This window comes from Grampus griseus (genome assembly GCF_964374135.1).
Source record: "Grampus griseus genome assembly, chromosome: 15".
Classification (NCBI taxonomy): Eukaryota; Metazoa; Chordata; class Mammalia; order Artiodactyla; family Delphinidae; genus Grampus; species Grampus griseus.
The window spans coordinates 87,669,906-88,107,530 of NC_139009.1; the positions used below are offsets into that span (position 1 = coordinate 87,669,906).

At 46.7% G+C, this 437,625-nt stretch overlaps 6 protein-coding genes and 1 pseudogene across 14 annotated transcripts; 6 read left to right on the forward strand and 1 right to left on the reverse strand.

Annotated features, from left to right (window-relative positions):
- The first annotated feature begins 85,387 nt into the window (after window positions 1-85,387).
- LOC309833711 (sulfotransferase 1C4-like) lies at window positions 85,388-98,421 on the forward strand (annotated as a pseudogene). Its single transcript, XR_014298543.1, has 5 exons — window positions 85,388-85,481; window positions 88,154-88,279; window positions 90,661-90,786; window positions 92,544-92,641; window positions 98,041-98,421. The product of XR_014298543.1 is annotated as a sulfotransferase 1C4-like (transcript).
- A 7,974-nt stretch (window positions 98,422-106,395) lies between these two features.
- LOC309833610 (sulfotransferase 1C4-like) lies at window positions 106,396-116,193 on the forward strand. The gene is made up of 7 exons (XM_082672034.1): window positions 106,396-106,707; window positions 109,387-109,512; window positions 110,231-110,328; window positions 110,612-110,738; window positions 110,952-111,046; window positions 113,936-114,116; window positions 114,975-116,193. The coding sequence occupies exons 1-7, from the start codon at window positions 106,554-106,556 to the stop codon at window positions 115,088-115,090; spliced, it is 897 nt and encodes a 298-aa protein (XP_082528160.1). The 5' UTR covers window positions 106,396-106,553; the 3' UTR covers window positions 115,091-116,193.
- A 5,683-nt stretch (window positions 116,194-121,876) lies between these two features.
- Window positions 121,877-159,524, forward strand: GCC2 (GRIP and coiled-coil domain containing 2). Its single transcript, XM_082672412.1, has 23 exons — window positions 121,877-121,977; window positions 122,091-122,147; window positions 123,075-123,159; window positions 124,284-124,351; window positions 128,588-128,692; window positions 129,483-131,939; window positions 132,669-132,738; window positions 135,234-135,334; window positions 135,428-135,526; window positions 139,184-139,303; window positions 139,751-139,915; window positions 140,213-140,317; window positions 140,964-141,126; window positions 144,166-144,266; window positions 144,363-144,440; window positions 145,426-145,563; window positions 146,371-146,492; window positions 147,837-148,013; window positions 149,566-149,783; window positions 151,246-151,440; window positions 152,442-152,581; window positions 154,091-154,292; window positions 155,331-159,524. The coding sequence occupies exons 1-23, from the start codon at window positions 121,972-121,974 to the stop codon at window positions 155,399-155,401; spliced, it is 5,043 nt and encodes a 1,680-aa protein (XP_082528538.1). The 5' UTR covers window positions 121,877-121,971; the 3' UTR covers window positions 155,402-159,524.
- An 11,878-nt stretch (window positions 159,525-171,402) lies between these two features.
- Window positions 171,403-266,394, forward strand: LIMS1 (LIM zinc finger domain containing 1; the record flags this gene model as incomplete). 7 transcript variants are annotated; one of them, XM_082672820.1, is made up of 11 exons in its annotated part: window positions 171,403-171,515; window positions 249,217-249,376; window positions 256,078-256,144; window positions 256,779-256,899; window positions 257,252-257,401; window positions 258,654-258,804; window positions 259,318-259,410; window positions 260,181-260,229; window positions 261,283-261,358; window positions 261,539-261,730; window positions 263,717-266,394. In XM_082672820.1, 10 exons carry the CDS (start codon window positions 171,484-171,486, stop codon window positions 261,684-261,686), a joined length of 1,047 nt encoding a protein of 348 aa, XP_082528946.1. In that variant the 3' UTR covers window positions 261,687-261,730; window positions 263,717-266,394. The 7 variants fall into 7 exon arrangements, with proteins under 7 accessions (XP_082528946.1, XP_082528947.1, XP_082528948.1 ...); XM_082672822.1 differs by lacking the exon at window positions 171,403-171,515 and adding an exon at window positions 201,993-202,106; XM_082672819.1 differs by lacking the exon at window positions 171,403-171,515 and adding an exon at window positions 222,560-222,666.
- A 14,230-nt stretch (window positions 266,395-280,624) lies between these two features.
- Window positions 280,625-334,066, forward strand: RGPD4 (RANBP2 like and GRIP domain containing 4). 2 transcript variants are annotated; one of them, XM_082672252.1, is made up of 30 exons: window positions 280,625-280,790; window positions 285,528-285,595; window positions 286,885-286,996; window positions 287,502-287,654; window positions 291,746-291,976; window positions 292,313-292,458; window positions 294,014-294,206; window positions 298,057-298,144; window positions 300,039-300,248; window positions 301,243-301,424; window positions 301,512-301,687; window positions 301,846-301,969; window positions 302,640-302,801; window positions 303,070-303,207; window positions 303,284-303,430; window positions 304,489-304,668; window positions 304,756-304,839; window positions 307,719-307,854; window positions 311,131-311,225; window positions 312,095-316,880; window positions 317,562-317,639; window positions 319,835-320,005; window positions 320,616-320,708; window positions 321,010-321,188; window positions 326,545-326,749; window positions 327,335-327,436; window positions 330,756-330,901; window positions 331,800-332,073; window positions 332,200-332,525; window positions 332,897-334,066. In XM_082672252.1, the coding sequence occupies exons 1-30, from the start codon at window positions 280,719-280,721 to the stop codon at window positions 333,200-333,202; spliced, it is 9,363 nt and encodes a 3,120-aa protein (XP_082528378.1). In that variant the 5' UTR covers window positions 280,625-280,718; the 3' UTR covers window positions 333,203-334,066. The 2 variants fall into 2 exon arrangements, with proteins under 2 accessions (XP_082528378.1, XP_082528379.1); XM_082672253.1 differs by lacking the exon at window positions 317,562-317,639.
- Window positions 334,067-335,028: 962 nt separating this feature from the next.
- On the forward strand, window positions 335,029-383,617 carry CCDC138 (coiled-coil domain containing 138; the record flags this gene model as incomplete). The annotated part of the gene is made up of 15 exons (XM_082672468.1): window positions 335,029-335,121; window positions 335,577-335,634; window positions 336,123-336,248; window positions 338,736-338,858; window positions 340,563-340,750; window positions 342,714-342,872; window positions 345,651-345,770; window positions 348,709-348,786; window positions 348,899-349,006; window positions 351,472-351,636; window positions 356,872-356,988; window positions 366,119-366,311; window positions 373,074-373,250; window positions 381,374-381,512; window positions 383,157-383,617. The coding sequence occupies 15 exons, from the start codon at window positions 335,029-335,031 to the stop codon at window positions 383,320-383,322; spliced, it is 2,010 nt and encodes a 669-aa protein (XP_082528594.1). The 3' UTR covers window positions 383,323-383,617.
- Window positions 383,618-386,556: 2,939 nt separating this feature from the next.
- EDAR (ectodysplasin A receptor) lies at window positions 386,557-402,576 on the reverse strand (the record flags this gene model as incomplete). The annotated part of the gene is made up of 13 exons (XM_082672785.1): window positions 386,557-386,879; window positions 388,510-388,570; window positions 389,362-389,521; window positions 390,152-390,224; window positions 390,342-390,416; window positions 390,499-390,627; window positions 391,896-391,982; window positions 396,836-396,921; window positions 400,647-400,828; window positions 401,184-401,408; window positions 401,527-401,706; window positions 401,802-402,002; window positions 402,547-402,576. 13 exons carry the CDS (start codon window positions 402,574-402,576, stop codon window positions 386,557-386,559), a joined length of 1,812 nt encoding a protein of 603 aa, XP_082528911.1.
- Between the last annotated feature and the right edge of the window lie 35,049 nt (window positions 402,577-437,625).

The following is a 437,625-nucleotide window of genomic DNA, read 5'->3' on the forward strand; positions in this document are numbered from 1 at the left end:
AAATAAGATATAAGGCTGCATCTCTCTGTAGATTACATGTTTGTGTACATAGAAAATCTTCAGAAATCAATAAAACACTTAAAGAAACTAGTAGTAAATTTAGCAGGACACAGAATACAAAGTTAATAAAGAGAAACTAATTATAGCATATTCTATTAGCAGCAAACAATTCTATTTTCAAGTTCCATTGTAATGGTGTCTAGAAAAACAACGAATGAAAGTCTTAAAAACCTCCACTCTGAGAACTACAGACACTGCTGAGAATTCCACTGTTCAGTTAATTAACTCCAGTTCACCACATTTGCTGGACTTATAAATACCTGATAATTCACTATGTCTAATTCAGTACCACTGATGAAATGACTTTTACAGTCTCTCATTACACAGCTCACAAACTGAGAAAAGGCAAATGAAATAAGTTTTAAGTATTTTCTCCATCACTTTGCTCCACTGTTACTTATAGCAGCTTTCTAGAGTAAAATGGTTCAAATTTAGAGAGAGAAAGCAGTCTCGGGAGTATTCAGAGAGCAGTGAGTTTAGTTACAGCCATTTCATCATGGTTAGAAAGACAGCAACAGTGGTACCTTAAAGTTGTCATTACTCATTCTGAAAACAATAATGAATAATAGTGTTTTGGAAAGACTCAAGTCAGAAGCATGAGAGGAAACGGATTTGCTTCCGTATGGAAATGTATATGGATGCAGGGGATGATATTCTCAAACACAGTAACGAAGGTGGAGTCCAGGACACGGCAGCCTTCCAAAAACCAGACGACTATGGCCACTCAGCTCTGCCAGCGTTTCCCTGTGAAGGGCTGAGATGCTTCCAGTCAAGGACACCTTCCTGGATGAGACATGGTGGCTCTGGGTGTGGTCAAGGTGTCCAGAGACAGATCACAGACCATCTGAGTAAAGTGCAGCACTGATATGGAGAATGATCAGATGGGCTGTTCTGATTATAACACCAAGGGAAATCATCACAGATGCACATGATTTTGACAGATGTTTCTGGCACACACTCTATTTTCTTGAGCCCACTCTACATTTAAGATATTGGGCTAGATGCTGGAAAGAACACACATATAATTTTAACACAACTTCCACCTTGAAGTGACTGACAATTCATTAGGGTTAACTGATTTCCTACGAAGATGCCACTGAAATTCGATGAGGAAAGTCTTTCCAGCAAACTCGGGGGGGAGCTACTGGATACCTTTGTGGGTAAAAAATAACATTAACCCTTAACCCAAGGCAAACATGAGAATTTGCTCAACACGGATCATGGGACTAAATGTAAATATTTATAGAAAATAAAAGAAATAAGATTCACACAAAAATAACTACAAATTGGGGCATAAAGGAAAAACTTCACAAAAACAATGCAAGGCATAGTAAACAACTCAAAAGAGAGTGAAATTGCCTCTAGATGAAAAGAAACTATAAGCCTTCATGAGGAGTGACTCTCTTAGGTTGCTCTTATGCTGGTCTTTAAAGCGATGGGAGAATTACCATTTATCTTTGTAAAACATGGGCAAGTACTGGAGAGAATCTGGGCTGGTCACTAAATACCAGGATGGGACAGAGACAGGAGATCTGGCCAGCTGCAGGGTATCTAGGTAAGAGAAGGAGAGCTCCCTCTGAAGGGAACCTGCTGACTTTTGCAACGACTTCAGACAAAGTGAGCGAGCCCTGGACATCCAGGGGAGGGTAGAAGACAACGGCCAGGTGTTTGGGCAGGAGAGACAGGCACAGTCAGGTGGAAGAGCGAGTACCACCCTGAAGACACACTCACAGGTGTCGGAGGAGTGAGTCTACAGTTCATCAGAGAGCGGAAATGGGCATCAGTAGCACAGGGCCTCAGAGCTCCCACGGATGGTGCTTCAGAGAAGGTGTTATGAACTCAATGTCTGTATCCCCCAGAATTCTGATGTTGAAATCTAGTCGCCAGTGGGATGGTGTCTGGAGGTAGAGCCTTCGGGTAAAGTCGTGACAGTGGAGCCCTGGTGAATGGAATTAGTGCCCTTAGAAGAGGCCAGAGATCGGCATCTTTCTACCGCGTGAGGAGACAGCGAGAGGTCAGCAGTCCGTAACTCAGAAGACAGTCCTCACCAGAGCCCAACCACACTGGCACCCTGATCTCAGACTCTCAGCCTCCAGAACTGTGAGAAACAGACTTCTTTTGTCGATAAGCCACTCAGGCTATGTACTTTGTTCCAGCAGCGCAGACAGACAGACAGAAGAACTCCAGTCTCAGAGAAGAGGAGACCACCATCAGGGCAACTGTGGAGCTGGAGGAGGATAGGAAGCAGTTCGAGAGCCTGGGATGAAGCCTGTGAGGTAGGAGGGTATGGAACTTGGGCTGAAGACAGGTGAGCTTGGCAACACAGAAATTCAGAGAATAAGGTGGAATTCGGTGACGTGGCTGGACCGTCACCAGCCCCTATTAACACGTACACTCCTCAGTCAGTGCAGGGAGCACTGTGCCTGACAGTCGAAAGCTGGGCAGGAAGAGGCATAGTGATGGCCTCGGGTTGGGTTCCCTTAGCAACACACGATGAAGCAAAAATCTGAGTGTAAGTCATTGTTTGAAACATGATCCCAAAAAGCACTAACAGGGCAATATGAAAGGAAACGGGGAAAGAAATACAGGAATCATCACTGAGCAGGTTACCGCACCTAGAGGTTAAGTCCCGTGGAAAGCTTCTGGAACACAGCACAGAATACTCCAAGGGATGGCCTTTTGCAAACGGAGACACCCAGAGCGTTCTTACACCTACTCCTTTTTGTCGCTGATGAAAGGATGCATCTGAGACTAGTAACTCCTTTAATTCTGACCTGCCTTGTGTATAGGTCAAATATGTTCCCTTCACCAAGGAATATCTGTCAGGAAATCTGATGTGCTGGCAGGAGGAAAGCTTCCATGGGAATGGACACGCTGAAGGGATTCTGGCGGGCCACCAAACCTATCCACACCGTATACCTCCATACTGCCCAGGTCCACCCATGTTCCACGTTAAGGTCATTTCGTCCTGTCCCTGACTCTTCAATATACTGGGCAGTTACAGTTTCTGATAACAAAGAAAGTTTTGCATGACTTACCACAAAGGGGTAATCGCCCTGAATTCTCGTCCCTGCTACTACAACTGCTCCCTGGACGATAATTTATACCATTTCCCTCTTTCACCATCCATCTTGCCATGGCTTCGTCAGGCGAGGACTGGGGCAAGCGCCCATTCGTGGGCTTTCCCGGGAATGGGAGCGCCAAGAAGTGCTGCACAGACTCACCCGCGTTCCTTCATAGTCCACCCGCACTAGGCAGCAGGAAGCGTACGTGATCACGATTGGAAAGGCTCATTTCCCCTGACAGCACGACTTCTTTCACTGCCTGCTGGTCCACTGGTGTAAGAAGCCCAAAATGATGACCCACAGCTTTGGGTTCAGTGGAAGCCTTACCATAGTCCCTGGTAGAAGCATCCCCACTCAAGCCTGGAACAAGGGCTTCTAAATACCACACAGATTAAAGCAACAGCTACAGGACACATAAACTCCCCACCGTCAATTTCGAGTGACAGGTAAGAGGCATACTTCCATTCCTCTGTTCCTGAATACAGGTTCTCCACCCACCAGGGACACGACGCTGCATAACGGTTACTGGTTCGAAGTGTAGACTATGTCTAAAGGACAGAGCCCAAAGCAAAGTAGCATCATCTCCAAAGTGACACCTCAGCCCTAAGGAGGCGATCCTAACGCTCTATCAGGCCAGCAGCCCCAGGTAATGCAATAAATGGTACAACCTGTACCAGTAAACGGTCCCGTAACCACGCACCTGCGGTTCTGTGGGACCTCATGCTGGTAACTCACAATGCCCACGAACCCTCAAATGGTGTGAGCTGAGGCCCTGTGGGAAAGGAGGCAAACCCAGTCCTGGCATGGACGAACCACCACTTCCTCCAAAACAGAGGTCAACCTGCCACCAAGCAGCTCACTGATTTCCTTCAAGGATGGAGGACGGTACCATCTTGAGGTCTCAGTTTTAATCTCTGCTGACAGCTCATAAATTCAACAGTGGTAACAGCTAGACTGACCTGGGGAAGACGAAGCCCATGCGGCCGCCATGTCTGCCCTGGTGGCAGAGCTGCACACACAGCTCCACTGGGCCAGTAGGGAGGTGTTCAATTCCAGAGGCTGGAGTTCATCCTTTGGACAAAGCATCCATCTCCTCAGTTGCTTAGCGCCCCTCTGAGGTGGATGCTCTCCAGCAGGTGTTGACTGACAGGTGCACACTTTGAACCACTCCCATGGACTCATCCACCTGCCTGTCCCCTGTTTCCCTGGCCTGCACCCCTCCAATACTGTCTCTTCCGGTCCCCAGAGCAACAAGCCACGTCATGAGCTGTACCCGGAAGGCCTTGTTAAGTCCTTACATCAGACGTATCTCTCTCCATGTCAAGTTTCTGACTGGGTTTATCGCTCCGCGTTCTGCTTATTGCGAGGAGGTACCCCATCCATGGTCTCTCAGGGCTGCTCTAGTATGTGGGATGGAATGTACCAACAATGCAGTTTTGCTCGCATCAATTTATCAAACTAATTTATTCATGAACTAAACATGAAATTGTTAATCCTCTATCAGCTGGCCATAGGGAATCTTCCAAGGGACCACAGGTGTGTGCTGATGGAGACACAGGTGGAGCAGAAGCCGTGACCCGGGGTCTGAGCTCCTACTGCATGACCATTCCTGTAATGCACTGGCACCCCTGGACCTGCTTACACGTGATCGATCACATGCCATTTCCAACACGTGATGGATTGCTGCTGTGCTCACCCAACCTTATGACAGGTGAGTAGCATCACCCGGTGACCTTGTCACTTGATGTCCAGTGTCAGGCACTGAGTCTCCACCGAGGTCTAGCTGCGTCCCAGGACTACGTGCCTACAGTGAACTCCGAGTGAACACGAGCAGGGGATTAGAGTCACGTCAGAGAGAGAATCCAAGGACAACACTGAGTACGTCAAACACCTGAACGTCCATCGTTCCGGCTTCTTCGTGGTGACCTTCCCTCGGGGTCCTCATGAGCACAATCCCCTGGGAGCACGCGCAGCCTCAAATGTGCAGTCACACCCCCAGCAAAAACCCCGCAATTGAGGAATGAGAAAAACAGCAGGGAAAAGCCTCCCTCTTAGTCCCCAAGCCCGCCACTGCTGTGCATTTTACCGAATTGAAACAGTAATTAAAATTGTCCAGATGCTGTCGGTCAGGGGAGCACTAAAGCAGAAAACACAAAATTGCTTTAATTGCCTTGAGGTGATTAAATTTGGAAGTAATGGGTTCTCCATCCATCTAGCCTCCTTTTTTAGCAGAGAAAACACTGACCAGGTTGCATGTCAAGAATATCGATCTGTCTGAGCTGTGTGTGTATTTTTAAATAACTGTAGGCAGGTTATAAATCTGCCTTCCGATCCTTAGTGTGCCTCAAACCTTCCTATTCATCCCACAAAGACGCGTCTATTTCCCAGTTCTGCCTCACTAGCTCAGAAACTTCTCAACTGGGTGCACACACCATAGCAAAACTATAAAGGTAAGCTCTCTGGGGTAGAAATTCTTATAGTGTCTCTAACATAAAAATAGACTAGATTGATGAGGTCACTTAAAGTGCTGCCTCTAATGAGTTGAAGACTCCCATCTGTGCCATTTTCTCATGTGGAGGAAGCCAGGGAGAACGAAATCAATGAGATGTGATGACCTCTTCATCAACATTCAAGTAACAGTGGGATACTCGGGGCGGGGGGGGGGGGCTGCAGGCGCTGAGGTTTTAGCCTCTAATAACTGAAGACAAACAAACAGAATTAAAGCCTTAATTCAAATCCTGAGTGACAAATGTAGCTGTAAGAAATGCAGTCCTCTGAATCTACAGACATTAACCAAACAAACAAATACTCCCTCCCCGAAGGAGAGTACAGACCAACTGGCAAGTTCAAGTCTCCTTGGAAAATAAGACACACCATGGACGCTTCCCCGGGTGAGTGTCACAAGCATGCCGCGATCCGTCACTGTTCTCCAGATGCCAGGAGACTTGGCTTCTGAGTCTTCAATTTGCTAATGTGGTGAAAGGCAAGGCTGAGAGAAAGCCAAGCAAACTTGGACTCAAAGTGCAGTGGAAAGTGAAATGTTTGTGTCTTCAGGTAGATCATGTTTATAAAATACACCGGAGTGATATTCATACACCCGTGGAAAGTGACCCGCGGAAGTGCTCAGGAAACTGTCCTGTTGCACTCACCACTGCTTTAATACTCTGAGGCAGATACTCCACTTCGCTGGCTAATAGTCACGACTTAGTTATTCCACTCCAGTTGACGAGACTGAAAGAACAATGCCCAGAGGTGGAAGGAAATGGCTTCCCTGAATTTTCTGCACTTTTCTCCTTCGGACTTTCAACTAGTCTGACTTCACTCTCCGAAATATTCCAGTGGATGTTAGCACCTTCTGCAAACTGGGGTCTTCAAAGTGGAGTGCCCTGCACAACAGTTCATCCAAAGGAAACGCCACTATCAGGGCAGAAACAAAATGTTCCTTTGCGACTCTGCCTCAGGACCTCGCCGCTTCCACAGCAACTGTCCTTGGGATGGAATAAATGCGGAGCGGAGGGAGGAGAACTGTTTAATGAGAATTCCATACTGCTAGGAAGCAGCACGCCTGCAGAGAAGGGCACCCTTCAGCACCCTCTGAGATTAATGATATTTAAATTCAATATTAAGTTTCATGATAAAAATGTTTCTATTCATCACAATTAAACCTGTACAAAAGTGAACTTTTACAACTGAACTACAACACATTAGCGTTTCTTTTAATTAGCAGGAAATCATAAGGTAGGAAACTATTTTGAGGCATCTGTTTTCCCATCATATGACACAGATTTGCACTTTCTTCCCTGAGGCTGTAATCATTAAATGCCTTGTCCCATCCTACTTGATACATGGAAATATTTCCTTCTACTCAAGGTCACAGCAAGACAAAAAAACTGTGGAAGGCAGCGAAGATGAAATTTGCCCAGTGTTAAAAACAGTTTATAGTTTTCTGGTTTGGCTCAATCAAGTAAAGCGTCAGAGAAAAAGAACAGTGAATACCAGTAAACAAAGAGGGCAAAAGACCGAACTCAGTGTCTGTCAAATGACCTACATTCATAAATATTTATTATGCTGTCTCCAAATACAAGGTTTTTAAAAAAGCATCTGTGCTGATGTATTTGGCAAACATCTTCTTGGGGGATTAAATCTAGTGACCTGAGACTAAGAGATAATGATAATTGTTTTAAAGGAAAGAATTCCAAAACCATCCTAGTCTGGTCTTTTGTTTCTTCAACTCCATTGTAACATTTAACTTGTTGAAGGGAAATACTTATGGAATAAATACTGCCCTTCTCCTTATATACCCCATCTGCCCTTCAGAGCAGCAGAATGTATGGTTAGCATGAGTTCACACATAAAGAGTTTCTTTAAATACCTTAAGGTGTTCAGTAGAAATCTGTTATAAGCTATAGGAGGAAATATGGAGTAGTTTTAAAAAACAGGGCTTCCCTGGTGGCGCAGTGGTTGAGAGTCTGCCTGCCGATGCAGGGGACACGGGTTCGTGCCCCGGTCCGGGAGGATCCCACATGCCGCGGAGCGGCTGGGACCGTGAGCCATGGCCGCTGAACCTGCGCGCCCGGAGCCTGTGCTCCGCAACGGGAGAGGCCACAACCGTGAGAGGCCCGCGTACCGCAGAAGAAAAAAAGAAAAAATTTAAGAACTGCCAGGTACTGAACTGAAGTCGGCCACCTGCAGCTTCCATCTTATTGGTTCTAGTTACATACTTCAGAGTCAAATAGGCTCTGTGTCATTTCTTTGTCACAATGCAGGTTCTGTGTTCATTTTTCATTGACCTCCTTTCTAGTATATCATCTACATTCCCCTTAACTATTCCTTACATCACGCTTGTGAGACCGCTTTCCTCTGAGAACAAGAAAGAAAGTAGAAAACCTCCCTGGAAGCCGACAGGAGCTGGGCTGTAGTCGTCCATGATGAACACAAACAATCCAACAATAAACAGACCAGGCCACTGTTACCATGACAAAGAAAGACAAAAACAAGACCTCTCTGTATTCATGTCTGAACATAAAACAAAGACAAGGATGCCCTAGCACCACGAGCAATCAGACACTCCTCTCTCCCTGCTAACCTGAGTGACTACTGCGTCTTTATCAGTGACTACTCTAGCCTCACTTCATTCAACCTGGATCCTAAGTAAAAATTAAGATACCCTGATCTTTACAACAGCAGTATCCGTACAGCCGAGAGGTATAAACCAGCCAAATGTCTATTTAAGGACAAATGGGTAAACAAAACGTGGTTTATCCACACAATGAAATCGTATTCAGCCACAAAAACGAGTGAGGTACTGATACATGCTGCCATGTGGATGAACCTTGAAAACATCATACGTGGAAGAGACCAGACACGAAAGACCACATACTATATGATTCCAATGGTAAGAAAGTCCAGAATTGGGAGACTTGCAGATACAGAGAGTAGATTAGTGGTTGCTGAGGTCCCGGGAAGAGACTGGGGACTGGGGGCGATAGCCAAGGGCACAGGGTTTCTTTTGGGGATAATGGTAACTCTGAAATCGATTGTGGTGACGGATGCTCACATCTGTTGGGGAAGTTAACGAAGACCAACTGAATGAAAACAAAGTCTACTCGTTCAGAGCTTGACGCAGCAAAGGGGGCAGCCACTGTCCCTTCTGTTTGGCAGAGACTCCAAAGTAGTCAAAGGAGTGAGAAAGCTTTCTAACAGAAAACAGAGAAGGGTTTAGCTGTGCCCTGGCTGAAGGCTACTGGAGTGAGGAAGCTGCAGGTAAGGAGGTGGAGGAAAGCGCCCTGTGTGATTGGTCAGGGATGCATTTGGGGCTTTGTCTGCTGGGTCCTAGGTTGGAAGCAAGGACAAAATTCAGGGAAGCTGCCAGTTATTAATCAAGTCCTGGCCATTTGGGGTTGATTTTTTATAGGTTTTATAGGTTTCTGGCCATTGTCTATTTGCTTATTCAGTCTTTCACTGTGAGTATACTAAAATCCATTTAATAGTGTACTTCCCATTGGGTGAATTGTGCGTTATGTGAATTATATCTCAGTCAACTTTTTAAAAAATTCAAGGGAAGGGGGGGAAAGATACCCCAATCCTTCAATTGCATCTGCTTTCCGCATCACCTAATTCAGAATCAACACTTGTTTCTTTAAGCCTTCCCCACAACTCCCCAGCACAAGCCCAGTCCCGGCAGTATACCCATCCTTCCTTCCTCTGGCTGAAATGCCCCTGGTTTGTGTGCTATCTTGCTGTAGCAGTCAGTAACGGAACTTTCTACTACAGGTGTGTTCCCGCAATCTTGGAGACAGAGCAATGAGCTCTGTCCCTCGTCGGGTTACTCTCCTCTGATACATCAAGTCTATCCACACCCTCTTTGCCTCATTTACTAAAGGAATCCTTGTGTGTGGTCAGATCAGCACAGAAACGAATCATGTCGCCCATTCACGTCACTGAGTTTCCATCATAAGAATGCAGTGTGATTATTCTTCTGGCTCAGAAAAGTGCAGAAACATCTCACCTCACATAGAACAAGCATCTCAAGGCAGGGAAAGCCAGACGATTGTTCTCCCATAGTCAGACCCTTCTTTGAGGAGACATTAAAAAAATAAATGTAAATATACCTAACACACATATGTTTTAGCATACATATACATACATATGCACACGCATATACATGCATACACACGTATGTGTGCACCTGTGTGCACGAAAAGCTGTATTTCAGAATTGGCTACGGGCCCATATTAACTCTCCTGAAACAAGCTTTCGTATGGAAATGGTCAAACATAAGGAAATTGAGAATCGATACTGAATAACTTAAGTCAGTGATTAACTTTATTACTTAAGCAGTAACACGTTCATTTCAATTATTGATCTAGCCGACATAATTAGAGGGGGCAAAGCCTTCTGTATTGACAACAACCCAAATGGGAATGAGGAGAGGCAGAGAAAGAGAGATATTCTTCCCATCAACCTGGCCCCTTCAGCTTTCCAACAGGAGAGCTTCATCCCTTGGAACCATCAGGAGATCCACCATGTCTTCTCACTCAAGCTATCAGCAGCGTTTCCCCCACAGAGAAAGTGGTAACCCTTTGTCCCTGTGCTTCCTGTATTTAGAATATTCTTAAGAAGGACGTTATGGTATCCAGGCTATAAATGCTGATACCAACCAATTAAAGGGAATCTTATAGGAAAGAAGCGGTAAGAGACTGAAAGTGTGCAACCTGCTCACATCCTACACAAAGCATTTGAGGGGCCTGCAAACCCCTGTTCCCTCCCCACCCCCAGACCCAGCTGCTGTCCTCACAGGGCACCTTCTACAGAAAAAAACCAACCACATTGCCCCATTCCTGGCCCTGGACTAGAGCAAAGCTGCCGAGGCAAAGGCGGAACTGAGTAGCAAGGAGACAACAGAACACAGTGCATGCACTCACGCACACACATATGCACACATACACACACATGCACCACACTGCACGCACACATGCACACACACACATGCACACACACCGCACATGCACACACATGCACTCACGCACACACATATGCACACACGCACCACACTGCACGCACACATGCACACACACCGCACATGCACACACATGCACTCACGCACACACACATGCACACATGCACCACACTGCAGGCACACATGCACGCACACACATATGCATACATACACATGCACACACACCACACACGCACACACATGCACGCACGCGCACACATATGCATACATACACATGCACACACGCACACCACACTGCACACATACACATGCACACACATGCACCAGACATCCATGCACATATACACATGCACATACACACACATCAAGTGATACCTGACAAATCCTTAGACGTGAATAGCGTTAAGTTATGTTGAATACTTTAATCTCGGGAGAAAAGAAATTCAAAACCAAGCTAAAGAGTTCCATGTGTTACTTGGAGAAGAAAAGCACAAAAACCAATCCTCCAACAAAAATCAGCAATAGACGCTGGGCAGGATACAAAACACAACTACCTGAGAGCTCTGGAGACTGAACAAAAGCACACAAGTTGTGGAAGGGAGTCAAAACTTGGACTAAGTAACCGGCACGGAGGTACCCTGAGGGCAGCCACTGTTGGAGCAGGGTCAGTGTCCAGCAGCTCAAACCCAACAGGAAGTTCACCATTTTTCAGACCAGAAGGGCCAGGGCAGCCAGGTCCACTGAAGAGCAAAAGGAAAACCTCAAAATAGAGGTGAAGGGGAACCCTTAATTCTGTGTGTGAGCTCAGACTGTCTCTAGCTGATCCCTGAGGCACAGATGTGTGTGACAAACTGAAAGTAACTTGCAGCTAAGGCTTAAAGAACTGGTCTAAGAAAGGCAGCTCCCACCTCCTTCCAATCCCTGCATTTTTATAACTTCTCTACGTGAAAAACTAAAGAACATCTCAGAGATGTTGAAGATCTAAACAAGTGGCGTGACAGACCACGTTCACTGGTCAGAATGGAGCGAGCCAGTTATCCCCTCGATGTGGTCCAGCTGTGCTGGTGTAAAGCTGAACCTGTCTGAAAGCTTATCGTGTGGTCTGATGATAAATGCAGGGTAAGTGCTTAGCATCGTACCTGATAGAATGTAGGCACACAGTAGGCACGTAACAAAACTTACCTATTATCATTATTTATTTACAGCTTTCTCCATCTGTTCTTTTTTATCCATCTGTTCCTTCCAGTATTTTCTCTTATCAAGCTGATAGAAACTTCCAGATCGCCACCAGATTAGTTGAGGCTCCTCAAGTCTGAATAGATAGACTCATCTTGCCTTTTCATGTGCCAAGTTGGACACAGAACTTTAGAGCTAGTCATATAAAGCACACTGATTAACTGGCATGGCTAAGTAGAGGCACTGCTCTGACTTTCTTTATAGGTAGAAATGAGTATCAACAAAAATCAACTGCCATCCTCTGTCACATTTCTTGCCTACCATCATCTTCCAAGAAAAACAAAACTGAACTCAAAATGTGGCTCTCATAAACCAGAAGTTCCATATAGTCTTAAGAAACGAAAAAATCTTAAAACCATTTTTGAGCTATGATAGTTCAACCTAAATACACTGTTATATGCACAAGTAAATTTAGACAATGAACAAAATGTATGTAGAAAAATACCTGCAGATATGAATGTAGCCCACTAATCCATCTTTATACACAGCTTTCTCTGAAGAGAGACCCAGGTTAGACAATATATGACCCCCACTTCTTTATGGAGTATATACTTTTGTGGAGTGTGGGCTTACCATAACTAATTTCACTCCCTCGGGACTTTCTACATGTGTGCTGAAGCAGTGTTATAAACCAAAGTTTAATATAGAAAAGTTCTGGGGCTTCCCTCGTTGCGCAGTGGTTGAGAATCTGCCTGCCGATGCAGGGGACACGGGTTCGTGCCCCGGTCCGGGAAGATCCCACATGCCGCGGAGCAACTAGGCCCGTGAGCCATGGCCGCTGAGCCTGCGCGTCTGGAGCCTGTGCTCCGCAACGGGAGAGGCCGCGACAGTGAGAGGCCCACGCACCGCGATGAAGAGTGGCCCCCACTCGCTGCAACTGGAGAAAGCCCTCACACAGGAACAAAGACCCAACACAGCCATAAATAAATAAATAAATAAATAAATAAATTTATATATCAAAAATATATATAGAAAAGTTTTACAAATTGATAGTTTTAATGAAATAAGTTATAACCTGGAAGATGATCAAGAATTCAGTCTTGCTCAGCCATTGTTGGGACCCTCTTTTGACCTTTTGCTCAAGGAAACGAAAAGAACAAGCCATAATGGGTAACTTCTTTTGGAACCAAGGGATGTGGTCATCATGCAATGGAACCAAGGGATGTGGTCCTCATGCAATGATAAATCAAGGGAAGAGTCTTTCCCAGTAATGCGATTAGTCATTCCAGGGCCAGAGGCAGAGTGCCCAGAAGAAAATCTGATGACGTAAGCTTATAACCTTCACAGCCTAACCGTGTCTGCTACTGAAGGAGCTCAAATGGCACCATGTTTTATTATACTAGCAACCAACCAGCTGGGTCAAAAGGAGGGAAAAACAAACACGTTCAGCCTCAAAGCACCTTATTTGGTTTCCTAGCAATCGAATAACAACATCTCTGGTGAGCTGCTAATGAAATTCTCTCCTCTTAACATCTAATCAAAATTCACAGCCAGAAGCAACATAGAGTGAGTAGCCCAGCTAAGACATTAATTATTCTGGTGATAAAACTGCCTCAACAGTGGGCTTCAAGCAGACATATTCTTTGTGACCAGAAATGCTTAAAGCATCTTGTTCACCCTTTGATGTTTGAACATTTCAGATTAGGTAGGAGGGAGGGCACAGAAGCAATCCACTCCCCACGGGTCCGAGTGGGCAACTTGAGAATCAGAGGAGAAAACTTGTCAATTTGTAGCTCTTGTCCTTCAAATCCTGAGAAAAATGATGCTTCGTCTCTGAAAGCCATGAGCATAGGAGCCATGCCAAATTAAAGCCATTGATTGCTTCAGCCCCATTTAGTTAACAATAAGACCATGGTTGTTCTAGCGCTACAGAATTCATCTGACAGGATACCAGTATTTGTTAAAATCAGAACAACCTTGGACCTCCTCATCCATTGTAAAGTTTTCTCTAAATGCAGAAGTGCCGTGGCAAGGCTATGAACATAAAGTATCACAGGCACCATTATCCTCAAGAAGAAAACAGCTCTCTACACTTAGTGCTTGCAGCACTCTGTGCAGGCAGGTGATCTGGAGAGAAATCCAATATAACCTGCCAACCATATGGCCTAATTTCAGCTTCTTTTCTTATGGCAAATACGCATGACCTTCAACTGTCATTCCATAAGCAACCAGATGGTAAAATTTAAGGCTAAAAATCAGTAAGAAGTGATCAAAGGCTGGGTGGGAAATAATTAGTGAGCAATGACTCTCTGACAGTTACTCTGTAAACACTTTACATGGTGCATATCATTTAATTCTCATATTAACTCTGTGATAGAGATAATATTATTACGCTTATTTTGTAGATGAGGAAACTTGATGCTTAAAGAAGCTGGTGAGTTACCCCAGATCACTCAATTAGTAAGCTGAGGAGCAGGGTTACGAGCCCACGGCCGTGCGAGCCCGGACCATTCCACGTCTACCACCTCGGCAAAGAAACGGTGGCACAGACACACCTGACAGGCAGTGACATAAATGACCAGACATTTTTCAGGCCTTGAAGTCACTGAGTCCTCACAACCTTATGAGGTAAGCATTGCTTTTTTTTTTTTCTGCCGTACGCAGGCCTCTCACTGCTGTGGCCTCTCCTGTTGCGGAGCACAGGCTCCGGACGCGCAGGCTCAGCGGCCATGGCTCACGGGCCCAGCCGCTCCGCGGCATGTGGGATCTTCCCGGACCGGGGCACGAACCTGCGTCCCCTGCATCGGCAGGTGGACTCTCAACCACTGCGCCACCAGGGAAGCCCAGCATTGCTTTTATTACTGTTGTCGTTATTATTTTTTCCATTTTACTGAGCAGGAGAAACAGAGATACAGAGAAGCTGCTAGGACACCAAGGTCACATAACTACCTAGTGATGGTTCTGGAATTTGAAAGCTTAATGGCTCTGGAGTCCACACTCAATTACATAAGTGCCCAAGGCCATTATTCTTTAGTTCCTCTGGAAACTCTCCTTGGCTTTCTAGGCAACTGGAAAATCCAACAACCTTTTACTGTGATATGAATTGCACAGTCGTCTACAATTGGATTTTATGAAAAAACAACAACAACTGGAAATCAGAAAATAAAAACCGTGATTCCGATTTAGGTAAAATTAGTTATAATTAGTATATGTGACCTTGAAATAGTCATTTCATACATCTGGGCTTGACTTCCTTGCCGACCATCAGTCTCTGCCATCCTCCTGAGTGTGCGAGCCCTTGACCTGCTCTGGATCTTCTATCACTGTGTCCAAAGCCAAGGCATGGCCTCCCAACTTCTTCTTCAGCTCTTTGTACCCATGCTTGGAGACTAACCTGACGGTGTGCTTCCGAACAGATGAAGCTTTAATGCCTCCAAGGAAAGTCCTAGTAGAAAAAACACAAATCACCTTTCCTGGGGATTGGTTTGAGCATCTTTGTAATAAAAGGGAAATGATCAAACCATTCCCTCCACAAACTGTGGGTGCAACCATTCACATTCACTATCCTTGGGAAAAGGACTTTGCAATATGAATTTTCCAAAAACACCTGAGTCCATAAAATGCAGTTTCTCAAGCATGAGCCCATTGAGTAGACGTCTTTAAATCTTCTAAAAGCCAATTCTTACCAGGAGGCTCAGGAGGTATTTTCCCAGAATGGGTACAAAGAGCCAGACATAATTACCAGGTTTGGGGTGATTATGCAAAAAAATGAATCTCAGAAAAGAAAGAATGGGCATGTGTTAGGGATAATGAGGTTATAAGAAGAGCTGCCTTCGGAGAGGGAGTTTAAGACCCTTTAAGTAAAGTGTCACCATTTTTTGATGAAGAGAGCTACTAAAACCATCCATGGCAACTAATTCTTTAAAAAGCGTGTTTTGATCATAAAATCATTCCTGGGATGAAATAAATGTTTGCATTTTCAAAAGCTGTCCAAGAAAATAACCGAACTATATAAAAATAGGGGATTGGTGGAGTAAATGTTCACATCCATAAAACAGAATGTTGCATAGTCATTAAAAATGATAACCCTGGGAAGACTCAACAGACATAGAGAACAGACTTGCGGTTGCCAAAGGGGGTGGGGTGGGGGAGGGAAGGATTGGGAGTTTGGGATTAGCAGATGCGAACTATTTATACATAGGCTGGATAAACAACAAGGTCCTACTGTAGAGCACAGGGAACTATATTCAATATCCTGGGATAAACCATATTCTTTTCCATTCATAATGGAAAAGAATATAAAAAAGAATGTATATACGTGTATAACTGAGTCACTTTGCTGTACAGCTGAAATTAACACATTGTATATCAATTATGCTTCAATAAAAAATAAATTTAAAAAAAAGATACCCTGGAAACATTTATTGAGTGGAAAGGTGCCAATTATGTATTTTGGATTTAAAAAGAATGTTCCAAAACAACCCAGTTATGGTGCCAATTTGAACTGTCTAAGTGTAAGTGTGTGCATAGCTATGTGTGTACACCAACGTGCTGCTAATTACTTCTGAATGGCAGAGCATCTTATTATCCTATTAGTTTATGTGTATTTTCTTATTTTCCATAGTGAACATGTATTAATTCTATAATGAAATCAAATAGATTTTTAAAGTAACCTAAGCGAGCAGACCCTGTGTGCAATCAACAAGACACGATACATATCAAATGCAGAATTGCTTAAACTGGGGAGTTGTGGGTGTAGATTAGACCTTCCCGGGGAAGCTGTTCTGAGTGCTAAGCTGTCAGTAAATAACCCTGGCTTGGCAGGCTTAGTGTGATCTTCCTGTGGACCTCCGCACACAAGCTGAGAGGGACCAGGTACTCATCTAAGCAGAGGGCCTTACACCAACTCCAGCTGACCCTACGGCAGCTCTGGGAATGAAGAACTGTGAGGCATGAGCTTTTCAAAAAGGTAAAATACAACTTGAACCCACCCATGAAACGTAACCCCATCACCGGCAAGATCAAACTTACAGCTGGGGTCAAAGAGCCTGTTGTTTCTCTCCTAGATTCGCTCTTAAAAAGGAGAAAAGAGCATTAAACAGATCAAGATGAGTAATTCTAGGAAATACAACTACTGAATACTTCACCCTGTTAGTGGCAGAAGTAGTAGAAACCATAAAAGTAAAAGAAGCCGGGCTTCCCTGGCGGCACAGTGGTTAAGAATCCGCCTGCCAATGCAGGGGACACGGGTTTGAGCCCTGGTCCGGGAAGATCTCACATGCCGTGGAGCAACTAAGCCCGTGCGCCACAACTACTGAGCCTGCGCTCCAGAGCCTGCGAGCCACAACTACTGAGCCCGCGTGCCACAACTACTGGGCCCGTGTGCTGCAACTACTGAAGCCCACGCACCTAGAGCCCGTGCTCCACAACAAGAGAAGCTACTGCAATGAGAAGGCTGTGCACCGCAACTACTGAGCCTGCGTGCTGCAACTACTGAAGCCCACGCACTCTAGGGCCTGCATGCTGAAACTACTGAGCCCACATGCTGCAACTATTGAAGCCCGCATGCCTGGAGCCCGTGCTCTGCAACAAAAGAAGCCACCGCAATGAGAAGCCCACGCACTGCAACGAAGAGTAGCCCCTGCTCGCTGCAACTAGAGAAAGCCCGTGTGCAGCAACGAAGATCCAACACAGCCAAAAATAAATAAATTAAATAAATAAAATTTTTTAAATAATTTAAAAAAAAATAGAAGCTGAGGCAGAAGCCACCAAACTATGTCCTAAAACAGCGTTGAATCCTTTAGGATAAGCTCCCAGGATGGAGGGGGGCAGGGAATGTTGGCCTGAAAAACTCTTCACATTTGTCCTTTTAAAAAATTATTTTTCCAAAGTGCCCTCATGTTTTCTAAATGAAAATAGAGTCAATAAGTTTACTGATTACTAAACCTACAGCTGCGCTCAAGTGAAGCGTCGCATACCACCTAACAATGGCCATGCTGGCGGCAGCGCACAAGAGCAGGTGTGCCTTAGCAGTAGCCTCCGCAGACGATAATCCCTGGAACCGAACCACATGGCAGGACTGGCGACACCCTGCGTTCACATCGTACATCCCAGAGCAACTTCCCCCACTACCCATCTCGTTTGACCTTTAAAAATACTCAGGGAAGCATGCAGAGCAGGTATGACTGTTATTATCCCCATTTTGCAGGCAGGGATACTGAAGCTAGTCAATTATTTACAACCAGAAACAGTACTTAGAAATGAGATTTCTGACCCCGAAATGACAATGTTTAGCTCTCAAAAACAGAAATACTAGTTTAGTAAATCATCGCTGTATTTGCCACTCTGTAGGATGAAAAAAATCTTAGGGTTAAAAAAAATTAAGTTCTAGAATATGTCTTCTTTTTCCAAATATCCATCTACCTCCTTCTGGAAGGCAGTTCCTTTATTTTTTAAATTGAGGTGAAATGCACGTAACACAAAACTATACATTTTAACGGGAACAATTCAGTGGCGCTTTCTGCATTTATAGCATTGTGACACCACCACCTCTATATTGTTCCAAATGTTTTCCTCACCCCAAGATAAAGCCCATCCCCTTGGAGCAGTACTCCCCTCCCCTGGCAACCATCCCTCTGTGTTGTCTCTAGCTGACAACTTTGTACATGTCACATAACCGATGCATATACGATGTGACCTTATTGTGGCTGGCTCCTTTCAAATGGCCTAGTGTTTTCGAAGTTCGTCACGTTGCAGTTTCTATCAGTATCTCATTCCTTTTTATGGCTGAATAATATTCAAGATTTTTCTCCTTTGTCTTTAGCCAGGGAGACTCCACCCTACAAGAAAACTAGGTCAAGGGTATCAGAGCCGTAGTATTCTTGGTTTGCCACACCTGAGGAAGGGTGACTGTTCTATAAGCAGGGGCTAGGTGGAAAACAGGTGCCCTGACCTCTGAGAAGCACTTGTCTAGAGTTTAGGCTCTGCAACACACAGCTGGTGGGCAGGGTTCGTGCGATGAGACGTTCAGGTGGCCTTCCCCTCCGAGGGAGATCGCATGGCCTCAGCTGGGAGCTGAGAAGCGAGAAACGCCCCTGTGCTTGGCTGTTCACACCTAGGGTGGAATTCCATCACGTTGAGAGATGAGGACAGAGAGAGGAAGTGGGTCATGGGTCAAATGCCAGATTCTCATGGTTTTTACCAAGTTTTAATCGATTTTCTCAAACAAAAGCTTCTGCATTTGCTGTATGCTCTTGGAACAATTTCCGGAGATTTAGATGATTGTTTTCTTAAACATAATTTTGGCAGTTACGCTTATTTTACTGGGGAGCCAGACCATGAGCTCTTCACGCTGCTGCAGTGGAAGTGGATCTCCACTCTGATATTTTAGTGCTGGAGATAAACCTGGTTCCTAAGCAGACCCGGATGAGAAAAAATACACAAGGTGTTTAAAATTGGTAAGAATCCTGATGGCCAGCTAATACAGTAAGTCAACCCCCTTACTGAGCATTTTACAGACTGTTTTCAAATGGAGACTTAGAAACAGAAGCATCCTGGCCACACAGCTACCCCATGTCAGACAGAGGGGTCAAGAGGGCGTCATATACGGGGATATTTGTAGGTTTCACCTTAGAATAGTGTTAAATTTGTCATGCAATACGTCTGTTTCTTGTCTGCCTGGACTGTCCTAGTCTCAAGCTTCCTAAGTGGCCTTGATTAGCTTCTCTGTGGTACCCTAATGTTTCTCCATTTGTTTTTAGCTGCATTGCGTGAGACAGTGGAAATAAAACTCATCCAACATTTCACAAGAAAATGTGCTGCGATCTTCAGAACTGCGTCTTTCATCAGTACTCACACCAACCATTCATATAACTTGCTTATGCATTTTAAATCAATCACATTATAAGCACAGATAGGTATAGATATGTAAAAATAATAGGGTATTTTTCATTTCTTGTAAGTCCAGAAAAAAAAATAATAACACATTTGAGAAACGCTTAAACTCAATAGAGAAAACTTACCTTAGAAAGCTGTTTTCTTATAGGACAAATTAAGAATTTAATATTAGATGATGAACCCTACCTTAATATTGTAATACTCTTTTTTAGTATAGTCTCTAAAATATTTGTTACACAATATCAAATATTTAGGTCAAAACAGAAGGTATCAGTGTATCAGTCCTTTAAAAAGGAGCGCTCAAGGCCACCATGATGCCTGTGAAATGGGATAGAAAAAAATGAAATTCTGAAAAATATCTATCAAAATGGACTCTGCCTAATAAAATATAAGGGGAAAAAAATCCCAGATCCCACAGATTGACATGCACTTTTGGTAAATGCTTCCGATCAGTGGGCTTTAAAAGTCAAGGGAGATAATCAAAGGATTTGAGGTTTCTCTGCTGGCTACCTATCCAGTGAGCCCTGAGATTCCTCCTCTGCCATCTTTGTAGAACTATGGTACAATTAGGGCTTTTGCACCCTTCAGTTGAAGATTTATGTATTGGGCTTCTGACCGCATCAGACACAATTCAATAAAACCACAACATATTTGCACGGGCTTGCATTCACACTATCAAGCTTTTAAAAATACCTATTGAGATTTCACTTGAAAAGGAAGACATTTCTCAAATGCTAAAGATTCTTGTAACAAAAGAAGCACAACTTCAAATTTTTAGATACAGACTATTTCTCTTCTCTGTAGGCAGAAAAGAGAGAAAGAAAGAAAGGGCCCTGCAGATGAAAAGTTCTACTCACTCATCTGCTAATGTTTTGAGGTTATAAATATTCTTTTATTCCTTAATGTAGAACAAACGTGAACAACCAGCCAGTAACTTGAGAAAGCTATCTGGACTCTTCCTGAGAACTGTCCTTCTCTGTGGTTTAGAGTCTGTGTTTTAGAGAAACATATGTTTTCTTTTTCTTGCCAGGGATTTCTTGTGTCTCAGGAAAGCCACAGAATATAGGGGAGCTTGTGGGCATCTGTATCATTTATCACAGGGAAGCTCTGGATAGAGACACTGTGATGTGTCAGACAGGGCTTGACACACCAGAAGGGAAGAAATAAGTGAAGCTGTTATCAGTGTTTAGTTGGAAAGAATCCAGGAATATCTAAAAGGTAAAGTCTGTACGTCGATTCCAGGTTGTGGAGTCAAATCTTACAACAGTCATCCAGGCAGCCAGATAGCTTGGTCGAGGCCACAGGAAGTCACTGGAGTCCACAGGCAGGCCCAGGTGGTCTAAGACCTCCCTGATACCACATGCGATATTCTGTGTGTTTGTGTACATGTTCATCTTGCATGACTCCTATAATAGGCTACTTGGAGAGCTGCCTTGTTTATTCAATAGGGACTGTGTTATTTCTGTGTAAAAGAAAATTCCCCAAACCTATTAGCTTAAAACAGTAAGAATTAATTTTTGTGCATGAGTTTATGGTCATCTATTGATTTGCACCAGGCTTGGTTGATCAGAGAAGGGCTTGATCGTGCATTTGTGGACAGCTGGTGGGTTGTCTGGGAACTGGCAGGTCTGGGACAGCCTCACTCACAGGTCTGGCCGTTGCCCACCTGGGGCCTTAGTGGTGACAGAGCCGTGGCTCTTTCATTGTGCAGCAGGTTGGTTCAGGACCATGCATACGGCAGTAGCAGGGTTCCAAGAGAGAGGAAAGCACTCAAAGCCCACTGAGGTCTAGGCTTGAAACCGGCACGTCGCATTCTGACACGTTCTTTTTGCCTAGGTTCAAAAACTAGATAAACACACTCCACCTCTGGGTGAGAGAATATTCAAAATCACACTGCAAAGCTATGATACAGAGAGGAGTACAGAATCGAGAGAGTTTATGCAGTCGTCTCCATCCTGTCATCCACACCCTTGCCGTGGCCTCATCGTGGGCACACTGCACTTCCCACTCCTTGACTTTGTATTTGTCCATTAAGGGTGGAGGTCAAACCACCTGTTCTCAACGTAGGTCTTAAGAGGCCTGTGTGTTCTGCTTGCCCTGTCATACCTGCATTGCTCGAAACAAACAAACGAACAAACAAATCCCAGAAGGAGGATGAGAGAAACCTGGAGCGAGACCTGGACATGCAGAATTACAGTGTAGGGAAGATTACCCCTAACACCACAGCCTGAAGACAAGACACCCTACCCGATCCACAGATCTGCGAGAATAAATAGCTGTAGCTTAAGCCATTGAGTCTGGGGATGCTTTGCTACACAGTGTTATAGGCAATAGTGGTAACAGCCAAATGATACTGGAAGGATATTGAAATGCCAAAGATAGACAAGGGCTCTTCCCTCATGGAGCTTAAATTCCACTGGGAAGAGATACACCATGAACAAATAAACAGAATTATGTCAAATATAATTAGTGCTATGAATAAAATAAAGTTAATAAGAGTTTGGTAAGGGGTTTCTTTCCTTAAGGTGACTAAGAACTTATGAGGCAAACTTCTGTTTTCATTTTTCAATACATATGGGAGCAGCAACATAGCCTCAGTCACAGAAGCCTGTGTTATAGAAAATGGTTGTCACTTTACTACCTTTTTTTCCCACATCTTTATTGGAGTACAAATGCTTTACAATGTTGTGTTAGTTTCTGCTGTACAACAAAGTGAATCAGCTGTACGTATACATATATCCCCATATCTCCTCCCTCTTGCGTCTCCCTCCCACCCTCCCTATCCCACCCCTCTAGGTGGTCACAAAGCACCGAGCTGATCTCCCTGTGTTACGCAGCATCTTCCCACTAGCCATCCATTTTTTTTAAGCTTCCCTAATTCCTAAACTTCAGCTATATCTTTGATGATTCTCAATAGAGGAGTTTAATATTAGTGCAGGCATAAAGTGAATAGCGTTTGGCAAGCAATCCAATAAATAAAGCTTTAGATTACATAAATATAATCTGAAGCAGTACAGTAGATTGTAAGGAAACAGTGCTGCTAACTTGACTTTTTATGACGAGCAAGGTAGGATTTATGTATGCTCAGTGTTTTACTTTCTTGGTCTCTGATGTGTAAATTGAATTTTATGCACCACTGTGCCGAGCTCAAACACACCATTAGGTTTTACTGAAACTGAGTAATTACCACTTCTTGGCTAGAGATACAATTCCCAAACAAAGGGAAGACATCTTAGAGCGATGTTAGCTTGGCTTCTAATAATAAGCATCAGAGAAGAGAACAAAGCTTCCTTACCTACAGTGATTCTGTTTCATTCCTTCCCAGATCTGTGCTGGGAACAAGCCAGCACTTGATAAATGCAACCTGGAACTAATAGGATGCGGGACAGACTTGGGCTAAAGCAAGCTGTATAAACATAGTCCTTGACCACCACTGTTATTCTATGCAGAGTGTGGCCAGTTCCACATGCAAATGACCCAAAGACCTGGTCATTTCTACGCCCTGCCTTCTGCCTGGGGCAGGCAGACATTCAGTCCCATCTGTTTCCATCCTTTAGACCTTGAACTATTTCATTAAAACATTCCCATGAAAATAGTTCCCGATTCATCATTTTCATTAGTTTCTTTGCCCGCGGAGACCAACAGCTATCAGAAGTAGTGATATGTTAAAAATTAATTGCTGGGTAAATATTTGGGAAATTACTGTATTTGCAAACAAACCTCTGGTACTACCAACTAGAGTTTCTGTTTCCTAGCTCAAAATCTCCTGGATTAAGGACATCTGCAGGAAAAGAAACCCACACCTTCTCAAGACATCATTCGTTGTGATTGCTATTTCATACCGATCTCGGAGTCACAACCTTTCCTTTGGATATAATCTTACAGCCATTATACATCCCACCGACAATTATTTTCATGGAAGAAAAAGCAGTAACTAGGTTGCTTCAAATCATCCAGAAAAGCATCTGTTACCAGGAGCTGAGGCAGCCACATAATAGTCGCAGAGCCCAGGGGCAACAGGTGAGCAGTCAAATTCTGTTATTCTCCACCAGGTTGAAAATCCTATTTTATTCGAAATCTTTTCTGGGTTTGGACTGTTACGAAGATTCCCAAAAGGAGAATATGCCCCAACCAGACCCAGGCTGAGCTCACGCCTGCAGTCATGTTATCCTTTTCTGGTGACATGGTCCCACCAAGCACACACTGAAGCAGCGTTTGTGTCTGCCATCTGCATCTGTCTGGCTCTGATGTGGGGTAGAGGCCACAAGGGCTTGTGCTGGCCCTGAATGAGGAATACCTGTTATTCTGAAGAAAATTCTAAGCACCAAAGGAAAAAGAGGAGATGACTGGGAAAGCTCTTGAAGTTACGCTCAAGTTGAGAGGCCTGAGGAGGGGTGATGAGCAGGTGGGGGGGGGAGGGGAGGGGAGGAGTGAGCAGGGGCAGAGGCACCCCGCTGTAGGTCTGTCGCTCCAGTTGCAGAGCTGCGAGCCACTCAGGGACGCCACTGCTCCCATCACCCACCCGAGGTTGTTCAAACGCTCAGCAGAGGAGGTCACAGCCCTCGACCACACTGGCTGCTTCTCAGGACGGCGGGACTCCTCTCTCCGGCCCCCAGGGCCTCTCAGGGCCCTTCCTACTGAAAAGGCAGTAAATGCGCCATGGAGACAGACTTACACATCCTACCTTCTTTCCTCTTCTACAGCCAACACTACCAGCCATTCCTGCTGCAAATAAGAAATCAGAAAGTGACCCCCACGGCTTCCTAAGTAGCTCCTGGATACAAATCAAGTACCTGGTGATTTGGGGCCAGGAACTAACGTTATCACCTACCCCGCTTCAGGGCCCGCCCCGCCTACCGCAGGTGTTGCTCGGAAGGGAAAGGGGGTGAAGGGCGCGGGCAGAGAGAAGACAATACGTCAGTGTAGACGTCTGCAGCACCACCACGGACAGTTCTGCCCTGGAACCAGGCTCCCCAGTTCTCACAGTGCACGTGACAAAGACATTTACAAAGACTGCCACCTACCCCTTCCCTTAAAATTCTTCTCAAGTATCATTTAACTCTGTCTACACTCGGGGATTCTTATGACAGTGCCCTGTTCAGGCAGCACAAGAGCAGTGCAGGAACGCTGAGCACCTACGTAACAAATCCCTCTAGCTTGCCTCATCAACACTTGAGTGCAGGGTTCTTTCTTTTCAATATAACTGAATTATCTGTGACCTCATTAGCCGTATCACTTGCTTTAGATAAAGAAATGTGTACACACACCCCGCATACAATGCTTAATTTTCATACTTGCTGCAACCCTAGTAACTCTGCACGCTCTGGCCACAGGTGCCCACTCTTAGCTTCATGTTAACTGTTTAAAAACAGAGGTTACAGGGCTTCCCTGGTGGCGCAGTGGTTGAGAGTCCGCCTGCCGATGCAGGGGACACGGGTTCGTGCCCCGGTCCGGGAAGATGCCACATGCCGTGGAATGGCTGGGCCCGTGAGCCATGGCCGCTGAGCCTGCGCGTCCGGAGCCTGTGCTCTGCAACGGGAGAGGCCACAGCAGTGAGAGGCCCGCGTACCACAAAAAAACAAACGGAGGTTACAGGGAGCCTCCTTGACCAGTTTAGGCCAGAACTTTGAGACTGACTCCTGGGGGCCCTGCATGTTTTTAGAACCACACCTGAAAATCACTCTACCCAGTTACTTGTTAATAGCTTCTAGTTGATTTTAATTCCAAACAGGGCTACTGGTCACATACTGTTATCTCTTACGGTAACAGGAAATGCATGTCAAACAAAGAACCATGGACAGGGAACAGAAGCCTTGGGTCTTAGTCTTGGAACTGGTCCCAAACAGCAATGCGGCCTTGTCAAGTCACTTAATTCCTCGGGTCTCAATCTCTTGAAATAGGGTGTTTTAGATTAAATTTCTGAGTTCCCTTCTCGCTGAAAATTGGTGTTTGTGTGTATATGTCTATTTTATAGTAACCAAATAACTCACCTAAAATTAATCACACTCCAGGTTTAAATGATTCCACCATCAACTGGAGTTCAGCAACGTTTGTCCTGTACCTGGTTTAATGTTCCAATTTTAATGTGAATTTTCATCATGACAATTTTCAATACAGATATTCCTATTTTCTACACTGAAAAGCTAGTCCCATTTAATAACTTCTGTAAACAGAAAGGGAGGAAAGAAAATTTTGTGTTCAACCTAAGGATTAACCTGCAAAAAAAAAAAGGACAGAGCAGACACAGTTAGAAACAGAACTGGCCAAAACAAAACAATCAATCATGTTCTCCGAAAGTGTTCATCCTGCACCTTGATGCTCCACGGTGCTCTCGCCCAGCTTCTGACGTGCCCAGCTTCCCCTCTCCCTCTCACTTCCTCCCCAAATTTCCCTGTTGGCATCAGTTTAGGTCTCTGCCCAAAAGCCAATGAGGAAGAGCCTGTTGGTTTGGCATCCTAACTCTGTTCTTGTTTTCTCAAAAAAAAAAAAATCATATGTAGCAACAGATAAGGCATTTGAGGAGAGATGTTACGGCACCTCTTCCTCATGAATGCCCTAGTAAAAGTTTTGCCGAGCTTTGAGTCACTTTTTAACACAAGCTCCTTCTGTGGTTTCTACTTGCAGGTGACAAGGTGTTCCCAGTGGAGAACAGGGGCAGTCAAAGCTGACTCTATGGAACTCACGGGGAGGAGTCTGCAGGGGGAATGGCTGGGGAACTTGCACATAGTAAATCCTCAATAAATGGCTGGAGAATTACAAACTGAAACCATAATTTGATGTGCAAAGATACTGGTTTACAAGTTCTACTAAGAATCTTGATGAGCATTGAAAAGCACCATTAACGCCAGCTGAGAGCTCTGGAACGGCGTCATCATTTCCTAATGAAACTTGGAAGCTTGATTCATTTGTTCATTGTCATCCCTGCTTGAGAGTTTTATAAACGTACCCCACGTCCTGCCCTACCATAACTAATCATGAGCCATCCTGCTGTCACATGGTATTTCTTCAATTTGGGAATAAGTTAAAAGGGGTAATATGACCCCAAAACGACAGGATAAGGCACCGCACTGGAAACACTTTAAGTATTAAAGTAACACCATATATCTACACCCACTTTCTATTCTGAAAAGCCACCACTTTGATGCGCTTTTACGACCTCTTAGAACACTATGGTGATAGCCGTTTTTATTTTCAATGTTACTAAAATCACCATGAAAATGTCCCTACTTAGATTAATAGACTGAGTCCTGACATCAAGAACACCAAGCAGAACAACAGTACATCTATCCAAAGCCCCCTGCTTTTAGAGGCTCTTTGTGCGGCACATTCAGTCTCATTCTACTTAGGACAGTCATATTTCTTCACTAGCTTGTTTGTCCATAGGTTTCCAAATTAAATGCAATTACTTAAAAGGAATCAATGACACAGCTAGGACAGTTCAGACCATGGTTGGTTCCTAAAATAATTCTCAATCTGTTTTACCAGAATAATGTCTAGTCAACTTTGAAGAATATTTTAAGAGGCCCTAAATCAGATTAAGTGCTGGCTTTCGGATCTTGCTATCTCGGAATGCTGCCAGATGGCAATCTCTGTGATTGAGTCATTCTGCATTAGGGGAGCTTGTTCCGATGATGTCCAAATGACTCATGGCTTCTAATTCTCTTAAAAAGAGCCACGAGACCTGCAATGTTAATTACATTATGGGACAGAGTGGTGCAGTATTTAATAGAGATGGGTCCAAATTATGCATCGCAGGCTCCCGTCTGCAGAGTCATCTGGGGGTGTAGATTTGTCCTCACAACGAAGGCATCTTGCTCTCACGGCACCAGGGTTGTTAGTTTTTCACTTTGCAAATATATTTTTAACAAATGAAATACTAGCTAACATGACCAGAGTAATCAGAAGATGTGCAATTTGTCCTCCTCTGGCCCTGGCGGCAGGAAAAACAACCATGCTGGGCAGTAGCTGCTGGGCGCTTAGATGGAATATGGGGTGTAGATTTCATTCTGAAAGGAGCGTATTATAGGAAACGGTCGTTTCCTCTGAGTGTGATAAATCTAGTGGACAGCCTGCTCCAGACGTTTGTTTGATGGAAGAGTTTGCTATGCCTTACCCAGACACTACCCACATCAATCAGGGACCGCTTGATTTCTGTGTTCTTAAAGGAAGGACACAAAGGAGTTTTGTTTAGCGAAATTTATCAGGGAATACTGAGCTTTAGCCGCAAGAAAATCTTTTCCACTTCTCATTGCACACCCGGCTTCGGTGGACATGTGCCTTTGCTGACACAAAGGAATCAGATTACAGCAATCCGAGACCTATATTCCCCGTTGCTGTGCGAGCTGTACGGACAGTGGACTCTCCTCTCCACTTACCCAGAGCCTGCTGGGTCATGAGTGGTCAAATGTTTTGAGAGGGTCTTGGATTTTTCCAGGCTCATAGAACTCATTTAGTTTAATTCTGTTAAAGAAAAAAGACAACCCCTAGCACCACCTGAGTCCTAGGAGCATCTTAGAGACAGGAGACAATACGAATCAATACCAGCTAATTAATCTGCAGGCTTTTCTAGGTACAAACCTGTGAAACCAGAGCCAGGATGCTGGACTCTGCTGAGTTCGCGATCCCACCACCTCAGACCTTCTGAGTAACAGCAAACAAAGGGAGGGGACCACGGAGAATGGCTTTCCTGAAGCAGGGAGACCACTACCGTGGGAGAGAAAGCCCAGCATCTGAGACAGGGAGAGAAGGGAAGAGCAGCAGGAGAATTCCTGGAGGGATGGAAACAGTGGTCACAGTAAAGACAGAGCCTGGGGATTACAAGCCACTTTTAAGCCTATTCTGCATAGATTCCCGTGGCCCTTGGGAAAATCACAATAGTTTTATTTCACTTTATCTAAACTACAGAAACAGTTCATAGAAATATAGAAGTACTAGAATTAAAGCAAAAGTACTCCTTAACTGACCTCCCTCAAATTCCAGGAACCTCCCCAGGGGTCCCCTTCGTGATCAGGTTAGTACCTCTCCAGGCCTCCTCAGATGCTTGGGGGCTGGGGGGAGCGAAATCAAAAGTCAGCTTGTGCACACGTGCTGAAACGGGTGCCCTAGCGTGAGGCTGCCACTGCCCGGAGGAAGTGACCCCTCTTCCAGTCCATCAAAGACAAGCAGGGGCTCGGGACTCTTCCAGGATCTCTGCTGTGCAGGAACACGCATTTATATGATTCAGATACGTCACGCAGCTTTTTGTTAGGCACGTGGTTTTGTAACCTGCTTTTTAAACTTATTTATTTTTTCTTGCGGTTTTACTGAGACATCATTGGCATACAGCACCGTGTAAGTTTAAGGTGTACGGCATGATGACCTGACTTGCATATATCACGTAATAATGATCACAATAAGTGTAGTGAACATCCATCATCTCATATATTCGATATAAAATTAAAGAAACAGAAAAACATTTTTCCACGCGATGAGAACTCTTAGGGTTTCCTCTCTCAACAACTTTAATGTGTAACACGTATCAATATCAATGAATTCAGTAAAGTTGCAGGATGTGAAATTAGTATACAGAAATCTGTTGAGTTTCTATACGCTAACAACAAACTATCAGAAAGAGAAATTAAGAAAACAATGCCATTTACAATTGCATCCAAAAAAATAAAATAAAATACCTAGGAATGGATCTAACTAATGAGGTAAAAGACCTGTACTCCAAAAACTATAAGACACTGATGAAAGAAATTGAAGATGACACAAACAGATGGAAAGATATACTGCGTTCACAGACTGGAAGAATTAATATTGTTAAAATGTCCACACTACCCAAGGCAATCTTCAGATTCAAAGCGATCCCTATCAAAATACCAATGGCATTTTTTCACAGAACTAGAACACGTAACTTGCGTTTTTAACACAAAAGTATATCTTGGAAGCTTGTCCAGGTCAATAAAATATAGGATGACCTCATCCTTTTACCTGCATTTTTTATATTGACCTATAACCAAGACTCCTCCCTGCCCAAAATCAATTTAGGCTGTTTCCAACATTTTTTTTTTTTTTTTTTTTGCGGTACGCGGGCCTCTCACCGTTTTGGCCTCTCCCGCTGCGGAGCACAGGCTCCGGACGCGCAGGCCCAGCGGCCATGGCTCACAGGCTCAGCCACTCCGCAGTATGTGGGATCTTCCCGGACCGGGGCACAAACCCGTGTCTCTCGCATCGGCAGGCGGACTCTCAACCACTGCACCACCAGGGAAGCCCATATTAAACTGTATTAAAATATAAAAATTGCTAGAAAGTCAGGCTCAAAGAAGAGAAGAATTTGAGGAATTCAATGACTTCTTACTTTCCTGCTGTGCTTCCTGTTAGCCTGAGCCTGAATGGAAGCAGTCAGTTATACGTTTCTCCTTCACAGAAAGTGAGAAACACAGATTTCCCAGGAAAACCAAAATTCTGGAAGAAGTTTCTGGTGTGGAAGTCCACAGCAACATTTTTATAGCAAATGTAATAATGGGTAATATGTATGGCTTTTATTTTTGGTGAAGACTTACAACAAAAGTTGAATCAGTTTAAAATCAAGCTAATGAAAATGATTCTGTTGTCCACTGAGCCACCTTCTGGTGACCCAATGCAAGACAGACCCAATTTTTTTTTTTCAGAGAAAAACAGGAGTGTGCCGTGGCCCACAAATATGACGGCGGCTTTCTAAAGGTCTGGTGAATTGTCCAGGTTCGCATCGTGTAAGCACTGCTTCTGGCTGCCACATGCAGACGAACGAGAAATTGCTGGGTGCGCCGTGACTCCTCCGCACACACCTGTAGAGCTGAGTAAGAGCCGTCCCTCCAGGACGTAAACGGACCCTTGGTGGCGGCTAGGACAGAATGCTCTTTGGTGCATCCCGCCGGAAGCCACGCCCCCTTGCTGGGAAGCTCTCTGTCCCAGCCTGGAATTCGGGGAATGCTGCTGCTGATGGGAGCACGGCGGCGTCTCACGAGTTTTAGCGTTATTTTGCTTTTCTTCTTCAGTGTCCCCAAAGCTCTTGGTCTGGGTCCTGGAGCAGAACACTTTTGTGATAAATTGACCTTAACTGAGCCAGTGTATGGGCTAAGTTAGATTAAAAGAGCCTTTGGCTGCCAACAAATCCATTTAGAGATTTAAAAATATTTACCTCTTGCTAAATATGACAAGCTCCGCACATTTAGTCAGAATGACGAATTTTTCTCAAGGAGCTGCAATCCGCTGGAATAGTTTCCACAGTATGAAATACAACCTAATATTCTAAAAGAAAAACATTGTGAGGCATTTATCATTCCATCCCCTGCCCCCACAAAAAAAAGAAAAACTTTTCCATCTTTGACTCATCACCTACGTCCCAAGCTACTACTTAACGCAAACGTCTTGACAACATACAGCACCCACTCTCAGCGGGTCCTAGCTATGCTGCACACTTCGGAAATTTTGATTGAAGTGCTGCCTTTTTATACATCTCATTTCTCATGGATAACAACTATGAGGATTCATTTTGGGATCAAAACAGAACATTTCGATGCTAGACTCGACACCATCACTGTCTGTAACTGCCAAAACAAAAACTGATGGGACGACAGATCATCTTGTTGAAAGGGCTTCGCTTCAGTGGTCTGGAACCTGCAAGCAATTTAGGCACACTGGCTGCCGGTTGCATCTAGTATCAGGGCATCATTCAAAACGATACAGACACATTAAATACGGCTTTTCTTTATGAAGTAAAGTCCATGAGCTCATTAGCCATGGACAGGCACTGGGTCTCACATAAGTAAGATCACTTTTAGTAGATTGAGGGCAAAACTATCTCATGATTAAAGGATCTTGTACAGGATACATTTGATTTTATTGGGTCGGCCAAAAAGTTCATTCAGGTTTTTCTGTAACATCTCCAACACTATTGGAAATAAATATTTGAAGGAGAAAATGGTACTTTATTATATCATTATTGCCAATTTACAGTCATGTTCATTTTAATTCAGAGTTTTCATCTTATTTACAGCTATTATAATAAAATCAAGCAAAGATTTCACAATAAGACACTATATACGTGGGCCACCTTTTCTTTTTACATACAAGTCAGCCAGGAGCACCGTTTCAAGCCAGACTTCCTGTGATTTAGTGACGGTAGAAGCGGGTATTTGTATTTCCACTAAGCAGATCTGTAAGGATGTTCGTTCATGCATCCCACAAACGCTGACTGAGTGCCACTTTCCTATGGGGACTGTGCACAAAGTTCCATTCGACTGACCAGGGGCAACATCACGCATTAGGGAACAGGGTTTCAGAAGCCCTCACCCTGGTTTTCTACCCCTCTGCCTTCAGGAAGTACTGGAGAGGCCCCAGCACCCAGGTTTCTTCTCTATTCCATTTCCCCATGCCCCAGAGAGAGAATCTGATTACAGAAACTAATTCAAGTTCTACTGTTATGCATATAAACGTGATTTTATATGCAGAGCTCAAGGTCCTAACACTTGATTTTCTCTCCCTGATCAGAAGACAACGACTCAAATAGTAACTAGGAAGGGACACTCCAGAAGCCAGGACCCAGGGTCTCTGCGGACTGGGGACAACCCACTGCCTCATCAAGGATATCCTTTCCCAGGAGAGCTTGGCTTTTGCTACGGGCTGAATTGTCTCCTCAAAATGCACATGTTGAAACCCTAACTCCCAGTATGACTCTTCCTTGGAGACAGGATCTTCAAGAGTTAATTCAGGTTAAATTAGGTCATAAGGGCGAAGCTCTGATCCACTGGCACTGCGGCCCGATAAAAAGAGGAAGAGAGAAATCTCTCTTCACCGTGACAGAACACAGCAACAGCCAGGAAGAGCATCCTTGCCAGAAGACGAGCCCTGTCGGAACCTCCACCCTGGACTTTTCCGCCTCCAGAAGAGTGAGAAGATAAATTGCTGTAGTTTGAGCCATCCAGACTATGGTATTTTGTTATCCAGTCCAAGCCGACTAAGACAGCTTTCATCAGGGGTTTTGTCAGAAGAAAGATAAAAATTTATTGTGAAACTGAAGGAGCCCTGGAGGAAGCTGGAATATTGTACAAAGTGTCCCAACCTGATAAATAATATTAGCTGTTATTTATCGAATAACTAAAGCCAGGCACCGTGCTTTGCGGGCACACGCACGTGCACGCACACGCACACACACACACACGCACACACGATCCACATTAGGTCCTCAAAGTAACCCTATCAGATTGATTGTATCTCCCCCATTATGCTAACTGATGAAATTGAGTCTCAGGAGTGCTGATCCACTTGCCAAAATGTACACAACTAGCGGGTCCAAACCCCCAAGGTCTGCCTTTCCAGCCATTAACTTACAGCGATTCTAGGCAGAGCACCCGTCTTTGGGGTTACTTAAGGATGCCTTTTGTGCTCTATGCCTTCAAACCAATCAGAACCAGCCTGAGCCCAGGTCCCTGTCGAGCCCAGATGTGTCCATTTCAGTCAGTGTTGGGCCCTGGGAGGAGGAAAGCCCCTCAAATCGGGGTACGTAGGAAGCTGCAAACCCGACCTGCATATATTCTGTCTTTTCAATGTTCACCAACAAGATAAACTCCTGAATGGACTGTGGGGAAACCTCTGGGGACCCAGCACAGAAGCATCTGAAAGGAGTCACCAAATCATACCGTTATGGGTTTTGCCTTTTTCCAGCCTCTGTAATCATCACACTTCCATTGCCTGGAGGAAAAGCCCCCGAGCACAGAGTCCAGTGCAGAGAACCAGGGAACTCGCCCACTTAGCATCTCAGGAGCCACCTGCTCGCAGGCTCTGAGTGAGTCAAGCTGTCTTTCCGGGCAACAGCCTTTCTGTCCTGAAGCAACAGTGCATGGCTGGAAACTTAACATCATCCAGTTAATGCAAAGTATTTCCTCTGCCCCTAGCTGAGCCCGCTCTGAATATGTGCCAAAATAGCTATTTGCAGTGATTAAAAGTGAGACGCCCGAGCCGAGATTCCGTCGGGACCAGAGAGAAGCGCCTTTCCACCCTGGGCTCATCAACACTGGCGGAGGCTGGGTAAGGAGCCTGGTCAGGCGTGGAGCAGAGACCCGCAGAGCGGGGGCTCAAGAGCGTTGCTTCTGATTTGCCCACCAGACGCACGGGGTGTGGAGAAGTCAAGCAGAGTAGTTTGTCATCTCGCTCTTTTCGAGGGGGGGCCAGAGACGAAACAAGCAAAATCCTGACTCTGTCTATTGTAAATGGACTTCATCTACTTTGGAAACAAAGCCAGTTCAAACTACTGTCACTGGCGTGTGAGCAAGCCTAGACTCACCTGATTGCGGGCAGCAGCCCATGCTTACAACTACGGAACTCAAGGAAAACTTGTCCCCAAATGGTGCTGCCTCGGCTCTTCCCGGGAGCGTCCTAGACTCTCCACGGCCACAGGACCATAACTAGAAGGCACAGAGGGCAGCGTGCGTCCTGTATTCCAGCCTAACTTTGTCGGGTCCTGACAACCTTAACATTGAAACCTGGGCTAGTCTTCCTGGAATAACCAATCTAATTCCGGGGAAAGGTTAACATCAGGCCAGAGCTGATCTTCTCATGGTAATACTTGAAAATGGAGTTAAGGAAAGTATGGAACGTCGTGTCCGTCTTGTTTGCTGTGTACATTTTGTTTTCTGCAGGGAGGCACCTGAATTTGGGGAGCTGTGAGTTGTCACAGCTCTGTTTTACAACAATGTAAAAACGGTGGGAAACATAAGGTGGCTCCCACACTGTCATCCACGGCTGGTCCCCGTGTCCCACACCAATGAGGGCACGAAAGACCCGGGGTAACACCGTGCCGTGTGAGGCTGGAATGCCATGTGGACTGTGCTGGACCCCTCTCTAAGGCGAAGTGCATGCTGTATGAGATGAATCCCTACTGCTTCTTCTTGAGTTACGTTGCCAGCTAGAGTGAACCCCTACTCACTGCAATGCCGCTGACCAGCTCTCCTTTCATCACGGCAACATCTGGGGGCCACATGAGCCACATTCATTCTATTTTGTGATTTAAGTTAGCCCAGAAATTGACTTAGAAATCCCAGGTAAGCTTGGTGTTCCTATTGACTTTGAACCTGCCTTATTTTCCCAGGAATCAAGGGGAGAGGCAGCCAGAAGGGCTGAGGATTTTCCAAATTTGATCCAATTCTCAGTCAAATGTTCAGAATCGAATGATAACACAGGGACTTCCCCAGTGGTCCAGTGGGTAAGACTGCACTCCCAATGCAGGGGGCCCAGGTTCAATCCCTGGTCAGGAAACTGGATCCCACATGCATGACACAACTAAGAAGTCCACAACCCCGTGTGCCTCAACTAAGACCCGGTGCAGCCTAAATAAATAAATAAATAAATATTTAAAAATAAATAAATAAATGATGACACAGAGAAGACCCACACAGGACCCTCTTTTTATTCATAGCAAGTTATGAATCTGTCCTCTTGGGCATTTTTACACTGTCATCATACACAATAATCCTGGGAGTTACCACACAGTTATCTCTGAAATAAAAACTAGCACAACTGATGTTCACAGAAGCTGTGCACACTAAAGGGACTGAGCTCAAGCTTAGAAGAGCTGGTGGCTTCTCTCAAGAGGGAGCCCAGTCACAGCAAAGATAGTACATTTAATGTTACCCGACATCACCGTACACATTCTCACACCATAGGCTTCGTGAAAGTGGGGAGAAAACTACATGAGTCCTCAAAATGAGGCTGAGCGTATCTGTCAGCGTTCAGTCAGGAACATGGAAACCACTACTTTTGCTACTTGCCATGTCAGGGAAGCTGATTCACAGGAACCCAGTGGAAGGTCACCACAAACCTCATGCCCCAGCCGCCTGTGGGTCCACCTGCAGCCGCCAAAGGGCAGTAATGGTCTCCCTTTCTTTCCCAGCTTCCAAATAGCATTCAGGTGACTCTTACTGGCAAAATGTAGGCCAGAAATGTCAAAGGAACGTGGAAAATATCGTTTTCAGGTTTCTAGCCATTGGGACACAAGTTAGAGTTTAGAAGATTTGAGATGGTTCTAAGTAGCAATGGACAACACCTAGCAAACTCAGAAAGACAAACCCCCCCAGGAGGTATCTGCCTAAACGATATCATTGAAAGGTAGAGGTCTAGAGAGAGCGGCCAATTATAAAATGAACAAGATGATAATACAAAGCCTGGCAAGCAGGTAAACAACTAAAAGAAAGATAACGGAGGAAGGAAGGAAGGGAGAAAAAGAACAAAAGAAAAGTGAGGCGCTAAGAAGAACTCATTCTGGAAGAAAACATTACCCAGGGGAGGGTTATAAAACCTACAAACGCTTTAAGCTATACAAGAACTTAAGAATACAAACTCAATAAAACTTGAAGAATTCCAAATCTAGATGATCAAACAAAAGAATAAGATGAAAAGGAAAACAAAATCTTAGAGTGAAGAAAGAAGCTGAAATTACACGGCCAGCAGAGATTTAACTGTTGTATTAGAAAAAGCAAGTCTATAAATAGACTTGCCACAAACGCAATGAAGCCTAAGATAATCAGGGAAGGTAGAAGAGGCATGGGGAAGCATCGGACGACAGACGTGGGAATTTCAGACCTGGCATTGCAGGATAATGGAAAGCCTTATTTTCATCTCCCTCTCACTTACTTCCCCCAAAACACATGACATCTACAAGGAGGACAAATTCAGCATTTCTACAAAACTGAGAAAATGCAATCATCAAATTACCTGTAATTAGAGAGAAAAAAACAAAGGAAAGGAAACTGGGTGTTCTTACCGTAGCAGTCCTCTAGGTGTGAAGCGTGGAGAAGAGAAGCTTAAAAGACTTCGTATAAAACAGCAGAAGATCACCTTCAGAAGAGAAATTGCAAGAATAAATGCCCAAATAAGGAACCCAGACCAGGACTTCATAGTTTATAGCCTTATATGGAGAAAGGGACCAGAGGGGCAGCTTAGAGGAACTACTGCTTTTAGAAAGAATTAGATGCACACGGAGGGGATACACCTTGGAGAAGACCCAGTGAGAAAGGAGGAAATGAAAGGGAGAAATTGAGAATGTTTCAGAAATGAAAGACATGCCAACTCTTCCCTTCCTTACCCACCACCAACACCTCCATCCACAAAGCAGATGGCACAGAGGGGCACTGTCGGACTAGGAATCCTGTTCATGAAACGAGTAGAATAAAGAACAGCAGATCACCCTGGTGTAAAATGACTGCAATGTCTGGGAAATAAATACATACATACATTTAAAAAAACCTTTTCTGCTGATGAAAAGACTTGACCAAAAAACTCAACACAAGATTGAAGAAAACTGTAGTAAACAACTTCAGACTATATTAAATAGCCTCAGTCAAGAATCTGGGCCTGTGGTAAAATGTCTTCAATCAGAAATACAAAAGCAAAGAACAGAAACATACAGAAAAGCAGGAAGAAATGAAATGGGAGTTGATTAGATTCAGGAAATGAATAAAAGATAAAACAAAAGCATATAAAATTAAGATTAAATTGCAAGGTACCAATAAAGACATACTCAAATAAAAACTTAATAGAGGCATTAAGAAAGTTTTTTAAAAAAGAGAAATATGAGCTAAAAAGGAAATTAAAGTACCAGAAAGAAAGTGGACAGTAATGGAAGACAATGGAACAAGGCTGAATGTATATATAATAGTTGTCCTTGAGGAGAAAAACCAAAACAATTGAACAGAATATTTAAAACTATAAATCAAAAAAATCCCAGAAATAAAAGAGAAGTAACCCAACATATATTCTAGTAAAGGTATTAAACTTTAAAGATAAAGACAAAAACATTTTGTCTCCAGACCAAAAAAAGAAAGAAAGATACAGTAAGAAAGATGGGGAAAGGGAGGGAGGACAGAAGAAAGAGAAAAAAGAAAGAAAGGATTTATAAAGGCAGAGGAATCAGACTGAGATTTCTCAAAATAATATACAAAGAAAGGCAACAGGGGAGTATAATTTTCAAGAAACTTGAGGAATGAAAACCAAGGATATATATGCAGCCAAACTTCCCTGAAGGTAGTAAAGTTATAGAAAAGCAGTTCTGCATCTGCCACAATTCAGGGAATACGTACTTTCAGACAAATCTACCAGAAGATGGCTTTTTATCCAGCCGAAGGATGGCTCCTTGGGACTCTGCAAAAGGACTTATAATGAACATTTCATATTTTTAATTGAAGAGCTAAGAACAATAAAAGGGCAGGGTCATGAATTCAAGTATAACAGGAAATTTTGTTCTAGTGAAGGAGGAAAGTGCAACTGAAAACAAGGCGGGACAGAAGAGAAAAGGGAGAAACTAGGACAAGATCAGTGACTGTGGTCAGTGGGAGTGAGCGGGTACCACTGAGGCTGACAGATGGTGAAGAGTTAAGTTAGAAAGCCGGGTTGCGAGGGCGGCATTAAGGGCGCTCTAAGAAGCACTAATCCAAAGGTAACCACTAAAATAAATATTTATACCTGCTCAAATATCAAAAGAAAAAATTTAAAGCAACCACAACAAATAGAGAAATAGACACAGTAAATATAAAATAATAGGGGAACTTCCCTGGTGATCCAGTGGTTAAGAATCCACCTTCCAATGCAGGGGACACGGGTTCAATCCCTGGTCAGGGAACTAAGATCCCGCATGTCGTGGGGCAACTAAGCCTGCACACCACAACTACTGAGCCCGCACGCTCTAGAGCCCGCCCACCACAGCTAAAGAGAATATAAATGAATAAATAAATAAAGTAGTAAGCAAATTAATTACAGCATAAAATAATAAGACAAAATTGGGACCAGTATAGTAGTCATATCAATAATCGTGACTAGGACTAATGTGCCCATAAAAAGAAAAAGATTTTCAAATTGGCCCATAAAACAAAATACAACTCTCTACTACATACAAAGCACACTTACAATGCAGTGATTCAAGAACGCTAAAAGTAAAGACTTGAATAAAAACATCTTGGGTAAAGAAGCAATAGGAAGCCAGCGGCTGCAATCCTGATACAAAACAAAGTAGAATTCAAGGCAAATGAGTCAAAGAAGGACATTTTGTAGTATTTAAAGGCACCTTCCACATAAAGATCTGGTAGTGATGAATAGGTATGCACTAAATAACACAGCAACCACATGCACAAAACAAAAATTACAGGTGATGCAAAAAGAAACAGAAACACAGTAACAATAGGAGATTTTAACATATCACTCTGAACATGAGACAAAACAAGTAGACAAAAATTAATGTAGGATATAAAAGATTTAAACAATACGATCAATAAGATCGATCTTTTAGATATACAGCAATCACCTTACGCTGGTAAGAAAGCACAATGTTTCTTTTCAAATGCACATCAAACATTCATAAAGACTGGAAATTTACTAGGGCACTAGTAGGAACTTTTAGGAAAGGCTTTCTAATGATGACTAAAATTCCAGATTCCGTAAAGAAAAATTGATAAGTTTTACTACCTAGTGGTGAAAAAACTGCACAGTAAAGCACGTCATAATCAAAAGACATGACAAACTGAGAGAAAATATTAGCAATGTACGTTACAGATAAGAGACTAATTTCCCTAATTTACAGAGAAGTTTTCAAAATTAAGGGGAAAATATTTCTGCTTCCAAGCAAGATGGATGAATTTACATTCCCCTGAAATAACTATTACACGGCAGGAAACATATGTGAGCAAGAAAAAGGTTTTCAAGACACACTCCTCAAGCAGCAAAGGGCAGTGGTTCCTGATATATGAGAAACAAGCAAGGTAGGTTATACTGTCATCCTGGTTCACAGCCCTGAGTGGGTTTCCAGGAGCACCTGGTGGAGCTGGTGATCTCCCAGAGCTGGGCAGGTAGAGCTGAGAACCAGGGGTTAGATAAGGATAGCAATGTAAAATTTACTGAAGTTGATAACTGTACTATTTTTAAATAAGATAATATCCTTTTCTTAGGAAAGATACCCTGAAATATCTAGGGATCAGAGCCATAGTTATGTAAATTATCCTCCAGTGGCTGAGAAATAAACTGATCTGTGTACGTGAGGGGGGGAGGGAGGGTGCACACACGCACAGCAAAAGAAAGTTTTTCAATAATTATTTACATAATGAATAGAGGATTTTCAAAAGGAATAAAAACTGATGTCTTGGACAATAAAAAGAAATCAGAAAAACTGTGGAATTTACATGATGTTAGGGAAAAATCGTATTTTACTCAAAATTAATATGGATTTAAAGTTTTTAGAATTTTTCTAATTAGCACTTGCAAATTCTTTGTGCTATATTTGGCGATTCTTGGATCTTCCAAGAGTAATTACAACTAAAATTCTAGAATCCACTAGTTTTGACAACACGTAAATTAAATTTGTTATAATCCAATTATGGAGCGACAACTCTGGTATTATAAAGCATATCAAATTTTAATTTAAAGATACGCTTATGTATGCATAGATTTGACCAGTTCTTCGTGGGTCAAATCTCTATCAAAGACTTGAATATTCAGAAACCATAATTACCGAAGAATATTGTTTTTTGTTTTTGAGGTATGAATTATTCATTTTATTTCTCTGAGTACTGCAGAATTTATATTGAAAACTTGCACTATAAATTCAATATACAGCATCCAAGTAATTAGCACAATGACAGATTCATGGGCAGAGAAGCAACCTTCCCCTTGTGTGGTGGTTGAGTAATAGTAGTTTCAGAAAGAAATATAAGCAGTTTGAGCTAAAATAACAAAACCTGAAGCAAAACAAAATGCAATACCATTTACCACTAGATTTTTGATTCCCCACTACAGTTTGTTTTATTCGTCATACATCATAACTCAAGCTAGTGCATTGCAACAGTACTGGATGAAGCCACGCTCTCAACCCCAAACTCCCTTTTCCATAGTGATACTGCATACATACATATTCTTGAGGTCCAACTCTTCTCAAATTCTGATTGCCTCTGCCTGTAAAGAATTGGAAAAGACTTCAGACTACCCTTACCCTGGGGGGAGAGGTGATAAGAAAAAATATCTTCATTTATCAGCTGAAAGGGTTCTAAGAAATAGGACAATATTCCTGGCATGCTTTTGAATGACCGTATATGACAGAACTTAATTTTCTTCTCGTGCTTAGATCTGCAGTCCTAAGTTTTTAATAAAAAGTACCGGGGGTGACCTCATCAAGATAGCGATGTAGGTCATTCTCAGCTCTAGCCTCCCTCCCAAGAAGGCCAACTAGAAACTACCCATGGGCACGGCACCATTAGGAACATCCCAGAACCCAAGGGGGAGGCGGAAGCACCCCTGGACAGCAGAGATCCGGAAGGACACTTAGCAGGGGAAGAGGAGCGGCTTCCTTTTGACCTCAGAGCCCATCCCCCAGGCCGGCACAGGGCCACACTGAGAAAGCACATCCCCCCCCCCACACCCAGGACTTCTCCAGTGGAGAAGAGAGAACCCAAGGCGGACATCCCGTTTCCCCACTGTTTCAGGAAGCTTCCCGGGAGGTCCCCTCAGGCCTCACCTTACAGAGCCTGACCACTGGGGGTCAGACAGAGAGAAGGGAGGCAGGGCTTACAGCCACCAGTGCTCAGATCTTAGCGGACCGCGTTCTCGCTTGCAGTAGTGCATGCGAGAGTGGAGATCCCAGCCGGCAGAAGACATAGGGGATAAGCTTCTCGACAGGGACCTTGGCAGTGAAGTTTTGGATACAATATCAGAAGCACAATCAACAAAAGCAGTAATCAACAAGTGAGACCATATCAAACATAAAAGCTTCTGCCCAGGGAAAGAAACAATCCACAAAATGAAAAGACATTCTACAGAATGGGAGACAATATTTGCAATATAACAGATAAGAGAGTAATATCCAAAATATACAAGGAACTCACGGAACTCAACAGCAAATAACAATACTAATAATCTAATTAGAAAACAGGCAAAGGATGTAAGGAGTCATTTTTCAAAACAAAAAATACAAATGGCCACTAGGTACATGAAAACGTGCTCAACATCACTGATCATTAGGAAATGCAAATCAAAACCACAGTGAGATATCACCTCACACTTGTTAGAATGGCTATTATCAAAAAGGCAACAGACACCAAGTGCTGGTGACGGTCTTGTGAAATAGGAATATTTGTTTGGTGTTGGTGGGAATGTAAACTGGTGCAGCTACTACGGAAGAAAGCATGGAGGTTCCTCAAGAAATTAAAAATACAACTACCATATGATCCCAAAATCTCACTTGAGGTATATATCCAAAGGTGAATTATGCTGCAATGAACATGGAGGTGGAGATATCTCTGAGAGTGTGATTTCATTTCCTTTGGCTATATATATTATATATATTTTGGAATATTATTCAGACATTTAAAAAGAAGGAAATCCTTCAATTTTCAGCAAGATAGATGAACCTTGAGGGCATTAGGCTTAGTAAAATAAGTCAGACAAAGAAAGACAAACACTGTACGATCTCATTTATGTACAGAAAAAATTTTTTTAAACTCACAGAAACAGTGAATAGATTGGTGGTTTCCAGGGGCAGTAGGGTGAGGCACTGCGGGAAATGAGTGAAGGTGGTGGTCAAAGGGTACAAATTTCCAGTTATAAGATGAATACGTTTTGGGATTTAATGTATAGCTTGGTGACTACAGTCATCAACATTGGACAATATCACCAATGATACTTGAAAGTTGCTGAGAGAGTATATCTTAAAAGGTCTCACCACACTTATACAGACGGAACCAAGAAGATGGAAGCCACGTGAGGTGGTGGGTGTGTTAACTAATCTTACTGTGGTCATCACTTCACAATATATTTGTATATCGAATCATCACCCTGTATACCATAACCTTAGACGTTTTAAGTCAGTTATATCTCAATAATAGTGGGAAAAAATTAAACCTTCAAAAAATGTTTAATAAAGGCATTTCTTGACCTTAGATAAGAGAGAATCATAGAACAGACCCTAAAACACAACACTAGTCATCAGGGACCCTCACAATACTCATACCATACAGATGGATATCTAGAATGCTCTTGGTAAATAAGAATTTCAGGGCTTCTCTGGTGGCACAGTGGTTAAGAATCTGCCTGTCAGTACAGGGGGCACGGGTTCGAGCCCTGGTCCGGGAAGATTCCACATGCTGCAGAGCAACTAAGCCCGTGAGCCACAACTACTGAGCCCACGTGCCACAGCTACTGAAGCCCACGCGCTCTACGGCCTGTGCTCCGCGACTAAGAGAAGCCACTGCAATGAGAAGCCTGCGCACCGCAACAAAGAGTAGCCCCCGCTCGCCACAACTAGAGAAAGCCTGCGCACAGCAGCAAAGACCCAAGGCAGCCAAAAATAAAAATTAATTAATTAATTTAAAAAAAAGAATTTCAACATCTTTGATTCAGTAAAATTTTAAATTTACATTGGGACTAATGTGTGTTTTTCCTGAGCTCTGAGAGTCAGATTTTCAAATGCAATTAAGGTACTTTGAAGTGTACAGCGTAGCCCTAACTACTGAAGCACAGTTCTTTCTCCTTGATGGCAGCATCTGCTCAGAAACATGGTAAACCATCTTGTACGTAAGACCTGTGACTGGGAGGAGACTGTAATAAACAGACCTCATTGTAAAAGCATATAGTGCATTACCACAGTGTCAAAATGCACGAGACAGTATCGTAAAAACAATCAAAATCTTAAGGAAGATCTTAATGAATAAGACAGACTTAAATACATGCTGGATACCTAGATTAGAAAAAGCAGATATGGAGAACTGAAAAAATGCTTTTGATTAGATGTTTATTTGATTAAAAATATTAGAATAATCTGGGGATATATGTATACGTATAGCTGATTCACTTTGTGATACAGCAGAAACTAACACACCATTATAAAGCAATTCTACTCCAATAAAGATGTTAAAAAAAAATCCTACTAGGGAAGATTCAACTTACCTCTTCCTCACATACAGTGTTTACCACATCATGATCCTGTAAACATTACATACAGCAGAACTATGTAGTGTACTATAGTTTCATTTTCTTTCTTGTGCATTGTTTTCTTAGAGTGAATAAAGCCCTCTGTTGTTTTCAAAGAAAAATATATTAGAATATAAAGTTTGAGGCAGGTTATGTTAAGCAGCAGCATCTTCTGCAGGAGAACTAGGTTCCAAAAGCACTCTTACTTCTAGGCACTTACTTTCCGTTATTTCTTTTTTATCTGTTGATGCCTGGAAAACTCAGAAGCACGTTTACACGACTGTGCAGTGGAAACTCAAATACATAGCTGACTCAAAATGTAAAGAGGAAAAAGCACAGATCTTCTTATCTAGTTTAAAAACCTCTTTCACACATTTCAAAATACTAAATCCCAGCTTAGTGGAAGCCATAACCTCCCTACTAAATGTATTTTTTAAATTAAAAAAAAAGAGGAAAGAAAATATCTGCATTTAGATACAGATCATATGGAATCATGCCCAAGAATTCCTCGGCAGTTCAAGGTCAATAACAATGGAGTCAGAGCCAGGAGCCTGGGGACCATTTCACCACCACGTGCACATCATCGCACCACGCATGACAGAAAACACTAGCAACTTGGATGTGAGAATGTGTGCAGTTGTCCTTTTAGACTTCTTTCTTTTTCTTTTTTTTTTTTTTTTTTGGTAAGAGAAAGCTTACTTAACATGAGATCTACACTCGTAACAGACACTTACATGTACAGTACGTCATTGTCATCTACAGCACAGTGTTCTGTATCAGATCTCTAGAATGTGTTTATCTGGCATAACTAAATTTTACATACAGTGATTAACAACTCCCCATTTCCCCCTTACCCTCGCCCCTGGGAATCATCATTCTATTCTTTGCTTCTATGAGGTTGACTATTTTAGATACTTAAGAAAGTAGAATCAGAAACTGGAATGCTTTTTTACAAGCTTGGTAGGAGTGCAAACTGGTGCAGCTGCTATGGAAAACAGTATGGGTTTCTCAAAAAAAACAAAAAGAGAACTACCATATGACCCAGGAATCCCACGTCTAGGTATTTATACACAATACTTGAAATCAGGATTTCAAAGAGGTACTAGCATTCCCACGTTCACTGTGCGCTGTTCACAACAGGCAAGATGTGGAAACAATGTAAATGTCCATCAACAGATGAATAGATAAGGAAAATGTGATATATTCATAAAATGTAATATTACTCGGCCTTAAAAAAGAAGGAAGCCCTGTTATACGCAGCAACATGGATGAACCCTGAGGACGTTACGCTTCGTGAGATCAGCCTTCCCTCCATTTTCACAGAACCTTCCTGTCTCTTTCTCCCACTCCTCCCACCTCCATGTCTTCCTTTTCTCTTTCTCTTTTCAGCCCGAGTCCTTCCCCCACAGGGCAATTAAGACTGTGCTTGGGATGCAGGTCCAAGAGACAGCCCCAGCGCTACCCCTGCACCCGCCTGACAGATTCTGGTAAGAGCCCCGAGGCCGCGCAGCTGAGTCCTGAGGCCGCGCAGCTGAGCAGAGAGGCACAGGGCCTGGGAGTCACAAGAGCCTTTCGTCCCATCCCTGTTCTTTGCCTCCTGGGTGACTTCAGTCATCTGAACACCAAAGAGATGCAGCAGGAGCATCTCAAAGGCATCTTCCAATTCTAACATCTCAAGGTGCAACGCTTCTGAGACCAAGGTGCAACGCTTCTGAGTCTTTAAACTGCAGAAGCATACAGCTCATGGTGGAGTTCCTAGGGCCAAAGGCTGGGGCTTCATCATTCTAAAAAGGAAGAGAAGAAATGCAGGCAGAGGAGGAGGGGCCCTAAGACACACTCTGCTGTAATCCTTCAGAGGAAAGACGTGTGGTGGGGGTCTGGGGGAGGATGGAGCAAAGGTCACAGACAGAGGCAGGCAGCGAGAGGCAGCTTGGGTTCCCTCCAGCTTCGGGGAGCTCAGGAAGCATGGCTAAGGTTCGGAAAGAGTTTATCAGCAAAATAAGACACGCGGAAGGTGTAAGAGATCGTCTATGTCATGGAAGACTATGAGACCCAGCGTGGAGGAAACGCTTGCAGTGCAATGGGGAGCGAGTGTGAGCTGCTTCCAGCTTCAATCAGACCACGGCACAGAATGCTCAGTGTCGTGGACTTGCTTGTGCATTAAATGCTGTGCTGCATTCAGTGCTCGCTCTGCACCTAGCACTGTACAGCGAATGGTCCAGGAACGCGATGGGAGCAGAGGCACGCGTGCTGCCCCTGGGACGCTCCCTAATGATGCCTCCCCACCCGTGCAAGCACCTCGACAAAATGCTGATGACCCCACGGCACAGGAGGCCTCTACTGGCTGACACATATGCAAACACATGTGCATTATTGCCAACGAGCAGGAGCACTGCGCAGAAGGCGCTTCCCGCCTGCTCTGAGCCTGTGCTTCGCGGCACTTCAGGGGCAGAACAATGAGAACTATTTTTGCCGTGTTCTCAGTCCCAATCGGGCTGAACCGCTCGTGAGTGTGCCCAGCAGGCTTTCCCACAGAAGACAAGCCTCCCCAGCTCTGTAGGCTTAGCTTTCTGGCAATAGAATCTTCCAGTGTCACATCTACACTTAAAATACCATCACAGACACTTGTGGTTCTCATTTTCACAAGTACATAGAGGCCACTTGAGGAAATGCTGAAGAGAAGGAAGGAATTATTAGTGGCTCTTGGGCATCTCTAAATTCAGCATAGGAAATTTTAATAATTTAGGCTCATTACTTGTAGAACCATCAGGCTAAGCTACCTCAAATTTAGAAACTTTAATTCCCTTTCCAAAATAAAAGAAAAAATATTTTTCCTGTAATCTACCACAGCAAAAAAAACCTCCCAATTCCCCACACCCACTATCCATCATCCACTCCAGCCATTGGAAAAGATGCAGATGTTCAACGATTTCTGTCAGCCATACACACCTCGAGATGCTCACGTACATAATTCTCTTAGCCCGATTTCTTTTCGACTGCAGAGGGTGTATTTCTCGGCCCTGCACAATTGTACTGAAATCCCCCCACTCAGCACCCTCACTAATCCCTTTGGCCACCTTTTTTCAAACAAACTTACTAAACCCAATTACAGAGAACAGCCTCCAGTAAACCTGTACCTTAACATATGTGCTCGCTGGGTAACCACATTGATATATGGTCATGCTTATGCTTCAGACAAACAGCGCAGCTGCATCTTCCATAATAAACATCCAGGGATATGGAGAGAATTTCATTTCAACCAGTGTTGCCTTGAAAATCACCAAAGGAGATTGATAACATGTAGCTTTGGACGTTACGTTATTAATAGTCGTCCTGGGTTAAAATAAAACGTGAAATCAGGATCAAAGCCCAGAGTGAAGTTGAGTTTACAGGAAGTATTACAAAATTAAGAAAAAAGAAATACTGCATCAATAATTCAACAACCCGGGAGATTAAATATGCAACCCAACCAGCAAGAAAAATCATACCGGGTTTCTGGCTTTCGGGGGTTTAGGAAAACGACTTTTTTTTTTTATTGGAAAGGGCAGCAGGAATATGTCTCTCTTAATCGCTTTCCTTCTGCTCTGGAATTAAAGAGAATGAGAAGGGAAAGCAGGGAATTTAAGAGACACCAAGAAGGCCATTTTACGTCTCAAGAGGGCACCAGCTTTGTTAAAAGTCAGATAGAAAGAAAAAAATGTATAGAAAATTCTGGCTTTCTACCCCCAAATAGAATCGTCATTTTATTAGAAATAATACAATTATTTTTAGATCTTTAAAGAAGAGCTTCGAAAGGAAAATGTGAGAGGTGGTCAGCAAAGACCCCTTAAGTGTAACACTAAATATAAATACTGAAATATTTTTAAAAATTCCTTCTAGATATCCAAGGCCAATAAATACACGTGCCCCTCTGCCCTCTTTGCTTACAGCGGGCGGGGCCCACGCTGCGCAGCAGCAAAGCCAATGGGACAGCTGTCTCTGCGCGGGTGGTGGGGAGCTTCACGGGGCTCTCCCCCCATTGGACAGTCCCTCTCGGCTTCCTTCCATGGGCGGGGCCTTGGCAGCAAGGGGTTAGGGCCTCAATGAAAGCAGCTTTGCCCTTTTCAACGGTGCAGGCCGTGTGAACGCCTGTGCATCATTTCTGCATCCACGTTCACGTACCTGGGCGCTGGGTCTGAACCAACAGGCCCAGGAACATTCACTCCTCCGCCCGCTCTGTTCATGACGTGCGGCCAACGGCCTCGTGCCCGCCCTAAGCGCCCCCCGCCCCCCGGACTTAGGAATGCTCCATCCCCGCCTTGCTTTGTATTTGCTCACACATGACCTAGACCATCTCAACATCTAAACTCACTAAAGACAGACTTAGAGCCGCTGGGATTACACGCTCACTAAAATAAGTGCTGCACCAATGACTATGTTCATTTCAGCACCCTTAGACCTGTGTCTGGAGTATTTAGCTGCCACTGGAGGGCCCAAGATGAGAGAGGTGATTGGCACCTGCTTACCCTCTAGGCTTCGGTTTCCTCATCCGTAACAAAAGGAGGCTGAGCGAGACACTTCGATGATCTGAGCGTTATTCGTCTCTTGTATCCCCTGCCCTCCACCCCCCCAGCCCAGCAAACCCCCCCACTGTAGCTCTCCCACCAAACCCCCCCCTCTCCGAGGCCTCCGAGCAAACGCTCACGCTGCTCTCTCCTGCCCTCGCTCCACTGGGAGGATGCTGTCTTCCAACTCCTCCTTGCCACTCATCCTGGTATGTCTCAGCTCAGACAGCAAACCCTTCAAGAAACAGCCCACTTCCTCTCCTCTGCACAAGCACCCTCGTCTGGATGTGGGCTCATCTCCTGCACTCTTCTAACTCTAATAACCTCTTCTACACGCTCATGTTTTTAATCATAACATTTATGCCATCCTAGGTCTGCTCCCCCACTGGTCTGTGTGCACCCTCAGCACCTGGCAGACTTCCTGGAGGAGGTGAGGGACTCCGTAAATGTTCTCAGATGAACCAAATGGAAAAGAGCAGATGGAAAAATGTGCAAGTCACACTGTGTTTATACACACATTTCACTAATGCCAGTCTTCTTAGAAATACAGGGAGGACTCATCTGTTAGAACGGTGCCTGGTGCATAGTAGGGATTCAACAGTTATTTGGTTAGGGGATGACAGAGTACTTGCTAGTAGTTATCCTGGATGCTGGCATTGTAGTCTTCCAGGCAGGAAGAAAAGTGCTATCAGTATAGATATACACATATACATATACACTTATATATACATATATCTTTTAGTAAATAAGTTTTATATATATATGTGCGTGTGTGTGTATATATATATTCTTCCCCCGCCACCCCATAGACAAAGACTCTATTTTCGCAAGGACCAAATCCAACACTACAGTTTACACTAATCAAAGTGAAGAAACGTCTATTCAGGCCAGTTGTTCTGGACAATCACCCCTCTCTTGCTGGAAGAAAAGAAGGGAAAAAAACAGCCATTAATTACAAGTTACTGAGGAAGTGAAATACTGCCCATGTGAGTGCAAAACATTTCACTAAATATTTTTATTACATGTTGGAATTTTACTACATTTTTTTTTTTTTTTTTTTTTTTTTGCCGTACGCAGGCCTCTCACTGTTGTGGCCTCTCCCGTTGTGGAGCACAGGCTCCGGATGCGCAGGCTCAGTGGCCATGGCTTACGGGCCCAGCTGCTCCGCAGCACGTGGGATCTTCCCGGACCAGGGCACGAACCCATGTCCCCTGCATCAGCAGGCGGACTCTCAACCACTGCGCCACCAGGGAAGTCCTACATTTTTATATTTATATTGGGTTAAATAAAATATTTTATTAAAATTAATTTCACTTTTCATTTTGCTTTTTCCAATATGGCTTCTAGAAAATTTTAAAGTACATATGTGGCTTGCATTATATTTCTTTTTGTCTCTAATTATTCTTTTATTGAAGCATAGTCAATTTACAATATTATTTTAGTTTCAGGTGTATAACACAGTGATTCAATATTTTTATAGATTATACTCCAGTTAAAGTTGTTACAAAATAATGGCTATATTTCCATGTAATAAAATAATCCTTGTTGGTTATCTATTTTATACACAGTAATTTGCGTCTCTTATCCCCTACCCCGTCTCACCCCTTCCCCCAGCCCTATCTCCACTGGTAGTCACTAGTTTATTCTCCGTATCTAGGAGTCTGTTTCTGTTTTGTTATATACATTCGTTTTATTTTTTAGATTCCACATATAAAGGATAGCATAGAGTATTTGTCTCTCTCTGTCTGACCTACTTCACTGAGTAAGGGGCTCGTCTTCCTTGTGTTGGACCCCACGGCTAGGGGTCCCAATGTGTGGTTCAAACCACGCACTCCTCAGGACAGATCTCCACTGCCCCCCACCCAACCGCATGTCATCTCCCTTTTCCTCTGAGTCCCCTCCCACGGGCACAGGTCCCGACCTGATGGCTTCTCTTCCCTTCCTGTCTGATTCCATGTGTGTCTTTGTTACAGCCATGGTTGCACAGGAGCCTGTCAGTCTCCAGGGCGCATCTCCCGCCCTCCTACTCCCCCTTCTTGACCCAGGTAGGCTCACACTATCTCTCTGTAGGACAGTGTTGTTATAAGACCTAGTTAAAGTTCTTTTGCTACTATACAATTTCTATGTTTGATAACAAAGCTTTGGAATTTATGACAACGAAATCCTCTTTATTCACAGAAAGCTTACTTACTCTATTCCACTTTGTCAAGGTAACTCAACCAAAGCCTACTTATTCAAAACAGTGCCATCTACTGACAGAAAATAATAACAGCTCGGAAGTGACTTCGCTCTTCGGGTCCTGGCACGGGAGTTTCTCTCCTGCTCTTATTTCCAGCTAGGCAGAGCTGTAGTGAGCCCGGAGCAAGGTCACTGTAAGAACTGCTGCGTTTTGACATGTGATGCTGCATGTACACACCTGGCTCCGTCCCCTCTCTCTCTGTAGACAGCAAGGACCACCCAGGAGCACGGCCGGTCCACAGCTCAGCTTCTGGGCAGCCTGAGTGCCCGGCTGAGGGAAGAGGGAGACTGTGCAGCTAGAGCACTTCATGCAGGAGGTGCTGTTTACTGTGGACCGTTCTCAGTCCTCGCAGAGCCTCATTTGGGGTACCGTGGTGCTCAGAGCCTGCCCTTGTGCCTAAAGACATTTTCAATGCTTTCAAGTGACGTCTCCAAGCCGATTTTTTCACTTGAACACGTTTTAAACATCTTCAGCCCCAAACCCAAGTTTCCCAATGGCCTCACTGGAGCCTTACCCATAGCTACCTGCGGCCCCTGCGGCCCAGCAGAGGCAGAGGGGGAGGAAGAGCAGAACGGACGCCAAACCACCCTTTGACAGGGGATTCTGACAACCTACCCACCCACCCCCAGAACAATGCTCAAGATGGAAGTGAGGCTGTGTCGCTCTATGGAAATATACTTTCAGAAAGTGCATCAGCCCCTTTTGTAAATGACATGAGCACTTCCCATGGCTGTATCTTACAAGAGGATTATTAGTTAAGAATAACCTGCTTAACTGTTCTTAAGACACTAAAAGTTAAAGCTTCCCATTTTGATTAATTACATATTGCCTATGTGCGCACGTGCGTGCATGACTGTGCATACACACATTCGCTTATGATCGATTTCACTCCAAACATTAAGCATTCTTTCCATGAAACGGGATTCTAGATGATTTTGATAATTTCTAACTTTATGGTTTTCTATATTTTCCAAATTTTCTATAGGATAAGAAAAAGAAAGGAAGGAATAAAGAGGGAGAGAAGAATGAGAGAGAGGGAGGGGGAGACAGAAAAAAGGAGAAGGAAGAGGAGGGATGAGGGGGAAGAAAGAGACAGACTGTCTCAAAGCGACTCCTTTTAGAGAAGGAAGTCAGTTGTGATAAAAGCCCTCCTCTCAGATGGCTTGGAGGAAGCATCTAAGAAAACTCGATAATGCACTTCCATGGTCAAGCATCCCCTCTCTTACGCCCCTTGGTAAAGAGTTTTCCCCAAGAAGGAATGGGTAGCATTGCATGCAGTAAACGTCGTTTTTCCTTTTCACTCATTCAAGACAATACAGCTAAGATCCAGCTGGAGATTCTTTTTTTTGGCACTGATTTTAATGCTGATTCTCTGGATCAACCTTCAGATGCTCAAAGGTAATAAAAGGAGGATGCCTGTGGTGCTTTAAGACCATTACAGGGGGGCTTCCCTGGTGGCGCAGTGGTTGAGAGTCCGCCTGCCGATGCAGGGGACACGGGTTCGTGCCCCGGTCCAGGAAGATCCCACATGCCGCGGAGCGGCTGGGCCCGTGAGCCATGGCCGCTGAGCCTGCGCGTCCGGAGCCTGTGCTCCGCAACGGGAGAGGCCACGGCAGTGAGAAGCCCGCGTACCGCAAAAAAAAAAAAAAAAAAAAGATAATCAGCAAGGACCTATGTGTACCAAGAAGTTCTATCGCCAACCTGTAAAAACCTGTGTGGGGAAAGATTCCAAAGATGAATAGATGTATGTCCATGTATAACTGAAAACTTCTGGACGCTTACAGCACACGCGACGTTGTATATCACTGTTACTCCAATGAAAAATAAAAATTAATTGAATTTAAAAAAAGATAAGGAGACACAAGCTGTTGGGTGTTGGTCCTGGCACATTCCGCTCTAAGTGACAACCACCAAACAGGACATGCCCTCAGGCTCTGATTGCCTGGGTAACCACTGATGGGCAGGAGGTAATCCTGCCGCCTTGTGGCCATTTCCCGCAATAGCAACCTGAAGACGACTGCTTATGAGCACTTCATATATTCACCAGGACTGCGGGGCTCTCAATGATACCTGCCATCCAAAAATGTCCAGGGTTAAGTAATCGAAAATAATTAAAAACAGGGCAGACTATCCAGAAGACATCGTCAACTAGTAAATACTACTCAGACTGTTTAAAAGAAAAAGAAAGCACATGAAAAGATGCTCAATATTTTGAATTACTAGAGACACGCATATCAAAACTAGAATGAGGTGTCACTTTGCCCCAGTCTGAATGGCCATCATCAAAAGGTCTACAAAATATAAATGGTGGAGAAGGCATGGAAAAAGGGAACCTTCTACAAAATATAAATGGTGGAGAAGGCATGGAAAAAGGGAACCTTCCTATGCTGGTGGGATGGAAATGGTAAAAGCTGGTATAATAGAGCATAGTATGGCGATATTGATATCAAGTGTGTGTTCATGTTGAGTGTTTCCTGATTAATATTCTGTCCGGATGAGCTATACAGTGTTGAAAGTTGGGTATTGATGTTTCTTACCATTATTTAATTTCTGCACATTTTCAGCTTCTATCCTTAGAAAACAAAAACTTATGCTTACCAAAGGGGAAAGATGTGGGAAAGGGATAAATTAGGAGGCTGGGATTAACAAATACAAACTATTACGTATAAATTCGATAATCAGCCGGGACCTAAGTATACCAAGGTAGGTCTGCTCAACACTCTGGAATAACTTACAAGGGAAAGAATACAAAAATGAATAGATATATTTGTACGTATAAATGAAAAAAATCTGTACACCTACGAAACACAGAACATTGCATACTGCTGTTACTCAAAGAAAAAATAAACCTTAAATTAGAAAAAAAAAAAAACAAGAAGTGATGAGATACGAGCTTTTGGGTGTTTGTTCTGGCATATTCCACACTCATGTACAATCCAGGAACCCGACTTCCACAATGGCTCTGGTTGCCTGGATAACCAGAGTTGGTCTTGGAGGAAATGCTGCCGCCTTGTGGCCCTTTCCCGCAACAGCAACTTTAAAACTATTGCTTATGGGGACTTGATATTCACAAGCACTGTTGGGCTATAAAAGATATCAGCCCTCAAAAAATTTCTGGGGATAAGTATCCTTAAAAAAAAAAAATCCTAAAAATCGCAGACTTTCATGAAGACGATATCAACAGGTAAATACTACTCAAAATGTTTTTTTTAAAAAGCGCATGAAATGATGCTCACCATCACGATATATTAGAGACATGTAACTCAAAACTACAACGAGGTATCATCTGCACCAGTCAGAACAAACATCATCAAAAAGTTTACAAACCATAAATGCTGGACAGGGCTTAGAGAAAAGGGAACCCTCCTGTGCTTCTGGTGGGATCTAAGGTGGTAACAGCCTCTATAGAGAACAGTATGGAGGTGACTTGAAAAGATAAAGACACAGCTACTATAGGATATAGCTGTCCCACTCCCGGGCATATATCAAGAGAAAACCAGAACCGGAAAAGCTCCATGCACTAAACATGCACTGCAGCACCACTGACCATAGCCAAGACTGGAAGCAACCAAAATGGCCATTGAGAGATGAATGGATAAAGAAGAAAAGGTACATGTTCACAATGAAGTATTACTCAGAAATGAAAAAGAACTAAAGAATGCCATTTGCAGCAATAGAGATGGACCTAGAGATGATCATACTGAGTGAAGTAAGTCAGAAAGAGAAAGACACATATCATGATACCACTTATAGGTGGAAGTTAAAAACTGACACCAATGAACTAATTTACAAGAAAGAAACAGGAACTTTCCTGGTGGTCCAATGGTTAAGAATCCGAGCTTCCACTACAGGGGGCGCAGCTTTGATCCCTAGTGTTGGGAGAACTAATATCCTGCATGCCGCACAGTGCAGCCAAAAAAAAAAAGAGAGAGAGGGAGAGAGAGAGAGACTCGCAGACTTAGGAAAGAAACTTATGGCTACCCAACGGGAGAGGTCGGGGGAAGGGACAAATTAGGATGTTGGGGAAAACCTATATACACCAATATATATAAAACAGATAATCAATAGAAACTACTGTATAACACAGGGAAGTCTACTCAACACTCTCTAATAACCTATATGGAAAAAGAATCCGAAGGTGAACAGACATATGAATACATATAACTGAACAAGATTCTGTACGCCTACAAGCACAATACTGTAAATCAACTCTAACAAAAAGTAAAAATTAACAAAAAACAAGAAGTAATGAGACACAGGATTTTGGGTGTTTGTTCCGGCACAGTGCACACTAATGTACAACCCAGGAACCCGACTTCCACAATGGCAGTGCTTACCCGGGTAACCAGAGTGGAGCATGAATAAATCCTACCACCTGTGGCCATTTCCACAACAGCAACTTTAAAACATGTGCTTGTGGGCACTTAATATCAGCAAGGACTGCTAGGGTGCAAATGACACCTGCCCTCAAAAAAATGTCCTGTGGTAGGTATTAAAAAAAATTCAAAATGGTAAGACTTTCAAAAAGCCAACTTCAACGGTAACTTTTTCTCACACTTTAAAAAAAAAACATGAAAAGATGCTCAACATCTCAAATTATTTGAGACATGCAAATCAAAACTATGAGGTATCACCTATCTCCAGTCAGAATGGCCATCATCAAAAAGTCTACAAACAATACATACCGGAGGGGGTGTGGAGAAAAGGGAACCCTCCCATGCTGTTGGTGGGATGTAAAATGCTAAGAGCACCACAGAGAACAATACGGAGATGCCTGCAAAAAGCAAAAGCAGAATTCTGCCACTCGCAACAATGTGGATGGGCCTGGAATAGTTATACCTAGTGAAGTAAGTTAGAGAAAGACAAATACTCTATGTTTTCACTTCTATGTGGAATCTAAAAAATGCAGAAATAGACTCACAGAGAACAAATTAGTGGTTACCGGTGGGGCGAGTGAAGGGGGGAGGGAGAGACAGTAGTTTGTTTCTCTTAATCCAGTACCCCTATGTATAAAATAAACAAACAAGGATATATCATACAACACAGGGAAATATAGCCATTATTTTGTAATAACTTTAACTGTGATCTATAAAAATATTAAATCCATATGTTGTTCCCCTGAGACTAATGTAACATTGTAAATCAACTATACTTCAATTTAAATAATCCATAGGGTGTCTGAGTGGATTTTTAAAAGTACAATTATATACTGTGTACAAAATATTTATGTTAACTTTAAATCCATATATAGGATAAAACTGGATGATTGGAAAAAAGATATTCCATGCAAATGATACTTGCCTGACTAGTCTATTATCAGGCAAAAAAGACTTTAGGACAAACCTCTCAAAGAAAAGGTTATCATAAATGATAAAGGGATTAATTCATCAATCAATTATGACAATTATAAATATGTATGTATCCAGCATTGGAGCCTCTAAACATATAAAGAAAATATTAACACATATGAAGCTGAAAATGTGCAGAAATTAAATAATGGTAAGAAACATCAATACCCAACTTTCAACACTGTATAGCTCATCCGGACAGAATATTAATCAGGAAACACTCAACATGAACACACACTTGATATCAAGTGAAACTAACAGACATATAGTACATTCCACTCAACAGCAGCAAATTTCCATTCTTCTTAAGGACACAGAACATTTCCTGCGATAGGTCAAATATTAAGCCGCGAAACTAGTCTTCAAAAATCCAAGAAGACTGAAATCATATCAAGTATCATTTCCAGCCACAATGGTATGAAACTGAAATTCAACATTAAGAAGAATAAATGAACATTTATCAAATAAGTAACACACCAGATTAGCAGAACAAAGGATAAAACATATGATCATATTCATACCTCCAGCAAAAGCATTTGGCAAATTCAACAAAATTCAACATTTGAATTATGATAAAAACTCGTGAGACTTCCCTGGTGGCGCAGTGGCTAAGAATCCATCTGCCAATGCAGGGGACACGGGTTCAATCCCTGGTCTGGGAAGATCCCACATGCCACCGAGCAACTAAGCCCATGCGCCACAACTACTGAGCCTGCGCTCTAGAGCCCACGAGCCGCAACTACTGAGCCTGTGTGCCACAACTACTGAAGCCCAAACTCCCTACAGCCCATGCACCACAACTACTGAGCCCACATGCCCCAACTACTGAAGCCTGCATGCTCTAGGGCCTGCAGGCTGCAATTACTGAGCCCGCATGCTGCAGCTACTGAAGCCCGCACGCCTAGAGTCCATGCTCCACAACGAGAAGCCACCGCAATAAGCCTATGCACCGCAACGAAGAGTAGCCCCCGCTCGCCGCAACTAGAGAAAGCCCAAGCGCAGCAACAAAGACCCAACACAGCCAAAAATAAATTTTAAAAATTAAAAAAAAAACTCTCAACAAAGTGAATATAGAGGCAACATACCTTTTTATAATAAAGGAAAGAGACTTCCCTGGCATCCCAGTGGTTAGAAATTCGCAATTCCACTGCAGAGGGTGCTGGTCCAATCCGTGGTCCAGGAACTAGGATCCCGCATGCTGCGTGGTATGGCCTAAAAAAATAAATAAATAAATAAATACATATATACATACATACATACATAGAATAAAGGGTATAAATGACAAAAGCAGACCTAACATCATACTTAACAGTGAAAAGCTGAAAGCATTTCCTCTAACAGGAACAAGACAAGGATGCCCACTCTCACCACTTTTATTCAACACAGTATTAGTAGTTCTAGCCACAGCAAAAAAAAACAACAATAAAAATACAAAATAGGATCTAATTTGTAAAGGAAGTAAAACTGTCACTGTTTGCAGATGACATGATAATATGTAGAGAAAACCCTAAAGACCTCACCAACAAATTATTAGCATAAATAAACTCAGTAAATTTGAAGTATACATATTTTTTTTTTTTTCATTAATTTTTATTGGAGTATAGCTGCTTTATAACGTTGTGTTAGTTTCTTCTGTACAGCAAAGTGAATCAGCTCTATGTACACATATATCCCCTTTTTTGGATTTCCTTCCCACTTAAGTCACCACAGAGCACCAAATAGAGTTCCCTGTGCTATACAGTAGGTTCTCATTAGTTATGTATTTTATACATAGTATCATTAGTGTATATATGTCAATCCCAATCTCCCAATTCTTTCCACGCCCCCTTCCTCCCTTGGTGTCCACGTTTGTTCTCCACGTCTGTGTCTCTATTTCTGTTTTGCAAATAAGATCAATTATAACATTTTTCTAGATTCCACATATATATGTCAATATACGATATTTGTTTTTTTCTTTCTGACTTAACTTCACTCTGTATGACATTCTCTACGTCCATCCATGTCTCTACAAATGACCCAATTTCATTCCTTTTTATGGCTGACAAATATTCCATTGTATATATGTACCACATCTTCTTTATCCATTCATCCGTCGATGGACACTTAGGTTGGTTCCATGTCCTGGCTATTGTGAATAGTGCTGCAATGAACACTGGGGTGCATGTGTCTTTTTGAATTATGGTTTTCTCTGCGTATATGCCCAGTAGTGGGATTGCTGTGTCATATGGCAGTTCTATTTTTAGTTTTTTAAGGAACATCCATACTGTTCTCCATAGTAACTGTATCAATTTACATTCCCACCAACAATGCAGGAGGATTCCCTTTTCTCCACACCCTCTCCAGCATTTATTGTTTCTAGATTTTTTTATGATGGCCATTCTGATGGGTGAGAGGTGATACCTCATTGTAGTTTTGATTTTGATTTGCATTTTTCTAATAATTAGTGATGTTGAGCATCTTTTCATGTGTTTGTTGGCCATCTGTATGTCTTCTTTGGAGAAATATCTATTTATTGTAGCAATATTATTTTTGGATCTGGACTCTAAGGCAAAAGAAATAAAAGCAAAAATAAACTAATGGGCACTAAATGAACTTAAGAGCTTTTGCACATCAATGAAAACCATCAACAAAATCAAAAGTCAAAGTGCAATCTGCCCATTTTTTTATTGGGTTGTTTTTTTGATATTGAGCTGCATGAGCTGTTTGTATATTTTGGGGATTAATCCTTTGTCAGTTGCTTCATTTGCAAATATTTTCTCCCATTCTGAGGATTATCCTTTCATCTTGTTTATGGTTTCCTCTGCTGTGCAAAAGCTTTTAAGTTTAATGAGGTCCCATTTGTTAATTTTATTTTCATTGAAGTATACAAAATTAATATACAGAAATCTGTTATTTTTCTCTGCACTAATAAACTAACAGAGAAGTTAAGAAAAAAAATTATGATTGTACCAAAAATAATAAAATACCTAGGAATAAATTTAACCACAGAGTTATATCCTGAAAAGTATAAGACACCAATGAAGGAAACTGAAGATGACACAAATAAATGAAAAGATACCCCATGCTCCTGGATCAGAGGGATTAGTCTTTTTAAAATAACCATATTACTCAAAGCAATCTACAGATTTAAAGAAATCCCTATCAAAATACCCATGGTATTGTTCACAAACAGAAGAAATAATCCCAAAATAAACACAGAACCACAAAATACCCACATTGCAAATGCAATCCTGAGAAAAAAGACCAAAGCTTGAGGTAGCATGCTCCCTGACTACAAAGCTACAACAATCACAAAAACAGACACACAGATCAATGGAATAGAAGAGAGACCCCAGAAAAAAACCCACACACTTATGATGAATAAATCTACTACAAAGGAGGCAAGAATATACAATGGAGAAAAGACAGTCTCTTCAATAAGTGGTGCTGGGAATACTGGACAGCTACATGTAAAATAATTAATTTAGAACATTTCCTCACACCAGACAGAAATATAAATTCAAAATATATTAAGGAGGGGCTTCACTGGTGGTGTAGTGGATAAGAATCCACCTGCCAATGCAGGGGACACGGGCTCGATCCCTGCTCCAGGAAAATCCCACATGCCACGGAGCAGCTAAGCCCGTGTGCCACAACTACTGAGCCTGTGCTCTACAGCCCACGAGCCACAACTACTGAAGCCCACATGCCTAGAGCCCATGCCCTGCAACGAGAAGCCACCTCAATGAGAAGCCCACAAACTGCAACGAAGAGTAGCCAGCCCCTGCTCGCCACAACTAGACAAAGCCCACGCACAGCAACGAAGACCCAACGCAGCCAAAAATAAATAAATAAATATTTTTAAAAATGTATTAAGGACCTAAATGTAATACACCAAACCATAAAACTTCTAGGAGAGAACACAGGCAGAACACTCTTTAACATAAATTGTAGCAATATTATTTTTGGATCTGGACTCTAAGGCAAAAGAAATAAAAGCAAAAATAAACTAATGGGCACTAAATGAACTTAAGAGCTTTTGCACATCAATGAAAACCATCAACAAAATCAAAAGTTAAAGTGCAAAATGGAAGAAAATATTTGTAAATGATATGACTGATGAAAGGTTAATATCCAAAATATATAAATGGTTCATACAATTCAATATCACTCACACAAAAAAAGACCACCACAATCAATAACGGTGATAAGACATGAATAGACATCTTTCCAAAGAAGACATACAGATGGCTAAAAGGCAGATGAAAAGATGCTCAACATCACTAATTATTAGAGAAGTTCAATTCAAAACAACCATGAGAGATCAACCTCACACCTGTCAAAGGAGCTCTCATCAAAATGTCTACAAATACCAAATTTGGGGGAGGATATGGAGAAAAGTGAACCCTTCTACACTGTGGGTAGGATTGTAAATTGTTGCAGGCACTATGGAATATAGGATGGAGGTTTCTCAAAAAACTAAAAATACAACTACCATATGATCTGTCAATAACTCTCCTGGGTACCTATCCAGGAAAAAAATGAAAACACTAATTCAAAAAGATACATAAACCCCAATGTTCATAGCAGCACTGCTGACAATGGCCAAGATATGAAAGCAAACGAAATGCCCATGAACAGACAAATGGATAAAGAAGATATGGTACATATGTACAGTGGAATATCACACAGCCATAAAAAGTATGAAATTCTGCCATCTGCAGCAATGTGGATGGACCTCGAGAATATTATGCTTAATGAAGTAAGTCAGAGAAAGACACTGTGTGACATCATTTATATGTGGAATCTAACAATAATACAAATGAATGTACATGCAAAACAGAAACAGACTCACAGATCTATAAACAAACTAGTGGTTACCAGTGGGACAGGTAACGGGGGAGGGGCAAATTAGGGGTATAGGATTAAGAGGTACAAACTACTATGTATAAAATAGATAAGCAACAAAGATATATTGTAGAGGACAGGGAATTATAGCCATTATCCTGTAAAAAATTTTTAATCAAGTGTAAACTGTAAAATATCCTGGATCACTATACTATACACCTGAAGCTGATATATTGTAAATAAACTATAATTTTAATAAATAAATAAAATAAGGGCTTCGCTGGTGGCGCACTGGTTGAGAGTCCGCCTGCCGATGTAGGGGACACGGGTTCATGCCCCGGTCTGGGAAGATCCCACATGCCGCGGAGCAGCTGGGCCTGTGAGCCATGGCCACTGAGCCTGTGCGTCCGGAGCCTGTGCTCCGCAACGGGAGAGGCCACAACAGTGAGATGCCCGCGTACCGCAAAAATAAAATAAAATAAAAGTAAAAACAATTGGGTAGAGGATCTGAATACTCTTTTTGAGGGAAAAAAAAGAAACAGATAAAAGGCACATGGAAACATGCTCAACATCACTAATCATCAGGGAAATGCAAATCAAAACCACAAAATGATATCACCTTACAGTTGTCAGAATGGCCATCCTAAAAATGACAACAATTAAGAGGTGCTGCTGAGGATGTGGAGAAAAGAGCGCTCACCTGCACTGCTGCTAAGGATGTAAATCAGCGCTGCCACTATTGAAAACATTACGGAGGGCTCTGAAAACATAAAAAAATAAAACTACCATACGACTTAGCAATTCCAATTTTGGTTATTTATCCAAAGAAAACAAAACAAAGCAAAAAACTAATTTAAAGAGATATATGCATCCCTATGCTCATTGCAACATAACTTACAATAGCCAATAATATGATAGCAACCTAAATGTTCAATGATAGAAAAATGGATAAAAAAGTGATATTGATATATATACATATGTACACATATATACATATGAATATACACATAACACACATACACAGATATACATACATATACATATAGATACATACACACACATAGACACATAGATACTGATACATACATTCATATACACATAGATACATATATATGTGTAGATATGGGTATACAAACATACATATATAGTTATATATTACTCAGCAATAAAAAGATGAAATCTTTCCATTTGTGACAACATGGATGGACTTAGAGAGTATTATGCTTTGCGAAGTAAGTCACATAGAGAAAGACAAATACCACATGATCTCACTTATACATGTAATCTAAAAACAAAACAAACACAACAAAACCAGGCTTACAGACACAGTGAACAAACTGGTGGCTGCTAAAGGGGAGGTGAGTGGGTCTCGGACAAGACAGGTAAAGGGGTATAAGAAGTACAAAATTCCAGTTATATGATAAAAATTGACAAGAATTTAATATACAGCAAAAAGAATATGGTTCATGATATTGCAGTAACTGTGGATGGGTACAGACTGTTACTAGACTCATAAAGATGATCGTTTTGTAATATACTTAAATGCTGAATCACTATGTTGTACGTCTGAAACTAACATAATAGTGTACCTCAAATATTCTTCAATTAAAAAAAAAAAGAAAGGAAGAAAAAGAGTGCATGCCCTGACAGCACTTCACCTGGGCCATTTCTCGGGAGTGTGCCTGTAATGCACGGCCTTGAGGAATGAGGTAATGTCTCTCCCTCAGACAAACAGGAAGCTTGCTAACCTCTCATTTTAGAAGCAGTGGAGTCCTCAAACTCAGCGCTCCTCAGTGTAACATAACCGAGTACATGCATAGCACCCAACTGGACCCCTCTGTGTCATCGCAGGGGCAACTGGGGTGTGGGGGAGGAGAAGCAACTGGACCCCTCTGTGTCATCGCAGGGGCAACTGGGGTGTGGGGGAGGAGAAGCAACTGGACCCCTCTGTGTCATCGCAGGGGCAACTGGGGTGTGGGGGAGGGGAACCAATACAGTATTACGTTCATGTTTGCTGTGCCATAAGTAATAAAATCTTTTGTCTCTGAAAAAAACTCAATCAAAGAACCTAACTTTACAACTAAAGGAACTAGAAAAAGAACAAACTAAGCCCAATGTTGGCAGAATGAAGTAAATAATAAGGATTAGAGCAGTTATAAAACTAACAGAAGGACCTACTTTATAGCATAGGAAATGACTCAATATTCTGTAGTGATCTATATGGGAAAAGAATCTAAAAAAGAGTGGCTATATGTATAACTGATTCACTTTACACCTGAAACTAACAGAACATTGTAAATCAACTATACTACAATAAAAATAAAGTAATAGAGACTACAAAAATAGTAGAAAAATAAATTATATTGAGTTTTTTTGGAAAAGATAAACAAAACTGACAAACTGTTAGCTAGAACAACTAAGAAAAAGAGAATGAATGAATAATAAATAAAACAAACACATACATATAAAGGCATTACAATGATGCTACAGAAATTCAAAGGACAATCAGAGACTACTATTAACCATCATATGCAAACTTGTTTTACCTAGAAAAAAAATAGAAAAACTCCTAGAAATATACAACCTACCAAGAAACAGAACCCCTGAACAGACCAGTAATGAGTAAAGAGAATGAAACAGTACTGAGAAACCTCTCAATAAATAAAATCCCAGGACCAGATGGTTTTACTGGTGAATTATACCAAATATTTAAAGAAAAATGAAAGCCAAGACTTCTTAAATACTTCCAAAAGTTTAAAGAGGAGGGAACACTTTCAACCCATCTCACGAGGCATTACCCCAGACAAGGGTAATGTCAAAACCAGACAAGGGCATGATGAGAAAAATACAGATCAATATTCCTGAGTGACATAGATGAAATATACTCAAAATACTGGCGAACTAAATTCAACAGCACATTAAAGGGATCATTCACCATGATCAAGTGGGACTTATGCCAGGATGCAACGATGGCTCAATGTATGCAAATCAATAAATGTGATACATTACATTAAGAGAATAAAGGGGAAATATGACCTTATTAATAGATACAGAAAATTATTTGACAAAATCCAACTTCCTTTCATGATAAAGACTGTCAAGAAATTAGATATAGAAGGAATATACTTCAACACATTAAAAGTCATATGACAAGCCTAAAGGTAACAGTATACTGAATTACAAATCCTGAAAGCATTTCTCCTGAGTTTCAGCCAAGACAATGTTACCTGTTCTTGACTCTTCTATTCAACATAGTACTGGAATTCCTAACCAGAGTAAGTAGGCAAGAAATGTAAATAAAATAATTCCAAATCATAAAGGTAAACCTTAATTTTCTGTTTGCAGATGACATGTTTTTATATCTACAAAAACCTAAAAATGCCACTTCCAAAAAACTGTTTAAACTAATGAATAGAGTAAGCTGAAGGACACAAAATCAACATACAAAAATCACTTGTGGTTCTATACACTAACAACAGAAACTATCAGAAAATGTTAAAAAAAAAAAAAGTCCCACTTACAATAGCACCGAAAAGAATAAAATACTTAGGAATAAAGCTAACCAAGAATGTGAAAGAGCCATACACTGCAAACTATAAAATATTGATGAAAGAATTTGAAGGAGACACAAATAAATGGAGTGATAGCCCATGTTAATAGACTGAATAAATTAACATTGTTAAAATGTCCATACTACCCAAAGCAATCTACAGAGTTAATGCAATCCATGTCAAAATTCTGAAGGCATTTTTCCCAGAAAATAGAAAAACAAATCCTAAAATTCACATGGAACTGTAGAAGACCCAAAATATCCAAAGCAATCTTGAGCACAAAGAGCAAAGCTGAAGGAATCACACTTCATAATTTCAAACTATACTACAAAGCACAGTAATCAAAGCAGTATGGTTGTAGTATAAAGACAGACATACAGAACAAAGGAACAAAATACAGAGCTCAGAAATAAATGCACATATTTACAATCAACTGATCTCTGACAAAAGTGCCGGGAATATACAATGATAAAAGGATCCTCTCTTACCTAAATTAGTGGGAAACTGATATTCACAAGCCTGCCAATGCAGGGAACACAGGTTCCAGCCCTGGTCCAGGAAGATCCCACATGCCATGGAGCAACTAAACCCGTACGCCATAACTGCTGTGCCTGTGCTCTAGAGCCTGCGTGCAGCAACTACTGAGCCCACGTGCTGCAACTACTGAAGCCCATGTGCCTAGAGCCGTTGCTCCACAAGAGAAGCCACTGCAATGAGAAGCCCACGCACCGCAACGAAGAGTAGCCCCCACTCACTGCAACTAGAGAAAGCCCACACGCAGCAATGAAGACCCAATGCAGCCATAAATAAATAAATAATTTTTAAAAAGAAATTAGACTTGTATCTCACACTATATATAAAAATTAATTGAAAGTGGTTTAGAGAATTAAATATAAGATCCAAAACTGTAAAATTACTAGAAGAAGATATAGGGGGGAAAAACTTCTTGACAGTGCTATGGGCAATGTATGTTTGGATATGACCCCAAAAGCACAGGCAACAAAATCAAAAAAAAAAAAGAAAAACAGATTGCATTAAACTATAAAGGTTTGAGGAGCAAGGGAAACAATTTACAGAGAGCAGAGTGTACCTACAAAATGGGAAGCAATATTTGAAATACCTATCTAACATATATAATATACTCAAAACAACTGAGTAGAAAAAACACAAAAAATAATCTTCTTTTTCTTTCAGTGACACTTTTCCTTGCTTTAATATATTTTGTCTTTTTCTGCTTTTGAAGTGAGCTCTCAATTACAAAATATCAAACTACAGTCAAAAATGCTAGCCACTGGCACAAGATGGAGAAGCCCACAAGTACGAACAGACAGCAGCAGGTGGCAAGAGGTGGGAAGTGACTGAAGCAGTGGTTACAAATGGTCAAATGCTGGGTAGCCAAAACTATCCAACAGGTTGTGCCCTAACATTAGCACAGGTTAGACCAGTCACTGCCTTGGCGGGTGGCCTCAGCGTACTTGGGTTCAGATTCTACAAGGCAATACAATTCCTTCCAGTTAAGGGTTCTTGCTTACACCTCTTGGCCGGAGGGCCCCGGACCAGTGTATTAGTCTTTCAAAATGCTGTCGTAGTGCTTGCTTTGGGAGCACATATGCTAAAATTGGAATGATAGAGAGAAGATTAGCATGGCCCCTGTGCAAGGACGATACGCAAGTTCATGAAGCGTTCTATACTTTTTTGTGACCACCTAGAGGAGTGGGATAGGGAGGGTGGGAGGGAGACGCAAGAGGGAGGGGATATGGAGATATATGTATACATATAGCTGTTTCACTTTGTTATACAGCAGAAATTAACACACCATTGTAAAGCAATTATACTCCAATAAAGACGTTAAAAAAAAAAAGGAAGTTTGGGGAGAACTCTGGAGAGATCAGGCACAGGATGGAGCACAGCCTGCCACTGAAAATACTGCTGGTTTTATATGCTCCACATTCATAAGCACCTGCTCCGTCTTCCAGGTTCAAACGCTCATGCAGGCCTGCAGCTTGAAAAATTTCTGAGTCCAGAATCCTGCCTCTGGTGAAAACAAAGGTAGTCATAGCACAGAGAGTACGCCACAGTGTCTGGCCACTGTGTCACCCGATCAGGCTATAAGTTCACAATCAGATACTGACGGCAGACCTATGTCCCCTCTGTTAAGGGACCCAATTTGGGCCAGAGTCAGAGGTGTCTGGTGTATGCACTCTTGTATCCACAAGGGTGCACTAGATTGAAGGAATGGGACAAAAAGCATATTTTCTCTGAATTCATGTTGGTTTTTCAAAAGAGTAGAGTTTCATTTTAATTAAGGAGAATACTTTTAAATAGCTTGGACAGCTCAAAACTACTGTTTAGGGAACCAAAAACCAAGTCAGCCATGAACAGCTCTTTTAAAATCCTTGGGAATCAGCATGAGGTGAGGGTTTGGTTTGGCACCGTGTTGAGCACAGGAGTAAAGAAGCAGAGCCACCTCCTCACAAAAGGCACTGACATCGCATGGCGCCGATGGATCAGCTGCAGGGACAGGGCTTTGGGGCGGAGGTTACTTCTCTAATTTCCCCAGGACACTCACCCCTCTCTATGCCACCCCACTACTCCATTCACTTTTCCTTTCTCAATTTCTGAAACCCATGTGGCAGCACTTCTTAACCTGGAGGCCCCAGGGACCACCTATGCAGTCCAGATTTTTCATGGATCTTCACAAGTTCTCCACTGAACGCCCGCATGCAGCAATGAAGACCCAACGCAGCCAAAAATAAATAAGTAAATAAAATTTATTAAAAAACAAAAAAGAATGAGGGCATTCAGCTAAATCCTTTTACACCCACTGCTGACAGAGGGCAGGGGAGTTTGACTCACTAACCTTCTTTCCACGTGCTTCTCCCTAATAAGACAGTCCATTTAGAACTTGTCAGGCTGGGAGAACATCATGTAGCGCACTAATCTCTACTACAGATTCTGAAACAGCAAAAATACAAAGATGAGGAATCCTTCCAAAGGGTTCTGTCTATGTTGTTACAGTGGTTTCCTTCCCACTGTGAACACTTTTCAAACCCTATCACTTGAATATGCTTTTATTTTTTTCAGCACCAAGAATGTTAATCTATTGTAGTTACAGAGAAGGTAAGGAATGAATTCATACAACATTAAAAAAATACAAAGTAACTACAACAACAGCAGTAAAAAAACAGAAAACAATGAAAGGGTAATTTTTAGTCCTTATCAATGATTAAGTTAAACTTTAACGGACTAAATTCTCAAATTAAATAACACAAAATGGTTGAATTAATTTTTATAAAGAACCTACAAATATGCTGTCTACAAGAGGCTCACTTTAATTTTAAGGACATATATAGGTTAAAGTGAGAGGATGTAAAAAGATATTCCATGAAATGGCAGCCGAGAGAGAGTAGGAATAACTATACTTGTATCTGATAATACATATTTTCAATCAAAATCAGGCACAAGAGACAAAGAATGTTAATATACAGTGATAAAGGGGTCAAATTATCAAGAGACAATTTTACGTATAAATATACATGGACCCAATACCAGAGTATGTAAATAATTAAAGCAAATATAAACTGCATGGAGAAAAAGCAATAAAGTAATAGTAAAGCACTTCAATACCCCACTTGTAAACAATGAATAGATCATCCAGACAGTAAATTAATGAGAAAACACTGACCTGAATGACACTTCAGATAAGTAAACATAACACATGTATACAGAACACAGGACTTGTATGACTGGTCAAATAAGTGTTTTACTGTCTCTGTTAATCAGTGAAATTGACCTTCCCGTGAAGAGGCAAGAATAATATGAGAAGACCCAATGGAGCTTTAATTAATTAATTAATCAAAAAAAAAAAGTAAACCACTGAACTCTAAGGGACAATGTAGCTTTCAATGAATTAGCAATTTTGGTTGGGATGACCTTGGAGAATAAAACCACCTCAGTGATTAAATTACACTAGCGATAACAGTGTAATCGTATTCTAGATTACATAACCCAACAATAGGGGTTATGACTTGATGCTAGATCAGGACATTTCAATGGTGTGACTGCTATTAATGGTTTGTTGTTCAACGATTAAAGTCCTACCTGATCTGAGCTCAGACTGGAGTCATCCCAGTTGGTTTCTGTCTATTATATGTAGATTTCTCCCAGTATGAAAGGACAAGAGAAATATGGCTTACTATACAAAATGTCTTCAAACTAAATGATGATATAATCTGCATTCAATTAATTTATACATACCCTACTGTAGAACAGGGTTTGTTAGGGTGGCAGAGCCCAGTAATTATGTAAAACTGAAACCTTTATCTGCACTGGTTCAAGTCCCTTTCCTAAGAATATGTTTATAATCTACATTTTTTCACAAATTACACAATTTTACTCACCATAGCATTCCTCATATTAACTGAATGGAAAATCCTAGGCTATATACAAATCCAGAAAGGGCCAAGCATCATCAGTCCCTGTGGATTAGTACAACCCATTGCTGATGCAGTCAATTATTTATTAAAGAACCACTATGACCATCAACATCATCAATTTATATATTATTGCACCAGTGCTAACCTTAGCCCTGGCTCTCACTACATGAACTCCTCTTCCCATATGTTATCCACTAATTAATATAAATGTAGGCATACTATTTATATCAGCCATATCACACCTAGCCATTTATTCCACCCTCAGATCTGGATGAGCGTCACATTCAAAATACTCATTGGAGATCTACGGGTAGGACCACACACAATCTCATATGAAGTAACATTAGCAGTTATTCTCTTACCAGTCCTGCTGATAATTGGATCATTTACACTTTCAACAGTAACCACTGCACAAGAACACCTATGACTAATTTTCTCCTGACCCCTACCCAAAACTTGATTATCTCTATACTAGCAGAAATCTAACAGAGCCCCATTTGATTTAACAGAAGTAGAACTGTATTTGGCTTCTGTGTAGAAAATGTAGCAGGCTCATTCACCCCGTCCTTCCTAGAGAATATGTCAATATCATTATAATAAACATTTTCACAGCAATCTATTTTTAGGAGCATTTCACAACACCTTCATGCCAGAATTATATACAGCCCATGTCATCATTAAAACACATCTAACAATCTCCTTTCTACGAATTCGAGCATCCTACCCACAATTTTGATATGATCCACTTATACATCTCTTATTAAAAAATTTTTACTACTAACATTAGCCCTATGTATATCGGAGGGCTAATCACATTACCTGTCATCACATCAGGCAACCCACCACAAACTTAAGAAATATGTCTGACAAAAGAGTTACTTTGATAGAGAAAATGACAGAGCTTTAAACGCTTGTATTCCTGGAACTGAACTCACTCCTGAGAATTGTACGTTCTCCATGCAACCACACTACACCACATGCTATAGTAAGGTTCTCTAAGTAAGCTTCAGGCCCATACCCCCAAAATATTGTTGTATATCCTTCCAATGCTAATAAACCCTATTGTTTTTACTATCATTCTACGGACCATTATCTCAGGAAACATACTTTTAGTAACAAGCTCACATTGGTTAATGGTATCCCCATTCGAATAAAAACATGAACGCATAAGCTACAGAAGCATCCAACAAATATTTCTAAAACGATCCACCACATCATACTACTTATAATGGCTATTATCATTAATCTAATATACTCTGGTCAAGGAACACAGTGAATTACAAAAATCTTTAATCCAGCAGCATCCACCCTCATGACAATCGCCCTTGTCACAAAAGTAGGACTTTCCCCATTTCACTTCTGAGTGTCTGAAGTCACACAAGGCATCCCATGAACAGCAGGCCTGATGCTATCAGCCTGACAAAACTGCACTCCTATTAGTTTTATACCACACGTCACCATCCATCAACCTAAATATACTATTAATCATAGTGATATTATAAATCATAACTGGAGGCTGAGGCAGACTTAGCCATACTCACCTGGAAAAAATTACACCCTCCTCATCAATTGCCCATATGGGATGAATGACAGCTATTATAAAGTACATTCCAATTATAACAATCCTAAACATACTAATTTATATCATAACAACACTCTCTTCTTCTTATTTATGCCCAGATCATGTCCTACAAGAGTATCATTATCACACACATGAGATAAAACACCTCCCATCACAATCCTTCTCCTCACCATTATAGTATCATTAGGGCATCGCCCATCACTATCAGGGTTTTTACCCAAACGAATAACTATCCAAGAGATAACAAGAATGACAACATCCTTCTACAACACTAACAGGCATCACAGCAGTCCTCGGCGTATATCTCTACTTGCAGCTAACATACTCCACATCACTATGTTCCCTTCATTAAACAGCACAAAAGTAAAACAACAATTGGAACATACAAAACAACCTTCTAATCATTACTAATCCTGACAGCCACATGCCTACTACCCTTAATACCCATTCTATCAGTGCCAGACTAGGAACTTAGGGTAGCTTAGACCAAGAGCTTTCAAAGCCCTGAGAAGCATAGTTTAATGAATTCACAGAATTAAGGGTTACAAGACTATCCTATATCAACTGAATGCAAATCAAACATTTTAATTAAGGCAAATCCTTACTAGGTTGATGAGCTTCCGCCCCAGGAAATTTTAGTTAACAGGCAAATCCTCTAGTCAACTGGCTTCAATCTACTTCTGCCATCAAGGGAAAAAAAGGCAGGAAAAGCGCCGGCAGAGCTGAAGCTGCTTCTCTGACGTTACAATTCAATTGGTTGATTCACCACAGGGTTTGGCAAAAAGAGGGCTCAATCTCTGCCTTTACATCTACAGTCTAAAGCTAGCTCAGTCCTTTTACCTCTGTTCATAAACGGTGGATTATTTTCAACAAATCACAAACATATCGCGTTGTATATTTACTCTCTGGTGCTTCAGCTGGGGTAGCACAAACCACCTCCAGTCTATTAATCTCGGCTGAGCTCTGCTAACCTGGAGCGCTACTCGGAGATGCCCAAACCTGTAACGAAGTCATACAGTCCCTGCACTGTAATAATTTTCTTTCTTTATTACAAGTGCAAGGACTGTTAAGACTATGTTACAGATTTGGTTGTACCCATTATGATGGCAGGGTTTGAATACGGACTTGTGCCACTAGTAACTGGGGGACCTGATAGAGCATTTCCCTGAATAAATCATATAAACTTCTGACCACTTCCCCCATCATTCTCGCTCCTGCTCGTATCACCAGTAGTAGAAGCCGGTTCTGGTACCAGTGGAACCGTGTATTCAGCTCTAGCCTGCAGTCTGGCCCACGCAGGAGCCTCTGTCGACCTAACCGTTTTCTCCTTACATTTAGCAGGTGTCTCTTCAATTCTTGGTATTATTACTTTTATTAGTATAGTTTTTAATACAAAACCAGCAGTCATATCCCAATACCAAACACCAGTATTTGTTTGATCTGCCCCAACTGTAGCCGTATTACTATAATTATCACTCTCGGTCCAAGCAGCCAGAACTGCCACACTGTTAACACACAGAAATCTCAACACTACTTTCTCCGACCCTCAGGAGGAGACCCAGTCCTATACCAACACCTATCTTGATTCTTCGGTCACCCTCAGGTCTGTATTTGTGGCCTACCAGGGTTTGTTATAACCTCACATATCATTGCACACTATTTAGGACAAAAAGAGCCTTTCGGCTCTATGGGAATAGTATGAGACATGTTCACTGGCTTTTTAGGATTTGTCTTGTGGGCCCATCACACTTTTACTGTAGGGACAGATGTCGACCCATGAACGTACTTTGTATCAGCTACCAGCCCTCCCCCCCAAATCCCACTGGTCTTACAGGCTCCATGTCCACTACCACCAGCTCCATTTTCCAGATTCCAACACTCACAAAGGCATGCAACTTGAGAACTGCAAGACCAAGATTTAAGCTAGGTATTTCTGGGTTCAGAGTCGTGTCTCTGAAAGAACAGGCACTCAGAGCAGAGAGCCTGCCAGCTCCCCACATCACATCTAACACCGGGAGAATTATCACTAATAGAAGTCAGCAGCCCTAATAGAGTCGTATAGAGATAGTCATCAAATATTAGTTTCATCTGAAAATGTTTTATACTCATGAGCTGTTCCTTCTTTAGGTCTAAAGAACAGCTGCTCTGTCAGAACTCCTAGATTAAAGGATCCCAACATCGACAGGACAAAGCCTCCATCGTGGACAATGGTCAGGAGAGGTCGTTTTCCTGCATTCAGAGATAGGACAGAGGGAGATGGCTGAGACGTCCACGGGGGACATGCTCTCCGAGCTCCAGGATAGGAACGGGGCCTCTGGGGTGCCAGGCTGCCCACCACGCCCTCCTGAGTGAGATCTTGGGAACATTCCCTGTCAGTGATGAGGCAGCCAGAGCACTTGTGAGGTCCCAGTGCTGTGTCCTATGTGGGCCCCATGCTCTTGGGACCACACCCCACACTCTGCAGGTCCATGCTGCAGGGTCCTTCCTGCCTCAGGAGCACAGACCACCCAGCAAGCAGTCCCCTCCCCAACCAGCAGGACGAGGGGAGGAGAGCAGGGGCACCAGGGGAATCTCACTCAGACAACAACACCCCAGCGGTGCCCGTGGGGACAGTGGCGATGCAGATGAGCCACAGCCCAAGAGATGGGACCAGAGGGTCCCACAGGCACCTCTCATCTGCACTCTGGACACCCTGTCCCTCATACACCCTCTCCCTAAATGCAGATTCTTCAGATGCAAACAGGCAGAGCTTCAGACCGAAAGTCAACTCTTCCAAAATGATCTTTCAGCAAACACTGCAGGACTCCACTCAAAAGGGGGCCCTGGAGTCCACAACGCATGGACCAAAGTGGACGTCGGTGCCAGGGGCAGTGGGAGGGAACAGGGAGTGAGACTTGCATGGTTGTGGGATTCTGGTTTTGCAAGATGACAAGTTCTAGGGATGGTGGCGACGGCTCCACGAGAAGGTGAGAATATCTGATGCCTCAGAAACGTGCACTTAACATGGTGACGATGGTAAAGGGATGTGACGTGTGTTTTATTTCACTTAAAATAAATTCCTCAAATAATGTCTTATTAATTGAGATTCCATTTTGACTCCCCTTCATCACAAATGTCGGAGGCCCAAGCACAGTCCCCCACCTCGGGCGCCCTCACATGGCAAATGGGGGACCATCCTTAGGGGGGCTGGTCTGTGCTCACCCGACCTCTGTCCAGGGAGACCCAGAGAGTGGTGACCCCCATAGATTAGACATATGATGTGCTATGATATTAATGAGATAGTACCAAGGGTATTCACTCAGCAGAACACATAGCAGCAGCCCACTCAAACATGCCTGACCTCATATGAATGTGACACGATTAAGAGCGGAAAAGGAACCATAGGTTAATCAGGGCAACACCCTCAATGCAGATGTTGGAAACCTCAGAGGGGACAGGACACGCTGCAGGCAGAGCAGATATGGGGTCTCCCCGTACACGTGATCCCAACCCACGCAGGTGGGGTGAGACCCACACAATCGCCAGACCCTGCACCTGGGGTCACACATCCACACTCACCAGGGTGACCCACCTCCCCAGACCCTGCACCTGGGGTCACATGTCCACAGTCCCCGGGTGACCCCACTTCCCCAGACCCTGCACCTGGGGTCGCACATCCACACTCACCACGGTGACCCACCTCCCCAGACCCTGCACCTGGGGTCGCACATCCACACTCACCAGGGTGACCCACCTCCCCAGACCCTGCACCTGGGGTCGCACATCCACACTCACCAGGGTGACTCACCTCCCCAGACCCTGCACCTGGGGTCGCACATCCACACTCACCACGGTGACCCCACCTCCCCAGACCCTGCACCTGGGGTCACACGTCCCCTTGGTCAGGACACCATGGCTCTGCTGGTTGGCCCCCTAATGTGGAAGCGAGCCAGGCTCCTGGGAACTCCTGGCGTGGTAGAAAGAAGTGTACGGCCGGCCTCCTCTCCCCACACTTGTCCCAGAGAAGTCCTCCTCTTTTCACTTTGGTTCTGTGTGATTTTAACTGTTTTTAAAGCTTTCACGCTAGAGGTGAACACACTACTTGGTTCTAGCAGGCTCAGTCCTTTCTTGTCTCACATACTTGTTGAGATAACTCACAGGACAGCAGGGCTGAAAGCCGAGGGGCAGCTCTGGACGCTGCTGAGTAGGGACGGTAGACTGGAAGGAGAGCTCAGCAGCAGCCTCAGCTGTTGCCCATCGGCCTTAAACCCAGATCCGCTGTGCCCTGCAATCAGTTCACCAGGTAAACCTGCCTGCCTACTTGCCATGCATGGACTGGGATAATTGGGATAATATCCAATTGGGATAAATTGGGATAATATCCAGGTAGCCCACCAGAGGAGTCTCCACGAGCCCCAGGGAAGGGGAACCTCGCGGGGTAAAGACTAAGGCCCCGACCATAGCACTGGATGCTGGGAGGGTCAGGTAACCACACTCGGGGCAGAGTGCTGCTACCCAGAGCCCACCTCAGCTCCAGACCCAGACATCTAAGCACTGACCTTCAGATGCAGGCACGGAGTTTTCCAGTACTGAGGCCAGGCCGGGTCTGTACCCAGGTCTCCACGTCCCCCTTGAAGCTCCAGGACTCAGGTCTGGCTGGGTCTCTACCCTGGTCCCCACAGTCCTAGGTACACAGAACACAGGTCTAATTGTTCTCATTATAGACAGCACATGGTCAGCTCTAAACATAATCAGTAGACACGACATGGAAAGGTCTAAATCTACCGTGTAGACAGAACCTGGTCAGGTTTAAACTAGCTTAGGGCTGATCTCCCAGGAGGCACAGGTCACACACATGGGGTCTCTCATCTTTGGACACCCACATCAGGAAACTGAACAAAATCCTTGTCATTAAACATTTCAAAAGGCAAAACAAAAATGTTACCAATTTCTCTGGCCACGTGATGGTCCGGATCCAGGGGTGAGCCCGGAGCTTCTTGTAGTGCAGCCCAGTCTCCTCCAAGGACAGACAGGAAGTGGCCTGATTCCAGCGTCCCAAGCTTCCAGAAAGAGGCGGCCGCACTGGAAGCCCAGGCAGGACAGTCCTGCGTGGTCCGGGCCGGGAGAGCCTGTTTGTCCATTCCGCCGGCCGATCCCGGGCGAGGCGCTCAGGGCCGCTGAGGGCGCGGCACTCGGCCCTGCTTCCCTGCAGCGTGCGTGCGTGCGTGCGTGCGCTGCGTGTGCGTGCGCGTTGCGTTGCGTGCGTTGCGTGTACGTGCGTGCGTTGCGTGTGCGTGCGTTGCGTGTGCGTGTAGAGGGGGCGGTGGCTGACGGCTCCCATGGCTCCCGTCCGGGGCACCGCGCCGTCTTCGAGGGGAGGCATGGGGAGAGGTAGGGGCACAAAAGCCGTTGGAGAGAAGAACCCACCGCGGAACTCCTTGCACGCTGGCTTGCCGCACACTGGCTTGCCCCACCCGGGGACCCACCTGCCCATCGTGGGCCCCATGTCACCCCCCAGCCCCCCACCCCCGAGGGCAGGGCACCTGCTCTTTCAAAAGCACAGGGTCTCACATGAAGGAGACCCGGGGGGGGCTGTCACCCCCCCACACTCCTGATGCTGAGTTTGGGAGAATGAACCCCCTTGACTGGGCGATGGGACCCTGTGAGGAGTGGCGGCCCCAACCAAGTTGGGGCCTGGCTGAGAGATGGGAACACAGGAGCCAAGTGCAGGGCCTGGAGGCCAGGCCAACAGGAGGGACAGCCCCAGGCCCTGGTCGGGCTCTCCCATTGTGACATTGTAGTTTTAGGGGACCTGGGGCAGGTGACTGAATGTAATGGGGGTCTAAAAGGTCTAAGGTCTAAGCCCTGAATGGGGCTTAAAGAAGGTGTGAAGGATGTTACTGAGACAGTGACAGTCATTGGAAGACAGACTCTGTGTCAGGACATCCTGCTCCATCCATTTAAATCCCTGAGATCTGTGACCTTTACGTGGCTACGCAGGATTGTTAGAGCACGTGCGCGTGGACGTATCTGGGGCACAATTCAGCCTGCAGCCAACTTGCAAGTGGTTCCAGCAAACACAGGTGTGCACACAGGCAGGCACAGCACACACACAAACATATGCACGTGCACAGCACAAATATATTCACACACTAGCATATGAACATGCACGCATATGCCCATGCACACACTAACGTGTGCAAACACACACACCTATGCACATACACAGCACATATATATGGTATGCAAGCAGGCATACGCACACGCATAGCACACACACAGGGAATAAAGTGAATACCATAAAGCTTTAATTCCTGAACACACGTGAAGCTCACATGTGTTGTTACCTTTTCTTAGCTTTGATGTTTTTCAAAATAAAAAGTTTAAGAAAAAAGTTACTGGTAAATGACTTTTGATTCATAGGACTTTCTGAAGTTATTCCACAAATATCGTAAGACATGAGAAATGAATGTAAATATTACATGTGTCCATTGACGGATGAATGGAGAAGCAAAACATGGTCCATCCGTACAAGGAAATGTTATTCGGCCTAAACAGAAGGCAGTTCTGACGCAGGCTGCCGCAGGGATGACCCTTGAGGGCATTATGCTCAGTGATGTAAGCCAGACACAAAAAAACAAACAGTGCTTGATCCACTCATACAAGGCCCCCAGAGCAGTCAGAACCATAGAGACAGAAAGTAGGGTGGTGGGTACCAGGGGCTGAGGGAGGGACAATGGGGACTGAGTGTTTAATGGGACTGTTTTCAGTTTTGCAAGATGAAAAAGTTCTGGAGGACGATGGCGGTCAGGTTTGCACAACAGTGCAAATTACTTCTTGACCCTGAAATGTGCACTTAAAAACGGTTAAGATAGTAAATTTTATGTGTATTTGACCACACTTTTTAAAACTTTTTAAAAAACAAGAAATAGTCCATGAATGTGACAAGATGCACAACTTCACTAACAACCGAGGGGTTAAAACCATAAGAAAACTACTGTGCACACACCTACCGGAATGGCAGACATGAAGACACAGTATGAAATATCAGCAGGACGTGGAGCAATGGAAAGCCTGGTGCGCAGCGGGCGGTGCAACCACTTCTGAAACAGTCGGGCCTCGGAGAGCGCACTCCGTGCACACAGACCCACAGTGTTCCTCCCAGCTGAACACAAACCACCCAGCCCTGCACCAGGACACACGGACATGGACTCCGCAGCCACAGGAGCCAAACCTGAAAGCACCTGAAGACCATCACAAGCGGATGCAGAAGTGAGCCATGCACGCTCCTAGGAAGGAATATTCCACAGCAATGGAGTACATTGTGTTTAAAGTTAGTAAAACTATAAAAATTATTTTTTAAACAAACTATATGCACAAGATGAAGGAATCTCATGGACACAGTGCTGAGCCACCAAAAGCAACAAAGCAGCCCGCACGGTCCACCCACGTGCAGAGTCTGGACCTGGGCGAAGCTGGGCTGCGTTATTTAGGGATGCGTGCTTGGGCATAAACTATGAGGACAAGATCACTGTCACAAAATCGGGAGAACAGCTACCTCACGGAGGGGAGGACGCTCTGAGGAGGGAGGGGCACTCCTGGGTGTCCACTCGTCACGTTCTGTTTCCTGATCTTTATGATTCTTTTTTTTTTTTTTTTTTTTTGCGGTACGTGGGCCTCTCACTGTTGCAGCCTCTCCCGTTGCGGAGCACAGGCTCCGGACGCGCAGGCTCAGCGGCCATGGCTCACGGGCCCAGCCGCTCCGCGGCATGTGGGATCCTCCCGGACCGGGGCACGAACCCGTGTCCCCTGCATCAGCAGGCGGACTCTCAACCACTGCGCCACCAGGGAAGCCCCGGGGTTGTCAGTTTTTATAGGAGTGGGAAATTTCATAGGCTTCTAAATGGGAGGAGTATTCCAGCTGTTCTGGGAAAGGGGTGGGGGTTTCCAGGAATTGGGCCACTGCCCACTTTTTGGCCTTTATGGTAGGTCTCAGAACTGTCATGGCACCCGTGGGCTGGTCATTTAGTGTGCTGATGTATTACAATGAGCGTATACTGAGGCTCAAGGTCTAGTGAAGGTCGTCTGCCATCTTGACCTATTTGGTTCTTATCAGTTTATGTCGTGTCCTTCGGCTACGTCATTCTTTTAAAAGCTGTGCCCTGCTCCCTTCCCTCCTGTTTCACTTTCAGTTTTCAATTAATGCTAACAAGTTCATCAAACCACGGAACTGTGTCCACTTTTGCCTTCTTTCTATGCTTTGGAGATTTTTTTAAAAAACAAATAAACATGATTACTGATTTAAAACTTAAGTCTATCGAGTCATTGAGTTTGTACATCACGTGTTCATACATTCAGTGCACATGTGTTGAGGGTCTGGAATGTCCCAGCCACCGTTCCAGTGAAGGGGACCCGGACAACAGGGCCCAGGCCCGCTCAGGAGGGGCTTGTGGCCTTACTGGTGGGGAGAGATGTTCACCAGATTTATTGACAATGTGCTACGTGACATCACAGAGGAAACCAGCAAGGTGTCCTGGGGGCACAGAGGGAGAGGTAGGACCTACACACCAGTTTTCCCGGGAGATAAGCTTACATCCGCTGTGCTGTGGGAATTATTCAAAGCAGCCCCTCTCATTGGACTGGGTGATCAATGACACAGTCACCCAAGGAGGGGGCACAGGGCAGCCTGGGTCAGGGGCCAGGTCACGGAAGGCTTCCAAAGACAGGGACGTTTCAGCTGAGTCTTGATGAACAAACACATCTGTGCTAGGCTGCTCAGACTGCCATACAAAATACGCAGACTGAATGACTTAGACGACAGAAATTTATTTTCTCACAGCCCTAGAGGTTAGAAACCCAAGATCCAGGTGAGGACAGGTTGCTTTCTCCTGAGGCCTCTCTCATTGGCTTGCAGGTAGCCACCTTCTGGCTGTGTCCTCACGTGGTCACCCCTCTGTGTGCGTCTCTGCCCTAATCCCCTCTCCTTACAAGGACACCAGTCAGATGGGATTAGGACCCGTCCTAATGGCTTAATCTGAACTAACCAAAGGCCCCATCTCCAAACACAGTCACATTCTGAGGTGCTGAGGGTTACGACTACAACACACGAATTTGCCAGGACACGATTCAGCCCATTCCAAGGTCTTAGCCAGAAACTAAGTTGGGGGGTGGTGCAGGCAGAGGAAACAGTTTCTGCTAAAGATGACCTTTAACAAATGTGTCTGAGTTTATTTCTGGAGTGTTTGGGGCTGACTCGGTTCCCGCCGAGCCTGCCCAGGGTGGGTGAGAGTGGGGGACCAGTACCCTGAGCACCCAGAAGAGACCCTGTGCTCCTGGTCCTGCCTGAGGGGGAGGGAGCTCAGAGCTGGTCTGGGAGCCCCGACCATAGAGCTCCTGCGTGTCACCATCACAGGTCAACCAGCCAAGGCTGGTCTAGTTCCAGATCAAGAGTCAGGTCCAGGTGCCTTGGCTCACCCCAGGCTCCCTAACTGGTCAGGAACACAAGCCCTTTGTAAAGTCCCAAGGTCGCTTTGTAACCCCTCCAGGACCTGCCCACTGAGCTCTGCTGTCCAAACTAGGACACATAACAGGCACTGGAACACACAGACAGGACGTGGCCCCCATCCCAGGAACCTCAATAAAAATGAAAGAATCTACCAAGGAACTCAACCCTGGGGGAGCAAATTTCTGGGGGCTGGGACTCCATGTCTCAGAAAAGTTTACTTTTCTCCTTAGAAATTTTTGGTTCTGTTTTGTTTGGTTTTCAAATACAGACTTACCTAAAATTATAGTCCTGTCCTTTCTGAGAGGTGAATTTCACTGAACTGCATTTTTCCTCCTCTCTTGGTAAGGAAGGAAGAAGCTGGTGGGTGGTCCGGACAAGCCCACGCCCCTCGGCCGGCACACCTGCTCCTTTTATGGCTGCACACAACTGAGCTTATTTCCACCATGATGAAATCGTGTTAAGTCCCCCGGGGAAACAGAGCCGTGAGTCAGGCCTTGCCTGCAAACACGTCCATTGTGGAAAGAAATGAATGCCCCCTGCAGGTTTCCAAAAGGTAAACCAAGACACCGCAACAGGTGTGCAGGGGGGTAGGCAGCTGGGCACCGGGACTGGTTCTTTCTCTGAGGACAGCACAGGTGTGTAACAGTATCAGCCACAGTGCACACTCCCACAACCATTGCCAAAACCTGCAACCCAGAACGTGTCTGCAAAGCACTCGCCTTTTTAGCGTTACTCCAAGGCTGAATAAATTCCAGTGAGCGATGATTTGGGTGCAGAAGAGTTTCTGTGCCACTCTTGCTGTTGACATCCCTATCCCTGGCGAACCATTTTCCAGCAGCAGCCAGCATGCTCTCTGCCCCCTGACTGTGAACAGGGGATGCAAGCGCCCCAAAGGGGCCGTTTTGATTTAGAACAAAAGCCAAATTCCCCTCCAGGCCCAAAGCGGCGTGACCTGACTCCACCCACCTTTCTGACCTTGCCTCACCGGGAGGCTCGGGCTCCTATTGGTTCCAGGAGCTGGTCCAGCCCTGGGTCTGAGGACCTGTAGCCCTTTCTGCCCGGAATCCCGCTGCCAAGGCTTTAAGCCAGCCTGGCTCCTTCTGGTCCAATCCACTCCCTTGGGGAGCGTGTCCATGACTGTCGGTTCCTCAGCCAGTGTCCCACGGCATCCATCGCTAACTCTCCTTATTCTCATCATAGCACAGCACCTGCTCTAACCTCGTTGGCTATTCTGTTATTATCTGTACTAGATGGGAAGATTCATCCCCCAACACCACCCCTTTGGCAGAGCCTAGCACAGGGCAGGTGCCCAGTAACTCTGTTTTGGACCATGGATGGATGCATGCACGGATGGACTCATGGACGGATAAATAAGGACCATCTATCTACCTACAGAGTTCAGACAAAAATCTCCACAGTGATCTAGTGCTCAACTATCTAAGTGCCTCTACCCTGTATTTCACTCCACTGGACTCACAAACCCACCCACCATTTTCAACTGTGGTCCAGACGTGAATAGCAGTCCAGCCTTCTTCGGTCACTTCCCCCTAGGGAATCCACCATCCTTCCCATTGGCTGGTCCAGTTAGAAATCCTAAGGCATTTGAACATGGGTAGCAGAAGCAATACAACTATTAAAAGTTTTATCTGTGATTCACAATTAAACACACATTCAGAGAACCATGATTTAAGTTCTGGGTGTGCGCCTAAGAGGTGATGAATATTAAATTCCAAAGTGGTTGCCGGGGCCAGGAAATAGGCAGCCATAGGCCGGGTTCCGGGAACCGAAGACCAAGCTCCGGGAAGACGGAGGGGAGGCAACGACCGGGGCTCTCACTGGCCTCTTCCTTCACCTCCTGCTTCCATCTGAGCCCTGAGGTGCAGCCCCATCCAGACCCACCTTAAGCAGGTCCTATTTCAAGGGAACTAAGGGGCAGGACCAGAGCAGGAGCCGCTCCTCCTACGGGTACAGGTCTGGGGCTTCAGGACTCGAGAAGCCCCCCTGGAGGAAGAGCCTGCAGAAGGGTGTTGTCAGGGCCAACACACAGGAGCAGAGGTGAAGGTCGGTGAGCCCCCCCGCTGGGGTCCCGGTGAGTACCGGGTCCTTCCCCTGGAGGAGAACAGAGCCGGAGGCGAGGAGGGGAGAGCGCCTGCCGCTCGCTTCTGCTCATACGGGAAAAACATTTTTCTCCAAGATATGAGGGAGGAAAATTACTTTTCTGCCCCTCATCCCAAACTTTCCTGGAGACACTGTCCCTGGTGCCAGGGTGGCCTTCCAGCACGAAGGGCACCCCCTTCCTGGGGGGTTCACCTGGGGTCCGTCCCTCCCTGCAGGGGGTCCTGGCCAGCCACCTCCACAGAATAAGGCCCTCACAAAGCGTGTCCTCCAGGGAACATGGCGGGGCCTCCACGGCAGGACCCAGACCACCCAGGAAGCCGGACCCAGGCTCTCTGCCCAGGGTGTCACCCCGAAACGGGGTCCCTGCTTTTGCTGGAAGTCGTTTTGGAAAGAGCAGACAGGAAAACTGACGGCAGATCAGGGCCCAGGCGGGCAGCCCGCAGAGCTGGGGCGGCCAAAGGACTTCTCAGCCTTCCTTTTGGCTGCAGGAAAGATTCCTTCCCCTCACTTGTCACCCCAAGACGGGCTCAGGCTGAGCAGCTACAGAAACGGAGGGTCCAGCAGAGCCATTTGTGGGGGGCGGGCAGGACGAAGGGCAGGAGGCGGGTCCCAGGACCCCCGAGCCTCCGCCGGGAGAGAGGGACCTCCCGAGGCCTCAGCAGAGGAAGCTGACGTGGTGGTTTAACACCAGTGGCAGCTAGGCCTCAGCTCCCACCCACCCGTCACTTCCTTGGTGTCTTTGTCAATCATCCCTTTTCTCATTTCTTTAAATTCTTCCCTTAGAAACGAGGGACCCCGCCCAGGTGGAGGACAGTGACTACAGGCGACCACAAGCACGTAGACCCCAGACTGGTTGGAATCAGACGGCTGGTGGTTAAGATTCCCAAAACATCAACCTGTTACCTCACCACCAACCAATCAGAAGAAAGTCCATGAGCTGCAAATGTTGCAGTCCTCACCCCAAATGTTGCCTTTAAAAGCCCTTCCCTGAAAATCATCGGGGAGTTTGGGTCTTTTAAGGATGAGCTGCCGTGTTCTCCTTATTTGGTGCCCTGCAATAAATGCTGTACTTTCCTTCACCACAACCCGGTGTCAGCAGATTGGCTTTGCTGTGCAGCAGGGGTGTGGACCCAAGTTCAGTTCGGTAACATAACCCTTAACTGAAAAGCGTCCCTGTGCTTATCTTCAGGACTGAGTGAAGGGAGGGTGCTGGTGACCCGACGTCCTGGACCAGCTCTGAAGCCACAGCACAGGGTTGAGCCTGGCCCTGCCAGTTACCATATGTGCAGCCTGTGCTAATTTGCCTCACTCTCTGGCCTCAGTCTCCTCATCTGGAAAATGGGGTCAATGATCATACCTATTGTGATGTTGTGATTTATAATAAGGAATATATATACGTATATATACTTGATCTTCATCCTCTTCCTGGCACAGAGCTCCTAAAAACCTCGGAATTTCCTACAGCAAAGGTGCCTTTTGTTATGTTAACGAGGTGACTTTTGGAAAGCCCTAAGTCACCTAAGGGTAATTAGAGGGTTGGAACTTTCAGCCCCACCCCTGACCTCTGGGGAGGGGAAGAGCTGGCTGGAGACTCAGTTCAATCACCAAAGGCCAGTGATTTAATCAATCAACCTGTGTGATGAAGCCTCTGTGAAAGCCCAAAGGGACAGGGTTCGGAGAGCTAACGGGTTGGTGAACACAGGAAGGTTGGGGAGCATGGCACCCGGATCGGGCAGGGGAGCTCCACGCCCCTCACCAGGCCTTGCCCCGTGCCCCTTCTCCGCCTGGCTCTTCCTGAGCTGCATGCTTCTGTAATAAGCTGCTGATTTAGCAGGTCAACTCTCTGTGAGCCCCTCTAGCAGAATAACCCACCCCGAGGCGGGAGCGATGGGAACCTCCAGTGTGTAGCCGCTGGTACAGCAGCACAGGTGACAACCTGGACAGGTGATTAGAGTCTCAGCGGGGGGTGGGGGCAGTCCTGTAGGACTGAGCCCTTAACCCGTGGGGTCTGACGCCATCTCCTGACAGGCAGACGCTGTCAGAACTGAGCTGTATCGCAGAACACCCAGCTGGCGTTGAAGAACTGCTTGGTGGTGGTCGGAAAAAACACACGTGGGAATTGGTGTCAGAACCACACTTCCTCCCCTAAAACTTAGGGAACAAACGAGCTGAAGCATGTATGTCCTGCTACAATAGGATCAGTAGTAAGGGGAGTCGTATTCGCATCACCAACGTGGGGTTAATTTGGGCAAAGTCGGGTTTAAGGAAGAAATGAAGCAGGTCGAGTCGTTGGATCTAATGACAAAGAGAAAAAGGAGGCCTGAGCGGTGGCCCTACAGTCAGACAACTCAGGACCAGCCTGAGGAAACGACATTATTCTATTTACGGAACAAAGAAGAAAAGTCAAGAAGCTTGTGCAAACCGGGAAGAACGTTAAAGGACTTCCTGACCTAGGCGGCTCCTCGGATCTGCTGGAAGCCCTGTGCGCTACAGCTCCCCGGGGGACATGCGCTCATTTGCAGTCTCAATGACAGGAGGATTTTCTCTGCTTCGCCCCCGGTTCAGCCACCCCTGCAGACCACAGCTGTGGCCTAGACAACACGGGTTCCTGCTGTGGCTTCACAGGATGACCACAGCCCTGCTGGCCTGAGATGCGGAGTCGGCCCTTGGAAGCCGCTGTGAACAGCGGGTGGGTGGATCCCAAAGTCTCCTCTTCAGGAGGGGAAGGCGGCCAGGCCGATCCTGCCCTGAAGCCCCAGCCCCACCCAGGGAGCCCTCGCGCACCAGCTCTTAGGCCCACGCTTCCTTTCTTCTTTCAATGTGCATGGGTTCCCCATACGAGCCCGTAAAAGGGTGAGGGAAAGAGAAAGGCAAGCCCGCATCAAATGCTCTATCCCTGCTACGAGGAAGTGGACCCTGCATACACGTCAGCAAAGCGACGGGAACAGGCACAAGCTCTGCCCTGCAGGCAGTGGAAGCTGGACCAGGACTCCTGGACCCTGGGGGCTGGGCGAGCTGACTGAACCACAGTGGCCTGCGGAAATCCAGGAAGAAAACCCTTCCTGTCCGAGAGGTCCTTGCAGGCAAGACCTATGCGACCGGCTCTACAGGCTCTTTGGGTCTCAAATTGCCTTTATTCCCCTTTGTTCTCAGAGATGATCTGCTTCTTGTGTTATGAGACTCATGTAAGGTTCTTACCTCCAAGTAGCCAGCAACCACATAAAACAGTGTTTTCTCCGACTGGTGCTCTACTTGGCTCAAAAACCGCTGGTTATTCCTTCAATTCCCTGAAAAGGTTCTGTCAGTCTGGTGCAGACAAATACTGCCTCTACTTGGATTATAAAACACCTAGCCCTAGATGACGCCGCTGCTTTATTTTCTCCAATTTCAAAAATTCAGAAGCAAAGACCATCTGTGTCTATGGTTTATATTATTCATAGCACTCACCCTTCTCAGAAGTTAAAATAAAGATGCAAGGACATACCCAGAAGGTAAGAGACCATTCCAGGTGGGGTTAGTCAAATATCTTTCTGATGGGGGGGCGTCCAGCACAGAATCGAGGATGAGGAAGAGTCTGTAGGGAAGAGAAAGAGATGGGCACGGGGAAGGTCAGAGCAGGAGGTGGCCAGGGAAGCTGGACAATGGACGATGCCGCCAAGACGAGGTTCACGAGCAGGGAACCCTATCCGAGGGAATGGAAGTCGGAACGGCCTTCGCCCTGGGCCCGGGGTGGTGGTGAGGCCTTGACCCAGACAGAGGGCAGGTGGTGGGAACATTCTGCATCTTGATCTGGGGCCTGTCACAGGGCGTATGCACGAGTGAAAACCCATCAACACGTAAACTGAAGCTCTGCACATTCTACTGTTAATTATGCCTTGATTTTTAAAAGTCTATCTGTTGGGGATACTATAAAACTCTTAGAGGAAAATATAGGCGGAACACTCTGACATAAATCACAGCAAGATCTTTTTCGATCCACTGCCTAGGGTAATGAAAATAAAAACAAAAATAAACAAATGGGACCTACTCAAACTTAAAAGCTTTTGCACAGCAAAGGAAACCATAAACAAAATGAAAAGACAACCCACAGAATGGGAGAAAATATTTGCAAATGAAGCAACTGAGCAGTGATTACTCTCCAAACTATACAAACAGCTCATGCAGCTCAATATCAAAAAAAACCCGAACAACCCAATCAAAAAATGGGCGGAAGACCTAAATAGACGTTTCACCAAGGAAGACATACAGATGGCCAAAAAGCACATGAAAAGATGCTCAACGTCACTAATTATTAGAGAAATACAAATTGAAACTACAATGAGGTGTCACCTTACACTGGTCAGAATGGCCATCATCAAAAAATTTACAAATAATAAATGCTGGAGAGGGCGTGGAGAAAAGGGAACCCTCCTGCACTGTTGGTAGGAATGTAAATTGGTACAGCCACTATGGAGAGCAGCATGGAGGTTCCTTAAAAAACTAAAAACGGCGTTACCTTATGATCCTGCGATCCCACTCCTGGGCATATATCCGGAGAAAACCATAATTTGAAATGATGCATGCACCCTGATGTTCATTGCAGCACTATTTACAATAGCCAGGACATGGAAGCAACCAAAATGTCCATCAACAGAGTAATGAATAAAGAAGATGTGGTACATATATGCCATGGAATATTACTCAGCCATAAAAGAGAACAAAATAATGCCATTTGCAGAGACGTGGATGGACCTAGAGATTGTCATACCGAGTGAAGTAAGTCAGACAGAGAAAGACAAATACCGTAAAATATTGGTTATACGTGGAATCTAGAAAAACGATACAGATGAACTTATTTGCAAAGCAGAAATAGAGTCACAGACGTAGAGAACAAACGTACAGATACCAAGGGGCAAAGGAGGGGAATGGGATGAATTGGGAGATTGGGATTGACACATATACACTCTTGATACTATGTATAAAATAGATAGCTAATGAGAACCTACTGTAGAGCACAAGGAACTCTACTCAATGATCTGTGGTGACCTAAATGGGAAGGAAATCCATAAAAGAGGGGATATATGTATACATAGAGCTCAGTCACTCTACTGCACAGCAGAAACTAACACAACATTGTAAAGCAACTATACTCCAATAAAAATTAATTTTTAAAAAGTCTATCTGGTGATGGTTCTCAGATACGACAGTCTATCCTCACACTCATAGACAAGACCAGAGCCTTGAGAATTCATTCAGCCTCCAAAGCTGGGGTGGAATTCCCATGTCCCAGCTGGTGACATGACACTTGTCTCCTCTCAGCCTGGGAGGGTTTTTCTCCAAATCCCGAGGACACAGGATCGCTGGCTCCGGGTGAGGACAGAGGGGAGGGCAATGCCTGGACACCTGTTCCAGACGTTCCTTCAGCGACATCACCCGACTCCCCACCTTGGAGGGCGTCCGCGGGTCCAGGAAATGACTCCAGGACGGACTCGGGCAGCCCCTCGCCGAGCGGCTCTTCCTCCCTCTGGGCAGCGTCAAGGTGGGGCCCCGCCGGAGCCCCGCCGTAAGGAAGGTCTGATCCGGCACAGGCTTAAGGATTTCGCTCCAGCGTCACTCAGGAGGTACAGAGCCATGCCAATCACCTCTCCTTGTTTGCCTGGACACACAAGCCTGTAGGTGAGCGGAGTCCGTGCCCAAGGCACTGAGGGTAAAATCCCATGTGGATCCTGCCTTCGCTCACTTGTCACTTTGCACTGCTGGTGCCCAAACCAAGACGGAGGAAATGGAGATGGATGTGGTGGGAACGACAGGGGAGTCAGAAGGGCCCCTGCTTCCCCAGGTAGATGGGGTCACTCTACAGAAGGGCACATGCAGGATCTGGGGTAAGATCTGGGCCTCCCAAGCCAGGCCCGATGACCTGGTCATTGCTTCCTACCCCAAAGCAGGTATGTGGTAGACGAGAGAGCAGGAGTCGCCACGTGTCAGCTCTGAGTGGGCAATGCAGAGGCCAGCGGGGGCCCTGTCTGTAAATCAGACAGGCGGGCAAAGGATCTGACACTTGTCTACAAAACTGTAAGGTTTTTTTCAAGAGCTAGGTCGCTGTTTTATTAAAAATATGTAACTATTTAAAGTAGATTTTTCAGGTCAAAAAATTCATGCTAATCATTTTTTTCTCTCATTCAACAAAACTCTATCAGGAGGCTCTAAACCCCAGGGATGAGCCCCGTGCAGAGCAGCAAAGTGCTCCTGGCCTCTGTCCTGCTGGCGCTTAGGGTCTAGGCTGCAGCAGGACGTCAGGCCACTGGACAGATTACAACATGTAATCTGGATTACAACATGTGATTACAACATGTGATTAGGGCCCTGGAGGAAACTCGGGTGGGGGGGGCCGGGGGGTGACGAGAGGCCACCGGTCGGGCCTAATTTAGACGGAGGGAAGGACGTGAAGGATCTCGGAGCCGCTGTGATCATTTCCTTTGCTCCGGCCACCGTAACCAGGCAGCACAACCCAGGGGCGTGGCAGGAGTGTACCCTCAAGGTCTTGGAGGCTGCAGGTGGGAAATCAAGGCTCGTCGGGTCTGGTTTCTCCCGGGGGCTGCGGAAGGCCCCATCCTGGGCTTGAGGACAGACAGCCATCTTCACGTTCACACGCGTCGTTCTCCCTGTGCACCCGTCTGTCTCCAAATTTCCCCTTTTCGTGAGGACCCCGGTCACACTGGATCAGGGTCCACCCTAATGACCTCGTTTGAATGTCATTGCTTCTGTGGCCAAGTAAGGTCACTCAAGGCCCAGGCCCCCACCTGCCGCTGACCTAAGGCAGCCTGTCGTCACCCTAAGTCCTCATCCTCGATCCCAAACCACGTCGCAGGCCGGGTCCCCAGGAGGCAGGCTGAGTTGGGTGTGAGTGCGTGGCCTGTTTAAAGGTCAGTGCTCTGTGGGGAAGCGGAGGGAGGCAGGACGGGGCCTTCCACTCGGTGCTGGCAAGCCCCCCTCCAGCCCGTGGGCTGGGCGCTCCAGAGTTGGGGTGGTCCCTCCAAGCTGACGCCACCCCAGGGTGGGTGAGAGGCCTGGGTGTCAGGTGCAAGCTGCCACAGGAAAGGGGCACGGCCTGGGTCCCAGAGAGGGATGAACGGCTCAGGGCTGTCGGCCAGCAGCGCCCTCAGCAGCTGGGAAAGCAAACTCTTCGGTTTAGAAGGGAGTCGGGGCCACACACCCGCCGCAGACTTACGAACCTCCATGGACGGCTGTGGGGCATCACTCCAGCCACTGACCGTTCACGTCAACACCCATGTCTGGGAAGGTGCCGGCCAGCAGGCAGAGTCCACGGAAGGGCAGAGACCAGATTGCCCTGCAGTTAGGCGGTGCGGTTGACTTTGGAACCTGGGTCGGTGGGAATCGGCCGTCCTGGGCTGGAGGGGAGTTACTGGTGAGTGTGAGTCACGGTGTGAGGCCCCTGGGGTGCAGGGCAAGGCTGGAGGTTGAGGCCAGGGGCTCTGGCAGAAACCCGTGCATGGCCCAGACCGACCACCAAGGGAGGCTGGGTTTCTGGAGTCGCTCACTGCGTCCACGGCAGCAAAGCCAAGTCCGAGGCGGAGTCTGCAGGCAGAGGGCACCCACGAGGTCCTCGAGAGGCCGGCCCCCCTCAGAGTCCAGGAAAGGAAGCAGAGCCGGCCCATAGCGAGAAGGCCTCCCCTGCTGCTCCCGGAGCACCCTGCATCGGGCAGAACCAGACAACACAGACCTGGGACCGTAAACTGACGCATAGGCAATGGAAGGGCCAAGGATGAAGCGAGTTCTGATTCCAGGACAGAAGGAAAAATGGGAACCAATCAGGAGCTCAGCAGGCACAGTGCCAGAGCCCAGGGCCCAGGGAGCGCGGCCCAGGCGCGGGGGAAGGAGCCGGGACCACGGGAAACCAGCTGCGGCAGCTTCCTCCTCATCTTACCTGAGCAAGACGGTCTCACCGGACCGGCCCCTGCCCTGCAGGAACACCGGCACCTACGCAGTTAACAATTATGACCCTCGACATTCATTTAGTGCCCACTGCAGGCTGGCACTTCTGCTCTCAAAACCACACGAGCATAACTCCCGCTCGGTGGGTTTACATAATTTATCCAGAACCGCCCAATTCGTAGGACCCAGAGAGAAGACTGGGGTCCATCGGATTCAATGGCCCCACACACGTGCAAACCAGGCTCCTCCCCGAGAAAAAGACCAGGCCAGCCAAGTGTCCGGAAGCCAAACAGGGAGAGAATTCCTGGGAAGTCAAGGGTGTGCAGGCTGAGAGCGGCCCCAGGGAGAACGGGTATCACCCCCAAATGTAGCAAAGGTTATTTTTCCACTTAAAACCAATTCAACTTCCATGTAGAAGTCACTGTTAACGTCACCCTATCTTTCTTGACCTCTTAAAGAGGAATTCATTCAATGTCGATTTTTTCCTTTTTTTTGTGGATTACCAATTCCAATTCTTACTTTTCCTTCCTTTTCACATCATTGGCATTGGATCAATGTCACGGTTCTAAATAAAAGTAACCAGAGGGGAGAAACAAGATTATTTATAAGCAACCAGAGTGTAATAGTAAAAGTGAGTGTTTGGCAATCGTTGTGATTTTCCTCCAAAGGAAATATTTTTTAAATTAACCCCTTATTGTTACATACACTAATTATTTGTATTATCATTTTCTAGAAATACCAATGCATATTCAAATTCTTAAAAGTACATCATTGGAGTATAAAAATTAATTGCTTCCCTTAATGAAACTTTCTGGTGAGGAAAAGATAATCTTAATAGCTGATTTCAATTCAACGTAGTGAGTAGCATAAGTGAGGTACTGATAGACAAATGAATTCTTTTTCTAGCATAAGATGCTTCTAAATTGTAAGCTGCAGAAAATCAGCAACCTGTTCCTCAGTTCTGCTCTCCACTCTTTCTCAGGAACGACCTGGACGCAGGAGGTTGTAGATCTGATACAGAACGGTGGAGACCTTGAGCAGAGCGGATTGGTCCCCATCCACCTGCGACAGCCTTTCCTGGAATGGATACGGATACCGGACTGCTCTGGTAAGTCTCCAGTTTACAAAATCGTAATCTTCACGTAAAGATGGGCAATTTGGGAGTGGAGAGTCTGAAAGTCTACCACACCCCCCCCAAAAAAACTCCCTTTGGTCCCCAACTCTAAATGCTGGATACAAGTTACCTTTACTTGTGCAAATCTAGGTAGACAGACCCCTTCACTTAAAAACTTATTTAGCTCTAATGCTAAACAATAGAGGGGCACCACCTCGCTATTAAATAAAGTGTCACCGAGTTACAAACACCAGGGAAAGGGATCTCTCCCCAGCCCTCCCCCAGCAGGGGGACTTCATACGCCAATGTCACAGGGGCCTGGCACCAAGGACCCCAGATACAAGGTCAGCATTCCTGAGGCACTTTCCATGGGGAAATAGACAATGCATGGTGGAGTCCTGGCACTCGCCACGGGCCAGGGGTCACTCCAAACACTTTCCTGCATGAGCACTTTTTGTCTTCACAGTACACTGAGGAGCTGCTACTTGACACCCACGTTACACACACAGAAACTCAGGCCCAGGAGGCTATGATCTGCTCGAGGGCCACAGCTGATAGGACTGAGCCAGGATCTGGGCTCGGGAATTCTGTTTATGAAGCCCATGCTCTTAACCACTAACCCGTAGTGTGTGTGTGCACACACGTGTGCGTGTGTGCATGTGTGTGTGGTGTGTGCGTGTGGTGTGTATTGTGTTGTGTGTGCATGTGTTGTGTATTGTGTGTGTGCATGTGTGTGTTGTGCGTGTGATGTGTATTGTGTGTGCATGTGTGTTGTGTGTGCATGTTGTGTGCGTGCGTGTGCATGTGTGTTGTGTGTGGATGTGTGTGTGTTGTGTGTGCGCGTGTGCGCATGTGTGTTATGTGTGCATGCGTTGTGTGTTGGGTGAGTGTGCTGTGTCTGTGTGTCCTGCGGGAACCATCCCAGGCACACGCGTGCACCTGAGGTACAGGGTGGAGTTACACAGACTGAGGGGCCCAGCACCGTCATCTCTAACAACAATGTTCCCACAGGAATCCATTCTAACCCAACGTGAAAACTGCGGACTTGGGAACTCACATTTGGAGAATGAATTAACAAGCTAATTGTCCTGTCTTGTCTTTTTTTTTCTTTCTTTCCTGTTTTTTTTTGACCCAGCCTAACATGTGCCATGTTTTCTAAACTGCTCAGTGTCACCCCAGAGTGCTTGGGGCAAAGTGGCAAAAATGAGCGTTAAAAATAACTGGGGACAGATTTTGAGAGTGTTCAAGGCTACACTACGTAATTCAGGTTTGACCTTAGAGGCCTCCAGTGGACACGTCTGTGGAGTCCTCAGGCCTCTTCAACAATTTCCCTGTCATTTTCTTTGAGCAGTGATTTGAAGACATAACGCAGGTCCGCCCTGGGTCTTCTGAACCTACGGTGTGGTCGAGGTGTCCTCACCCATTTGCATGCGGTGGTTTGGTGCTGGCTGGCTCTGCTGTAGGTACTGAAGGTTGATGGGATGAGAAAAGGAGCGGGCGGGCGGGGGTGGGTCAGTGGTGAGTGAGACCCTGAGGGAAAGTCCTGCCTCAGAGATTCTAATGTGCAGCGAACCACGGGTGCAGAGCGCCAGTGGAGACCAAGGAGGAATGGTTTTCATCATCCAAGGGAGGAAGAAGGGCTGAATGTGACCTAAAACCCAGGAGCCATACGTGAAGAAAACTGACAGAATCAATTCACAAAACATAAAACTTTTTAAAAAATTAACAAATATGCTGGAACAATTTTTCAGGAATCGACCAGGCAAATGCAATGCCTTCCCCAAGGACTCTGAAAAGTCATCTTCCTGCGCAACTGCTGCTGCCATCCTTCTGGGAGAAAACCTGCAAGGTGAGGTGGGAGCAGAAAACACTCAGGGCCGGTTTCCCGTAAGAACGTATCATCCCCACACCTGTCCGCCCAAAGCACCGGGTCAGGTGGATGAGAGCGGGTGGGGTGCACTCCCACACCAGGGGCTTGGGGGCATGGCACGGGGCTCCGTCCTGAGCGCCCCCAGCCCCTCGGCGACGCCACAGGGGGACGTTCAGACATCACTGTAGCTCAGAGACATCACACAGGCTGCCCAATGAGAACCACCTGGCAGGGGGCCGAGATGGGCTGCAAACCCAGGTCTTCCTGACCCAACAGCCCGTGATGGTCCCACCAACCCACACCACCTGCCTCAGGCCTCCTGCACCCGCAGAATTCTCTCTAAGCGTCTACATGGCTGGCCTGCTCGTGGCCATAGGTGGTGAGTATCTGAGGGAGCAGAGGTGGCGCTGAAGGAGGCGTACCTGCTCCCGTCTGTCCCTTGATAATAGACAAATTTTCTGACCCAGAAGTGGCTTTCTACCCTTCAGGCTCAGTGAGTCACTACCTACAGTGTTTTCTGAAGTGAGTTCTTCGCAGCCTTATTCAGGGAGATCCCATGTCTCGTGCTCAGAGAAGGGTGGGAATCCACACTCTGTACCTGCCCTTTTGAAGCACGTGAGCGTAAATAAGTTTCTGAGAAGGAACTTGTTTAATTCTGCTTAACTCAGAGCTTCAAACATGTACTTGACCCAAACTCTTTCTCAAGTGAAGCCTCTAATCTCCAGGAAGCTCACATTCTTCCCAGCACATTCTGGAGGACAGTACGAAGGTCATTGGCCTCGAGGGTTGGAAGGGTGGTCCCTGAGTTAAATCACTTCTCCGAGAATGACCGCGGGGGCACAGTGGGTCTCACAGCCCGGCCAGAGCCAGGACCTTCAGCCACCTGCCCAGAGCCCACCTGATGCTACCATACTGCCAGCCCCTTAAAGGAGACAAACTTCAAGAAGTTGTCATTATTTTAGAGAAATGAAACAAAAAAAAAAATCCTAGTACATTTTGTTTGATAAGATAAGCAAAAACTTAAGCCTCAAAGGAAAAATTTTCTCTCTAATTTGCCCAATAATGAACCTGATTTCTTTTTTTTCTATTGGAAAAAAGGTATTGTCTATTTGTCCAGAGACACATATATTTATAGGCACAGCAGTACTACACATGCTGGAGGGTTTTTTTAGGTTTGGGAATTTTTTTCCCCCAGCTTCATTTAGGGATGATTGACAAGTAAAACGTCAATATAAGGTACACAACGTGATTTTGGGGGGTTTTTTTGGGGGTTTTTTTTGTTTGCTTTTTTCGGTACGTGGGCCTCTCACTGCCGTGGCCTCTCCCGTTGCGGAGCACAGGCTCCGGACGCGCAGGCTCAGCGGCCATGGCTCACGAGCCCAGCCGCTCCGCGGCATGAGGGATCTTCCCGGAACGGGGCACGAACCCGTGTGCCCTGCATCGGCAGGCGGACTCTCAACCACTGCGCCACCAGGGGAGCCCCAACGTGATGTTTTGACTGAGAAATGAGCACCACAATCAAGCTAATAATACAACACATCCATCACATAGTTACTCTTTTTGGTGCAGGAGTGAAAACACAATTGAATTCTACTCTCTTAGCAAATTTCAGGTATCGATATATAATAAATTCTCAGTTATAATCATCATGTTGTACATTAGGTCTCCAGAATTTATTCCTCTCATAAATGAAAGTCTGTACCTTTGATCAGCATCTCCCCTTTCACCCCACCCCCTGGTAACCACCGTTCTACTGTTATTATGAGTTCGATTTTTTTTAGATTCCACATATAAGTGAGATTGTGCAGCATTTGTCTTTCTATATCTGGCTTATTTCCCTGAGCATAATGTCTTCCAGTTTCATCCATGTTGTCACAAACGTCAGGGTTTCCTTCTTTGTTAAGGTTGAATAATATTCCACTGTACAGGCAAATGTGTCTTCGAGATAGTAATTTTGTTTCCTTTGGATATAACCTAGAAGTGAGATTGCTGGATCATGTGGTAGCTCTATTTTTAATTTTTTGAGGACCCTCCATACTGTTCTCCACAGTGGCTGCACCAATTTACTTTCCCACCAACAGCACACAGGGTTCCCTTTTCTTTACATCCTCACGAACAATTCCTCTTTTAACTTTTTGATCATAGCCATCCTAACAGGTGTGAGGTGATAGCTCATCGTGGTTTCGATTTGCGTTTCACTGATGATTAGTGATGTTGAGCATCTTTTCATACACCTGTTGGCCATCTGTCTCCTTAGAAAATGTCTCTTCAGGTCCTTTGCCCATTTTTTAATCTGGTTACTTGTTTTTTGCTATTGAGTCGTATGATTTGTATGAGTTCCTTATAAATATTTGGTTTCAAATATTTTCCCCCATTCTATAGACTTCTCATTTTCTCAATTGTTTCCATTGTTTTGCAGAAGCTTTTTAGTTTGATGTAGCCCTAGTTGTTTTTTTTGACCTTTGTTGTCTGTGTTTTTGGTGTCATATCAAAATAATCGTTGCCAAGACCAATGCCAAGGAGCTTTTCCCCTATGTTTTCTTGTAAGAGTTTTACAGTTTCAAGTCTTATGTTTAAGCATTTCAGGGTTGATTTTTGCGTATGGTATAAGATGATTTTATTCTTTTGCATGTGGATATCCAGTTTTCCTGGCACAATTTATTGAAGAGGCTACCCATTCCCCATTGTGTATTCCTGGCCTCCTTGTCGAAAATTAGTTGATCATATATGTTTGGTTTACTTCTGGGCTCTTTAGTGTATTCCATTGGTCTGTGTGTCTGTTTTTATGCCAGAACCATACTGTTTTGATTACTATAGCTTTGTAACATTTATTCTGTGAAAAATGCCATTGGAATTTTGATAGGGGTTGCACTGAATCTATGGATCGCTTTGGGTAGTATGGACATTTTAGCAATATTCACCCTTCCAATCTGTGAACACAGGATATCTTTCCATTTATTTGTTTCTTCTTCAATTTCTTTAACAATTATCTTATAGTTTTCAGTGTATAGATCTTTTACCTGCTTGGTTAAATTTATTTCTAAGTATTTTATTTTTTTGATGCTATTATAAATAAAATATTTTCTTAGTTTATTTTTCAGATAGTTCATTGTTAGCATATAGAAATGCAACTGATTTTTATATGTTTATTTTGTATCCTGTAACTTTACTGAATTTGTTTAGCAGCTTTTTTATGGAGTCTTTATGAGTTTTTCACATATATGATCATGTCATCTGCAAACAGAGATAATTTTACTTTTTCCTCTTCATTTTAGATGCCTTTTATTTCTTTTCCTTGCCTAACTGCTCTGTCTAGAACTATGTTGAACAGAGGTGGCAAGTGTGAGCAACCCTGTCTTGTTCCTGATCTTAGAGGTTAATTGTTTTCTTGTTCTTTTGTAGTTCCTTTGTGCCTTTCTTCCTCTCTTGCTGTCTTCCTTTATGATTTGGTGGTTTTTTGTAGTGTTATGCTTTGATTCCTTTCTCTTTATCTTTTGTACATAAGGATAGCTTTGCCAAGTAATGTGCTCTTGGTTGACAGTTTCTTTTTTTTTCTTTTAGCACTTTGAATATCTATCTCATCTCACTCTCTCCTGGCCTGTAAGGTTTGTGTGGAGAAATCTATCGATAGCCTTATGAGGGTTCCCTGCTATGTGATAAGCCTCTTTTGTCTCGTTGCTTTCAAATGTCTCTGTCTTTGATTTTTGACAGCATGATTCCAGTGTGTCTCAGTGAGGAACCTCTTTTGGTTGAAACTTCATGTCCTTGGATGCCCATATCTGTCCCCAGATTTGAGAAGTTTTAGCCATTATACCTTTAAATAAGTTTTCTGCCCCTTTCTCTCCTGGTATTTCTAAGATTTGTATATTTGTTCTCTTGAAGGTGTCTCATAAATCCCATAGGCTTTCTTTAGTCTCTAACAGTTAGAGGAACAAAAAGAAAAAGAATGAAAAAGAATAAAGAAAGCCTATGGGAGCAGTTACAGAGTCAGAGATCACAGTGCAGACACATGCCGAGTGGTCATGGGGCCTGGGGGTGGAGAGGGGGCTGGGGACTGGGGTCCAGGGCATGCAAGGGGTGGGGTGAGTGGAGGTCACGGTCCCAGGGCAGCATGACCGCGGCTCCTTCTTGGAGAGGAGAGCACACGGCAGCGTCTTCCTCTCTAGAGGGTCTGTGGTGGCTGTTGGTTACCTCAGTGGGGAAGCTGCTGGGATGCCCTGCGGGGCAGGCCACTGGGGTCCACGCTGACAAATCCTATGAAGGCTGCAGAGCCCACGCAGGGCGACTGAGGTCCTCAGGGACAAAGGCTGCTGGGGTGCCCTGCAGAGCAGGCCCTGGGGGCATGGTGGCTCCGCTGTGTGTCTGACACTGGTAGCCCCCTTCTCTGAGCCCAGCCACCTCCAGACAGCTCTGCTGTGCCAGTCCCCCCAGCAATTCTCTCTGTGTGGTTATCCTCCTGTTTGGGCTCCACTGTGTTGCTTTAGGTCCTTAATTAGACTCTTGAAGCCCTTCCCAGGACTATTTTTGTTCATGGATGGCTGGGATTTTTTTTGGTGGGGGATGAAGGCTCATATCTCCTACTCCACCATTTTACTTATGTCACTTGTCATCTAATTTTCTTGTAAGCTAAGTGATAAACTACATAACCATATAATTTATTACCCCTAGAGAATTAAGCAGATTTACACTTCACACATGAAAATAATACTACACAGAGCTCAAAGAGCCTACGTGAAGCAGAGAGCATGGAGAAATCAGAACAGAAACAGCTCTCTGTGGGGTCTCTGGCCATTTGCAGTTGTTGAAGCTGAAAAAATGTGAATACTCTATTGCATAAGCATAAAATAAAGCTAACGAACCTTACCATTCCTTCATATTCTATTGCTTTAATTCAATTACACATTAACACAATGATAATTCAGGCTGGAAAGGAGGAATCTCAGCCGTGTTCAACTAGGAATGTGGCCTGAACTAGAGATACAGACGGCGGACAGAGGATGCTCTGAGGATGCAGCCCTCCAGAGACCTCTAAGGAGAGGAGGAGAAAACCGGGTCCAGTTACCTTAAGTAGAAAGTGAAATGAACTGAGGGTTCAGGAAGTCCTGGATGATCAGAGGGCTGCAGGGCGTGACACCAAGAATTAGATAAACCACATCTAGATCTCCTCCCACCCAAGTGTCTCAGAAAAAGGCTATTCACAAATGCCTCACCTGTGAAGTGCGGTGATCAGCCCTGTAGCCTCACATCTCACTCAATATCAGGAGGACACCCAGCCAGTGTCTGCATCAGGCATTTAAGTACCGAGGGGAAAGGGATTATCTACACGCGTTAAAGTTTGTGAAAACGTCCCTGACTGTGCTATCCATCACTCTTTCTAGAAGTCACTGGAGAGTGGAGAAATCAGTTCACTGAAGCTCAGACCAAGAAGTTTAATGAAAATTATGAGAAAAACATGGCTGATACTTCTCTGTCCTTCTGCATGGATCTTTAAAGAGCAGCCTCTGTGAAGCAGAAGAGAAACCTGTTTCCAAAAACCATGAATGGCTCGTGTGACGTGATGTCAGGGTTTTTAAACCACGACCTGGACATTTCAGCCTGATCTGCCTTTTGGATGAACCCCGTGTGACTTCAGTTACGCAGCATTAAGGTGCTTCATTTTCCTTCTCTCTCTGCAGAATTTCAGTCTTTAGGTGAATTTCAATATATCAACATGTAATATATAATATCACACACATTTTCATTTCTGTTCCTTCTATATATCCTCTTTCTACCTTCTGTTATAATTTTCTTTGAATTAAAACATTTATTTCAATGATATTCGTCAAAAATTCCCACTCCATTCATTTGATAACAGACTTGTACTGAGTGCCTTATTCATGCTGGGGAATGGAGGGCATCGAAAGATGATAAAAATAGGGTTACTTTCCCCCAAGAAAAGTGCAGCCTGGTAGGGACCACAGCGAGCTGCCCCATCAAGGAAACTGATACACACTGAAATAAGCTGAAAGGTGCATCATGTTGTGGAGCAGAGAAACAAGCATGTGGGAGGAACCCCAGAGACACTGGGGAGAGTGGGTGTCTGGTGACCGCCCGCGTTCTGGCCATGAAGCACTCCCGCCATGGCCAACACAGTCAGCATCCCTGCCTCCCCAGTACCAAAGTCCAAGGCTGTCCTATTCGTACAGGCAGACCTTGTTTCACTGTGCTCCACAGACATTGCAGTTCTTACAAACTGAAGGCTCGTGACAACCCTGGGTCAAGCAAGTCTATCGGCGCCATTTTTACTCACAGCATTTGCTCACTTTGTGTCTCTGTGTCACACTTTGGTAATTCTCGCAATATTTCCAACTTTTCCATTATTATTACATTTTTAGGGTGATTTGTGATCAGTGACCTTTGATGTTACTACCACGACTCACTGAAGGCTCAGATGATGGTTAGCATTTTTTAGCAATAAAGCATTTTTTTTTTTTAAATGTATTTATTTATGGCTGTGTTGGGTCTTCGTTTCTGTGCATGGGCTTTCTCTAGTTGTGGCAAGCGGGGGCCACTCTTCATCACGGTGCGCGGGCCTCTCACTATCGCAGCCTCTGTTGTTGCGGAGCACAGGCTCCAGACGCACAGGCTCAGTAGTTGTGGCTCACGGGCCCAGTTGCTCCGCGGCATGTGGGATCTTCCCAGACCAGGGCTCAAACCCGAGTCCCCTGCATTGGCAGGCAGATTCTCAACCACTGCGCCACCAGGGAAGCCCAATAAAGCATTTTTAATTAAGATGTACATTGCTTTTTAGACATACTGTTATTGCACACTTAATAGACTACAGTATGGTGTAAACATAACTTTTATGTGCACTGGGAAACCAAAACACTCGTGTGACTCACTTTATCACAATATTCACTCTATTATGTGGTCTGGACCCAAACCCACGGTATCTCTGAGGTTTGCCTGTAATTTACTTGTAAAACCTCAGGGACACGTATTTCAGAGGTTTCCTGAGACCGAGAAAGTGGAGACATTCCACTGGGTCTTGAGAGATTTCTGGGTCTCATTCGAAGGTGGACTCTCATATACTGAAGACTAAACGTGAAACGTGAAATTATGAGAATAAAATTCACAAAGACCTCTGAGACCTAAGAGCAAAGGGATTTTTTTTCAACAAAATTTCAAAAGTACGAAACAAAAGGCAAAAATACTTAATGAATTTGAGACATCAAAAATTTTAATTGCTGTTCATCAAAGAGCACCATAAAAAAGGCTAATAAAAAGAAAACTGAATGACGAAAGTTATTTGTGATGTCTAAAACCACAGAAGACCCATATTCAGAATATACAAGAGACTCTCAAATTGGTAAGAAAAAGATAAAACCCAAATAGAAAAATGGGCAAAGGGGACCTTGAGGAAGGCAATTTTCAGAAGAGAAGATACAAAAAATGACCAAATATTTGAAGAGATGCTCAAAATCATTAGTAAATAAGAATAACTGCAAAGGAAAACCATGGGCTGTCATTTCATATCTGTTACAGAAGCAAAGGTTGGAAAGCCAGATAATGTCCTGCTGGTGACGGTGGACAGGAGAGCAACCTAGCAACACGTCAAAATGAGGAAACAAACACTCTTCGACCCAGAAATTCCAGCTGTAGGTACAGAGCCCAAGTAAATGGGTATGCAGCCCCATAAGGGAGCATGTATAGGGGACGCTCACACCCCTGTTCCTCCAGCCGTCCCTGTGCTGAGAGTTGAAGGCTACCTGGGTGCCCACTGCCGGACGGGGAGGGTAAATCGGTATAATGTGGTGGACGCATACATTGCTATCAGAAAGCAATTAACCAGAATCAACAGATTTACACACAGCAGCATGAAGACATCTTTTTTTTTTTTTTTTTTTTTGCGGTACGCGGGCCTTTCACTGCTGTGGCCTCTCCCGTTGCAGAGCACAGGCTCGGGACATGCAGGCTCAGCGGCCATGGCTCACGGGCCCAGCCGCTCCACGGCATGTGGGATCTTCCCGGACCGGGCACGAACCCGCGTCCCCTGCATCGGCAGGCGGACTCCCAACCACTGCGCCACCAGGGAAGCCCCAGGCATTGACTTCTTTAGCTATGAAAGTCCTAGATGGCATCTTCCAATAGGAGGCTGTTTCATCTGCATTGAAAAGCTGTTGTTCAGTGTAGCTTCGTGAATTCTCTTAGCTGGATCTTCTGGATGACTCGCTGCAGCTTCTACACCAGCACTTGCTGCTTCCTCTCGCTCTTTCATGTTACGGAGGCAGCTTCTTTCCTGAAACCTCAAGAACCGACCTCGCCGGCTTCAGACTTTTCTCCTGCAGCTTCCTCACGTCTCTCAGCCTTCAAGAACTGAAGAGTCAGGGCCTTGCTCTGGATTAGACTTTGGCTTAAGGGAACGTTGTGGCTGGTTTCATCTTCTGTCCAGACACCGAGACTCTCTGCAATCAGCAAGAAGGCTATTTTCCATTCTTGTCATTCCTGTGTTTCACTGAAGTAGCACTTTTAATTTCCTTGAAGAACTTTTCCTTTGCAGTCACAACTTGGCTGACTGGTGCAAGAACCCCAGCTTTCAGGCTGTCTCGGCTTTCGACATGCCTTCCTCACTAAGCTTAATTTTTTCTAGCTTTTGATTTAAAGTGAGAGACGTGTGAGTCTTCCTTTCACTTGAACACTTAGAGCCATCGTAGGGTTATTAACTGGCCTAACTTCAATATTGCTGCCTGTCAGGGAACAGGGAAGGGCCTGAGGAGAGAGAGAGAGATGGGGGAACAGCAGTCGGTGGACTTTGAACGCACACAACGTTATTGATTAAGCTCACCGTCTTATATGGGTGCAGTTAATGGCCCCCCAAAACCTTTACAAGAGTAACATCTGTTATGGTGATCTGTGATCATCATAACAAATATAATAATAATGAAAAAGATTGAAATATTGCGAGAATTACCAAAATCTGACGCAGAGAAGTGAGCAAATGCCATTGGGAAAATGGAGCTGATAGACTTGCTCATTGCAGAGCTGCCACAAACCTTCAATCTGTAAAAAATGTAGTCTCGCAAAGTGCAACAAAGCGAAGCACGACAACAGGATGTGTGCCTGTACTTACACGTTCAGCAGTTGGTTAAGCCCGCAGGTGCAGAAGCCCTGGGTACAGAGGGCCGACGGTACTGTGCCATTTTACATAAGGCACCTGAGCTTCCGTGGATTTTGGTATCTGCGGGAGTTCTGGAACCAATCCCCAGGATACTGAGGGATTCTGTTCTTGTAACTAGTGGGAAAACTGAAAATAGAACAAATTTCATTGATTCTGTTGCTTAGTTCTGATAAAAAAATTAAGGAAACAATATTTTTAGCATGAGATTAATATTTTCATTAGCAAGAGTAGTGATATTAGCAACTTATCTTAGCATTCCTTTCCTTGCAAGAGCACAGAAGGCTTTCCTAGGCTGGTCTACAAGTTTAAAGTCTGTCTAGATGTTTTACACTCACATTCAGTATTGTATACTGAATGGTACAGTGATGGTAAGCGGTACCATAGCCACAAAAGAAGCTGACAGATGTCCAGCCCCGAGCAGCAAGCTGCAAGGACGCAAATCACTGGAAAGTGCAGACAGCACACATCTCCCCATGAGCCAGTGGGGAGCCACGAGAGCGTCCAAAGGGCTTTCCGCTTCCCTGTGTTTCTAATCCACTCATTAAGCCTCCGGAGCTTTGCTGCTTTGAAGTTAGACTGAGCTAGCAACCTCCCGCCCGCACAGAGTTTCCAGATAAAATACAGAACAACAGATGATTTTTGTAAGTATAAATATGTCCCCAATATTGCATGGGACAGGCTCATTCTAAAAATTCATTTGTCGTTTACCTGAAATTCAAATATAACTGGATGCTCTGTATTTTGACCAGCTTTTTATTCTTCCAAGAATGTAAAGATTCTTGGGGTTTTGTTTTAAGGGATGATCTGAGATTGAAGGTTTCGTGCATCCTTCCTTCACTTCACTACGAGTTCAGAACCAAACCAATCTCTGCAGTTGATTGAAGCGGCAAGTACTAACTAATACACTTCCTCTGACTTTGGTTTTCTCCCTCCTCAGCTCCTAGAGCCGAGCCCTGCAGCAGTGTGGCCACAAGGCCACCGAATCAGAAGGTGGGATGGGCTGTGCGTGACCCCAGACGAGCCCTGGTCCCACACAGTCTGGATGTCGTTCCGGTCATACTGACCATGGCCCTGTTCCTCCTCTTTCCTCCTGACTTGGTCTCAAGGATTGGATAACAATTGAGGAATTTACAAAAAGCCCAATAAGCGAAAGACTGATTCAAGGAATAAAGACAATTTCAGTTCAATTTTATTCAGTACGAGCTTAGCCCACTTCCCAATAGTTGTCTTTTAAAACAGTCTGCTGAACCAAAATATGTTTTAGACCTGCTCCTTCTGTAAAAACATACAAACAAGAACCTGTTTAAGAAAAATGACCTGCATTCTGACTTTTCCTAAGAAAAGCAGGTTAGAAAGCCCCTTTGTAATTTTTTCAAAGGGATCACATGTGAGGCCTAGACAAGCCCCTGGTTTGCACCTGGGACATCCAGAGAGGGCAGGAGGGGGTCTCCTCCCCACACCTGGAGGAAAACAGTGGGAAAGAGGAACCAGGAAGACTTAGGAGAGAAAGGGCAGTGACTTTACCTCTGGTGCCTACCGTGTGCCAACACCGCAGAATGACTTACATGCCTCAATTCTTACATTAATCCCGTGAGGCTAAAATGGCTCAGAAGGGATTGAGTGACTAGAAAGTCTACACGGGGCAGCTTCAATCCAACCCCAGAGATTTGGAATTCCAAAGCAACGCTTAGCAGATGGAGACTTAGCACCACGTGAATTTTATAATAACTAAGTACAACACTTTATTTAATTTTCCTGAACTTGTGACAAAGTATTGATATTATTGGGGAAAAATGTTAAATGAGAATAGGAACCATCCGTGCAGTCATGAAAATTTTTCAGGTTATTTGAAATCTTCAACTATCCCCAGGTCTATTTCAACCTCAGCCAGTCCTCTTCGGGGACAGGGGGCATTTTCTCCCTGTCTCCCAGCCCTCCATCCCCAGCACACAAGGGACTAAACAAAACTGCCAAGATGTTGCTACGCTCCCCAGCTCTCTACTCTGCTGGCACACAGAGCTATAAAGACCAGAGAAAGAAATTTTTCTGAAAAGCCACAGATAATTTTCCTAAGTCTTTTAAAATGCACGTGAGGGCCAAGAATTCCACCTGGCAGTCTTGGTCCCAGGCATCCATCCATCTCCCGACAGCCGACAGGGAGGCTGAGGGGCAGGGAGAGCCCAGGCATCGCCCTGAGGTCACATGGGAAGAGGGGCCCATAGTCATGGCTCATTATTCACAGATAAGGTTGCTGAGCGGTAAACACACTTTCATTCGCACAACAACTCCATAGGCAGAGGCTGTCATGACCCCCATTTTCAGAGCAAAGTCGGGGTGCAGGGGCACAGAGGGTCAGCACCCTGTCCACAGCCCTCGGCTGCCGGGAGCTGGTGCAGGGGTCAGGGCAGGCGTCCGGTGTCTGCCTTCCGTCTCAGACCCCCAGCCTCAGCCACCAGCTCGCCTAACCCCGGCACGGTGGTGGCTCCCAGACCTCACTCCCTCGGTTCTCCAGTTCGTTTCCCTCTTCCCTTCTGCAGAGGACACAGGCGCCAGCCACAGGGCCGGCTGCGCTGAGGACACGGGCAGAGCCCAGTTTCCGTGCTGCGGCGGACAGGGGAGGACACGGGGCTGAGTGCGGACGGCTGCTCCAAAGGACAGGACAGGGCCACCAGCAATGAAAGGGGAGGCACCCAAGTTCAGGGACAGGCTCTCCAGAGAGGGGCTGTTTAGGGAGGACGTTAAAGAAGATCTGAAGGTTCAGACGCAGGTGAGCCTGAGCCAGAGGGTGAAGCCGGGAAATGAAGGACAGCCACGGCGGCGAGAGCCTGTGCCTGCGGGAGGCACGGGGACACAGGAGGGGGGACACGGGGGGCATCAGGGCTGCAAAGCGGGCAGTGTGCACACCCTGGGCTCCCAGGTACCGCAGGGGTGCCACGCGGAGGCCCTCGTGGGGTGCTGTGAAGGTCTGGGTGGGAAGTGGTTTAAGCAAGAAGGGAGACTCCTGCCGGCAGGAACAGCATCTGGGGCAGCTGGGGGCGGGAGAGGCATCTCAGGGTGGTTCTCTGTCAACTGGCTTCCGTACTGACACTGACCACCAGGGGTTAGCGCAGACCCAGAGGTCAAGGGCAAAGTCTTTCCCAAGACCCACCCCCCCCCAGATGCACCCATGAGTCGTGGGGACCATCTGTGCTTCTGACCAACCAGCTCTAAGTGTGGAGGGTCCCCATGACCCCCATAGCATCCATAATGGTGCTTTCAGGACTCACTGAAAGCGCTACACCTACAGTTACAGTTTCATCATAGAGGATTCAGATCACAACAGCCAAATGGAAGAGGTGCTGGGAGCAAGGTCTGGGACAGAGGGAGCAGAGCTGCCGTGCCCTATCCCCCTGTCCTCGTGGAGCCTGGGCACGGCACCCCCCTGGCCCGGCCCCTCACTGCGCTCACCGGCCGGGAAGCTGCACAGAGCCTCGGGGTCCGGGGTTCGTGGGTTCTCATGTCACTGGCCACACGGCTGACCCCACTCTCCAAGACCCTCTCCTCTCCCTGGAGGGGGGATGGGATGGAAAGGCCCAACCCCGTGATCACACAATTGATCTTCTGCCATGGCGGCCCCTCCCCTGGAACTGTCTATGGGCCCAGCAGGTGTCACCTCGTTGGCACCAACTCAGGTGTGGTCTAAAGGGACTCACGGTGAACAACCAAAGGCTCCAATCACTCAGGGACTTAAAAGGGCTTTTGAAACTCGGCATCGGGAACCGGAGACAAAGACCAGACGTGTTCTCGATTATATCACAAGGAGAAACAGGAGACCTGGGCAGGTCTGGTCTTGTTTTCGAGGTGGTCAGCCGAGAAGGGTTGTGGTGGAAATAGGAGGGAAAAAAACTCCGCTGCAGCCAGGAATGATTCCAAGGAAAGGCACAAGGAGGATAAATAAGCAGCAAGGCTTTTAGGAAAACAAGGGGCTTACAGGGGATGTGGCACGAGGCTGGGAGGTGAACTCCAGGAAGGAGGACGCCAGAGGGTGTGTGTTCTGTAGCTCCCAAGTTTTTGCATCCACTTGGCTTCAAGTAAGACAAACATGTTTTATTAGCTGTGAACAGACACCGACTGATACGGACACTGAACAGCCTACAACAGGAAGGGAACCTTCGCTATTAAGAGCCTCGTTTACTCTTAAAAATAACAATGCTGACCCCTTCAGCCATCTGTGCTGGGAGGTTCAATCTAGGCTGTCATTGTTAGCAGCACAGAAACTTCCCTCCAGCCTTTCGGCGTAGGCATTCTGCGTTGCAACCTGTAATCCCGCGGGCAGATTCCCTGCAACTTCTTAATTAGCTTAAAATTCCCAGAAGAAACAATTAATGGAGATCTGTGAATTATTTTGTGGACACAGAGGAGAACTACAAGTGAGGTGGCACTGACTCTTGCTAACGGTACAGAAGAGCAGGGCTGAATGCGCACAGGACCCTGAACGGCAGCCAGGAGCCGAGGGCTCGGCGGCTACATCAGAGCCCCGCTGGGGCTGTTGAGGACTTTGCGCTGTGTGCAAAGTCCTAAACAAGAGTCCCAGCTCCCTGGATGGGCTCCCCCTCGACTGCCAGCCCAAGGCAGGACCTGAGGTCTGAGCTCTGCCCTGTCTGTACGATGCCAAGAACGCAGCTCTGAGCTGACTGAGAGTAACACTTTCCTGGAGCAGAAATCTGATATCCAACACTCTTGGCCTTGAACAAAATGGAGGATTTAAAATATGACGGCACGGAGCGCCTGGCTGTGGACTATGTGGAGGGGATTCTGCAGCCCACGCCCACCTGTGACACCTGGGATCAGATCTGGAACTTCCAAGCCAGGCCTGATGATCTGCTCATTTCCACCTACCCGAAAGCAGGTAGGCGGGAGGGATGGGGGGGAGACGCAGAGGGGGGTTAGGAAGAGAAGCAGGAAAGATGCATCAATAATGAAATAAAGAGGGCTTCCCTGGTGGCGCAGTGGTTGAGAGTCCGCCTGCTGATGCAGGGGACACGGGTTCGTGCCCCGGTCCGGGAAGATCCCACATGCCGCGGAGCGGCTGGGCCCGTGAGCCATGGCCGCTGAGCCTGCGCGTCCAGAGCCTGTACCCTGCAACGGGAGAGGCCACAACAGTGAGAGGCCCACGTGCCGCAACAAAAAATAATAATAATAATGAAATAAAGAAACCGACCTGGATTTGAGTGGAAAGCTGTTGACTGGGCAGAGTGATACTGCCAAGACAAATCACAGGTAGTAGCTGAAACCACACAAAAAATATTAAAATGACCTACACATCTTAAGAATTTAATTCTTTCTGTGATGTACCTGTTTTTTTACTTCCCTGAAAGAGAGTGAATCAAACAGCCCAAAACAAAGGGGCCAGACTTGCTGCCTTACTTGTTCCCAGCACAGGCCCATATAGCAGAGCCAGACAGGGGACCCCGCCTGATCTAGGGAAGAGGAGGGGCTTGGGCTCTGCAATGCTGAGCTTGTAAGTCTCCCAGCTCAGGGTCCCAGAAATACTCTCTTAATTTCCACCCTCCCTGGTGGTAGGTTGTGAACCTACTTTCTTATTTCAATAGTCAGTTTAACAAAGTCACTGAAGAAACAAGACAAACTTGAGCTCAGCCACTGCATCATAAAAATGCGGGGGTGAGCAGAGAGAAAGAGTTCTCTGCAGTTATTTGTGTATATCTACAGTTAGACCAAAAATACAGTATTCAACTCATACCCCAATTGCACTGACATCTGCTCTCTGCAAAGTCAAGCTCCATGTCAATAACTTCTGCTACATGCTCACACACATGTGCACACACACACACACACACACACACACACACACACACGCTCCACCCCCTTTGCCTTTATCTGTAACAATCTGACAAAAGGCTCTACAGGTAGATGGGGCCTTAGACTCACCCGTCCATCGGTTTCATATCGGCCCTGATTTTCTGATCTTACTCATCATGAGTCTGTTCATAATTAAAATTTTCTAAATGTGAATTTCTGAAAGTACCCACTGGTGGGGATCACATCTCACTGCCTTAATTTCACCCACAACTCTTAATTTATTACCATAATTTCAGTACAATGCTTAATCATTCATCTTTTCTCCACCTGCCATATGTGAGCATTAAGGTTTGGTTCATTTAGGGTTTTCATGGGTTAGGGGCAAGCAGGACCGTACAATGCAAATACCACGCTCAAAAAGCGAAGCACTTGCCCGCTAAGGTAATATTTAGTCAATCACACAAAACCTGTGCACTAATAAAGGCTCTACTGATCAGAGGGAAGAAACAAGCTCAGATCATGGAATGGTTCACACCTAACTTTTTAGCAGAATAATAAGTGCTCTGTGACTGAGGTGAGATAAACACACTGCAGAACCGCTGACTGCTAGGGGACGATCTGACCCTGAACCTCCAGTCGCACTGGAGTCTGCCCCAGCGTTAACCCGTGGCTGTCAATGCAGAATAAACACACAAAGCGAGTACACTTGAACTTCCTTTGAGTCAATAGCTAAAGAAATATTGGTCCTGGATCCTGTAATGAAAGAGTTGGTGTCAGAAAATATTAGAAGCTAACTGGTCGAGGATGTAAACTGCAGCTGCTCTCTTGTTTCCTAAGCTGTGCCCCCTGGCAGACCTAGAAGTGCTGAATTGGGAGCATGAGAAAGGGTCTCGTAACCAGAGTTGACCAGCCCAGACCCAGGACTCAGAGCTCAGTGTCCCAGCCTCCTCCTGCCACGGACTCAGTCAGGTGTCTGGTCAGTAGTCTTCAGCCAAGGCCGAAGGTCAGGTGGCAGCCCCACGCTGGTCAGGATGGGGCGGCCCGCAGGAGCTGACCGGAGCTGGGAGACAGAGGCCCTTCTCGGGGGCAGCGGGGGCAGTGAGGGCGCAGCCTCTGGGTCGAGGTTCCAGGCAGCAAAATGCGGAGTGGCCTCTGCACATCTTCTATCAATCAGACCTCTACCTCCTTCCCTCAAATCCCAGAATGTAAATCAGATCTCAGGACATTTAGAATCTCGGCAGCAAAGGAGCCTAGGGAATGCACTTTTTAGCCTTTCAGGTAAAATAGAGGAAAGTGTGAAAATGGAGACTAAACCCTAATCTTTCATTCATTCGGCCAACACATAACAAGAGCCTCCTCCCGCGTAGCAAGCCCATGCTACACACTTGGGAAACAGAGTCTGAAGACCACACCGTGATTACTCTCCACATCACAGGCTGGCGGACTGTGAGAAGGACTCTCGTTCTGCCTATCTAAGGAACTGTGCAGCTAACTCAATAGCATAACAATCCTAATTAATGGTTGTACAGAATAAAAAAAGAACTATATATTTATGAATCTAATGTCCACTCCAGATTGGAGTCTTTGTATAAAAATCCATATCATACCATATTATGATAACACAAGACATAAACAAAGAAGGATGGTTTCTGAATTCCATTATAAAGCTGGCTTTAAAGTTCACACGGCTGCTCTAACAAGTGTTTGGTCACATTCTAAGAACTGCAGTAGATAAAGCCTGTGCTTCCTCATCTTCCTGGGGAATAAGGAACAACCTGGACGCAGGAGATCGTGGACTTGATACAAAATGAGGGTGATATTGACAGAAGCCAGCGGGCACCTACTCACGAGCGATTCCCCTTCATCGAGTGGAAAATCCCGGGCATGGAATCTGGTGAGTACGGCACAGCTGCACCTGACCCCGGGCCTAGACACCCACCAGGGATTTTTACTATCCAGTAGCCCTCTCAGAATTCTAGGCATTCAAACAACCATCGATGGACTCCGTGACTATCTTTCTCACCATCTGGCCATCGTTCTAACTCCAGACATTTTCTAATCAAGTTACTGTTTATGCAAAAGTAAGTTAAGTTTTGATTCTCCAATTAGAAATTAACTTCACTCCACAAGGATGAGCCTAGGTAAGATAATTGTATAGTGGAAGGGTTTGAATTTTTTAGGTTCTTCTTTATTTGGTTTATTGTTATGGTTAAAAACTGCTCTAGCCAGGCTTCCCTGGTGGCGCAGTGGTTGGGAGTCCGCCTGCCGATGCAGGGGACACGGGTTCGTGCCCCGGTCCGGGAGGAACCAACATGCTGCGGAGCGGCTGGGCCCGTGAGCCATGGCTGCTGGGCCTGCGCGTCCGGAGCCTGTGCTCCGCAATGGGAGAGGCCACAACAGTAAGAGGCCTGAGTACTGCAAAACAAAAACAAAAACAAAAACTACTGCTCTAGCCCAAAAAACCCATTCGTGAGCTACAAGTATTCTCTCAGATGAGATCCACAGAGTTACAGGCGGCCTGGAACTGTTCCTAACGTAGTAATAACAAAGCAGCAAGATTCTGAAGCAAATAGAGAAAAGTAATGGGAAGTCATTGAAAATTAATTTTACAGGCTTGGAACAAGCTAATGCAATGCCCTCACCACGGATCCTAAAGACGCACCTTCCCATCCACTTGCTGCCACCATCCTTCCTGGAGAAAAACTGTAAGGTAAAGAGCCAAAGGAATTCAGAGTTGACCCCTTAGAAGGACCTCAGACTGGTCCCCAATCCATTTCCTCTTAAAACACTTCGCTTGTTAAAAAAAAAAAAAAATGAGTCCACCTTGTCACATCATCAATATGCAAATTGATATGAATGCTTTCCACCTCCCACAAAAGCCAAATCACAGGAATGCAGCATCGGAAAGATTCATCTGTATGGAATATACCCACCCTAACATAACTGTTGGTCTAATCCTGGTTTTGCTTCTTCCCTCCGTCCCTCTACTCCAGATGATCTACGTAGCAAGAAACCCCAAGGACAGCATGGTGTCTTATTACCACTTCCACAGGATGAATAAAGGGCTTCCTGCTCCAGGAACCTGGGAAGAGTACTTTGAGAGTTTTCTGGCCGGGGACGGTGAGAGAACTCAGCTTTGTTCCCGTCCTTTCTCAAAATCCTCAAATACTCTACAGAGAAGCATTTCCTTAGAACAGCAGGGGCTCTGCCTTCTTCACCGTGAGGGAATCACCAGCGTGACCTTCTCCCTCTCTTCAGGATTCTCCTCCCAGGTGGGTGCTTGTCAGCGGGGTTTCCGCGACTCACTGCCCTATTTCTGATCCCGTCCTGCAGTGTGTTGGGGCTCCTGGTACGACCATGTGAAGGGATGGTGGGATGCCAAGGACCAGCACCGCATCCTCTACCTCTTCTACGAGGACATGAAGAGGGTAAGGAGCAGGGCCGCCTCACATGTTCCCCTCTGCCGGAAAATATTTCAGTCATAACGTGCGGACCCCATCAGGGACTCACAGATTGAAACAGGGCACAGAAGACGCTACATTTCACCAGCTGCAGCTGTCCACGCATCAAAGAACACCTGGGACGTCATGAGTTTCTGTATCACACAGTCTCACCTGAGCTTCCTGGAGCTCTGGGCTCTGGGACACCTTTTCCTTATAGGCAGAGGATGGCAAAATGAGGGATGCCTTTTTTTCTCCTTGTATGTAGACTTTTAAATTCCATTTAGAAGGGAAAACAAATCTAGCATATTTTGGGGTTTTTTTATTAGTACTTGAGGAACGTCATAGTTTCAAGAAACAGTTTAAGAAATTATGGCGCGGGCTTCCCTGGTGGCGCAGTGGTTGGGAGTCCGCCTGCCAATGCAGGGGACGCGGGTTCGTGCCCCGGTCCGGGAAGATCTCGCATGCCGCAGAGCGGCTGGGCCCGTGAGCCATGGCCGCTGAGCCTGCGCGTCCGGAGCCTGTGCTCCGCAACAGGAGAGGCCACAACAGTGAGAGGCCCGCGTACCGCAAAAAAAAAAAAGAAAAGAAATTATGGCGCAGTGGGAAACACTAATGGTTTAGAGTCAAAATTCCTGAATCCCAGTTCTGGCTTTACTGCCTACTGGCAATTATTCTTTGTGAAGATGCTGAGCATCTAGGAATTTAGTTTCCTTACATGCAGAAAGGAGATAGTAATATGCACTCCAAGAGCTGTTATAACGACTAAATGAGGTGGTGTCATGAGAGTATATTGTAAATGGTCATCTACCCAGTCCTTTCTGTGACTCCACTGAATACAGGGATCTATACAGAATTATAGTCTCTGTTCTAGAATTTATAACAGAAAGCCTGGTTCTCAAAAGGTACGTCACAGACAGCTGCATGGCCTCTCAGAGCCCATGCCAGGCCTGCTAAGTCAGACGTGCAGTTTTAAAAGATTAATCGGGGATTCCTGTGCACATTAGTTTAGCTGCATTTCTCTTAGGTTCCATCACTACTGGGCTTTATCCAGTTGTGTCTACAAAATATCTGAAGAGTGAAAAACACAGCATCATTTTTCTATGTTTTTTATTGAGATACAACTGACAAGTAACATTATATTCGTTTCAGGTGTACAGGATAATGATTTGATATTTGTGTGTACTGAGAAATTATCTCCATAATCAGTCAACATCTGTCACCACACACAGTGACAAAAATTTTCTTTCTTGTGGTGAGAACTTTTAAGATCTATTCTCGGCACAGTGTTATTATACTGTACGACACAATGTTATTAATTATACAACACAGTGTGATTAGTTATCGTCACCATGATGTACACTACATCCTAGGACTTGTTTATCTTACAACTGGAATTTTGAACATTTTGACCCCCTTCACCCACTTCACCTCCCACCGCTGGCAAACACTGATCTGTTCTGTATGGTTTTTTTAAATAGGTAAGTTTCTAGGATTACATTTCTAGGATTCTCAGAACCATGATTCCAGGGCTAGCAGGACAACCCATACAGGTATCATAAAATTCTCTCCCTTGTGTTTACTTGGTACAAGCACCACAAGAGAGCACCGAAAAACTAAACAACAGGAGGGCATACAAAAGGAGACTCTGGTCACATATGCATATATGCACTGCTGCAGTTCAGAGAGTTGTCTCGTCATAGGATTCCAGATATAGACACTCAAGGAATATTATGACAGGGGTTATAAGGAAGGGTTTGCTCTTTTATGACTGGATGTGACAAACTGGGGCCATGATATCAGATGCTACTAAGCTAAGACCAGGGAAAGTCCATGTAGGTGACGCTTGCCCACATATTGTCATAGCAGTGCCAAAGGAGGATGTGTCCCTGGGAACGGTGTATAGATCCCTGGGGTAGATCCTAATGCATTATGAATGCCAGGAGGAGACTTCACCGAAATAGGCAGTCTAACCTCAGGGTCCCCAGCGCCCTCTTACATGTTTCTGCGATCATGCTCTGGGCTGTCACCTGCCTGTGGTCACTCAGAGCGCACAGTTCTCAGCACTCTTGCTGATTCCTAGTCTGTGTGAGGCCAACTAAATTAAGCACTTTTGACATCCAAGCTTCAAAGCGGGAGCCCATTTTAAAGCAGGAGACACAGTGGCGGGGATAAACGCTCCCACCGGCAACGCACCACTCCTCCCGGACACAGGGGCCTTCCCACACCACAGCGCCCCAGGGCTGCGTCCCTCTGAGGAGGAAACAGTGGCGACAATGGGGCTGAAACCTTCTCAGAGACACCGAAGCACCTGGACCAGCTGGGCACTGCAGCTACTGCCACGGGGCCTCTTGGGTGCAAAGAAGTCCCTCCCACCCTTGTGCCCCCCTCACCGGCACCACTGGGAAAGTCTGGGGCCACTTCTGTCCACATGAGAAGCAGGAGACGGGCCTCTGTGGCCAGGTCCCCAACGCTGCTGCAACACCTGCTCGCAGCATCAGTCCAGTGGCTGTCCCCGTGGGGCATTTAGCTGGACGGGCTAGAGCAGGACATTTGGGCCTAATTCTGGACACATCCCTCTGTGGCATGCGCCCCATGCACTGCATGTCACTGTGTGGTGAGTGTCTCACTGACACGCTCAGTTGACGCTTCCATGTTAGAACAAGAAGAGCGTAATGACTCCAGTTGATACAGTCACCACATCAAAGTGAGTCACATCTGAAAACCTGAGCACTTGTGAGACACGATTTTTTAAAATTTTAATTCATGACATGTTACTGATTACTAGCATTAATTCATTCCAACAGTCTTCTGAAACTATTATTTATTGATATAAATTATCTTATATCAAGTCTTTTCTTTTGACTCTGATCATAGAACCCAAAGCATGAAATTCTGAAGCTGGCAGAATTTATTGGAAAGAGCCTAGATGATAAAGTTCTGGATACAGTTGTCCATTACAGTTCATTTGACGTCATGAAGCAGAACCCGATGGCAAACTACACGTCGGTTCCAGCTCCATTCATGAACCACTCTATTTCTCCATTCATGAGAAAAGGTTTTTATGTTTCCTTTTCACCATAATCTTAAAGGAATTGTCCAATATTTCAGAGTCTTTGGGGAGTTTCTTCTCTATAGATAAGAAAAATAAGATCAATAATAAATGGTTCTGGGAAAAAATAATTTACGAAGCCACAGATGAAATGAAATCAACATTCAGCCACAACTGGAGAGTGAGGTTTGGTGTCTAAGTCCAGCCCTTTATCCTCACCTTCCTTCTGGAGTTCTGGCTGATAAGGTGAAAACATACAGAATTAAGTCAGATGGAGCAAAGAATCCACTTTCCGGAGGGCTCTAAGCTATCAGAGAGGTCCATTCACTCCAACATACTTACTGACTGGAGTGGCTACCATGTGCCAGACACTGTTCTGGGCAATGTCCACAGCAGTGACCAAAACACACGAAAACTCAGGATAATAGTTGCCAGAAAGTACTATGTAGAAAAGGCAGTCTGGGAAAGGTAACAGGGATTGCATGTGGAGAACTGGAGGGGAATCTTCTTTCTCTTCCCTCCTTTCTCAAAACCGCACGTTGAGTCCTTCAAGAAGCAGGCCCTTCTACCTGCAGGACGCCAGCCACAGGCACAAGCACCGAGCGTGCTGCAACGGGCAGGAGGGAAGGACAAGAGAGCTCCTCAGACCTGCTGTTCACGCGGCCATGTCACCTCCCGACCCACAAGCCAGACAGGCGATTCCTCCCCCTTCCAGGAGGAGACACTGCCAGGCCAGCCAGAGAAATGTTTGCCCGGCTCTGTCCCTCCCTGACGGGGAGTAGAAATCCTCACACAGAAACGGGAGAACAGAGAAATCCAAATCCCCCCACGGTACTGACACCCACCACCCCACGTCTGTTTCAGGGGCTGTGGGAGATTGGAAGAATCACTTCACTGTGGCCCAGAACGAGAGATTTGATGAAGATCACAAGAGGAAGATGGCTGACACCACTCTAACTTCCCACATCCGATTCTTGTAAGGAATTAAAAGAACCAGAGTCCATCAGTGTGAAAGCTGATTACCCCAACCACGTGACACTGGATTCAGGCAGTCACACTAGTGCTCCTTGTGTTTGCTTTTGTTCACCCTAAAAAAAGTGACAGGGCTATCAGAGGTCAGGGCAAAGTGGAGGGTGGGCAGGGTGGCAGCGTGAAAACCATGGCGTCATTGCTAATTATCATCACATGTCAATTTTCCACAGATCATGCGCTTGTTAACGTATTAAAAATGCTTCGGTCATCACACAAAAACGCACTAAAATTTACAGATTAAGTTCAAGCCAATTTTTAAATGCAGCACTAAAATGTATAAACAGTTACTTCTAGCAATTTCTTGGTAGCCAAGTAACCATCAGGTGACTCTGTTTCTAAGTCACTCCAGAGCACCCACCCCAGCCTCTCACCGCGGCCTCTACATTTAATGGGGCCCGCGCCCCCAGCCCAGCCGCGCCGCAATCCATCCCGGCCTCCCACCTTAACCTCCCTCCCTCCAGCGCCTCTGCAATCCTGCTCTAATCCATCAGCAACATCCGTTGGTTTTAATTCCAGGAAGTCTCATCTCTACAGCCATCCCCCGGTTCAGAAGCCTCTCCCTCTTGCCTATAAGCTACCTAACTCGTTTCTCTGTTCATCATACATCAGCCAAGCTTGTTTTCCCACAACAAGACTCATTATATTTCTCTTTAGCTCAGAATCCTTCAATGATTCTGAATGTTTGCTGCCTAGAAGATAAATCCCAAGCTTTTCAGCCATCAATTCAAAGGCAGCTACAACCATATGACACAGTTGACTGACCTTCCAAACCACCTTCCAGCTGGATTTCATTCTGCCAGTCACCCTCCTTGCCTCAGCGACGAGTGCCTGCGCTGGGCCTGAGCGCATCTCACAGGTTCCCAGACGATAGTTTCACTTTCACCCCGCCTCCTCCTGACATTTCCTTTCCTTCCTTCCTACCCATCCAAAACATAGACAACAAGTCCAATAACCAGCACAGGTCTCCCATCTTCCTACAGATACTGCAACCTGAAGGGTTGCTGCTCTTCTGCAGTCCTTTACACTTAGCATAATTCTTCTGTGATTAAGATTAAAGTATATCATGCTATCTCTTGGATGTCTACATTGTCTCTTTTGTGCATATTTAAATTTTCATTTGTTTATTTTTTCTCCAAGATAGGGACATTGCTAGATACTTCTTTGCAAACCAAATGGCAAACAATATGCTCAAAAATAAGTAACTGAAATACTATATCAGTTAAGGAAATCTAAAAAGCCAACTTTTTACATTCTAAGTAGTCCCTGGAACAGCTATCATCTATAGCTGTGCTGTGTTAGCTACTAGCTGCATGTAGCTATTTAAATTATTTAAAATTTGGAAAGATCCACACACCCCAATGTTCACAGCAGCACATTTACAATAGCCAAGACATGGAAACAACCTAAATGTCCACTGATAGATGAATGGATAAATGAGAGGTGGTACACATACACAATGGAATATTACTCAGGCATAAAAAATGCAACCTTGTCATTTGTGACAACATGGATGGACCTAGAGGATTTTACGCTAAGTGAAATAATCAAAGACAAATACCATATCCATTATACTTACATGTGGAATCTAAAAAACAAAACAGACAAACAAAACAAAACAGAAACTGACTCACAGGTACAGAATGTAATATACAGCGTAGGGAATATAGTCAATAGCACTGCAATAATTTTATATGGTAACAGATGGTTACCTGACTTATTGTGGTGATCAATCCTTAATGAATATAAATGTGAAATCACTATGTTGAACACTTGAATACTAATATAATATTGTATGTCAACTGCAATTTAAAAAAATAAAAATAGGGCTTCCCTGGTGGCGCAGTGGTTAAGAATCCACCTGCCAATGCAGGTAACACGGGTTCGAGCCCTGGCCCGGGAAGATCCCACATGCCGTGAAGCAACTAAGCCCATGTGCCAGAACTACTGAAGCCCGTGTGCCTAGAGCCCATGCTCCGCAGCGAGAGAAGCCACCGCAATGAGAAGCCCGCGCACGGCAAGGAAGAGTAGCCCCCACTCACCACAACTAAAGAAACCCCGTGGGCTTCCCTGGTGGCACAGTGGTTGAGAGTCCGCCTGCCGATGCAGGGGACACGAGTTCGTGCCCCGGTCCAGGAGGATACCACGTGCCGCGGAGCGGCTAGGCCTGTGAGCCATGGCCGCTGAGCCTGCGCGTCCAGAGCCTGTGCTCCGCAACGGGAGAGGCCACAACGGTGTGTGAGTGTGTGTGTGTAGGGCCAGGGGATTTTGTGGCGATGCGTCTTACATCCAGAGCACCCCGACAGAGATGACGGCTCTCAGCTGGCAGGTTAGAAGCCTCCATTTCAATGGCCCTGAAGGGGACGCACCACACCCTCCTAACAGGCAGCCTCCCCAGTGAAAGTCTGGGGCCTGACAACAAGTAAAGCTCCTGGAACTATGGCTCCAGACTGCTTGCTCTCTGCCCTACCCCCACCATCACCACCATAGAGGCCAAAAGCCTTACTAGGGGTACTGGGGACATTCTTCTTGGTCCTTTACGTTGGCTAGCCCATAAACTGGTCCCATTTGAGTGTCGTGCAGAACGACAGGCTTCACCTGAAGGTGTCCGGCAAGCTGAGGCACGCTAGCTACTCCGGTGGCTCTGCACCCCCAGCAAGAGCTTGAGCCAGAAGTCTCTGTGACTGATGACCGCTGACAGAGCCTCTGGGGAAGGGAGGAGCCCCACCTGCAAGTGACCCTGGGGGTTTGCACTCAGTGCCTTCCGGGACTGTTGCCCGCTGCGTCCCCCCTGAAGAGCAGCCATCAGCTTCTCAGGAGCCCCTGTCAAAACTGGGTGATCGACCCAGGGAGGCCTCGTGAACCTCCAGCCTGATACTCCCATTTTGGGGTGGCTCGACTCACAAAACCTTTCCTGTCAAGTGCAAACGGTGGATTCATGAGCGGCGGCCTGGCCACGCAGGCATCTGGGCCCTACCTGAGAAAGCAGCAGCTATCTCTCCAGGGAAAGCTTTGCCCCCCGCTGAGCCAGGTGAGTCACTGCACGGCTCACTGGAGCCCTCAATTCACAGACGCCCCTAAATGCTGAATGCCTGCTTTGACTAAGCGAAAGCTCACTGATTTCCACTGGACTGCAGTGCCAGCCCTGCAACACCAAAAGCGGACACGGCCCCTCCACCCAGAGGCCAGAATCCAGGCCCCTCTCAGGGCTCTGGCCAATGCCTGCCTTGATGAACCGTGCTCTGTGCTTACTGACTCCTGGGCTTTGCCAGTGGCCTAGCTACCAGGTCTGCCATTATGAAAACTAGAGTAGCGTTAAAGACACCCCCCTGGGGCCGTGAACTGTGGAAACAAATGATGACTGCTGACTGCACTTTCCGGGGTCCTCATGTGGATGCCCACAGAAAGGACCCTTCTCTGATGGGACACGCTAGAACTAAACTGCTAGTTGAGCACGCGCTGCCCTGGCTGCTACCATCCTGCTGCCTGGATCCACCATCACATCAGACGTGACAACGCAGCCACCGTCACAGAAAAGGCACAAAGTGACGGGCTCCGTCTCTGCAGAGGCTGCCACTGGGTTCCGGACTGGTGACTCCTGCCCAGAGCTGCTCTGGTCTCTCCTGACAGACTGACCTCCGACCCCTCCCAGGCGTTTTATTGGTGGAGCCTCATCACCGGTGACACTTTTTCAGGTTTTGGTGCTGCTGTTTCAGTCAAGTCAGCCAACTGCAGTCACACTGCTGCAGCCCCTGAAACTAGAATTTGTCGTGTGTTTGGTTTTGTGGGGCTTGCAACCTGAACACAGCATGCCTTTTACCAAAAAAGCAGCTCGACAATGGCTGACCAGGGGGTATTCAATGGAGCTCCCGTGCTCCCTGCCTTCCGCAGACATTTGATATTGTTAAGCATTGAGATGGCCTCTGGAAAAATCAACTCAAAAAGGGTTTGACTGCTTCCCTCACATCCTGGTCTGCACACCTTACCAAGGCAGGTGGTCACTAAATGTGGCTATCCCCAGAAAGATGCCCTCTGCCACTTGCCGGGTAATGATCAGGATGAACAGTTGGCAGTTCCTTAAAAAGTTAAACATACTTACCACAGAGCCCAGCGATTTCCCCTCCTAGGTCTGTACCCTAGAGAAATAAAAACTTACGTCCACACAAAACTCTGGACGTGAATGTTTATAGTGGCTCTATTCGTAATTACCCCAAAACTCGAAACGAACCCAAATGTCCTGCAGTTGGTGAATGGATAAATAACGGCACATCCGTACAATGAGTATCAGTTAGTGATGAAAGGGAACAAATTATTGACAAATGAGACAACCTGAACGAATCTCAAAGGCATTTTGCTGAGGAAAAGAAACCTGTCGCAAAAGGTTTGTTTCCATTTATATGACATTCATGAATGACAAAGTGATGGTGATGAAGAACAGATGGCGGTTGTCAGAGATTAGGGATGGGAGGCGTGTCAGCCACGATGGGGCAGGGTGAGGGTACTGAAACTATTCTGTGGACTGATTATGCCAGTGATTACAAGAGTCTGTACGTGTATTAAAATTCAAAGAACTGTATGCCAAAAGAAAAGATAATATTACTGTACGTTAATTGGAAAAATAAAAGGTGGGGAGGACTTCAAAAATGCCAAATTTCTTATTCCTTTTTTTTTTTTTTTTTTTTGCGGTACGCAGGCCTCTCACTGTTGTGGCCTCTCCCGTTGCGGAGCACAGGCTCCGGACGCGCAGGCTCAGCGGCCATGGCTCACGGGCCCAGCCGCTCCGCGGCATGTGGGATCTTCCCGGACCGGGGCACAAACCCGCATTCCCTGCATTGACAGGCAGACTCCCAACCACTGCGCCCCCAGGGAAGCCCTCTTATTCCTTTTTCTATTGAGCTATAATTGACATATAACGTTAGTTTCAGGTGTACAATATAATGATTTGATATTTGTATGTATTGCGAAATGATCATCACAATAAGTCTAGTAAATATCCATCATTTTTTTCCTTGTGATGAGAACTTTTAAGATCGACTCTCTCAGCAACTTTCAAGTATACAGTAGAGTCTTATTAACTGTAGTTACCATGCTGCGCACAACATCCCCCAGACTTATTTGCTTCATAAATCAGAGTTTGTACGTTTCCACCCCCTTCACCCATCTTGCCCACTCCCACACCCTGCCTCTGCCACACCAATCTCTTCTCTGTATCTATGAGTTCAGTTGTTTGGGGGTTTTTCTGGTTTTGTTTCATAAAATGTCAAAAATGTCCAAAGTTTGACCAAAATGTCCATTTTATAAAAGACAAAGAAAGACTGTGGAAATGTTCCAGATTAAAGAAACCTGAAGAGATGTGACAATTAAATGCAAAACCTGACTCTAGCCTGGATCTCATACTGGAAGGGAAAATAAAATGCTATAACGTCCTTGATGTTAATAGATACAACAAAAGCCCTGTAGTCTTAGTTCTAAGTTTCCTCAAAACCCAGAAGAAAATGACCAGTGATCTTAGGTTCTGTCCTGCTGATCGGTTTCTGTATCAATTAATTCCTAGATTCAATTAAGTCTGCATGCAGTGCAATGCATGAATATATATACAAGGCAATGGACTAGATGGAGAGGGGGCAACAGAAAGTCCTCTTTTTCTCCAAAAGGTGCTCAAAGTCTCGAGTTTCACCAACACTACCTGCCAACGCATTTAGTCACTCTTCTTAACGGTATTCACTGCCACGTAAACATTGAGAACTTTGGTGGCTTTTAGGAATTACTCGTGATTTTTCTAAAAAGCTGTCTGAGGCTGTTTTTCTAGTCCCGAGGAAAGTCACTCATTTTACAACCCCGCCCAGTGTCCAGATTTACGGGCATTTTCCGAAGCCAGCTCACTGCAGGACGATCCTTTCCCCAAGCTGGCGAAATTCATCCCACGACCTGCGTCAGGGCGTTGCAAGTGACAAGTGACAGCCAGTGCCAGGCTGGTGGCTCACGGAGCGGAGGGGAGGCACCGGCTGCGGCAGCACGTCTTTGCCCCGACCATCCTGGCGCCGCCCGTCCCCACCGTCCCCAGGCCGCCTCCCTCCCCCGGCCAGCGTCCCCACACTCGGGCCTGTTTCCTCAGTCCCGCTCAAAGAAAGAGCTACCGGCCACGAAAGGCAGGTGTGTCAGCACAGGTCCCCAACCCGCCCGTCCACCCGGAGCGGGGCTGGGCGCCGGGACTACTCACCGTCCAGGAGGAGGGCCGGTGTCCAGGCTGCCAGGAGGGACAGCGCTCCTGCTCTGCGGTCACCCATTCGCCTCAGGAACAGCTGCGCCTCGTCCCCTCGGCCACCTGCAGCCGCAGGGCACAGCCACGCGCCCGTTCCGAGGCAAGGGCGTCTGGGGGAACTGAGGGGGGCTGAAGGGACACCTGAGGGCACAGGAGAAGGACAGGAGATAAGACAGGTGAGGGACAGCTGAAGCACAGGTGAGGGACAGGAGAGGGAACAGGACATGGGACAGCTAAGGGGGCTGGTGACGGGACAGGAGACTAGGGCGGCCGCCTGAGCGCGCGCGGCCCGACAGTGCCCGACCCTCCCCGGAGGGGCCGGGGCCCCCACTGCCCCAGTGGCGCGCCGGGCCCCGCCCACGGGTCCGACACGACACGACACGCCCCCTCGCGGGCCGGCCCGGGGGCGAGGCGGAGCGCGCGGGGAGCCACCTCCCGAGGCGGAAGCGGAAGCGCCGCCGGGCCGCGGCCTTGGAGACGCGGGGGCGGGGCCAGCGGAGAAGCGCGACCTCTGACCCGCGGCGGGGCTCCGCAGGAGTCAGCGGGCGGAAGTGCGGGCTGCGGGTGGCCATGGAGGTAACGCGGGGGCCCGGGGGCCGAGGGACCACCGCCCCTCCCCGCCTGCCCTCCCCGCCCGCCGGGGTCCGCACAGCCGCGTGTGACCGGCTGGCTTTCGTTGTGTTTTGCAGGAGCCTGTTCACGACGGGGTGGCCTCGCCGGCCGCTCCTGGGACCGGGAAATCCAAGGTGAAGAGACGCTGGAGCGGCGGGGTCTTGCCGGGAGGGGAGGGGGCTCCCTGGGGGACAACTTTCCTCCGGGCTCTCGGCCTGAGCTGTCACGGTCGCGCGTTTAGTCCCTCCTCTCGGAGCTCCCTGGTGTGACGCCTGAGTTCGTCTCCTTGCCGCCCGGCTCAGCGCTGCTGAGAGATTCCGCAGGTTCCCAGCGTTAGATGAAGCCGTCTGGCTTGTGAGGTCCGAGCTGTGGGCGGGCGTCGCGGTCTCGGCTCTGCCTGCGCCTCCGCTGATGTGAGCACAGGTCGCCGCTGGGGCCCTGAACGGGCGCCCAGGAGATGGGGACTTGCTGCCGAGGTTTATTGTTTCAAGCTGACTTTGAGACACTCGCCCAAACACTCGACTGCATTGAAGCTTCACGGTAACCGTGAGATAAATAATGGGGTTATGCCAGCTTTATGCCTAAGAAAACTGAGCCCGCAGGGGTTAAGGAACTTTCCCTGATTTTTAGGTAAAGCCTAAACGCACCCTGATTCATCTATCGCTGTAATTAGGCTTACGTGTTTTCATGTGGTCAGAGACTCCTTTCAGCCTTGAATAGGACGAAGCAATTTTACAGATCTAAGGAACTTTACGTAGAATTAGTCGCAGTTCCCTAATTTTGCAATTAAATCAAAATCTAGAAAGTGTCTTAACCTGTAACAAGGATATCTGTAACGTAAGAGGATACGTGCGATTTTCTCTACATTTCATAATAGTTGCTGAGCTAATAATTATTGAGTGAAACTTGCATTTGCTAATCTTAAAAAATGTGGTGCTTGGTTGACATAAAGATCTATTCAGTAGGATGTTTTTTATTTTTAGGCAGACTTTATGTTTCTTTTTTGTGGTATAGTGGAAACATGAATTCTCCCTAATTGGTAACATCACTGACTCTTCCAGCTGGAAACATTGCCCAAGGAAGATCTTATCAAGTTTGCCAAGAAGCAGATGATGCTAATACAGAAAGCTAAATCAAGATGTACAGGTATTGGGTTGAAAATATTCGTCTTGACCGCAATCTTGTTTAATCATGGTTACAACTCTTAGTTTTGTAATAGTACATTGGCTTGTTTTGTTTATCAGCGAATCCAATAATATTAGCGTAGTGGAATCTGTTATTACTTAGCATTGTAAACTTTGCTTCTGATATTTCTTATTATCTCATATCCCTAAACTGCAGTTATCTTTGAATTAATAAAGTCAGGGAGGAGGATTTTAAAAAGTTTGTTAAAGTTCAGCACTTTTTTTTTTTCCTCATGTGGATCGTATATTCTTCTGAGTAAAGCATTTTCTCCTAGAGTTGCCAGTTGAAATGTTAGAGACATGAAGTTCTGAGCCCAAGGAAGTAAGAAGAGGCCCCAAGTAAAGTAGTAAAAGATTTCTGTTCCTGGAATTTTGAAATATATTTATTTACTGAAGTTGGTTGATTGCCTATTCAGTTTCTCTTTCTTTATATTCCAAAAAGACAAAGATATTAGTATCCTTTTTTAATATGTGTAGGTGAGCTCTTGAATTTTCAGTAACTTAACTGCCCTGCCTAAAAGCCAAGACTTAATTACTACTAGAAAAGGTCAAACTGTGTTTCCGGAGGTTGGATCAGCTTATGATAAGAGAGTAATTTATTTGGAAAGATGTCCTAGGCTCCAGACCTAGACATGAGTTGATGAAATAGATTAACATGTATGTTTAATATGAGGTTAGTTGTTGCTTTAAGATTATACAGTAAGAAGTTATTTACAGCTGAAATAATGTCTGGGATTTGCTTCAAAAATATCAGGATGCATAAGACAAGAGGGGAAGGAGGAAATGAATACAGGTTGGGATGAAACAAGGTTGGTCATGTAGTAATTATTAAACCAAGATGATGGAGCATAGAGATTAATCGCACTATTCTCTCTGGGTTTTTTTAATTTGTTTGGAGTTTTCCATAATAAAAAGGAAAATAAAAGGTAATGAAGGGTGAACTTAGTGCTTCCTCAACATATCTGCTGCTTCTTAAATGTATTCTAATTTATAGTGATCTTTTTTTAAGAATGTACTTATCACTTGAGCCAGTAATTATTTTCTTCATTTCTGAACTAGTATCTTTTTATTTTTTTAATTGTTTAGAATTGGAGAAAGAAATTGAAGAATTGAGATCGAAAGCTGTTGCTGGAGGAACTGATGATATTATTAAGGTAATGAAACAGTTGTAGTATTGCTTTAATTTTCACTTCTTTGCTTAGAGGAGATGCCTGATGATAAGTCGGATTTCCTTGAGGGCTGTCAGCCTGCTTGAGCACTCTCTGGCTTCCGTGCCTTTTGTTCCACTTCCTCTCTGCCCTTGGTTCCACTCTTCACCTTTCTGGTTGACTGTAAAAAGAGAGGTGAATGACCTCTGCGTCCCTTTCTGTTCTGAAGTGGTATTACTTTCTGTCCTTTCATCCTTTACACACTGTAATTATGGTTATTGCTTCAGTCTCAGGCCTGCTGTTCCCTCTCCCCATCAGAAAACCCAGCCACACTCAGGACCTTGATGATTCTCTCCATTCCCATGGTTCTTTGTTAAACACATCATGTCTTACTTGCTAACCGTACTTACCTTGATAACCCGTAACTGGGCTCTCTTTCTCTCTTACTTCTGCATACTCTTGTCAGATGATAGAATGTTGTTTTTATATTGTTATTCCCTGTTTAAGATCCTGAGTTGCTCATTCTTTCTTATGTGCCCTTAATGTAATTAAATGCTTTTCCTTCCCCCACTTGGCCTACCTTCTTTAAAGTTTCTTTGCTTTTCAAAGCTCTGCAGAAATTTTTTTCCTTGCTTTTGCATGTTTGTAATTTGAGTCATAGTATCTATCTATTCTTTGATTATATGTTATCTTAGTGTCCCAACTTGTGAGCCATGCACAATTGAGGGACTCCCATGAAGCTACTACCAGGAGTCTTTAAATCGCTGTGCGTACCTTGCACTACCATTTTGTTCTTCATTTAGCTAGAACAGTGTATGAATCCTGAATGGTGTGCGCAAATACCATTTGGATTCGTAATGCACCGATTGGTTGAAGCATTACTGAATTAGTAATGGTTTTGTTTATTTGGTCACTATGTATTTCCCTGATTAGTAATAGCAAAAGTACAACTCCATGTAGTTAAAGAGCTCTGACTGTGGAGCCAGACCACCTGATTCACACCTTCAGACCCCTGCTGTGCCACGCACCAGCTATGTGACCACGGCTACGTTTCTTTTTTTTTTTTTTTTTTTTTTTTTTTTACGGCTACGTTTCTTAACTTCCTTCTCTTCCTTCATCTGTAGACTAGGGATAATAATAAGGCCTACTTTCATAGAGTTGTATTATGAGTTAGTACATACAGTACGTAGAGCTGGATCTGTCACATAAGTACTCAATGGTTTTATTATTACCATATATTATTTGGGGTATATTTTCTACACACATGTATACATACATCCATCCATGCACACCCGCACTAAAAAGGAGGTTTTTGTATTTGAAAAGAGCACTGCAGAGATTCTGTTCTAATTTTGCATCAGTTAACTCTTGGCCCTTAAAATACTTTTCATGCTGTTGCATTTCAGAATATTCAAATATCTGTCCCTTATTTCCTCCTTATCAATGTATTCTCCCCTTCTGTCAAAACTACTCCTAAAAATTTAAGGGTAGAAAATTTCTCTCAGTTAGCTAACTTTACCTTTCAGGTTATTAATTTAATATTAAAGCATGTTATCCTGACCACTCAAGTCTCAGAAAGTAAAGGTTGGTGAAATTAAATGAGAATGAAATCTTTGGTTTCCAGTGTTAATGAGAAAATTACATTGGGGAGTGATTGGCGGAGCTGTGCATCAGTTATTCAGTTGCTGTAAGTAAGTTTTCTGTTTTAGGAAAATCATATACTGCAATGTGATATGTCCTCTGCACCTCTGGAAAAGGGAAAAGACTTTCTTGCTATGTTTTGTCTCTTCACTGGGAAAAGTACACTGGAAAAACATGGCTTTGAATACAGAATTTTCTGTCCTTCATAAAAATGTATGGCTTTTTACAAGTTTTAGTTATTAAAATTTCTGATAGTCATCTTCTAGTGCATTGAAATACATCTAAAGTTTTATTGCAAACCTGGCATATTTGACTTTTAAAAAAGAGGAATAAAAACCCATATTTTCCATGTCAAAATTCGAGGTGTATGGTATTACAGTGAACTTATATGCTGCTTCCAAATGCAAGAGGAAGGTAAAAATTGCATGTCAAGATGCGGAATTTCTAGTACGTATCACTTATTGTTTTCTCTTTGCTGGAATCAAATTTGTATTTCCTAGGAAATAACTGTCCATTTGTGCCTCTACTCTTTAAGGATATTTATAGCTGTTTTCAGATAATGTCCTCTGTATATCTCCTAAAATTATTAATGTTTTCAGGCTTCCCCTGATAATTTACCAAACAGGAGTTTACATTGCAATACTATGCAATGTGAAAAAACTAATTTTAAAACTAAAATTGTTTTAACAAAAGTAATATATGCTCATGATTTAGAAATAGTACTAACAACTAAATAACTTATAATTCTAAATAGCTTATGGAAATTATCTCTGTATTTCTGAATAATATGCTTATACTGCTTTTCTTTGATTTATCCCTTGGTGAGACATTTAGCTATTAACTTCCTGTTACAACAGATGAAAATTTAGCTATCTTTCACAATGACTCCTACTTGCCAACTGGTCAAATAGATCAAATAATCGTTTATTTTTTTTCTGGACACCTGCCTCCTAAAGCCTTCTGTCCTGTGCTAATTTGGTCTGGTTGTTCTCCAGGTCTGCTGTGGTTTTCCTGGAGTCGGCCTTTTGCCATGATCCAGTGAATTATACTGCTTTCATATGTTGGCCCCCCCCCCACCCTGTTTGCTGGGTCACAGGTCATTCACTTTCTTGGTTAACCTCATTTTGGTAGAGCATGTCCTTCTCCAGCTTCCTAAGAACAGATGCATAGGAGGAAAATTTTTGTGTCATCTTGTATTTAAAAGTGGCTTTATTCTACTCTCATGTTTGAATAATAGCTATAACTTGGTATAGAACTCTAAATATTTTCTACATCTGCTTTGTTTTTGTATTTTTGAACAAGAGTTTTTCTTTATTATTTCACAAAAGAAGTTCAGAGGCAGTTCTGGAGTGATAGTTGACTAAGGTTTCTTTAGGATTTTATCTTGGTTTTAATGTTTAAGATTAACTTTATCTAAATTCACAGTGAAATGGGTCTGTGATTTTCCTATCTGTAGAGTCCTTGCATAATGTTATCAAGTTATGCCAGTTGTGTAGAATAACTTGAGAATTCTTCTTGCTTTTTGTTTTGTCTGAAAAAATTCATATGTAATTGGGATAATCTGTTCTTTGAAAGCTTGATAGAACTCACCTATAAAACTATCTGTTCCTCCTGTTTTCTTTGGTGGACAATTTTAAACCACTAGTTTTATTTTTAAGTAGTAATAGTATTGATGATGCTTTTTTTTTTTTTTTTGCGGTACGTGGGCCTCTCACTGTTGTGGCCTCTCCTGTTGCGGAGCACAGGCTCCAGACACACAAGCTTAGCGGCCATGGCTCACGGACCCAGCCGCTCCGCAGCATGTGGGATCTTCCCAGACCGGGGCACAAACCTGTGTCCCCTGCATTGGCAGGTGGACTCTCAACCACTGCACCACCAGGGAAGCCTGATGATGCTTTTTAATTTTTTTTCTTGAGTTACATTTTTCTAGGAAGTTTTATCCATACCATTTTACTTTTCAGTATGATTGGCAGATTAATAATTAATCATAATATTCTTCTTAACTGTATAATCTGTAATTTATATATAGATAGGTTCCCCTGTTATTCATAGTATTGTTTGTGACTTCTGTCTTCTCTTGATCAGTCTTACAAGAAGTCTGTTAGCTTTTTTCAAAGAACTGACTCTTGGCTGTTCTATTTTCCACTTCATTAACTTCCTTTCCTGCTTCATTTCTGCAGGAGGTAAACTTCTCTGGGGTAGGGGGGACACTGGTGATTTCTTGCCCATTATTCTAAGCACTCCTGATTGAGATTGTCAGTCAATCCGATTTTTGAACCTGACTCTCCAGTTCCTGAGCATTTAGTTTTCTAATTAGTGTTTGCCAGCTTCTCATGTGTTTCCCTGCACAAGCCCTTAGGTTATAGACTTCTTGTTCTTTCTAACTCACGTCTTCCATGTCCTCCACTTTCAGTTTTCCAAAGTTATATTGAAATTTCTCATACCCTTATGTCTTTTCTCCTTTTTACTTTGCTCTTATGTATATAGCGTTTTAAATATTCTTACTTTAGCATGGTTTGGAAAAGGTGAGGAGGTAATTATGCATGAAGTCAATCCACCATTTTTAACCTCAGGCAAACAAATCATCCTGTTCCAAAACAGGCATTGACCATACGTCTGGATGCTATGCTTTTGGAAAAAGCAGAGACTGAGCAACAGTGTGTTTCTTTGAAGAAGGAAAATATTAAAATGAAGCAGGAGGTTGAGGTAAAGCAACATTTTATTTTTTTTTTGCTTTTTATTAACTTACATAGTATAGTTATGCATTTTAGAGCCAAGACCTTAAAAAGCATCTGATCTGATTTTAACTGTAATAGTTACAGACAAGGAAACAGATTGATATTTAAAAAGAAAAATAACTGAAATCACCCAACTACTTAGAGATAGAGCTAACATTTACTTGTTCCATTGTGTAATCTTCATTTTAGTTGTAATATTCTTTAATAAAAATGGGAAAAAATACCTATTTTATAAAAAAAATTATCTATTTAAATAAGTTGATTGTCACACATACTCTAAATGTTATCTAAAAGAAAGAAAGAGAGAGAGAGAGAAAGAAAAAGAAAAAGAAGGAAGGAAAGAAGGAAGGAAAAGATAAAAGAAAAGAAAAGAAAAAAGAAAGGAAAGAAAGTTGTGTATTCAGTTCTGGGATATTCAACTGTCTTTCGGGTCTGTGCTAATTTTCTCCCAAAAGCTGTATTACTCTATTCAGGAGATATTCATTAAAGCCTATGACTTAATACAACTTACATAATTTATTACCATTTAAAGGAAAATTAAATGCAGAGATTTCCTAGCTTTTAGTTATTTCTTTGAGTAACCTGTTTAGTACTGCTTAAGGTAGTCGGAGCTTCTAAGCAGAATTCTTGGAATCTCAGCATCGTATTTCTTCATGTGCATTTCTGCTCATTTCTTCTTTTATGAGCCTATGTCTAATTTTTCCTGAGGGCAGGGGTTTGTTTTATCTTAAGTAATTTTTGTGTGCTTACTTTTACAGGATTCTGCAACTAAGTTGGAAGATGTGCGCGAGGAGTTTGAACAATCACAAAGAAACTATGTGAAAGAAATGGAAAATTTGAAAAATGAATTAATGGCAGTACATTCCAGATACAGTAACGATAAAGCTGGTTGGCAAAAGGAACTGGAGGAAGCATCAAAAAAACAATTAGAGCTTTCAGAACAAATCAAATTTCAGAGTGATTCTGAAGATAATGTTAAAAAACTACAGGAAGAGATTCAGAAAATTAAGCCGGCCTTTGAGGAGCAGATTTTATGTCTGCAAAAGCAGTTAGAAGTTGCCACAAATGAAAAAGAGCGAGAAATTACTCATCTCCAAGGAGTCATTGAGGCTAATTCTCAGCAGTACCAAAAAGAAATTAATAGTTTGCACGAGGAACTTTTACAGTTGAAATCTACACACCAAGAAGAGGTGAAAGAATTGAAGTGCCAGATTGAAGCATCTGCTAAAGAACACGAAGCAGAAGTAAATCATTTAAACCAGCTAAAGGAGAACTTAGTCAGACAGTGTGAGGCAAGTGAGAAGAACCTTCAGGAGAAATATGAATGTGAATTAGAAAACGCAAACCAGGAAAATCAGATGTGTTCTTCGCTCTTACAGGAAGATACTCTTGTAGAACAAGCAGTAAATGAAAAAGTCAAACACTTAGAAGATACCCTAAAAGAACTGAGGTCTCAACATAGCATCTTAAAAGACGAGTTAACTTACATGAATAATCTTAAATTAAAGCTTGAAATTGACGCCCAGCATACAAAGGATGAGTTTTTTCACGAACGGGAAGATTTAGAGTTTAAAATTAATGAATTATTACTAGCTAAAGAAGAACAGGGGTGTGTAGTTGAAAAATTAAAATCTGAGCTAGAAAATTCAAATAAACAATTTTGCTGTACCGTAGAACAACATAACAAAGAAGTACAGAGTCTTAAGGAACAACATCAAAAAGAAATATCAGAACTAAATGAGGCATTATTGTCAGGTTCAGAAAAAGAAAAATTAACATTGATGTTTGAAATACAGGGTCTTAAGGAACAGTGTGAAAACCTACAACAAGAAAAGCAAGAAGCAATTTTAAATTATGAGAGTTTACGAGAGATTATGGAAATTTTACAAGCAGAGTTGGGGGAATCTGCTGGAAAAATAAGTCAAGAGTTTGAATCAATGAAGCAACAGCAAGCATCTGATGTTAATGAACTTCAGCAGAAGCTCAGAACTGCATTTAATGAAAAAGATGCTCTTCTTGAAACCATGAATAGTCTCCAGAGAGAAAATGAAAAGTTATTAACACAGCAACAAATTGTACCAGAACTTGAAAATACCATAAAGAACCTTCAAGAAAAGAATGAAGTATATTTAGTTAGTCTCAGTCAGAGAGAGACCATGTTACAAGAATTTGAAGCAAAGATAAGTTCTCTTACTGAGGAAAAAGATGATCTCATAAGTAAAATTAAAGGTTCTCATGAAGAGGTGGAGACTGTCTATCACAGTCGTGAAAGGGGAGAAAGGTTTATTGTAGGACCCGGGGAGAAAGTGGAGCAGACTACCCAGTGCAACAGTGAGCTAGAACAAAAGGTAAATGAATTAACAGCACAACTAGAAGAAACCTTAAAAGAAAAGGATCAAAATGACGAAAAACTGGAAAAGCTTATGGCTCAGTTGAAAACTCTCTCTGAAGACCAGGAAGCAGTGTCATCTGAAGTGAAGTCTCTTCATGAGGAAAATAGTAGACTGTGTTCAGAAAAGAACCAGTTGAGAAGGGATTTGGAATCTCTCCTATCTCAAAAAGAAGGAGATTTTATGCTGAAGGAGCAGATTTCTGAATTAGAAAAGAAACTTCAGTTAACAGTTGAAGAAAGAGATAATTTAAATAAACTTTTGGAAAATGAGCAACTTCAGAAGTTATTTGTCAGAGCTCAGTTGTGTGGTTTTCTTGAACAAATGGAGTCAAAAGTTTCAGAAAAAAGTGAAGAACAAGATGTTGTAAGTGTCCTACAAGCTGTAGGTGAATCCTTAGCTAAAATAAATGAAGAAAAACACAACTTGGTCTTCCAGTATGGTAAAAGGGTAGCAGAGTTAGAAAAAGAGATTAAGTTTCTCCAAGAAGAGAATGTGATGCAATGTGAGGAACTTAGGTCTTTACTAAGAGACCATGAGCTAGAGAAACCTCTCTTAAGGAAAGAGTTAGAAGAAACCCTCTTGGAAAAAGAGGCCCTGCAGTCTGATCTTCTAGAAATGAAGAATGCTAATGAACAAACAAGGCTTGAAAATCAGAATCTCCTAATTCAAGTTGAAGAATTATCTCAAAAATTATGTAGTAAAAATGAAAACCATAATGAAAAAGAAAAATATTTTATAAAGGAACTTGAAAACCTAAGGCCATTACTAGAACAAAAAGAATCAGAATTGCAAGATGTGAGAGCAGAGTTGATATCATTAAAGGTACTATTAATTTGCATTTTATTGATTTTAAAATACTTAGTTCTAGTCATAGACTCTAGAAAATATATTACTGCACTTTGAAGTCAGAAGTAAATTTTTAGCACTTAAGATCACATGCATATTTCTGAAAGTACATTAAACATTTTCACATCACACCTTATCACATTGATCACTTTTTGGTTTTAGATCATTTTAGAATTTTGTTTTTATATAAGATTAGATGATTAGGGGGTTAAATGTTAAAATTGTATAATTAGTTACTAGCAAAGCTACAAGTAAACATGGAAAAATTTGAATTTCATCCTGTGTGGTATGCATATTAACTTAAAGAGCGCTGTTGAGCAGAAATGTAGGCTAAAGTGGTATTTAATTTTAGCCAGAAATTTAGGGTTTTTTCCCCAGATCATGACAGGATAAACTACAATCATCGTTTAATCTTTCCTTATTGCATTATGTAGTTGATATCTGTTGGGTGGTTCGTCTTGGCCTTGGATATTGCTGTTTTTTATAGTAAAACACATGACCTATACTATGTTTATAGTAAAAAGCATCATGCTACATGCATGATAAGGTCAGAATTACCTGGTCTATCAAGGGAAGAGAAAGACTGTTCACCAGATTGCTTTTTGTATGAATTCTCTTTGATAATGATTTTTTTCATGCTTAACATGACGGCCAGTACATCATGGGGAATGCAGTGATTGTCTTTGTTTTTCCTATAAAATCTAGGATTCCTTAGAGAAATCACCTTCTGTAGAAAGTGATCAACCTTCAGTAAAAGAGTTTGAAGAAAAAATAGGTAACTATGGTTTTGCATATGTTGTCACAGTTAATTACACAGATTCTTCTTAGTGTTAGAATAGATTGGGAAGTATTGTCACCAATTAATGAGTTGTTAAAAACATGACTAGCTCTCTCTTCCTGATGCCGCCACTCTTGCCCCGCTGCCATCTGCTTGCCTTCCCTTTCAAAACTCTCACTTTCTATTGTTTAATCCAAAGGAGTGATGTGATTCCATTTATAAATGGTTCCATGATTGGTTTTGGATTTTTCATGCATTTAGCAACCTTATTTGAATGCCCAACTACCTAAGCACTGGTAATAGGAAGGGGGTTAAGATACACACCACGCAGACCGTATCTTCAAAGAACTCACTGCAAGAAGGGGCTGTTACTGCAGTACTTCGGGGTGTGGACAAGGTACGCTGGTGACAGTACAGGAAGATATGATTAACTGCTCGTTTTGAGTTAGGAAAAACATCACAGAATAGGCTGTACTTGTGTGTTGGAGAATGAGAAATTTGACACGAGAAGAAAGGTACTGCAGCAGGAGGAAACAGCAGGTGCTTGTACGTTAACATCCATGACGTCCAGGAGCCTCCTAGGAAGTTCTGGAGAGGCAGGAGTCTGAGCATGAAAGGGCTGGTGTGTTGTGCAGAAGAGCTGGGACTTCCCCATACCCGTCTATTCCTCAGAGTAACATTAGGAGGTAGCTCTTTTATTCCCATTTTAAGATGGAGAAACAAAAAAGTGTTGTGTGATGTACCCATAATTCCCCAGTTTAATGCCCAGTGGGATTGGTGGGGAGAGGGGACGGGTGGTTGAAAGAATTTGGAATGACCCACAGTTTTCTGTAATGGATGACTGGGGAAGGTCGGGTTAGGGGAGAGCATGAGTTCAGTTTTAGACAAATGAAACTTAATTACCACCCCAACTGGAGATGTCGAGTAGACTACTAACTGTGCAAATCTGGAGTTATGGGGAGAGGGTTAGACCAGATAAGACTCCATGCTTAACACAGTGGGCATTAAAAGCCATGAGGTTGAGATCCCAAGGAAGTGAGCGTAGGAAAAAAGACGAGGCCCAGAGACAGTTCTCTGTCAAAAGTCAGAGAGAGAGAGAGAACCAAGGAGAATGAGAAGGAGTAGCTGGTGAGGTAGAGCCCAGAGCATAGGATGGCTTTGAAGCTAAGACAGATGAAGTACAGGTGGAAGAAGTGCTTGAGGAGGGAAGAAGGGTCGCACCAGCAGTCAGAGCTAACCCGAGCTAAGCAGCACCCAGCTCATTGGCGACTTGATAACACTTGCCATGATGTACTGAAGCCAGAGCCTGGTTGAAGTAGGTTCAGGGGGAAAATGGGGGAAGAGAAAGGTGAGGAGGGCATGTATAGACCACGCCTAGAAGGAGTTTTGCTAAAAAAGAAAGAAGACATGGGACAGTGTCCAGAGGGGAGGCGTGCTCTTTTGCCTTTCTTTGTGTGATGTTTCACCTGTCCTATCATGACCCTCCCCTGCCCTCTTTAACTGCTTCCACTCTTTGTTCCTGACCTTAATCTCTTTGGTGATATTTTTCTTATTGCATGTTTGTAAACTGTTGGGAAAAAATCTGTTAGGGGGATTTGCTGCACAAGAGAGGGGAGAATTGCTACACTGATGCCTGAGTAGGTGAGACTATGCGGGATGACATGCAGAAGTGGAACACTTGGCCTGTGCAATGGGCACACACAGTGCACCTGTCGCAGCCAGAGGAGGGCAGCATACGTGAACACAGGTGCTGTGAACACTGGATGAAGAAGCAGGGACAGAAATTCAGATCGTAGCTGAAGTTAAGCAGAACCAAGAAGTAAGATCAGGAACACTGGTGTTTAAGTCGGGGAGGTGGCTAGAGAGGATACGGGAGAGACCCAGATTGGACGTGTAAGCAGATCGCAGGTTCAGTTGTAAAAATCAGACCCACCAACCAAGAGGCACGTGCCTATGGATCATAAATGTTTAAGCGCATCTGATATCTCCTCTGCTTGATCCTGATCTGCACATCACCACCTAAAAGCCTAGCATACTTGCGTTGCCAGGAAATCTTCTACTGTTAAAGGGGTCCTGACAGCCTCTCCAGTTTATAGACACTTAGGAAATGGCTAAAAACAGTAGGCTGGGACTTCCCTGGCAGTCCAGTGGTTAAGACTCTGCACTTCCACTGCAGGTGGCACGGGTTCTGTCCCTGGTCAGGGAGCTAGGATCCCATATGCCATGTGGCATGGCCAAAAAAAACAGGCTGTTTTGGAAGATTGAAGAAAATGAAAATTCTTTACATTGTTTGCCTCATTTAGAAAATAAGTAAGCTTTTACTTTAAAAAATAGATATTAATATTTTGCTTTTACTTTATTTTAATCTCAAATTGCAAATTTTGTGTTCCAGATTAAAGATCCATTTCTAGGGCTAAAGTAAGTAAATAATGGGTGTATTTTCGCTCTTTTCCTTTGAGTCTATACATAATTGTTTCATTGTATGTTTTTAGCATATCTGGAAGAAGAATGCAAAGACAAAGAGGAGAAAATAGAGAAGTTAAAACTAGTTGCTTTGAAGGCAAAGAAAGAACTAGGTTCTAGCAGAAAAGAGGTAAGGTGACTTAAAAAGGCAACGTTTAAGGAACTTACATGTCAGAAAATCAAGTTTGTCTCTACATAAAAAACTATTGTATATTTAAAATAGGCCCAGACGCTACGGGAAGAACTTGAATCTGTTCGCTCAGAAAGGGATCAGGTGTCTGCTTCCATGAGAGATCTCATTCAAGGAGCAGAAAGCTATAAGGTAAAAATAGTTATTTTAATAACAAGTTATATTTGTAACTTCTGAGTTAAGGAATGTACTAGAAATGTAAAACTCTTGTCCATAACATAATCACCTTGTATTTTTTAGTAAATCTTTTTTTCTATTTTTTTGTGTAATGTATCATCCTAGTATCAGATTTTAAGTGGCTAAGCTTTAAATATGCCTTTAAGCTATTGTTTTTTAAAACTAAATTTCTGTTTTGGGATTTCCTAATAAAATCAGTAACAAAAAAGATGGCCATTGTTACTGTTATTATTTAATAGTCTTCTGGCCAGGTGAATAAATGTGAATGTTAGACATGTCTAACACGAAAGTGAAAACATTATTTGAAGGCAGTATTGCTTGTCTACCTAAGTAACATGAGAATCTATTATAAAAAAATATAAGAATTAAAAGTAAGAGAGTACCATTATATTTATTTATGCATTCAAATATTTATACAGCCAGGCTAAGTACTGATTACTGGGGAGACGGTGGTCAACCAAGTAGACGGAGTTCCTGTCTGCTTGGGAGTTCCTGTCTGCTTGGGACTTAAATTCCAGTGGCAGACAAAAATCCAAGAAAATACTGTGTGGAAAAGTAAAGGCGGGTAGGGGGAGGAGAGTGGCCAGTAGTCAAGTGGGACTTGATGGAAAGAAGAAAATACCAAAGTAGTCCAAAAAAATGAAATTTCAGGAAGCACTTTAATGAGACTAAGTGAAAAGAGGAAATTGACATCTTGCTCTACCAGACACTAAAATTTATTATAAAACTACATAATATGATACAGTTCTGATGCAAAAATAAGGCAGGTTAATTGAACAGAAGACAGAGACTTCTGGGGACTTCCCTGGCGGTCCAGTGGTTAAGACTTCGCCTTCCAATGCAGGGGGTGTGGGTTCGATCCCTGGTCGGGGAGCTAAGATCCCACATGCTTTGGGGCCAAAAAACCAAAACAGAAGCAATATTGTAACAGATTCAGTAAAGACTTTAAAAATGGTCCACATCAAAAAATCTTTAAAAAAAAAAAAAAAGGAAAAGAGACTTCTTTATAAAAACAAGCACTCACAGGCCCCAGGCACTCTTCTAAGTGCTTTACCTGTCTTGTCACACCTGATATGTGTGTGATAAGTATGTTGTTAACGTTGCTGATTCACCAGTAAGGAATCAGAGGCACGGAGGTCACAGAGCAAGTAACTAGTAGAGCTGGGGTTGGATTCAAGCAGTCTGGTTCCAGATCTGTTCTTTTACCAACTAAACTGTGCAACCCCAGTAAGATTTGAAAACAGAGAAGCCAATGCAGAAGGAATCAGAAAACTACTTCAGGAAAATTTGGTTAGATTTTTACTTCATGCCACACACCAAAATAAATTCTGCAGTTTTGTCAAAAAATGAAAGCAATTTTGTTAAAACCTAGAATAAAATACTTGATCATTCAAGCTCTGGATACAAAATACTTTTCTCAACCTAAAAGCAGTTAAAGAAGTTACAAGGGAAAAGACAAATTGAACTAGATAAAATATAAAATTGACATATGAAAATATGACAAGGGGTTAGTATCCTTAATATATAAAGATATAAGTCCATGTTTTAAAAAACACTTCTTTGAAATTCATATATGAGGTTGTCTTTTATGAGCCATTGGGAGCTTGCTTCTTCACATTTTCAGAACCCATATGATTATTATCTCCTGCAAAGGTAGACCAGGTATACCAATTTATTTGTTTAAAATATGTATTTCAGAGGACTGGGAAAAAAAGAATAGAACATCCAAGAACTGTGGAACAGCTGCACAAAATATAGCATATGCATAATGAATGCCATAGGAGAAGAGAAAGAGCAACAGAAATACTTGACACAATAATGACTGAGAATTTACCCAAACTAAGGTCAGACGCCAAGTTACAGATCCAGTAAGCTGAGAGAACACCACACATGGTACATACCAAAACAGTGACACCAAGGCAAGTCATTTTCACACTACAGAAAATCAAAGATAAAGTCCTGAAAGAAGCCATAGGGGAAAAAATAACCTTATTTATAGAAGAGCAAATATACGAATTACCTCCAGCTTCTCAGAAACCATACAAAAAAGAAGCATGTGGAATGAGTTAAAGTGTTGAGAGAAAAAACCCACCAACCTAGAATTCTGTGCCCTGTAAAATTATCCTTCAAAAGTGAAGAAGCAATAGAGTTTCTCAGATAAAAATTGAGACACTTTGTTGTTAGTAAACATGCCTTTCAAGAAATGTTAGAAGTTCTTCAGAGAGAAGGAAAATGATATAGGTCAGACCCAGAAGAGGCAACACAATGTTTTTTGTTTTTGGCCATGCCTCGCATGTGGCATCTTAGTTCCCCAACCAGGGATCAAACCCAGGCCCCCTGCAGTGGAAACATGGAGTCTTAACCACTGGACCGCTAAGGAAGTCCCCAACACAATATTGAAGAAGAACAGAAGAACAAAGTGGAAGGATTAACCTACCCAACTTCAAGACTTACTGTAAAGCTACAGCAGTCAAGACAGTGTGGGGTGATATTGGTGAAAGAATAAACAGAACAGTGGGACAGAATAAAGCCTAGAAGCAGACCACAGATATAGTCAGCTCTTGACAGTGGAGCAAAGATCACCTTCAACAAATGGTGCTGGAACAGCTGGACATCCACATGCAAAAAAAATGAATCTGTCCACAGGCCTTACACCTTCACAAAAACTAACTCAAAGTGGGTCACAGACATAAGTGTAAAACACAAAACTGTAAAACTCCTAGAAGATAACATAGGAAAAACAGGTCATCTCCACCCTCGATGACCTTGGGGAAGACTCCAAAGGCACAATCCATGAAGGAACCGATAAGCTGTACTTCTTTGAAGGCCACTTTCAAGGAAAACTCACAACCGTTTTGTTAGTTATTTTGTACAGGGATTCATTTTTATGCAGGAGAGCAGTCAGTAGTCCAGGAACAAGGCAAAAACAGGGTTTATAAGAAGCAGGGAGAGGAAACAAACTACAGGCAATCCGGAAACAGTGACTCATATATTTTGGAGGATAACCCCACAGGCTGGTGTATAGCACAAAGGTCAGTCCCAGGATTCTGTCCTTGAGTAGGGGCCAACTAGGAATATCAAAGAAAAAAATTCAGTTGGTTTTAGAGTCTTCAGAAATTGATGAACGTTTTGCATCAAAGGGTGAGACTGTATAAAATGTCTTCTTGTGTTCTTCGATTAGCACCTCTGCCTCACCTCAGGCCAGGCCCGAAACAATTCCCTCAGCAGAATTCTTTAGGTGGAGTTAACAGGACCAGGTTAAACTTTTTCTCCTCCCTTCTTAAATGTTGTATACATTTCAGAAGTTTATTTTTGATGACTAGGATATATAACTGGGAGATGCTATATTGTATACATTTTAAATCCTCTTCCCTTGAATAGATTTCCCCACCCATACTAAAAGTCATCTGGATTATGCTAATTGTATTATATAACATACAATATATTGGGTATAATATATTGGGTATTCTATCAAATGTTGAACCTAGGTAAATATTTCAGGCTTCCGGAATGAACTCATAAATCTTGTATTAAGATGGCTCAGTAACACAGTCTGGCTGATTGAGTGTGTGATAATGCCCTAAAGGTACATCCTTTTGTCTCTTGTTGAAGAATCTTGTATTGGAATATGATAAGCAGTCAGCGCAGTTGGATCTGGAGAAAGAACGGGCTCATAATTTTGAGCACCAAGTAGAAGACCTGACAAGACAATTAAGGAATCTGACTTTTCAGGTAACTTTAAATTGAGCAAATGCATACATGGAAATTGTAATAAGTATATTTCAATTCTAATTTTTTTTGCACAAAAAATTAAATTTAATCCATAGTCAGAAACTTTATTTTCTTTTTCCCACTGTTGGGAGAAGACTATGACAGAAAACTAGCCACCATCCCGTCTTATTGCTGTAATCTCAGTTCTGGGTTTTTTGTTTTCATTTTTTCATTTCCGCCTTTTCCTCTGTTAGTGCTGCTGGTCTCTTGTAATGTTTGCCAAATTAATATCAACAGTGGTAGTGTTTTAAACTTACTCTTGATTTTCCGTTTTCATTCTGTGGAATCGATTTTGAAATCTTCACTTTTTTATGCTATGCCAATATTCTCATTAATGTTGCATTTTATTCTTCCTCTCCTGTGTGTATTTTCTGCATGTTTACAGTAATGAATCATTTGTCATTCTAGTGTGAAAAATTAAACTCAGATAATGAAGACCTCCTGGCCCGTATTGAGACACTGCAGTCTAACACCCGGTTATTAGAAGTGCAGATTTTGGAAGTCCACAAAGCCAAGGCCATGGCAGACAAAGAGTTGGAAGCTGAAAAACTTCAGAAAGAGCAGAAAATAAAGGTAAAAACAGTTCTGTGGGATTAATTCATTTATACAGTGATATTTTTATCAAAGTATTTAAGTGAATGAAAGACTTGCTAATGAGTAGCATTTGTTAATATAGCAAAGTTTATTAAATCCTTAATGTATGCCAGCTATGAATTTGAGAATCCAAGTTATAATTTTTGGGTGTATTCTTTTTTTAAGTATGGAACTTTCTGTACTTTATATGTCAGATTTATTTTATAGCCCCTTACAGATACTTTTTTTTAATGCTGGTTGGCTTAGGGGTGGTGATGTTTTTATTTTTAATTTTAGGAGCATGCCAGTTCTGTAAACGAGCTTGAAGAGCTTCAGCTACAACTGCAAAAGGAAAAGAAACAGCTTCAGAAAACCATGCAAGAATTAGAGCTGGTTAGAAAGGTAAAATGAAACACCAGACTCAAAACCGATACGAATATTCACATTCTTAAACTATTCTGTAAACATAGAAAAGAAATATTTGAAAAACAACGTTAGTTGTGGTGCTGAAATACTGCTTTATAGATTATTTGCCTCCAAGTACTGAAAATTTAATGTAGTTCTCTGAGTGCCTGTCTCTCCAGAAGAATCTAGGCTCACAAATTATTAGACTTCAGTTTGCTATTTTATTTTTCATACCTGATTGTTGTATGACAAATGAAGATTTAATTAATGTCAAAAGCTAAAGTTAGTATTATGCTTAGAACTTTGGCTCATTTTTCTCTACTTTTTCAAAGATGAGGGCAAAAATAAAGGTACTATAAGAGTTGCTTAAATATGAACATTTATAAATAAGAGCCCCACAAGAGCAGATACACCAATTGTAGTTAATGAAAACTATAATGAAATACAATGACACTGAAAAGTCAAATTATTACAAAAATACTTTCTGAAATTACAAACTAGAATGTATCCAACTTGTAGTTTCTGCCTTAATGTATGAACTTTCTCTATAGAGCCAGTGTGTTCCCGTGGCATCCTTTTAGAAATTCTGGAACAAAAGTAACTCATCTGGTGTTATGTGGATCTTTTATTATAACATGTGCAGGATGCCCAACAAACCACATTGATGAACATGGAAATTGCTGATTACGAACGTTTGATGAAAGAATTAAATCAAAAGTTAGCTAATAAGAGCAGCAAGATAGAAGATTTGGAACAAGAAATAAAACTCCAAAAACAGAAGCAAGAAACGCTGCAGGATGAAATGAGTGAGTAAAATAGAGCCCACTTTGGCTCGCGGTCACTGCCCCCAGCAGAGGGCGGGGCCGGTGGGGGGGGGGGGTGCTAGCTGTGGCTTTCACCAGCTCCTGGCGGCCAGATCATCCACACAGCAGGGACCCCGCCCGAGGACCAGAGGGGGGGCTGTGAAACCACTTCCTGTACCCTTGTGTGCAGTCCAGGTGGGTGCTTAATGTGTTCATTCCCGTAAACGGTTCTCAGGTGGTCCTGGGCCACCATTTGCTGATTGTCAGCAGAGTGGGATAATGCAGTAGCGGCGAAATCTTTCTTTTTCAGGTGATTATATTCCATTTTATCTGTTAAATAATTTCTAATGTAAGCATCTAGAGCTCTAAGTATCCCTTTAGGCACTCCTTCAGCTACAGCTAACAAATTGATACGTTGTATTTTTATTTTAATTCAGCTGAAAATACTTTTTAATTTCCTTTGAACCTCTTTTTTGGCCCATGGGTTTTTTGTTTTGTTTTGTTTTGTTTTGTTTCTGGCTACATTGGGTCTTCGTTGCTGCACCTGGGCTTCCTCTAGTTGCGGCGAGCAGGGGCTACTCTTCGTCGTGATGTGTGGGCTTCTCATTACGGTGACTTCTCTTGTGGAGCACGGGCTCTAGGTGCGTGGGCTTCGGTAGTTGTGGTACGTGGGCTCAGTAGTTGTGGCTCGCAGGCTTAGTTGCTCCACAGCATGTGGGATCTTCCCGGACCAGGGCTCGAACCCGTGTCCCCTGCATTGGCAGGCGGATTCTTAACCACTGCGCCACCAGGGAAGTCCTGGCCCATGGGTTTTTTAATTCCTAAGTAATTAAAGGAATTTTCAGATATCTTTCTGTGAATGGTTTCTTTAAATCCTTACTGTGCACATACCACGTCTTGCAGCTGCGTTCTTGTGCAAACTGGGTAGCAGGGCTCCAGGTCACACACGTTGCAAACATTTGGTTTTGCAAGTTAGTCAACTAGCTGAAAAAGAGTCTTGAACCTGGGAAAAACTAAAAAGAGCTGCTTATTCAAGAAACCACCCACTGTCACTGGTGAATAAGTACAGGAATGAGAGGTTCAGGCAGCGGGTGCCAAGAGCTCAGAGGGAGGAGCTTCTGCAGACAAGCGATTGAAAGTTGAGACTTGCGTTGGGTGTGAGATTTGAAGAGAAGAAGCAGGTTGGGAAGGGTGGTCCTTTCTGCAGCATAGTTATGAGCAGAAGGGAAAAGAAATAACATAATTTTGGAAGTCTTAACTAGTTGGAGGAAAAGGCTGCCCTGTTAGGGAGAAGTGAAATGTAATGAGGAAGCTCTTCTTTATCCAGCTCAGAAAGGCCCTGAGTGCCAGAATGTACTTGGGCCCTTTTGAAGGACAGCGGGACAGATCAGTGAGCACAGCGTGGAGTCTTGGAAATGCCCCCAGCCTCGGGCAGCACAGGCCCTGCAAGGCTGAGCTGGGGAGCTGGGGACCCCCGGGGAGGGGGGTGAGGACACATCAGGACAGTGTCCATGCAAAACCCTCAGCCAGCTCACTCTGCCTGGGGCGCGAGGAACACACATCTCCTTAATCCCAGGCCCTCCAGCATCGGGCCCCCGTGTACCTTCTCAGCCTAACCTTCGTTACTCCCTCGGTGCAGAGGCCCTTCCTTCTTCCTGAAGCACGACTCATGTTTTTCCACGACTGTGTCTGCTGCTGTGCCCTCACTCTCCCACTCCTGTGCTCACCTTCTGGAATCCTTACTAATCTTAAATGTTTGCTGTTCCAGGAAGTCTTCCTTGTCCCAAGCAGATATAACCTGGATATAACCTTGAGCCAACGTGGGTCCGCATGGCCTTTTGCATTTCTGTCGTAATAGTTATATTTTGCTTTACGTTATCACACTATCCCAGATGGTATCCTCTCTTTTCATTCTGTGTTCTCGGAGCTCATAATTCCTGGAGCACTTAAAGGCTTTGTATGTAATTTGTGCCTTGTACAGTCTTTTCAGGACTGGGTAAATAGTTGCCAGGAAGTAACTGATGATAACATATCGTAAAGGCAAGTTAAGGTATTTTCTTACAGGACAGCTGCTCTTGTTTACTGAGTGATACCGTCATTGCATGTGGATTTAACTTCATGGAGTTAGTCATTGCTGGTGGGGTCTTCTAGCAGCCGTCACGTGGCCACGTTCGTGGCCTAGACTCAGCATCAGGCACACTTGTTCTCTAAAGGACCAGGTCGTAAATCTTGGGCCCCAGGTCTCTGTCAGATGTTCTTTACTTGCTTCACAATGGCTGTGGCCAGGTTGGCCTGCTGGTGTGGTTGGTACTGTGATCTGGACAGTGAATCCACTTATTCCCATTTGATGCTCTTCTTTACCTCTGTTAGCATAAAAGTTTTTTGTTTTAATCATGTTTCAGTCTGTTCCTTAATGAACTCTTTGTCATTAATGAACAAAACAGTATCACAAACACAGATCAGGTCTGTGCCTCTAAGGCGATTAGAAACACACAACACCTCTTTTGAGGTATTTCTTACAAGTAAAGTCTATGTTTTAGGTACACAGTAAGTATATGCCTTTATTTTAGAGATACGTGCTAAAATACATACAGACAAATGGACTTCAAGTGTGGGGGGCCCAGGGGGCACAGGAGTAAGTGAGAATGTGGGTCTGGGGTTGCAGACGTTTGCTGTAAAGGGCCAGACAACACGCATTTTCAGCTTTGCGGGCCCTGTGGTCTCTTGCTGCGCTAAAGCAGCCGTAAACAGTATGTAAACAAACTGTTCACAGAAACAGGCAGCAACAGTGGCCTGTGGGCCTGACGCCTGATCTGGGTGGAATGAGATTGGCCATGTGTTGGTGATCGTTAAAGGCAGTGATGGGTCCAGTGGGGTTTAGTGTGTTATTGTCACTAGTGTCATATGTGTTTGCAATGGTCCATAATAAAAATCTAAGACAAATTCCTTTCAGAGGTAGACTAATACAAAGAAAAGACTTGTCATTTGTTTACTTAAATTCACTCATAAAACTGTTTCTCCTGAAACGATCTCTCCCACTAGCTTCACTGCAGGCTTCAGTACAACAGTATGAGGAAAAAAACACCAAAATCAAGCAGTTGCTTGTGAAAACCAAAAAAGAACTGGCGGATTCAAAGCGAGCGGTATGCGAATTCCTCAGTGTCGTATTTCAGTCCTTATTCATAGAGGATTTGTGAATAACTGCACTATTTACTTTAACCGAGTTTCTTGTTCTGTAGGAAACTGATCACTTAATACTTCAAGCGTCTTTAAAGGGCGAGCTGGAGGCAAGCCAGCAGCAAGTAGAAGTGTATAAAGTAAGATTCTTTTTAGTCTTTAAGATTTTAAAAATTTGCATGTGGAAGTCAGGTGCCACTTGGGAATTTTCTAAACATATATGTATATATTAAACACACACACACATCTCTCCCCCTAAATGTTCTTCATCAACATTTTGAGGAAGGAGAAGCAGTGAGCCAAGTGGGCTTATAACTGGGTTTACCACTGAGCATAAGCTTGGTTCTTCGCACGTATTGGAAAACCCATAATACATTAAGAATATGGCAGCAGAAAACAAACATGGCCCCAAACCTACATCTGAACTTTCTTTTTTTTAAAAAAAAAATTTATTTATTTATTTTTGCTGTGTTGTGTCTTCGTTTCTGTGCAAGGGCTTTCTCTAGTTGTGGCAAGCGGCGGCCACCCTTCATCACGGTGCGCCGGCCTCTCACTATCGCGGCCTGTCTTGTTGCGGAGCACAGGCTCCAGATGCGCAGGCTCAGTAGCTGTGGCTCACGGGCCTAGTTGCTCCACGGCATGTGGGATCTTCCCAGACCAGGGCTCGAACCCGTGTCCCCTGCATCGGCAGGCGGACTCTCAACCACTGCGCCACCAGGGAAGCCCCTGAACTTTCTAAATGATAGTATAGTCACAGGAATCTGTTTATAAAAAGGTTTTATATATTCATGTTACATTACATCTATTACGTTTATATTTTTTTATATCCATTATGTTTATATATAATATCTTTAGGTATTTAATTAAACGTTGAACTGTAACGTGTTGTCTGGAATTTTTTTCATGATTGATTTTGATTCAAGGAAAACCAAGTTAATTTATTGTGAAAATGTTCTACTCATATTGACTCCAGTCTTTCAATAATCATAAGTTAAATATCCTACTATTTAATTACGTCCCTTAAATATAGTCCTCTCTCAAAACCCAAGTTGGTGTTTAACGAAAGTCGGTTTAACCAATGAAGATCTGATTCACCAGAGCCTGACCAAAAGCCTCTGCCCCCAGATTCAGCTGGCGGAAATGACGTCGGAGAAGCACAAAGCTCACCAGCACCTGAAGGCGTCCGCGGACCAGCAGCAGCGCACGCTGGGCGCCTACCAGCAGAGGGTGGCAGCCCTGCAGGAGGAGTGCCGCGCGGCCAGGGTGCGTCCTCCCCAGGGCGGGCGGCTCCCACCCGGCTTGGCCCCATCCACCCCAACCCCAGCCCAGCCCTGACTCTCACTCGCATAACTTCTTTTTGCTAAAGGGAAAGACATAGATACATACTCTTTCCATTTTAACCTTGTTTTACAGTTTCTGTGTGGAAGAAAGGTATTTTTTTTCTTTTTTTTCTTTTTTTTTTAGTTTTTTCATTAGGAAGGTTACAGTTCTCTCTGAGGGCTAAGTGATTATAAAATCATATTCTGTTAGAACAGCCACTTTCTTTCTTCAACACACAGAACAGACCCCTGCAGTGGTTTTGTTACAGGTGCAGCTCTGTCTAAGCCACCTTGGCAAAGGGGCCTTGGAAGGTCACGGGTCACTTCAAGAAAGTCCAAGACCTAGAATTTAACTTTTCCCACTCTCTTTTGAAAAGTGAAGTTCAAGTAGCTTAATTTCTTTGAATTAATTTTTCTTATATTTATCATAAGTGAAAATTGTTCTAAAGTTCCAAAGGCAAATAGTGCTATTATAAAATTTATGGGCAATAAATTAATTTACATGGGACGAAAACAGGTAGAAATGTACCTCTTGTCAGACAAAATTATGTTGTTCAAAGGCTTTAAAAAAGTGTAAGGCCAACAGAAGTATACTTTTTAGGGAAAGGTAACTGGGGGCTAAAAAGTATCAGCCATTTTGCTTATTTTTAAAGAAAGGTTTTCATCTTAATTCATTAGTCTCTGAGAGAAAATAGGAGGATCACACAACCTAGAAAATGCAGTAAATTTCTCTCTCTCTGAACTGTTACAGGCAGAACAAGCTGCTGTCACCTCTGAATTTGAGAGCTACAAAGTCCGAGTTCACAACGTTCTAAAACAACAGAAAACTAAGTCTGTGTCTCAGACTGAGACCGACGGAGCCAAACAAGAAAGGTAAAGTCTGAGCTACGCGGAACCTCCCACGGGGGTGGGAGATCCTGCTCTGGTTGCTTTTGACCGTGGAGGTTTACATGTAGTCACCAGTGAGGACAGAGCCGGCTTCACCGCACTGTTCACGCGGAGAGACGTGTGCAGGAGCCGTGGAGCCAGGCGGCGTCCGGACACCCGGGCCACACAGTCCAACCCTGTCCGTCGGTTCCGGTCACAGTGTAAGGACAGACGTCACCGTTACGTCAGGACTAGTTTTTCCACTTTTGAAAATACAGTAGGAGAATAAAAATACTTCCTTGATGTACTTATTCACCATTAGTTAGGCTAAGCATAAGTTGATTAAAAACATTTTACTTGTTTCAAAAAGTTTTAAGTTAACTAAATTTTCATCTAGAATTAAATTTTTCTTCTTAAATTTATGACAATCTCAATTACATACTGTTTCAATAGTACATTAATGCTCCTTAAAAACTAGCATACAGATCACTTTTGCGAGTTATTCAAAAATGTACTAGGAATGAAAGACAGGGCATTCTACAGCATGTGTGTTTTGTGTTTGTACGCAGAGACCCGCTGTTCAGAGCAATTTTATATCTGGCTCTTACTGTTCTTAGTAGGACTAAATATCCTGCAGTATTTGTGTGTTTATGCTTGTGTTACTTTTTAAGTATTTAATAAACAAGGGAACTGTAGGCTAAAAAATGATGAGATTTTTTTTTCTTTCAATAGCTCATCTTAAAGCCAAAGTAGAATATTGACACACTTACTATAAAAATATCACCACTTACAAGAGTCGATTTTGATCATGCCAGAATCTTGTGTTAAAATTATTTTAATGTAAATGTTTTAAGTTCCTTCTTCTTTCTTATATATTAAATAGTTTTTTTAAAAAGAAATTAATAGTGTATTATACCACTTGTGACAGAGTTATAGGTTTTAGCTGTTTTTCTCCAAAGACTTTCACTGTAACTTGGTGTAACATGCTGTTCCCAGAATGGTTACCTTAGAACTGCATTTCTTTTTTTTTCAACTAATGACATAGTCCTGTAATATAAAATAGGCCATTTTGATGCCATTTAATGGTCTACTCCATTTGAATGTGAAATTTGTAAATTCAGAGACTTTTGTAAACATGTAGTGTCTGCGATCTGAAGTCTGATTATAGCGTCTTTTATTTCACATTTAATCCTATTCTCTGAATTCTTGTGATTATTATATTTCCTTTAGAATCATCCATAATTGCAGAGTATGACATTGAAAGGTTATATGATTAAAGTAAAATTTATTTGAAATCACAAAATCAGTTTTACATCTTTCAAAAAATTTTTTTAACTGTTTCTATTTCAGAGATCATCTGGAGATGCTGATTGACCAACTAAAGATCAAATTACAAGACACCCAAAATAACTTACAGATCAACGTCTCTGAACTGCAGACCTTGCAGTCTGAACACGACGCCCTACTAGAAAGGCACAACAGGATGCTGCAGGAGACCGTGTCCAAGGAGACCGGGCTCCGAGAGAAGTAAGGCTGGTGGCGCCAGCAGGCCCGTGGGTGCCGGGGGACAGAGCGTGTGTTTGCTGGAGCTCCCGGTGTGGTGCTCCTGGGGCGGATGCAGGCTGATAGCTGGAAATAGGTGTTTCCACAGGCTTGGTGACTTGCTGCTTCTACCTTAGAGCTCCCCCTTTTGATTGCTTCTCTACTTAGCTTTTCTAAGAGTAATTTTATCTGCTCACCCAGTGTTCTGTCTCCCGTGGCCTTCGCGGCCAGATGCTTCTTTCCAGCCAGGTGTCAGAGGACGAGCACTTTTCTTTCTCTCTAGAGGAAAACATTCCGAAAGCTGCTGACTGAGCTCCCTGTGCAGCTGCATCCTTGGCCTGTCACATCGCCACACTCGTGCTAATCAGTGCTCCAGGGAGTCTCTGGGGTGTCGGCAGAATAGACGGATTATTGTGAACAAGAAGCTTTGAGCTCCTGGGATACAGCAGTTGGGTTCACGGAGCATCTTCTGTCCGGGGTGTGGGGATGCTCTGCAGAGCTCAGGTGTGCTCGTCTTACGAGTTGAAAGCACTTGGTTTGCTTGGCTTTAGACCTTTCCACGGTGTGACTTACCTGTGTTAATCATGTAACTCACAGTTCCAGGAAGACCCACCAATCTTCTGACTACCTGGCACCAGGTTTTCCATGAGATTAGCTTACACAGTGATGGTCACTCGCTGTTTACATCAGAAGTTTCCAGCACTTATTCTTTATTCTAGAAGGGTGGTTGCGACTATAGTGCTAACACGACTGAAGTGCAGTTATCTCGTGCTCCACGTGTAGCCCTGTGCTCTGATAAACTATGAAGGAGGCTTCTCATCTGAACACCCAGCGTGCTTCCTCAGCGCAGGCCCCACATCGGAAGTGGGGGATGGCCGGGGTGGTTTTGAGCTCAAGACCAAGGCTGTGATACAGGCACAGAGTCTATTAGAAGCACAGCACGTGTGGGGGGAGCACACGGAGAGGCAGTTTACTTACGACAGAAGCAAAGCAGAGCTACACACCCCAAGAAGCGTGTGGGCGTCCTTGCTGACAAGGAGTGCGCCAAAGGGGCGATTTAAATTGCTCACACAGGGGCCATCTCCCAGGTCTGTCCTGTCCTCTGGCCAAGCATCCTGCTTCATTTCCCACACCTGCTCTGACCCCGGGCCCTGCCCAATATGCGTGTGCATCCTTTAGCCAAGATGGATTTCAGTGGGAGGGTCTCTGGGAGATGGACAGCACGTATTATGGGATAGCACCCCCTCCCTTTTTGACCCTCTCGAGAAATGTTTCTGCACGTGCAGTCGGGGAGGTCTCCTTCACCTCCAGAATGGTAGATGCGGTCGTCGTATCTTTTTACCCCAGCAGCTTAGTTTCTCCCTGCTCTGCCATTAACCTTTTTGTTGAAGTGTCAGGGGGACACAAGCTCCAGTTTGCTCGGACCAGGGGCCCGTCTGTGTCCTGCCTCAGTTCCCCAGGTGCACGTGCAGTCCACGTCTCAGGGCAAGGCGATGTCTGGGGTGGAAGCTCTCACACGGCACGGCCCTCTCCCCAGGCTGTGCGCCGTGCAGTCGGAGAACTCCACGATGAAGTCTGAGCACGCACAGACCGTGAGTCAGCTCTCGGCCCAGCACGAGGCCCTGCGTGGCAACTTCCGAGACCAGGTGCTGCAGCTGCAGGAGGAGCACCGGCGGACAGTGGAGACGCTGCAGCAGCAGCTGAGCAGGCTGCAGGCCCAGCTCTTCCAGCTCCGGAGCGAGCCGTCCACAAGAAGTATGTATGTATGCTCGGGACGCTGCCGTCCCTGTCCCGCCCTGTGTGTCTGCGCTTCCCACCGTCCTGAGGAAGTAGGTGACTTACGGGGTGACCACCAGCGTCAGTGCTGTGGTCAGTGAATATTGGATCCAGTTACTGAGAGGAGACTTGGACATTGAACCCTCCTGTAGTGCTCACAGCAGCCTCTGCACCCCTCAGGATACCGACCTTCACGTAATTGGGTTTTCCTCCGACTCACGGAGGCTCTGTTGGTCTCAAGACCCGTGTCCAAATTCCAGTGTCCACTGCATATGTTTAGTGTTCTTCACTACTAGTCTTCAAATATGTCTGTCCTTTAATCAGAAATTCTAGAAAGAGCTGAACTTGTAGGATCATTTGGCCAAACACAGCTTCTTCCCATTCAGGTTTCTAATTAGTGGAGTTTGAGTTTAACCACACACACGACTTCCGTTCTGCTTCCTGGAAGAGATGGGAACCCGTCAGCCAAGCTGAGGCCACACTTCAGTATTAACTATCAACTTGATACTGATTCCTTGTCACCAGGGCATTGGCAGCTGTGGTCACGCCTCAGGATCGAAACCTATGCCAGGAGTCATCAGAGGAAAGTAACCAGCCAAGGAGACACTGGAATCAGGAATTAGCAGTAGCATAAGCAGTTAGCAAACTTTCAGGAAGGTGCTTCAGCAAAGGCAGCCGAAGGGCTAATGTTTGAAAAGCGGGGCTGGAGAGGGAACGTCATGGAAAGGAGAATAAAGGAAACTTGAAGTGAAAAGATCTGGTCAGAATTCTGGTCCCTAACGCACCTCAGAGATCTTGGACCAAGACATTTAATTTCTCTGACCGTGCGGTTTCTTGGGATTAATAAAGTAACGTGCTCGGAAGTATCTTATAAATCTCCCAGTTCTAGTCAGCGCTGCTTGTCAGCAAGCAGGGGAGCCCGGCCCGGACTCTGTGATGAGTCAGCCTGCCCTGGCTTCGGGGCTCTTCTTTGCTGGACGCCACAGAAGGAGCGGGCAATGGCAGGAGCCAGCAGGGTGGAGTGTGAGGCCAGTGGTCAGCAGGAGCATCCTCGGAGCTGATCTCAACAGCAGTGTGGTGTCCCAGAGTTTGCAGTGCCGTAAACACCCAATCCTCAGAATCTGGTTGAAGGGGTTTTGCCCTCGTTTAGCAGCTGGCCAGGCCTCTGCATTATGTCATCTAATGGTTTATCTTAACTCTGGTAGCAAGTACCACTGTTGCTGGATTGACTTAAGTGGTTAAAAGTTCAATAACTAAATTGTTAGGGCTGTTTCAGAAGTTCTTTCTTTCTACACCATTTGCTTGTCTTCTGGTTTTTCAGATTCCCTACCATATCATTTGTCATCCCTAGAATCATTTTAACTTTACTGTGTATCTCTGTTGATACTGAATCCATAATTTTGGACAAACTCTTACTCTTTAAAAAAAAAACATGTAACAGGCCCAGCTTCTTCCCAGCAACCTTTGAGGAGCCTTCGAGAAAGGAGAAGCGCAGACCTCCCGCTTCTGGATGTGCCGGCCACGACCCGGGAGGAGGGGGAGGGGATGGAGACCACGGACACCGAGTCCGTATCTTCCGCCGGCATCCACGTGCAGTCCTTAGAGCAGCTGCTCCGTTCTCCCGAAGCCAGACTCGGTACGCTTCCTGCTTCATTGTGCCTTTAGTGAATTCTGCTGTCCTATCCAGCTAATATTACTCTGATTTATAAATGTTTTTTTGAGCTACTCTAATAAAAATTTTTTTCAGTATTCCACCCTTTTTCAAATGGAAAACTTTGCTGCAGAATGAAACCAAAAAAAAAAAAAAATTTTTTTTTTAAACAAAATAAAAAGTTCCGCCCAAAGCTTGAGCCAGAAATAGGTGGTTGGAAGTTCTGTAGTGGTGTTAGAAATAGGATAAATTTCTCTCGCCCTTCTAAGAAACTGACAGTTCCCGCTTGTTCCTCTTGATGAAGTGGTCATGCTGAACTTGCCTTATTAATAACTGTAGTAAAGTTTTGGACTATTTTCTTCTTACCTATAATGCACATTAATGTTCCAAGTTCAGATGACTCTGTTCGTCATCTCGGAGTCTCCAGGATCTGGAGTGAGGACCAGTTGTGTCCTCAGTCCTAGACTGTGATTGGTCCTTGTCCCCCAGGAAGAGTTAGTCCTGATACGCTGTGGCCACAGCTCCACAATCGGACTTGGCTTTGCCATTTTTGCCAAAATTAACCTGTTGACTTTGAGCCTCTCCCCTCATGTATTAGATTTGAGTAATAATACCGCTCCTTCCCTGGTAGAAAATCCTTGTGAGAGACCATGATTTAAGTGATCAGTAACTGCTGGTACTTCCTCCTTTATAAGTAAAGTAACACCAGCTCTCGGGACATTAACAGATGAAGGAGGATGAAATCAGTAAGCTGGTGCCTACACGCTGGCCTAACAGCTTCCAGAACGAGCTCGTCGAGCCTGTGTCCAGGCAGGCGGCCCGCTCCACAGCAGAGTCCATTTAACCTGTGTCACATGCAGCCTTTTAACTGGGCCATGGGGGATGGAGAGCAGAGCGAAGTGTCAATACTTGGGTATTTGCTCATTTAGAATCTTGGCCTGTGACCCCTCATTTTGGAAATTAATTGTTGGGGCAATTCCTTGCAGAGCCTCCTTCCTGGCACGCTGAATTCACCAAAGAAGAATTGGTTCAAAAGCTCAGTTCCACCACAAAAAGTGCCGACCACTTAAACGGGCTGCTTCGGGAAACAGAAGCCACCAACGCCATCCTCATGGAGCAGATTAAGGTGAGGGCGGGATGCCACCTCCAGGAAGCCCTCCACACATAGACTCATGCGTCCATCACACCTTGATCCCTTACAATGTTACATTTCTGAAATGGAGAAATATTCTTGGCTTTTATATCTTTTATATAAAGACTATTTTAATTTCTACTTTTTCTAAGAAGCCAGAATAGATTTAGAGATTAGACAGCTGTTCACAAGTCCTTGTTCCACGTTTGCTTGAGTAAAACTTGAAGGGATGTGAGTCCCTAAATTCCAGACATGGACCATAGAGCACTTCCAATTAGTGGCAAAGTGGCATGGGAGGTTTTCCTGTTTAAAGTCGACTCTGTAAGCATGTAGGAACCAGGCAGTTGAGGATTACACAGCTATCTGCACCCGAACTCTCTGTAATACAGCCATGTTGGTTGTTGACCTCTTCTCACAAGCCAGGCACTGCACTTTACGTTATGTTACCGTGTTTAATTCTCATCATCTCTGGGTGAGAACAAGTTGATCAGGGTGGAGAAAGTTCAAACTTGTGTCTGTCTGAAAAGCACCTGCTTCTGCCCTGGACCTGCTTCTCCAAATAGATGGTCCTTCCTCAGTGTAGGCCCAGAGGCTGTCCTTGTCAAATTATGTTTTTAATGCTGAGTTAATTCAGTTATTTGCAGTAAATTGTATATATCATGACATCCCACCTCTAACTATTTTAGTATGCATCTCTATAAAATATATAAAATAATATTTTCCCACATTGTCAAAGCTTTATCACAGCTAAAAAAAATCACTAAGTAGCCCAGAACCTGAGTGACTATTCAGATGTTATGCTTCCATAGACTGACATTGTCCCATGATTTCTTAGACCTTAGTGTCACTTTTTTAAATGACCCTATGTTTGAGGACAGAGTTGGCCAACTTTCATAGACTAACCTGAAATGATAAGTTGTAACCATGTATTTTTATTTGTTTCAACCCAGAAATCTTCCTCAAATATTCACCATCCTGCATCTTTTTCTCATCGTCCTGTGCCCTCTTTTCTGTTAGTTTCTGATTGATATTCATTGTGAATTGTCTCTCTCTCCTGGACTCAACTTTTGTTTGGTCAAGTGCTCTTCGTCTTGTAGCGGCTCTGGCTGTGGACACCCTGCCTGCCTGCTGGGCGGGGGCGGGAGTGGGGATGGCGGTGGGTGTGGCCCACAGTCTGTCATCCCGGAGCCCTGAGCCCTGAGCCCTGGCCCCCTTCTGCCGAGCGCGGAGGGGGCGCCGACCCGCGTTATCCCCCCACCCCAGTCCCCGGTCTCAGCCCCGCTTCCCACCGTGCGCGGTGCTGCCTCTGCGGCCGGGCCCCTGGGCCCCGTCTCCCACGGCGCCTGCTTCCCGATTTCTAGGAGCCTCTTGATGTTTCTCATCTACTCTTTTCTCCCGGCCTGGTCGCTGCTTTGTTGCCATTTTGGGGGCATTTCAGGGAAGAGAAAGAAGACCGCGTTCCTCCAGTCTGCCATGTTAACCCGTCTGCACTCCTTACACCAGCTTCTGAAGAGTGAAATAAGGCGGCTGGAGAGGAACCAGGCGCGAGAGCAGTCGGCCGCCAACCTGGAATACCTGAAGAACGTGCTGCTGCAGTTCATCCTCCTGAAGCCGGGTAGCGAGCGGGCGCGGCTGCTGCCCGTCGTGGACACGATGCTGCAGCTCAGCCCCGAGGAGAAGGCCAGGCTGGCCGCCGCCGCCCAAGGTGCGCGTGCCTGGGACACAGACCAGAGCTTTGAAACTTTGTCCATTGGACGCGCTCTGCCGTGTGTGTCCCCGTGAGTAGGGTTGAAAAGCTGGCTCTAACGTTTTAGGGCAGCTGTGGTGTGTTTGCGTCATTTTCACACAGCAGGCAACGGTGCAGTGTCCAGTTTGATCTTCCAGTTCTTTGAAATTGGATTTGTGATCCTAGCGTTGAATTCTGCCCACGAACACAGTTCCCTTTTGTGTCGTGCTTTTTATCATGTGGTAGACGTCCTCACCCCCCGGGAGTCGTTCGCCACAGGGTCGTGGGAGAGAAGTGTCCCCAGTGGGGCTGCCGAGGCCCAGGACCGTGCGTGGAGCGTACATTCCTACCCGCATCTCAGACCTTCCGCTAGAAAGCTCTCCTTACACACGAAGTGCATTGTGGAGAATTTCCAGCGGGGCGAACTTGTTGCTGAGAAGGCCGTTGTGGGCCTGTTTACTCCTTCGAAGGCAGTGAGGCAACGTGTCTCCTTTCTCTGGTTGCTCTTAAGAGTCTTCTCTCTTCTTCTCTGGGGCAGTTTCACTTTTATGTGAACAGGGGAAAACGTCCAGCCTAGAAAGCGCCACCCTGGCCCCTACACGAGCAGCGTGCAGGGGGCACTGCTGGGCGGGGAAGGCTGGCACTCTGCCAGCCGTGCATGCGTTAACGCGCCTGCTCCCTGCGTGTCAGGTCCCAGCAGGTTCACAGACTGCGTGTGTCTTTCCTACTTGACGTATGACTTGTGATAAGGCAGCTTTGCTCCCCAAGGAGGTGAGTCACACAGCATTTTTCTGTGCAGAATCAGGACCTCAGCCCCCTGCCTGACAAGACTGGGCCTTGCTTCTGTGCATGTGTGCTCCCAGCTGGCCACAGCTCACAGGGCTGTGTGTTGTTGCTTAGTATGCCTTCACGGATTGTCTGAGACAGACAGGAAATGCTACAAGTGTAAGGACAGACAGGTTTGTAGCATGAAAATGCGGTGTGAGAAGATTAACACTTTTGTTTTGCTCCCCACAGGTGAGGAGGAAAATGCTTCCCGTTCCTCCGGCTGGGCGTCCTATCTGCACAGCTGGTCTGGACTTCGATAGACTGATGGGAAAAGCATTATTTATTAACCAAATAGAATCCATTCGGCAAAAAAGTTTCATGTATATGGCTGTCGTTCTTTTGTCCAGAAGCATGTGTACGTAAGTCACATCTCCGTGTGTGTGTCCATACGTGTGTCTGGTGGGTTTAAAAGGCTCGGCCCGCGGTGAACTGCAGCAGGTGGAGTGTGGGAGGGGCCGCGGCCCAGGGACCCTGGCCCTCCCGCTGCCACCAGACCCAGGGGCCACGAGGCCACCCCACTCCCTCCTCCGGACCCTCAGGCCACGTGTGTCGGGGCCGCACTGTGAATTCTGAAGTTAAATTAGATTTCAGTCCTGTACCAGCTGGGATTTAGGCTTTTAAAATAATCTTTGAAGACCATTTATCGCAAGGTCAGACTTGCAGGTAGGTTGTTATTAGTGACAAATCATGAGAGAAAATTTGTGAGTTGGAGTGTGAAGGAAAATGCTTTATCAGTAACGCTGACGTCTTTATGATGGGAACGTAAAGTGAATGTGCTGCCGTTCGTTACGAGACTAAGTTAAAATGTGATTCATTTCGTTATTTCCTTTCAAATGAGCTGTTCTTTTTTCTCTGAAGTGTATTACCTCAAAACCTGTTCTGGGATCGGATCAGAAGCCCTGGTCGCCACGTTCCCGCGGTGGGGAGACGGTGGAGGGGCGGTGCCCAGGGCCCTGCCCAGGCTCCTGCTGTGCATCAGCTGCTTCCGCGCCAGGAGTCTGGCGGACCGGGGCCGCCTCCCCAGGTGACCATTCACCGGGGCGCCGGCTTGCAGCTCCGCCTGCTCCCGGCCCCAGCGGACAGGTTGCTGCGTGCTGCATGGGGCCCTGGGAGATCGCACAGCCCCGAGAGCAGCTCTAGGTGCAGGTCACCTGCCTGGGCGCCTCTGAATATTCCATGGAGCCCATCAAACACGTGTCCTTAGCCCATAAACGTGAGAATGCTAGTTGCAGTATTTCTTTGTGGAAAAATCGCCTCACAGTGTGCTCTGGGAAGCTCTCTCAGCTTCCAGTTCATACTCCGGTGTTCAGTCTCAGCTGGTGAACTGACTTTGTACTTTGGTGACTGGGAACTTTGGTTTCCAATTTAATTTAACTGAAACTTGCTGCTGACATGTTGAGTTTGTTCTTTAAACAAAAATCTCAATGTCTGTCTTTCCTCCTGTTTTAGAAGAACAGACCTACTAGTGAATGTATTAATGAAATGCATCTATTGCAGAGCTGACTTTAAAAGTTTGAGTTTAGTTTTTTCCTTTATGAGCTGTGAATATGAGTATGCCAGCAGTGTGCGCTATAACTGTCACAGTATTTAAATAGATTTCACTGTCTCTGCAAGTCCAGGCCTCTTTGAAGTCTGTAAAAACTTGTTTTGAAATATAGTCTCTACCTATGGACATAATAACAAAATGCCTTTTTGCAAGATAAAAAATGTATTACTTTGATTACAAAAGGGGTATCCTTCCCTAGTTTCAGCTATGAGAGGAAATGTACTGATTATTGTAATATTTCTATTAAACATGTTGCACTGTTAGGCCTGCTCATCTTCTATTAGCCGAGGTCTCCTGGGCATTTTGAGTTGCTTTATGAAATGAATCTTGGGTTCCTTCTCTGCTGTCTTTACCAGTTGGGACCTCGGACCCTGGGTGCTTGGAGGAACGCAGGTCGCCCTTCGGGTCCGTGGTGCCTGCCGCATCTGACACCTACCTTCCAGCTGAAACTCAGGCCACCTTGGCCTTTCCGTGGGCACCTCTCAAGTTCCGGCCTCTGTGGTGTGAGGCTTTCTTGTACAGCGAACTCTGCTTATGCTCCAGTCAGCGTAAGTGGAGAATTACATTCCTTTAGGCAGAAGTGGACTACTCACTAGCAGTGCCGTGTCCTTTACCCATTAGCCAATGATGAATCTAAGAGTTCCCATGAAGATACAACAACGTTGCTGTTTGGTAAGCAGAGCACACAAAGATGCTCACGTGTGGTTAAATAGGAACGTGGTGGTGGCACTCGGTCGGTGCAAGGCTGTTGTGTTTTGATTTGGTGTCTGAAAATCAACTGTGGCTTCGCCATAAGCCAGGGGGACAACCTGTTACAGCTTTGCGGTGTCTTTGGGCTGATTTTCACCCATGAGTGTTAAAAAGCATTTGGTTGTTTATGTATTTGGTTATATAGAGAAGGGAATGTTTTTCACCTGCATTCAAAATGTGATTACATGGGAAAAGAATCAAGTTCTGACATTCAAGTTGTTACCGTTTAAAAAAATAGAAAGGCTCCTGTGAGTCGAACGCTGAATATGGTGAGGAAACGGGATTTCAGGTTCAGGAATGCAGGTGACCACCTGGTTTCCTTGGAGGATGGGCCCACCCCCACCCACCTCTCCAGAGTCTGCCCTCGCCCCTCCTCTCTGAGGACGGTCACCGCCCCTTCCCCACACACCCCATACAGATGCAGGGAGGCCCGGCCTTAGTCACCTGGACCAGGTGCAGGGCCCTACCCGAGCCAGACCACCTAGATTCTCTCAGGGTGAGGACTTGGGACCAAGAGTCAAGTCAGCATGTCTGTGCGCCCGGAATCGGGACGTGTAAACGCAGGGGCTCCGGGTGCCCAGAAGGAGCGGGGAAAGCCCCACGCAAAGAGGCCAGTAAGCTGGCGCGCAGGCATCACAGAGACCCGGGGCAAGGGTTCAGGGCCTTCGATTAACAGCATGGAGTGAGCTCGTGCTGTTAAAGTTCAAACAGAAAAGAAAGTTGAACAGAAAGAAGCAGACACTCTAATCTAGGAAGCTCAGGATTTAATGGTCTCTGGTCTCTGAAAATAAAAGAAATAGAAATTTTCAAAGAAATATTGCAAGAAAGCTTTGCACAACTAAAAGAGAAGTTCACAGTAAAGGGCTGATCAGAGATCCGGTAGAGACCGTCCGGACTTCCGACGGGTCGGCTTCAGAGTTTTTGACTTGTTGATGGTGCGAAGGAATACCTATTCAGTAGAAACCGTACTTGGAATTTTGAATTTGGCTCTTTTCCCCCAGGCTGGCGATACGTGGTCCGGCCCCTGCCGTGCTGCTGGGCAGTGGGGCCGTGGCTCCAAGTCACCCCGCGACCAGAGGGTGAACAGTCGGTACACTGACAACCATTCTGCTTTCACTTTCAGTAGAGAATTCAACAAGTTACGTGAGATAGTAAACACTCTGTTATAAAACAGGCTTCGTGTTAGATGATTTTGCCCAACTTCAGGCTATCGTAAGTGTTCTGAGCACGTTTAAGGCGGGCTGGGCTACAACGCTTGTGGGGTCAGGTGTACTAAACGCATTTTCCACTTTCAGTGGGTTTAGTGGGACATAGCCCCATGGTAAGTGGAGGAAGATCTGTACATGACTGAAACAGGAATATCGATGTAAATTTTTAGGAAAAAAAGAGGCTCCTAAAAGGTTTCCAGAGAGAAAAAAAACAAGTCACATACGCAGGACACAGGAGGGAAAGGGGAGCTGCATCAGACCTCTCGACAGCAGCACTGTACACCTCAAGGCACTGGAGAAATTCCTTCAAAATTCTGAGGAAACATGATTTCCAGCCTGGAATTCTGTAAACACAAGCTCTCAGTTAAATGGAAAGAGAAAGACATTTTCAGATCCTTAGGAACTGAAAAAAAAAAAAAATTACTTCCCATGTCCTTTCTAAGGAACCTTTGAGAGAACCTGCTCCAGAGGGAGAAGAACACGTAAAACCGCAGCCGCCGAGCAGAGACTCGACGCGGGAGAGCACTGAGCCGGGTCCCCGGGGGGTGGCTGGGCAGTGGCCAAGAGGCTGAGGACGGTAAACAAGGCTCCAAACGCGGGTTCTCCTAGGAAAAAAGAAGTGGAACTAATAGATTATTTGATACAGCTAATGTGTAAAATTTTATTGAAAGATGTTGGAACTAATAAGGATCTATCGTATAGCGCAGGGAACTCTTACTCAATACTCTGTAATGGCCTGTATGGGAAAAGAATCTAAAAAAGAGTAGATGTATGTGTATGTATAACTGAGTCACTTTGCTGTACAGCAGAAACTAATGCAACATTGTAAATCATCTATACTCCAATTAAAAAAAAAACACAATTTTACTGAAAAAAAAAGATGTTGGAAATGGAAACGTGAACACTGACAACATATTTGATATTAAGGAAATATTTTTTGCTTTTTTAGTTTTGATAATGTTTATGTTTAAAAAGAATTCTTTTAAAAACATGCTGAAATATTTATTGAAGTCACATTTGATCTAAATTAATATGGGAGGAGGGAAAAGTGGGTGAGAGTGTAAATGAAAGAGGATAACAATAAATTCATGGTTTTCCATGACAAACATGTTCATTTTATGCATTCTTTTCCCACACACCTGAAGCACACAGTTTTCTCTTTTTTACATAATTTGTACGTTGTGTTTTTTAAAAATATTGAGATATAATTTACCCACCATAAAACTCACTGTGTAGAGTGTACAGCTGAATGGCTTCAGTGTAGTCACAGGATTGTGAAACCATCCCCAATTTTCATCATTCCAGAAAGAAACTCCCTACCCGTTGTTAGCCTCTCCCCCACTAACCCATCCCACCCTTGGCAACCACTAATCTGCCTTCTGTCTGTAGATTTGCCTATTTGTATAATTCCTGTTACATTGCAACTAACTCATTCCTAATTTCCCAATAAAAGTAATAACCTCATGAGATTAAATGAAATGATGCAGTCAGAGGCTGACTCAGCACAGTGTCTGGGACATAGGACACATACAATAAATGTTAGATGTTTTTATTTTCCACTTGCAATGTATAATTACAAACTAGTTTCAGCACACTCTTGTCACTGTCATTACCAAGAAGATTAACATTAATGTTATCCAGTGAAACCATTGTTTGTGGCTATAAATCTTTTCTGAGGGATGTACTAAATTCTAAATGCAAAAATTAAATATTTTTAAAATTAATATCAGTGACATTTAGGTCATTTCTGTTACTGCTTTCTTAATTAGCAAAAGCAATTTAAAATGTAGTTTATCCAAGATATTGCGATTTCTGCTAGCTGTGTTTCTTGTATCTTTTTTGGTAACTTAGAAGAAAGCAAGTGTTTGGGTTTTGTTTGGCTTTTGGTCAACTTTAAATGTTATGCTGTTTCTTAACTTGTTGCTGGCTAGATACAGGGTACGCTTTCCTGGGGGGCCCTTGAGGACTGGCCATGCCTTCTCGCTCCTTTTCTTACCCCAGTAGATTACCAGAAGGCCACACTCCCTGGAGAACACTTCTGTTTTAACTTCAGTCTTTACTCTTAGTAACTTCCCCGAGGAAATGGATCTGTGCGTGAAGCCTGGTCTGCCTGGCTTCAGAGTACCTACATTATCCCGTGATGTATTTTCCAGTTGCTTTGTCTGAGCATAGGTATAAATGTGACTCACTGCACAGGGTGGGAGGGGTAGTGGTGCATTAAGTCTAGTGGCGCAAAGATGGAAGAAAACCAAAGACACCACAGACTTTCAGTGAAAGGGATTCTTTTTAAAATTAAGAAAATTTATGAACATGAAAAACAGTCAGTAAACAGACCTTGTGCCCATACTGTACCGGGTTCCAGAAAGAGTCACCCTTTGCTAAGAGCACTGCTTGGTATTCACAACTGATTTCTTTCGATATCTTGTTTGTACACAAAAGCATGATTTTTATTACTTATAACCAAAGTAGAGGCTAGAATTCAGACCTGTTCTGAGCAATGTAACAGATAGTTTATATTATTTATTTTAGCACAGTTTAAGATTATAGGATACAGTTCCCAAAGAGTGAAATACCATTTTTCACAAAGTATGGATCTGTAGTGTCTAGAACAATGTATCAGTATACCTGTTACACTAAGCATAATTAGGAACTCTCTACATTTTATGGTATAGAGTGATCTCATTGTAAGCTGAAAACTCATGTTAACCACCAGACGGTGTGCAATGTCTAATTCTTATGATTCATTCTGAGTTTCTGACTGAGATCACTTTCTCTGGCCTTGTGCGTTTCTCCTGGGACCCATAAAATAGGCAGCTAACTGAATTTCATGACTGCACTGTTTCTGCTTCCTTTCCTGGAAAAGGAGGAATCATTCGGATCAGCTTTCAAACTGCCTTATATATGACGACTTTGAAATACTTCAGAATGAACTCCTTTGTTCTCGAACGTCTGTGTCTAACACAGTAGCCACTGTTCACATGTGGACATTGAAAGACTGAAATGTAGTTATTCCAGACTGAGGTATACTGTAAGTATAAAGTACACAGGAGATTTTTTTTTTTTTTTTTTTTTTTTTTTTTTTTTTGCGGTACGCGGGCCTCTCACTGTCGTGGCCTCTCCCATTGCGGAGCACAGGCTCCGGACGCGCAGGCTCAGCGGCCATGGCTCACGGGCCCAGCCGCTCGGCGGCATGTGGGATCCTCCTGGACCAGGGCACGAACCCGTGTCCCCTGCATCGGCAGGCGGACTCCCAACCACTGCGCCACCAGGGAAGCCCCACATGAGATTTTAAAGGCATACGAAAAATAACTTGTTTCTTTGAGAAAAGTAGTAAAATGGACACAACTCTGGCAGGTTGACCAAGAGAAGCAGAAAATTTAAATTTACTCTGTATTACTGTGTACGATGATTGTGTAGAATTTAAAAGCTTGACTAACCCTGTAACTACAATAGAAATGGAAACGGTGTTTAAAACCTCAAGAAGAAAACACGAAGTCCAAGGGCATTTGCAGTCACGTCCCACCAAATTTTCAAGTAACAACCCAATTTCATACAGATTTATTCAGACAATAAAAAGGAAATATTCTCCAACTTACTCTATAAGGCCAGCATAAACCCTGATACCACAGATAAGATATAATTGGAACATTGCAAGCCATTTCATAGTGAATATAGCTACAAAAATTCTAAGCAAAATTTGATGAACAAATCGAATCCAACTGTGTATAGAAGAAGATCATACCTCATGACTAGGTGGGGTGGATCCTCAGTATGCAAGGGTGTTTTCATATTAGAAAATACATTAATATATCTTACTACATTTACAGACGAAAAGAGAAAAGGCATTTGATCAAATTCGGCACACATTGATATAAATTCTTAGTTAAAAATAGGAAAGAGTATCCATGAAAAATGAAGAGCAAACGTCATCCTAACCGGACACTTAGAATCATTCATTTTAAAATAAGGAAAAATAGGGCTTCCCTGGTGGCGCAGTGGTTGAGGGTCCGCCTTCCGATGCAGGGGACACGGGTTCATGCCCCTGTCCGGGAGGATCCCACATGCGACGGAGCGGCTGCACCCATGAACCATGGTCGCTGAGCCTGCACGTCCGGAACCTGTGCTCCGCAACGGGAGAGGCCACAACAGTGAGAGGCCCGCGTACCGCAAAAAATAAAATAAGGAAAAATAACGTGGCACTCACTAGGATTACCTTTACTTAACGTGGCACTGACATCCCTGGATAGTGAAGTAAAATGAGAAATTCCAGACATACAGTGGAAAAGAAGTAAAACATTATTTTTAGCTGATAAGACTGCTTACATTAAAAACAAAAAAAACCCTGCAGATAAAGTATTAGAAAACTTAGGAGGGTTTGGCAAGTTGGCTGGCTATAAGATTAATATATTTAAAAGGTCAGTTTTGTCTTTATTATGCTATTAGCAAACAACTGAAATACTTAAAGAGAAGACACCATTGTAAATCAGAGAATACCAAATACCTAGGAATAAATACAACAAAAGGTATGGAACACCCCTAGACAGAAAGTCACAAAACTTATTAGAATATATTTTTAAACAGTTAAATAAATGGAGAGATGCATCATATTCATGAGTAGAAAGACTCAAATCATAAAGATGTCAGTTCTTCCCTAATTAATCTATAAATTCAGAGCAATTTCAACCAAAATGTAATAGGATTTTTTTTTTTTTTTTCGGCTGCGTGGCACACAGGATCTTAGTTCCCCAACCAGGGATTGAACCCATGCCCCCTGCAGTGGGAACTCAGAGTCTTAACCAGGAATTAGTTAGACTGGACCGCCAGGGAATTTTCTGCAATAGGATTTTTTATGGGACTTGATAAAATGATTGTAAACTGTATGTATTAAGAGGAACAGGCAACAGCCAGGGCACTTCTGAAAAGCAAAACCAAGGACATGGGACTTGCCCCATCAAATATTGCAATTATACAAAACCACGGTAACTAAGGCAGTACATGGATACAGTGTGGGTACAAGACAGACTGACCAATGGACTAGAATAGTGAGCCAGGCCAGACCCACATGTACGTGCAACTCTGCTATTTCACACAACACATAAAATCAACTCAGAATGTGGTCCATACACACAATAGAATATTATTCAGCCTTAAAAAGGCAGGAAATTCCGGGGACTTCCCTGGTGGTCCAGTGGTTAAGACTCCACGCTTCCAATGCAGGGGGCATGGGTTTGATCCCCAGTCAGGGAGCTAGGATCCTACATCCATGCAGCACAGCCAAAAATTTTTTTTACTTTTAAAAATTAAAAAAAGAAGGAATGCAATTTTGACACAGCCTACAATATGGGTGAACCTTGAGGACCTTGTGGTGAGTGCAATAAGCCAGACACACAAGGACAAATCCTGTATGATCCCACTCATTTGAGCTCCCTAGGGTTGTCAGAGACAGAGAGTGGGGTGGTGGGGGCCAGGGGCGGCAGGACGGGAGTCGTTGTTGGATGGAGACGGAGTTTCCATGGGGGAAGATGAAAAGAGTCAGGAGACGGACGCTGCAGATGCTGTGCAACAGTGAGAATGTACTTGACACGAGTGAACTGTACACTTGAAAATGGCTGAGATGGTAAACCTTCTGTTAAGTGTATTTTATCACAACTAAAATTTAAAAACAACCCTAGATTGATTAAGGATTAAATGTCAACAACAGAACTTTACAACTCTTAGAATATAGAGAGGGATACCTTTTAAAACTTAGGGTGGAGAAGATTTCTTGAAAAAGATGCCTGAGACATTAACTATTAAAGAAAAAACTGATAAATTGGATTGTAGTAAGGTTGGGTTTTTTTGTTTGTTAGAAACACTTTAAAGAAAGTGAAAAGACAATTATAAACTGGGAGAAGATATTCACCATAAACGTAACTGATAAAAGCACAATATCATGAACAAAAAGATCTCTTTCAAATCAATGAGAAAAGCACACACACGCACACACACGCACACGCACACACAACAAAAACTTAGGCAAAAGATGAGCAGAGTCATCATAAGAGATGAGTCCCATACTGCCCACAAGTACATGAGGAAATAGACAATCTCATTATTGACTGGGGAATTTTTTTTATAAAGGATTTTTTTTAAATTTATTTATTTTTGGCTGCGTTGGGTCTTCATTGCTGCGCGGGCTTTCTCTAGTTGCGGCAAGCAGGGGCTACTCTTTGTTGCAGTGTGCAGGCTTCTCACTGCAGTGGCTTCTCTTGTTGCAGAGCGCAGGCTCTAGGTGTGTGGGCTTCGGTAGTTGTGGCATGCAGGCTCAGGAGTTGTGGCATGTGGGCTCAGTAGTTGTAGCTCGCGGGCTCTAGAGCGCAGGCTCAGTAGTTGTGGCACATGGGCTTAGCTGCTCCGCGGCATGTGGGATCTTCCCGGATCAGGGCTCGGACCCTTGTCCCCTGCATTGGCAGGCGGATTCTTAACCACCGCGCCACCAGGGAAGTGCCTGATTGCAGAACTGAAATATCATTTTATCCCCATTTCATTGGCAAAAGGAAAAAGTGACACCAAGTGTCGGGGAGGATGTTTGCCTTCGAGATCTCAGTAGTTTGGAACAAACACTTTAAAAAGTGGCTTGGCCTTATCTTCTACTCACTCCAAGATAAATATTTAAGAGAGATTGCAGCATATATACAACAGTAAACATTCAGAATGTTCATAGGAGAACACTTCACAATCGTAAGCACCTAGAATAACCCCAGAGCCCAGCAACAGTGGAATTAATTAATTGTGATATATTCACACAGTGGTCAAACAAATTAACTACAGCAACATGGAACAATATCAATGAATCTTAGCAACATAATGTTAACTGATAAAAAATAAGTTCTAGGGGCTTCCCTGGTGGCACAGTGGTTGAGAATCTGCCTGCCAATGCAGGGAACACGGGTTCGAGCCCTGGTCTGGGAAGATCCCACATGCCGCGGAGCAACTAGGCCCGTGAGCCCCATCTACTGAGCCTGTGCGTCTGGAGCCTGTGCTCCGCAAGAGAGGCCACGATAGTGAGAGGCCCGCGCACCGCGATGAAGAGTGGCCCGTGCTTGCCGCAACTGGAGAAAGCCCTCGCACAGAAATGAAGACCCAACACAGCCAAAAATAAATAATAATTAAAAATGAATATCTGCTTATTAAAAAATGCAAATTGTTAAATAAAAAGTTCTAATAGATTTTACATAGTGTATTTTCTGTATAAAGTTAAACCAAACTAAAATTTTAGTTGCTTGTTTGCAGATATGTGCGTGTATGTTCAAGAATTCATATAGATTCAATAAAACTATATAAAAAGAAAAGCAAGGAGACGGTAAACAAGAAATTCAGGATGAGAGCTGCCTTGGATGGAGCGAGGGAAGAGGATGGTCCCAGCGGGTAACCATGTATTTATGTAAATTATTATGAAGGACCTAGCCTTTCTTTAAGTGGTGTTTTCGTGGGTTCTTACTACATTATTAAAAATAATCAACTGTGTAACAAAACGATGAACTGAAAGTGAGCCATTAATGGACCAAGGATGAAAGTGTGTCAGGAACTAAGCGTTATGATCAACCAGTTCCATGTCCCTAAAGTTTAAAACTTGAAAAATACAAGCAGTGTAAAGGTAACCCGAGGAAGCCGTTATTAACATTGTGGTTCATTCTTTGCCGTGTTTTCCTCCATGAGTGATCACACACACACACCCCCATCGCCCTCCTGACCAGCCCCTCCCCGGCCGTGACACTGTGGGACGTACGTCACCAGGTGACACACGAAGCCAGACTGGCTTCTGCTGTGACTGCACCGACCTCGTGGTGGCAGATAGCCCCGAGGGGAAGGGGAAGGAGCTGGTCCCTGTGTAGCTCAAAGGAGCAGTTTTAGGAACCTGTATAAAAGCCGAGCCTCCTTCACCTTTCAGCATCCTGTGCAAGGTCCCCTGGCCCCGGGCTCTTTCTTATCCATGTGAAGTGGGGCGTTTTCAGGAGGCCGTAGGCTCGAGCCTGGGAGTCTTCGTCTAAGCGTCCACCCTGGTCGCAGGGAGGGGGGAGGCAAGCTGGTGTCCACCTGTAGGCTGCGTGGAGGTGGGTCTGCAGAGCTACAGTAGTGCCTGAAATAGAGGCTCGTGTGCAGGTGGTGCTTCAGCACAGGGCAGAGCAAGAGACAGGGAGACCTACAGCCAAACACCCCTCACATAATGTAACATGTGGACATTTACAGACCACCATACATATTCTCCAACAACATAAGCAAAGGAAAGGACGTATACCAAAACGTGAGAATGCTTCCTTACAGTTGGGAGCAGTGGGGAGGGAGGGCATGAGTGTGAAGGGGAAAAATATGAGAAAGAAATTATGCAAGAAAATTTAAGTTAAATTGAAAAACAAGGGAATGGAAAGGATGTGAGAAGGGCCTTGCATTAATTACTAACAATAGTGGAATGATTAACAAGTTTTCCCCCTAGGGTTAAAACCAATTAGGACTCTATTTTTTCATGTGCCTGTTCTTGCTTGCAAATCTGATCGTTTCATTCCCTTTACTCGGTGGTTCTCAAGGTGTGCTCCCCAGACGGCAGCCACAGCACCTCCAGGGAGCTGGTTAGAAATGCAAGTCTCAGCCCCACCCAGACGCCCTGCATCAGAACCACAGGCCAGAGGCCCAGCAGGCAGGGTCTAACATGCACGCTGTGTGTTTCTGGTCCGCACTCAAGTTTGGGAACCACCGGTCCCTGGGACTTAGCAACAAGGATCTACTGGAGCCTGCAGAGAGCTGAGGTCAGATTAGAGAAGAAACTGGTGTGAGGACAGTGAGAGGAAACAAGTTTTATATATTTTTTCGATTCTTTTCTATTATAGATTATTACAAGATATTGAATATAGTTCCCTGTGCTATACGGTAAATCCTTGCTGTTTATCTACTTTATATACGGTAGCATGTATCTGTTAGTCCCAGTGGCATTGGCAGTTTTTAAAAACTTCTCAGGTAATTCTAACAGCCAGGGTCGAGATCCATTGATCTATAAATAAATGGAATATACAGTGCAGCTGTTAAAAATAATGAACTAGAGATATCCGTATTGAAGTGGAAGACTGTCCAGGATATATATTTTTAAAATATTAAGATGCAAAATAGTATATATAGTGCCATTTAAGAAAACATACACAGTTGCTAAACGTATAGAAAACATCTGGGAAAACAGACACCAGACTGTTTTCAATTACTATCTCTGCAACATGAGATCACAGGTATTCCAATATGCTGTCTCTTGATAAGTTACATGTTTATGTAATGTTTGAATTCCTGAATAGTAAACAGTATTGACAATTGTTACGCTTCTATGTAACTGGCATTGTCCTCAGTGCTTCTATTGTCTTTTTTTCCCCTACTGATTCCCCAGTGCCTAGAACAGTGCCTGGCACCAATATTTGTTGAAAGGTGAATCTTGTTTAATCCTCTAACAAACTTATGAAGTAGGCCCTGTTATTATTTCCTTTTTGAGGAGGAGTCTGAAGCAGGGAGAAGGTAAACCACTCAGCAGGTGGCTGGGAGGATTTGAACGCGAATGTGCCTGAGGCCACACCCTTCCCTCTCAACCAGGACACATCACGTATGAGCAGAGCTCTTCTGCTATGGAGCCAGAAACGAGATGAGTATATATCACCTGAGGATGCAGGAAAAAGCTGTCTAACTAACCCACCATTTCTGGACAGATAAACGCTGTTTTCCCTGTCCTCCTATTACGTACTTGTCTATTGGAGATCCATGGAGGATGAAAAGAAGAAAAACCACATTAAGTAAGTGTTTATTGTGAATACAACCCCTAAACTATTTCCAATCATATGCCTTTTGTGTGTAAATGTGTGTCCACATACGTATAACACATAAACTTACAAATACCAAATTTCATTTTCAAAAGCCGAGTCATGAGAGGCAAAACAGAAATGAACGAAGCAGTCTTGCAGACATTGTGGTTTCATCCTGAGAGACTCCAGGGAAATATGAACAATAAGAAACACACTTTAACATTTAAGACCAAGAGACAGTATTTTTTTCCGTCTTTGTGACAGACATTGGTCAACCACGGAAGCAGCTCACCCAGATAACCGTCCACAGACAGGATAACTATGATGAAATGCACTACTGCTTTAAAACCACCAATGAGAGACCCAGAGGTAGCCAGTTTCTAGCCAAGTGTCCTGAAGTGACAGCAAGATTAATAGATCACAAACTACAGTATGTTGGAAGCAAGCTACCATGAAAAGAAACCTGCTTTATAAAATATAACCACAACAACAATGAAGCAAAGCAATTGATATGAAATTAATCTCTTACTTTTGGGAACATTTGGAATATATACGCAAAACAACCCCAACTCTTTATTCGAAAAGAAGTGGGAGATGAAATTTGTTGGGAGATGAGATATCAAGACAAGTCTCTAAATATTTTGATTTTTTCTTTAAAAATTAATACGTATTCTTTTCTAGAAAACAAAGAAATATAGGAAAACATCACATAGATTGCTCTCCAAACAAATCAGAACTACTGTTGATATTTAAGCATTTTTAACCAGTTGTAATTCACACACTGTATATAAAATTTTTAACTTATCCCATACAATTAACCACACTGCATATTTTCTCAAATTACTACTGTCTTATAATTTGAATTTTTAATACTCCATTAAGGAAATATATTTTGTGTGCATGTTCTCCCCTCTTTCTAATCCCTAGACCCTCTACAGATCCAACTTCTGTTACTAGTTTCTTGCATATCTTATATTTCCAGATATTTCTTAATATACAAGTGGTGTGTGTGTGTGTGTGTGCGCGCGCACATGTGCCTGTGGGTGGTGTCTCCCTTTTCTCTTCCCTCAAACGGCAGCATACTAAACAAACTTTTCTCCCTTTCATTATTTCCTTACTTGAAATATATTGCAGAGGTCATTCTTTATTACTACAAATCATGTGCCTTATTTTTTTAAACTGTTGTAAAATATACATAACATAAAATTGACCTTAAACGTTTTTAAGTGTGCAGTTCAGTAACGTCAAGTATATGCACACTGTTGTACAACCAACCTCCAGAGCTTTTTCATCTTTTATTTTTTAAATTAATTAATTAATTTGTTTTTGGCTGCGTTGCGTCTTTGTTGCTACGCGCTGGCTTTCTCTAGTTGTGGCGAGCAAGGGCTACTCTTGGTTGCGGTACGCGGGCTTCTCATTGCGGTGGCTTCTCTTCGTTGTGGAGCATGGGCTCTAGGGGCGCAGGCTTCAGTAGTTGCAGCGTGTGGACTCAGTAGTTGTGGCGCACGGGCTTAGTTGCTGCACGGCAGGCGGGATCTTCCAGGACCAGGGCTCTAACCCGTGTCCCCTGCATTGGCAGGTGGATCCTTAACCACTGCGCCACCAGGGAAGTCCCAGAGCTTTTTCATCTTGCAAAACTGAGAGTGTACCTGTTAATCAAAACTCCTTACTTCCACCTCCCCCAGCCTCTGGCCACCACCATCTACTTTCTGTCTCTATGAGTGTGACTCCTCTGGGGACCTCATATAAGTGGAATCAGACAGTATTTGTCCTTTTTTGTCTGACTTATTTCACTCAGCACAATGTCCTCAAGTTTCATCAGTGTTGTAGCATACGTCAGAATTTCCTTCCTTTTTAAGGCTGAATAATATTACATTGTATGGATGGACCACATTTTGTTTATCCATTTCTCCATCCTTTCGCATTTGTGAATAATGCTGGCAATGAACTTGGGTGTACAAATATCTGCTCTAGCCCCTGCTTTCAACTCTTCTGGATGAATACCCAGGAGTGGGATTGCTGGATCATACGGCAACTCTCTTTTTAGTTTTCTGAGGACCCTTCGTACTGTTCTCCACACTGGCTGCACCAGTGTACATTCCCACCCGCAGTGCACCAGGGCCCCAGTTTCTCAACCAACACAACACCCTGCGTCTGAGGTCGGTTCCATTTGCATTTCCCTGATGACTAGTGATGTTGAGCATTTTTTCATGTGCTTATTGGCTATTCTTATTTTTTTTTACATCTGTGTAGTACTATGTGTATAAACCGTGATTTATTTAATTAATGTTCTGGTTAAACAAACCTCCTCAGTTACTCTTAAAAACAAACTGCATTGGCCCTGCCTGTACAAGCGTGTGGCCAGTTGTGTTCCGCTGCCGCACGCCGCCCACCCCCACTGCAGTCCTCCGTAAGGGGCAGCCGCCACCCCTCGGGGCTCACCGGGTTCCCCGGAACGCTCCGCGAGAACTGTCCGTAAACGGGGTCTTCAGCGCTGCTGCAGCTCCAGGAGCGGCCCCACAGCGCGCACCGGGTCAGAGCGGAGCTGACTTCACATCAGCACCTACACCGCCCACCTTCCCCGCCCGCGGGATTCTGGTGCCGGGACAGCGGAGCAGGACGGAGGGCGACGCGGCCCCTCACCCCGACCGCGCCGTGCCCTCACGCCCCGGGACAGAGTCCGCCTCCGCTAGGGGGGGGCCTCGGCGCGCGGGGAGGGGCGGCCTGAAGGCGAGGGCAGAGCCAAGGCGGGGCGGGGCCCACATAGGGGCGGGGCCCACATAGGGGCGGTCCAGGGGGCGAGGCCTAAATGGAGGCGGGGCCGACATCCGGGCGGGCGGTTCCGGGGGTGGGTGGGTGGAGCCTGCTGGGCGGGGCCGAGCCTAGGTGGGCGCGGCCTCCGCCCCCGCCCCGCCCCTTCCTGCCAGTCCGCGCAGCGAGGAGGAGCGGCGGGAGCGGCGGCAGCGGCGGGAGCGGCGCGGGTACGCGGTGCGGGTTCGCGGTGCGGGTTCGCGTGGCCGCCGGAGATGCTGGGCGTGGCGGCAGGAATGACCAACAGGTAAGGCCGCGGCGGCCGTGAACCCGCAGCCGGAGCCGGAGCCACGTCGGCGGCGCTGCCGGCCCCTCCCCGTGCGCTGACGGACGGGCCTGCAGAGCCGGCGGCCCGAGTGGACCGCGTCCCGGCCCGGCGCTCCCCACGCCCGGCGCTCGCAGCCCGGCTCGGGTTGCGAGAGGCGTCCGTGAGGGAGGGGACGTCTCAGGGCTCGAGATTTACCGAATTAGAAACGAAACTGAGACTTTAAAGGACATTGACTCATTCATTAAACGTAAAATAAGTCTGTGATCTCAACATACATAACGCATGCTTTATGAAAATAGCATTTTCCTAAACAAAAATTAGTGTGACGAGAGCCCTGCTCTTACATTTTGCATATCTCCTAAATGTCTGCATTTTCCTGCCTGCTCTGCTTTCAGTCCATTGCGGTCCGTTTTGGTTGAAGTCTGAAGAAAATCTGCTCCTAACCAGACGTGTGGTTGGAAAAGGGAGCAGTAGTACTTTAATAGCTTTTCACGTAGTTGCGGTAGTTTTCGTTATTACTCCAAAACTAGACAAGCTTAATGTTTCTTAAAGATTAGTTTGATGTGGAGTCTGAAGCCTTACAAGGAGGTTTTCACTCTCCATGACATTAAAATTCACCGTCTGCCCTGCAGTTGGAAGGGGCTTGTGCCCGTTGTAACATCACCCTCATTTGGAAAATGTTGATTCACTGAGTTAGGCAGCCCTTCCAAATGTTGACACATCTCTTTATACACCATCACTAAATAACATTTCTTAATATCACGGCTGATCGCCTTAGAAACTCTCTAAGTTTGAGAAGCTGTCAAACTCCAGGTGGTGGATACAAGTTTTCCAATATTTTAATTTTCAGTTGAAAGCTTGATTTTTATTATTGATAGGAAACTCTTGGCAATTGTTTTCTTCAAAGTAACAGACTCACTTTGTTTAGTTTCAAGAAATGTCTGCCAAGTGCAAGTCTAAAAACCATAGTTTGTTATTCTTTCTGGTAAAAATGGTAGACCATGAAAAAAAGCATCTAATTCAGCCGGCACTGGATCACACTCGTGCTTTCCCTGCAGACAATCGTCTTACTGTGGTATGCAGCCCAAGTGCTTTGTTCATCACAAGAAACAGAATACAAGGTCAAAGTTCGAGATTTAATAACAGTAATTTGTATTGCTTCATCAAGGACTTTTTTTTGTTTTTAAAAAAATTTATTGAAAATTCAATCAATACAAAATTTAAAATATATGTAAGATATAAAGAATGAAAATACAGTGTATAAAATATGAATTAAGAGTAGAACCAAAAAAAAAAAAAAAAAAGAGTTTAACCCTTTCCTTTTAAGAGCCTTGATCGTCTCCTGGTCCCATCCCATTCCCATCCTGAATTTTCCCTTCACAATCCCTTGCTTTTTTGTGTGGTATTAAGCACATTCATAATGTTGTGTGGCCATCGCTGGCATCTGTCCATCTCCAGAACTCTTTTTTCTTGCGAAACTGAAACTCTGTCCATTAAACAGCTTCCCATTCCCCTGTCCCTCCAGCCCCTGGTCTCCCCTGTTGTATTTTATGTCTCTGATTTAGACTATTCCAGGTTCCTCATATAAGTAGAATCATCCAGTCTTTGTCTTTTTATGACTGGCTTATTTCACTCAATATAGTGTCCTCAGGGTTCATCCATTTTGTAGCCTGTGTTAGGATTTCCTTTCTTTTTAAGGCTGAATAATATTCCATTGTGTGTTTATACCATTCATTTGTTTATTCGTTCATCCTTCAATGGACATTTGAGTTGTTTCCACCTTTTGGCTATTGTGAATAACGCTGCTATGAACATGGGTGTACGTTTTTTAATAGAAACTTTTATTGAGAGAACTGTAGGTTCACATGCAGTTGTAAGAAATAGTATAGAAAGATCCAGTGTATCCTCTACCCAGTTTCCCCCATTGATAACGTTTTGCAAAGCTGTAGTGCCGTCCCAGCCACAATACTGATGGTCATACAATCCATTCATCTTATTCCGATTTCCCCAGTTTTACCTGTAGTCGTGTGTGTGTTGTGTAATTTTATCACGAGTGTGGGTGTGTGTATCCACCGAGGTCCAGATAGAGGACAGTTAGTGCCCTCACCCCAAGGGTCCCTCCTATTCCATTTTCCTCTGTGTTCTCCTCCGCCTGCTCTTTAAACCACACATCCATTCAGCATCTCTAAAATTTTGTTATTTCAGAAATACTGTATGAGTGGAATCATACCGTCCTTAACCTTTTGGGATTGCGTTTTAAACAAGTCAGCTTAATTCCCTGGAGACTCGTCCAGGCTGTTGTGTGTATTGTAGTTTCTCCTCAGGGTGGTGTATATAGGACGGCTTAACTGTCAAATGAGGAACAAATGAAGGACGTTTGGGCTGTTTCCGGTTTTGGCTATTAATAATAAGGACATATGGACGTTTGTGGACAGGTTTTTGGTGTCACCATAAGCGTCCCTTTCTCTGGAATAATTGTCCAAGAGAGCAGTGGCCGGGTGCATGGTGATTCCATGTTTAGCTTTCTCAGGAGCATAGACTTTCCCAGAGTGGCTGGGGCAACACCGCTTTCATCAGGGACACTGAGAAGGGAAAGGGGTGTTCTTCCCCTGCAGGTGCCTGGGGTGAGGCGCTGGGTCCCATCACCGCTGCCCCTGCCTTGATTGGTGCTAGGGGCTGGCATTGGGCCCACGGCTGCCTTTGCACCATCAGTGAAAATGCCTCCACCGCGCGGAGGGCCCAGCATCTTCCCGGAGCTTCTTAGCATTATTATGAAAACACTTTTCATCCCCCGGCTTCTTGAAAAGGTCTGGGGACCCTCCAGGGTTTCGAGACCACCCTTTGAGAACCACTGTTAACATAACCTGAAATCATGAGGGAAATGCAGATATTTGGAATATTTAAAAAGGGAAATCTACAAAGAGCTTTCTTAGAAATGTGAGGCAAATGCTTGTTGTAGTGAGTGCTTTCTAGTTGGAGGGAGTTTCAGTGGGACTTGAAGAACCACTAGGGGAAAAGCAGCTTTTGCCCTGAAGGGTTTTTCCAGGCACGATGCCAGCGTGTTATGAAGAGGTGGTGTCCTGGCAGCGAGGGTCTTCGTAGGTCTTCAGTGCTCTCTGCCTGTTTGTGCGCTGAGGAAATCGAGCACTTAGTTTAAGGAAACTGATGAAAACTTGGTAGCGGGAAAGGTGCCTCAGTTCTGGTTGCCGTGTGCCCTGCAGGCCTAGGGCTGTCAGGACCGCTGTCTTGACTGTTCATCGCCCCCCTTGCCTTTGGGGTGACCCTGAACCACCCCTGGACGCTCTTTCTCCTGCTGGGTGTGGGTGCAGTGCGTGGCCTTCCCTTTCCTCCCCGAGGGGACCTTCCTGCCCTCCTCAGGGTCCGGGGGCCTGCAGTGGGGAAGGCAGATCCAGGCCGGTGATGGAAGCACAGAGCCTTACCCCAGGAGCCTCTGTTTTCAGTAATCTTGTGTCTGTTCCTCAGAAGATCATGTAAATAAACCTCAGCGTAGGTCACGTTCTCAACTAGGGCTGCCCTTAAATAGAAGGAAAGCATCTCAAACTGCTGGTCGATTTTACATTTCTCGTTAATTGTGCTTTAAGCTGTGGTTTCCTGCCTACAGAAATGTCATCTACGTTACACGCTGGCCCGTGGCCAGGTTGTCTTCCAAAAACTTTAATTTTAAGATACTAGAGAAGCAAGAGCTGGGGTGCCCATTGCCACGTTCCGTGGACCCTCCAGCAGCTGTGGTTTTTACCCCTTGTGCGACGACCACTCATCTCTTGTTTCATCTCATCAGACGTTTGCACGCAGGAGCTCATGGGAGAGGGGGTCACGTTCCTGCATCCTTTTCACGTCGGAGCATACTTTTTGCCTTCATGAGTCCACAGTGACATTCTGTGTGTGGGTTGGAAGGTGCAGACACAGCTGGCCGTGGCCAGTGCATCCCATGGGAGGGGAGGGCGCGGAGGGTGGAGGGTGAGCTTGGGCTGGGACGCGCAGGAGCGACGTAGCTCACCTGAGGTCACGTAGGGCCCCATGCAGCAGTAAGAAAGATCCAGTGTATCCTTCACCCCGCTTCCCCATTGATAACATTTTGCAAAATGGTGGTGCGTGAGCCAAGCCGCAGTATCGACGGTCATGCAGTCCCTCGATCTCACTCGGATTTCCCTGGTTTTACCTGCGGTCCTGACCCTAGGACATCCCCATAGGCTGCAGACGCCCAGGTGAGACCTTGTCTGATGTATCTGAGCCCCATGAACATGGTAATTCTGGAAACGTCTGGATGAAGTATCAGATGTTGCCCCAGAGCTAGTGTATCACAAAGATCCCGGATGTCAACCTCTTTGAAGTGGATTCCTTTTGTGAAGCGCATCCTTGAGGACTTGGGGTTCTGAGGCCCTCGTGCTGGTGACGGTGGTTCTTCGTCCCCGGAGGCCTGGGTCTCCTCTTCACCCTGTGCGCTGTCCCCCAGGGCCAGCCCGAGAGGCCTTCCTGTTGGCGGGCTCCTCTGCTGGTGCATCTGTTAGGGAACAAGTCTGACCATCCACACAGACAGGCCATGAGGTAATTCTCACGGGGAGAGTGGGAGTCCTCGTGTCGTGTGTCTGTTTCGACTCCTGAGGCCGGGCGCATTGCCAGGCAGCACAGGGCCCACCTGGGGGGGCGTGTGGGCACAGCTGGTGGTGGAACTGGGCCGTTGGTGGGTCCTTCTCCTTCTCGACGTGGTGGATGCGGCATGTGGTTCTCAGGTGCCAGGTGGGTGTGGCTGCAGAGATTCCCAGGCGGGTGAGACGTGGTCCCAGCTCATGAGAATCTTTCAGGTTGTTGTCATTCGTGTCGGTTCCAGATTCGCCTAAAGCATCATGTTGGTCATGTCCCCCCCTCTTTTCAGAATGTTGAGAAGACTCCCGATTGCCTGTCAAATAAGGGCCAAACTGCCGCGCCTGGAGTTCAGGCTGTTCGTCACCTTCTGGCCTGTCACAGGCCCCTTGGTTCTGAAAACATCCGGTGCTCTCCCATCACAGGGCCTCTGTCCACGCGGCTCTCTTGGGCTGGAAAACCTTCCTCTCCTGTGTCTTGTCTGCAGTCGGGGCAGGATTGCCTCTGGCCCCTGGATACTGAGTTCCTGCAATGTGGACTGAGGTTGTGCGCTGGGGGCTCAGGGCTCAGAGCTTATGTCTTTCCTCCCAAAGCACTTTGGCTTCTTTTCGGGTAGTTATCAACTTCTGTTTTATGTTACAGTTATTCGTAGAGATATCTAATCTTTTCTGCCAAATTGTAGGCTCTGGAAGTAAAGGAACATCTCCATCATGTTTGTTAGACGTCCAAGAAAAAAACAAATAGGATTTAAATGAGCTTTATTTCTCCTTTTATTCCTCCATTCATTAGTGAATTGAAGAGTCCAGAGCCAGCTCTTCTGAGTGTCTGTGACAGTGCTTGAATAAACTCACAGAACTTGGGGTAAGACGAGATGGCCTTCACATGTGGTTTAACTTAACTCTGCAGGCAGAGACCCAGCACCCACGGACCACTGGGAAGAAGTTCAAATGATGTCATCCCTGTTTAGATTATTTCATTTCATGGCTAGGCTGCTCTTCTGGAAACTTTCTTAGTAATAACCATCTTTTATTAATGGCCTACGATGACACAAGTACTTTAAAGGAGTTAAACATCTGTTTCACAAATCTGACACGGCTGCACTTCGAGGCAGGATTTTTATGCCCATTTTACAGATGAGGAAACAGCACAGGAGGTTGGGAAGTCCCCGCGTCACAGGGACAGGGTGAGATGAGCCGAGGTTGATGCTGAGCTGTGCCCCCCCCCGTGGCCCCTCCCCAGGTCTCTTCCCCGGGGCCCCTCCCGTTCAGGCGAGGCTGTGGCTCCCACTTCTCCTCGCTCTCAAGGCGTCCTCTGTGTGTGGTTAATAGTTGCTCCCCGAGCATGGCAGCCGCGAGGGAGCTACCTCATCTCACTGCCGGACGGTCCTTCTTTCTGAACTTGGAGGGTCCCAATCTCACTCTGGAGGCCCAGCAGAGAATGTATCAGGTGAGATCACGTTCTTCACTTAAATTTGGTGTCTTTGTTTGTGTGTGTGTACATGTGTGTGTGTTTGTTTTCATTTTGAGCTCCTGGCTGTGCCGCGCACGTGGTGGCGACCTTGACAAATCTGGGGACCGATGTTCCAGTTCAGTGCAGGTCTGTCCGGTGCTGTCAGCCGGGGTGTGTGTAGTTACGATGCGGTGTGGAGCTCGTCGTCTGTCTTGTATGGGGGTTATTTGTGTCCAGGTACCAGAGGAGAAGTTAAAAAAGTCTTTGCGAAATTAAAGGAGGAACTGATCATTTGTCACCAGGTATTATAGCTTTGTTGTCATTAATGTAAGAAATGGGCCCCAGGCAGTGTCTCTTGAGCCCCTCAGGAGGTAGGGACATGCCAGCCTTCAACCAGGAGCCCGGTTTACTTGGCACGTCATGGGGGAGAGTCAGGAACCAGGCAGAGCTGCTCCCGAAACGTGGGCTGCAGACCTCCCCGCACGGGGGTCGTGCCAGTGCAGATGGGCCAGCCTCATCCCCTGCTTCTGGGGAAGAATGTCATGAAGTCTGTACTTTTAAACTTGTTTTATTTTTAATTAAAAAAATTTTTTTAATTTTTTGACTGCACTGGGCAGCATGCGGGATCTTAGTTCCCGGACCAGAGATCGAACCAGTGCCCTTTGCAGTGGCAGCGAGGAGTCTTAACCACTGGACCACCAGGGAAGCCCCTAAACTTTTTTTAATGGAGAGTTCAGACATAAACACAAAAAGTAGAATAATGTGTCCCCATGTCCTACCTTAGCTTTAGTCCTCACTGCCTGGCGTGACCTCACCTGTGACCGAGGCCCAGTCCTGTCCCTCTGCTCTGCCCTGTGTCGTATCCTAGAGATTTTATTTATTTTATTTTATTTTTTTGGCCTCGCAGCATGTGGGATCTTAGTTCCCCGACCGGGGATCAAACCCGCACCCCCAGCAGTAGAAGCAAGGATTCTTAACCACTGGACCGCCAGGGAAGTCCCTAGAGATTTTAATAGGTATCCTAAGATGGTAAGGACTCTTCTAGAAAAGATTTTTAAACATAACTACAACATCATTATCCCACCTGAAAAAGATTAGTACTATTTCCTGTATATCATCAACTACCCAGTTAGTGTTCAATTTTTGTTTTATCTCAAACATTCACTTTATAGTTTTTTCTGAATTGGGATCTAAATAAGGTTCATACCTTTTGAGAGCTTGATAAGTCTTTCAGTTTCTTTTAACATATAGGTACCCCTTCCATCTTTTTTTTCCCCCCTTCCTATTCTTGTGATTTTTTTTGTTGAAGAAACGGGTTCCTTGTCTTGAAGAATTTCCTACAGTCTGGATTTGGCAGGTCGCATCCTCTGGGCACAGTTTAACTTCTTTGTTCCCTATAAAGTATATAAATTGATTGTTGGATCTAAAGAAGCAGTTCTCAAACTTCTTGGTCTCAGGACCACTTTCCACTCTTAAAAATTGTTGAGGACCCTGAAGAGCTTCTTGATATTTGCTGTATTTGAAATTTAATCAACCTTTTGTATGTTAACATAAATATTTTGTGATTATTTTCCAAAGAAACAAAATAGTGAAGAGTGGAGTGGCTTTAAAATACTTTAGACGTATAGAGAAGATACTTTAAAAATACTTTTTGGGCAGATCTCGTCAATGTCTTAATGGAAGACAGCTGGCTTTCATTCTTTTGTAATACTTCATGTCACGTAGCTTCTGGAAGACTTCACAGTGACCCGTGAGAGGAGAGTGAGAGAGGCAGTTGCCGTCTTAGTGTTGGTGTGAACGTGGCCTCGACCCGCACGTCTTCTTGGAAGCTGCGGCCCAAAAGCCTGACTGGGCTCCCACACCCGTGACTGCGTGAGGGAGGGCGGTGGGTCCTCCCGTCAGGAGGCGATGATGTTGGCAGCCGTGGATGGTCAGGGCCCTCGAGCAGACCTTTTCTCTAAAGGGCCACGTGGTAGATGCTGTCACCTCGGCTCAGCTGTGCTGTTGTAGCGTGAAAGCCGCTGTAGACGGCATGTAAGTAGATGGGCACAGCTGCTTTCCAGTGACCTTTTAACTACAGACACTGAAAGCTGAATTTCATAGAATTTTCACATGTCGCAAAGTATTAACCTTTAGATTTTTTCCCAGCATTCAAACTGTTAAGAACCTGGGAAATATGGATCAGGTGGACATTTTCCTATTCCTCCCACTAAGCACGATAAACGCTGGACATTATGTATAAAACAAGCGTAAGACTGTGAAGTGTGGGGAATTCCCTGGCAGTGGTTAAGACTCGGTGCTTTCAGTGCCGTGGGCCTGGGTTTGATTCCTGGTCGGGGAACTAAGATCCCACAAGCTGCATGACGCGGCCAAAAAAAAAAGTTCTGAAATGTGGAGAGAAGAAGGCAAGCTGGCAGGGACCATGGGGCCTGATGAACAATGGGGTGATGAGTTGTCTGGGTTTTCTTTTTACACTCATATCCCCATTTTATCCCAGACTCTGGCCGTCTAGAAATGCCAGCAGGTACAGACCAAAAACATGTCACAACGAAGACTGTTCTCTGTGGGACCAGGAAAGACAGTCTAACAAGAAGAAAAATGTTTACACAGTAAATGCTCGACTTCAACCAAACACCCAGAAACAACTGTGGCCTCACCCGCACTCACGGCAGAGAAAATAGACTGGGGAACAGAGCAAAGCCTTGGGGACCTGTGGGACCTTGGAATTCTGAAAGCAGAGGAGGAAGCGCGTGGGGTGGAAAAGGCCCAGAGGAAATAATGGCTAAAGATTTCCCCAAGTTGGCAAGAAATGTAAACCTACAGATTCAAGAGGCTGCACACACCACAAATAGGATAAACCCAAGAAAATTCAGGCCAAGACGTATCATAATTAAGCTCCTAAAAACTAAAGACACTAAAAAAAAAAACAACCTTGAAAGGGACTTCCCTGGTGGTCCAGTGGCTAAGAGTCTGCGCTTCCAGTGCAGGGGACCTGAGTTCAATCCGTGGTCAGGGAACTAGATCCCATATGCCACAACTAAGAGTTCACATGCCACAGCTAAAGATCTCGCGTGCCGCAACTAAGACCCGGTGTAGCCAAATAAATAAAGAGATAAATATTAAAGCAACAACAACAAAAACCAACCTTGAAAGCAGCCAGAGCAAATTGACACCATTCGTTTATGGGAAGAAATTGGAAAGACAATAGGTTTTCATCAAAGACTCTGGAGGTTAGAGGGAAGCGGCACAGTGTTTTTGGTGTTGGACTCTTACATCTCCAGAAGTGGGGGACTGAAAGGTCTTTATAAGGACCCTGCAGATCTCAGCTCCCTCTAAGCTTCTGTTAGAAACACAGGCTGGCTTCTCCAGATGCAGACTGTCTGGCTGAGAACTGCAGTTGTTTGGATTTGAAATTTTGCATGGAAAGGGTGGGAAGGTATGAAGCCCCTCGGTGCCACTGGAGTAGAGCTCAGGGCGGGTCTTGGAGCCTGTGTCTGAGCTTGTCCGGGCTGTGTGCTAGCCTCACGTCACAGGGGAATGTTGACCGTTGGTGATGACTTGGGCCTTAGTAACGATTGTCCTGAACCTCGTCTGTGTGTGCAGCGCTTTGGGGTTTATGAAACCTTTTGCCTCTTCCCCCAGTCCCTACCTTCCCAGCCCCATTTGTGACTCATCTGCCCCTTCCTTCCCCCAGGTCCCTCGGAGAAATGTGTTCTGAGAACTGTTTGAAGTTAGGACACACCTTTTTCTTTTGTGTCTTCAGGTTTTTACATACCCTGTTTCCCAGTGTTTTGTGCCTTGTGAGGTGTTCCGTCCTCTGGGTTCGTTTCTGGAGTCATCTTTTCCATGCTGCCTTGGCAGTCCAGCCCTGTTGTTCCCCCTCCTCCCTCCCCAGCCCCCCTGCCGGCCCCGTGCACCATGACCCCAATGGTATAAAACCTGCCACGTGGCTTGTGAGGGGTGATTCCCCAGAGCTCCACCCTACACCCCACTCCCTTCAGAGGTGGTTTCTCTCCGTTCGACCCGTGTCCCAGGATCTAGCGACAATGCCTGGCGCCCCTTAGATGCTCAGTAAGGAGGTGAATGACCAATAAGATAAATACGAACATCCTTGCTTTCGCATGAAGAATCGGAGATTTGGGAATTTGAAAGATGCGCTCAGGGTAGGAAGCTGACCCAGGAAGGAGCTGGAGCTTGAATTCTGGTGACTTGATTCCAGGGATGTTGGGTTTTCCAGCTGGAGCACTGGCCCATTGGCGCTCCCGTACCCCTGCCAGCTCCATGTTACCGGGATGAAAAGAGCTGTGCGATCAGATGTTGCCACGGGAAGGAGCCTGTGCTCAGACCCCAGCTTCGCGTTTACCCGCCGGGGGTGCCCGGCTTGCCTCTGCCTCGGGTGCGGAGTGAAGGGAATAGTGCTGGTCACGGAGTTAGACCAGTTTCCACGTGTGAGACATCCAGACGAACGGGGCCCCGCACGTCACGCGCACTCCATGCTGGTTGTCCGGAAAGAGGGAGGAGAGGAGGTTTCCTGAGCACAGGTGAACACGTGACAACTCTGAGCTCACAGGCCTGGGGGCCGCGTTTTGCGGACTTCCCACCTAGACGGTTAACTCCTTAGGGTTCGGCTGATGTCGTGATGCTGCAGTTGAAGGCATTTCCTGTCTTAGCTGCCGCACTTCTGAGAAGGGAAGCTTCCTCTTCCTCCGTGACTACTTGGTAACCCGGTGGAACCAGGTGACAGATGATGCGCGCTGTCAGGTGACTCGGTCCAGGTCCCTCTCCGTGTCTGCAGCTGCCCCACACTCACGCCCTGAGCCTCGTGCTGGACGGGAGCCCTGCACGCGGACGAGCACGTGGTTGTGGTGCCCGTGATCGTCGTGCTCCCATTCCACGAGGGCTCGGTTGGGGCCGAGACCCGTGCTCTGAGCCGTGCGCCCTCCCTTGGTGGGGGCGGGGCTCCTCCAGGAGCTCATGAGCCCCCGATCCTGCCCAGGAGGTTGACCCCGGCCAGGTCCCCATCCAGGCGGTGGCCCTGCGGGCGGGGCTTCTGTGGGAATTGCCGGCGTCCTACCGTTTCCACCGGAGGACAGCTGGGGAGGGGCGGGATGTGGTGACGTCAGTCGAGGACGTCTCTCTCGAATCCTTGGAACGTGATGGGGAGATCACCAGCCGCGGCCTCGAGTGCCTGGACGCCCTCAAGGGCAGTCGTGCCGTCATCCTGGGCTCACAGAGGCACATGCAGAAACGTAAAAACGACCCCTGCTAATCAGTAATGAGCACATAATTAAAGAAGGGACCTCTGGCGTCTGGCTTATGCCTTCCTTCCAGCTTGGATTTATTCTTCAGAGGTTTGAATATGGGTTAAGACTGAGCCTGACTCCTCGGGCTTGAGCTGAATGCCTCTTTCTGCTATTCTAATGGGAAATCTTACAACAAAAGAAATATTCGTTCACTACTTTCAAATTTTCTCATTCAGAGAGTGTGTGGTAAAATGGTGTCCAGAACATCAGAGTTTAAGGTCATTGCCCACATTAGAATACCCCAGTTCCCTTGGGTCCTAACGGATGGCTGTCAGAACTGTTCTTTCTGTGGAGCACAGTGTAGATTTTGTCACCGTGAGGCATGTGTCAGGGATGAGAGCGTGGTCTTCATTAGAATCTTGAGGTGGAGTAATTCATCCGCCAAACGAGCAGCCTTTGTCTGTGGAGTGTGGGTAGTGACGTTTTTGTAAAAGCCAGGGATCCTTGGCTTACAGGGAACACGGCTGAGACTAGTTTTCTGTTTTCAAAAATGAGTCTGAGGGACTTCCCTGATGGCGCAGTGGTTAGGAGTCCGCCTGCCAATGCAGGGGACACGGGTTCAAGCCCTGGTCCGGGAAGATCCCACATGTCACAGAGCAACTAAGCCCGTGCACCACAACTACTGAGTCTGCGCTCTAGAGCCTGTGAGCCACAACTACTGACCCCCGTGCCACAACTACTGAAGCCTGCGCGCCTAGAGCCCGTGCTCCACAACAAGAGAAGCCACTGCACTGAAAAGGCCGTGCACCGCAACAAAGAGTAGCTCCCGCTCGCCGCAACTAGAGAAAGCCCGCGTGCAGCAACGAAGACCCAACGCAGCCAAAAATAAATAAATTTTTTAAAAAATGAGTTTAAGATAGTAGGAGCTTCAGCTCCTACTAGAACCTGGAAAGTTCTGTTAGCACTTAGCTGGTTTCGGGTGATTGAGTACATTTACATGATTGAGGATGATGATGAAAAAAATACGTTTAAAAAAATTTTTAAGATATATGTATAGGACACTAGGTTGTCTGTGTTATAAGACAGACCAGAATCACAATGATGTAACTTTGAAGTGGGTGCCAAGCTAATGTCTGAGATAATTTAATGGTGGTTCTGGACTTAATGTCCTTTTTTTTTTTTTTAAATGCTGGCTTACTCGCATCAGGAAGTGAGAGCACTTTTTGTCTCTTGGGCATTTGCCAGATTTGCACAAAGCAGGAGGCATCTGCAGTTGTCTGTTTAAGGCAGTTTCTTCATGCTTTTAACAGAATGTGTTAGCGTGGGTACTTATGCGTATGTAAGCTACGTGATTGTTGCTTCCCTGTGTTAGACCTGGGCTTTCCAGCCTTTGTCAGGTGCTTTCCCCTCTCTAGTGTTACTGGTGATGACAAAGGACATCGGTGAAGTTTAGAAAGTGGTGCTTAATTTTATTATATAGCTGTCTATTGAATTTGACAAAAGACAAAAAAGTCCCAGCGATTCCTCAAAATTTTAGAGGTCTGTTTTTTCCCACAAAGGTCATTTGAGGACCGTGAGACCAGACTTAAGAAGCGTTTTCCCAGCTTGAGCCCTTTTGATTTTTAAAATAAAGAAACACCCACATCGCTTTCTGATAATACGTTTGGTCATTTAGATGCTTTCTATGAAGGAAGTTGTGGTGATAGTTTCTGGAACGTGAAGGCTGCAGCAGACAGATTAAGTGGGTGATGGGGAAGCCAAGGATACAGGGCTTGGGAACTTTTTAGAAATGAAGCTTTGTTTTGCGCAGCCTTGGTTAATCATGCCTCCCAGGAGGAAGCATTGCTAGAGATTAGCTAAACAAATGGGATGAAAGTCAAAATTTGAGGTTGGATTTGTTAGATAAATTTTGATTAAAGGGCTTAAGTTGTAAGAATGCTACATTGTCCCACAAAAAGCTGCTGATGCTTTTTGGGATACCTGTGTATCCCACGCCCAAGTGACAATGCAGAGCACACAGGAGGCACTCAGTAAGTGCTTGTCAAATGAATAAGTAATGGTGTCATATGTTTTATTTGGTGTGTATGGGGTTTGGCTTAGTGAGGTAGAGCTCTTTAAATGTTGCCGTATAATAACACATGAGTAAATGCTAATAAACATGCCCTCAGTCAGCATTAAAATAGATTTGAAGGCTCATTTCAACTCCATGTAATTTCAGTAATTCTGTGCAGTATTTCAGCATTTCTTCTCTCCCTCAGGATTAGTGCAGGAACAGTTCTCGGACATGGGAAGATGCTGTTCTGCACCAGTGAGGCTTCCAGGGGAATGGATGAAATCTTCTGGATCACACATGAACATTTTTTCTTGTGAACTTCTTCAGTTTTCCATATTAATATATAGCTTCAATACCATTAATCAGAATTCCAGGTGGGCGTCTTCTGGTAAAATTGATAGCATTATCCCGACGTTTCTTTCTTTGGAGGAATAAAGGGGCAAGAATAACAGCAGGTTACTGCAGGGAAGAATGTGGTGTGTGGGGGGGACATGAGCCGTGTTGGCTGTTTACACATCATAGTTCATCACACAAGCTCTGTGATAACGAGTTTTTCAGGGGGAAAGAGGCAAATTATTCAATTAGTGTCCCACAAATGGTGAGATCATTTGTTAGCAGTTGGGGGGGGAAACCAGTTTATAGCTTTATAGCCTTATATTACATCAGAAGAAATTCCAGATGGATAATATTTAATAGTTACTTATAAAATTCAGCCAGATAAATGCTAAAATAAAATAGAAATGTTTATTAACTTTTTCAGAATGAGAAATACTTTTTAATTTTTTAAAATTAATTTATTTCTGGCTGCGTTGGGTCTTCGTTGTTGCGCGTGGGCTTTTCTCTAATTGAGGAGAGTGGGGTCTGCTCTTCATTGCGGTGCGCAGGCTTCCCATTGTGGTGGCTTCTCTTGTTGTGGAGCACGGGCTCTAGGTGTGCGGGCTTCAGTAGCTGTGGCACGCGGGCTCTAGAGCGCAGGGTCAGTAGTTGTGGCACACGGGCTTAGTTGCTCCGCGGCATGTGGGATCTTCCCGGACCAGGGCTCGAACCTGTGTCTCCTGCATTGGCAGGCGGACTCTTAACCACTGCTCCACCAGGGAAGCTCCAGCAGGCGGATTCTAACCAGGAAAGTCCTAGAATGAGAAGTACTTTTTAAATTCAGAAGTTTTAGGAACAAATTACAAAAGGAAAGACATTTGAATAAGAATAAATTAAATTTCTGAAAATTAAGAACAAAAAACAGACTGGGAAAAACACTTGCGACAAAAGCAACATAGAAAATATTAGTATTATGCATTGATCAGAATATGAAAACCCTAGTACATGTGTAGGGAAAAGAACGTGAACAGAGATACTATAACAAAATAGAAACAAAAGAGGAAATATAATTAATGTACAAAAGTACAAAAAGTGTTCCAGCGTGATTAGTGATTCATCAAAGAAATAAAATAGACATTATCAGTTGCCTACAATATTAGCAGATCTTATTAAAAACATAATTATCTTGTATCTCTGGCATGAGGGTATATTTGTAAGATTTGTTAGGAAAATAATCTGGCAGTATGTATCAAGTCTGAAATGGTTTATAACTTGTAATCCAGAATACCCACGTCTGTAAATCAAACCCAAGAAAGTAATTGTAAACGTGAAGAGAATTTGATGTGAAATGATTTTGGCGGCGTTATCTATACTACAGTTTGTCCTACATTTTAATTCAGTTCTGACACTATCCGCCTGGAGTGTAAGATTAACCAGTTTTGAGAGCACCATTCGGTGGTATTAAATACATTCATAATGTGCAACCGTCCCCACCATCCGTCTCCAGAACTTTCACCTTGTAAAACTGAACCTCTGTCCCCACTAAACGTCAGCTCCCCGTCCCCTCCCCCAGCCCCTGCCCCACCATCTACTTTCTGTCTCAGTGGATATCACACAGGATTTGTCCCTTTGTGTCTGGCTTATTTCACTCGGCACAGTGTCCTCAAGGTTCATCCATTCTGTAGCCTGTGTCAGCATTTCTTTCCTTTTTACGGCTCAGTAATAATCCATTGTATGTGTAGACCCACAGTACAAGGATGACTGGAAGCGGCTTCCTTGTCTTGTTTCTGATCTTTTGGGGAAAGCGTTCATCTTTTGACCATTAAGTATATCTCTTTTATTCCTAGTTTTCGGAGTGTTTTTTATCATGAAAGGCTGCTGAAATCCTTTTTCTACGCCCGTTGAGAGAATCGGGGATTTTGGTTTTTGTCCTTTAGGCTGTAAATATGGTATATTACATTGATTGATTTTTGGATATTAAACCAAACTTGCATTCCTAGGGTAAATTCCACTTGATCACGGTGTAAAATCCTTTTTAGATGTTTGCAGTGTTTTATTTTTTAGGTTTCCTTAGGTTTTCTTTTTTTTGTTTTGGGGTGGTTTTTTTTTTTTTGAGGATTTTTGAGTCTGAGTTCATAATCGCTGTGTTCTATAGTTTTCTTATTTTGTGTCTGGTTTTGGGTGTCAAGGTAGCACTGGCCTCATGCGGTGAGTTGGGATGTGATCAACACCCGTTATGTCCGCTGACCATGAATTCACAGCTCCTGGTGCATTCTTCTTGTTAATGGTTCTTGGGAACGGTGCGTCTCTGGTCTCGGGGAACCCGGGTATCTTTTTCTGTGGCTTGTTTCTTTCTCTGGTCATTTTCCTTTGCACGTTTGAGGAAGACAGTTCTGTTTCTAGAGTGTGTGAGGTGAGCCCTTGTGGCAGGACTTGTGCCTTGTTTACAGCCGTGTCAGCCGTGCAGTGTGGACCCTTCCAGTTTGGGGCTTTCCTTTGGGAAAGTACCGTTCGTTGATGTCTGAAGTGCCCTCTTTGTTGGCCATAAAACACAGAAGGAATCGCTCCATGTTTGCAAAGGGGCACAGAGTACATGTGCTGATGGACCCCGTCCCCTTGTCAGGTGAAGGGCTCTGGGTCGTCTCTGAAGCTGAGTGACCTGTCCTGCTGTGCAGGGAAGTGCGTGATTCTCCATAGTCATTCTGTCTGTCCACTGGACTCCTTCAGTTACAGGCAACAGAAAGCAGCTCTGGCTAACCTAAGTCAAGAAAGGGGTTATCGGAAAGGCTGTGAAATTGTAGATAAGAGGAAAACTGATTATTCACGTTTCGGAAAGAACCGGGGTATTAGTCACCCTGTCTTCAGATTGCCTTTCTTGGGATGAGTCCTTTCCGGCTTCTTTACCCGCTGTGTCATTGGGCTCAGGATCCCGGTGTCGGGAGCAGCGGGTCGGCCTGGCCTCAGTGGGCGGGTGTCCACCCGGGGGAGCAGGGCTTCCTCACTCCGTCTCACAGAAGGAGAACTGAGGCGTCATTACTAGAAACGGGTGTGGAGCAGGGAAAACAAATGTTTCCTGCCTGGTTGTGGTCCATCCTTTTAAAAACAAAGGTGATTCAGGTGCTGTTAATTTGAGCACCAGGTGCCCGGCGGGGGGTCTGTAGACACAGCTGAGACGTGTTCCTTTTGAAGGATTTTCCTGTATGTTAAAGAGAGAGATCCAGAGAGACAGGAGAGCAAAGTCTGCAGCCTGGGACCGAGCAGAGGTGCAGCAGGATGCCAGAGCAGGTGGGGGGCCCTTCAGCAGCCTGAACCTTGGGAGGGACTAGTCCATACAGTAAACAGTGTTCGAAGGAACAGTTCTCACTAAGAAATGTTTCCAGGCCACAGACTCCAGGGGGTGCTGGGTTGATATGGTGTTGATGTCTTTCGCTCCAGGCGGCCGTGGTATCTGCGTTAGGGCTGGAGTTTATGGTTGGTTTGTCACCATTGAGTGTTTTGTGCAGCTGAGAGAGAGCTGTGTGGTGAGCTTCCAAGCCCCCCCGGCAGCCAGCCTGACAGATACAGGACGAGGCTGTCAGGTGCTGGGGGCGGGGGGGGCAGAAACCTCAGCATCACCTGTGACCTAACCCCACCCTGACCCACTGAATGAGATCCTTGGGGGATTCATGGACCTATAAAGGTTTGCGACACTGCAGAGTGGGCATTGTTGCTTGCCTAGCAGCATCCATTCCCTGTGTTTTTCTTAATAACAAGATGCAGCATTTTTTTTTTTTGCTTTTTCAGTGCCCTTTGTAATAATGGTAGTAATGAATCTTCAGATGATGAAATGGTAGTCCTCGTTCCCCCCTGGCAGCCATCCTGCGACCATGAAGGGATCAGCCTTGAGACAAATCTGGCACGAAGCTGTCAGAACTGAGGATGGAAGGAACCTGGATTTGTGAGCTTCTGATCTGTCCTGGGCCTGGGTCTCTCCCAAGTCCGATCTCCCAATTATGTGTGATAAGTTTCTCACCGTTTACACCAGTTTGACTTTGGGTGTTTTTGTTCCTTGCAGCTGAAAGCATCCTAACGTATCCAGACGTGGAAATGGGTGCTGGACACACAGGGTGTTGTATGTGCCGATCCTCTGTAAAATACCCACTTTTTCAGATGGTCGCAGGTTTTTCTCTTAGTCTTATGAGTAATGCTTTTACCCCCGGGTGGTCATTAAATTGTTCAGTTGAAGGTTGGTGGAGAGAGGGGGAGTAAGAAGAATGAGAAGGCTGTCCTGAGAGGGGGCAAGCACCGGCCTGCAGAGCCCGCTGGCTGGGGAGCTGATCCGTGCTTTGCCCTGACTTGGTGTTTGCACCTCAGTTTTTCATTTGTAAAATGAGAAGAAGAATAATGAAATGGTCGAGGTGAAAACGCTTTGAAAACTGGACTCCTTTTTTCCCCCAGTTTATTTCTCATTTCTAATTGCTTTTGTTTTTTCTTTATGGTGCTAAAACATACATAATGTAAAATTTACCATTTAACCATTTTTAAGTGTACAGTTCAGAACTGTTAAGTTCGTCAGATTTTTTCAGCAGAAACCTTACAGGCCAGAAGGGAGTGGCTTGACGTATTTGAGGTGATGAAAGGAAAGACCTTCCAACCAAGAATTCTTTACTCAGCTCGATTATCATTTGGATTTGTGGGAGAGATAAAGAGTTTTCCAGACGCAAGAGCTGAAGGAGTTCATCAACACTACGCTGACCTTGTAGGAAATGTTAAAGGGACTTCTTTAGGAAGTAGGAAAGAGCTTGTAGGAAATGTTAAAGGGACTTCTTTAAGCTGAGAAGAAAGGGCACCAACAACCTAAGTGTCCATCGACGGATGAATGGATAAAGAAGATGTGGTATGTATGCAGTGGAATATTACTCAGCCATAAAAAAGAATGAAATAATGTCATTTGCAGCAACAGGGATGGATCTGGATGGTGTCATGACCTTGTAGGAAATGTTAAATGGACTTCTTTAGGAAGTAGGAAAGAGCTTGTAGGAAATGTTAAAGGGACTTCTTTAAGCTGAGAAGAAAGGGCACCAACAACCTAAGTGTCCATCGACAGATGAATGGATAAAGAAGTTGTGGTGTGAATGCAGTGGAATATTACTCGGCCATAAAAAAGAATGAAATAATGTCATTTGCAGCAACAAGGATGGATCTGGATGGTGTCATGACCTTGTAGGAAATGTTAAATGGACTTCTTTAGGAAGTAGGAAAGGGCTTGTAGGAAATGTTAAAGGGACTTCTTTAAGCTGAGAAGAAAGGGCACCAACAACCTAAGTGTCCATCGACGGATGAATGGATAAAGAAGATGTGGTATGTATGCAGTGGAATATTACTCAGCCATAAAAAAGAATGAAATAATGTCATTTGCAGCAACAGGGATGGATCTGGATGGTGTCATGACCTTGTAGGAAATGTTAAATGGACTTCTTTAGGAAGTAGGAAAGAGCTTGTAGGAAATGTTAAAGGGACTTCTTTAAGCTGAGAAGAAAGGGCACCAACAACCTAAGTGTCCATCGACAGATGAATGGATAAAGAAGTTGTGGTGTGAATGCAGTGGAATATTACTCGGCCATAAAAAAGAATGAAATAATGTCATTTGCAGCAACAAGGATGGATCTGGATGGTGTCATGACCTTGTAGGAAATGTTAAATGGACTTCTTTAGGAAGTAGGAAAGGGCTTGTAGGAAATGTTAAAGGGACTTCTTTAAGCTGAGAAGAAAGGGCACCAACAACCTAAGTGTCCATCGACGGATGAATGGATAAAGAAGATGTGGTATGTATGCAGTGGAATATTACTCAGCCATAAAAAAGAATGAAATAATGTCATTTGCAGCAACAGGGATGGATCTGGAGGGTGTCATGCTAAGTGAAATAAGTCACACAGAAAGACAAATGATCTCACTTATGTGGAATCCAAAAAAAACAAAAAAAATCATCAAACAAAACAAAACGAAACTCACGGACACAGAGAACAGATTGGTCATTGCCAGAAGTGGGGGGGGTTGGGCAAAATGGGTGAAGGGGGTCAAAAGGTACAGACTTGCACTTAGGAAATACGTAAGTCTGGGGGATGTCATGCACAGCATGGTGACTATAGTTCATAATGGTGTTCTGTGTATTTGAACGCTGCTAAGAGAGTCGATCTTGAAAGTCCTCATCACAAGAAAGAAAATTTTGTAACTTTGTGTGGTGACGGATGGTAACTAGTTTTATTGTGGAGATCAATTCTTAGTGTAGGTGAATGTCAAACCGTTACGTTGTAACCTGAATCGAAAACAATGTTATACGCCAACTATACTACAACTAACAACCCAACGTGTGCAGCCATGACCACTATTTCCAGAACTTTTGTTTTTTTTTTTTTTTGCGGTACGCGGGCCTCTCACTTTGTGGCCTCTCCCATTACAGAGCACAGGCTCCGGACGTGCAGGCTCAGCGGCCATGGCTCATGGGCCCAGCCGCTCCGCGGCATGTGGGATCTTCCCAGACCGGGGCACGAACCCGCGTCCCCTGCATCGGCAGGCGGACTCAACCACTGCACCACCAGGGAAGCCCCCCAGAACTTTTTGTCATCCCAAACAAACCCTGTTCCTGTTAAACGCTAACTCCTGTAGCCCTGCCTCTGGCCGCTGGGAGCTCTGTCCTACTTTCTGTCTGTACGAATCTGATGACTCTGGGGAACTCGTGTAAGTGGAGTCCCACAGGATCTGTCTTTTAGTGTTTGGCTTATGTCACTGAGCACAATGTCCTCCAGGCTCGTCACGTCGTAGCAGGTGTCAGGATTTCCTTCCTTTTGTAGCTGAACTACATTCCATTGTATGTGTGGATCACATTTTGTTTATCCGTTTACCTGTTTTGGACACGTGGGTTGCTTCCACTTTTTGGCTTTAGTGAGTAATGCTGCTGTGAACATGGGTGTGCAAATGTCTGTTTGAGTCCCTGCTTTGAATTCTTTTGACTATATACTTAGGAGTGGAATTGCTGGATTATATGGTTATTCTGTGTTTAACTTTTTGAGGAATAGCCAAAGTGTTAAAAACTTGAGTCTTTTTAAAAATGAGTTGTTGGGACTTCCCTGGTGGCGCAGTGGTTAAGAATCCACCTGTCAATGCAGGGGACAAGGGTTCGAGCCCTGATCCGGGAGCAACTAAGCCCGTGCGCCACAACTACTGAGCCTGTGCTCTAGAGCCCACGAGCCACAACTACTGAGCCCGTGTGCTGCAGCTACTGAAGCCCATGCGCCTAGAGCCTGTGCTCTGCAACAAGTGAAACCACAGCAATGAGAAGCCCATGCACCACAACAAAGACCCAAGGCAGCCAAAAATATAATATAAATAAATAAATAAATTTATTTTAAAAAATGAGTTATTTATATTTAGAAACAGATTACAAGGTGAACCTGTGCCTTTCTTCTTGGGACCATGTTTTTCTCGTTGATTGCAAGGACTTAACAGTTTTAACACGGGACTCATGAACTGACCTTTTTATAACATGTTGGACATAGTGTCAGATTCATATATATTACCCTCTTTAATCAAAATTAGAGAATAGGCAGTTTCTGTAAGTTAAAGTTTCAAAGTTTGAAGTGTAAAATGCTTCACGAGATTTTCGATGTCAAGGTACCCAACTTTGTGTGTGTGTTTGAGAAAGAATTGATTTATTTCTTCCAGCAAACCCAGCATCTTTATGACGCACGAAAAACAAAGGGCTGAATGTCTAATGAAATAAAGACGTAAAATACAAGATCCTACTGCTCTATTAACAGTTTCCAGCAAAGAGAGATGACCTTGGACTGTTAGATAGTAATGCTTTCCAGCAAAGAGAGATGACCTTGGACCATTAGATGTTAACACTTACCAGCAAAGAGAAATGACCTTGGAGTGTTAGACACCTGAGACATTGCAGGTTCAGGAGCGAGAGGAAGGTCATTGTGGGCATTCTTGCTGCAGCGTCCCTGATGTCTACTGGCAGGTAATCACAGATGTACAAGTGTTTACCCTTCCCTCCCTTGGACTGTAGGCTCCGTTCTAACAGCCCAGCAGAGCTTGCTCATGTTTTTATAGTGCTCAATGCCTCTGTTGTTCTGGCATTTCTCTCTTTTTTTTTTTTGTGGTACGCAGGCCTCTCCCACAGTGGCCTCTCCGGAGCACAGGCTCTGGACGCGCAGGCTCAGCGGCCATGGCTCACAGGCCCAGCCGCTCCGCAGCATGTGGGATCTTCCCGGACCAGGGCACGAACCCGTGTCTCCTGCATCGGCAAGTGGACTCTCAACCACTGCGCCACCAGGTAAGCCCAAGGTGGTCTTTTTAGATAGTCTTTGGAGGTTATCTGCAGGAAGAGAGAGGTCTTTTAAGGCTGGGGTGAATTACTATGTAGTTTATGGGTCTAGGTCCTCGACCACATTGCGTCTTGTCCGTGGAAGTAGCAGGACTTCTGTGGGTCCCATGGGGCGGATGGTAACTGAGAAGTGTCTTGAGCCACGTTTCATCCCTGTTCCACTATTCTGGATGTTGTCTTGGAGCTGTTTGCAAACAGTGTGGATACCCCCGAAAATAGACACGGACGGCTGTAGTCGCTCATCCCCACACGACTGACGCCAGGTGGGCAGTGCAGTCCCACGGAGACGCTGTGATACCTTCCTCTGGGGTCGCGTTCAGGAGGGACCGAAGCAGCCTCACGTGACGTTCCGGAAACGCTCCCAGCCGGTGGTAAAAGAGAGTGACCACTGTTTTAGACAGTGAACCTCAAACATTTCATCTGCTCTTTCTTGGAAGGCTCTCGCTCTTTAGCTTTGCACATTTGACACATAATCCTGTATGATGAGAAGGTACACACACAGAGGTGTGGGCTCAAGTCCTCATCTGCGGGAGCTGCTCCGGGGGTGGAGGGGCAGGCAGCCCAGAGACAGTTCTGCAAGTGGCCGACGGGGAAGGTCTCCCTCGGAGTCGTGTGTCCTTCGGGAGCTCGGCCAGATCCGACCAACAGCCTGCCTGTAGGTTAAGGACCCTTAACCTACAGGGTCACCTGTAGGGTCACCACTGACCCTTACCTGTTAGAAAAGGTGGGTAAAGGGTGAAGTTCTCCCGGACAGTGTGAATTTAGTGCAGCGGGTGCAAAACCATGATGAGACACAGACACACGAGCAGCGAGTGCGCTGCAGCTCATGTCTGCGCACTGGCGGTGCTGCACGTGGCCCATCAGAGCTGCTGGGGACGGAGGACTTGAGGAACCGCAGCCTGTTCATCCTGACCTGAGTTCGCATCCATCTTCTGTGCCTTATGTCTCTCCTTCGCCTTCCAGGAATTTCCCTGTACTGGGGTGTAACTGGCGCACGTAAGCTGCGTACTGAGCTTCACACTGTCAGTTTTTCCTCGTGACATCATCTCTGCCAACAGGGTGGTTCCCTGCAGCCCATCAGCCCCAAGGCCCCTCGTGCTCCTTTGTCATCCTCTCCCCCCGGGCCTCTGATTCCTTTGCCACTGCAGTCATAGGAGAATCTGAGAAACATTGTCTTAGGGAATTCTCTTATGTTCTGGAACCCGCCTGGACCCCAGAGGCAGCTCCTGGCCGAGCCTACGTCTCCGCCCGCCCCTCGTCCATCCTCTCTTGGCCTAGAGCCCGGCCCGATCTGCAGTTCCGCACATGCAGTGCGAGCGAGCTTTGCTGGTTCTCTGCGGCTTCCTGGGCCCCGGCAGGTGTGCGTGACCAGTGCTTTCCAGACTGTAGTGAAGGGTGAGGCTTTTCTTTAAAAAAAAAAAAATTCCAGTCCATTGTGGACCGATGCTTCTGTAAAAGACAATAAAAATGGGTTACTAGAAAAATGAAGTGAAAAAAAATCATATGAGTACAAATCTCAATTTTTTTTTTTAGATTCAGAAGATGTGAAATTTCTCTGTCAAATTAGTAACTTTATACCTGTTCTCAACTTCTGCGCTGATCTCACTGTAGGTTGAAAAGAAACTCTCACGGTCGCAGCTACACTGAGTAGTACTGTGATAGGCAACTCTGCTTTTCCTGTTTGTTTCACTGGGTAGAGTGATCTTTTGACCATGCTGTTAGAGTTTCCCACTTGGAGTGTTCAGCAGCTGTTGGCCAATTATCTTGACTTGGGAACTGAAAGGAAACTAACAATAGTTGAGTACTTACTGTGTGCCGGTCAGTGTGCAAAACATTTTTATTTTTATGATGTTAGCTATGGGATTGTCATGTACAGCCTTTATTATGTTGAGGTATGTTCCCTCCGTACCCACTTTGTTGAGAGGTTCTTTTTCATGAATAGATGCTGAATTTTCTCAAAGGCTTTCCCTGCATCTACTGAGATGGTCATATGATATTTATTCTTCATTTTGTTAATGTGCTGTATCACATTGATTGATTTCCTGATATTGAACCATCCTTACATCTCTGGAATAAAATTCTGTTTGATTACACAGTGTATGATTCTCAGCGGAGGGGTGAATTAATTCACTTGAGTTCACATATTCAGTTAAATATGTCTGAAACCTCACCCTGGGCCAGATATGTCCCAGTCTCTGGGGATACAGCAGGAAGTAGAGCAGATGAAACTCCCCATACTCAGGGGGCTTATGTCTTTGTTGTGGGGAGAGATCATAACCAAACAAATGAGACGCATTAGATGGTGATAAGTGATGGGTAGAGACGTAAGTTAGAGGAAGGTCTGGGGTGGGAGGTCGGGGAAGGTTTCACCGCCATGACCTCTGAGCAAAGATACGAAGGGGCAGAGGAGAGACCCCACCACCACCACCATCAAAGCCAGCAGTGATGGTGAGGCTCCCAGAGGTTTTTGAGAAGCTCAGTGAAGTTAAAGACCTTTCTCCCAGGTAGTAGGTGGCTGATCTGGGTTTGAACTCAAATTCGGCTTTTTTTTTTTTTTTATCATGCTTTAAAGTCTTTATTCAGTCTCCATGCTCCTGGTTTAAAAGATGCCTGAATCCAAATACAGTGGAAATCCATTTGGGAGTGCAGTTTACGTGTGTCAGGGAATTAGGCTGAAAGTCCGCTCTCTTTGTGGACTTTGCTTTGGATTAGGTCTGGATATTTTCCAAGGCTTTGAATATCTTTTTCCTAAGGGTAGAGAATACATGAATTTTGTGGTTGAATTTCCATTTTTAAGTGGATGAACTTTCTCTAGGGGCCGTAGAAAGCTAGATAACGTCAAGGAGAGACTTTTCACAGGAGAACAGATGATTGAAGCTCTGGAAACCTTTTGGTGTTGCTCTTGCATGTGCACTTGGCAGTGACGGGCTGTGTAAGGCGCTCCCTGCTCACCACGACCCGTACTTAGCAGACGCCTCGCCTCTGTGTCGACAGGCGCCCTGGCTGGGGGCTCTTTTCCCTCTGGCCCCTCTCCCACCGCCCAGGACCCCCCCTTCCACACAGACCCTGTACCCGTGGTCCAGGCTGCTGAACCCTGGACTCCCCTCTGCCTGTCACTCGGCCCCAGATTGGGTTCGGGGGGGTTGTCACTCATGACTGTCGGGTGTAACTTTCTCACTTGAACTTGAACACCACATGAAATTCCCATGGCGGGTATTCCCATACCTGTGTTACAGACGAGGAGTGTGACATAATTTGTCCGAAGTGATCATCCCTGGATTGCTGCTATGCCGTCTCCCTTTTCAGCTACAGTTTGGACTTGAGCAAGCTTTTGTGGGTTGGTCATGATTTATTAATGAAATTTATGATATGGCTCCTGTGGAAATGGCAAAATTGTAAACAGAATTGGCTTCAAATTTTTGATGCTTGAGTTGGGGACTGCTTGAGTATCATTCAGTTTTTACAGCCTTGCTAATTTTTCTTAAAGACTTTATTTTTTAGTGTAGTTCTGGGTCACAGCAAAGTTGAGGGGCAGGCGCAGAGATTTCCCATACACCCCCTGCCCCCCCGCCCAGACTCCCCCCCGATGGTGCATTTATTATAATTGATGAACCTACCTTGATAGATCATGGTCCCTAGTTTACGTTAGGGTTCACTCTTGGCGTGGTACGTGCTGTGGCTTTTGAGAAATGTGTAATGACGTGCATCCACCGTTATGGCCTCTGCATGCAGAGCGTTTTTATTGCCCCCAGATCCTCTGTGCTTGGCCTCCTCACCCCTCCCCCAACCACACCCATGCCTCCCTTTTTTTTTTATACATTTGCAGACATAGGATAAAAACGGGAACTAACCTTTCTTCAGACAGGGGCAACAGGAGGCAGCAAGCTTGGCCCGACGCCTGTGCGGCCAGGCCTGGCTCCGCACTCACGCGCACCCAGCATGGTTCCCTCTCTGTTCCCGGCCTTGTAGCCATCCCGATGTCCTCAGCTCTCCCCTTCCCTCCGGGGAGTTTGTCGGGGACTTTGTTCCGCCGCGGCCTCATGGTCCTGCCGTCGTGGGGCTGAGGGTCTGGACAGGACGCTGACCTGTGGGCGGGGCAGTGCAGCTGCGCCCTCCTGTGCTCCCTTTTCCTCTTAGGCCCTCTTTCCTCTAAAGAATTGTATGTTTTGATCTGTAATGACTATCGAGAAGTCAGAATCTGAGTCCCCAGGGTTGTTTAGTCTTTCCTGAGAGTCAGGGGGGCTGCTTGGATAATGTGGGATACAACATTCTTGAGTCTGTAGCCAAACCCAGCCCCAAAGAGGTGCCAACAGGACAGGAGAAACTGCAGGGCGACACTAACAGGACACCTGCCTCAGGGGGCAGAGGGACTGGGCGGAGGCCAGTGAGACGTTCCTCTGCACTCGGTGGGGGAGGGGCAGGCAGAGCAGGGGGTTGGGGTGGAGGGGAGGCCTGCAACAGAGGGTCCCTCAGATAGTCAGCGCTTTTGCCGTTAGGTGGCTTGATGGCCTCAAAAATCCTCCAGGTCAGTAGTTCTCAGTGAGGCTAGAGCTGTTCCCTAAGGAGCCACTGGGAACTTGTGGGCATTTTTTGTTACCTTGATGGTTTGGGGCATGTAGATATGGAGTTGGCTAGGGCCAGGGTTGCTGGATGGGATCGGGGTTGCTGGATGGGATGGGGGATGCTGGATGGGATCAGGGATGCTGGATGGGGCCAGGGATGCAGGATAATGTCAGCGATGCTGGATGTCACAAAGTTTGCATCCACAGGACTGTGGTTCAAGTTAAAACAAAAAGGGGAAAAACGTTTTTATAATTCTCTGAGCATAGCACATACTTTTATCTTAGATATGATCACAGAGTACTTTTACACAGTTTTAATTAACACTAAGTTTTCTGGGAATGCCCTGAGATTTGTCAATTGAGTGAAGCAAAGTTTGCTTGGATTTTACTTTAATCTTTACTCTCATAAGTGGTATTAATTTCTTTTTTATCCTATTTAGAAGCTCAAAGCCTTTAAGACATTGATTACAATCTGTTGGAAAGGTTTTTGTTTTGTTTTGTTTTTTTGTTTTTAAATGAGAGATGGCTGGTAAAGCAAACTAATATTTTTTCCAGTGAAATAGAGCAGAGACCTCAGGGAAAGCTTATATAGGGATGAATATGACAGATTTGGGGGGTTATAAATCGGTTTCATAGTCAGGATTAAGAAGAGTATTTAAAGATGGAGAGATTCAGTAGCACTTGATTGAGTAAAACAAGTTGGGTGAAATTACTCCAGAGTTTTTAAAAGGCAGAGAGGGAAAGACATGCAAGGACATGGAACGCGATCCATGTGCACTCAGGGGTACCCCGTGGAAGGCATTTAACCTGACTGCTTTCTGTCTGTGTGAGGCCTGCCAAGGAAAACACAAGCTTGGCCGCGGCCAGACGGAGAAGACGGGTCCCGTTACCAGGCGTCCAGCCTGAGGCAGGGGTGACACGGAGCGGAAGCTCCACCTGGTGGAGGATGCTGGGCCTCGGCTGTGGGCCTCCCTGTTTGCTGTCCGCCTGCGGGTGTACCAGGCACCGCTGTGCGCTGCAGCCCCTGTCCAGCTCCAGGGTGACAGCCCTGTCCCCGCTCTGAGAGGCATCCTGTTCTTGAGAACCAGGCTTTAACGTGGCGGCTGTGCTCTGACCTCCGCGGCTGTCTTCTGACGCTTCTCCCTGGGGGCCGTAAGGAGTCTGGAATTTCCACCTGCACCACCGTCCTCATCCAAGAGGTTCAAACCGCCACCCCTCCTACAGGCTCGGTTTCGTTGAACTTTGCCAAGTGCCCAGTGTGTGCCAGGCATGGGCCCAGGGCCTGGACGGGCGGGAGTCCAGCTCCCCGGAGCGCAGGAAAGGAAGCCGTGCAGCAGAAGCGCGAGGGTCGGGGTCCTGCGAACCCGGTGCCCCCGCCGTGTGCAGGGATGTCGGTGAGGGCACGTGGGGAGGATCTTCCTGGCCGAGAGTCCAGTGTGCGCTGCAGCCCCCCGCACCGCGTGCCTGTGTGTGTCTGTGCGTGTGCGCGTGTGCGTGCGTGCGCGCGCGTGTGTGTGTGTGCGCGCGCGTGTGCAGCTGCCGGGCGGCACTGCCTGAGTGGCGGGAGTGTCCAGAGAAGAGGATGGGGGCGGGGTGGGCCGGGGGCTGCAGGTGAGCTTCCGTGCTGAGCGGAGCCGGTTGGTTAGGGACCCGCTTCCTGGGGAGTCCTTGCTGGCCGGGTCTCTGGGGGTTGATCACAGGTACCGGCCGGGCACGCGATCCGGGCACCCGGGAATCGCAGGCCAGGCGGGCAGCAGGGGTCCAACAACGGTGACGTAGGAGAGAAGAAATGGGAAAACTGCTCAGGAGCCAGACTGAGCAGAAGTTGGGGGGGGGGGGTCTGAGGACAGGAAGGCACGGGTGGCCGGGAGCTCACCGGCTAGTGGCTGGAGCGCATGGCCGGGCCACAGGAGGCTCACCCGGAGGGTGCAGGCGCCGGCGCGGGCAGTTTCATTTAATCCTCCAGGCTTTGAGTTGCTGGTGAGGATGTCGCGTAGAAGTAGCCCGCAGACAGTTTGGTGCCTGACTGTGAAGTTGGGGGGGTCTGGTTGGCGTTGCTGGCGCAGAGGAGGTAGTAGAGCCGTGAGGATGGGGGTCACGGGGAGACAGTGGGGCCAGAAAGGGGGCTTCTCTCTCCTAAAGGCGGGAGTGGAAGGGGTCCTGCAGGAGACAGTGATGGGTGACCCTGATGCGGGCGGGGCCGTCTGGAGGCTGAGGGAATCGAGTTGGGACTTGCTGGGGAGCCTTGTTTATAAAGTCAAACATGAGGGAAGGATTGAGAACGGCCTCCTGGTTTTGTCTTTTAAAAGGTAAGAGGTGTCTCCTGACGGCAGAGAGTTGGAGAACGACTGGGCTGCCCTTAGAGAACCATCTGGAAAGGAGGAGGGGCTCCAGGTGGCCGTCTGGACACCCTGCCCACACACCCTGTGGGTGTCCTTTGCGGTGCCTGTGATCAGTCACGAATGGGGCCAAGATGTGAGCGTTCCCCTCTTGGGTGTTAACTGCAGCGGCGTAAGCTACATTCTTAGGGAGAATTCCACATCCTGGGGCTGCAGCTCCTGAGACTTCCGTTCTGTTCTCCTCCTGAGAGAGATCCTGGCTGCTTCCCAGGGTTTGTGTCTGGGGCAGGAATTGGGGACGAGGGCCTGTTTCTCCCCACAGACTGGCCTGCACTGCCCGCTTCCTGAAAGGGCGTAAAAATCAAGGCCAGAGGAAGATTCTCCCTTTTTTTTTTGTTTAAGGTTTATTTATTTATTTTATATTTTATTTTTGGCTGCGTTGGGTCTTCGTTGCTGCTCATGGGCTTTCTGTAGTTGCGGCAAGCGGGAGCTACTCTTGGTTGCGGTGCATGGGATCTTCCCAGACCAGGGCTTGAAACCGTGTCCCCTGCATTGGCAGGCGGATTCTTAACCACTGCGCCACCAGGGAAGACCCCAGAGGAAGATCCTGGCTGGAAGTTTACTGTGCGTGTATCGTGTGAGAAATCCCCACCAGTCCTGAGGGTCAGGGTGAAGCTCAGGGCTGAGCCCCGAATCTCAGAGCTTTCTCTGCTCTGGCTTGCCTACTAGGCGCCAGACCCCCTGAGGTCAGATGCCCTGCAAGGGGCCTGCCATGCTGGAGGACAAGCAGAGGCCATGGGTTGTTTTCTTGTTTTCAAAGATTAGCCTCAGGGCCTGTAACCCAGGAATCTGCTCTGTAGTAAAGGAGGCGGTTAAGGACCGGCCTTGTGTTCTCGGTGAATCCCGGTGGGGAAGCCGTGTTCTTGCAGAAAGGTTGACCTAGTGGCTCCCGAGTTCTTCCTGCATCTCCAGCAAAGACCCCTTTATTCTTCCGTGGAAACTTGGCACGAGGCGGCCCTGGCTGTGAGTCAGCCAGGACAGAAGGAGCAGTTTCCACCGCTTGGCCTGACAGAGGGCGGCCGCCCGGCTCTGGGTTGGGCCACATCACCAGAAAGATGAATAAAGACCAGCTGCTTGACCTGATGTGCCAGAGAAGGCTTCAGAGATGCTCGGTCAGTTCACATGTGAAGGTGTCGTCAAGACCCACAGGGGTTCAGCTCCTTGCGTGCTGACCAGTTATTATTTATTTTCCTCAATATTTTCCTGCATATTACAAGCGCTTTCAGTAAGTTTGTGGATGAACTTCTTGACTTAGTAAAGTATGTAAAACAAGCCAACAGGATGTGAGTTGTGACATTGGGGGTGTTGTCTTGCTTCAGGGCTGCGGGGTTATCGTGTAACACTGTCACGTGGCTCGACTGCGTGCAGGAAGAACCCTGATGTGGCTTCATCAGCTTAAATATAGTTCGGGGCAACAGACACTGAGTTGAGATGAGGAAGTTCTGTGCAGTGTAGGAAACAGGAGCTTTAAAGATAGCTCGCTGTGATGGGAACCCAGCTTCTGGAGCCCTGATAAATGAAGCGGGTAAGGGCAGACGCACAGAGAGGGGTCCCCCATTCCTGAGTCTGGAGGCAGCAGGTAAGGACCTCTTTGCAGAGGTGTGGCCATGCGTGTGCAGGGGAGAAGATGGGCAGTGGCCTCCAGAGCAGTGGAGGTGACGGCCCAGAGCAGCCAGTCGCAGGCTTCTGCTGTGTTTCTGGGTTTGTTTCCCCCCTGACCTGTCCTTCTCAGTCATTTGAAAGCAAACCTCAAAGACACTGGTCTAAACTTGCAAGTACAGTAGCAGAATGGTCTCCTAGTAGCCTTTGGCCGTGCTAATGTCTGCTTCTTGCTGCAGAGGGCAACGATGTGGTTGTTACTTCCTGTGGGTGTGTATTGTCAAATGTCTGTAAAAGCAACTGTATGTTTTATGGGTTTCACAGCAAGGGTGGGTGAGAAAGGGAGGTTATACTCTATGTTTGCAGAGAAAATATTAACAACCTTGATAATGTTCAGTGCCATAGAGTTTATGGTCCTGCAGAGACTTTTTCTATAAAAGACCTTAGGGATGCTTTTTGGCATTTTATTACACGAATTTTTTTTTTTTTTTTTTTTTTTTTGGCGGTACGCGGGCCTCTCACTGTCGTGGCCTCTCCCGTTGCGGAGCACAGGCTCCCGACGTGCAGGCTCAGTGGCCATGGCTCACGGGCCCAGCCGCTCCGCGGCACGTGGGATCCTCCCAGACCGGGGCACAAACCCGTGTTCGCTGCATCGGCAGGCGGACTCTCAACCACTGCGCCACCAGGGAAGCCCTACTCTGCACCATTTGAGCGTGTCTCAGGGTTGGAAGGAACCGCGTTCTGTTTAGCACCTGAGAATCTCTCCTCTTCAGAGCCTCCGCAGCCCGACCGCTGCTGCACAGACCTTCTCTTTCTTCCTTTGGCCTTTTCCTCCTTCAGTCTTCTCCCCTCTCTTCCCTTCCCCTTCCTGCCTCTGCCCTGCCCCTCCTCCACCTTCTCTAAAGGGGCGTGGTTGGGGGGCAATCCTGCAGTTCCCCCTCCACTCCCCCTGCCCCAACCTGACCTTGCTGTCCTTTTGGGAGGGATCCACGCACAGTGAGCTTCCTTAAGCCAGACCTTCAGAAGGGTTGGCACTCGTAATAAGTGATGGTGAATATTTGGGGAAAGTTGGGTGGAGAATAAGAAAATGGCATCATCGAAAAAAAAAAATAGCAAGGGGCTTCCCTGGTGGCGCAGTGGCTGAGAGTCCGTCTGCCGATGCAGGGGACACGGGTTCGTGCCCCAGTCCGGGAAGATCCCACATGCCGCAGAGCGGCTGCGCCCGTGAGCCATGGCCGCTGAGCCTGTGCATCCGGAGCCTGCGCATCCGGAGCCTGTGCTCCGCAACGGGAGAGGCCACAACAGTGAGAGGCCCGCGAACCGCAAAAAAAAAAAAAAAAAAAAAAAACAGAAAATGGCATCACCGAAGCAGGAAATCCAGTCGGGGCTGCCAGCCCAGCACGTTGCTAGCAACAGCTGCAAGGAAATCATAAAAGCGGCTTTTCCACAAACCAGCCAGAAATAAAGTCCAGACTGCCAAGTCAGGATATCTTAGTCAGGGTGCTTTTCGTTCCTTGTAATCCTGATTGGCCTGGCCAGTAATTGAAAGTCAGTGTTGAGTCTGACTTTACTTATTTCTCAGGCCACTGTAAAGGTCTTCATTTGTGGTGCATCTGATCAGACCCTGTGGTGAATAAAAGACGTATCCATGCGTCTTAGGAGACTGCAGGCGTGGGCAGGAAGTAGCTACAGTTATGGCAGAGCTACACTTAAATGTGGGCGGTAGCAGCCAGTTATTAATAACGGTCCTAAGGAGAACATGAGCCGCCACCAGAAGTTTGGAGTTAATTGTACTGATTTGTGAGTTCATGGACCAGCGCGAGGAGGTGGGAGAAGCTGACGGAGGACCGGAGCCGGCAGTGCAGCTGTGGGAGGGGATGGGTTCGCCCGGGAAGCTTTGCACACGCCCTGCCCTGTGAGGCTGAATTCCATGGATGTGGTTGGAGTGGAGAGGAAGGAAAAAAGAGACTCAGGATCCAGGCTCTCTGACTAACCCCGGGGTGACTGAATCAGCCACTGAGCGTGTCCACAGGATTTCTAAGACCTTAAAGGAAAGGGCAGCACCCTTACTGAGAACGCGCTTCCCCATGCTGACTGTGGAAATGCTTTCCTTTGGTTCTAGTCCTTGGCAACCCCCGAGGGAGCTTCATGTGCACGCGTTACGGCCGGAGTCGAACCTGCCCCAGCTGATGAGGGTAGGGGTCCCAGCCCAGGCTGCCCTCCCAGCCCCACCCCGGGCCGTGCGGTTACAGTGAAAGGAATCAAAGGCTCCTGTTACCCTGAGTTTGGACGGGGTCGCCTGAGTTTTCAGTGCCTTGGCCTCAGGATGATTTCTGGGCCACATTTCTTGATTCCTTAAACGGGGCCTGTGACCTTATCTAGAACGGCCTGTCCAATAACATGTCACGTGAGCCACGGCCACTGTGTAGTTTAAGTTTTCCTAGCAGCCACGTGCAGAAAGGAACAGGTGAAACTAACTTGAATAATATGTTAGGTTTAACTCAAAATGCCAAACTATTATCGTGTCCCAACTATATACATCCTGTGGTCACATTAACAATTACTGAGATGCTTTAGGCTTTGGGGAACTAAATCTTTGGAATCCTGAATGTATTCTACACTTACAGCATGCCTCAGTTTGGACTCGCCTCCCCTGAGTTGCTGTGTGTGGCTGGTAGCTACCAAGCTGCACAGCGTAGACCTAAGGAGAGGTTACTGAGACTCATCTAAACGTAGAGCTCTGTTTGAAGCCCTTGGGAGGGATTCTGGGTGGGCAGGAAGCAGCTTCGCCTGAGATAGAAAGGTCCCATTTACGGATGGCAGAACGTCACCGCACGTGTGAGCACGTTCCTGACTGAGGGGCCGTTCGTGGAGAGCAGTAAAGTCACGCGGCCTCAGTCTCCACTGCCAGCGGTGACCACAGGAAAACTGTGAGACCTTGACTGCCAGGCGCTGAACCACATACTTGGGCGGCATGACTTGTCTTGGCAAATCTACTGGCCATTAAGAATGGAAACCACAGCCTTTAATGTATATATGGACACTGGTGCCAAAGAATCTTTTCCTCCAGATGCCTAATGCCTTACTCAGATGAGCAGCTGTAGCGTCCGCCTGCGGAAACAGCCACAAGCAGGCGTCCTTACATGGGAATTTCCACGGATCTCAGCTCCTCTGCGGGCGAGATCCACCACAGTGCACACGTCTCTTCCAGCAAAGCAGAAAGTATTTTTAAATGTTCTTGGAATTTCCCCTTCCTCCTTTTCTTCCTGTGGTTCTGCCTACTTTGTCCTCTTTGCCCCACTTTACTTCTGTCTTCCAGTCTTTTCCCCTCTATACCCACTTAATCTGGTTGGTTTCTGTTGTTGAGTTGTGTGAGTTTTTTATAGATTCTAGATATGAACTCCTTATCAGATACGTGATTTTCAAATATTTTCTCCCATTCTGTAGGTGGCCTTTTCACTCTGTTGATTGTGTCCTTTGATGCACAGAAGTTTATAATGATGGTGTAGTTCCCATTGTCTGTTTTTACTTTTGTTGCCTGTGCTTGTGGTGTCATAGCCAATAAATCATAACCAAAGCTACTGTCATGAAGTTTTTCTCCTGTATTTTCTTCTAAGAGTTTTATTTGGGCTGTTTGGAGTCCATTTCTGTTTATAGTGTGAGATTAAGAGTCCAACTTCAGTCTTTTGTGTGTGGATATACATTTTCCCCAGCACCATTTGTTGAAAAGACTGCACTTTCCCCATTGAGTGGCCTTGGCACCCTTGTTGAAAATCATTTGACCATATTTGTGAGGGTTTATTCCCAGGCCCTCCGTTCTCTTCCATTGATCTGTGTGTCTGTCCTTATGTCAGCACTGCACTATTTAGATTACTGGAACTTTGTAGTAAGTTTTGAAATCAGGAAGTGTGAGACCTCCAACTTCATCTTTTTCAAAATTGTTTTGGCTTTTTGGGGTTCCTTGAAGTTGCTGTGAATTTTAGGATGGATTTTTCTATTCCTGCAAGAGACATCACTTTGTTAGGATTTAGAGCCTCATTTTTTTCCCATTCATAAATGAGTTGTTGAGGATGCGCTGAGATAAGAAAAAAGGGCAAAAAAATAAGTTATTATTCAATGTTAGTCTTCAATATATACCTCAAATATAGCTTTAAAAGTAATTATTTATTTTGGCAATTCTCTGCAAAGATGAGGATTTTCAATACAACTTACTTTCCCTCTTTTCGTAAAATACTTTTTAACGATGTGCAGCCTTTAAGGGTTAGCAATTGTACATCATTAAGCATCCTCTCTATCCAGGACACCAAAAATAATTTGTTCTAATTAAAGTTAACAGAGCCGAGTGGCCAGAGCAGAGTCCCCTCACTTTAGGTATTTTTGCTTGTTTGGGGGGGGCAGTTAATCTTACTGAACCTCAATTCCGAAGTCCAGAAAATGATCCTTAAACTCAGCCTTTTTAATCCACCCCACAGGGTCATATTCCAGAATGCGGGTTCACAGTTGAAACTTACTGGAGAGGCTGAGGGGCTGTTTGTTGAGGCAGGAGACCTCCCCCTGCCCCCCATCACTCTGGCTTTGTCAGCCCCTTCTCTCAGCCTTGACACGCCACAGCGGTAGGTTGGCCAAACCAGTTGGAAAGACGCACGCAGTTTTCTCAGTCGCACAGGTGAGAAGATGAGAGTTTTATGTTAGATCAGGTGGTCGCGTCAGTGGTAGCATCCCCTGGAGGTGACGGTGTGCCTGATGACAGCACTGTGCAGACGGGGTGGGGGCGTGGCGGACCCTTTAGGAAGCTTAGCTTAGTGTAAAATGATTACATAACATGTGGGTGGGTTCAGTCTCCTGTCCTGTATCCCTGGTAGGGGTGCGCACAACGAGGGCGTGGAGGAAAGAGTCTGGAGGTGCTTGGAGCAGTTGGATGGGTCGTTACCGTCTTAGTTGGACTTACTAGTCCAGAGCACTCTGGGGCGCTGAGGCTTATAGACCTTCACAGAAAAATGCACGGAAGCACGTACACGAAAATTTTCTTATAACGTCAGGTTATTCGTGCTCCCAGCCTCTACCACAACACACGATTGTAATGGCAACTGCATTTCTGAGGTTTTTTTAGAAGCCTTGTATTAAATAGGACAGTTAAAATATTGTGAATTTTGATAACTGAATAAGCTGCAAATTCACTAGCACAGAGCGGTCTGGTACTTTCCGGCAGGTGCCTGTTTATGTGTGTGTTTGCCCGTGTGAGAGACAGGGACACACACAGGCTCTGTCTTTCCACTTCCACAACCAGAAGAATTTCTTTGCGCACGTTTCCTTTTTCTTCATTTTCCATAATGCAAACAGAAATGCTGTTCTTTTAAAGCCTTCTCCTACATGTTCTGCACGTTAAATTCTAAGCTCTTTCTTAGACGTCCTGTTTATGGTGATAACCGCCAGTTACGGGTACCTGCCCCGTGTGAGGCTGTGCACGTCACCTCTGACCCCTGCCTCAGCCCTGCGGGGCACGCATGTTAGAATCAGGACCTGATGCACGTCACCTCCTCTCACCCCTGCCTCAGCCCTGCGGGGCACGCATGTTAGAATCAGGACCTGTTGCACGTCACCTCTGACCCCTGCCTCAGCCCTGCGGGGCACGCATGTTAGAATCAGGACCTGATGCACGTCACCTCTGACCCCTGCCTCAGCCCTGCGGGGCACGCATGTTAGAATCAGGACCTGATGTGTAAGAAGCTGGCTCAAGACCCTCCAACTAGTCATTTTCCAGTATATCAGATTCATAATGAACCAAAATAAATACATACTTTCGCCAAATTTATTACTTTACAAGTGGATTTTTTCACCAGGTGGGTCTTACATGTGATCTGAGGCGCAAAGAAAGCTTTCTGCTAAAAAATACCTCCCATTGTGGGTGGTATTTCCATGTTGTTGGTCAGAATAATGAAGGTAACTGTCCAGTAAAAATGTTCTGGGGAATTATAGTTTCAATCCTTAACGTTTTAGTTTAAAGTAGTTTGCCAGATGTTTTTTTCTTATCACAGCTTTAATAGAATTGAAGGAAACTTATGGCTTCTTATAAGCTGGGAGAAAGGAAAAATTGATTAGTACTATACTTAGAAGGAGAGATTGAAGACGGAGCAGCTGGGCGGTGAGCATCTCGGTGCAGGTCAGTGATGATAAAACACCCAGTTTGGAATTTTGCGTGGGATGGAGTCCTGATTGTTGGACACTAGCGATTTGGGGAGGGGAAGGTGTGTCTGCCCCGAGCACAGCACTCCCTGTTCTTCCCCGACTCCGCAGCTGTCACCTTCCTCTCTGGGCAGGTCGTCCCGTAGGGAGTGAGGCCCCGGCCAGGCGCGTGTGCGCGGGTCAGACCGTGTGTTGACGCTGTCATGTGTGCAGGCGCAGTGGAAGCTGGGAGCCTGTTTTCCGCTTGTAATTCCGCCCTCGTCCTTGTGGAGGCTGTGACTGTGGCTCTTCGGGGCATTCGCTTTGGGGAAGTGGGGTCGGATATTTTGCTTGAGGAGTTAGCATCTTACAAAGAAAAATCTGTTTTCTCGCGGCTGTCCAGTAAATGGTGCTTTGAGTGAGTTTGCCAGATGTGGTTCAGTCTGCAGGGTAATGAATCCGGCCCACAGCCCGTGAGCAAAGAATGGTTTCGATGTTTTTAAATGGTTGAAAAAAATGAAAAGAAGATGTGAAAATTACACGAAACCTAAACATCAGTCTTGGGGCGCAGCGCAGCATTTGTCTGCTGTCGTCCGGGGCCACCTCTGAGCCACAGGATCAGGTGAAAAGTCGTGACAGAGGCCGTGTGGCCCTCGGAGCCTGAAGTAGTCTCGCTCTGACCTTTATAGAAAGGTCTGCTGACCCTGCGGCGGAGGAGGTTAGCAATCGTGAAGACGCTGTTTAACGTTGTCAGGTTTTAGACATCACTGCGTTCAGATCCTCGCAAGTTAAATCCAGTTCTGTGGAAATGACTAGATAGTGACATACTTTAACTACATCGAAACAAGTCTTCTCTTGGTCGCCATCCTCACGAGTGGATTTCTTGTAACCAGCATGAACTAGCTTCCTTCCTTCCTGTCCTGGAAGAAAACTGGAGACTCATCAGAGCCGCCTGCCCACTGCTCCTTGGAGCCAACCAAGGACCAGGGTGCGGGGTGGGGGCGGGGGGGCTGGGGTGTCTGTAGAGCTGCGGGACCGGCCGGAATCTTGTCAGCACGTGGCAGTCAGAGATGTGAACCTCTACCAGGTGAGAGCAGTTCCCCTGGGGGGAGGTTTGTGTTTGTTTTTGTTTGGGAGTGGTGGTTAATTTACATCATTCCTTTTTAATGGAATCCCATTGTTTGTTGATTTCTCCATCTGGTGAGTCTCCGGGGATGCTGAGTCCTGCTCCCACTTGAGGTGCTGAGCCCCCGCCCCGGCCTCGCCAGCCCCAGCCCCGGGTGCAGCTGAGACCCAGGCATGACTGCCGGCTGTCGGGTTCAGAGGTGCAGGCAGGGATGCCTGCCATCATTCCTAGAGGACGTGGCTGCAGCGGGGCCGGGCTGGGGGGCCAGACGCCCCTGCGGTGCTGTCTGCACCTGGGGAAGATCTGTGACTGGCCGGCCGGTGGGCCGGGGGCTCTCTTTGCTGTTACGAGCTCAGTGCCTTGTTGATCCTGGAGATTCTGTGAATAGCCCAACATCCTTTTTTAAGTACCTCTTCTGCTGAAATTAACCTGAGGTGGTTTATATTGCCTGCATCCTAGAAAACCTGTGTGTATTGAGCTGAAAGTGCCCATTCAAAATGTCAAATATTTTGTATTAAAAATTTTTTTTTCTTTTTGAAACTTCTGTTTATTCCTCTTGATATCCTACGTTGTCCGCCTTTTCCTCTTTATCCACAGTTATCTACTGTGTACCTGCCACCTGCCAGGCGTGTTGGTTAAATGTCAGCAGAGGAACGTTTCATGTTGGGCTGTAGTGATGCCTCACTTAGGTTATGTCGTGAAGGATGGTCCCGACGTCGGTCCCCAGGTTCTCTGTGCCCATGTCAACTCGGGGACAGCAGTGAGGAGCCCAAGAGCAGTTTAGGAAGGAAGGAGGTCAGACTTTGAAATCAGTACAGGACAGAGACCTGTAGTCACCTTGAGGGATGGAGTGACTGAATGTAGAAAGAAACAGAAGGAAACAGGTGAGGCCTGAGCACCAGGTTCCCCCGCAGCAAACCTGGTAGCTCGTGTGATGCCCCGGGACGCCCACCAGACAAACCTTCTGACGGTGATCTGACTTCTCACCTGGTCTGCACCCGGGAGGGGACGGGCTGGTCATGCAAGCTGAGTGTGTTCGTTGGCCTGGTGGTTACAGCCTGGATTCCTGGTTTTCACATCCGCTCTACACGTGTTAATCACAACTGCTGAGACGCATCCACTTTGGACAAACTGACAAAACGGGGTTGCCAGCCTTCAGAAACTGAAGGTCAAGCTTTTAAGCTTCTGAAAATTCACCAAGGAGAGCCTCTTTATGGGAAGCTGCTCACCTTCCCAGCACCCAGCCAACTGTCCCCATGAATCACGCACCTCTTTGGGGTAAACTCCAGTTACGGTCGTGTATACGTTAGTAAGAAAAAGGATCACAATTTTGTGAGACACTTTTAAAAAAATCGATCAACATCCTTGTGTTTCTGCGAAGTTTCCAAACGTCAGTCGTTCAGCAGGCTTTTCTGTGGACCCACTGTGTGCTGCCTCCGAGCATCACAGTGTGGCAGGTGCCGTGGGGAGGATTTGTCTGCAGGAGCCCCTCCAGGAGCTCTGCGAGTCCCCACAGAGTGGAACCGTGTGGGGATCCAGATCTGCTACCAGCCCAGTGGGGCAGGGGTGTCTGGCAGCTCATCACGGGAGGGAGACGCAGAGCGTGTGGACTCTGGGAGGGAGAAGTGGCTGAACGTGAGGCCGCAGGTAAGGAGGTGGTGAAGGCTTATGTCTCCTGCGACACCAGGGTCTCTGGACTTCTCCCCCTGGAAAATAGACATCGTCTTCCGAACTGAAACATAATATGCTCAGATTTGCATTTAAAAAAAAAAAATACAGGGCTTCCCTGGTGGCGCAGTGGTTGAGAGTCCGCCTACTGATGCAGGGGACACGAGTTCGTGCCCCGGTCTGGGAAGATCCCACATGCCGCAGAGCGGCTGGGCCCGTGAGCCATGGCCTCTGAGCCTGCGCGTCCGGAGCCTGTGCTCCGCAACGGGAGAGACCACAGCAGTGAGAGGCCCATATTCTGCAAAAAAAATACAGCTTTGACAGCAGTGAGCAAAAGAAGTATCGATGATGATGTGATACTTGTTTTTCATCGAGCACTCCCAATGTGCTTATTACTCCATTAATCCACGTCCTTTTCACAGTAGCTCCGTGGGGCATGGGTATAACCATCCCTTAGGAAGAAAAACTCTCCAGTAAGCCCCTGCCCAGGCTGGGATCTGAGTTCAAGGCTGACCGACCACGCCTGGCCCAGCGCAGAAGGGCGGGCCTAGGGACCGGGGGACAGCGGGGTGTGCGGTGGTGGCGTGGGGGGCCTGGGAGGGCGTGCGTACGAAGGGAGGGGCGACGTGACCTTCCGCACAGTGGCTGGGCTGGTGAGAAGGGGGCTGCTGAGGGCGACTGGGGGTTTGGGGGCAGCGGAGGGCGAGGCGCAGCTTGGTCAGGATGCGGGGTCGGGCGAGCGCCACTGCACGCCCTCCCCCCCAGGGATGAATGGACCGCAGTTAAGCCAGTTGTCTGCTCCCTCCACCAAATAAGTGCACCTGTGCAAATAATCTCACACGAGGACGTGTTCCCACATGTCTAGTTAAGACCACTGTGTATGAGCTTTAGGTTTGCTTCTCTCTAACCTGGGTGTTGGTGCTCATCTCAGGTAAAGTTTGCTATTAAAAGTGCTACGTTCTGCGCGTCAGCGTCCATGCTGTGGACAGGTTTCTTTTTACTGTGTTCTTCCTGCTTCACTTCTGGGTTTGGAGTAGAGGTCTTCATTCACCTACCAGGTAGTTGTGTCTGGAAGCCGGCCCGTCTCACCTGGTTTTGCTGGCCTTATGACTCATTTAACCCTCTTATCTCTGATGTAGCCTACATGCATCCTTTTTTTCCTACAGTTTATGTCCAATAACTTTCCCATTATCTTTGGGCTTCATAGCATAATGTTTCAAAAAACGTTTTCTTTTTCCAGCTTTACTGAGATGTAATTGACGTATAACATTGTGTAATTTTAAGGTGTGTAATGTGATGATTTGAGACGTGTATAGTTTTGCAAGATGCTTACCACAATAAGGTTAATTAACCCACCCATGACCTCACATAGTTACCATTTTGTTGTGCTGGTGAGAACATAAAAACTGTTCTCATGACCTCCAAGTATACAGTATTGTTAATTGTTGTCACCATGCTGGACATCACATCCCCAAAACGTATTCCTCTCGTAACTGGAACTCTGTGCCCTTTGACCAGCATCTCCCCATTTCTGCCCCACCACTCCCCAGCCCCTGGCACCTCCCTTCTACGCTGTTTCTATGGGTTCAATGCTTTTAGATTGCACATGTAAGAGAGATCGTATAGTATTTGTCTCTCTCTGATTTATTGCACTTAGTGTAATGCCCTAAAGACCATCCATGTTGCTGCAAGTGGCAGGATGTCCTTCATTTTTATGGCTAACGTGTGTGTGTGTGTGTGTGGTTTTCTTTATCTGTTCATCCAGCGATGGACACTTGGGTGGTTTCCATGTCTTGGTCATTGTGGATAATGCTGCAGTGAACAAGGGGACACAGATATTTCTTTGAGATCGTGATTACATTTCCTTCAGATATATTGACCCGGAAGTGGAATTGCTGGGTCACATGGCAGTTCTATTTTTAGTTTGTTGAGGACCCTCCATACTCTTTTCCATCATGGCTGCACCAATTGACGTTCCCACCAACAGTGCAGGAGGGTTCCCTTTTTTTCCACATCCTTGCCAACATTTGTTATTTCTTGTCTTTTCTTTTAAATATTTATTTATTTAGTTGCACTAGGTCTTAGTTGCAGCAGGCGGGCTTCTTAGTTGTGGCATGCAAACTCTTAGCTGCGGCATGCATGTGGGATCTAGTTCCCTGACCAGTGATCGAACCCGGGCCCCTGCATTGGGAGTGCGGAGGAGTCTTAACTACTTTGCCACCAGGGAAGTCCCTTCTTGTCTTTTTGATAATAGCATTTCTGATAGGTGTGAGGTGATAGCTCATTGTGATTTGATTTGCATTTCCCTGATGATTAGTGATGTTGAGCATTTTTTGTGTACCTGTTGGTCATCTGTATGTCTTTGGAAAAATGTCTGTTCAAGGACTTCCCTGGCAGTTCAGTGGTTAAGACTCCGTGCTTCCCATGCAGGGGGCCTGGGTTCGATCCCTGGTTGGGGAACTAAGATCCCACATGCTGCACGGCCAAAAAGAAAGAAAGAAAGAAAAATGGCTTGCTCAGGTCTGGTGCCTTTTTTTTTTTTTTTGCTGCGTCCCACGACTTGTGGAATCTTAGTTCCCCGACCAGGGATAAAACCCAGGTCCACGGAAGTGAAAGCACCGAGTCCTAACCACTGGACTGCCAGGGAATTCCCTCATGCCCATTTTCATTTATTTATTTATTTATTCATTCATTCATTCATTCATGGATGGTTGTGTTGGGTCTTCGTTGCTGCGTGCCAGCTTTCTCTAGTTGCGGCGGGGGTATAACAACAATTAACAATACTGTTGACAGACACTGGGGAGGCTGTCAGACCAGGAGGGACGGCAGACCGGGAGCTGGGGACGTGGGCCCCGGTCAGGCTACTCTTCATTGCAGTGCACAGGCTTCTTGTTGCGGTGGCTTCTCTTGTTGCGGAGCACGGGCTCTAGGCGTGCGGGCTTCAGTAGTTGTGGCACACGGGCTCTAGAGCTCAGGTTCAGTAGTTGTGGCGCATGGGCTTAGGGGCTCCACAGCACGTGGGATCTTCCCGGACCAGGGATGGAACCCATGTCCCCTGCACTGGCAGGCGGATTCCTAACCACTGCGCCACCAGGGAAGCCCTCGTGCCCATTTTTAAATCAGATTCTTTTTTTGTTTTTTTGGTGTTGAGCTGTATGCATTCTTTATACATCTTGGATATTAACCCCTTATCTGATATGTGATTTGAAATATCTTCTCCCATTCTGTAGGTTGCCTTTTTATTTTTTTATTGTTTCTTTTGCTGGACAGAAGCTTTTCAGTTTGATGTAGTCCCACCTGTTGAGTTTTGCTTTTGTTGCTTGTGCTTTTGGTGTCATATACAAAAAAATCGTTGCCAAGACAGATGTCAAGTTGCTTTTCCTTTATGTCTCCTTCTAGGAGTTTATAATTTCAGGTCTTACATGTAGTCCTTAATACATTTTGAGTTAATTTTTGTGCATGGTGTAAGATAGGGGTCCAGTTTCATTCTTTTGCACCTAGCGTGATGCTTTCTGTCTTCTGTGTTATTAAGCATCATTCAGAAGTGGTAAGAAAGGCTTTTAGTGTTGGTTACGTATCGAGTGGTGGACACTCAGGCTCTCCCAGTGGGTTACATTCCTGTGACGTTGCACCTGAGGATTAACAATGCCCTTTTTTAGACTTCCATTTCCTGAAAATCATGTGCATGTAATACCCTGAGAAGCCACATGGTGGCAGAAGTGGTGCTTTGAAACTTGGGGGTTTACAAACCTGCTCTAAGAGAACGTCTGCCCTGCATCTTCGTCCTTTTTTTTTTTTTTTAAATGAAGGTGTAGAATTCAATAGAAAGAGCCTCCCAATACCCATCACCACCTTAAATAAAACATTACAAGTACAGTTGAGCCCTTGGTACACTTCCCGTTCCGATGATTTTCCCTCCCGCTTTTCCTCTGCGAGGGAACCACTCTCCTGTTCATCCTTTTATTACACACTGTGTGTTCCTAGCACTCATGGGGTTGTTTATTTTGTTTTAGATTTTAAATAGTGTGTGCTCTTTGTGATACTGTGCAAGCTGTGCTTTTTCACTCTCTCGGTTCTTAGGTAGGTTTATCCGTGTGGATTTGTGCAGCTTTAGTGAATTATTTTTCTTCTGTAGCAGTGTGGTATTCCAGGAAGGGGTCACGACTTGTTACATGCACTTTCCTGTTGACAGACACTGGGAAGGCTGTCAGACCAGGAGGGACGGCAGACCGGGAGCTGGGGACGTGGGCCCCCGTCAGGTCCCCTGTTGCTGTCCAACTACATACTTGGTCTCAAGAACACCCCTTTTCATTAGAATCTTTGCCTCTTTCCCCAAACACTTGGCCTGAGTCATCACACGTATCCTGAAGGGAGACAGCCTCCAAGGAGTCCAGGAATTCAGCGACGTCAAGGCTCAAGTCTGACGCCGTCAACTGGCTTCTGCCCCCGGAGCTATAGGAGGAAGGTCTGTGTCAGTGACCTCGGCCTCCTTCCCAGCCCTCGGCGGCCCGTCCACCGCGTGGACCCAGGTGCAGCTGGACTCCTGCCTCATTTCTGGGAGAAAGTGGGCAGGCGGGAGGACCGTGGTTTGAGTCTGTCTCCAGCCTGTGTTTAGTCTGGGGTTGTCCCCAGGGCCTCTGTGCCCACAGTGGGGAGGGGACACCTCCCCTGCCCCCTGGAGTTCTCGTTGCTGAACTAACTAAACTGGTGCAAGACAGATGAACAGGAGAAGAAGAAACAAGTTTCAATTCCTGTGCACGGAGGTCTCGCAGAAATGGGACCTAAGATGTGGCCAAAGCAGGTGGCTTTTTTAGACAAACAATAAATTTGTGAGGAATTGACAGGACTAAGAAACGTAGGCTGTGGATGCTCAGTTAGTGAAGGATCTGAACGGTTTGGCCCTGGGGTTAGTCACCGAAAGAGGTCGCGGGTTTGTTTGTACGGGCTGCCCTGTCTCTGGCCATTAGGGTGTCCTTCTCCCTCCTTCAACACGGAGACTTATCTCCCGCTTCAGGGAGACAGGAGGGGGTCAGAGTGTCCCTCTTACATCGGCCGTTTCTTAAGCAGCTTTAATTCAGAATAATCCATGTGCTGTTGAGGGACATTTGGGGGCAGCTCACCCTGGAACCCACCGCTGCCCTGCTCCTGTGTGCCCCCGAAACTTCCTGGGCGGGGCTTGTCCGCGTCCAGACCTGGGTGTGGATCCACAGTCTCCCTCGTTGGCTGTTTTGCCCGTCAGGACCTTGAGCTGCTTGGAGACTCTGCTACCTCAAATGCATAGTGGGGACAGTAATGACCCACGACTGGTAGGACGGAGGTGAACGTTGATGAGAGCGTGTTCCTCAGCTGCGAGCGGCGCTTACATCAGCTCCGCGTGCGGCACAGCGTGCGCATCTTTGTGCCCCAGCCCTTTCTTTTGTAAGTACTCTTTGAAAACAGTCTTCTTAGATTCAGTCAATTTAAAATGCTGGCTCTCCGCGGGCAGGACTACGGCAGCACGAGTGCAGCCCGGGCTCCGCATCTGGTCTGCCACCGGTTCCTCTCCCTAAGACCCCCTCCCGCCCACTCCCCACCCTCCCACCCCGACCGCCACCCCCGTCTCCGCCCTGACAGCTCGGTCTCCCCGCTCTGGGAGAGGGGTCTTTGGACTGGAGAGACACCCCTGACTGGCTCTCTCGCCTCACCCCCCCCAGCCCCTCGCCCAGCCTCAGGGCCTTTGCACGAGCTGAGCTGCTCTCTCCCCAAGCCTCCCCTCCCTCCAGCTCTGGGGGATCAGACCCGAGGTTCTGTCTCGGGAGGCGTTCCCTGCGTCCCTGCCATCCTCGCAGCAGCCTTGTCTCCTGTGACTTGACACATTTTCAGCTCCCTATTTATTTGTGGGTTAGATGGCTGGCAAGGTGTCCCCCCAGACAGAAAGCTTCAAGATGAGACTTCACGCAGAACCCAGGGGTGTTTTGATGCCCTGGTGAAATGGTTTGGAAGTGGAAGTTGACAGTAGTAACTGGGGCATTGAAACCAGGCTGGGACTGCGCAGGTGCTGTGGTCATGCTCACGACGCCCTGGAATTCCGGGGAGAAGAGCCATGGCCTCAGGAGCTCAGAGCCGCTGCCGGTAACTCTGCCGTCCAGGGATTCTTGCTCCGGGACCTTCGCCTGTTGGTTTTGTCACAGGAATGTTTAGTGTGGAAATGTGCTCGGCAGGTCCACGCCTGCTGCGGGGTGGACGGGTGGAAACAGTGTGTGGAGCAACTCTGTACAGAGGGTGATACAGCAAAACCCATCTGAAGTCAAATCATGTGAAGATCTGGGTTTTCAGCAAAGCTCTCTTTTGTGAACATACAGCCACTAGAATTCCTTCAGAGAATTAAAAGTTATCCTATTTACAGAAGTTTAGCTTCATGTGCAGTCTTCTGAAACCGTGTTGACGGTGTCACATGGGGTCGCACTTGCCCGTGGATGGAGGCCGGGGCCCCGCTGACTCTGCACTGTCTCTCCCCGTGGGCTCGGCGTCTCCGCGGCTCGTGTATCAGGCGGGTAGTCAGGGTCCCTTCCTGGGGTTTTATGTGCAGCTCGGCTCTTGGCTGTGGAGCAGGTGGCCGGGGAGAGGGCCGAGGCGGGGGTCAGGCCCGAGCGTGTGAAGCCAGCCTCAGGCCCCGTCTGGGTCCGGGGCGGGAGCCTGACCTGCGGGGAGGGGCGAGCGTGCCAGGAGCCTGCCAGCCTCGGGCCCTCCCCTGCCGTGGGCGCTTGCTGAAATTTTAATCGCAGGAAAGACCGTTCAGATCATCGGATTCGACCGCTCTGTTTCCGAAGGGAAAGATTGAGGCATTCGGGAGTGATGTGACTCGTGTGCCTGCCTGCCCGCCGGCCGCAGCCGGGACGCTGCCCACGTGGACCCACCAGCCGGGTGACCTCGGGCTCCCTCTGCACCCTCGCACCAGCTTGTCCCCCCCTCGACCCGGTAGAAAGATTGGTGGCGTGGGAGGGTGACTGACAGTTTTGTTTTAAATCCTGTTGAAGGACACAGGAAAGCTTGCTGTTGCGGTGCGGCTTTGGGAATGTTCTGTGATTGTCTCGCAGAAGACGGTGGGTGACCGGTGTCGATTCTCTGTGTTTCTGGTGGCTGACCTGTCGGGTGTCAGACTTCGGCCGAGGCTCCCCCGCCTGCTCTGCGAGAGGAGGGTCGAGGGGATGTTCAGAGGGGCTCGCAGACGGGCCAGGGACCATGTCTTTGGTGATTTTTTCTGATGCTTCTGGACGGTGGATTCTGCCCTCTCACACTCTGCTCTGGTCGACGTGAACTTGGACCTGCACCCGAGAATCGCCGAGGTCCGAGCCCTCGTGTGACACCCGGGACATGCCTGGGGGCCCGTGTGGAGGGTGTGGGGCTGGAAGTGAGAGTTTTGGAGACGGAGCATGGAAGGAGGGAGGACGGTGCTCTGCTTTATCAGAGAAGCTTTACTTCCCCTGGAGGGGATTATTCATAGGATAAAATTTAAACTAAAAAGGATTCATTTCCATTAAGTTCAGAGTGGTTGCAAAACAAAATTCTTCTCTTACCCGTGTGTACAAGGAAATTAATGGCCTGGAAACTTACAGCTGCTCGACCGTCTGCAGGCCTGAGGCCCCTGGTCTGGAAGGTCTGCTGACGGGGCCAGAAGCCAGCTGGGCCCCGAAGCCAGGGTGCAGCCCTCAGTTCTGCCGGGAAGGAGCCGTCAGCGCAGGAACGCTGGGGACGGGTCTTAGAGGCTTGACGCCTAATTAGGCTTCTTTACCCCCCAGAGGCTGAAGCGGGTACTGGGACCAAGTACACTGAGAACTGGACTGAGTCAGGTAGAGGGTGGCTTCTTAGTTCTTATCCCCAGTGGAAAGTGTTCATGCTGGTGGAAGGTGTTGCTCAGCCACAAATGTGCGGCATCTGAGTTTTTGCAGCCTCACAGGAAAGCACAGTTTTCCTAAACCGTGGAATGGATGTGCCTTTTAAGAGTCTCATTTAGGTAATGTCGAGTGTTAAACGCACAGACGAAACAAAGCACAACCAGTTTCAGAGCTCTGGAGCGTTCATCTGAAACGCAGCATCATCATGAAGTGGCGAGGCTCTCAAAATCAATCGCTCGAACAACTAAACCAGAGAACGTACTGAGCAAACGCACACTCTACCACGTACCTGGCCTTGTAAGACGCAGCGATACAGTAGCTACACGGCTGCCCTGGGGGGCGGGTGTGTGGAGACCCTGGTGAGAGTGAGTGAAGGGTCTCCAAAGCCCTCCTGTGAGAGGGACCCCTGCGCTGAGTCCAGAGGCAGGACTCGGGGCCAGGACACCCCATCTGTCCTGGGACCACACTCAGCACGGGGATCAGCCGTCGGGTCACCCCAGGGTCTTCCAGGACCCGCGAGTGACCGGTTTACATTTGGAAAAAACTCCTGGAAATTTGGAGGGTAGAGTAGAGGCGGGTGAGGCCAGAGGCAGAGAGATGACTGGGAGGTGGAGATAAATGGGCGGGGTGGGTACAACAGGGGCTCTTCTGTACCAGCGTCTGGCCCGCAGTTGAGGTCAGGGTCCCGCCCTGGGGCAGAGGCGTCTGTGCAGGTCGGAAGGTGAGTCCACCTGCCAGTGCCCTGAGATGGGGGCAGTGTTGTGCTCGCATGCATTTCTGAGACTCACTGACCTTTGCTCGCATTCACAGAAGGTCGGTGACCGCCTCCCCGCTACACTTCGAAAGGTAAAGGGCGGGGTCAGAGGTCAGCCTGCAGAGCGAGGCCGGTGTGATGCTCCCTGGGGCTTCCTGCTTAGTCATTTCGACCAAGAGCACAAGCCTACTGCAGAAGGGAGTGCCTGCCGAGCTGACGGCACATTTTGCTGTGAGTCGGAGCTCAGTGGGGGCAGTGGGCAGACAGGTTCGCAGAGCCACCACCCCGCGGTGCCCCCTCGACACGTTCTGTGAACCTTTGTTCATTGACAGCCGCTGGGCTCTAAGGGAGGCAGCACTGCCCTTCGGAGTCCGTTTTTGCCGCGAAATGGACGTCCCTGTATGGACACCCACGTGGGCCCCCCTCAAATGCTAAGACGGTCGTTTGAAATTCAGAGCTCATTTAAAATAGGCCTGATCTACAATCCAGGCTCAACTGATAACTTTCTACTGGAGGGAACTACGGGGATGGGGACATGGGGCCTCTCCCGGCGTCAGGTCGCCTGCCTGCCGCGTCCCAGGGCTGTGCCCTCTGTCCCTCTCTCCCCCCACGCAGATGCACAGAAACCATTGTTTGGGGGTGTCATCCGGCTGCAGCCTGAGCCATTGTGTGGTAGGGAGTTGTTCCCTCCCAGAAATGGGCGCCCCTCCCTGGCTGCGTGTGGCGGGGAGGGAAGGGTACTACTGTCTCCCACTGTTTGTGTTGTCAGTGAAATGGCAGTGGTTAAAGGCCTTTGCCCAAAGCCCCAGGATTTAATTTTATGCAGTTGTGACAAGCATGGATCTACTGAAGTTTGTATGTGTCAGCATAGCCATTTTAAAAGTCTGCAGGCAAGAATTGTTTCAATTTGTTTTACATAACTTTTCTTCCCCCTGTTCACATCCTTTTAACTTTAGACTCATAAAATACAGGATTCGTCCTACACGGTAGTGTTTCCTGTCTTGTCAACTTTACTAGTTTCCAAGCCTTTTCCCTTGTCAGCGGGCTGCATTACTCTATTGCAAGTTCTCTTTAAAAATCAAGCTCTCTTATGTTCATTTTCCTGTGGAAACAAGTCCTTTTCAACGTTGAGGCTTCTGTGTTTGCAGTGGCTACAATTAGTTTGTATTTTATTCCTCAGGCATCTATTCTGTTTTGATGCCTACAGTTAAAAAAAAAAAAAGATTGGTGCTTGTTTCTCTGCGTTTTTCACCTGTCATGACAAAAATGTGAGAATTAGGCGCTTTAAGGAATCCTAATTTTATATGTTTCTATTACTGTAAACTTCAAACTTTTCTGTGTTTTATGTCTCAGTAGGATCCTAGAGCTTTGTTCAAAAGGTATATGTAAACCTTCTAAATTTTTCCTATTTATTTTTGAATGTGCAGGGTATTCCAAGTCCAGCAGGTATAGAGCAGTGGTTACAGAGAAGCTGTCTTCTGCTGCTCTGCCCCACCCCCAGGCACCCAATGTTACCAGTTTTCTGTGTATCCTTCCAGAGGGAGGAAGAGATACATTTGTCCCTCAATTTTTTTGGATAATGTTTTGTCACTAATTACATCAGTGTGGTAACAAAATTACTAATTTTCCCCCTGCATTTTCTTTAAAAACATATGTTACACTTCGATGGTGACTGTAAAAAGTTGTGTTTCCACTGGGGCGGGCGTGGGCAGGTGGGGACCAGGGCTGCAGCCCTAAAGGAGCCGGGGCCGCAGTCCTGAGTGAAGGGGTGAGATGCAGAGCCCCCTTCCTTGGGGTCCTGAATATTTGAATTTATAATATGGATCCTTCTAGAGAGGGGAATTATTAACTCTTTAACTCTTGGTGTGAAAAGAATTTTCAGACCCATTTCTCTGCGCTCTCGTCCTGGAGGGGATTCTGGGAGAAAGATGCTGACACGCAGAGAAACTGCCGGCACCGCAAAGCCAAGCTGTTGGCTGAGAGCAGGCCCGCGCTCGCGCCGGCGGGGACTCGTCCTGAGAGGGGCTGAGTCAGACCCGCCTGCTGCCGCGCGGCCGTCCTGCGGGGTCCGGGGACAAGGACGTGCCCCTATGATCTGTACCCCACGCTGCAGACACCCACCCACACCCCACACCCCACACCCAGGAACCAGACCCTCCCTCCTGAGGCTGTGGCCGCTGGGATCAAACACGCAGGGACAGTAGTAGGCGGACAGTGTGCGCATCTCCCGCGAGGGGACCCGTCTCGGTGGGCGGCTTTGGGTGTAGAGAATCGCGGGACGGGGGATGGCAGAAAAAACCACCTCCCTTTCAGTTATGAATTTTTGAGTAACACTTAATGGGGGAGGAAAAAGACACTTCCTTCCTTTCTGAAGAGGATTTAGAGCACCGTGGAGAGAGCGGAGCCGGCGTGCTGCCCTTCAGAACTGCTTTTCCGTTTGAAGGAAAACGTCCCAACGAGCTCATGATGCCCAGGCACTTCTTGAAACCGACGGCTGCGTGTGAAGTGTTGGTGGATTTCCTGGCCCAGAGAACAGGGCAGGACCCTTCTTGAGTCACGACCTTTCTGGAGCGTTTTAGCCCGGTTTTGATGCAGAACGATGCTGGAACGGCCCACGCAGGAGCCGGTGCGATTGCTCAGGGCAGCCGGACTCTGCTCGGCGGTAGCACGTGAGCACCAGGCCCTCCCAGGTGCCGGCGCGGAGATACGGCCGCCCGCGGGAGGGTGTGTACCCGGCAAGCAGGAAGCGCGGCCGCCGGCGCCCCGGGCCAGGTGTGCGCGAGGCGGTCCCCAGCTCTGGCGGCCGCCCGCCCTCCGGTGCCGGACTCCGAGGGTCGCGGTCCGGGAGCATGACGGCTTTACAGCTCAAAGAGCTCTCGCAGTCGGGGCTCTACCGCCGGAGGAGGGACCGGCCGGACAGCCTGCGGCTCCCGGGGCAGCAGGAGCAGGCGCTCAGGTGAGTGGAGCCCGGCGGGAGGGGGAGGGGCGCCTGGCAGCCTGAGCCCCGGCCCGGCCGGAGGGTGAGCGGCGAGGGGCGACGGGCTGAGCCCCTGGCGTCAGCTTCCCAGCGCTGCAGCCTCGCTACACCCCCAGGGCCGAGGATCGCGGAGGGAGGGTTAGACCTGCCCGCCGCTGTCGGAAGGCACATCGCTTGGGCTTCTTAGGGCGCGTTTCAGAGGGACTTTTCTCTGCGTTTTGACGGTGAGGGTCGCGGGTGGTGTCTTGGGTGGGCGTCAGGGTGTTGTTCTTCGGTGTCGACATGGATTTCACAAAGGAGGGCAGAGCAACTTTTGAACGTAACCTGGGAGGGAGGGAGACCTTTCTAACTGAAAAGGTTAGGGGTTTCTGTTTCCACCGTTAATTGGCCTAAAACAACACGGTGTCAGTTTTGCTTACCGCTACTGAATTATCTTTAGGTTACAGGTTCTGAGCAGCCCCTGCGCGCTAAGCTGTTGCTTAAACTGCTGTGTTTGCCGCGAGGGGTGGGGCTCGGAGCTGACAGCAGGGACCCTTCTCCGCGCACGCGCGCTGGGTGGCACCTCAGTGCCTTTGCGGACACTTGATCCACGCGTTTGAAAGTTCCACTCAGGTGGTGAGAGGAATAGATACGTTTTATATATGTATATAGTATATAATAATTATATTCTCTCTCTATATATATTTCACCTATAAATTCGCTTTTAGAGTTTATTTTAAATTCTTTAAACTTAACAGGAAACAGTTGACAAGGAAGCCCTTTAAACTTGTATTAACCTTGTGTACAGAATTACTGCAGGAGCCGTGCTTTGGGCGGGGTGTGTGTTCATTTGAAATTTTCTGACTCTGGCTGGTACTGATACTCACACTGTTAGAATGTATTCCCTACCACGTCGGGTGTCTCTTCGCTACAATTAGTGTATCAACTCTGAATTGACCGGATTAGACAGAAGTTTAAAGCTTCAGAGTTTGACGTGTAAATTTCAAGTATGAGGGTTAGTGAGAATTCTGAGTGCCCTCCTGCTTGACCAGATGGGCACGGGTGGACGTGAGCCCTGAAACTGCCTCCGATCCGCTCTTGGTCCAAGAGTGGTTTTAATTTCAGATTCGGGGTCCTAAGGAATTTACTTTAAAAGAAATAAGATATGTAAAATGATGTTCAAGACCGCCAACTTTCACTTATTTTCAGACAGTGGCAGGAGTACCCATGAATGAGATTACCTGTTACGTCCGAGGGGCTGGTTATGTAGATAAGTCATAATGGCCTTTGAAACAACTAGGTTGTTTTGTTTTGTCTCGAGTTTAAATTACAGAAGGAAGAATCATTCTTAAGGTGTATTGCTTGTTGCCTTGGGGTGAGGACACATTTTCCCACTTTTTCTGCTGTCCCCTGGTGATTAGAAGGGGCTTAGGCTGCTGCCATGTCTCTGTCCCTGGGTTCAGAGAAGTGACCATTTACTTATTTTAGGACTTCGAGCTCAGCCAGGAAAAGAACCTTCTATCGATTTAGAGAGGCAGGGTTTTCGCCTAGTTTTATAGGAAGCCTGTTGTTAGTATGAAATCGGGTTCCTCAGGTAATAGGAGCTGGAGGGGTGACTTTGAGGTTAGACACGCCCAGTTCAGGCCGCTGGGTCAGGCAGATAACCTTGATGGATTCAGGTGGCTCCTTTAAAAGGAGGATAAAAATCACTGCCGCTATTGAGTGTCATTTATTATCTCATAAAACCCTCGCCACCAGCTTGATGGCAGGCGTTGTCATCCGGTGAAGGGTACTTCATGCATTACTCACTCGGCCACCATTCATCCATCTGCCGTGTGCCACGTCGAGGCTGGGCCGCGTTAAGACTCATGGCCGCCCCAGGGACACCAGCGTCTGGGCCCTGGAGGGTCACCTTCAGGTGTTCCTCCCAGGAGCTGTCGCTGGACTGAGCACCTGTGACATTGGGCACCTCGAAGTAGCACAAACCCGCTCCCACTCTGACCCCTCACTCACACACTGTTTTCTCAGCACGTTTATGGATTCTGGCAGAAAAACCATCAGAGACTAACAGGGCTGTGCTCACTGCCAGAAAACATGTTTAAGTTTAAATTGAAGACTGTGCTCTGAAACAGGACACAAGTGTTTAAAGACCACGTAAGAGTCAGTGAAGGACTTCCCTGGTGGTGAAGTGGTTAAGAATCCACCTGCCAATGCCGGGGACACAGCTTCAAGCCCTGGTCCGGGAAGATCCCACATGCCGCGGCGCAATTAAGCCCGTGCGCCACAGCTACTGAGCCTGCGCTCTAGAGCCCGCGAGCCACAACTACTGAGCCCGCGTGCCACAACTACTGAAGCCTGGGCGCCTAGAGCCCGTGCTCCGCAACAAGAGAAGCCACCGCAATGAGAAGCCCGCGCACCGCAATGAAGAGTAGCCCCCACTCACCGCAATGAGAGAAAGCCCGCACGCAGCAACGAAGACCCAACGCAGCCAAAAAAATTAAAAATTAAAAAAGAGTTGGTGAAACTGCTTCCGGCTTCAAACTCCAAACTGTTTAGAACAGAACGCTGCCGGTATCGATTTTTATTTTGAAGTATCCAGTACAGCCTGAAACGTGCTCTCCTTGCTTTGCACAGCAGACCATCAGCCTCCACGCCTGAGGGCGGAGTCACGGCAAGCGGTTCATCTCGTTTATACTTTGTCACAACAGGACAAGGTTGTGTGATGGGAGCCTCTTAGTTCTAGAACGTGTCCTTCAGTGTGGCTGGAACCTGACGTGCCTGAGAGACCCCTGGACGTCACCTTCCTCCATGGAGGTGGACCTGAGGACTCTGCATGCAGGTAGCGTTGGTGCCACCTCCTCATTCGGGGACAGGACTTCTGACGTCCTGCTCTGCCCGTGGGTTCATTCAGTGAAGCTCTTCTCCCACCCCCTGGGCTCGGAAGCTGTTCCTCGTACCTTCCCGGGCATGAACCCTTCTTCCTGAAGTGCCTGATGCCTGAAAATACCATCCAAGATATACCCTTGTGTGTGTGTGTGTGTGTGTGTGTGTGTGTGTGTGTGTGTGTATTTACTCCTTAGCTATTTGTTCTCCCTCTTAAATTGTGCTGCACCCAAACACAGTTTTTTTTGAGGAAACCTGAATGAAAAACACACCTGTGCGATCCACAACCCCTCCCACCCACCCACCCCCGTTAAAAATTCTCAGAGTCACCTCGTCTCTGCCTCAGACACATGGGGTCTGTAACTAACTGGGGACATCTCAGAATCAAGTCTTTGCCAGCCGGCTCTGAAAGGAAGTTTAAAGAAGGACCAGGGGCTGGCGAATTATGACCCTTACGCCTGATCTTCCTGTTTCTCTGTGGCCCACGAGCTCAGGATGGATTTTATAGTTTTCAAATGGTTGGAAAAAATGAAAAGAATATTTCATGGCATAGGAAAATTACATGGAACTCAGTTTCCACAAATAAAGTTTTATTGACACACAGCAGACGTATTTGTACACGTGGTCTCTGGTGGGTTCTTGCCGTGGTGCCCGACCTGAGCTGTGGCCACAAAGACGGGTCTGGCCTCCGGCTCTTTGCAGTCACCCCTTGGTCTCGAGCTCAGACCAAGGACCCTTAGGTCCTCCCCTCTTGTTCCTTTAGTTTTGCCCCCCTCCTCCCCTCCACCTGCATGAAACAAAGGTGGTTCAGAAGAGGCGGCTGACGTTTGTGCCCCTCTGTGAAGTCCACTGGGAAGGACTCGCTTGTGCTGTGCTTTCCTACGCTTTTCCTGGTGGAGCTGGGTCACCAGGACCACAAAGGGGGTGCAGAGAGAAGTAACCTTTACTTTACGGTGGTTAAGTAAGGCTTTGGACCTCCTGTCCTTCTAGATCTGGGATGGCGTTGTGTTCCAGCCGCAGGATGCCTTTGCTTGGTTAAGAGTAGGAAACACGGATCAGGCCCCCATGCTGACTGAGCCCTTGCTGGGGGCCCGGCGCTGTGGTGAGAACTTCCGTGGTTCTGTTCTTAACTCAGTCCCGAAAGGGGGAGAAGGACCCAGCTCCCCGCCTTGGTTCAGCGTCCTGTCGGGCGGGAACTGGGCCGTCCCAGTGCGTGGGGTGGGCTGGGGGAGCGTTTCCTTCAAACCTGTCTGCTGTTTGCTGATCATCAGGGGGACCCATCTTTTGACTGAAAAACCAGCGTTTGTATTTTAGTTTTAGAAGCGTCATCTATTAGACAGAGGGATAGAACTGCAGCTTGGCCATTTTGTCTGTCCTCATTTAACGGCTCAGCAAGAGCACATTTAATCTTCCCGACAGTGAGCTCAACTGATAACAAGTATTTCTTCTCTTTGGTCCAGGGAGGTGTCAGCTGGCCAGTGTTGGTTTTTGAAAGGTAGTAGTGCCTTCTCGTATGTGTTTAAGGGTGTAATTCACACAAACACACATGCACGTGCGTGCGTGTGCAATGGAGTACTATCCAGCTGTGAAAAAGAAGGAAATCCTGCCGGTCCTGACAGCAAGGATGGGCTCTGACAGGGCCAAGTGAATGAGGCAGACAGGGAAAGACAGACAGCGTGTTCTCTGTCTTAAATTCAGAATCTAAACCCAGAGTGGAATGCGGGTCCAGGGGCAGAGAGTGGAGGCCTGGGGAGGGGCGGTTTAAGGCACAGACTTGCAAGTAGAGGATGAACGAGCTCTGGAGGGAGGCCTGCCACGCGGCACAGTGACGGCAGTCAGCAGGGCTGCGCCACGTGGCGTGACGGAGGTGTCCCTGATGCTCCGGGGTGATTACGCAGCAGCACTAAGCATGTCAAACCAGCAGCCGTGCACCTCAGACTCCCACGTTACGTGTCCGGTGTTATCTCACTTTAATAACTGTGTGACACACAAGTGTTCCTGTTGGAATAGCGGGTTTTGCAGGCACCCGTTCCTCACCCTTCTCACCCCCACCCCTAAACTGGGTCCAAGCCACAGGCCCCACCGTCCACCCCGGGGCCTGGTAGCCATCCCTGCCCAGGGTCTGCTCCTCCCTGAAGGAACGAAAGCACACTGGCTTCGAGGTGCCTCTTGTATTCCTGGTTAAACCCCTTTGACTCTGAGAGAGTAGGTTAAATTGACGTCCATCCCTCTGACGTCCCGCACAGAGGGCTGTATCTCCCAAAGGATGGACCGTGACCTTCCGGTGCTCCTTCTTCAGTGGTTTTGGGAGGCTTATTTTCTGAAGGGAAGTGTTTTCCTCTCGGTCACCTAAAGTATTTCCATATAGTTGAGGGGGTATATGCTGAAAGTAAAAATAGTATTAATGCTTAAAATTAGTGTGTGTTAAAGGGATGGTTGATGGTCCTGTTCTGTGTCTCTGTGCTGCTCGGAGACCCTTGGCAGAGAACCTCGGCCTCAGCAGAGTCAATTTGTAAATTTGCTGTCACTCACATAAAGTTTTCTAAATGATTTAATTTAATGACAATTAAATGCCAAGATTTTAATCATTATAAATTTCTTTTCTGTTGGTTAAAAGGAAAACACAACTTGATGTATCAGTTATAAATCACTTATAAAAACAAAAAAAATTACAATTGGCTAAAATGTTTGCTTTATATTACTTTGGAGAGATGCTATTAAAATGAAACAGTGCTATTTATTTTATATGTATTTACATATCTTGGAAACACAGCCACTTAATTGTGTATATGTGTGACCCAGTGGCCATTCTGTGATTAAAACAGACTTTAGACAAATATTCTCCTACATAAAATCTACTTTTAGAAACAATCATTAAATAAGTTAATTAATATGAATTATGAAATTAATATGGTTGCAGCTTCTTAGAGCTGCTGTAACAAGTACCACACCCTGGGAGGCTTTGGACGGCAGAGATGTCTGGTCTCTCAGTTCTGGACACTCGGGGTCAGAAATCAGCGTGGCAGCTCTCCTCGTGCCTCTGATGTCAGCTGCAGGGCTGTGTGTCCAGCTTGTGGGGCATCACCCCACCCTGGCCTCTCTCATCACGTGGCTCTGTCTCCACATGGCGTCCTCCTCTGTGTGTGTGTCTCCTCTTGTAAGGACACCAGTCACGTGGGAGTTGGGCCCACCTACTCCAGTGTGACCTCAGCTTGTGCCTTAATTACATCTGCAGAGACTCCACTTCCAATAAGGTCATGTTCACAGGTACCAGGGTCAGGACTTCAACACGTCTTTTGCAGTAGGAGCCCTAACAGCGGTGTCTGCATGATACACTGAAGCTTTCTTATTTAAAAAAAAATTTTTTTTTAATTTACTTATTTATTTTATTTTTTGGCTGCATTGGGTCTTGGTTCCTGCGTGTGGGCTTTCTCTAGTTACGGCGAGCGGGGCCTATTCTTCGTTGCGGTGCATGGGCTTCTCATTGCGGTGGCATCTCTTGTTGCGGAGCACGGGCTCTAGGCGTGCGGGCTTCCGTAGTTGCAGCATGCGGGCTCAGTAGTTGTGGCTCGTGGGCTCTAGAGCACAGGCTCAGTAGTTGTGGCGCACAGGCTTAGTTGCTCCACGGCATGTGGGATCTTCCCGGACCAGGGCTTGAACCCGCGTCCCCTACACTGGCAGGCGGATTCTTAACCACTGCGCCACCAGGCAAGTCCCTTAACACGTCTTTTTAGGGGACAGAATCCCACCCACAGCAGTGGTTTTTTTGAAGGATAAAGATCATTCCAGTGTGCAGTTTTTTAGAAACAGCTTTATTGAGGTGAAACGAATGGGCCTCAGTAGATGCACAGTTTAACGTGCAGCTTGGTCAGTGTTGACACGTTCACAAAGTCAAGGTCACGCGCGTCCTCCTCATCCTCAAGTCCCTGCCTGCCTTTGTAGCCCTCCCACGTGCCTAGGCAGCTGGTCGCTCTGGATGCTCTTGCATTTTCTGGAGTGGTGTAGAAATAGAACCGTTCGGTCACATACCCTTTGTTTTCTTTAGGCTCCTTTAACTCAGCATTGTTATTTTAAGACTCGACCGTGGTGCAGGAGTCAGTATCATTCATTTTACTGCTGAGTCACCTTCCGCTTATGGATCTACTGCGTTTGTTGGTTGCCGGTTGAGTGGTACCCAGCCCTTGGCCGTTTCAGATGCAGCTGCGTGAACATTCGCATACAAGTCCTGTGCTTTCATTTCTCTTGGGTGGAATGGTGGGGCTGTTTGGTGGGCACACACTTAATATCTGGAGAAATGGCTAAGCGGTTTCCGAAGAGGCTGTACCATTCTGTGTTCCCACCAGCAGTGTTTGCGGTTCCATTTTATCCACATCCTCAGCCACACTTGGCACGGTGGATGTTTTCCAGTTTTAGCCTTTCGGGGGAGTGTACTGCTATCTACTTGTGGTTTTATTTGCATTTCCCTAATGACTCACGAAGCTGAGTATCATTTCTTGTGCTTATTTGCAATTCCTGTATCTCCTTTGGGAAATTTACCGTTCAGGTCTTTGCCCAACTTTTACTGGGCTATTTCTTACAGTATTTAGTTGAAACGGTGCTTCGTATGTTCTAGATACAAGCCCTTTGTCAGCTACATATTTTGCAAGTGTGTCCTCCCAGTGTGCGGTTTGTCTTCTCATTTTTATAAATGTCTGTTGACAAGAAGCAAAAGTGGTTTTTTTTGACAGTTGATTGATCTTTTTCTTTATATAAAGTTTGTGCTTTTTGTGTCCTATTTAGGAAATCTTTCCCAAACCCACAGTGAATAAGATTATTAATAAATATGTTCCATATAAATGTAAAATCATTAATTATTTCTTTACACCAGCTTGGCCTCTCTTGCCCTTCACTGCTTTTCTGGCTGTGCTGAGTCCTCACAGGGATGCTGTGCAGTTCACAAGAAAGGAAAAGGGCCCTGGAGACCCGTGGTTGGTAATTCAGGAGTTGAGCCGGGGCTGTTCCCCGTATGTCTTATGCTCTTAAGTACACACTTAAGCCCCACTTAAGTTTTAGGGTAAGGTTTCTTACCTGGAAGGTCTGAATACACTTGATCGTATCTTAAAAGTTAAAAATTTACCAAGGGTGACCTCCTATGATGCCCGTTGAAACAAAAATGGAATTTTTCTGCCTCGTAGATAATTCATACATGTTTGCCAGAGAAACTATCTAGGTTAAGAAAGCTAAAACTATTATATTTTTGTGTCATACTGAATATATTACTTAAAATTAAAATTAAGCATTATAAGAATGTCCAGCCTTTTATCTTACCTAAAACATTTGTCCTCCTGCCCCGGCATCAGGATGTGGGGGAGCGGACAGCGTAGGAATTGACCAGGCATCAGGGCACAGAGGATGTTTGCTTATGTCTGAGCATGTCTGCTGCCAACTTTAGTTCTCAGTTCTAACAGACAGACAAAACTGGGACAAAACAGAAATTCTGCAGTGGTTTGGAAATTTTTGTTTCTGTCTTTTTTTGCTGCACCTTGCAGCATGTGGGAGCTTAGTTTAGCTCCCCAACCGAGGATGGAACCCGAGCCCTCGGCAGTGAAAGCGCAGAGTGCTAACCACTGGACCGCCAGGAGTGATTAGGGCTCCGCGCTTTCACTGCCGAGAGCCCGGGTTCCATCCCTGGTCGGGGAACCAAAAAAAAGAAAAGAAAAGAAAAAAAAATAAGCCTTTCTGGAAAATTTCAATAACATTTCCAGGTGCAAGGAAATACGTTCTTTGTTTCATGGTAAAAGCTAATGTCAGTCATCTTGGCAGTATTGGAGATAAACTGACGTTATGGGTATTTTAAACAACGAGGTTTTATAAAAGTATAGCCGATTTAAAAGATCAAAACTTTTCCTGGGTATGGAATCGTTCTTTGTGTGGCAGTCAACAAATGCCTTTAAGAATGGATTCAACCGGAAATATCAGCTGTTCAACACAAATTGCGGTTTTGGCTCTTCTTGATTTAATGTCGTGCTTTATTTAAAGGATATATTGTCAGGTTATGGGTTTTCTGCATTAGGCGTTTGTGTGGTTCAGTCAGCATTTGCTAAGGTCCTGCCACGTGCCAGGGATGTGAGGCTGGTTGAAACATTCATTATCTGCTAACACAGAAGTTCTTGTGTGTGGACAACAGACGACAGAGAGGTACTTAAAGACCTTGCATCGCTGGAGGGAGGCCCATAGCGCTGCAGGAGCAAGTGCGTTAAAATCCTCTATTGTGAGAAACAGATTACCCAGCACTTAGCGGCAGTGGGAGTTGGCAGACTTTCTGTAAAGGGCCAGATAATAAATGTTTCAGGCTTTTGAAGTCCTGTCAGCGTCACAGCTGCTCGGCCTGCGGTTGTAGTGTGAACACGGGCCGTGGAACATGTGGGTGAATGTGTTGCTAAACTTAACAAAAGCAGCCGGGGAGCCAGATCTGGCCTGTGGGCGCGGATTTGCTGACGGCAGGCCTGTAATCACCATCATTGTTTAGCTCCCAGTTGGTGAGGATCAGGAATCGGGTTCAGCTCAGGCCGGCGCCTCTGGCTGAGGGTCTCTGAGTCAGGGCTGCCTCTTCTCGAGGCTGGAATGGGGTGAGTGGCCCCAGAGCGTTTTGTAGCCTAATTCCAGAAATAACTGCCGACCACCTCTACTGAATTGTCTTCATCAGGAGCCCTTCAGCGAGTCCAGCCCACACCGGGGAGGGAGCCGTTGCACACAGGTGCGAATACTGTCAAAGACAAAATACTCATGACACCTGGTAGAGAACAGGAAGGACCATCAGGATGGATGTAGGGACCCCTGCAGTGGGGCAGAGAGATGGGGCTCAACTCCAAATCCACCAAGGAAAACTGGGGATTTACAGCAAAGGAGCAGGCGGGGGTCAGCGGGTGGAAAGTTACTGAGAGGGAACATCCGGGTGGAGGGATTCTGGCTAAACTGACCTCCCAGGATTCCTGCTGAAGACAGGCCAGGGCATCAGACATCGCCTGGGGGTGGGGTGGAGGCCGAGGAACCGGTCAGATACAGGGGGCCATCTGACCTGCAGGGAGGGGATTCTGGCCCAGCTGACAGAGCAGGATTCCTGTGAAACTGGACACTCAGAAGTCAGGGCCCGTCAGGAAGCTCGGCAGGGAGTCTTTGTGGGTGCCTGGAGGTGGCCTCCCCAGGGCTGCCGCAGGGGCTCCCAGAGGAGAGGCAGTGGGTGCGGTGCAGGGAGATGAGACCGCGTGCCCACTGGCTCTGCTGCCAAGTCAGCCTGGGCTCCTGGTCCAGCGTCAGTGCCTGTGTCTCTGTCGTCGTCACGGTGCCTCAGCCTCCCGGGAGCATCATTTCCTTCCATCCAGCTCCTCTCGTCTCCGACTTCTGGTTCCATTTATTACTTTGCAGCCAGGCTTAGGTAAACACTTGCTGAATGAAAGCGAAGGAGATCCAGGAAAGAAGCAGACCTCTGCAGACAGGATGCCACAAAGTCGCGGCCGTCCACCCACATCCATTGTTGACCCCTCCTCTGCCCGGTTGGTACAGGGGCACTGGGGTGGGGACAGCGGGCACTGGGGCTCGCGGCCGCCCCGCCCACATGCCCTCATGCTCCCAGGAGCCCCTGTCACCATCCCCACCAGGTAGGCGGGCGTCCTGGCTCTGCTGAAGTGCGAGAGGTGCGGGGACCAGGTTTTCCATCACGGTGGCTTCTTGCTAATAGACACTCAGCACAGGGTCGCTGAGTTGCAGGAATAAATGAAGGTCCTGGTACCTTGCTGTCGGCTTCGTGGTTCCTCGTGTCCCCGTGACAGCAGCACGGCCCTGCGGGGCCCATCACGTGTCCTGATGCAGAGCCACCCCGTCGAGTAGCTTCCCCGCTGTGACAGCAGCCTCGATCCGCTAGGCCGTCCAGACCTCTGGCCCCAACACCCTCCACTCTGGCCAGTCTGCCAGCCTCCTCGGGCCATTTAATGCCCTACACACCTCATGGCCACCTTCCCGGGCCAGTTATTCCCTGGACCGATTCCCAATTCACGTAACTCCTAGACTCTGATTGCTGGGTGAACAAGTGATATAAGACAGATTTCTGTCCTACAGCCTTACCTTCTTCCTGGTTGCCGCTGGGCAATCTTCTTCTTTTACTGATTTTTCTGTCACCCTCGTTATTATAACTATTTGAAACCTCCCCCGTCATTGGTTTTTTTCACCGCACCTGCTTTCCTGAAACCACTGAAGCTCAATGGTGTAAGATTTCTCTCTCTGTCCCCCTCGTATTTGTGCAGATAAACTTCACGTGGGGACACGTTCAGGTTTGCAGGGATGTTATGCAGCCAGTGCGCGGTTCCTCCCTTGTGGCGGTGTAACTGCTTCCCGTGCCCCCGTGCGTCTTGCCCGGCCCCTCAAGGGCCCTCCTCCCCGAGCCTCTTTGACCTTTCCCCCTGCCCTCGGTGATAGACGGTCCCTCAAACGCTGTGACTTTGGTCTCTTCTCAGCCAAGCCCTCGCAGCCCAGACAGAGTTTGACACCCCCCCCCCCCGTCACTGGCCCACGTCACCTCATCAGTCTTGGTTCTGGTAGGGGGCAGTGACAGCAGCAGGCTCCGGCTGGCTGGGGCAGGAAAGAATTTTATTGGAAAGAGTTCAGATTGCTCACAGAATTGACAGAAATGGGCAGATGGAAGAGCCGGGCTCAGGGGGGGCGGGAGGCTGGGAGACCCCCCAGCAGGCACCCTGGCCGAGGTCCCGGAGCTGGACCGAAGCGTCCCGGCTGGAGCTCGGTGCTGCTGCCTAAGCTGCTTCTGTCCCTAAAGATGCCTTGTTGGCGGTGAGGTGCTGGAGCCAGGGTCTTGGGCCTGCAGGACCAGGAGGGAGCTCCAGGGGCTCAGGGTCCATGGTTCTGGACAGTCTGCTCCTGGATGGGCGGGGCCCGACCTCAGGGCGCAGGATGAGGGGAAGGGTGGTCAGGCTGCAGCAGAGCCTGTGGCCTCTTCCTCAGCTGTGAGGGTGTCAGGGGAACGCGGGTGGTCCAGAGAAACCGAGTCAGGCCGAAGAGGAGCTTCCAGAGCTGTGCATGAGCCCAGGTGCTTGAGCCCAGGTAGGTGCGTGAGCCCGGATGCAGCCTCGGGGCTCAGGACCAGTGCTCAAGCATCCAAGTCCATGGGGAACGTCAGATGGGGGAGGGAAGGTAACCTGGCTCGTGCAGGTCTCCTGAGTAAGCAGTTCACCTGGGCACCATCTACACCTGCACAGCGAGTGTGCAGACTGCCTTCTGGGTGAGGAAACGTGGACGTTGGCCCCTGAGGCTTCACGCTGTTGTCTTCCGGCCTGTGCCCAGGTGGTGACCGCACAGGTGATGCCCCGTCCCCGCCCCACTCCGTGCTGAAGGTCTGACTCAGTGTTTTTACCGCGATGGCAGCATCAGGTGTGGATTTTGTCCTTGTGAGCTGTTCTTGTTTTTCTATCCCTTCACTTTTGCCAGGATCTTACCCTTAGTAATTGCTTTGGTGGGTTTTTAAATTTTATCCTTTGAATACAGAATTCTTTTCTGTATCTGAAAGGAGAAAACTGTTCCTTGAAATAATCCTGGTCCTTTGTCTCCATGGTTTAGAGTATTCTCCTCTGTGGAGAGCTCTTAATAGAACCAAGTCCACGTGCGGTGCAGCCTCGCAGACTCATCACTGGAGGGTTCGCCGCTCTGTTACTCAGTCCACGTGGTTCTATTCGTTTGTGTGCACTATTCTCAGTATTCGTCTCTTGATGGACTTTCTTAGTAGACTGAGCTCTTTGAAAACTCGATTATTTTGTTCTTGCTATTTTCCCGGCTTAGTCGTGTGACCTGGACCAGGCTAGTTCTGATGGCATTTTTGCTCTCCTTTATGCCACGACAGATTGTTCTGGTTTGTGCTTTGCCGTGCTTGGTGTGGACCCGGGACGGGGCAGGTGCACGTGGCCTCCTGCACGGAAACCGCGCCCCCCCGCCCCGCCCCATCAGCTCCATTTATGGGAGAATTGGAGCCCCACAGTCAGGAAGGCTTAAGGTTGCTTTTATATCATTTAAGTACTTAAATGTGAAAGACGCAGCGCAGGCGCTGCCCTGAGCTCCGGAGCTTCCCCTGCACAGACCTTTCCTTCCACACCTTCCTGGGAGGGTTGTGGCTGAGGCGGGAGGGAAGGGGGCAGGACAAACACGGCGCAGGGTGGGAGAGGAGGGCACGGGTGGGAGCTGACCTGGACCCCCAGCGATTTTATCACGTGACCCACCACCCTGCCTGTAGGTGTGGGTGTTTCCAGCTGCTGAGTGAGCCCCGTGCCTGTTACTGGATCCGGGCCCTGGGGTCTGAGCATGGCCTCGTGCGTCGATCTGGGTCCAATCAGGACGAGAAACCCACACAGTGATTAGAAGGAGGAAGGTTCACTGCAACAATGAAGTTCCTAACTCTAACGGGCTTGGGAAGAGGGGCTGCAGGGGGGAGCCCACTGGGCGCGGGGCTGGGGGCCCAGGGCCGGGAAGAAGGGGCAGGATCGGAGCCCGCAGAGGGAGCCGGGAGGCGGCCGGTGGGATGTCCGCCTGGCCTAGCGCCCGGACCGGGTCAGAGCAGAGACCCGAGTGATGCTGCTGAGGGGCCGGCGGGCCTGCCTGAGGTCGGGTCGGGTCGGGCGTGACCACCGCTCCTGCAGATACGCAGACTCCCTGCCCCTGAGAAAAGCCAGGGGACTGGCCGAGAGCTTTCTCCCTCAGCCTGCCGAACGGCGTTCAGAAACCCAGTTCACCCAGTGCGGGGAGGGGTGCCAGGCGGACCAGAAGAGGGGGACACGCGGGACACACATGGGCCCACGGAGAGACGCCAGCCGGTGCCGGGCATCACTGTTCGGCCCCTCACATCCTCCGACGGTCCCGCGGGGGCATCTAAGGCTCGGCAGCTGAAACAGGTCCGGCCTTGCCGTGCACACCTCGTGAAATGTGAAGTGAATGAAAGGAAGGAAAGCTTTTTTTTTTTTTTTGTGGTACGCGGGCCTCCCACTGCTGCGGCCTCTCCCGTTGCGGAGCACAGGCTCCGGACGCGCAGGCTCAGTGGCCATGGCTCACGGGCCCAGCCGCTCCGCGGCATGGGGGATCTTCCCGGACCGGGGCACGAACCGTGTCCCCCGCATCGGCAGGCGGACTCCCAACCACTGCGCCACCAGGGAAGCCCAAGAAAGCTTTTTAAAGTTATCAAAAAAAACCCATTTTTCAGTTCCCGCACTTTATCTTGTCCTATATTTTTCAAATGTTGCTTAATGTGCTAAAACATACATGAAAACATGTTCTTTGTTTAAAAGAAAAGCAGTGAGACGGGAAGATTAAGATTTGAAAGGGTTGTTTTCACTTGAATGAAATGTTTCTTTCTGTCCTTTGTCCTGAAATTCTCACGGTTTTTTTCCTTGAGGAGGGCAGACCTCACAATTAGCTCATGGTCACGAGATAACTGGGCTGGCTTCCTCCCCCCAAGGTCTGCTGAAGGTCAGCTTTCAGGGAGCCGCCCTGGCTGAGGCAGAACTAAAATAAGGACCTAACGGAGAGCCAGAAAGCAAGTGGCGCGGGTGGCCACCATGGGCGCAAAAGGGCTCGTGGACACACTGCAGGGCTTTCCGCGCAAACCGGGCTTTCTCTGGAGTCCGCACTCCTGCTAAAAATGCTGCCCTTTTGTGTTTGAAATACGAGACCCTCTCAAGTTTGTCTCTTTTGGTCAGGACACGATAGATCCCTTAAAAAGGATGTTTCGGGGTGAGACGGTGTGTTTGTGGATCACAGTATGAGTGCCGGGGAGAAGTGACCCGAGAGTGGAGGGCTGCTCCAGGGGCGTTTTCCCACGGAGACGGCTAAACACGCAGAGAAAACGGCCCAGCCTGTAAGAGGAATTCTGAGCATGTTCTTCAAGCTGACCAAACCCTGCTTGTCTGAGTGACCGTGGGGACCCAGTGGGAGGGAACCTGGGAGCCCAGTTCCAGATTCCAGCCGTGATGACAGTTCGGGGCGTGGGGGCAGTTCCTTTACTGAGGGGATGAAACCAGGCTGAGGTGGTGAGTGAGACCCTTAGATGGAGTCATGCAGTCCCGGGGGAGGGCGGCAGTCTGCCCACCTGCTGGCCCATCCCGTCCCCTGTGACTTCACACAGGGCTGGTCCAGCTGTTGGGAGATGGGGGGAGCACGATGGGGCCGGTGGCGGAGTGTGTCCGTGCGGCGCCAGTCCCTCTGCAGGGTGGAGCAGGGTTAGATCTTCCCAAGTCCCACGGCTCCCGGGCCACCGGTCAGCACAGGCGGAATGTCAGAGAAGTTTCACAGGAGGATCTGAGCGCTGGGCGGGCCTCAGAGGGCTGGAAGCTCCGGAAGGCTCGGGAGAAAGGGCCTGGAGTGTCCCTGTCCTCTTGGATGGTGTCCTCAGTGCCGGGAATATTTGATCGTCACCAGTAAAGGCGGTTGTAAACACCCATGTGGCAGCAGCCCTCTCGAGTGTGTGCGGATCTTCACAGGAAAAGGGATCGGGTATCATTAGGCTGTCTGCACACACGGAGGCCTGGGGACGTCCCTCTGCTTATCCACGAGTCAACTCAAGTTTTACGCCTGTTTGTGGCCTATCAGGCATACGCCGTACACCTGCTTTAGTTATTAAAGAGAAGTGCACACTGACCAGAAGTAAAGTCCTTCTTCATATAAAGACATAGAGGCTTCCCCAGACCTCCGTGTGTGGCAGGAACATGGTGAGTCTTCTCTGCCTCTTGTACACTTTCTGTAACAAGCTGCACCGTGTTTGGGCCGACGGGGTCGGGGAGCCCAGCCCACCCCGCAAGCCGTGCAGTCGGGCCCTCCTGTCCCGGTGCCCCATGTGCCTGCACGCGGGGCTGCCCGCCGCACACATCATTCGCCAGTTTTCTGCTATTAAAGATTTTGCCTTTTGCTCCCGTCGATGGAAATAATCAATAAACAATCTAGAATAGGAATAGAAAAGAGTTTGGGGCGTTTTTCTGAGCCAAACTGAGAGGACTCTAGCCCGGAAGACAGCCTCTCAGGTAACTCTAAGGAGCTGCTCTGGAGAAGCAGGGTTTTCAGCACAGTTTTATATTTCATCAGAACAAAGAACATTAAACAAGCCAGGGATGCTTTCCTTCAAGGTTTAAAAACAACAGACCAGCACACACGCAGTGAGTCAGCGTGGCCTTGGCCCCTGGGGAGGGAGGCTTACTGTCCGAGGAGGACCAGCGCTGTCGTCCCAGGAAGGGAGGCGTTTCATCTTTCTATTAACAAGGACGTTCTTCACTTCTGGTCACCGTGCACTTTTCTTTAATAATGAAAGCAGATATACGGCGTACGCTCGATAGGCCACACACGGGCATAAAGTTTGAGTTAACTTGTGTATAAGCCAGAGTGACTTCCCCAGACCTCCGTGTGTGGAGACGCCTTCCACGCTTCCCCGTCCCCCTGCTTCCCCGGCTGGGCCTGCACAGCAGGTGACAGGTGTGCAGCTCCCTCATTTCCACTTGGTTGGAGGAGGCGTGCAGCCGAGTCTCTTCACTCTGGCCTGTCGCGGTGCATGATTTTCTTCTCTGCAGCCAGGATCTGGGAACAGTTTAACGGATGGGGCAGACGTCATGGTAGCAGCAGTGCCCTGTCCCTCCCGTCTGTTGGAGGGAACGGGGCATTTGTGCTGGACAGGGATGTGAGAAGGACCTTTCCAGCACCAGTATCTTTACTGCATGTCACGATTGTTTTGTTTTAATAGGAGAGGAAAATCAGAGTAGGTTTTCCGTTTGAGTGAAATAGAGAAACAGTGAAAATAGCTGGTTTGCCATCCCCACACTCCGAACGCCCCGGGTTCCTGTGGATAGAGGTTGGAGAAGCTCCTGCCAGGCTCTGGGGTCACATCCACAGAGCGACTCTGCCTGTGTGGCGGGGGCAGCATTAACAACACGTTTCCTGTGTCAGGGCCGGCTTTTTACAGGCAGTCGGTCAACATGTTCAGCCACGTAGATGAGGACCTACTGTAGAGCACAGCAAACTCTACTCAGTACTTTGTAATGACCTATATGGGAAAAGAATCTAAAAACCAGTGGATCTATGTATATGTATAACTGATTCACTTTGCTGTACCCCTGAAACTAACACAACGTTGTAAATCAGCGATACTCCAATGAAAATATTTTTAAAAACGTAGCTGAAATATTTGGTAGTGATGCATGTAATTCAGTTGTTGCTGTTTGAGGGAATTTGAATTTAAAAGGTACCAGTTATTAAAAAGTTGCGTTTTTGACTTTGCCAGCCATGCTCGGGCTTACACTCAGTGTCTGAGCTGGTGGAAGTAGCTGCCCTTTCTTGGTCTGCCGCCTCTGAGCAGGTTGTTTGCCTTGGGCAGGGTGTTTCCCCAGGGGCGGAATTTGTTCTGGCTGAAATCATGGCGTTAGCTGGATTGATGGACTTGAAGCCTTCGGTGCAGGACACGGGAGTGGTCAGCTCAACAGCAGATGTGCTGCGTGTGGTTTGGCATCTTACACGCAGTCAGGCACACTCAGCCAGGGTCCCAGATCCTGCCTGCTCTGGTCTGAATGTTTGCGCACCCGCTCAATTCATGTACACAAGTCCTAACCCGCGATGTGGTGTTAAGAGGGGATGAGGGGCTTCCCTGGTGGCGCAGTGGTTGAGAGTCCGCCTGCCGATGCAGGGGACATGGGTTCGTGCCCCGGTCCGGGAAGATCCCACATGCCGCGGAGCGGCTGGGCCCGTGAGCCATGGCCACTGAGCCTGCGCGTCCAGAGCCTGTGCTCCGCAACGGGAGGGGCCACAGCAGTGAGAGGCCCGCGTACCGCAAAAAAAATTAAAAAAAGAGGGGATGAGGTCGGGGGGCGGGGTGAAGGTCTCATGAACGGGACGCACAGGGCCCCTGCCCCTGCGCTGTGTGTGGGCTCAGCGAGGAGGTGCCGGCCAGGACCCAGGGGAACAGGAGAGTCCTCACCCCACACGGCCGCGCTGGTGCCTTGGTCTCGGGCTTCCAGCCACCAGGACCGTGAGACGTGAATTTCTGTTGTGTATAAGCCACCTGGTCGGTGGTGTTTGGTTTCAGTGGCCCTAAAGGACTGAGCCACTGCCCAGCATACAAGAAGTCTCTCCACTCTGGATGGACGTCTGGGGTCCAGGCCTGTCCTGGGGCATCCCCCGGAGATCCAGGTCAGCCTTGGTGAAGAGGAGGCCTGAGCCGCTGTTGGAAACTCTCGGGAAGAAGCTTTGGGAGCCCAGGAGCCAGGAAACCACCTTACAGGCCCACTGTTCAGAAAACAATGGCTTTGGGATATTTTATAAAACAGCTTCCCACCTGCTTCAAGGGCTGTTCTGCTGCGCTGTATGGCCCGTAGTGATTTCAGTCAAGAGAGTTCAGATGAATGTTTTTCTCATGGTTACGATCACAGTCTAAAAGGATTGTTTGCATTTCTAAGGGTGACATTATTAAGTGCCAAAAATGGTTAAAAGTAACAGAGTGCCTGGCTCTGAAAACTGAGCGATGGTGTTCATTTGGCCTCAGATTACCCCTTGCCCTCTTGGAGAAATTACACGCGCCTTTGAGCTCCACTCCTCCGCATGGCTGGATGGGGACGTGAGGGACCAGCCGACTGTCCTGGGCAACCCTTTGGGCGTGTGGTGCCCTGACCGGTGGATGCCACGTAGTCACGGCTCTGCCCTCGGCTCCAGGGCCCGGGGAGAAAGGCGCTCGTCACCTGCGTGAGCAGTGGAGGGAGCACGGGCATCCCCGGGCAGCTCCTGCCACACGTGGACGCGCCTGTGTGCTGAGCGGGCGCCTCTTACGTACCAGTTAGGTCTGCAGAATCGTGAGCACGTAGCAGAAGTTCCGTATGTTCAGATGTGACACGTGTGATGTAGGGAAGTTACTTGAGCAGTTACCTTTTAAGAAGCTGAGACCCCAGCAGGAGGACTGCCGAGGCCGGGCGCCTGCCCCCCACCCCGGGACGCCCTTGGGGCCGAGCGACCGTCCGTCCACCCCTCCCCGTCAGCCGGCGGCGCTGCAGCCTCGCCTCTCGCTCCTGTGTTGTTTGAGCATGAGGGGCGCGTGGACGGCCCAGGGACTCCCCTCTGCCCTGAGAGCTTCTCTGCGAGAACCAGCTCCTGGGACGAGGCCGGTAGGGGCAGATGTGTGATGAAGGGCCCACGGCTCTTCCAGCTCCTCCCTTCAAACCTCAGCCTGCCCCCAACCCAGCTCCCAGTTAGGCCACACCTCGGTGATTAAAAAAATGAAAGGAGGAAAGAATGAGAGGCGGCAGAAGTGTAAGCAGACGGAGTGTCGTCTACCCTACGCGTCGGCCGCGGTGCCCTTGTGCTGATGGGCAGAGGGCACCTGGGGCTTGGACTCCGGTGGCAGGTCGGTCTCTCTGGGGCGACTGCGCGCCCTCGTCGGCACGGTTCCAGCTGGAAGGAGAGGAAACCGGGAAAAAGGAGGGTCTCCTCCTGCTTCACCTTCACACAATGTTCCCGAAACAGCAGAGCTTCAAGAGCAGAGGGACGCTTTACTAAGTTTCCAGCACAGTCTGAGAAGAAGGACCTCGTGGAGGGTGTGGAACAGTTAGTAGCTGGTGGAGAGGAGGGTCGGGACGTGTTTCCTGTCCAGGCACAGCCTCTGGCAGCTCTGTCCGTGGAGAGATTGGCGAGCCTGGCTGCATTCGGGGTGCTGGGGCAACAAAGCACGACACACCAGATTTGCCCTAATCGCGACCTCAACTCTCAGCCTTGGTGATCAAGGATCACGTCATTCTTTAGTGAGCGCTTCAGTTCATCAAAGGCACAGTTGAGATTAGTAGGACAAACACAAAGTAAACAGTAAGACCCCTTACTGTTCATTCTGTACATCTCTGTAGCATTTGAATTTTTTTCCCAAATAACATGTATTTACTCTTTTTCCCTTCTGTCAGTACGATTATGTGGTGGAGTGACATTTCTGACTTCCTTTTTGTACTTATCTGCGTATATGTGAACTTGATACATGTGCATAATAAAATTGGGACTGCACACCTATTAGAACAGCTAAAATGAGTAATGATAACCCCGAATGCTGGCGATGGTGTGGAGGAATTGAACCTCTCACGCTTTGCTGGTGGGCATGTGCAGCGGTGCAACCACTCTAGAATAAACAGCTTGGCAGCTCTCAAAGAACTAAACGCACCCTTCTCACACAACCCAGCAGTCTCGCCCTAGAGCACTTACCCCAGAGAAATTAAACCTTATATTCACCCAGAAACTTACCCACAGCGGGATTCACAACAGCCCCAAACCGGAAGCTGCTGAAGTGTCCTCCAGTGGCTGATGGGTAAACAAGCTGTGGTGTGTGCACACCACACAGTACTTACTACTCAGCAGTGAAAAGAACAGGCAGTCCACATATGTGGCAACTTGGTGGGTTTCACGGGCATTTGCTGAGTGGAAAAGGCCAGTCTCAGTTGGTCACAGGCTGCGTGATTCCCTCGACGCAGCTGTCTCAGTCAGCTCGGGTTGCTGTAACAAAAATGCCATAGCTGCATGGCTTAAGGAAGGGTTTGTTTCTCAAGGTTCCAGGGCCTGGGAAACTCAAGATCAAGGCTCCAGCGGATCCTGTCTGCTGAGGGCCCACGTCCTGGCTGGTGGGCGGCTGTCTCTAGCTGTCTTCTCGCCTGGGTGTCTCTGACCCCATCCTGGGGGATTAACGCCCCTCCCTCATGACCTCATTCGACCCTGCTGACACCCCACAGGGCCATCTCCAGATCCCGTTGCCTTGGGATTAGGCTGTCAGTATGAATTCTGGGGACACAGAGATTCAGTCCACAGCAAAAACATTCTCTAAGTTACAGTTACGTGGATGGAAAACAGACTAGTGTGTTGCTGGAGGGTGGGTGTGACCATCAGAGGGGACGTGAGAGAGGTCTTTGTGGGGATGGAAAAGCCCCAGGTCTGGATGGGGGTGGCGGTTACACGAATCTACAAGGTGTGACGAGGTGACACAGACCTGTACACACATCGCGCTGGCGTCAGAGTCCTGGTTTTGATTGTACGTAAGATGTAGTCACTGGGAAGCTGTGTGAAGGGTACAAAGGTCTTCTCTGTACAATCTTTGTAACTTCCTGTGACTATAATTATGTCAAAATAAAAAGTTTAAAGTGTGATTGCAGGTCCTTCACATTAATTCCTTGCTGGATGAGAGACTTCATTGCGTCGTGTGTTCAGGAACCATCAGCTTCTCCGCAGTCCTGCTTTCCTGTCTAGTAGAGATGGGACTAGTCGTTATGGGGGGAATGAGATAATTGGTTACGTTTTCAGATGTGCCAACAGCAGCTGATTGTCATGGTTTCCCAGAGCAGGTAGATGGGTGATTAGCCCCTTTCCCTCACCAACAAGTATCTGTCACGCATCTTTGTGTCTGTGTGTGTCAGTGTATCTGTGTGTGTCTTGTGTGTCAGTGTGTGTCTGCGTGTCTGTGTGTCAGTGTGTGTCTGTGTGTGTCTGAGTGTGTGTGTGTCTGTGTGTCTCTCCACACCAGCTGTCTCCTTCCCTCTCTATTCCACACGGTCACTGTAAACAAACATTTTTTAACCATGAGGCTGTTTCTTTCCTGTTTAAAGATGGCGAGCCTCTTGCTCCATCCCCTGCAGGCTCTGGGCTGGGACCATTCTGACCTGTACCCTGAGATCCTTAGGGTTCAGAGTGAGGAGAGCATGTCTCATTTTCTGCCTCTAGCCCCATTTTGTATGCACTACCCAGCCTTTCTAGATAACCTGTTTTGCTCCCCAGTAATTACGTGTAACCGTTTTCCCACAGAGAGTTAGCATCTCGTCTGTGGGATCAGACCACCTGGGTTTAAATCTCGACTCCACCACCTACTTACTGGTTATCCAGCCTCTTTGTGCCCCGGTTTCCCCACCTGTACCTCCTGGGTACACGACAGTGAGCACCTAGGAACGCTGTTTACAGTTCTAGCCGTCATGCTGCCGACGTCTCAGACGCATTTTGTCTGTTTGCTGATGATTTCATGGCCCTTCTGTCTCTCGTGTGACCTGCTCTGTCAGTCAGTGTGCCTTTCACCTGCTCCCTAGGTTTTCTTTTTTTCTTTTTGATTGATTAGAGCGCTAAATATTTTTTTTGAAAAAAAAAACCCACTAAATATAATTTCAGCATCTTATATAACCATGTAGGTTTAAATTTTTTTTAATTTTTAAAAAATTATTTTCTTGACGTTTTAAAATTGAAGTTTAGTTGTACAATATTGTTTAAGTTACAGGTGTACAAGATAGTGAGTCGCCATTTTTAAAGGTTATGCTCCATTTATAGTTATTAGAAGATATTGGCTGTATTCCCTGTGCTGTGCGGTATAGCCTTGTAGCTTTTTCATTTTATACGTAGTAGTCTGTGTCTCTTAACCCCCTGCCCCCGCCTCCCCTCCCCCCTTCCCTCTCCCCACTGGAAACCACTAGTCTGTTCTCTGCATCTGTGAGTCTGCTTGCTTTTCGTTGTGTTCACTAGTCTGTCGTATTTGTTAGATTCCCACCTGTTCCCCTTGGTCTGGTGGGAGGCACAAGGGTGCCAGGAGGTCGGTTTGGAGAGATTGGGCCCCTTTCACTGCCCCAGGACACGTGTCCTCATCACTTCACTGCCGACCCTGGTGCACTGGAGCCGACGGTGGTGTGCAAGGAGCACAGCGAGCCTGCAGCGCATCCTTTATCCTTTATCTTCTATCCATGATAAAGACCCAGAAGGACTGGCTGCCTTGGTTACAGGCTCAGCTGGGGCCCAACGGAAGGAGTTGTAACTGGACGCCGGCTCTTCCCCTGCTGAGCCTGGGACTGAGCTGTCACTGCGCCAGAGTCACAGAGCAGGGTTCATGCCTGCACCCCCTGCACAGCTGTTCCCTCCCCCCTGAGGGCGGCCGGGCTGCCACACAGCTGGTCCCGTGTGTGCGGGGAAAGTTCCTGGAGCTTCCAGACGCTCAGCGAATCCACACCGTCTCGGGCACAACTGCCTTGCCCGGAGCTCTTAATGTGAAAGGGCCGGTGCGACCCTGGAGCCGCTGACGTGTGGGAGCGGAGAGGGGAGTGACCGGGACGCCGCCTGGGTGTCCGTGCCTCCGTCCTGACCCGTCCAGTCCCCCGTTCCGCTCCGCGATGGCACTCCCAGGCCCGCGCCCCGCTGCCATCCCGGAGGGCGAGGAGGTATCCCCGGCGGCCTGTAACGGGGAACACCGGGCGCCATGCGGCCAGGATGAGAGGGCCGTGTCCAGGCTGCAGCGCAGGCACAGCGACGTCAGGGTCTACAAGGAGTTTTGTGACTTCTACATCAAATCGTGAGTGCCCCTCCCAGCCCTCTCCTGGGGCTCGGGTTCCCTGCCTTGGGCTTTGACATCACCCCACCTTCAGTGGGGCCTTCCGGGGTGGAGCGGGCGTCCAGGATGAAATGCAGAAACGGAGGAGGAGAGCGCTGCCTTCTCGCTGCCCGTGCAGCGCTGAGGTCTCCCTGTTGGGAGCTGGGGGTGCCTGGGGCCTCCAGGGCCTCATTAGCCAGAAGGAGCATTTAACGGCCTGATTCTCTGTTTCCACCCATCCTTTCCCTGCGCTTTTGCAACAGATGTTGCTTCTCTTTACAACTCCTGAGGAGCTCTGTTTAAGACTAATTGGGCAATTATAATTACACTGTAACCAAAATACTTCATAAACTGTCACGACGCTTTTAGGGTTTACATTTCTGCACTTCAATGCTCGAGGTTTTGCTTTGCACGCTTTGATAAACGAGGCACTTGAACAAGGGAAAGCTCGAGGAAGTCAGGTTTTCTGTGTGCAGCTGATGTGTGGAAGCAGGTCGGCCAAAGCAATTCTGACCAGACAGTTACGAAGGCTTTTCTGTTCCCCAAGGTTTACGTTTCCCGACGTGGAAATCCTTTTTTGAAAAATTAGCCTATTAATTATAACTAACCAAGTGACAGCTCTATCATCCCTGACTTTTAATAAGTAGCTTGTATCATCTGTGTTAACTGTGACAGTCACTGTGGAAAGAATGTGTGTGTCAGTTTTCCATCCATGGGATGTTGGCCATCGGGGACACTGTGCCTGCAGGGTCGGGGGTGTATGGGAACTCTCCGTATCTTCCGCTCAGTTTTGCTGTAAACCTAAAACTGTGCTAAATACACCCATTAAAAAAATACACAGTGCCAGAGGGTCAGAGACAAGAGAGAAAGGGAAATAGTGTGAACAGTTGAGTAGGTGGGTGAGACTATTGGTTGGTTGGTTGTTTTCCTGGAAGTTTCCTCTAATGTTCTGTTTCTTTTCCTGCTTGTTATTAAAATGAGTACTTCTTCAAAAATACATATTACTTTATCTCTAAAACTACTTTATTTTTCCTGTGTGTGGGGAAAGGTTGTTTGTATAATGTGTCTATTTTCTAACTCTTTGAGTATTTGAACTTGAATGTAAATGGTCTATAGTGTAATGAGTATAAATAGGTCATTGATAAACATTTTGATCTTGGGACCCGTTTACATTCTTAAAGCAACATTGAGGTCTCCAAATAGCTTTTGTTTTATCAGCATTTACTGTATTAGAAAATAAAACTGAGAAAAATTTAAGTATTTACTAGTTCATTTAAAATAACAATAAGCTCATCGCACATTAATAATATTAATACATATTAATATTCATTACGTTTTTATGAAAATTGTTTCCAAAATGAGAAAACTTGGGGGGAAGAGTGGCATTGTATTACATTTTTGCAAATCTCATTAATGTCTGTCTTGGTAAAACTGTTTCACCTGCATTCATCCTTCTGCAATATGTTGTTTCACATGAAGTTTATAAAGAAAATGTGGCCTCCCACAGAGATGTGGGAAAAGGGAGGACATTTCCACCCGGCGAGGGTCACTGATCTAGGAAATCATGAGTCAGGATGTTCCAGGATTTCTTCTTTTGTAGGTCTCCTGGGGTTCTACTAAAATCGTTGAGAATTTGGTGACTCTTCTGAGAAAGTTTTAAAGTAACAATAATGCTTCCTATTTGAGTAGCATCTTCTGGTTTCCAAAGTGGTTTTATGTGCTTTTTCTTACTTCGTCCTCAAAATGGTCCTAGGCCCATGGGGGCAGCTGTGGGCTGAGCACACCTCGTCGACGGATGCCTGTGGATGCTGGCCCCCACTTTGGAGAAGGGGGCAACAAGCCTTTCCAGAGCTTTGATAAAACTACCGCTGTTCGTCTGGCTTATGGCAAAGCCAGGTGACGAAGGGAATTGATGGGCTTTTCTCCCTGATCCCAGTAACTCTGCAGTGACAAGTAGAAAAGTTAATTGAGCATGAGACTCAGGTCAGGTTTGCCACAAGCAGTGGGGCTGCCTCCCTTCCTTCCTCTTCTGGTGGCTTTGATTGAGTTTTGCTTGGTGTGGGGTTGTGAACAGGCGCTTCTGGTGGAGTGTGAATACCACAGGGCAGGATACTGCTGGGTGAGAGCTTTGGAGGAAGAGGGCGGGGTTGTCTTCCGCTGGGGTAGAGGGGGGTGAAGCGTGCGCCGCTCCAACCTTGCTAAGGAAGCAGCGAGATGTAGGCTGTGATGGGACGGGGCAGCCCGTCTGCCTGTGGGATGGACCCCCGCCCACCTGCCGCCTGGGGGGCTGGGAAGGTTCGTCGGCGATGACTTCCCCAGGTGGGCTGACAGGGTGTCTGGGTGGACAGAAGCTGCCCCAGGGCCGGCCACAGAGCAGAGCGTGCGCTCTGAGTGGGGTCTGGATATCTGAAAATAAACTTGCAAACCACGAAGCTGGCTGGGCCAGTGCCTGCTCTGCCTGGGGACCTTCCCACCTGGAGGCCGTTCCTTTATGTGAGATTCAGAGTAAGCAGTGGTCTGGTCACGGGCTTGACTGTATACTTTTCCTCCAGGCTGCACAGGGTTGGGTGGGACGTGGGCCTTTACTGGCAGCACCCGCGTGTGCTGGGGTCCAGGGGGACCCCGGCCCGGACTCACCAGCCGGGGTCTCGTAGAGGATCCTCTCACGTCCTCTCGAGCATTTGACCTGATGCCATCATCTGGTTGTGACTCGTGGGCGGGGGACCTGGATTCTGGGCCTGTGTCTCCTGCGAGCTGGACAGCTTTGCAAGGGTTGGGCTCGTTGGTCTCTGGACCTGCACTTCACCATCTGTAAAATGATCTTCAGAGTGGACAATTCTGTGCTTTTAAGATACATTTTGTAATATTAGTGTTCAACGTTTGTCTTCCCAGTTGGATTATAGGGCTAAGGCGTTTGGCGGGTTGTAGAGCCACTGAAGCTGCGTTCGGCAGGCCCTCACGGCGGGTGCGAGGGGGCCTGCGTCTGGCCGGGCCTTCAGCGCGTCCGGACCCGCGTGAGGGGGACTTAATGAGGCCACTGGCCAGGCTGTCGGCTCAGCCCTGAGGCGGCTCTCGGTGCCCCCTGCATCGCTGCCTCCTGGAAGGCGGCGTGGGTGCAGCGTGGGCATTTGGCAGGGGACTCAGGAATGTCGGCGAACCAGAGGGTCTGCACCCCGGACGCTGGGTGGGGTTGAGACCTTGGGTCGCAAGCGGGAAAGTGGGCTTTATGGACAAGATACGATTGTTGTGGCCTCAGACTGAGCTCCCGGGAAGGGCCGCCGTCCGTGACCTATGTCCCTTGTGTGTTGCAGCAACATGGCCAATGCCCTGGCCAACGCCAGCTGTGAGCGCTGCCGGGGAGGCTTCGCGCCCGCCGAGAAGATCGTCAATAGCAACGGCGAACTGTACCACGAGCAGTGCTTCGTGTGCGCCCAGTGCTTCCAGCAGTTCCCCGAGGGCCTCTTCTATGAGGTGGGTACTGGCGGGCGGGCGGCGTGCGCGAGGGCAGGGGTGGCCCTGGGCAGTGACGCTGGCGGGTGTCTGGGGCTCGCCCGCCGGCCCTTCAGGTGCCCCCCGCCCCGCCCCAGCACGGCCCGCTTCCTCTTGCCCCACAACTCCCAGCACCTGTGTCCTAAAGGGGCTCTTGTTTGGGGAGGAAGGGGGCACCCCCTCCGTATCCAGCTCTTCTCTGTGTCTCCTCTTCTTCCCCAACACTTGTTCTCCCTGATTCTGTGGTGTCACCACGTGGCCCGCGCTCACTTGTGTTCATTCTGACCAGTCCTGGAACCCCCTTCTCACGTCTGCTTTGGGGGTGCTGGTCTAGGGATGACCCCGAACTGTGAGCGAGGACGACAGTGTGTGTGTGTGTGTGTGTGTGTGTGTGTGTGTGTGTGTGTGTGTGTGTGCGCGCGCGCGCGCGCACGTGTGTGATCACCTCCTTACGCGTTTGCATGTGTCTCTCTATGTGATGATACGTATACATAGAGTTATGGGATGCCCAGAGATGGCCACTGTTTGATTTCTCCTTCTACCAAGCAGATTTTAAACTTTTTCTGTGTTACAGGCCATTCATGAGGAAGGAACGGTGGTTTTTAAAGGTCATTAGTAAGTCAGTTGTTGGCCAACTCGACAGCATTTTCCCATAGAAACAGTGCCCCTGGGAGGGAAGCTCCCGGCCAGCCTGTGGCGCAGCGTGTCGAGACACAGCTCAGGGAACACCATGTTATTCACTCAGACGCATTTTTCCAGCTCCTGCTGTGTCCCAGAAACCCACGTTCCCTACGACAGAAACCTGTGCAATGGGAACGAGAATCTCTCTTTCCGTGAAGGGCAATGGCTTTCGGGCTGGGAACGGCAGGGGACAGTTTGGGGGGCTGAGCGGAAGAGGGGACCCAGTGACCCACAGCCGGAGGGTGGGGCTGCCCTGGGTGCTGAAGAGGGTGAGGGGAGCAGGGGGAGAGGGGGTGGGGCGGCGGCTGAGGTCTCATGAGGCTCTCTGGCCCCTAAGCCGGAGCAGGGAGGTCAGACCCAGGGCACACTTACGGGGCTCCAGGGAGCCGGCCCCCGAGCAGACATTGGTCTCCACACCCCGGAAAGCCTTTTCTTCCTTGAGGCCCAGAGAGGCTGAAGTGCGCTTGCTGACAGCAGATGAGTGACATAAATGGGATGCGAACCTAGTTTGGTCCCTAATATCCGATACGGTGTTCTTTCCCTGACGTACGCTTTTCCAATCTAAGATCTTTTTATTGAAATGCGTAATTATGACAAAGGCTCAGGAGAGAGATTCCAGGGGAGCAACAGAGAAGAAAGGCAGGCTCTGTTATTTCCATGGTCCGCTGTTCCCTCTCTGTCGCCTTATCTTTCCCATGCTGTGCGTCTGCTGGCCATGTCGTGCGGCAGCACCGGGTGATGAGGTGAAGCAGGCGGCGCGCGCAGTGCCGTCGGTTAGCCGGCCCCGGACTCGCTCCAAGCAGGGTCCCCGTCCCCGCACTGCGGGCCCTCTGTGCTGCATGGCCCGTCGCTGTGGGGCGTCCCGTGTGTCGTAGGGTGTTAGAGACGTCCCTGGCCTCCCCTTACATACGCAGTCGTGACAGCTGGAAGTACCTACACACATTGCCGGCTTTCCCCTGGGGAGCACAGCCACCCTCGGCCGCGACCTGCTGCACTAACACCTCTTCCCGTAGGTAATGAACTTCCCTGTGCTGGCCGCAGGTTGGTTCTAAATGGCTCGTTCCCCAGGCCGTGTACGCAGAGCCCTGCACAGAACAAGACCTCCCTGTGGTCCGTCTCTAAGAATCTGACTGCAGTCAGAGTGAATTCTTGTGCCATAAAATGTGTTTAGAAGGTACTTCTAGAAAGAACTCACTTAAGAAAGACCCTAAAGAAAGCATACACCTTCTTGTGTAAATTGGCCCAGGGAGATAAGTACAGGCAGACCTCAGGTGGTGTGGGTTTGGGTGCAGAGCACCCAACAAAGCGAGTGCGGCAATACGGCGAGCCGCACGGACGTTTTGGTTCCCAGACGCAGGAAAGTTGTAGCCACACTGTGTGTAGTCTGTTAAGTTGCAGCGGCGTAATGGCTGAAAAACAACATACACACCTTAATTTAAACTAATGCTGTCGGAAAAATGGCGCCGGCAGGCTCGCGGGAAGCAGGGTTGCCACAAACCTTCAGTGTGTAGAAAACACTATCTGCGAAGTACGATAAAATGAGATGTGCTTGTGCGCATCCTTGGGCAGCTCATCACTCAGCTGTAATGAAAATACCGTCGTCATTTACCAGAAGCCAAGACATACTTTCTGTGTAGTGACTAGAACCGGCTCCCCAAACTGAAATTCAGTTTTCTCTTTTAAAAGAGTCTACTTCTACATTTTAATTTTAAATAACTTTTAATTACTAATGATCATGAAAGTTATCCACCTTTTTTTAAAATATAAATTTATTTATTTATTTATTTTGGCTGCGTTGGGTCTTTGTTGCTGCACACGGGCTTTCTCTAGTTGCGGCTAGCGGGGGCTACTCTTCGTTGCAGTGCGCGGGCTTCTCATTACAGTGGCTTCTCTTGTTGCGGAGCATGGGCTCTAGGCACGTGGGCTTCAGTACTTGTGGCTCGAGGGCTCTAGAGCGCAGCCTCAGTAGTTGTGGTGCACAGGCTTAGTTGCTCCGCGGCACGTAGGATCTTCCTGGACCAGGGCTTGAACCTGTGTCCCCAGCATTGGCAGGCAGATTCTTAACCACCGCGCCACCAGGGAAGCCCCCAAAAGTTATCCATCTTTTAACTTTATCCATATCGGAAGACAGTGATCAAATAAGAACAAAACACTGCGTGTGATTCGTGATCCTTACTTTGGTGTTGCGGTTAAATCTTGAGAGGGAAGCCTGTCTTCCTGGGCTGTCGGTGTTGCCCATCATTCTCCAATAACGTGGAGAGGTGTTTGTAAAACGGCCAAGTCACAGGTGGTTGATGAAATGCCATTTCCAGGGGGAAACACCCATTTGGCCTCCAGGCCCTGACACTGTGTGTGGCCATGACACCACTTCCTAAATCTCATTTTGTGACATCAGGGATTTCCTCCAAAAGGATTATCTTAATTTTTCCCCAAAGGAAATGGTTTGTGAAATAAAGTGCGTTCCAGAGTGACGTGATTCCAGAAAAGTTACCGACAGGATGGAGCGGGGGAGGCCAGGCAGCCTGCCCAGCTCGGCTCAGGACACCTCACCTTTCTCTCTCCTTAGTGTGAATTCCCCCAATGTGACCCCCGCCCCCCCATCACAAATGCATAACAGGAAAGTCCAATTTGTGGTGAGTGATTTAGTGGGAAGACTTTACAAAGAGGTTACTTCCCTGGTTTCCTCTAATATGGAAGGAATAGTGATTCCTCAGGAAGCTGGACCCTGGGGGCAAGGCTGGTGGGCAGGAAACCTGGGAAGACTTCTCACATCTGCATGTGGCTGGAGGTGAGACCATCAGCACAGTTTCCAATTCTGAGCTTTCTTTAAAGCGGCAGGATTCTTCTTTTCCCCCAAAGAGAATCTTCACGGAACTCCAGACCAAACTTAGAACCATAAAAGCAGGGCTGCTCTTGGCCAGAGTCCCCTCCCCATCCTGGCGGGTCGCGGGCTTCTTTGGCATTTTGTTAAACGCTGCGAATTTGGAGCATTAATTTTTCTTATTCTACAGACTTGTTCTATGATAAACCAGTTCTGGGTTGTACCTAGAAAGACAGTATTCCTGGAAGTTTGATTCTTCCACCTTGACGCGTTCTGACGTTTCTTCTTTTCACACCCTAGAGTTTTACTTTGGATCAGCCTCCGGCCTTTCTCCTGCGCTCAGAAGTCGAGCCAGAGTGTGTCTGATCATTTCTACGTGCTTAGAAAAGAGGCAGCTCGCTCTAGCAAAAGAAGCTCTCCCTTTTCAGAAGTCTTCATTTGGGGGAGCACACCCCGGGCATGCAGGGGGGTTGCCATAGGGATGGCTTCAAGGGCCCATTTCTGGACCCTCAGATTCTGGTCTCAGGGACTGTTCATCCTAAAATCGGTTTGCCTGATGATATTTTTGTATTCCCGATAGCGCTTAGTCCTCGCCCTTGACGAAAGGAAGGGATGTGAAATCCTACTCTGACAAATTGCTCTAGGACCCCAATCAGAAGAGATTTGGGGGGCTCCCTAAACCCACAGGGCTACCCACCTTTCCCGGCCTTATGTGTTCTCTTGCTAAGGATGCAGCCCAGCTGAGGAGCCGTATCGGGTGTTCTGTATGCGGATGTATGGCAGGTCTGGGAATGTGGGGAGTCGTCGTGACAACGGTCTTTTAGGACTTTGCCCTAATCTCGTCCCCTAATTTCAAAAGGACTCATTGTTTTAAGGCAGAGAGAGGCGTGCAGAGAGGCTGCAGAAGGGCGGGCGTGGTGGGAGCCGAGCAGAGCAGGCGTGCCGCTCACCGGGCCGAGCAGGTCGCGGTCCAGCCGGGCTGCGTCTGCGTCCGTCCACGGCAGGGTCCTTAAGCCCCACCGTGTCCTGCCCGCATGAATCACAGCTTTAAAGACTTACTCCAACCACAACCGGCCCTAAGCTTTTCAGTCTTCTACTAACAAATACAGCGTATATGCCAACTGCTGGCCTCCTTTTGCTTTGTTTTTTTAAGCAATATGTGTCTTTCTCTTTTCATTAAATGCAGAGTCATTGCTGATCATTTCTTTTATTTTTCTCCTTACACTTGATTTTAATGGGTCTCAAAAGTCTGTGACAGATCTTTGATCGAGTTATTTCCATCGAAAATACTGATTTTAAAAACTGATCAATTAAAACTGCCACTCGCGCGTGCACACAAGCCACAAAACGCTATCCTTCTGAAGGCTTTACGACGCCTTGTTACCATTACCCAGCCTTTCACTAGTAAACTTAAGTGGCAAATTGAGACAGTTTCAGTCTCCTTCCTCCACTGAGCAAGACGAGGTGGCAGGTAAAAAGTTGATCATTTCTAAGTACAGTTATTTCTGCATTTTTATATTACGTTTCTTTAAAAACTTACTGCTGAAAGCTCGATATCAGATTTCTATGGATGTACACAATATATGCTCAGGAAAGGAACACATCTCACTTATAAATAACTTCTGCTTTGGGCTACAGGTTACAATGCACTGCGACGCAATATTGAGTAATAGTGTATAGAGTTAATACCTTCTGTTTGTAACTTTAAAAAATAGACTCATTGGGCTTCCCTGGTGGCGCAGTGGTTGAGAGTCTGCCTGTGGATGCAGGGGACACGGGTTCGAGCCCTGGTCTGGGAGGATCCCACATGCCGCGGAGCGGCTGGGCCCGTGAACCACGGCTACTGAGCCTGCGCGTCTGGAGCCTGTGCTCCGCAACAAGAGAGGCCGAGACAGTGAGAGGCCCGCGCACCGCGATGAAGAGTGCCCCCCCGCCCCGCCCCGCTCGCTGCAACTAGAGAAAGCCCTCGCACAGAAACGAAGACCCAACACAGCCAAAAATAAATAAATAAATTTATTTTAAAAAAAAATAGACTCATTAAATGTATCAGAGCTCATTCATTTGAGTTTTAAAATGAAGTAAGACTTTTTCTGGCACAAGATAAATCTGCTTTGCCCGGATGCCAGTTAAGCTGTAGGGGATATGGTCAATAAATTGAATGAGCTAAATCTGCAGCTGATTTCCATAATTGAGGAGATTGAGTTGACAACTGGAACATCATTAAGCATGGATTTTGATAATCAAACAATATGTGATTTTGACAAATAACTTGTAAGGAGCTCAGAGGTTCAAAGGAACGCATTATATAATTCCCATGACTTATTTACATGAAAAGGGTACAAGCAACCCCCAAAATAGAAAATGAATCTAGAATTAATGTTGAACCCTGAGTCTTCCAGTGGTCAGTCATCTTCATCCATGGAAGCATGAAGTAATGGTGAGGGTAAAGAGTGGCCCTGCTCATCTCATTAGGGTTTGCTTCTCATGTAAATAATTAAATAGTGAATAAAATGTAACATTCGTAACATACCTATGTTTTCATCATTTGTATACCAATAATCATTGTAATGACAATCCAGAAGAAGAAGAATGTTAACCTTTAGGGCGTTATGGATTTGGAAAGTAAAACAAATTTTAAAGTTTCACAATACATTTTAATTGCAGAGAAATATGGTAGGATGACCAGTTAAAGACCTTGGTGGAAAAAGTATTGTAGCATAAAACTTTTGGGGGGAAATGAAAGGAAAACAATTCAAGGAGAGAAATGAAGGATAAATTTTCCACCTGTAGGAAAAGGATATTTTTTTAAACGGGTTTTGGCCCCATTTAAAAATGTTTATTTTTTTAAAATATGCTAGCATATTTACTGTTCGTAAGTACGTATTTTCAACGTGGGGGGAGGTTTGTACGTCTGTGCACATTTTCCGGGGGGGTGTCTGTGGGAGGAGCTCACCCTTCTCTGGGGGCAGAGGATCAGTTCTGGCCTCAGCGGGTCTTTCCTGTGCCCACACTAGGTGCCAGGAAGGTACCAAAGTGTGTCTGCCTTTACATATCTCAGGAGGATTACAGATTCTGGGCAGAGCTCTAGTCCAGAAACCTCTTTCCTACAGTCTCCGCAGAAAAATTCCATTCATCCCGGGATTGTTTTCTATTTACAAGTCGCTGGTACTTTCTGTTTCAGTTTGAAGGAAGGAAGTACTGTGAACATGACTTTCAGATGCTCTTTGCTCCCTGCTGTCACCAGTGTGGTAAGTTCCACTGCCCAATGCACGGTGAAAAGTAAGTTTCCTTCAGAACGACCTCATAGCACGTGCTCATAGGAAGGAAAGCGTGCAGGTGCGGTGTTTTGTCAGCCCTCTTCCCGTCAGTAATGTTAATGACGCTTCTCAGGGCCTGTAGGGTGAACGTAAGCCCAGGACTCACCGGACTTCTGTTCGATGCCCCGTAGGATTCCTTTCTTCCCTGTCAGTGCAGCCCGGGCGGCCTCAGCGGGGACCTTGAGACGCGCAGGGGTGGCCTGCGTGTCACACAGCAGGAGAGACTGGGGGCACCGAGTAGCATGCTGACAAGGTTGAATGAAGGAAGAAATTAAGTACGTGGTACAAGAAAACGTGCAGTGGATTTCTGTTTTCTGTGTCCATGACCAGAAAAAAACAAAAAGACCTTCGGGAGAGGGAGAGCCCAGTACCTCCTCTGGAAAAGCAGATTCAGAGATGTGATAGACAGCCTGAAAGTGTGGCAGCTACAGAACCCAAAACAAGGACTCAGATGACACGGAAGCACTTTTCTAACGTAGCGCTTTGTGCGGGAGCCGCACACGTGGGGAAAGGGGCGGCTGAGGGCGGGGAGGCTGCGCTGCAGCCCGTGTGCTCCTCTCCGCAGGGGAATTCATCATCGGCCGAGTGATCAAAGCCATGAACAACAGCTGGCACCCCGAGTGCTTCCGCTGTGACCTCTGCCAGGGGGTCCTGGCAGACATCGGGTTTGTCAAGAGCGCCGGGAGGTAGGAGCAGGGCACCCTGTCACCCGTCGGGCACGGGTGGGCAGAGTGACCCTCTGCGCTCGCGCGTGCTCCCTGGGGCCTCGGACACGGAGTCGGGGCATGGGGCCTGGTGTCTGCGGGAGAGGCTACCGCAGGGAGTTTCTCAGCCATCAGTCTGGTCCTCTGGGAGGGATAAATAACTCTCCGTGTGAAAAGTCGGGGCTCGGTTCTGCTCTCTTAAGCCCAGCGGTGATGTTTAAAGAAATGGTTTCTTTAATTTCTTTTCATAGATATGGGAATCTTTTTTTTTAATTATTAGGAAGAACCTTAGATCTTAAATTTAAGCTTCTAAAGCCGTTCTGGCTCTGTTTAGACATCTGTGTCGCCCCTGCCATAACCGAGAGAAGGCCCGAGGCCTCGGGAAGTACATCTGCCAGAAGTGCCACGCCATCATCGACGAGCAGCCTCTGATATTCAAGAACGACCCCTACCATCCAGACCACTTCAACTGTGCCAACTGCGGGTACTGCAGTGTCTTCCTTTTCATTGTACAAACGGAGGGAACCAGGGGTCACGCTGATGTGTAGTCTTTCTGTTACTCTGGCACCCAGATCGGTTTCCTTCAACTTTTAATCTGGAAAACGTTCAAACTGTAGAAGGGTCTGGAGACTAATACCTAGAGAGCCGCCATACCCTTTGTTCAGTTTCACCAGGCAACATGTTGCCACATTTGTGTGTGTGCGTGTACACGTGAACATATACACATACCTTTAAATAGTCAGCTCGTATTAGAATATCCCTAAGGATTCCCACAACTGTTTTTCATAACCACGTTCTTCCAGTCCAGGATCCCCCCACAAACAAAAAACTTAAAAAGGTCTTATCTTGGTACGTGCATAACAGGGTGTGACATTAGAGTGTTATCTTAAATTACATTTGTTACTTTTGCTGTATTTACACCTAAAGGGAATTTTTCTTTTTTCCTCAAAAGCTCACGATAAATTGTTAGGCTGTGAGCTTCGGAATCTGCCTTCTAATATAAGAACTTAGTGGAAAAGACACTTTACTGTAGTCGGCGTGACCATCCGTGCTAAGTTACGGTAGGGCGTGGAGAGCTGGGGTGAAGGCTGACAGACAGCTTCTTTTGGGAGTTCAGTTTCTACCTTATCTCGTTCTCTTGCCTGTCCTCCCTCGGTTCATTGTTCGTGAGCACTTCTAAAGAATCGTTTAAACCCGATGAAATTCATCTTGATTTGGGGCCATCTCTGTTTATTGACTCAGGAGACTGAAAATAGTAGTGAACGTAAGCATTTGGAGGAGGGCCGGTCTGAGCGTTCCGTCTGTGTATTTTCTGTTCACCTAAAACTACTCTTAGCAGCTTGCTAGTGAGCGTCAGTAAGTGGAGCTAGTCTCCAAACTCCTTGGTTATTTTGGGAGGATAACATCGGCGGGTCTGTCCTCACGCCTGGGATACTCCTCCCCAGCGTTTAAGGAAGACGAGGGACTCTGAAGTGACGGCAGACAGGGGACGGTAGCTGTGGCCGGCGCGGTGGTGTGTGGCCGGCTTGTCAGCACCGCACGAGGCGGAGGTTTGGGTACGAATCTGAAGCCTGTTCAAGCGTCTTGATCAGACTACTCTGACCACCTCCGGGGGAGAAAAGCAGCTACAGGGGTCGTTGCGGGTTCTCTTCGGAACCGCGGAGGCACAGGGGCTGCACCGACTGCCTGCCCGCCTCGCCGCGGTGCTGCTCAGCGGGTCCCTTTCTCGTGGGCAGGAAGGAGCTGACCGCCGACGCCCGGGAGCTGAAGGGGGAGCTGTACTGCTTGCCGTGCCACGACAAGATGGGGGTCCCCATCTGTGGCGCCTGCCGCCGGCCCATCGAAGGGCGCGTGGTGAACGCCATGGGCAAGCAGTGGCACGTGGAGGTGAGTTGCCCGCGGAGCGGTGACCGGGGCCCTCGCACGCCCGGCGCTCAGGTGCGCTGGCGAGGCTGGGAGATGCTGAGGGGCACATGTGGACCTCGTGGAAGACTAAGAACATAGATTCTACACGGCTCTGTGACCTCCAAGTGGCGAGGCAAGCAGTGCTCTTGCTTCCTAGATCCTTGAGGCAGGAGGTGTCCTGGTCCAGCCCAGAGACGTGTCCCCACGCTCACCTCTGTCCTCACTCTGTGCTGTCGAGTCTAGGCCTCCGGATGCCTGGACGAAGGCCGGATGCTCTACAGGGTCACCTGTGGCCCAAGTGACATAAGCAGCCCAGGGTCTAGGCCTCCGGATGCCTGGACGAAGGCCGGCTGCTCTACAGGGTCACCTGTGGCCCGAGTGACATAAGCAGCCCAGGCTGTCACGGGTCTCCTCTGAGCTGCTTCAGCTTGGGTTTTGCTTCGCTGTGTAAATAAAACATGGCGATCCAAGTATGACTAACGCAATTTCTTCCAGCATTTTGTTTGTGCCAAGTGTGAGAAACCGTTTCTCGGACATCGCCATTACGAGAGGAAGGGCCTGGCGTACTGTGAAACCCACTACAACCAGGTAGTGACGGGGCTCGTGGAATACTACGCACGCTTGTATGGGCCTGAGCCTCTCAATACTTAAGTACAAGGAGAGCTCTGGGAAAACGTACGTTGGGCTCCAGCGATTGCTTTTTAACGTTTCATTTGGAAAATCATTTCAGGCTCGCAGAAAGGTTGTAAAATAAAAAAATACAAAGAAAATACCTGTTTTACTCAGGTTTACTACCTGCTTCAGCATGTGTGTGTCCTGCCCTCTCTATGAAGACGACACTTACGTGAATGCACGTTTCCTTATATACAAGTTTATGTACACATATAAACACATGCGTATTTTTTCTGAAGCATTTGATGATGAGTTCCCCATGGTCCTTTACTCCTAAATACTCGAGTGTACATTTCCCAAGAATACGGGAATCTCTTATGTGACCATGGTTATCTGTATTGATGACTTCAATCTGTCCGTTTCAGTTCTGTCACCTGACCCAATAAACTCCTTCTGGCCTTTTTTCCACTCCAGTACCAGACCCAGTGTAGGGTTTTCATGCTCCTTTAGCTTCCTGAAATCCAGACCATTTCCAGAGCCTTTGTTTTTGATCATGATGAAGAGTAAATTCTTTTCATTGTAGGAAGTAAAAACTAGTCAGTGAACTTTTGCTGATTCTCTCTCTAGTAATGGCAAATTCTGGGTTTAGGTAGCCAGCTATTTGTTTTTAAGTTGTACAAAGAACTGAAATTATTTATATTAAGTGTTTGGTGTTCTGATACTTAGTTGTAATTTTTCATTTTCAGCTATTTGGTGATGTTTGCTTCCACTGCAACCGTGTTATAGAAGGCGATGGTAAGTACCTGCAGTGGTTTTAACCTGTAGGGCACCGTTTTGACACAAAAACCCTTGGGTCATGTGAAGATTGAAAAGGGTTGTTTGGACTGCGATCGTTACCGGTTACTTTTCCCAAGTGTTCTCCAGCAGGGAGACACTAACTCCTGAGAGGTGGGCTGGCTGCTCCTTTAGGCCAGTGCCAGAGGGTCGTTACCATAGGAGCGGCGACCCCAAGGCCTCTCCTCCTTGCAGTCCCTCCTTCCGGAAGCTGCAGGGCGTGTTTCTTGGGAGCACTTAGGAAGGGCCCCCTGCACCCTGGCAGTTATCTCTAGGTGTTTCCAGGGCCCTCCCCCTTGTCCCTGATTGATGTGGACGGGAAGGAAGCAGCTGTGTTTGCCAACAGGCGCAGCAAGTTCTGCCAGAAGCTTCCTGGCGAAGTTGCAAACGTTCCTGCTGCAGCCTCTGAGCAGAGAGCCTAACTCGGCCAGTGCTCTCTGAAACACTGCCCGCGTGCCCTTCACGAAGGGGTGGGTTCAGGAAAGTGATCTCTAGTGCCTTTGGGAATAAATCTTACCCCCGCCCACGGGAGGCAGCTGCCAGGGGAGGGAAGCTCTTGCCCTAGTGCTGGCTTGGAAGACAGGCTCCTGCAGGCCGGTGAGTCAGTGTCTGGACTTTGTTTTAATTACCTGCTGTGCTAGGAAAGCCGGGCGCGCCGTCACAGCTTGGCAGTTGGGGCAGGGCTGGGGGGCGTTGGCGTGAAGATCTGGTACCTGCCGTTTGGATGCCTCACGGGAGAAGAAAACATTAACCACCAACACGGGTTGAAAAGACAACGGTGATCTTCCCTAAGGGGAAGCCTACAGTCGTGGGAAACAAATGCAGAGCTGGGGTTGTGTGTTCTGACAACGTGACGAGATAAATTAATGAATAACGTCGACTGAAGGTCAGTTAATGGCCCTGAAACTTTAGTGCCGTGTGTGGCTCTTCGGTGAGAAAAGCCCTTGAGGAGGGCAGCCACCCCGGGAGGGGACGGGTGGGTGTGGTGAGTGACGTCCCCCTCCTGTCCCCTAGTGGTCTCCGCCCTCAACAAGGCCTGGTGCGTGCACTGCTTCTCCTGCTCCACCTGCAGCGCCAAGTTAACGCTCAAGTAAGTCTGCCCTCGGCTCCCGCGAGCCCCGCGACGAGCGCTTAGGGGACGCTGTTAACAGAGTTTAAAAAGAATGATCTGATGCCTTATTTCTTCTTTCTGTTCAGGCCTTCTAAGAGCAAAGCTTCTTCCTTTAATTGTTCCCTGTTTTCTCCTGTTCCTTCTCTGTCCTGCGCAAAGGGATAAGTTTGTTGAAATTGATCTAAAACCAGTCTGCAAACACTGTTATGAGAAAATGCCAGAAGAATTTAAGAGGCGACTTGCCAAACGGGAGAGAGAAGCAAAGGATAAAGACAAGCAGAAAAAGAAAAAGCCAGTCTGTTTGTAAACTTTTCTATCCCTCTGTCAGCATTTTCACTGCTTTCTCCTTTGGTTAGTCCTTTAGAATATGTTTTCATTCTGTTTTTGTCTCTTGCGTTTTTCGTTACTTTCGGGCATGTATCTGTAGCCAGGAGAGGTTGAAATAGAAGCATTTGTCCCATGTAGAGCTGGTCCTTCTGCCTAATTATTAAAGTTCCACACCTTGAGAAGGGTTCACACTTAACACTGGCTTGTACTTCACTTTTGTCCCTGAACCTGTAGACTCTCTCAGCTCGTTTTTTTAATCACAATATGGTATAGATTTCTTTTTTCTTTTTCCAGTGGATTCAAAGGGAAGAATTCTAATCTCCTAATAGAGACTGGAAAAGTTTCAAAGTATTCTTGTCCGATAATTGCAGCTTTTAAAATCCTGGTTTTTGGTTTCTTTGCCTAGAATAATATAATTTGATCAATTCCAGTGTTGCATGTTCTAAGTTCTGTATTAAACTGAATCCTCTCAGCATGTTTCCTGTCTAAGCAGAGACCCTCTAAGGTACATAATAAGATACGGCATCTCTGGTGTGTGTATATGTGCTTTCATTCACTGCCCACATGCTGCTGGTTATGAACTCATTTTCTTGATGTTTTCAAACTCAATTGTATTCCTGATTTTTATGGGAAATATTTCAATCTTGGAAATTCTCTTAAATTGCTAGCATGATTGTCCCAGTTCCTTCATAGTACCATTGTGTTATGAGCTCTAAAAGTTTTTTTATTGTTTAAAATTAAAGAGGAATTAAAATTCAGATATAAGATTAAAACAACGTAAGGTTTGTTTAGCATTATCTCTGGGAGCAGGGATAATTTATTTCTTTCATCAAAAACATGGCGGTTTTAATATCTTTTGTTCTAAGAAGACTTTGGGAGAACTTTTAACTCAATGGTACTATTTAAATCAAATTGCTAGTTGAAATGTAACATCATGTGAATAACTGTCAGCATTAGGATCTCTGAAAAACAGTAAAAATAATTCCCATGTGGTGCTTTAAAATAAAAGATTTTTCACTTTAAATGTGTGGTCAGGAATTAACTTTGTCATTAATGTTGTTCTTTAAAATTATATCAGCAGATATAATAATATGTCACAGCTGACAGCATATCACTGGACCTGTCCCAAATTTCACAGAAAATGAGCAAGTTGTAAAATTCTGCATTTGCTCCATTCACAATTAAGGACCCATGATTTCAATGGTGATAAGCGCTCATAACTGTCAGCTGGAGATGTATCACCCATAGCTAGGAGGCCGTCTCAACACCTGTCCACAATTGTTTTACAAGTGAATTGAGAGTGTGTATTGCCCTGGCTTTTTAAAAAGAGTTGAGTTCTCCGTACATATGCCATTCACAGATGTGACCACAGACCACAGGTCACAGATGTGACCACCTGGTCCACTTGTGCCCTTGAAGAGTGATTTAAAGCTTTCTGTCAGACAGCCAACCAAAATAACCTATATATTATGTTAGATTTTTTTCAAGATGCTTGTTAGTGTTGTGGGGATGGGAGGCCAGGAAAGATGAAACCTCACAGCTACATGATATAAAATACTAAGTAAGATGATTTTGCCTTCAGTAAAGAGAGGATCGTTCAAATTACAGAAATACAGTTCTTTGCTTTGAATGACTGTTCTTTAAAGTGCTCTCATGGTACTTTAAAATGTGATTGACTTTAATTATCTGAATTTTATTTACATTATATTCCCTGTATACTTAGCACAGACTAAAATGTATCGATAACATCCATTCTGTATTAGATAGATGTACAAGATCAATTTACAAGGGCAACTTCCTTCAAATGATATTGTGAATATTTTATGTTTACCGTAATGATTAGAATTGAGATTAGAATTATAGTTTTTTGCTAATATGAATATAGATGTAATATGCATAGTGTCTTAATTTACTTCAGTAAAATTACTGCACGTTATTTGTCTGTCTGTATACAAATGTTGACTACATTTCCACTAATTTCTTTTTTTTTATTATTATTGTTATCTTTAGGAATAAGTTTGTGGAGTTTGACATGAAGCCAGTCTGTAAGAAGTGCTATGAGAAATTTCCATTGGAGCTGAAAAAAAGACTTAAGAAGCTAGCTGAGACCTTAGGAAGGAAATAACTTCATCTTATTTTTTCTCTTCTCTGCAAAGATAAGAGATGACAACATTGCTTGACCTAATACACCCTTCCTTAAAGCTGTATTGCAAGAGTTGAGAGTGAAGAAGACCTATTGGATGGTTTTCTTCATCTCCTTTTTCTCATTAAAAAAAGTTTGTGTAATCATATTTGAAACATGGATGAGATCAAAATTTGCCTTTGTTGGTAACCCTTATCAATTTGAAATGGCAACTGTACTTAATAGCAAAAGAAACATGGTTAAGTGTTAAATTTTAATTGAGGTCCAAAAAGTTAAATATAACTTTTAAAAATGAAAGTAAGCAGCCAGCTTTTACGTGACTCGGATAAAAATATAAACGCTATTTTACTTCGTATTCAAAAGCAAATTAATTGCAACTGCAGTTTGGGAGGATATAAGAAAGAAAAACCACCAACCAGGAAAAACAGACCTTATGGAATCTTAGTGCATTTATCAAACTAGTGGCAAATGAACACACACATTACTAAGATAAGAAGCAAGTATATTCAGAACTACGTGATGGGGGGTTTTGTTGTTAGGGTTATAAACGCCTTAATTACTGTGCTTAGTTTTACATTTTGTTCTCCTTGTGAACTTCTTCACACAGTTACTTAACACAGTAGTTATAGCTGATAGTATTCCTTTTTAAATTTTGTGCAAAACAATTTATACTAGGTATCTGAAAATACAGTATACTTTACAATATTGGGGAAATGAAGTATTTTTTAATGTATTACAGCAATTACGCTTCTAAGGTTAAGGTCAAAGATGTAGTCTTAGAATAGGACATGAAATTAAATGTTATGTAGTTTGGAATGTATCACTTTAAAAAAAAGTGAATGTATATGTGTTGCTCTTATTGCCTTTATAACCAGCTAATATCTATGCTTTATACATAAACGAACTTGCCTTGCCTTAGAAAAATACATACATTAATCAGGAATTCTAGCTGTTTAACACCTTACAAACTAAAAACAAGTGCACTGACTGAGATTTGTAAACTCAAATTCATTTACCACAGCCATGATTATATGTTAAACTTTTTTTCACTTTTTGGGGAAACACATTGAAATTAATTTCTGTAATCTTACTAGAAGAGAAGGATGTTGATGTGTGTTTCAAATTTTTCATTACAAATCTCATAATTAGATTTTATTTCCTATAAGTAGGAGGCATAAATGACACTTTTAAATTGCAAGAGGAATGTTTAGGTATCAATTTTAGGTTAAAAGTGGTGAATTACTTTACTTTGTAAAAAGTTTTATCCTGAAGTTTCTGGACCAGTCTTTCCTGATAAACTTGTATGCAAAGCAAATTTTGTGAACATTTTTTAAATGTTGCTGCTGCTATGTTATCATGTAAAAGAAAATTGCCAAGGTGGACTTAGGGGGAAATTATTGGTTTTTCCAAAAATTGCTGAAATACTGTTTTACCATTAAAAAAAAAAATCTCAGGATGCTACCAGTCTGCCATTAAAATATTTGTATGCATGTATTTTTTAAACATTTGTGCATGCACTTTACAGAGTAAACTGTATTTCAGTTAATTTATAACCAATTGCTTTATTTTTTAGTGTTCTTTTAGAGTTCAAAGAATTATCAGTGATTGAAGATAATCAATATATAGTTCAAGACTGTGCTTAGAAGTCTGAAACTGTCTTTGCATTTGACAGCAAGAATCAGAATCCCTTCAGCGTGCCTTTGTCAGCTAATATATGACCAGCAACAAAAATCTTCAAAGTATTTATTAAATACTATACTGTGGATACAGGCAGAATAGTGCAGGGTTTTCAGTCTGGGGGTCTCGATGCCAAATTCCTAAATGCTCTCCCACCAGAAATTCGGAGCAGAAGGCGCCCATTTGCCTGTGTTTCTAATCACTGGGAAGAGGCATGGGCTGAACTGCTGCTCGGTTCACGTCTCTCCTGTAGCAGAGGTCCCACTGCTCACCCCTCTCATAAAATACGAGTTCGTATTTCCTGCAAGTCTGCCTCATTAAGCCTCCAAGGCTGTGGGGTGTTTTATCCAGACACACACCTTCTCCGCTGTAGGGGACACAGAGCCCTCACTCATGGGGGGAGGAAGGGCTGAACAGTTGTCAGTGGACGAGAGGATGGACTTGCTTACTTCACGGTGTTTCGCACGGCTTCCTCTGGCCGGAGAGAAACTCAGGCTAGTGAGCGAATCTTTACTTAAAATCCTACAAGGCCGTTTGAAATAATTCACTGTTTACCGCTTCTATGTGGTCTTTTTCTTATCAAGCCTAAGATAATTGGGAAAACGTTTGGGTACAAGTCAAACGTTCTTTGGATCATGTTCAAAGCCTTATTAACATTGTAACTGATGGTAGATCATTTTGCCTCATTTATTTGCCAAAATAGCAATTTCTAAATTAAGGAAATTTTGAGGTCGGCTTACAGCATTGTTATTGTATTTCATTTTAGATTGTAAGCTCAGTGGCAGGGACACTATGTCAATAATTGTGTTTTTATATAGCAACCAGTGCAGTATACTCTTGGTGCTTAATAAATGTTCATAATTGTTAAAAATAACTGTTGTGTTTTGCTTAACTTGAATGGCTTTGAGACGTGGAACCATGAGAATATAGGACTAGTGCTTAAGAAAGCTGTTTTGGAAACAACCTAAGCGTCCATCGACGGATGAATGAATGAAAAAATGTGGTCTGTATAACAGTGGAATATTATTCAGCCGGAAATAAGACGGGAGTCTTGCCATTTAGGACGACGTGGATAGGACAACTATGCTGAGTGAAATAAGTCAGAGAAGACAAATACTGGATGATCTCACTTATATGTGGAATCATTTTTTAAAAACCCCAATAATCATAAAGCAAGAATCATAAAAAAAACAAGAACAGATAGGTGGTTGTCAGAGGTGGGGTGGGAGGGTGGAGGTGGGCAAAATGGGTGAAGAGGGTCAAGAGATACAAACTTCCAGTTATAAACAATTCATAGGGGCATCATACAGCATGGTGACTACAGTTATTAATACTGAGTTGCACGTTTGAAAGTTGCTAAAAGAATAGATCTTAAAAGTTCTCATCATAAGAAAAAAATGTTAAAACTGCATGGTGGGGACTTCCCTGGTGGCGCAGTGGTTAAGAATCCGCCTGCCAATGCAGGGGACACGGGTTCGAGCTCTGGTCCGGGATGATCCCACATGCCGCGGAGCAACTAAGCCCGTGCGCCACAGCTACTGAGCCTGCACTCTGGAGCCTGTGAGCCACAACAACTGAGCCCGCATGCTGCAACTACGGAAACCCGCGCACCTAGAGTCCATGCTCTGCAATGAGAAGCCACCACAATGAGAGGCCCGCTCACCGCAACTAGAGAAAACCTGTGCACAGCAACGAAGACCCAATGCAGCCAAAAATAAATAAATTAATTTTTTAAAAATTCCGGGAAAAGAAAACTGCATGGTGACAGATGTTAACTAGACATTGTGATCATTTTGCAATGTGTACAAATATGGAATCATTATGTTGTACCCCTGAAACTAACTTGATGTTATAGGTCGGTTACACTTCAATTTTAAAAAGAGTTCCACGTTTTTTTCTTTTAAAGCCATTTTAAACTTTTACTTGTATGTAGTTTTTTCTGGAAAACAGTTTAAGTGGTACGATATCCAAACCATGTAAAAATGTCAGTCAGACTCTGCATTCACACGGCAGCCACCTTGTAGGTAACACGGTGTTATTTAATCCTGACAACCCCCAGGGCTGTGAAGTCAAGGAGGCCCTTTGAGCTTGCACGGCAAGACGTGGCGTGTCCAGAACCTGAACCCAGGTGGTTCCTGTGCTTCCGAGCTCGTGCACATTTCTACCCTGTTCCTTGGTGGATGTCTGTGTGTGTGAAAAATTCAAGTCGTCTTGAGTATATCACAGAAACATTCATGTATACGAATAAAAGCAAATGGGCTGATTGCTGTACATAAGGCAAATCTGAGAACCATGTAGGCTGCTGGTGGAGTCTTCCCACCGTTCACCCTGAATTCTGAGCTGCTTCAGTTCTTTATCTTCACACCCTTCAGCTGCCCAGTGCTCTTGGGGCTCTATCGTTCCCTCCTCCCCTCCTCAAATGTCTGACCTGAGTCCTGCACGCCGTGTCCTCCCCTGGGCAGGTGCAGGCCTTGGCTTCCTCCTGCCCAAGAAAGAGAGACGGGCGATTACAGCACAGCATGGGGGGAAGCATAAGGTTCTGCAAGGTCACACGGGCAGCAACCCGCAGGTGGCGGGGGAGGGTCTCCTGGAGCTGGATCTTGAAAGGAGAATAAATACCCACTAGCCCGGCCTGGGGGCAGGGGCCCTGGCCCTCTTCCAGTTCCCATTTCCTCCATTTTCCCACTGCCCTTAGTGGCATCACCATCTCTCCAGGCTCCCAGGCTAAGGTCGAGTTGCCCTCTGTTCTCCCCTCCCATCCCCACAGCTAAGGACCCCAAAGTCCAGCCGTTCAGCTGCAGAAGGTCCCAGAGCCCTTCTTCCTCCCAGCTGGCGCCCTGGCTGGCTCCACGCTTTCCTCACTCTGCTCTGACCTCCAAGCAGCCATCGCTCGACTCCCCTTGTTTACCAGCCTCATTAGGCTCACCGAACAAGCAGGTCCCAGCCTATTGCTGAGTCTGTTTTCTCCCAATGGCCATGCCCATCACGCAGGACTATCTTTCCCAGACCTTCACCTGCCCTCCTGAGATCCATATACCCTCCTCACTTTTGAGACTCACATCAAATTCACCCCATTTTTTAAACCTTTCCTGACTTCCTCAAGCAAAACTAGTCACTGTCCTTTGCTCCCCAAATCCTCTGCTCACACCTCTGATTCAGTAGCTGTTTTGAGCACTTGTATGTACTGGTTTGTGTTCCTGCCAGAAGGATGGCTCCCAACGGCAGGACTCGTTTTGTCCTTGTACCCTTGCCACTCACAGGAGGAGCTCGGCGATTGCTGGGTACTTGGCAAAGCACATTCCACCCTGAGCAGCTTCCAGCATTCCACAAAGCTATCAGAACTTCTAGAGCTCAGAAGCAGCAGCGCCCACGGCCCCCAACTGGCCCTGGGACACATACGTGCTACGACAGACCATGTTGCCTCTTCATTTTCATTCATCTCAAGGTATTTGCTAATTTCCCTTGTGATGTCTTGACTCATTGGTTATTTAGAAGTATGCTGTTAATTTGCACATATCTGTAAATTTCTCCAGTTCCGCTCTGTAGTTGATTTCTAATTTCATTCCATTGTTGTGGGAAAACATACTTCGTATGTATCATTTCAGTTTTTTTGCACTTAGTGAGGTTTATCTTATGCCTTAGCATATGGTCTATGCTGGAGAATGTTCCATGTGCACTTGAGAGGCACGTGTATTCTGCTGTTGTTGGGTGGAGTTGTCAATAGATGTCGTTTAGGTCTAGTTTGTTTAGGGTATTATTAAAGTCTTCTCTTTCCTTGGTGATCTCTGTCTAGTGAATCTGTCCTCTATTTTTAAAATATATTTGATGACAAAGGAAAAATTATAACACTGTTCAGTGGCATTTACAGTTCATGTACATGTAATATAAGACATCTACAACATAAAGGGGGGAAGGTAAAGCTATCTATATGGCCATAAAGTTTCTACATTCTACTTGAAATGGTGAAGTATTCGTTCTGAGTACTCTGTGAATAATTATCTATATTGGAAGCCCTAGAGCCACCATTTAAAAAACAACTATACAAAGAGATATTCAAAAACAATAGATAAATCAAAACGGAATGAGAATATTATTATACAAAATACTCAAATAACCAAAAAGAAGGCAGAAAAGAGTAAACAGAGGAATTAAAAATGGAATAAACAGAATCCAAATAATAAAATAGGAGACATAGATCTAAACATCAATAATTACGTTAAATATAAATGGACTAAACGTAACAATTAAAAGACATTGTCAGAGTGGATAAACAATACCTAACTATATGTTGAACAAGAAACTAGCTTTAGCTTTTCTTGTCATTTTATAATGACATACATACATCAAAAGTAAAGGGATGAAAAAGAAATATAGAAACTTTAACCAAAAGAGCTAGAGTGGCCATATTAGTATCAGACAAAGTAGATTTCAGAGCAAAGAAGATCATCGGGGATAAAGAAGGACATCACACAATAATAAAGGGTCAATTCACCAAGAAGACACAACTATCCTAAATGTGTTTGCATCTAACACCAGAGCTTCAAAATTCATGAAGCAAAAACTGACAGAACTAAAGGGAGGGATAGACAAATCCAAAATTATAGCTGAAGACTTCAATACTCCTCCCTCAGTAACTGACATAATTAGGAGACAGAAAATCAATAGTGACACAGACCGAACAGGACCATCAACCCAGTGGATCTAATAGACATTTGTGGAACACTCCACCCATCAACAGCAGAATACACATCCTTTTAAAGTGCACATGGTAGATTCACCAAGGTAGACTATATCTTGGGTCATAAAACAAACCTTATCCATTTAAAAATAGTAACTAAAATCATGTAAAGTTAGTCCTCTGATCTTAGTGCAAGTAGACCAGGAGTCGATAAGACCAACATAACAAGAGAATCTCTAAACACTTGGAGGTTAAACACCAGACTTCTAAATAATCGATGGATCAAAGAGAGAAAGTCAAGGGAAATTAGAAAATGTCCATATCCCTCGTGAACTTAAATGCAAAATCCTCAAGAAAAATTAGCAAATTGAATTGAGTAGTATATAAAAGGTTAATACAAACTCATCCATGAAAAGTCATGAAATTCTGAAAAATGCTGTACCATAGATGAAACTTGAAAACATAAGGCTAAGTCAAATAAGCCAGGCACAAAAGGACAAATAATGTATGATTCCCATTCTATGGGGTTCCTAGAATAGGCAAATTCATTAGAGACATAGAGTAGAGGGTTCCAGGGGATGGGGACGGGGGGATGGGGAGTTACTGTTTAATGGGTACAGCGTTTCTGTTTGGAATGATTAAAAAACTTTAGGAGATGGATAGTGGTGATGGCTGTACAACACTGTGAATGTATTTAATGCCATTGAATTATACACTAAAAAAATCGTTAAAATGGTAAATTTGGTGTTCTGTGTATTTTACCACGATAAAGAAACAAGCCACGGAGCAACTAAGCCCGTGCGCCACAACTACTGAGCCTGTGCTCTAGAGCCCGCAAGCCACAACTACTGAGCCCGTGCGCCACAACTACTGAAGTCCGCACGCCTAGAGCCCGTGCTCCGCAACAAGAGAAGCCACCGCAATGAGAAGACCACGCACCGCAACGAAAAGTAGCCCCCACTCACCGCAACTAGAGAAAGACCACACTCAGCAACAAAGACCCAATGCAGCTAAAATATAAAATAAATAACTTTAAAAAAGCAATATCAAAAAATAAAAAATTATAAAATAGATAACCAACAAGGACCGACTGTATAGCACAGGAAATACTGCTCAATATTCTGTAATAACCTAAATGGGAAGAGAATTTGAAAAAGAATAGATACATGTATATGTATAATTGAATCACTTAGCTGTACACCGGAAGCTGGCTCAACATTGTTCATCAACTACACTCCAAAATAAAATAAAATATTTTAAAAAACCCAAAAACATACAATCTAACTTATGGACTGTGTTGATAGCTAACTTTTATTTAAGAAAGGTTTCCTACTTTACCAAATGAAATGCCAAAAGAAATTTTATAGGCTGTTGGCTATGCTGTATTTTTAAATAATTATACTGTTTCAAAATATGGTATACCAATTGTCAAAACAAATTTTGCATTTTCTATATTTTACTTCTCTCTCAAAATACACCTGTGCTTCCTTTTTATTTATTTTTTTTTTTTACGGTACGCGGGCCTCTCGCTGTTGGTTGCGTCCTCTCCCGTTGCGGAGCACAGCCTCCGGACGCGCAGGCTCAGCGGCCATGGCTCACGGGGCCCAGCCGCTCCGCGGTATGTGGGATCTTCCCGGACCGGGGCACGAACCCGTGTCCCCTGCCTCAGCAGGCGGACTCTCAACCACTGCGCCACCAGAGAAGCCCCTGTGCTTCCTTTTTTAAAAATAAAATACATTATGAAAAACAAATCATACTTAAAAGTCCGACCCAGAATGTGAAGCTTAATTGACTGCTGCTGCTCATTATGGAAAGAATAAAATGTTCTCTCTCTCTCTACCTTTTTTTTTTTAATTAATTAATTTACTTTTGGCTGCGTTGGGTCTTCGTTGCTGCACGCGGGCTTTCTCTAGTTGCAGCGAGCTGGGGCTACTCTTCGTTGCAGTGCGCGGGCTTCTCACTGCAGTGGCTTCTCTTGTTGTGGAGCACGGGCTCTAGGCGCACAGGCTTCAGTAGTTGTGGCATGCGGGCTCAGTAGTTGGGGCACACAGGCTCTAGAACGCAGGCTCAGTAGTTGTGGCGCATGGGCTTAGTTGCTCCGCGGCATGTGGAATTCTCCCAGACCAGGGACCAAACCTGCATCCCCTGCATTGGCAGGCAGATTCTTAACCACTGCGCCACCAGGGAAGTCCCTCTCTATCTTTAAAAAAAAAAGAAACAAGCAAAACACGACACCACCGTGTGGGGTATATCCTGGGAATTCAAGGCAGGCCTAACATTCTAAAATCCAATGTAATCATATTAACAACTTAAAACATTACATGATCGTATCAACTAATACAGACAAAGCATTCGACATATTTCAATGTCCATTCATGATAAAGACTGTCAGCAAACCAGGAATAAAAGGAAATCTCCTTAACTTGATAAAGGCGTCTACAAAAAACCTATAGCTAACATTGTACTTATTGGTGAAAGTCTTTCTCCTTAAGACTGGAAACAAGGAAAAATGTCCTCGCTCACCTGTCTCATTCAAACTTCTACTAAAATTCCTAGACCATGCTGTAAGGCGAGAGAAAGAAATAAAAGGCATACAGATTGGATAACATGATTGTCTATGTGTAAAATCCCAAGTAACCTACAAAAAAAATGTTTAAAAACTCCTTGAATTAATAGGTGAGTTTTAACAATGTCACAGGATACAAGGTCAACAGACAAAAATCAGTTGTATTTCTCTATATGAGCAATGTACAATTGTAAGCTGATATCTAAAAAATAACATTTACATCAGCTCTATGAAAAATGAAATAGCTATAACCTAACAAAACATGTCAGGATGTGTATACTTAAAACCACAAAACACTGATGAAACTGAAGACCTTGAATAACTGGTCCATGCAGTGGACTGGAAGACATGGTAGAGATGGTGATGCTCTCTGCCCTAATCTACAGATTGAACACGTCTACAATCAAGTTCCTGCAGAATATTTTATAGATACAGAAAATGTGATTGTAGAATGGATGTGGAAAGGCAAAGGAACTAGAACATAACAATTCTGACAAAGAAGTGTCAAGTTGGAAGAATCACACTACTTGATTTTAAGGCATATATAAAGCTGCAGCAATCGAGACAGTGAGGTATCTGTAAAAAGTTCGATGCATAAATCAGTGAAACAAAAGGGAGAGTCCAGACACAGATGCTAACATGGTCATTTGATTTCTATAGAGGGGCCATAGCAATTTAATGGAAAAGGATACTGCTATAGCAATTAGACATCCATAGGCAAAAAGGCTCTGGACAAAAACCTTCCACTTAGTGAAAAAATTAACTCAAAGTGGGTCCTACATCTAAATATAAAGCGTAAGACAGAAGAAAACCTTCATGACCAGGGGTCCTAAGTCCTTAGATGTGACAGCAAAAGCATGATTCAGAAAACAAAAGAATTGATAAGCTGCACTTTATCAAAAAATGTCTGCCTTGTGGAAGACACGGTTGAGAGAATGAAATAAACTATAGACTAGGAGAAAATGTTTCCCAGTTACATGTCTGACAGAGGACTTGCAGTCAGAATACCTCAAGTCCACTCAAAACTCAACAGTGAGACAACTGTTGATGAAAATTCAATTAACAATCAAGGTAAGAAGGAAAAAAAAGAAATTTTACTCGAGCCAAACTGAGGATTATAACCTGGGAAGCCGACTCTCGGAAGATCTGAGAACTGTTCTACCTGTTAGATGTCGAAGGCACAGTCCTAAACAGTTTTCAAGACAAAGGATCGTAAATCAAAATGACTTACTTATTTTGCATAAAGTTCACGAGGATACAAAGCCCAGGTGCAAGTCACCATGACCCCCTGCAGAGCTGGGAAAGAGCACGGTTCTTTCAAGAAGTCAGATTGCTAGCTCAGAAGAAAGGAGAAAGGAAAGCTCTTTACCTTCGAGCAGGCACTCCCATCTTTGAGGAGGTCTGGTTAATGTGTAATGCAGATGCACACTGCTCATTAGGGAGGGAGGGGGAAAGCCCAGGGGACACAGACAGAGAACTTGATGTTTAAATTTTCTTGTTCTGCCTTAAAATGTAGATTTTATCTCATCACAACAAACAACCGGATTAAAATATGGGCAACAAGTAAAACACAGAGTTTACCAAACAAGATATATGGCTGGCAAATATGCCTATGAAAAAATGTCCAGCAATGTTACCTGTGAGGGGCTAGAACAGAACCATGACAAATTCTGCTACACGCTTTTTAGAATGGCTTAAATTTAAAAATGCTGGCAGTACCAAGTGCTGACAAGGGCGCCGTACCTCTGGTGGGAACGCAGCACTGAGGCGGCCACTCTGTCAGCTCGGCAGCCTCTCGTAAAGCTGTACAGAACACCCACTAGAGGACCTAACAGTCCCACTCCTCAGTCTTTTTTTTCTTTAATCCATTGGAAGTTTTATTTCTTTAGGATTTTATCCCAACCAGTCGTTTAAAAACCAAGTAACAGCCCTGCGGGGTAGGAACTGGGGACTGCACCTCCCTCCTCACCATGGACAGCAGTGGGAAAGAGGGAAGGGACGGGGCAGGTGACTACAGCAAGACAGCAGCAGCAGTAACGGGGGCAGCTACCCACCCCCCCGCCCCGAGCCAGCGCCCTCCTCTCCTAGGCCCTGGCTAGAGCCCCTATGGCTTGGGGTGGGCGGTGGGCAGAACCCACCCCAGGCCCTCCCCCATCCCTCCTCAGCCTCCTTGGGGCTCAACCCATTTCTTCCGGCAGGAGACTGAGGCACACAGAGAAGAGGGCGTGGGAGAGGTGGATGCCGGAAAGGCAAGGAGGTGGGACGAAGGAGGTGAGAGGCTTGGGCGAGACTCTGGCTTGGAGGCCTGAGTCTTTCTTTAGAGGACTTATAAGCAAAGTTTTCCTTAAAGGGCCAGAGAGTAAATATTTTAGGCTTGTAGGACATAGGTCTCAGTCACAACTAACTACTCAACTCTCACAGCACAAAACAGCCATAAGACACCACATAAACGAATGGGCATGGTCGTGTTGCAGAAAAATTTTATTTGCAAAAACAGGCAGCCAGGGACTTCCCTGGTGGCGCAGTGGTTAAGAATCCGCCTGCCAATGCAGAGGACACGGGCTCAAGCCCTGGTCCGGGAAGATCCCACATGCCGCGGAGCAACTAAGCCCGTGCACCACAACTACTGAGCCTGTGCTCTAGAGCCCACGAGCCACAACTACTGAGCCTGCGTGCCACAACCACTGAAGCCTGCGCGCCTAGAGCCCGTGCTCCACAACAAGAGGAGCCACCACAATGAGAAGCCCGCGCACCGCAACGAAGAGTAGCCCCCGCTCACCGCAATGAGAGAAAGCCAGCACGCAGCAACGAAGACCCAACGCAGCCAAAAACAACTAAATTAATTTATTAAAAAAAAACAAACAGGCAGCCAGTCCACACAACGGCCATAGTTTGCAAACCCTTGCCCTAGAGAAATGAAAACTTGTGTTCATTGAAGAAAAAACTGATAAAAAAATGTTTACAGCAGCTCTCTTCACGACCACCAGAAACTGGCAACAACCCACATGCCCTACAACTGGTCAATGGATAACCCTGTGGTCCGCTCACCTGTGGAATGTTACTCAGCAATGAAAAAGAATGAACTATTGAGGATGCAAAAACTTGGATGAATTTCAAAGGCATTATGCTGAGTGAACAAAGCCAGTATGAAAACACACAGTATGATTCCATCCATAAGACATTCTTGAGAAGACAAAACTATAGTGTGGGGAGTGATCAGTGCTGGGAGGGTGTGATTCTAAAGCAGTCGTGTGAGTCAGTTTGGGGAATGATGGAGTTGTTCTGTATCCCGACTGTGGTAGTCATTACATGAATCCATGCATGCCTTAAAATTCATGAAACTATACACCCCACAATGGGCAATTTTTCTATGTGATTATCTACCAAAGAGTACCAACGTCAGTTTTCCCTAATAAAAAGACAGTAATCATCACTTAGGTGCGTTCATTTCTTCACCACCTAATCCCTCAACCGTTTGCAGGCTGCTTTTTGCCTGCACCATTTCTTTCAAAAATCAACTTATAGGAAACAAGTCTAAAGAGTTTTCCTCGGTCATCATTCCTGATCTTTTTGCAGCATTTTACACTGTTGATTATTCTCTCCTTAAAGCTCTGTGTTTTACCTTCTGGGACGCTGTAGTTTTTTTTTCTGTAGTTTTCTGTCAGCCACACTGACTGCTACAAGTAGTATCTATTTTCCAACACAACTCTTTCCTTTCTAAGTTCGACGTCAATAGAACTATGAGAGCTTTGCCATCCAACACACCAGACACACATGGCAATTGAAATGTAGCTGGTCCTCCTGAGGAACTGGATTTTTAATTAATTTTAATTAATTTAAAATTTAAAACTTGCTATTCAGTTCAATTATTGATAACTTCTAAGTATGTTCGGGACAACTTGGGTATATGAATCTATTTTTTCAACCCTAAATTTTATGAAATCTAAACGCAGATTCAATTTCCACAGATCAGATTTTGAACGCTTGGTACAAAGAAAAGAATGTAAGATAGTTTATTAACAATTAGCTCATATTAATTGCATGCTGAAATTATGTTTTAAATATACTGGGTTGAATAAAAGGCTATTCAAATGAATTTCTCCTGTTCCTTCTTATTTTTTAAAGTGTGGCTTCTAGAAAATTTTAAAATCCATGTTGGGTCACATTATATTAGACAGCACTGATTTAGGGACTTCAATTTCCAGAGACACATACATACAAACACACATGTGCGTGCATATACATACACCTATATGTATACACATATAGATGTACACATACAAATGCATATACATACGTGTGTATACACATTTCTTAATTTATGATTTGTGCAAGCTCTGCCTGCGTGATCCCAGGCAGGGTCGTGCTATCATGTGATAGCTCTAAATCCTTCCTCAGCTCATGGATGAAGGATCCATTTCTGCACCGTAAGGCAGTTTAGGCTGTACAGACATTGAGAGTAGCATGTACAAAAGCCTCTATTTTTACAGATGTGATGAAAGCAAAAGTTTTTAAATGAAAACTTAATTATGTCCAAGAACAAAAGATAGCATCGGTGGCAACGTGCAGTCCTGTTGGTTCCTCCTGTTTCTGAGGTTCTCTATGAACATTTTAACCTTGTCGTGTCTACTAAGTTCAAAAGTCATGAGAAAAAAATAAAGAGAAAAAAGAAGAGAAAAACAAAAAAAAATGTCATGAGAATATTCCCAGTGCTACCTACGAGTAGTTTAGGATTACTGTGGAATCGTACAAAATAAGAGTGCTGAGAAAATGATGGGGTGAACTGACGGCATGCGTGATTCTGAAGAAAGAGTCATGTGATTACATGAAAGACAAGGTGTCTGCCAGGGATGGTAAGCAGCCGCAGAGGACAGGTGGACTTGAGGAGATGAAAAAGCTCCTGATTTGATCAGCATCAATGCTGGATGCCTGTCAGTTCAATTAATTCAGAAGTTGAGGACTCAGATTAATCAGGTAAAACTGTGGCTGATGAAAGACGTCATAAGTGATATTTCTATGGATTCAACTCTCATTTGAATTAAATTGTAATGCATCAACATGAGTGATGCAGCCATTAGAGTGGAATCCATCCCACTGGTAAGGTGGTCCTCGGAGAGAACATTACAGTTAGCTGTGTGATTTGGGGGAAGGATAATTACTTGTGAGAACAAGTTGAGATGGATCTGGTCCATGCTGGGAAAAGATGTGGGCTAGGATGGACATCTTCCTGGAGAAGAATGTCTATTTTTAAAGCCCAGCAGGACAGACTCATCCTCCCATTTGGTGAAAACTGAAGTTTCAAAGCTTAATAAATGTATTTAAGAAACGCCTCTTGAGTGCCTCAAGGTTTTTTCTTTGGCTTACTCCTTTTCAATATATTCTAGTAAAACAGATTAAAGGTAGTAATTTTACCAGGTGTGCTTGGCAAAGTTGCTTTCCTGTCCACTCCTTTGGTTTCCTTATCTGTCGACTTGAGCATAATAACAAACAACATTACCTTCACGAAGTTGTTGGAAGCATCAAACGAGTCAATATATGTGAAGCTGCTGGGCTGCACCCCGCAGGCCTACAAGCCCTGTGCTTGCCCAGCTTCAAGACAGAAGAGCCCGGAGTCAGCAACAGAGACATCGATAGTTTAATGGATGGAGGAGCTTACACGTCTGAAGCAAGATCCTGGAGCAACACCCCACTGTGTGCAGTGGACCGAGGGCAGGACAGGGTGGCGTCTCCACTTCCTCGGGGAAAGAGGGATTACCAGTTATAGGGGAATTGACTTCAGGTGGGCTCATTAGTTACCAGGGAAACCAGTAGAGGGGCAGGCCCCTCACCACTCCCTTGATAAGCTATCATTAGCTGGGACCTGGGGCAAGTACTGGGTGGGCCAAAGGTTCTTTTGGTTTTTTCCATAAGGTGCCTCTAGCAGCACTTAGTGGTCTTTAACTTCATTCGAAACAATTTTGTTAGACTGTATGTGACAGCTGTCATATCAGCGTGCATTTAAAAAAAGACATCAAAATTGGTGAATTTTTGTGTAGCCAGTTTAATATTGAAGATGGAAGGAAAAAAGCATTTTCGGCATATTATGCTCTATTATTTCAAGAAAGGTAAAAACACAACCAGAAAACACACACACACACACACACAACCGAATTGCAAAAAAGGATTTGTGCAGTGTATGGACAAGGTGCTGTGACTGATCAAACGTGTCAAAAGTGGTTTGTGAAGTTTCGTGCTGGAGATCTCTCGCTGGACGATGCTCCACGGTCAGGTAGACCAGTTGAAGTTGATGGCGATCAAATCGAAACAATAATTAAGAACAATCAATGTTATACCACGCGGGAGATAGCCGACATACTCAAAATATCCAAATCAAGCGTTGAAAATCGTTTGCACCAGCTTGGTTATGTGAATCGCTTTGATGTGTGGGTTCAACATAAGTTAAGCGCAAAAAACCTTGACCATATTTTCACACGTGATTCTCTACTGAAACATAAATAAAAAGGTTCCATTTTTAAAACCAATTGCGATGGGCGATGAAAAGTGGATATGTACAACAATGTGGAACGGAAAAGGTTGTGGGGCAAGCAAAATGAACCATGACCAACCACACCAAAGGCCAGTTTTCATTCAAAGAAGGTGGTGGTGTGTCTATAGTGGGATTGGAAGGGAGTCCTCTATTATGAGCTTCTTCCGGAAAACCAAACAATTAATTCCAACAAGTACTGCTCCCAAGTAGACCAACTGAAAACAGCACTCGACGAAAAGCGTCCGGATTAGTCAACAGAAAACACATAATCTTCCATCAGGATAACGCAAGACTGCGTGTTTCTCTGATGACCAGGCAAAATAAAAAAAAACTGTTATTTACAGCTTGGCTGGGAAGTTCTGATTCATCTACCAGATTCACCAGACATTGCGCCTAGGGATTTCCATTGATTTCGGTCTTTAGAAAATTCTCTTAATGGAAAAAAATTCAGTTCCCTGAAAGACTGTAAAAGGCACCTGGAACAGTTCTTTGCTCAAAAAGATAAAGAGTTTTGGTAAGATGGGATTACGAAGTTGCCTGAAAAATGGCAGAAGGTAGTGGAACAAAAGGGTGAATACGTTGTTCAATGTAGTTCTTGGCGAAAACGAAAAATGTGTCTTTTATTTTTACTTAAAAAACGGAAGGCACTTTTGGCCCACCCAATACTAGGAAGATCAACTACCCAAGGTAGGCTCTTCCAAACCAGCCACCCTTATTCACATCCAATATGATTGAAATAAAACAGAACCAGAATGTTCTGTTTTATTTTCCCTCTTTATAAATGCAATAATTGCTCATTGTGGAAAATTGGGAAAAATTGAAAAATCAAAAAGGATAGGCTGTAAGAGGCCAGGTTAGTTCCATGTGTTGGATAAAACTGTTTTAAGTCTATAAAAAAAGGATCAAAATTATCCATAACCATAAATTCTAAACTCCCTGTATACACGGATGTGATCTTTTTAATCCTAAAACCTACTGAAAACATTTTATGAAACTTGTTTTAAGCTAAGACCTAAAAATTCAAATTCCAAAAACGAGCGCTTTGACGCACACGACTGGCGCCGAAGAGTGACGTCAGCACCGGGTACACCCCGTCCGCCTCCAGCGCCTGTGGGGCGGGCTATTCACGGACGTTGCTTCTCGCGGCCCACGTAGTCGCTATGCACTTTCTGCCGCGTCACACAGCCCGCGAGCTTCTTATTTCCGCGCCGCGCAAGCGCAGTCACCTCCGCGCGCCGGCGCCCACGGGCCTGCGCGGCGCACAGGGCTGACGCGACACGCACGCACGCACACTCGCAGGCGCGTCGGGCTCTCGCCGGCGACGGCGCTGCGTCACGGATCTTTGGGCGCCGCGCTCCCGAGACCGCAGCCGCTGCGGCCTAGGCGCTGGCGTCCGGCGCGCGAACCCTGGTCGGCGGCGCTATGAGGCGCAACAAGGCCGACGTGGAGCGGTATATCGCCTCGGTGCAGGGCTCCGCCCCGTCTCTCCGGGAGGTGAGCGGGCCGGGGCGCGCGGCCTCCAGGCGGGCCCGTGGGCGGCGGCGCCATGGTTCGCGCTGAGGCGCGGCCGGCGGCCGGGGGGCGGGGAGGCGGCGGGGCGGGCGGCGGCGTTGGCGCTTTCTCTTCCTTCTCCTTCTTTTTTTTCTCCTCCACTTCCTCTCCTCTTCGTCCCCGGCGCCCGGGCGGCCAGGGAGGCGGCCCCGCTGCGCCCACGGCCCGGGCTCCGCGCCGAGGCCCGGCCGCCTTGCCGCCCCTCACACCCCGCCGCTCCTCACAGCTGCTTTTACCGGCATTTTGTTTTTCAGCGGAGCCCTGGTGGGGTCTGCATTTCCTCCCGGGCCTTGTGTCCGGGGCAGATTTTGTGGCCTTCCGGCGACGCCTCTCGGGGTACTTTTCCTCCTTGGAGGCAGATAGCGAGCTGGGTGCACCGTGGATCCGCCAGTCGCTGGTCGGATCCCTGGTCGCTGTCCGGGGTCGAATGCAGCTCTGCCCCGCACACGCTGTGGGGTTTGAGGTCAGTGTAGCTTACTTCAGCAGTAGGGCGGCGTTAGGGTACCGACAGGAGCTTTAGGAGGGTCTTCGTTAAACATTGAGGGCAGTGCTCGGCGCGTTTGGTGAGCCCTCGGATGTGGCTGTTAGAGGGACGGTCGTTCAAGGTGTTCTGGGCAGGGGCCTAAGCGAATAAAGATGCATGAGGAAGTTAAAAGCGGAAAACCGAGCGACAGTCAGGAATATAATGGCACCGTAATTGTGTCTTTAGCCACGTGCTAGGTGTGTGTGGTGTTACTGCCGACGACCCTGTGGATGTTGAGACCTGGAGAGATGAAAGCTACTTGTCCTGGGGACACAGGTGGCTCGGCGGGATTGGCAGTGGGTGTGGCTTAGTTTCTCTTAGGACCAGTGGAGTGGCGGACAGCCCATCCCTCCGGAGGAGGGGACCAGGTGCTTACATGCAGACTGTAATTCCCAACTGCTGGGGTACTCATGAATGCAAATGTACCAGAGCCTGAGCCGGAACCTCACTGAACGTTTCTGTACCCCTGAAAACGGTGTACCTTTTTTTTCTAAAGCAAGTTGAGAGCTTTTATGAAATTCTAAGTGGGGACCCTGGGTCTCAAAAGAGTAAGAACCACTGTCTAGACAGGAGTTAGAATGTTCTCTGAACTAAGGAACTTTTCTGTCAAATGAATAAGGGTGGGGACAAAACTTTACGGGTTGGTTATTACTCTCACCTCTTTTACATTTATAAAGAGTGTTTCGAGCAGATGTTTTTCTTCAGACAAGGAGAAATCATTGATTTTAGAACCTGGGGCCTTCAGTGGAATATTGACTAGCAAGTGCGTAACTTTGGAACATGTGACAGTAATTCTGTAAACTTGGGTCTCAGGGAAATGACAAAACAGGGTGCTGTGGACAGGTTGGGAGGGAGATGGTGGAGTGAGCAGAGACAGCAGCTGTGAAGAGTAGGAAGAGATTGGTATCTACTTGGTACCCAGTTTGGCAGAGACTGGCCATGTGTGAACAGACCAGCCTTTCTAGGATGTCCAAGTTCTAGGTGCTGTGATGGGTCCATAGTCTCCCATCTTCCCAGGCTTCCAGTGTGCTTTCGTTTGTTCACCTCATCTTTTGTTCTGCCATTTTCTACTCCTTTACATCTGTTTTTGTTCTTGTTGAAAATGTCACTTAACGTTTCTTCAATTTTTTTTCCAGATGGCTTCTATTTAGTTTTCCTAGTTTTCTGTCTAGTTGGCTTTTTATTCCACACCCCTGATTTCCTGCTCCTTAGAGGCAACTTGACAGCTCTTAGGTGTTTGTTCTACCCTTAACATCTGTATTTCATACTTCTGAATAACATACATATGTACAGTTGACCCTTGAACAACACGGGTTTGAACAGCACAGGTCCACTTAAATGTGGGTTTATTTTCAATAAATATGTGCTAGAGTACTGTGCGATCCACGGTTGGTTGAATCTTAGGATGTGGAAACTTGGGTATGGAGGAACCGAGTGTGTATACAGAGGGCCGACTGTATGTGTATGTGGATCTTGAACTGGGTAGAGGGTCAGTGCCCCTAACCCTTGCTTTGTTCAAGGGTCGACTGTACTTTTATTTCTTTATCTCCTTTTCCTCATTTTAGACACTTTCTGCTGACTTTCACCTCTCCTCCAGACCGGTCCACAGATGTATTTACTTTTCCCCTCCTTTTTTCAGTTCTGTTCTTGTAAATTTTAGTTAAGTGAATATCTAGTGTTTATATAATTACGGTAAGGTAAATATTTTTGCATTCAAGTCACCTTTATTGTGTAGTTTTATTTTTCCTAGAGTAAATAATAATTGCTCTATTTCTTTGGTTGGTTTAATTTCCTACGATGTATTCCTTTTTTTAAAAAAAAATAATTTATTTATTTTTGGCTGCATTGGGTCTTCGTTGTTGCGTGCGGGCTTTCTGTAGTTGCAGCGAGCGGGGGCTACTCTTTGTTGCGGTATGTGGGCTTCTCATTGTGGTGGCTTCTCTTGTTGCGGAGCGCGGGCTCTAGGCACGCGGGCTCAGTAGTTGTGGCTCGCGGGCTCTAGAGCGCAGGCTCAGCAGTTGTGGCGCACGGGCCTATTTGCTCTGCGGCATGTGGGATCTTCCCGGACCAGGGCTCAAACCTGTGTCCCCTGCATTGGCAGGTGGATTCTTATCCACTGTGCCACCAGGGAAGCCCGGGTGTTGGATATTGTCACATGCTTTTTTCTTCTGGTGGCATTTGAGATGATCTTGTGGTTTATTTCTTTTGCACTTTTAATGTGATGGATATACTTGTGTTATGCTTTTGGCAGGTGTACTGGACCCAGCTCTGCCTCCCCAAGGTGTAGAGGGGAGGGAGGTGAGTGGCACTGAGGGCTTTCCACTCACTCTACTTTTCATATCTGTTTATGTGCCAGACGTGAGTCGTGCTTAACATGGTCCTCCTTGTCAGTCGATCCTTTCAAGTCATTGCCCCTTAGCTGTTGTTTGACTAGGTTAGTGAGAATCTTGGTCGTTAATTCGTAAATCTCTAATTAGATGATAAGGCATCTGACTACCTTAAGAGACTCATAGTTACTCTGCCGTTTATTTACTACCTTCATTGAATTTCTTTACCCTGACATTGAATGTACTGGGCAGAAATCACATCACATCAATACCTACAGTTGCCTTTGTTTAAATTAAGCAGTGAGACTCCCCACGGCTGCCCCAGTTGGAGAGATGCATTCTGGTTTTAGTCACAGGCTAGACCATAGTATGCAAGGGGCAGATGAAGTAAAGTTGTAGGGCTGGGCAGGTGCCACGTCATGCTAGTCTTTGGTGAGAAATATGGGTATCTTCAAAATGTAATGAAAGCCGTAAAAGGATTTTAAATTTTAAAGAAAGGCACAGTGTGGTTTGTCTTATGTTTTGGCGAATTAATTTTGGGAGGGAAACAGGAAGGAATTAGTCGTTTTGATAGTCCCAGAGAGAGATCATAGCAGGCTTGTACTTCGGTAGTAGCAGTAGAGATGCAGAAAAATGGATGGATTGAGGTAACACAGAAGGTAGAACTGACAGGTCTTGATATTTTACACATAAGTGTAGAGCTCAGGAGAGCTGAGAGCCAGAGATACACATTTGAGAGTCAGCGTAGTCATGGGTGAGATGGATTATGTATCCCAGATGAGATGCTCTGAGAGGGAAGAGGACTTAGGACCGACTCCTGGGGCTTTGCCAGTTGGACAGGCACAGCGTTAGGGTGCCTGTGCTTCACGGGCTGAATCTGATTGTAGCCTTGTGAAGATGCAGGGCACTGTACATAATTGGTGAAATACTGTAAAATAGCGCTCTCTCCTGCCTCTGTGCTTGTCACCCTTCCTGAACTGCAGCCTTTGTGCATGAAGACAGAGACTTAATTTCCTGCCCATTCCCCAGTGCCCAGAATGGTGCCTGGTGAATAGCAGGCACAGCAAACAAATCTAACACCTGTATATTTAGGAATAAAATCAATAAAAGAAAACATTGCTTTGTAGGCTGCTTTTTCACTTAGTATATGTTGATTTTTGTTTTTGTGTCCTTATGTAGCTTTCAAAAATAAGATGCTTGATGGCTGTGTACTTCTGTCACATGTGTGTAACATCATCTGGTGTGTCTCAGCAGGCTGGACTTTGGAGCTTATAGAAATAAAAGAGCCAGGGTGTGGACTTGGATTATTACCAGAAGAGTTCAATTTTTATTTCTGCCTCTTTAGCTCCTTGAGTGTAGAATAATGATCTGTGGAGCGGTCAGTAACTGGACCAGGGAATCCCCAGTGCCTTAATGGGTCTAAAGTACTTTGGTACTCTCCCCATAAAGGCTTACACACGGCAGGAGAAGTGAAGTCTGTCGTATACCTCTCCTCCCCTAGAAAAGTGGGCTTCTGTCTGTTTACTTATCTGTAAAGTGAGAGGGGCACCACACGGTTTCTAAGGTTTCTTGCTGATATAAATTCTTAATTTCTGATGTCGTCTTGTCTTGATGTTCTTAAATTAATTTTTTTGTTTCATGAAAATTAGAAAACATGGACTCAGGACTTTTAGAACATGTGCATTTCTACAGGCAGTTTTTTTTTTAATCTTTTAAGTGAACAAAAATCAAATATATTAATATTAACCTTGCTAGGACAGATTTTAGCTCTTGTGAAAAATATGCAGAATTCAAAATATGATAAATAAAAGAGTTCTCAATTTTTTTTAGAAGTCAATGAAAGGATTCTATTTTGCAAAGCTGTATTACGAAGCTAAAGAATATGATCTTGCTAAAAAGTAAGTACCAAACTGTAAACATGCCTTAATTTTCTAAAACCGGTGCTTTAACTTCATGTTCTTCTTTGACATGGATAAATACACGTTTTTTTAGCAGTTCTTCCTAAGTATGTCCTGGAAATAAGGGATTCATCACTCAGATTGGTGATAAGAACTAGTCTGGATTCCATCTGCAGGTTGAGTCTAGAATGATACTTTCTGCATGTCTGCTGCTTATTTACACCCAGGGCAAGAAATCGTTTGGCATTAAATTTTCGCTAAAGATTGTTCTGGGTTAGAATAAAAGAGAACCATGCCTATATCTTAATTTCTTCCTGGTTAGATATCTGCTACTTTTATCAGCTGGAAAAAAATGGCAATGAATACAAAATTAAACTAATTCCTGGGCAGGAGAATAGCTTGTGTAAAAGATCTTTAGTTGACTGGATAGGTGATCCTGGGAGGCTTTGTCTCACCATAGAGCCAAGAAGCTTGGTGGTCTGATTTCCTGATTTATAGTGACTTAAAGCTGGAAATTCTGAGGGAGGCAGGCTATTAAAGGCATTGACGGGAAGATGAAAATTCTGATAAGGAAAGTGTTAGCGCCTTTATTTAACTGGCAGCATTGGGCCTGTTCACCCTGTTCCTTATTAATATGACACTTTTTCCTCCAGTGTTGATCTTTGGTCTAATATCTCCTGTGATAACATTCACTGGACCTAGAATATGCTTATTTTTAGTTGTCACTTGAGTTAGAGAATGGAAGTCACCGGCATTTGGTGGTGTAGTGAGTGATTTTTCTTCTGTGCTGTTTTAGCTGGGTACAGTCCCGTTAGATGTTATTTTCTTGTTTAAAAGGTGAATACGTTCTCTTAGTTGTTATTTGGAAATTGTTGCTCTTTAGTGTTTTGCATTATGATAGTTTAAAGATTTATTGTAATCACTTTCTAATGTCTGTGCAAAACTTAGTGCTATTCCCAAAGTGTAATAATAGAAAAAAGGTAATTTATATGTTCATTTCTTAAGAATGGGTAACACTAGAAAAAAAAATTTGGTAAATGTACCATTTAATGGTAAAATGAGTATGTTGTCAACTTTGTACATGTGTTTGTGTTTAAGTATTATTTCTATCTGTGGATGCTTTTCAGTTATCTGCATATTCTACTTTAAATAATGGTAGTCAAGAATTAGAATAACAATATAAATTAGTTTAGTGGTTGCTGGGCTTAAGATATTCTCTCAGCAGTTAAATGCAGTTCTAAATGTGATAATTTAAAGATTGTTTTTATATTATTGTTATTTTTAAACAGATATATATCTACATACATTAACGTACAAGAAAGGGATCCCAAAGCTCACAGATTTCTCGGCCTTCTTTACGAAGTGGAGGAAAACATAGAGAAAGCAGTTGAATGTTACAAGGTAAACTATATAAGATTAAAGCATAGCCTTCGCATAGCCAAACACACATAATGCCCAGGTTAATTTATGTAATAAATAATTCACATATATTTTATGGATGTCTTGAAAACAAGCACTGGTATCATCGTACTATTAAGTGAAACAGCTTGAAACAGATTTTGAAGTTCTTAGCCCAAAGAATGCTGTATTTTATCATTAAGAGATTAGCGATTGTAAAAGAAGATTAACACCTATAAATTTCAAGTTTACCATGATCAGAAATGCTGTTCTTATGTGTGTGGTTCCCTCCCTCTCTTCCTTTTCTTTTTTGCGTTTACCAAATAAAAAGATAATTTTTTTTAATTCATCTTCAGAAAACTTGCAGACACTTTAATAGCCTTGAAATAACATGCTGTCATTTAGAAATAGAGTTTTAATAGAGTCACTTGATAAATTTTTAATTCTTGTGTATGAGTGTATGGACTTTAGGAATCCTACTAATTTCTTAATTCTTTTTTGATATCAGCGTTCAGTGGAATTAAACCCAACACAAAAAGATCTTGTGTTGAAGATTGCAGAATTGCTCTGTAAAAATGATGTTAGTGATGGAAGAGCTAAATACTGGGTTGAAAGAGCAGCTAAACTTTTTCCAGGAAGTCCTGCAATTTATAAACTAAAGGTAAAAAATTAAGCAAAAGAAAGCATATAATAAAAGCAGTTGGGGAAAACTTAAGACACAGCTATTTCTAATATTTGGAGTTTAAATGATTTCAGTAGTAACCTTTAAACCGGTGTGTGTGGGGATGGGGAGTGTGGGAAATGGGTGAAGGGGGTCACAGGGGTACAAACCTTCAGTTATAAGATAAATAAGTTCTGGGGATGTGAAGTACAGCTTGTGACTATAGGGAACAGTACTGCACTGTGCATTTGAAAGTTGCTGAGAGGGGGTCTTAAAAGTTTTCATCGCAAGAGAAAGTAATTTGTAGCTGGGTGAGGTGATGGACGTTAACTTATTGTGGAAGCCATTTCACAGTACATACATTATCACAATATGCTTTTTCATTAGGTACGAGTTTGCTTCACACATGGCATCTCATTTACCCTTTGGAATGATTAATGTTTTAGGGATTTTACGGTTTGTTAGCTAGATGGTGGAGCTAAAATTAAACTGACTTCTATCTGATATGAAATTTTTGCTTCATTGGGTGAAAATTACCCATAGGGTGGCAGTTCAGAGTTATAAGGTTTTTAAAGAACTGTTATCTAAATTTGGAAAGGACTGTGTTATGGGATAGTGAGGTTTTCAAGCAAAAGTTAAAAGACAGTTTCTCTAGCATATTATAGGTAATTTCTAAAAATGATAGAAACTTGTTGCTAATATATTAACTCATTCTGCTTGCTTTTCTTTACTGAGTAAAATATAGTTTACTGAGTGACTCTTCTGGAGAAAGTCTTTCCAAATATACTAGGCAAACAGAATTTTAAGTGTATGTTGGGTTGTAACCAATATATTGGGTGGCTTGTAGGATCTTAGTTCCCCGACCAGGGATCGAACCCTGGGCCCTGGCAGTGAGAGTGCTGAGTCCTAACCACTGGACCGCCAGGGAAGTCCCAGTGTACATTGTTTTTAACAGGACCCCCTCCATCCCGACTTATACATGTTTCCGATAGAATTTTTTTAACTTTTTTATTTTGAAATAATTATAGATTTTTCTCAGGGAGTTGTAAAGATTGCGCAGAGAGGTCCTGAGTTTACTTCATCCAGCTCTCCCCAGTGGTTACCTCTTAATGTAACTATAATACAATATCACACCAGGATTTTGGCGTTGGTGCAGTGTGTGTTCAGTTCTTGTTCATCTCATCATGTGTGTAAATTTGCTTAACCAGCACTGCAGTCAAGAGACAGAACTGCCCCATCACTACAGGGCGTCTTTCATGCTTGCCCTTCTGTGGTCACATCCACCTCTCCTTCCCATCGTCCTTAACTTCTGCCAACTGTGAATTTGTTCTCTGTCTTTATAATTTTGTAATTTAAAAATGTTGTATAAATAGAATCAGGCATCGGGTGACCTTTTGAGGTTGGCTTTTTTCATTCTGTACAGTGCCCTTGAGACCCATTCAGGTTGTGTGTATCAGTCAGTAGTTGGTTCCTTCCTTTTATTGCTGAGTAGTATTTTGTCATATGGGTGTGTTCCACAGTTTAACCATTTACTTTTGAGGGAAATTTCGGTTGTTTCCAATGTTTAGCGATTACAAACCTGGTATGAGCAATTGTGCACAGATTTTTAAATCAAAAGTGTTTTAAAAACCCCTAGAGATAAATACTAGTAACATTAAGTTTTTCTCCCTGTGATAAGCACCTGGATTTTAAATATTAATCTAGGGGCTTCCCTGGTGGCGCAGTGGTTGAGAGTCCGTCTGCCGATGCAGGGGACACGGGTTCGTGCCCCAGTCCAGGAAGATCCCACATGCCGCGGAGTGACTAGGCCTGTGAGCCATGGCCGCTGAGCCTGTGCTCCGCAACAGCAGAGGCCCCAACAGTGAGAGGCCCGCATGCTGCAAAAACAAACAAACAAAATTAATCTAAAATGTTAGGTTTCAGTGTGTAGATTTCTTTACCTTATTATCTTTGTTTTATGCCTCAAACATAATTTCCTTATTGGCCATGACAATCCATTCCATTGTGACATTATGGACCATGTATAAATGGGAGGGGATTATTTTTCTTGCAGTATAACCAAAGTTAAATGTTTCTAAAGCATCCTGATTCCCTTTAATGACTCTTTAAAGACAGTGTTGTCTAAAACTAAATCTTATGTCAGATTCCCCCCCCCCATCTTTTGGATAGAAATCCATGAGATTTGTAGCTATCTAGCAAAGTAATTCTATTTCTCCTAAAATTTAAGGCTGACTTACAGTAAATAGCTTTTTGACATTTCTTTAATGAACAAAACTACTCAATATTATTAATGAGAGGGCATTTTCTCTTGGGTATGGGAGCAGAATTTTTGTTTTTTAATACTTATTTATTTGCTTATTTGGTTGCACCGGGTCTTAGTTGCGGCTTATGGGCTCCTTAGTTGTGGCTGGCAGGCTCCTTTAGTTGCAGCTCGCCGGCTCCTTAGTTGTGGCATGCGAACTCTTAGTTGCAGCATGCATGTGGGATCTAGTTCCCTGAACAGGGATCAAACCTGGGCCCCCTGCATTGGGAGCGTGGAGTCCTAACTACTGTGCCACCAGGGAAGTCCCGAGAGTAGAATTTTTGAAAAGCATCCATAATGGTGTTGATTTTTTACTTATTTATTTTTAAACATATAATTGAAGTCTAGGGCTTTTTTGCAGTTATAGACACACCAAGTGTAAGTTACGGAACTGATCCAGGAGGAGAGAGCTTGGTGAGGGAGAAAGGGCACTAATGGCGAGCATGGTCTGCGAGGTGGCGGGGTGGGGAGGTGAGTGCAGGAAGGTCGAGTGGAGCTTAGGGGTGATGGCTTCCATTTTCTCTGCGGGGGATGAGGTGTGATCATAAGTTGAAAGTGAGAGTTGGAGGAAAGAGGAATATGAAGTGAACTCTTCAGGGAATGGAGAAAGTGAGTTTATTAGAAGTAAAATAGGGCTTTATTTTTTCTAGGCATTACCAGTTTGGCAGTTTGAGATTATGAAAGTAAATCAGTTAGCTTGCTTCCCAAATTCCCGAATGCCCTACACTCACTTGTTCATCTGTTCATGTATGGGCGCAGAGGAAGCAGGTGGCGGGGTCTCCAGGAAAGGTGGAGAGAGTTAATTGAAGGCATCTATAAGTAAGGAGTAATTGTGGATGTTGGGACTGTGGCATTTCAGCTTGACATGGAAGGAAAGTGTATGTGTGTATTTCATGGAAAATTAAAACTTAGTGATGTCAGTGTACTGAAAGCTTTTCAGGTGGTAGAGGCAAAGAGATGTGGCAGTGAGGGTATGTGAGCCCCTGTGAGGTGGGAAAATGAGAGGGTGTGGTGGTCTGAGCGCTTTGATCAAAATACAGATTTGGCCAAATGGATGGCTGAGGCTGGAGTGTGGAGCACTGGAGATGAGGTCATTAAAGAGCAGAATGCCCAGGCTATTGTGTGTCTTTTGCACTTCTCAGTTGGCACTGACAGTGGCAGTTGTTAGGGATAAAGGAAGACGGTTCTATTCCAGTTGCTAATGAGGGGGGACTGGCAGGAGTAGCCGGATAGCAAGTCCTTTAGAAAACAGAGTTAGGAGCAGGGATGTGGTGGTGACGCTGGGAGACCCCCACCTCCTCTACTTGTGCGTAGGCTAGCAGAGAAGTGATGGCAGCTGTCTTGGAATGGGACTCCATTCAGAAAGGCCAGAAGGTGAAGACTTTGAGAAGATAGCAGAGCAGTAGGAGCTCCACAGTGGGAGCAGAGTGGGCAGAGATGAGTCAGCCTTAGGGAGATGCAGAGCACATTGAGGGTGAGGACCCTGGTGCAAGGGTTCCTGGGAGGCTAGGCATCTGGTAGTGACCGGAGTGTGCAGGGACGCAGGCCGGTCGTCCTGGCACACTCTGAGGTGAGCATGGGCAGCCACTGCTGCTGTGTCATCCCAGGTGTTTCTCCCCACGTACATTTCTTGAGGTTTAGCTTCTGGGCTGGAAGTGACTGAGGGGCTAATGAGGTAGGTAGAGTGGGAATTTACTAAAGCCAGACACAGTGGGATGATGCTCATAGGAGCCATGATGTGTTTAAAGTTGCACAGATGTTTCTCTAATTAACGGTTCTTTAAAAATAGGAACAGCTTTTAGATTGTAAAGGTGAAGATGGATGGAATAAACTTTTCGACTTGATTCAGTCAGAACTTTATGCAAGACCTGATGATGTGCACATGAACATCCGACTAGTAGAGCTGTATCGCTCAAACAATAGACTGAAGGATGCTGTGGCCCACTGCCACCAGGCAGAGAGAAACATAGTCTTGCGTTCAAGTTTAGAGTGGAATTCCTGTGTTGTACAGACCCTTAAGGTAGGTAAAAACTGTTGGGTCTCACACTTCTTGATGGACAGTTACCATATATCCCTTTGTATTTAAGCGCTGCCTTCCAAGACCTAAATTTCTTTCATTTATGTATAGCAGCTGTGAAATGAGATTTTTGCTACCATGATTTCAATTTATAATGGGTGGATTGGAGAAATAAATATGAGAAATATGTTTATATATTTTTTGGTGTTTTTATAGGCTGATTTAAAATCGACATGGTTTTACAGCATAGGAATGGGCAAAGGAATTTGTAGGCATAAAGCACTCAGTTTTGTAACACATGATAAAGTTTTGTAACTTGGAGTTCTTTTTGCAAAATAGGAATATCTGGAATCTTCACAGTGTTTGGAGTCTGATAAAAGTAACTGGCGAGCAACCAATCAGGACTTACTTCTAGCCTATGCTAACCTTATGCTTCTCACGCTGTCCACGAGAGATGTGCACGAGAGCAGGGAATTGTTGGAGAGGTATGTTGACCTACGGAGAGAGTACTTCGGTGTCAGCTACAGATTTTCTGTTTGTGGTAATTCTGTTCATTGGTCTAAACATCTTAATAGCATTATTTTTTCTGTAATATATCCAGAGGTAATAGTTAACATAATGAACTACTTAGAAGGAATCTTCTTTTGTGGGGATATTGTAATTGGTTTTGTGTGACTTTGATTTCTAGAGAACTGTATTACTGCTTAGGCTTTATTAAATTATATTTAAATATTTAGTTTTGGCATACTTAGTAAAGAGTTGAGCCTGAAAATGAATGTTCTAACTGCTGTTCCATATTTTGTTTCAAAAAAAATGATACAATCTTGATTGAAAATCAGAGAATAAACTTCTTGTCAGATATTCTAGTATAAGCTGTTAACGTGACTGATATTTCAGAAAGCAATGTTTTAGCTTAGCAACAAGATAACTAAAATATAATACATGGTTTTTCTGTTTTCCACGTTTTAATTTTGAGGACCAGTATCTCCACTTGATTAAAATAAATTCCGCTGAACAGAAACATCACTTGGATTTGTGTGTTAGTTTAGAGCAGGGGTTGACTAGAGCTTGTGGGCCAAACAAGGCTTACAGCCTGATTGTATGAATAAAGTTTTCCTGGCCACAGCCATGCTCGTTGTTATGTGTTATCTATGGCTGCTTACACACTGCAGTGGTAGAGCTGAGCACTTGTGACAGAGGTGGTGTGCCTGCAAAGCCACATTAGTATGTGGCCCTTTATAGGAAAAGTTTGACATTCCCTGGTTTATTACACTCTCCATTTGTCTGAAAAGTAATTCTTTTCACTGAAGTGTAGAGTTAGTTTTCTTGAGGAAGTACGTAGTGTCTTAACATGGGTAGGGTAAGGGAGTATCCAAAAAAAACTAAATTGAACTTTTAGGTCATTTTAGAAAATATTTAGGTTTTTATGTTTTTTTGATTTTGGTGTGGTTATATACTTAAAAACTTGGTTACATGAGGAAATAAAGGAGAAAGAGACAATTTTTTAGTAGTACTAAAAAATAATTTTAACTTCATGGATCCCTAGGAGGGGTGTTAAGACCCTCTAGGGCAGTGGTCCCCAACCCTTTTGGCACCAGGGACTGGGGGTGGGGCGGGGGGATTCAAAAGCATTAATACATAGATTACAAATAATAGTGAGAAATATAATTTATTTATCTCTAGTTATGTGTATAGTAAAAAGAGCAGTTATGGTATTGATAATGCACATATTTTAGTTATTATAATTTGAAAATGGCATGTTTAATTTGAGAAATTTCAACTTTGAATTAAATAACAAAACCATATGATGGAGAAGATGTTTTGGAATAAGACATTCTAGAGGTTAAGCTTGAAGTATAGGAAGTGTGTGGAATAACAATAAGCGCTAGATGATTTATAATTCATAAAACTATGGATTATTAAGAGTTAGAATGTGGAAGATGAAGCTTGAAATAGTTTTATTTTATTTTGAATTAAATAATGAAACTGATTGTTTACAATGCAGTAGTTTAATGTGTGTTTAATACTTTAACATTACAGTTTTGATAGTGCTCTTCAGTCTGTGAAATCTTGTGTGGGTGGAAATGATGAACTCTCAGCTACTTTCTTCGAAGTGAGAGGACATTTCTACATGCATGCTGGTTCTCTGCTTTTGAAGATGGGTCAGCATAGTGACGTGCAGTGGCGAGCGCTCTCTGAGCTGGCTGCGTTGTGCTATCTCATAGCCTTTCAGGTAATCCACTCCCAGTTTTGCCTGCAGTTGACATTTCAGTGAGACTTTGTTGTATTTCACATGGAGGTGTGTCCTGGTCCGTAATGAAACTATGGGTAAATATGTAAAATTAAAATGAAAGAGTTACTTTGATGGGTGAAGAGTAACAAGATTTATGCAGTACTGGTGAGGCTGGTGGAACAGGTACATTGATGCATTGCTGGTGGCAGTTGGCGTTGCTATGGCTTTTTGGGAGATCAATTTGAAGAGTTCGATCTTTTTACTTTGCCATTTCTGGGAACCTGTAGTGTGGAAATAGTCTCAAGTATGGATAAAACTTGATTCAAAAAGATAGGCACAGCTTGGGCGAGAGGCGAAGCAAGTGAATTCTGGGGTATGGTTGCGCAAGCTATGATCGAAGAGTGTGTTTACCGCCCGCATTTCAACATGTTCATTGAAAACATGCGTATGTGGCATGTATACAACGTTAATAGTATATTTAATGTATAGCAGTATACTTACTTACCTTTGGAAACATGAAACTTCTTTATACATAGAACATGACATGAAGAAAATACGCCAAAATATTAACCATTATTTTTAGATGATGAGATGCTGGCTCTTTTCCCTTCCCTGATTCATTTTTGCAGTTTTAATGTTTTCTTTAGTGAGCTTCTAGTAATTCTGAAGTGAAAAGAAATGAGCAGTCTTCCAAAAAATGAATTAAGCCCAGCTTGTAAAAATTATTGTTAGCTTTGGAAAATAATCTTTTGCCTGAGAGAAAGAAAAAGGGGTTCACTATAGAATTACTTTTAGAGAATGTTCCTCCTTCTAGTTCATATTACCTAGATCTTTTAAAAACCTGTTGATATGTGGTCCACAGTGCTATGGTGTGCTCAGTGGAAGCATTTTGGTTCATAAGGAATATATTTTAGTGAAAATTAGTGAAGTTAATGAAGTTTGCTAATTTATATAAGCACTAAAAGGTACTTATGATTCATATTTTTATAGAATCCTCAAGTAGCTGACAGTTCTCTTATTTTTAATGGAAACTAAAATGTATTAAATTTTTAAAAAATGTGTATTTTTAAGTTAACACACAGTCAACCATCCTAAACATTGGCCTTTTTAAAATTGAAGCATAGTTGATGTACAGTATTGAGTAAGTTACAGGTATATAATATAGTGAGTCACCATTTTTAAAGATTATACTCCATTTATAGTTATTGTAAAATATTGGCTGTATTCCCTGTGTTGTACAGTATATCCTTGTAGCTTATTTTATACATAATAGTTTGCACCTCTTAACTCCCCACCAATACCTTGCCCCTCCCTCCTTCCCTCTCCCCACTGGTAACCACTAGTTTGTTTTATATATCTGTGAGTCTGTTTCTTTTTTATTGTATTCATTAGTTTATTGTATTAAACTTTGACCTTTTTAAATAGTAAAAACTAAATCTCCCTCTTAATTGATTGCGTGAGGCTAACTTTTTTAATGGTAGGGTTTTCAGACCCTTGCTTAGGGGACTGCTGTAGTTCTAGTGAGTCCAGGTAGTCCCCCACTTACGATTGTCCGACTTATAGATTTTCAACTTTACAACGGTGTGAAAGTGCTGCACATTCAGTAGAAACTGTACTTTGAATGTTGATCTTTTCCTGGGCTGGCGATACGTGGTACATACTCTCCTGTGACGCTGGGCAGTGGCAGCAGGCTGCACCCCCCATCTGTCACACAACCATGAAGACTTACAGCCATCTGTACCCAGACAGGAACAGTCCTGCTTTTCATTTTTAGTACAGTATTCAATCACATGAGATATTGAGCACTTTACAATAAATGGGCTTTTTGCGTTAGATGAGTTTGCCCGACTGTAGGCTGATGTAAGTGCTCTGAGCACGTTGAAGGTAGGTCAGGTGTATTAAATACATTTCAACTTAGGATATTTTCAACTTACGGGTTTATTGGGGCATAACCCCATCCTAAGTTGAAGATCTGCGTGTCTGTGTTTCAGCTAGTTAAGCAAATTCTCTCTTGAAACCTTTTTTTTGGCCGCACTGTGCAGCTTGCGGGATCTTGGTTCCCTGTCCAGGGATTGAACTGGGGTCCTCGGCAGTGAAAGCGCCGAGTCCTAACCACTGGACTGCCAGGGAATTCCGTCTTTTGAAACCTTTTAATTAAGATGAGGAAATGTTGATTTGAGATGATGTGACTGAGTACATTCATAACTAATTTACTAGTCCCAAATGATAGTGGTTGAGTAGTTCTGGAAAAGGTGCCAGTGTTATGAATTGAGGTCAGTTTGAAAGCAAAAAGAATTATGTCACATTTTGTTTCTTATTTTCTGTGGTCTTCAACATCTATCTATAGATGACTAAGTTTGGCTTCATGCTTAAAAAACTTCTGGGTAAAAGCATAGGTCAAACTAATGTTTCTAAAATTCAAAATCAGAAGTTTTTAGGTTCATAAGTAATATATTTATTTTGAAAAATTATCTTTGGAAAGGTGGTTATATTCACATGGTTTCATATTGTAGTGGCATGTAAGAATATACAGTGAAAACTCCTTCCTGTGTCTGTTCCTTAGTCATTTACTTCTCTTCCCTGGAGGAACTAATGTCGTTTCTTATGACTTCTTCAAGAAATGTTTTATGCACACACACTCTTAGAAAATACAGAAAGAAGAAATTCTGTACATTCTATTTATTTTGCTTTATTTCCATGAAATATATCTTGGTGATATTTCCATATCAGCCCAGAAAACATAGCATGAGTACAGCACCCTCATTTGTTCTGACGTTTGCATGTTATTTCATTCTATGGATGTACCATAGATTGGGTTTCTTTAAACCAGTGCCCTAAAACCAAGATACCAGGTTTTACTTTTTTGTTACGCTTCTTCAAAATAATTCTGCAACGAGTAATTTATGCCATTTCACATGTGAAAATTTGCGGGTGGAATAAATTCTTGAGAGAAGAATGGCAGGATCAAAGTGTATCTATGCATTTATAAGTTTTAGAGCTATTGCCAAATTTCTAGCCTCACAGAGGTTGTATCAAATACTCCCACTACCAATTTAAGAAAGTCATTAGAGGTTTAACAGCAGTTAGACACCCACCATCCATATAGTTAAGTTTTAGGATATCTCCAGTAAGTGTTCGTTTTCTGGAAGTGAACATTTTCAGTGATGGACATTTGCTGCTTTTCAAGATAGCCTGTTGCGTTTTTGGATAATTTGGTTCTTGGTGCTTCCTTATATGGAGTAAAAATATTTCTCAAGCTGCTACCCATTGGTGGTGGTTTTTCCTTTTAGTGCTATTAAAAAGTCTAGCCCTTCTTTTACAAGATACTTTTCCTAATATCTGAACGCAGCTGTCGTCTTTTCACCATTCTGTTTATTCATAATTGTTCCAGCTCTTCTTCATAGGATATGGCTTGGAGCCCTTTTACTCTCTTGGTTGTCCCAGTTATCCCAGTGGTATCTCAGATTATTCTCTGGAAATGTGCTGTCCACAGTGTGGCATTTCCAAGTATGGGCCCCCCAGCGCCAGATCATGGAGAGCTGTCATCTCTTCCACTGCTCTCATTCTGTTTATGCAGGGTAGAAAAGGTCTCTAACCAAGTACTCCCCAGCTGTAACTTGAATGTGCTTTTAGTAGAAAGTAATTTCTCAGAAGTGCTCTTCGTAGGCATCTTTTATAGATTATCTAAATTTCTTGGTTCCGAGTGTTTTGCAGTTAGATTTCCAACTCTGTTTAACATTGGCTAACTGCTCATTCTTTATCGAAAAAGTACAGTGTAATAGAAAGGAACATCTTACTATTAAAAATGTGAGTATCACTAAATTAAGATTTTTGATTCTAAAATGATCAGGTTCCAAGACCAAAGATTAAATTTATAAAAGGAGAAGCTGGACAAAATCTACTGGAAATGATGGCCTGTGATCGTCTGAGCCAATCAGGTAATAGTAATGTTTAACTGATTTTATTTTAAAAAGAAAAGAAAATTTCTGTTTGGGCACATCTTATGATAGTATCTTCTCTCTGTCCAGGAGATAATTTGTCATAATCATTTGTTTCTCTTCGCCATATTGGATTAGGGAGCGAGATACAGAAAGAATGATAAGAAATTGTATATTCTTCAAAAGGAACAAATACTGTTTGCTCCCGGGTAGAGAAACTGCTTACCCCCCTCCCCCCCCCTTAATCTAGCTGTTAGAGCCTCCATCCAGAATATTTTTTTAAAATTTATTTATTTATTTTTTTGCGGTACACGGGCCTCTCACTGTTGTGGCCTCTCCTGTTGCGGAGCACAGGCTCCGGAAGCGCAGGCTCAGTGGCCATGGCTCACAGGCCTAGCCGCTCTGCAGCATGTAGGATCTTCCTAGACCGGGGCACAAACCCACGTCCCCTGCATCGGCAGGCGGACTCTCAACCACTGCGCCACCAGGGAAGCCCTTTTTTTCCTTTTTTAAAAAAAAAAATTTTTTATGTTTATTTTATTTTTTGCTTTCTCTAGTTGTGGCAGGCGGGGGCTACTCTTCGTCGTGGTGCATGGGCTTCTCATTGCGGTGGCTTCTCTTGTTGCGGAGCATGGGCTCTAGGCGCATGGGCTTCAGGAGTTGCAGCGCACCGTCTCAGTAGTTGTGGCATGCGGGCCCTAGAGCGCGTGGGCTTCAGTAGTTGTGGCACACAGGCTTAGTTGCTCCGCGGCATGTGGGATCTTCCCAGACCTGGGATCGAACCCTTGTCCCCTGCGTTGGCAGGCGGATTCTCAGCCACTGCGCCACCAGGGAAGTCCCTCCATCCAGAATATTTTAAAGCACTTCCTAAACTAAGAATAAGTTACTCATCAGTTGCTTAAGACATTACTATGGGGGATATAAAGATGAAAAAGTTCTGGATCTCTCTCTTAAGGAACTGACATCATAGTAACAGAGATAGAAGGTATATATTCACATTCTGTTAGGCTCTTGGAATTTTTAGATTTATTCCCAGTTTTGACTATTTGGGATGGATCCTAAAGGTCTGTTACAGACTATCTGGCTTTGTTAAGGCAGAAACTTGCAGGTGTTCACGCAGGCAGTGAATCAAGCAGTGAACTGAAGACTCCATGGGGAAATGTTTCTGTAAGAAGCAGTTTTCATTTTAGGATATTTTCATCACCTCATAAAGAAACCTCGTACCCGTTAGCAGTCACTCCTCATTCCTCCAGACCCCCTCGTCCTAGGCAACCACTAATTTTCTGCCTCTTTATATCTCTCTGTTCTGGACAGTTCATATAAATTGAATCATACAAAATGTGGTCTTTGGGTAACTGTCTTCTTTCACTTAGCATAGTGTTTTCAAGGTGCATCCATGTTGTAATGTGACCTAGAACTTCATCCAAGGAGCGTTTTTTAAAATAGGTTCTTCACCCCAAATCTGTGGAATCAGAATCTCTGGGAGTGGGGCCTGGAAATAAAAAAAGAAAATTTTTAAGCTTTTTAAAGGATGATTCTGACCAGCCAGGTTTAGAAGTTAGGTTTATCAGGTCAGAAAATTTGAGCTTGGTCCTGTTCTCCTGTGGCCACTTGAATCCCACACTTTTCCATCTAAAATGGAAATCCTTTTGGTATTTTTCGCACACATTTTTTTCTTTCCTTTTATTCTAGTACGTAGATACAGATACTGTTACACTGTAGTCTATTCATTTTTCACATCAGCACCCTTTTGGGTCCAGCTGTGGTTGTTGGGCTGGAGGGCTGGGTCTGAGATAGTCATGTTATTTCCCCTTAGGGTATGTGAATGAAACTATTGAGAGAGATGAATAAAAACAATCTATTTTTTAAATGATGGAAATAATTTGTTTTTCAGGGCATATGCTGCTAAACTTAAGTCGTGACAAGCAAGACTTTTTAAAAGAGGTTGTAGAATCCTTTGCCAATGAAAGTGGGCAGTCTGCTGTATATGATGCTCTGTTTTCTAGTCAGTCACCTAAGGATAGATCTTTCCTTGGTAGCGATGATATTGGAAACCTTGATGTACGAGCACCAGATCCTGAGGATTTGGCTCGATATGATGTTGGTAAGTTGTATCTTTCTAAGGAAACATTTTGCATTTTAATCCTTTTATACTAGGAGACAAATAATAGCAACAAGGGGAATAAATTGCCCATAATCTCATTACCCAGAAATAATGACTTAATATTTTCCTATATTCCTTGCAAGTTTTTTGAAGGGTTGGGGTAGTATGAGGGGTTGGGGTAGCTGTAGTGGTGGCATATGTTTTTCTTGTAAATAGTTGTTTATACAGTACACATGATTAGTCTCATGAATTCTTTCTCATCCTGTCTCTCTAACTATCACTTTTAGTGGCAATATGATCTTTTTAGTGAAGTAGCCATAATTTGTTTGCCACTTTTTATTGTTGGGTATTGAAGATGTTTCCAGTTTTTTCACTTATATTAAAATGCTGATGAAAACTTTACTATAAAGTGCCTCCATTTCAGTTATCCCGTAGAGATTCCTAAAAACAGAATTACTGGGATAAAGTGGATGAGCGTGTTTAAGTCTCTTGCAAATTGCCATATTACAAGAAAACTTGTGCCTATTTATGCTTTCCGAAGCCCATAACTTTTTTAGTATTGAATTTCTTGCAGAGGAAAAGATCTATTTATTATCCTAATGGACTAATGTAGTGGTATCCCATTGTTTTAATATTTCTTCACTGAAAGGAAAATCTGTTGTTTCAAGATTTCTTACTGGTGGCTATTCTTTATTTTACCTCTGTCAGTAGATTTTGTTCTATTGAGTTCTAGTGAGGCTCTTTTTTCTTCTTAGATGGACTTCAAAAGAACGTTTTCCATTATAACTGTCTTTATTAAAGTTCCTAGATGGAGTTTGAATACTTCTAATAAGAACATAAGACTTTGCTTATCATAGATTTCCCCTGTGCTCTGATATAGAAAAGCAGTTATAAAATTAAGGTACATTTATTATGAGTCAGTTGTTTATGTTGGCAAAACTGATGGGACGCAAAGATTTCCAAAACCTCAAGCCAATTTTTTTTTGTATTTCAGGTGCCATTCGAGCACATAATGGTAGTCTTCAGCACCTCACCTGGCTTGGCTTACAGTGGAGTTCATTGCCTGCCTTACCTGCGATTCGAAAATGGCTAAAACAGCTTTTTCATCATTTGCCCCAGGAAACCTCAAGACTTGAAACAAATGCACCTGAATCAATATGTATTTTAGATCTTGAAGTAAGCAGAGATTTTAACAACTTAAACATTATGAGTATTGTTTGATTTTTTTTCTACTTAAATTGATTTTTCTTTAAATAAAAACAGGTATTTCTACTTGGAGTAATATATACCAGCCACTTACAATTAAAGGAGAAGTGTAATTCTCACTACAGCTTCTATCAGCCTCTGTGCTTGCCACTTCCTGTGTGTAAACAGCTTTGCACAGAAAGACAGAAATCTTGGTGGGATGCAGTTTGTAATCTAATCCACAGAAAAGCAATGTAAGTAGTCAAATAAGAATACTCCTTTGACTTATTGCCTAGGGACTTTAATTCTCATGTGAAGTTTTAATTTTTAATTATCATGTGATGATTTACATACGTGTAAGTGTTGAACTGCATGTTTATAAATCAATTTTATTAAATACAACTTTTTTTAGACCTGGAACCTCAGCAAAATTGCGACTTCTAGTTCAGCATGACATAAACACTCTAAGGGGCCAGGAAAAACATGGCCTTCAGCCTGCTCTACTTGTGCACTGGGCAAAGTGCCTTCAGAAAACGGTGAGTTCACTGAAGTGGAAGCAGTTTTTAAGAACATTACTGTCATTTTTTAAAATCACAGATTTTACATTGAAAGCCTTTCAGTTTTAAAAACAGCTTATTCATATTATGTCAGGTGAAACGTATTTTCTTAATCTTGCCACAGAGTGGTTAGTCTAGTTAATACATAAGTGCTTAGAACAGTGCCTGGCACAGTAAATGTTCCATAAGTATTAGTCATTGTTATTATTACTTATTTACCTTACGATAAATATTGTCCAGCCTGAAGATTCTTTTACGTGTTTGGTGGCACAAGACTCTGTAGGTAAGGGCATTATCTCTTGCTAAGTAGTTGAGGTCTGTTCTGTGGCAAGATTAGATTAGTTTAGCCCTTTGACCAAACTGTGGCACCTATAAGAGTGGCAGATTTCGGCTGTCTAAAAATAGCAACTTTAAAAAAATAAAGTGGGCTGCCTGATTAGTTAGTGTCATTGAAAGTGTGTAAAAGTTGGTTCTAGAATGATCACTGGTATTAAAGTGGTTAGTTATTCCAGTATTTGGAAAGGTGAGCATATGGCTTTTGAGATTCTATTTTGCCTTGATTTGAAATTTTAACCAGTTGTTCAGACCATCTATAAATGAATTTTTGGATCTGATCGTTTGTGTCTCTTCTAACTTTGTATTTTTTTAGGGCAGTGGTCTTAATTCTTTTTACGATCAACGAGAATACATAGGCAGAAGTGTTCATTACTGGAAGAAGGTTTTGCCATTGTTGAAGATACTTAAAAAGAAGAGCAGTATCCCTGAACCTATTGACCCTCTGTTTAAACATTTTCATAGTGCAGACATTCAGGTAATGGAGGATCCCTTTGTGAACTAACTGGAAATGTGGATTTCCAATTTATAAACAAAGAAGTGGGAGTATAAACTGCTTAAATTTGTTGCTTGGCTATCTCATGGAAGTCTTGTTTTCTGAGTCCACTAGCTGTCACAAATACAGTATGGCAGAAGAGAGTACTGCGATGCTAATCTCATTAGATCGTGTAAAATCTTTGGGAAATCATTTGGGTTTGATATTCTGGGTAGAGGCAATTTGACTAAAAGTTATCTAATATGTTTAGGCATCTGAAATGGGTGAATATGAAGAGGAAGCACACATAACATGTGCTATATTGGATGCAGTTAATGGAAATATAGACGATGCTGTGGCTGCTTTTGAATCTATTAATAATGTCGTTTCTTATTGGAATCTTGCACTGGTAAGTTGTGTGGTACTTGAATTAAAAGGTTTTTGTTTTAAAACATAATTGTTTCATAAAAGCACTCTGTGTATAGATTTTTCACAGAAAAGCAGAAGACATTGAAAATGATGCACTTTCTTCTGAAGAACAAGAAGAATGCAAAAATTACCTGAGAAAGACCAGAGACTACCTGATAAAGATTTTAGATGACAGTGATTCAGATCTCTCAGTGGTTAAGAAAGTAAGTTGCAGGTTGTTTGTACTTTCTTATTATTTTGATAAGTACTTTTGCCTTGGTTTTATATTTTGGTAATTTCAAAAATGTTTAGTGGTGCCTTATTAATGCGGAAAATGGAGGGTGTTTAAATATTTAATTAGCATTATTTTGCCTTAGGTTTGGGGGGGTGGGGTGTGTGTGTTTTTTTTAAACTTGGGCACTTAAGTTTATACTCTTACAAAAAATGCTTGTTAGGGAATTAGAAAAGGTTTCCAAGGTATGCATTTATTTTTGTTATCTTGGCAATGAAATCAACAAATATTGCCACCTAAGGACTGTTTCTGCACGGACTTCACAGTTAAACATGTCACCGACTACTTGAGAGCGTTTCTCTCATCATGACCATCTGATGTAACTACCTTTTCCCAGCTGTCAGCGGTTTGAGGCTGTTGTGATGGTATTAACCTTAACTACATTCAACCTTCCACCTGTTTTGTTGATTAGTTTGTGTTGCTGCTCTTGGGTTAGGATTTATGTTTGGTGCATTCCAACATCTGTGTTTCTCCTCATGTTCAAAATCAGTTAGGGTTTCCCTGGTGGCGCAGTGGTTGAGAGTCCGCCTACCAATGCAGGGGACACGGGTTCGTGCCCCGGTCCGGGAAGATCCCACATGCCGCAGAGCAGCTGGGCCCTTGAGCCATGGCTGCTGAGCCTGCGCGTCCGGAGCCTGTGCTCCACAATGGGAGAGGCCACAACAGTGAGAGGCCCGCGTACCGAAAAAAAAAAAAAAATCAGTAAACGTCAGTAACTTAATTTTGTTCACGTGGAAAAGCTTCCCCAGTTAACATTGCTCTGCCATTACTGTGGCTAACGAGGGATAGAAACAGCATGGACTTGAGGGTTGGAAGCCTTTGATTACACAGCAGTTTCATGTTTGTTGTTACATAAAGTATAATGTGCTTGTTACATAAAAGTGAAAAACGTAAATTAGTAAGAAAAAAAAATCTGTGTTTATTTTAGAGAGAGTTCTACTTCGGTAATTTTGCAGGCTAAAGCCATTGATTCATGCCTTTTGTTTTTAGTTGCCCGTGCCCCTGGAATCTGTAAAGGAGATGCTTAATTTAGTCATGCAGGAGCTCGATGACTTCAGTGAAGGAGGGCCTCTTTATAGAAATGGTTCTTTGCGAAATGCAGATTCAGAAATAAAACATTCTACACCGTCTCCCACCAAATACTCTCTATCACCAAATAAAAGTTACAAGGTAAGTGGGGAAGAAATGAGTCACTCTACTGTGGAATACATTTCTGTTCTAAATGTTTTAAGTACTTTTTTGTTGTTATTTTTTCAGTATTCTCCCAAAACACCACCTCCATGGGCAGAAGATCAAAATTCTTTATTGAAAATGATCTGCCAACAAGTAGAGGCCATTAAGGTAAATCACTTGATTTCTCTAAACTGTGCCTCTCTTATTCCTAGATGCCTTCCTTGTCCACTTTCTCACTTATTTCTAAAACTGTTCAAAATGTTCCTTTGCCATGTGACTGTAGAATCATACTGTGTTTTACGTGCTTTCATCTTGACGCTTAGCATATTTTTTTTTTTTTTTTTTTTTTTGCGGTACACGGGCCTCTCACTGTTGTGGCCTCTCCCATTGCGGAGCACAGGCTCCGGAAACGCAGGCTCAGCGGCCATGGCTCACGGGCCCAGCCGCTCCGCGGCATGTGGGATCTTCCCGGACCGGGGCACGAACCCGCGTCCCCTGCATCAGCAGGCAGACTCTCAACCACTGCGCCACCAGGGAAGCGCTACACTTAGCATATTTTTGAAACTACTTAAGTGTCTGCGTCCTCCACTAGATACGAATCTTTCAAAGGTAGAGACTCCTCTATCCAAAACATAGCCTTGTTTCTGGCATAGAGGAGGTTCCCAGGTGATTGAATTGAACTAGTGAAATATACTCTTCATACCTTGGTGTGTGAGTTTGTCTCAGACTGACTGTGGTTGTGTATGTTAAGTTTATATCTAGGACTTCACAAGTGGTCTAAACTTCAAAAGGCCTCTTTATCTTTTTAATATTTCATATGAATTTGACTTAATTATGTAAAGAAATAGTTATGTGAACATGATTTTATTTTAACTTTATGGAAATGACCTTAACCATAACACTCAAAGGAGCTTTACTTCTCTGAAGTTGGAAGTACAGGTAAGTTGTTTCACGCTCATTGACAAGAACTAAGTCATTCATATTTCTAAAGTTACAGCAAGGAAGTATTGGTATGTGTGTGACTATTGCAGTGCCGTCAGCAATTTGTGAGACTTAATACTATTTGTATTTTTTGCACTTGTGAATTTGCACAGTTTTTTTGTCTTAATTTTTAAACTTATTTTTGGCTGTGTTGGGTCTTCGTTTCTGCCTGCGGGCTTTCTCTAGTTGTGGCGAGCAGGGGCTACTCTTCGTTGCGGTGCACGGGCTTCTCATCGCAGTGGCTTCTTTTGTTGCGGAGCACGGGCTCTAGGTGTGTCGGCTTCAGTAGTGGCAGCACTCGGTCTCAGTAGTCGCAGCACACAGGCCCCGGAGTGCACAGGCTTCAGTAGTTGCAGCACATGGGCTCAGTAGTTGCAGTGCGTGAGCTCTAGGGCGCATGGGCTTCAATAATTGTGGCTCAAGGGCTCTAGAGCACAGGCTCAGTAGTTGTGGCACACGGGCCTAGCTGCTCCACGGCATGTGGCATCTCCCTGGACCAGGGATCGAACCCATGTCTCCCGCATCGGCAGGCGGATTCTTAACCACTGTGCCACTAGGGAAGTCCCTGCACAGAGATTTTGTATGTTAATTTTTTATGATCGTGGCTTGTTATGATATTACGTACTTACCATGTAGGTTTCTGGTACCCAACATTGTATTCTTGGAAGCACTAGTAGTGGAGGACTAGTCCGTGTGCCTAGAAAGCTGAGTTCTAGTACTAACTGCCATTGATGAATGATCTCGGGTCAGGGAGTTCCTTGTCTTTCTGTCTGTTTGGCTTCTCATCTGTAAAGTTGAGTGAGAATTGTTGAAACCGGTTTTCATCATATGTTCTAGTTGTTTGAATTTTTAAAATTATTTTTATAGCTTTAATTGCATATTTAAATCTATGGTCCAGATACCAGTAGTGACCAGTAAAACTTTCCAGTTGATTCCATCAGTTTCTTATTTTTGGATGTGTAGCATCTGGACTAGACACAGTAGATAGACGAACGGGGAAAATTTTAGTTTGAAAATTCAAGATATTTTTCACCTCAAGAGTTACAGTTTTCAGAAAATTTCTTTTCCTAAAACACTTGTTTTTTTGGCCGCACTGTGCGGCTTGTGGGATCTTGGTTTTCCGACCAGGGATTGAACCCCGGGGCCACGGCAGTGAAAGCTCTGAGTCTTAACCACTGGACTGCTAGGGAATTCCCTCTAAAATACTTCTAGGAGAAGAGAGCAGACATTCTGGATTTGTCTCTGACCGCATTTGTTAATTTTACTATTCCTGAAAAGTGTCTGCTTTGTAGGTTCTGGGGTTGGGGAGGGCGTTGTCATTTGGTTGTCTACAAAGTGATGGATCTGATTGCTGACCACTAGCTGTCATTGGAAGGCATTATGTCTGCCGGTTTGGAACTTTGTAAGAATTAAGAGCTAAAAGCGTAAGTAAATTGTCTGGAATGTGTCATTGTATACACATAATATATACAGTACACTATAGGTAATATATTCCGAGCAAGTGTTAGCAGTTTTCCCTTTCCCAGTAGAGCATTTGAGCTTTATCTTGAGAGGTTGGCAGTGTTTGGCATCGCGTATGTGGCTGAGTGGGAGGCTAGTCTGGGAGGGAATGTGGGGTGTAGAGCAGTCCAGGTGGACTGAAGAGCAGAGCAGGTGCAGTGAGGCACTGGAAGGGCGTTTGGGGCGATGCTGCTGAGCACTGGCAGTGTCAGAGAAAGAAGTTCATTTCGTAGGTACTTGTTTTTTTGAGCAGGTAAGTGTCTTGGCTATAGCTGAACTTCAGAAAGATTACTTTAAGCCAATGCAGAATGGAAAGGGAGATGAGGCCATTGTTTAGGTTAGAGCTGACTCTAGAATGAATGAATTAGGTAATGGTACTAAGGAGTGAAAGAATGGGAGCAAATAACAAGCTTTGACAAATTAAGGATCATGTTTTAAATCAGCACCTGGTACTCAGATCCTACTGGAGTATAGAATCTCTTAAAAGGCATCATCAAGTATTAAGTTTGCTCTAGCACTGTGTCTGCCGTGATATAATTGCTTAAAATTGTTTCCTCTTCCAACAGAAAGAAATGCAGGAGTTGAAACTAAATAGCGGTAACTCAGGGTCCCCTCATCGTTGGCCTACAGAGAATTATGGACCAGATTCAGTGCCTGATGGATATCAGGGGTCACAGAATTTTCATGGGGCCCCACTAACAGGTGAGTTGGCAACTGGATACTCCCAGGTATTAGTGAAGTCTGTACTTTCTCCTCCTTTGAACAGGTAACTTGTGAAATCACCTTGTCTGTATACATTTATCTATATACATGTCTGTCTGTGTCTGCCTATATGTTACTTAAGCTGTATTTGGTATTACCAGGATTTCTATAACTCTAAGCAGAAACAAAACAAGCTTTATCTGACCCTGTTTATATAAAGGCTAAAGGCTTAAAGAACCTTTTAATGCACATCTCAGAGGAGCTGAGACTGAGTTGGAACTATGCCTTATGATTGAAAAAATGTTAACTGACAGCGTTATTCATTAAGAGATGGCTAGTTTAGAACTTAAACGTCTTGGGAATTATTTTGATGACATACTGAGAGGTATGACAGTCCTGGGAAACTTTTTATTTTGAAATACTGTGGTCATATATAGAAGGAAAGAGTGTGGAGCTAGAGCATACTGGAGTTTTAGGTTGTGCTCTCTTAACTTACCTCTCTGAGCCAGTTTGTTTGAAACCTAGAAGTAATACTTTGCATCACATGATTATTGTGAGCATTTGTGTGTGGGTGGTGTGCATTAGGCATTTACTTAGAATATGCATTAAACACCTAATGAACCAAAGGGTACGGACTGTGTCTCCTGTGGTTGTCTGTGTACCAAGGTGCTTGTGTATGTAATTTTATTTAATGACAGTGACCCAGAGTGGTGGGTACCATCATGAATCCACATTTTTTAGATGAGGAAATGGGTTTGGAAGGGTTAGGTAACTTACCCATTATTGTACAGATAGTTATTGGTAGAGCCGGGGTTCGAACTCTAGTGCTATAACTTTAAAGCCACTTGTCCCCAGCCAGCCAGAGTGATGGGGAAAATAGGCTTCTTTCACATGAGACAGATTCCTGAAATGTTGGTAATTAGATTAATTGGTTTTGATTCAGAATGGTGTGGCCTAGTTTCACACATTTGTGTGATGGTCCATAGGGCCATACTTAAGGCAAACTCATGGTCCTCTCATAACAGTGTCCTCCAAGTGCGTGCAAAGTAATAGAAAAATCTTTGTGAAGTCAAACTCACTAAATGTCATATGTAAGTCACAGATAAATACATGAGAAGTCAGAGTTTAAACATTGTTTACCTAAACCGTGTGCACTGTGTAGAGCCTTGACTACAGAAGATAGGCAAGCTGGCTGGCTTTCTCCTTGGCTCTCCGAGTGCTGTGTGGAGTCATCATTTGGCACCTGTGGGTCACAAGTTCTGTTTTCTTCTTCTTTGTACAGGCATAACAGGTCTTCTGGTTGTTACACACACATATAAGCATAACATTCACATTGTCTCATTTTATTCTTGCAGTTACTCTATGAAATGGGTAGAAGCAGCACATCCTCATTTTACAAGTGAGAAAAATGGAGACCCCAAGTGACTATTTGACAAAGTTGCAGGCAGCTTTGTGGCCCTGAGAGGAGAGCTCAGGTCTCCTGATTGCCATTCCTGTGTTCACAGACTGTTTTTCTTAATGAAGGTGCAGATGTGCCAAGATGGTCGTTGTCTTTTTAAAAGAAGATGATTAAAAAGCAATAAGCTTATAATAAAGAAATATTCAGAAGTACTGACCAGTGTAAAGAAAAGTAAACACTAACCATATCACACAGAGTTCTGCTAACATTTTGGAGCATTTCCTTCTGGTCCTCTCTCTTTGTATATTAGAGAACTTTATCACGTTGTATGGAGACGAGTAGCCTGTTTTTAAATATTTAAGTTCTGAGCAGTTTTCTACTCAACATTTTTTTGACAGTACTGTTAATGAATACAAGGTATCCATCATGTGGAAGCTCTGCAGATTTTATTCCCTTATTTTTAAATTTCCAGTTGTTGCTATTGTAAATAATGCTGTGAACACAGTCCTAGGATTGTAGGGTTTTGTAAAATTTCTTGTGTTGGGAAATTGCTTTCCTGAGAAGCTGTGCCGGTTTTACACTCTTACCACCAGTATCTGGTAGTGCCTATCTCTTTGCACTCTTGCCAGGTGTTTGCCATTACCAGTTTATAAAAACCTTGCCTATTTTTAAAAACAAAAATAATACCAGCTTTTAAGTTTTTGTTTTTTTAGTACTAGGCATGCTCAACACTTTATAATCCTTTATATTTCATGAGTTATCTGTTCATTGGGTGCCTTTTTTCTATAGGATGTTTTTAGTACTTTTTTTCACTATCCCTGATAAAGTCACCAGTTAAGTTTCAGACTTTATGATTCTTGGCTTATATCCATCATCTTGTTCTGTGTTCTTTGCCTGTTTTCTCCCCAGAATATGTCATGGTAGCCATCATCAGGCAGCCCGTTAGTTTTCCACGCTCAGGCTTGGGCCTCTGCAGTGGCTCTGTTTCTCTGGTAACTGCATAGAGGACAGACAGCCTGGCTCGCCTTTACTGGGTCTTTAGGGCTTTCCACAGTCAGCTGCCCAGCACCTCTTGGGTCACAATTTCTGCTTCCTCTTCTGTGTAAAGGTATAAATGATCTTTAAGTTGTTTTGTTTTCTGTTAAAACTTTCTTAAAACAGATCAAGTAAATGATTGTTCGTTGTTTTTACCATCAGCATGAGTGTCTTCTAGCTGCTGGTTTCCTGATAACACACACACAAAACAGATGGAGCAGATAGTTTGGACACCAGCATGAGTGTCAGTCATGCTGCGCCCTTTTTATTAAGCCAGGGAACACATTTTGTGTTACCTGTGAGATCCTTTGCATGAATTTGTTAGGTGACTTTTGACCTGAACGTTCTCAGCTTGAGTTTAAAACATGCAGCCATGTCATTCTGCAGATTTTCACGGCTCACTTCAAAAATGTGGCCCTGAGGCCATGACGTGCGTTTTGGTTCCTTAAGTCCTTCCTGTGACTAGTGTATCCCCCGTGTTTCTGACGCGGCACGACTGTGCCTCCCCGTCGTGCCCCTCTTTCTCAGGGCACGGCCCCACCGCTCGTCTTGGTTCCTTGTGGTGCTTGTTGTGGGGACTCTGCTCTTGCTGACACCCTGCTGCTGCTCTCACTCCTCCTGTGTCACACCTAGCGGTCATTCCTAGTTTGTCATTTGGTAATCTTTATGATGATGTATTTTGATGTATAGAAATTTAAAAAAAACCTATGTAGTTAATCTCTCCTTGATTTCTACTGCTTTTGTATTTATAGTTCTTGCCTAGATAGTCCTAACTGCAGCATAGACTTTTTTTAACAGTGTTTTCTTTCTTTTTTTTTCTTTTCTTTTTTTTTTTTTTTTAGTTGCAACTACTGGCCATTCAATGTATTATAGTCAGTCACCAGCATATAATTCCCAGTATCTACTCAGACCAGCATCTAATGTTACTCCCACAAAGGTAACAAAGGAATAATTTATACATTTATAAGTATCTCCTTTTTAACTGTCCAGGCTTCCTACAGAGAAATTCAAGAAGTAGTTCAGCATTAAAACTTAAATGTCCCACCAGATAACAGATATTTTAAATTTCTCTCAGATATAGAAGTATGTTTCTCAGTTAATTTCTATGTTACAATAAATGTGAACATCTAGAATATTTTTAAATTGGGGTGGTGGTGGGTCGTTCATCTTTCGGTCGTGACAGAAGCAGGACTGTGATGTCCTCACTGGAGTGCTGTGTGTAAGTTGCAGGCCTGGGGCGCTGTGACCAAGTGTCCACGGAGACCGGCATCCAGCAGAGCCAGGCAGAGACACCGGGCTTGGGTGCCTCTAGGCCCTGGCTCTTCAGTTCTTAACTTCTCTATGCATTAGTTGCCTCATATGTAAAATGGGGATAATAATGCCTTAATTCATAGGGTGTTCGAGGATATTAAGATGAGATAATATATGTACAGTGCTTAGAACTGTGCCCAGTTGGCACGTTAACAAACGTTAGTCCTCATTGTCATCATCATCATTGTTAACATCATTGGATACCTTGTTTAGGAGTGAGGAAGGTATTTATTCTATGAATCTGTTGTAGGAGAATAAGGTTTTTAAGGTGCTGTCATTAGTTAAGGCAATTTTCATTATATTCCAAGGAGAACTAGAGCTGTAAGTATCTTTGCAGTAATGTAGAAGTGTCTTCTCTTAAGGATGCACTGTATGCCCTAGTGATGTATTTACCCTGTACTCATGCTTGAGGTTTATGAGAATTGGATTGTATCTAGTTAAGCTATAGTTTTATAGACAACCTACAAAAATGTGCTCTTTATTTTTTTTTCCTAGGGACCAGTTTATGGCATGAATAGGCTTCCACCTCAGCAGCATATCTACGCCTACTCACAGCAGCTGCACACACCACCAGTGCAGAGTTCGTCTGCTTGTATGTTCTCTCAAGAGATGTATGGTCCCCCATTGCGTTTTGAGTCTCCTGCAACAGGAATTCTATCACCTAGGGGTGATGATTACTTTAATTACAATGTTCAACAGACAAGCACAAATCCACCTTTACCAGAACCAGGTTATTTTACAAAACCTCCAGTTGCAGCTCATGCTTCAAGATCTGCAGAATCTAAGGGTATGGAATTTGGAAAAACCAATTTTGTCCAGCCTGTGCCAGGTGAAGGCATGGGGCCATCTTTGGCAGCACCTGTGCGTACATCACAGCCAACTCCTTTTAAATTTAATTCAAATTTCAAATCAAATGATGGCGACTTCACATTTTCCTCACCACAGGTTGTGGCACAGCCCCCTTCTACGACTTACACTAATAGTGAAAGCCTTTTAGGTCTCCTGACTTCAGACAAACCATTGCAAGGAGATAGCTACAGTGGAACAAAAGCTGCTCAGACCATTGGACCTCGAAATACATTCAATTTTGGAAGCAAAAATGTGCCTGGAATTTCATTTACTGAAAACATGGGCCCAAATCAGCAAAAGAATTCTGGTTTTCGACGCAGTGATGATATGTTTACTTTCCACGGTCCAGGGAAATCAGTGTTTGGAACGCCTGCTGCAGAGCCGGCCAACAAGAGTCATGATACTGATGGGGGTAGTGCGCACGGGGACGAGGACGACGACGGCCCTCACTTTGAGCCGGTGGTGCCTCTTCCCGATAAGATTGAAGTGAGAACTGGTGAGGAGGACGAGGAAGAGTTCTTCTGCAATCGTGCCAAGTTGTATCGTTTTGATGCGGGATCAAGAGAATGGAAGGAGCGTGGAATTGGCAACGTAAAGATACTAAGGCACAAAACCTCCGGTAAAATCCGCCTACTGATGAGACGTGAGCAAGTGTTGAAAATCTGTGCGAATCACTACATCAGCCCAGACATGGCCCTGGCGCCCAACGCCGGCTCGGACAGGTCCTTTGTGTGGTACGCTCTGGACTATGCAGACGAGTCGCCCAAACCAGAACAGCTTGCTATTAGATTCAAGACACCCGAGGAGGCAGCACTTTTTAAGTGCAAGTTTGAAGAGGCCCAGAGCATGTTAAAAGCCTCAGGAGCAAACAGAGCCACAACTTCCAGTCAGTCTACGAGAACTATAAAAGAACCCACGGGTCATGACAAGGATATTGGCAAATCTGCTGCCGGAAACATGAACTTTGAATTTCAGGTTGCAAAGAAAGAAGGGTCTTGGTGGCATTGTAACAGCTGCTCATTAAAGAATGCTGCAGCTGCTGAGAAATGTGTATCCTGCCAAAATCTAAACCCAGGCAGTAAAGAGCTCCTTAGCTCATCATTAGTTGAAACTGTTTCCACTCCTAAATCTGGCTCAGAAAATACTCCAGATAGATTTGCAGTGATTACTCCAAAGAAAGAAGGTCACTGGGATTGTAGTATTTGTTTAGTAAGAAATGAACCCACTGTATCTAGATGCATTGCATGTCAGAATACAAAGTCTGCTAACAAAAGTGGATCTTCATTTGTTCAGCAGCCTTCCTTTAAATTTGGCCAGGGAGATCTTCCTAAATCTGCCAGCAGTGATTTCAGATCTGTTTTTTCAATAAAGGAAGGACAGTGGGATTGCAGTGTTTGCTTAGTACAAAATGAAGGAAGTTCTGCAAAATGTATGGCTTGTCAGAATCCAAGAAAACAGAGTTTTCCTGCTTCTGCTGTCCCAGCACCTGCCTCTTTTAAGTTTGGTGCTTCAGAGACAAGCAAGGCTCCAAAGAGTGGATTTGAAGGAGTTTTCGCCAAGAAGGAAGGACAGTGGGATTGCAGTCTGTGCTTAGTGCGAAATGAGGCAAGTGCAGCAGCGTGTGTGGCTTGTCAGAATCCACCCACTTCTGCTGCTCCAGCACCTGCGTCTTCAGAGACAAGCAAGGCTCCAAACAGTGGACTTGAAGGGATGTTCACCAAGAAGGAAGGACAGTGGGATTGCAGCGTTTGTTTGGTACGAAATGAAGGAAGTTCTACAAAATGTGTGGCTTGTCAGAATCCAAGAAAACAGAGTTTACCTGCTTCTGCTGTCCCAGCACCTGCCTCTTTCAAGTTTGGCACCTCAGAGACAAGCAAGGCTCCAAAGAGTGGTCTAGAAGGGATATTCACCAAGAAGGAAGGACAGTGGGATTGCAGCGTTTGCTTTGTGCGAAATGAGAGTTCTTCCTTAAAATGTGTGGCTTGTGATATCTCTAAACCAGCCCATAAACCTGTTGCAGAAGAACCTTCAGCTTTCACTTTGGGCTCAACAACTAAGGCAAATGACTCTTCTGGAAGTCAGGTGGGAACAGGATTTAAAAGTAGCTTTTCAGAAAAAGCCTTTAAGTTTGGCAGTGCAGAACAAGGATTTAAATTTGGGCGTGTGGATCAAGAAAATACACCTTCATTTACATTTCAGAGTTCTTCTAATACAGACTCTAAGTCAACAAAAGAAGGATTTAGTTTTTCTGTTCCTGTGTCTGCTGACGGGTTTAAATTTGGCATTCAGGAGCCGGGAAGTCAGGGGAGGAAGAGTGAAAAGCCCTTTGGAGATGACGCTGGATGTCAGGCTCAGGAGGCTGGCGGTCAGAAAGACGGGAGTGCTGTGGTTCTTGGTCAAACTGGCAGCACTTTTACCTTTGCAGATCTTGCAAAATCAAATTCAGGAGAAGGGTTTCAGTTTGGCAAAAAAGACCCCAATTTCAAGGGCTTTTCGGGTGCTGGAGAGAAGTTATTCTCCTCACAAAGTAGTAAAATGGCTGATAAAGCCGACACTTGTGCTGACCTTGAGAAGGATGATGACGCCTATAAGACTGAGGACAGTGACGATATCCATTTTGAACCAGTCGTCCAGATGCCTGAGAAAGTGGAGCTTGTCACAGGAGAAGAAGATGAGAAAGTTCTTTACTCACAGCGGGTAAAATTGTTTAGGTTTGATGCTGAGATAAGTCAGTGGAAAGAAAGGGGTTTGGGGAACTTAAAAATTCTCAAAAATGAAGTTAACGGTAAACTGAGAATGCTGATGCGGAGAGAGCAGGTGCTGAAGGTGTGTGCCAACCACTGGATCACCACCACCATGCACCTGAAGCCCCTCTCCGGGTCGGACAGGGCCTGGATGTGGTTGGCTAGTGATTTTTCTGATGGCGATGCCAAACTAGAGCAGCTGGCAGCAAAATTCAAAACACCCGAGCTGGCTGAAGAATTCAAACAGAAATTTGAGGAATGCCAGCGACTTCTGTTAGATATTCCACTGCAGACTCCCCATAAGCTTGTGGATACTGGCAGAGCTGCCAAGCTAATCCAGAGGGCGGAAGAGATGAAGAGCGGATTAAAAGATTTCAAGACGTTTTTGACAAATGATCAAGCAAAAGTCACTGACGAAGAGAGTAAGAGCTCAGGAGCAGGAGCTGCCAGTGCTGCGGCCGTGAGTGGCATGCCAAGTCCTGAGGCCGCCGGGCCCACCCTCGAGTGGGACAGCTATGACCTAAGGGAAGACGCTCTGGACGACAGCGTGAGTAGCAGCTCAGTGCACGCCTCCCCGCTGGCCAGCAGCCCCGTGAGGAAAAATCTCTTCCGCTTCGGTGAGTCAACCACCGGGTTTAACTTCAGTTTTAAATCTGCTTTGAGCCCGTCTAAGTCTGCTGCCAAGTTAAATCAGAGTGGGGCCTCAGTGGGCACGGATGAAGACTCTGATGTCACTCAGGAGGAGGAGAGAGATGGACAGCACTTCGAACCTGTCGTCCCTTTGCCTGATCTAGTCGAGGTGTCCAGTGGTGAGGAAAATGAACAAGTTGTTTTTAGTCACAGAGCCAAACTCTATAGGTATGATAAAGATGCTGGGCAGTGGAAAGAAAGAGGCATTGGCGACATAAAGATTTTACAGAATTATGATAATAAGCAAGTTCGCATAGTGATGAGAAGGGACCAGGTATTAAAGCTTTGTGCCAACCACAGAATAACTCCAGACATGACTTTGCAAAATATGAAAGGGACAGAAAGAGTGTGGGTGTGGACCGCATGTGATTTTGCAGACGGAGAAAGAAAAGTAGAGCATTTAGCTGTCCGTTTTAAACTACAGGATGTTGCAGACTCGTTTAAGAAAATATTTGATGAAGCAAAACTAGCCCAAGAAAAAGATTTTTTGATAACACCTCATGTTTCTCGTTCGACTACTCCCAGAGAGTCACCATGCGGCAAAGTCGCCGTAGCTGTGCTAGAGGAAACCACCAGAGAACGGACGGATTCGGCACAGGGTGATGATGTGGCAGGTGCAACCTCAGAAGTTGGCGGGGTGTCTGGCACACCTGAAACAACAACAAAAGCAGTGGTTTCACCTCCAAAGTTTGTATTTGGTTCTGAGTCTGTTAAAAGCATTTTTAGCAGTGAAAAGTCAAAACCATTTGCATTTGGCAACAGTTCAGCTACCGGGTCTTTGTTTGGATTTAGTTTTAATGCACCTTTGAAAAATAACAGTAGTGAGGCCAGTTCAGCAGCCCAGAGTGGATCTGAAAAAAGAGCGGAGCCTGGTGGTCACCAAGAGTCGCAGAGCTCTGATCTCACACCGTCTTCCGACAGCAAAGTCAAAAACCCCTCTCCTGCTTTTCCAAAGGAGCAGTCCTCAACCAGTCACACGTTTAAAACACCAGAAAAGGGTAAGCACTTAGCCTTTAGATTAAGCAGAATTTGTCTCTTTCCTTCCTTCCACCCTCCCTCCCTTCCTTCCTTCCTTTTTCTTTCTTTTTTTCTCTCTCGCACTCCCTCCCTCTCTCCCTCTCTTCCTCCCTCATTTTTTTTTTTTTTAACGTTTATCTTGGTGTGGACTCTTTATAGCAGGCTAATGTTTTAGTAAAAGTCAGCTCATAAACACAGTGCTCTGTGAACAGCCAAAAATTACTTGTGCAGAATTTTTTCCTCCCTAAAGCAGTTTACTGGTGAGTGTTCAAATGTTCAAACAGCAGCAGAGAGCTTGTGTGTAAGTTGTTTAGGAGATGTTGGTTCCTGGGAGATGCATCTGTCCGAGCAGAGCACAAGGACTCAGCTCAGGACTGGGTCCAGCTTAGGGCCTTGAGCATGAATCATGAGCAGGTTCGTTCTTCAGGTTATTATCCTTATGTTCTTGTCACTCAGAGAGCATGGTACTGAGATGTTCACATTTTATGTAAGGCAGTCTTGCCACCACTTGTTAAATGAGCAAAGAATGAAGCCCTCGGGATAAATGGGTACGTGAGACGGCCACATTGGTGTAAATGGATGGACTCTGGCTTTTATATTTTAAAATTATATTCATTTTGATTCTCCATATATTCAAAAATGAAATACTCTTTATTTTCTAGGATTTAATTTTAGCCTTTTTAAATCTAATCCAATGGCATTTTGGAGCAGCACTCCTTCCTCCCAGCCTGAGAATAAAGGTACAGAGCTGGCACTGGCAGTGTGAGAGGACATCGGTCTTTCAGCAGCTGCTGGTCCTCAGCAGAGTAACTGGCTGTGTGCAGTTAAGGGCTTAACACTGCAGCATGCATGTGACAGAATGCTGGCGTGACCCCTTAATGCTGCTCTCGTGTACTTGGATGTCATGTTTTCTCACATGTTGTACAGCGTTGTTTTGTGTTTTTTTTAACATCTTTATTGGGGTATAATTGCTTTACTACAACGGTGTTTTGAGGTAGATCCGTGTGGTCTTTCCCTTTCTCTGTTTTGCACATCAGGTGCTGTTTTCAACTGTGATTAATGAAGACCTGTATGTTACCTAACCTTTATCGTCTGCCAGTGTCCAAATGTGATGGCAGCAGCGTGTGTACCACAGGGAACCGAGTGTTTCTTTTAGCGCTTTCTTTTTGGACATGGAAGATGCTGTGTCTGAAAGTAGGCCCCACGTATAAGAGCTACCATTATATCCTGGTGTGTTCCCGGTGTAGTACAGACCACTTGTGGGAGAAAGCGTTGGTGCTGTAATGGAGTACTTGGCAGCTGGCTCTGTTAGAGACGGTCAGGAGCAGGTTGTGGAGACGAAAACTCACTGTTAGGGTTTAATAATGTATCTTGAGCAACACAGCTGTGTTACAAGTTGTCAAACAACTACAATGACCACATGACAACCTGTGAGTTCTGGGACCCTCAGTTTTAAAGTACACCAGTCATACTACTGGCTACAGCAGCTCTTAGCCTTTATTCTTAAGGATTCATTCTTTGAAAAATTATGTGAATAGTGTGGACTTTTTTCTATAAAGGGTACATACTTGTACACAGACTCTGTTGGCCCTAGGTGAAGAGTCCTTGGTCTGAGAGCAAATTTACCAAAATACTGCTGCAGGACAAAGAGTCCTGTTCTGTTTCAAGTCTGAGAATGTCATGGTTTCAAAGGACTGTAGAGATGAAGACTTGAGGCTGTCTGATAAACAAGAATCTCTATCTCACAGTGTCTTTTTGTGGTCCTTGGCTAGGAATTAATGCTATGTTTTTGTAACAAAGGAGGGTGAAAGTCAAGTTCAGTATTGCAAAAGGGCTGTTCTCTGGATCAGCATCATCCAGTAGAAATAAAATGCAACCTGTGTGTAATCAAAAAGCTTCTAGTAGTCACATTTAAAACTAAAAAGAGAAACAGATGAAATTTATTTTATTACTCTCTTCAGCTTAACGCATTATGTCCAAAATACGATTTCAACTTCTAATCAGTATAAAAAATTAATAATGAGATATTTTCCCCCTTGTTTTTGGTGGGGTTTTTTTGGTTTGTTTTTTGTTTTTATCAATCTTCAAAACCCAGTGTGTATTTTTACACCTGCAGCACATCTCACTTTGGACTGCTTGCACTGCAGGTGCTTCATAGCCAAGTGTGGTCAGGCGGCTATGTTGGACAGTGCCAGTTGGTACAGAGCATGCTTCATGGTTTGTTTACTCTTATCAGTTCCTTTAGCCAGAAATCCTTCTTTATAGACCAGAACATATTGTACGAAGAGTTCCTTTTCTCTCCATCTTTTGCCTTTTTGTTGTTTTTGGTCTTTCAGCTAATAGAAATTGTCTTAGGTTCCTACAGGATTATTTACCCAGAGGATAACGGGTTTAATTTAATTTTATCTATTATCATGCTTGGAAATACAGAAAATTGGATGTAATTTTAATCACCCGCCATCCTTGGCAATTGTTAACTTTCCTTGTAGGGTCTCATCGAGTTGGCTTTGCTTTAGTTTTGTATTTATACTAATCTTTGCTTATGACTTCTTTAATGTTTCAGTTATTGCAAATGTATGGATATTTTGCTAAACCATTTAGTATTCCAAGTATGATTGTGGCTGCACTTTTTAAATACCTTTTTAATTTATAGCTGTTAATAGTAGTTTTTTCAATGATCAGTAAGTAAAAGCAGGATTTTTTTTTTTTTTTGGTTATTAAGTAGATTCTGTGTCCTCTAAGGGTTTTTGATAGAACATTACCTCGGGCTTCTAATTCTAATTCATGGTTATTATGAGCTGTGTCCAAATCAAAGTATGTGTGTTTTTATCAGCATGCTGATTAAGTTCCATGATTTTTATTTTCAGTTAGAATATTGACATTAATTAATTACTTAACACCTTGTCTTTATCAATTTTTTTAATTTGTCTTACAGTGGAAGAGAAGAAAAAGCCTGAAGATCTTCCCTCAGATGACGATGTTCTCATTGTGTATGAGCTGACCCCGACCCCTGAGCAAAAAGCTCTTGCAAGCAAACTTCAGCTTCCTCCCACTTTCTTCTGTTACAAGAACAGGCCAGACTACGTCAGCGAAGAGGAGGAGGACGGTAAGTCTCCTGTTTCTTTAAAGCGTTCTGCTCACGGTCCTCGTAGTGAGTGGGGTGATGAAATTGCTTTCAGCCTGCTTCCTGGAGCCCACCCCTGCTGCCCTGCAGGCCGGTATTGAGCCTAAATGTATGTGTGAGCAGTCAGTGGACGTCACGACTGAAAGAGCTGCATTCATTTATTAGCATTCCCTGGGTGGCTGCCGTGAACAGGGCAGGCATTTTGAGGGGACTGAAAGCAATTCTCATTTCCCTGGGGTCTCAGAGGGGTGGGGGAACTGTGAGGCAGAGACAGGGTCTTATTGGGGAAAGCTCTGTGGGCCCTGTCCAAGTTTTCAAGCAGGGGAGTTACGTGCTCAGAATAATCTCAGCAGGACAGTTGGGCAGTGGTGTGGAGGACTGGGTTGTGGGAAGCGGAGATGGGAGGGGGAGCCAGAATGCCAGAGCAGCTCAGACAAGGCGTTCGGGGTGTGGAATAGGCAAAGTTGGTTGCTATTTGGATGTGGGGAGTAAGGGAAAGTGTGAAGTTGGAGATAATTTTCCTAGATTCCTGGCTGGAAAATCTCCTGAAATTTACTGGAAGTTCTTTTATTTAATCAAATTATACTTAAAGATGAAGATTTCGACACAGCTGTCAAGAAGCTTAATGGAAAACTGTATTTGGATGACTCAGAAAAACGTAGACCGTTAGAAGAAAATCTAACAGGTATGTAACAGTAAAATTACTAGTTACAATGTTTTTTAAAAAGTTTCTGTTTAAAAGGAATCTTGCAATCTGGTCACCTCTGTAATTACCAGTTTTGCCTTGGTGACTTTAAATATTTAAAAATAATGTGAAGTGAAAAACATTGTGCTCCCGGTGGTGGTGGTTCTCCATCAGCATCCAGGGTCTTGTTATTTGGGTCTATAATCTGTAGATGACACTGAGGGCCATTGTTTGTGGAGTAGTTGGACTTCATCTACTTGCGTCTTAACTTGCTTTTCCTTGTGTTGTATGGGATTTTCAGATAATGAGAAAGAATGTATTATTGTTTGGGAAAAGAAACCAACAGTTGAAGAAAAGGCAAAAGCAGATACGTTAAAGCTTCCACCTACATTTTTTTGTGGAGTCTGCAGTGACACTGATGAGGACAATGGAAGTGGGGAAGACTTTCAATCGGAGCTTCACAAAGTTCAGGAAGCTCAAGTAAGACCGTCTCTGTGTGCTCCTTCTGGCCCAGTTGCCTCTGTTGACGCGATAAGCTAGAGGGTCCTCACCACGTGGTAATAATGGGGTGTGTCTGGCAAGCGGTCGGACACCTCAGGCAGCTCTGGCCAGAGGAGGAGGACTCGTGTTCTGCCCGGAGGACCGGAGGCACCCCTGCAACCGGTGCGTGTGCTGGGCTTGGGGAGTCAGGGCAGCAGCATGGCGGTGCAGATGTCCCTAAGAAGGTCTACGCCCTGCAAAGAACGGTGTTACGTAGTTCATTTTCTCTGCAAGTTAACTGATTGTGGAGTGGGCAGGGTGGATAGGAAATAGCAGCATTTGAAACTTAGTTCCCCTGACCTGTATACCTTGCTTTGCCAATAACTTTGTGATTTGGTTACTTTCTTAGCTCAGGTGTAGTCATTTTAGTAGCTGTCAACACCTTGGTGTCTTAATTTGTATTCCACAGAAACTAGAAGACAAGGTCCCTGTCTTGTAATTGTTTACAGTCTTAATTTTGACATATTCAGAATGGTTCCTTGCCTCTCAAGAAATACTGTTTTTTAAAAATTGTTGGAAAGATGGTTAAAATGAAACAGAGTCCTGGAGTTAGTTACGAATGCAGTGTTTTATTTAAAGGATACGTGGGTAGAGAGAAACGTGGCCCAACACGTGGCCTGAGTCTGTAGGAGACTTACTACCCTTTACTGTCTGTCTGACTCTGAGGAGTCTAGGTGGCCTGCTTTTTAGCTGTCCACCTAGGATATGCCGCCTGTTCCACAGGCTTCAGCTTATTCATCGGTGCACGTATAGCTAGTGGCCATCAGCTAACGTAAAGACATTACTTCCTTTTTTATAACCAAGTAGATGTGTGGAAGCCCTATCTGAAGTTTTTCCATCAGCGGCCTTGCTATACTAAATCTGAAGTATATTTTAAATCCCTCAGCAGTTTCCCTGGACTCAGTGGAAGTACACAATATGCAATATTTCTGAATCATCTTCTCTAATTGCTGCTGCTGGAGGCTTTATTTATTTAAATATTTATTAAAAAAATTTTTTTGGCTGCGTTTGGTCTTCGTTGCTGCGCACGGGCTTTCTCTAGTTTCAGCGAGCGGGGGCTACTCTTCATTGCGGTGCGCGGGCTTCTCATTGCGGTGGCTTCTCATTGTGGAGCCTGGGCTCTGGGCGCGCAGGCTCCGTAGTTGTGGTGCACGGGCTTAGTTGCTCCGCAGCATGTGGGATCTTCCCGGACCAGGGCTCGAACCCTTGTCCCCTGCATTGGCAGGCAGATTCTTAACCACTGCACCACCAGGGAATTCCCTGCTGGAGGCTTTAGCATCCAGTCTTTCATTCAGCAAATACAGGACAGTCATAATATAAAGTTGGGTTATGCAAATTGAAACAATGCATTTTAAATTTGGCCTCACTCTTTTGTGTGCAAAACTTAAAAATAATTATTTATTTAAAATTTATGTTTTTCAAAACTTAGAACACTGAAAAATAATCTCTATGCTGATGCACCGACTGAATTGTACATTGTTTATTCTTTTCCCACCTGTGGTGCACACAGGACTTGGTACCTTCTGTCAGTTTTTTGTGAACTGTGCTGTTTATAGGCGTTGAAATGGCTTATTTGAGTGACTATTGTGTTATCATTGTTATAACTTAAAATCTTTTTGTAAAATATCCTGTAACACTCTCATAATGTTCATTAAATAGCGGTCCTAAGAGCTGTTCAGAAATACCTTTGGTACAGAAATTAAACGTGATAAATCATTATAAGGGTTGAAAAAAAATTGCCAAGATGAATTGTAATTTTGGAGAGCACCCTTTAATACACAGAGACGAAACAGAGAACTAACAACCATTAAAGCTGAAATGTGCTGTGTAATGGGTGTAGATATACATCCTCTTAGGATGCACCCTTCCTGTTTTACACTCAGATTCATCTTGGACTATGCGAGATCTTCAGATAGGCATCCCCTGCATAAAACACCTAAGTGTACTGTATGTGTAAGTGCTTAGTGTGAGCTGGCACTGTGCTCAGCATTGGGGATACGGTATTTGATTTGTCTACAAGAGTTGTTCATTCATGGACTCTTAGGTGGCGAATGTATTAGGCGCTGGATTACGCACTCCCCTCTCCCAAGTAATCTAGCCTACATTTTTTGGGTAACGTTAATTGTGATATGATTCACCCATTTTAAAATGTACAACTCAGTTGGTTTTCGTATATTTACCACAGTCGGTTTTAGAACATTTTCATCATCCCAAAAAGAAGCCCTGTTAACCTCTAGCAGTCACCACCCTTCCCCATTTCCACCCGTCTTCTCTAGGCCTGGAATAACCAATGATGTACTTTGTAGATTTGCCTATTCTGACATTTCATATAAACAAATAATAATGTGTGGTCCTTTGTGTCTGTCTTCTCTTACTTAGTAAGTTTTTGAGGTATATCCACATTGTAGCATTTATCTGTATTTCGTTCCTTTTATGGCCGAATAATATTTCAGTGTATGAACATACCACATTTTGTTTACCCGTTCATCTGTTGATGGTCATTTGGGTTGTTTCTTCTTCTTGGCTATTATGAATAATACTGCTGTGTTAGCCTAAATCATTTGACACGAACAGAATGGACTGTTTTCTTGGGCTTCAGTCATTAAGAAATAATGATTTTTTCATTTGTATTAATTTTTAAATTTTACATAAGGAAAATTCACTTTTCCCTGTGTGTGTATTTTCTGTGAGTTCTTACACATGCCTGGATTCTTGTAATCCCCACCACAGGCAGGCAGTGTACAGAACCGTTCCAACAGCCCAAAGAATTCCTTCCTACTGTCCCTTTCGGTTCAGATCCTCCCCCGCTCGGAACCTCTGGTAACTGCTGATCTGTTTTCTGTTTCTACGTTTTTGCCTTTCCCAGACTAGCATGAATGGAATCATACTTTGTGTAACCTTTGATACTAGCTTTTTACACTCACTCATTATGCTCAAAAGCATAATGCCTTTGAGATTTGGCCCAGTTACTGTGTGTAGTGTTAGTGTGTTTCTTTCTGTCACTGGGTGGTATTCCCTTGTGAGGACGTACCACAGTTCATTCGTTATTGTTTCTGCAGGGAAAACAGGTTTCTAAATAGATCGAATCAGTTGATACTGTGTTGTGCAAGTCCAGTCTATCCTTGCTAATTTTTTTCTGCTCGTTCTATTGATTATTGAGAGGAGTGTTGCTGAGCATGTTTGTTTTTCTCCTATCAGTTTTTGCTTCACGTACTTTGTTAGGGAGTGTTCCCTCTGTTTCTGTTTCCTGGAACACAGTGTAGGAATTGGTAATAATACTTCTTTCTTAAATGTTTGATAGAATTTACTACTGAAACCATCTGGGCCTGGTACTTACTATCATTATTTTTTTTGGAAGGACATTAATTGATGGTACATTTTCTTTAATAAATATAGGCCCATTCATATTATCTATTTCTTATGTCAGTTTTGGTAGGTTGTGTCTTTTGAGGAATTGGTTGGTCCATTTCCTCTACATTATCAAATTTGTGGGCATAACAGTGTTTGTGAAGTTCATTGAAATTTATTACCCGTTTAATGTCCATGGATCAGTGTTGATAGCTCCTGTTTCATTTCTGATATTAGTCATTTATGTCATCTATTTTGTTTTCTTGGTGAGCTTGACTAGAGGTTTATCAAATTTTATTGACCTTTTCAAAGAATCCATTTTTTATCTTGTTAATTTTTCTCTGTTTTATTGATTTCTGCTCTGCTTTTCATTATTTCTTTAGTTCTTTGTGCCTTCCGTTTATACTGGTCTTTTTTCTCTAGTTTTTTAAGGTGAAGGTTTATCGATTTTAGATCTTCTTTTTAATATATGCATTTAGTGCTACAAAGTTCCCCTTCCTTGCTTTTGTTGGCATTCCACAAATTTTGGTAAGCTGTAGTTTCACTTCTATTTAGTTCATAGTATTTTTAATGTGTCCAGAGACTTTGACATGTGTATTAAAAATGTGTTGTTTAATCTCCAGATACTTGGAGATTCTTTTTCAGCTATATTTCTGTTAGTGATTTCTAGTTTAATTCCACTATGGACTGAGAATATACTTTGTATGGTTTCTGTTCTTTTGAACTTGCTGAAGTTTGTTTTATGGCCTAGAATGTGGTCTTTCTTCATAAATGTTCATGCGTGCTTGAGAGGAACATGTATACTGCTGCAGTTGGATGGAGCATTCTGTAAATATTTTTATTTCTGTTATTGTATTTTTAAGTTGTGAAGTCCCATTTGATTTTCTTTTGTGCTTTATATTTTTTTGCCTGACACCTATCTTTTCATTTGTCTTAAGAGTATTTGTCCTTTTTTGGAACATTGTTAGAAGAGCTTTTCAAAGTTTTTCTGATCATTCAGCACACGGATCATTTCATGACATTCCCCACCCTCGGCCAAGGAGAGTTGACTTTTCTTGGACCCTTTTCCATCTGTGCCGTCGGCAGCTGCAGTTTTGGACAGCTCTGGTACCCTGCCTGGGATGTGGGTTAGTGGGTGGGGGCAGGAAAAATTTCCCGCAGGGTTCTCACCAAGATTACCTCTCAGGTCTTGAGAGTCTTTTTTGTTCTTTTTTCTTTCTCTTTTTCCTAAGTAAAAAACAGAAGTTTACTATAAATACATCTTCTAATGAGATGGCTCTTAGGAAGGGGGAAGTTTGTGGTGTCTTGATTGAAAGTGAATTTGGTAAGGCCAGAATTTCAGATGGTCACTTTGCCTGTCTCTCCAGTAGTCTTTACACCTGGGGACCATCTACCATAGTGAGGGGCTTTCTTTTTCTGTAAAACTGGGGGACAGTCAGAGAAAAATCTCAAATCTCTTGCCACCATCCAGCAGTTCTGGCCAGAAACCCTCTTCCTCCAGGTTTAGTACTTTCTTGTTGTGACACCCACTGTAGGCAGGTAGGAAGCAGGTCAGGAAAGGGGCCCAGGCACGACCTCGTCGGCTTAGCCTAGTCCATTTCCAGAACCCATGGTTGCCGCAGGGGTTTGGGAGGAGGTTGTGTCCAGGAGGCAGGGACTGCCCTCATTGGCTGGGGGCAGGCAGCTGTGGATGATGTCTTGAGATTTTTAATCCTTCTGCTTTCATCCACTTTTCAGAGGCTTCTTCTAGTCGCTTTATCTGTTTCAGTCCAATTCAGCTGTAGGTGCTGGGAGAGGTAGGATGAAAGGTGGAGTGGGAGAGAGAAAAGTGTGCTTACTCCATTTTGTCCAGAACTCCAAGTCCTCGGTTTCTTTTAAAATAGGGTATATGATCCTTTTTGTCAATCAGTACTTAATGTCATAGTTATTTGTTACCTCCTCTTTGCAGAAATCCCAGAATGAGGGCATAACTAGCACGGCTGACAGTGTGTGTACGGATGGCAGTAAAGTGACTCTACCATTTCTGTGTAAATCTGAAGAACCAGAGTTTACTACCAAATGTATTAGTTCACCACCTACTTCTTCTGAAGCTGTCGATAAACCTGTGGATTTATGTACTAGAAAGGAAAATGATGCAGATGCTACAAGCCAAGGTACAGTTTGATACATGTTTATAAAAACCTTCTAGGCATGCATTACTACATAAGGTACACCTGTGATTTTGAGACGATAGACTTCTAAATGCAAATCCAGAAACTCCCTTTCTTAAAACAAAATTTGAGATTTATAAAGGGGCATGAAATATTTCGCTTTTATGAGCTTATTTTTTACAATTGAGAATACAAAAAATCTTTAGATATTTCCTGAAATCCTGCCTTTGAATGAATGTTTTAGATTATATTAGATTGTGTAAAGCAGAAACTGTATAGCTCTCTATCTGATTTAGTATAGATCTACATCTCATTTTTAAAAAATGATTTTGGGAATGCTCTTGGTATATTCTGCATTGAGAATAGTACCTGAAAACGTAATAACAATGAAGAAGCTCAGAACTTGGATGTCTTTTATAAGTTTTCTTCAGAGAGATAACCAGATTATAAATGTTCCACACCCCATCCCACCCCATACCTCTCAGTAGTACAGCAGGTCCTACCCCCATTCTCTTTGGGTCCTGAGTAAAGCTTTGATGTTCAACATGTATTAAATGAAATATTAAATTGCTCTTTTCCTTTTGCCAGTGGAAAGCAAAACAGTTTCATTTGGATTTGGAAGTAGCACAGGGCTGTCATTTGCAGACTTGGCTTCCAGTAATTCTGGGGATTTTGCTTTTGGGTCCAAAGGTAAGATCAGGAGGAGCGGTTTTAATGATTGTATTACAGAAATATGCACACCTGGGGGGAGCAAGCCCTTTGTCACTCACCTGGCCATTTGTTTCCCCAGCCCTGCACTCCAGCTGTCTATAGTGTTGTAATAAAGGAAGGGCTTCTGTTTTATTGTTATTTTTGCTATTATTAATATAACCATAAGAATTTTCTCGTCATTCATTGTAACTCATGGTGCTAGCCTTCCCCATCCTGAAATGCAGAACCGTCACTCCAGTTTTGGAATAACCTTGGGATTGGCACATTGTTCTTTTAGTTATACTTTTGATTTACTAATATTTCAAGATATGTGCATCAGTAATTTTTAAGGAGATGATTTTGCAGTTTTTTATTTTTGCAATATCCTTGATTGTGCTTTTTAATATAAGGGTTGTGCTCATTTATAACTGGTGAGCTTTCCCACCTTTTCCAGTGATTTTTTTCTATTTTTGGTCCATTTGGGTATCATTTGTAGAAAATAATCCTTTTTCTTGTTTCAGAAGCTTGAAAAAATTAGCATATTTTCTCATTCTTAAGGTAGCTTACATGTATCTGATTATAGCACCACCTAAATTGAACAAGATGCTTGAATTGTCGAATAAATTTTGTTGAAGATACATACTTACATGATAATCTAATTCAGAATTCCCTCTCACATATTTTTACTTGTTTCACTAACACTGGGTTTAGCCAATCAGCAAAAAAAAAAAAGAGAACAGTTCCTGTCATTTATGGAAACACATATAAAACTTTTAGAAATTACCTTCAGATGCTACGTTATGTTGGAATTCATAGCTTCACTGATGTCAGGTTGCTTTATTTTTATTAATAAGTAGCCTGAAGTCACAGGGTCATAGGTCAACAGATACAACAGTGTATAGTAGGTATAATTATCCACAAATAAAAAGCCAAATAAAAATTGATGTGTTAGGTTGCTTGATACTTGGTATACCTTTTTCAAAGTACTCCATCAGTACTGTACAATGAAGTGTGAGGTAGGCAAGACTCATGCCACGTGGGAGGCTCGCCCTGAGTATTATTTGCTGACGTTCACTCCTTTGTCCATGAGATTATTTACCAAGCTCTTTTTTAAACTACATTTCTTGTTTTGTTCTTAGATCTCACAGGAATTTGTGCTTTGTCTTTTCAAAGAAGTAGCTTTTGGTTTTATCAGTTCTTTTGTTTATGTTTTTTATTTATCTTCAGATTTTGTCATTACTTTCCTTTAAATTATCATTGGTTTTCTTGCGTGTTAAATGCCTGCTTTATTTAATTTAGATTGTGCTAGTAAGCACAGAATAGCATTTTGAAACTAAATTCCCCTGGAATCAATTTCATAGCTTTTCATGGGGAATTTTCACACTACTATAAGTTTTTTTAATATTTTAGAATTTCATCTTGCCTTCTTTGATTAAGAGCTTGTGGGATTTAATTTTTTTTTTTTTAAGGTAATCAGTTTCACCAGAATGTTTTTTTGTTTTTTAAACTTATTTCTGGCATTGTGTGGACCTTTTTGATCTTAAACTTTTTGTTTTGGTTGGTTTTAAGCTACGAGGAGTCTTTTTTTTTTAATCCTTTCCTCCTCTTCTGTTATGTGTTATTTCTGTGGTGATTACTTTTTCTTCATCTGTTCATTTTATTTTTGTTTCATGTTTTCTTTTGTTCCTTTTTTTTCCTGTCTTCTCCTGAAAGTCCTCTTCACAGGCAGGTCTGTCAGTCACTCCCTGTCTTTTGTGTAGTATTTCATATGGAAACTAAGAGAACACAAGGAACACATGTTTATCTGCTGCTCCCCTTTGTCCGTGATTTGACGTTTTATCTTATTTCCTTGAGATTCTGTAATGTTTTCATTAAACCCGGACTCAGAGTGGAAGCTTCCTAGGTACTATTATCTAGAACACAGTTGTTGTTAAGTTGATATTACTGATGTGCACATCTTTATACTCTTACTGTATAAGTTCTTTCTCCTGTCCCTTTAGAACAGTGGTTTTCAACTCTTGGCTTCATATTAGAATTTCTTGGGAGCTTTTTAAAGAAAAAAGAAACACCTGATAGTTATGTTGGGCTCTCTGGGCCTGCGGCCCAGGCACTGGTATTTTACAGAAGCTGTTGGTGTGATTTTAATATGCACCCAGTGTTAAGAACCATTGCTTCAGAGGAATTTTGAGACTTTCTGCCATACCTCTCAGGGTATTGGGGTAATTTAAAATTTTTTTCTGCTTGGGAGTTCCTGAGCCAGTTATTTTTGAGCCCTACGCCTGTGTATCATGTAGATCTGTGGTTACTGTTCTCAGGAAGCCCCCCACACAACCTGAGATTGTGCTCTTCTTGTTTCAGAGCATTCTTTTGCTGTATCTTCTTAATAATTTTTTTCTTTTTTCCTGTTTTTTTCTCCCCATTAAACCTCACTTAGGAGTTACTGCTTTAGACACTAATTTTGTTCTTTCTTCAGGGTGCTGTTTTTAACTGATCCGTGACATTTTTGCCTTCTCCTGAGTTTTTGCATCAGATGTAGGTTTAGAGAGCAGTGATTTTGTCAGCAAGTGATGAAGAGTTGAGAGGTTTCTTTCCTCTAGGATAGTGGGGAATGTATTAGCAGGCTGGGTCCTCACATTCGAGATGCGGATGAAGAAGCTTTTAGTTTTCACCTTCTCCGTGAGGGGGAGTAAAAGTCTTTGTTCCTCTGCGTGGGAGTGGGGAGCCTTTTCACCCCTTAACTAAGTTAAGCCTAGTATTGCTTGAAGACAGTGGGGGTCAGCTTCTCCCAAGGCTGCAGTGCCACCTGGCCAAGAAGTTTAAGCTCCAGCTCTAGTTACCTTAGGAGGAAGTTGAGGTAGAGAAGTTATAAACATGTTTAGTCTGCTTCGGCTAATATGGAAGTAGCAGATTTGGCTTCTTTGAGAACATTTTTAGGTTCAAAAGTTATATTTTTCATGTGATAGAATGTTTTATGAAATGAACTACCTTTGGAGCTGAGCTGGGTTTTCAGAGTTTCAAAGTATGTACTTTTAATTAAGAACCTGCTTCATTACTGAAAGTTCTTCTGTAGTTCAGTATCATGAAGACCTAAGGCTCAGATGATCCTAGACCCTATCTGTATATCTAGACGTAAATGTTACTAAAAGTCCTGTGTACTCACCACATGAGTTTAATCTGCCAGAATAGTACAAGTTTAAACATTTTTATTAGAAGTATGTTACATCATTGGAAATTAGATTCATTCATAAAGTAATCTAACTGGGATTAAGAGCTTATTAAAATAGATACCACTGTTTAAGTATCCTAATTTATTCATCAGATAAAAATTTCCAGTGGGCAAACACTGGAGCAGCTGTGTTCGGAGCACAGTCAACCAGTAAAGTTGGCGAAGATGAAGATGGTAGTGATGAAGAGGTAGTTCATAATGAAGATATCCATTTTGAACCAATAGTGTCATTACCAGAGGTAAATATTAAAGAGTGAAAACCTTACTAATAACTTCACATTTTAAGTTTAAAACTTGACATGGGCTTGATTTGTAGGGCTTGGCCTTGTTTGCATTTCTTTCAGAACATTGACCGTTTCAAATGGAAGCTCTTTATTAGAAGTTCAGCCTTTAAGTTCAAATAGTCTTTTTTTTTTTTTTTTTTTGCGGTATGCGGGCCTCTCACTGCTGTGGCCTCTCCCGTTGCGGAGCACAGGCTCCGGACACGCAGGCTCAGCGGCCACGGCTTACGGGCCCAGCTGCTCTGCAGCATGTGGGATCCTCCTGGACCGGGGCACGAACCCGTGTCCCCTGCATCGGCAGGCGGACTCTCAACCACTGCACCACCAGGGAAGCCCTCAAATAGTCTTTTTAAAGAAATTTACATACAAATGTTATTTGGTAAATTCTATATGAAATCCTTGGGAAGAACTTAATTTTTGCATGTTTGTTTTCAGTAACGTAATTCTAGGGGCAAAAGAAAAAAACCCAACCAACATCTAATCTCATATTTGCCACAGTCCTTTCAATAAAAAGTAAATTGTACTTTTTCTGGACAAGAATGTTGTTTTAGGCAAATTACTTTTATCAGTTTCAACCTCAATCAGTAGATAATATTTAAGAACAAGCATTTTTTTGAAACCTCTCTTGTAAAAGAATGTATTTAGTTTCCAAAATGAGGAAGAATGTTACATAAGGGGAAAATGTGTAATGACAGATTTTTCCTGCCTCATCCAAATCAGATGTATTTGTAATCCTAGGATGTTAACTGTTTTCAAATTCTGTTCATGCCAGTGTCTTAAGGAATTTGGATCTTGGAATTTGTTATGGAATATTTTATAAGCAGCATCTTAGAGATAATTTCATGTCCTGTCACAGGTAGAAGTAAAATCTGGAGAAGAAGATGAAGAAATTTTATTTAAAGAGAGAGCCAAACTTTACAGGTGGGATCGAGAGGCCAGTCAGTGGAAGGAGCGTGGGGTTGGAGACATGAAGATCCTCTGGCACACGATGAAGAATTACTACCGGGTCCTGATGAGAAGAGACCAGGTGCTCAAAGTGTGTGCAAACCACGTCATCACCAAAACAATGGAACTGAAACCCTTGAATGTTTCCAACAATGCTTTAGTTTGGACTGCCTCAGATTATGCTGGTGAGCTCTACACTCAAATGCTACTTTCCGGTTTGGGGATTTTTCTAAAATTGATAACAAATACATAAAACAATTTATAACAGTTATTATAACACAAAGGTCACTGTGTTGTTTGTTGTTTAATAGATGGAGAAGCCAAAGTGGAACAGCTTGCAGTGAGATTTAAAACTAAAGAAATGGCTGATGGTTTTAAGAAAAAATTTGAAGAATGTCAACAGAATTTATTGAAACCCCAGGAAGAACAGGTATCACCGAGAGCAAAGGAGACAAATCCTGTGGTGTTTTTTGATGTTTGCGCAGATGATGAGCCTCTGGGACGTATAACCATGGAATTATTTTCAAACATTGTTCCTCAAACTGCTGAGAACTTCAGAGCACTGTGCACTGGAGAGAAGGGCTTTGGTTTCAAGAACTCCATTTTTCACAGAGTGATTCCAAATTTTGTTTGCCAAGTAAGTCTTAAGTGTACATCACAATGGGTGTCTAGAAAAAGTGCAGCACACCAACTTGGGGAATTTGGGTGTTTCTCCTTACTTACGATTTTCTTTAGACTTCTTTAGCATTTCCACAGCCCCAGCTTCTGTCCCCACAAGAACTTTCAGCCTAAAACGGTTCGTATTTTTAATGCCTTGAACCTGCTGGAAATCAAGGGTGGGAAAAAGATCTTTTCATTGTTTGTCTTCTTTCACAAGTGGGTGTTTCTTAGTTTTCAGACTGCGTTCTCAAAGAAGCTGGGTGTTGAGGACCTACCCTTTAGTGGTTAGTTCTGTATGTATTTGTAACATTTTATTTGGGATTCCTGTTAATTGAAATCTTTTTTCAGGGGGGAGATATCACCAAACACGATGGAACAGGAGGACGGTCCATTTATGGAGATAAATTTGAAGATGAAAATTTTGATGTGAAACATACCAGTCCTGGCTTACTATCCATGGCCAATCGAGGCCAGGATACCAATAATTCTCAATTTTTCATAACACTGAAAAAAGCAGAGCATTTGGACTTTAAGCATGTAGTATTTGGGTTTGTTAAAGATGGCATGGATACTGTGAAAAAGATTGAATCCTTTGGTTCTCCTGAAGGGTCTGTTAGTCGAAGAATTGTTATCACAGAATGTGGACAGATATAAAATCATTGTTTTTCATAGTAGATTTTACCTGTATAAACAGTTGAATTGAAGCCTAGCTGTTATGACAACATGGTAATTATGTTCAGCTTTTGAAAATGGACATTTCCAATGTATAAATATAAAATTGCAGCTTATAGCTGTTGTCACTTTTTAATGTGTTATAATTGACCTTGCATGGTGTGAAATAAAAGTTTAAACACTGGTGTATTTCAGGTGTACTTGTGTTTATGTACTCCTGACATATTTGTATTAAAATGGAGTAATACTAATCTTGTTAAAAGCAATAGACCTTCTCAGACTATTGAAGGAATATGATATATGCAATTTTAGTTTCTTCTAAGATATTAGACTTCCTGCATGGATATACTTACTGTTTGGATAAAGGGACCATGACTTGGATAGTTTTTATTTCAGATTTGGAATATATTTGGTAATTTTCACTATTGGTGTGCTCATTTATGAATAAAGATTCACTTGTGAGTGGGTAGAGCCAGAGGGTAGAGACTTAACCAAAGTGCTCTTCTATAAATTCTTGCACCTCCTGTATAGCTAACAGAGTACCTTCTTTCCTTAAAATGTTATGTAGCTTCCTGTGCTCTTCCCAAGGTATTCAATTAATTTTTACATTTTAAGTAAGTTGAGTATTTAGACTTTTTAAAAAACCTGTCATCTGTTTCTACTACCTCAAACTGCATTTGGTTCTGATAGAACTTGAATTTTTCCTTGCAGTTATTGTGATAAAGTATGAGTATTTTAAAAAGGTCTATCTATACCATGTTCTTTGGTTAAAGATTTGGTTTATACTAGATTGTTGCAGTACCTTTTCTGGTGAATTTTGTAGCAAAAATAAAGTGACAATTGGTAACAGCCATGACATTTAAAATATTCATTACTTGTGCATCTAGTTGTTTTTTCATTCTGGAACCAAAGTAAGGAGATAAAAGATCCGTAAACTTAAACTGCCACCTAATTTCCAGAGCTCCCAAGGAGAGGACTGTTTTCCAGTTGGGTATACACTGAAAACTTACTTGGAAATGGCTAGTGTCAAAAGTTCGACAGAAAAAGGGGGCACGTTCTCATCAGCTTACTCGTGTGGCACCACAGAGCACCCCGGGAGAGCACGTTTTGCGTATTCCAACCACTGCCGGCGGTGCCTTCTGCCCTCCGGGGTTCTTTCCAGCGGAGCCGCCTCATTTCGGGTAGTGAGGCAGTGGGGCTGTCGCGCCGTTTGGGGTTTGGAAACAGGCAGTCCTGGGACAGCACCTGCTGACCGCCTGTAGTGCGAGGGTCATGTGGGGTCCGTGTGCCGGGAGCGGCGGACGGCCCCGACCCTCCGAGTGTGGGAGTGTTTGCGTGTGTGTGTGTATGCGGGGGGCGGGGAGTGGGTGGGTGAATGCATGCGGGTTTCCGGGCGCTTCCCGAGGGATTCCAGGCTGCGGGAGGCACTCGGAGGCGCCCTAAAGATTACAACTGTGGACTCACAAGCTTGGTAACGGATGCTTTGGCCGAAACCGACTCCTCCAAGATTAGTGTCTCACAGCTGCTTCCGATGGGTTCGAGCGCTTATGAGACGGACCCGCGCGGGCTGCCCCTCGGCGCGACCCTCGGGAAGGAAAGGAAAACAGGAGAGACCCGCGCACCGGCCCGCAACGCGCCCCCACGGCCCGCGAGCACGGACCTGCGCCAGCGGCCGCGCTTTTGTCGGGGAGACGTCGGCGGCGCGGCGCGCCGTGCGTCACGGCGCGCCGTGCGTCACGGCGCAAATCCGCTGCGCCCGCCCCGCCCGGCCGCGCGCCGTTGCCAGGGAGACGACGGCGGCCGCGGCCATGGAGCCGAGGGTGGTGAAGCCGCCCGGGCAGGACCTGATGGTGGAGCGCCTCAAAAGGCGCTACGGCGTATGGGGCGGCTGCCCCGCCGAGGTGAGGTCCTGCCCTGCCTGTCGGCGCATGCCAAGTCCGCGGGTCGCCGGATCTGCGGGTCGGAGCGTGGGCGCGAGGCAGGGCCCCTGGCGGCGGCGGCGTGCGTGCACTCGTGAGGAGGGTGCTTTCGGCGGGCATCGGGAGCGGGAGGGACCGTGCGCGTCAGCGCGTAGATGCGTGGCAGGCGTTCCCGGCTGTGACTTGCGTGCGGGTTGGAACCGCCTCGGTCCCGCCCCATAGCGGGGAGTCCGAGCCGGTTTCAAGCCGAAAGGTGCGGGCGCCCGGCCTGGTGGATCCGCGGTGGCCGCCTCTGTGCGCGGACCCGGCGCGCGTGTCGGGGCGGCAGGGAGGGGGCGCTGCGCCGGGCTGGGGACCCGGGATCAGGCCGGTTGTGCGGGGCGGGGGCGCCGGGCGGCCCGGCCCGCCCCGGTCACTGCTCCGTCGCTCTCTTTCAGCCCGGGCGCCGGCGGCCGGACGTGGCGGAGTGGCGACGGCGGCCTCCCTGCACCCCAGGTAGGGTGGCGGGCCGGGTGTCCGCGCGGCTGGGGAGGCGCTCGCTCCTTTTTTCACCGCAGGAGATGTAGTTTATTGCGCAGCGTTTAATGCTTGAAGTGCATAAAGGGGAGAAATAAAGTGTTGAACGTTTCGGCACTGGCGGGATGTCGTGACGAGGTGGAAGGAGGGCGGATTCTGAACGTTCGGGGAGTTCGCCTACCGCCTGCGGTCCTTAGGTACCGACCCATAGAACAGGGTTAGAGGCACCTGCTCTGCTTGCTTCCCCGCGTCGTTGACGGCGTCACGTGCGGGGGTGGGGGGCGGTGATGAACGTCAGTGCTGTTTGAAGAGCTGACTTGATGCCTGTTTTCTAGAAGTCTGCATTAGGGAGAGACAGGAAGGAAATCGGTACGTAGCTTTGTTCTCCTACGTTTCGGGGTCGAGAATGAGGTCGTTGATATCTAACCTTAGTGAGCAGCCTCTGCAGTCGTCTTTCCTGTTCACAGAGGACTTCGGTTTCTGCTCACGTGGAGATGAAGCTGGTCCGTCGCTGAGATGTTACTCTGATGAGAGGAGGCGCGGCCCCGCATCCCCCCGTGGTGCCCTCAAGCGTGGGACCGTCAGATGGCAAGGTAGCCCGAGTCCTGCTCGGGCCTCCCTGGGCATCTCGGGAAACTAAGGAGGGTCAGGGGCTGCCTGTGTGTTTGCTTTTCTCTGAGAGGAGCCTGCTGAGTGGTTGGAGAAACTGAGTGATTGTTACTGAGAATTTGATAAAAGCACAAACCTAGCATCGTGTTTGCTGGCATAATGCAGTTACTTACACTGTGTGATAGATGGCTCTTCATCCAGGACCCAAATGAAGACCTTGCTCCCCACCTCCCTTTTTTTTTTTTTTTTTTTTTTTTTTTTTTTTGTGGTACGCGGGCCTCTCGCTCTTGGTTGCGGCCTCTCCCGTTGCGGAGCACAGGCTCCGGACGCGCAGGCTCAGCGGCCATGGCTCACGGGCCCAGCCGCTCCGCGGCATGTGGGATCTTCCCGGACTGGGGCACGAACCCGCGTCCCATGCATCGGCAGGCGGACTCTCAACCACTGCGCCACCAGGGAAGCTCCCCCTGTTTTTTTTAATTAAATAAGGAATTAGGGTAAAAATGAGTATAAGTTTGTTAGGCGGCGGTATTAACTCAGTCGGTGTCGTTGTGTCTCCTGGTGTGGTGAGCACTGTGTTCCAGGTAGCAGAGAGAGAGATGGAAGAAGTCAGCCCAGGGAGCTGGTATCAATGCCTACAGTATATGTATGATGTGGTGCTGGGCTGTGAGGGGTCAGCAGTTTTGCAGAAGAGATTTTACTCTGGATAAAACCACTGTAAAAACAATGGAAGCTAAGGTGAAATAAAGTTCTAAGTTGAATACTGTTAATGCCAAAAATATGTGGCAGAAGGAAGTGCTTAGGTATGGAGAGGGAGCAGACATTTTGAAATAACGTTAAACCATAAAGATGTGTATGTATACAAAATGAAACGTTGGGGTATTGTGGAGAGAAAAAAAGAAAGTTGTGCCTAAAGTATCTGTTAACGTGATCGATATTTTGGAGCTTGAATTGCTTCATTCTCTGATTAAACGAATTAATCCATGTAAAGGACTTAGAACAGTGTTCAGTATGTAGAGAAGCACTCAGATGCACCGCTGTTTGTCATCATTACTGTTACTGCTGTTTCCTTTGGCGCTCACAAAGTCACCTAGTTGATCTGGAGTCAAGATTTGGACATGGCGTTGATCGAATATAGAGGAAGGAAAGAGAAAATTGCTGGAAGTTAATTATGAATTCATGGAAATTATTTTCATATATTTAACTGATGGTTTTATCATCTTTAAGGTAAGCAGTCTGGGTGTAATTTCAAGTTACAAGTTGAGGCTTGTGGACTGTGAATATTTCTAACATTGGACAGTTTTTCCACAGTCCCTAGTTGTGATCTAGGGTGGAGTCGTAGAGCTGCCCAGCACAGGCTGCAGGTGTCTGTTGAATTCTTGAGATGGGGCTGGTCTGAATTGAGATGTGCTGTGAGTATAAAATACACAGCTGATTTTAAAGATGGATAAAAGAATGTAAAATGTCTTATTTTAAAATATTGATTGGGCTTCTCCTGTGGCGCAGTGGTTGAGAGTCCGCCTGCTGATGCAGGGGACGCGGGTTCGTGCCCCGATTTGGGAAGATCCCACATGCCGCGGAGCGGCTGGGCCCGTGAGCCATGGCCGCTGAGCCTGCGCGTCCGGAGCCTGTGCTCCGCAACGGGAGAGGCCACAGCACTGAGAGGCCCGCGTACCACAAAAAAAAAAAAAAAATATATATATATATATATATATATATATATATATATATATCGATTGTATGTTAAAATGACAGTGTCTTAGATATACTGGGTTAAATATAGCATATTGTTAAAATTTCATGTCTTTTTATGTTTTCAATGTGGCTGTTAGAATTTTGTTTTTTCTTCTTGCGGCACCGAGGGGCTTGCGAGATCTTAGTTCCCCGACTGGGGATTGAACCCCGGGCTGTTGACAGTGAGAGCGCAGAGTCTTAACCACTGGACTGCCAGGGAATTGCCCCAAATTTTAAATTATCTTTTGTGACTTGCAGTATATTCTCTTTGAACAGCACTGGTCTGGAAATGTCAACGTTCAGATGATCTTTTTGGAGAGAATACCTGGGATTCTAGTTCTGCTTCACCTTTTGCTGGTTATGTCACCTGTCAGTTAATTGAACTTCAGGGTTCCGTTTTCTCACCTTCAACACTATTTCTCTTAGTTACAATTAGAGAAAGCAGTGCCTGTCAGATCTGCCGCACAGCAGCATCCAGGGTCAGGAGGAGGAGTGTGGAGCATCCACAGGGTGTGCAGTTTGCAGTTGAGCCTGTTTGAATGTGTAGAAGGATCTTTGTAGTGAGTTTTCAGCATCAGTGATCGGTACTTTACATTTTTTCCTTTTGCTTTTTTAAACATGTTTACTTGTTACGTTTTTCACAGTTGTTACGCTGTTAATATGTGAAAAGCAGTCTCACCTGCTTTAAATGCTATAGAAATCTTCCAGAATGCTGTGATAGAATTTTTTTTAAAGCCTAGATGAGGAACTGGATTCTTTTCAAGATTTAAAACAACGGGAAACAGAAGAAGAGTTCATTGGGAATGATCATAGGGTTAGTACCTCCGAAATAAACAAGCAGTCTTTTAAACAGATAAACAAAGGTAAGAGAAATACTCATTTTGGAACAGTCATTTAAACAGTAACTCTGTCGAGTAGGGCACATAAAGCTTACCCCATAGTAATAACCCTGGTTCTCAGGGGTCTGTATTTCTGTGTCCTGGATTTTTGTAAGCCATGAGCTTGTTACTGCGCTTGTCATTAAGCTAAAGGAGAAGAAAAAATAAACTTCATGATTTTCCAGTAGAATTTGTACACTCTCAGAGTTTATCAAAAGCGCTTAATAATCAACTGAATATTTTTATAATTTCTTCAGTTCTTTTTCATGTCAGTATTTGTTAGGAAGTGAGTAAAATTATGGTAGTAGGTGGCTATTCCTTAAACATTTTAGGAAAATAGTCCAGATCACTTGAGGTCTGGCTTCCTTTGGCCCTGAGCCAGTAGTTGCTCTCTGTGTACCTGGCTGCCTATCCTAGTTTTGCCAGGATTTCAGGGAAAGAGGCAGCTGGGGTGGTGCCCTCCCCTGTTGGCTGCAGGACCGAGCTGCCCCTGGGAGCCTCTGTGTCTCCCGCACACACAGGACACTCGCTGTTCCGTCCTCTTCATCATTCGTCTCAGTGTGCGAGGAGCATGAAGAATACTGCCGGCTTGTGTTTCCTGCTGTGCGGTGGATTTTCCCACGGATGACCACTGAACAAGTGCTGAGTGTGTGTAAAGGCTGACAGAACTAAGGAGTCTTCAGGCCGGTGCTGGGGGGACGGGAGCCCGAAGAGGGTGTCTCCCCTTGAAGGGCGTCTGCTGAGTGAGGGAAGGGAGACGTTTTCCTTTTTAAACGTTCCTACTTTTTGTCTTGGCTCCCCAGTCTGTCCAAGACGGGGAGTACTGTGGGAGAGCCCTTCTTAAAGCCGGGGCGCTGCCCCAGCTGGAGGCCAATGCAAGGGAAAACCACTGTGCTCAGGATTAGCAGAGCGTGAGTTCTGATAGCTCAGTGCTGGCGAGGAGCTAAGCAGGAGGACCTCGCCCTCCACTGCTGTCAGGGGAGCTGGTTAGCTTTGGGCACCATGCAGTTGACTCTGCACGTGTACCCGGCAACCCTGCAGCGTTGCTGCTGATCGTGTGCCCTAGGGGAGTGCTCACCGTGGGCGCCAGGAGCCAGGTGCAGGGCCGCCTGGCCTCTGTGCAGGCAGCACTGCTCAGGTGTCCGTGTGCAAAAAACACAGCACAGGTGAAGCAGTGGAGGGTGGTGAACCTGCCGCCATCGTTAATACAGGAACGCGTTATTTAACGGGGGAGGTTATAGAGGTTGTGTAATTATATGATTATTTAACTACAGACGTTATATAAAGTTTAAAGACAGGCAAAACAAATAATTTTTTAAACATAAGTAGTAAAAATTAAAAAGAAGTGAAACAATGATGAGCACTGTATTTGGGTTAGCGGTTAATTTGGTGTAAGGGAGAGAAGGGAATGTGCTCCAGAGTTTCTGAGGTAACTTTCCATTTCTTGGCCTAGGTAGTTAATCCATAAGTGCTTTCGCGCACTCATTTTTGGAGTAATCTCAGATTTACAGAGAAGTTGCAAAAAGACCACAAAGAATTCCTGTGTGGCCTTCATCCAAATTTTCTAAATGTTCACTGTTTGCTATATCATTCTTTCTCTCTGCATATAGTCCTTGAAACTTTTTAACAATACTATGAGGATACTTAAAACTATAAATTAAGTTTTTAATTTAAGTTTAATTTTCTTAGCAGTTGCTGAACCAACTAATTTGGCCTCAGATTCAAGGAACTGGACTGACTGTTGCAGTGACGCTAGTGAGTCTCCTTTGAAACGTGTCAGCTCCCCAGCGTCCAGAGCCTCAAACAAGCAGGGTGTGCTTCCACGTCAGGTCAACCAGATCTACGATGAGTTACTCCAGATACACCAGAAACTGCAGGTGAGCCCTCAGGCCGAACCGAGGGTCCGGAAATGTTGATGTTGTCAGCGCCGAACATTGAGGAAACACGAACACAGTTGTTTCGTTTTGTGTTAGTTAAGTGTTTATTTCCATCCCATCCTTCCTGAAGAAATAAAACAGAATTTGCTAGTAAAGTATGCTTTTTGAAGTAGGTGTTCTAGATTCATTGTTTTAAATACCTATATGTAAAAAGTTCTCCTGTCAGCTCTCACCAGAATTCAGAACAGTTGCCTTTATCTTCTTTGTCTCTAAAGGATGTAATTCACGTCTTTCTCAAGCATCCACTATGTGGGAGTACAGAAGGAAGCAGAAGTATATGTAATGACAATTTCTGTTTGAAATTCTTCTAGTTGGAAATATATGTGTGTATATATATATATATATATGTACACACATATAAATATATATATATATTTTTTTTTTTTGCGGTACGCGGGCCTCTCACGGTTGTGGCCTCTCCCGTTGCGGAGCACAGGCTCAGCAGCCATGGCTCACGGGCCCAGCCGCTCCGCGGCATGTGGGATCCTCCCGGACCGGGGCACGAACCCGCGTCCCCTGCATCGGCAGGCGGGCTCTCAACCATGCGCCACCAGGGAAGCCCATGTCTCACTTTTTGAGGACCTGTCAAACTGTTTTCCAAAACGACTGCACCATTGTACATCCCACCAGTGCTGCACAGGGGTTCCAGTTTTTCTCTGTCTTTTTGATTCTAGCCATCCTAGTGGATGTGAAGTGCTGTCTCGTGGTTTTGATTTGCATTCCCCTGATGGCTAATTGATTTCAATTTTGGACATGAGTATGTTGTGCCACCTGAAAGCACACAGGTGGAGATGTTAGTAGGCAGTGTGGACTTGAGTCTGGAGCTTGGGAGAAAGAGCCGAGCACCGCAGTTTGGAAACAGTGAGTTGCGTGCGCAGTGCTTTTAGCCCCTGGGTGGATGGAACCAAGCAGAGAAAGTATGGAGGAAGAAAGCAGCTTAATCCCCAGTCTTGAGGAGCAGCAGTAATTGAAGGGCAGTGGAGGGAGTAGAGCCCGTGGCGGGGAAAGGGGACCCGGAGGAGGTGGTGTCAGGGAGGCGAGGAAGGAGGGGACCAGAGTGTGCGATGCGTGAAACCAGGGCTGGAGCGGGACCTGCGGGTTCAGTGATTGGGCAGCTGGTTCAGTAGGGGACGTGGATTGAGGCCAGATGAAAGTATCAGTACATCGAGGAGTGACTGGGATGTCAAGAGGGCTCAGCAAACGTAGACAACATTTTAAAGAAGTTTGTGAGGAGGGGAGGCCAGTGGGCGGGATCCAGAGAGATTTCATTTCTGATGCGATGGGAGTGTTGGAAATAATAGAGCACTGAGTGGCAGCAGTCTCCCCAGGAGGCAGAGGCAGTGGGAGGCCGGCCTCCCTTTGTAAGGCTGCGTCCTCGCGCTGTCTTCTGTTCCCCCGTGAAGGCAGAGACCGGCTGCCTGCACAGAGGCTGGAGGAGGTGATGGATTCGGGGTGGAGGGTGGAGAAGGTTTGCATAGGCACCGTGGGGAATGCGGGGAGGTGGGAGAGGATCTCTGGGCCGCACGGGAGTGCCTCTTCAGGTATGAGGCTTTCTCCAGGGGAGCTCAGCTGGCATCGGGGCAGGGAAGGTGGCTGGAGGGCATCCCAGGCGATGGGAAGGGGAGGGGTGGCGGGCATCCCGGCGGGCGCGGGGAGCTCCGCGGTGCTCACCTTGCTTGCGCCCCAAATTCTCTCGAGTCCTTGCAGTGGAATCTCACTGGTGGATCCTGCAAAGTACAGGGTTACCTGCATGCCGGTCTGGTTGTTGCTGCATCTGCGCTCACTTGGTTCCCATGCGTCCGAAACGCCGTTCGATTGAGCTGCCATCTCAATGAATGAGACTCACTTGTACCGCTGGTACGTGTGCTTCTGAAAAACACTAAACTCTGCCCTTTCTATGCAGTGTGGAACTGCAGCACAACAGCAATTTGCTGAAGAGCTTCAAAAGCGAGAACGTTTTCTGGCTGAGAGAGAAGAGCTGCTTTTCAGACATGAAAGTGCCTTGAATAAAATTAAAGGTGTCAAAGAAGAGGTTCTTACAAGGTTCCAGACCTTGAAGGAGGTAAGCGCATGGCGCTGACTTTAGCGGGCAGGGCCCACCTCCTCTGGTTTGGGCTCCCTACTCGTTCGCACTTGCACATTTGCTCAGCCTTCCCGCCCTCACATTTTTCCTGGACCAGTTGAAGGTGGGTTGCAAAAATCAAGACCCAGCACCCTAAGTCCTTCTTCTGTGCTGTGAATTGCCTCAGAAATGAGGGTGTTCTCCACACCACCGTTGAACAGGAAATGCATGCTAATTATATAATTTAACTTAAAATACATTCACAGTCCACGCTCACTTTCCCAGTGGGTCCCCAAATTGTCTTTTATTGCTTTTTGTTTTGTTCTCTGATCAAGGAACTAGACAAAATGCAGGCAAATCTCATTGGTTTCTCTGCATCTAGAGCAATCCACGTCACCATTTTTGCTTTTTCTGAGGCTTTTCTTTGAAGACTTTTGGCCTGTAGTCTTAAAGAGTGTGTCTTATTCTGTATTTGCCTGATTGTTTCCTAATGTTTATATTCAGATTAAATATTTTTATCGAGACTGTCAGGTAGGTTGTACGGTATTGTTCTTTGTTTCCTATCGAGAGATGGGTTACTATACGTGCAACTTATATAGAGGAGAATTTACTATTTGTTTTGAAAGCGCATGCAGTCTCGCGATGGGCGCCGTGATCAAGAAAAAGAGTAGTCCCGGCCCCCAGGGTTCCCACGTGCTCCTCGAAGCTATCCGTCCCCCCCACCTCCCCGCACCCCCCAGCAAGCACCCTCCCCCCCCCACTTTGCTGTCACCCCGCAGGTTTCTGAGTCTGTTCCTCTCTCCAGTCCTTTTCTTGTGCACCCTTCAGATTTGATCACGGGATCACAGTTTCTTCTTTCATTTCCATGTTGCAGTTGATCTTGTCTAGAGAATTGTTTTATTTCTGGCATTTTAAAGTTCTAAATTTTCCAATTATTTTCAATTTTTCTCATGAGAATTTCTGTCTTTCCATTTGCATTCATTGGCATTTGGAATTCAGTTAAAAATACCACTCTAGATCACCTAAGGGTTGGCATTTTTCTTGAAACCTAATCACATTCTTCTGGTTTTTTGTATGTGCGGTGAGTTTGGGATTGTCTTTGGGACCTTTTGGATATTATTAATTTTGTATAGATTCTGGATCCTTTCATAACACTCTGGAGAATGTTGGTTGTATGTGTTCATTTCTGAAGCAGTGAGCCCAGTGGGTTGAGGCTGAGTGTTTTCTCACCGTGTGGGCTGTGCCCCCTCGCTCGGTTTCCAAAGCCTGTGCTGTTGCTCTGGAGCCTGTCATGCAGGCACCGCTGGGGGTTCTCAGCCTTTGCTGTGATGCTCTGGGTCTTTAAGGTGCCTACACACAGTGGGGCTGTTTCTAAACTGAACTCCTGTCTCTGCCCCTTTGCTCTGCTGCTTTCGCCAGCTCAGGGCTGATCCAGATTTGAGCACAGTCCTTGGCTCCTGGGGTCCCCTCTTCCTGGTTTCCCAGCCCTGAAAAGCAGTTTCTCTCCAATTAGCAGTGTCTGGGGCCTGCCCTGGGGCAAGACTGCAAGGGAAAATGAAACCCAGGAAACTTCCGCCCCTTGATGGTTTCTTCTCCAGGTTTTCCCTCCTTTCTACTATTCCCTGCTTTGTTTCCCTTTGACATTCCTTAGGTAGTTGCTTTTTGTGTTTTGTGTATGGTTTTTAGTTGTAATTAGTTGTAATCGGTAAGAGAGGCAGAGTGCAGTGGGGCTTATCCCTCTGGAAATGGAACCCACGTCATACATTTTTAATCTCTTCTGGAGGTGGAAGATTTGTACAGTGAGAATGTTAATCTAATTTTTAAAATACATATAGTATATGTGACCATATCCTAAGTTATTTAAGGAGTCATTTAATGTAATAAAGTTGCATAAAGCTAATTTTTTTCACAAGCTTGGATTTTTAAACAGGGCAAAAGAATGAATGCTTGGATTCTCAGCGCTCTCCATCCAGTTTTAGCCTTGATATTTTGCTCTTTGGATTTGTATGCTACTTGTAATAAGTATAAAGCTAACTGCTTTATTTTAATGGGAACTAGATGATTACTTGAAAGAAGGAAATTAACTCAGTTTCTTGATTTCCTGTGGAAACTTGCTTGTTTTAATACATTACGCATAAATTTGAGAGTAAAAGGTGAAAGAAACTATATAAGTATTCACAATTTAAATCTAAAAGTGCTCTCATTTAAATGGAATTAGAGGGGAAATTGATTTTAATCATTTATAAAACTGGTTAAGGAAAGTCGAATAGTTTGGGTCTCAGGAAATTTTATTATGTATTTAAGTTTCTTGAGATGTACAATTTTAGCTAATTTATGAGAACAAGAAATTAGTTTGTTCTGTGGAATATTACTTCTACTCCACAAGGGTAATTTAAACCTTAAATTTTAATTCACAAAGCTACGAATAATTAACTAGTCTCTGAAAAGGATCAGAAATCCTTCATTGTTTTATCATTCCATGATGTCAAATAGAAATTATTTCAGTGTGTTTCTGTTGTGGATTTTTCTGAGCAGAAACAGAAAGTAGCCTTATTGCTAATTAATTTGTGTAATATGTTTTAATAGGTACTTAACATATGCTTTTAATGCTTTGTTATTAGTTTGGTTGATTATACAGTTTTTATAAATCATTTGCATTATTAGTCGTTATGCTTAAATACACTGATTAAAGTCCATGTGATTCAAGGAGTTTTAATTTTTAATTAATTTATGTTCAGTGGCATTAGTGACATAGAATCTGTACTTTTTCCCTCCTAGCAACATGATGCAGAAGTTGAGCGCTTAACTGAAGTTCTTAAGGAAAGAAATAAAGAAAGCAGGAGGCTAAGGTCCTCTTTTGATGCATTGAAAGAATTGAATGATAGCTTAAAAAAACAGGTAAGACCTATTTTATCTATATTAGATTCTAAGACATTCTTAGAACTATATAGATTAACAAATTGTAAGTCAAAATCTTAGAACATATTCTGGCTAGAGAAAACCTTGATTATCTTTATTTGTTACCTTTATTATAAAATACTTCCAAATATAAATAAAGTATTATTAAGCTCTTGGTTTCTCATCATCTGTTCTGACAACCAGCTGAGACGTTTGACAACTTGAAATTTTTTAAACTATTAAGAGCAATGACTAGATTAAAAACAAGCAAAAGAAAACCTGCTAACCTGGGTACTTTAGGTGCTGGTTTGTAGCTTTGTGCTGTTCTTGCACCTGCTGTAACACACCACTCTTTGTTTTTGGAGTGTCTGTGATGTGTTGATCCTGTGCTGGGGAGTGTGAGCTCATGCCCACTGTGTCACGGTGCGCTGCCCTTACGTGTGTAAGTGGAGTGTGAGCTCACGCCCACTGTGTCACGGTGCGCTGCCCTTACGTGTGTAAGTGGAGTGTGAGCTCACGCCCACTGTGTCACAGTGCGCTGCCCTTACATGTGTAAGTGGAGTGTGAGCTCACGCCTACTGTGTCACAGTGCACTGCCCTTACGTGTGTAAGTGGAGTGTGAGCTCACGCCCACTGTGTCACGGTGCACTACCCTTACGTTTGTAAGTACTGTGGTTTAGCTCCGTGCTTAATAATACTCAAGTTACACCAAATTCTTAGGAGTTGTACTTTTTTTTTTCACTTCCCTTTGCCAGTTTTTGCCTGAAAGACGTGAAAGTGATGGGCTCTGTGGAAGAGGGACAGGAGAGTGATTGTGTGTGTTCGTGGGGAGGGACGCATAGATGAGCAGAAGCAGGTGAAGCTCGTCACTTTAGTGGTTAAGGCCTTGGGCTGGGGAACTTCGTGGGTTCCAACATGTTGGTGAGCTCGTACTCTGAGAGAGAACTGGGCTCCTGGAATCCCTTGGCTAGCTGTGTGCTCTTCACTACTTGTTACGACCTTTCCCCTTGGCAGTGATAACTAGGTCCCCCATTTCTCACTTCACGTGATTAACTGGCTTCTCTGAATCAGGTCTAACCTCCCACAATTAGCGTGTGAACTTGACTCACGGTTGTCTGGAAGCCTCCTTATCCTGGAGAGACTGCCTTTTCCCATCACAGTCTCAGGCGAGCACTCTTTTTTGAGAAGGGTTTCTTTAACTGCTAGTATAGGTGCATTGTTGCCCATACCTGTCTCTTAGGTGGATATAATCCTTGATAATCTTGCGTGTGTTTGATGAGTGTGTGGTGACGGGAAGTGTGCATTATTACGAGTTTGAACCTATTGATAGGAGTGGGGAAAGGTTGGAAAATTCACAAGAGAGGCATGTGGGACATAATGAAGAAGTTTAACACGGGAGTTCCAAAAGTAGTTAATAAGGCAAAAATGTAATATGTGAAGAGGTGATATCCAAAGCTGGTGAAAGATGCCAACCTGTAGATTCTAAGAAATTCTGTGAACCCTAAGCAGGGTAAATATTGAGGAAAACCATATAAGCACGCTATTTTAAGACACGAAGATTTTAGATAAAGATAAAATCAGAGAAAAATAAGACACCTTACCTTCAAAGAAGGAGCATAAGACTATTGGCTAACTTTTAAGGAGGAAATATCATGTACCTTATTTACATAAACAGAAAAAGAGAAATGCTCCCTTTCTTGTTGTATGAGGCCAGCATAACCTTGAAACGAAACCTGTCAAGAACATTACAAGAAAAAAAAAAAATGCAAGCCAGTCTCCCATGAGTACAGATGCAAAAATTTTTAATATCAGCAAATTGAATCCAGAGGTACACAAAAAGTATAATACAACTCAGTGGACTTGGTCCAGGAATACAGGGTCATTTATCATTTGAAAATTAACACATCATCTGATAAAAGGAGAAAAATCGTATAATTCCTTGATTTAAAATTCAGCACCAGCCCAAAGATAATAACTAGTAATAGAAGAGAACTTAATTCTCATAGAGTACCTACAAAAAAAAAAAAAAAAACAACTTCTGAATCACACTTAATGTACGTTATTGAAATCTTTTCCCTTGAGATCAGAACAAGATAAAGGTGCTCACTGTTAACTGTTTCGTTGAACTTTGTGCTGAAGTCCTGGTCAGCGCAGTGAGGAGAGGAAAGTCAGGGTCGGGAAGGGAGAAATAAGAATTATCCTCCGATGGCATGATTATGCACAGATGTAGTAAGTATCCAAGTGAGCATACAGACAAGTTATTAGAATTAAACAAATTTAGGAGAATCTTTGGGTATAAGCTCTGTATATGAAATATCAAGTGTATTTCTGTATATCAACAATAATCAAGTAGTGAATGTTTATTGAAAGATACTATGGGTAGTAGCATCAAAAAGCATTGGCTATCCAGGAATAAATCTAAAGAGATTATACATGTATAAAACATGCATACTGAGGGGTGCAAAATGTTAATTAAAAGCAACTAAAGAGGACCGAAGTAAGTTGAAGGCTATGTTATGTTCAGGGATGAGAAGACTCAATATGGTAAAGATGTCAGTTTTCCTAAATTAACAGATACATTTACTCCAATCGCAGTAATTCGTTATGGTGATATTTAATGATTGGTACACTTTTCTGTACATACATTATACTTCAATAAAAAGTTCAACTAAAGGACGTTTCCTATTAAAATGTATACGTGTAAGATGTTAGGAGACTTGCACATTTTTCATAGAATGAAGTAAACTTTCTTAGAAACTCTTAATGTTTTAGGACCAAATGATGGTTTTAGCTGTGATCTTTAATCATGGACGCTACCTCTGTCTGTTACGTTATGTTGCTTGGTAACACAGACTAGATAAGATGGTACACTGGGAAAACTTCAGTAGGAAACTGGCTTGAGGTTTCTATTGAAATATCTAATGTTTTCCTACCTTAGTTAAATGAAGTAAGTGAAGAAAACAGGAAGTTGGAGGTTCAGGCTAAGAGAGTTCAAGCTCGTTTAGATAATTTACAGGTAAGGTACCTGCTCTTCTCTTGAGACACAAGTGAAATTTAAAATGACTGCCTTTGGACTTTCTCACTTTTAATATAATTTTCTTTTAATTCACGGATATGTACTGTCACAGAGGAAGTATGAGTTTATGACAATACAGAGATTGAAAGGAAATCCCCACGCCGCTCACGAAGCAAAAAGTTTAAAACAGGAAAAAGTACCAGTTTCAAAACCTCATAAGGTATGATATGATTTCTCCATTGGAATGCCAGGACATTTTTCTCTTCCTTATTTTTTTTCCCCTTTAGCAAACATTCTTCCTAGTGTGAAAGGATTCACTGTGATAATTTCTTTGTAGAAAAGTATTGCTATAATATTTCAGATATGCTTTTGTTTTCAAAAACAAAACAAAACGTTTAGCTGCTAAGAATATTCATGTATAAGGCTTTTTAGAGACATGTATTTTCATTCCTCTTGGAAATATAGCCAAGACTGGAATTTCTGGGTCATAAGGTAGAGGTATATTTAATTTGGGGGGCAACTGCCAGTTTTCCAGAGTGGTCACGCCATGCATACTCCTGCCAGCAATGTGTGTGACAACTTGGCTAAAAAGTTTGCTGTCAGCTTTTATGGCACCAAAAAACATTTGGTGTTTTCAGTCTTTCTTATTTTGACCTTTGCAGTGGGTGGGTAGTGATACCTCACTGGGCTTCAGTGGTTTTGATAAATGCTGTAGTTTTTCATAAAGTGAACTGGGCGGATGGCCTTGTTTAAGGATGGCAACGGGAGCCCCAGCAGCAGAGGCAGGAGCTGCCGTGGGACGGGCACCGTCTGGCCTGTGACGGGCCGGCGCGGATCAAGCAGGAGCCGCCGCGCTCCCAGCCCTGCGCAGGGGTCCACGCACGGGACCTCCTCGACGGAAGGCCGGGGACCTCGTCCGTCCGCAGGGCCAGGCCTGGGGGAGCTGCTTGTGCCAAGCTCTCGGGGCCCCCGCTTGGCGGTGCTGCGGGGTGTCAGCAGGGAGGTGCCGCGGCTCTGGGCCGTGCTGCCGAGAGCACAGAGCACCCGGCCTGTGTCCCCTCCGGCACCTGCGGTGGGAGGTCATCTCGGGGCGGACTATCGACGTGGGGCGGATAGGGAGCCAAGCCCACAGCATCGCTGGCCCGGCCTCCGCGTCTCGTCCAGGAGGAGCATGGCAGTCACAGCAAGGGTGGCAGCACCGGCCGCGTGGCTCTCCCGGGGGCTCCAGGCCCAGGGGCCCCTTCTGACCTGCAGGGACCCCTCCTGGGCCCCACGTTGCACTCCCAACGGGGCTGCCCTAGCCTGTGGCCGCCCCGCCTGCCCTCACCTCTACCAGGCCCCGACTGTGCGCAGAGGGTTTAGTGGTTGGAACAGATCGTACTTAACTCCCCCACCTCCTTTTTCCTGTCATGGATGCTGGCTGTGGAAAAAAAATTTTTTTTAATTAATTAGTTTATTTTCTTTTTGGCTGCATTGGGTCTTTGTTGCTGCGCGTGGGCTTTCTCTAGTTGCGGCGAGCAGGAGCTACTCTTTGTTGCGGAGCACGGGCTTCTCGCTGCAGTGGCTTCTGTTGTTGCAGAGCACAGGCTCTAGGCATGCGGGCTTCAGTAGTTGTGGCATGCAGGCTCAATAGTTGTGGCTCACGGGCTCTAGAGCACAGGCTCAGTAGTTGTGGCGCACAGGCTTAGTTGCTCCGCGGCATGTAGGATCTTCCCAGACCAGGGCTCAAACCCGTGTCCCCTGCATTGGCAGGCAGATTCCCAACCACTGCGCCACCAGGGAAGTCCCATGAAAAAAATTTTTTAATTAAAAACAAATAATAAAGTAAATTGGAAAAAGTGGAGATTTATACTCAGGTTAGTCAAGATGATTGCAGTTTTCATCAAAAGTTCCTATTTGAAGAAAATTGAGAAGGTTAAAAGTGACTCTTGGTCCGAATAGTATAACTTTGTTTTCATTCATCTGATTCTGTTTTTGTGGATTGCTGTCTGCTTAATTTTGCCTTTTTATTAATTTGCTTTTGTATTTCTCTGTCTAAAATTAAATCTAGCATAGCTCCCATTGAAGTGTGTGATAAATGTTGAATTGAAGTGACTGAAAGTGATTTGAAGGAACACGGAAATCAGCTTAGTTGAATTTATAGTTTTTTCATGGCAGTTTGCTCTTGTTTTCCTCCCATTTTGGTGGACTCTCAGAGAACAGGATTTCCAGGAAAAATTTTTCATACCCTATTTATAGAATGTTACGGTGTAAAGGAAAAAGAAGATATGAAGTTTCATCGTGGAAATTGTTTAGCTTTTGAGACCTTTAAATTTGTTCAAATCTGTTAGTTATGGTGGCTCATGCTCTTGAGTTAAGGCCAATTTTACTCTTCTCCATTATCAAACTTGGGTAAAGAATTTTAATGAAAATTCTCTCTTTTGGTTATAAGGTGCAGTTCTTTCAATTTCCTTGTTATGGTGGGTTTCTCCCCTTCTGTCAACCAGCATTTAACATGTTTCTAATATTAATTAGAGATATTTGATTTGGAATTTCTTTCATTTGGAGAAGATTTGTCATCCAATACATGTTTTAGTGTTTTAGATAAATTATGCCATAATCACTTACCAAATTTAAAACTTGCCTTTGAAGTTTTAGGAGGCTGTGAATTGAAAGAAGTGCTTGATTTAGTTTTTTTGCATATAGGTACCACTTAATGGACAAGTTTATGAACTTTTAACTGTCTTCATGGACTGGATTTCGGATCATCACCTTAGCAGATTGAAACATGAAGAATCTGGAATGGATGGTGAAAAGGCACTACCCACATTTGCTTCTCAGAGAAATGATATTCAGGAGAAGTGTGTGAAGGTTTGTTTTTTAATTTGAAATATATGACTCAGTAGACACGAAGATTGAAAGAGTGGTACATTTTACAAGAGAAAAAATATTGAAAGTATTTTTGATAGAAAGTCGATTATACCAATAGTCAGTTCTAAAAAGATTCATTTCAGACTTAATTCAAATTAATTCATACTAAAAAAAAATTAATTCATACTTATATTTTTTGTAACATGATGGAAATTTCTTTTTAAAGGCAGACCAGAAATTGAAAACCTACTCCAAAAATGGCAAAATAATTGTGTATCAGAGTTAGGCAGATAATCAGTGATAGGAACAATTCCTGATACACATCATTTTAGGATCCAAATCCCACTAAAATAATTTTATTTTGCCTTTTGTCATGAAGGATTAAATAGTATTTTCAAGGGGCTTCTCATTAACAAAGAGCAATGACCATTTTCTTAAATTACAGACATTAATTTGGATATCGATACTCAGGATTTCCAGTCAGTATAAATTGTCATTAGAGATTGACGGTTGCATTCTACAAGAAATACATTAAAACTCTGAAGAGTGGATATCTAAAGTTGTTTGTTTGGTTTAACGAATTAATAAATACAGGCCAGGGTTTCATTTGAGGAAATTATTTCCGGTTTTCATCCTTACCTAAAAAGCTTCTTCTAAATGCTTTTTGTGCTAGGCAGGATAATGGCCCCGGAGATGTTCATAACCTAAGCCCTGGAACCTGTCAATGTGTCACATTTACATGGAAAAAGTAAATTAAGGTTACTAATCAGCTGACCCTCAAGTAGAGATTAATCAGGATGATCTGGGTGGGTCCAGTAATCACGTGAGCACTTCAGGCCAGACAAAAGAGGCAGAAGAGTAGGTGAGACACTCAGTGCATCCTCGCATCCTCAGTGGCTTTGAAGATGAGGAAGAGGGGGCTTCCCTGGTGCCACAGGGGTTGAGAGTCCACCTGCCGATGCAGGGGACACGGGTTCGTGCCCCGGTCCGGGAGGATCCCACATGCCGCAGAGCGGCTGGGCCCGTGAGCCATGGCCGCTGAGCCTGTGCGTCCGGAGCCTGTGCTCCGCAGTGGGAGAGGCCACTGTGGGAGAGGCCCGCGTACCGCAAAAAAAAAAAAAAAGTGAAGTTTGAGTCAAAACTTTTTTTTAAACTTTTATGCTTCAAACTATACTATCGTGAGAGTCAAAGGCAACCCAATGAATGGAAAAAATATTTTTCAAATCAGATCTGATAAGGGACTTCCATCTTGAGTATTTAAACAAAAAGACCTTACAACTTAGTAATTAAAGACAGCCTGATTGAAAATGCTCAGCGCACCTGAATAGACGGTTCTCTAACACTCACCCAAATGGTCGATAGGCGTGTCCGACGACGCTCAGCAACGTTAGTGATTTGGGGAATGCAAATCCGGGTCCCTTTGTTTTGTCACTTCACACCCCCTGGGATGGCTAAAATAAAAGAGCCAGAGAATCTCAAGCATCGACGAAGATGTGAAGAAATCGGAACTCTCTCGTGCGCTGCTGGTGAAAATGTAAAAAGGTGTAGTAGGAACTTTGGAAAATAGCCCGGCAGTTCCTGGAAGGTGAAACGTGGATTTACCAAATGAGTCCGCTGCTCCACTCTGAGGCGTGTACTCAAGAGAAACGCAGACGTGTGCGCACATAGATTCATACGCGAATGTTCATGGCAGCATGACGCACGATAGCCAACACGTGGAGCCAGCCCAGATGCCCGTCAGCTGACAGGTGGCTCAGTAAAATGGTGTATGTAGATTGTGGAATGTAACTTGGTGGTAAAAGGGGATGAGGTATCCATGCATGCTACAGCGTGAGTGAAGTTTGAAAATACTGGAAGTGAAAGAAGCAAGTCACAAAAGACCACATATTGTGTGATTCCATTTATATGAAAATCCTGGAACCGTGTAGATCAGTGTAGAGAAAGTAGCCGAGTGGTTGTGAGGACAGGATGCTGAGATGCCTGCTAACGGTTAGGGTTCTTGGGGGGGAGGGTGATGGAAATGTTCTCAAACGGATTCTCACGATGGTTTCACAACTCGCTGAATATACTGAAAATCACTGAGTTGTACCCTTTACATGGGTGACTCGTATGGTGTGTGAATTATATCTCACTAAAACGATTACCGGCAAATTCACCACCGCCGCCCTGAAAGGCAGGAAGGACACCAGGCCCGCACGAGGCGCTCTTGCTCCTGGCGTCCCCTGGGTCCGTAGACCTGGGACACTCCGCCTCCTCCCCCTCCCCTCGCTTCCCTTCCCCAGCTTCATGCTGGTAACCTGGTGAACTTACTGAATATCTCACACTTCTGATTTTCCTGCGTGCTTCCCCATGTTATGTACTTTGTTTGTGACAGAAGCACTTTATACATAGTTCTGTGTACTTTATCTTGTATACCTATGTGTGGTCCCAGTTGAAAGATTTCTCTCTGCAACGGAAGACTTTCCTTCCTCACCAGTTTTAAATACTGTAATTTAAGGGTGGGGGAATTAAGAATACAAAATGTTCCTGTGACTATGACCTTAACAGAGTAGGTGGTTATCAAATTCTGTTCATCCACAAAAGTACTCAATTTCGGATGTCTGTAAGTTTTCAGTTTTGCTTGAAATTTCATTCTAGAAAATAACTAAGACTAGGAGGAAATTAATGAAGAGCTTTCAGGAGAAAATAGCGTCAGGTTTATGCTTTGAAAGGGTCGTGTCTTCTGTGATGCGGCAAGAGGGTCGAAGAGATGCAAGAGTGGGTCTGGAGGACACTTAGGAAACGCAGGTGGTTCGGGGAAGGACAGTGTGGCTGTGAGCTGGAAATGGGCCATCTAGAGAATGTTTAGGGGGGAAGATTGACGAGATTGGTGGTGGATCCCGTATAAAAGGTGGGCTCTCAGGGTTGGCACCCAGGCTCCTGACTTTGCACCGGGATGAACGTTGGTCGCGTTCACTGCAAGTAGGAAATACTACACGAGATCTGGGTTTGAGCTTCCACTGTCGGTAAGGTAGTTTTAGATGAGTTGAGTTGCAGACACTGGAGTGCGTGTGTGTGGGTGTGGGTGTGGGTGTAGGTGTGGCTCCGGGGGCTGGGGGGGGGGCTCTGCGGAGAGGCCCGAGCTGGGCGTGTGGACATGGGGGTTGTGAGTCCGGACTGGCTAGCGCTGAGTCGAGGAACTCCGGTATTTAATGGTCAGGTGAATGAGGACCAGCCAGCAGGAGAGAATGGTAGTGGCCCGAGAAGTAGAGGAGAGCTGGGTGTCGCTGGAGAAGTTGGTGACACAGAAGCCAGGGTGGGGTGTTTCCGGAGGAGTGCGTAGGTCATATATGTCCTTCCAGACTCAGAGGTTTATCTTTATACCTTATTTATCACATCTGGGGTCCAATTACATATGGTTCTATATCCTAGCTTTTATTATTATTTTTTTTCAAACATTCTTTTCTTGCCATGTTTTTTTTACATCTTTATTGGAGTATAATTGCTTCACAATGGTGTGCTAGTTTCTGCTTTATAACAGAGTGACTCAGTTATACATATACATATGTTCCCATATCTCTTCCCTCTTGCATCTCCCTCCCTCCCACCCTCCCTATCCCACCCCTCCAGGCGGTCACAAAGCACCGAGCTGATCTCCCTGTGCTATGCGGCTGCTTCCCACTAGCTATCTGTTTTATGTTTGGTAGTGTATATATGTCCATGCCACTCTCTCACTTTGTCACAGCTTACCCTTCCCCCTCCCCATATCCTCAAGTCTATTCTCTAGTAGGTCTGTGTCTTTATTCCCGTCTTACCCTAGGTTCTTCATGACATTTTTTTCCCCTTAGATTCCATATATATGTGTTAGCCTACGGTATTTGTCTTTCTCTTTCTGACTTACTTCACCCTGTATGACACACTCTAAGTCCATCAACTTCACTACAAATAACTCAATTTAAAAACCCTGCAGAAAGCAGGCATAGAGGGAACTTTCCTCAACATAATAAAGGCCATATATGACAAACCCACAGCCAGCATCGTCCTCCATGGTGAAAAACTGAAACCATTTCCACTAAGATCAGGAACAAGACAAGGTTCCCCACTCTCACCACTATTATTCAACATAGTTTTGGAAGTTTTAGCCACAGCAATCAGAGAAGGAAAAGAAAAAAAAGGAATCCAAATCGGAAAAGAAGAAGTAAAGCTGTCACTGTTTGCAGGTGACATGATACTATACATAGAGAATCCTAAAGATGCCACCAGAAAACTACTAGAGCTAATCAGTGAATTTGGTAAAGTAGCAGGATACAAAATTAATGCACAGAAATCTCTTGCATTCCTATACACTAATGATGAAAAATCTGAAAGAGAAATTAAGGAAACACTCCCATTTACCATTGCAACAAGAAGAATAAAATACCTAGGAATAAACCTACCTAAGGAGACAAAAGACCTGTATTCAGAAAACTATAAGACACTGGTGAAAGAAATTAAAGATGATACCAACAGATGGAGAGATATACCATGTTCTTGGGTTGGAAGAATCAACATTGTGGAATGACTATACTACCCAAAGCCATCTACAGATTCAATGCAATCCCCATCAAACTACCACTGGCATTTTTCACAGAACTAGAATGTATCGCTATGGTCTTAATCTTTCAGCAAAATGACATACTGTTGAAGCAGCGTTCATAAATACCTTTTTTAAAGATTTGCATTATTTTTATAAGTTGACATTAATTAAGATATTTATGAAAGACAGGCATATAAAGAGGAAAGTAAATATCACTTCAGTTACTGAAATCTCACTGTTAATATTTTTTAAAAATATCTTACCTCTTTCAATATAAATTCATACAGACATATTTTATGTAAGTAGAATCTTATTACACTTTTTGTAACCTGCTTTTATAACCCCAGAATATGCCATGGCAATAAATATAGATGCCATTATCATTTTTAATGGTTATATATGCACCATAAGTTTATTTAACCATTTAAGATTCAGGGTGTGTTTTTATAGGTTAGTCTTAAAATCCTAGATGTGCCATTGCTGGGTCAAGGGCGTAGACACGTAATGTTTCAAGTACATATTTCCTTATTGTGTTACGTACGGTTTTAAAGTGAAGATTTTTTGTTAGAGAACTCTTTTTTTTCTTTTGGAAAAAGATAATTTTTGGAAAATTGTGGTAATTGATTTCAGGCATCTAAAAATAGTGTGTGTTTTTGTATTTTCCATCATTTTATCTTTAGCTTTTGCCTGTGATGACAGAGCAGCTACAGTGGATGCCTTTTGTGAATGCCAAGCTTCACGAGCCTTTTGTAAAGTTTATATATTGGTCTCTAAGGCAGCTCGATGCCGGAACACAGGTAACTGGTGAACGGGAGTCTGTCTGCAAGTACAACCCTTTTGCTCTTGATCTTACTCTCGCACAGCTTTCCCCACACGTCCTGTTCTGTTTCGGGACTTTTCCTCGCCTCCGTTGCTTTGTTCACCACTTTCTCTTCTTTCCTCTTTTACTATCCTATTTCTCAATGCTGTAGATCGGATTCAGGGTGTAACATTGCTTTTGAGTTTCAGAATTGTGTAATAAGGAGTTTCACTGCGTTAGGTTATTGTTGAAACCAACTGCCCGCCCCCCGCCTCATTATTTATTTTATAGTTTTTCATATTCTTCTGAAGGTAACAGAAATTGGTTTTTTGTCTTTATGCCAGTAAACACACACTAGCTAAATGGAACAGTGATTATTAGGATAACCTAATCAAAGAGGGAAAATTATTCCAGCATCTTATAAAATGAAAGCTAGGTGTTACCAGCTCACGTAAGGGTTATTTAATCCAAATATGACGTGCATATATAACCAATTGTGCTATGAGTTGTAGTAGGTTTGTAAAATGTTACTTTCCCAGTTAGTATTGATAAATGCTGTTACAGCTTTCATTTGGTTAAAAATGGAGAAAAACAAATTAGTGCTCGGGTAGCTTACTCTTGGTCCTGTGGAGCTCAGGAAGCACACGGCTAAACTAGTAAGTGCAGGACTGGTGGTTAAGTAGTGGGATGGTTGAGGTTTAGGGAAAATGGCTTTCTGAGGATTTCCTAAATATTTTGCCTTCGTGGCGCACATGAGCGAGTACGTGAGCACGTGTGCGCGTGCACACGTGCAAGCACATACACACACATACACACAGTTGACCTTAACTATGTGTCTCACCAAAGTTATAGAAATTAGCTGGTCGGTTAATGTCACTGTTGACTTTGCTGTTCACGTGATGGTTTCTGAGAAAGGTCGGCTGAATGCTTGCTCTCAGCCGCGAAAGGCTAGACTCACAGAATTGAGTGAAACTTTGTTTTATCTTCCTTCCAGAAGAGTCTTCTCATTTTTCTTCAGATAATTTGTACTCTGTTCTTGTCTTCAGATCGCCACTCAGCACCACTCTGTGTGCACTGCCAGCCTGCACCCACTTTCTAGTGAAAAGTAGCATTCTTGCCACTCTCCCATTCGTTTGGTCAACATTTACTGATGGGTTTTTAACATTTCAGTTTTAACAATTGTCTAATTGCAAGTACTTTTTTAAAAATTAAGCTTTTTATTTTGAGATAGTTGTAGATTCACTTGTATTCATAAGAAATAATAGAGCGATCACTTGTTTCCATTTCCGCAAAGGTGACATACTCCAAAACTAGTTGCAGTACCACAACCGTGATACTGACATGGCTATAGTCAAGGTAACAGAAGAGTTTCATCACCATGAAGGTTTCTTATGTTGCTTTTTTAATATATAGACTTTATTTTTTAGAGCGAATTTAGGTTCACAGCGAAATGGAGCACAGAGAGTTTCCGTAAACCCCTGCCCCCACACATGCACAGCCTCCTCACTACCAGCGTCCCACCAGATGGGACCTTTGTCACAGTCGATGGATCTGCACGTGCACGTCATCATCACCCACAGTGTGAGGTTCACATCAGGGTCAGTCTCGGTGTTGTACGTTCTCTGGGTTTTGACAAATGTATCAGGGCATGTAACCGTCATTGTACAGAATAATTTGATACAAAAAATCGTTTGCCCTAAAAATCCTCTGTGTTGTGCCTATTCTTGCCTTCCCCCAACCCCTGACTCCTGGAAACCACCAGTCCATTTACTGTCTGCAGAGTTTTGCCTTTTCCAGAATGTCGTAGAGCTGGAACCATACAGTGTGTACCCTTTTCAGATTGGCTTCTTTCACCTAGTCATATGTGTTTAAGGTTCCTCCCTGTCTTTTCATGGCTTGATAACCCTTTTCTTTTTAGCCCTGAATAATATTCCATTGCCTGGATAGACCACAGTTTATCTGTCCATCATCTACTGACAGATATGTTGGTTGCTTCCAAGTTTTGGCAATTATGAATAAAGTTGCTATCACATCCATGTGCAGGTTTCTGTGTGGATATAAGTTTTCAACTCCTTTGGGTAAATATCAAGGAGCATGATTATTGGATAGTATGGTAAGAATATACTTTTTTTTTTTTTAAGCAACTACAAGCTGTCTTCCAAAGTGGCTGCGCTATTCTGCATTCCCACCAGCAGTGATGAGAGTTCCTGTTGCTTCACATCCTCGCCGGCACTCAGTGTTGTTTGTGTTCTGGGTTTTGGCCCTTCTAATAGTGTGTAGCAGTATCTCACAGTGGTTTTAATTTGCGTCTCCCTGATGACATATGATGTGGAGCATCTTATGTTTGCCTGACGTCTGTATATCTTCTTTGGTGAGGTGTCCAGGTCCTTTGTGCACTTTCTAATTGGGTTGTGTATTCTCTTATTGCTGAGTTTTTAGAGTTCTTTGTATATTTGGATAACAGTCTTGTATCAGATGTGTCTTTTGCACACACTTTTGCATAAGTCCAGCTTATCAGTTATTTTTCACGGATCGTGCCTTTGGTGTTGTATCTAAAAAGTGATCACCGTACCCAAGGTGTTGTTACACCCTCTTGGAGAATTGACCCATTCATCACTATGTGATGCCCCTCCTGTCCCTGGTAACTTTCCCTGCTCTGAAGCCTGTTTTGTCTGAAAGTAAGATTTCAAAGCTCTTCCAGCTTTCTTGTGATTACTGTCAGCATGGTATATCTTTCTTTATCCATTTGTTGAATACTTTTAATCTGTATGTGCCTTTAGATTTAAAGTGGGTTTCTTGTACACAGTGTATAGGGATCTTCTGTTACAGTCTCTTGTATTTGGTGTGTTTTGACTGTTGTTATTTAGAGTGATTATTGATACTGTTCGGTTAATATTTACCCAAGTTGTCAGTTTTCTGTTTGTTGACATTGTTCTTTGTTCTTCTGCTCTTTTCCTTTCTTTTGTGGCTTTAACTGGACATATGATAGTCTACTTTCCATCCTTTTTAGCATGTCAATTGTACTACTTTTTTAACTTTTTTTAGTGGTTGAGTACCTTATTAGAACAAAATATTCCTAATTCTTTCCTTCTGTGTTTCATTGCTGTCATTCATTACCCCTATACATAAGCACACACACGTGTGTATATATGTTATACACACATGCACATATAAACACACATGCATACATAATCGAATACATTGTTGCTATTATTTTCAACAAACTGTTATCTGTTAGACCAATTAAGAATAAGAAAAATAAGTGTTTTTATTTTACCTGCACTTCTTCCTTCCCTAATGCTCTTACTTTATGCACATCCAAGTTTCCCAAGATATATAATTTCCTTCTCTCTAAAGAATTTTTGTTAGTATTTCTTGCAAGACAGGTCTACTGGTAACAAATTCCTTCAGTTTTTGTTGATCTGAGAAAATCTTTATTTCCGCTTCATTTCTGGTGGATAATTTTGCAGTATATAGAATTCTAAGTTGGCGGGGTTTTTTCCCTCAGCAGTTTAAATATTTCCTTCTGCTCTCTTCGTGCTTATGTGGTTTTTGAAGAGAACCTCGATGTAATTCTTATCTTTGCTCTGCTATAGGTGAGCTGTTTTCTCCTCTGGCTTCTATTAGGATTCTTTTCATTAGCTTTTCTTTCCTTTCTTTTTTCCAGCTGCGCGACATGTGGGATCTTACTTCCCCCACCTGGAATTGAATCTGTGCCCCCTGCGGTGGAAGTGCACAGTCTTAACCACTGCATCACCAGGGAAGTCCCTAGCTTTTATTTTCTGTAGTTTATGATACACTTTGGTGTAGTGTTTTGTTTTATTTTTTCTTTTGCTACTTATCCTAGTTGGTGTTCTCTGAGCTTCCTGGTTCTGTGTTTTTGTTTCTGACATTAATTTGAGGGAGATTCTCAAGTCATTATTGCTTCAAGTACTCTGTTTCTTTTTCTCTTTTCCTTCTGGTATTCCCCTTACCTGTATGTCACACTTTTTGTAGTTGTCCCATAATTTTTGTATAGTCTGTTCCATTTTTTCAGTCTTTTTTTTTCTCTTTGCTTTTTTTTTTTTTTGGCAGGGGTGGCTGCGTTGAGTCTTCGTTGCTGCACACGGGCTTTCTCTAGTTGCGGTGAGCAGTGTCTGCTCTTCGTTGCGGTGCATGGGCTTCTCATTGTGGTGGCTTCTCTCGTTGCGGAGCACAGGCTCTGGGCACGTGAGCTTCTGTAGTTGTGGCACACGGGCTCAGTAGTTGTGGCTCGCGGGCTCTAGAGCACAGGCTCAGTAGTTGTGGCACACGGGCTTAGTTGCTCCGCAGCATGTGGGATCTTCCCGGACCAGGGCTCGAACCCGTGTCCCCTGCATTGGCAGGCAGATTCTCAACCACTGCGCCATCAGGGAAGTCCCTCTCTTTGCTTTTTAGTTTCTGAAGTTTCTGTAGAAGGTATCATCAAGCTCAGAGGTTGTTTCTGAAGCCCCGTAGATTCCACTAATGAGCCCAGCAAAGCTCTTCTCCATTCTCAGTGGTTTTCATCTCTAGTGTTCCTTTTGGTTCTTTCTCAGAATTTCATCTCTCTGCCTATTTTATCCGTCTGTTCTTTTGTGTTGTCTCCTTTTTCCATTAGAGCTCTTGGCATGTTAATCATAGTTGTTTCAAATTCCCAGGCTGATTATTCCAGCATTCCTACCGTATTCGGGTCTGATTCTGTTGCTTGCTCTGGCTTTTCAAACTGTGCTTTGCCTTTTGTGTGCCTCGTGTCTTCCTTGCTACCTGGACGTGCTGCACTGTGCCCCGGAGCTGCTGCAGATAGGCCTTCAGTGCTGTGGTGGCAGGTGTGTGGAGGGGAGTGCTCTGGCTGTGTGATCAGGTCTCAGTCTTCCAGGGAGCGCGTGTCCCTGGCCTGTGAACTTCACAGGTGCTTCTCGGGTCTTCTGCCCCTGAGGTGGGGCAGGAGCGTAGAGTTCACTGGAGTTGGGTGTCATTTCCCTTCCCCTAGGCTGATTGGACTCCGATAAAACTCCAGTAGGTTAGGCTCTGGTAAAGTAGTTTTCTTGAGGACAAATCTAACACTGCACAGTGTTACCACTTTTGCTTCAGCTGTCGAACATGCCTCAAGATGAGCAGGGAAGTCTGTCTGCTCACCTGTGTTTGAGCTCACCGTGCTCTTCCTTCCCGATGTCTCAAAGCTCCTTCTTCCGTCTCTCCTGTTTGGAGAGCTTCCCTTAGGCAGTCTGATGACAAACTGTCTTGTCTTTTTTTTTTTTTTTTTTATGTAATTTTTATTTTATGTTGGAGTATAGTTGATTAACAGTGTTGTGTTATTGTCATGTGTACAGCTAGTGATTCAGTTCTACGTATACATGTATCTGTTCCTTTTAAAGTTCTTTTCCCATTTAGGTTATTACAGAAGATTGAGCAGAGTTCCCTATGCTATACAGTAGGTCCTTATTGTTTATCTGTTTTATATGTAGTAGTATGTATATGCTAATCCCAAACTCCCAGTTTATTCCCCCAGCCTTTCCCCTTTGGTAACCATAAGTTTGTTTTCTAAGTCAGTGAGTCTGTTTCTGTTTTGTAAGTAAGTTCATTTGTATCATTTTTTTTTTTAGATTCTACATATAAGCGATATCATATGATATTTGTTCTTCTTTGTCTGACTTACTTCACTTAGTGTGATGATCTCCAGGTCCACCCATGTTGCTACAAATGGCATGATTTCATCCCTTTTTATGGCTGAGCAGTATTCCATTGTATATACATATACCACATTCTTCTGTCAGTGGACACTTAGGTTGTTTCCATGTGCTGGCTATTGTAAATAGTGCTGCAGTGAAGACTGGGGTGCATGTGTCTTTTTGAATTGTGGTTTTCTCGGGATATATGCCCAGTAGTGGGATTGCTGGGTCATATGGTAGCTCTATTTTTAGTTTTTTAAGGAACCTCCATACTGTTCTCCACAGTGGCTGTACCAATTTACATTCCCACCAACAGTGTTAGAGGCTTCCCTTTTCTCCATACCCTCTCCAGCATTTATTGTTTGTAGATTTTTTGAGGATGGTCATTTTGACCGGTGTGACATGATACCTCAATGTAGTTTTGATTTGCATTTCTCTAATAATTAACGATGTTGGGCATCTTTTCGTGTGTCTTTTGACCATCTGTATGTCTTCTTTGGAGAAATGTCTATTCAGATCTTCTGTCCATTTTTTGATTGGGTTGTTTGTTTTTTTGCTCTTGAGTTGCTGAGCTGTCTATATATTTTGGAGGTTAATCCCTTGTGGGTTGCTTCGTTTGCAAATATTTTCTCGCATTCTGAGGGTTGTCTTTTCATCTTGTTTACGGTTTCCGTTGCTGTGCAGAAGCTTTTCCTTCATCTTAGAATGCTCTGATTTCCCCATCATTTCTAAAGCATATTTTCACTGGATTTCAGATTTGGGCATGACAGTTCTCTTCTTGCAGCATTTGAAAAATGTTGTGCCAATTCCTTCTAGTCAGTTTCTGTGGTTTCTGTTAAGAAGTCTGCTGCCATTTGAATTGCTTTCCCGTGTATGTTCATTTCTCTGACACTGCTTTTGGTTTTGTTCCCTTTCTTCAGTTTTCATGAGCTTGGCTGCGCTGTGTCTCGTTGGTCTCTGGGTCTGTCCTCCTTGGGGCTTGCTCAGCTGCCTCAACCTCTGCAAATGGCTTCCAGCCGCCGCCCCTTCAGCTGTTCCTTTGGCCCCGCTTGGCTTTCTGCTCCTTCCAGGGCTCTGATTGTCGTTGCTGTCACAGCTTTTGTGACGGTCCCTCAGCTTCTCGAGTCTCTTCTTTTGTTCCCCTTTCTGCTCAGATTGGGCAGTCTCTGTTCTTGTGTTTCCCACTTCGCTGGCCCTTCCCTCTGCTCTCTGCTCTGCTGCTCAGGCAGCTCACTGAGGGCTTGTCCTGGTCGTTGTGGCTTCAGTTATGAAATTTCTATTTGGTTCTTCTTTACATTTTCTTTGGTTAGACTTTGTTTTTCTTTGATGAGATTTTCTGTTTTTTTCTTCATTTGTTTCAAAAATGTCTGTAATTTCTCATTTCGTCACAGCTCCTCTAGCGTGTTTGTCATGTTGGTGTTGGCAAGTACTGGTTTTCCTTTTTCATTCAGTTTGAGGTCCTTCTGGTGTGATTAGTGATTCTCTGTTGGAAACTGGACATCCCGGCACTGTGTCACGAGACTCCGGATGTTAGTAAACATTTTGTCTCGCCTGGCTGGCGCTGCTCTGCAGACGAGGGGCCTCCTCAGTCAAAGCCCTGGTTCCCCGCCAGCCGGTGTGGCCATGGGAGGCGGTGGGGGTGGGGCTGGGGGCGCCTCACGGCTCCCACGTGGCCTCCGCCGACGCTGCCGTTCCGCCTGGCGGGGGTGGGAGTCCCCGCCTTCCTGACGACCTTGCTGGCTTTGGGGGGCTGGGCCACGGGCTGTTCTGTGGTGTTTGGCTGGAGCGCAGTCTTGTCTGCACGTTTTTTGTCTCGCAGGTCTGCCCTTTGCCGCCCTGTGGCCAGAGATCAGCGCTTGGCGTTAGGGTGGGCATTCTCTATCCTTTGGTGGCCGCTTTTTCGGCTCCAGATCTGGGAAGTCTGAAGCCGTATTGGGTGTTTGGGGCCCCAGCCAGCCTGCTTTCTTCTGTCCGCCTTTCAGTCATCTGGTGTTTGTTTTCTGTACAATGTCCAGGGGGTTTAGTTGTCTTCAGAGCAGGAAGACTGGGGGAGGTAATACCTGCTCAGTCTTGTGGCCAGAAATCTTATTTTCTACTTTAAAAAGTTTGTTAACCTGGGGGGCGGGTCAAAGTTGTTTTTGACATGTTTTTTGCCTTATAGTAGAGAAGGCAACCTGTCCTATAAAATATGGGTGAAGTCCTGGGGCGAGCGACCCCCGTAGGCGGGTCCTGAGCCGCACTGAGCACAGGTGCGTGAGACATCACGTTCTTCAGCAGAGACTTTGGTTTCTCTTCTGTTTCCACTTAGAGGGAAGTAGTATCAACACACGTTTAGGAAAACAAAAAGCTTATTTTTAGACATAAGCAAAATTCCCTTAATCCTGTCTTCCTAATGCATTATTCTGAGTAGGATTTTGAAATATTTTCTTCTATTACCTTTTCACGCTGAGGCTTTAAAGCACAAATGTATTATCTCTTCCTAATGATATCAAAAGCTTATTGATGATATATGTGAATCAGGTGGCACTGCTTGTGCGACTCACCACATCAGTTGGCCTCTGACACTCATAAAATCTCAGTATATCTGCCTCTGATTTTATGTGCAGAAATTCTAGAGCTGATGCTTTTTATCCACATTGCAAGATCAGTGCTTATCTGGGTACAGATGGGTCAGAAATCCTCAGAAGATGGGGGAAGCCGTTACAAAAGTCAGTGATACGGGTTTATAACAAAGGGAATTTTAAGTTATTTCTGAGTGTGGCTTCAGCACTCCCATCTGCAGCAGTTTGAATGCTTTTCCTGTGTTGGCTTCTTACCGTATTTGTGGAAAACCGTCAGAGCCTGTGTTGTTTTAGAGGGAGTTAATATGCCATCATTTCTGTTTTGCTCATTTTCTTGTTTGAGTTGATTCGCCCTGAGAATTGTCCATGATTCTAACCCAGCATTTTTTTCTTCTGAAATGGATAAAATGTATCGCAATCGTGGTGACATTTACCATCTGACTGGGCTGTGAAGCAGCGAGGCGCTAGATGATCGGTGTGAGCGGGCACTGGGGGATGCTGGGCTCTTCGGCAGTGGTGGAGGCGGGCAGCCCAGACCCCACAAGCCTCTCCTTGTTCCTTTGGCTGCTCTGTGCCAGAGCTCTCTCACGATCTGCTCTTAGATGTTTTGAAATGGAATCTTGTCATAGTGCTTCTCCTAATTTAATTCTTTGGAAATTACTGTTTCTCATTTCTTGGTTGTACCCATTTCTCTTAGAGGAATATGTAGTATAAATATTTTTTAGAGTTGATTATAAAATTACTGCTTTCCAGTCTTGCATATTTCCAGCTCCATTTCATCTGTTTTTAGTTAGCAAAAGATTGGCTTATTTTTAGTTCATATATTGGATTGTAGTATTTGAAATACATATTTTCTGAACCTGAGTAAGTGTACTAAGACAGTACATGTTTTTAACAGCATTCGACTATGACGTCAACATTGAGGCGACTGGGTGAAGACATATTCAAAGGAGTAGTGACCAAGGGCCTTCAGGGTAATTCTTTCGAGCATTCTGGGGAGAGTAAACCAAAGACAGCTGCTTTCTTTAAGAGCTCCAGTTTACCACTGAGATTTTTATCAACTCTAATTGTTCTCAAAACAGTCACACAAGGTAAGCTTTCAGATGTGCTTGTGGTATAATCTCTGGTCAGTAACCAGAAGAGAATCCTCCGTAGTGGAGCAGTTCTTACACTATAGTTGAATATATTTTACATTTTCAGAATGAGCTTTTAAGTTGTTTTATACTTGTGACCCACTGTTAGAAACTACTTTAATTGCTGAATTTGAGAAAAATGAGTGGTGGGTTGGCTTTGTTGCCCCTCCCAGAGGCCCTTGTTGATGCTCTTAGATCACGTGCCCATAGCAACCTTTGCTGCCACTGCCCTTGCGTTTCCCGCGTGGTATTGAGATTGCTATTAATAGTTTACTGATTCCCACTAGAGCAGGGCCTGGCGGACTAGAGCCCATGGGCCAAATGTGGCCCACCACCTGTTTTGTCAATAAAGTTTTATTTGAACACAGTTATGTTCATTTGTTTCCTGTTGTCTCTGTTTTTGCCATATAACAACAGAGCTGAGTAGCTGGCAACAGAGACAGCCTGCCCTCCAGAGCCTGTAAAGTTGTTACGTGGCCCTTCACAGAAAAGGTTTCTCAGCCCCCACACCCGTGTGTAAGTTTACCGCCTTGTTGCCCACTGTACACCCTGCACCCAGCCTGGTGCTTGATGTATACGAGGGAACGAGGAAATGAATGCATTAAAAATGTTTCCTTCAGGGACTTCCCTGGTAGTCCAGTGGTTAAGTCCCCGCGCTTCCACTGCAGGGGGCGCAGGTTCGGTCCCTGGTCGGGGAACTAAGGTCCTGCATGCCGCATAGCCAAAAAAAAAAAATGTTTCCATCAAAGTTGGCCGTTTTTAGTACAGTTTTGATATACAGCTATAAGTAGTTATCTTTTTTGGATTATTAAATATGAGAATTTGTGTTAAGGTGAGTGATACCAATGTAGTCAAACAATAAATAGACCATCTTTCTTCCTTCCCTGTTAAATTATATAACTCAGTCTGGTTGGTTGTTTTTTTAAGTGCGCAGTGGTGGTCAATTATTTTGCCTACTTTCTCTGAAGTATATTCTCCTGATTATAAGGAATTTAAGGGAAAAACCAAACTGTGACTCTTATTTTCTTAACAGATAGGGTGGTAACTGCCTGAAAGGTTGTTTGTGAGAAGGGGTATTAGCCAAGCCAGAGTCCACCGCATGTCAGCATACATGATAGCGTCATTTGATACAAAGTGGTATTCATTACCGATGGAGCGAATGGAAAGGAGAAATAAGCAGGAAGGGATTCGGTGCCTCCTGTCCCCCTTCTGTGCAGCACAGTATTGGCCGTGCTGACCACCTGTGGTGACCTTAAACAAGTGGGAATGAACCTTGGAAAGGAATAGAGAAAACTGGTAACTCATGGGTACTCTGTGTAAGTCTGACAGTCAGAGAAACTGGCTGAGAGATCAGTATGCTGTGGTCTGAATGTGTGTCCCCCTCAAAGTTCACCTGAGGAGACCCTAATCCCCAGGGAGGTGGTGTCAGGAGATGGGCCTTTGGGAGGCGCTCAGGTCGTGAGGGTGGTACCCAGATGAACAAGACCCCACAGAGCTCCCTCGGGCCTCCACCACGCGAGGACACAGCAAGAAGACCGTGAAGGGGGAGGAGGGCCCTCGCCAGATGCCAAACCAGCAGCACCTCGACCCCAGACTCCCAGAGCTGCGAGCAGGACCTTCTGTCCTTTCCCAGCCGTCCAGTCTCTGGCATTGTGTTACAGCAGCCCAAGTGGTCTAAGGCCTAATCTGGGTTTCAGAAAACGGGCTCCAGAGGAAATTCACAAAAGTCCGTTGATTTTGACTGCTGTCGTGACTAGAGCGTAACTACCGTGACCATCAGTAACAAGCAGCTGTAATGTGTGAAAAAAAGAGATCTTGTTCATGTAAGCAAAACAAAATAATGTAAAAAATGTGGATATTAATCTAACATGGGATCTGTAAAACCTCATCTGTTGTGAAATATAACAGGACATAAGTAAAGATTTGGTAAATAATGGGTGAATGAACAGGTTGATAAAGATTATCGCCGAAGTTAAAGGGCAGCAATAAAGGACTTTCGTTCTTCTTACCCGGGAAGACCAAGAGTATTATTAGAATCTATAAGACACCCCAGGTGGCTGCATCTAATGGTACCAATTAAAATTCCAGTATGGTTTGTGTAAGCTGAGAGAGTAGTAGAAAAGTTTATTTGAAAGAATATTTGCAGTGAGTGTGCTAATTTAAAGGAAACAAGTGAAATAGCAGCCCTGGGGCGGAGGCTTTGCCTTCGCAGATTGTAAAACAACTGTGATGTGTAATAATAAAAATGAGTAATATTGATATAAAACCTTATAATAGGAAAATAGTCCCGAATTGTCACACAACTGGCACTTCGTGTGCACTTACTGAATTAATGAATTTGATTGCTTCCTGGTCCAAGTCAGTTTTTTAAGAACATGGAATCATAAGCCAGCCCCTGTGGAGCTGGTCCCCTGGTCCCCTGTCAGCCTTCACTTGTCAGGTGCCCCAGAGAGGTCCTGAGGACTGGAAGGGGGCCGTTGGGTCTCAGCCAGAAAGCCGAGGAAGAGCCAGGAGAGCAGGAGGGCACCTAGGAAGCGCCGTTAGGGGCGGTGGTGCAAGTGTGGGGAAAGGGGATTGAGGCACACGCTGTCTTGCCACGCGCTGCAGCAAGTTCCGGGAAAAGTAAAAAAGTAAGCGTAAGAAAAGCTCTTAAATTAAACAGTAGACTTGGTGAGAGGACATCTCCTACTTATAAAATAGAAGTGTCTGTTACAATATCGGTAAATTTAGTAGAGACAATGGAGAATAGATGTGTTGGATGATACACATAATATTAAATGCTTAATAACCCAAAAATATGTGGGTCTGTAAGGTGATTTCCTGTTCCACTGACTGGACAGTGTGGGTAGATTGTTCCTGAGAATCGACGCAGGTAGTGATCGTTGGTGTGGATTTGACACTGTCATGTCAAGCCCTTTGTATGTTGTCTGAACATGGTTATCCCCATTTGAGTGGTTCTTAGGTCACAGAGCCTAGACCTTTGTGCCGGGGCCACACAGCAGTGTTTGACAGCGTGGTTCAGCTCAGCTCTTTCTAAAGCCCACCTCTTGACCCTCCAGTGTGACTCCCCGAGACCATCAGAGGTAGTAATAGCAGACACCTACACAGTGCCTGCTGTCCTGGGCTAAGCGCCGCATACTGGCTGCTCCGACCCTTCCAGCAGGGTGGCGAGGGGGCAGCATTCTCTCACCCCCGTCCTGCAGGTGATACGTGGAGGCTAAGCCTGCGCCCTCCGTCACTGCTGTGCGGCTCTCTGACATTCGCTGTGAGCTGCGACCTCAGACCCGTCACACAAAGCGAAGTGATCGGGGAATGTGCCACCGGAGGGGACATGTACAGCTTTGATCGCGCTGTAGTTTAGGATCACTTTTGAAGTGCATTCTGGTTTCAGGAGCCACCAAGATGTATGCTAACGTTTAATAAGACTTATTGTAAGGAAACAGTTCAAAAGGGAACGAAGTCCCAGGTTGCTGGTGTGCTGTCTGCGCTGGTGGAGAAAGTGGTGGGTTCTCGTGCTGTTGCCGGTCTTTTTCTAGCCACACTCGGTGGTTTCAGGGTTCCTCCCCACAGGAACCTGAGAAGGGACGTGGGGTTGTCATTTTTACAGAAGAACAAACTGTAAGGGAGCCAGATCTTTCTCGAGGACAGAGAAATGTCATGCGTCATCAACAATGATACTGCATAGGTGTGGGAATCAGCGTGAAACATTTTAATACAACTCTCTGTGCATGCACACTTGATCTTTACACTTGATCCGTGTAAAGATACGAGCATTAGAAGAAGTGATAAGAATCTTACGTGATGGGATTACCTGTCTTAGGGACAGCCTTCTCCTGTTGGACTTAATGTGTGCGTCAGGGCTTGTTCTGTAGGCCTGCCCTACCCGCTCTCGGCCCGCGACCTACACAGGTTTGTGTGTTTGTGATTATGCTGTCACCCCTCAGCCTTAGAGGGGTGCGGGGTGTGACTGCCGTGCTCCGGGGCAGGAAGGCTTGGCCTGGGGAGGCGGCAGCATGACCGGCAGGTGAGAGCTCAGCTCTGCAGCCACAGGCTCAGCCCCGTCAGTGATGTGCAGCGTGGGCCCCTCCCGTTTCTGTGTTTGCACCGCGGCGTTCTGGCGTCCAGCAGGCCCCTAAGCAGTACGCTAGCCACTCTCCTTGTGGCCGTCATTGCTGTTTGCTGTTATTAAACCGCTCAGGGTTGGTTTCCCCTGAGACAGAATCGATCTGTTGGATGCCGTTGGGTTTCTGTCGCTGCTCAAATGGACCACGTAAACACTTGGTTCTTTGGGCTCAGCTCCGCTGGGAGGCTGGGCTGGGCTGGGCTCCTCCCCCATGCGGCCCCTCGCCTGCACCTGTCTACACCGCACCAGGGGCTGCTGGGCTGGAGGTCTCTGCCGCCTTCTGCGGTCACAGTCCCAGGTGGGCCCGGCCGCAGAGGTGGAGTCACTGCCGAGACTCGATCCGATCCGACCCTCGAGCCGGCCGTCGCCCACCGATGGCCTCTGATCAGGACTAAAACGTGGTCTTGTTGAACGTCGGGACGTTTCTTAAACACTCAGTAGTACAGCATGTGTATAGAAAGAAACCAGGTTTGGCACAGTTGGTAACTAAACTTTTTTAGAATACTCTTTCAGAGGTTAAATTGGTTTTTAGGAAATCTTCATTATTCGGGAAATTAAAGTAAGGAGGTAACTTTTAATTTCCCCTCGAAAGATTAGACCACTTTAAAAAAATAACCAGGGCTTCCCTGGTGGCGTAGTGATTGGGAGTCCGCCTGCCGATGCAGGGGACACGGGTTCGTGCCCCGGTCTGGGAAGATCCCACATGCCGCGGAGCGGCTGGGCCCGTGAGCCATGGCCACTGAGCCTGCGCGTCCGGAGCCTGTGCTCCGCAACGGGAGAGGCCACAACAGTGAGAGGCCCGCGTACCGAAAAAAATAAAAATAAAATAACCAAACACCATCTTTGTATCCCCTCCAAATTAATAAAGGACTACTTTTTAAGTTTGCAAACCTGCTGTATCGTGCAGCCTTCGGCCTGTTTAATCTGAGGCAATGCCGAGTGAGAAGGGAGAGGACTTGGCGTCAGATGCAGCAGGGCAGCACGCATAGTGGTGCTTGTACCCGGGAGCGGCCGTCAGCGCTCTCCCGCCTCAGCACGGCAGCTCCGGAGAGCAGCTGCAGCTCTGCCGACCTACATACACGGTCGCTTTGCAGTGCTCTGTGAAGCTCGGAAGTTAAGTGCAGTAGTGTGCCTTGGGCCAGATGCTACCAGAAGTAAAGATGAAGTGTGTTATAAATAGACACAGAGGCGCAGACCTTAAGTTCTAAAAATTCTTTCACGTGTTTTAATTTCACACAGGTTATTCCCAGCTTCTCAATTTTCTTTCTTAATAAATTTATTTATTTATTTTTGGCTGTGTTGGGTCTTCGTTGCTGCGCACAGGCTTTCTCTAGCTGCGGTGAGCGGGGGCCACTTTCGTTGCGGTGCGGTGGCTTCTCTTGTTGCGGAGCACAGGCTCTAGGTGCGTGGGCTTCAGTAGTTGTGGCATGCGGGCTCAGTAGTTGTGGCTCACGGGCTCTAGGGCGCAGGCTCAGTAGTTGTGGCGCACAGGCTTAGCTGCTCTACGGCATGTGGGATCTTCCTGGCCCAGGGCTCGAACCCGTGTCCCCTGCATTGGCAGGCGAATTCCTAACCACTGCGCCATCAGGGAAGTCCCAGCAGCTTCTCATTCTTAGTAATTAGGGCTCTAATTATTTCTTTAGTTTGCGTAGCATGGACAGCAAAGAAGAGACAAAACCTGAGGCCAGAGGACAGGAATTTAGTGGTGATCCTGTCATATTTTCAGTGTGTTTCACAACACTTCTGAGCCTTCTTTAAACAGAACTTTTCAGCAGAAAAATTAACTCACTAGTGCGTGAACAGCATGAACAGTTTCTGTTGCTTCGAATAGTGTGTTGAAAGAGTTTTAGAAAACTGGAATGTTCTTGCACATTTGAAAGCACGGTGTAAACCGTTGTAGCCGTTGAAGTATCTTAACTCATCTGCGTTGATCCCGGTCACATCAGTGCTTCCCAGTCACCCATGGAACATCTTGGAGAACGTTCCAGGGCTCCTGACCGCAGGTGCCGTCCCTGCGTCGGCTGTGGTCGGATCTCCAGCCATTTGTCACGGTGGAGGCATCGCAGGAGACTCCGGGCGGGTCAGTCTCCTGAGGCTCTTTGAGGGGCTCCTGTTTGGTCTGGATCAGAGGGCAGAAACCCTGGTTTAAAACCCACTGAGCACGTTTGTATGAACTTGCATTTTGAAACAGGTGACCGTGTGGCAGCAGTAGCAAGAAAATGTAATCTCAGGAGCGTTGTCAAGATCACGGTGCTAATGCTGTTGAGATCTGTGGACGCACGCGGTAGTTACAGTCAGATACGGGGACCAACATTCCTTGTGGTGTTTCCTATTAAGCATCCATCGTTTTCTTTCTTGATGTAAAGAAGGAACGGTGTTTATTGTGACTTAAGCGTTACAGTAGGGAAATTCTGAACGACTTCTGCCCTGTCATAATGTAATGTCCCTCCCCGTTGGCCTTCAGCCTGTCGCCTCTGGTCGTTCAGTTTTTCCTTTCCTCTTGGATCCATGGAAGTGGCGGTGTTCCCTTCCTGCCGTCCGCGTCCGTTACCAGCTGGACCACTGACGCAGCCGCTGTTTGACGCCCTGTCTTTCAGCCGACTACCTGGCGCAGGCGTTTGACTCTCTGTGTCTGGACTTGAAGGCGGATGAAGGGAAGAGCCTGTTCCTGGAGTACCAGGCTGTCCCGGTGGTGCTGAGCCACCTGAAGATTTCCAGCAAAGGGCTCCTGTCCTGCGTCGTCGACAGCCTGCTGCAGATGACAGTGGAATCCAGTGAGTGTTACATCTCTTCTGACAGTGTGACTCTGCGGGTCAGGCCCTGGTGCCTCTTATACCCTGAATGCTGTGTGGTAGCGTCTTTAGTCCCACCCCTGACCCTTCGTCCACATTTGCACGAAATCGGCGCAGTTTCCAGGGGGCCCCGGTTGTGTGGATTCGTTCTGCGGCGTCACTCCCGTCCTCGTGCCTCTCTCTGCGCTCTGTGTCCCGTGTTGTCCCTGAGGCTGGGAGGGAGCGGGGCCCTCAGACACGTCCCCACCTGCAGGGGGGGTGGGGACCCGGTTCCCTCCGGCGGTCGTGCTGGGGTAGCGCGCTCTTCTGACTTGCGGGCGGTGGCCCCTCACCTAGCCCGGATACGGATGGGGGTGCCGAGCCCGGGTGCTCTGGTTCGCTTTGGCTGTCTTGTTGTTTGGACCCCAGGTGAGCTCTCGACTTGTAAGAAGCAGCATTTAGCTTCGGTCATTCCTTTTCACGTGGAGCTGCTCCTTTTCCCTGTGTTGCATTTCTGATTATACCTTTTAGGAGGCGGAGCCCACAGACGGGACCTGAGCCTGGGAGTGAGTGCGCGAGGCCGGGTGCCCGGCGGCCGGCCTCGGGCAGGGGCTTTGTAGGCAAGACACGGAAGCAAAGCGGAGCACCTGTGTATTTGTGTCTAATACAATGTTGGCCTCATTTGGCTGTTAGGATCGTTGTTCTTGAGTTCGGTTTCTCAGATTCTGGTTGGGTTCTGCTCTGTCTGGTGGGCTGTGACCTGGGGGGACTGGAGCCACCTAGTCTGGTGGCCGCCTTGTTTACTGACTGTCGTGACAGTATTTGGGGAAAGTGTACTGGGTTCCCGGCGCTGGGTGGCAAGTTCAAGAAGACTGCTCCTCGGTGCGGAGGTGGGGAAGCGGTAGGAGCTCCGTCCGTCCTGGGCCCCTGTGGCCGCAGGGTCCCTTCTCTGCCCAGCCCCGCTGCTCCCCAGGCGTGAGGGCTACCCTTAGCTGTGCAGGCAGAGTTCTTTGAAAGCTGCTGTGACGCGTTTCCTTGAGTGTAAATTGAGGTCTGTGCGTTGATTTACCTGAACATACGTATTGTGAGCACACTGTTATTTTTAGATTGAGGGCTTCTGATGATCTGTTTCGGGCGTGAATGTAAATCATACAATACCTGAGCAATGTGCTTTTAGAAAACTACTCGGTGGTTTCTTTTTTTTCTTCCTGTCAGTGGTAAAAGCTGTTACTTATCTGGGTTTAGCTGTGTAAGGACATGAGTCTTACTTTATTTTAAAGAATACTTTCCTTTTCTTGTCAGACGTAGTTTGAATGGAACATTTAAGTTTGTGTTTGTATTGTTAGTTTATCCTCTTGTGTGCCCCAGAAACCGTCTTGTCCAAGGTGACACACCTGAATGGCAACAATGTGTTTGAGTACATTTTGCACACCTTGTTTTTTTCAAGTATAATTTACTTTTATTATAAAAGTAATAGAAATTTGGAAACTGGCAAAAAACCAAAAAGTCTTAGTATCCAAAAATATGTACATTTGCAAGCACACCCTGCTCTATTGTGCTTTTTCCAAGTACTTTTTTTTTTTTAAACATACTGAAGGTTTGTGGTGACGCTGCCTTGAGCAAGCCGGTTGGCACCATTTTTCCCCCAGCATTTGCTCACTTCCTGTCTCTGTGTCACATTTTGGTAATTCTCACAGTGTTTCACACTTTTTCATTATTATTATATTTGTTGTGGTGATCTGTGATCGGTGGTCTTTGATGTTACTCTTGTAATGGTTTGGGGGGGGTCATGAACTGCACCCTTAGATGGTGAACTTAATAATGTGTGTGTTCTGACTGTTCTGCCGGCCGCTGTTCCCTGACACACAACAGTATTGAAGTTAGGCCAGTTAATACCCTACAGTGGCTCAAAGTGTTCAAGTGAAAGGAAGACTCACACGTCTCTCACTTTAAATCAAAAGCTAGAAATGATGAAGCTTAGTGAGGAAGGCATGTCGGAAGCCAAGATAGGCCTAAAGGCAGGCTTCTTGAAACAAACACTTAGCCGAGCTGTGAGTGCAAAGGAAAAGCTCTTGAAGGAAATTAAAAGTGCTACTTCAGTGAACACAGGAATGATAAGAAAGCAAAATAGCCTTCTTGCTGATTGCAGAGAGTCTCCGTGTCTGGACAGAAGATGAAACCAGCCACAGCGTTCCCTTAAGCCAAAGTCTAATCCAGAGCAAGGCCCTGCCTCTTCAGTTCTTGAAGGCTGAGAGACATGAGGAAGCTGCAGGAGAAAAGTCTGAAGCCGGCGAGGTCGGTTCATGAGGTTGCAGGAAAGAAGCTGCCTCCGTAACATGAAAGAGCGAGAGGAAGCAGCAAGTGCTGGTGTAGAAGCTGCAGCGAGTCATCCAGAAGATCCAGCTAAGAGAGTTCACGAAGGTGGTATGAAAAACTAGGGCTGAAGGCTTACCAATTTGAGGAAAGACATGGTTTTACAAATCTAAGAAGCTAAGCAAATGCCAAAGCTCAGTGAAGTTCAGGGTAAACCCAGAGAGACAGACCCACACGGAGACACATGATGTTAAACTGTCAAAAGTCAACGACAGAGAATCTTGAAGGCAGCAAGAGAAAGTGTGGTCTGCACACAATGGAATATTACTCAGCCTTAAAAAGGAAGGAAGTGCTGGCACCTGCCACGCCTTAGATGAGCCTTGAGGACATTGTGCTCAGTGCAATAAGCCAGATACAGAAGGATAAATCCTGTATGATTCCACTCACGTGAGAGCCCTAGAATCATCAGATGTATAGAGACAGGAAGTAGGATGGTGGGGGCAGAGGCTGGAGGGGTGGCTGGTGTTTCACGGTGACAGAGTCAGCTGGGGAAGATGAAGAGCTCGGGGCGGGGGGGTCGGGGGATGTTTGCCCAACAGCGTGAATGCACTTCACACTAACAAAGACTACACTTTTATAAATGGTCAAAATGGTAAATTTTATGTTACGCATGTTTCACCACAATTTGAAAATTAAATATAAATGAACTTTCAGTACTCAAAAAAAAAAAAAAAAACCATTCAAGCAAGGCAGAACTGTAGAGAGCATTAAGTGTTTTTTCCCAAAAAATCCCCAGAAACCTTGTCATTTGGAAATACCCATCATCAGTGTTCGGTGGATGTAATTGCAGACACCGTCCTGTGCGTGTGTCCTTGGAGGAGGGGGGCGGGTGGGTGGGTGGCAGGTGGAGATGCTGTAACACAGGGGGCTCATTACACACGTTATTTAGTGAGACGTGCTTAATCTAACAGGAAAAATGAAGCAGAGTTGGGTCAAAAATGATCACAAGCTTCTTCTGTTAAGAAATAAGGTGAGGGCTTCCCTGGTGGCGCAGTGGTTGCGAGTCCGCCTGCCGATGCAGGGGACGCGGGTTCGTGCCCCGGTCCGGGAAGATCCCACATGCCGCGGAGCGGCTGGGCCCGTGAGCCATGGCCGCTGAGCCTGCGCGCCCGGAGCCTGTGCTCCGCAACGGGAGAGGCCACAGCAGCGAGAGGCCCATGTACCGCAAAAAAAAAAAAAAAAGAAAGAAAGAAGGTGAAAAACATCAAGTCTATTTTTACCTTTTTTATTGTAAAATATATACAACATAAAATCTCTCATTTTAACCATTTTTAAGTGTGCCCTGTTGGTTGCACCGCTCGGTTTAGGCAGTGCTGACACCCAGCCGTGGAAGGTGGGCACTGGCACCACCGCTCTTTCCTTCTCCCCACCTCCACTTCCCGGCCGTTTAGTTTGTATCTTTCCTGTGACGGCAGAATCTGCACATTTGCTTCATGCTAGTTTCTTCTTCTTACTTTGCTTTATATTAGTTTTACATTTAATCACATTCAGCGCTCAGGATTAGTCCTTTGACTGCAACCTCTGCATTTCTGTTCTTAATTCTCAATGATCTCTTTTTTTTAATTAATTAATTTTATTTATTTTTGGCTGCATTGGGTCTTTGTTGTTGCCCGCTGGCTTTCTCTAGTTGCGGCGAGCGGGGGCTACTCTTCGTTGCGGTGTGCGGGCTTCTCACTGCGGTGGCTTCTCTTGTTATGGAGCATGGGCTCTAGGTGTGCGGGCTTCAGTAGTTGTGGCTCGCAGGCTCAGTAGTTGTGGCTCGCGGGCTCTACAGCGCAGGCTTAGTAGTTGTGGCTCGCGGGCTCTAGAGCGCAGGCTCAGTAGCTGTGGTGCATGGGCTCAGTTTCTCCGCGGCAAGTGGGATCTTCCTGGACCAGGGCTCGAACCCGTGTCCCCTGCACTGGCAGGCGGATTCTTAGCCACTGCGCCACCAGGGAAGTCCCTGAACGATCTCTTAATCTTGCTCCCTCGCCTGTGTGCACCCCCCAGTTTAGGAGGTGCTGTGGAGGCTGCTTCGTGTTGTGTTGGAAGCGCTGCCGGGGCGCCTACACTCAAGGAGGTCCCGTCTGAGTGCTCATGCTGGGTCGCACGTGGTGCTTCGCGGCTGTCTCGAGAGGCCAGAGGGCAGCCCGGCCTTCCCAGCAGTGGTGCCCTGCTGCTCTCCTGGGTGGTTGATAGCTGCTTCCTCCCTCAAGCCCACGGTGTAGCCCTTGGATGTTGCCTGGGTTGCTGTTGTGCTCGTTGGATCTGCAGGTCCAGTTCTGTGTCCACTTAGCATTTCACACATAACATAATATGTAATCTTTTTCTTTTATTAACTTTATATCGTTAGGAACACCAGTTGTCCTCATGGATCTTTTTTGATGGTTTTCCATATCTTGGCTTCTTTCTGGTCCTTTCTTCTTTGTTTTCATTCTCTGTGATGATCGGATTGTTATGATAGTAATCTAATTTTCAGCTCTGTCCTTTCGGTTTCTTGATGTTTTAATTTATTACTTCTTTAATGGTGGTGTTTTGATTCTCTTAAATCCCGTTTATCATCTTTTCTTTCTTATTTTATTGACTAGCCTTGTTATTAGGTTAACTGAGACCTCAGAACTCTTACGGAAAACTGTTCTGTTTTTGTGTTTTCTTTTAGGTTTGACTCTGCCTTGTGTGTGCTATATCCCTTTCTGATTGATTGGTTGATTGACTGAGTGGTTGATTGATTGCTATAACATGCTCACCGAGTTGACGTGCTGTCTCTTTTTAAATCTATTTTATACATATTAGTGTATATATGTCAATCCCAATCTCCCAATTCATCCCACTCCCTGCCCCCAGCTTGGTGTCCATACATTTGTTCTCTACATCTGTCTCTATTTCTGCCTTGCAAACCGGTTCATCTGTCTCTGATGACTCTGGTTCCCTGTCCTCGTGGACGGGGTGGGCCTTCCACACTCTGCCTACCATTCGTCCCAGCCCAGGTTTTCTCTCCCTTCCGTGCCACAGTTTGAAAGCCCTTTTCCCTAATGTATCCGTTCTTTCCTGTAGCCGGTGGCTCTGGTGGTGACGTGCTCTTTGCCAGATTCTCAGGGCTGTGTTCTCACTTCTCAGATTCTGCTAAACTATCTCGTTTGGGTTCATTTAACCTAGTTAGTGGGAGGCGTGGGTGTCCTGTTCCCATAGAGAAATTCTCTTGGCTTCAGTTGGTTCCCAGTACAGTTCGCTCTGGGACTTTGTTTTCAGTTGATTCCCTGTCAGAGGAGTGAAGAGGCGGCAGTGGCTCCTCTGCAGGTTTGGGGGGGGGTTGGTGAGAATTCCCGAGGTTGTGTCCCCTCCCCCGTGTCTTGCGGAAGAGGGGCATCGAGGTGGGCTCAGGCCCTGCTCTGGAACTTCATGCTTCTGTCCTGGGCTGCCTGCTGCCAGTTTTAAGGTCGTGACGAGGACTTCTCCCCTTCCTTTGTCTGTGTGTGGGTTTGGTTTTTGTAAATGAGGTTTTTTGTTTCATTTGTTTTACAATTTTTGATCCATATGACTAGGTGTTGGGGAGAGAAATTCTCTCAAGCACTTTGATCTTCCCATTTTAATCAGTGAAGACATCAGGGAAGTTTAGAAGAGGAGTCACCTGGCCTTTTGGGCCTTTGGTTCTTCTTTTCCTCTCTCGTACTGGCCACGTGTATTCAAATTGAAATTCTTCTAAGCTTAAAAAATATATAATTAATTTAAACACGGTAGTACTGAAGAAAATGTTGACTATATTGTTTCACCTTTTATAGGTAAACCTAACCGAATGCATATATGAATCTTTGCGTTTCCTTTCTCTTGTTTGATGTCTGTCTCACAGGTCAGAAGAGAGATTGGAAGTCAGGCCAGTGAACCTCTTCTGCTTCTAAAAGACCTTTATAAGCTTTACTTTTAAAATATGTGGGTATATTAAACTCTTTGCCTGGTCTTGGCCTTTTTCCATTACAGAGGTCATACAAGGAAGTTCACTTTTATTTGGAAGTGCTTACTTGTAAATATCTGTGTTTTATTCATGCCAGGACCTGATTTACACATAAAGTAAAGCAAAATAAAGGGAGATGCACTCTCTTACACTTTTGCAATTTACAAACAACTATCATAACTTGCTTAGGTGTTCTGCGGGCTCTTAAATGGAAAGCATTGATACTGTGGCCTGTGGCAGTGTTGAGAACCCCCCGAGGTGGCTCCGGCAGTGACTGGGGGCTGTCCCTCTCCCCAGACCTCACTCGTCAGCTGTGCAGTGGTCAGCCTTCCGGTTGAGAGTGACTTGCACCACGGGTCTCAGGATCTGAACGGAGGAAGGTGTACAATTGCTTAACGAAGCTGCTTGAACTCTGGGTGTATTTTTAATATATTTGCAGATTATGTGCACCATACTCGTAACCTAAAGTTCATTCTTCAGAAAGTGTCTGTGTGTCTGAGATCGAAACACATGTAGACACTTGGTGGGCTCCCGCGGGGAGGTGTGCATTTCCCCTCCAGCTTCTCACCGCGGGGTCCCGTGCAAAGGGCACAACCTTGATTCCATGCACCAGCTTTCACTTCCTGTTACCAGAACATTCCTCCGACTGTTATTTTGGGGTTTGCCAGTTTCACCACTTAATAGTTTATTTTCCTCAGTACACCATCAAAATACTGGCATAGAGTCTTTCCGGCTGTGCTTATGTGCTCAAAAAGAATGATGAGCGCAGACTTCTCTTATTCTTACGTCCTTTAGTCACTGATTTGTGCTGGAAATAAAGTTCTGTCTCCATTTTGGGAGCCCCTGAGTTTTACAGGGGAATTTAACTGTTTTAAAGGCCACAGTTTAATGTTATTGTATGATTTTTGTTTCTGTCCAAGCTTCCCTAATTACAAATTAAGTGACTTACACCTTGGAAAGCATTGTCACACACTGTTTTGTTCAGTGGAGCTCTCAGTTTCCACGGTTACAGACTTTACAGGGGCTCTTTTTCATGCACCTTTGTATACGTCTCTGTCAGAGTCAAAGGATATCACACTTCAGTCTCTTCATAGGAATCTGGCAAATTGCAGTTGTCTCACTACACCAGCACTGAGCTGAATGTGGTTACTGCTTTTGTGCTGTTGTGAGTTGCTTGCTTGCACCCTTTGCTCATTTCTAACAATATTAGGTCCATATTTTTCTTAGTGATTTATAGGAGCTCTTTTTATAGTAAAATATCAATTCTTCTGGCAAATATATTACGAGGAGATTTCTGCCCCCAACTCCCGCCCCACCAAGTTTGGCATTTCCCTTTTGTTTTGTTTTTTAGAGCTTTCGCCTTTTAATTTGTTCTCATTTCTTTTACATAGACATTTAAAGTTTTTTACCTTATAAAATTTTTCAATCTTTTCTTTTATGAATCTTTCCCACTTTTGCTTTTATGCTTTAAAAAGTTTTTTCCTATTCAGCGATTATGTAAGTTGTCATTAGCACATAAATGAAATTCTTAAATTTAGGGTTTTTAAAGAATTACTACCCCAACAGAATTTCTTACTGCTAAGTATTTAAACAGCCTCCTCTTACGGACTTTCTTCTAGATTCCGCTTAATGGAAGTTTGACACCAGGGGAAATGGTCTTACCTTCGGTTTGCATCGTTCAACAAGAGCCAGTAGTATTTTAATTCTTCAAATGATGGTACTTTCCCCATAGTTTAGGAGGGGAAAGAATGAACACCCAGTTCAGTGTTGGTGAGCCCATCCGCAGGCGCGCTGGCCCCTCACCGCGGACCTGCCTGTCTCGCAGGGTTCCTGCAGCCCTTCCTGCAGGTGTGCAGCTGCTCCCTCTTCTTCCGAACCTGCTCGGTGCTGCTCCGGGGCCCGAAGCTCGACCTCCACATCCTAGAGAAGCTCAGCATCATCCTACAGAAACTGTCCAAAATCAAGTAAGAATTTCGTGTTTCTCACATTTTTTGTTAGGACGTATCTTACTGTGGTCATTTAGATGTTTCCGAATCCTGTAGTGGCTCAACTGTGATGACTAAATCAAAGTTTCCAGTAAGTGTGTAGAATATTAACACTGATCCAAGACCACACGCTTAGGGACAGAGTGAACCCTCGAACAGCTTCCTGCACACTGGTGTTCTGCGACGCAACAGGTGAAAATAAGGGAGAGAATAAAACAATCTATTTTGTAGATCCTTATTATTGACTGCAGTGAGTTTAGGGAAGAGAATGAATCAGGCAGAAAAGATTTTAAATGATGCTGGTAACAAACTCTTATGGGCATGCTACTGCCACTGGTTTGGTTTTATTGCAAGAATTGAGGGCTTTCTTTTCATATTTCTTCTTTCCCCAATGCACACATCGGTAAAACCAGTTTATAAATTATAAAAAAAGGACATAGGCTTTAAGCCGTGTTTTCCTGGAGTCTTGTATATGCCAGTGTTTCCCTTGAGGCACCTCTGAGCACCTTCTGTCCGTTGCGTTTTTATGACAGTGCAGCGCTGGGCTGGTTCAGCTCCTCTGCCCGCCCCGCCCCCATCCCCTCGCCTGTGACTTCCATGGCAGCGAACCTGGGTGTCTCGCCAGGCCTCAGCATGCAGGGATGGTGAATACAACGCATCCTGAAATTCCTTGTGGTTGTGTGACCGCAGGTCCGTCTCTTGTTTGGTGTCGCACACCGTACCGCACTGTAGGGAATTATTGTCAAATTGTAACCTCATACGCAGCTCACCAACTTCTGAGTTGAGCTCTGGTATCAGCTAAACTTGTCAGTTCGTTGTCTTCCTTTGCCTGCAGGCCGACTGGCTGTGATTGTCTCGATTTGTCATCAGTAAATTCTCGAGGAGGCCTGTTGCCAGTTTACCCTCTGTGGTGGCACAAGGCTGCAGTGGCGTCACTTAGGTTTAATTCCTTCTCAGCTCTTAATCCCTGGGCTTTGTTGAAGTAGTGCCCCGTGCAGCTGTGTCCTTGGGCCAGCGCGCCTTACGGCTGGCAGTCTGTTTGCAGTCCATGCTCATTTCAGACGTAGACAAAGAACTAGAACGAAGCTTGAGTGAGGAGTTGGGAGAAGCTGGCGCCCAAGCAAGTCTCAGGGCGAATCTGTAAACCCTTCCGTGTCGGGTGGTGGGCACTTGGGTTACTGGAGAGGCAAACAGACGGATGTACACAAGGAAATGGGAACTATGCTACCAGGTGTCATTCTCACTGATCGAAAGTGAAGCTACTGATTGGCCACCATACAGAGGATGGTTGCAAAGGTATTTTGGAGCCAAGTCAAGAGGCCAGGTAATATTCTGCTGCGTTAGAAAGCCCAGCTTACTTAAAATAAGCTGGTCAAGTATTTCACTCTTTCCGGCTGTGAGGGAAGAGTCCGCTCCAGTAGTGAATAGGGTGCACGTTTCAGGACGATAAAATATTCTCTTTTCTCCTTGAATACTTTTCCACTTTAGGCCTATTTCATACAAGCTATTTTGTTTGTCTTGGCATGTTAATCCTTTAGTTATCCATTTCCCCACACTTACACATAACGTATCTCTCACTGTTCCTAAGTGTGTAATTAAATTAATGTGCTCATTCTCTTACAGGAGTAATAAGAAGCTCTTTGAACTCTTTACAGTTCATCTGATGCTTCAAGAAGTACAAAGGACGACACATCCAGAGCACGCATTTCTCTGTATTAACCTGAATTCAACTCTGTTCAATTTGGGTTTAACAAAATGCAGCTCCCTGGCCGCCAGTACAAACCCTTAGGCTGGCTCATTATTATTTATAGGTATTACCTATGTGTTGCTACTTGTAAGACTGTAAAAATCACCAAAGTAACGACCAAGTAAAGTTATGAGTAGCATCATTTATCATGAAAAATGGAAAAATTCTTTTAACCTTTAAAATGGAACCTGTAGAAGCTGTGGAATGTGGATTTTTTCCATTCAGCTAAGGTGGTACTAATGTACACGATGGAATTTTCAGGGTTAATGAGCCTGGAGTTACGTTTTGTAAAAATGTTTTAGGAAAATTCTTTGGAATAAATTGGCGTTCATGTGGGAACAAGGTTAGAGCGTGTCATCGTTCTGTTTTCTTAATATGTTAAAAGTCCCCCTTCTAGAAGTGTATGTACACACACTTTAGCTGCCATAGTTCCCGCACCCAGAGAGCTCTCTTGCCATCAAAGGTGAGTGACGTAGCCAGAGGTCTGGGTAGAGCTCGGGGCGTAGGACAGAAAACTGATACACAGAGGAAATCATCCTGAAGACTCACAGAGATTATCCTCTACCAGCATTTAGTCTCATTTTCAGAATCTGGAAGAAAGTCTCAGGAAAGTTGGGCCCCTTCAAAAGAATGTAAGAGACTGTGCTGTTTGTGAAGCAGAAACAGAAATCCATAAAGAGCTGGCTGATGTGATGGGGAGGCTTACAGGCACTTAAAAATGCAGAAGCGACAGTGAACGCGAGAAACAAACCCATCACCAGTGCTTGAGGAGGCGGAGCCAGCGCTGGGGGGCAGGGGAGGTCCCGGGAGAGGGCGGCGGCGCGCGGCGGCGGGGCTGGCGCCTCCTTCCGAAGGGGCCACGGGGCACAGGCCGAGCAGAAGCCGAGCTGAGAGCCGGAGTCGGAGTCGAGTGGGGACCGAAGGCCCGTGAGCGCACGCCAGGCATGATGGGCCGCTACCTGCAGGAGGAGAAAAGCAAGCCAGCTCCTGCGGTGCCAGAGGTCAATCGGGAGGACTCACACCTAGTGAACATGCCTGGCGTCGGTGTTTTCAGATTTGCAGGTGTTCAGAAGTTATCCACTTACGTACCATTCCTGAGAAAAGAAACTGCACAGATTATTGTAACCAACTTAAAATTGAGTTTATTAACTCAGCCTCGTACCGAAAGACTGTAGTGGGCTCTGGAACCACTGAAACGTAAATAGGTTTAAAGATTTGTTGTAATTTGTGTATAAAATGGAGTGAAATGTTAAATTCCTCAAAAGGGTAAATAACGGGGAAAGCAATAGTTAAGAGTGTTTGGATGAGACTCTATTCATCGATGTCAAAAGCAGAATTAACGGGGGCCTGGGATCTAGGTGCAGAGCGGGGGCTCTAGTGAAAGCATCAGCTTTCTGCATTTTCACCGTCCATCTCAGTACTGACTTCGACAGAAGGAAGGATGAAGAAGGCTTTTGGAAAATGTCAGCGTAACCACTATTAAAAGCAGAAGAGATTGCTTTTAACTGAAAACTAAAATACGTATACAGACATGGCAAAACATAGAAAGCCAGCAGCATGTGAAGAATAAAAATATATATTTAGGGTAAGTAAGGGAGGTTTTTAAAATTACGAATGAATTCCGTATTGCCCTATGTTGATAAATTTGAAAATCTGGATGGAAGGGACTGTTTTCTAGAAAAAGACAAACTTTCAGAATTGCCTCAAGAAATCTGCAATAGAAAATCATTAAAGTCTTATAGAAGCGTGAAAATTAATTTTAAAAATGACATTAATTCCAGATGTTTTGCAGGTGAATTGTTTTAACATTTCAAAGAGGAAATATTTAAAGCTATTTAAACTGGCCCAGAATGTAGGAAAAAACATTCATTCTATACAGATGGCATGAACCCAGTACCAAAAATTGTCAAAGAAAGTAAGAATAAGAGGTTCAAAAGTTTAAAAGAAATATGAACAAATCAACACCAGCCGTGTGTTACAGGAACATTAATCCATGACCAACTAGGGTAGCATTCCAGAGACACCAGGTTGGCTTTCTGGTAAAAAAGAAATCTATCTATAGTTTCCTGTATTTGCTGAGCAAAGGTAGAAAGCCGTACACTCAATAAATGCCTAAAAATATTATAATTCAACTTAGATTCCTGATAAAACTTACTACAGTATGTTTAAAGGGCCACTAAGTCAGCAAAGTTACTGTGAAACACTGGACACGTGCCTGTTAAAAGTCCTGTGACACACGGGGGATGTTGAGGAACGCTGACGTTAGGAAGGCCTGGCACCTCCTGCAGCGCCATTTCATTTTTGCTCACTTGAACTTTATCTTCCCTGATTCAGAATCACAGACTAACCTCTTATTTGCAGAACAGAAACTGAGGCCTGGGAGGGGACGAAAATGGCCCACGTTGGCACGAGCAGACCAGGTCCCCAGACCCCGAGCCCAGGCGCTCCGTGGCTGCAGGCCTCACGTTCCGTGACGGGCTCGGAAGGCGCCACGAGGAAACCTGGGGTTACGTGGCTGGCCTCTCAGGAAGTCGTGATTTCCTTTTCCAAGCAGAGCCGACCACTTGTTTCTGTCTGAAGCCAGTGGCCTGTGTCCCTGAGCACTGCTGCCCGCAGAGGGCGCCATCCGAGTGCGGATGAGAGCGGGAAGCGGTGCAGGAACCCCGGCCCCCAGGCTGGACTCACGCGGCGGCCCTTGACCGGACGCCCTGCGGACCAGCGCGTGGGGCCGGTGGCAGGGGCTTCCGTGTGACCGGAAGGGCTGCAGGGAGACGGTGACCCAGGGCCACGTGGGTGATTCAGACCCACGCTGAGCCTGGAGCGGGAGGGTGTGGCGCGGGGCCTGCCTCTTGCCGCTTTCCCAGCCTTGGAGCTGTGTTCCTCGTGGCGACGCCCGCCCACCTGCTTCATCTCCCAGAGGAAGCGCTCCCCCACTCGGGTTGTGTGCCGTCTTCCAGGCGAACGTCTGTCTCTCCTGGGCTGTGAACTCCCCGCAGCCAGGGACCAGAGGCTTCACGTCTGTCCTCCCGGCACTGCTGGTGCACACGGGTGGGGCCGACCGTGTCCGCGGAGGAGGGAGTGGCGGGTAGGACGCACGGATGCGCACAGACTCCGCTGGGGCTGGCGGGGCTGGCGAGGCCGGCGGGTTGGCATGTCCACGTGGATTTCTGGCTTTGGTTAGACCGGGAGATGGGCCTGTTTCCTCCCGTTTCTCGGACCAGCAAGGCGTCCCTGGTGCACGGGAGGCAGCCCAGCCACGGGGTCCGCGGGCCCCGCTCAGGACGCCGGGGGCGGCGGGGCGGCGGGCGGTGGGATCCCCGCCCACTCCAGGATGTCTGCGCACAGGGACTCCACGGCGTCCAGCCGCTCGATCTGCACCAGCTTGGTGAGCAGCTCCGGGATGCTGTAGCCGGCCGTGCTGATGCGGTCAAAGAGCTGCAGGCCGTCCGTCATGCCCCCGATCTCGTCCCGCTTGAGCCCGAAGCTCTCGGCCAGGTGGCGCCACGTCTTCACCACGGCCTTCTCCGAGTTGTACGTGGCGCTGAGCATCCGGCTGGTCTTCTCCAGGCAGTCGAACGGCAGCTCCGTGGGGCTGAGGCCTGCGCGACAAAGGGCCACAGTCAGAGATCGGCAGAAGCGCGGCACCTTCGAAAAGGCTTTCTAGACTCTTTTTTAAAACTGTAAAATAAAACACAAATGCAGAAAACCACACAGAATATATGCTTAAGGCAAACAACTCCCGGGACACTGCCAGCCACACGCGAAGCCCCTCCATTCCCCTGACCCAAGCAGCCCTCCAGGACGCCCTCTAGGACATGGTGGGCCATCACCAGCGCCTTTGATACGGGCCACTCATAGTCAGGTGCCCCTGCCGGTATCAGGTCCCTTTATGGGGACCACGGTCACCTTCATGAAAGGTGCTCCAAGGACAGCCTGGCGTGGGTGTCATCTGAGCCAAGTCACTGCCAAGTCAGGGGCCTAGCATTCCTCAGACCCCACTGTACGTCAGACTCGGCCAGAGGCACTTAAAAAAGACGTGTTTCCACTTCTGGAAGATGCAGTAGACACGCTCTTCCCTCTTCCTCCTGGTAGCACAGCTGAAGACCCGGGACACACCCACAAGCACAGACAAAACGCCTGTCAAAAGCCTGCTCTCTCAGCAAGAAGAAAACACTCGGACAGTGACTGCCCTCTTACAGCCAGACACACAGAACAGCCCTGGTCCCACTCCCTCCAAGGCCAGCAAAGCTGAGTGGGAGCCTGGGCGTCCACCCCCAGGAGGCCGTAGCACCAGGTGTGTCGGCAGGGCCAGGTAGGGACAGGGGCTTGCTCCTCACCGGCTGGTAACAAGCCTCCCCGCCCCCGTGGTGTTGGTGGGGACCACTCGGAAGAGCAGATGCCCACCCGCACCCCCACGGGTGTCAGCGAAGGCCGAGTGGGAACCCGTGCATCCACGGCCACCTGGCGGTGACAAGGGGTGCCCCTCCCCCGCCCAGGTGTGTCAGAGGAAGCCAGCTGCACAGAAGCTTCAAGTAAGACCCTGAGTCTCAGAACATCACATAAAACTGTTCAGGTTTCCATAGAAACTCACTCATCATGACCAAGAACCAGGAAGATCTCAAATGAGTGAAAAAAGACGATCAGTAAATGCCGACACTGAGATGACAAGAGATGTTGGGGTACCTGACAGAGATTTTAGGGAAGCCGCGATAAACGTGCTTCAACAAGTAATTACAAACATGCTGACACTTGAAACAGATGAGAAAAAGTAGAAAGGTTAACAAAAGAAAGTATAAAGAACCAAACGGAGGCTTCCCTGGTGGCGCAGCGGTTGAGAGTCCGCCTGCCGATGCGGGGAGCATGGGTTCGTGCCCCGGTCCGGGAAGATCCCACATGCCGCAGAGCGGCTGGGCCCGTGAGCCATGGCCGCTGAGACTGCGCGTCTGGAGCCTGTGCTCCGCAACGGGAGAGGCCACAACGGTGAGAGGCCCGCGTACCGCAAAAAAAAAAAAAGAACCAAGTGGAGATGTTAGAACTGAAAGATGTAATAACCAAGATTAAAAGCTCAGGAGATATGGCAGAATAAAGAGGAAAGAATTAGTGAACTGGATAGCGGAATAGAAATTACCTACCTGAACAAGAGAGAGAAACTGAAAGACCCAAGAGCCAAACCCAGCCAGACGGCCGGAGAGGGTCCCCGGGAATAAGTGCCCCCGGCCCTCCGCTTACCTTCCACGATGCCACACACGTTGGCATACACGTCCAGTATTTTCTTCCTTCGACTCTGAATCTACGAAAAAAGGTGAGTATTAAGTTTCAGAAAGCGAGAAAACGGCAGCAAAGCACCTAATTCTCCACCTCAGTGTTGGCGGGCAGCCACCTTCCCGATTTCCCATCAGAAACGCTGAACCGCGGCCTGGCAGGAACGGCTGTCAGATTCGCAGAAGGAAGCCTCTGCCCTGGGTCACCCAGCTCCGGCGCCCTCCGTGCTCACAGGGCCTTCTTGGGCTCCACTGGACATTCAGACTCAAAGACGACCAGAGGCCACGTCTGGCCTCGGTCTGTATGGCAGGACGGACCTGGGGGCCCCAGCCTGCAGGGGGGTTCCTGCAGGCACGGAGCCGTTTGGCGCTTTCCAGAGCGGGCGGCTCGGGGTGCACACGTGGCCCTCGGAGCCACCATCTCTTGGGACGACCCCACAGGCCCCCTCCAAGGGTCGCTGAGCTGGGCAGCCAGGGCACATCCTTGTCGGGAGTGACCCCGAGGCTGCACCTCGGCCCCCGCGGCGCCCGGCCGTTCTCTGGGCGGCAGGCGCGTGTGTCTTGTCTGGGTGGGTATATTCCAGTATGTTTACAAAGGATGTGCTGTCCTGTGCTGTTCCAAGCCATTTAAACTTTCTCCTCTTGGTTTGTTATTTTTGCTTTTCTTCTGTAAAGCTGCATAGTAAGGGAACTAACTTTTCTGCCCTTAATGCCTCCTTTTGAACCTGCCTCCTGGCGGGGCTCGTGGGAGGAACCCCCGGACTCAGCAGCGCCTGTTCAGTGGAAGGCGGTGTGTTTGGGGGCCGGGCATGGGCCTCACCCCGGCCGCCTTGGTGGCGGTGGACGGCTTCTCCCTGGCCAGGTGGACCAGTGACAGCAGGCACAGCTCTGAGGGGCCCTGCCCGTCGGGGGACAGCTCCTCGTCGCTGTCCAGGCTCCGGTTCAGCAGCTGCTCCTCCTCCGATGAGGCGTCGTTTTCACTACGGAGACAGGATTAGGGTTAAAGGCGCCCGGGCTGGCTGGCCTCACCCGCTGCCCCAGCAGTGGGGACTGTGGGCACCGGCAGCTGTCCCCGCTGTGCCGAGCGGCTCTGGGCACGGGCCTTGAGACGGAGAGACACCGCTCTGGGGCCTCCCCACCTCCTGGCCGTCCACACCCAAGTCTCCACCGAGCAGACGGGGTCCCGGGCCAGCGCCGCACCCTGCAGATGCCTGGAGTTACTGGAAACAAAGCCGAACACAGCCTGCGCCCGGGGACCCCTCACGGGGGGCAGGGGGGGCTCACGTCACCCCCCTGCCCCCGCCCAGGCCGCGGCCCTAGTCACGCTCTCGAAATCACTCCACGCAGACGAAGAACCACATTCTTCCTCATAGGCACCCTGCTCGCCTCCTGTGGTTTGGCTGAAGATTGATTTAAAAACAAAAGAGCCCTGTGTCCTAGCAAGTGGGTCACGGAAGCGAAGCCCCGCCACGGCGCCACGTGGAGGGGCAGGACACGGAGCCCGGCGCGGACAGCAGGCGGGGGCGGCGGGGCGGCCTAGCGCCCCTTCCCGCTCGCACCCCCGAGGGCCCGCCCGCCCGCCACACCGTGGGCTGCTGTGCCCGACTCACCTCTTGGCCGACTTCGCCGGAGCTGCCGTCAGCTTCTCGAACTCATCCTGCTCGGAGAACATCACCACGCTGTCTGTGGGGGCGGGAGCAGGTCGGGGAGGCGTCAGCGTCCGGCCTCCGCGGAGGGGCGCGCGCGCCCGGCCCTCAGCCCACGCCCTCCCGGGCGCCCGGCCCAGGGGCTGCCCCCCACCTGGGGCCGCTTTCTTCTCCTCCTCCTGGCTCACGGGGGCTTCCGGGCTCTTCACGGGGGCGCTGGGGCAGCAGGCTGTGGGTACAGAGGGCGTGGGCGGCCGGCTCGCGTCGGGGGGAGCGGTGGGGGGGGCGGGCGCGGGGCACGGGGGCGGCACCTGGGGCGGGAGGCCTGGCCTTCAGGATGTAGAACATGATGATGAGGACGAGGGCGACGGCCATGGTGAAGATGGTGGACATGGCGATAACCAGGGCCGTGGCCAGGTGTCCTTGGCCCAAGAGCTCTGCTGCGGTCGGGAGAGAAGGCCGTGACTCGGGGCTCGGGCCACCCTGCGAGGCCGCGGCCCCGGTGAGCAGTGGCCCTGCCGCTGACCCTCCAGGGGACCCTCGGGGTCCAAAACGCTGGCTTCGTCTGAGAACCAAGCGCTAAAAGTCCGCTCCGGCCGTCACGTCGGGACCGCCCGTCCAGCCCCCTTGGTGGCCAGCGGCGGCGGATGCCCCGGTTGCTCCCGGGTGTTTGCTCTCGGTTCTACTTCTTTGGGGACCCAGCAGGTGGGTGTGGAGAGAAGGGGGCCCACGAGCTAAACTGTCCTGAAGACAGTTCAATCCAAGATTTTTCCCAGCAAGAGCCAGGGTGGAAGCGTCGCCTCCGAGGGCCGAGACGTGATCCCTGGTGGGGCTCCAGCTTCTCCTGCAGCCTCGGGCTCCGCGTGCCCAGGGCCCAGGCAGAGGCGTGCCCAGGCTGCCACGCACCTCCTCTGCTCGTCTCCCCAAAAAGGGGAGACCAGTCCTAATTCTCTGAGGGAACCAAGCAGGACCCGCTCTCCCGAAGCAGGATCCAGGTACCCAGGCCCCCGGCCCCCGGCCCCCAGAGGGAGGCCGGCCCCTCTTTGTTAAAAGGCACTAGAGCCAGTAGCCAGGCGCTGCCCCTCCGGGTGGGGTGCATCTGGGTGGTCCTCGTGTTTTCCTTTCCTCTGTGCTGGTGCCACCTCCGTCCTGGAGGAAGTGAGGTCCAGAACTTCAGCTAAGTTCCTGCCTCAGTGCTCCGTGTGAATGCAGGGGTCAGGTTGGTGGGCCGCGCGCCCTGGGATTCTGAGACGTGGGCCCGGAACGTGCTTCCCAACCGGGCAGCACGGGAACAAGCCCCAGTCTTGCTCCGAGAGACACCAAGGCCAGGGTCCTGCAGTCCCCCAGCCTTGAGGACTTGGGGGTGAAGCACAGTTACTGGAAACAAGCATTAAAGTGTCGGGTGGGCAGGTTCATTTGAAAGCCAGCAAGGCTCCCCTGAGTCAGGCCCAAAGCCCAGGGGGCTGGCCTCCCCTCCAGCTCCCTGCTGCGTACACCTGGGTCACCAGCGTGGTCCAAGGGGCCCGGCACCCGTGGAGGGATTGGCTCCCCTCCTTGCAGAGAAAGTTGCTAACTTCCAGCAGCCAGGGCCTGAGCGCGACTGACACGCGAGGGGAGTGATCCGAGGTGGGGAAGGTCCCGTCTGATGACCCTCCTGTCCCCCCTCACTCTCGGCCACCCCTTGGGGCCGGCACCCTCGCCGCCTTACCTTTGTGGACGAGCTGGGACGGGGACAGGGTGCTACTGCCGGGCGTGCGCGGGAAGCTGGCAGGGACTCCCGAGACAGCTCCCACACCTGTGGGGACGGCGGTGACAATGGGTCCCTCGAAAGGACCCGGCTGCCCCAGCCTTGGAGATGGAGCACAGGCTGCGGGCTGAGCGCCCCCCGCCCCAGGGATCCAGAATTCTCATGAGGAAGGGGCTGGGCCGGGGCCCCTTCACCTCTTAGAGCTCATGACAACCCTACAGAGTGCCCGGACCTCGCCGGTGGTGTTGCTCCCTACGTGGGACACACGGGTTCACAGCTGCTCAGTCCGAGGGATTCAGACTCGGTCTCCACGAGCACCCGTGGGGAGGACAGAAGCAGGTGTGTGCGCGCATGTTTGGGGGGAGACACCTGAGGGATTCCTTCCATTGCATCGAACAGGGACGTTCTTGTAATACTTTTTTTAGTTATAAAACGAATACAGGCTCATGATTTAACATCTGGAAAATATCAGAACCCAAGAAAGAAAAGAGAGGATCACGCACAGCCTCACGGTCTAAAGTTGACATTTTGATTATTTCCCTCTAGAATTTTCCTCTGATAACGTTTTTGAAACAGTTGTGACCAAACGGCTTAAGAACAGAGATGAGGTTTCCTTCCCTCAAAACTGTGAAGCACAAACTTGGCTCCTTCGTGAGCGGCGTCGCAGCGTCTGGTTCTGGGGTCGGCTGAGCCAGCAGCGGTTTGTCCTGTTAAACCGCCCGGACGGTAGAACCTCCTTAGGTCCGACTGAGCTCTGTGGTTCGTGAAGAGGATCGTGTTTTAATACGTTTCCTCCTGTCTGGCTTCTGTCTCTCCGGGTCCGGGGTCATTCGCGGCTCGGGTTTGCCTGAGTGAGGACAGGTGCGCGGGGCCCCCGTGTCCACAGACGGCCGTCCTGGCCCTGCAGGACCTGGGCAGTTCTGGAGGTGGGCGGGTGGAGAGGGTGGAGGCTGGGCAGGACAGGCAGTGGGGGACTGGCCCCGAGTGACCGCACTTCTGTTTGTTTGGAGACCCTCGCGGGGGGGGAGGGGGGGAGGACACGTGGTCCCCGCAGCCCGACCGGGCCGCTGTCCCCCTGGGCGGCCTCCCTCGTCCGTAAAACGCTGCCGGCTGCTCAGGTGTCCCAGGACCAGAGGTGCCTCCGCTGGAGATTTCAGCTCCTGCAGCCCAGGGCCTTCACCCCTATGAGCTGCCGACCTTTGCCCTTTGCCCTCTGCCCACGGCGGGGCAGCCCCTTCCCCACGCCAGGCTCGCGCCCGCGATCCCCACCACTGCCAATGCTGGCCCTCGGGTGAGTCCCAGCTCTCCCGCTGAGAGGGGCGCGGGAGGCCGCGGTGGGTCTTCGCATCCTCTCCCAGGTGGGCTCCTGAGTGCGTCCAGGGCCTAGAGGGACGTCCCTCGGCCTTTCCCCCACCCACCAACGTCCGACACATCTCATGACTGAAGCGAGATTTAACCGGCATTGATTTCGCCATCTCTCCTGGGGTGGGGGGCAGTGTCAAGCACCGCCCGATTTCCTTTCAAAAGCAAACAGGTTGCTGGGAACCAGGCCATCTGTCTAAGGGGCTTGAGGCAGCTGGAGCCGCATCTCAGGAAGACAAATCCCCGTGGGCTCTGCGTGTGGGTGTTTGTCGTCTCCGTCTGTTCCTGTCCCTCTCTGCTGGGCTTGCCCATGCGGCTGGTGACGGGCTTGGGGACACAGACGCGCCCAGGCCTGTGGTTTAGAGAGAGACAACCAGAGCTGCTGGCGGCTGGACTGACGAGATGCCTCTGCCCCCCGACGGGAGGGGCTGGCACACAGTGACCACATCCCCTGCCCCGCAGGTGCCCCGCCCCCGCCGGGTGGCAGCTGGGCCTCTGCCCTGATTCATGACACCCCCAGGGGCCTCCAGCTGGTGTCACCTGCACAGCCCTGGGATCCTCGCTGATCTCCAGTGGATCAGACAGACTGTTCTGGGCACACTGAGGGGTGGGGAGGCTGCGTGGCCGGTGGGCATCTCTGTGGGCGGGCGCCCTCGGGACAGCGCCACCGGGACCCTGCACAGCCGAGTCTCTGAGTCCCCGTCCCAGGCTCTGCTCTGGTCCCACGAGGACTGACTCGGCACCAGCACCAGTATTTGGTGCCGCGAGGTTTCTGTCCATCCAGCACGTGCCTCCCGGGCTGGCTCCTGAGACGAGAATGTTCCTCGGGGTTGGGTGGTCGGCGGGTCCGTCCCTCCACCCACAAGGGAGCAAAGAGGAGGCGTCTTGTAACCGGGGTGAGGCGAGGCAGGAGACCCCAGAGGAAAGCAGGCGGGTCTGGGTCCAGGTCCGAGTCTGCGCGGCCCTCCGCTGGGTAGGGGTCGTGCTCTGGGGACTGAGCACCGAGCATGTGGCTTAATGTGGCCGCACCTCCACGCCGGGGTTGGGGGGCGCGGGCGACCGGAGTTTCTGCGGCCCTTGGTCTATTAATCCACAAGCTGTGGATACTCCGGCTTGTATCAGAGTCCGGCTGGGATCCTCCATGTAGGGCACAGTTTGGATTTTTAGGGACGATTTATGGACTCGTACGGCTTCACGGGGTGGCCCCGGTGCAGAGGCTGGGGCAGCGGCGGAGCACCAGGGCCTGGCTGCTCTCGGGGGACGCAGCTTGGACCCCACGGGAGCTGCGACAGGAGCAGGCGACGGGTGTGCACCCTCCCGGCTGAGAAGCTCTGCCTTAAGAAACAGCTGGAATCCTGCCGCTGGGGCCAAGGCTTCACCTTCGCGCAGCAGCACTGCTGGGCAGAGAGCTGGCCCTGGACCGGGCGCTTCGGGCGCCTTTGTCCCTACCATGCTGGACGGGGGTCGGGGTGTCCCCCTGACAGACGAGGAAACTGGGGCGCAAAGTCAAGGACCTTTCCAGGAGTGGAAACTCATTGCGAGGCTCCGCCGTGCAGAGAGGCCTCTTTCTTCAAGGGCGGGCGCTGCGCGCAGGGAGGGGGCACACCCAGGGCTCGGCCTGCAGGACAGCTTCCCGCGGCCTGGCCTGGCTGGGCTGCTCCAGCACTGAGACGTGGGGCCTGTGTCACACGCTGCCCTGGGGTCCGTGCCATGCTCTTTGACGTGGTCTGTAGGGTCCACTGTCCAGCAACCTGGGGTGTCAAGGGGCTGGCTTCACGGGGGTCCAGCCCAGGCGATTACATCCAACCAAAGGCTGGAGGCAAGGGGCTCTGGGCTCCCGACCGGTGGGACCCAGGCATCCAGCCGGCGACTCCGGGGACCTGACCAACTCCTGGCTTTCCCGGGATGGGGCTGCTGGCAGCCCCATGAGTTGGTCACTGTCAGCCTTTCTGGCCCTGTCTGCTGACCCCTGAGCAGAAGCCCCAGATAAAAGGTCAGCGCAGAGGAAGGTGCAGACCCCAGAGGTGGAGCCCACCCTGGAGACCCCCTACCCAGCAGGCTCCACGCCCCACGTAAGCCCACAGAGCCTCTTGGCTGCATCTCCCCATTTCCCAGAGGGACAAACAGAGGTCAGGTGACTTTCAAGGTTGCACAGCAGGACTCCGGGTCCCCTGACTCTCAGCTTCCCTTCCTTGCTGGCCTCCTTCAGGGCTGGATCCTGCGAACCCACTGGGGGCCGCTCTTGAGATAAGCAGTTAATCACGGGCTGGGGGCCAGGGGTTACGCGCTCATTGTCGAAGTCTGCTGGATTCGGGGACTCTGCTATCTTTCCCCGTGTGATGGGTCTCGTGTTGGAGGAGAGGAGGGGCTGCTTCCCGGGCTGAGAGCTCTCCGGCTTCGGGGTGGCTAGTGGGGTCCCCCCCAGACGAGGACACGGGCCCCGTGAGCTTTCAGATGAAGGCCCATGGGGAAGAGCTGCACAAATCCCAGGTTCCACAGCAAAGAGCTTTTTCTCAGCAGGTGGGGGAGTGTCTGCCGTCTTCCCAGACAGGACTTCATCCCAAAGGCCCCTGGGATTGACCCGTTTAGATTCCCAGCAGAAGCCACAGAAGTGGCAGCCCAGGCCTCTGGCCCTCCTCTAATTTGTGAATTAATTAGCATCTGGCTGGGTGGGAAAGCTCAGCTTTAAAGCTGTGCAAACTGTCCTTGCCAGGTTCATCTAGTTAAGGACTCTGGACGGGAGGGAACGCCCTCCCGCTGCCCAAGGCATCTCCTCCAGCCGATCCCAAGGGCAGGAGCCCTCCTCCCCTTCCTCCTGGTGCTTTCAGGAGGCAGGCCCTTGTTCTAGTCTCCCTGACAAGATGTTGTGAGAAAGCGGGGTGGGCAGGGCCCCAGCTCTCTGGAATGGGAGCGGGGCCGCACGCAGCCCAGGACCAGACCCCCACTTCCCTCCCGGCCGTCCCGTCGTCCATCCGTCCACCTGTCCCACCTTGTTCGTGTCTCTCCCGACCACAGACCTGAGAGGCCACACACCGCCTTCTCTGAAGCAGATTACTGGCCCTTCCTCATAAATGGACACCCAAGAACGTCAAACCAAAATTAGAGCAGGAAGGAAGCAGCCCGAGGTGAGATTCTAAACTTGAGAGACTGTTTACGGCACGTGCGTTGTGATCAATCCTCATATTCCCTTGGCCTTGTCTGGTTTATAAAACACACGTGAGAACTCACAACTGCTGAGCCCTTTGCAGCGTTCAACAAAACACCTCGGCATTGTGGGTGTTTGCAAAGATCGTGAGAGATGGATGGTCCACGTTACGGATGAGAAAACTGAGGCTCACAGAGGTCCTGCACTGGTGCTGACCTGCATCTGACTCGTGGTTCTGCCACTGCAACCCTGCCCCGCCCCATGGACCTGCAGCCTGCCGCCGGCGCGCAGATCATCTCTGTGCTCTCAAGGTCACGAGCCAGGGTGGGAAGCTCCCCTGTAACGCGAGGTATTGGAGCTGAGCTGGGACCACTGCCGGGGCGCAGACACTCACATTCCTTGGTGTTGGGGGGCGCCAGCAGGCAGGAGTAGCAGACCATGCCGTAGATGTTCCGAGGCCTGTTCTCCAACATGTAGTAGCTGCGGGGCGGAGAGAAGACAAAGCAGACAGGTGAGCAGGCGTGAGCACGGAGCGTGCTGAGCACTCGGCATGCCCGCCACCAAAGCCGGACACAGGGGAGGGCGGGCAGGCCCCTCGGGCACAGCCTGCAGCCTGGCGGCGTTACGGGCAGGGGTGTCTAGGTGAGACCCTCCCCAACCCTGGCCCTCCTCCGTCTTCCTGGCACACAGGCCCCTGCTGGGGAGGCTGTCGGAGCTGTGCCCCAGCCTGACAAGGCTCCTGGGCCCAGCGGGGTGATGAGCTGAAGGCCCAGTGAGAAGCAGGTTCTCAGGGTTTCTAGCATGTTCCTCCAGGAGCTGTCAGGGGCCTCCTCCTAACTGGGCCTGCATTCAACCCATCGCTGGTCTCCAGCACCTGCTGCGCACCAAAATTTTCAGAAACGTTTTTCTCTTCGGGGCTCACTCGGCCTGTCCTGGGCGGGACGGGGGGGGGTGAGGATGCAGCTCAGCTGCTTCATTTCCCTCCACCCGAAGCTGGCTGTTCCCTTAGGGCCCCGCGGCCCTCTGTCTCTGTGTAAAGGTCAGACTGCCCACACTCTGGTCTACACTGTGACCTTCCCCAGTTCTGTTTTCTGTTTGCTCCTGTTCTTCAAGGGCTGATTAAGGTGAGGGGCCCAAGACAAGACTCAATTCATACGGGGCCTCTGGAATCTTCCTCCGAGTTGACGGGGTGTAGCTTCTCCCCAAGGACTTCCTCCGCTCGGGGCTCCTAGGCTAGCGGACGCTCCCTTGCCCTCCCCCCGTGCTGGCGGGCAGAAGCCACCATGAACTTCACCCCATCCTCCCTCCGTCCTAGGAGGCCCAGCAGGGAGTGGCCGCGGCCAGCGGGAGCTTGTCGTGGGGAAGCAGTGAAATCCAGCCTCTCTGCGTGCTTTGTTCCCCGGCCTCCTGCACAGCCTTTCTCACAGGAAAGCCCGTGGACGGCTCCTTGTGCAGCCAGGGCCTGGCCTCCCGCTGACACACAGCGCCTGCCAAACCACAGGCAGGGACACGGCCACACAGACCCCAGGATGCACTCGCAGGGCTGAGCTGGGTCGGAGCGGCCCGGGCGAGCCTCCACCCACTGCTTCCTGCCCTGCGAAGTGGAATCATGGGAGGAGCCCATCCAGATCACGAATGTGCAGGTGACTCCGAGGTCGGACCTGAGCTCCACACCTGTCTCCATCCACGTGTTAGGTGTCCTGGTCTGGACACTAGGACTGCCTCGAATTCCACACACCCCTCCTCCATCTCCCCTCCACCTCCTGCAGCCACATCCCAGCAAGAGGCATCACCGCCCTCACGGCTGGCTGGGCAGGCATCCCACACGACCCGGTCTGCAGCTCCGTCACCAGGATCTTCAAGCTGCTCTAAAGGTTTCCTCTGCCTCTGCTCCCGCCCGCTCCCACGACTCCCCTGCCTGGTCCCGGCTCTGTCTCTTCCCCAAGCGGCCGGGTTCCTTGTTCTGGACGCAGCCCGACAGCACCCTACGCGACCGCGAAGTCCGCAGGGGACCTGCAGCGGCACCAAGTGAAGACTTGCCATCCCTGCCCCCTGCCCATCCCCACAGCCTTGCCTGCACCTTCTGCTTGGCCACAGGGACCACAGCCCCACGGCCCCTTGTACTTTGTCTTGAGCATCTGCCTCAGACAGCCCTGTCCTCTTCTTGGCCCCCGTCCCCCACCACTAAGGAGGGTCCTTCCTGGACCCCTAGACGACTGGGCATACCTGCCCTCACCGATCTTCCACTGCTAAGAGAGGAACAAAGTTCTCCTCTTTGTCTCACTACTACCCACCTGGTGGGCTCTCAAGTCAGAGGTTTACGAAAGTAAGTACAGGAGCTGCTACGCTAGGTTGTGCCTGTCAGATCCGATTCTCACACCCGGAAGCTCTCAAAGTAAGCTGAGGTTTTGCAAAGAGCATTATTTTCTTCCCGAGGTGAGCAAGGCCAGGTGTGCAAGCTTTTCCTCGGCACAGCTGTAGTTAATCCTCGAAACTGCGTTTCTCTCGTGAATTATGTGTCTGCACCAATAAAAACCAGTCAAGGCAAAGACCTAGGAAGTGTATGTTACGAGGGACTGATTCCAGCCACCTAAGGTCAAGGTCCTACTGAAGTTCTCTTGTTCGGGCAGTGTCTGCACAAAGTCCTCAGCAATGCTTGTGTCACTGGTGGGAAAACCTCAATTCTACTTCTTCCGATATGTTCGTTTTGGTGGGCACAGGGCAACACGATAACCTCCACAACTAAATGAAAGGCTGGCAGCTATAGAACTTCTATTCTTATCAAACTTTCTAAAGGAACAGCCTACTATCCTCCCTGGGTGTAGCTACCTGTTTTTTTGCACATTGAGAAATACTGTTCCCCTGCTTCCTGTACCCGTTTGGCAAGTATGTTTGGATCGTACTCTGTCAGGGATGGGGATGCGGGCCTATCAGGCAGATACGTGGCCATGCAGGTCTGCAGCTCAGGAGGCGGGTCTGAACCGAAGGCCGAAAGCTGCAGAGACTCGGGGTGGGGATGGTCACCAGCAGGGGGATGGCGGAGGAAATAGATGCTTCCCAGCATACATTTGAACTAAGGTTAATTTCTGCAAGCTTAAAATACCTCCCTCATCTTAAAGAGTTTTTCACTTTCAATCTGTCTCTGACTTGGAGGGTCTTTGTGCACTTCCCTTTTTTTATAGACTAACGTCCACTGCTCTTGTTTGCACACAGTCTTCTTATTTTCTATCTCCTCTTAATTCAATACAGTGATTCCAGGTGGGAGGGGTGGGCGGATAACAAGTGACAAGCCGGCTGCGAAATATTGTTCACACTGCTGCTGCTATGACCACCGCCATCATCACCTCCATCATCACCATGACCACTGCCATCATCAGCGTGTCCATCAACATCACCTGCGTCACCGCCACGACCACTGCCATCACCTCCATCATCACTTCTATCACCTTCGTCATTACCATGACCACCGCCATCATCACTGTGTCCGTCAACACCACCTCCATCACCACCATGACCGCCACCCTGACCTCCATCCCTTCTATCACCTCCTTCATCACCTGCATCACCACCACCTGCATCACCACCATGACCTCTACCACTGTCACCACCACCAGTGGCCTTCACCACTGCTCTCAGTCTCTATCTGCAGCCCTTGTGAGCACAGGTTGTGTGACCACCAGAGGGAGGTAGTCACTGGGTGTCAGGGTTGTACTTTCCTTCTCCCAAGAGGAACTTACTACTGTCTTGTCTAAGAAGGAAGACTGTCTTTTAGGCTAATTGTGCTTTCACTTTGCTTTTTTGGGAAGACTTTTAACACATAACAGAATTGTGGTGGAATTACAGGCACCATATGTCTCAAATATTTCTATTAGTAGCTTTTTACACTAAGTTTTTTCCAGAATACTAAAAATACCAAAAATAATACATTGGTATGGAATCTTGGTTTTCTTTCCTCCAGAGCATTCCACGTGTTGTCTCATTGAAAGTATTCAACAGATCTCCTTGATTTGAGAGCTCAGAGGTGCTATGATGACGATGTCCACTTAGGGACACACACGCGGAGCCTGGGTGGGCGGCCCATCCCGGGGAAGGTGGAGGGAGGGACCCCGACCCTGGACATGTGCGCCCTGCTGATCCGCAGGCCTGGCTGCCTGCCGTGGGACCCGGGGCGGCAGAGGAGGTGGGGCGGGCGGCCCTGAGCTCACCCGGGCAGGCAGGGCCCACACTCGGCGTCGTGCTCCGTGTCCCCCGGCGTCAGCACCGTGGCCCGGAAGAAGCCCTCGCAGTCCTTGTGGCGCCGGCAGATCTGGTAGCCGCCCTTGGAGAACTTCTCCGCGGGGCAGGGGACGCAGCCGTAGTCCTCGTCTCTGGTGCCGTAGCCGCAGGACTGGCCGGGGACGGGGACACAGGTGAGTCAGCGGCCGCGCGCGCCATGACCCGATGTTGGTCCCTCTGAGCCCTCCTGCCCCGCGGCGCCCGGCCCCATGCTGCCGCTCCCGCCGGGTCCCGGATAAACTCAAGCCGGTGGAGCTGCAGGCCTGGGCGCCCGACTCTCGGGGCTGCGCGAGGACCCCAAATACCGCAGCCACGTTGGGGCTCCCGGACCTGAGATCACGGCGTGGAGCTCGTCCGGAGGAGGAGAGGCCGCGTCCAGGCCGCCAGCCACGCGGGGCAGGACGCCGCCCCCTCCCCCGCGCCTGCGCTTCTTACACTTCCGGGGCGGGCGCGGCGCGGGGTCTTACCAGGTAGGGCTCCTCCCCCGGCCCGCACGGGGGACACTCGTGGCACAGGCCCGCGGTCTGGTTGTAGAACTCGTTCTCGCCGCAGGTGGCGTCCTCCGCTCCGGCCCAGCATGCCAGGGACGCCTGCCTCGAGGAAGGGTCTCCTTTGGCCTCCACGCGCCCTGGGAGACGCCCCCAACTCGGGGTCGGCTTCCGGAGGTTGTGGCGGAAGGACCTGGCGGGGCCCTGCGGCCCCCGGCGCTGATTTGGCGACTTCGGTAACGACCAGGCAGCCCCCGCCCTGCTGTCGTAGGCTCCATCCCAAACGCTCCACCCCAGGAGCTCCCCCGACTCCCCTCCCCACGGCCCTCGACTCCTGGGGAGCCCGGGGGCTTGGCTTCCCCCGCTCCGTGGCTGCAGGAGCGCAGAGCACGCGGCCGGCGAGGGAGCTCCGAGCAGCGGCCACCTCGGGGCCCGGGGCCAGTCGGGGCTTTGCTGGCGCCTTGGAGAGCGCAGTGAAGGGGGTGTGTGATCGCCCGTGTCGCTGCCACACAAACAGGCCGAGAAGGACACGGCTGGTGAAGGGCACGGCCGGGTGGAGCTCCCACTGGAACCTACCCAGGTGCCCTGGCCACTTACCACCAGGATGGGCAGCCAGGCCATCCGTGTGCCGCCGCTCCTGTGGGCCATTCTCTCCCGAGGGGTCACCTGAAAGACACACTTCATCTGTGCGGGGGCTGCAGGCGAGGGCTGCTCCGGGACCCCGGCCTCGCCCAGCCCCACCTTCACTGCCCCCGGGTCTGAGGGCCTCCCGGCAGGCACAGCAGGAATGCATACGCCCTAAAAGAAAAGGCAGGTTTTAAGCTGAGCCCCAGGCCCCTTGGACGGCCTCCACCCACGGCCCCCGTAGCCTCGTGCCCTCCCGGGGAAAGAGCTCCAGAGACGAAGGACCAGAGCCCACTGAGGGCCGATGCACAAGCCCAGGGTAATGGCCACTCTCCTGCTCGGAGGGTCTGAAGAAGCAGGTCCCGATCCCCCAGCCGCGGGGGCGCCCTGAGAGAGGTCAGAACCCAGACCACCCATTGCCCCCGCCTCCTGCCTCCCCTGCCCGATGTGAGTTTCCTCCCTGGCACCCGTTGGAGCCATTCAGAGCACACTTGGGTCCAGCCCTGTAGTTTTACTGTTGAGACAGCTGAGGCCCAGATAGGTCAGGGGCTGGCCCAAGGCCACACAGCTGCCACACGGACGGGGCGACCGCAGCCCGCTTCACCAACCAAACCCTGCCGTCATTGTCACTTCTCCTTTTTCAGGATCAGAGGCCTGTGTTTCCGACGCACAGCGATTTTACCTGGGAGCCTGGTGCACGGAGCGATGCTGGGCTCACCCGGTGTTCCTCGTTCCCCAGCAGCCACATTCGGGCCACTGCTGTCTCGCCTGGACACGGGGTTTGAATTCGTGACAAAAGAACACACCCCGTTCTGACGCTGGCCTGTGGGAGGAGCTTCCAGAATCAACCACCGACTCAGACCAGAGGTCAGCTCATCTCGGGAAGCCCCCAAGGTCACCCCCACCCCTAGTCCCCTTGGCGACCGCCGTTGGTCACGGAAACCCACAATCCCCACCCACGTGGAGACGGAGCAGGTGCCTCGAGCCATAGCCCTGACGCAGGGACCCACTCCTGCTCCGGGGACCTCGTGTGTACAGATCAGGTTCCTCAGGGCCCCGGGAGAAAAGCTGCCACGAGATCACTATTGGAGAAAGTTGGGGGTCGGGGAAGGGCGGGGGCAGCCGGCGTTGTGAGACGGGCCTTCTTTTCTAAACCGCCAGGACTCTGCTCAGTGAGACTTTTGGGGGAAATGCACTTTCGGGAGAGGCACCCAACACACACACACGTGGCCAGCAGCCGGGCCGGGGCCTGTCCTGGGAACTCTGCGTCCAGCCGCCTCCCACCCTGGCGGGCCGTCCGAGCGGCCCCGTCGGCCTCCTGACCCCATGCTCCCCACGCGGAGGGGGTCGGTGAGGTCCAGGTGGGGCCGTGGGAGTCGGTGCGTGTTCACCACTCTCACGAACGCCATCCTGTGGGCCACCGGCCCAGGGAGTGCAGGGCAGGCTCGGCTTCCCCAGAGGCGGCTCCGGCTGGTTTCTAAAGCTCCCCACACACGTGGGAGCAGTTCTGCAGCAACAGCCTCTGGCCTTTCAACGAAGACTTCTCGGCGGGGAGGGGGGAGGGAGGGGTGACCGCGGATTGAGGGAGGTTATGGGGAGCGACCCCTTTCCACGAATGAGCTGTGTGACCAGGAGGAGAGGCAGGACGGTTTGGGGAGGATGCCCCGCCGACCCCAGGGAGAGATACGGGGAGGCGGGCAGGGCGCTGGGGCTGAGGTCCTTCCGGATCGCTCCCCTGTTGACCTCTCACCCCAGTGACATCGGGAGGCTCTGGGGAGGGGTGGTTTTCTGAAATCTACTGAAGAGACACAGAGTGCCTTCCCCACGCTTCCACACACAGTCCTGCACTCAGAGCTGCGTTTACGGCTGCAAACGCCAAGTGACGCGGCTAGATTAAAGCACCGGCCACCTGGTGCTGAGCTCCTGGATGCTTTCCTTCCAGCAAAGAGCAAGCTGGGGCCGGTAGGGAGGCGACGGGACCGGGTCTGCTCCCGCAAGGGGGAGGGAAGGTGCAAACAAAGGCCGGAACTTAGGAACCGGCCCCTGGGTCAGCCGGCCTGGGTCGGGATGGTGGGTTTCCCTTGCCGGCAGCCCTGGGGCCCTTCCAAGGACAAGGACAAGGGTTTCTCACTTAACTGACTTCTAAATATAGCTGCACCTGGGAGGGCTTCCCTGTAAACCCGAGAAGGGCCGGACCGCAGCTCACGGCTGTCCAGGCTCCTGGATGAGCAAACCCTCGAATGGACGCAGAAAGCGAAGCAGAGCCTGTGGCTTTGGCTGCATTTCCATCATCAACCCCAACTGCCCGAGAAGGAAGGGGGTCAGGAAGGGAGGCAAGGGCAGTGTCTGGGAGCTGTTTGAGCCAAGTGGCTCCCCGTTGTGACCCCTGGTTGTTTTCATATGTTTGTCACATGTCCAGGGTCTCAGACCACAACTGCTGTCACAGCCTGAGGGAGGGGCCCCGCCATGGGTGCCACGGGGCCCAGGCCGCATGGTGGGAACAGTGCAAGAAAGGCTGACAGAAACTCATCACTGGAGGTGTGCCGAGGACTTCACACATGCATGCACACACACACATGCACACACATAGGTACACACACGTACAAGTGCATGCGCACACACGCACACACGTGCACACACACACTTGCACAGGCATGCTCACACATTCACAGGTATATGCACGCACTTTGAACCTCAACTTAATGTTAGCAATGACTGTTGCTGGGTGGCAGAAGTAGAATTTTTTTGTTGCTTTGTTCTTCATACTTTTATACTGCTCGATTATTTTTTTTCCTATGGACATAGGCTGTCTTGAAAAAATAATTACTCTAAAGCATACTCTAAAGCAATGGCGTTGATAGTCACACACACGCTAAATATTTGGTGATTTTGCTTTCGAGTTGATGGGAGAACAGGGCTACCGTGAGGCCAGTTTTCCCATCCCACAAAGTGTTGTGTTGGTAGAGGCCTGTGTCCCGTCCGTCAGAACATCGCCTGGCGCGTCCAGTTACCCACCGTGACCACCATCCTCCTGCTGCCGTGCTCCTCAGAACCAGTGCGTGACTCACTTTACTTTTTTTCCTAACAATTGTGATGACATCGCTACTCTTGCCCATAAACAAGAATCATTTGAGGTTGGAGGACTGGTTCGGGGCTGCGGGAAATAATCTTGCCCACATAAGCGACATCCACTCCCGCCAGCCCTGAATGCCACACGGGAAACATGTTCTCATTTCTTCCCTAACTCCGGAGTGACTCAGCGGAAACAGTGCCGGACACAGCCTGTGACTTCTCATGGGCTAGGTCTTCATGCTGCCTTAGAGGCAGATGGGGCTGGAAATGACCTCAGGATGACACGCCCCTTCCACATTAAAGGCCTGTGAGCTGACTGAGGCTAGTCCCCTCACGTCCTGAGGTTTCTGAAGACTCTGGTGTGTCTGGGAGCAGCTGGAACTCCTGCCTCTGGAACTGTGGGTGCAGCGAGCGGGACAAATCCATCGTCGATGCTCACGGTCACGGACTCCGCCGCGGCCACAGTGCCCTGGCGACTTCCAGCCACAGGACGGTGCCTCCTGGCTGGGGAGCTGCTGCCACGGGTGCAGTAGAGCTGACAACAGCCTCTAAGACCGAGTTTCTCGACAAGGGCTGAAGCCAGTGAGCAGGTGGGCAGCCAGGGCTGGTCAGTCGGGGGGTGCGAGGGACCTTCATTCTTTCACGTTCCAACGTAAGGTGCCTGCGGGTGGGACAGGGAGACCTCACCTCCCCCGGGCTCTGGCTCCCTGCCTGACGCCTGCCGGACGCTCTCCCCTTAGCTCTGCCTGAGCTTCCCCTCGGCTCTGAGTTCCTCTGTCACCTACTTCTCTTCTTCCCCAAGAGACTCCCTGAACTGGAGATCTGCGTGCAAGATGCTTACCGGGAGGTGGGCTTGAGAAGTGGGGCTGTGATGCAGTCCCAGCAGAGACCTCAGATTGGCTGGGGTGGGCCCACAGAGTTGCCCTGGATGGGAGCAAGGGCACCATGACGGGCTGTGACTCGGGCGAGGCAGCTTTCTCCACCCAAGGGCAGTGGCCAGGTTGGGGGACTCAGCTGCTAGCCACCCGCCATCCATCCTCCCAGCATCTGGGAGGCGCACCCCAGGCTCTACTCCACCCGCATTTCTTGTGCTTCTTCCCCAGGCTGATAACTACCTACCCTGGGGTTCCCAGTGCAGCGTGGGGCTCTTCCTCCGAGGGCTCTTGTCTTTCCCTTCCTAATGGTTATGCCGGTTCAGTCCCCCAGCAGGAGCTGCGGTTGAATTGTCTCAGCGTCTGTCCCACGTGCACGTCCAGACTAGTGGGCCCCAATTCTAGTGGCCACACCACAGGGCTGGTCCTAGGGAACCTCTAAACGTGGCGGATGATCACAAAGAGCGAGCTTCCTGTTATTCCTCTTTTCTGGGCAACACTGTGTCCGAGGTCAGACAAGAATTCAACCAGAGGCTTCTGTGATGATCGTTCCAACAGGTAGTGAACTTCAGGGAAATTGAAAGGAATCCGATATAAAGCAATCTTGATGGAAGGGGGTTAGTCTTATCAGGATTTACATGCATGTCTGAGGCCTTTGTGTCACATCCTTCGTATAACCCTATAGAGATGGAGGTAATGTGCTGTAGAGGAAAGAGTGCTGGACCAGGGTGGGGCCTTGGGTAAGAACCCCACTAAGAGGCTTGTTTCTCCAACTGGGAAGTGAGGGTCTCAGGCTAGACGATTTCTGTGTCCTTCCGCCTCTACTAGTCCATGGTTACATGTAGGCTACACAGCAAAAGCTCTTGGCAACACTATTAATATTGGACGTCCTAAGTCTTGTCTGTTAATTCCAACATCTGGGTTGTCTCCGGGTCTGTTTCTATCGACTGCTTTTTCCTGGATTCTTGGGTCACATTTTCCATCTCCTTCATATGTCTGGGGATGTTTTATTTCATGCTGCATACTGTAATGATGTGCTGTAGAGAATCTGCTTTATAAAATCCTTCACTTATGGCAGCCTGGGTAGCACAGGAGGCGTTTCTATGGCATAAATTCTTGTCCTGGACCATTTGCTCTTCAGAACAAGGACCCTGTTCCAGGCCCAGTAGGAGGATGGGGGTGCCCTCGGCAGATGGCTCTGATAAGACCTGCGATATATGTGCTGCAATTTCCCCATCCTAATGTTTTATCATTTGAATGGTTCATTAATTAACAGAATTTCACAGATGTTCTGAAGCCGACTTGCCCTCTTCCAGGTTTGGAGAACCTGCTACCTTTGGGTCGGTGCTTTGGGCCTGCTGCATCCACGCAGCCACCAGCCCTGAAACTATGCTTGGAAAAACACTCCGCACCAACTCCTCTTGGAAACATTGTGAAACACACGCCTGCCCTTCCATATCGTACTCAACGCCTCTTCCGCACAGACCTGCATCTCATCTGGTGTTTCACCAGCCTCAGAAGTCTCTGCCTGCTCACCTGTACCCTGTCCCTCAGTGACTTTATTTAGCCAAGGGTCACTGGGAAGATAATTATATATTTAATCTCTCGTTTCCTAACAATAGTCGTCAAACGCGGGCTCTAAATCAGACCCCCGCCATGGGCTTGATGATTCTACCAGGGTCCGTGGCCGCCACGTTCGTCACCACCTTCTGCTTGAAGTGCCCAGACTCCGTATCCACAGCCCCACACCTGGATGCACTTCAGCTGAGTGAGGAAAGATGCTCTTGCCTCCAGCTGCATTTAAAGCATAATTGACGGGGCATAGAAAACCGTTTGACGCCCAAGCCTCCTGTCTCACCAGGCCCACCAGGGAGCCTGCGGAGGGAAGACACCTGAGGACCCTCGCCTTCTGATGGATCCGAGCGATTCCGAAGGGAAGGATGCTGGCTTTCCTTGTGTTCCTACGATGGGTGCAGCTGTGGCTCGGCCGCATCTGCACTGAGCTAAGTATTATGTCTTTGTAACATTTTTGATCTTCATTAATTATAGCTCAAGAAAGCTGGCAAAGGCAGCCTGTCTCTTTAATGTAAACAAGATTAATTGCACGGTTCCTGCACAAAATGAACTACCAGCAGTTTCACAAAAAATGTTTGTCTTTAAGCAGGCTTTGGATAAAAAAAAAAAAAAGTAAAACTGTTACAGGAAGCGCTGAAGCTGCCCCATCAGCGTGCCCGCGAGCCTCGCCCTCATCGTCAGCCTAAACGCACGCCCGCCTGCACTTTCATCCTCCTCCAGGCCGGGGCTGAGGACAGGAAGGGGGGAGAAGTCCCCGCACACACAGCGCCTCCGAAGTCTGGAATGCAGCCTGGCTGTTTGAAGCCCAGGTTTACACCCAGCACCTTCCCTCATGCTCGTCGTCCAGACTCGCCTGCTCTCGCATCAGCCACAGGCCGACGGGCTGGGTGCTTCATCTTGTAACGATCGCGTAATCCAAGATAAACACCCGGGATCGCTATCACTTTCGTTAATAACCGTGAAGTATTCCTTCCTTCAGCAGGTACAAAACCCAAACAGGCGAATGCACTCCATGGGCCGAGGCTCGCGGCGGCACGGGGCCAAGGGCAGAGGGGCAGCTGGCGGGTATCTCACAGCCACTCTGTGGCCCCAGGACCGCGGCTGGGCGGCGGCGGAGCTGAGCCGGGCACTTGCCTCTCCGCCCGTCACCCTCCAGTGTAGGGGCCCCTGGAGTCCAGCCCGGGCCTGCGGGCTGCCCTCTGCTGGACCCCCACCCCACCCCCACCCCCCACGGGTAAAGCCCCAGAGCAAGGCTTTGGACCGGGATGCTGAGAGCTTAAGGCGCATCAGAAAGATCGGCATGGGGATCGGGTCCTGCAGGCTCCCAGACGAGAGAAGGCGGTGGGTTTGCGGCAGGACGAAGGCGCAGGTCGTGAGCATCTGGGAGCTGCGGTGCTAATGAAATAGAGCCTCCCCGCTGACACGTCCCCAGGAAGTGGCCTCCGTGGCTGGAGAGCAGACACTGAGCTCAGGGACCAGGGAGGAAAGCAGTGGAGTCGGCGCCCAGCCCCGTGGCTGCCAGGGGTTCCCGGCTGAGAACGTGCTGGACTCAGGCCTGACGGAGTGTGTGCTGGTCGGGGGTGACGGGGGCGGAGCATCAGCTGCAGCGAGGCCAGCGAGGGCATCCGGGGGCCCAGTCTGCCCCGGGGTCAGGGCACCCACGTGGCGGCCTGGGGCTGCGCCCTGAGGTAGGCGCTGAGCTCTCCCCAGAGAGGAAGGGGCTGGGGAGGAGAGGGACTTTCCGAGTTCGGAGACACAGGGGCTACAGCAGCGGCCCCTGGAGGCAAGTCTGGAAAGTGGACACCAGACCGCCTGTGGCGGAGGGGAAAGAGTCCAGGGAGGAGCGGACGAGGGGTCACCGTGTGGCCCCTGAGGGGCCTCTCGATTGTCACAGCCTGGCGCTGCGTCCCTCCGCACCTCGCTTTTCTGGGATGAAACAACTCAGGCTGTAAGCTTTCCAGGGACCCTGGTTCCAAGGAAGTCGCCGGGCCGAGGGGCCCCTGCGAACGTGGCCCTGGAAGTGGAGGGAGTGGCCGGGCCACTGGGCTGTCCTGATGACCGGGCCAGGCTCTCCCCCACCATGTCCTGCGTGGTCACGCAGAGCCTGGCGCAGACGGTGCAGGGAAACGAGAACAACGCACCCTCTGAGATGCGGGCTTTCCCGCAGGACTTCACCCCGGGGCTCGGGCCCCTCGTAAAACCCCGGCACGCGCGCGTCTAAGTGAAATAAGAGACTTACCCACGGTCGGCACCTGCGGCCTGCACTTCTTTCTGCCACGTGGAAGCGCACACACTGCATCCCGGTCCTGGGCAGGGTGCGAGTCGTGACCCACGAGTGAACTGATTCCACGAGGCCCTCAGGGAGGGGCTGGCAGCTGAGGACACACTGCCCCAGGGGGGACGGGCGTGGAACTCCCACCAGCAACCAGGGGGGAAGGCAGCTCCGGGGAGGGGCTCCTGACCACACGGGAGCAGGCCGGGCTCCGAGGGGCAGTCCTGGCTCAGCCCCGCCCGCACGCGCACCGTGTCTCCTGGTGGTGGTTTCTCCGGCGGTAACCGACAGCCCTGTGTTCGATGGTCGCCACGTTCTAACTCTGGTTTTAGGACCTGATCTGAACAAAAGCAGGCGATCGGAACCTCAGAATGTTTAATGAGGGTGGGTTGAGGTCATAGGCGCTGTGGATGGTGGTCAAACGTTATCCTCCCAAACGGTGCAGAACAGAAGTTCTCAAGCCAAGACCATCAAAGACAGATATTTTTGGGAACTTTTGGGGGGATGGGGCCCGAGGGGCCAGATGGGGGACTCACGCCTGCACTGGCCCCCCAGGAAAGGTGGATGGGGACTTAGTCACCTGGCCTTGGTCTCTGACATTTGTTCCATTTTTTTCTTAATTTCCTGACTATAAAAACTTCATAGAATATTTTCAAATACGTAAAAGTATGAAGAAGAAACTTAAAAGTCACTTAGAGTCCTACTCTTCGAAACATTATTGAGATTTTGATATATTTCCTTCCATTTTATATACATATAGAATTGAGAGTCATGCTGTATACAGCGTTGTATCCTTTTTGCCTAATAATTTAACCAGCATCTCCATCTGTCACGACACAGCAGGAGCACAGCTGCGGACGTGGATCCCACCTCACAGGCCCAGGAGCAGGTAACCCAACCCCTGGCTGGACACTCGTGTTTATCCCAGTATCTTCCACTGTTGTCATCAATGTGACGACGCCGTATATAAGTCACACAGCGTGAGGGACTCTGATTCTTCCTTAGAAAACACTCCTGGCGGCAGAACTGTTGGGTCCAAGACCAAGAGATGCAGTGGGGTGTGGCGTGGGGCGAAGTCTGCAGAGCAGCCCCCACGGCCAGGCCCGGTCCACCCGGACTCGACTTCGGAGACGCACAGTGAAGAGGACGCTAAACCAAAGGCCCCGCCCAGCCCTTCCCTCCTCTCCTGGGGGAGGGAGCCACATGGCCCGGAGCCCAAGCTTCCACCCAGGCCACCCTCACCTAGAATCTCTGCAAGGAGCAGAGTGGACCCAGACAGGGACAAGCCAAGGTCTTGGGGGACAAACATCAGATTTACACGTCCAAGGTGGAACTGCCTTTCTGATTACAGCGATTCTGAGAAGTACAGACGCACCAAGTGACCGTTACTGGCAGAGAGGTTATAATTGTTCCTTTCCCGAAGCCCTGTGGTCAGAATGAACTCGGTTCTCATGCAGGGGCCCTGGGCCGCTCAGGCTTAGGTTGCAGGGAGGTTCACGGTGGGGGTGGCTCTTAACCTCTCTGGGCTGAGCATGAGGCCACTGCCTTGCGCGAGGGGTCCTCGTGCTGCCAAAGGACAGAGGCCGGAGCCCTGTGTCGTGCATCCGGGCCTTCGCTTACGTTTCCAAGTTGATGTTTGTAAGAAGGACCCCTGCTGTGTTCCGGGAAACCGGGGGCGGGGTGGGGGGAATGCGGCCAGAAGCTGGGTCCTTCCTCCCACCCGCCTGCTCTCCCCGCGTCCAGCAGTTTGGTAAATCCCTGGAGAGATGTTCTCCCTGTGCAGACTCTATCCGCAAAGCGCAGAGGGGAAATCCACGGAGACACCAGGTGGGAACGTGAACTTGCCAGGGGCCGCGTGGGCCGCGTTCAGAGCACCCCTGCCTCTCCTCCGGGCTTCCTGAGGCCACCAGCGCCCTGCCCGCCGTGAGCCACTAACTCCCAAATCCTAACCCAACTTACTGCCCGTGAAAATCTTACGAAACAGGTGGGTTCATGTGTGCATCTTACCGATAAACTGGGGATTAAAGAGGTCAGGTCACTGTCTACGTTCACACAGCCAGGAAGGGATGAAGGAAGTCAAACCAGGGCTTCCCACCCAAGGCCTAAAGCGGCCCAAGGCCACCACCCTGCCCCCAGGCCTGGCATGATGTCACACACACACATCAAGGCCACGTACCACCACCTCGTCCAAAAGACGGAGCAGAAAAACTGATTTCAAATTCCAAGACCCTCGGTCTGTGATGGTTATGATGAAGACCTACCAACACCCCCAGCATTGATCTAGGATAAGGAAGGCGCCTCACGGGGACGCCGAGCGGAGGGGCCGCCATGTCCTAGCTCCTGCAGTGATTTCGGCAGCAACAAGCCATCAGAGGGAACCAAACGCTATGGCTCTGCTGGCGGTCAAGGCCGCCGGTCACTCACAGGCCCACGTCCAGCCCAGAAGGGGCTCCAGGCCCTCGCAGCCCTGACTCAGATCGCTGGGGCCCACACACAGAGATACTTCAGAGTTTGGGAAACACCATCAAGTAGTTTTACGCTGAGTCCTTGTTTGAAATTCGGGCAAATGTAAAGTGCAAAGAGATCTTCGCGAAGTCCAGGTTTAGTCAAGGGGACGTTTGTAGGAGCTATGAGAAAAAGTTCAATGTGCTTTTAAAGGCCATTCACAATCTGCTCCTCGGGTGCCCAGGGCAGACATTCTTAACTTTAAAAAGATTTGCATTGTCGGAACTACAAGGGGGAAACATTCAAAAATATTAACCCTTTAGTTTTGAGGTAACTGTGGATTCACATGCAGTTGTGAGAAATAATGGAGAGACCCATGTCCCCTTGACCCCAAAGGTCTCATCCCACAACTTCGTAGTCGGGTGTCTCCCAGACGTGTGGTACAGAACAGCTACGAGAGAACTTTCTAGAGACTGTTTATAACACTCCGTCAACTGCAAGAGTGAGCTGCCATTTCAGCAGAAGGATGAACCTGGGCTCTGGGTGTTTTGACCAGTGCAGGGCAATTCCCAGGCCAAGGGTCTCACGGGGGTGCCTAGCCCCAACCTGCCACCTGCAAACGGGGGGCCCTTCACTCTGTCAGTTCTACCTGAAAAGACGTGGACAGGAGGCGGAAGCAAGGACGCCTGTGCTCTCTGGACTGTCTGTGGGCCGGGCTCCAGCAGAGTCCAGCCCCGGCTCCCGCCCCGGCCGGTCCTACACTCCCCACTGCTTTCTGAGCCCGGCCTCATCCAAGACGACGGCCACTGTCCACACAGCCGCTAAGCCCTTGGGTACGGCTGGTGTGACTGGGGAACTGTGTCTTGAACGTTAATTAGCTTTAATCACTTTAAATGTACAGTCCTTTGTGGCTAGTGGAGACCCCACCAGGCAGGACAGAGACAGCCCTTCAATCTCTCACCTCTCAGATGTTCTAAGCATCTAGGCATGTCTACGTGGCCATCTACCTCCCTGTGGGATGGGCAGTGAGCTTCAGTCCCAAGGAAACTGAGGCTCCGAGTGGTCCAGGACTTTTCTGGCGGCCTTCAGTGAGTCTGTGCCCCAGCTGGACGCACGCCCAGGTCACATGACCTCCATGCCCAGGTCACAGGACCAACCCATCAACATTTCTCTCATCCTTCCCCTAAATGGAGTGTGAAACCCAAAATATGGGAAATAAAAGTTCATCTTCTAAACAGCAAGGCAGACACTTTTGGGAAAAAAATCCCCATGGTAACCAGTGGTGGAAACGAGGATCATTTTTCGACAATTAAGAGACCCCTATTTAAAGAACCAAGTTTCTATGAGCAAAAGGAACAGCAAATAGCAAACCAATTCTACGAAGAAAAAAGCACTGAAGTAAATCCAGACGAGAGCTCACAAAGCACTGGCTTCGACGCCATTTGTTAGGTGAACCCACTGCCCATGTAGGAGTGTCCCCGCCCTGGTGGGGGGAAGTTTCTCCCGGGAGACCCAGTCCTTCTCCATCAAGGCCCCCGAGCTGCAGTCAACTCTACACACCACGCAGCTTCGCAAAACACACTTAGAGTAGGGGGACCTCGTTCATTCTGAGTCCTACGGAGTTCAGCTTAGCATTTAAATGTAGCTTTTAACAATCTGAAGCTTTTTGTCCTCAGTTATGCAACCTGCTTATTTTACACTAACTTCCTAAAACCTTGCTCTTTATTTCATATTCCCCCAGAGAGTTAAAATTTGTGTCTGGGGGTGGGGTTTTCCCTGAGTCCCCAAGGTCATGGTTATGTCCTTCAGTGACCACAAACGTCCCAGAGAGACTGCAAACAAGGACGACCCTAGGGGCCTTCAGCCCTGCGGGCCGACTCCCCAACCTCCACAGGCCTCGGAGGGACTTGGGTTTTGCTCCTACCTTGGGGCGTCTGTGTTCCCTTTCATCCTCCGCTCAGGCACTGCTGCAGAGGGCAGTCTCTGCCCTTCCTGGGGTTTCAGCTGCAATGCTCACTGGCACGTGAAGAGAGCCAGGCCTGGGGTTTTATCACATCACGGATGAAATTCAATATGGAGCCTTTCATGTCTCACAGCCCACCTCCCTGGCCCCTCCCCGCACCGGCCCTCCCCCAACCTGTATCTTCCGTACCCGCTTACCACCCACCCCCAGGCAAAGGTATATTTCCTGAGAACTGGAAAAACCAGGTACTACCAGCCTCAGATCAGTGCTAATTAAATTAGGCTATAAAATTCAGGCCCAGGTCCCTTATCTGTGAGTGACACCTCCCCATTTGCAACCGGGACCCAACATGCACAATAAACGTATCATCACCCAAGCCCTGGATGGACAGCGGTGGGGCCATTAGCACGCCTAGGGGTTCTGATCGGGCTGACTTTGAAGAATCCCCTCCTCCTGGTCTGTTCTGCATGCACTTCCATCTCATGTACTAAATTTCAAGAACTCAGAGATGTCTCCACGTCGCGTTCTATTAGCTGCTCGAGTGCTGACTTTGTTCTCTCTGTTGTCAACGTGTTTTGTTGGCTGAGCTCTACAACAAGCTTCCAGATGTCAGGACGAGCAGGGCACTGGAGGCCCGTCCCCGCGGGGCCAGAGCCTTGACCTCGGGACAGTGGAGTTCAGCTCTGCCGTCTCTGGTTCCGTCCCACAGAGGGGCCCCGTCTCTGCAGGAGGCCTGGCCACAGCGCTTTGTCGTAAGGCCTCGGCTTGGCGGGCTCTGCCTGTGGGCAGGTGCTGGGTGGTCCATCCTCCCTCCGAGCTGTGCGTGGGGTTGAAGCAGGAGCCCGGGGGCGGCCAGCCCCTGGGAAAGGGCTCCGATCCCACGCAGGACAGCGGCTCCCCAACGGGATCGGGCCACAGAGGGACGCCAAGCAGAACCCCTTCACGGGGGCTGAGCGGACACCAGCCAATCCTGTACGTCTGCGATCGAGTCAGTTGCGGCTTCATGTTTCACAGAGAAAACCAGGGAAAAAATGAAGAATATCAAAGGTAGAATTTCCTTTTGCTCAGCGCTTTGCGCTGCCCGAGGCTGCGACGATGAATGTGCTGGAGACAAGGGCTCGAGGGCCTGCAGGATGGGAGGGCAGGAGCGGGTGCCTGCTGCTCTCTGGTCTTCACAGTTCGTGTTTACAGGTTTCTCGCCTGTCTTTTCATCCTTTTTTCTTATCCAAGAGGCTTACAACCGTCCTGTGTGCACCAAGTGACTTCCTGATCTTTCTGCCAAACAAGGTGGTTATAAAAGTTGAAAAGGATTAGGTGCTGAGGCTGCAGGTGAGTGTCTGCAGAAGGAGTTGTGAGTTTGATCCTTTAATTGCCTCAATTTTACTTCAGACCAATTTCTTTCCCCCTTTCCCTCAAAGCTTCCGAGGATACAATCACTGGGTAAAACCAGCCTGTGGATTTCTTTCTCTTTTCCTTCCACGCTGCGAGGCTTGCAGGATCTGTTCCCTGACCAAGGACTGAACCCGGGCCACAGCAGTGAAAGCGCTGAGTCCTAACCACTGGACCACCAGGGGATTCTCTGTGGATCTGTTTGTTTGAGGGTTTCATATGCGGATTTTTTAGAAGGAAAGTAAGAGCCCTCGGGATAAAATTCTCCCCAAGGAACAATGTGATGAGCAGCAACTTTCCAGAGACAAAGGACGGAAACCCTGCGGATGAGCGAGAAGGAGACCCCTCAGGGCCCCCGCCCCAGCCCAGTGCATGGCGCGTGCAGGACATCTGGACACAGAGCGGGCTGTGCTCGCTTCCACGTGGGGATGGACGCAGGGGAGGTGTGAGGATGCGGACCTGAGCCCAGTGCGCGGGGCCGTCCCGGGTCCGGGTGGAGAGGCCCCTGCCTGGCCCTGGGCATCGTGCCGAGCGCCCCCCGGGGACCGTCTCACCTGGTTCTCGGGGACCAGCGTAGGGGCGGAGCTGCAGTCGGTCTCAGTCACACGTGGGGAGCCAGGTCATAGTAACTAAACTGCGGTGGGTCGGGGACTTGACCCCATCTGGGTTCCTCAGGTGTGGGTGACCCTGCAGCGTGATGTTCTGGGTGATTATCTAAATACCCGCTTTTTAAAGAGCACTGAACCCGAGATGCAGGAGAGCTTGAAGTGCCCGAGCAGTTCCTACGCCAGCTGTGGGGGGTGGGGTTGGCTCCCCCCTCGGCCGGTGTTTGGGCCACACTGCCTCCAGGTGGGCCTCTGGGCCAGCAGCTTCCTACGGGTTAGGGCCTGAGCCTGTCCTCTGCTTGGCGCGTGTCCGCAGACCAGCACCCCAGCATCCCCTGTCAGCAGGGCGGAGCTCCCTCACCCCTGACCCTGGCTCCACCACTGAACCAGAATCTGCCGTTTGATTAGGTCCCCAGGTGACTCAGATACACACAGACACCTGGGGCGGATGGATTCTCACCCAGGGCTCCAAGCTCTGCTCGGGGGCACGTCCCCGACGGTAAAAAGACTAATATGTATGTGATGTCCCGCTATACCTATCATGCTATTACGTACATTACACACATTCACACACGTGGAGAGGAAAAAGCAGGATGTCAAAGATGGAAAAGCAGTATTTCTTTCCTAATGGTGCAAAAATCGTTTTGGTTGTTTAAACTTTGAAAATCGGGGTTGTAGCATCTCGTGTTTGCAGTGGGGAGGTTTCTTCTCCTCGGCCATGGTCTGGAGGATCAGTGAGGGGACAGGGCCCCACGGAGCCCCTGTGCTTGTTGGGGGTTGAAGCAGAAGGGCCAGTAAGATCCCTCCCATCCCCGCCTGAGCCTTGCTGCCCCCAGGCGGGATTCTGGGAGTAGGCATCTCGGCAGATACACAGTCAGATTCTGTTCCTCCAAGACCTCATTTGAAATGACCCATTTCCCCCCATCCTATTTTTTTTTTTTTTTTTTTTTTGCGGTACGCGGGCCTCCCAGTGCTGTGGCCTCTCCCGCTGCGGAGCACAGGCTCAGGACGCGCAGGCTCAGCGGCCATGGCTCACAGGCCCAGCAGCTCCGCGGCACGTGGGATCCTCCCGGACCGGGGCACGAACCAGTGTCCCCTGCATCGGCAGGCGGACTCTCAACCACTGCACCACCAGAGAAGCCCCCCCCATCCTATTTTTGCTGTACTTACTTGTACAGCTCACGGGTGTGATGGCTGAAGAGGCGGCCGCCCAGCCCTCCTGGCTGGCGTGCGCACCAGCCTTGCAGCCACTGCCCTTCCCAGCCCGCCGGGCCCAGGAGCAGCCAAAGAGGATGTGGGCTTGGTTCAGAAACAGGGCGTCTCGCCCACAGGCCAAGTGTTGCCAAACCAGAGTCTGAACGAGGTGGGTGGATTTTCCCTGCTCTGCCATTGTAGCTATGGCTGTGGCGGCACCAGAGTGAGAACTTGGCTAAATTGAAAACAAACAAAGAGCGCTGCCCGGCTGACTTGCTAATGATCAGCAGGCGATGGCCCAGAGACCCAGAGGGAGGCCTCGGGCACGGCGGCCTCCTCCATCGCAGTGCCTCTTCCTGCATCTGTGCTCCACCCGCCCCACCTGGCTATTCTCCCCTTGGCCTTCTTGAATTTTCTTCTAGAACTTTCTGCAGAGACGTGCCCAGAACACGGCAACCTGCACCCCAAATCTAAAGTATTTCCTATGAGGGTGCTTCACCAGGTGTTTATAATGCACCTCCCTGCCTTTAGTGCAAATAGGCCGCCAGATGCCGGATGGTCCTCCAGGCTGGCCGGGGCTCAGCCTCCAGGGTTTTTGGGGCCTGAGCCCCAGCAGTGAGTAGGCGCTGCCCGGTCCAGCCTGCAACCAGTGGCTCCTGGACCCACCTGCCCAGGGAGGAAAGTGAGGGTGCATCTCTGGAGGGCCCGTCGGGAGTCCCGGCCACACACGTAAGTATCGCTGTTCACAGCCCCGCACCGACCCCGAACACTGGGAACTGTCCTCCTTGGAGCCACAAGCTTGACTGCCTTTAATGTTCGTGGTAAGACAGCGGCCGTCCGACTGTCCTGCAGGGAAGGACCCCGGGTCCTCAATCCCACCCAATCTGCTCCCACAGAGGCCAGCGGCCCCTGAGTTTTAGGTGACGCCAGGGGGCAGGCGTGCAAAGCGACAGGACAGCCACCCTCTTCCTGAGCTGCAAGGTGACAAGCAACGACTGGGAGCCAGCAGGTAATAAGGAGGGGTTACAGCGACACGCATGGCGCACACAACACTCGCCATGCGTGTGCTGAGTCATGCGGCCCCCACGCCGGCAGCTGTTACCCCGGTTTACAGAGGAGGAAACCGAGGGACTGAGACGCGGGAGGTCTGGTTCCAGGTCTGTTCCGGCTTCCAGGCCCTCCCGCTGGACACGGTCCAGGACCCGATGCTGGAAGATGGCTCAGGAGCAGAGGACGGAACTGAGTGAAAACAAGGGGTTTTTACTAAAACAGACTTCTTACCGTAGAACAGTTTTAGATCTCTGGGAAAGTTGCAAATACAGGGCAGAGTTGGGATGTGCCTCACAGCTAGATTCCCCTCTTGTTAAGGTCTTACGTTAGTAGGATACGTTTTCTCAACTGCTGAGCCTATACGGGTGCATCGTGGTTATTACTAACGTCCATACTTGATCAGATTTCCTTGGCTTTTCCCTAATGTCCCCTTTCTGTCCCAGGACCCCACCCAGGATGCACATCTCACTACACCTAGCGGTCCCTGCTCTGCCCCGGGATGAGCCGTTTCTCCGGGAATTCCTGTTCCTTTATCCGAGGATGGCGTCAGGGCCTGGACCTGGACCTGGTCAGGGAGGGGCTGCCCAAGGGGCCGGCGTACCTGTCACTGCCCCGGGGACAGAGCTCACGCTGCGGGGGCAGCTGTGCCTCAACGGGAAGTGGATGCCGTCTCTCGTGGGGCTGCCCTGGCGTTTGCCAGGTGGACGAGCCAAGGTGGACAGACGCAGCCTGGACTCTGGCCCAGAGCTCTGCCCGGAGCCTCCCTGAGAGGCCCGGTGGCCTTTCACCTCTGGCTCTTGAAGAACATGCCCTTTCTGATCATTCTTTCAATAGGAAAATGAGTCCAGGTGTTAAGATGGGCTCGGTGCTTTCTCCACTTTGAGACACACACTACCTTTTCATGGGAAGGCTACCTCGTTAACATGAGGCGTCCGAGCCGAGAGCGGCAGGGCCTTCGGTGTCTGTGAAAGGCCAGGAGGGCTTTCCTGGGCCGAGTGAGCTCCCGCCGAGAGGGAAACCGTCTTCTCTCGCTCAGTCTCACATTCACACAAACGCATCGCTTTCTTAGCTCGTATTAGATGCAAGACAGCAAGACATTACCCTGTCGATGAACCCAGGAGTGAATTCTTATACCGACAGGGTTTATGGCGTCTATGGACCCACAGTCTCAGGGAGCCTGTTTTAAACAGACAAGCTCCAACAAGCGTCGTCTTGTGGCTCGGGCTGCGGTGCACAGTCCCCTCTCCCAGGGACGGGCATCTCTCTCTTCGTAGGGTCTGCTCGGGGAAGGAGGGTGGCTGTGTGGGTCCTGACCTCACCTCCAGGGGAATCCTGCTGGGCTCTGTCTGCTCTGAGAAGAGCCGCGTGTCTTCTAAAACCAGGTTACTGGTCTTTGAAGTACAAACGGATCCAGGCAGAGTTCAGGAGGAGTGTTTTAAGGGTTCACATGACACTCAGGCCCAGAACGCCCCTTAAATCTCTGTGGTCCCCAATAATCACCTTCTTACCAGGTGGCCAGGTCTCTCCTAAGTCTAATTAAATACAACAAGCTCATTTAAAAGAATCACAAGAAGATTAAACTTGGCAGGTTCTGGTGTCTTTGCACATCTGCACGTTTGTGATATTTTCTTAAAGATTCAGAGTTTCACAGTATTTTTGTGACGAGCAGGCCTGCAAGGGACCCTCATGTTTAGGAAACACGCAGACCCTCCTGCTAGAGGCTGAAGCTGACAGCTTTAGAGAAGGTGCATTTTTTGTTTGTTTTTAACAGTGATTTTTATAAATCATTAATTTTGACCATTAAAATATTAAAGTAACTTGTTAGAGACACAGTGAAGCTCAGTCACAGGAAATGGGTTTTGAAGAAGTAGGTACTCCAAGCAGACAGTCCCGATGCTGGAGCGTTTCAGTGTGGAGTTGGTCTTGAAGTAAAGCCAGAGAAAAGGCAGAAAAAGCCATTTGAAAGCAGGGGGGCATCGGTGAATTTGTTAGCACAGCTGCAAACTTGGTTAAATTAAACCCAACAGGAGAATAATCCACACACAGAGCTGAAGGAAGCAGATCATGTAAACGCAAATGAACACAATTTGAAAGCTTTCCAAAAGGAAACCATTAAGCCTCAGGAGTTCTTGCAGGGGCAGGGGTGTGTAAGGAGCTGACACTGCATCTCCAAGGGGGCTCAGGTGTCTGCTGCTTCCCACAGCCAAGAAGTGCCAACTCCAAAACGCTCAGTGATGAAGAAAACGAGATTCACCTGCAACTCCTCGCCGCTGAGCCGTCCAGGGATACGAAGGCTCCTGTCCCCACCCCCACAGCATTGCTTCAGCCTCCTCCCTGAGTATCAAACTCATGCCCAGGACAGGCCTCTCTGGCTGTTGGTTAAGGTGCCACCCAGCTTGGGGTGCTGAGAGCCAGACTTGCCGCCTGAGTTTGGCAAACCGCTGCCCTCTTTGCTAGGGCCACGGGAGGCTGCCCTGGGCCCTCATTCCCCCCACCTTCCCAGACTGGCCCCAGCCTCATCCCAAGCTGTTTGTTTTTGCATTTCACGCACACACACCCTACTTGCGGCACCCCAGGAACAGAGACTGTAAGACACCCCTCCCACCAGAATTCCGAGGCCAGGGTTGCACAGTTCAGACAAGCTGTTTGTCCAAAACGCCGTGAGTGAGGGGAGGGACGGAGGGAGAGAGCCTGGGCGGGGAGACGTCAGCGGCGGAGAGACGTCAGCGGCGAGGAGACGTCAGCGGCGGGCAGACGTCAGCGGCGGACAGACGTCAGCGGCCGGCAGACGTCAGCGGCGGGGAGACGTCAGCGGCGGGCAGACGTCAGCGGCCGGCAGACGTCGGCGGCGGGGAGACGTCGGCGGCGGACAGACGTCAGCGGCCGGCAGACGTCGGCGGCGGGGAGACGTCGGCGACGGGCAGACGTCGGCGGCGGGGAGACGTCGGCGGCGGGCAGACGTCGGCGGCGGGGAGACGTCGGCGGCGGGCAGACGTCGGCGACGGGCAGACGTCGGCGGCGGGGAGACGTCGGCGGCGGGCAGACGTCGGCGGCGGGGAGACGTCGGCGGCGGGCAGACGTCGGCGGCGGGGAGACGTCGGCGGCGGGCAGACGTCGGCGGTGGGGAGACGTCGGCGGCGGGCAGACGTCGGCGGCGGGGAGACGTCAGCGGCCGGCAGACGTCGGCGGCGGGGAGACGTCAGCGTCGGGGAGACGTCGGCGGCCGGCAGACGTCAGCGGCGGGGAGACGTCAGCGTCGGGGAGACGTCAGCGGCCGGGCTGCGGGGAGGCCTCCTGCCTCCCACCGGGCTTAGGCTAACTACGAGGCAGGAGCGGACAATCAGAGGACCCGAGGGTCTCAGGCAGTGACGGTAAGCGCAAGGACTATTTGGGGAGAAGTGCTGCTCTTGTCCTGAGAGCGACTGGTCCCTGAGCGGAGTTTCCTCATTCTGACCCCGTTTCCCGACGGCGGACAGGTGGCGGGCGTGGGCACAGGGCTGCGGCCACCCTCTCCCTGGCCCGGTGTCAGTGTGTGTGCCCTGGGCGCCTGCGACATGGGGCCCGGTGCTGTGGGGTCCGAGGGGTGGGCCTGGGGAGCCACCCGCTGCCCCTTGCCCTCCGCCTGAAACCCAGCTGGTCCGTCTCCTGGTTGTTCTTTAACTTCAGCTCGTTCCGTCCTCTCCCCGCCGTGCTTCACTGATTCCAGACAGACCTGGGGGCTCAGGAGAGTCACGTCTGAAACCTCCCCGGGTGGCCCTGAGGACCCAGGAGGAAGCCCCCTCTCTGGCGGTGGCAGGGTGCCCACCCCTGTCCCTGCTGCGATCCGCATCTGCACACAGACTCGCTGATCGCCGGCCCAGTCTGGGCTCACACACAGACGGGGACATTTACACGACATTGTGTGAGCAAGGCCTTACACAGGAGTTTAGGGGTCGGAGCTGCTGTTTATACAGAGTGTGGCCAGGGAGGGTTTCTGTGACAAGGTGACCTGAGGGGTGAAGGCGGCACAGACATCCTGGGTGAGAGCCCAGGGCAGGAGGGAGAGCGGATGCAGCGCCTGCGGCTTGTGTGTGTTGGGTGGGGAGGAGGGGGAAAGGAGGCAGCACGGCTGGAGTGTGGTCAGGGTGTCACTGGGTGGACAGGGGTTGGCCTGCCAGGCACCGTGCTCCATGGGGCTCGCAGACCCTACCCTGTCACTGCAGGGTCCCCGTGGCTTTCTGGAGCCTGGACAGATTGACAGGCCCTTCTGGGGAAAGACAGACATCTCAGATGGACATGGGTAAATGAAACCAAAATTATGATTGAGAAGCAGAGGTCCGGCTGCAGTAGTAACTTCAGCCCACGAGGGCACGCCGAGTACGGACAGGGCTAACGGAGCCCCTGCCCCATTCTCGGTCCTTTGCTGGCCTCATCGCACTGGAATCTGCTCAGTAATCCCAGGAGTGGCACTACTGTCCTCTCTCGGGGAACTGGGAGTCGTTACAGTGATGACCGTCCCGGCTACCAGCCCCAGCACCTGGAGCAGGACGTGGGCTCCCACCTGGCGGACGCTCGGGCTGTGCTCCCACCCACCTCCCTCTCCGCCCCACCAGCATCATTTCCCAAGCCCTGCTGCCTCCCACGGCCGTGCCCACTCTGGTCCAACCCCAGCGGGACACGTCCCGCCCAACCCCCGAGGGAAGGAGAGGCTTCTGGAGTTGAGTAGATCTGGCTGGTCTTGGGTCTCCGGCCATCCTGGCACTGGCGCTGGGAACAGGGAGGCTGCCTGGCTCTGGAAAGAGAAGGTTCTGCCTTCTGCTCAAGCTCCCCGTGTCCTCCCACCCCAAACCACACGCTCCCGGGCTCTGGGGCCCGGCCAGCAGGAGCGCCTGCCAAGGGACCTGGAACTCAGCGTCATCTGGGCTTTAGAAATCCCTCCAAACCTCCCCACCCCTGAAACGGTTATGATATAAAGTTAAACTTCGATCTAATCTGCAGCAGCCACCCCCCCATCCCAGACCTGACCTCTAGAGGAGCCCAGGGTGGACGCCAGGGTCAAGTGGCCTGCGTGGGAGTGCCGCCACTTAGCAGGACAGGCTCCTGGACCTCACTCACCCCTGAGCCTCCACTGCGTGTCTGCGAGGAGTGATGGTGACCCAGTTCATGGATTGTTAAGCAGAGTAAATGAAAGGAAAACATTGGAAGGCAATTAGTGTACACAAAGGCTGGTTTATGTAAACATTTATTGGGCACCTACTGTGTGCCAGGCACCTGCTACAGACCAGAGGGAGCCCCCCATCCTCAGAGAGGGCACAAAGTGCAGGACAGGTGGTGGGCACTGCTGTCCAGTCCCCAGAGGACTCTGTCCTCTTGTTTGTGTGACTGTGAGGCTGTTTGTCCTGCTTCTTCCTTTCCATTCTATGGGCCATGAGAACAGAGATCAGGCCTTCTATTTCTTTTAGATCCTCTTACAAAACCTTGAGCAAAATTCAGAGCGTAAAGAAAGCCTCCAGTGAAGCCCTGAGGAGTGTTCTTCAGGTAAACAGGAAGGACAGCCCCAGATGCACCGGCCAGGCCACTGCTGAGAACCAGAGTCAGGCAGAAGGATGCTCGGCCTGACGGAGGCCTGCATCTCCAGAGGCCCCACTTTAATTTAATTGATGCCACAGGAGGCAAACAGGCGGTTCCTTAGGGAACAAGGACGCACGTTTGTCGATGTCTCGATTCTGTTGATTCTGTAAACATAAGGAGAGGCCAACATTCTACTGTTCCAACTTTTGCAATCTTCACAAAATAAACATTTGCCTTCAAAACAACAACTGGGAAAGCCATCAGGGTAACATTCTCAAGCACTGTCACCCCACGCCCCAGCCAGGGGTCAGGACCGAGAGAAGTCAGGACCGAGAGCTGCGTGTGGTCTGTTTGGACGATGGTTTTCATGTGGAAACCTCAGGCTGGATACTAACGGGCAGCAATTTGGGGGAAGGTTTGTTTTCTTGGTGTTGAGAGTTGACTCAAAACTGAGTGTCCCCAGTCATGGGGACATCCCTGCCTTGGTTTCCTCCGGCCGTAAAATGGGGAGCAAAATAACTTAAATGAGAGCTAACAGGGCATTTGCTTGGACCTCAGGGGTCGTGGGGACAGGGCTGGCCCTGCTGGAGGCCACCGGGTAGATCAGATGCCTGCTGTGTGTTCACACAGGTCTCTGTCTCCAAATCCCTCGAAGAATGAGCTAAACGTTAAAAGAGGTTCTGCTAAACTTAAGTGACACTTATTGGACATTTTATCTACCATAAAGGAGCCCATCAGAGAAAACCACACTGTGCAAATGTGCCATTTACAGATGCTGCCCTGCACCCGGCTGCCGCTGCCCGCTGTGGGCGGCACTTCTTGGAGATGCTGGCTTTCTGCAGAGGATGGCCCATCTACGTAGCCCCAAAGGGTGCATTCTGATTGGTTTTCTTCATTACGGGCAGGAAGTTTTATGAACAGCCATTGTGAGTCATTATTAACAATTGAATCTTAGAGAAAATGGACTTTGAGAGTCCCAAAGTGCATTTAAGAAAGTGTGCCTCAATATTTTTAAAACTTAGGGTTTTTCTGGGCCAGATGTGTTGTTCGTTAGGCAAGAACACAGGCCTCAATCAAACCATAAAACCCTATCTACAGTTGGCAGCTCTGACTTGCCAACTGGGTGCTAAACCGATCCCTAACTCAGTTCCCTAACAGCTCACCTGGAAGAGGAGGTTTCTGAATTGAACCATTAGGGCAGTGTTCTGTCCATCCAACTCCATCTTCTCCCAGTGCTGGGAAGTATGTTTCCATCTCTGCAGGTGAGACTTGGGGAGTGGAGCTGACAAGGGCCTCTGGGCTGACTGCGGGCGTATCTAGTAGGGCTGCAAAGGGGTGGAAGGCCATGTTTGACTCTACGAGAACCTTAAGTGTTTCCTTTCTAGTTTGAGCCTTTTAAAAATGTAAGCATGTTTCAAGTTGCAGTCTTTAAAAGTTTTCTCAGAAAGGGTCCCTCTGTCATTGTTCATTGCAAAGAGAGCAGATGTCGAGTGGAAAGCCCAGCTGCTCCTACTGCCTGAGGGCCAGTCCCAGCGGCCATCCTGCTGCTCCAGCCCCCACAGCGCTCTCAGAAAGAAGCTCCTACAGACTGACTGTAGGGCGGGGCGGGGGGGGGGTTGGATTTCAAAATATACCGCCTGGTCTTGCTGTGGGCACTGATGGTCCCAGAATGACACGGGCAGCAATGAGTCACTGTTTGCCTTTTCCCACTGTCCTCACTGAAGCCCAGATTCCTCACCATGGCCTCCAGCCCTGCCCACTCCATCCCTGGTGTCCTCTCTCACCTCCTCCTGTTCACCCCACCTTCCTTCTGTTGCAGCCACTCTGCCCTCCAGCTGGGGCGGGCTTCCTTGGCCACCCCTCAGATTCCACGTCTCAGGAGGCCCCTCACTCTCACCCAGGTACTTCTCCGCTCGCCCGCATATTTCTTCCCGGCACGGGGTTTACTGAAGGGTCATTCATGTCTCTGGACTGTGGCTCTTCTGTCCTCACTAGAAGGCAAGTGCCCCAAAGTAGGGACATTTCCCCACCACTGCGGGTCCCAGGGCAGTGCCTACCATGGAGCAGATGCTCAGAAAAGACTTGGGTGAATGAGTGAACATTAAACATACATTAAACCCACCATGAAATCCTACCTCTTCTCTCTCCTGGGCACAAAGTTCAAGAAGTATGGAGCTGGAAATACGGCACCATGGACATTTCAGTAGAGAAGATTTAGCCTGATCGCTGTCACACGGCGGCCTCTCGGTTTGCGTTTGCAATCTGGATTCGCGTGTCTGTCTTCACATCCAGAGAAAGTGCTTTATGCCAGGATTAAGGTGCTGTTGGCAGAATTCTCTCCGTATTATTTTCGGGAGACTAGTGTCTTATTTCAGTGTGTGGGCTCACCTTTTAGTTGCTGTATCCAGCCTCTGAAAGATGTCGACCCTGAGAGATCTGGAAACACCGCAGCTGAGCTGGGCTTCCGAGTACGGGGCCCTCACGGCCACGGTGAAGGCAGCAGGGCGGGGGCTCCTGAGTCCGTGGGGAGAGGGACTCGCCAGCAGGGCGCCTCCCTGCCAAGTGAGGGGTCCGGCCTGACTCACTGCCCGAGAGCGTCTGGGGGACCAAGCTGGCCGGGGGGCACGGCCACCTTCTCACTGCGAGGGCATCTCCACGAGAAAGGCTGGTCTCCACCGCCCCACTGGACACACCCAGTGACCCGTCTGCTGGAGATGGAGGAAGGCCTCCTGGTAGTGGGCTCTGCGAGAACCATGTACCAGCGCTCTGGGCATTTCCGCGGGTCCTGGCGTGTGCCTGTCCCACCTTGGATGACCTGAGCACCAGGCTTGGAATACCGCATCTCTGCCCCCAGAGGGCTGGCTCCAATGGGATCTGCTGCCTATTGGCCGTCCCTGGGCCCTTGACCCCATGGTGTGATGAGAATGGCTGGCGACCCTTCTCTGACATGATGGATCCCACCTACCACCCGGACATATGTGCACCGAGCGCCCTCTGTGCCCGAGGGGGGCACCAAAGCCACCTTGGAGGGTGGGACCCCCCGAGCGCTGTTGGGTGAGGCCCACCCTGCTCCCGAGACCCTGGCCACACTTCTCCTGAGCTCCGACCATGTGGGGCGCCCACACTGGACAACGCCTGGTGCCCTTGGGACAGACAGTGAAGAGAAACGCAGTGCAGTCTCACTGTCTGCACTGACAGAGGCCGGGCCTGAACCCCAAGGCCCCGTGAAAATCTCTCTTCATTGCTCGAGTCCATCAGACTGAACCGCCTGAAATCACCCACAGTCACCCATTTGCTCTGTAGACCAACAGCAGTGCCGCCTTTCCACCCCGCTTTCCTCTGCCACCAAACCTTTGTCGGGGAGACTCCCAGAGACACATGTGGCGTCTAGGCTGACACGACCCCGGACCTGAGGTCTACCTGTCGTACCTGGTGGGGGAGTGGTCCTGGCGCTTTGTCTGCTCATCCCCACAGAGGCAGCAACTGAGGGTCTGGTGTCAGCTCCCCTTCCTGCCCTCGAGGGACACAGCCTGAGTCTGGTCGCCTGGAGCTCCACCCTCGTCAGCCACGGCTGGTGTCGCATCACTGCCAGTGCTGTGGCCACGGGCAAGTCCCTTCCCCCTTCTGGGGCCCAATCCCCTTATCTGAAAAGCAAGGAAGATAAGCATGAACGTGTAAAGTGCCGTAGTAGTGAAGGGCAGGGGCTAAGTGCCCGGTGTCAGCTCACCGTCCCTGGCTTTATTCCGGGGGAAATAATCTGAGGTTGAAAGAAGTCCCACCCGTGCATGTGAGTTCACTGTGGACAGCAACCTCGGCTATGACGGGGAGACTGTCAGAGGGTGGAGGCTTGGGCTTCGCTTCCTAGTTGATCTGATGTGCTAAGTGAGCTTAATGCAAGTTGATTAATGATACTCTTGGGGGGCGGAATTACCTAGGCAGAGCCGAGAACAGCATCAAAGCAACGAGCAGGCAGGTGTCCGCGGGGATAATTGAGGAAACCAGGGCCAGGGGGAGATGCAGGGAGGTGTGCAGGCAGGACCCGGGGGGGCCAGGAGGGGGACCGCGGGGTGAGCATTTCGTCACCGGCTGGCTTCCAAAGCGCCATCCTGTTTCCAGCTTCTGTGTTTGAATCTCAGGTTTACCTGAGTCTTTGAAGTTGGGTTCCTGGGCATTTCCTTGAGCATGAACTTCATTTTTTGGAAGCCACAAAAGTCAGAAAGAAGACTCGGGTGACCGGGCTTTCATCTGTGGTCCTTTGGGACCTCAGAAACTTTGATGGGAGGATGCGCCCCAGTTAAAAGAGTCAGTGGGGTTTGCACCCCATGACGTGCGGGACAGGCCCGGTCTGAGCGTGGTGGGGCTCCACGAGGCGCGGGACACAGTGACACCCAAGGAGGAGGGCGAGCCCCCCACGTCTGAGCTTCACAAATACGAATATGCCGCAGCATGAAGACCCTGTTTACTTTCAGAAGCTGGGTGGTAGCCGGAGAGGGAGAATCAGACATTCCAGGGAAAGTTTGCTGACTCTTTCCTCCCAAGGACATGCGCTTCCAGGATTACCCTCCAAGTGTGCTGTCAGAGAACTCTCCTTTGTCATAGCCTGGCTTACGTGGCGGGGTGTGGGGGGGGGTTAGGCACAGAGAGACCCCAGCTGACCAAGCCAGGCAGGGCCCCCATCCTCTCCTCCAGTGACGAGGGACACAGGGCAGCCGTCGGGACTAATGCTCATTCCCCAGCTTTGCTGAGTTGCTCTCTTTATGGCGGACCCTGTTGAGACGTAACTCGGAAGGTTTTAAGGCTTAGAAGTCTCAGCGCGTTAATTGGGTGGGAAATGTTTCTGTTGCTTGAACTGATCCCTTTTCTCCGTTAGCTCATGATGGCTTTTAACCTCTTAAATATTGTGAATTCGCTGCAGTTTTGCTCTCAGCTGGAGAGTGTCTCACTATGCGACTTCAGACTTCAGAACCTCAGGGCAGGAGGGACCGGGCTTCCTCAGCCCGTGCCCACCCCGTCTGTCAGCCGTCACCTCCTATCCCGAGTCCCTCCAGCTCCATCAAGCTCCCCTGATGGACGGACGGGGCTTCTGCTCTGCTGATGTATCAACTCACTCCACCCCTTACGGCTTTAACGTCCCTCTTGGACCATTACCGCTGTCCCCGCTCCCCTGACACCTCCCGCCTCCACGGAGCAGGTGCATTTACGGCGGGAAGATGGGGAATCAGCCGCTCTGGTGCCGGAACCCAAGCCACCCCTGATCTGTCGGGGCATCACGTGGAAACTCCTGGCTGAAGTGAGAGCTGAAGCCACCAGACGTGCATCCTCACCCACTCACTCTCTGTCCCCTGCACCCCGAAAACACGGCGGCCATAACCTCGGCCTCAGTCTTAAAGGGAAGGTGGCTCAGGGGACCCTGGCTGGGACCGCAGCCGCCGCTTGCCTCCCCAGGAAGCAAACTTTCAGGCTCCTGGAGACCCTGTCGTCTCAGCAGCCGAGATCCCAAGCCCGCTGAGCACAGAGTATGGCTCCTTCCCCAGACGTACAGCCAAGAGCAAATGGGGTTTCTGCTGCTTTCCTGAAAACAGAGAACAGTCTCAGGTCTCAGAACCAGTAGCGCAGACGTACAGTAACCGGGAAAGCTTGTTCAAACGCAACCCAAACATGACACGCATTTCAAAAACGCACCCGGGCTGTCTTCCGGCAGTGACATCTCTGTCTCATCCACAGCCCAAGAGCTCAGGAAACCAAGAGGGAAGGACAAGGCTTACCTGGACCCCACTGGGGGATCCGTTTCCAATCCCAGCAGAAGATGGTCCGTGAAGAAAGCCAGGCTCTGTCCCTTCTGGGCCACCGGGTTCCCAGGTGGCCACCGGCCGTGTCCCGGGAGCAGGTGTAGAGTGGCTGGTGGCCGGCAGAGCTGCCCAGGCTCTGCCTCGCGCGCCGTCAGCCCACTTCCCTCTGCTGCCCGGGACTCTTCCAACTGTTCGCCCACCTCCTGGAGCCTTCGGCACGCAGACTCACCTGCACCATCTAGAGGCCTCTCCCTGCACTGGACGCAGGGCTCGGGGAGGGGGCGGCGGGCAGAGGGTCCTCCCCACCTCCCCTCCCGCCTGGCTCTGGCTTCCTGCCCAAAGACACCCGTGGAATCTGTAAAATCATTGACTCCCTTCTTTGGAGGGGGTGTGTGTCTTGCTTCTCTCAGGACAACCAGGGCCTTTGGGCACGGGAACACCGGAAAGCTAAGTTAGCATTAAAACCACATTCATCAAAGTGTGTGCACCCAAGGGCCCCCACCGATCTGGCCCCCTCCATCCAGCTGTGAATCCCGTTCACTGCTCCTGCCTGGTCCTGCCGTCCTCTCCCCACAGCCGCTGCAGGCAGTCACCAGGACTGCACTCCTGTCCCCCGCCCCCCCATACACCCCCATGCAACTGCAGATCGTCATACACACGCCAAATCAGTCCAGTTAACACACACCCCATATAACTGCAGATAACCATGCACGCCCTGTGAAACTCCAGACGAATATACACCCCATGGAACGAGGGATGAAGAAGACATTTGAAACAGACATTTTGAAAAGACCTGCCTTTCAGGGTTGGTCAGTGCTTTCCAAAGTTCTGTGATCCTTAAGAAAGAGGCAGTGTCTCCTGCCCTCCCACCCCCAGCCCACTCGCACACGGGGGTGACCCCTCCAGGCTCGGCTTCCAGCCCCTCCTTTTCCCTCTGGTCTCCTCAGCCCAGATACATGCATCTTACTTCATACGTGAGAAAAGAAACAGCTTAGAGGGAAACAGAAATGTGTGGACTGGGTGAGGGTCCTGAGTGCGGCACCTACTCCTTTCTGAGGGTGGGCAGAACCCAGTTCATCCGACTTATTTGCCAACGATTATGCAGACAGACAAGGTTTAAATGAGAATTTTACCCTGAATGTTGAAATTCGCTCCTTTTACACATCCCGTGCTGAGCCCAAACTGAAGGTTTGTGATAAATTACAATTACTAAAATTTTTAATGTAGGAACATACGAAAACGAATGGGAACTACATATCCTGGGCTAGTCTAGAATTTCTATTGCGTATACTTTTGACTTTCTGGCATGCTCGTTTTGTTACGTGTGTTTGAGGATGAAGATTATCTTCGGTGTAACTTTTTTTTCTACTGGAAATTAAATGGTGACTTAAAATTTACCAAAAAGAGATGACACTGATACTGCAAGAGAGGTAAAAAGGAGAAATATCAGAATGGGCACAGAATATGGTTGCTGCAGTAGAAGCCAAAGAGGTGTTTTCCTCTCTTTGAAAAATCTAAACCATATGCCACCATGTCCAATGAAAATGAAGGTACAGGGTAATTTCATTGATTCAGAGAAAGAAAGAAGTAAGATTATTGCTTATCTTCATCATTTAAGGCTTTGGAGATCAAAAGATATGTGATTTCTATTTTTCTGTCTTTCCTGAAAGACTGAGGCAGCAACAGCAAAAGGTTAAAAATAGCATTAAAAAAAGAACAAAAAGAACATAAATCAAGACTGCAGAGCATGGTTGGGGGAATGGGTCTCGGGGTCTGTGCAGAACGGAGATGTGCTGGACACTCACACCTGAGCCCCAACCTGCCTGTCCCCCCTGCCCACCTGACCGTCGAGTGTTCACAGATGCCCAGCTGGGACCCAGCGGAGGGGCTGAGGGCAACCCCACCTCTGCACATGATCGTAGATGGGACCACTACGTAGTCGGTGGGACTCCCGTGCCCGTAGGAAACATGCCCAGGTTGGGAGGGACGCTCTCCCAGCAGACTGGATACTTTCCGGCGAGTGCACCTGCCCACATCCTGGGTCATCGGTGCTCAGCCTCTGTGTCCTAACACCAGGCTTCTGTTGGGTGAGCAGGGAGGGACTCTGCATGCACACTCATTCCATCAGAATGGCATCTCCTGTGTTCACTTGTCACGTACTCATTCAGCAGATGCCTACGGAGAACCCCCAGGAAGCGGGCACGACGAGAGGTGCTGGGTACCACCAGGAGGAATCGGCTTGGAGGAGTCTACCCTCAGGAGAGGCAAGGCCATCGAGGTACCAAGGAACTGAAATACACTTTCTGGAGGCGATAAGCAGGCTGGGGTGGAGGACACCTGGGCTGTGTGGGTGGGATTGTTATCGTTTGCTGGTGACAGTTTCCTACTGTCTAATTGCTGTCTGAAAAGGTGGCGTGGGACCAAACACGCCAAACCAGGAAGCTCCTTTCCTGGAGCCGACCCCCGACATTACCTGCCCTTATCTATTGTAACAACTCCCCAGCAAGTGTCCTTCTGGTGACCTACAGAGTTTATCCCCAAGTTCCTTCCAGGAAATGACGCTGCGCAAATTAGAGTTGCTACTCAAATTATGAGTATTGGATAAAATGTTCTTATGCCCACGTGGGTACGCAGTGATGTTATTCAGAGTAAAATGACCAAAGCTACGTCTGTGGTGTGGAATTGGCAGCTCGGAGTCTGCAGCTGGCTTCTCAGGCCCGTCCTGGCCCAGCCCCTCCCCGTTCCCTGGAGATGCCCTGACCTGGAGCTGCTAGTGGTCTGGGTGCCAGACCTGTCCTCCTGAGAGCCCGGCCGCCCGTGTTTGTCATGGCTCCGTGCACAGAAAAGGCAGGAAAACAAATATTCATGATTTAAATGTTCACCATGTCTTCCTGAAAGTGCAGATCCTGACGAGGGCCCCGGCTTACAAACAGACGCCTGAAATATCAGAGAGGAGTTAGGTGATACGAAGGGGACAGGCAGGCCGCCGAGACGGGGAAGAGAGCCCAGGAGGTGGCCTCTGGCCGATACAGGGGGTTGGATGGTTCTGAGAGGAAAGGACTGAGTCTTGCAGGGCAAGGGAGAGAGGTGTTTGGGTGGAGCTGGGCTGTGCTGCAGCCCCGGGGAGAGGCCCCCCGCGTGCCTGGGACATGGGGAGAAGCGGGGAGCTGACCCAAGAGGGCTGAGCCGGGCTCGGAGGGAGCGGGCACGGTGCGCCAGGGGAAGGGTTGGATTTTATACCGACGTTATCCTGATTAAAGATTTCACGAGAGGAGAGGAGCAGCCTCTGTCCTGGCAAGGTGAGAAGCAGAGAGACTGAGTCCGGGGGGCACCTGCCCGTGCTGGGCCCGGGGCTCCTGCCAGCTGGAGGCGGGAGGGGAGATGCTAAGTGAGCAGCCAGCCTGCCTGCGGTGTGACCCCACCTCCCACCCCCTCCCCACCCCAGCGCAGAACCAGACGGGCTGCTCCAGGTCAAAGGCAGAGTGAACGAGGTGGGCTTCACCCGATTTTATCCCCAGCAATGAGGTTCTGCGTTTATTTGACTGAACTTGGCCACGCCAACACATGCTGCTAATAAAGAAATAAATGTCTGGCTTCTCTTTACTCCCTGTTTGCCCAGGATTTGTACCCTGGACACTGCTTCTTACAAAGGAACCCTCTCCAGGGAGGGGGACGCAGACCTGGGTGGAGAGGAGGCTCCGATCAGGGCCGGGAGGGGGCAAAGGTGAGCGTCCACCTGTGCTCTTAGCTCCCTGTGCCCCCTTCTCACCATGTGACGCCCTCTCCCCATGATGTCAGCGGTAAATTGAAATGTAATTGAAATTGATCCTCCTGTGAATGACCTTGGGAGCTTGAATTGCACAAATGTTCAAAATGCTAAATCTTTTTCATGACCTGTAATATTGTCATTCAGCTCTATAGCACAGGTCAGTGTGCTTTTTTAATAAAGGAAACCACAGGAGTCTTATAAAACCTATTTGCACTGCATCAGAAAAATTAACAGAGGCGGGGAACACTGAACTTGGAAATGTGGGATATTGATGTCTTCGTTTAAAAATCAACAAATTCATTCTTCCATTAGACAAATTCATATTTCTACCATTATTCATGGCTTTGGGGAAATGGGGTTAGTGGTCCAAGAAATAATCACTCTGTAATCAGTGGAAACTCTCAGCATATGGGGAATGTGATCCCATAGTATAAACGTGTAAAATTGTCGGTTCATTGTGTCATATTTAACAAAGTTCATTAATGGGATTTTAGTTATGAGAACGTTTTCTTTTTTGCGGCCACACGCCGTGTAAGACCTTAGTTCCCCCGACCAGGGATCGAACCCGTGCCCCCTGCAGTGGGAGCACGGAGCCTTAACCGCCGGACACCAGGGAAGTCCCTATGAGAACGTTTTGAAGTTTACCTGAAAGCAGAAGAATCATCAGTTTACGAGGCTTACGTGTTCTTGGGGGCGTTTAATTCCACAGCCCTCCCTCTTCACCTGTCAGGGATATGCCCTCATACGCCTCAGAAACTGTGGGCAGCAAACCCCGAATGGGTTAATTTTGACGGGAATCCCACCTGGCTGGCCAAGCTGCGCCGAGTCTCTGTCTCAGCTCTCCTCCAGGTGCGGCAGCCTCGCAGCTCTGTGTGGTCCCACCTTCAGCTTGACCTCCTGGACGCTTTTCTAATCTACTCCCTCCATCCCACTGACCTCCCTACTCCAGGTGACCTTCCTGTTCCAGGTGACTTCCCTGCTCGCTCAAGCTTGGAAAGCTCTGTCATGCTCCAACCTTAGGGCATCCTGTTTGGGACAGAGTTGGAGGCCAGGGGGTGGCTTCCGCCCAGGGGAAGATACAGGGGGCCGTGTGGAGAGGGTGGGATGGAGGGTCTCTCCCGGTCCTTCTCTCTCCGCTCTCCTGGGGTTAATCCACACTCGGTTCCATCTCTCACCTCCTTGGAGAGCATCTCTCACCTCTGATTTCTGTCTTCCCTTCTTCCTTGAGTTCCTTTGCTCCCCCCAGTTATTTCCATCTGCACAGCCTACCACAGCTTTGGATCTGAAACATCTAAAGCCAGACTCAGCATCTTGACTGAGTGTAAGACTTACTGGTGGTGGAAAGACAGCCCCCACTATAACTGACATTTCCCTGGGATGGGAATGGGGAGAAATGTGCTGTCTTAGAGACTTCATGATTACGCTACTAACAAATGGTCACATACTATCAATACTGTGAGTTTCATGAACTTTAGAAATGAGTTTTATTGCATTGTTTGCATGTAATAATTACACACATATATGAAAAATAGTTGTTTGTATGTATGCAAGTGCTTGAGACAGATACAGAATCAGGAACTACTCGTAATAACTGCCTTAAATTCTTTGGTCCACATACTAAGTAACTATTACTGAGTAAAGGAATTCACTTTATTATATAATTCAGCCAACACTTACGAAGCACCTCTGCTCGGCCAGGCCCCGTGATAGGAAGACAGCCCCCACATCCAGCTATGTCCGATGTTCAACCGCACGGGCTCCTGGACGAGGGGGTGGGTGAGGACTTCAGTCCAGTCCATGCACAGCTGGCCACCCTCATGAGTGGGGTTTTCTCCACCCAGACGAGGCACCTTTGTGCAACATGTGTGAGGACTAACCGCGGCCCTAGCTGGGAGCTGCCACTGCAGAGGTAAATAAGGTGAAGTTTGTCCCCGGAATCTGCAGGAGGCCTGGAAACACGTTGCCTGCCCAGAGGCAGGTAGAGCAGCAGCTTCCTGGATTAACGAAGAGCCAGGAGTGACTTCTAACTAGTCATTTGTATGCCACTTTCATTTTCCGAATTACTTTATGAAATCTATTCACTTAAGGGGCGGTTTCTTGAAATTTTATTTACATTGTTCATGTGCCTAACTTTTATTTTTTAAGAACAGTTAATACAAGAGTAAACTTCACTACAGTTTACCTTTGAATTGCAGCAAAATCCCATGTTTGCATAAGAGCACGTTAGTAGAAACAATGATTTCATGACATGAACGGATTTCATAAGCACCCGTGGCACAGTTATCCAAATGTCACCTGGCCAGGTGTTGGAAGACAGACATTAGAAGGTGAAGTGAATGAGCCCTTGATCCAGGTGGAAGGCTCAGGGTGGAGACTGAGCACCACACTGAAATAGCTGGGCTTCGTCCCACAGTTACCGCTTCCCTGGGTTCGCGCTGGGGCGATTTTAGAGTAATTGGAAGGATGGCGGCAGCCTGGAGCTGGGCTCCCCCTGCCAGGGGGCCACGTGGCCCTGGGGTCCCGTGGTGGTGTGGCCCAACCAGGGTTTGGGGCAGGCTGGGGTGGAGGTGGGGCAGGCTTCAGGGGCAGAATCTCCGCACAGCTTGTTGCCTCATCTGTGGGAGGATGATGAAGGGGAGGAATCAGAAGAGGCCCTTCCTTCAGCCTCGCTCCAGTAAGGAAACTTGGGACGGTGCTTAAAGGAACTTTATATAATAGAAAAACAGAATTATTTCATCCCCAAATAAGTTATTAAGGGGAGAGAAACCATGGGGTTATCTCTCATTATAGTTTAATTAGAACAGAATTAAAAATATAAAATTAATAAGATGAATTGCCAATTTTAATTGAAAAGACAGTATTCGTGGAATTGTCTTTATCTGACTCATTCTGTTAGAATTTTACAGCATCTCCAAACCATAGGGTGGTGGAACCTAAACAAATGAGGGTTAGATTGTTGAGTTCTTTTCTCTCTGAAGTCCTCCTTTGAAGTGTCTGTGTGGGGTGAGGTCGGGGAGGGGGCAGGGGGGAGCTCGGGGGCTGGAGGAAAGAAGGGGATTTGACTCCTGTCTGTTCAGCCCACGTTTGGGCGTTCTGAGTGCAGTTAAGGCACAGTCTGTGTCTGGGAAGCAAGCCCGTAATATTTTGATGGGAAGCACCCCAGAGTATTTCTGTCACACGAAAGGGTGGTTTCTTTTGTGCAAACCAGTAACTCAACCGAAGTCTTCATCTGAGCAGGACCCAGTGTGTTAGGAATGAGTGAACAGGGGGCCGCTCCCTCTGAGTTTTATCCCAAATGTATGGCTCTGTGAGCTGTGAGGGCAGGAGTGGAAAGACCCCCTGCGGGAACCTCTGATGTGCGTGGGGGTCTCGAGTAGGGATGCCTGAGAGGCGGGGGGCCAGGAGCGGGTGTTGATAAATAGCCTGGAAGTGTGAGCGGTTAATGGGGCAGAGACAGCGGGGCAGGCCCCAGGGGCAGGGGGCAGGGAGCCGGTGATGTTCAAAGTACGCAGTTAAAATAGAAAGGGTACCAGCGCTGCGCTTCGTGTCCAACAGGAACGGTGTTTTGAGAGCACGGAATCATTCCTTTTCATTGTTCCCCTTTACCGTGAGGGCAGCCAAGAGGATGGCCACCCCCAGGAGGAAGGGCCTTCACGTCCAAGTCTGGGGGCTGAACAGAGCTGTCCCACCAGCACAGGTGACTGGACTTGGGCCAGGATTTGCGTCGTGGATGTGAGGGCCGAGGTCAGGGTGGGTAGGACGTCCCTCTCGACAACAGGGCAGAAGCAGCTGGACTCTGGGGGGGGACGCCCTCCCTGACGCGTGACCCCTGATGGGGTCAGGCTGGCTGCCTGAAAACAGCACGTGCGGGTGTGCTTGTGTTTACTTTTAACTTCCAGTTTTCTTGGCCTGGAAACCCTGAAGCTCTGACCAAACAGTTACTTTCGAGGAGATTGTGTTAACCTGAAAGACACTGTTTTCGACCCAAAACGAGTCTGTTGTTTGGAATTGGAAATCTAAGCGTCTTCCTTCCACCAAACCTCCCCACATCAGCGGGACTGGGGGTCCAGACAGGAGGACCCCCCCCCCCACCCAGTTACAGGAAATAAAAGTCTAAGAGTCTTCAGGCCTCAGTCTGTGACTCTGTGCACAGGCATTGATACAAAATATCCAAACTGGTTTTTGGTTTTGGCGGTGAGATCATGGGTGATTTTTGTGTGTTTGTTTTTACATTTTTTTTAAGTTTGTGTTT

What these genes read in the sequence shown, in the direction of transcription:
- GCC2 (XM_082672412.1), top strand. An exon ending in GAACTGATGATATTATTAAG is followed by an intron (nt 124,352 to 128,587) that starts GTAATGAAACAG and finishes GTTCCAAAACAG; the next exon opens with GCATTGACCATACGTCTGGA. An exon ending in TAGGTTCTAGCAGAAAAGAG is followed by an intron (nt 135,335 to 135,427) that starts GTAAGGTGACTT and finishes TATTTAAAATAG; the next exon opens with GCCCAGACGCTACGGGAAGA.
- RGPD4 (XM_082672252.1), top strand. Translation starts at nt 280,719, where the DNA reads ATGAGGCGCAACAAGGCCGACGTGGAGCGGTATATCGCCTCGGTGCAG. An exon ending in CTTATTGGAATCTTGCACTG is followed by an intron (nt 303,208 to 303,283) that starts GTAAGTTGTGTG and finishes CTCTGTGTATAG; the next exon opens with ATTTTTCACAGAAAAGCAGA. An exon ending in ATCTCTCAGTGGTTAAGAAA is followed by an intron (nt 303,431 to 304,488) that starts GTAAGTTGCAGG and finishes TTTTGTTTTTAG; the next exon opens with TTGCCCGTGCCCCTGGAATC.
- LOC309833610 (XM_082672034.1), top strand. Translation starts at nt 106,554, where the DNA reads ATGGAGGATTTAAAATATGACGGCACGGAGCGCCTGGCTGTGGACTAT. An exon ending in AATCCCGGGCATGGAATCTG is followed by an intron (nt 109,513 to 110,230) that starts GTGAGTACGGCA and finishes TTAATTTTACAG; the next exon opens with GCTTGGAACAAGCTAATGCA. An exon ending in TTCTCCATTCATGAGAAAAG is followed by an intron (nt 114,117 to 114,974) that starts GTTTTTATGTTT and finishes CGTCTGTTTCAG; the next exon opens with GGGCTGTGGGAGATTGGAAG.